This window comes from Orcinus orca, chromosome 2, assembly GCF_937001465.1.
Source record: "Orcinus orca chromosome 2, mOrcOrc1.1, whole genome shotgun sequence".
Lineage (NCBI taxonomy): Eukaryota > Metazoa > Chordata > Mammalia > Artiodactyla > Delphinidae > Orcinus > Orcinus orca.
Genome location: NC_064560.1, coordinates 108,424,129 through 109,000,844, shown reverse-complemented (window position 1 = coordinate 109,000,844; position 576,716 = coordinate 108,424,129). Strand labels below are relative to the sequence as shown.

The 576,716-nt window shown below is 39.6% G+C and overlaps 3 protein-coding genes across 7 annotated transcripts; 1 reads left to right on the top strand and 2 right to left on the bottom strand.

Moving 5' to 3' along the window:
• Positions 1-170,928: 170,928 nt before the first annotated feature.
• Positions 170,929-429,536, bottom strand: ATP8B4 (ATPase phospholipid transporting 8B4 (putative)). Of its 5 annotated transcripts, none has more exons than XM_049706044.1 (28): positions 429,412-429,535; positions 413,197-413,265; positions 387,542-387,600; positions 348,576-348,689; positions 345,629-345,727; positions 343,042-343,103; positions 307,703-307,775; positions 298,841-298,911; positions 293,611-293,693; positions 282,871-283,029; positions 276,294-276,382; positions 273,476-273,672; positions 261,084-261,292; positions 258,306-258,349; positions 253,713-253,878; positions 248,847-249,035; positions 239,352-239,467; positions 235,856-236,020; positions 234,762-234,873; positions 232,910-233,015; positions 224,709-224,856; positions 221,537-221,720; positions 220,636-220,859; positions 194,237-194,320; positions 186,128-186,373; positions 177,705-177,843; positions 174,785-174,915; positions 170,929-173,124 (listed from the first exon to the last, which is right to left on the bottom strand). In XM_049706044.1, exons 2-28 carry the CDS (start codon positions 413,222-413,224, stop codon positions 172,843-172,845), a joined length of 3,579 nt encoding a protein of 1,192 aa, XP_049562001.1. In that variant the 5' UTR covers positions 413,225-413,265; positions 429,412-429,535; the 3' UTR covers positions 170,929-172,842. The 5 variants fall into 5 exon arrangements, with proteins under 5 accessions (XP_049562001.1, XP_033264338.1, XP_049562003.1 ...); XM_033408447.2 differs by lacking the exon at positions 429,412-429,535 and adding an exon at positions 425,009-425,115; XM_049706046.1 differs by lacking the exons at positions 220,636-220,859; positions 221,537-221,720 and having other exon boundaries at positions 429,412-429,536.
• A 59,086-nt stretch (positions 429,537-488,622) lies between these two features.
• SLC27A2 (solute carrier family 27 member 2) lies at positions 488,623-548,864 on the top strand. The gene is made up of 10 exons (XM_004281286.3): positions 488,623-489,292; positions 505,917-506,126; positions 509,729-509,887; positions 512,212-512,336; positions 530,296-530,490; positions 540,428-540,518; positions 541,126-541,324; positions 542,831-542,928; positions 547,299-547,429; positions 548,395-548,864. The coding sequence occupies exons 1-10, from the start codon at positions 488,815-488,817 to the stop codon at positions 548,569-548,571; spliced, it is 1,863 nt and encodes a 620-aa protein (XP_004281334.1). The 5' UTR covers positions 488,623-488,814; the 3' UTR covers positions 548,572-548,864.
• Positions 548,865-555,133: 6,269 nt separating this feature from the next.
• On the bottom strand, positions 555,134-575,588 carry HDC (histidine decarboxylase). The gene is made up of 11 exons (XM_033408411.1): positions 575,422-575,588; positions 571,809-571,922; positions 570,703-570,825; positions 568,304-568,438; positions 567,911-568,054; positions 567,389-567,455; positions 566,362-566,524; positions 566,196-566,286; positions 560,557-560,655; positions 556,348-556,449; positions 555,134-556,212 (listed from the first exon to the last, which is right to left on the bottom strand). The coding sequence occupies exons 1-11, from the start codon at positions 575,584-575,586 to the stop codon at positions 555,469-555,471; spliced, it is 1,947 nt and encodes a 648-aa protein (XP_033264302.1). The 5' UTR covers positions 575,587-575,588; the 3' UTR covers positions 555,134-555,468.
• Between the last annotated feature and the right edge of the window lie 1,128 nt (positions 575,589-576,716).

Sequence of the window (576,716 nt, the reverse complement as noted above, 5' to 3'; positions counted from 1 at the left end):
TTTTCTTTTGCCCTACCCAGGTACGTGGGGAGTTTCTTGCCTTTTGGGAGGTCTGAGGTCTTCTGCCAGTGTTCAGTGGGTGTTCTGTAGGAGTTGTTCCACTTGTAGATGTATTTCTGATGTATCTGTCGGGAGCAAGGTGATCTCCGCGTCTTACTCCTCTGCCATCTTCCCCTGATCCCCGGCATCCTGTAATTTTATTTGCTAGATCTGACAACCCTACCATGCCTAAGTGTTAGTGCGGGGGTTCCTTTAGTTGCTGGGGTTAATGAGTGGTAAACACAGTTAATGACTTTCCCAGACTCTGAATTTTTCAGGTTCAAATCAGATTACTGTCTCTCAATTTCTTTCCCCCTGCTTGCCAAACTCACTGAAGACTTTATTTCGAATATGTAGTGTATAAACAAAATAATAACAGCATATACCAAACAAAAAATAAACAAGGACAAAACCCAGTGATGTAAACTCCTTTACCCTAGAAGACTCCATTCTCATATATCCTGCATTCTTATATATTATATATTGATGGTCCACAGCATCTTTTATCCACTGAATGAACAAACACAGAAAGCAAGAGCTTTATGTTAGTGATTTAGTTAGCTATTTCATTCTCCAGCTCAGTACATTATAATAAACAAATATTAGAAGGATTTAACAAATATTAGTTGGTTCAGAGCATGGTTTGCTAAGTCCGTTTCGTTATTTATCTGAATAGAGCACATTTCCATATACTGCCTCTATCAGGCATCTTTACTTAAAAAAAAAAATACCTGAAGCCTTAATGAATTTCAGATGCTTGATGAAGAAATAGTGGTCTAATCCACAAAATCATCCAAATCCATGAGTATCATGAGGGATTAAAAACAAATGTCAATGACTCAAACTTTTTGTGATTAACTCTATGTCCAAACAGGTAACCAAAAATGACCTCTCATGCAGCTTTTTGAAAACGATTCAGTGATATTCTTGATTCTAATAAGAAGGAAAGGTTTAGTAATGTTTAGAGAATCCTTATCAGAAGCTATTTTGATACCTGAAAGGGACACCAGCTGTTGATGGATTTGCTTCAGATGGCCCAATAGCAGTGTTTCTTAGTAAAATGGCCATGAGTGTTATCAAGTAAAAGCAAGAAAATTCCCCACCCTGAATGCTTTCTTAGACTGAAAATAAAATAATGGATCCAGAATTGCAAAAGCAAATAAACAAACACAAACTCCATTTCAAGCAGTATTCAAAACCACAGACAACGTAGATGATCTTTTCTCATGATAACCCACATTCTGCCCCAGTCTATACTGCTACGTTTGGTTGAGCAGTTTGCCTAGCCAAGGACTTCTGGCAATTTACACAGAAAAACTGTACTAAAAATTTTTTCCCAACTGTAAAATATTTGTTTTATGCAAATTTCTAAAGAGTCCTGAGACCAATAAAAGAGGGGGAGAGGAGAATGAACCAAATGTAGCTGTCCTAAATTCTGACCATTAGATAGATTTCCTGATGACCTCTCACATCTTTTACGGCTGTATATTTAAAAATCTGGGAAAAAAAAGAAAGTGGTTGAACATCTGAATATTATTAAAGCAGAACGACCACACAAACATTAAATGATTTCTAAATGGCATTGTCTCCTTTCATTCATCACTCTTTGACATGTTTTGGACCCCTTTGTTTTTATTATTAGGGGAAAAACAGGAGCAAAAAAAATATTTTTAAAAGGAGGAAAAGTAGATTTTTCTGTATGAGGCCTATAATCACCTTCAACAATTACCCTGGCATCTTTGCTTAGCATTTTAAGGCTTTTACATTTGTAATGCTAAAACCATTAATTTGCTAAATTCCATGCTTTATTCTGTGGAACTAGCTAAAGACAAAAGTCTCTGGGTTTCTAGAAAGAACTTGCTTCTTCCTGTCTGCTTTCTGTAGACTTCCTGTGACCTTTCTATCTACTTGCAGCCCAACAACTGGCTTGACTGATTTTCTACATTGAGTTCAGAAAATAGTTAGCAGTTCCATAAACACAGTCTGAATCATCTCCTGGTTGAGGTTTAAATGATGGAATGAGAAGGTTCACCCAACTGTGAGTTTTATTTAAACATATGATATTCATGGGCCTAAAGAACAATAGAACTGACCACTCACCTTCTACCAGCAGGGGCAACAAAGGAGTTTCTCTCTTTTCAGTAGCTTCGTAGGATATTGTTAGGTACCATGGAGAAAGTGATGAGAGTTTGATTGTTTTTAGTGAGTATAGATCCAAGGGTAATGTGTTATTTAAAATTTTTGTAAACCTGAATCCTCAAGATCCTTGCATTAGTAAACTTTGATCTACAAATTACCATTGACTAAAGATCTTGGAAACCAAAATGCTATTACTTAAGAATGGGACATAGTAAACTCAGAAATCCTAACTGATAATGAAAATTGCTTGAAAAAAATAAATATGTAACATACTATTGCTGACTTAGGAGCACAGAATTTTATGCATTATTTCTCCTGATTTCCCATTTTCCCCTTAAAGGAAAAAAATATAGGTATATTTTCTTAAAAATTGTTTTTGCAGCTATTTCTTTGGTTGAATATTCTTCTGGATAAGCCTAACCCTGTTGATGATAGAAATTTTGAGAAGTAAAAGTTATGCAAAAGTGCAGACTCTGTCTGCCTTCCAAGTGACTGGAGAAAAAAATTACTTTAGATGCTTCTGTAACTTTTGCTCATTAATCAAATATCTGTACAACTGAAACAGGAGGGATCATTAGCAGAGGTAGGAAAATCCATTCTTGGGAGGGATATTACAGTTATTGGCTTTGGACATAGGAGATTGAGTTTCAAGTAATGATTAGGACATCTTTGTGGAAATTTGCAGCAGACAAAAGAAATTCCAAACTGAGTCTTGGGATAGAGGAAATGCTTAAGATATTGCTTTGGTATCATCTATCCATCCAAGGGAAGCAGAGAGAAGAGAGAGAGAGAAGGTAAAGCAGAATTCCTAGAATCAAAGCAGGTAAAGCACTCACATTTTTAGACTGAAGAAATAAAAATCAGAAGAGGCAAGGTTTGAAAAAGATCAGGATAGCTGCATATTGTAGAAGCCAGGAGGAAAATATTTTAAGGAATAAGGTGGGCTTCAAGAGTGCCAAAAGGTGCAAAGAGGGCAAAAAGTACAAACACTGACGAAGAAGTCATTGTTGGTGACTACTGAGTGACTATTAAATGATCTAATGAGGGTAGAAAACAGATTTTTGGATACATTCCATTTAGAGAACAGAACCATCCTTGGGGAAATCCTCAAATGACTCTCTCCAGTTACATAGGAAGCCCTGATATTGGGATATGTCTGTACAAAGACACACTATCCATAAATAATGGATCTAAGGTCCTTACTTTACCACAGATCAGAGACCACTTCACCAATGGAGCCACCTCATAAGTTCATTGAACAACTTCATTTTAAGCAGTCCAGTGTGTGAATAAATACACCATTTACTCCTAATGATACACAAAGATAATCTGTGTTCACAAGCATAAATGTTCTTTGTCTGATTTTGCTAAGGTTCTCTAAAGGCATTTTGTGAAATTGAGGACCCAGTTATATCAGTTCTACATGTCCAGGGCTGTACGTTTTTTTTTTTTCCTCCTATTTTTTTTATTGAAGTATAGTTGATTACAATGTTGTGTTAGTTTCTGCTGTACAGCAAATTAATTCAGTTATATATATATATATATATATAAAGTTATGTATAAGTTATATATATATAACTTTTGTATATATAAAAAGAATGTGTATATATATACATATATATACACATTCTTTTTATATATTCATTTCCATTATAGTTTATCACAGGATATTGAATATAGTTCCCTGTGCTATACAACAGTACCTTGTTGTTTATCCATCCTACATATAATAGTTTGCATCCGCTAATCCCAAACTCCCAGTTCTTTCCTCCCTCACCCCCTCCCTTGGCAACCACAAGTCTGTTCTCTGTGTCTCTGAGTCTGTTTCTGTTTCATAAATAGGTTCATTTGTGTCATATTTTAGATTCCACATATAAGTGATGTCATACGGTATTTGTCTTTCTCTTTCTGATTTACTTAGTGTGATTATCTCTAGGTCCATCTGTGTTGCTGCAGATGGCATTATTTCATTCTTTTTGATGGCTGAGTAGTATTCCATTGTATGTTTTTACCACATCTTCTTTAACCATTCATCTGTCGATGGACATTTAGGTTGTTTCCATGTCTTGGCTATTGTAAATTGTGCTGCTATGAACATGGGGGTGCATGTATCTTTTTGAATTATAGTTTTGTCTTGATATATGCCCAGGAGTGGGATTGTTGGATCACATGGCAACTCTATTTTTAGTTTTTTGAGGGCACCTCCATACTGGTTTCCATAGTGGCTGCAGCAACTTACATTCCTACCAACAGTGTAGGAGGGTTCCCTTTTCTCCACACCATCTCCAGCATTTGTTATTTGTAGACTTTTCAATGATGGCCATTCTGACCGGGGTGAGGTGGTACCTCATTGTAGCTTTGATTTTCATTTCTCTAATAATTAGCGATATTGAGCATCTTTTCATGTCCCTGTTGACCATCTGTATGACTTCTTTGGAGTAATGTCTGTTTACATCTTCTGCCCATTTTTCGATTGGGTTGTTTGTTTTTTTGTTGTTGAGTTGCATGAGCTGTTTGTATATTTTGGAAATTAAGCCCTTGTTGGTCACATCATTTGCAAATATTTTCTCCCAGTCCCTAGATTGTCTTTTTGTTTTGTTTATGGTTTCCTTTGCTGTACAGAAAATTGTAAGTTTGATTAGGTCCCATTTGTTTATTTTTGCTTTTATTTCTATTGCCTTGGTAGATTGGCCTAAGAAAACATTGGTACGATTTATGTCAGAGAACGTTTTGCCTATGTTCTCTTCTAGGAGTTTTATGGTGTCATGTCTTGTATTTAAGTCTTTAAGCCATTTTGAGTTTATTTTTGTATATGGTGTGAAGGTGTGTTCTATTTTCATTGATTTACATGCAGCTGTCCAACTTTCCCAACACCACTTGCTGAAGAGACTTTTTTCCATTGTGTATTCTTGCCTCCTTTGTTGAAGATTAATTGACTGTAGGTGTGTAGGTTTATGTCTGGACTCTCTATTCTGTTCCATTGATCCATCTGTCTGTTTTTGTGCCAGTACCATGCTGTTTTGATTACTGTGGCTTTGTGGTATTGTCTGAAGTCTGAGAGGGTTATGCCTCCTGCTTTGTTCTATTTCCTCAGGATTGCCTTGGCAATTCTGGGTCTTTCATGGTTCCATATAAATTTTAGGATTATTTATTTTAGTTCTGTGAAAAGTGTTATGGTTAATTTGATAGGGGTCACATTAATTCTGCAGGGCCATAAGTTTTTAAACATAGGTAATAGGAACTTAAAATTATAGAAGTGCTACATCTAATCCCTAAAACAGTCATGGCATGAATGTATCCCCATCCTTTATATGACTTTCTGTTCCTAGTTAGAAGCATCCTTGCCACCAGTTCTTGGTAAACACTTATTGAGTATCTACTATGTGATGGCAACCCTGAGAGTTAATTTATCCTGTTTTTATAGATCAGCCACACAACAACCTTAAACATATTGCCCAAGATCACTCAATAGAGAGTGATAAATGAAATAGAAACTTGTACAAGGTATAGAGTTGCAAATAGGAAGGTACAACTATCTTAATTGATATAACAGGGGAGTCCTTTTAAAGTTGGGGACATTTGAGCTAGGTTTTGAAGGACAATGAAAGGCATTATAATCAGTAGAGGAGGGAGAAGGCATTCTTGTACAAAGGCAGAGACTCACCCCACCCTCCAGATGGACCTTTGGCATTTAGTATGAAGGGCTTAGGGTAGCATATAGGGATGGAGTGTCACTTACCTGAAGGCTTTCCTGCTTGGAACCAGGAGGGAAAAAAACAGAACAGAAAATATTAAGGAGAAGCTGAGTAAAAGTAAATAATAATGGAAAATATGGGTAAAACATGATGACAATCAAGGAGTCCGGATATAAGGGAAACTTGGACAATTCCCAGAGCTAAAGAAATAGCTGTGAGGGGTCTTTATAGAGGTTTTGTATGTTACCTAAATAGTAGCTGTTGAGGGAACTGACCTATTCTCGATAGGGATGGAGGCGTGAATAACTAGGAATGTTCAGAGACCTGTCTGAACTGGAGACATCATTACTGGAGGATAAACAAAAATAAGCACATGGTTTGAAGGAGCCAAGCCATGAAGGGCCTTAGGATCTATACCAAGGAGCTTGGGCTATCTTATGTAAAAATTTAGGAGCCATTGAGGCAGGGGTGAGTGAGAGAGTTAAGAAGGGGGTGTGATACGATTGTGATTTAGAAATTTCACTTCTGTGGCTTTGTGGAGGGAGAATAGAAACTGGAAATAGTTGAGACTAGTTTGGAGGCAATTGGAATCATCCAGAGGAGAGATGTTGTTGGCCTAAAATAAGGCAGTGGTTGTGGCAGTGGTGATGGAAAAGAGAGAATGTACTTGAGAGCTATTTAGAAGATCATACACAAAGTGTATACACAAAGTTGATTGGTGTGGAGAACTAGGGAAAATGAGGAATTGAAAAGTCCGCTTGGATTTCTGGTTTGGGTACATGATAATGCCACTAACTGAAGTAGAAACTCTAATAAGAAGAACATGTCTTGCAGAGAAGATGTTGGGCATGTTGAAACTGAGGATCTGTGACATCCTGGTGAATCTGTCTGGTGTGCAGTCTAGTATATTGGTCATGAGTCCAGAGGAAAAGATGAAATTGGATTTAAAAGCTATTTTTTTCAATTCTACATAATTTATTCTACTCATTACTTTTATAAGTAGGATCTAAAAGAAAAATTTACTTCACTCTCTCCAAGGATTATAATATAGTATTTTAATACAGACCCATGTGTTGGTATTGGAAGGACTATTTTGAGTACCTTGGCATGCCTCTCATTCTGTTATGGGTACAGCCTGTACTTGGAGAGAGATACCTCTAATATAATCTAGAAACTCAGCCAAAAACTTAGGAGTGTTTGTCTACAGTGGTTTGCTGACTTCCTGACATATGAACTTCTGGGAGAAATTAAGGGAGAACTCACTACACTCTAGGACAATGAGCAAACTATTGAATGAGTCCTTACATCACAAAAATTTAATTAGAGAAAACTGTATGCATCTTGAAGAGCTAGGAGTCACAGAACAAATTCAGAGACACTCCCAGAGGACTCACGGTACATGAAAGAACATTTGCTCAAATATAAAACAACTTGCCGTTCCCTGTCCCATCCTCTAGTTGCATGACAGGACAATATGTCAAGACTTACCTATTTGTTGAGAAATGTTTTATTTCCCTCTTCTCCTGAGGCAAGAATATTAAGGAATGGAATTCAACAACTACCAAAGATTTGAAATCTGCTTCAAAAATTTGTTTTATCTTGTACCCATTTTTAAACCTTGGCAAGTGGAAAAAATAAAACTAACAATAAGCAACAGACAAAAAGCCCTGGCACAATAATGTACCATAGACCTGACTTGCCTCTTTTAAGTATTTAAGGATAATTCTAACTGACAGCAATGGAAGTTGAATCTGAGGGTTTGGGCAGAGTTTCGGCTGAGTTTAGTTCTCTTAGGCAGATATTATTTTCACTGCCTTGTCTTAAATGAATTACAGTGAAATCTTCTAGATGTTTATTCATTTGAAATTTTTGTCACAGTGGTCCTAACTCAGTGACCTTTGGGTTGTGACTGTTGCTCAAAATGTGCTAAATACTATATGAAAGGTCTTTTATCTTTGCAATGGGATTTGAGGGGAGGGAAAAAGAACTGCATATTCCTGAACTTCCACTAAAAATATACAGTAGTGCAGCTCTCAGTGGTTTGCCCCATGTTGGGGGTCTAATTTAGGGGAAGCAGGAGTATGAGTACACGTCCCATCATTTTCCTTGGTGTACCACTACTTTCAACCTACATAAAAACCATCAAGTCCCCAAGAAGCTTTCACACCACTGTTGACATAGACACTTATCCCAGTTACTAGGGCTCTAGAAATGATTGGCTACAGTCAACAATTATCCATTGTGATTTAGGCCTGAACAAAGTGTTGGGCGGAAGGATCTCAAACTTGACATATCTAAAACTGAACATATTAGCTCTATACTTGTCCAAAAGAAATACGTTCCTCCGTCTGTTTTCCCAGTCTCCATAAATGGTGCCACCATTTACCCAAGCCACTAGTTACCCAAGCCATGGAATGAACTCCTGATCTGGATTATAAAAAGCAATGTGGTCATAATGGTTAAGAGGAAGGATGCTGGAACCAAACTGCCTGGATTTAAATACTGGATTTATCATTTATTAGCTGTGTGACTTTGAACAAAATTCTTAGCCTTTCAGTGCCTTGGTCTCCTCAGTCAAAAAAAAAAAAAAAGGATGATAATAATAGTACTTTACTTCATAGGGATGTTATAGTTATAGGGGGTGAGTTAATATTTATAGCTTGCTTGGACCAGGGCTTAATACATAAGTACTCTGCAAATATTCGTTAAATAAATTCAAATACCTGTTATCCTCAGGAACTTATCAATCACCTGGACTTTTTGTATAACAGGCTTCTAACTGATTCTTCTGTCTTCATTCTTGTTCCTCACAACTTGTCCTTCATACTATGACATGAAACCTTTCAGTGAGTCTCCTTCAACGAGCTATAGGATAAAGTTTCAACTCAGCCTCATCTCTTCCTACTTCTCCTCACATACCTCATGACCTGACCTAATTTCAAGTAAAGTTTTTCCTTTTTCCTGGAAGGTGCTTCAGCCATTTTCTACCTACCCAATTTCTATTGTTTTCAATACCAAGTTCAAGCATTCCTCGACCCACTAGACCAATCCCCTCATCTAACCCAGGCACAGTTAGATATTCCCTTCTCTGTGCTCTCATGGCACTTGGCACACATTCTATCAGTAATTGTGATGCAAATATCCAACTGTGTTTATCTTTCCACCAGGTTACAGCTTCCATGACATCTCCAGTACCAAGTTCAGAGTTTGTCACATATTTGGAGCTAAGACATGGTGGATAAAGCACTCAAAATTACCTATGTCTCTCCAAGAAGTCTACTGTTGTACATTTTGGAGACAGAAAGGCAGAAAAGTATATAAAATACATGATGAAAACAGGCACGAATTTATTTCATATGTTAAGGCTAAAGTCACAACTCTTTACGAAGTTTATTTTTTGTATTTATTTTTATAAATTTTTATTTATTTATTTTGGCTGCCTTGGATCTTCATTGTTGCGTGCAGGCTTTCTTTCTAGTTGTGGAGAGAGGGGGCTACTCTTCATTGCGGTGCGCGGGCTTCTCATTGCAGTGGCTTCTCTTGTTGTGAAGTGTGGGCTTTAGGTGCGCAGGCTTCAGTAGTTGTGGCACGTGGGCTCAGTAGTTGTGGCTTGCGGGCTCTAGAGCGCAGGCTCAGTAGTTGTGGTGCACGGGCTTAGTTGCTCTGTGGCATGTGCGATCTTCCCGGGCCAGGGCTCAAACCCATTTCCCCTGCATTGGCAGGCAGATTCTTAACCACTGTGCCACCAGGGAAGTCCCTATGAAGTTTTAGATGAGCTGTTTAAGTACAGATTTGACTGATGATCAACTAAGAACAAAATGATAATGACAGCAATATTATCACAAAATTGACAAATATTTACTTTTTCAATGATCAAGGTTGTCACTTCCTAACTAGCAAGTAAAGACCTTAATAGCTATTTTTATGAAATATGTGAACTGCAGCTTGCTAAAGCTTATTCAGCTCTTACACTGTACCTAGAATGTACTAAGTACTTCACATGAATCTACATGTAGACTCAAGTAGATATTCCTATAAAATGTAATAATTTGAACAATATTAGTTATAAAGAGTGAATCCAAGCCCAAAGCTCCTCAAAGAAATGCTCACATATATTATGAGGGAGCAGTGAAAATATTAATAGAAACAGAAAAAAAGAGTGCCACATATTTTAAAAACTGCCTCTGTTCTTCCTTGGCTGAAGGCAGTCTTCAGGGAGTCAGAATGGCCTGTCCCTCTGTCCCTCAAAGGAGAGATTTAGGGTAGATAATACATAAATAACCTATCAAACCTGCTGTCTTACCACATAACATTAGTAAGAGAAAAACTACACCTATGACACTAGTGCATATGTATTACATGATGATGTATATTTAGAAACATGTGAGATTCATTAAGTATTGTTTAAGCTAAAATTCTAATGTTTTCAACAACCCCCCTTCCCCTGTTGCAATGCTAGCCTACTGGTATTCAATAATCAATTGCAACTTCATATTTTTTCTAAATTACCTGTTCTTTGGACAAAATCTCCCTGCCTTCTTTGCAAAGGCCCTTAGATTAAACTAGACTTTTCAGGAAAAAAATGTTCTCTTTGGAGTGTGCTCATGAGGATTAGAAAATTTCTGTTTTCTTTTGCAGGTGAAAACATACAATTTCCAATATACCTACTTTGATTTTTTTCTCAGTGTTCTGCTAATTAATCTATGCATTAGCCTCTAAATTCATATACTTTCTAGTCACTGGTTAGAAGCCATTCTGAGTAGTTAAGGAAATCTTTATCCAAAGTATCTCTTTTCCTGCATATGAATATTATTGAAGCATATCTATTCCTCATCCAATCCAGCTGGGATGTTTTTATTTCTTTGGAACTTACTTCAGCTCCAACACTTGCCTATTCCCTGGAATAAATGAACTATTTCAAAGATGCCAACTCACCCTTTCTCCTACCCCAATTCCTCAGAATTAGGATTTCCTTTTGTATTTGTTAATAATTTCCCTAAATTATCCCAGGGTATTACCAGTTGTACCCAAATGGAACATTTCTTACTTGTGTACCAATTACAAACTGAAAATATAGCACAGAGTGCCCAATCTCTACCAAATGAATCTCCTAAGTTTTATCATCAATTTATTTATTCAGATTTTGCTTGAATATCAAAACCCAATGAATGAAAAAGTAATATCTGCATATTTAAGTTAAAAGTCGGATATTTGGTTCAGTCAAACCTAAATAGTTATGTGTTCATATTGTAACTGAGAAGACAAGCACAACTATGATTTTACTCTCAGTTTCCATGTCATTGTTTCTCTGATGATCCAATCAAATCCCTTAATCACACTCATCCTTTGGCTCAAGGTGAAAATACTCTTTGCATGGAGAAATAGTTTTTAATCAATTCAAGATGCAGCTGGAATAAATGCTACTGGCTTGAGTAGCCATTGTTCTTGGCAAATCTCTCCAAGCAATAAACAATGAACACCACACCCTCATGAGAAAGGGAGTGAGGGATAGGGATAGTCATTGTTCTCATTTTATATTGCTAAATATTATTACAGTCTATTTATATGCTGTGGGGACTGACATATACACTTGATACAGAATAATACAGAACAATCAGTGGTTGTGAATTGCTGGAGACAAGTATTCTAAGTTTAACAAGCTCTGAATTCAATCATGAAACTAGTGCTCATTGCAGAATCTATTTAAAAAACAGAACACTTTATCAATAAGCCGATAGGAGGAAAATTTTAGGAGCCAGTCAAGGATTGAGCATATAGATCCATATAGTGTCTATTTGGAAAAAGAACAAAGTATTCACAAGCTTTGAAAACTTTCATGGCTTATCCAAAACCACTCACACATAGCAGTGAGTGCCTCATCAATTGTGTTTTCATTCACTCATTAAATAGGGTTTCAATAAATGATGCTTTTTATAGTTATGTATTTTTGATATTTTAAAAACAGAATTTCTTATTTCTTATCATGTTAAAATTGATACTTGTGGTTCAATGATGGCGGGAAATCCAATTCCACAGCTTCAAACTATAAGGATTTAAACTTTGGAGCCTATGCCTTAAATTCAGAGAATTTTCTTGTAGCATTGAGTATCCTCCTTATTAAACAATTCAGACTTAAATATCTGAGTTGAACCTCTTGCTAACTCTTCCTATGGGTAGTCTGTGTTTTAGTGTTTTAGGCATAGAGGCTGAGAAGATAGTGTGCTATGATTGACAGGATTAGTCAGCTCTATATTACACTCATCCTCTAAAGAAGTGACCATTTGGAAATATAGAACATGCCCTTCACCCACTGGCCTCTACCAAGGCAAGAAAATCTTATGGGAGGCATCATATTTACAGAGACAATTCAGCATAATGGTTAAGAACACGGGCTTTGGATTTAGAGACCCCAGTGTAGGAGTCTTAGCTCCACTGCTTACAAACTGTGTGACTTCTGGAAATTTACTTAATCTCAGTTTGCACACTATTATAGAAGGAGTACCTATCTCATAGAGTTCCTATGAGGATTAAATAGGGCAATACACATAAAGTGCTGGTATGGAACCTGAAACATACTCAATATATATACAGTCAGCCCTTACTATTCATGGAGTTTGTACCTGTGAATCTGCCTACTTGCTAACATTTATTTATAACCACAAAATCAATATGCAGGGCACTTTCACAATCATTCACAGACATGCTCATAGTGGAGAAAAATTTGTCACCCAATGGGCATATTCCCAGCTGTGGTAGAGTAAATCAACACTCTGCCTTCTTACTTCAGCTCTCATACCATAAACGAGTGTCCTTTTTGCAGTCTATTTAGTATGATGTTTTTCATATTTTTGTGCTTTTTGTTGGCAATTTCTCTATTATAATGGCCTTTCTGAGGGATCAGAGAGAGGGTGGGGAGATGATTAGTGCCCTCCCCTCTACAGTCTCAAACTCAAACTGCTATTTATTAAGAGGGAATATTCCCTTTTATTTTCAGGGCCCTTATCCAGGGCCTTTTTTATTTTAGTCTGTTTGTTCTCTGTTGCAACCTTTGGGCACTCTATGGGAAGTCTCTGGGAATCATATGTGAGCCAGAGCTATGAATGGACTCAGTTCCTTAAGTCCATACATGCTATTGAGTCTACACCCCTCGTCTGATAAGACAAATCTGAATTAAGACTGATGGCATTTTACTACAAAACAGAATTGCTTACATTCCAAATTTTTCTAGTTTATCACATATAGTTAAAAGCCCAGAACTTATCACCTCAGCACTTTTATACATTTTCCCTCTTTCTGGAATGCTGTCCTCTATTTCTGGGGAGTTGCACAGCCTTTCAGTTTGAAACTCAGCTTAAGTATCATCATTTTAGAGAGGCCTTCCCTAGCCATCTTATGCAAAGTAAATGCCCTGATATTCTCTACCATGGCAACCTGCAATTTTCTTCACATTTATCACTGTCTGTAATTGTTTTTTATCTGACACTTGTTTATTATGTGGCTTCTAGCCCAGCATCTAAGTTCCATAAGGGCAGAAATTTGTTCTCTTTTGCTCATTGTTTTCTCCTTATTGTCAAGACCTTGAATTAGTACAGACACCCAGTGAATGAATGAATCCTATTGCATTTTGTCAGTTTGAATCTTTATATATTTTATTTTCAAACCTAAACAAAATCGTTCATTATTTGAGATGGATTACCTTCCACTTTTAAACTACCATTCTCAGCATCATCCGGCAAAAGATAGGAGAGAGAGAACAATGCACTTTAAAAAAAATTATTTTACTCATTTATTTTTTTTAAAGGATTGATGGAATTTCCATAGTTATATAGAAAGGGAATGGAGAAAGTCCACAGGACATTGAAGAAATGGTCACTAATTCAGCAAGGTCATCAAGATACATAAATCAGAAAGTATCATTGTGGACTTTTATTACTGGAGTAAGAAATCCCGATTTTCTTCAATAAGCAGTAAGTAGCCTTATGAAGCTTTTGAAAACTATGATATAATAGTAGTTGTTTCTTTTTTTTAAATTTAATTTAATTTATTTTTTATCCATTTTATACATATTAGTGTATACATGTCAATCCCTATCTCCCAATTCATCCCACCACCACCACCGCCCCCTGCCACTTTCCCCCCTTGGTGTCCATATGTTAGAACAATGGACTTTTAACCAACCTGGTACACTATGCTCATGTCCATCATATTAAATGTAGCATCTCAGATCCTAACCCAATGTCCCAAATACATACCACACATAAAACTTCAAATAAACTGTCATTTGTTAGTAGGCCAAGTAGTACTTGAGTTTCTGCACTGGGGAGTCTAAATGCTAGACAAATATAACTTTGAGATTTTTATCTAGAATCTAAGATAATAATCTAATATGTGACACAGTATAAAAAAACACTGTTCCAAGAAGCAGAAAACATGGGTCATAATCTCCATTCTGCTACTAACTTGCTGCATTACTTTGGTCAATGTTTTAAATCCCCGTGGGCCTCACTATCCCCATCTGTAAAAAATAAGGGTTTGGACCAATAGACACTACAGTTCCTTCCAGCTCTCTATGGCTATAAAAGTTGAATTGAATCCATCTCCTCTTCTTTCACAGAAGAGGTGGTGGAGGCCCAAAGAGCTAAGACCTGCCAGGTCAAGTGTCTGATTGGAAGCACTAAAGCAGACTCCTGCCAGGGTCTGCCATGTGCATGCAGCAGGATACTGTGTTGTGAAGATACCCTGAAGTAAGTATCCCATGAGGACATGAAGAGAAAGACCAAGTTTTTAAATCTGCTTAGCTTGTGGTTTCTATTTTACAGGCAGGCCTGCATGGGAAGCCAAATTGTAATGAGGATTGCTTAGTGTGCATGGAATTACAGCAATGGAGCAGGGGAAGGAAAGGAGTCTCTTGATAAGTTGAATGATATTTGAATGAGAACGTGTGTTTGCTAAAAGAATTTGAGACACCCTTCCCAGCATGACTATAATGTTGTTAACCATAATTTTAAGAGTGGGATTGGCAAAACTTGCTCTCTATGGTGGTCACTGTTGAGGTTTGCTTCTGTGACCTTCCTTCTCCCTCACTCCCAGCTTTCTTGAAATATGATTGACAGATAAAAATTGTTTGTACTTAGGTAGTAAAATATGATGTCTTGATATATATATACATTGTGATATGATTGCCACAGTCAAGCAAATTAACATATCTATCACCTCACATTGTTAACCCCCTTTATTTTTGTGGTGAAAACTACTCCCTTAGCAAAGTTCAAGTGTACAATATAATACAATACATAATATTATTATTATCTATAGTCACCATGCTGTACATTAGGTCACCAGAACTTATTCATCTTATAACTGAAAGTTTGTACCCTTTGACCAACACCTCCTTATTTCTTCTACCCTCCCAAGCCCCTAGTAACCACCTACTACTTTCTGTTACTATGAGTTGACTTTTTTTTTTTTTTTTTTTTAGATTCCACATATAAGTGAGATCATGCAGTCTTTGTCTTTCTTTGTCTGGCTTATATATCACTGGGCCTAATGTCCTTCGTGTTAATCCGTGTTGTGGTAAATAGCAGGATTTCCTTTCCTCATTGAATCATCTTGGTTTACTTGTCAAATATTATTTGACCATATATATGTGGGTTTATTTCTAAGCTCTCAAGTCTGTTCCATTGGTCTGTGTCTGTTTTTATGCCAGTACCATACTGTTTTGATTACTATAGCTTTGTAATATAATTTGAAATCAGGAAGTGTTATGCCTCAAGTTTGGTTCTGCTTGATCAAGATTGCTTTATTTATTCAGAGTCTTTTGTGGTTCCATATGAATTTTAGTATTTTTTGACTCTCCTTTTCTCTCTTTCATGGCTGACCATCTGATATTCTTTCTTTAGTATTGTTAGTAAATCTGTTTTAGTTGGGCTCTTAAAAAACCCAGAAACTGCTTCAAGTATTTACAATGGGTTTTAATTCAGGAAATTAGTTACACAAGTGATGTCATAGCTTAAAAGCAAAACAAGGAGTAATGATAAAGCAACCCCAAAATTAGCAGTAGCAGGAAACCCCTTACCAGTAGACTAGAACTGTGTTGTCCAGTATGGTAGCCAGCCACACCTGGTTGATGAGCACTTGAAATGTGGCTAGTCTGATCTAAGATGTGTTCTTAATGTAAAATACATGCCAGATTGTGAAGAATTAATATGAAAAAAAGAATGAAAAATAGCTCATTAATAGTTTTTATATTGAATACACAGAGAAATATGTTGAATATGTTGGGTTAAATAATACATAGTATTTAAATTCATTTCAGCCTTTAATTTTGACTTTTTAAATGTGGCTATTAGAAAATTAAAACTTACATATATGGTTCTTACATTATATATATATGTTTGATGGTGTTGGGCTAGAGAGACAAATGTAGAAGGTGACATTACTAAAGCTTAGGATCCAGAACCTCAATGGGCTGACCCGCTGAGAACTAGAGGCAGGAAGGAAACACAGCTGTTGCTTGAAATGCCAACCGGAGCCATATAGAAGGGGAAGAGTACCCTGGCTTTACCCTGCCACCCCAATCTCCTGTCAGTGCTGCTGAACCCAACAGGAAGTCACCTGGAAAATGGCAGCCCCCAGGGGTCAATCTTCCTGTGATATGGAGTGGAGTGGGGCAAGGGCAGGGAATGCATCTGAGGGCAAATGGATTCGTTTAGATTACAGTCAGGTCCCAGTGTGTCCTTTTTGTTCATTCACTTATTCAACAAATACTGATTGAGTACCACTTACTACAGAGACGGTTTAGAATTATTGTCCTGAATTCCTGATCCTTGTTGTTCAGATTCTTTACTTGATTTGGTTCCACATTCCCTCCCTGCCTAGACTGTGGTCTGGATACTTATAACTTCCCTGTCTTTGATCAAATGAGTTGTCCTATTCTCTGTTATGTTCTTGATGTTTCTTTGACAAAGAGTATTTGAACTCATCATCGTATCTTGTTCTCCTAATTCCTAGTGTCTCGTCCGGGATTTTCACTCAGTTCTTTATTCAGTCTTATTTATAGTGCTTATACAATCCCTGGTACCAAATAACCAGCTACTTCCCACAGAGTATCAGCTACTATAGCCAGTCTTGTAAACAATAAGCCTTGTTTCTCCTTTCTTCTTTCTTGCTCCCTCTCTATAATACACCACCACACATGAAACCAGTGGTGAAAAAGCTGACCTCATGACCCATGGCATGAAAAGATACCTAAAAGGAAATATACAGATCTTGAGTCTAAGGGTGAATCTTTCTGGCCAAAAGCTAATTCTCATAAAGTGTTTACCTTGGAAAGGTTTACTCTTTAGGCCTGGTAATCACCAGTTTCCTAGAGAAATATGTGTTTTTATCATCAATAACCATTTTACCCAGAAATGGCTAAAATGGTTACTGTGTGTTAGGCAATTTTCTAAACAACAGAATACAAGATGAAAAGGTAAAAAACCCCTGGAGGGTAGATATAAGAAAAGATAAGTAATCTAAGGAGTCATGATAACAAGTGGCACAAATAATGAAAGTCCTGGGAGTTTAGGTGAAGAACTCCCTTATGTCACAGAGTGTTTCAGAAAAGAAGGGAACCTGAGCTGGGCTTTTCAAGAAGGCAAGAATTAGATAAACAAAGTGGAAGGATAAAGTTTTCCAGAAAGGGAAAATTGTATACACAATAGGAATATACAGAAGCAGGAATAAATTCACTCTCTATTGAAATGGAGTATATTATGGCCAGGAAGCTCAAGTCTTTCAAGAGTAGTCTTCATCTCAATGAGACCCCGGAGCAGTATCAACTTGAGTGAAGGACCTTATAACATTTTTATTAAGATTAACGATATGGCTGGAAAGTGCAGCTTGTTAGGAGGTAGAATGGGAATCTTTCATCGTTAGTACTCTCGACACTACAACATGACTTGGCTCCCACTTTGGACCATAAGCTTCACAAGGGACAGTGCCTGACCTGTTCACTGTTTAGTCCCAAGGCATGGCCCAGAGATGCTCAGTGATTCCGTGTTGAATGAATGAATGCCAATAAATGGTGTGATAATGCATGAGTCCCTGGGCTGAGGAGACCCAAGGCAAACATTGATTCAATATTGCTGTATTCCAGAATAGGGTTTAGGGAATTAGAAATGAAGTTACGCATTGTACTCCAATTATTAGGAGAAATCCTTTCAGGGACTTTGGGCAGTGTGTCCTCTGGGTCACAGTTTTACGGGACTTAGGAATCCCAGTGGAGAATTTGGTCAACCTGGCATGTTATTAGGAGATGATAAAATTTATAATATAATTGTCATCACCTATGCCTTTGTAATAGTTTTCTTTATGATAATACCTATTTAAGGCTGATTCTATTAGGTACATCGGATTGAATTTAAAGTTATATTAGATTTCATATCAGAGCTAATATTCCAGAGACCAGATCCTGCAGGCCAAGGCTAGTTCATTAAATTCTGAGATATCAAAGCAGATAAATTATTATTACAGAACCTGGGGAACTAGAAGGATCATTGAAAGTTTCAGGGGAACAGCATTACATGAGGGAGGGTTTTGAGGAAGTCCCAGTTTATTGACTTAGACCCTGGGGAGTGTTGCTGTGTGTCAAATGCGGGCTGTTTGTTAATCCAACACTCTACCATATGGAGGCCAAATGGCTGTTTAGAGTGGGCATTGTCTCTAGAATCAGCCAGAGTCGGATTCAAAGCCTAGAGTCTACACGTATTACTCTCTAAGTTTAAACAAGTGATGGGGGTAAACATAGCGCTTACACCATAGCTGCAAGAATTCAATAAAATAATGCAAGTAAAGCCCTTGCCTGTCACAGAGAAAGTGCGCAGTAAATGTTAGTTCTCTCTATAAGAACAGTAGAAGTGCACCTAATACACGGGAGTCTTTAGTTTTCCAAAGAGGACACACACCCCCCCACACAAAACAAACACACAAAGCTGAACGTTCATTCAGACCAACTGTGTACATGCCCTATTTCCTACGCCTTACCCCAAAACGTAATTCATTCAACCCTTTACTCACTTTGATCTTGGATTTATTTGCCCATGAATCATTTTTGTGTATCCTAGTTCCCCAGATGAATGCTTCTTGCTCTGACTCCAGCACAGCTCCCCTGTCCTGGTTTTGCTTCACTGACAAGGTTTTGGCCTGTGTGTCTTGCTCTTCTTAGCATCTGACCTAAGTTTGCCCCCATCCTTCCGATGACTCATGGTGGCCTTCATATTACTGCAGAGCTGAAACATATTTCACAGAGAGGAAACAAAGTAAATAGCCTTAAAGAGGCCTTTTGGTTGAGGATGAGAGAACAGAGTTGGAGAGAGAGTTTCCAGAGTGGAAAGGTACACAGAACACACTTCTCCCACTTTACAATCCTGTCTGGGGATTGTGACGGTAAATACCGGCTCTGGTGGCAGTAGGATTAGTCAAGGAGCCACTTAATCAGAAAAGCTCTTTACCCTTAAAAATACCCTCCATTTCTCCACTTACAGAAATGGAAAGAAAAAGCTAGTTGTGTGATTCCTCAAATCCCTGAAGTTGTAGTTTGGGTGCAGATTTTCAAAGTGGTCTCTGCCAGAGTGTTACTTTGATAAGCTGAGGACCAGGCATTCAGCTTTAGGGAAGCCAGGGATTTGGAGGTAAGCCACGGTGGGCCCAGCGCCAGCTCCCAGACTTGTGATGTCTTATGGCATTTACAACTCACTGCCTTCCATTGAAACCATTGCCTCAGAAGAAGGGTATAAGAAAAGAGTGAGCCATCCTAATCAGGGAATTGCCCTAGGCCATTGGGATACCTGCTCTGTTATGGGAAACCCTGCAGTTTGAGCATTGTTATAGTTCAACATGGCAAAGACTGGAGGAAAGTGATGCTAACCATGATTGAAGATTCCACCTCTGGCATCTCATATGCAAAAAAATACAAGCCTGCAAATCTCTCCACCTTTCCACTAATCCCTTTCAGAGTCATTAAGGCAATTTGGGGGCCATGAGAGCTGGTTGTCTGGCAACACCAGGCTCTGTCCACAGAGAGAAAGTTCTTTTTCACAAACCACAATCTTCTTCCTCAAAGCCTCTGCCCAGTCCTCCTTATTCCTGCCAGGATACTGCCTCCTCCTTGTTATAATATTCCACATTTTCTCCACATCCAATAATACAGTTCAGGGAGTCCCCTCTAACACGAAATGTAGTATGTCAGATGGTTTTAAAGTGCCTTAGAGGAAAATTAACCATGATTAGTGAGGTAGAAAATGAGGTATTACTATTTTATATTAGCGTTGTCTGGGAAGGTCTCTTTGATAAGGTGAAAATTGAGCAGATAATTGAATAAAATATCCAGTGAGACTTGGAAGTATTAAAGAAAGATTATTCTAGGCAGAGGGAACAGCCAGTGCAAAAGCCCTGAGGTGGCAGAGTGCTAGGCATGTGTTCAAGGAAAAGCAAGAAAGTCAGTATAGCTGGAACACAACAAATAAGAAGAGTGACAGAAGAGCTCTTGGGGAGCCAGATCACTTAAGGTTTTAGAGGCTTTTACTCTGGGAAAGACAGGAAACCATGGGAGAGTTTTGAGCAGAAGAAGGACATGAGCTGACTTGAGTTTTTAAAGGATCACTGCCTGCTGTGTTGAGAATAGACTAGGGAAACAGGAAGGAAAAAAACAGCTAGAAAATTATTGCAGTAATCCAGGTTTGTGATGATAATAGCTTAACCAAGATCATAGCAGTGGATGTGGGTGAGAAAATTGGAACACAAAGACATGCTGAGAATTGGTAGTATTATGGATATATTTTTAAGGTGGAGCCAACAAGAGTTCCTAAAAGATTGATGGTAGGGTATGAGGACAACAGAGGAATCACACAAACGTGCAGGGGTTTTGGCCCAAGCAACTGGATTGATGAATTGCTATTGGTAGAGATAAGGCTAACTGCAGGAGAATAAGAGTTGAGGGGAAAATCAAGAGTTCTGTTTTCAACACATTGAATTTAAATTTGTATTAAACATCTGTGTGGAGGTTTTGAGTAGACAGAAAAGACTTCACATAAGAGGTCCAGGCTGAACTATAATTTTGAGCATTAGTGGTATATAAATGGTATTTAAAGCCATGAAACAACTTGAAATTGTAGATATATAAAGGCATCCAAAGATTGAGCCCTGGGGCAGGACAACGTTTAGAGTTCAAGTAGTTGTGGAAGAGTCGCCAAAGGTGACTGAGAAGGAGCAGCCAATGATGTAAGGAGAGAACTAAGAGAGAGTGATGTGCCAAAGCCAAGTAAAGAGACTATTCAAGAAGGAGGAAGGGATCAACTTTATTGAATGCTGCTGTTAGGTCAAGAAAGAGGAGAACTGAGAGATGACTAAAGTGGAAAGTTGAAAAATGGAAGTTGTCCTACAACTGAACATTTAATGTATTTTCTCTTAAAGAAAAAAATTGAAGACCCTAACAGAAATATGTGAGACACATTTATTAATTTCCACTATAAATTTGGTGACCAAATTTCCTTAAGACTAAAATTGATACAGGTGGTATAATACTGGAGCAAAATATTTGAAAATAAGATTGTTCTCTAAAACTCAAGCCGTGTAGATAATGACCAAGAAAGAGCCCTCAGCAGAGAGATTGGCTCACTACATTCTGGATGTCTTTCCACCCCACTGAGAATCAGTGACTCATTCATCCATTTTTTCCTTTATTTTATAAAACACCAATATCCATACCTCTCTATTTCTCTATTTTTTCCCCTCTATCTGCCTGTCTATCTAACCATCCTCTGCCTACCAACCTACCTATCTACAAAAATAATGCTGCTTTAATAGAAGATAGCCTTAACACATAGTTTTTGGCAGCAAGATCAAAAGATTTTATAGCATTTTATTCCTTAATAGTTGTAAAGGCTATAGAGGAATATACCATTTTTTTTTGCTGCAAGAACAAGAACCACTTTGAGAAACAACCTAAACCTATCATTAACAGTTTATGTCTCTTTGTATACAGAGATTTGTATTCTTTATTAGGAAGGTCAAGGGTGAGGCATTTCAGAATGCAGTAATAATTGCAACACTTCTCAGAATGACCACAAATTACAGTGAGGATAATGAGAATGTGTTCAGTGGAGTTTGAAGTGCCTAGAGGATGTTTAGGAGGAAAAAATGTCAGGTAGGAAGGGATATATGGATACATGGGTTTGTAGAACAAGATAGAAGTCTATTCTGGGTAAATAAAGTTAAGAGTTTGAGCCATCATAAGATGGGAAAATTTTGGTTTTGATAGAGTCATAGAGAGAGATTATAGGGGCACAAAGGAGAAAAGCTGAACAATTATTCTGCTAAATTGTTCAGGGGACCTCCCTCTCTTTCATAACTATGCTTAATCAACATGACAACATTGTTTTCTCATAAAATGCCACTTTTCATTCCATAATTGTAAAACTAAACTGTGAGAGAAAATAGTGAAAGCAGTTCATCATCAGCCTTCACGTCTCATCAAAGGAATATGCTGAGAAGTCTCTCGTACTCCTTGATGCCTCCTGCCCCCGTCCAACTATTTTTGGATTACAGTTGTTCCACTATCCTGTAAAAGCCTGGGGTATTTTCCTGGGGACATTTCTGGATAGGGATATCCAGAACAGAGTAATCCTTCTCATAAAAACAACAGAGCATATAACCCTCAGAGATGGAGTGTGTCTAGATAATATTTAATTTGTTGTTTCATTTCTTCTGAATCATAATGTGCTTTATTTCCATTTGTAAGCATTGTAAGAGCAGACATGAAATGGCTCTGAAAAAACACTGCTATTTCTCTTTTAAGAGGTTTTTTACTTTCTTCTTGATTTGAACAATGATGACACTATTTGGACTTTCTGTGGTAAAGCTGTTTCTTTTAAAAGTCAGATTTGATTCTACAGACATTTTAAGTTCAGCACATTACATCTTGCACTAGCATCTAATTCAAGCTCCTAATTATATAACCATCTTTCCCCGCTTTCATTACCTCTTTTGTGATCAGGACTGGTGCCTTTGTGAGTGTATATATGACACCTATAGCCCAGCATCTTGCAAATCAGATGTATTTTCATAATGAAACTGACTGCCCTGGAAAAATATTAAAAATTCATGTCTTAGTTTTGAATTATTAGAAAATTGAAAGTGTATATTTTAATACATTGAGTTGTTTAACATGAATTTAAATGTGTCATTGAACAGAATAGTAGATATACGTCGCCATTCAATTTTTTCTTGGTACTTCAATTCAAAATGTTTTCCTTACTTTTTTTCCAAGAAATGTATTAAAACTTTCCTTATAATTGAAGCAAGGATTGTTTTTTGACCAGGATGAAAATCATAAACAAAATTCACAATATGAGTAACATACATGGAAGTATATTAAGAAAATATGTGTGCTTTTATTTGTGCTGAGATAGAAGATGCTCAACAGTTAGAAACCCAGATCACCCAACTGTGCACCCGAAGTTGCTTTGGCGTGAAGCCATTCAGGCAAAACAAAAGTTGACAAAATGGTGGGAGTTGGGCAGAAAATGATAGAGGGGATAAATGGCACTTTGCAGTTGCCTTTTTAAGGAGCCATTTTAATGTGTGGACTTTTTCACACAATCCCCAAACAAACCATATTAAAATTTCAACTCCTTTTAATATTGAGAAATATTAAATATCCTTACCCCATCCCTTGGCAAAGAAACTAGTAAGGCACAAGGTAAGGGTAAGGTAGGGTAGGGATGAGGAGACACCCAGACATCATGTAGCAGACACAGTACACATAATCAAGAGACATGTATTTACCAGACTTGCTCATTTCCGAAAAGGCCATCCAGTCATTCTTCACTAAAGCAACTGTCCGTTCTCTAAGAATTTACATGACTGAGTGAATGGTTCAAGTGTCAAATTCTGATTTCTCTTTTAAAGCTATAATGGCAATACTAATTTATTTTATTTATTTAGTTTTTGGAGCACTTTCTTCTTTTTTTAATTGAGGTATAGTTGATTTTCAATGTTGTATTAGTGTCAGGTGTACAGCAAAGTGATTCAGTAATACCTACATATATATCTTTTTTTTTCATATACTAATTTATTTTACATCAATACACGCAACTTCTGCTTAATAGTGGCAACTGGCTTTTTTTTTTTTTTTGCGGTACGTGCGCTTCTCACTGTTGTGGTCTCTCCCGTTGCGGAGCACAGGCTCCGGATGCGCAGGCTCAGAGGCCATGGCTCACGGACCCAGCCGCTCCGCGGCATGTGGGATCTTCCCAGACCGGGGCACGAACCCATGTCCTCTGCATCGGCAGGCAGACTCTCAACCACTGCGCCACCAGGGAAGCCCGACAACTGGCTTTTTAAATCTGAAAATGAAGATAGGCATGTATACCTTCTGTGGGCTTCCTGAAATAGATCGTATTTGGGAAAGGGAGGATATTGCGGCAGTAATTTCATCTATTAATATTAGCGTCACTCTCCATAGGGAATCCTTAATTTATACTTAATGATTCTCTCAGTACTCAATAAAACACATATATTAATATTCTTAAATTGAAAGTCTCCTAAGATTGCCTGGGGTTAATGTGTTGCAAATATTTCTTAGTAATTAAAAAAAAGGGAGGAGAAGGTTGTACATTAAATGCCATTTTAATACACTTTGACTTAGTGTATTATTTATTGCCACACTGTGGCAAATGGCTGCCTCCAGTAAATGTGTCGAAATGCCTGTGTAGTCAAAAGAGCCTTGAGAAAGTGACTCCATAAAGTTTTCTTGTTTCAAATGCAAACCTAGGGATCAGAATTAACTTGAACCTACAGAATGTAGCAAATTTTGTTCTTTTCCTCATGAGAATAGTGGATGGAAAGTTTTCTTTTTTTAATTGCTTTAAAGAATGCATGATTGTGTCTTTTGGAAACCTCCAGATGAATCTCTTATTTTCTACTGCAGCAAAATATCAGATACTAGAATACTTGAGAAATAGTGAAATATGATTAACTTGTTATTTTATTTTTCTGATGTTTAAGAAATTTTTTTTTTCTGTGCATGGTTGTTTTAATAGTCACTTTAGGAGAAGTAGGTGCAAGGAAACATTATAAAATATATTAGTCCTTTCTCCTGGCTTAATTGAATATTTATTAATTCAATAAGTATTTATTGATCATCTGTTTGCTAAGCAACATTGGATGAAGGACTGTATGTTTTTGCCCTCAAACAGTTCATTGTTTAGTAGGAAGAGATGGGGATATGAATGTAATTATAGGGTATATTAGTCAAACTAGGCTAACTGTTAAAACAAGCAGTGTTAAATTTCAGTGGTTTAACACAGCCTAGGTTTATTTCTTGGTTATGTTGCCATACACTGGGGGGGCACAAAGAGGATGGCACAGGGTCTCTGCTCTATGCAGTCATTCAGGCTTCTTCCATCTAGTGGCTCTGTCATTTTTTTGGTCCTCAGAGAGCTCCACCAAATTTTCTACATCTGTCTAGAAGGCCAGGGAAGAAAGAACATGCAGTATACAAGGGAGGTTTCATGGACCAGGCCTGGAGAAGCCATCTTGCCACATTCTGTTGGTCAGAATTCAGTCATATGGCTGCACCAAACTTGAGTGTTTTGATCCAGTTCATAGGACTTTAAAGATGTTTAAAGTATATATATATATATATATATATATATTCGTATATGTTTGTTTTTCTGGGATTTCTGTTGTGATGCATTGGTTTATTTATTCATCCCTGTATCCATACACACTGTCTGTATTGTTATTATTATTTTTTAATTAATTAATTTATTTATGGCTGTGTTGGATCTTGGTTGCTGTGCACGGGTTTTCCCCAGTTGCGGCGAGCGGGGGCTACTCCTTGTTGCGGTGCATGGGTTTCTCATTGCAGTGGCCTCCCCCGTTGAGGAGCATGGGCTCTAGGCGTGCAGGCTTCAGTAGTTGTGGCATGTGGACTCAGTAGTTGTGGCTCGCAGTCTCTAGAGCGCAGGCTCAGTAGTTGTGGCGCACGGGCTTAGTTGCTCTGCGGCATGTAGGATCCTCCCGGACCAGGGCTCGAACCTGTGGCCCCTGCATTTGCAGGCAGATTCTTAACCACTGTGCCACCAGGGAAGTCCCACACTGTCTGTATTATAAGTCTGGTAGATGGAGACTCCTTACCTTGTTCTCTTTTTACAAAATAATCCTGGCAATTATTGGCCATTTGCTTTTCCAACAAAATTTTTGAGTCACTTTATAAAAGTTCCATGAAAGAGCTTGTTCCATGAAATGTTTTGATTTAAATTGCATTTGACTATCATTTTCTTAGAATTAAATTTGTATCTGATTCACCCCAGACTTTATTACATTGTAGTTGCTCCATAAACACTTTATTGACTAAATGAAAGATGACAATTCTAAGCTTCAGGACAATGATCCCATTATAAGCATTAACTATGCTCAGAATTGCAAACCAATTTTAAAATTGAGCAAAATAAAATTTAAAATTTAACTGTTGCAGATCCTCTACCATATAATGTAGTCCAAAGATATTATTAGCTTTTCAGGGCACTGAATTTAGTCATTCGGATATTTAACTGTGACAACATAAGTAAAATGCCTAGCACATCAATTAGTCTTGTTTTACATGGCAACAGCAGATGGTATGGTTGAATACGTGGTAATTCCCTTTTGCTAGACCACTGTTCTACTTTATTAGCAAAGATCATTAAATGCTACTTTTTTAAAAGTAGCCCAGGGAAACAAAAAATAAACATTGATGTTTTATTTGTTACTTTAAAAATATTATTTAATACTTATAAAGTTTATTACTACTATTTAAAATCAATTAATTTGAGTGCTAATAGTCCCTAATCAAGCTACAGCTACATTCCTGTATGACTATTTGATTGTTTGCTAAAGTTTAACAGCAACATACATAAAAGTTACTCTTACTAAAACATAAGATTATCTTTTAAATACCTAAAAAATTTAATATAGATCTGTGATGGTGAGCTTTTCCTAAAAGGTAAATGGACTACCAATGTGAGCTAATGAGTAAACTTTAGTATTATGTGAAAAATAGTTTGACACAAAGTATTTTCCGAGGAAAGGAAACACATACCAACTGGTATCCTTACCTGCAAAAGCATATCCTAGTTGAATGACATAATCCCAGGGTTGGAAGTTGCCTTGATAAGATTCATTACTATTTCCTTCCTCTCTCCCCATCCCCCTTCCCCATAATGTCTCTGTTTCTAATCAGGAAGAATAAAGTTCATGGCTGAAAGGCAGTTAGGAAATCCAGATGGGCAGCAGGAAACCACAAGTCTGATTTTCTGTTTATAGGACTAGATAGAGAAGTTGACATAGTCTATTAAATTGATGAGGTCATTAATGGTTCATTCTTTCTCTGAACCTATAGATAGAGGTGAAGGATAAAAAGATTCAGAATAGACCTAATGTGCTACAGTCACATTACAAGTGGTGAGAGAGATGTGAGTAGATCCCAAGCTCATGCCAGGAAATACTAAACACCACATTTCAAGGTGTCTGTGAGAAAAAAAAAAAATCCCAACTCCAACTATAATTTTACTTTACCACTGTCCACTATCAGACTGTTCCAGAGGACTGAAAATGACCAGAGCTTGTGCTCAAAAGCACATGTAGGGCTTCTAGACTCTAAAGCAGGCAATTTGGAGTTGTAGTGAATTGGCAGAGCATAGCTCTGAAGTAACAGTCATTTGTAAAACTATCTTGAGCACTAGAAAGAAACACTAGAAATATTTACCAGGTGGCATTTTGAGTTCTCTCTTGTCTGCCTGAAGCTCAGAAGTAACAGGAATGTGCCACAGCTAGAGAGCAGGCCCATTCTTGGTGTCCTTATAACCCAGAAATCATTTGCACACGCTTCTGCCCCAGCAGGGCTTGGGATGGAGGGGAAGAGCTCGGACCCTGGAGTCAGACAGTTTGGGTTGGATCCCAGCTCTGTTATTTACCAGCCATGTCTTGGGCCCAGGCCCTTGGAATCTCAGTTCTTTGCTCAGTAGTATGGGAATAAAAATATTGATCAGATTGCTGTGAGGATAATATAAATGAAGTAGCTCCTTCTAGAAAAGGCCCCCAGGCCTCACATCTCTCACCATTGACTCTCAAGTGCCTAAAATTCCTTTATTGGTCATGACTGTGAGATAAGGCAGGGGTGATGCACTAAAAATAGAAATGTATGGGGTGTTGGTGGTAGGGGTGTATGACATTTTCAAACTATCACCTTGGTCCTTATTTACTTTTGCAAACTAGTTAACCAGTCACTATGCAGAGAATTCATAGGCTAGGACAGAGTATAGAAAAGTTTGGAATATAAAAAGGCATTTAGAAACAGAGTATGAGGACCTATCAAAGAGTGAGAGCCTGGGGTGGGAGAGTGAGGTGACACTGAAGCGCTTGGGTAAGGAAATGTGAGCCCTCAGGATTAGAAGAGGAGGGTAGTAAAACAAAGTGGGGGTGGAGGTGGGAGAGGAGAGTGACTGTACGCAGAAATGACACTTGAACTTGGAGTCATCCTTGATTCCTCTCTCTCACACACACCTATAGCCAAATCAAATCATTTCCAAAGTTTATCCAGCACCCAATCAGTTCTCACCACCTCCACAGTTACCCTGGTTTAAACCATCTTATTCTCATGTCCCAATTACCACAGTAGCTTCCTATTGTGCTCTGCCTACCCTTCCCTCCTACTGTCTGTTCTCTGAGTGTTCCTTTTAAAACATAATGTCAGATCATATCGCTCCTTGCTCAGAACTCTCTAATGACTTCCTATTTCACTCACAAAAAAATAGTAATAATCCCTAGTCCTCCCCATGGCCTGCTTTCCTGACCCCACATGATCTAGCCCCAGCAGCCCTCTGACCTGTCCTCCTTTGGCCCACTGTGCCCAGCTGCACTGACCTTACTGTGAGTTGAACATTCTTCAGCCTTAGCACATTGGCACATTTTTTCCTTTCTCTGGAACTTCCTACCTCCAGAAATCTACATGACTCACTTCCTCACTTTACTCGGATGTCACTTTCTCATCCCAGAGGCCTTTCTGACCTCCTCTAATATGGCACCTTGCACCCCCATCATCATCTATTCCCCGATGCTGGTCTTGTACCCAGCCACACTACCCAGTGACAGCCTGCCATTGGGTTTGCACAGAGACATACAGCCACCTCATTGGAGCGTGAGCTGCCACACAGCTCATCTGTGGATCTGAAGCCTTTCCTTTGAGCTGTACTAATCTGTTCTCTGAGGGCCAGGAACTGGGTTCTGTGGACTTCAGATGTCCCTGCTCTGAAATCCATCCAGCAGAGTGGGGTCCAGGGGTATGGCCAGTTCTGAGAAATCCTGGACAGCATATAAGTGACCAGGAACACATATCTTTTGCAATTTGTTTACTTTACCCTCACAGAAGGTATTTGCCTGGAGGCCTACCTAACAGAACATCTTAAAAATATTGACCTTAATACACTTCTAAGCAATATTTTCTCAGAAAATATTTAAAATAAATGGAGACTAGCAAAACAGTCTCCTCCCAATAGCCAGGGTCTCAGCTATGGAGAAATTCCAGTGGTATTTGAGTCTCAGTGATGGCTGGTTGCTATCAGGTTGGCCAGAATAGCTATTAGTGTAGCGAACGTTGTGATGTGTCACCCAATTCCCACTGCAGGGCAGACACACATTCTCCCAGTGCTGGGAGTGTGGCCTGCTGATGACTCACAGCTGAGTCCCTCTCTGGGCCTTTCCTATAGCTGAAGGGAGCTGTCTGGCCCAGTTACATTCCCTACCTAGGGATAGCCTACACCTGATGACTGGTGAGCATGGAGGCAAAAGGCCTGGTGTCTGTACCACAGTCTGAGATGACTCTAAAAAGCCTTCCCAGCTTCAGAGCTCCCTTTGGGATTGGCTGTGACCTTTCCTGCAACTACTTTACCAAATCTCGCTTTCCTCACTCCCTCACAGGAGGCGTTCTCAAGTGTGCCACCCCATTTACTCCCTGCGTACAAATCTCCATCTCAGAGTCTGTCTCCCAGGGGACTCACCTTAAGACACTGAAGAAATTCAATCTAATCATTACAGTGGCCTGAAGAACCAGCCTGCGCCACCTGGGGTCAGGTGATTGCCACTGCGGCTGATTCAGGAACTTGGGGAAATGTATTGACTCTTTTTTTTTTTTAACTTTTTATTTTATATTGGAGTATAGTTGATTAACAATGTTGTGTTCGTTTCAGGTGTACAACAAAGTGATTCAGTTATACATATACATGTATCTATCCTTTTTCAAATTCTTTTCCCAATTAGGTGGTTACATAATATTGAGCAGAGTTCCCTGTATTGACTCTTACAGACTGTTAATGAGTAGCAAGTGGCAAAGCCAGAGCTCAACCCACACATTCCACTCCAGCTAAGGTTTCAAAAGAGAGCTGGGTCCACTCGAAAGGCATGCCACCCTCTCAATGTTCCCACACTGCTTCCAGACTGACCTTTCAGTTCCTCACACAGGGTGAGCTCTCTTCTGACTCAGGGCCTTTGATTTTGCTGTCACCTGTATCTTAGAAGTGTTTTCCTGGAATCTTGGCTTAACTGGCCTCTTCTCAGCCTCAAAGTTTCAGCTTAATGCTGCATCCTCAGGGAAACCTTTCTGGAATGCCCATAACCAAAGTCATTTCCCCCACTCCATTTGATACCCATTTATCCCAGATCCTTGCTTATTTCTTTCAGTGGTTTTCATTTACCCTAAATGTTCTTGTTTATGTCTCCTACATAACTTTTTAAAAATTTCTTCTCTCGCCCTACAGACTGCAAGCTCCATGAATGTAGAAACGATCTAGCTCACTGCTGTATCCACAGCGACTGGAATGGCACCAGACATATGGTAGGTTTTCAGTAAATGCACTGGATGAAAACATGAACGTCCTTTTCATTCTTTAGTCTTCTCTCTACACACTACAAGAAGCTATCTGAGCCAACGTACAGACACACAAGCTCTTATACAAGGAATTGGCTGGAGCCAAACGACAAGGTCTGGAGAGAGGTTTGTTTCTACTGTCTGTGTTTATAATGCTGGCTTTGAGGGTTGGTGGGGGTGGAGATGTGTATAATATAGGAACAGACAAATTGCAAAACCAAGTATTGAGGATGGGAGTACGAGTCAGCTGGGAGTTTCTACTTGATGCCATGTGAAGTTGAAATGCAGGTCCTCTTGCAAGTTCATGTGGATGTTGGAAGAATTGCTTTTCTTACATCTGTAGAACTCAGAGCCAGCAGGAGGAAGAAAAGCCCTGCTGTCTGGAGTCTCTGAGGGACAGACTGACTTTCCTGGAACAGTTCATGTAATGAAAATGAAACTTACGTTGTTCACCCTTTCTAGCTGGGACTCAGAGTAGAGCAGTCTTTGGAGCCTCAGAGAAAGTTCTGGCTGACCAGCTGTGAGCCCAGTGAAGGAATGGCTAGAAGCAAGACAGCTGTGTCTGTTCTTGATGTGAGCCTTGGAGGCCCTGCAGGAGTAGGGCTCATGCTCTTATACATGAGCTGGCTCCCCACCAGACCTACCACACTTGTACGGCCCCTGCAAAAGTGGCAAGGTGCTTAAACCTGTATGCATCCTCCCAGCCTGTATCCTGGCCAGCCTCTGCTGGAGAGCCATAGCATCATGAGGAGATACCTGAGTCAGAAGAGAGCCTGGGGCTTATCCCCTGCAGTAGTTTTTAAGCTGGGTCCTCTGCTTTAACCAGAACAGCTTCGCTTTTCATCTCTTTTCTCCATTTCACTTGAGAAAGGCAGTATATTTCTAAAGGAATTAGAAACTACCAAACATATAATTCTGTTGTGTTAGAGTTGAGGAAATCAAAATCCCAAGAGGTGCAGTGAGGAACTGTAGTCCTAAAACAGCTAGTGACAGAATCAAACTATGACTTGTGGGTGTTGTGTCTTCAAACCCAGCTCCATTTCTCAACCTCCTGCATTATTGCCGTGCCAGTCATTTTATATGGCCTTCTTTGTTACTTAATCTTCCAGAGCCAGTTCTACCCTCTTCCCGGGCATGACTCTTCCCTCCTGGAGTTCCAGAAAAAGGCACAACTATGGAAAAAGTAAACACAACTGTCCTCTAGTCCAACACCACACTCCTCTGTCCCCGTAGACTATACCCCATCAGCGTACACCATCTGGTTTCTCAGAGCAGCACTGCTGAAAGCCATTCTGTCTAACTAGGGTTACAGGTGAGTAAAGATGTGATTGCTCTCAAACCAGTTCCACTCGGTCCATAGAGTCTGCTCTTTGATCTTTGTCCCCTCCTACCCCTTTTTTTGAGGGGTGAGGGGGAGATGGTGGTGAAATTACAGGGAAAGGGGGATGTATTAGTTATTGCTGCATAACAAGTTAATGCAAATTTAGCAGCTTAAAACAATATGCAATTATTATCTCACAGTTTGCATGAGTCAGGAGTCAAGGCAGAGCTTAGCTGGCTCCTCTGCTTAGGGTCTCACAAGACTGCACTCAAGGGGCTGCAGTCTCACCTGAGATTCAGGTGTCCTCTTGCAAGTTCATGTGGATGTTGGAAGAATTGATTTTCTTACATCTGTACAACTCAGAGCCAGCAGGAGGAAGAGAAGCCCCACTGTCTGGAGTCTCTGAGCTCAGGGAAAGAAGAAGCCCTCTTTTAAAGGACTACCTGATTAGGGCAGGCCCATCTAGGATAATCGCCTTTTAATACGTCAAACTGTTTAGGAATTTACTTTCATCTGCAAAATCCCTTCTATAACACAACATAATTATGGGAGGGATACCTCATGCCCATCACCATATCCTATTAGTTAGAAGCAAGTTGCATATCCTGTCCACACTCCACAGGAGAAAAGTACATGAAGGCATGGATACCAGGAGGCAGGGATCACTGGAGTCATCTTAGAATACTGCTACCACAAGGGGATTATTAGAAGGATAATAAAAAATGAACAAAGGTTAATTCAGGATGAGGAAATGGAGGCTCAAAATGGTGAGAAACGTACTCATGGTTACCTCATCACAGAACCAGTTTTCTAATCTGGAGTGTCTGAAGCCAGGGCTTACTCATTTACCCTCTACTTCCTAACTCATACATTTGAAAAACAAATGAAGGCTGTTGTGAGGTTCAATGGCAAGAAACCTGGATAGGCAACAAGAGACCTGTTTTCTCTTCCAAATTTATCATCTAACTAGCTCGATATAACCTTAGTCAGCTCCTTAACTCTATGTCTCATTCTTTCCTCCCAGTAACCCACCTGATTTCTGTGAGCATTAGCAAAAAGTGTCAGGCATTGCAGATAGTAGGTAGCTATAAATGCTCATTAAACTAAAATGAAAGGTAGCTGTTTTAAGTGGAAGGAGGTTTACCAGTTGAACCTCTTCTCCTTCTGCCAAGTGTGATCTCGAATGCTATGAGTGTTGGTATGATTGGAGGAAGGAAGAGGATGATGGAAAGGCAAAATAAATGTCCCCAAAATATTGCTGCCCTTCTACCTTTCTCCTGAAAGCCAAGGGAACACACTGGAGCAATTCTGAGCAGACCAGTTTTCGGATCAGATTTCTGTTTTAGGAACCTTGCTCTGATAGTGGAGAGAAAGAGAAGACCAAATAGGGAGCTGCTGCAGAATTCTGGGCTAAAGATCATGTTCACCTGGGTCAAGGAGGTGAGAAAGGAGATGGAGAGGTAGGGAAGAGCTTCTGTAGATATTTAGGATACAGAATCTAGGACTTTGTGGTCATTTATATGTGAGGAGTAAGATAAATAAAGAGCCTAAAAGGAAGTCTAAGAGTTCCTTAAGAGTTAGGAATAAAAGCAGCAAGGTGGTTCCTCTGAGAAGATGACAATGCTCGTTATTGTCACTGTCTCCCTCTCACATGAGCTATAGCTTCTCACTGAGTCAGTACGAAAAGGGGGCTTATCAGAGATGTGGAAGCAGGTAAGGTGAGCACATCTAAGGCTGGGTCCTGGGGGCCATTGTTCCCATTAGCCCTGAATGCTGGAACTAGGAGCAGCATCACCTGGGAGCTTGTTAGAACTTGTTTCACCCAGACACCTCCTAAATTATAAACTAGGTATGGGGCCCAGCAATCTGTGTTTCAACAGGCCCTCCTGGTGATGTCTATGCATATTAAAATTTGAACATCATTCTAAACAAGTTATTTTGTCTGAAAATATGTCCATTCATAAAACGGCTGTGCAGTCAGGCAAAATGGATGTACAGCCAGGGGCCTATGAAATGGGCCAGGATTCAAGCTGAAGAATGGTTGGCTAGCCATTGTCAGTGAGGAAAAGGCTTACCTTCCTTCCCCATCTAAAGATACCAAGTGAGACCTTCCAAAGTCTCGAGAGAAAGATGCCTCTGATACATGTTCTGTTTGCCTTTAGTCTTGCTCAAAAGAAAACATTTTCAAAGGAAAGAAGTGAAGGAAAGGTGGAAAATGCAAGGGCCATGCGTACCACTTAGTTTTTCTCTTGGGAGTGCCAGGCCCTGCTTCCTCGCTGACGTTTTCAGTTACTCACCCCCCGCCTCGCAGCTGGCTCAAAGGCCTGCGCCCAGAACCCCTACTGTTTCAGAATCTAGAGAGCAGGGGTGCGGATGGAAGGGTGGCCATAAGGACCGCTAACTCTTCCTCCCTAGTTGACTCAGTCAACCAGGCAAGGATTCACTGAGACCTGATGAGATATTTACAGTTCTCTCATCACTGCAGCAAGAGGGTAGGCAGACCAGGAGTGAGGCCTGGGGGTGAGGCTAGTTCCGCATGCCCTACAGAAGAGACCTCAGGATGTTTCAGTGCATACTTGTATCTCTGAGCCTCCACTGCATCATCTTCAAAATGAAAGAGTTGAGCTAAACGGTACACCCAGTATTTTAATTTTTACTTGTTCTTTTTGCCCCAGAAGTCTTGGTCCTACAGACGATATCAACTTATTTTTTGTAGCAAGAGAGAGTACTGTTCACCTGAACCTATGGTTCCCTATTTGAGGGAAGGGACTTTAGAATTTTCAGGATTGAATTGACCTTAGAGCAAGATAAATCCAGCCAAACTCATACACTCCTAGAGCGTTCTGTGAACATTTCAATCCTTGTATATCCGAAACTAGCATTTTTTGGGGGTGTTAAATTTCCATTGATAGATAGATTTGAAGTATGGGGAAGAAGCCAGTTTCTCCAGCCTTAGAAATGGTTATGGAGGAAAGTTTTGCAATCTTTAAAGTGTCTATGAGACACAGAGAAAGACCATGATTCTGAAGGAGCAACTCGGTCCCACCATTCTTTAACATCTTACCTTCGTCTTCAAATTAACGCATTGAATAAGATAAGGTTTGGGTTCTTTTACAAAGTTTTTCTTTTTATATAATCATAGCCTAGAGATGACACAGCTGTACTTTCCTCCCACGCAAAATTAGTTCCTTGACTTTTACTCTGATTCCTTTGTCCTTCCTTTTTCCATTGGAAACAAAAGTTGAGCAAGACTCAAAGGAAAACAGAATATGAGTCAGAGGCATCCCTTTCCTCTAGAATATTTGGAAGGTTTCACTTGGCAACTTCAGATAGAGGAGAAAGGTGAGCCTTTCCCTCACTGTGTTCTTAAATGTTCAGTCAATCATACTTTAACTTGAGTCCTGTCCCATTTCAGAGGATTATACATCTGTTTTGTCCGACTGCCCAGAGGTTTTGTGAATGGGTGCATTTTCAAAACCAAACATAATAAAAAAAGTAGAAAATTCACACAGAACTTCTGAAAGAAAGACTAAATTGTTTTCTTGATTTCCAATAACTATGGTACTTTTTTTTTAACATCTTTATTAGAGTATAATTGCTTTACAATGGTGTGTTAGTTTCTGCTTTATAACAAAGTGAATCAGTTATACATATACATATGTTCCCATATCTCTTCCCTCTTGCGTCTCCCTTCCTCCCACCCTCCCTATCCCACCCTTCTAGGTGGTCACAAACCACCTAGCTGATCTCCCTGTGCTATGCGGCTGCTTCCCACTAGCTATTTATTTTACGTTTGGTAGTGTATATATGTCCATGCCACTCTCATTTTGTCACAGCTTACCCTTCTCCCTCCCCATATCCTCAAGTCCGTGCTCTAGTAGATCTGTGTTTTTATTACCATCTTACCCTAGGTACTACATGACCTTTTTCTTTTTTTTTTCTTAGATTCCATATATATGTGTTAGCATACAGTATTTGTTTTTCTCTTTCTGGCTTACTTCAATCTGTATGACATTTTCTAGGTCCATCCACCTCACTACAAATAACTCAATTTTGTTTCTTTTTATGGCTGAGTAATATGCCATTGTATATATGTGCCACATCTTCTTTATCCATTCATCTGTTGATGGACACTTAGGTTGCTTCCATGTCCTGGCTATTGTAAATAGAGCTGCAATGAACATTTTGGTACATGACTCTTCTTGAATTATGGTTTTCTCAGGGTATATGCCCAGTAGTGAGATTGCTGGGTAGTATGGTATTTCTATTTGTAGTTTTTTAAGAAACCTCCATACTGTTCTCCATAGTGGCTGTACCAATTCACATTCCCACCAGCAGTGCAAGAGTATTCCGTTTTCTCCACAACCTCTCCAGCATTTATTGTTTCTAGCTTTTTTGGTGATGGCCATTCTGACCGGTGTGAGATGATATCTCACTGTAGTTTTGATTTGCATTTCTCCAACGATTAATGATGTTGAGCATTCTTTCATGTGTTTGTTGGCAATCTGTATATCTTCTTTGGAGAAATGTCTATTTAGGTCTTCTGCCCATTTTTGGATTGGGTTCTTTATTTTTTTATTATTGAGCTGCATGAGCTGCTTGTATATCGTGGAGATTAATCCTTTGTCAGTTGCTTCATTTGCAAATACTTTCTCCCATTCTGAGGGTTGTCTTTTGGTCTTGTTTATGATTTCCTTTGCTGTGCAAAAGCTTTTAAGTTTCATTAGGTACCATTTGTTTACTTTTGTTTTTATTTCCATTTCTCTAGGAGGTGGGTGAAAAAGGATCTTGCTGTGATTTATGTCATAGAGAGTTCTCCCTTTGTTTTCCTCTAAGAGTTTTATACTGTCTGGCCTTATATTTAGTTCTTTAATCCATTTTGAGTTTATTTTGTGTATGGTGTTAGGGAGTGTTCTAATTTCATTCTTTTACATGTACCTGTCCAGTTTTCCCAGAACCACTTATTGAAGAGGCTGTCTTTTCTCCACTGTATATTCTTGCCTCCTTTATCAAAGATAAGGTGACCATATGTGTGTGGGTTTATCTCTGGGCTTTCTATCCTGTTCCATTGATCTATATTTCTGTTTTTGTGCCAGTACCATACTGTCTTGATTACTGTAGCTTTGTAGTATAGTCTGAAGTCAGGGAGCCTGATTCCTCCAGCTCCATTTTTCGTTCTCAAGATAGTTTTGGCTATTCGGAGTCTTTGTGTTTCCATACAAATTGTGAAATTTTTTGTTCTAGTTCTGTGAAAAATACCAGTGGTAGTTTGATAGGGATTGCATTGAATCTGTAGATTGCTTTGGGTAGTAGAGTCATTTTCACAATGTTGATTCTTCCAATCCAAGAACATGGTCTATCTCTCCATCTATTTGTATCATCTTTAATTTCTTTCATCAGTGTCTTATACTTTTCTGCATACAGGTATTTTGTCCTCTTAGGTAGGATTATTCCTAGATATTTTATTCTTTTTGTTGCAGTGGTAAATGGGAGTGTTTTCTTGATTTCACTTTCAGATTTTTCATCATTAGAGTATAACAATGCCAGAGATTTCTGTGCATTAATTTTGTATCCTGCTACTTTACCAAATTAATTGATTAATGCTCGTAGTTTTCTGGTAGCATCTTTCGGATTCTCTATGTATGGTATCATGTCATCTGCAAACAGTGACTGTACTTCTTCTTTTCTGATTTGGATTCCTTTTATTTCCTTTTCCTCTCTGATTGCTGTGGCTAAAACTTCCAAAACTATGTTGAATAATAGTGGGGAGAGTGGTCAACCTTGTCTTGTTCCTGATCTTAGTGGAAAAGATTTCAGTTTTTCACCATCCAGGACTACGTTGGCTGTGGGTTTGTCATATATGGCCTTTATTATGTTGAGGAAAGTTCCCTCTATGCCTACTTTCTGCATGGTTTTTATCAAAAATGGGTGTTGAATTTTGTCGAAAGCATTCTCTGCATCTATTGACATGATCATATGGTTGTTTTCCTTCAATTTGTTAATATGGTGTATCATGTTGATTGATTTGCATATACTGAAGAATCCTTGCATTCCTGGAATAAACCCCACTTGATCATGGTGTATGATCCTTGTAATGTGCTCTTGGATGCTATTTGCTAGTATTTTGTTGAGGATTTTTGCATCTATGTTCATCAGTGATATTGGCCTGTAGTTTTCTTTCTTTGTGACATCCTTGTCTGGTTTTGCTATCAGGGTGATGGTGGCCTCCTAGAATGAGTTTGGGAGTGTTCCTCCCTCTGCTATATTTTGGAAGAGTTTGAGAAAGATAGGTGTTAGTAACTCTTCTCTAAATATTTGATAGAATTCGCCTGTGAAGCCATCTGGTCCTGGGCTTTTGTTTTTTGGAAGATTTTTAATCACATTTTCAGTTTCAGTGCTTGTGATTGGTCTGTTCATATTTTCTATTTCTTCCTGGTTCAGTCTCGGCTGGTTGTACATTTTTAAGAATTTGTCCATTTCTTCCAGGTTGTCCATTTTATTGCCATAGAGTTGCTTGTAGTAATCTATTATGATCCTTCGTATTTCTGCAGTGTCAGTTGTTACTTCTCCTTTTTCATTTCTAATTCTATTGATTTGAGTCTTCTCCCTTTTTTTCTTGACGAGTCTGGCTTAGGGTTTATCAATTTTGTTTATCGTCTCAAAGAACCAGCTTTTACTTTTATTGATGATTGCTATGGTTTCCTTCGTTCCTTTTTCATTTATTTCTGATCTGATCTTTATGATTTCTTTCCTTCTGCTAACTTTGGGGGGTTTTTTTTTGTTCTTTTTTCTCTTATTGCTTTAGGTGCAAAGTTAGATTGTTTATTCGAGATGTTTCCTGTTTCTTAAGGTAGTATTGTATTCCTATAAACTTCCCTCTTAGAACTGCTTTTTCTGCATCCCATAGGATTTGGGTCATCGTGTCTCCATTGTCATTTGTTTCTTGGTATTTTTTGATTTCCTCTTTGATTTCTTCACTGATCATTTCATTATTAAGTAGTGTATTGTTTAGCCTCCATGTGTTTGTATTTTTTTCAGATCTTTTCCTGTAATTGATATCTAGTCTCATAGCGTTGTGGTCAGAAAAGATACTTGATATGATTTCAATTTTCTTAAATTTACCAAGGCCTGATTTGTGACCCAAGTTATAATCTATCCTTGAGAATGTTCCATGAGCACTTGAGAAAAATGTGTATTCTGTTGTTTTTGGATGGAATGTCCTATAAATATCAATTAAGTCCATCTTGTTTAATGTATCATTTAAAGCTTGTGTTTCCTTATTTATTTTCATTTTGGATGACCTGTCCATTGGTGAAAGTGGGGTGTTAAAGTCCCCTACTATGAATGTGTTACTGTCGATTTCCCCTTTTATGGCTGTTAGCATTTGCCTTATGTATTGAGGTGCTCCTATGTTGGGTGCATAAATATTTACAATTGTTATATCTTCTTCTTGGATCGATCCCTTGATCATTATGTACTGTCCTTCTTTGTCTCTTGTCATAGTCTTTATTTTAAAGTCTATTTTGTCTGATATGAGAATTGCTACTCCAGCTTTCTTTTGGTTTCCATTTGCATGGAATATCTTTTTCCATCCCCTCACTTTCAGTCTGTATGTGTCTCTAGGTCTGAAGTGGGTCTCTTGTAGATAGCATATATATGGGTCTTGTTTTTGTATCCATTCAGCCAGTCTGTGTCTTTTGGTGGGAGCATTTAATCCATTTACATTTAAGGTAATTATCGATATGTATGTTCCTATTCCCATTTTCTTAATTGTTTTGGGTTTGTTATTGTAGGTCTTTTCCTTCTCTTGTGTTTCTTGCCTAGAGAAGATCCTTTAGCATTTGTGGTAAAGCTGGTTTTGTGGTGCTGATCTCTCTCAGGTTTCGCTTGTCTGTAAACATTTTAATTTCTCCAATAAATCTGAATGAGATCCTTGCTGGGTAGAGTAATCTTGGTTGTAGGTTTTTCTCCTTCATCACTTTAAATATATCCTGCCACTCCCTTCTGGCTGCAGAGTTTCTGCTGAAAGATCAGCTGTTAACCATGGGGATTCCCTTGTGTGTTATTTGTTGTTTTTCCCTTGCTGCTTTTTATTTTTTTTATTTTTTATTTTTGCAGTACACAGACCTCTCACTTTTGGGGCCTCTCCCGTTGCGGAACACAGGCTCTGGACGCGCAGGCTCAGCAGCCATGACTCACAGGCCCAGCCGCTCCGTGGCATGTGGGATCTTCCCGGACCGGGGCATGAACCCATAACCCCTGCTTCAGCAGGCGGACTCTCAACCACTGTGCCACCAGGGAAGCCCTCCCTTGCTGCTTTTAATATGTTTTCTTTGTATTTAATTTTTGATAGTTTGATTAATATGTGTCTTGGAGTGTTTCTCCTTGGATTTATCCTGTATGGGACTCTCTGTGCTTCCTGGACTTGATTACCTATTTCCTTTCCCATATTAGGGAAGTTTTCAACTATAATCTCTTCAAATATTTTCTCAGTCCCTTTCTTTTTCTCTTCTTCTTCTGTGACCCCTATAATTCGAATGTTGGTGCATTTAATGTTGTTCCAGAGGTCTCTGAGGCTGTCTTCAGTTCTTTTTACTCTTTATTCTGCTCTGCAGTTGTTATTTCCACTATTTTATCCTCCATGTCACTTATCCGTTCTTCTGCCTCAGTTATTCTGCTATTGATCCCTTCTAGATCATTTTTAATTTCATATATTGTGTTGTTCGTCATTGCTTGTTTCATCTTTAGTTCTTCCAGGTCCTTGTTAAATGTTTCTTGCATTTTCTCTATTCTATTTCCAAGATTTTGGATCATCTTTACTATCGTTATTCTGAATTCTTTTTCAGGTAGACTGCCTATTTCCTCTTCATTTGTTAGGTCAGGTGGGTTTTTACCTTGCTCCTTCATCTGCTGTTTGTTTTTCTGTCTTCTCATTTTGCTTCTCTTACTGTTTTTGGGGTCTCCTTTTTGCAGGCTGCAGGTTTGTAGTTCCCATTGTTTTTGATGTGTGTCCCCAGTGGCTAATGTTGGTTCAGTGGGTTGTGTAGGCTTCCTGATGGAGGGGACTAGGGCCTGTGTTCTTGTGGATGAGGCTGCAACTTGTCTTTCTGGTGGGCAGGTCCACGTCTGGTGGTGTTTTGGGGTGTCTGGGGCCTTATTATGACTTTAGGCAGCCTCTCTGCTAATGGGTGGGGTTGTGTTCCTGTCTTGCTAGTTGTTTGGCCTATGGTGTCCAGCACTGTAGCTTGCTGGTCGTTGGTTGAAGTTGGGTGTTGGTGCTGAGATGGAGATCTTTGGGAGATTTTCACCGTTTGATATTACGTGGAGTTGGGAGGTCTCTGTTGGACCAATGTCCTAAAGTTGGCTCTCCCACCTCAGAGGCGCAGCACTGACTCCTGGCTGGAGCACCAAGAGCCTGTCCTCCAAACGGCTCAGAAGAAAAGGGAGAAAAAGTAGAAAGAAAAAAAGAAAGAAAGAACATAAAATAAAGTAAGATAAAATAAAGTTATTAAAATAAAAAGTAATTATTAAGAAAAAAAATTTTTTTTAAGTAAAAACAAAATGGACGGACAGAACCCTAGGACAAATGGTGAAAGCAAAGCTTTACTGACAAAATCTCACACAGAAGCATACACATTCACACTCACAAAAAGAAGAAAAGGTGAAAAAATAATCTATCTTGCTCCCAAAGTCCACCTCCTCAATTTGGGAGGATTCGTTGTCTATTAATGTATTCCAGAGATGCAGGGTACATCAAGTTGATTGTGGAGCTTTAATCCACTGCTTCTGAGGCTGCTGGGAGGGATTTCCCTTTCTCTTCTTTGTTCGCACAGCTCCTGCGGTTCAGCTTTGGATTTGGTCCCACCTCTGCGTGTAGGTCGCCGGAGGACGGAGGACGTCTGTTCTTCGCTCAGACAGGACAGGGTTAAAGGAGCAGCTGATTCGGGGACTATGGCTCACTCAGGCCGGGGGGAGGGAGGGGTACGGAAGCGGGGAGAGCCTGCGGCGGCAGAGGCCAGCATGACATTGCACCAGCCTGAGGCTCATCGTGTGTTCTCCCGGGGAAGTTGGCCCTGGATCCCGGGGCCCTGGCAGTGGCGGGCTGCACAGGCTTCTGGGCGGGGAGGTGTGGAGAGTGACCTGTGCTCGCACAAAGGCTTCTTGGTGGCGGCAGCAGCAGCCTTAGCGTCTCATGCCCGTCTCTGGGGTCCGTGCTGTTAGCTGCAGCTTGTGCCCGTCTCTGGAGGTCCTTTAAGCAGTGCTCTTAATCTCCTCTCCTTGCGCACCAGGAAACAAAGAGGGAAGAAAAAGTCTCTTGCCTCTTTGGCAGGTCCAGACTTTTTCCCCGGACTCCCTCCCGGCTAGGCCTGGTGCACTAACCCCTTCAGGCTGTGTTCACGCTGCCAACCCCTCTCCTCTCCCTGTGTTCCGACCGAAACCCGAGCCTCAGCTCCCAGCCCCTGCCCACGCTGGTGGGTGAGCAGACAAGCCTCTTGGGCTGGTGAGTGCCGGTCGGCACCAATGCTCTGTGCAGGAATCTCTCCGTATTGCCCCCCGCACCCCTGTGGCTGCGCTGTCCTCTGTGGCTCCGAAGCTACCCACCTCCACCACCCACAGTCTCCGCCCACGAAGGGGCTTCCTAGTGTGTGGAAACCTTTCCTCCTTCACAGCTCCCTCCCACTGGTGCAGGTCCCGTCCCTATTCTTTTGTCTCTGTTTATTCTTTTTTCTTTTACCCTACCCAGGTACGTGGGGAGTTTCTTGCCTTTTGGGAGGTCTGAGGTCTTCTAACAGCATTCAGTGGGTGTTCTGTAGGAGTTGTTCCACGTGTAGATGTATTTCTGATGTATCTGTGGGGAGGAAGGTGATCTCCGCATCTTACTCTTCCGCCAACTTCCTCAACCCTCCTATGGTATCTTTTAACCATAACTTGAGTCAAAGAATTAATTCTTGAACTGAAAAACACTTCTGTGTTTGTTCCCTTACACAAATGCTTACATAATTTTGCTTTACACATAACCTTTCTCTGCAAATTTATAGTAACTGAAAGTAATTTCCAGAAAGTCAAATAATTCCTCACAACATCTCTATGAAGCATATTTAGAGAGAGGTTGGAATAGTTGTTTTTCAAACAAAAAGTAAAGGCAAAGAAGGATGAGGTGATAGATTAAGACTACACAGTCAATCACTGTTTATACTAGTTTATAGCTTAGTTCCTTCATTCAGGAAATATTCCATAATATTCCCATTAGTAATCTAGTTCTTCATATATTAGGATATATTTCTTGTGTTTCACCTTATACTCCTGTCCTTTTAAAAAAAACACAAAAATTTTTATTGTCTCACGGTTCTAGAGGCTTGAAATCCGAGATCAAGGTGTCAGCAGTGTTGATTCCTTCTGAGAGTTGTGAGCAAGTCTGTGTTCCAGGCCTCTCCCCTAGCTTCTGGTGGTTTGCTGGCAATCTTTGGTGTTCCCTGACTTGTAGAAGCATCACTCTGATCTCTGCCTTGATGTTCACAGAGTGTTCTCCCTGTATGTGTGTCTGCCTTCAAAATTTCCCTTTTTTATAAGGATATCAGTCATATTGGATTAGGACCCACCCTAATGACCTCATTTTAAGTTTATTTCCTCTGTAAAGACCCTATCTCCAGGGACGAGGGGAAGATGGCGGAAGAGTAAGATGCGGAGATCACGTTCCTTCCCACAGATACACCAGAAATACATCTACACATGGAACAACTCCTACAAGAAAACCTACTGAATGCTGGCAGAAGACCTCAGACCTCCCAAAAGGCAAGAAAGTCCCCACGTACCTGGGTAGGGCAAAAGAAAAAAGAATAAACAGAGACAAAAGAATAGGGACGGCACCTGCACCAGTGGGAGGGAGCTGTGAAGGAGGAAAGGTTTCCACACACTAGGAAGCCCCTTCGCGGGTGGAGACTGCGGGTGGCAGAGGGGGAAAGCTTTGGAGCTGCGGAGGAGAGTGCAGAAACAGGGGTGCGGAGGGCAAAGCAGAGAGATTCCCGCACAGAGGATCGGTGCTGGCCAGCACTCACCAGCCCGAGAGGCTTGTCTGCTCACCTGCCAGGGTGGGAGGGGCTGGGAGCTGAGGCTTGGGCTTCGGTCGGAGCGCAGGGAGAGGACTGGGGTTGGTGGCGTGAACACAGCCTGTAGGGGGTTAGTGCACCACGGCTAGCCGGGAGGGAGTCTGGGGAAAAGTCTGGAACTGCCGAAGAGGCAAGAGACTTTTTCTTCCCTCTTTATTTCCCGGTGCATGAGGAGAGGGGATTAAGAGCGCTGCTTAAAGGAGCTCCAGAGACGGGCGCGAGCCGCAGCTAAAAGCGCAGACCCCAGAGATGGGCATGAGACGCAAAGGCTGCTGCTACTGCCACCAAGAAGCCTGTGTGCGAGCACAGGTCACTATCCACACCCCCCTTCCGGGGAGCCTGTGCAGCCTGCCACTGCCAGGGTCCTGGGATCCAGGGACAACTTCCCCGGGAGAACGCATGGCGCACCTCAGGCTGTGCAACGTCACGCCGGTCTCTACCGCCGCAGGCTTGCCCCGCACTCTGGACCCCTCCCTCCTCCCGGCCTGAGTGAGCCAGAGTCCCCGAATCAGCTGCTCCTTTCACCCTGTCCTGTCTGAGCGAAGAACAGATGCCCTCCGGTGACCTACACGCAGAGGTAGGGCCAAATCCAAAGCTGAGCCCCGGGAGCTGTGCGAACAGAGAAGAAAAAGGGAAATCTCTCCCAGCAGCCTCAGGAGCAGCAGATTAAAGCTCCACAATCAACTTGATGTAACCTGCATCTGTGGAATACATGAATAGCCAACGAATCATTCCAAATTGAGGAGGTGGACTTTGAGAGCAAGATTTATGATTTTTCCCCCTTTTCCTCTTTTTGTGAGTCTGTATGTGTATGCTTCTGTGTGAGATTTTGTCTGTATAGCTTTGCTTTCACCGTTTGTCCTAGGGTTCTATTTGTCCATTTTTTTGTAGTTGCTTTTCTCTTTAAAAAAGTTTTTTTTCTTAATAATTATTTTTTATTTTAATAAATTTATTTTATTTTATCTTACTTTAATTTATTTATTTATTTTCTTTCTTTCTTTCTTTCTTTCCTTCCTTCCTCCCTCCCTCCCTCACTCACTCCCTCCTTTCTTTCTTCCTTCCTGCCTTCCTTCCTTTCTTTCTTTCTTCCTTCCTTCCTTCCTTTCTTCCTTTCTTTCTTTCTTTCTTTTTTCTTTCTTTCTTTCTACCTTTTCTCCCTTTTATTCTGAGCCGTGTGGATGAAAGCCTCTTTGTGCTGCAGCCAGGAGTCAGTGCTGTGCCTCTGAGGTGGGAGAGCCAACTTCAGAACACTGCTTCACAAGAGACCTCCCAGCTCCACATAATATCAAATGGCGAAAATCTCCCAGAGATCTCTATCTCAACAGCAGCACCCAGCTTTACTCAACGACCAGCAAGCTACAGTGCTGGACACCCTATGCCAAACAACTAGCAAGACAGGAACTCAACACCACCCATTAGCAGAGAGGCTGCCTAAAATCATAATAAAGCCACAGACATCCCAAAACACACCACCAGACGTGGACCTACACACCAGAAAGTCAAGATCCAGCCTCATCCACCAGAACACAGGCACTAGTCCCCTCCATCAGGAAGCCTACACAACCCACTGAACCAACTTTAGCCACTGGAGACAGACACCAAAAACAATGGGAACTACAAACCTGCAGCCTCAAAAAAGGAGACCCCAAACACAGTAAGACAAGAAAAATGAGAAGACAGAAAAACAAACAGCAGATGAAGGAGCAAGGTAAACCCACCAGACCTAACAAATGAAGAGGAAATAGGCAGTCTACCTGAAAAAGAATTCAGAATAATGATAGTAAAGATGATCCAAAATCTTGGAAATAGAATAGACAAAATGCAAGAAACATTTAACAAGGACCTAGAAGAACTAAAGATGAAACAAGCAATGATGAACAACACAATAAATGAAATTAAAAATACTCTAGATGGGATCAATAACTAAGGCAGAAGAATGGATAAGTGACCTGGAAAATAAAATAGTGGAAGTAACTACTGCAGAGCAGAATAATGAAAAAAGAATGAATAGAACTGAGGACAGTCTCAGAGACCTCTGGGAAAACATTAAACGCATCAACATTCGAATTATAGGGGTTCCGGAAGAAGAAGAGAAAAAGAAAGGGACTGAGAAAATATTTCAAGAGATTATAGTTGAAAACTTCCCTAATATGGGAAAGGAAATAGGTAATCAAGTCCAGGAAGCGCAGAGAGTCCCATACAGGATAAATCCAAGAAGAAATATGTCAAGACATATATTAATCAAACTGTCAAAAATTAAATACAAAGAAAACATATTAAAAGCAGCAAGGGAAAAACAACAAGTAACACACAAGGGAATCCCCATAAGGTTAACAGCTGATCTTTCAGCAGAAACTCTGCAAGCCAGAAGGGACTGGCAGGACATATTTAAAGTGATGAAGGAGAATACCTACAACCAAGATTACTCTACACAGCAAGGATCTCATTCAGATTTGATGGAGAAATTAAAAACTTTACAGACAAGCAAAAGCTGAGAGAGATCAGCACCACCAAACCAGCTTTACAACAAATGCTAAAGGATCTTCTCTAGGCAAGAAACACAAGAAAAGGAAAAGACCTACAATAATGAACCCAAAACAATTAAGAAAATGGGAATAGGAACATACATAGTGATAATTACCTTAAATGTAAATGGACTAAATGCTCCCACCAAAAGACACAGACTGGCTGAATGAATACAAATACAAGACCCATATATATGCTATCTACAAGAGACCCACTTCAGACCTAGAGGAACATACAGACTGAAAGTGAGGGGATGGAAAAAGATATTGCATGCAAATGGAAACCAAAAGAAAGCTGGCGTAGCAATTCTTATATCAGACAAAATAGACTTTAAAATAAAGACTATGACAAGAGACAAAGAAGGACAGTACATAATGATCAAGGGATCGATCCAAGAAGAAGATATAACAATTGTAAATATTTATGCACCCAACATAGGAGCACCTCAATACATAAGGCAAATGCTAACAGCCATAAAAGGGGAAATCGACAGTAACACATTCATAGTAGGGGACTTTAACACCCCACTTTCACCAATGGACAGGTCATCCAAAATGAAAATAAATAAGGAAACACAAGCTTTAAATGATACATTAAACAAGATGGACTTAATTGATATTTATAGGACATTCCATCCAAAAACAACAGAATACACATTTTTCTCAAGTGCTCATGGAACATTCTCCAGGATAGATCATATCTTGGGTCACAAATCAAGCCTTGGTAAATTTAAGAAAATTGGAATTGTATCAAGTATCTTTTCCGACCACAACACTATGAGACTAGATATCAATTACAGGAAAAGATCTGAAAAAAATACAGAGACATGGAGGCTAAACAATACACTACTTAATAACGAAGTGATCACTGAAGAAATCAAAGAGGAAATCAAAAAATACCTAGAAACAAATGACAATGGAGACACGATGACCCAAATCCTATGGGATGCAGCAAAAGCAGTTCTAAGAGGGAAGTTTATAGCAATACAATCCTACCTTAAGAAACAGGAAACATCTCGAATAAACAACCTAACCTTGCACCTAAGGCAATTAGAGAAACAAGAACAAAAAAACCCCAAAGTTAGCAGAAGGAAAGAAATCATAAAGATCAGATCAGAAATAAATGAAAAAGAAATGAAGGAAACGATAGCAAAGATCAATAAAACTAAAAGCTGGTTCTTTGCGAAGATAAACAAAATTGATAAACCATTAACCAGACTCATCAAGAAAAAAGGGAGAAGACTCAAATTAATAGAATTAGAAATGTAAAAGGAGAAGTAACAAGTGACACTGCAGAAATACAAAAGATCATGAGAAATTACTACAAGCAACTCTATGGCAATAAAATGGACAACCTGGAAGAAATGGACAAATTCTTAGAAATGCACAACGTGCCAAGACTGAATCAGGAAGAAATAGAAAATATGAACAGACCAATCACAAGCACTGAAATTGAAACTGTGATTAAATATCATCCAACAAACAAAAGTCCAGGACCAGATGGCTTCACAGGCGAATTCTATCAAATATTTAGAGAAGAGCTAACACCTATCCTTCTCAAACTCTTCCAAAATATAGCAGAGGGAGGAACACTCCCAAACTCATTCTACGAGGCCACCATCACCCTGATAGCAAAACCAGACAAGGATGTCACAAAGAAAGAAAACAACAGGTCAATATCACTGATGAACATAGATGCAAAAATCCTCAACAAAATACTAGCAAATAGCATCCAAGAGCACATTACAAGGATCATACACCATGATCAAGTGGGGTTTATTCCAGGAATGAAAGGATTCTTCAATATACACAAATCAATCAGCGTAATACACCATATTAACTAACTGAAGGAGAAAAACCATATGATCATGTCAATAGATGCAGAGAAAGCTTTTGACAAAATTCAACACCCATTTATGATAAAAACCCTGCAGAAAGTAGGCATAGAGGGAACTTTCCTCAGCATTGTAAAGGCCATATATGAGAAACCCACAGCCAACATCGTCCTCAATGGTGAAAAACTGAAACCATTTCCACTAAGATCAGGAACAAGACAAGGTTGCCCACTCTGACCACTCTTATTCAGCATAGTTTTGGAAGTTTTAGCCACAGCAATCAGAGAGGAAAAGGAAATAAAAGGAATCCAAATCGGAAAAGAAGAAGTAAATCGGTCACTGTTTGCAGATGACATGATACTATACATAGAGAATCCTAAAGATGCTACCAGAAAACTACTAGAGCTAATCAATGAATTTGGTAAAGTAGCAGGATACAATATTAATTCACAGAAATCTCTGGCATTCCTATACACTAATGATGAAAAATCTGAAAGTGAAATCAAGAAAACACTCTCATTTACCATTGCAACAAAAAGAATAAAATATCTAGGAATAAACCTACCTAAGGAGACAAAAGACCTGTATGCAGGAAATTATAAGACACTGATGAAAGAAATTAAAGATGATACAAATAGATGGAGAGATATACCATGTTCTTGGATTGGAAGAATCAACATTGTGAAAATGACTCTACTACCCAAAGCAATCTACAGATTCAATGCAATCCCTATCAAACTACCTCTGGCATTTTTCACAGAGCTAGAACAAAAAATTTCACAATTTGTATGGAAACACAAGAGACCCCGAATAGCCAAAGCAATCTTGAGAACAAAAAATGGAGCTGGAGGAATCAGGCTCCCTGACTTCAGACTATACTACAAAGCTAGAGTAATCAAGACAGTATGGTACTGGCACAAAAACAGAAAGATAGATCAATGGAATAGGATAGAAAGCCCAGAGATAAACCCACGCACATATGGTCACCTTATCTTTGATAAAGGAGGCAGGAATGTACAGTGGAGAAAGGACAACCCCTTCAATAAGTGGTGCTGGGAAAACTGGACAGATACATGTAAAAGTATGAGATTAGATCACTCCCTAACACCATACACAAAAATAAGCTCAAAATGGATTAAAGACCTAAATGTAAGGCCAGACACTATCAAACTCTTAGAGGAAAACATAGGCAGAACACTCTATGACATAAATCACAGCAAGATCCTTTTTGACCCACCTCCTAGAGAAATGGAAATAAAACCAAAAATAAACAAATGGGACCTAATGAAACTTCAAAGCATTTGCACATCAAAGGAAACCATAAACAAGACCAAAAGACAACCCTCAGAATGGGAGAAAATATTTGCAAATGAAGCAACTGACAAAGGATTAATCTCCAAAATTTATAAGCAGCTCATTCAGGTCAATAACGAAAAAACAAACAACCCAATCCAAAAATGGGCAGAAGACCTAAATAGACATTTCTCCAAAGAAGATATTCAGACTGCGAACAAACACATGAAAGAATGCTCAACATCATTAACCATTAGAGAAATGCAAATCAAAACTACAATGAGATATCATCTCACACCGGTCAGAATGGCCATCATCAAAAAATCTAGAAACAATAAATGCTGGAGAGGGTGTGGAGAAAAGGGAACACTCTTGCACTGCTGATGGCAATGTGAATTGGTACAGCCACTATGGAGAACAGTATGGAGTTTCCTTAAAAAACTACAAATAGAACTACCATGTGACCCAGCAATCCCACTACTGGGCATATACCCTGAGAAAACCATAATTCAAAAAGAGTCATGTACCAAAATGTTCATTGCAGCTCTATTTACAATAGCCAGGACATGGAAGCAACCTAAGTGTCCATCAACAGATGAATGGATAAAGAAGATGTGACACATATATACAATGGCATATTACTCAGCCATAAAAATAAACGAAATTGAGTTATTTGTAGTGAGGTGGATGGACCTAGAGTCTGTCATACATAGTGAAGTAAGTCAGAAAGAGAAAGACAAATAGCATATGCTAACATGTATATATGGAATTTAAGAAAAAATAATGTCATGAAGAACCTAGGGGTAAGACAGGAATAAAGACACAGACCTACTAGAGAATGGATTTGTGGATATGGGGAGGGGGATGGGTAAGCTGTGACTGAGCGAGAGAGTGGCATGGACGTATATACACTACCAAACGTAAAATAGATAGCTAGTGGGAAGCAGCCACATAGCACAGGGAGATCAGCTAGGTGGTTTGTGACCACCTAGGGGGTGGGATAGGGAGGGTGGGATGGAGGGAGACGCAGAGGGAAGAGATATGGGAACTAATGTATATGTACAACTAATTCACTTTGTTATAAAGCAGAAACTAACACACCATTGTAAAGCAATTATACTCCAATAAAGATGTAAAAAAAAAAAAAAAAAAAGACCTTATCTGCAAATAAGATCACATTCCGAGGTAGCAGGGTTGGGACTTCAATATATGAATTTGAGAGGGGGGATACAATTCAATACAATACTATGTAATAAAATAATAACAAAAGCACATGTTCATTTATTGTTAATAGATTCATTTAAAATTATTTATTGAGGACACATTGCATAGAAAGCACTATGTTCATATGCCTTTTAAAAGGATAATTTTACCCCAATATTTTCCTGATTCTTCCCAGTGTACATTCCAAACCTATCCCATCATATAGTATCAGGAGGGAGCTTCAACTACTCTGACCCAAAAGCAAAGAAGAGAGAAGAGCTAAGGAAAGTAAAAAAAAGTTAACAAAAGTCCAAAAAAAGCACAGCAGAATGATTTTTTTACCATCAGCTATAGTAAAGCAAAATGAGAGGTTTCCTAAACAGGACCCCATTTTCCCCTGCCTCCATTTAAGCAATGACTTTTACATAAGACTTTCTGTGGCATTTCTCTTTTTGTAATTCCTGATTCAGAATAAAATTGGAATTAATGACTGGGTAACTTCACAAGATCAATAACTTATTATACCTGAAATATCTATTGTTAAAACAGTACAGTACTCTCCTATCTAAAGTAAGAGGATAAAAGATTTCTCAAAGTAGAAGGACTCTAGAGATATCTGCTTCAGGGGCCAGGTAGGTTCCATCCTATGTTGTTTTAATATAGGTTTTATTATTGCTTGGGTATGGTAAGGCCAACAGATCACGAGATGACTGCCATTGAAAAGATACTTTGTAATGTTCACAGATTCCAGTAGAAGCGGGTATATGATGCCATGGGGGTCAGGTTAGGACTTCAGCACATGAATTGGAGGAACCAAAGTTGGGCAAGAGGGAGTGAGAGAGGGGAGAACTGTGAGCAAGATCTGTGGGAGGGAACAGGCAAGCCAGGGTAAGCACGTTTAGGATTGACTACTTTGAATAATTTCAGCAGAAATTATTCTTGATCATCACCCATCTAGTCCAACCTTTCCTCATAAATATGAAAGTGATGCCCAGAGAGGTAGACTGACTTGCCCAGCTCACATAGCTTGTTAGTTATGGGTCTGGAAATACAACCCAGATGTTTCGACTCCCAAATTAATGTTCCCTGCTAAGCATACTTGCTACAAACTACTGACAGAACAGAGGTTCTAGGTGTAGACAGTAGTATGATTCCAGCCCAGGCCCCCACAATGTCCCCAGCATCGCCTGTAGTTTTTGGAGAGGACACCTCTTGTTCTGGGATCTATCGTTGCCTAATTATTCCCATGCAGACTGCTGCAAGTTCTTCTACGGGCTGTGACATCCTTATAGGTCTGTTCTTTTCATGACCATCGTACATTCCCTCCTTTGTTGAGAAAGCTCCAAGCCCGATCAGAGCCCTCTGCAACCCATCTAGACCAGTTTCTGTTCTCCCAGGGAACCTGGACAGCATGAAGAGAGTACTGGAGAGTCCACCTTCTGGTCCTAATTAGTTACTGATTCTTTCATCAGATTTTCTTCTGATATTCAGCTCTTCACAGCAGTTTCTCCTCTTGAGCCTCCCTGTCCTGGCTGCAGCATTAGTATTAGTCTCCTCCACAGTCAAAGAGATCCTGAGATAGATATTTTGTGACTTCTTGAGGGAAAATATTTGTTAGTCCTTTAGAATAACACCCAATGTCCTGAGCTGTAGAGAGGGCAGAATTTTGACCATTCAACACTATTTATTCACTTTTTGTCTATCAGGTAAGCATGCAGTAATGGGCATGTACTATATGTAAGAAAATTCTCTAAATATGCTGGAGTTGGAAAAAATGGGTAAGAAAATGTTCTTACTATTAAAACAATCTAAAGGGAGAGATCAAATAAACAGTGGCAGAACTAGGATTATGTGGCAAAGACTGGCTAGCTGGTCATCCAACCTGTTTCCTTTTCATCCTTGATACAGTGTTAGATTAAATTTCTCAGCCTCCCATGCAGTTATCAGAGGCTAAATTACTGAGTTCTAGTCAAAGAATGGTAAATTGAAATGCTGTGCACCCATTTCATGTCTGGCCCATACAAACAATAAACATTGGAGAGGGTGTGGAGAAAATGGAACCCTCATACACTGTTAGTGGGAATGTAAATTGATACAGCCACCATGGAGAACAGTATGGAGGTTCCATAAAAAATTAAAAATGGAACTACCATATGACCCAATAATCCCACTACTAGGCATATACCCAGAGAAAACCATAATTCAAAAAAACACATGCACCCCAATGTTCATAGCAGCACTATTTACAATATCCAGGACATGGAAGCAATCTAAATGTCCATCAACAGAGGAATGGATAAAGAAGATGTGGTATATACATACAACGGAATATTACTCAACCATAAAAAGGAATGAAATTGGGTCATTTGTAGAGACATGGATGGACCTAGAGAGTGTCATACAGAGCGAAGAGTGAAGTAAGTTAGAAAAAACAAATATATAATAACGCATATATGTGGAATCTAGAAAAATGGTATAGATGATCTTATTTGCAAAGCAGAAATAGAGACACAGACATAGAGAACAAATGTATGGATACCAAGTGGGAGAGGGGTGGGGTGGGAGGAATTGGGAGACTGGGATTGACACATATACATTATTGATACTATGTATAAAATAGACAACTGATGGGAACATACTGTAAAGCATAGGGAGCTCTACCTAATGTGGTGACCTAAGGGGAGGGAAGTCCAAAAGGGAGGGGATAAACATATGTGTATGGCTGATTCATTATATCGTGCAGTGGAGGCTAACACAACATGGTAAGGCAACCATACTCCAATAAAAATTAATTAGAAGAAAAAACTCACTTTAAAAACTGAAAAATCCTTCATTGCTCTCTCCTTTTCTTTCAGCTTGATGCAGATGAACATAGCAACCTTGGAAGGCACATCTTAAAGATGGAAGAGCCACCAGATGGCAGGATCCTGGGTCCCTGAATCACCACTTGGAAGAGAGCAGCACATCAATCAAGAATACACATTTGGGGGCTTCCCTGGTGGCGCAGTGGTTGAGAGTCCGCCTGCCAATGCAGGGGACACGGGTTCGTGCCCCGGTCCGGGAAGATCCCACATGCGGCGGAGCGGCTGGGCCCGTGAGCCATGGCCGCTGAGCCTGCGCGTCCAGAGCCTGTGCTCCACAACCGGAGAGGCCACAACAGTGAGAGGCCCAGGTACAGCAAAAAAAAAAAAAAAAAAAGAATACACATTTGGACCTTTCTTGAGTGAGAACTAAGCAAGCTTCCATTGCATTTAAGCCTTTCTAGATTTGGGGATTGTTAGTTACAGCAGATAGCATTATCTAAACTAATGCAGAGTAGAATCCAAATCTCCTGACTCCTAGTTCAGTTCTGTTCCCTCCAAACCACAAATCCACATGATAGTATTATAATACCCAAATTTTAACCCTAATAAATATATAAATCACATTCTGAGCCATCTAAGAGTATTAATACATGAAGAATCAAAATAAATTGGTATTAAGAAGGGGCATCTGCAATGCACGTAGTTCTGTGTGAAACAATGGAGAAGGATGACTCTGACGAACAAACCCAGAGTCCAGTTTATGACAAGGTTAGTGCTTGAGGCACTAATATGCCATTTCTGCATTCCAGGGTTAGGCAGAGTATTCTGAGGGCTATAACAGGCAGTTTCCCCTGGCTGATCTGGATGTGGCATGCTATAAACCCACATCTCCCAAGGCTCGTTGAACTCCCAAATGAAATTGGGAGTTCAAACAAAATTGCCAAGTATGAGTGATTCCCACAGTAGGTCACAAACTATTTAGACATATGGCTGAACCTAACTGCCTTCTCAGTGCAACTGATAGACACTGAAAAGGCCCACAGAAAATGGCAGGCCAGAAGCAAGGGCAAACCTATGAAATAGACATAATTTTTCTTTAATACATTAAAACTTACCTTTTAGAAACTCTCTCCACCCTCCTCACACCTACTTTCTGGAGCCTCAGTATGTGCATTCTCCTAACTAGATGCCCAGTGTCCCCAAATTTAGCACTTTTTCCTGGCCCTCCCTTTTTGGGTATCACTACCCACCTCACCTTTTATTCACATATTTAAAAAACCTACCCAAATTATAAGCTAAAAAAACTAAAGTGGGAGTGGGGGTGTCCATAGGCTACAGGTGTTACACTGCCTAGAAGGGAACCTAATCCATTACATCTGTCTGCAATTAGCTGGACAACACCTTGGGTCCAAAAGGAGAAGATACAATTTAGAGAGTTGTCAAAGGACTAGGGATAGGAGAGTGCAGAGATCTAGGTAACAATGTCATGGCTGCCTGGGGTAGGTTCCATGGAGAAAGGCTGCGATAGCTTCTTCAGGAGAAGAAAACGTTGCAAAAGAGAATTGAGAAAGTGTTAGAGCAAATATTGCCTGTTCTGCTTAAGAACAGTCCTGATTTTATGGCATCTTTTCCCCAAGAAAATATGCATAGACAAAAATAGTCAACGGCACACACCCAAGAGAATTGAACAGATAATATACTTTGCACAATGCAAGTTGCAAAATGCCAAAGTTCTTCTTGTGCTGTAATATTCAGCATCAATAGTTAAGAATGCTCTGGGTAAGTTATTTGCCTGACTGAAGAAACAGTGTCCTGTTTTCTTGTAAATATTTTGAGAGGGTGGAAATAATGGTTCTTGTAATTTTGTCTTATTTTTTATAGGATACTTGATTCTGTTTGAGGCTAGCTTATGAATTTGGGCTTGTTCTGATTTATAAGTGACCTTTGGATGAGTCTGCAATTGTTCCTGGAATTTATACCACAGGGATTCCCTTTCTGTCCTCCTTAGTTAATTACTCAACATATCACACATAAATGCGATGGAAAGGCAAACAAACACTTAAATTACTTTCCAAAGGAAGCTTATGTTGGAAAATATTTGAACTACATCCATCTTGTGGGTTTCTTTTGTCTAATTCAAGCATTTTTTCATAATTTAGCCTTCCTGATAAATTCTTACTCAAAAGCATTTAAGCTTATTGTTCCTTTTTCAGAGTACTGGTGGCAACCCAATACCCATTCAGATGTTGCCTCTGACTTTAAGGTTCAGTAACCCCACCACACTATTTAACTAAATGCTTCATGTGAAAGGTCACCCCTAAGACCCCTGGTCCTAAGAGGGGAAAAGTCCCTGCTCTGCTAACATGTTGGTTTCTAAGATCCAATATGGCAATTCTGCATCCTTTCTTTTCATGGAATATTTCAGAGGTAAGAAATGAGGAGAAGCTGCTTCTTGAAGCTATGGAGGATTGTCCTCTTGGTGACCTGAATGACAAATGTGGGTAACACAGGCAATGGGAAAGTGATCTGCCCTCCAGGATGTCAGCAGATGTCCTCCTGGATACGTCATCTGTATTGCATTAACAACACATGGAAGTTGTTTTCCACAGCTCAGAGCTTTGCCCCAAACTTGGCACCAGGTCAGTTCCATACTGGATAATTATTGGGGAACTTTTTGCCTTCAATACCACTGTCATTATGCCACTTCCTTGCTCAAAAATATCCCATGGTTTGGTAGTGCTATTGTCTGAATATTGTGCTTCCCCCCACAACCCTGCCATTCATATGTTGACTCCTAATCCCCAAGGTGATGGTATTAGGAGATGGGGCCTTTAAGAGGTGATTAGATCTTGAAGGACGAGCCCTCATGGGTGGGGTTAGTACCCTTATAAAAGAGGCCTGAGAAAGCTCCCTTCCCCCTTTACACCGCGTAAGAACACAGCGAGAAGGTACTGGCTCTGAACCAGAAAGTGGACCCTTACCAAAACTGAGCCATGCTGGACCCTCATCTTGGACTTCCCAGCCTTCAGAACTGTAAGAAATGAATTTCTGTTGTTTATAATTCACCCAATCTATGGTATTTTGTTATAGCCTCTTGAACTGAGTAAGACTGGCGGGCAGAGTAATGGTTCCTAAAAGACGTCCGTGTTCTAATCCCCAGAACCTGTAAATGTTACTGTACATGGCAAAAGGGCCTTTGTATATGTGATAAAAGTAAAATACCTTGAGGTGGGGAGATTAATGTGAATTTTCCAGGTGGACCCAATATAATCATGAGTCCTTAAAAGCAGAGAATCTTTTCCAGCTGTGATGAGAGAGCAAGAGCGAGAGCAAAAGCAAATGAAAGGAGGGGGAATGTGCTGACAAAAAAAGGGTCAGAGAGATGAGGCGGAAGAAGGAGAGATTTGAAGCATGAGAGGGACTCTCAACGGCCTGCAAAGCCACCCTCACTGTTATCACCACACCTTTTCTCACACTGTTTCTTCTCTGCTTCTCACATCTGAATCTTCGCAATCTATGGTCTGCGTCCCAATCTGGAAGAAAGCCAATTCCAACCCATAGTGTTTCTTCTACTTCTGCACTCCTGCACCACTTACTGCTATACTACATTGCACACCTAGCACAGAGATTCTCAAACTTACTGGTCTAAGGATGTCTTTACATTCTTAAGAATTATTAAGGGTTCCAAAAATCTTCTGTTTATGTGAATTATACCTATATTTACTGTATTAGGAATTGAAAGAAATTTCTCAAGCAATTATTTATTACTTTATTTTTAAATAACAATAACAAGCTCACTTCATGCTAACATAAATAACATATTTTAGTAAAGATAGCTGTATTTTCCAAAACAAGAAAATTTAATAAGTGTGGCACTGTCTCCCAGTTTTGCAAATCTCTTTGATGTCTGGCTTAATAGAAGACAGCTGTATTCTCAGTCTGTGTTCCATCTATTGCTATATATTGTTTTGGTTAAAGTATTTGAAGAAAAATTCTGGCCTCAAACAGACTGCAGTCGTAAAAGGGAAATTATTTTAAAAGCGTTTCCAGATAATTCTAGATATTCTTCTTTGATATTACACCAAAACTCGATAAGTGGTAGTTTCTTAAAGGTTAACTGCAATGTAGAATCTGAAACTATATCAATGAGTCATTTACTACTCTGTTACGTTAAAATCCATTGATTTCCCTTGCACTTTGAATGGAATTTTTTGTAGCATACATGATTGGCCATTTGGAAAATACTGGTTTATGGAGTTAGGCAAATCTTACAAGTGTTGAAACAATTTCATTATGCAATATGAAAAAATCACATTTGTTAAAATCACCACCAATATCATCCAAAAAGTATTTATGTATTGAGAAGCTATCAAGTTTGTAGTGGTGAATAGAAGATTTTAGAACTTCTAATTTTGAGAGCTTGAATTTTATTGTCAGCAAATACTGTCAGTTGTTTTCCTTGATGTGACATGCTTAGTTCGTTCATTTTTAAAAACTGCTGCCGAATATGCAAGTCTGAAAACCCAAACTGACCCAGTTTGTCAGTCTTTGTTTCATGAAAAAAAGTAGCAATTCCCGCTTACAACCGAAACTTCACTGAGGGAAGGCATTGACATCCAATATCTTTGCCCTCGGACTTCCAGTAGGACACAGATTTTTCTACAAGTGAGCATTAAAGGTTCAAAGTATCTGTCCAATATTCCTTCAGTTAGAGCAATCAAATCCACAGACATGTGCCAACTCTAAGAGAAGGGAATGATCTTCCCAGAGAGACCTTACTTGGTACAACAAGATAGCTGAAGGCAAAATCACACTGACCTTCTAGTTTTTTCCTGTAGTCTCTCCTCCTAAGTGATACAGATTAATTACAGGAGAGCATAGGAAGAAGGGGAAGCTTTCCCATGGGCCAGGTGGCTAAGGCTGAGGTGAGATAGGCCTTAAGAGCAAAAGGAAGATGAGCTCTGGAGGTGAGTTCCAGTAGGACAAACTGAACTGAAGCTATGGGCTTCCTAACTTCATTTCCCATCTCTTCCCATTATGTTCTTTAAGAACACCTGACCCCAATCAGAGATATGTAATCACCGGAAAGGAATCAACATAAAACACAGATTAGGATGGGGAGGTGGGGAAAGGTAGGGGAGACAAATACAAGGAAGATAAAGAGAGAATTAATTAAAGAAAAAGATACATAGTTCAAATCATTATAATTTCAAAGAAATTTGAAACTTAAAAAGGCTCAATTAGAGATAACAAGAAGGTGTAAAACAATGAAGGATAATAAGGAAATTAATAGAGCAAGTTGGAAGAGCGAAGAAAAATAAGACATTAGAGGAAAATCATAATGAAATAATAAAAACATTGAATAGAGTGAGTACAATTTTAAATGACGCATAGAATATAAAACAGCCTGTGGAAGAGTATACAGAGAAAATGAAAAAAAAGATATCTGTAACTTACAGAGGAGACAATAGACAGGTAAAATATACAAAATACCCCATATTCCTAAAGAACACACACACACACAATCAACAAAGATTCAGAAAGCTACGAGAAAGAACCCTCCTGAAATAAAGATGTGAATCTGTAGGTAGGAAAAAACTCATGCCCAGTGCCAAGAAAAATTAATACAAAAGATTGCTGTGACACATTCTGATGAAGTTACTGAACTTTAAGGGTAAAGAAATAATATAGGCATCCAAGCAGAAGAAGTTTAACATTAAAGTGGGAAATTGAGTTTTCCTCAAACTTGTCCACAGCAACTGTTGATACCAGAAAATAATGGAACAGTCTCGAAAAAAATCTCAGGGAAGTATGAATTTTATGCCCAAATAAGTTGCTTTTCAAATATAAAGGGAAGAGGCATTCTCAAGCATGCAAAAACCTACAGACTACAGCACCCATAATTTGTTCATCAAAAAAAGAAAAAACTTCATGAAAATGAAACCAGGCCAATAAGATATGAATTAAAATTTAAAACTTGGGAATAAAGAAACTGTGGTTTAAAAGCCAACTGTGGTACATAGTAAATAGATTTAAATTTAGAATTAAGACTAAACAATTATGAAAATATGGTTACAGAAAAAATATAACTTACAGATCTTTGAATTGTAAAACTAATATAACTGACAAAAATCAGAAATAGAGAAAAGGCACGTTGGGATAAACTGAAGTGTGCTTATTTTCTCATCTCTCAGGACAAGGACTTAATAGATGAAGTTTGGTATACTTCCTTCACAGAAGGACAGTGCATCTGATTGCTTTCTGTGGACACCATCAACAAATTTATTGCTCAGTAATGTCTTTGGAGGCAGTAGAACCACCAGTCACCACATCTACAAAGTTAAGAACAAAAAAGAAATCTTGAAAAATAGAGACATAATTGGGCTTCATCACAGGAGAAGGACCTTTTTGGAGGCAAGTCTATGGGTAATAGGACTTTTTTGTGTGTGTGTGGTACGCGGGCCTCTCACTGTTGTGGCCTCTCCGTTTGTGGAGCACAGACTCCAGACGCGCAGGCTCAGCGGCCATGGCTCACGGGCCCAGCCGCTCCGCGGCATGTGGGATCTTCCCGGACCGGAGCATGAACCTGTGACCCCTGCATCAGCAGGCGGATTCTCAACTGCTGCACCACCAGGGAAGCCCGCTAATAGGATTTTAATTTTTTTTTTCATCTAAGGAAGGATAGATGTAGGTTAAGGAAATGTCCGTATTCTCCTTGTGGTTACTGGCTTATGCAAAAGCTGTCAGCAAAATGCTCAAAAAATTTTTCTTCCTGATTTTGTTTATGGTTTTACAGAAGCTACCCATATTGACTAGGCTAGCTTTACCATTGGTGGTCATTTTTTCCTATTTAGCAGTGTTACAATTATATACATGAGAATGATTCATATGACCACACTTATATGACAGCAAAAACTGAAAAATAGTTCATGAGTACATGTGGTATAACTTAGCTAGAGAAATGTATAAATATAAAATTACAGTGGAAGATGAAATTTCCGTGAGTAAACAATTCTGCATTACATGTACAGGGCCAAGAATGCCATACCCTGCCATATAGATAACTCAGAGGAAGCAGAGATAGAAGATGGACTTGTGCATTTGGTTAGATTTCATTTCAGAAATGTAACAGAGCTGGAAGAACATGGCACTGGTGTCAAACCAGATTCTAAAACCTGGTGCGGCCTCTTTTTTATTGAGTATCTTTGGACAAATTAAGAACTTTAAATCTACTAAAGCAATGGTTTCCTTATTTTATAAAGTAACTATAACAACATCACCTACCACAGGGTCATTGTGAAAAGTAGTGAAATGATACATGTGGTGAATTCAGTACAGTGTGTAGTAGGATAGGTTCTCAGTAAATGGCAGCTGGATGTGGCCAACTTGAAAAAATTTTTTAAAAAGGCAACATGAAATGCTTACGTCTAGAAAGCTGCTCTAGAAATGTTTTCAACCAGTTGGAGAAGAGAATCTTTTGCCTTTCACTTCATATTGCTAGAAATTGTCAGCCAGACAGGAGTCTTGAATTCTAGCCCTAGATCCTCCATTAGTGTTCTGTGTGGCCCTGGAGCCTTATTTTCTCTGGCTGTGTAATAAGTAGATCACTACCTGCCGATATATTGTTAAGCCAAAAGAAATAGAGAAAGTGTAAGAACGCTGAAAAATAGGATGTTCTATACCAAGGTGAGGAGACAGCTGGTGATGGCAACAATTATGCTTTAATAGGTACACTTTTGCTTCATTTCACTTTGCTATTCTTTCTCTTAAACTAAGGAGCTAAGAAACTGTGTTCTCTTTGAGGGGGTTATTTTTGTGTCTCTATGCGCCCCCCCACAGGGATTCCTCTGAATGGAATATCCTTCCCCCTTATTGCACAAAATCCCTGTTTATCCTTGAAGGCTCAGCTTAAATGTCGCTGCTCTTTGGAGCCTTCCCTAACTGTACCCCTTATCTGTGTTCTCACAGTATAGTGTCTCTTTTGCTGTGCTTATTACGTTGTCTTGTGGTTATTTCTTCATAGCTCTGTCTCTCCCACCAATATGTAGCAACTAGGACATGAGTCTCTTATAGTGGAGACATTTTCTATCACCATCACCTAATAGGGTGAGTGGCTTAGAGGAGGAGCTCAATAAATATTTCAAGGGGAGAGACAAAAGCTGGAAGTGGAGAGGAAATGACTAGTTACTGGGTATCTAATAAGTATCAGGCATGTACCAAACCCTTCATATACATTATCTCATTTAATTATTATATCACTAACATCTTTTCATGTATTTATTCATTTTACAAATATTTATTGAGCCCTATACTATGTGCCAGACACTGTTCTAGATGCTGGGAATACAGCTACACTTACATGCTTAATTCCAAGGGAGGAGAGACAGACACCAAACAAATTAGCAAAAAATATATATAAATATGTCAAGTAGTGATACATTCTATGAGGAAAAATAAAACTGGATAAAAAAATAAAGGATATGGGAGTTGGGATATGGGAGTTTTAGATTAAGGACCAAGGAAGCACTTTGTGATAAGATGACTTTTGAGCAAAGACCTGAATGAAATAAGCTGATAGGCTATAGATATCTCAAAAGAGAATGTTCCACAAAGAGGGCTAGGAGTGCAAAGACTCTGCGCGGGAACACATGTCACGTGTTTGAAGGCCAGCATGGAGGCCAGTATGTCGAGAGGAGTGATCAAGAAGCTGAATGATATAAGAGGTCAGAAAGATAATAGAAGAATGTCATCTAAACCCTCATGGGAAGGCCATGGGAAAACTTTGTGATTTTATTCTCAGTGAGAGGAGAAGGGATGGGAGGATTTTGACTAGAGAAGTGATTTATTTAGATGCTGTGGGGAATATAGACTTTGATGAAGTAACGTGGATGGATGAACCACTTCTTTATTGCAATAGCCGAGGATAGAGGAGAGAGATGATGGAAGATGAGACTAGAATGACAGCAGTGGGGACCAGGTACTGAATGTAGTTTAAGGTAGAGCCAATAGATTTGCTGATGGATTGGAAGTGTGGCATGACATAAAGAGGCCTTAGGCCTGAGAAATTGGACAAATGAAAAGGCTACATACTGAGGTTGGGAAGGTTGTAGGAAGAATAAGTTTGGGGAAGAAAATGAATTTGTTTGTACATATTAAATTTGGGATACCTATTATATATTCAAATGGACTTGTTGAGTAGGCAATTTGATTTAAGAGTTTAGAATTAATGGGACAGGTTGTGTCTGGAGATACAGCCTTTTGAAGGTCATCAGCATAAAAATGATGTTTAAAGTCAAAGGAGTGGATGAGATTACCTAGGAAATCAGCGTAAACAGTTGAGGAAAGAGGTCTGAGGACCAAGTCCTACGTACTCCAATGATTATAAGCTGGGAAGGTAAAAAGAATTCAGCAAAAGAGGCTGGGAAAGAATGGTCACGGGGGCAAGAAAGGAACGAAGAGGGAGTGGTAGCCCAGAAGCTAAGCAGAGGAAGTGATTCAAGAAGACAGAAATGATCAAAAGGGTCAAATGCTGCTAATAGGTTCAATTCTGAGGCCTCAGAATTGATTTGGTAGATTTATTATTGCCATTGGTTCTGGTCATTTTAGTAGGTGTCTTTATCCCTCTTTGACATATAATCAAACTGAAGTTCAAAGAGATTAAGCAACTTGCCCAGGTTCAGACAGCTAGAAAGTGGGAGCTGTGACTGAAACACAAATCTGCCACCTCTAAAGCCCACACTCTTTTACCTCCTTTGGTCACAGTTATGCAAGTTGTGCTCTACACAGGCACCTAGTCAAAGGGGAAGTTAGCTTGTGCTCTGCCTGCCAAACCTGATCTGGAGCATGGAGGGGTCTGACTTGGGGAGGGGGTATCTCTTCTCACAAAGGCAGGACAGACTTGGGGCAGTAGGAGGGAGAGTGATAAGAAATTGGACAAATCAAAAGATAAAAATTTTAAAGTAAATCTCAGCATTTAAGTACATTATTTAAAAATGCACTGGATGGCTATGCGCCACTCCAGACCTATTATATCGGAATCTCCAAGAATGATCACCTATGTACTCTAGCACTTATGGGTGGATTGTACATTCCAACATCGCAAGACCTTAAGATCTCAGATCTTACCACACCTACATAGTATCCAGAAGACTGTGGCTCTTTGAATTTGAGCAGTATATGAGCGGTATACACATGCGGTATATACAAGCGGTATATGAGCGGTATACACATGCAATAGCACAGAGCAGCGAAGAGTCTCAAATGGATTTTCTCACCCTATTCTGGATATCCCTATTCCTGTCCCCTCCAATATATTTGAGGTCTTAACACTGGTGGCCCCCATATGTCACCCATACTGTGATCAGCAAAGAAGCCCCTTTCCTTTGGGCCTTCTTTTTCCTTTTTCCTCTTTCCTCTCTCCCAAGGCCCTTCAGGTTATGTATTTTGCTAACCCTCCCTTGACAAGATTAATGTCCTACAAGAGTGGCTCCCATGTATTATGCTAAAAGAGTGCATCCTAGTTTCAGAATGTGCCAAGCCTCAGAATGGTTGTGTGATGGTGGGGGCTGGAGGAGGATACAAAGAGAAACAAACCTGAACCATCATATCCAAAATTTTCAAAAGCTCCAGAAGTGAACATGTTGATAATCTCTGCTAAGACCTAGCTCCCCAAGCCACCCTCGCCTCCCTTAGATAAGGAACTTGAAGCCCATGAGGATTAAGTGACTTAGGCAAGGTTATGTAGCAAGTATAGTGGCAAATCAAGGGTTAGAAGTTAGGAGACCCAATCTCAGTCTGAAACAGGAGAGGGGTGAATAGTCTAGTGGGAAGGTAGTACCACGTTACCATGTAATTACCTAGGACACTGAAAATGACCCTGATACCTGACCCCACCACAGAGATTTTGATATAGCAGCATTGGGATTGGGCCTAAGAGTCACAAAACATTTCTGACGCTCAGCAAGGTTCGGGGAACTAAGACATAAAGACGTCAGCTGTAGTCAATCTCAGGAGCTTAGAAGCCTCCAGTTGGCTCTTTCTAGAAAAAACTCACCGTAAGCTGAAAGTAAAATAAATGCAAAGACAGATTGATAGGTATGAGCAGAGTATAGGTGAGGGAAGAGAATATCAGATTTGACCTAGCCTTTTCCAGCTCAGTCTTATCTTGAAATTTGGCTGAAGACTTTTTGGAGTCTATTGTATATCACTATTTGGGAAACATCAAGTGAAACTGCAAGGCAGAGAAGAGATGACTCCAGAGGATAGTGGAAGGACATGGAACCTTTGGCTTCTTGAGTCTGTCTAGTTCAGGTCATTAGCATGAGTTAAATTTCCTGTGTTTATGGTGAGCTGAGCCCTGGACTCTCTCTAGTTCTTGGGAGACCAGCATCTCAACTAACAGTAAGGGCCTTGGAAGCCTTACGTGAGAAGGGCAAATCAAAAGGCAACGGTACTGGACTCCCTGCTCCTGATATGGAAGCAATGAAGACTGAAAACCCCTCAACAAGGGTCTCTGCTTTGCCTATCACTTTCTATAGATTATGCAGCTGCTTTTTCAGTTATGTTCCAGAAGGCAAGAGGGGATTTAACATGGCCAGTAATATGAATACACCTTGTTCTCCAGATCCCAAGGAACACTCCATTTTCTTTTCATTTAAATAAATTACTAGGTCTCTCAGCTTTTTACATAGTAGCCAACTAAAGGTTATTTGCATAACCTTTTCTGTGGGGGTAACTGAGGCTTGAGATGCACAAACCAGTGGGGCACTGAGCATGGCTTTTGAGTGCAGTCAGGGGCAGCTAGCAAGCAAAGCAAGAAGGAGAAGCCTGTGCTTTAGGATGCCACCCCTGCAATGGCATCATCCCAGCTGAATATGCCACAGCCACTGGCCAAAGCAACATTAGGCAACCTTAGCAGGTGGCATTCTTTCCCAGTGCTGTCTGGAGCTAATTAGGAGCAATAGCACAGCTGTCTCTATTTTCCATGTTACTATAGTGAGCCGGTTTTGACTTTCCCGAATATGATTGATTGGGGCCCACCTTGTCCATTTGGAAGGTGAGAGTCATTCCTGCAGAAAGGAGAATATTTCACGTGCACTGAAAAGAATGTGTATTCTGCAGCTTTTGAATGAAATATTTTATATATATCAATTAAGTCAATTTGACTTAATGTGTCATTTAAGGCCAGTGTTTTCTTATTACTTTTCTGTCTCGATGATCTATTCACTGATGTAAGTGGGTTATTAAAGTCCTCTAATATTGTATTACTGTTCATTTCTCTCTCTGTTAATATTTGCTTTATATGTTTAGGTGCGTCTGTGTTGGGTGCATAAATATATCCTCCTCTTGGATTGACCCATTAATCATTATGTAATGTCATTCTTTGCCTTTTTTTTTAGTTTTCATTTAAAGTCTATTTTGTGTGTAATATGAGTATTGCTATCACAGCTTTCTTTTTGTTTCCATTTGCTTGGAATACCTTTTTCCATCCTTTCACTTTCAGTCTGTGTGTGTATTTAGATCTGAAGTGAGTCTCTGGTAGGCAGCATATAAATGGGTATTGTTTTTGATCTATTCAGGCACCCCATGTCTTTTGATTGGAGCATGTAGTCCATTTACATTTAGAGTGACTATTAATAGGTATGTACTTATTGCCATTTTGTTAACTATTTTCTCATTATTTTTGTAGTTCTTCTCTGTTCCATTCTTTTCTCTTGATCTCTTCCCTATGGTATGATGATTTTCTTTAGTGTTATGTTTGGGTTCCTTTTTTAAAATTTTTTCCCGTATCTGTTGTAGGGTTTTGGGTTGTGGTTACCATGAATTTCATATGTATCAGTGTATTTTAAGCTGACAGTCACTTAAGTTTGATTGCATTCTGAAAGCTCTACATTTTACTCTCTGCCACATTTGTTTTTGATGTTCAATTTGATGTGTTTCTATTTTGTGTATCCCTTAACTACTTATGGTAGTTATAGTTGATTTTACTACTTTTGTCTTCTAATCCTCATACTGACTTTTTAAGTGCCTGATTCACTGCCTTTACTTAATATTTGGTTTTATCAGTGAGATTTTTTTCTTTCATATATTTCCCTATTTTTAATTATGACCTTTTCCTTTCCACTTAAAGAAGACCCTTTAACACTTCTTGTAAGGCTAGTTTAGTGGTGATGAACTCTTTGTTTTTCATTGTCTGGGATACTCTCTCTCCTTCAATTCTGAATGATAACCTGGCTGGGTAGAATATCCTAGGTTGTAGGTTTTTTCCTTTCATCACTTTAAATATATCCTGCCACTCCCTTCTGGTCTGCAAAGTTTCTGGTGAAAAAATCAGCTGATAGTCTAATGGGGATTTTCTTTTATGCAACTAGCTGCTTTTCTCCTCATGTCTTTAAAATTCTCTGTCTTTAACTTTTTCCATTTTAATTATGATATGTCTTGGTGTGGATCTCTTTGGGTTCATCTTGTTTTGGACTCTTTGTGCTTCTTGGACCTGGATATCTGTTTCCTTCCTCGGGTTAAAGAAGTTTTCAGTCACATAAGTTTTCACATAAGTGAAAATTCACATAAGTTTTCTGCCCCTTTATGTCTCTCTTCTCCTCTGGGACCCCTTTAATGTGCATGTTAGTATGCTTGGTGGTGTCCCAGAGGTTGTTTGAATGATCCTCTTTTTTTTTTTTTAATTCTTTTTTGTTTTTGCTGTTCTGGTTGGGTCATTTCCACTATTCTGTCTTCCAGATTCCTGACTCATTTTTCTGTGTCATCTAATCTGCTGTTGATTCCCTCTAGAGTATTTTTCATTTCGGTTACTGTATTCTTCAGCTCTGATTTGTTCTTTCTTATATTTTCTAATTCTTTGTTGACATTCTCACTGTGTTCCTCCTTTCTTCTCCTGAGTTCAGTGAGCATTTTTATGACTATTACTTCAAACTTTTAGCAGTTAAAGTATTTATCTCTGTTTCATTAGGGGTTTTCTTTTCCTGGGATTTTATCTTTTTCTTTCATTTGTCTCCTCTGTCTCCTCAGTTTGTTTGACTTTGTTTCTATGAATTAGGTAAAACAGCTACCTCTCCCATTCTTGAAGGTGTGGCCTTGTGTGGAAGCATCCTCTGTGTAGACTGTGTGTTAAGCAGCTTTGGAAGACTGGGTAGAGCTGCAATGGGCACAGGCCAGGGGGCCGTGTGGTACCCTGCACTGGGGCTACCTTGGGCAGAAAGCTGGACCTTTTGTGGCCCAGAGGCCTGAAGCACATTGGGGTGGCTTTGGCAGGGCTACAGTGCCTGGAATGTGTTTCGCTTGTGCTTTCAAGATGGAGAGGGAATGCAAAATATGGTGCTCTCTAGTTCCTCTGACCCTTGAAAAGAGTTCCAACCCTTCCCCACCCATTTGTCAGATACTTTAGGGTTAGTAAGTGGATTTCCTTCATGTATAATCTAGGTGTCCTTTAACTGCTGTTTTTCCTCTGTGCCTCAGAGCAGGTGAGTATGGCATGGGCCCCCTCAGTGAGGTCCTGCCCTACTGCATGTTGTTGCATCAGGGGTGGAGGTCCCTTCAGTACTGTGTCTCCATCTTTCCTACCTATCTGTGTGGTCCCTCTTTGATTTGTTGTGCAAATGATTTTCAGTCAGCCCTCAGTTCTTCTTCAGGGGGAATTGCTCTGTATGTAGAGGTAGATTCCATGTGTCCATAGAAGGAGATGAGTTCAGGGTCTTCCTTTGCTGTCATTTTTGCACTGGAATTCTGAATAGGTCTTAAAGAAGGCTGTCCTTGCTGATAGTATCTGCAATCCCCCCATTCTTCTCCCTAAACTTTCTATCCTCTTTCAAAATACAATTACCCCTGGAAGATTTAGCCCATTAAGCTTGTTTGGGATTCAGTTGCAATTTAGTATAATTTCATTGGTTTATACTCACCCTATTAGGGCTGAGAATATTGGGTGAGTATATGTGTATGGGGTGCTGGGGAAGGCAATAGGGAGGTCTTTCATGGTTATGATGACAGTCTGGGTAGTCTGGAAAACCAGAGACAGCACTAAAGACCTGGTATTGTGTGCTGAGAAGGTATTAGGAGAGAAAGCTAAGGAAAGGAGAGAGTGTGTGCCTTATATCAGCATTTCCCAAATGTTCATACAACTACCTTAGAATCACTTAGGGGAACCTTTAAAAAAAAATACAAATGCTAGGACTCCATCCAAAGATACTGTGGCTCAGTGAGCCTGGGATGGAGCCAACCAAGTTTAAGAACCACCACCCTTATGCACCCTTTATCTACCTCAGGATTTTTCACAAGATCAGCCATCTGACTGGCTTTTCTTTACAGACACTTTTCACTTGGAAGGATAGCCTGGTCTGCCTCATTAGTCTCCTAAGTTGAGAACAGAATAGAGCAAGAAGAGTAGATTCAAATGAGAAAGACCTTCCAAATGTGAGGTAAATGAGACAAGCCTTCTCACAGGCCTGAACCTCAAAGGAGAACAGGGTTTCTTGAACTGGTTCAGTTTCCAGTGGCTAACACCCTGTCTTTTCTTGACCCCTGTAGTCCTTTAAGCCTTGCAATTCTGTCAACCTCTGAAAATACACAAACAAGTATCCAAGGAAAGACAAATTTTAATTTGATGCCTTCCAGTAAGAGATGCTTGTGAAAGCCAATGAATGATGGGGGTTCCTTGTGCCTTGTTAGTTGCAGGGTGTGGCTGATATCCTGGAGAGTGGGTCAGATCAGCCAAGAAACCCAGCTCAAGTATGGTCCTTGGTCCTCAATCATGTTGAATGCTTATAAGAGATAGGAATGTGAGATAGAGCAATGGGGAAGATCGGTAAGAGGTGGCTCTTGTTTTTCCCCAGGTACTTTGATAATACTTAATATTCTTACTGGGTTGAATCTGCTCAGTGTCTGAAGGGATTCAAATCTGAAACTATTTCCGCATGTAGTTTGTATCAGACTATAATTGGTCCAATATTTGAACCAGTTTGGATTTTCATTTAATGAGATCCTTATTCCAGATCCAAATGTCTCTGGAATCATTTCCAAGCTTGAATTGATTCAAACTGTGACTACTTCTGAATGATGACAGGTTGGGTGGTTGTTTCACGGAGACCTGTGAAGCTATGTGGGAGGGCTGGGACAGGAGCAGCAGTGGGAACTTTATATATCCATTACTTGGTGGCTGATGGGTCCTGTAGCCAGACAATCCAGTGTTTCCAAGCCAGAGAACACAGCTATCACTGGTCCACTGAGTGCAGCCTGCCCCTGCTTGTGACTCACAGTAAAATATTCTAACTTAGGCTGGTTTGTTTCCAAAGTTTCCCTTACTTTTTTCATATGTAGGGGGAAAGCAAGTCCAGGTCTGGGGTTGTGTCTGTATGAAAGAGAATCATGAAAAAGCTGGAATCTATATTCAGAAGGACTCAGTACAAATAGGGGAGTACAGGCTGGTGATAGTGAGTGCTACTCAAAGAACTCAACCAATGACTTTGACTGTATGTAAAATAGGCTGTTTTCTGTAGAAGTAATCAATTCTCAGTGACATTAGGAAAAACTTTAAGAGAGATATGGGATTATTTGGAATCCTGAGACTATGGGAAACTTGGATGTACACCAGATATTTAGGTATAACTTTTGTCTAAAGATTATTTCCATATCAGAAGATGAAGCCCACATTCTCATGACTAGAATGTGAGAGATTTAATGGCTCAATAGAACATTAAAAATGTAGGAAGATTAGTTGCCATCTTTAGTTTCTATAGGCAATATCAAAGTGAGTTGTGTGAATTCCTTAAACCAAAAGAACCAAATGGATATCATTTATTGCTTCATACTTCTATGACCTTGCCAGGATAGCTGACAAAAGGGTTATGGTGCATATTTGGTAGGATTCTACATAAAACTGTAGGATCATGATCAAATAATCTTGTTTCTCATCAAAACCGTGGCCCTAGGGGAAGGTCAAAAGTGAACCAAAAATGCTGTCTCAAAGTACTTAGCTAACACATTTAACTCTCCTTGTTCAACTCATTTCCAACTTAAAAAGAAGTGTACAGATTGAATGATCTGTGTAGCAAAAGCTTCCCCTGGTGAGTCTCATATTTTGTTTAAACTTCTATAGACTCTTCTTGGCACTTGGTACTATTTGAAAATTCTTGGAGTACTCATCAAATTAAATTACAAACTCATAATATTTTCTTTTAGTTAATAAACTATCTGAGCTAAGGAAGAAGCTATCATGATTTGTTTACGTTCTTTAGATGATAGGCCTCAAATCTGGTAGATTTTATTGCTGGTCTCTAAATATGTTGTAGACATCTGCACAAATATTGAAGGCCAATTACTGGCATCTATTCTTCATTCCCTTGAAAAATACTAGTTCAAGTCTCAGATCTCAGGGAGGTCCTTTCCAAAATTTATGTCTGACTTTGTAAGGCATAAAGTCAAAAGACAAGAGACACTAATTCTGAAATCTCTTCATCATGTTCTAATTCATTCTGAGGATCTTAAAGAAGGACTTTGCTGGGAGAGTTTCTACGTTCCATGTTGCAATTGGTAGCATCCAAACTAAACAGGTTTTAATACTTGTGGTAGCACCTGGGGCTTTAAATTCCTCTTTATCACTGGGGTCCTGAGAGAGACTTGACATTTACTTAATTTGTCTGGCAATACTTTCAAATAAGAACTACAGTGGATAAAATGCATTGATTTTTAAAAGTCACTTTTCTGCCCACCACCCATGGCAACAAGTTTGTTTATTTGGAAGAAGACTAGAATTTGAATTCCTACAATAGTATGAACTGTAACAAATCTTAAGTTGTACTTGTGTGATAACTCTGGAGAACACAGAGAGGATGCTTGTCTCATCTGTTCCTTTCTATCCTGCCTTTATCTTGTAAAGAATGAGATTGGTCCAAATTCTCCATGCCTCCCCAGTATCAACATCTGGAAAATATGGCTTATCCTTATCCCCTAAAGTAAGTAACTGGATCTGATTTATATACTGTTTAAAGGAAAAAAAAAAAAAAAAAAAAAGAAGAAAAAGAGAAGGGAATTGTTCATTTATGAGTAGCATGGGGAATCTTCACTAAAAACCAATCTTGCTTTATACTTCATTCAAAACTACAATGAGATATCATCTCACACCGGTCAGAATGGCCATCATCAAAAAATCTACAAACAATAAATGCTGGAGAGGGTGTGGAGAAAAGGGAACCGTCTTACACTGTTGGTGGGAATGTAAATTGATACAGCCACTGTGGAGAACAGTATGGAGGTTCCTTAAAAAGCTACAAATAGAACTACCATATGACCCAGCAATCCCACTACTGGGCATATACCCTGAGAAAACCATAATTCAAAAAGAGTCATGTACCAAAATGTTCATTGCAGCTCTATTTACAATAGCCCAGAGATGGATACTTCATTTATTTAGCATAGTTTGGACTATATACAAATTTAAGATATGAAGATAGTAATTTGTTCCATAGATTTTTTTTGTCCATGTCTCCTGGTCTAATCTCTTTTCCTGGAATAAAAATAAATCCTTAAGGGAACCAAGCTAGGGTCTCATTTTATTTTCTTAAAGTACTTGCAATGAGTTAGTATCTACAAGTAATTTCCAAAATTATCAAGAATAAACACTTAATTGAAGTGACTGTGGTGATGACTTTTAGAATGAAAGCAAGAATAGTTTCCTCAGCAAGGAGGTAACTGTGTTTTTAAATACTAGACATTCAGTAACAAATGTTTGAGTCAAGTCTAATAAATGCATCTCCATGGAGATATTCATCCTTTCTCCCCAGATTTGGAGTGGAGTTCAGAACTCAAAACAATATTGCTATCTAACTATTTCAATATTAAATCCCATAAAGAATGAATGAAGAGATCTAATTAAGTACCTAATAAAGAAATTAGTAGATAATCTATGTGAACTCTTAACGTAACTATGAAGATTAGATAAGTAATAGTCCATTAGACTCTATTGCATAGGTGAATTAAAGGCAACAGGCTATGTTTAGTTGATGCTTTCATAGCTACTGAAAAGCAAAGTAATTAGTCAATTAAAAGAAAAACTCCAAAGCAATAATTTAATTAGATTGAATACATTTTTTGGTTGGACACAGAAGCTAAGAGAAGCTTAGAGAGGAGAAAGAGAAGAAAAAATATATAATCTTAGTTAACACAATAAAATAACAGAACAAAAAGCATTTTCAAGGACCCCAAAGTAGGGAATTTTAATGATTTTAAATGTACGCAAGTGTTAAAGTAATTAAGCAAAGAGCTTATTAGACCAAGGTGGTTTTAATTCCTTGGCAGCCTAAGTAAGCAAACTGAAACCTAAGCAAGAATCAATTACTGTAAATGCCTCAAGACTAAGAAATTGAAACTTAAGGACAACCAATCACACCTGACTAGACTTTGCCAAATAAGGCAATAGATTAAGCAATAGCCAATCAGATAACTTCCTTGCTTTGCTTCTGTGTCTGCTCTATAAAAGCCTTTATCTTACCTCCTGCCTCTAGAGAATTCCTAATCATTTTCGGTTTGGCATTGGTCAATTCAGATCAATGTTTGCTCAAATAAACTCTTCAAAATTTTAATGTACTTTAGTTTATCTTTTAACACAAGAATTATTTTTCCATCTATGGGAACTGATCTTCAGAATTAGAATATATTTCAATGAGGGAATATTACAATCTGATATACAAATATTTGCTTTAAAAACAATATATTTAAAATGTACTCATTCAGTGTGTTGGATCCTAGTGGCCAGAAAGACTTAGTATATCTCCAAATGGCTAGTCACATAATTTTTCATGTGTTAGGCCAAAGGACTTAAGCACTTAAGAGATTTTACATTTTGCTAAGGGGATGTCATTGCAGGGTGCATTGGTGGCAAAGGATCACTAAGAAGTGGGTACAAGGTTTAGCATCATCTCCAAGGCAAAAATACAAGGTTAGTAGTCAGGCAAGAGACCAGATAAATGTAAAGGCTGATGGCCAAGAAGGATCAGAAAGAGTAAAACAAGATGATGATTCAACTTCAAAATTCATTAAGATATTTGCACTGGAAAAACATAATGAATACAAAAATTGATTAATAAGGCAATGGTTTCACAGAATCTGAATTCAAGACAAGATAGCTGCTCAAATAAGGCAAAAACAAAAGAACCAAAACTATGTAATACCAAAACAATATCAAAAACCATGGTTGAAAGCCTTAGAAAAGAAACAGGAAGTAATTACACTTCCTGCAGGAAATGCAGCAAGTGGTACCCTCTATACCAGAGCAAAAAATCTGGATAACCAATATGAATCGCCTCAATCAATACAGAACAACTTCTATCCCCTCTCACTTCCTGGTACAGCAGTCAGCTCCAGGGCTCAATTAACCCAGAGTCTGCAGGTTGTAGCAGATTAATCAGTTCAAAAAATGAATATCTTGGCTGAATTGGTAAGTATAAGGGCACTTCAGTGGGCATGCATGTAATTAATTCATTTATTCATTCACTTATTCACAAACATGTCCTGAGGATGTCAGTAAAAATGATGGAGGAAGGGCCTCCAAAAAACCTTTCTTCCTTGAAAGTGACATAAACATTGCCCTGCCACCCAAAAAACAATCAGAATCAGTTTTTTTAGAACTCTGGAAATTAATCAAAGGCTTACAGCAAGTGGGGAGTATTTATTCAAGAAAAATGGCCAAATCCTGATAAGAAAAGCAAATTTTACCGTGATTTAATGTGCCCTTGTCTACCCCCACCCCTCACAGCTCCAGCTCTGTGGTAGCATTAAAGCCCTACAGCTGACAATCATGGTAAAAACCAACAGTTTGGCAGTAACTGGAGGAGACAGAATGGGATTGGAACTCCTCCAGAGTTATCTTCCGAGAGAAGTTTTGACCTGTTCAGTGGTTCCATGGAAGATACCAGTTCAAGGCTGTCTTTATTTAACCTGACACACAGCTTGCCCAGTGAAAACAGCTTTTTCCAAGGGTGTTTGCCAAAAACAATTACAGGTAGCTATGGCTGCCTGAGGCAGTGGGTAACATTTGGAGCAAACAATAGACTATTTACAAATTACACATCTGATAAGGGTCTAGTATCCACAATACATAAAGAACTCTCATAATACTCAACGATAAAAAGACAACCAAATTTTAAAATGGGCAAATGATTTGAATAATAATTTATCCAAAGAAAACATGAATGGCCAATAAGCACATGAAAGGATGCTCAACATTATTATTCATTATGTAAATGCAAATCAAAACCACAATGAGATCCCCTTCATATCCACTAGGATAGCTATAATCAATAAGACAGACAGTAACAAGTGCTGGAGAGGATCTTAAGAGATTGGAATCCACATACACTCTAGGTAGGAATGTAGAATGGTACGGCAGCTTTGGAAAACAGTTCAGCAGTTTCTCAAAGTTAAACGTAGAGTTACCAGAAATTTTACTCCTATGCATCCAAGGGAATTGAAAACATATATGCATACAAAAACTTTTACATGAGTATTCATAGTGACATTATTCATAATAGCCAAAAAGTGGAAACAATCCTAATGGCTATCAATTGATGCCTGGATAAACACAATATGCTATATCCATACAAAGGAATATTATTCACACATGAAAGCAATGAAGTACTGATTCATGCTACCATATGGAAGAACCGTGAAAGTTTTATAAGTGAAAGAAGTCAGACACAAAAGCCACACGTTGTATGAATTCATTTATTTGAAATGTCTGGAATAGGTAAACCCATAGAGATAGAAAACAGATTAGTGGTTGCCAGGGACTGGAAGGAAGGTAAAATTGGGAGTGACTGCTATTGGGTTGAGATCTCTTTTGGCAGTGATGAAATCTTACGAGATTATATAGTGGTAATGGTTATACAACTTTGAATAATCTAAAAAACACTGAATTGTGTACTTTTTAAAAGGATGAATTTGACATTGGGTGGATTTATCTTTAAGAAAAAAATTTTTACTGAGGATCTAGCAAGTATCAGTTGCTATTTTGGGCACTGAAGTTAGTGAGAAGAGTAAGGCATCCATGCCCTTGTGAAAGTCTAGTGAAGAAGCAAGACATAAATACAGTTGAGCCTTAAACAACATGGGTTTGAACTGCAAAGGTCCACTTACACATGGAGTTTTTTCAATAGTAAATACTACAGTACTACACAATCCATGGTTGGTTGAATCCGGACACACAGAGGAAGCACGGAAATGAGGAACCACATGTAGAGAGGGCCCACTATAGGTTACATGTGGATTTTTGACTGTGCAGATGGTTGGCACCCCTAACCCCCTCATTGTTCAAGGGTCAACTATAATTTACTATAATGAAAACCAGGAAACTGGGAAACCAGAAGAGGAAGCATATAATGTTGCTGAGATATTGGGAAAGCTTCACAAAGGAGGTAACATTTTTGGACACTGAAGCAGCTCACCAGACAGGCAAAAGGGAGAGGGACATTCAAGGCATAGGAAAAAATGCTCAAAGATCTAGAAACATGACAGAGCAGGCCCTGACAGACATTCAGTGCATAACACAGTGAGTTCCTGTTTCTAAATTTACTGTAAGAGAGGTACTTTCAAAAATGAGACCAGGCAATGAACAGTCTAGCAATGTCTCACCGGTTATCTCATATCCCCAAATAGAAATTCACATGACAAAAGCTGTTTATACTAGTCAAGATTAGCTAAGTGTATACAATGAGATTTTTGTCAAAAATCACTTCTGGATGACCACCTAAATGACCAGCAAATAAATGATTCAGAATAAATAAGTGAATTTGTTGGCATAACTTTATATGGACTAAAAATTTGTGAAATTCAGTCCCTCGGATCTCACTAAATATAGAGCCTGGGAGAGTGGCCTCAAGTTATCGAATACTTTAGATGACTTTTTATTAAAACAAGAGGTTGACAATGAAGAATCAAAGAACTATCTCAACTATTTTTCACATAATGAAGTAATTTTATTTATTCATTTATTCTTCCCTTCATCAACATTTGTTTTGTGTTTATTTTGTACCAGGTGGGCTAGTTGTTTTCCAGTTATCTAAAGCTAGATAAAAAAAGAGTAAGGATGACAAGAGTGAAGGTCATACACTTCCTTATATGTAGAAGGAAAGAGACATAGGCATCTTTAAAGGAACAATAGGATTGTGGTAGAAAGGATTAAGTACATATTTCTCTGATCCATTTAGTACAAAAACCATTCTCAAGCTTCAAAGATGAAAGACTAAAAGAAGAGATCTACTTGTAAGGTTTAGATAAAGAATAATCCTAGGAATCATTTATGTTGCTATTAAGTTAGAGCTCAAACTAGACATCAGGACCATGTTTTTTACAGAAATAATTGGACTTTCTCTCTAAACAAAATACAAAATTTCAAAATCAGTACTTCCAGAGAGTATATGCATTTACATTTCTAACTATGAGAGTAATTGATAACAATTATAAAAGTTGGACAGAATACCATTAGACAATAGATTGTAAAGATAAGAGAGCAACTAAGACAGCTAAAACTTGAGGGGCCAAGATCTCAGAGAGTAGGTGCATGTATTAAGAGAGTCTCGTATATTACACTGCTTTTTCCCCAAGGGCATTTCTCAATTCAAATCACAGGGCATGGAAATAAGGAAGTGGTGGCCTAGAGCTGTGATAATCTCACTAAGCCAGAGCTACAAAACATCCGGGACTTGAGGCAAGTTTCTGGAGAAAAGGGAACAGAAGAAAAATGAGTCTGACTTTATGCAGTTTTTGTTTTGGTGCATTTTTAAGTCTTCTAAGCTATATGTGTGTAAGTTAAGAGACCAAAACTTCAAAGCAGAAATCTGTTACCAAGAGGCTAAAATGCTAAACAGATTTTAGTAGTTTTTGGTGCTGAGGATATAAAAGCTGGATTTCAGAACGCTTCCAGTAGAAAAGGCCAATGAAATACCCAAATTTTCAACTGAGATTTTTTTCTTTTATCGAGGTATGGTTGATTTACAGTATTATACAAGGCTCAGGTGTATGTAATAGTGAGTCACAATTTTAAAGGTTATACTCCATTTATAGTTATTATAAAATATTGGCTATATTCCCTGTGTTGTACAATATATCCTTGTAGCTTATTTTATACATAGTAGTGTGTACCTCTAAATCCCCTACCCCTATCTTGCCCCTCCCCCTTTCCCTCTTCCCACTGGTAGCCACTGGTTTTTCTCTATATCTGTTAGTCACTTTCTTTTTTTGTTATATTCACTAGTATGTTTTAGTTTTTAGATTCCTCGTGTAAGTGATATCATATAGCATTTGTGTTTCTCTCTCTGACTTATTTCACTTAACATAATACCGTCCAGGTCCATCCATGTTGTTGCAAATTTCATTTTTTTTCATGGCTGAGTAGTATTCTATTGTACATATATACCACATCTTTATCCATTCATCTGTTGATGGACACTTAGGTAGCTTCCATATGTTGTCGATTGTAAATAATGCTGCTGTGAACATTGGAATGCATGTATCTTTTCAAATTAGTGGGGATTTTAATTTAATTTAATTTATTTATTTATTTTACAGTAGGTCCTTGTTGGTTATCTCTTTTAAATATAGCAGTGTGTACATGTCAATCAGAAGCTCCCAGTCTATCCCTCACCCCCACACTTTCCTCCTGATAACCATAAGTTCGTTCTCTTAAGTGTGTGAGTCTGTTTCTGTTCTTGTAAATAAGTTCATTTGCATCATTTTTTTTGAGTCTGCATATAAGAGATATCAGATCAGATATCAGATATGTATTTGTCTTTCTCTGTCTGACTTAACTTCACTTAGTATAATAATCTCCAGGTCCATCAGTGTTGCTGCAAATGGCATTATTTCATTGAATTGGTGGGCTTTTTGTTTTTGTTTTTTTGTTATAAACTCAGGAGTAGAATTGATGGGTCATAAGGTAGTTCTATTTTAGCTTTTGAGAAACCTCCATACTGTTTTCCACAGTGGTGGAACCAATTTACATTTCTACCAACACTGTACCAGAGTTTCCTTTTCTCCACATGCTCGCCAACATTTGTTATTTGTAGACTTTGTAGACTTTAAGATGATAGCCATTATGACAGGTGTGAGGTGAAATCTCATTGAGGTGTTAACTTGCATTTCTCTGATGATTAACAATGTTGAGCATCTTTTAACATGGCCTGTTGGCCATCTGTAGGTTTTCTTTGGAGAAATGTCGACTTAGGTCTTCTGTGCATTTCTAAATTGGGTTGTTTTTCTGCTGTCAAGTTGTATGAGCTGTTTATATACGTGTAAATATATATATATATATATATATATATATAAAACTTTTGTTTTTATTGGAGTATAGTTGATTTATAATGTGTTAGTTTCAGGTATATAGGAAACTGATTCATATATATATATGTATGTGTGTGTGTGTGTGTGTGTGTGTGTGTATATATATATATATATATATATACACACACATATATATTCTTTTTCAGATTCTTTTCCCTTATTGATTATTACAAAATATTGAGTATAGTTTCCTGTGCCATACAATAGATCCTTGTTGGTTATTTATTTTATATATAGTAGTGTGTATATGTTAATCCCAAACTCCTAATTTATCCCTCCCCTGCTTTCCCCTTTGGTAACCATAAGTTTGTTTTCTATGTCTATAGGTTTATTTCTGTTTTGTAAATATTATAAGTTCATTTGAATTTTTTTCTTTAGATCCACATATAAGTGATACCATATGATATTTATCTTTCTCCATCTGGCTTGCTTCACTTAGTATGATCTCTAGGTCCATCCATGTTGCTGAAATGGCATTCTTTCATTATTTTTTATGGCTGAGTAATATTCAGTTGTGTATATATACCACATTTTCTTTATCTATTCATCTGTCAATGGACCCTTAGGTTGCTTCCATGTCTTGGCTATTGTAAATAGCACTGCAATGAACATTGTGGTGCATGTATCTTTTTGAACCATGTTTTTCTCCAGATATATGCCCAGGAGTGAGATTACAGGATCATACTGTAGATTTATTTTTAGTTTCTTGGCCATCTGTGTGTCTTCTTTGGAGAAATGTCTACTTAGATCTTCTGTCCATTTTTGATTGGGTTGTTTGCTTTTATTGACATTGAGCTGCATGAGCTGTTTGTATATTTTGGAGATTAATCCCTTGTCAGTCACATAGTTTGCAAATATTTCCTCCCATTCTGTAGATTGTTTTTTCATTTGTTTATGGTTTCCTTTGCTGTGCAAAAAGCTTTAGAGTTTAATTAGGTTCCATTTGTTTATTTTTGTTTTTATTTCCATTACTCTGGGAGACGGATCCAAAACAATATTGCTGCGATTTATTTCAAAGGATGTTCTGCCTATGTTTTCCTCTAAGAATTTTATAGTATCCAGTCTTACATTTAGGTCTTTAATCCATTTTGAGTTTATTTCTGTGTATGGTGTTAGAGAATGCTCTAAGTTCATTCTTTTACATGTAGCTGTCCAGTTTTTCCAGCACCACTTATTGAAGAGACTGTCTTTTCTCCATTGTATATTCATGCCTCCTTTGTCATAGATTAATTGGCTATGAGTGTGTGGGTACAATTCTGGGCTTTCTATCCTGTCCATTGATCTATATGTCTGTATTTGTGCCAGTACCATACTGTTTTGATGACTGCAGCTTTGTAGTATGGTCTGAAGTTAGGGAGCCTGATTCCACCAGCTTTGCTTTTCTTTCTCAAGATTGCTTTTGTTATTTGGGGTCTTTTGTGTTGCCATAGAATTAAAAATATTTTTGTTCTAGTACTGTGAAAAATGCCATTGGTGATTTGATAGGGATTGCATTGAATCTGTAGGTTGTCTTGGGTATTATAGTCACTTTAGCAATATTGGTTCTTCCAATCCAAGAAGACAGTGTATCTTTACATCTTTTTGTGTCATTTTCAATTTCTTTCATCAGTGTCTTATAATTTTTGGAGTACAGGTGTTTTGTCTCCTTAGGTCAGTTTATTCCTGATATTTTATTCTTTTTGATGCAATGGTAAGTGAGACTGTTTCCTTAATTTCTCTTTCTGATCTTTCATTGTTAGTGTATAGAAATGCAACAGATTTCATTTAATTTTGTACGGATTTTGTATCCTACAGTTTTATCAAATTCATTGATAAGCTCTAGTACTTTTCTGGTAGCATCTTTAGGATTTTCTATGCATAGTATCATGTCATCTGCAAGAAGTGACAGTTTTACTACTTCCTTTCCAGTTTGGATTCCTTTTATTTCTTTTTCTTCTTTGATTGCTGTGGCTAGGAATTCCAGAACTATGTTGAATAAAAGTGGCAAGATTGGACATCCTTGTCTTGTTCCTGGTCCTAGAGAAAATGCTTACAGCTTTTCACCATTGAGTATGATGTTAGCTGTAGGTTTGTCATATATGGCCTTTATTATGTTGAGGTAGGTTCCCTCTATGCTCACATTCTGGAAGAGGTTTTATCATAAATGGATGTTGAATTTTTTTTTTTTTTAACATCTTTATTGGAGTATAATTGCTTTACAATGGTATGTTAGTTTCAGCTTCACAACAAAATGAATCAGTTATATATATACATATATTCCCATATCTCTTCCCGCTTGCGTCTCCCTCCCTCCCACCCTCCCTATCCCACCCCTCCAGGCAGTCACAAAGCACCGAGCTGATCTCCCTGTGCTATGCGGCTGCTTCGCACTAGCTATCTACCTTACGTTTGGTAGTGTATATATGTCCATGCCTCTTTATCGCTTTGTCACCGTTTACCCTTCCCCCTCCCCATAGTCTCAAGTCCATTCTCTAGTAAGTCTGTGTCTTTATTCCTGTTTCACCCCTAGGTTTTTCATGACTTTTTTTTTTTTTTTAAATTCCATATATATGTGTTAGCATACGGTATTTGTCTCTCTCTTTCTGACTTACTTCACTCTGTATGACAGACTCTAGGTCTATCCACCTCATTACAAATAGCTCAATTTCGTCTCTTTTTATGGCTGAGTAATATTCCATTGTATATATGTGCCACATCTTCTTTATCCATTCATCCGATGATGGACACTTAGGTTGTTTCCATCTCTGGGCTATTGTAAATAGAGCTGCAATGAACATTGTGGTACATGACTCTTTTTGAATTTTGGTTTTCTCAGGGTATATGCCCAGTAGTGGGATTGCTGGGTCGTATGGTAGTTCTATTTGTAGCTTTTTAAGGAACCTCCATACTGTTCTCCACAGTGGCTGTATCAATTTACATTCCCACCAACAGTGTAAGAGGGTTCCCTTTTCTCCACACCCTCTCCAGCATTTATTGTTTCTAGATTTTTTGATGATGGCCATTCTGACTGGTGTGAGATGATATCTCATTGTAGTTTTGATTTGCATTTCTCTAATGATTAGTGATGTTGAGCATTCTTTCATGTGTTTGTTGGCACTCTGTATATCTTCTTTGGAGAAATGTCTATTTAGGTCTTCTGCCCATTTTTGGATTGGGTTGTTTGTTTTTCTGTTATTAAGCTGCATGAGCTGCTTATAAATTTTGGAGATTAATCCTTTGTCAGTTGCTTCATTTGCAAATATTTTCTCCCATTCTGAGGGTTGTCTTTTGGTCTTCTTTATGGTTTCCTTTGCTGCGCAAAAGCTTTTAAGTTTCATTAGGTCCCATTTGTTTACTTTTGTTTTTATTTCCATTTCTCTAGGAGGTGGGTCAAAAAGGACCTTGCTGTGATTTATGTCATAGAGTGTTCTGCCTATGTTTTCCTCTAAGAGTTTGATAGTTTCTGGCCTTACATTTAGGTCTTTAATCCATTTTGAGCTTATTTTTGTGTATGGTGTTAGGGAGTGATCTAATCTCATACTTTTACATGTAGCTGTCCAGTTTTCCCAGCACCACTTATTGAATAGGCTGTCCTTTCTCCACTGTACATTTCTGCCTCCTTTGTCAAAGATAAGGTGACCATATGTGCGTGGGTTTATCTCTGGGTTTTCTATCCTGTTCCATTGATCTATCTTTCTGTGGAAATCAAGAAAACACTCCCATTTACCATTGCAACAAAAAGAATAAAATATCTAGGAATAAACCTACCTAAGGAGACAAAAGATCTGTATGCAGAAAATTATAAGACACTGATGAAAGAAATTAAAGATGATACAAATAGATGGAGAGATATACCATGTTCTTGGATTGGAAGAATCAACATTGTGAAAATGACTCTACTACCCAAAGCAATCTATAGATTCAATGCAATCCCTATCAAACTACCACTGGCATTTTTCACAGAACTAGAACAAAAAATTTTGCAATTTGTATGGAAACACAGAAGACCCCGAATAGCCAAAGCAATCTTGAGAACGAAAGAAGGAACTGGAGGAATCAGGCTCCCTGACTTCAGACTATACTACAAAGCTACAGTTATCAAGACGGTATGGTACTGGCACAAAAATGGATGTTGAATTTTATCGAAAGCTTTTTCTGCATCTATTGAGTTGATCATATGGTTTTTATTCTTCTATTTCTTAATGTGGTATATCACACTGATTGACGATGTGCCGTACTGAAAAATCCTTGCATCCCTGGGGTAAATCCCACTTGATCGTGGTGTTTGACCCTTTTAATGTATTGTTGAGTTCAGTTTGCTAGGATTTGGTTGGGGATTTTTGCATCTATATTCTTCAGTGATATTGGCCTATAATTTTCTTTTTTATAGTATCTTTGCTTGGTTTTTGTATCAGGGGAATGATGGCCTTATAGAATGAGTTTGGAAGTGTTCCTTCCTCTGCAATTTTTTGGGAATAGTTTCAGAAGGATAGGTGTTAACTCTTCTGTAAATGTTTGATAGAATTCACCTGTGAAGCCATCTGGTCCTGGACTTTTGTTTGTTGGGAGGTTTTTAGTCACAGATTCAATTTCAGTACTTGTAATTGGTCCATTCATATTTCCTATTTTTTCCTGGTTCTCTCTTGGGAGATTGTATGTTTCTAAGAATTTGTCCATTTCTTCTAGGTTATCCATTTTATTGGCATATAGTTGCTTGTAGTAGTTTCTTATGGTCCTTTGTATTTCTGTGGTGTCAGTTGTAATTTTTTTTTTTCATTTCTAATTTTATTGATTTGGGCCCTCTCCCTTTTTTCCTTGATGGGTCTGGCTAAAGGTTAATTGATTTTGTTTATCTTTTCAAAGAACCAGCTTTTTGAATTAAGGTTTTCTCAGGGTATATGCCCAGTAGTGGGATTGCTGGGTCATATGGTAGTTCTATTTGTAGTTTTTTAAGGAAACTCCATACTGTTCTCCATAGTGGCTGTACCAACTCACATTCCCACCAGTGGTACAAGAGTGTTCCCTTTTCTCCACACCCTCTCCAGCATTTATTGTTTCTAGATTTTTTGATGATGGCCATTCTGACTGGTGTGAGATGATATCTCATTGTCGTTTTGATTTGCATTTCTCTAATGATTAATGATGTTGAGCATTCTTTCATGTGTTTGTTGGCAGTCTGTATATCTTCTTTGGAGAAATGTCTATTTAGGTCTTCTGCCCATTTATGGATTGGGTTGTTTGTTTTTTTGTTATTGAGCTGCATGGGCTGCTTATAAATTTTGGAGATTAATCCTTTATTCAAAAAGAGTCATGTACCAAAATGTTTATTGCAGCTCTTTTTACAATAGCCAGGACATGGAAACAACCTATGTGTCCATCATTGGATGAATGGATAAAGAAGATGTGGCACATATATACAATGGAATATTACTCAGCCATAAAAAGAAACGAAATTGAGCTATTTGTAATGAGGTGGATAGACCTAGAGTCTGTCATACAGAGTGAAGTAAGTCAGAAAGAGAAAGACAAATACCATATGCTAACACATATATATGGAATTTAAGAAAAAAAAAGTCATGAAGAACCTAGGGGTAAGATAGGAATAAAGACACAGACTTACTAGAGAATGGACTTGAGGATATGGGGAGGGGGAAAGGTAAGCTGTGACAAAGTGAGAGAGTGGCATGGACATATATACACTACCAAACGTAAAATGGATAGCTAGTGCTAAGCAGCCGCATAGCACAGGGAGATCAGCTCGGTGGTTTGTGACCACCTAGAGGGGTGGGGTAGGGAGGGTGGGAGGGAGGGAGACGCAAGAGGGAAGAGATATGGGAACATATGTATATGTATAACTGATTCACTGTGTTATAAAGCAGAAACTAACACACCATTGTAAAGCAATTATACTCCAATAAAGACGTTAAAAAAAAAAAAACCAGCTTTTAGTTTCATTGATCTTTTCTATTTTCTCTTCTCTATTTCATTTATTTCTGCTTTGATCTTTATTATTTCTTTCCTTCTAACTTTGGAATTTGTTTTTTTTTTCTTCTCTAGTTGCTTTAGGTGTAAGGTTATGCTGTTTATTTGATATTTTTCTTGTTTCCTGAGGTAAGCTTATATCACTGTTAACTTCCTTCTTAGAACTGCTTTTGCTGCTCCCCATAGGTTTCAGATCATCATGTATTCATTTTCATTTGTTTCTAGGTATTTTTTAAATTTCCATTTTGAGTTTTTCAGTGATCCATTGGTTGTTTAGTACCATATTATTTAGCCTCCACCTGTTTGTGTGTTTTGCAGTTTTTTTCTTGTAGTTGATTTCTAATCTTATAGTGTTGTGGTTGGAAAAGATGCTTTATATAATTTACATTTTCTTAAATTTACTGAGGTTCACTTTGTGACCCAGCATGTGATCAATTCTGGAGAATGTTCCATGTGCACTTGAAAAGAATGTGAATTCTGCTGCTTTGGATGGAATGCTCTATAAATATCAGTTAAGCCCATCTAGTTTAGGTGTCATTTCATGCCTGTGTTTCCTTATTGATTTTCTGTCTGGATGATGTGTCCACTGATGTAGGGAGGGTATTCAAATCCCCCACTATTATTGTGTTACTATCAATTTCTGCTTTCATGTCTGTTAACATTTGACTTACATACTGAGGTGCTCCTATGTTGGGTGCATATATATTTACAACTGTTATATCTTCTTCTTGGATTGATCCCTTGATCATTATGAAGTATCTTTCTTTGTCTTTTGTAATAGTCTTTATCTTAAAGTCTGTTTTGTGTGATAGGAGTATTGCTACTCCAGCTTTCTTTTGATTTCCATTTGCATGGAATAACTTTTTTCTATCCTCTCACTTTCAGTCTGTATGTGTCTCTAGATCTGAAGTGGGTCTCTTGTAGGCAGCATATATATGGGTCTTGTTTCTGTATTCATTCAGCCAGTCTGTGTCTTTTGGTTGGAGCATTTAATTCATTTATATTTAAGGTAATTATCGATATGTATATTCTTATTGCCATTTTGTTAATTGTTTTAAATTTGTTTTTGTAGGTCTTTTTTCTTCCTTTCCTCTTTTGTTCTCTCATCTTGTGATTTTGTGACTATCTTTACTGTTGTGTTTGGATTCCCTTTTTTTTGTGTGTGTATATCAATTATATATTTTTGGTTTGTAGTTACTGTGAGCTTTTGATATAGCAGTATACACACACACACACACACACACACATTATACAAAATTGTTTAAAGTTGCTGATCTCTTAATTTCAAATGCATGTCAAGTATCCTGCATTTGTACTCTCCTCCTTGAAACTATTATTACTAGTTTAGATATCATATTTGTGTGTGGATGATTTCCTTCCTTTTCTATATGTTTGCCTTTATCAGTGAGCTTTCCCATTTTGTAATTTTCTTATTTCTAGTTGTGGCCTTTTCTTTTCTGCCTTGAGTAGTTCTTTAGCATTTGTTGTAAAGCTGGTTTGATGATGCTGAATTATTTTAGCTTTTGTTTGTCTGTAAAGATTTTGATTTTTTTGTCAAATCTGCACAATATCCTTGTTGGGTAGAGTATTCTTGGTTGTAGATTTTTCCCTTTCATCACTTTAAATATATTGTGCCACTCCCTTCTGGCTTGCAGTGATTATGCTGAAAAATCAGCTGATAGCCTTGTGGAGATTCCTTTTGTTATTTGTTCCTTTTCTCTTGTTGTTTTTAATATTTTCTCTTTATCTTTAATTTTTGTCAGTTTGAATACTATGTGTCTTGGCATGTTCCTCCTTGGGTTAATCCTGTATGGGACTCTCTGCTCTTTCTAGACTTGGGTGACTGTTTCCTTTCCCATGTTAGGGAAGTTTTCAGCTATTATCTCTTAAATATCATCTCAGGTTCTTTCTCTCTCTCTTCTCCTTCTGGGACCCCTAAAATGCAAATGTTCATGCATTTGATGTCCCAAAGGTCTCTTAAACTGTCCTCATTTCTTTTCATTCTTTTTTTTTTTTATTCTGTTCTCTGACAGTGATTTCCACCACTCTGTCTTCCAGGTCACTTATCCATTCTTCTGACTCATTTATTCTGCTATTGATTCCTTCTAGTGTATTTTTTTATTGCACTTATTTTATTCTTCAACTCTGTTTGGTTGTTCTTTATATTTTCTAACTCTTTGTTATAAAGTTCTTGTAACTTCTTGCTCTGTGTGTCCATTTTTTCCCGAGTTCTTGGATCATCTTTACAGTCATTACTCTGAACTCTTTCTCGGGTAGATTGCCTATCTTCACTTCACTTAGTTGTTCTTCTGGGGTTTTATATTGTTCTTTCACCTGGAACATATTCCTCTGCCATCTCATTTTGTTTAGATTTCTATTTGTAGTTTTATGTATGTGGAAATTTAGTTACATTTCTCTACCTTGGAGAAGTGGCCCTCTGTAGGAGATGTCCTATGTATCCCAGTGGTATACTCCCCTCTTGTCACCTAAGGACCAAGGACCAGCTAGTCCCAGGGTAGATTCTGACCTGTGTTTGCAGACTCAGTTCTGCAGGCTGCAGGATCATAGTTTTCTTGCTTCTGGTGTCTGCACCCTGGTAGATGAGGCTGGTCTAGAGGCTTGTGCTGGCTTCTTGGTGGTAAGGGCCTGTGCCTGCCCACTGGTGGGTAGAGCTGGGTCTTGGCTTTCTAGTGGGCAGGGCCATGTCAAGGGTGTGTCTAGATGCAGCTATGGATTCAGGAAGTCTTTAGGCAGCCTGTCTGTTAATGGGTAGGGCTGTGTTTCCACCTGTTGGTTGTTTGGCCTGAGGCATCCCAGAACTGGAGCCTACAGGCTGTTGGCTGGCATCAGGCCTTGGTGCCAAAATGTCAGCCTCCAGGAGAGCTCATGGTGATGGATACTCCCTGATACCTCCACCACCAGTGTCCTTGTCCCCAGAGTGAGCCACTGCCACCCCCGCCTCCCCAGGAGACCCTCCAAGACCAGTAGGTAGGTCTGGCCCAGGCTCTGGTGAAGTCACTGCTTTTGCCCTGGTCTGGGTCCCAGTGTGCATGAGACCTTGTGTTCACCTTTCAGGGATGGAGTCTCTGTTTCCCCCAGTCCTGTTGAGCTCCTGCAATCAAGCTCTGCTGGCCTTCAAAGCCAAATGCTCTAGGAGCTCCTCCCCTCAATGTGAGACCCCCAGACTTGGTAGCCTGATGTGGGGATCAGAACTCTCACTCCTGTGGGAGAACTTCTGCAATATATTTATTCTCTCATTTGTAGGTCACCAGCTGGGGGGTATGGAATTTGATTATATCATGAGTGTGCCCCTCCTACCATCACATGTGCTTTCTTTTTTGTGTCTTTGGATGTAGAATATCTTTTTTGGTAGGTTCCAGTCTTTTTTTACCAATGGTTGTTCAGCAGTTAGATGTGATTTTGGTGTGCTCATGAGAGGAGGTGGGCTCAAGGTCCTTCTACCATCTTGTCTGGAAGTTCTTTCTTTACATTTTAGATATTAACCCCTTATCGGTCATATTATTTGCAAATATTTTCTCCCATTCCATAGGTTTTCTTTTTGCTTTGTCAGTGGTTTCCTTTACTGTGCAAAAGCTTTAAGTTTGATTAGGTCCCCTTTGTTTATTTTTGCTCTTATTTCCTTTGCTTTAGGAGGCAAATCCAAAAATGTATTGCTACAATTTATGTCAGAGTGTTCCACCTATTTTCTCTTCTAGGTGTTTTATGGTTTCAAGTCCTACATTTAAGACTATTTAAGCCTTTAATCTGTTTTGAGTTTATTTTTGTATTAGGAAATGTTCTAAGCTCGTTCTTATACATGTAACTGTCCAGTTTTCCCAGAACAACTTATTGAAAAGACTGTATTTTCTCCATTGTATATTCTTTCCTCGTTTGTTGTAGATTAACGGACTGTAAGTGTGTGGGTTTATTTCTGGTTTCTCTATTCTGTTGCATTGATCTATGTGTCTGGTTTTTGTTTTGGGCCAGTACCATACTGTTTTGATTACTAGAGCTTTGTAATAGAGTCTGAAGTCAGGAAGCATGTTTCCTCCAGCCCTGTTCTTCTTTCTCAAGATTGTTTTGGCTATTGGGGATCTTTTGTGTTTTTGTATAAACTTTAAAATCATTTGTTCTATTTCTGTGGAAAATGCCACTCGTATTTTGATAGGGATTGCACTGACTCTGTAGATTGCCTTGGGTGGTATGGTCATTTTAACAATATTAATTCTTCCAATCTATGAACACAGTGCATGTTTCCATCTCTATGTGTTCAGTTTCTTTCATCAGTGTCTTATAATTTTCCAAGTACAGGTGTTTTATTTTTACTCAACTGAGATTTTCAAAAGAGATATACTCTAAAAATAAGAGCAGACTAAAATAGACCAACCTTGAGCAGATCAAGATGATCTGCCCATATTATCAGACTGCCAGAAGAAAATTAAATCCCTCTTGGAATATGATGAACTATTAAGAAGGCTAATAATACTTCAGACATTAGATCTAACATTCAGATAAACTTTACTAGGCATTTCAGACAACAAAACAAAATGAAACTGTAACTGAAAAAAGAAATAATAGAAACAAACCAACAAATGATGTACATATTAGAATTATCAAATGTAGACATTAAAATAGTTATGATTTTGATTTTTGGCAAAACAAATAAAAAGATGGTGAATTTCATTAAACTAGGGTATGTGAAAAAATTTAAAGGGAAACTTTCAAACAGAAAAAAATACAATAATTAAGAATTTAAAGAATGGATTTAATAACATATTAGACACAGCAGAAAAGAGGCTTAGTGAACTGAAACATAGGTCAGTAGAAAGTGTCCAGAATAAAGTCCAAAGAGGGAAAAAATATAAAGAATACTTTTAAGAGATCATAAGAAATATGTGGGACCCCATGTAAAGATCTAACATACATGTAATTAGAGGAGAGATTGTGGAAGATGCAATAGTGGAAGAGCTACTGCATGAGAATTTTCTAAAACTACCAAGAGATATTAAGTAATAAATTCAAGAAGATCTGCAAACCTCAAACAGGATAAAATCAAAGAAAACCATATCTAGTCACATCACAGTAAAACTGCTGCAAACCAAGGAAAAACAGAAAAATATTTTAAAAAGCAAGGAAAACACACATTACCTTCAAAGAGGCAGCAAGACTGACAGCTGACCTCATAATAGAAGCATCAGAAACCATGAATCTATCGAATCACATCTTTGAAATAATGTAAGAAAATAAATGTGAATTGAGAATTCCATACCTAATGAATATATCCTTCAAAAATTAAGGCAAAATAAATACTTTTTCCAACAAACAAAAACTTAGAATTCATTCCCATTTGACCTTCACTAAAATACTAGAGTTCTTTGGCAGAAGGAAAATGATCCTAGATAGAAGCAAAAAAATGCAAAAAGGAACAATGACAACAGAAAGAATAACAGCAATAGAAATATAAATACATATTAATTAATTAAAATAATAACACTAATGTTTGTGGGTTTAAAAATATATGTTGAATTGAAACACAAAATAGCAAAAGCACAGAGAGTAGAGAGGTCAATGGTGTTAAGGTGTTATAAATCCTTGAGAGCCCTATGCTAAGTGAAACAAATTAGACAGAGAAAGGCAAATACTGTATGATTTCACTTACATGTGGAATCTAAAAAAACTGAACTTATAAAACAGAACAGATTGATGGATGCCAGAGTCAGGGAGTTGGGGGTGGGAGAAATTGGTGAAGGTGGTCAAAAGGTACAAACTTCCAGTTATAAGATAAATAATTCTAGTTATATAATGTACAGCATGATGACTCTAGTTAACAATACTGTATTGTATATTTGAAAGTTATTAAGGGAGTAGATCTTAAAAGTTCTCATAAAATGAGAAAAATTGTAATTATATGAGTAATGGGTGTTAACTGGACATATTGTGGTAATCATTTCACAATATGTACATGCATCAAATCTCATTCTGTTATACATATTAAACAAATACAATGTTATATGTCAATTATATCTCAATAAAATTAGAAAAATATTTTTAAAAAGTCTCATAAGGTCTTTGCATTATCTGGAAAGTGGATAAAATATTAAAGTAAATACTAATAAGTCAAAGATACATGTTGTAATAATTGAGATACAAAACAGTATTACAAACTAACAAGGAAAGAAAATTGAATAATTACAAATACTTTATTATATAGTATTACTAGAGATAAAATAAAACCTCTGTATGCAACAATTCTAGAGATAAAGAAAAAGATCTCTTCATTTTGACAAATTTAGAAGGAACTTTAATACTTCTAACTATTTCAGTATTAAATATTAGAGATAAATAATTACTGTATTATTTTATTTAATAGCAATAAAGAGGGACATTTCATAGTGATAAAATAATCAGTTTAAAGGGAAGATGTAATAACCTAAGTTTACAACCAACTAATAAAATAACCTTAATTTTAAGACATAAACTAACATAATTAAATGGAGAAATATACAGATCCACAGTCGTGCATTCAATAACTACAGAATGCACAATATTTCCAAATACACGTGGAAGATTTACCAAAATTGGCCATATGCTGGAAAATAAAAGTTTCCAATAAGTGGTAAAGAATTGAAATCATAAAGTAATTTTCTTGACCATAGTGGAAACAAACTAGTAATATAAATAGATTATTCCTAAAATAACTGAAAATATTTTTTAAGAAAGACATTTAGCACTAAGTAGACTAGAACATGTTCAAGAGCATTGAGAGAATGTACAAAACCTTGGCTCAGTCACCATTTTTCAGTTGAAACATTTCTGGATTTATCTGTATGCTTTAACTAATGCATTTGTTAAGCTTGATTCTCCCATCCTCTCAAGGGCTGAGTGTTCTCCTGCACTGCAGAGAGAGAAAGCTCTTCTGACTTTCACTGCAAGTCTCCCCATTTCCTTGAATTTTTACCTAGAGGAAGTTTTGTATTTGTAAGTTTTTAGTGTACGTTTGCACATAAGCATAAAGGAAAAAAAAAGTCAATTGGGCATTGGAAACAGGGTTAATCCAGGCTGTATTCAATAATAGTGATGGGAAATTCAGCCCTGACCTTTAGGAGAATCAGGCTGAACAAACAACAAATTGAAAGGACTGGTGTGACAAATAAGATGTTCTATGAGCAAATGAACTGGTTAATGAACAAATTCAAGGTAACTATGACTGGGAAGCTTCTTTTCTTGGCTTATGCCCTGTCTGACTTAGTGAATGACGATACATAATTAGGATGCAGGGCTCTTGAATGAGAAGTAATTGAGCCATAATACCAAGTTTGATTGGATTTTGACTTACTCAACCAAAGTCGGGTGGGTATCCATCGTCTCAGTTCTTCCATAGTGCACTCCACCTTTCCCTTTCTGGTCAATTCATCTTCTGCAGTAGATTAGTCATCAGGCTAAAGAAAAATGTATACTCTGACTCTTAGGAATTAATAGGAGTTAATCATTCACAAATTTCAGAAAGCCGACCATCGCTTCATGTGGATTGGGTTCTCACCTCCACATGGTTGCATTCTCTTCTGCTTCATGGCTTTCTGCCTCTTCTCTTGTTTCTTCCTCTGCATAGAACACCCATCTTCACTTATCAGCCAAGTGAGATCAAATAGTACTTCCTCCTTGAGACTCATGACCCTTTCTGACAAAAATGAATGGCTATTTGTCTGTGCTTTACTGTTGTTTTGTTTTTTGGGGTTTTTTTTGGTTTGTTTTATCATGTCCCTTATAGCACTTTTGTTCAGATGTAATTGTTTATATCTTTAAATATTTGCTTTCCCTTATATACCATGAACTCCACAAAATTAGGGTCCATGTTTTATTTTTTTATTTTATTTTTTTTTTTATTTATTTTTTTTTTAAGGATTATCCTACCTGACGATCATGTTTTATTTTTTAATAATAATTCTGAGCTCTTATTATGTGCCAGGCACATAATATAATCCTCACAACAAACCTTGTTATAGATATTTGTGTCATGTTCACTTTATAGATATGGAAAAAGTCAGAGAGGTGAGGTAACTTGCCCCAAATCCACAGCAATTTAAGTGACAGAGCAGAGAGTGAACCTCAGTCTGTCTGAATCCAGAGCCTAATTCTTATCCACATTCTCCATATCAGCAATTTCACCTCTGAGAAAGTCCTTTGGTGCTTAATAAAGGTTTGACATTGAAGGCAAGATCTTTCCTAACCATATAAGTGCCCAGTAGAACATGTTTGTAATAGTATGCAGGTAGAACTGATGAACCCAGAAACTATGTATCTAATAGAAATCTTTCTGTATATTTTCAAACCAATAAGTAAACAAGAAGATCCACCGAATTCCAAGGATGCATTTTATTAAAGAAGGCAGAGGGGCAAGTTTACTGAAACCTTGAAGGAGTGTTTGCTTACAGAGACTGTCAGGAAGAGTGACAGTGCCAAGCACACAGCATAAGGAAGGGCTATAAAACTTCAGTACTGAACAGCAGACCACGTGCAGGCTACTTTCCTTTGCAAGAAAACACTTTGGTAGGGTTCAGCCTTACGCTGCCACAGGAATTCACCACTTTTCTCTTACCCAAAGCCATTTATTCTGATATCTGAAGTGGGTCCATGAATTCTTTAGAAATCTAAAGAGCCAGAGGTGCCTCAGCGGCCCAGAAACACATCTCTCTTTAGCCTAATCACTGCCTAACTGCTGGGAGGTTCATGTTGTCACTGAGGGGAGCTGCTGTTACTCTGAGTCAATTCTGGATTTGGCCAATAGTCCCATTTTATGAGGTTTTATACCCCCTTTGTGTCATTCATTGTTTTCTATTCTTGGAGGCCTTGCCAATGACAGTATTGCACTGAGATACAGGTACAGTGCCACTTTCCTGTAAAAGGAGGAACGAGAGCAAGTGTCAACAGCTCCTGTCAAGAAAGAGGTCAGAGTAACTAGCAGGGCTGTCTCAGATCAACTACTTAATCCCACTCCTAGGAAGGGTGGGAATAATGAGAACAGCTTTTTATGATGTTTGGATGACTGTGGAGACTCACTTTAAGGCTGCACATGGACTACAAGTATAAAAGTTGCTCTTAGAGCCTGGGAAATCGTATGCAGAGGGAATTTCAAAGACATTACTATCCAGTTCTTTTATTTCCTCCTTGCCTTGTCATTTTTTCCTTCTTTCAGTCAAAAAGTGGTGCATTGGCTACATTTCTCTTAAAATACACAATTCTTCTTCCTGCAGTATGACCCCTTGGCAGGAGAGAGTATTGATACGGACACATGTAGCTGAAGCTTAATTCCCATTCCTTGATCAAGGTTAAAGGTCTGAAGAGTGGGAAGAGTGGGAGCTCTTCCCTTCACTTTTTATTTTGCTCTCTTTTTTCTGTGTACATTTTATCTCTGCTTCAATAATCAAGGTCTCAGATACAGACTTCCCCCCCCATTAATTCATTAGTTTCCTGACCTCAGATAATGTGTTCTACATCTCATCAGGGACAGTGGTGTTCTCCTGCTGTTTAATACTCATCATGTGTAGGCAATATTATGAAGACTCAGGCCTTTAGTAGAACCTGGGATAGTGATGAAATTCAATGACACTGTTTGTTGGGACACATACTAACAATACAGTGGGAGGGTACTGGGGTTAAGTGCTGCTTTACGGCCAGGGGACTGGCTGGATCCCAGCAGCAGGTGCATTTGCTTTCATCTCTCCTTTGGTCCACCCCAATCAGCATGTCATCTCAACTCTAAAGGCCCCCAATGATGACTGCTCCTCAGCCTTCAATGGACAAGAATTGAAGAAAAATTAACTTGAGGATATCTTCTACTCTGTTATGGAGTTACTAGAGTTTGTTAAGTGCCCAGAATCTGTTTGTTGGTCAGTTCTTTGGCTAAGGCCGCCTTTGCCTCTGATTCATCCTTCTGCCTACTCATCCCCTGCCCTACCCACTTCTCCCATCATATTTTGAAATGTTAATCCCTGTCTCTGATCACTGGCAGGCCTCATTCCTATTAAGCCTGATTCTCATTTCCTTATTTTTATAAGCTGGTAGCCATCCAGTTTCCTCCTAGGCTGCAATGTGCAACACAAAAACAAGTCATTTAAAATCTGCTTCTTTGGGTTATGGACCATTCCTGAATACCAACTAGGTAGAACCAGGAGTTGGTAACAGATACCCAACCCAAACGTGGCAGGTCTGGTGGGAGAAACTGAAGGAAAAGATGTCTTTATAAAAGATAAGAATCATCTGATTGGCTATACCAGTGTCTGGTGGATTCCATATCAAATATGTTTCTTCTGCTGGTCTCAAACATTGTTACATTACACTACTTAGCAAAGGGAAATACGAAGTCTTTATATGCTGGGGCGTGGGTGGTGTTAAAGGATAGAGGAAGAGTATGGACTCTTGTGTTTGTAGTCCTCAGTTTGGAAGTGTGGACCACTCCACCATTATTATCTCTGTGACCTGAGCAGGTTCCTCAACCTCTCTAAGCCTCAGTTTCTTTATCAGTGAAATGGGAATCATAATAAAACCTTCTTCATAGGATTGTTATGAAGATTAAATGAAATATGCAAACATGCAAACATGTAAAGTACTTAGTCCAGGGCAAAGTATAATGAGGGCTCAACAGATGTTAAATGTGAGATAAAATTATCTTTTCATTAACAAAGTTCACCTGACTCATTTATACCTGTTTATGTGTCCAAATACAGCAAGCAGTACATAGACTCAGACACTGATCACTCTGGGGCTCTGAGGTTCTTTGTTCCAATTGCAGCCTGTTGAGGATTGTTAAGGAACGGGCCAGAGGTTACAGAGAGGATCTCTGAACCTAAAACAATACAAAGTGTATTTGAGAGGATGACCTGACTCTCTGCCTAACCCCAAGAGAACATTTTCACAGCTTATCTGTTATTTGAATCTCCTTAGATTGGGCCAGGTTCAGTTTTTAGTCTGAGGTTAGTGTAATGGAGGTGTAAGGGCCTCTAGAGAGTGGCTTGGTGGGGCAGGTAATGGCAGCAGAATATGTTCTATGCCACTATTTCCATCACCACCACACACACACACTCACATTCACATTCACACACATTTAAATTCAACACAAACCCAAAGACTCACTCTTAGGGGGCCTGCCATGGAGATGGAGATGTATTTATCAAACCCTCTGGGTTTGAATCCCAAGCTTCATCTCATCCAGGCTCTTCCTTGGCAACTTAGTAAGCCTCTTTATACCTCATTTCTCTGTATAAAATAGGAATTATAATAGTTCCTACAACAGAAAGTAGTTTAAATTATATAATGCATGTAACATGCTGAGCGTGCTGGGTACAGCCTTAAGTCAGTATTAGCCATTGGTTTTATTTTTGTTTTGATTTTAAAAAGGAAAGATATCACAAGCCTAATCTGAACCCCCAAGGCAAAGGTTATTTTGATCAAAGACAAAGCAATCGTATTTCATTCAGGGGTTTGTTTCAAAATATCTGCCGGATATTAGCAAAAGTAAAAAGCCAAATGTTCAAAGAGACTGAAAGAAAATAAACCAAAATATCCACTGACTTTCTATTAGTGATGGGATTGTGGTAGGTTGTTGTTTTCTTTATACTTTTCATAAATTACAAATTTTCTACAATGAGCACATATTACTTTTATAGTCAGGAAAAATCATTGTGCTTTATAAATATTCATATACACAATTATCAGATGGCAGTGTGTGGATTTTAACCTCTCTCCTCAACATCCTCACACTTGTCTTCATCTTTGCTAGACCCTCTGGTTAAATATGGTGCCTAATGACTGGAGAATTCTTAAAAGTGTGAATGAATGTGTGCTGCATGTGTGAAGTTACTGATCTTCAATTTTTTGCTCTCTTTCATTTTTGGAATGTTAAAATACCAAAATGTAAAAATATCCCCCTTTAAGAACAATCAAATATTACTATTTAGTCCTTTTGGCTTCAGATATTTTATCTAAATAAAGTAGAATATTACAAATAAAATTCAAGTTCTCTTTGTTTTCCTCTCCAAGTTCCATCCCCTTATCTATTCTCTATGGGAAGCCATTATTATATATTTGAAGGGTACCATTTCACTCCATAGTTTTATATTTTACTTGAGTGTAGATGTTCCATGAACAGCAGATAGTATTGCTTTATCTGCTTTGTAGTGTTCACAGATTTTTTCATAGCTTGCTTATTTTAACTCAGATTATATTTTCTAGGTCAGTGCTGTCCAATAAAAATATATAAGCCACATATTAATTTAAAATTTTCTAATAGCCACATCTAAAAAAAGCACAGAGGGAGTTCCCTGGTGGTCCAGTGGTTAGGACTCAGCACTTTCACTGCCCTGGGCCTGGGTTCAATCCCTGGTCAGGGAACTAAGGTCCTGCAAGCCGTGTGGTGTGACCAAAATAAATAAATTAATTAAAATTTTAAAAATTAAAAAAAATAAAACAGAAAAGCAGAAAGAAACCAGCAAAATTAAATTTAGTATATATTTTATTAAACTCAATATATCCAAAATATTACTCTTCTAACATACATCTTTAACCATATTTCAAGTGCTTATTAGCTTTACGTGGCTAGTGGCTACCATATTGGAGAGGAAAATTCTAGATCTATTTATATTGATACACATTCACTTAATTGTTGTAGAACATCTCAATTGATTTACCCATTCACTTATTGATGAACAGTTAGGCTTTTTTCCCTATTGCAAATAATATTTACTTGAAATTTTTTTTTCTATGTCTTCTCCTACACATGTACAAGAGTTTCTCTTAGTGAATATCATGATTGGAATAACCTGTTCATAAGAGTGAGCATCTAATTGTAAGACTGTTGCCAAATTGCTCTCCATAGTGGTTGTACCAGTTTACATTCTTAACAACAGAGGCTAAGAGTGCTGAGAGCACTTGATTTGCACATCTTCACTGACGAACTCCCAGGGTGGAATCCCACCTTTAATTCTTATTAAATTGGCAAGCTATTTAATCTCTGTTTCCTTATCTATGAAATGAGACTAATAGAAATACTACCTACCTCATTGTTGTTAGTAGTAGATGAGTTAATACATAAAAAGAAAGCACTTAGAACTATGCCTGGAAAATGGTAATCCCTCAATAAATGTAAGCTACTGTTGTCATTATCTCATTTGTTCTTCATAGTTGCTCTGTGGAGTAAGCAGGATAGGCACTCTTATTACCAAGATAGGAGATTGGATAAAACCCAATCCAGGTCTGGGATTCATTAAATGATATTTAACGACATTAAATAGCTACAAAGAGATTGTTTCATTCAATCTCTCTCTTGTTTTAGAGGAGAAAAAACTTGGGTTTCCTGGGATTTTAATTAGCTTCTCCAAATTGGCTAGAGTATTAGAACTAAGTCTTCTTATTCTTAGATATTACTATTTGTGTAAATCCTTCCCTTTACTAGGAAACATTGGAGGAAACATAATTTAGGCCATGATCAGATACCAAAGTTAATGGGAAATAACTTTGGAAGTATAAGCTTGTTTAATTAGAGCAAAGATTTAGACTACCTTCTCTTAACATCCTGATATTCAGCAAGAATTTCAGTTCTGTCTGCCACCACCATCACCAGCATTGTTAACACCACCACACAACCAATACCACTATATACCCTCTATCCCATTGAGATCAGACCTATGTCAACTGGAGTAGGTGATGCCATATTGGATAGTATTGACTGTGCCTCCATAATGTCTAATGAGAGTAAATTAGAGCCTAGTGTTAGAAGAGATGCCCCAAGCCTAGGCAGGTAGGACAGATACTAGGACTGGGAAAGCTTTCTTTTTCTACCTTAAACTCTTCTAAAATTTTCCCCTTCTTTTCACTCATTGTGTGTATATTTTCCCTTAAGTTTTTGGCCATATTTCCTATGGCTGCTTTAAAGTCCTTGTGTGCAACTTCCATCACCTGGATCCCTTCTGGGTCAGTTATTATTGAATGCTTTTTTTTCTGAAATTAAAATTTTTTTTCACGTCCAGTGATTTTTGATTGGCAACTGGACATTATGAGTTATACAATGTAGGGTATCTGGATTATGTTATGTTCTTCTGAACAGTAATTCTTATTTTAGAAGGCAGTTAGTTTGGCTGGACTCAAACTCACAACTGTGTCTTCCTTGTGGTGGACAGGAAATGATCTCCCCACTCAATTTATTCAGCTCCCAGCTACTGTATATTTCAAGACCCCTTCAGGTCTTCCCTAGCCATGTATAATTTAGTGGTCATCCAAAGTTCTAGGCAGATTTTGTATGTATATGTTTGGGGATTTCCCCTTGTGCAGCTCCCTCCCTTTCAGGATTATTCCTCTAACTTTCTGCTCTGCCTGCCCCAAACTATGTCTGGTACCTCAAACCAGTAAGATGGTGGCTTTCTGCTGCTGCAGCTGTGTAGGCAGGAGCCTGCAAACCTTTAAATCACACTCATGGAAATTCTTCTTTTAAGGATAGGCTTTCCTCTAGTTTTGATTTTGGTCACTCTCCAGTTCTTAATATAATTAAAAAATATATATTGTCCAGATTTCACAATTGCCATCTGAGGGAGAGTTAGATCCACAAAGAGTCTCCAACTATTTCTGAAGCTTCAACAGCCTGTTAAGTGAGGTTTTTTTTTTTTTTTTGCGGTACGCGGGCCTCTCACTGTGTGGCCTCTCCCGTTGCGGAGCACAGCCTTCGGACGCGCAGGCTCAGCGGCCATGGCTCACGGGCCCAGCCGCTCCGCGGCATGTGGGATCCTCCTGGACTGGGGCACGGACTCGTGTCCCATGCATTGGCAGGAGGACTCTCAACCACTGCACCACCAGGGAAGCCCTCGTTAAGTGAGTTTTAATTTAAAATGATTCCACCTTCCCTCATGCTATTTACCCACCGTAGAAATTGAATATGGGTTGAAGGTGCGTGAAAGCATTTATAGTATTTTCTCTTCTTCTGAAAATGTTTGAATTTTTCCTTAAACTTTTTAAATGAAAAGATTCCTTCATGATTGGTACTGCTTACTTTCTATTACTCGAAAAAATGATAAATAAAACAATAAATAAACAATAGTGTTTTATTGTTCTACTTTTAATGATATTAAGACTGATCACTGAATCTGGTTGGAGATTTTCAAGTAGCTCAGGCAGAAGTCAGTACCTCAAGGGGGAGTTAAAAGTAGGACATTTCTCAGTGGGATGAGGCATTGAATATGCACAATTGTGGAGCTAAAGGAAAGAAAATAAATTTTGATTTCACATATTATTTTCTGCATGCTTCTGAGAAGCCTGTGAACTCAGGTCAGGTTAGAAAAGTAATAAAATGACCCAAGCACTAAGAGAAGTTCTGACAAAGACCCCAGAGAGCCCTTATAGAAGAATTGTCAGTAACATTATGATGTACTTAGAATCACTGGAGTTTCATAATAGAAACAGCCTTATGGGGCCACATAGTTCAATGCCAAGGATTTCCTCCCGGATACAGTTTTACTTTCCTGTGCTGCCTATTCTTTCCTCACTGGTAGGATGACATCAATAATCCCAAAGATCCCATACAGCTCTAATAGTCTGGTTTATAATCACCATCCCTTCCCAGCTGAGGCCATATCTTGAGTTCATGGCTGAACTAAACTAAAGCATGGATCTACTCTCTTCCACCCAGTACTCTTTCCACAAGAAGAGAAGCTAAAATGTATTGAGTGTGTGGAACATTGTGCATATCACAAATAATTTAATCCTTACTATAACCTACTATAAGGAAGGTACTATTACTATCTCCATTTTAAAAATTATGAAATTAAGGCACAGAAAGCTAAGCAGTTTAACAAATGTGCCTCCAAAGCATATCTTTTAAAAAATTTTTATTTTATATTGGAGTATCATTGATTAACAATGTTGTGTTAGTTTCAGGTGTATAGAAAGTGATTCAGTTATACATATACATGTATCTATTCTATTTCAAATTCTATTCCCATTTAGGTTATTACAGAATATTGAGCAGAGTTCCCTGTACTATACAGTAGGTGCTTGTTGGTTATCTATTTTAAATATAGCAGTGTGTACGTGTCAATCACAAACTCCCAATCTATCCCTCCCCTCACCTGTCCCTCCTAGTAACCATAAGTTCATTCTCTAAGTTTGTGAGTCTGTTTCTGTTTTGTAAATAATTTTATTTGTATCATTTTTTTCATATTCCACATATAAGCAATATTATATGATATTTGTCTTTTTCTGTCTGACCTCCTTCACTTAGTATAATAATCTCCAGCTCCATCCATGTTGATACAAATGGAATTATTTCATTCTTTTTAATGGCGGAGTAATATTCCATTGCATATATGTACCACATCTTCTTTATCCATTCATCTACAATGGACATTTAGGTTGCTTCCATGTCTTGGCTGTTGTAAACAGTGCTGCCATGAACATTGGGGTGCATCTATCCTTTCAAACCATGTTTTTCTCCAGATATATGCCCAGGAGTGGGACTGCTGGATCATGTGGTAGCTCTATTTTCTGAGGAATCTCCATACTGTTTTCCACAGTGCCTACACCAACTTACATTCCCACCGACAGTGTAGGAGGGTTCCCCTTTCTCCATACTCTCTCCAGCATTTATTGTTTGTAGACTTTTTGATGATGGCCATTCTTACTGGTGTGAGGTGATATCTCATTGTAGTTTTTTCTTTTTTTCTTTAACATCTTTATTGGAGTATAATTGCTTTACAATGGTGTGTTAGTTTCTTCGGTATAACAAAGTGAATCAGCTATACATAAACATATATCTCCAAATCTCCTCCCTCTTGTGTCTCCCTCCCACCCTCCCTATCCCACCCCTCTAGGTGAATGCAAAGCATTGAGCTGATCTCCCTGTGCTATGCAGCTGCTTCCCACTAGTTATCTGTTTTACGTTTGGTGGTGTATATATGTCCATGCCACTCTCTCACTTTGTCCCAGCTTACCCTTCCCCCACCCTGTGTCCTCAAGTCCATTCTCTAGGTCTGCATCTTTAATCCTGTCCTGCTCCTAGGTTCTTCAGAACCACTTTTTTCTTTTTCTTAGATTCCATATATATGTGTTAGCATACAGTATTTGTTTTTCTCTTTCTGACTTCACTCTTTATGACAGTCTCTAGGTCCATCCACCTCACTATAAATAATTCAATTTCGTTTCTTTTTATGGCTGAGTAATATTCCATTGTATATATGTGCCACATCTTCTTTATCCATTCATCTGTTGATGGACCCTTAGGTTGCTTCCATGTCCTTGCTATTGTAAATAGAGCTGCAATGAACATTGTGGTACATGACTGTTTTTGAATTATGGGTTTCTCAGGGTATATGCCCAGTAGTGGGATTGCTAGATTGTATGATAGTTCTATTTTTAGTTTTATAAGGAACCTCCATACTGTTCTCCATAGTGGATGTATCAGTTTACATTCCCACCAACAGTGGAAGAGGGTTCCCTTTTCTCCACACCCTCTCCAGCATTTATTGTTTCTAGATTTTTTGATGATGGCCATTCTGACTGGTGTGAGGTGATACCTCATTGTAGTTTTGATTTGCATTTCTCTAATGATGAGTGATGTTGCACATCCTTCCATGTGTTTGTTGGCAATCTGTATATCTTCTTTGGAGAAATGTCTATTTAGGTCTTCTGCCCATTTTCTGATAGGGTTGTTTTTTGATGTTGCGCTGTGTGAGCTGTTTTGTATATTTTGGAGATTAATCCCTTGTCAGTCACATCGTTTGCAAATATTTTCTCCCATTCTGTGGGTTGTCTTTATGTTTTGTTTATGGTTTCCTTCGCTGTGCAAAAGCTTTTGAGTTTAATTAGGTCCCATTTGTTTATTTTTGTTTTTATTTTCATTACTCTGGGAGATGGACTGAAAAAGATATTGCTGTAATTTATGTCAGAGTGTTCTGCCTATGTTTTCTTCAAAGAGTTTTATAGTATCTGGTCGTACATTTTGGTGTTTAATCCATTTTGAGTTTATTTTTGTGTATGGTGCTAAGAATGTTTTTTTAAAATTTAATTAAATTAATTAATTTATTTATGGCTGCATTGGGCCTTTGTGGCTGCGCGTGGGCTTTCTGTAGTTGCGGTGAGCAGGGACTACTCTTCATTGCAGTGTGTGGGCTTCTCATTGTGGTGGCTTCTCTTGTTGCAGAGCATGGGCTCTAGGCACATGGTCTTCAGTAGTTGCAGCACACGGGCTCAGTAGTTGTGACACATGGGCTCTAGGGCACATGGGCTTCAGTAGTTGTGGCATACATGCTCAGTAGTTGTGGCTCACGGGCTCTAGAGCACAGGCTCAGTAGTTGTGGTGCACAGGCTTAGTTGCTTCACGGCATGTGGGATCTTCCCGGACCAGGTATTGAACCCATGTCCCCTGCATTGGCAGGCAGAAGAGTAATCGCTGCACCACCAGGGAAGTCCAGCTAAGAATGTTGTAATTTCATTTTATTTTTCCAGGTAGCTGTCCAGTTTTCCCAGCACCACTTATTAAAGAAACTGTCCTTTCTTCATTGTAGAGTCTTGCCTCCTTTGTCGTAGATTAATTGACCATAGGTGTGTGTGTTTATTTCTGGGCTTTCTCTCCTGTTCCATTGATCTATATTTCTGTTTTTGTGCCAGTACCATACTGTTTTGATTACTGTAGCTTTGATGTATAGTCTGAAGTCAGGGAGCTTGATTCCTCCAGCTCCCTTTTTGTTTCTCAAGATTGCTTTCGCTGTTTGGGGTCTTTTGTGTCTCCATACAAAATAAGAAATTTTTTTTGTTCTAGTTCTGTGAAAAATGCCATTTGTATTTGATAGGGATTGTATTGAATCTGTAGATTGCCTTGGGTAATATAGTCATTTTGACAATATTTATCCTTCCAATCCAAGATGACAGTATATCTTTCTATCCATTTGTGTCATCTTTGATTTCTTTCATTAGCATCTTATAGCTTTCAGAGTACAGGTCTTTTGCCTCCTTAATAATCCTCCTACTTAGGTAGGTTTATTCCTATGTATTTTATTGTTTTTGATTGTAAATGGGATTGTTTTTTTAATTCCTCTTTCTGATCTTTCATTGTTAGTGTACAGAAATACAACAGATTTCTGTGTATTCATTTTGTATCCTGCAACTTTACTGAATTCATTGATGATCTCTAGTAGTTTTCCGGTAGCATCTTTAGGATTTATATGCATAGTATCATGTCATCTGCAAGCAGTGACAGTCTTACTACTTCTTTTCCAATTTGGATTCCTTTTATTTCTTTTTCTTCTCTGATTGCCTCGACTAGGACTTCCAAAACTATGTTGAATAAACATAGCAAGACTGGGCATCCTTGCGTTGTTCCTGATCTTAGAGGAAATGCTTACAGCTTTTCACCATTGAGTATGATGTTAGATGTAGGTTTGTCATATATGGCCTTTATTATGTTGAGGTAGGTTCCCTCTATGCCCACATTCTGGAGAGTTTTTATTATAAATTGGTGTTCAATTTTGTCAAAAGCTTTTTCTGTATCTATTGAGATGGTTGTATTGTTTTTATTCTTCAATTTGTTAATGTGGTGTATCACACTGATTGATATTGAAAAATCCTTGCATCCTGGGATAAATCTCACTTGATCATGGTGTATGATCCTTTTAATGTATTGTTGGATTTGGTTTGCTGGTATTTTGTTGAGGATTTTTGTGTCTATGTTCATCAGTGATATTGGCCTATAATTTTCTTTTTTTGTGGTATCTTTGTCTAATTTTGGTATCAGGGTAATGGTGGCCTCATATAATGAGTGCGGGAATATTCCTTCCTCTGCAATTTTATGGAAGAGTTTCAGAAGGATAGGTGTTAACTCTTCTCTAAGTGTTTGATAGAATTTGCCTGTGAAAACATCAGGTCCTAGACTTTTGTTGGGGGTTTTAAAATCAGAGTTTCAATTTCAGTACTTGTGACTGGGCAGTTCGTATTATCTATTTCTTTTTGGTTCAGTCTTGGGAAATTATACCTTTTTAAGAATTTGTCCATTTCTTCCAGGTTGTCCATTTTCTTGGCATATAGTTGCTTGTAGTAGATTCTTATGATCCTTTGTGTTGTGTACATTGTAACTTCTTTTTCATTTCTAATCTTATTGATTTGAGCCTTCTCCCTTTTTTCTTGATACATCTGGCTAAAGGCTTATCAGCTTTGTTTATCTTTTCAAAGAACCAGCTTTTAGTTTCATTGATCTTTTCTATTGTTTTCTTCGTTTCTATTTCATTTATTTCTGCTCTGATCTTTATGATTTCTTTCCTCCTACTAACTTTGGGTTTTGTTTGTTCTTTCTCTAGTTGCTTTAGGTGTAAGGTTAGGTTGTTGATTTGAGATTTTTCTTGTTTCCTAAGGTAAGATTGTATTCCTGTTAACTTCCCTCTTAGAACTGCTTTTGACGTGTCCCAAAGGTTTTGGATTGTCATGCTTTTTTTTTTTTATTTGTCTCTAGGTATTTTTTGATTTTCTCTTTGATTTCTTCAGTGATCCCTTGGTTATTTAGTAGCATATTGTTTAGCCACCACTTGTTTGTCTTTTGTACAGTTTTTTTCCTAGTATTTCATTTCTAATCTCATAGCATTTTGGTTGGAAAAGATGCTTGAAACTATTTCAATTTTCTTAAACTTTCCAAGATTCACTTTGTGGCCCAGGATGTGATCTGTTCTGGACAATGTTTCATGTGCATTTGAGAAGAATGTGTATTCTGCTGCTTTTTAATGGAATGCTATATAAATATGAATATATATAAATATCAATATATTAAATATATCAATATATTAAATATTATGTGTAATATATTATATTATTTATCATTATATATTATAAAATATATTATTTACCAACATGTTAACATATAAATATGAATAATGTATTACATATATAAAAATATATATATATATCAATTAATTACCCATCTGGTCTAATGTGTCATTTAAGGCCTGTTTCCTTATTGATTTTCTGTTTGGATGGTCTGTCCTTTGATGAAAGTGGGCTGTTAAAGTCCCCTACTATTATTGTGTTACTGTCAATTTCTCTTTTTATGGCTGTTAGTATTTTACTTATATATTGAGGTGCTCTTATGTTGGCTGCATACATATTTACAATTGTTATATCCTCTTCTTAGATTAATCCCTTGATCATTATGTAGTGTTCTTCTTTGTCTCTTGTAACAGCCTTTATTTTGAAGTCCTTTTATCTGATATGGGTACTGCTACTACAGCTTTCTTTTGATTGCCTTTTGCATAGAATACATTTTTCCATTGCCTCACTTTCTGTATGTGTCCCTAGATCTGAAGTGGGTCTCTGGTAGACAGCAAATGTACAAGTTTTGTTTTGTATCCATTCAGCCAGTCTATGTCTTATGGTTGGAGCATTTAATCCATTTACGTTTAAGGTAACTATTGATATGTACGTTCTTATTGCCATTTTGTTAATTGTTTTGGATTTGTTTTTGCAGGTGTTTTTTCTTCCTATTTTGTTCTCTTCTATTGTGTGTTGATGACTGACTTTAGTGTTGTGTTTGGATTGGATTCCTTTTTCTTTTTGGTGTGTGTATCTATTGTAGATTTTCAGATTTTGGTTACCATGAGGTTTTGATATAGCAGTCTCTATATAAACAAGATTGTTTTAAGTTGCTGATCTTTTAATTTCAAATGCATTTCCAATATCCTGCATTTGTGCTCTCCTCTTCTTACAATTGCTGGTTTTGATATCACATTTGGGTGTGGATGACTTCCTACTTTTACTGTATGTTTGCTTTTACTGGTGGGCTTTCCCATTCATAATTTTCTTATTTCTAGTTATGGCTTTTTTTTTTTTTTTTTTTTTTTTGCCTCCTAGTGAATTTCCTTTAGCATTTGTCACAAAGCTGGTCTGGTGGTGCTGAATTCTCTTAGCTTTTGCTTGTCTGTAAAGCTTTTGACTTATCTGTTGAATCTGAATGAGAGCCTTGCTGGGTAGAGTATTCTTATAGGTTTCATGACTTTAAATTTATCTTGCTATTCCCTTCTGGCCTGCAGAGTTTCTGCTGAGAAATCAGCCGATAACCTTATGGGAGTTCCCTTGTATGTTATTTGTTGGTTTTCCCTTGTTACTTTAATATTTTTTTCTTTGTCTTTCATTTTTCGTCAATTTGATTACTGTGCGTCTTAGCATGTTCCTCCCTGGGTTTATCCAGCCTGGGACTCTCTGTGCTTCCTGGACTTGGGTGACTCTTTCCTTTCCCATTAGGGAAGTTTTCAGCTATTATCTCTTCAAATATTTTCTCAGGTCCTTTCTCTCTCTCTTCCCCTTCTGCAACCCCTATAATGTGGATGTTGGTGTGTTCGGTGTCGTCCCAGAGGTCTCTTAGGCTGTCCTCATTTATTTTCATTCTTTTTTCTTTATACTGTTCATGGCAGTGATTTCCACCATTCTGTCTTCCAGCTCACTTATCTGTTCTTCTGCCTCAGTTATTCTGCTATTGATTCCTTCTCGTGTATTTTTCAATTCAGTTGTTGTATTGTTCATCTCTGTTTGTTTGTTATTTAGTTCTTCTAGGTCTTTGTTAAACATTTCTTGTATCTTCTCAATCCTTGCCTTTATTCTTTTTCTGAGATCTTGGATCTTCTTTACTATCATTACTCTGAATTCTTTTTTGGGTAGATTTCCTATCTCCACTTGACATAGTTATTCTTCTGGGGTTTTATCTTGTTCCTTTGTCAGGGACATACTCCTGTGCTGTCTCATTTTGTCTGACTTTCTGTGATTGCAGTTTCTGTCCCACTGGCTGCAGTGTTTTAGTTCTTCTTGTTTCTGCTGTCTGCCCCCTGGTGGATGAGGCTGTCTAAGAGGCTTTTGCAGGCTTCCTGGTGGGCTGGACTGGTTCCTGCCCATTGTTGGGTGGAGCTGGGTCTTGTCCCTCTGGTGAGCAGGGCTGTGCTTATGAAGACTTTAAACAGCCTGTCTGCTGATGAATGGGGTTGTGTTCCCGCTCTGTTGGTTGTTTAGCCTGAGGCATTCCAGCACTGGAGACTATAGGCTATTGGGTGGGGCCAGGTCTTTGGGAGAAAATGGTAGCCTCCAGGTGGGCTCATGCCAATGAGTACTCCCCAGAACTGTCGCTGCCAGTATCTTTGTCCCCAGAGTGAACCACAGCTGCCCCCCACCTCTGCATGAGACCCTCCAGTACTAGCAGGTAGATCTGGCCCTGTCTCTTATGAGGTCACTACATTTTTCCTAGGGTCTTGGTGCACACAACACCTTGTGTGCACCCTCCAAGAGTTTCTATTTCCACCAGTCCTGTGGAATTCCTGTGATCAAACCCCACTGGCCTTCAAAGCCAGATTCTCTGTAGGCTCCTCCTCCCATTGCCAGACCCCCAGACTGGGGAGCCTTATGTGGGTCTCAGAACTTTCACTCTGTCTTATTGTGGCTTCTTGTCTTTGGATGTAGGGTATCTTTTTTGGTAGGTTGAAGTATTTTTTTTATCAATGGTTGTTCAGCAGTTAGTTGTCATTTTGGTGTTTTTGTAAGAAGAGCTAAGCTCATGTCCTTCTACTTTGATATTTTGTCTCCCCTAGCATCTGTTGACTTTCTTCTTGGTGGGTCCTTTGACAGCACTTGAAAATAGGTCCTTGAGAGCACGAATTTCACACACATATTTTTCCAGAAAATATACAGTCAGCCCTCTGTATCCACTGGTACTGCATCCTTCCAAAGCATATCTTGAATCCTTTTATTTTTCTTACCATCACTGTTACTACAATAGTCCAAAGCCTATGCCAACTCTCACCTAGGTTCTTGTAATCTAACTGCTCTATTTGTTTCCACTCTTGCCCCTCTCAGTTCATCTCCTCTCAGCAGCCAAAGTGATCTCTCAAAAATGTAAAACAAATAATGTCACCTTTCTACTCAGACTCTCCAGTGGTTTCTCACTGCACTCAGAATAATATGTCGACTCCATACTATGGCCTTTGAGGTCCTATGGAACCAGGTATTTATTTGTCTTTCTGATCTCCCCTCTTGCCATGATAACCTAGATGATGCTTCTAAAATCCCTGTCTTCACATTCCCCATGCTGCTCCTGCTGGGTGCCAGCCCTCCACACTGCTCAGCCTGCTCCTCTCCAGCATCTTCATATCTCATTATTCAGCTTTCAGCTGGAATGTAACCTCCTTAGCAACATTCTCCCTGACCATCTGACCTAAAGAACAAAGTGCCTCCTCCCAACACCCCATCTGAGGTGGCAATCCTCTATGCCACCATGCTATTTTGTTACCTACACAATTATCGTTATCTAAAATTACCATATTATTTACTTATTTTTTTGTCTCGTCCACTAGAACATATACTTCATATGTTAGTCTAAGTTCTCTAAGAAGCAAACACCAAGATGGGAATAGATGTGCAAGGGTTTTTAGTAGAAATTCCCAAGAGAGAAAATGTGAAGGGAACAGAAATTTGAGAGAGTCATCAGAACGTGACTCAAGTGTGAACCTGAGTGAAGGAGAGAGGGCAAGAATGTTAGGCTGAAGTGAACTAGACTGTTGTACAGTCTTAGGAATACTCCGTAAGGCCATCACTGAGTTCTCAAGTGTAGTTGACCATCTTAGGAGTACCACGTCTCCCAGGAATGGACTTGCCTTAGTCAGAGTCAGAGTCACAGCCAGTCAGAGGCATGGAGCCATGCGAAGTGTGGTCTGGTACAAATGACACACTCGATTTCAGAGTACAGAATCTGAGGTGCTTTGTCAATTATACTACCATAGTTGGAGACCTATAAGGCACATTTTCATATCTGCCACACTTTACAAGAGCAAGGACTGTGTGCTCTCTGTTCTCAATGCTTTCCATGATATCTGATATACAGAAGATGTTTAAGACATACTTGTGGGATGAATGAATGAATGAATGAATAAACAAAAGAGTGAAGAATCCTGCCCAAGATCACATAGGTGGAAGAGAAGAATTTGGGAACCAGTTTCTCCAATTTCAGATAATTAAGTGCTACCAGTGCTTTTTGACTATGCCTAGTATCTTATACTGTCTCTAAGACTGTAAACCAGAAAAAATAAAATCAGTTATGTATCCTTGATTGGGCCTACCTGGTATATTTACATCTCTTCTGAAACATATTGTCCAAATGTTCTATCTTTAACACAATTTTTTTTCTTGGACCTGACAAAAAACAGAAAAGTTTGCAACAACCATGCAGAAGAAATAGTGTTAACTGCCCTCCCTTCTCACCAAATGTATTAGATATACAAAGTGGAATCCTTTTTTTCTTTAGGAGCAGTTACAAAGTGGAGAGAAAAAACAGAAGGCAATGCTCTTCCAGAAAGATTAAGAGTGCACATCAACCCTGTACTCTCAGTAAATGTCATGTAGAGAAGAGCAATGCATTCATGTTACCACTGTGTGATATGATAATCAATAAAGTCTGGGATATTTCTATAAGGGAGTTGTTGAGTTTTATCACACAGGACAAACATCTAACTTGACCATCTTACAAAAATGCTCAAAAACAGAAGAGACGTCTTAAAACAAGTTTCAATGCAGGCAAAATAATAGAAACCACATAAAATTATTTTTAAATGTTATACTTTGAAGCTGATAGCTTGAGATCAAAGACAGCGGTAAATTGCTTATCTAAAATATCTCCTTCTCAGAAATCTGGATGGCAAAAATAAACAACTTTGCTCCAGGCCTGAATCATTTTCCCTAAAACCAAAACAGAATAGCACTAGTTGTCCATAGAAGAGTCCAAAGCAATGAGCAAGTGAAAAAACACCAGTGGTGCATAAGAGAACTTGATACAAGTATGATGCAAAAGAGCTGATTTTCTAAAATTAAATCAGTGTTTTAAAACCCCAGAGCCTTCATTCTGTGTAGTGACGTGGAGCCCAGAGAAAAAAATACCTCTTTGATTAGCCAGGGATCTTTGAGTTGTTTTGACTCAAGGATAAGAATGGCTGCACTGCTTGGAGACAGGTGAGAAGAAATGAAGTGGAGAGAGATGGTTAGTCATAAAAGAAGTGGAATTTGCAGTGGGTAGATCACCATGGTTTGCATAGGTGGAAATTAGGCAAATGGGAGATGATTTAACATGGTATGAGAAGGAGAAAGGATAGCAGTCTGATGATGGTGGAGGGTCCTAGTGGAGAAAAGGGTGAGAATGCTAATTTTGCCTAATGCTGTTTCTAATCTTGGCTTATACACAAATTCATTGACTTCCATCCGAGACTTACTAAATCGGAATCTCTAGGAATGGGGGCTGCAAACTTTTTTTATTTTAGAATCGATATTGATTCTAAAATAAAATCATTGAAATCATTGAAATGATTCACGTGGTCATCCAAATCTGGCTGACTGGGTAAATTTGAATTTCAGGTCTCCATTTACTAGGAAATTAATGTCAGCAAATTCCATTGCTAGTGTAGATACAGGAAATATGCACTTCTATTTGTCCAACTGAAACCAGTAAGAATATCCTTGAGCTTACTGCTTTCATTCCTTTAAGATGTCATTCTGAAATTTGATTTCACGATGTTGCCTTCATGTCTCCCTTAAGTGGTGGAAAGAAGAGGCTGGATACCACACAAGTGTTTCAAAGGTGTGATAAAACAAAATATTGGGTTGACCAAAACGTTTGTTTGGGGTTTTCTGTAAGATGTTACAGAAAACAAACTTTTTGGCCAACCCAATAGAAAAAAATAAAAATAAAATAATAAAAAAACAAAATAGAGATGATTGTCAAGCTGAATAAATCAAACTGACCCACATTTTTAAAAGTTTCATTGAAATATAACTGCCATACAAATGAGTGCATGTGTGAGTTTTGACATACGTATACACCTATAAAACCATAACCACAATCAAGATAATGAACATACCTATGACCCTCCAAATTTTCCTTAGGTCCCTTTGAAATCCCTTCCTTCCAACTTTCCCTGTTCCCCTTTCTTGTTCACAGGCAACGACAATGATATGCTTTCTATCAATTTAGTTTGCATTTTCTAGGATTTTATGAATTAGAATCACTGAATGGTCTCTCTTTTGTCTGGCATCTTTAATTAAGCATAATTTTAGGCTCATCTAAATTCTTATTTTATCAATAGTTTTTTGTTTGCTAACTAGTATTTCATAGTATAGACATTCCAGTTTGTTTATCTATTTACCAGGTGAAGAGCACCGGGTTGTTTCTAGTTTGGGACTATAGCAAATAAAACTGCTATATACACTCATGATAGGTCTTTACATGGACATGTGCTTTCATTTTTCTAGGGTAAATATCTAGAACAAGAATAACTGGTTTATATAAGTATAGGCATTACTTTATAAGAAACTATCAAACTATATTCCAAAGTGATTATACCATTTTACATTCCTGCCAGCAATGTCTCAGAGTTCCAGTTCCTCCACAAGCCAAATAACACTTGATCATAATATATTATCATTTTTATAGATAGCTGGACTTCATCTGTTAAAATTTTATTTAGGATTATTGCATCTATGCTCAGGAGGGATATTGGTCTATAGTTTTCTCATTGTATTTGTTTTTGGTGTCAGGATAATGTTGGTCTCATAGAATGAATCAGGAAATATTTTTCTACAGAAAAAAAATTTTCTGTAGGAGTTTGTGTATATTTGGTGTTATTTCTCCATTAAATATTTAGTAGATTCATCACTGAAGTCATCTGTGCCTGGTATTTTCTTTGTCAGAGGTTTTTTTTTTTTTTAACTACGAATTAAATTTCTTTCATAAATATAAAGCTATTCAGGTTATTTCTTCTTGAGTAACATTTGATAGTCTGTATCTTTCAAGGAATTTGTCAACAATAGCTTTAAAAGCCAGAAAACAGTGAAGCAATGCATTAGAAATTCTGAGAGAAAATTATTTTCTATTCTTGATCAAACAATTAAGCTTGAGGTAGAATAAAGATATTTCAGTCATGCAAGCTCTCACCCTCCAGAAGCTACTGAAGGATATGCTCCACCATAATAAGAGGTTAAATCAAGAGAGAGGAAGACATGAGAACCAGGAAATGGGGTGTCCAGCACAAGAAATGCTAGAAAACTAGTCCAAGTTAGAGCAAAAGGACTCCAGGTTGGAAACCTCCAAAAATAATAAAATGAAATTAAATGAAATGAGTAAAATAAAATACTGATGCTTTTTACTATGTGAAAAAGAGAATTGAAAGAGCTTTTTAGTATCCATTACTATACTGGGGAAAATTAATAGTAAGTATGTAGATAACTAAGCAAGTAAAAGAATGAGGCAGTAATGGAGAAAAACAAAATTTATATAAAAAGAAATTATGATACTACTCTATCCGCCTAATAATCAACACTATATAGATAAAATAATATAAACATTAAATAATCATTTAACAAAAATTAGTGATATTAAAATTGATAATGTCAATTATTAAAGTGATATACTGGGATAAAGGGATATCAGGTAGGAAAGAGACAGAAAAATTCTCATCTGTCAAAACATGAGGTCAACAGAGAATTTCTATAAAGAGTATAAACATAGTATATATAAAAATGAAGATAAATTCCAGAAGAGAAAGCCAAGAAACATACATATGTATATAGCTTGGGACTACATTTTTCCTTTATAAGCCTTGTAGTGCTATTTAACTTTTTAAACTATGTGCATTATTTTGATAAAGATAAAAATTAATTTTAAATAGACTAAAATTGTCACTAAATTCCACTACTACTGTGGTGACAGGAAACTTCCTAATGAAATTTCTTTATTGTATCACAATACTTAGGACTAATAATCCTCACATTATTTATAGGACAAAGATCACAAGCTTCTTAGCTTGATACTTGTATCAGTTAGATATTGCTGGGTAACAAACCACCCCAAAACTTAGTGGCTTAAAACAATAAACATTTCTCACAAGTCAACATGTCAGCTGGGTGCTTCTTATCTCATTAGGATCCACTCATGTGTCTACAGTTAGTTAAGGATCAAGTAAGCAGCTCTGCTAACAGTGTTTTCTCATTTGTTTGGAGTTTGCTGGCTCTTGGCTAGTCTAGGATGGCTTTGGCTGGGACAACTGGACTTCTCCCATATGATCTCTTATCCTCCAGCATATTAGCCGGACTCATTCTCATAGCAGCTAGCCAGGGTTCCAAGAGAGTGAACAGGGTGCAAGTTCTCTTGACTCCTAGGCTCAAGATTGGCACAAAATTACTTCTGCCTAATTCCATTGGTTGGTGCAATTATAAGTGCAGTCAGATTCAAGGGGTAAAAAATAGATTTCATCTTTTGATGAGAAGAGCTATGAAGTCACACTGCAAAGGGTGTGGGTCACAGAGAATTGTGACCACTTTTGTACTTAGTCTCCCTCAACCCTCAATCACCCATTTGACTTCCTACATGGGTTTCCCAAGACCATATACATTGTCTTAGTTCAGGCTGTATAACAAAAGTACCATAGATTTATTTCTCAACAAACATTTATTTAGTTCTCACAGTTCTGGAGGCTGGTAAGCCCCACATTAAACCTCCAGCAGTTCCAATGTGAGGTGAGGACATGCTTTCTGGATTGTAAACAAGCTTCCTTCTCATTGTATCTTCACATGGCAGAGAAAGATCATCTCTCATGTCTCTTCTTATAAGGGCACTAATCCCATTCATGAGGTCTCCACCCTCATGAACTTCTTACCTTCCAAAGGCCCCAACTCCAAGTACCATCATATTGGGGATTAGGGCCTCAGCATATGAATTTTAAAGGGACACAAACCTTTAGTCTATAGCTTACATAAAGGCTTCTATGCTGTTGCCTTACCCAAAGGGCATTTCCTTACCTTCTGAAAGATATTCAATCTTCCCACCTATTCAGATTCTAGATCAAGTCCCTTTCCCCGCTTTAAGCCGTCCCTGACCTTCCCAAGCCTTTTGTGATCTCCTATATTGTCAGTATCACCCATTTGTCGCTTACCTCTATGGTAAACTTAAATTATTATCTTAGCCCTGAACTGGACCATACTTTCCTTGATGACAAGATTTTGTATCTTGTGATGTTTTAAAAATACCATCTTGTACCTGGAAGACTATTAATTAATTAATAGATGAGTATAGATTAATAGAATAGATTAATAGAATTAATTAATTAATAGATGAGCATATGGACAATCAGGTTGCCTCCTTTGACTTGGAACAGAATAATGACTATATATATCGAATGGGAAGAGACTTGGATAAGCCTTATACTCTGTAAAGCCATGACTCTAGGGTGTGTAAGTTGAGCCATTTCCAGGAATACAAGAAAAATAAAATGATAAAGGAAGATAGAAAGGGAGGGAGGGAGGAGGGAAGGAAAGAAAGAAAGAAGGAATGAAGGAAAGCTACTCCCTCTTTCACCCTCACTACTGTAAAGTCACTCAGTCTCCTTCTGGACTAAAATTAAGAATGCTGCTTCAACCTCTCCTGCTGAGAGTGTCCTACCTATGTCTCTTATGTTGGAAAATGCACTTCTCCTGTCTGGGTGCCCCCTCCCTTTGGGCCACGTGGAAAGGGGGCTGAAGAGAAGCATAGTGAGAGACTCTGCTTCCCCCTTGCATTAGGGCAGGAATGTCAAGAAGCTTTCCTGCCTTTCTCATACTCCCTTCCTGCTGCATGAGTAATTTGGCTCAAGGCACTTTGGCCAATCTTGCAAGAACTAGAGACTAGACATCCAACATTCCTTTTATCAATTATTATGAGGAGCTGAATGCCAATCTTCAGAGAAATTTGGCCTTCCTGCCCTCCGCTGGCTTCCCTTCAGGAGATAGAGAACCTATTACTGTGTCACGCAAGCTCTCCTGCCCATCTGCTTTTGTTGAAACCTCCTCTCTCTCCCATCCATATTTGACCTGCAATATATTTTGTTGCTCATTTTCTGGTAATATTTTAAAGCTTAGATTTTTGTGTGTGTGACTCTTCTGTGAGTTCCATTAATTCTTCCTCTAAAGGTACCATCTTTTCTATTACTTTTACTCATGTGGAATTTGTTGCTGGATTGTGCTGTCACCACTAAAGGTTCTGACAATCTTTCTTTTCCAATTTAAATGCAGGCTGTCAGTTGCTGAGTGGGTTTAAGATCCTTACGACTAGTAACAAGACCATCCAAATCAATCCCACTCTATAAAATTAGGATTCTCCACACCTCTGGTCAGTCTGGAGAGTTGGAACAATTTGGGGCCTTTTTCTTTTCCTATTGCTTCAGAGTTTAAAAGGAGCATCGCCAGTTTAGTTTAACCCTGCATTTTGAGATAGCTGAAAATAGTTGTAAAAAATTTGATGAAGTTTAAAATGTTTTCAAAGTTTAAAATGTTCTACATGTTTCATAAATGCCTCTTCATTCCTGAGTTGAAATATATTATTTTGACAGTTAAGAATCAATTGATATAATTACAAAAAAATAAAAGGAAGGGGAGGGGAGGTGGGCAGCAGATAAATTGTGCTGGCTGTTTCTCTTGCCCATGCTGAATACATGTATGAAACAAAACATAATTAGGAAACCAGAAGAGAGAGTGAAAAGTAACTTTAGCTGTGAAGCTATTGATCCTTATCTCCCCTTTCAGATTCTGGGTAAGAAAACCACATAGGTGGTCAATGTTGACATCTCCAGGCATTCTTTTCTTAAAGAAGATCCTGATGTTTAAAATCATGTACACATATAGCCTTCTCTCTGAATATTGCCCTACACCACCTAGTAAACTCCCTGTAATTCCTCTGCAGATTATTGGCCTCTTCGTATCATTCCCTTTGCATCTCTCTCACTAACCCTTCAGTCTCTCAGTGTACAATCTCTCAGAGTGGTGTGTCCATGTTCCTAGCTAGAAAAATTTTTTAGCTATCTCAACCATAGAAAGATTTTCTTTTTTTAATAAATTTATTTATTTTTGGCTGTGTTGGGTCTTCATTGCTGCGCATGGGCTTTCTCTAGTTGTGGCGAGCAGGGGCTACTTTTCATTGTGGTGCACGGGCTTCCCGTTGTGGTGGCTTCTCTTGTTGCGGAGCACAGGCTCTATGTGCACAGGCTTCAGTAGCTGTGGTGCGCAGGCTCAGTAGTTGTGGCTCACTGGCTCTAGAGTGCAGGCTCAGTAGTTGTGGCGCATGGGCTTAGTTGCTCCAAGGCATGTGGGATCTTCCCGGACCAGGGATCAAACCTGTGTCCCCTGCATTGGCAGGTGGATACTTAACCACTGCACCACCCTATGAAGCTAATAAAGCTTCATCTCAAGATTCTTCACTTGTATGAGCCTTGTCCAAGTTTCTATACCTAATTTGGTGTTCATATCATTTTTCTTAAAAGTGCTCCCCTAAAGCATATCATATTTATATATGATAAATCATATATAACTCATATAAGATTCAGGTCCTACAAAACCCAGATCTGCCACTGGTCTCTACTTACCCCTGGATCTTCTCTTACCCATTAATTCATTTAAAATCAAAATACAGTGAAAGAAGAACCAAACTTACTTTTTCTTTGAGTCTCTCCATCAAAGAGACAATTCATCAAAATATTTTTTAAAGGCACATTCTCTTTCTTCTTCAGTTTTTCCCATACTTATATATGCCATCAGGTTTTCTTATCAACTGATAAAAATCTAGCCCCAAACTAAAAACTTTTGGCTTCTCCCTGTAACTTTATTATCTTCAAAATGGAGGGTTAAGTCAAACTGGGGGACAGCTCTTAGCCTTTCACCATGACTCAGGACACTGCTAGTCTCCAAATGGAAGAATACAGGAAGGGAACATGTAACATGTATGTCTTTGTGGCCCCCAAAGGGCTGAACACTTTCTGCAATGTATCATTTCCTTAGGACTGGGGTTTCAAAGTCTTTAGGAATAAAAATGAGGTTATGATCCTAGTGTCAGTCTTTCTGGCCAGCAGATAAGACCCAACATACATAGTTTTGTGATAACTTTTGCCAATGTTTACTCACAAGATGAGTCTTCACATACCTGAGTAAGTGATAGCAAGGCAAGGAAACAAGAATAATTGGGCAGGGAGTCGTGACCCTGCCCTACTAACTGCCGATATTGAGTTTGATAATCAGAGGGGCCAGAGCCTGAAGATCCTTGAATAAGGTAAGGAGGGAATTGAAAGAAGCAGGTCCTCAGAGCTATGTGAGGCCCCCTTCATCTGAGCAGCCCAAGTCTTCTCTTTAGCTAGAAAAACTTGTGAAATGCAATTCCTATCTAATCTTCCCCATCTTAGACCTTTTATTTGGTCTTATGCTTTTCACCTCCCCCGCCCCAGTTTTGTTTTAGGAACTTTGGATATAACCATGTAAGAATCAGCATTAGGAGCACAGGCCAAGCAGTCCTGGGATTGTTTATTATATCTGGCTTCTGTCACTCATTCTGGCCTTGGGTTAACCTCATTAAGCTTCAGTATTCTTATGGACAGAACAGGGTTAGAATTAATGTGGTTGTTAGAAACTAAATGAGATGTCTGTAAAGACCTTAGCAAATAATAGACATTCAATAAATATTAGCTGTTGTGGTTACTATGATTATTTTTTGGAAGTCTCCTAGACAAAGTGAATCATCAGGTATTTAACAGGTAAGACCCAAGTTATATAATACTAAAGAGGATGGAAAGACATGCCTATTGCCTATTCACCCTATCCTTTTCCTAGACCACTAGGAGCCCGGAGATGGGGGCAGAGGATGAGGGGCCAGAAACAGGAAAAGAAGGAAACAAATAGAAGACAAGTGTGTTGAAAGAATATAAATCCTCAAGGGCCAGAATGGTCTAGGGATAGACTTTGAATTTCTGATGACCATTAGAGGAGCACCCTTAATCTATATATGAGCACCTTCCTCCAACTCCACAGGGGTTTCTTCCTCCAGATGAGTTTGATGAATCTCAAAGTCTGGGAGGGGCAGCAGAGAAAACGTGAGTCTACAGAATAAGTTCTTCCTATTGGCAGAAGAGTCCTGGTTAACTAGTCAAGTTAGATAAAATATGTCCACTTATTGAAACTAGGAGGTTTATGGCACTTTGAAAGTAGAGATTATTTGTCTATTTCATAAGAGAAAATTGTGAAGTGCTTATTAAATTCAGTGTAAGTACCACAAACTCTCATGGCTAGAAGGCAATTTAAAGACCATTCAGTTCAATCCTGTTGTTTGTCAGATGATGTAACTCAAAGTTCAGAAAGGCCAAATGACTTGCTCATGGACACATTGCAAGTTTGACTAGGTAGCCAAAATAAAATTAGCTGGGACAGACAAATAATTGGCTTGGCTTTTAACTTTTTATTAACTCAAACTTGATCAGTCAAATTGGTTTAGAAATGTAGACACAGATTAAGAAATGCCCATAAGTGAATGGAAAGAAAACAAAAAGACTTGGATCATATTTATACTGATTTTCTTCTCTAAAGGATAATGTTTATACAGACATTGATTCATAAACCATAAACTTTAAGAGGAGGTAGTTTTACATTTTCCTCTTCAATTTTTTCTTTAAACATGGGAAAGTAACATGAAATACTGATTATTAGTGTCCTGCTATTCCCAGACCTCCCCTCCTGCTGTGTCCATTAAAGAGCAGCCCATCTCTCCCCATTCCACCTCCAATTAGATTCGAAAGAGGAAGACTTCTTTCCTCCAGAAGAGTAATCAATCTAATAAAAAACAAACAACAACAACAAAAAACAAAACAAAAACAAAAAATTGGAGTTAGGCAGAGGAGGAAGAAGAGAAAAAAGTCCTAGTGGTTTGAGGTAGAGGAAGACAAATTTTATCAGGGTGTTTGAGAAATTTGTTTTAAGCTATATGTCTTGATCTTCTTCAATAGACTTCATTTCTAATTACTGTTTTTCTCTTAAATTGGACTCTGCTTCTTCCAAAGGGCACTTTTGTAAAACAACCTCTCCTAGAAACCTTTCCCCTAAGCCTCCCCTTTTATAAGGTTTACAAGTAATGGTTTACTGAAACCAATTTGTACTTGCTCACAGAGCAAATTCTGTGCATCTCTTCTCAATTCCATTCAGTGGCCTCACATTGGTAGCTTGAAATTGCCATGGTGGAAGTATTTACACCACAGATATTGGCAAACACTACAGATTAGGGCTTGTTTTTCTCCCCACAGAGAGCCAGTTTACCAGCACCCACTGGACCAAAAAAAAAAAAAAAAACAACAACAACAAAAACAAAAAAACCCCACAATGATAAAAGAATCTTCCTCCCAATTCCCATGTTCAGATTTTGTTTTTTAGCCATGATAGCTGTGTTCTCTCTTTGGACTCTCTCCACTCAAAATAAATGCTCCTAAAAATATAGCATTGGGAATTGGAAGAAAAGCAATGGAAAACTAACTTCTCAGTTCTTTCAAGTAATAACTCCAGTGTCATTTGTTTGAGTTAACTTAATGTGTTAAAATGTGTCACTTGCGTAACAGAAAAGTAACTGTAGCAATCCAGACACTCCAGTTTTCTTCATTCAAAGGGAGAAAAAACAGCCTTTGTTTCAAGGTCACACTCCATACACTAGAACACTAGCAGCTGTTTCATGAACACGTGTACATGTCAAGGAGGAGAGGTTGAAGGAATGTTTATAGTTTCATTCAAACCCATCCCTCACCATTACAATAACGTGTGCTCTAACAATAGATGAATATTGTCATTTTAGTGTGTGAAAGATAGCTTATTTTTTCTTCCTTAAGTATTTAAATTTATTATTATAGCACTCTTCTAGGAGCCTTGGCACCTATAAAATATTTTTAAAGGATTCCTATTCCCTTTTGTCATAAATACCTTTAGAAATAATAAAATAACTGTTCCTCTAGCTGGAAAAATATACAAGACAAAAGTCTGCACCCAAATTCAGTTAACTGCAGGTTAAAAACCTGCTTGTACATAAGGTCCCTGTTCTCAAGGTATTTGCAGTCTCCTTGGGGGAACTTTTTTGAGAAATTTTGTTCTGAAATTCCTTAAGAATCATAACACTTTTCATGCATAATCTTATTAGTAGCATCTTTATCCTCCTGGCTTAGGTTTAACTTATAAGAAAAAAAAAAGCCAAAGGTCACTTATCACCAAACCATAAAGTGGGCAATGAAACTGGACAATACTTTTTTTGGTAAAAAGAAACAAAGAGAAGAGTAATAGGGCTGTTTTTCTTTCGACTCATAAACTGGCGCTCTGTAGGTAACTCCAAAAGAGGATTTCTGGAAGAGAACCAGGCAGTGTAACATCATCAGAATAAGTGGGTATCTTCCACTCATTCATATAACAAATATTTATGGGGAAGTCAATAAGGGAGATGGCCCATTTGGATGCATAAATTCTTAATTTCCACTACTTTAATTGAAAGAAATCAGTCTCATTACCATATATCCTATTTATAAAAGTTCTCAAACTTTTTTCATGTAGCATACACTGTGTTAAATGCTTTCCGTGCATTTATCCAAGCTCTGTGAGATATACATCATTGTTACCTTTAATATATAAATGAGAAAACTGAGGCTTAGAGTGGTTAACTCAGCAGCAGCCTGGAATTTGTAACATGAGTCTTTCTAACTCTCAGTCCTGTGCTCTTAGGAGACCTTCCTCCCGTCCATACAAAAAAATCACACACTACCTTCCATCGCTAAATGAAAAGCCACTAGAATGAAGCAGGTGAGAATTGAAACAGGAGTTCAGAAGAAGCCACCTGTGTGGGCTCTGATGCAATAGAATTGTGTGGAGGGGCAAAACTTTGTCTCAACAGGATTAGGAGAGAGGAAAGAGGATTGGCTGCAGGCAGCAGCAAGAGCAAGGGCAAAGGTTTGAAGTAAGAGCAGTAAGTTGCTTTTGCTAGGAGATGATACAAAGGAACAGAGCAGAATAGGTAGAATGACAGCAAGGCAGACAGGTAAGTGACTGTGAGTGGTGGTGGTAGCCCGGGAAGACAGGGTATCTGGGCAAAACAAACAAACAAACAGAAACTAGCCATGTTGCTACCTAAACCTAGAGGCAGAAACCAAGAATAGCATCTAGGGCAGAGGTTCTTACCCCAAAATGCCCAGGGAAATTTGAAAAAAATCCCAGGCCCAGACCATAACCCATATCAGTGAATCTGGATTTCTGGGGATGAAGTCCAGGCCTCATTTTGTTTGGTTCATTTTGCTTTAAGTTCCCCCAAAATGAAAGCCACTGGTCTAGCACCTTCCGTTAAAGTAGATGAAACAGATAGGAATGGAGTTTGAGTACATAAAACACAAGTTGGCAATCTGAGAACCAGGCCACAAAGAGGGACACAGGCAGAAAGGCAGTGAGGACACAAACATGGGCTGGTACCAAGAGATTGGATGGGGTAGAAGAGCCATGACAGAAGTGGACCCTATGTGTAAACAAAAGGTGTTTGGGTTCAAACCAACTCTGTTCACACCAGTCTGATGGAGAATCACATCCAGGTGCAGAGGGAGTAGAGTGACATGAGTAAAAGTAGGGACTCTACCACCTGTTAGCTCTGGGACCCCAGGCAAATTACTCGAACTCTGTGAGCCTCAGTGCTCTCATCTGTAATGGGAATGCTAATCCTTTCTGTCTTTCAGGAATATACGTACCCTAGGCATAGGAGAAAGATTATGAGCTGACAGTCCTCTAGGAGATAGCAGCTCTAAAACAGGTTGAAAACTGAAGTGAAAAGTGCTCATCCCTGAGCACAAGGAGATGGCAATAGAAAAGTAGATTGCTGCCAGGTGGAAGGAGAGCTCACTAATTTTTTTGTAGTAATGATAGGGAAAAAGAAGCACAACATTTTTGGAAGGCAATGTGGAAAAATATATCACGAGCCAGAAAGATGTTTATACCATTTTATCTAATAATTCCACTCTTGGAATTTATCCTAGAGAAATAAATCAACAGAAGAAAAAGAAGCTACACTGTGTAAAGATCTATAATATAAAAGAATGGAAACAACCCAAATTGCCAAATATAGGTCAATGGCTAAGTAAACTGTTAAACATCTACTCAGTGGAATATTAACTTTGGGATTCAGGAAGCTTGTCTTATTCATCTTTTAATTTTTTAAAGTTCATCCTTAATTATACAAAGAATATTTTAAAACATTTAAAAATACAGAAAATGTTAGAGTCCCCTTGACCAATCTTAGTTTCCTGTCTAAATGTGGCCACTGTTAACAGTTTAGTATGGACTCTCCCAGACATTTTTTAGTATATTTACACACACACACACACACACACACACACACACACACACACACACTTACATATGTATATACACATATCTGTAGAGCTATATATTTTGTTTATAGTGTGTGTTAAGAAAATGCCATCTTGCTGTTCTTGTTTTTCTGCAACTTTTTTGTTTAACATCTTTATTGGAGTATAATTGCTTACAATGCTGTGTTAATTTCTGCTATATAGCAAAGTGAATCAGCTATATGTATACATATATCCCCATATCTCCTCCCTCTTGCGTCTCCCTCCCACCCTCCCTATCCCACCCCTCTAGGTGGTCACAAAGCACCGAGCTGATCTCCCTGTGCTATGCGGCTGCTTCCCACTAGCTATCTATTTTACATTTGGTAGTGTATATATGTCCATGCCACTCTCTCACTTCATCTCAGCTTACCCTTCCCCCTCCCCGTGTACTCAGGTCCATTTCTTTGTTGGCTCATTTTCTTAGCAACAAGCCTTGGAAAGTTTCCATGTCAGTACTGATAGAACACATTCTTTTTAGAATGAATATATCTCAGTTTATCTAACCATTCCCAGTATAGATGAGCAGTTATGTGGTCTTCAATTTTCAAGATTACAAATGTTACAATGAGCCCCCTTGCTTCTGTCTCCTGAAGCACATGTTTCTTGAGGGCAGATATGGAAGAGTGCAATCAATGGTTGGGTGTAGAGTGTCTGTGCATTTCCAATGTTAGTAGTTAAATGGCTGTACTGGCTTCCTCTTGGCCAGCAGGAGAGGGCAGCACCCATTGTCCTACACTCTAAAGTGGGTGTTATCAAACTTTCTAATATTGCCAATCTGCAAGGTAAACATTATAATTATCACTTTAATTTGCATTTCCTGACTTCTTGTTAGGGTAAGCCTCTCTTCTGGCCATTTATATATATATTTTTGGCATGTTACCTGTTTGTCACCTTTGCCAATTTTTCTAATTTATTATCATTTTGATATCCCTGTCACATAACAGAGACAGTTTTAAAGTAAGTGCTCAAATATTCAGTGAATTGAATTATACTACTAAAAATAATTAAATCCTCCATAGAAACACATATAGTATTTATGACATAGTATTAAATTGAAGGGAAGAATATAAATTATGTGCAATATGTAACAATATTCATGCATTTCAACATAGGCTGGAAGGGAACACAAAATAATAACAATGAAGCTTTTGAAATAGGAGTTAACAGTTACATAGCACTTAACAGATGTTAAGCACTGATCAAAATGTTTCCCGTGTTGTATTAATACCTTTATTCCTCAGAACAATCCCTATTAGATTTCTTTGAACTCGCTAAAAATCACGGTTTGTATAAGTGGCAAAGCCAGGATTTGATAAAACTGAGCAGTCTGATTCCAGAGCCTGCATTCTTAACTACTACATTATACTAATATAACTTTTAAAAATTCTTTATCATTTTCATGTTATTATTTTTACAATAAAAAATAGCAGTAGAGAGAGTTTGGGGGACTTTTTCAGTCATGGATCTCCATGGGATATCTGCACCTTAGTAGTCATCATGGCCCTCTACTTTGCAAGTTCATAAACTACAGTCTGACAGTACATCAGTGTGGCCAGGTCCCAGGGAACCAAGCCATGTTAACCAAACTCACGAGAGACTGACTATAAGCCAGAACTATGTCAATTTTGTTCATTGATACTGAGAGCTTTCATTGCCAAGAGAAATGCAGTATTCACAGCAGCCCAAACATGCTCTTCCTGCTGGGAAAGTCTAAACTGGAAACCAGATTAAAGATTAAAATTTACTCAGTGAGAGCAGAGTAAAAGCAATGGGAAATGGATGAGCTTGGGAAATAGTGTCATCACAGAGTAGTTACAATGACTCCCAGTCCACAAACACAGGGGTACAAGAAAAAGTGACTTTTTAATAATGTAATTTCATTCTTAATCTTCCTCCCACCAAGCTACTGGGAGACCTAACTTTGTTTTCTTTTTTCCCTCTCCTCCCAGTGATTTCTGGAATCCTATGCAAAGCCACGCTTGTTGGGGTAGGGGTGGGGGTTACCTGGTATGTCATGTGGTCCTTGATCCTCTATCTAAGTTGTCAGTGAGATATTCTCTGTCCCTTCCAGCATGCTGTCTGCTACTTCTGTGCCATTCATGGCATACAGGAAGCTTTCAACTGCCCCCAGACCCCACTCGGGGCCAAGGCTGCCTGTCATTCCATCAGCCTAGGTGCCTGTGCAGCCATTCCTGGGACGTGGGGTATATGTCCTCTCAATCAGGGACACACTGGCCTTCATACTTGCCTCCTCTCTCACTCATTCTCCCAGGCAACACCAGGGGAAATGCCTTTCTTAGGTGGGGTAAATCCTGCCTTCATGATTCTGGCCAATTTCTATACTCATTCAGCATTCCTCTCTGGGACTTAGGCATGTGTACCTATCTAAGACAACTATTAGTATACTTTCTTCTTTTTGTACTGGTGGATATCTCCCTTAGCATAATGACCTCAGAGACAACTGTTGGCTTGGGGTTGGGGTAGAAAAGTAGAAATACTAAAAAAATTAAGTATAGATCTGTGCAGATTTAGATAGGAAAGAACAAAAGAGGGAGAGAGGAAGGAGGGAAGGAAGGGAAAGAGAAGAGAGGAAGGAAGGAAAAAAGAGAGAGAAAACCTCAAGATATGCTGCCACATAACCTCATTTAGAGATGAGAATGTCCAAGGCCTTCTCTGGACAATGTTGGTACTTGGCTGTGTCTTCAGTAGCCACCTGCCCTTTTTCTGATTTTTATAACAACTGTACAAAACCTTTGTCTTTCCACTGTTACTTCTGACAGACACACTGCATTTACTTTCCATCATGTTTTCCTTCTGTTGCTGTCCCTGTAGGTGTCCTATGGACAGCCGGGGCTGTCTGCTCACATAACAGTTGGCAATACACAGTGAAGTGTCCCAGTGTGCTCCCAATGGCTCAACGGAAGGGTAGCTGGAATAGCATTATTGAGGCCTTGTTGCCCTGAGGACAGGGCCTGCTTCGTGGGTATACAACCTGTGCCATCAAACATAGGACTCCACACTTGGTTTAATGCTCTGCTATCATCATCCTTAAATTCTTAATCATTTTTTAACAAAGGGCCCTGCACTTTCATTTTACACTGGGCCCCACAAATTATACAGCTCATTCAGCCACAAGGTCATCATCTCAAAAGGGAATTTGCAAGGTCTGCATTTAGACACCTGTCTCCAAGGGTTCTGAGATAGGACACTATAGAGAGAAACCAGACTTCAACTGCATTAAGGATTCAGTTAATGGCTAGTTTGGGTAAGTTTGGTTAAGAAGTATCGATTCAGGTAAATTTTTTCAGTTTCAAAACTCTTGGGCTTTTTGAGTGCTTTTAGTCATTGTAACAATCCTGTTTGTGAGCTTAATGTGCATATTATCGTCTTCATTTATGGCTCTATCCATACCTTTATTTATGGCTGTAGTCCCACGTATACAAACTAATTAGAATAATCGGATGATTGCAAACTATATGTTGGAATTAATTCAAACAACTGTTTTCAGAATGACTGGTGGTTTACTGGGATGGTGTCTTTCTGTAGCCCAAATGTCTATGGAAGCCTAACTGGATCGATGTCATGAGCCACCCTAAGCTCATTAAGTTTCTGTCCCATGCTGACTCATGGGTCAATAGGCACCCTTTACCATAAGCTTCCCATTAGCTGTGGCATCAATCTGATGACACCTAATCTTTAGGTTCCCTAATGTGGTTTAGAGAGATTGCTGAGAATTAGTTTTATCAGCCAATCCTGCTCTATTCCATCCTGTCAGGGTTAATAAAATACTCAAGGAGTTGTGGATGAGATGATAACTTTATGTCTCCAAAGAGTTATAATTTTTTAAAATATTTGTATCATTTCCTGTCAAGTGAATAATAACTCAGGCATGGAGTTATTATTAATCAAATCAATGTATTATCCCGCCTGCTTGGGAGAGAAGCCACACTTCAGACTAATCCCTGTATTTATGGGAATTGACAGATGATTCTGTCTTCAGACAAGGATCTATGCAACCTTCCAGAAAACTTGGAATGTCTTTCATCACAGAAGGAAGAATGTTGTGATCTATTTCCTGAAATAATTTATGGCTCTTGGAGATGAGCTCTGGGTACCCAGCCTTCGGCTGACATGCAGTGACTTCCCCTATAAGTAGCATCATGTGCTGAATGTCTCTTGACACTTAACACATTACGAATGTCATGTGCATGTATTGGCCACCAAATCAGGAAGGCCCTATCTTCTCATTAGCACTGCCCTTCTTTCCTTACTACTGTTACTTAAATCTGTCAATAAGGAAATCAGAGTTTTTGTTCTGAACATTTACACGGTCTAGAGCAGAAATGTGTTATGTATTATGGTCCAATGAATGGTGTCCACTGACAAACTCTGAATTTAGAGAGTTACAAAGTAGTGGAAAGAGTAGAGGGAGGCTGGAACCATGGTTTCAAGGATTATCCCTGCCATTACCAACTGTCTGTCCCAGGGCAAGTTATAAATACTTAACCTCTCTGAGCTTCATTTTTTAAAATATTCAGATTGAGACTGATGTCCAAGTGTATAAATATACAAATTCAGACGAACTGCTTCATGGGGTTGTTCTGAAGCTTAAAAATAGATTATTTCTGTGAAAATGTTTTGTAAGGGGTGGTCTTAAAAACAAATGGTGATCAAAATTAAGACAACATGGGAAGATTCTGTATAGATTTTATTCATTCCTAAGACAGCAATACTCAATCTTAGCTGCTTTTAAGATTCCCAATGCCCAAGCTGTATTGAGATCAATTAAATCAGAATCTGTAGAATTGGGATTCAGACATCAGTATTTTCTTAAAGCTCTCCAGGTGATTCCTATACAATCAAACTTGAGAATGACTCAAGGAAAAAGAAAACCACTTTCACTCTTTACTTCCTGTAGCTTGACCAAGCAACTTAACAAATGATTTGGTTGTAAGTTCCCTCAGGCACCTGGGATGCTTCTAGGCACGTTGCCATTGCTAAAGAAATATCTGTTGATAACCCCTCCAAATGACTATGAAAAGAATTGAAAACTCCTCACATTAAGTCCATAATATGGCAACTCATTTCTTGTTTAGTGAGTTATTTGGAAGCAAAGGATGGTAGTGTCCGTCAAAAACATTAAAAGAACTTGGCATGAGAAGTCAGGTGGCATGTTGACCACAACCACATAGAAATGAGTAGGGAAAGGAGGCAGGAGAGAAAAATGAAGCTGTGCTGGGGGCCCCGGCCAGCACGTGTGCATGCAGCTTTCCTTGCCAGCATGTGGTGTGCAGCGGGCTGCCTTTGGTGTCTGGCTGATGGTGGAGGATGCCAAAAAAGTGTGAAAGCCTTATAAATGTGTCCGCGGAACATCACTGACAAGCAGCTGGACTCCAGCTCTCCCATCTGTCTCTGGCAGGGTTGACGTCAGCCTTCCAGGTCTGGGAGAGCAGCTGTGTGATAAATCACTCAGTGGCCTGGGAAAGTTAAGAGTTGTGGTAGAGAGGTGGCGGCCCTCCAGGTAGTGGTGGCTGTGGGAGAGGGACAGGTCCCAGTGAGCAGATAGTCCCAGGCAGGGAACTAAGTAAAGTTTTAGGAAGGGTCTCCAGAAAACCTAGAGGGACCGGTATTGTTGCACTCGGCTGGGAACTTTATATATGTGATCACATTTAATGCTCACAGCCATTCTAGGAAATGGGTATCTTCTTGTCTCTGTTTTTACAGATCCAGAACTTAAGGTTCTGAAAGCATAAATCAATCTCTGCAGATCACAGATCTAGGAAGTGACAGAACGGGGGACTTAACAAAGTCAGTTATCTCCCAATTTGTGTCGTCTCTGCCATAAGGACCTGTCCTCCAAAGGTGATCAATTAAGAAAGTCTTCACTCAAGCCAAGCAAATCTTTGTGGTTTCTATCCATTCATATGCCCTTCTCCCATCCTTGAGCCACTACCTATGTTATTTTCATCCCCAAAAGTAAATCAACCTACTATGTGACTGTGTCCTGTCAAAGAAAGCCTTGCTACTTAGAGTGTGGTCCGGGAACCAGTAGCATCGCCTGAGAGCTTCGTAGTAATGTAGATCAAGCCCCACTGAAATTTAACAAGATTGCCAAGGGATTCATTAAATTTTACAAAGCCCTGGTCTACCCAGAAATCTTTATCTGAAAAGGAATTTAGATCAGTGATTCTCAAATTTGTATGCATTAGAATTACCTGGTGGTTGGGGGTAAAATGAAGATTTCTAGCTCTTTTGCCAAAGGGTTCTAATTTGGGAGCTATGGTGTGGGACCTGGGGAATATGTGTGTTTTAGCAAAGCAGCCCAGCTGATTTGGCTAAAGGTGATCTGAAAAGATGGCTATAATCAACATTGGCTCAGGAAGGTCAGCACCTGCCTTCATTTACAGATGATGAGACTGAGGTGAAGGAGAGGGAGATGATGACAGGGTCACGAGGTCATTGGATAGACCTAAGATGAGACTTACGTTCTTGAAGCAGACTAACCACACCAGTTATAGAACTGGTGATGAACTAAGATGAGACTTATGTTCTTGAAGCAGACTAACCACACCAGTTTCAGGACTGTAGGTCTTGGAGAAAATCACTGCCAAGACTCTGCCCCTTTGTTCTTTCTAGCACTTTAGAATTCTTGATGCAATTGCGGTTGATTGACTCCTTGATGAGAAAGGAACGTTCTGGACATGGTGTTGGAGGAAACAGTGGGAGTCACTGGATCTCACTGAAGTCTTTCATAGACCTGGTTTTTAAAGTTTGTTTTATTTTTAATGAGTTAAGGGATTGCTTTGGCAAGCTACAGTTGAGAATCACAGGGACCCGAGTGAAACAGTAATACACCTCCATCTGTATGTGCTTATGTGTACATTATCTCATTTAACTGCTGCAATAACCCTGTGAGGTACCATTTTACAGCCAGCAAACTGCAGAGTCAGGGATGGAGCCCAGCCCTCTAGCTTCAGGGATCTCTCTGCTGTACAATTACCACCTTCTGGGGAAAGTTAAGAAATTCCACCTAAAGACTGTAAGCAGTTGGTGGCCCATAGTTTGTAAACCCAAGAGACACAATTAAAATCATGCTTAGGTCATACTTTTAATTTTATCACCCTGACCATGGAAATCTAATATCACCCCTGGCACTTTACTGCATCCCTTAGGAAGAAAGGCAAGGAAAAAAAAAAAAAACATCTTTGGGGTGCTTTTATTCGGAAACTGTACTTTTCTTTTTGACATGACATAGTGGAAAAAACATAATTTTTTGTTAAATCATGCCTCCTCCATTTATTAGTTGTATGATACTGGGAAAGTTTTTCTAATATCTATAAGCCTAGTTTTTCTTATCTGTAAAATGTGTCATTGTGAGAATCATGCAGATAATGTTAATATATAGTCTGACGCAATGCTTGAGACACATGTGAGGACACAATGAGACGACAGTCATCTATGAACCAGGAAGTAAGCTCTGGCCAGATACCGAATCTGCTGGCACCTTGACCTCCAGAACTGTGAGAAATAAATATTCGTTGTTTAAGATATCCAGTTTCTGGTATTTTTGTTACAGCAACCCAAAAGGACTGAGATACCTCCTTTAATCTGAAGCATTCCCACAGGCTTTCTTTGTCATGTTTTAGGGACACAGTCCCTCTCCTTTTTTTGTTAGTATTGGGTTGGCCCAAAAGTTTGTTTGGGTTTTTCGTAAGATGTTTCAGAAAAACCCGAACGAACTTTTTAGCCAACCCATAGAATAGTCCTCATTTTGAGGTTTTCTTTTTTGATGTTTCCTTATGGTTAGATTCAAGTTGTATATTCTCAGTCAGAATACTGCATAGATGATGGTATATCCTCGGGGTATCACATGGAGCCACAAGATGTCCATCTGTCTCAATAGTCATGTCGATTTTGATTACTCTGTCAAGTTGTTGTTCAGTCTCTCCATTATGCAATTAGTGCTCTTTCTCCATCACAACTAATAGGTAATCTGTGGAGAGATTTAAGACTGTGCAAATATTCTTCTCTTCATCAAAACTTTCCCCTATATTTAGCAGTTATTGATGATTCTTGCCTGATGCAATCTTTACAGTGATGATTGAAAATGATAACTTTCCAGTTCCCATACCCCCACCACATTTACAGGTTGGCTCTCAGCATTCTATGGTAAGCAAGGGCCCTCCATTCTTCCTCATTCATTTATTCATTTATTACCAGTATGGACTCATGGATTTTAATTTGTTTCAAAGGTTTATAATTCATCATCATACTTAAATATTTTGGTGCTCAAATTATCCCATATTTGGCCAGTTGGAACCCTTTTCAGCTAGCATCTTGGTCCTTGTGACATGACCCCATCTTTTTTAATGCTTTCTTACTTGCAAGAATAACAAGATGTTCCAGGCTCACATTTTACCTACATTGCCTCATCCCTGGAGTCAGCCATTTCTCCAAAGAGCCTTGGTTCCTTTATGTAGATAATGGTATTTGAGACCAAGGTCTGGGTTTTAGGTATGATCATTGCTACTGAGGGGTCTTTGATTCTTGGCCATTTCAACAGATAGAGCTAGGAAATAGTTACATGAAAATATACCTGTATATATACATATACAAACATACATACATACAAACATATACTTGTATGTTTGCATGTGCATATTACAAGCATAGACATAATTAAGAAGTCATCAGTTCACACTGATAACTCTAATTCCAGTCTATATCCATGAAGTTCTATCGTGCCTTCTCTCATGCTATATTTGTATGTCCCTTCTGCCACAGTGAGAATTCTGACTCTCATCAACATTAACCCATTTACTCATTTGCTCAATCCTATAGTACATCTAAAATAATTTCAGAATTGCTTCGCTCATATTTCTATAATTGAAAAAAAACTACTAAAAAGAGCTCAGAATTTATTTTCAATTCTCCCCTCACTCCTCATGCTCAACCTTGGCCAAGATTGTGGGTATATGGTGAAAAATTGTGTTCCTAGCCACTCTCCCCATATGACGCCTTAGTCCTTTAGAGCCCCAAGGACTGCAGTAAGGAAATAGAGTGGCAAAAGGTCTGAATGAATCCAGGATGTCTAAAGAACCCGGGGGTTGGTGTGTTCTATTCTGAGAGACCCACAGGTCTGCTCTATGATGAGGACCAGCGTTCATAGCCTGATTTGTTTCAATTCTTGTAAAAAATACAAATGGAATTTTTTTGGGCTCAGAAATTAGGAGGCATCCTCCTCCGGATTGTTTCTCTCTTTGATCTAGTCGATCCTCCACTATTTGTGAAGTGAACCATAAATTTGGTCTTACTTCACTTCTCAAAACCTGCAGGCTACCCACCTGTCACAGAAGCCAGACTGCAGCCTCCCGTCTCCAAGCTCATCTTCCAGAGTTTAATCCATGTCCTTTGGACGGGGCCAGTGTATTAACTGGCAGACAACTGGAGGAAACACAATTTTCCTATAACCATTCTGAATTCCTCCTTTGATGTCAGGTTACAATTCTCTCTTGCATACTGCAGTGCACACAATTTCATCTGAATCAGGTACAGCTCTGATAACCCTGGGAAGCCACAACATGCCAGAGGAGAAAGATTTACACATGCAATTCTTTTCCACAGCAAGAAAATAATCAAGGTAGAAAAGATTGTCATCGAAACAGCTGTGTTTCTTTCCAAGAGCTTTCTGCTGTCTGTTTTAGGTGATACTATTCAGTCTTGACCCCTTTGGTTACAGTCTTCTGTTCCTAATCAGCGCATGTTCAGTAGAGAGTTAATAAAACAAATACAGGTCCCTAATGACAACAGGAATATTATCTTAACAGGGTAGCAGCAAAATACACATTTGATCATTGAAGTGATTTGCACTCCTCTTAGCTTTCAAAAGTAACTGGGAAAGGAAAATAGAGATAGTGAGTGTTGGAGTGTGGCAGTATCTAGTGAGGGCTGGGAAGGGACTTTGTTCTAAGGCTTATCCCTGGTCTCAGAGCATGAGTTTGATGAGTGCACCTATCTCAAAATCCTGCCTTTCTTCTCTGTATCTTTTTCCATCTTTATCACAATTTGCTCCCTCTATCTGGGGCGGGGGGACTTTCTAAGACAGATTCAAACAGAAAGTATGTTTTATCACAGCACTTCTCCTTCCACTTGAATCTCTACAATGCGCAAGAGTGTGAGCCACATTTTCCTAGGTTACCTCATCTTTTATGCGTGCTTATTAGCCATAACACAATTCATAACCCTTGAAATATAAACATAATGATCTTGCTCTTCTTTCCAGTTCTAGCTGGCCATAGCAATCATAGACTGTGGTAGGCAATATTGGGAACACTCCTTTCCAATTGTCTTCACTTTCTGTGTAATTCCCTCACCTTGAGTATGGTCTGGATCTGAGGACTTGCTTCTAACTCATAGAATATGGCAAAAATGATGAGATGTCACTTCAAAGATTACATTATAAAATGCTGTGATTTCTGTCTTCCTCTCATTCCCTCACTTGTACTCTCATTTGCCCTCTCACCTATTTACTCTGATGAAGCCAGCTGACCTGTTGTAAACTACTCTATGAAGAGACCCACAGGCAAAGAATCAAAGGAGGCCTCTGGCCATTAGCCAGTGGAGAACAAAGGGCCTCAGTCCAATAGTTCACAAGGAACTGAATCTCATCAACAACCATGTGAGTGAGCTTGGAAATGGATATTCTCCAATTAAGCCTTCAAGTGAGATTATAATCCCATCCTTGTGAGAGACCCAGAGTGGAGGACCCAACTAGGCCAGGCCCATGGAAACTATAAGATAATGAGTGTTGTTTAAGCTACTAAGTTTGGGGGTAATTTGTTACACAGCAATAGATAACTAATGCAGAAAATCTTACTCAACTGTGTCATGAAGCTGACCTTGTAACACATCAGTTCATCTCACCAGCTCCACCTGCATTCTCTCACCCTTATGAATGAAGCCCATTTCATTCTGTGTACCTTGCTTTATAATGTCATTCAATTTCCGTATTTTCTTGTCCTGTTCCTTAGTCCACTCTGCCACCACTCAAAATCATTTCTGCTGTTGCACCTTAATAGCTCATAGCATTTTCCTTTCTCTTTATCATCAATAAGGCTCAGCACATTCTTCCATAGTAGATGCTCAGTAAATAATTGTGGACTGATTTAGATGTAAACATTCATTTCAAATCATTCACTTAAAAGAGTTATTGAATACCTATTCTATACTAGGTAATAAGAATGAATTGATGAGTAAAAATATACACAAGTCTTGCCCTCATGGAGCTTACCATCTGGAGAGGGAGGCTGATATTTGCACTGGTCATTTACACAACAAACGTGTTAGATATTAAGTTCCCTGAAGGAGAGGTAAAGATGCTGCAAGAAGGTTAGAAATAAAGATTTTACTTAGTAAGGGAAATCAGGGGAGATGCTCAGAAAAAATGATAACTGAGTTAATTTTTCAAAACTGAGTGGGCATTAACTTAGCAAAAGTGAGCAGGGGGTGGGGGACAGAGGGAGGAGAGAAGCATTCTAGACAAAGGGAACAGAATGTGCAAAGTAGTCTTTGAAGTACTTGAGAGTCCATGAGTCTTGAAATTAAAAAACAAGGAAGAGTGTGATGTGAGATGAGCGAAGAGGTAGATGAGGGTTAGACCTGATCCTATCTTTTCTAGGCCATCTTTGAATAATAAACGTTTCAGGAATATCCAGAAAGTTCCTGTACTACAACTACATTCTCTTGGTGTCATTACAGCCCAGCGGGTCTCAAATATGTTTTAGTCCTGTTTTAGGTAGTTGCTTTTTGAAGCTTGCTTTGATGGTACCCTTGAAAGAAATCAGGACCATGAAAAAATGAAAAGACATGGCCCATGACCACAAAGAGTGAGTGTTCTATTTGGGGACTCATCATGGAAAAAACTTATCAGTCTCTGAATCACAATAATACAGTGCACATAAAATAATAAAACAAACCCCTAAATGCCAATAGAGAACTCAAAGTTAAATAACCCTAGAGGATAAAGGGGAGATGAATGATGAGTAAATCCCACTTAGTCTTGGCTCCCCCACAAGCCCACTTTCAAGCCTCTCTTTGGCTAGCCAGTGAGTATCAGTCCTCTCAAAGATGTTTGTGGTACAGTCTGGACCATGAGAGGGGAGGAAGAGATCTCCAAAAATAGAAATGGAGACAAGGCCCTGTGAAACAAGGCCCTGATGGAAGATAGCAAGAGAAGAATCAAAGATACTTCTAGGGAACTCCGCTGTTCTCCTAGGGATACTGGAACAGTTCTGCTCATTTTGTATGGAAATGATAGAGGATGGCAGATACAAGTGACTCATGTGCCTGGCACAAGTTGATGGTCAGTATACACTTACTGAACAGTTTGGAGAAGGGTCATTCATCATATAGGAGATCCTTCGCCCACCGTGGGGATAGAGGTTTCCATAGGAGGAATTATATAGCTTATGAACTCTAGGCGTCCTGGAGCCTTGTTTAGAGATTCTATCTCTCTCTCCTCTCCTCCCTAACTTTAAGATACAGTCAACTTGTATGGATGGCCCCAGAAGACCTCCTGTAAGAAGATAGGTCATATGGGCAGAAGAGGCAATGCATGAGCTTATAAGTGAAAGCCCTGCTCATTAACTCTGTTTGGCCATATGAGTGTTGGGAATCTGACTCTTGAACTCACTCCTAAATACTTGGAATTTCAATGGATCTTGGACCACCATGACAGTCTTCAGTGGTCCTGACGGCAGGATTATAGGCTCAAATGCAACCATCCATGAAACAACAACTTGAACAGCAAATTCCAAATATGCCTTAATCTTGAGGGGAAAAAAATACCCACATGGAATTTTTAGGCATATGCAGATTTTCAGTGATTAAAAATGGCCACCATTTGAAAATTACTTCCTATGTTCCTGGAACACTACTCTATATGAGTTATGTCACTCAATCCACACACAAAGCCCTTTAAGATGGTGCCATTGTCTTAATTTTACAGATGGAGAGACTAAGGCTCAGAAAGTTTAAGAAACCTTCTCCAAGATCCCAGAGTAAAAGCAGCAAAGATAGAATTTTAACGCAGGTAGGTTTGTTTCTGGGATTCAACAGCTCAACCCCAACGTCTTTTCTTCTGGGAAGGCTTGTGTGAGTTCCCTGCCCACTCTGCCCCCATCGGACTTTGAACCCACTTTTATTACAAACTGAAACTACTATATAGTAGTAACTTAGGATTTCATGAAATCCTCTTTGAGGATTGAGACCCACATGGTGGGTCTGCCAGTATTTATAGAATAAATAAATGCACATTAAGGTCATTTCTGTCTAGGAACAAAGCATGCACTAACTTTAGAGAATAGCAATTATGCTCACGAGCTGACTGGAGACTACTTTCTCCTCCCCTTCTGACCCCAGAAGAGGACATTCTTAGCTGAGGCAGGTACCCAGCCTCTTCTGCAGCTGCCACAGGGGCTTGGAGGACCCCTGGAAGCCAGAACCCTCTCCTGTAACCCCCAGCCCCCAGTCAGCCCCATCAGAGCATCCTGGTCTGAGCACCGATCCTGAGGCTGTAGGCACACATGCTCTGGCTTCTGCAAAAACATCTCTCTCCATGGAGCAAGACCCAAGAGTGACTTAGCATGACTCAGTGAGAGCCCAGGGAAAGTGAGGGCTGCTGTGGTTTCTGCTCTTCCTGTGGAAAGATCAGTTGATCCTGGGCCTGGGCTTCTCTTGGGGCCTGGGCTGCTAGCCTGATGTCTCTGCTCTGTTCACTGGGCTCCACAGCCCCTCCTTCTCTTTCCTCAGGGCCAGGCTGACACCTTAGGGGACTCACATCTGAATCATATCAGGAGGTCAACAGGGAGGAAATGAGAGGTGAGGACTGATGTCCTTTCCCCCAGCTGGGTGGATAACAGTCTTAGTAGTCACAATAACCAGCTGCCTTTGGGCATGTCCGGTATGCCAGCCACTGTGTCGAGGGCTGCAATGCACAATAAATGTTCACTCTTCCTGTTATTGAGTGCTTACTCTACCAGTCACTATTCCAGGAACTTTAGAAGTATTAACTCATTTAATCCTCACCACAATCCCATGAAGTAGGTCCTATTATTACCATCACCATTTTGCAGGTAAGAAAACCAAGGCAGGGAGAGAATAATTAACTTGCTCAAGGCCACAGAGCTGGAATATGGTAGAGAGGGGTTTGAACTCAAGCAGCCTGGCTTCAGAGCCCATTCAACTATTTACGTATATAAGCTAATCCTTGCAAAAGCCCTTGCAGTGGTTCTTATTCTTCCCATATGCAGATGAGGAAGCCAAGGTTCTAAGGATGTTAAATGAGCAGGGTGAGATGTAGAAGCAATTAACTGATATAAAAAGAATATGACTATGCTCTGGTTCCAGAGCCTGAGCTCATTCCCCAGCATCATGCAGACCTGAAGCTCAAATTGGGTCTCTAACAGAAAATATTTGCAAATCACTAGAAGGGCAGAATGGTTAGGGACGGTTCTCTAGAGGTGCTAGGGCTACTGATTTTGTCCTTGCACGATAAGCTATCGTCAGAATGGCTGTTGCCATCACCCACCAACAGGCCAAATGTCCCTCCTCAAAACTCTCACAAATATGAGGCGAGCCAGCTTGGCTCCCGGCTCCACCAAGCATGGCTTTCTGAAACTCACTTCAGGACCCAGGAAAGAGCTCAGAGACTGGGGCACAGGCCCCATCTGTGCTCCAGCCCTGACCCTAAGCTCAGACTGAGAAGCTGCAATGACAGATGAAATCCCTGATGTGTGTACTATCTTCCCTCTAATTCCCAGCCCCCTCTGTTGTTTTTTAAGGGGTGAAAATGGATGGCTGCCTTTTCAGGAGCATCAGGTGCCTAGTACAAGTGCACGGTAATTTTCAGGACTGAAATTTCTGATTGCTTGATAGTTTTGAGCAATACCTGGTCCATGGGAGAGGGTCCACGATGCAGACCAGAAGGGGCCACTTGCTTCTTGCCTGTGGGGGAACCATACTCACCTTGATTCCCCTCCAGGCATGTGGTTCAAGTTACCTCAGCCAGAAACAGCAACTGGGGCCCAATCTGCACTGTGTCCCCTTCACAAAGGTTTGCATATGGAAAGCATTTGTGGCTGTGTCAGTCTCGGCTGTGGGGACAGGTGGGGTGCACCTGGAAGCCTGGCTTTCAGCGGCCAGGTTGCAGGTAGAGGCCCTGCCTCCTTCCACAAGGTGTTTCCAATGAAGAGGGCACATTTCCTTCATTAGAAAGAAAACAAACCCAAATGGACAATGTCATGGTGTTTCTCAGGAAAAGAGGAAAACCGTCTTCAGATGTCCTGGGTGAGCTCCTCTGATGCACCTTTGTGTGGGGCTGGCATGGGGAAGAGAGAAGTGCATTTATGTGGAAACCAAGAGGAGACCTCCACAGTCCCACCACCAAACCTGCTTCCCCAAACTAAACGATGCTTGTTTGGCTGCATCATAGACTGTCAGGGCTTGAGGAGGCACAGAGTCCAGCCTCACTGTTTGGCAGAAGAGGACACAAAGCCCAGAGAGGCCAAAGAACTCGACCAGCAGTTAGGGCAGAGCTGCAGCTAGAACCTGCAACTCCTAAACCCAGTCCAGGGTGCTTTCTGGCATATTCCATTCCACACAACCGTCTCAACAATTGAACACACATCTACTCATGTGTAGTTGATGCTTTAAAGCAATGGTTCTCAACCTGGATGCGTGTTGTCAATGCCTGGGAGGCTTTGAAGAAACACCAGTAATACCCAGGAGTCATACCCTGAGATTCCTATTTAGTGGGTGTCTGGCATGAGGCCCCAACATGGGTATTTTTAAAAGCTCTCCAGGTGACATGCATAGGATTGAGAGCTCAGGATTGCACTGGCAAGTATATAAATAACTCCCAAGCTCACATGTGAGGTGCTATAGATGGTCCAAGAAGAATGCAAGTGTGATCCTGACTGCGCTAACCTTTTTTTGCCCAGGAGACTAATCCAGGTAAACACTATTGTTTATTCCACCTAAGCAAAGCTTGTTCCCCTTTTCAGGCCAATCTCAAATCACCCCTCTTCCATAAAGCCTTTTTAACGAGACCCCAAAGGAAGTTTGGCATACCTCTTCTCTGAACTCCTACACTACCCACAGGCTTTAGGCAAACAGTTCAGCACCAAATTACATATGATTTCTATTGTTATGCTGTAGTAATTACGAAATGGAAGCTTCCATTTATTCAGTGTATACTATGTGCCAGCAACTCTGCTTTATGCTTTCCATACATTGCCACCAATATTCCCAGGAGCTCTGCAAAGAGGGCGTCAATATATCTATTGTACAGATTAAGAAACTGAGACTCATAGATGTTAAGTATGTTGCCCCAAACCAGATAGCTAGTAAGGACGTATGAATCTGTATGCCTCCAAAGTTCTCTCAAATGCATCATTTTATATCAAATATAAACACTGTTTCTTTATTATAACATGTACTCCTGATATATTACTCTGCAAGCTGTAAAGTTCTTTGATGTTCATTCTCTTACTTAATGCTGGCTGTAGCTCTGCTATCAGGTCTATTTGACAAGCAAGGGAATTAAGTCTGAAAAATTAGATAAAATGCTCAAAATCCCATGGCCTAGCCCAGAACCCAGTTATTCTGATTCCAAGTGCAGGACTATTTCTACTGCTGTCATATGCCATGGGCCAAGCTCCGTTCCATATTGACCTGAAGTCGCATGAGGGTCTAAACTCTGTTTTGTGCTTCTCCTGTATTCCCTTTGTATACCAGATATACAGCCTGTTGCTTTATTAATTGATTTGCCAAGAAGTAGCAAGAATGTCCTCGTGAGGCATCCTGTCCCTAAGGACCTGAAGAACAGAACGCTAAAAACACTTTTGGGACTGGAAAGAACTGCTGAGGAGGCATGACTGGTTCTTTTTAGGGCCATGACTAAGTCATGTTCTTTAAAAAAAAAAAAAAAAAAGCCTTCCAGTCACTCTTTATGAAGGTATGATTTTCAACTATCTACATCAGCTAACAGAAGCAAAGAGCAATGTGAATTTAGTGACCTGCTTATGATCATGAAATGAACCAGTGGAAGAGAGAAAATTTCCACCTGCCTCCTTCCAAGTCTCTGATTTGAATCCCAGTCACCTACCTATGACATAGCAGTATCTTTTTATTTATTTAATTATATCCAAACTCATTTCCCAAAGGACTCAAAGTGGTTTGCAATATGAATAGATACAACAAGTAAAGATAAAATAGAAACAAGTAAAGGCAACCAAGGCTGAGAAAAACATAAATATAAAAAGTCAAGTCCAAGGAAAGCTACTTTATTAGTCAGATAAGAAACAGTGCCTAAAGCCCAAAACACCGCAGTGAATTTAAAATAGATCTTCCATGCGTGGGGTTCAGTTGATGAGGTGTTTTTAAGGGCTCAGTAATTCCTGTGGGTATTTACTCCATGCCAGATATTGACCCAGAAGAATGATTAACGCAATGAAACTATAGAATTTATCCCCAGGATGTGGTCAATACACTGTATTCATGCATCCGTAGTTAAACGAGAAATGTGTCCTCCAAGTCTAATGTTGCCAGAAAGACCACGTCAATGCTTTGCTTTCTGCAGAACAGAATTTTTATTTCAGCAAGTCTGAATCATGTCCATTCACTTATTTAGGAAATATTGTGACAATAAGTCATCTGCCAGGAACTGGGAAATGCACTGGAAATTCGAAGGCAAATAAGACATGGACACTTTCCCACAGGACTTCTCTGTCAAGAGGAACAAACAGGCTTATAAATATATAATCGGCACAACTATAAGGGGATTCTAGAGGTATCTATAAGGGGTGTAAAAGCAGAGATGGGGACAAACACTTCACTGAGATTAGCAGGTGTTTCTTATCTTCTAACCAACATAATCTGGTTACAAGAGCACTGGGGTTCTGGGTTGAGGGGGCCATCCTTAGTAAAGTGGACCTGGGGGAAATCATAGCATAAATAACTTACCTTTGTGACTTGCTGAACAGTTCCATTTTTCTGATTTGTTTGTGTGAAGAAATAGGCAGGCAAAATGCAGCAGTGCCAGCCAAAAACTGGTGGCCAGCAGGAACAGGATGAAGGAATGTAAAGGAATGCTGTAACAAACATTTTTGTAATATCTGGGTTAGTGAGGCTGATTTCTTGGCATGGCATAGGTATTTTACTCTTGGCAGTCCTCCATATGATAAAGGCACATTCAGAGTCAAAATCAACTTTCTAGCAGACTATGCATCCATTCGAACCACCTATGATCACATTTAAAACAAAAATCTAGCATCTTGAGAGAGACGGAAAACGGCAGGTGTGTGTGCAATGATCAGCACCAAAAACTGAAAGCTAGTAACAAAAGTGACCAAATATTTTAATTCTTTGGATCTCTGGTGCAGATTCAAAAATTGGGAGCAATCTCTTCTGGCTGACCTGGCTGAAGAAAACTTTAATGGCTATTAAAAAAGTGTAGTATGAATGCTGAAGTATTTACAAATCTATAGCTGCAAAAGTGACCTGCATATAGAGTTTACTGTGATTGATTCCAGTATATGTGTCTGGAGAACTCCCAAAGCAGAGCTTTGTGGAAAACTGGCACATGCTTGGTGTTAGCTCAAGGTAGGTGCTGAATTTCTCCTGTAGAAACGAAAGCAGATAAGGTAACTTTTAAAGAAAATAACAGAAAATAACCTTCTCTTTTCTTACTTGTATTAACTCATAGGTTGGAAGTTGAAAAACAAACTTAAAAATCTAAGAATTACTGAATACTGGATATATCAGGGAATCAGATAAAGTGGAGAGCCTTAAAGAGAAGTGTGCACACTTGTGACCAAAAACTAAGCCACCAAGAACTAGAAAGATTGAATCCATGACTTAAGTGTTTATGAGAGATGACACTGGGTTAAGAGTACAGGCCACAGGGGAACTAGACCCCTTGGGTTAGACTCCCAGCTCCTCCATTGTATGTCTCTGGTCAAGTTACTGACAGTTCTCTCACTTGAAAATAAGGACACCTACCTCACTGGGTTGTTGTGAGGATTGAATGAGATAATGCATGTGAGGCTTAGCGCAATGCCCAGCACTTACTAAACGTTAAAATTAAAAAAAAAAATTCACCTGTTGTATTATAAGCATTCTCTCACATAATTCTCACAACCCTGCATGGAATGTCCAATGATCCTCATTTTCCTGGTATGGGGAAGGTAAATGTCTTAGCTAAACATTCCCACAGGTGATGGACTTTCTAACTGATAGCCACGCCCTGCCTTCTTCCTCCCCTCCTTTTCCCAGGAAGCCATGCTCTCCGCAGTGTAGATAGTCTTTCACTTGTTTCCCAAACCTCAATCTGTCCCATGGCTTTCTCCCCAGCTATTCCCCTTTCATAATTCTCCATGATCCTCAAGTCCCTCCTTTTACTATGGAAACGTATTTTGTTTTGTCATTGAATTTTGTTCATCAACATTTATTTTCAAATTATATTCCATTATAAGTTACTATAAGACATTGGGTATAATTCCCTGTGCTATAAAGTAAGTCCTTGTTGCTTATCTATTTTATGTATAGTAGTTTGGGTCTGTTAATCCCATACTCCTAATATGTCCCTCTCCCGCTCCCTCTCACCTTTGGTAACTGTAAGTTTATTTTCTATGTCTGAGAGTGTTTCTGTTTTGTATATACATTTATTTGTGTTATTTTTTAGATTCCACACGTAAGTTATATGATATTTGTCTTTCTCTGTTTGACTTACTTCATTCTATAGGTCCATCCATGTTTCTGCAAATGGCAATATTTCATCCTTTTTTATGGCTGAGTAATATTCCATTGTATATGTATACCACATCTTCTTAAGTCAATCAGCTGTTGATGGGCCCTTGGGTTGTTTCCATGTCTTGGCTCTTGTAAATAGTACTTCTCTGAACATTGGGGTGCAAGTATCTTTCCAAATTAGAGTTTTGTTTTTTTCAGATATATACTCAGGTATGGGGTTCCTGGATCCTATGGTAGCTCTATTTTTAGTTTTTTTAAGGAACCCCCATACCGTTTTCCATAGTGGCTGCACTATTTTACATTCCCATCAACAGTGTACAAGGGTTCCCTTTTCTCCACACCCTCTCCAGTATTTATTTTGTAGATTTTTTGATGATAGCCATTCTGACCAATGTGAGATGATACCTCATTGTGGTTTTGAATTGCATTTCAATAATAATCAGTGATGTTACACATATTTTCATTTGCCTGTTGGCCATCTGTATGTCTTCTTTGGAAAAATGTCTATTTAGGTCTTCTGCCCATTTCTTGATTGGGTTCTTTGTTTTTCAATATTGAGTTGTATGAGCTGTTTGTATATTTCAGATATTAACCCCTGTCGGTAGAATCATTTGAAAATATTTTTCCCAATCTGTAGGTTGTCTTTTTGTTTTGTTGATGGTTGCCTTTGCCGTGCAAAAGCTTGTAAGTTTGATTAGGTCCCATTTATTTAATTTTGCTTTTATTTCTTTTGCCTTGGGAGACTGGTCTAAGAAATTATTGTTATAATTTATGTCAAAGAATGTTTTGCTTATGTTCCTTTCTAGGAGTTTTGTGGTGTCATATCTTACATTTAGATCTTTAAACCATTTTGAGTTTATTTTTATGTATGGTGTGAGGGAATGTTTTCATTTCACTGATGTACATGTAGCTGTCCAGCTTTCCGAACACCACTTGTTGAAGGGACTGTCTTTTCTCCATTGTATACTCTTGCCTCCTTTGTCATAGATGAATTGACCAGAGGTGTGTAGGTTTATTTCTGTGCTCTCCATTCTGTGCCATTTATCCATGTACATCTTTTTGAGCCATGCTATTTTGATTACCATAGCTTTGTAGTATAATGTAAAGTCTGGAAGTGTTATACCTCCAGCTTTGTTCTTTTCTCTCAGGATTGCTTTGGAAATTCTGGATACTTTGTAGTTTTATAGAAATTTTAGGATTATATGTTCTAGTTCTGTGAAAAATCTCATGGGTATTTTGATAGGAGTTGCATTAAATTTGTAATTGCCTTGTGTAGTGTGGCCATTTTAACAATATTAATTTTTCAATCAGACAACTGGGATATCTTTGAATCCTCTTCAATTTCCTTTACCAATGTTTTATAGTTTTCAGCGTAAAGGTCTTTCACCTTCTTGGTTAAGTTCATTCCTAGGTATTTTTTTGACGTAATTTTAAGTGAGATTTTTTTTTTTTTACTTTCTCTTTCTGATATCTCGCTGTTAGTATATAGAAATGCAAGCGATTTCTGTATATTAATCTTGCATCCTGCTACATTGCTGAATTCATTTATTAGTTCTAATAGTTCTGGGGCAGAGACTTTAGGGTTCTCTATATAGAGTATCATGTCATCTGAAAATAAGGACAGTTTTACCTCTTCCTTTCCAATTTAGAGGTCTTTTATTTCTTTTTCTCATCTGATTGCTATAGTGAGGACTTCCAAAACTTTGTTGAATAGACGTGGTAAGAGTGAGCCTCCTTGTTTTGTTTCTGAATTTAGTGGGAAGCCTTTTAGCTTTTCACGATTGAGTATTATGTTGGCTGTGAGTTGTCATAAATGGCCTTTATTATGCTGAGATATGTTCCCTCTATATCCACTTTGATGAGTTTTTATCATGAATGGTTCTTGAATTTTATCAAAGCTTTTTCTGAATCTATTGAGATAATCATGTTTTTGTTACTTTTATTAATGTGGAGTATCACATTGGTTGATTTGCATATGTTGAACCATCCTTGCAACCTTGGAATGAATTCAACTTGATCATGGTGTATGTTCTTTTTTATGTATTTTTGGATTTGGTTTGCTAATATTTTGTTGAGGATTTTTGCACATATATTCATCAAAGATATTAGCTTGTAATTTTCTTTTTTGGTAGTGCCTTGGTCTGCTTTTGGTAATGGTGGCCTTGTAGAATGAATTTGGGAGTGTTTCCTCCACTTTGAATTTTTTAGAATAATTTTAAAAGGATAGGTATAAGTTCTTCTTTATATATATTTGGTAGAATTCCCCAGTGAAGCCCTCCAATCCTGGACTTCTGTTTGCAGGTTTTTTAAAATTACAGATTCTATTTCACTTCTAGTGATTGGTCTGTTCAAATTATCTGTTTCTTCTGCATCACTCTTGGCAGGATGTATGTTTCTAGAAATTTGTCCATTTCTTCTAGATTGTCCAATTTATTTAGCATATAACTGTTCATAGTATTCTCTTGTGTTTTTTTGTATTTCTGTGCTATCAGTTGTCATTTCTCCTCTATTTTAAATTTTGTTTATTTGTATATTCTCTCTTTTCTTCTTGGTGAGCCTTGCTAGAGGTTTAATTTTGTTTGTCTTAAAAAAAAAACCTCTTGGTTTTATTGATCTTCTCTATTGTTTTTTATCTCTATTTACTCTCTGATCTTTATTATTTGCTTTCTTCTGCTGACTTGGTCTTTGTTTGTTCTTCTTTTTCTAATTCTTTTAGGTGGTATGTTAGGTTGTTTATTTCAGACTTGTTTCTTGAGGAAGGCCTGTATCGCTATGAATTCCCACTTAGAACTGCTTTTGCTGCATCCTATAGATTTTGTAAAGTTATATTTTCATTTTCTTTTGTCATCTTGAGATATTTTCTGATTTCTTTGATGACCCATTGGATTTTTAGTATCTTGTTGTTTAGTCTCCATGTGTTTTTTCTTTTCTCGTTTTTCTTTCGGTGGTTGATTTCTAGTTTCATATCTTTGTGATCAGAAGAGATGCTTGAAATAATTTCTGTCCTCTTAAATTTGTTGAGGCTTGTTTTGTGTCCTAGTATGTGGTCTATCCTAGAGGGCATTCAATGTGCACTTGAAAAGAATGTGTATTCTTCTTTTTTTGGATGTAGTGGTCTGTAGATATCAATTAAGTCCAACTTGTCTATTGTGTCATTTAGGGCCTTTGTTGCCCTAATTTTTCCAGATTTTCTGTCTGGATGATCTGTCTATTGATGTCAGTGGAGTGTTAAAGTCTCCTACTATTACTGAATTATTATCAATTTCTCCCTGCCTGTCTCTTAGTATTTGCTCTCTATATGGAGATGCTCATGTATTGGGTGCATATATGTTAACAATTGTAATATCTTCCTCTTATATTGATCCCTTTATCATAATATAATGCCCATTTTTGTCTTTTGCTAGAGCCTTTGTTTTAAAGTCTATTTTGTCTGATGTGAGTATTGCTACCCCTGCTTTCTTATTGCTTCCATTTCCATGATATATGTTTTTCCATATCATCACTCTCAGTCTGTGTATGTCTTTTACCCTGAAGTGAGTCTCTTACCAGCAGCTTATTCCAGGTTTTCTTTAATCCAATCAGACACCCTATGTCTTTTGATCAAAACATTAATTCCATTGCCATTTAAAGTAATTGTTGATAGGTATGTACTTATTGCCATTTTATTCCATGTTGTCCAGTGTTTTTTGTAGTTTTTCTTTGTTCATTTCTTCTTTTTTTTTTTTTCTGTTGTGATTTGATGATTTTCTGTTGTAGCATGCTTGAGTTCCTTTCTTTTGGTTTTTGTGAATCTATTGTATGTTTTTGATTTGGGTTACCATGGGGTTCATGTATGTTGATCCATAGCTTATCTACTTGCTTTAAATTGATAGTCATTCAAGTTCAAACACATTCTAAAAGATCTATTTTTTAAATCCTCTCCTCCACATTTTATGTTTTTGATGTCCTGTTTTATATCTTCATGCTTATACTTCTACTGCTTGCTGTAGTTATAATCACTCTTACAATTTTTTCTATTTGTTTTTCAATCTATGTACTGGCTTATTTATGTAATCTTCAATCCTTACTTTATATCTGTCTTTTCTATTGTGGTTTTCCCTTTCCTATAGATTCTTAGTTCTTTTCTATTTAGAGAAGACCCATCAATATTTCTTTTAGGGTAGGCTTAGTATTGCTGAATTCTTTTACCTTTTGCTTGTCTGAGAAATTCTTTATCTCTCCTTCTATTCTAAATTATTATCATGCTGGGTAGGGTATCCTATGTTGCAGGGTTTTCCCTTTCAGGGCTTTGGATATATCATGCCACTCCCTCCTGATCTGCAAAGTTTCTGCAGAGAAATCAGTTGATAGACTTATGGGTGTTCCTTTATAAATGACTCTTTGTCTCTTGCTGCCTTTATAATCCTTTTTTATTTCTAACTTTTGCCATATTAATTATGATATGTCTTGGCACGGGTCTGTTTGGGTTTATCTTGTTTGACACCTCCTGTGCTTCCTGTACCAGAATATGTGTTTCCTTTTTAAGGTTTGGGAAGTTTTCAGCCATAATTTCTTTTTTGTAATTTAATTTTTATTTTATATTGGGGTATAGTTGATTTACAATGTTGTGTTGGTTTCAGGTGTACAGCAAAGTGGTTCAGTTTTACATATACATATATCCATTCTTTTTCAGATTCTTTTCTGATATAGGTTAATACAGAATTTTGAGTAGAGTTCCCTGTGCTATAGAGTAGGTCCTTGTTGATTATCTTTTTATATATAGTAGTGTATATATGTTAATCCCAAACTCCTAATTTATCCCTCCCCACCACATTTCCCCTTTGGTAACCATAAGTTTGTTTTTGAAGGCTGTGAGTCTGTTCCTGTTTTGTAAATAAGTTCATTTGTGTCATCTTTTTAGATTCCACATATAAGTGATATCATATGACAGTTATCTTTCTCTGTCTGACTTACTTCAGTTAGTATGATAATCTCTAGGTCCATCCATATTGCTGCAAATGGCATTATTTCATTCCTTTTTATGGCTGAGTAATATTGCATTGTATATATGTACCATATCTTCCTTATCCATTCCTCTGTCAATGGATATTTAGGTTGCTTCTATTTTTAGTTTTTTAAGGAACCTCCATACTGTTCTCCATAATAGTTGTACCAATTTACATTCCCACCAACCATCTAGGAGGGTTCCCTTTTCTCCACACCCTCTCCAGCATTTATTGTTTGTAGACTTTTTGATGATGGCCATTCTGACTGGTATGAGGTGATATCTCATTGTAGTTTTGATTTGCATTTCTCTAATAATTACCGATGGTGAGCATCTTTTCGATAACACTGTTGAATGTAGATGAAAAAATCCTCAACAAAATACTAGTAGACCAAATCTAACAATACATTAAAGGATCATACACCATGATCAAGTGGGATTTACCCCAGGGATGCAAGGACTTTTCAATATCTGCAAATCAATCAGTGTGATACACCATATTAACAAACTGAAGAATAAAAACCATACGATCATCTCAGTTGATGAAGAAAAACCTTTTGACAAGATTCAACACCCATTTATGATAAAAACTATCCAGAAAGTCAGCATAGAGGTAACCTACCTCAACATAATAAAGATCATTTATGACAAACCCACAGCTAACATACTCAGTGGTGAAAAGCTGAAAGCATTTCGTCCATGGTCAGGAACAAGACAAGGATGTCCACTCTCACTACTTTTATTCAACATAGTTTTGCAAGTCCTAGCCAAGGCAATCAGAGAAGAAAAAGAAATAAAAGGAATACAAATTGGAAAAGAAGTGGTAAAATTGTCACTGTTTGCAGATGACATGATACTATACATAGAAACTCCTAAAGATGCTATGAGAAAACTACTAGACATCATCAATGAATTCAGTAAGGTTGCACGATACAAATTAATACACAGAAATCCCTTGCATTTATATACACTAACAACAAAAGATCAGAAAGAGAAACTAAGGAAACAGTCCCATTTACCATCACATCAGAAAGAATAAAATACCTAGGAATAAACCTACCTAAGGAGGAAAACAACCTGTACTCTGAAAACTATAAGATGCAGATGAAAGAAATCAAAGATGACACAAAAAGATGGAACGGCATACCATGTTCTTGGATTGGAAGAATCCATATTGCCAAATGACTATAGTACCCAAGATTCAATGCAATCACTATCAAATTACCAATGACATTTTTCACAGAGCTAGAACAAAAAAATTTAAATTTGTATAGAAACACAAAAGTCCCTGAGTAGCCAAAGCAATCCTGAGAAAGAAAAATGGAGCTCGAGGAATCAAGTTCCCTGACTTCAAACTATACTACAAAGCTACAGTAATCAAAATAGTATGGTACTGGTACAAAAACAGAAATATAGATCAATGGAACAGGATAGAAAGCCCAGAAATAAATCCACACTAACTAACCTATGGTCAGTTAATCTACAACAAAGGAGGCAAGAATGTACAATGGAGAAAAAATAGTCTCTTCAATAAGTGGTGCTGGGAAAACTGGACAGCTACACATAAAAGAATGAAATTAGAACATTCTCTAACATAATACACAAAAATAAACTCAAAATAAATTAAAGACCCCAATGTAAGACCAGATACTACAGAACTCTTAGAGGAAAAGAGGCAGAACACTCTTTGACATAAATTGCAGCAATCTTTTAAGATCCACCTCCTAGAGTAATGAAAATAAAAACAAAAATAAACAAATGGGACCTAATGAAACTTAAAAGCTTTTGCAGAGCAAAGGACATCCTAAACAAAACGAAAAGACAACCCACAGAATGGGAGAAAATATTTGCAAATGAAGTGACTGACAAGAGATTAGTCTCCAAAATACAAAAAACAGCTCACACATCTCAATATTGAAAAAGCAAACAACACAATCAAAACATGGGCAGAAGACCTAAATAGACATTTCTCCAAAGAAGACATACAGATGGCCAAAAAGCACATAATTTCTTCAAATACATTTTCAATACCCTTTTCTCTTTTCTCCTTCTGGATCCCCTGTTATACATAGGTTGGCATGTTTTATATTAACCCATGGATCTTGTATTTTGCTTTCACTTTTTCTTTCATTTGACTTTTTTTTTTTTTTTTTTTTTTTTTTTTTGCGGTACGTGGGCCTCTCACTCTTGTAGCCTCTCCTGTTGTGGAGCACAGGCTCTGGACGCGCAGGCTCAGCGGCCATGGCTCACGGGCCCAGCCGCTCCGCAGCATGTGGGATCTTCCCGGACCAGGGCACGAACCCACGTCCCCTGCATCAGCAGGCGGACTCTCAACCACTGCGCCACCAGGAAAGCCCTCATTTGTCTTTTTGTCTGCTGTTCTGATTGGGTGATTTCCATTATCCTATCTTCCAGATCATTGATTCATTCTTCTGTGTCATTTAGTCAGCTATACATTGCTTCTAGATTGCTTTTTATCTCAGAAATTGAATTATCTCTTTTGATTTGCTCATCCTGATAGTTTCTAGTTCCTTGTTGCAGTGATCTGTGTTTCTATTGATAATCTTTCTTAATTTAGTTAGCATTTTTATTACCACCTTTTTGAACTCGGGATCTGTTAGACTGGTGAGCTCTGTTTTATTATTTATTCTTTCAGGGGATTTCTCTTGTTCTCTAATTGGGATTATTTCCCCTGCCTTTTAATTTTACTTAACTTTCTCTGTCTCTATGAATTTAGGAGAAATAGTTATCTATCGTGCTCTTGAAGGAGTGTTTTCATGTGGGAGCATCACTGTGTGTGATCAATGTTTTAAATGTGAGAGCTGGTTTTGATGTGGATACCAACCATGTCTTTCCTCAGAGTGTGTTGGCCACTATCACCTTGATAGTGGGTGTGGTTGGTGTTGGGGGATCTAAAGCCTGTGCAGGGTGTGAGACAGGATTTTCTCTTGCTCCATAGCTGTTGCCGCCCTGTCAGGGGCTGGATCTGCTGCCCAGGTGTTGGAGTAGAAGCCCTGAGGATTGGGCTTGATCAGGTTCCATTCCCCTTGAATGCCTGCCCTGCCCCAGAGGAGATGATCTCTGAGGCCAGTGAGACCCATGCACTCACAGAGTCACAGAGGACTGATGCATTGCCTGTGTAGGCATCTGTTGTTCAACTGCAACACAGTCCAGTCACGTCCCTCCTCCTATGTGTTCATCTCAGATCTAGTGGAAGGCTGTGGTGTGGAGTGGGCAGGGTCAGAGCATTCACAGGTTGTGAGATGGATCATGGCATGCAGGTCAAGGAATCTCCTGCTCTACCACCGAAGCAAGCAAGCCACCACTGCCCCACCTAGCCCACACCCCAGGCTCCCTGGGCTGTCCCTGAGCTGCTAGACCAAGTCTTCTCTCTAGGCCTGGCTGGCTCAGACCTCAAGTCAAGTTGTGGCATCAAGTGATCAAGACCAGGGCGTTTGCTGGGCTGGAGTGGGGACGGGAGCAGGCAACACAGTGCACTGATTCCCAGTGCCACTCCAGCAATCATTGACAATGGCTGCTGCTCTCCCACCCGGACGTCACTCCAGGCCCCCGTGCTGTCTCTGAGTAGCTATACCAAGTCTTTTCCCAGTGCCTGGCTAGCTCAGATCTCACACCAAATTATGGTATAGAGTGAGCAGGGCCAAGGTGTTCGTCCCGCTTGGATTCAGGAGCATGGTGAAGCGGCAGCCAGCAGTGCAAAGCTCTCTCCTCCCTGATTGTTGGCAAGCCAGCACTCACACACTCTTCGCAGGTAGAGTCTAGGCTTCCCCAGCCCTTCTATCTGTCCCAGCAGTTCTCTCAGCCGAGGGAGCTTGTCTCCTCCACATAGACTCCAGGACTGGGAGCCCCAGTCTTTGGCTTGACCTTCTCACTCCTCAGGGTGAGGGTCCACCTTTGTGGAATTATTCTTCTGTTCAGATCCCTCCCAGAGGTGGAGGTTCCAACTTTATGCCTTTTTTCCATCCTACCCATTTATGTGGAGATCTTTCTTACAGGTTTATTTGTATAGAAGTTCCTCTGCCAGTTTCCAGTTTGTTTTTCATGTGAATTGTTCCACATGTTTTGATATATTTTTGATGTGTTTGTGGGGGGAAGGTGATCTCCACATCCTCTTACTCCGCCATCTTGATCCTGTTCATCAACTTGTTTATGCCAAGGACACACAGGACTACTCCACATTAAGTACTGGTATTAGGGAAACCACCTTGACTATGTGGATGACGGCCTGCCAGTCTTTGGATACTTCTCCCGCCATTATCTTTTCCTTAGTTTCTATTTTTCCATATTTTGTCAGCCTCAAAATAGTCCATTCCATATCTGGACAAAGGTCCCAGGGAAGATGAAAACATTTTAGAGATCACAGATGATTCTAATTTCCATTATCAGACTACAGTCCCCTTTAAAGACTACAGGCAGTCAATAGAACCTGCTATGTAACTCAGAGAAGAGAGGAGGCCAGAGGGGAGAACACCTGTTTTCAAATATTTGAGGTACTGTCATGAGGAAGAGAGACTGATTCAGCCTCTTCTCCAAGGGCGGAAGCAGGCACTGGGTGGTTACTGTGGGGAACCAGATCTCAGGTTGAGAGAAGGAGCTATTTCCTCACAAGGGGGCTGCACTGTTAGGGGGTTGGCTGCCTTGAGCTCATGAACATTGCATCACTGGGAACATTTGAGCAGAGGTTGAATGCCACCTGTAGGCTTGTTCTGAAGGGGGTCTCTGCATGAAGTAGAAAGTATACTGTCCCCTGTTAGAATGCAGGAGTGTCACCTGGAATAGTTCTATAGGTGTTTAGCAGATAACTGAAAGAACAGTGAGACAGACTATGAAGAGCAACCTGGATGGGGTATTAGGTGGTGAAAAGAGTACAGGCTGAGTAAAGGAGGATGCTTAAGAAAAACTACCCACCTTACCACCCTGGTTCTTTGTTTTTTGTTTTTGGGGTATGCGGGCCTCTCACTGTTGTGGCCTCTCCCATTGCGGAGCACAGGCTCCAGACGTGCAGGCTCAGCAGCCATGGCTCACGGGCCCAGCTGTTCCGCGGCATGTGGGATCTTCCCGGACCGGGGCACGAACCCGTGTCCCCTGCATCGGCAGGCGGACTCTCAGCCACTGAGCCACCAGGGAAGCCCTTACCACTCTGTTTTAATCATCAGTGATATCCAGAGAAACATAGTTCCTCTTTGGAGCCACCCAAGACTCAGAGAAGTCACTCTCCACATCCTCTTCCCCCTTTTTTCCGGTGGGCCCTCCCATCCAGCAGCAAGTCAACTAAATGCCTCTGGCTGCTCTATGATGCTATTTTGGAGAAAGTCCCCAGGCCTGGAGGATCAGGTAGAAAGTCCATGTAAAGGGTAAGTGGCAGTAAATAAGAATGAGTATGTAATTGAGAATAGCCTTTGGGGGTTTAGATCTAATATCCTTGATTTCAGCCTAATGCGTGGATGGATTAAGGAACACCACTGCAGTGTAGCTAAAAGGAGGCAGAGTTGGGGGTAAGCATGGGGTGATAAAAAGCACAAGAGCCTGGCAGGCAGCTTGGACTGGACGCATGTACCTCACATTAGAACTCCTCAGAATGGGCTGATGATGATGACTACTATACAAAAGAGCAAGTCAAAGAATTATTCACTGGGTATGGGTTTGCTTCACAGAAATTAGATGTATGAGGTATCACATTCTTTTATCTTTCTATATCCAATTAGACTTGCTCTGAACCTCTAGTCTCCCCACCCCATCCCCTTGGCTTCTATAAGAATCTCAGGTCTTACTTGGTCACAGGAACCAGGAGAGGGCCTAGTCCTTAGTCCCTAATGGATGCTATTATTCCCAAGGCTCCCATGTCACCACTGTTGGTGTCTGGATCTCCCAGCTCTCAGCTGGCCACAGGGAACATGGACCATTGCTCCGAAGGCCTTGGTACTTGCTGAGCACACCCCAGGCATCACTACCTGCCACCTCTTGGGGTTTTGGGAGGCAAGTGGGATTAGGATCTCTGCCATCGAATAGAATGCACAACCCCTTCATGTCCCCAGTTTGAGAAATGCAGATCGATCTTTCCAGCATTCAGTTACTGGGGCCTCTCCTTAAACCCTCAAAGTCCCTCCGTCTCTCCAACAATCCAGCTGTATCTAGGCTCCCTGAGCCAAAAATTTCAAAACAAAGTGCTGGTAAATCTCTTCCTGGGAAAGCGAAATACAGCCCTCTGGAGTGCAAACATGTGGTTGCTCTTCTGATGACCTGGACAGTTTTTAGTTATTCATTTGTATTTATTTAGCTTTTCATATAAGCCAGACGCTAGGACAAGTGGTTTTGCAATAAGCATTGTTTCGTCTAATCCTCACAAAAGCCATACAGGTAGGTAAGATTACTATTCCAGTCAGATGTGTAAGACAAGTGAAGCTTGAAGTGATGGTTAAGGAACTTGCCTGAGGAGGTGGAGCTAAACCCAGGCTACGGATCCCAGAGCCCTGACTCACAATCACCACACCATCTACTTGCCTCTATGAAATGAATAAATTAATCCATCAATATGTAACTTTCTCATGCTTTTTTGAGGATGCTACAGCAGAAAATAAGACACAGGTAAATTAATCAGGTTAACATGCTGGAATGATAGCAGTTAAATCCCAGAGACTCCACACAGCAGGGTTTTAAGAACCTGAGATGCTTTCTCAGCACTCGGCAGACTCCGTCTCAGCACTCGGCAGACTCCGTAGCTGCCCTGGAGGTTTTTTATCTTCTCTGTGGGCTGCAGGGCGGAGTGGGGGGCGGGAAGTGCATCTGCCTGGGTTAATTGTAGCAGTGCTCTCGTTGTTCTTGGCATTATGAATGCTCTGTGAAGAAACCCTCTGAAGTGTTCCTTTGAGAGAACGCTCCTTGTTCCTGCCTCTCTAGGCTCTCCCTGTCCCTTGGCTGCAAAAGAGATCATTGTGTTTCTTTTCTTTTTTCTTAAAAATATTTTCTATCCCCTAATAACTACTAAAACTATTATCCTCTTTAAACATCTTTTAAAAGGTAGTCACCATATGCAGTATTTTTTCACCAGCCATTCTTCAACTTCCTAGAGTTTAGTACTTACTTATGTCATATTTCAGTATCTCTGAAATTAGAAATAAATCTTACATGCAGTGGCATCTTTACAACTCTAACTGGCATTCTTTTGTTTGTTTTCAAGTAGTGTATAAATGAATGGTGCATCTTTGAAATGATGGCATATTAAGAGTCAATGAACTATGATATGTATAATGTACAGTGGAAAGATTCCAGATTAGAACCTCCTCAAGGTCAGGTAAGAGAAACTTTCTTATTTATCTAGTGCCCTCATCTCCCACACTCAGTGCTTAGCCCAGTAGTGCTAAGTGTTTTAGCACATTTCATTTGAGATGATGAAATGTCTACTAGACGTAAACTATGTGTCAACCTTTGGCAAAGTCCTGTCAATCACAGAGGTACTTCCGGTGATCTTTTCTACCACTGAAAATCTAAACCACCAAACTCCTGAACTATAATTATTTATAAAATTTTTATTTATAAAAATATTTGATCAATAATGTCAGTAATTCATACAGATAAGAAATCATTCACAGTACCTCAGGATATTTTGTTATTAATGTTGTACAGTTAGAAACTATTCCTATTGTTCAAACACATGGTTTTATAGCTTTAGAAAACAAACTATTAGCTGATAGAGCAAAGCAATACCAAGAAAATATTTTGACCTGCCCTATAGTATCTATGGATTACTTAGCTTAGAAATCTTGTTTTCATCTAGTTCAGACCAAGTAGGTACATTATAAAGAAAAATAGGTATTGTTTTCTCATGTGACTTAGAATGTGATCAGAACAGGGCTGAATGCCAGCCTCCATTAACAGTAAGGCAGCATCAGTCATTAATGGCCCTGTCCATTCTTACTGGTCAGTGTCCTTGCTGAACTGACAGATAATAATTTTAATATCTTTTCCAATCACCTAAGTATGATCCCAAATTAGTTCTTTTTCAATCATCGCTTAATAAAAATGTCATCATCTCAAGAAAGTAACAGGAATTTTATTCAAAACCTTTCCAAGGATATGCTAGAGTCAATGTAATTTCTGTCCAATCACTGTGCATCACTTTGTACTTATATATTTATATAGTGCTGCACACTGAGGAGAGAGTCAGAAAGGGGACCAAAAGTAAAATCATCAACCATCAAAGAAACACCCTACTCTCTGCTCACATTTAAGAAGACAGGGAGCATAGGAACGTTTGTGACAAGGATGAAACGACTACATTTCTCCTCGGTCAGTACTTTATCTTCCAAAGTAAGTTAACCACCATCTTACTATGTAACCTGGTCCAATAACATTTTTTAAAAATAAACCCAGGGCTGCAGTTTATTAAAAACTTAAACTTGCCCTTATAAACCTTACGGGAATCCAAATTTAGATAGCCAGAGATTTCTGGCCAACTCATCATTATTACTTCTTGAACTCTGGACATTTACGTACGCAGCTCCAAGCTGATTTGCATTCGGCACCAGTTACAGGAATGGATCTGCCAGGAACTTTTGAAACGCGAGGACAGATAGGCCTCTTTCTTGGTTAATTCATAGCTCCAGTCCTACAGATCAGCCCAGCCAGGTCCTCCAAATCTTTTGCAATGAGCATTTTGAAACACATGGGTCATTTAGTTCTGGCTTCCAGGCAGTTCGGCAAAACGCTTAGCCTAGAGAATTGCAAAAGTTTATGATTTCTCACCGAGGAATGAAATGTGACGCAGTAGAGCACAGTGCAGACATTTAATACCAGATGTTAATGTAAAAATTGTAAAATTGTGGCCTCACATGATTATCTGATCCCTGACCCGCAAAAGCCCATTACAGTCCAGAAGGCATAATCATTTCTGGCTTCTTCCACTGTTAAACTTTGTGTTTAATTTTTTTAATGTGAAATAGTAATTCTGAGTTACTTAACTGAGATAATTAGATCATATCAGTCTCGAGGCATTTTGTGCACACACTAACAGAGTAATACAATTTCTAACCATAAAAATCAGAAGTAAAGCAATTCTGATTTGTTGCATTTTCTAGTAATTAAAAAAAATAGTGTGAGGCATGTTTATTTCCCTTGTCTGTACTCCACCCCTATCTAACTTCATGAAATGCATAAGGGAAAGGAAGGAAAGGAGGAGATCTTGCTAACTTGCATCGAGAGGGAAAGAGACCACCTGAGACACAAATTTCCCAGCACTTTAACTTTTGTTTTCACTCCTTCCCTGAAACTGTATCCTTAAGAAGTAGAATGACTGTTTTAGAAGGAGGATGGACTATTTAGAAATCCCAGATCTATGAGGAGAGCTTGGTGTGGAATGAGTCGTTGCAGGTAAGAAGCTGCAGATTTGGTGTCACATCTCAGTGAGTTCTAGCTCTTTTACTTCCTGTGTGATATTGGACAAAGTGCTTAACCTCTCTGTGCCTGAGTTTCCTCTTCCTAAAAGTGTGTTCAACATGAACATTCTGCCCACCTCACAGGGTTGTTGTGAGGCTCAAAGAATATATAAACTGAAAAGTTCTAAATAACTATGAAGGAAATAGCTCAAGCTCTGTTGTTTCAACTGGAATCCTGAAGAAGCTGGGACCCAAAGAATGTCCTCTAAGCCCAGGGACAGGTAGAGAGAACTTTAAAGTGGCCTCTTTTTTTTTTTTTTTTTGCGGTACACGGGCCTCTCACTGTTGTGGCCTCTCCCGTTGCGGAGCACAGGCTCCGGACGCGCAGGTTCAGCGGCCATGGCTCACGGGCTCAGCCGCTCCGCGGCATGTGGGATCCTCCCGGACCGGGGCACGAACCCGCGTCCCCTGTATCGGCAGGCGGACTCTCAACCACTGCGCCACCAGGGAAGCCCTAAAGTGGTCTCTTTTTACTGGGCATGAATATCTTACTTTTATTTCCTTATACTTTTGATATTTTAAAGGGCAGACAGGGAAGAAGATACAAGATCTTAATGAATCACTAGTAAGAAATTGGTTCAACTGACCCAGACAAAAGAACTTCTATAGGGTTTAGCACCTGTGTGGTGAGGCTGAGAAAGACCTGGAGACAGCAGGACACAAGAGACTGTTCTAGAGAAATAGAAGCTGGCAGAAAAGCCAAGTCCTGCCCTCAAGAGAGCATCCGATCTGATCTCTTTCCCTCCCTCCCTCCCTCCCTCCCTCCCTCTCTCCCTCTCTCTCCCTCCTCTCTCTCTCTCTCTCTCTCTCTCCCCCCCCCTTTCTCCCTCCCTCTCTCCCTCCCTCCCTCCTTCCAATCAAAAACAATTGCAAATGCATAGCAGGCAATACTGGCAAAAATAGCTCAGAGAATGGGTGAATAAGAAACGATCTTTGAGACCATGTGGACCAATTTCTCCGTTGATGGATGGACACTAAGGTCTGGGGAAGTTGGGTGGCATGCCCCGCCCCACACAAATCAGCAGCATCACTGCCACAAGAAGCCAGAGCTTGTGGCCCCCATTTCCAATGAATTTTTTTAATCTAATTTTTATTTTGTATCATTGATTACCAATGTTGTGTTAATTTCTGGTATACAGCAAAGTGATTTAGTTATACAAATATCCATTCTTTTTCCGATTCTTTTTCCATATAGGTTATTACAGAATATTGAGTAGAGTTCCCTGTGCTATACAGTATGTCCTTATTGATTATCTGTTTTATATATAATAGTGTGTGTATGTTAATCCGAAACTTCGGATTTATCCCTCCCAAGCCCACCTTTCCCCTTTGGTGACCATAAGTTTGTTTTCAAAGTTTGTGAGTCTGTTTCTGTTCTGTAAATAAGTTTATTTGTATCGTTTTTTAGATTCCACATGTAAATGATATATGATATTTGTCTTTCTCTGTCTTATTTCACCTAGTATATAATCTCCAGGTCCATTCATCTTGCTGCAAATGGCATTATTCAATTCTTTTTTATGGCTGAGTCATATTCCATTGTGTGTATGTATGTGTATATATACATATATATATCACATCTTTTTTATCCATTCATCTGTCGACTGACACTTAGGTTGCTTCCATGTCTTGGCTATTATAAATAGTGCTCCAGTGAACACTGGGGTGCATGTACCTTTTCAAATTATGGTTGTTTGTTCTCCAGATATATTCCCAGGAGTGGGATTGCAGGATCATATGGTAGCTCTATTTTTAGTTTTTTAAAGAACCTCCATACTCTTCTCCATAGTGGCTGTACCAATTGCCACTCTTATCTCCCTTCCTTGATTCTGCCTCTATTCCTTTCTTTCCCTCTTTATCCCTCTTGCTTTCTTCACCACTCTTTTTCTTTCTTTTGATCATAGATATATATACCTGAGGGCAGATGAGACAGAAGATCTAAAATGGGAAACACAATTTGTTCTTTTTTCCATTTTTTTATTGAAGAAAAAATATTGATTTACCATATTGTGTTAGTTTCAGGTGCATAGAATATTCATTTATTTTTTTTCAGATTATATTCCATTACAGGTTATTACAAAATATTGGGTGTAATTCCTTGTGCTATACCATAAATCCTCATTGCTTATATATTATATATATATAGTAGTTTGTATCTGTTAATCTCATACTCCTAATTTGTCCCTCTGCCCCTCCCTCTCCCCTTTGGTAACCACAAGTTTGTTTTCTATGTCTGGGAGTCTGTTTCTCTTTTGTATATACATTCATTTGTAATATTTCTTAGATTACACATATAAGTGATGTCATATAGTATTCATCTTTCTCTGTCTGACTTATTTCCCTAAGCATAATATTCACTAGGTCCATCCATGTTTCTGCAAATGGCAATATTTCATTTTTTGTTTGAGTAATATTCCATTGTATACGTATACCACATCTTCTTAAGCCAATTGTCTGTGGATGGGCACTTGGGTTGCTTCCATGTCTTGACTGTTGTAAATAGTGCTGCTATAAACATTCAGGTACATGTACCTTTTTGAATTAGAGTTTTCATATTTTGGGGATATATGCCCAGGATTAGGATTGCTGCAGCCAGAATTTGAAGGGCCAAGGTCTCAGAGAGTAGCTGCATGCATTAAGAGAGTCTCATAATTTACCCTGCTTTTTCTCCCAGGGCATTTACCAATTCAAATCATGGGACACGATAATATGGAAGAAGGTGGCCTAGAGCTGTGGTAATCTCACTGAGCCAGAGAAACAATACATCCAGGACTTGAGGAGTTAAGTTCCCAGAGAAAAGGGAACCAAAGAAAAGTGAGTCTGACTTTCTGCATGCAGTTTTTGTTTTGGTGCATTTTTATGTCTTCTAAGCTATATGTGTGTAAGTTAAGAAACCAAAACTCAAAGCAAAAAGCTGTTAGCAAGAGGCTAAAATGCTAAACAGACATTTTAGTAGTCTTTGGTGCTGACAGTATAAAAGCTGGAGTTCAGAACCCTTCAAGTAGAAAAGGCCAATGAAAGACCCCAAATTTTAAACTGAGATTTTTTTTTTCTTTTATTGAGGTATGGTTGATTTACAATGTTTTATAAAGTTCAGGTTTATGTAATAGTGATTCACAATTTTAAAGGTTATACTCCATTGATAATTATTATAAAATATTGGCTATATTCCCTGTGTTGTACCATATATCCTTGTAACTTATTTTATACATAGTAGTACCTCTAAATCCCCTACCCTATCTTGCCCCACCCCCTTTCCCTCTCCCCACCGGTAGCCACTGGTTTGTTCTCTATATATGAGTCTCTTTTTTGTTATATTCACTAGTTTTAGTTTTTAGATTCCATGTATAAGTGATGTTGTATAACATTGTGTTTCTCTCTCTGGCTTATTTCACTTAGCATAATACAGTCCAAGTCCATCCATGTTGTAGCAAATGCCAAAATTTCATTCTTTTATGGCTGAATAATATTCTATTGTATATACATACCACATATCCTTTATCCATTCATCTGTTGCTGGACACTCAGGTTGCACCCATATCTTGGCAATTGTAAATAATGCTGCTATGAACATTGGAGTGCATTATCTTTTTGAATTTGTGGGGATTTGGGGTTTTTTTTGTTCTTTTTTTTGATATATACTCAGGAGTAGAACTGCTCAGTTCTAGGGTAGTTCTATTTTAGTTTTTTGAGGAACCTCCATACTGTTTTTCACAGCAGTGGAACCAATTTACATTCCAAGTGTACAAGAGTTTCCTTTTTTCCACATACTTGCCAACATTTGTTATTTGCAGACTTTGTAGACTTTTTGATGATTGCCATTCTGACAGGTATGAGGTTATATCTCATTGAGGTATTAATTTGCATTTCTCTGATTAACAATGTTGAGCATCTTTTCGTGTGTCTGTTGGCCATCTGTATGTCTTATTTGAAGAAATGTCTATTAAGGTCTTCTGTGTATTTTTAAATTGGGTTGTTTGGTTTGTTGCTGTTGGTTGTATAAGCCGTATATATGTTAATTCTTGCTTGTTTTTATTGAAGTAGAGTTGATTTACAATGTTGTGTCAGTTTCAGGTGTACAGCAAAGTGATTTACTTATACATATACATATATATCTATTCTTTTCCAGATTCTTTTCCTTTATAGGTTATTACAAAATATTGAGTATAGTTCCCTGTGCTATACAGTAGGTCCTTGTTGGTTATTTATTTTACATATAGTAGTGTGTATATGTTAATCCTAACCTCCTATTTTATCCTTCCCCCGTCTTTCCCCTTTGGTAACCATAAGTTTGTTTTCTATGTCTGTGGATTTATTTCTGCTTTGTAAATAAGTTCATTTGTATCTTTTTTTTTAGATTCCACATATAAGCGATATTTTAAGATATTTGTGTTTCTCTATCTGGCTTACTTCACTTACTAGGATCTCACTAGGTCCATCCATGTTTCTGCAAATGAAATTATTTCATTATTTTTTATGGCTGAGTAATATTCTATTGTGTGTGTGTGTGTGTATGCACACATACCTATATACCACATCTTCTGTACCCGTTCATCTGTCAATGGACACTTAGGTTGCTCCCATGTCCTGGTTATTGTAAATAGTGTTGCAATGAACATTGAGGTGCATGTATCTTTTCAAATTAGGGTTTTTTCCAGATATATGCCCAAGAGTGGGATTGCAGGATCTTATGGTAGCTCTATTTTTAGTTTTTTAAAGAACCTCCATATTCTTCTCCATAGTGGCTGTACCAACTTACATTCCCAGAAACAATGTAGGAGTGTTCCTTTTTCTCCACACCTTCTCCAGCATTTATTTTTTGTAGACTTTTCAGTGATGGCCATTCTGACTGTATTTCTGATTTGCATTTCTCTAATAATTAGTGATGTTCAGCATCTTTTCATGTGCCTCTTGGCCATCTGTATGTCTTCTCTGGAGAAATGTCTATTTAGATCTTCTGCCCATTTTTCGATTGGGTTGTTTGTTTTTTTGCTATTGAGCTGCATGAGCTGTTTGTTTTTTTGCTATTGAGCTGCATGAGCTGTTTATATATTTTGGAGATTAATCCCTTGTCAGTTGCTTCATTTGCCAATATTTTCTCCTATTCTGTGGGTTGTCTTTTCATTTTGTTTTATGGTTTCCTTTGCTGTACAGAAGCTTTTAAGTTTAATTAATTTCCTTTTTTTGTTGTTGTTTTTTTTTTTGCTTGTTTTTATTTTTTTATTTTATTTTTTTTTTGCTTGTTTTTATTTTCATTACTTTAGGCAGTGGATCCAAAAAGATCTTGCTGTCATTTATGTCAGAGAGTGTTCTGCCTATATTTTCCTCTAAAAGTTTTATAGTATGCAGCCTTACGTTTAGATCTTTAATAAATTTTGAGTTTTTGTGTATGGTGTTAGAGAATGTTCTCATTTCATTTACATGCAGCTGTCCAGTTTTCCCAGAACCACTTTTTGAAGAAACTGTCTCTTCTCCAACGTATATGCTTGCCTCCTTTGTCATAGATTAAGTGACCATAAGTGTGTGGATTTCTTTCTGGGATTTCTATCCGGTTCCATTGATTTATTTATCTGTTTTTGTGCCAATATCACCCTGTTTTGGTTACTGTAGCTTTGTAGTATAGTGTGAAGTCTGAAAGGGTTATAACTCCAGTTTTGTTTTTTCCTCAGGGTTGGTTGTGCAATTCTGGGTCTTTTGTGTTTATATATATATATATATATATATATATATATAAAATTTGTACAATTTTAAAGGTTATACTCCACTTACAATTATTACAAAATATTGGCTATATTCCCTATGTTGTACAAAACATGTTTGTAGCCTTTCTTACACCCAATAGTTTGTACGTCCCATTCTGCCACCCCTATATTGCTCCTTCCCACCCTCTCCCTGTTGGTAATCACTAGTTTGTTCTCTGTATTTGTGAGTATGCTTCTTTTTTGTTACAATCACTAGTTTGTTGTATTTTTTAGATTCCACATGTAAGTGATATCATATAGCATTTGTTTTTCTGTGTCTGACTAATTTCACTTAGCATAATGCCTCCAAGTCCATCCATGTTGCTACAAATGGCAACTTTTCATTTTTTTTATGGTTGAGTAATATTCTATTGTACATATACACCATATCTTCTTTATCCATTCATTTGTTGATGGACACATAGTTTGCTTCCATATATTGGCAATTGTAAATAATGCTGCTATGAACATTGGGGTGTGTGTATCTTTCTGAATTAGCGTTTTGGTTTTTGTGGATATAGGCCCAGGAGTTGAATTGCTGGATCATATGGTAGTTCTGCTTTTAGTTTTTTGAGAAACCTCCATACTGCTTTCCACAGTGGTGGAATCAATTTACATTCCTACCAACAGTGTACAAGAGTTCCTTTTTCTCCACATCCTCACCAACATTTGTTACTTGTAGACTTTTTGGTGATAGTCATTCTGACAGGTGTGAGGTGATATCTCATTGTGGTTTTTTTTTTTTTTTTTTTTTTTTTTTTTTGCGGTATGTGGGCCTCTCACTATTGTGGCCTCTCCTGTTGTTGGAGCACAGGCTCTGGACGTGCAGGCTCAGCGGCCATGGCTCACGGGCCCAGCCGCTCCGCGGCATGTGGGATCTTCCCGGACCGGGGCATGAACCCGTGTCCCCTGCATCAGCAGGTGGACTCTCAACCACTGCGCCACCAGGGAAGCCCTCATTGTGGTTTTAATTTGCCTTTCCCTGACAATTAGTGATTTTGAGCATCTTTTCATGTGCCTTTTGGCCATCTGCATTTCCTCTTTGAAAAAGTGTCTATTCAGTTCTTCTGCCCATTGTTTAATCAGTTGTTCTTTGATGTTGAGTTGTACGAGCTGTTTATAAAAGTTGGATATTAACCCCTATTAGTCATATCATTTGCAAATATTTTCTCCCAATCATTAGGTTGTCTTTTCTTTTGTCAATGGTTTCCTTTGCTCTGCAAAAGCTTTTAAGTTTAATTAGGTCCCATTTATTTATTTTTGCTTTTATATCCCTTACTCTAAGAGATGGATTCAAAAAAATATTGCTACAATTTAAGTCAAAGAGTGTTCTGCCTATGTTTTCCACTAGGAGTTTTATAATATCCAGTCTTATATTTAGGTCTTTAATCCATTTTGAGTTTAATTTTGTACATGGTGTTAGAGAACGTTTTAATTTCATTCTTTTACAGGTAGCTGTCCAGTTTCCCCAGCTCCACTTATTGAAAAGGCTGTTTTCTCTCCATTGTATATTCTTGCCTCCTTTGTCATAGAGTAATTGACCCTAAGTGTATGGGTTTATTTCTGGACTCTGTCCTGTCCCATTGATTTATATGTCTGTTTTGTGCCAGTACCATATTGTTTTGATTACTATAGTGTTATATTATAGTTTGAAGTCAGGGACCGTGATTCCTCCAGCCCTGTTCTTCTTTCCCAAGATCGTTTTGGCTAGTCGGGTTCTTTTATGTGTCCATACAAATTTTAAAATTATTTCTTGTAGTTCTGTGAAAAATGCCATTGGTAATTTGATAGGGATTGCATTGAATCTGTAGATTGCCTTGGGTAGTGTAGTCATTTTCACAATACTGATTCTTGCAATCCAAGAGATGGTATATTTTTCCATTTGTTTGTGTCATCTTTACTTTTTCATCAGTGTCTTATCGTTTTTGGAGTACAGGTCTTTTTATTCCTTAGGTAGGTTTATTCCTAGGTTTTGGTTTTTTTTTGATGTGATGATAAATGGGATTGTTTCCTTAATTTCCCTTTCTGCTACTTTGTTGTTAGTGTATAGAAATGCCACAGATTTCTGTATATTAACATTGTATGCTCCTACCTTGCTGAATTCATGTATTAGTCCTAATATTTTTTTGTGTGGAGACTTTGATGTTCTCTATATAGAGTATCATGTCATCTGAAAATAGTACAGTTTTACCTCTTCCCTTCCAATTTGGGTACCTTTTATTTCTTTTTCTTGTCTAATTACTGTGGCTAGGACTTCCAATACTGTGTTGAATAGAAGTGATAAGAGTGGGCATCCTTGTCTTGTCCCTGAATTTAAGGGAAGGCTTTCAGGTTACCACCATTGAAGTATTCTGTTGGTTGTGGTTTTGTTGTAAGTGGCCTTTATTATGTTGAGATATTTTCCCTCTATTCCCAGTTTGATGAGAGTTTTTATCTTGAATGGCTGTTGAATTTTGTCAAATGCTTTTTCTGAGTCTGTTGAGATGATCACATGGTTATCTTTCCTCTTGTTAATGTGGTGTATCACATTGATTTGCACATATTGAACCATCCTTGTGACCCTGGAATGAATCCAAATTGGTGTATGATTTTTTTTTCTATTGTGGATTTTGTTTGCTAATATGTTGTTGAAGATTTTTGCATCTATATTGAACAGAGATATTGACATGTAATTTTCTTTCTTTGTAGTGCCTTGTTTTGATTTAGTATCAGGGTAATGGTGGTCTTGTGAAATGAATTTTGGAGTAATCCTTCAATTATTTGGAATAGTTTGAGAATGATCAGTATAAGTTCTTCTTTTTATGTTTGGTAGAATTCCCTAGTGAAGCCCTCCAGTCATGTACTTTTGTTTGCAGGGAGATATTTTTTTGCTTGTTTGTTTATTACAGATCTACTTCACTTCTAGTGATTGGTGTGTTCAAATTATCTGTTTCTTCTTGAATCACTCTTAGCAGGCTGTATGTTTCTAGAAATTTGTCCATTTCTTCTAGATTATCCAATTTATTTGGCATATAACTGTTCATAGTATTCTCTTGTGATTTTTTTGTATTTTGGTAGTATTGGTTATTGCTCCTCTGTCATTTCTTATTTTGTTTATTTGGATCCTCTCTTTTCTTCTTGGTGAGCCTGGCTAAAAGTTCATCAATTTTGTTTATATTTTCAAAATACTGGCTCTTGCTTTCATTGCTCTTTTGTCATTTTTATTTTATTTTACTCATTTCCTTTCCAATCTTTATTATTTCCTTCATCCTGCTGACTATGGGCTTTGTTTGTACTTTTCCTAATTCTTTTAGGTGGTAGGTTACCTTGTTTATTTGAGACTTTTCTTGTTTTTTGATGGAGGCCTGTATCACTATGAACTTCGCTCTTAGAGCTGATTCTGCTGCCTCCCATAGATTTTGTAAAGTTGTGTTTTCATTTTCTTTTGTCTTGAGGTATTTTCTGATTTCTGCTTTGATTTCATCTTTGACCCACTGGTTTTTTATTAGCATGTTGTTTAGTCTCCATGTGTTTGTTCTTTTCCCATTTTTCTTTCTGTAGTTGATTTCTATGTTTATACTGTTGTGATCAGAACAGTTACTTGAAATAATTTCTATCCCCTTAAATTTGTTGAGCCTCATTTTGTGACCTGGAATGTGGTTTATCCTGGAAAATGTTCCATGTGTGCTTGAAAAGAATATGTGTCCTGGGTTTTTTGGATGTAGTGTCCTACAAATATCAATTAAGTCCAACCAGTCTATTGTATCATTTAGGGCCTCGGTTGCCTTATTGATTTTCTGTCTGGGTCATCTGTATATTGATATCAGTGGGCTGCTACAGTCTCCTACTCTTATTATATTATTGTCAATTTCTCCTTTCATGTCCCTTAGTATTTGCTTTATATATTTAGGTGCTCCACTATTGGGTGCATATATGTTAACAAGTTTAATATTATCTTCTTGTATTGATCCTTTTATCGTATATAATGCTCTTCCTTGTCTTTCTTTATAGCCTTTTTTAAAGTCTATTTTGTCTGATATGAGTATTGTTACCCCCACTTTCTCGTTGTTTCCATTGGCATGAAGTATCTTTTCCATCCTCTAACTTTCAGGCTGTGTGTCTTTCACTCTGACGTGAATCTCTTGTAGGCTACATATTGAACAGTCTTGTTTTTTAATCCAGTCAGCCACTCTATGTCTTTTAATTGGAACAATTTTTGCATTGACATTTAAAGTAATTGTTGATAGATATGTACTTACTGCCATTTTATTCCTTGTTTTCCAGTCTTTTTTTTTTTTTTTTTTGGTTTTTGGTTCATTTCTTCTTTTTGATTTTCCTGTTTGGGTTTGATGATTTTCTTTTATGGTATACTTGAGTTCCTTTCTTTCTGGCTTTTGTGAATCTACTGTAGTTTTTTGATTTGTGGTTACCATGAGGCTCATTATGTTGACCCATAACTATATTTAGTTGCTTTAAACTGATAATCATTTAAATTCAAATACATTCTAAAAGATCTATTTTTTAACTCCTCTCCCACATATTTTGTGTTTTTGATGTCCTAGTTTACATCTTCATGCTTTTACTTTTACTGTTTATTTTAGTTATAATCCCTTTTACAATTTTTGTTTCTCTTTTAATCTATGTACTGGCTTATTTAAGTGATCTTCAGTCCTTATTATATATTTGACTTTCATATTGGGATTTCCCTTTCCTATAAATTCTTGATTCTTTTCTATTTAGAGAAGACCCTTCAATATTTCTTTTAGGGTAGGTTTAGTATTCTGAATTCTTTTAGTTTTTGCTTGTTTGACATATCCTTTATCTCTCTTTCTATTCTAAATAATAATGTTGCTGGATAGAATATCCTAGGTTGCAACTTTTTCCCTTTCAGGACTTTGACTACATTGTGTCACTCCCTTCTAGCCTGCAAAGTTTCTGCAGAGAAATCAACTAATAGCCTTATGGGGTGGGGGGGTCCCTTGTAAATGACTGTCACTTGCTGCCTTTAGAATCTTCTCTTTATCTCTAACTTTTGCCATATTAATTATGATATGTCTTGGCATGGGTCTGTTTGGATTCATCTTGTTTGGGACCCCCTGCGCTTCCTGTACCAGGATATCTGTTCCCTTTTTTAGATTTGGGAAGTTTCAGCCATAATTTCTTCAGATATATTTTTGATACCCATCTCTCTCTTCTCTTTCTGGAACACCTGTTATGCGTAGGTTGGCACATTTTACATTATCCCATAGATAGCATATGTTGCTTTCATTTATTTGTCTTTCTGTCTGCTGTTCTGACTGGGTGATTCCCATTATTCTGTCTTTCAGATCACTTATTTGTTCTTCTGTGTCATTTAGTCAGCTATCCATTGCTTCTAGATTGCTTTTTATCTCAGAAATTGAATTATCCCTTTCTGATGGTTCATCTTTATAGTTTCTAGTTCCTTGTTGCAATGATCTGCATTTCTATCAATAATCTTTCTTAATTCAGTTAGCATTTTTATTACCACCTTTTGAACTGAGGATCTGGTAGACTGGTGAGCTCTGTTTCATTATTTTTTTCTTTCAGGGGATTTCTCTTGCTCTTTTTATTGGGAGTAGTTTCTGCATTTTCATTTTATCTTTCTGTGTCTCTATGAATTTAGGAGGAACTGTTACCTTTTGTGGGCTTGAAGGGTGTTTTTATGTGGGAGCATCCCTGTGTAGACTCTGTATATGTAATACCTTTGGTGAGAGGGTTGGTTTTGATATGGACACGAGGCACATCTTTCCTTAGGGTGCTGGCTGTTTCCCCTTGGGGGTGTGGTTGGTGTTGGGTCTAAAGTCTGCAGGGTGTAAGGTGGGACTTCCTCTCTGTCCATGGCTGTCGCCGTCTTGTCAGGGGTAAGGTCTGGTCCCCTGTAGTTAGAGTAGAAACCCTGATATTCAGGCTCAATCAGGCTCCGTTCCCCGAGTGCATGCCCTGACCCAAAGGAGGTGATTGCTAAAGCAAGTGAAGCCCATGCATTCACAGAGGATCGATGTGCTGCCTGTGTAGGCCTCTGAAGCTCCACCTGGATGCAGCCTAAGGTCACATCCCTTCCCCTGTTGTGTTGGTCCTAGATCTAGTGCAAGGCTGTGGAGTGGCTGGGCCAGAGCATTCACTAGTCTAGGACTGGGGTTGGGGCTCTGTGACTACAGGAATTGAGGTGGCTGAGCTGCTGCCAGAGATCTGGGCTGCCTCTGTGGCAGACATCTCATAGGACCTGTCTACCCCAGATCCAGTGCTAAGCTGCAGTGTGGAGTGGGTAGAGCTGGAGCACTCACTGGGCTGGGAGACTAACTGTGGCATGCTCCTGCAGCTCCATCCAAGCACGCACTGACAATGACCACCACCACCCTAACTGGGTCACACCCCAGACCCCAGTCTGTCTCTGTGTAGCTATCCCAAGTATTTTCCCAGGGCTGGTTGGCCCAGATCTCATGCCAATCTATGGTATGGAGTGAGCAGGAGTGGGTGTTTGCCCCATTCAGATTGGGGAGTGCAGTGAGGTGACAGCTGCCAGTGCAAGTCTCTCTCTGTCATGATTGTTGGTGAGACAGCACACGCACACTCCTTGGAGTAGAGCCTGGCTTCTCCAGCCCTTCCGTCTATCCCAGCAGTTCTCCCAGTAGCCAACAGGGCTTGTCTGCTCTGGGCTGTTCCCGAGGACTGGGACACCCAGATTGTGGCTCGACCTGCTCGCTCCCCCAGGTGAGGGTCCACCAATGCAGAACTTTTCCTTTCAGATTCCTCTCAGGGGTGGGGGTCCCTACCCTATGCCTTTTTTCTGTCCTACCTTGTTACGTGAAGATCTTTCCTGCAGCTATGGTATAGGAGTTCTTCTGCCAGTTTCCAATTCGTTTTCCTTAAGAATTGTCCCATATATAGATTTTTTTTGGATGTGTTTGTATGGGGAGGTGAGCTCCACATCTCCTTCTCCGCCACCTTGATCCCTCCTCTGGGAAACACAATTTGTAATTGCCTGTAAGAGCTCAAAACTTGGACAGAGACTTTAAAAACACATAGTTATCAACTTTAGTCCTGAATACAGAATTTTTTTCTTTCCAAATAATCTGATAATATTTATGTAAATCTAAAATTTTACTATTCCCCAGTGCATCACCGTCACCCCTCAGGCTTTTTTATCTTCAGGCTCAAAATAATCCCTGGCACTTGAATGACCTCGCAATGGGTATGTGAGTTCATTTGGATCTCATGGGGCCAAAGTAAACTGATAAATGTGTTTCTCTCACAGCTATCCACATTATCTGTTTATAAACAGCCTTATTTAATTTGAACTGAATTTGCAAACGTGGACCATTCCTAATCTTTCCCATCCCTTAAACATAGGTCAAATTGGTTCATTTTATTCTTGACTCTGATCCTAAGAATGATGTACATTTTCCCTAGGCATGTAAACGAGAAGAAAAAAAAAAATCAGTTGATCAGTGGAACAAAAACTCTCCCCAATGAGTTTCCAATAAAGAGACTCAACGTCCAACACCACAAGTGCCAAAATATTTAGTAAAAGTTTGCAAATCTTTCAAAAATGTTACAACGCAGTGAAACTAATGACAAATTAGACACTGAAAACTAACATCTAGTTAAGTCTATGCAGGCACGTAGGAGAACAGGGAACATCTAAAAGCATTAACTATGATTAAACCACTGTATTAGGCTCTTTTATATATATCTCATTTAATCCCATTCAGGAAAAGTTATCCCAGACTTGGAAATTAAGTCCAAAAAAAAAAAAAAAAAAGGATTGTGTGAGCCATAATATCATGCTAGCCCATTATCCATCAAGCCCACCCAAGGGCCATCTGACTCTTTTGGGAAATATAACTTTGACTAATAATGCAATAAAGACCAGATTAAGGATTCTGTAAAGTTGAAGTATGATTTATAGAAAATTGATAAGGCATGATCATTTATTTTTGTTTTCTGATAGAGAAATTTACCTCCAAGGTTATAGTTACTATATAAAAATACCTCCAAGGTTATTTCCCTTTAGAATACTAACCAGTTTTAGATCTTACTTTGCAATCTCATTTCATCAATGCCTTTTCCACTGATTACTTAAATTCCAGTTCTTCACATTTGCTCATGTATTCTGATTGAGTTAGATGGCACTTAACTCATCATCTATTCACATGAGAATTATGTTTTCAATGATTTAAGAATTTGTGCTTTGACAATCCTCGAACAACCACATGAGGTAGGTAGTATATCCTCATTTTACAGAGGAAGAAACTGAGTCTCAGAGGAAGCACATTACCTGCCCAAGCTTACAGAGGTAAGGAGTGACAGAACTGGAGTCTGACCACAAATATGCTTGAATTCTTTTACAGATACCATACTGATGACTCACATATGGACTCAAATTTGGACTGGGACATCTCCAAAAACTCAACCTCATGTGTTTGTATTATAAATATGACAGCTGGATATCAAAACCAACTAACTCTGAATGACCTAAACCTGCATATTTAAATAAGTAATTAAAAAGACTGTTTATTAATTTGTTTGGTTTCAAATCTGAACTTTTAAAAACTGGAAATGTTGAAAATATTTGCACATACATTACATGGAATAGTATCATCAAAGTGTGAAATTCCAGTGCTTTGCTGAGTCCATTAATAGCTCTAGATGAGGCAGAGAAAATAACTACTGAAGTTGTTATAAAAGTCATTGAAAAGTATTTAGAATACTTTCCAGAGTCTCTCTTTGACATTTCATGAACATGTCCCTGAGAATTTTTTGAATAAATCTGACCAAATTGTCAGCCTATTCTACTGTAAAGATGTTCAGTCTACTTTGTCTCTAGTAGAAAAATGTGGAATACCAACATGTTTTTCTGCTCTTCAGGCATGAAGGTGATTTGTTGTCCTGGCTGAACACACAGGTAAGGATCAAGACCGGACAGTGACAAGCTGCTGTAAGTCTGGAAGCACCTTAGTGTACAATGTGTACCTTTTAAATCTTAAAAGTGTATCTTGGGAATGGCTGATCTTACATATAAGCGTTAATCTGTCACAAAGATGCTTTTCAGCTGGGATATATACCTTGTGAATGCACCCTTTTATTCACCTGAAGACCCATTCTCTGTATATGCAGATTTACAAGTGTTTCTCCATAAATAAGATTCTAAAGTACAGATCGATTGGTATCTAGGTTGATTAAAAAAACCCTCGTGCTGGTATTGTGAGGGTTTTGTCCACCAACTCATGAATTGTACAGTGACCTCTGACCTGGTTTTCAGTAGAGCACATCTCTATTGGATGGCACTGGCCACTGTCTGACACAGATTTAGGTTAAGCGAGGCCATCTGCCCCACCCCTAACCCCTGATCTTAAACTCTGGAGCCAGCTAATTTCAGCTCCAGCTGTGTGGTTCAAATTCATCTTGACTCACAGTTTCACTGTTTTATCCTGGCTAAAGCTGCTCACTGTGTCTGTGGTTTTCTTACATAAATTTTCAATCCAGCTAGTGCTATTATACAGTGTCTTTTCCAACCCTGATGTCGGGGGTGGATTTTTAGCTCGCATATTTTTTCCAGATGTGATAAGCTCTCCATAGCCCTCTTGGTGAGCAAAAGCATATCCAGATCTTCTCGAGCTTGATCTCCGAGTCTGAGGCTTTCGCCTACGCAGGGGTCTTGCCTTCTTTTGAGCCTTCTGCCACTGGCGGATCTGGAGACAAAGGAGACCCAGAGTGAGATGAAGCATCCAGATGATACAGACTCCACACAGTGGGCCACTTTGTGAAGTGAAAGCCTTTTCTGTAAAAACAACACCAGTGATAACCAAGTACTCAACTTCACTGCAAAATCAAGTTTTTCACCTAAAAGCCAAGCAATTTTCTACCCAAAAGATTACACTGGATACTGGTTAGTTTTTATCTCTACTGAGAGACTATTAAGACTATTAAGAAGTGTTAAGACAAATTTCATTATTGTCCCCATCTAATACATCCACCTTAAGTGAACAGGAACAGACTTCTGTACATTTTCTAACGTGCCCCAGCCAAATACAGTCAGTATAAAAATTTACAGACCCATATGCCCCAAATAAGTCTTTCCTCTCTCTTTTAGAGGTTCTCAGGATCCAGTAGTCATTAGTAACTGGACGAAGAGAAAATTTAGAAAATGAGAGCCACAAAATTTCAAACTCTTGTGGTAGGTCAAAGTACCATGGGATTTTCAGTGTTTTGATTTCTTTGGGGGTTTTTTGTGGTCTTTTGAAGAGCTCAACATTGTTTGGGTGGGTTTCTAGCATTTCTTTCATTTCCCTATAACGCTGAGGAGGAAGAGAGCCAAGGTTTGGTGCTCAGCACCTTGTTCCTTAGGTCAGCTGATCGATTGCTTGGCTTTTGACTTTCATGTCGGGAGAAAGCCATTAAGCAGAAAATCATGATGTGTATAAACATAGGAAGAAATGAGCATCATCTTCCTTCAGCTCATCCATCATTTTCTGAGTTGACATCAGAATGAGCTCACAGAGCCAAAGGGAAAGGACAAACATAACAGGGGAATCCACGAATCATTTCAGAAGGAATCTCTCGGTGCTTTGGCCCCAGAACATGAAGGATTTCATGATAAGGGAATTTCTACCTCAGTTCGTCTCAGCATCATCAGCCTGGTCACTCACCCCCTCAATATTTCCCCCTTCTCAAGACATAGCTACAAATGCATCTCCTCTTTCTCCTTTTCTCATCTATCTGGGTCCTGACCTAATTTGACATTGTGTTGCTTATACTCCTCTTTCCATAAAATACTGAAATATGTTCTGTCAATCCCTTGACTTAGGTATTTCTAGAATGTGTTCTGTTTTTCTTCTAACTTTATATTTTCCAATCCAGCTATCATGTTGCTGTTCCCTTTCTTAATCTGTTCAGAAAGTAACCTCTCCCCCATGTTTAACAATCTGCTATTATATTTCTACAGAAATTTAGAGCCCCTTCACCTCATACTTTGCTTGTCTCTTTTACTGTACCCTTTACTTTCCCCAAGTCAGTAACTTTCCCTCTAGCTTGCCTTTGCCTTGGAGCAAATGTCCAAAATGCTGCCAGCAAGCTTGTTTTTTAAAAGTCAACTTTTAAAAATATCCCATCTAACTTGTAATTTACGACTCCCCACCCACATTTAGTGTAAACAGTTATCTTCATTGGCACTCCCAAGGCTAGTATGTTCAGTTGTGGGCAGTTCCAGCTACTGTGATGTGATGCCGTGCACCTGTAGGTGTTGCTGATGGGAAGTTCATTAGCTCTTCTCTGGACTTCTAATCAGGCAGAGGACATGATTCCAAGAGCAAAGAACCAACCTCTCAAGTACCCAGCAGCACTACAACATACCTGATCACTCAGGGTTGGGAATAAATCCACCTTCAAAAATCTGAATGCCACCACAGGCATAACTGAAGCCACTGTCGTTAAGAGAATAACAAGCCAGATACACTTCTGGGTCAAGGAATGTCGTGCATTTCCTATTATTAAAGAAAAATAAACACTGTGATTATAAATAGAACTGAATTATTGAATTAATTGGTTCTTTGTCTATTCCCATAAGGTCTTTTTTGAAAGGGACTTTTGGACTACCTAGGAGAACCACCGGGTATCTTCCCCAGTATATCATGCTCAGTGGTGATAAGAGTGCAAGAATGGTAAGATCACCCTCGGGAACTGCTTCACGGCCTGATCACTAGGGGACTGCCAGCCAGAGCCAAGCATTCTCTGATCCAGGCTCAGTCCAGCTTCACTCATGAAGCAGAATTCTCCCATCCAGCCTCAAAAATCCCTCAACTACAAAGCAGTCATTATTTTTAAAGGCACATTTACCCTTATGGATTCAAACAAAACTACACAATGTATGTTCTGGATGCAGGTACAATCGCAAATACTGGTCTTCTCAACTGGCTATGTCATAAAAGGTGAGCTGTGTCTACTACAGGGTCAACCTTTTAAATTCAGGCAACAGCCCCCAAAAACCTGCCTCAGAGGGACTTACCAATCTCTCTATCTCATACCTTCACTCGGTTATGAAGTACTCAAGGTTCCAAGGAGATCAGAGATGCTCTTGGGTTTGTGAAAAGAGCATTCTCCACACTGGGAAACCACTGATTCAGCCATTCAATATTCTAGTTCAATAGAGTAGTGAAACTCATTTCCAAGCCTGGAACCAGTTTTCTTATTTTATACTCACACCTCGTATACTGGGATGTTCGTTTAAACAAAGCAATAAGGGTCAGTAAGGCAGGCAGACAAACTATACGGAAGATGTCAACCCTACTTATGAACTGTTGTTCCTGTTGGTTTTCTAGGCATATGATACCTCCAATTATCCAGGTTCCCGCTCCCAATGCTATAGTTAACACAATTTTAATGGGCTTTGGGTGTGATGCTTGGCTCCTTATTGGAATGTCTGCATTTTCTGTCTTAGGAGGATAGACTCTGCCTACCAAAGAGCACTTGATTCCATTTGCCTGGGCAGAAACAAACTTGACTCAGTAAATTAAATGTCTTTTTGAACTCCCTGAAGCTCAGTACCCCCAGGCATGGCTGGAAAAACAAGCATCACTTTAAAACCACACTCCTGCTTGCTTCTGGCTACTAAGGAAAAAAAAATTTTCTTAAACCTCAATGTTGATTTAAGTTTTGAAAAGTCTCATTGGAACCCAGTAATTAATTCCTGGAATGGCATGTGCTTAGACAGTGGTCCCCACACAAACTACTTTCTCCAGTTGAGGCATTCCAGTCTCATTATGCATGTTCGAATGCTGTCTTAGGACTGGAAGTCTTCTGGTTAATGCACTGAACTTTCAGATTTGGCAACCAAAAAGAAAAGAAAAAACTTAAAAGTAGTTTAAATGGCTCTCTTTTTCCTAATGTGTTTATTCTTATTCACAACCATCATGTTTATACATGGTTGGAATCTTTTGATAAATAAAGGATTAACATTACATGTTAAGTAAGAGAGGTACAATTTAAAGATTTCCATGTACACACAGAGGAAGGCAAAACTTGAATACAACACTCTTAAGCATATACATGCATTTAAATGGAATTGCAATTTCAGGTGCCTTTGGAAATGTATAACCCTAGAATCGCTCTTATTTTGCTTTCTACATGAATCAGTCTTCTAAGAATTATTTTTCTAGACTGGATTTCCCAACTAGTGGATGCAAATCTGTCTTGCCTAATCGAGCTCAAGTAGCTTGTCACTATGTATATCTCTTTTCCACAGTTTGCTGGGATGAACTCAGAAACATCACTGTTACCAACTTATTTCACACACACTAGAGATTTCAAAACTTCTTTAAAAGTCTATTAATAGCCCCACTGTGTAAAGCTCAGTGGCCCTTGCCGGGAATCATGTTGAAATGTGGAGTGCAATGATAGTATACTCCAAAGATAGACCAGATATATACTCTTTGTAGAATCATAGAATCTCAGGGGTTTAAGGGATTTTAGGAAGTCTTTTGCTACCCATCTGCTGTTCGAAGTCCCCAACCAGTAATCAAGCCACATTTGCTTTAATCACCATCTTCATCATCATCAAGGCTAACATTTACTAAAAAAGTATTATGTACCAGGCTACATGCTAAGCATTTCATATGCATTATATCATTTAACCCTCACCAATTTGCTATAAAAGTAGGAACTATTAACATCCCCAAGTTTAGAACTGAAGACATTAAGGCATGAAAAGGAAAAGAAACTTGCCTAAGGTCACACAGCTTATAAGTGGCAGAGATGACACTTGAACACTGGCTGTCTAACTACAGAGACTATTCTTGGTGCCACTCATGGACTACGTCCAGCAATTTTTAAAAGGCTCTAAATTATACATTATTTCTTTTCTAAATGCAAATAAGTTCCACAGGTAAACTTAGGCAGAAATGTCAGTGATAATGTGGCATAAAAGGGAAAGCCTGGCATTTCTTTCTCTTCCCTCTATCATACATGAACTTCACAGGTTTTCAGGTATCCCTGATCTATATGTGCTATGCCTGTTATTTGGAAAGGGACAGTCTACTGCATCTGGGCTGTTAGGAACCTGTAAGCAGCTATCTCAGTGATTCTGCACCTAGTAGGGACAGCAAAACCTAATCTTTTGGAGCTCACTTCAAGCCTGTAAGCCCTCAGATGTCTGGCTCAATCAGTTACTAGAGACAGAATTACTGGTCATCCCTAATCCCACCAAAGAAAATAAATTACAAAGACAAGTAAATGACAACTTGACACTAGGCCCCAGCAAATAGCGGGACTCACTTACCAACAAATGGAAACTGCCTTGGGAAGATGCCAAAGAGGCCATTACTGTGCATGGTAAATAAAATGGAGAAATAAGTGGCAATGCTGCCCCAGACGAAGACATGATTAATGATAGTCCAGTAACTGGTATCCAAGGCTATCTGTAAATAAAGTCAAACACAAAGGGGAGATTGTTGAGGATTAAAAGAGCATCATTTTACTGAGTAATGTTTCCTCAGAACTGTTCTGTGAGAAGACAGTGGCACATGTCTAGTTTCCAGCCAACCATAGGCCTTACCACTTTCTGCACAACACAGGGGACTAATGTGACATTCCTGGTAGACAACTGACTTTAGGACTTATATCTGCAAGCCATTATATCTAGCAACGTTGAATCAAAAATCAGGAAATAAAATGTTAAACTTCTTTTAAGTGAGAAATAAGAAAGCAGGATGGTTTCTAATTTCCAAGCTACTTTCCAAATTGCCCTCAAAATTTTTCTATTGGAAAACTATTTTTCATAGTGAGCAAGTGCAACATTTTAAAATCTGTACATAGGGCTTCCCTGGTGGCACAGTGCTTAAGAATCCACCTGCCAATGCAGGGGACACGGGTTCGAGCCCTGGGCTGGGAAGATCCCACATGCCGTGGAGCAACTAAGCCTGTGCACCACAACTACTGAGCCTGTGCTCTAGAGCCCGTGAACCACAACTACTGAGCCCATGAGCCACAACTACTGAAGCCCGTGCACCTAGAGCCCGTGCTCCGCAACAAGAGAAGCCACCACAACGAGAAGCCCGTGCACTGCAAGGAAGAGTAGCCCCCTCTCACCGCAACTAGAGAAAGCCCGTGCGCAGCAATGAAGACCCAATGTAGCCCCCAAAATAAATAAATAAATAAATTTTAAAAAAACTAAAAAAAAAATCTGTACATAGATTTTCATATGACCATTTTGATACAGGTATAATCTGTTTACATCAATATTCTAATTCATTTTGGTTATTTCTCTTAAGTTATTCAAATAATAGCAAAGAAAAATCCTTAATCCACTTAAGGCATAAAATTCAGAACCCGGGGTTCATGGTGATCTGGGAACATGCTCACAAGCCCTTCTCCCTTCCAATAACTTATTACGGCAGTAGAGCTGCAAAACAGTAACCTGTTATGGGGAAACCAAGACAGCCACTGGTGAATATGAACACTTGAGTTCTCAGAGAAAAAAAAGTAGGTTCTAGCATCCTTATTTGCATATCAGAGGCACCAAATGGTCCAAGTGAAGGTTTGCATTTCTAGCACAGTCTGATGCAAGGCCACAGATTTATTGCCTGCCTGAGGGGGCTCTACCTACATAGTAAACAGATTCCTCTCTGCACATGGAGACATATTTCCCCTTCCCACATGACGTTTACTGTCCTTTAAAATGATGCCCCATAAAAAGAATGCTAAGACCAATCACAAGCACAGAAATTGAAACTGTGATTAAAAATCATCCAACAAACAAAAGCCCAGGACCAGATGGCTTCACAGGCGAATTCTATCAAACATTTAGAGAAGAGCTAACACCGATCCTTCTCAAACTCTTCCAAAATATAGCAGAGGGAGGAACACTCCCAAACTCATTCTACGAGGCCACCATCACCCTGATAGCAAAACCAGACAAGGATGTCACAAAGAAAGAAAACTACAGGCCAATATCACTAATGAACATAGACGCAAAAATCCTCAACAAAATACTAGCAAACAGAATCCAACAGCACATTAAAAGGATCATACACCATGATCAAGTGGGGTTTATTCCAGGAATGCAAGGATTCTTCAATATATTCAAATCAATCAACGTGATACACCATATTAACAAATTGAAGGAGAAAAACCATATGATCATCTCAACAGATGCAGAGAAAGCTTTCGACAAAATTCAACACCCATTTATGATAAAAACCCTGCAGAAAGTAGGCATAGAGGGAACTTTCCTCAACATAATAAAGGCCATATATGACAAACCCACAGCCAACATCGTCCTCAAGGGTGAAAAACTGAAACCATTTCCACTAAGATCAGGAACAAGACAAGGTTGCCCACTCTCACCACTCTTATTCAACATAGTTTTGGAAGTTTTAGCCACAGCAATCAGAGAAAAAAGGAAATAAAGGAATCCAAATCGGAAAAGAAGTAAAGCTGTCTCTGTTTGCAGATGACATGATACCATACATAGAGAATCCTAAAGATGCTACCAGAAAACTACTAGAGCTAATCAATGAATTTGGTAAAGTAGCAGGATACAAAATTAATGCACAGAAATCTCTGGCATTACTGTAAACTGATGACGAAAAATCTGAAAGTGAAATCAAGAAAACACTCCCATTTACCACTGCAACAAAAAGAATAAAATATCTAGGAATAAACCTACCTAAGGAGACAAAAGACCTGTATGCAGAAAATTATAAGACACTGATGAAAGAAATTAAAGATGATACAAATAGATGGAGAGATATACCACGTTCCTGGATTGGAAGAATCAACATTGTGAAAATGAGTATACTACCCAAAGCAATCTACAGATTCAATGCAATCCCTATCAGACTACCACTGGCATTTTTCACAGAACTAGAACCAAAAATTTCACAATTTGTATGGAAACACAAAAGACCCCGAATAGCCAAAGCAATCTTGAGAACGAAAAACGGAGCTGGAGGAATCAGGCTCCCTGACTTCAGACTATACTACAAAGCTACAGTAATCAAGACAGTATGGTACTGGCACAAAAACAGAAAGATAGATGAATGGAACAGGATAGAAAGCCCAGAGATAAACCCACGCACATATGGTCACCTTATCTTTGATAAAGGAGGCAGGAATGTACAGTGGAGAAAGGACAACCCCTTCAATAAGTGGTGCTGGGAAAACTGGACAGATACATGTAAAAGTATGAGATTAGATCACTCCCTAACACCATACACAAAAATAAGCTCAAAATGGATTAAAGACCTAAATGTAAGGCCAGACACTATCAAACTCTTAGAGGAAAACATAGGCAGAACACTCTATGACATAAATCACAGCAAGATCCTTCTTGACCCACCTCCTAGAGAAATGGAAATAAAAAGAAAAATAAACAAATGGGACCTAATAAAACTTCAAAGCTTTGGACAGAAAGGAAACCATAAACAAGACCAAAAGACAACCCTCAGAATGGCAGAAAATATTTGCAAATGAAGCAACTGACAAAGGATTAATCTCCAAAATTTATAAGCAGCCCATGCAGCTCAATTACAAAAAAACAAACAACCCAATCCAAAAATGGGCAGAAGACCTAAATAGACATTTCTCCAAAGAAGATATACAGACTGCCAACAAACACATGAAAGAATGCTCAACATCGTTAATCATTAGAGAAATGCAAATCAAAACTACAATGAGATATCATCTCACACCGGTCACAATGGCCATCATCAAAAAATCTAGAAACAATAAATGCTGGAGAGGGTGTGGAGAAAAGGGAACACTCTTGCAGTGCTGGTGGGAATGTGAATTGGTTACAGCCACTATGGAGACCAGTATGGAGGTTCCTTAAAAAACTACAACTAGAACTACCATATGAGCCAGGAATCCCACTAATGGGCATATACCCTGAGAAAACCATAATTCAAAAAGAGTCATGTACCAAAATGTTCATCGCAGCTCTATTTACAATAGCCCAGAGATGGAAACAACCTAAGTGTCCATCATCGGATGAATGGATAAAGAAGATGTGGCACATATATACAATGGAATATTACTCAGCCATGAAAAGAAACAAAATTGAGCTATTTGTAATGAGGTGGATAGACCTAGAGTGTGTCATACAGAGTGAAGTAAGTCAGAAAGAGAAAGACAAATACCGTATGCTAACACGTATATATGGAATTTAAGAAAAAAGAAATGTCATGAAGAACCTAGGGGTAAGACAGGAATAAAGACACAGACCTACTAGAGAATGGACTTGAGGATATGGGGAGGGGGAAGGGTAAGCTGTGACAAAGCGAGAGAGAGGCATGGACATATATACATTAACAAACATAAGGTAGATAGCTAGTGGGAAGCAGCCGCATAGCACAGGGAGATCAGCTCGGTGCTTTGTGACCACCTGGAGGGGTGGGATAGGGAGGGTGGGAGGGAAGAGATGCAAGAGGGAAGAGATGTGGGAACATATGTATAACTGATTCACTTTGTTAAAAAGCAGAAACAAACAAAAAAAAGAATGCTGGCAGCCATGATGAAACTGCAGGGGTGCTAAAGGGACAGCCTTTACTTTCCTCAAGAGGCCTGAGAACAGAGAGCCCTGCTTTCCATGCCTCAGCAAAGAGATGCTGGCTTTCCAGTTCATTTGTTGAGACATCAGACCAAAATCTGCAGCTATACCTTTCACCACCTGTCAGTTCATCACCATTAAGAGACACCAGTAGCCTGACCTGTGTGGGTATGAGTAGGCAAAGAAAAATCACAACCAATTTAAGAGGATGCAATTGAAAAAAAAACAACAGGTGGCTCCTGTTGAGGCAGAACTAATGGGAAAGACAGACAAGCACTATAACAACAACAAAAAATGTAATAAGAACTCTTAAGGAGATGCAATTAGATCATAGAAAAAAACTCTGGAAGAAATAAAAGCATTATTTCTGAATTTAAAAATTCAGTAGAGAAACCAAACAATAATAGTCACTGATGAGAACTGAATTAATATTCTGGGAAAAACAACTGGAAACAATATTTCATAACAGGGCAAAAACTTGAAGAAATGGGAACCAGGTGCAAAAAGATATGAGACATGGGTGGCAAATCCATAGATGCCAGATCCATGGGCCCAATATAAGAAATAATGGCATCGTAGAAAGAGGAAAAGGAAGAAAGAGAGAAGTAGCAATCAAAGAAATGACAGAGAACACTGCTCTGGGATAACAAACAGCAAAGATTTTCAGATTGGGAGGGTACTGTAAATTCTAGGAAAATCATGAAAGAAGTTATGTTCTGGTGACATTTGTGAAGTCGAAGGATAAAGAACATAAGCTTCTAGACACAGAAGATACTATTTACAAAGGAAAGAGAATCAACTTAATATCAAACTGCTACACTGAAATGGATGTAGTGGAAAATCATTTACAAAGTTCCTAAAGAAAAATGCTCTGATTTAAGAATCTTATGCCCATCCAACATATCATTTAGTAAAGATAAAGAAAGATTCGAACTCAAAAGTATAACATCTATGTACCCCTTCTGCAGAAATTACTCAAGCTTAGACAGAGAGGAAAGGATGTTAATGCCGCTCTCAAAATGAGCTTATTCACAAAATTCCTGAAACTTATTCTGTGTGTTAAGGACAGCAGTGTCTGTCTGATTGAAGCCATGATTTCATGATGGATGCCTTAGCTGTGTCAGAGGCTTCTAAGTCACTCCATTATCTCCTCCTCTGCTACAGAATTGAACACAGGGGAACTAGGCATGGAGAGTTCACAACGCACCCATATGCTTTATTTAGTTGTGAAACGGACAAACAGAACTCCTCTTTGAGTGGAGAAATATGGTTCTGATTTTGGATGCTACCTGTCTGACTGAATTTTGGAATTCCAAGACGTCAAGTGTTAGATGGCTTTGGTTTGAACTTAATGATACTCACTTAGAAGGACCAAGGCATGGCAGAGATGCCATTTAAGAGCAGTATATTTACATCTGATTCATTCATTCTATTAAATATTTATTGAGTCATGAAGAGAAAGTCTGGGGTTTAACAAGATCTTTCATTGGATATAAGAGGCTAAGATTTGTAAAAGACATTGTTTATAGGATAGAAAAAGGACTCACCACAGGCAATTCAAACTCTATAAAAATTAAGCCCTTGATTTATACTTTCCCCTTCAAAAAAACACCCCCCCAAAAAAACCACACACAAAAAAAGACAAAAAAACAGAGGTCACATGGCTTAATGTATCCACCCAGAGGTACAGGCTTTAATGGATTGGAAAGCTTTTGTAAATTCTAACTCAATACCTAATGGTATTGTCCACCATTTGCATAAAAGAGGAAATAGAAACAAACTCAAGATGCCTGATGAAGATCAATGGATCATCAGGAATCATTCTTACCAGATGGGAATGTAAATTGGTGCAGCCACTATGAAAAACATTATGGAGGTTCCTCAAAAAATTAAAACTAGAGTTGTCATTATAATCCAGCAATCCCACTCCTGGGCATGTATCTGGACAAAACTGTAATTTGAAAACATACATGTACCCCAGTGTTCATAGCAGCACTGTTTACAATAGCCAGGTCATGGAAGCAAGTGTCCATCAACACCAAGTATCCATTGACAGATGAATGAATAAAGAAGAATGTGTGTGTGTGTGTGTGTGTGTGTGTGTGTGTGTGTGTATACACCCCCACAGTGAAATACTACTCAGTCATTAAAAAGAATGAAATAATGCCATTTCTAGCAACATGGATGGACCTAGAGATGATCATACTAAGTGAAGTAAGTCAGAAAGAGAAAGACAAATACCATATGCTCTCACTATATGTCAAATCTAAAATATGACACAAATAAACTTATTTACAAAACAGACTCACAGACATAGAGATCAGACTTGTGGTTGCCAAGGAGAAGGGGGGTTGGGAGAGGGATGGATTAGGAGTTTGGGATTAGCAGATGCAAACGACAGTAAGTCCCCTACATACGAACCTTCAAGTTGCGAACTTTCAAAGATGCAAACGTGCATTCACAAGTCCAATCACATAAGTTAGTTCATGTGTCTGGCGTACATTGTCACGTGTGTGCATCCTCTACAAGTGGTTGTGCTTTTGTGTACTTTACTGTATAGTACTGTACAGAGTACAGTAGTACAGTATCTTTATTTCAAGCTAGATCTGCAAGAGGACGACTTCATTGAACTCCTTGCTGTGCAACACGAGGAGCTGACTAATGAAGACCTGATGGAATTGGAGGCCCAGAGAAAGGATGAAGAGAGACAAGAGGGAGAAGAAGTAACTGAAGAACCGAAGAGATTCACGATGCAGGAAATGGCAAGGGGTTGTTTATTTGAGGAGGCACTGTTAGTTTTTGAGGCACAGGACCTGAATGTAGAATGGTACGTGAAGGTTGCAGCGGTCATTCAGAATGCAATCCAGTGCTACCATGTCATCTATGACTAGAAAAAAAGAGCTACTACCCAGACATCACTGGATCGTTTTTTCAAGAGGGTAGATAGATTGAATCCAGCAAGCAACCAGAACCTATGCCATCAACGTCAGGCATGAGTGAAATAGCAGCTTGTCCTCCGTCTCCTATTGCTGACGATCCTTCAGCTCTACCATCTCCCACCTTCTCTCCCTCCTCGAGTCAGTAACTCTCCTTGCCTGTCCACTCGATGCCAGCCCCTGTATGCCAGCTGTTGTACTGTACTACTGTACTTTTCAAGGTACCGTATTATAAGATTAAAAATGTTTTCCTTATTTTTGTGTTTGCTTTCTATGTATTATTTGTGTGAAAAGTATTATAAACCTAATACAGTACAGTACTATATAGCCGATTGTGTTAGTTGGGTATCTAGGCTAACTTTGTTGGACTTAGGAACAAATTGGACTTACGAACCGAACGCACTCTCGGAACAGAACTCGTTTGTATGTAGGGGACTTACTGTATTATATACAGAATGAATAAAGAACAAAGTCCTACTATATAGCACAGCAAACTACATTCAATATCCTGTGATAAACCATAATGGAAAAGAATATGATATATATGTGCATAACTGATTCACTTTGTTATAAAGCAGAAACTAACACACCATTGTAAGGCAATTATACTCCAATAAAGATGTTTAAAAAAAAGTATGAAAAAGAATATATTTATGTATAACAGAATCACTTTGCTGTATACCAGAAACACAACATTGTAAATCAACTATGCTTCAATAAAATGAATTTTTAAAAAATCATTCCTACCAGGAAAACTTCTATGAATTTGAGATGCAGATGTGCCATATACATAGCATTGAACCTCTTGATAATTCCACAGAAATGTACTGCCAAGTAAACGTTATATCTCACTTTGAAACCTGGAAGTTACTAAGTCTTACAGAAGTCATGGGAAAGTTTCTGTTATCATTGGAAAAATTTTCTTCCAAGAAGACAGCACAAGGAGGAAGTAGTAGTATAATCATTTCTCTTCACATACAACGCGCAGTCCCAAGAAGTGATTGATTCATTGTGAGGTTTCCACTAACATGGAGGTTATAGACATCCAATGCTAATCTCCTACATCTGGAAATTTATGTTAAAGCTTCCTGTTTTAATCTCAAAATGTGTAGTTAAAAAGAAAACCCCAGTATTCCTTTAAAATTACTGTCAACAAATGAAACAGAATTTTAAAAGGTGTAAAGACATCAAGTTAAGATATTTTCACCAGTAGGTTACCTGCACACTGACCACAATGACCAAAGACGTGGCCATGGTCACTGCAAAAGACTGGTAGTCTGCAATGTGCTGTCCATCTTCTCCAGCCACGTTGTAAAAGGCCCCATATGGGATGAAGAAAAGGACTAACGAGGTGTAGATTCCATGTGCCACGCAGATGAAAAATTTATGCTTGTTAAAAAGTAGATTCAGCTGTCCAGGTTTGTAGAGCTGGGGACAATCCATGCTATTCTGGTCATTAACATCCTGTCAACAGAGAGTTACTTCAGTGGAAGAGGTTTGAGAATTTAGAGATACCCTGAATTTCCTATCTCCAGAAATAGCACATGCATATCTAAGCATGCCCTAATACACACTACTCACTCTTTTGTTTTCATTCCCACAGTAACCCAAAGGATAATAAAATGATCCCTATTTTATATAGGGAACTTGAATCTCCAAGAGAGATTCATGAGAGGCCACACAGCTCTTATGGCAGAACCAGAACTTGATTGCACGCAGATATTTGGCTTCAAATTGAAGTTTCTTTCCTGTACTCTCCTGCAACTGCATGCATGCTCCCAGAATTCTAGTACATCCTGTGCAGCCAGTGGGCCCCAGGGGTTAATTGCCAACGCAGTGAGTGGTAGTGACCAGGGGATGTCAGCAGAGAGCTGCAGAGTCAGAACTGGCCAACCAGAGTTCCCAACTTTGGGGGAAGCGTGAGCAGGAGAAAGGGAACTGGGAAAGGGGGAACTGAATGTGGGACTCCAGGTGGAAGGGAGCTGAGCCTGAAGAGGTGAGTGTTCTACCCAGGGAGGATTCCACGGGCAGTTACCAGGTGTTCAGGACAAAGAATTTAGACGGAATGAGAAGGCGTCATGTCTGGGCCCAACAGAGTCCTGGGAGAAACTAAAGCTGTGCTTCTCAAACTTCATGTACACACTAATAACCTGGGGTACAGATTATAATTCAGTAGGTTTGGGGTGGGGCCTGAGACTGCATTTCCAACAAGCTCCAAAGCAATGCTGATGACCACACTGTGAGCACCACAGCCGAACACCCCAGCCAAAAAGTACGGCAAGGACTGACCACTGGCAACATCACAGGGTCATGGGTAAGGTGAAGCAGGCAAAGAGGGAGCAACATAGGCATGAACTCTGGGAGCAGACCAAGTTCCCCTTCCTGCTTGTGGGATGACCCAGGCCTTGCCAAATGGAGTCCCATGAAGAACATTGATGTAGTCTCTTTGGGAAGTCCAGTTTTGAGATGCTAGTGGGTGCTTCTTTCCCCAGTCCAGTGACTGATAAGGTTATATACACAGGCTTTGAAGCCAGACAATCCGGAGTTCAAACCCCAGCTCTGCTGCTTAGCAGGGGTGTAGTCTTGGACCTGTCACTTAAGCTGTGTGAGCCTCAGTTTCCTCATCTCCAAGGAGTATAAACGACAGCATCTCCCTCACAGGATCACTGTCATGATGAAATGGGTACGTATTCAGCAGAGTTCTTACCACAGTTCTTGTAATTAAAAAACAGATGCTTCTATAAATAATAACAAAAGAATGATGATAGTAATAGTAACAACAGTAATAGTGTTGCAATCTCAGAGTCAAGTGGCCTATTGCTGGGTTGAGTTCTGTCACATTTTGGCCATGTGACTTTAGGAAAGTAACCTGAACTTCCGAGTTTTGGTTTCCTCCTTATAAAATGAGCAGACCCACAGACGGTCACTGAGGCCTTCCAGCATAGCATCCCGTGATCTGGAGATCAGTTTAAGCGCCAGAGTTTGACAAAGCAGGACAGGATAGGGGTATACACTCAACTTGATGGCAATAAGGGGCCTTATTATACACACAGTTGACCCTTGAACAACATGGGTTTGAAGTGAGCAGGTTCACTTCCACACAGAATTTTTCAATAAATATGTACTACGTGATCCACTGTTGGTTGAAACTGCAGATGCAGAACCATGAATGTGGAGGGCCAACTGTATAACTATAGGAGGATTTTTGACTGCATGGGGATGGGGGCCAAGGTGAGGGGGACCCCTAACCCTTCTCTTGTTTCAAGGATCAACTGTATATTTTTTCTCTATATCTCTTAGCCCTTAGGTTGTTTCCATATCTTATTTATTATAAATAATGCTTCAATGAACATAGGAGAGCATATATCTTTTCAAATTAGTGTTTTCGCTTTCTTCGGATAAGTACCCAGAAGTGGAATTGCTGGATCACTTGGTAGTTCTATTTTTAATTTTTTGAGGAACCTCCATACTGTTTTCCATTCTGTTCAGATTTTATACTTAATCATAGTTCGGTCTTGGTAGGATGTATGTTTCTAGGAATTTATCCATTTCTTTAAGTTGTCCAATTTGTTGGTGTATAACTGTTCATATTAGTCTCTTAGGATCCTTGTATTTCTGTGGTCAGTTGTCTTATCTCCTCTTTTATTTCTGATTTTATTTATTTGAGTCCTCTCTCTTCTTTTCTTGGTGAGTCTACCTAGAGGTTTGTCAATTTTGTTTATCTTTTCAAGGAACCAGCTCTTAGTTTCATTGATCTTCTCTATTGTTTTCTTAGTCTCTATTTATTTCTGCTCTAATCTTTGTTATTTCCTTCCTTCTACTAACTTTGGGCTTTGTTTGTTCTTCTTTTTCTAGTTCCTTGAGGTATAAAGGTAGGTTGTTTATCTGAGATGTTTCTTGTTTCTTGAGGTAGGCATTTATTACTATGAACTTCCCTCTTAAAACTGCTTTTACTGTATCCCACAAATTTTGGTATGTTATATTTCCATTTTAATTTGTCTCAAGGTTTTTTTAAATTTCCTTTTTGATTTCTTCTTTGACCCATTGGTGTTCAGTAGCATGTCACTTAATCCCTACATATATGTGAATTTTCCAGTTTTCTTCATGTAATTAATTTCTAGTTTTATACCACTGCGGTTAGAAAGATGCTTGATATGATTTCAATCTCTTAAATTTATTAACACTTTTTTGTGGCTTAACACATGATCTGTCCTTTAAAATGTTCCATGTGCACTTGAGAAGAATTTGCATTTTGTTGCTTTTGGAGGGAATATTCTATATATATACATTGGGTGTATCTGGTATAACATGTCATTTAAGGCCAAAGTTTCTATATTGATTTTCTGCCTGAATGATCTATCCATTGATCTAAGTGAGGTATTAAAGTCCCTTCTATTATTGTACTGCTGTCTATTTCTCACTTTATGTCTGTTAACATTTATTTTATATATTTAGGTGCTCCTATGTTAAGTGCGTAAATATTTACAAATGTTATATTCTATTATTGGATTGATTCCTTTATCATTATATAATGCCCATCTTTGTCTCTTATTAGCCTTTGTTTTAAAGTCTATTTAGTCTTATATAAGTATAGCCACTCCAGCTTTCTTTTGGTTTCCATTTGCATGGAATATCTTTTTCCAGCCCCTCACTTTCAGTTTCTGTGTGTCTGCATCTAAAGTGAGTCTCTTGGAGGCTGCATATAGATGGGTCTTGGGTTTTGTTTTGTTTTTTTTTTAATCCATTCAACCACTCTATTTGTTTTGATTAAAGAATTTAGTTCATTTACATTTAAAGTAATTATTGATAGGTAGGTACTTATTGCCATTTTGTTAATTGTTTTCTGGCTATTTTTGTAATTCCTTTCTGTTCTTCTTCTCTTGCTCTCTTCCTTTGTGGTTTGATGACTTTCTTTAGTGATATGCTTATATTTCTTTATATTTTGTGTATTTACTATAGGTTTTTGCTTTGTGGTAATACAAGGCTTATAAATAATACCATATCTATAATAGTCTATTTAAGTTGATAACTGCTTAAGTTTGATTCCATTCTAAAGCTCAACATTTTTACTCTCCCCCCACATTTTATGTTTTTTATATCACATTTTACATCTTTTTGTCTTGTGTATTACTTAACTAATTATTGTAATCATAGTTATCTCTACTACTTTTGTCTTTTAAAATTCATACTAGCTTTATAAGTGATTAAACCACTACCTTTACTATATACAGTTGACCCTTGAACAACACAGGGTTAAGGGCAACAATGCTCACACAGTCAAAAATCTGAATATAATTTATTGTCGGCCCTCCATATTCATGGTTCCACATCTGTGGATTCACCCAACTGTGGACTGTGTACCCACACAGTTCAAAACTGTGTTGTTCAAACCTTTTGACTGAGATTTATTCCTTCACATGTTTTCTTGTTACTAATTAGCACCTTTCTTTTCAGATTAAAGAAGCCCCTTTAACATTTCTCATAAAGCTGGCTTAGTAGTGATGAATTCCTCTATCTTTTGCTTGTCTGAAAAACTCTTTCTCTCTCCTTCAATTCTGAATGATAATCTTGCCAGGTAGAATATTCTTGGTGAAAGTTCTACCTTTCAACTTTGAATATATCATGTCACTCCCTTTTGGCCTGCAAAGTTTCTGCTGAAAAAAATCTGCTGATAGTCTTATGGGGGTTGCCTTGTATATATATAATAAGTTGTTTTTCTCTTGCTCCTTTTAATATTATTTCTTTGTCTTTAACTTTTGACGGTTTGATTACAAAGTGTTTTTCTGTGGGTCTCTTTGGGTTCATCTTATTTGGAACTCTCTGAGCTTCCTGGGTCTGGATGTCTGTTTCCTTCCCAGGTTGGGGAAGTTTTCAGTCATTATTTCTACAAATACAATTTCTGCTCCTTTCTCTCTCTCTTCCCCTTCTGAGACCCATATAATGTGAATGTTGGTCTGCTTGATGTTGTCCTGTAAGTTCCTTAACCAATCTTCACTTATTTTCATCCGTTTTTCTTTTTGCTGCTCTGATTGGGTGAGTTCCTGTCTTCAAGTTGACTGATCCTTCCTAATGTTTCATCTAGTCTGTTGTTGAATCCCTGTAGTGTATTAATCAGTTCAGCTCTTGTATTCCTCAGCTCTATGACTTCTATTTGGTAGTTTCTTATATTTTTCATCTTTTTGTGGAAGTTATTGTGTTCATGCATTCTTCTCTCTCTTTAAGATCTTCTCTCTAAGATCATTGCTTTTCTCTGTTTCTTCATTTTGTTTGACTCTCTGTGTTTGTTTTCATACAGCTGACAAAACAAACACTTCTCCCTGTCTCCAAGAGTGGCCTCATGTAGGAGATAGACCTTATTGTTCAACCCTGCCCCAGCTCTTTGTTGTCTCTCAAACCTTCATGCTTGTTCAAAGAGCCTATTATATTTTTAACAGCTCTCAGTAGTTGAGAATGTGCCAAGACATGTCAGTGTCAGGGTCAGATTATAGCACCTAGATTCAGGTTGATGGGACTCTAGACCCTCAAGCAGCAGTTTTTAAAAACATGCAAATATATACCTCTGGGACTGCAAGAATGAGCCTCGCTGGCCACGAGAACCAGGCAATCTAGGAGGTTCCCTATGCCGCAGTCACAAAAGTCAGGGCTCCAGATTAATGCACAAGCTCTTTTCTGGGAGATGGCAGAAAGCTGGAGCAAGGCAGAGGGAGCAGACCAAGATGGCATCCACAGCTTACATTCCTTGAGAGCAGCTTCCTCAGCCACTAGGAGTGTGCCAAACCTGAAGCCTGCCCCTCAGGCTGAAGCTCCAGGACAAACAAAGAAAGACTGGGAGTGGGTTTCAGTCTGCTGTCTGTGCAGTGCCCTGGGAGTAGCCTGCCAAGAACCAACTCTTCATTTGCTACTGTTTCATGGGACCCAGGAACGCAAGCCCCCAGCCACAAGAGCCAGGTGATCAAGTGGTGTCCCCTGGGCAGCAGCTACAAGAACCAGGGCACCAGTCACATGTGAAGCTCCTCTCCAGGAGACACTGGAGCTCTAGAATGTGGCATAGGGAGAGCATGAAGATACTGCCTGCCCTCTGAGGTCTCTGGAAAGGATGACAGTCAGCCCCTAGATGCATGTTTAATTAGACGGCTACCCCTCAGGCCTCAGCTATAATGATTAGCTAATAGGCCTCCTTCACAGAAAGACTGAGCTCCTGAGTCTGTTGCCTCTTGCTCGGCCATGGGAGGGGTGGTAGATATTTAAGAACTCTCTCTCCACTGGTTACAATCCTGTGAGACCCACAAGTGTAAGCCCCACTGGCCACCAGAGCCAGATGATGTAGAAGTGTTCCCTGGCAGCAGCCGTAAAAATCAGGACACCAGATAGGAATATGAGCTCCTTTCTGGGTAACGCCGATTACTATAGTCCCATGGGACCAGGAATGCAAGTTCTCCTGGCCTCCAGAGCCAGGCAGTCAAGAGGTGTCCCCTGGACGGCAGCCACAAAAATAGGGACACCAGACACATGTAACAGCTCCCTTTCAGGAGATACTGGTGCTCTGGAGTATGGCAAAGGGAGAGTATAAGGATGGCGCCCACCAGTCTCTGTCCCTGGAGTGTGTTCCAGCGGGCTCCTAGATGTGTGTGTTAAATAAGATGCCTTCCCCCAGGCTGATGATTTAATATAAGCTGGTGAGCCTCCATCACTGGGCATGATCTGCTGCCTCTGAGTTGGGCCCAAGGAGCAAGTGGATCTGAGCACACGGGCCCATTCTGAGCCATTTCTTAGATTGCTTCAGTCTTGTGGGTCTTGGGACACGAGCCTCATTGGTTTTAGGAGGTTCATCTCTCAGGTGCAGGTGCAGGTCTGAAATGTTAAGGTGCCCAATGTGGGGTGCACACCATCCACTCCTAAGGGAGAAGCTTCAGGTTTTGAGTTTTCTCCCTGTTGAGGATTATCATGCTGAGGGCGGGGGTGGGGTTTATGGTGACATTGTGTGCCAGCCTCTCCAACCGGCTTCCATGTGGTTTTCTTCAGCCAGCCTTTAGGGTTTTTTAAGAGAAATTTTTCCTTCTGTAGCTGTAGACCCACTGTGCCCATAGGAAGAGGTGAGTTGAGGATCTTCCTCTAACAACATCTTGAATTCTCCCCTTATTATATATTTTTTCAAATTGCACAATAACCATCTTTTCCCAGAAATTGCTTCATATTTAATATTTTACTCTACATTCTAGGCAGCTACAAAGTACCAAGGAAAGGAACACTTGCAAACATGGGCACCTGGAAATGAATGAGCTTAATCCCTTACATCTAAGGTCTTCAAGAGTTCATGACTTTTTGTAGAATTTCACAAATATGTTGTTCACAAACTGCCCTTTTTACATACAAGAAGTGAGGCTTACAACTGACTACAAAGCCTCAGAATGGGAGAGTAGAGTGAGCTCATAATGCGAAGATTTATATTTTGCAATAGATGGCTCTGGGCCAGAAAATGAGGCCTAGCAAATGGATCTAACAACAGCCTGGAGAAAATCTGGTCTCTTTAAAAATACTTCAAAAAAATTTTTTAAACAATACACTCTGCCATGAAAGCTCCTCTGGCTAGCCTTTCACTTCCCCATAGGCAGCCAGACTTTGTCCCCATCCAGGAAGTACCCTCCAAGGGTCCGAGTGTGCCAAGGATCTACCATTTTATAAATGATTCCCTCCCTTCTCTCCCCTCAAGCACGTGGAGCTAAACCAAAGAAAACGGCTCACTTTCTCTCTCCATAGCTGTGGGGCTCCGTGTCTTCCTCTCCCATTGGCAGGGTGTTCCTCTGGCCTGGAGTTCCTGTTCTGGGCTGTGCTGGACAGTGTCACCAACAGACGCTAGCTCTCTGCACTCCAACCCAGCTCCATGATTTTCTATGTATCACTGCATGGTTCTCTGCACTTTCAGAGGCTAATACAGTATTCCCTGGTGTGTGAACCACAGGTACTAGTTCTGAGGCAAATTGATCAGTTCTACATGAAAAATAAATAAGTAAACGTGCAGTTCTATGAGTTTGGGAAATGCTGGGCTACAATGAAATTAAAGAGACTGTTTCTTGCAGGATGTCTCAGAGCCTTTAGAGAAATAATGTAGGGTGTGAATCTTTAAAAGGATAGTAATCAAGCTCTGATCAGAGGATCTTTTGGTGGAGGTGGGAGATCTGGAAGGGTTTCTGAGCCATGCAATACCTACTAAAACAACTGCATTCCTAGGACTCTTTCTATGATTCATGTCTTCTACTTAGAAGCTAAAAGCAACTAAATGGCATCCACAGAGCAAAATACGTTATAAAGGCAGAGAAAAACACATACCTGGTCAAAAATCCCCATGGCTAAAACAGGCAGTGATGTGTAGACAATGTTAAAAAGGGTAATGAACCACTGGTCATAGACAGTCTGAAAAGAAATGAACACATCAGTGAGAAACATCTTCCACAGGTGTGAGAATATTCACTTTTAGGCTCTTGGACTGACTATCTCAATTTCCTGAGTTGGACGGGAGTCTGGTGTTAGAGTCAGACAGACATGAGTTCTCCCCAGGCTCTGTCTCTTATCAGCTCCACTGCTTTAGTGGGGTACTAGATCTTTCTAAACTTCAATTTCTTCATCTCTAAAATGAAGCCATACTCTCACTTGCAGAGTTGCAGTGGGGTGGATGAAAGGGTATCATACATGCAGAACACATAAAACAATGCTGGACACACACAAGGCCCTGGCCCCTGTGGTGGCTTATTTCATTCTTTAGGTTTTTAATGGCTTATAATAAGTCCAATTACCTGATCTAAGCGATAAGCAAGGATCCACTAACATCTTCAGAGGGAGATACGGAAATGAACCTGTCAGCCCCACCCTCTGTTCAAATGGAGAGCTTTTTCTTGGGAGTGGTTTAAAGCAAGGTGGACCTGGAACTAGCTGCTCGCTACAGTGGGTATAAATAAATAAGACAATAAAAATATTCCCTCACACCTATAGAGAGCACTTCCCTGCATGAGCCTCACTAAAAGTCAATGAGGCATGTGAAACAGTCATTATATCCCCATCGTATTAGTAAGTACCTAGAGATATAGAAACAGAATGTAATAAGTGTTACAGAGCTTATCACAGGCAAAGGCAAAAATTAAAACCTAGGTCTCCAGATCCTAACCAATGTCTGTTCTACCACTCTGTCATTCATTCATTCATTCATTCAATATTTATTAAGAAACCACTATGTGCCAGGTACCAGGTTCTAGGCAATGGTATTTGAACATGATACAATCAGATAAAAATTCCATATGAAATATGCCTTGTAATGGTGTCAGGAAACAGACAGACAATTTATACAATAACGAAGATATATATATATATATATATATATATATATATATATGGTTGGTGAGTGAATGCGTGAGATGGTAATCAGTACTAGGGTGGAAAAGGGGATAGGAAATATAGGAGGGCTGTAATTGTGATAAAGTGACTGGAGAAGGTCTCACTAAGAAGTAATATTTGAGAAAAACTCTGAAGGAAATAAAGAATCGAAATTTGCAGCTTTCTGGGACAGGAAAATTTCATACTGCAAGTAGAGTGCATGAAAAATCCCTGAGGCAAGAAAGCATCTGGTATGTTCAGAGGACAGCAAGACAGTCCATCTGGCTGGAGCAGAGTGACCTACAGGGAGTATAATGATGTCAAAGAAATAAAGACGATCCTATGGAGGTGACCATGGCTTGTTCCCTAAGTAAAATGAGAAGACATTAGAGGATTGTGAGCAAAGAAACATCCTGAACCGATTTGTATTTTAACCTGAGCACTCTGGATGCTGTGCTGAGAATGGACTGAAGAGGGGCAATTGTGGAAGCTGGGAAACCAATTAGGAGGCTACTGCAGTGGTCCAGATGAAAGACGAAGGGGGCTGGATCAGGTGATCAGCAGGGAGAAGTGCTAGATTTTGAATATATTCTGAAGCACATTTTCTTCTTAGGGCAATTCTGAAAGCAATGAGGAATCTTAAATGCAAATGTTCCAGACAGAGAAACTAAAGGTAGGTTCTACATAGTTATACAGGTAAGGCAATCCTTTAAATCATGTCCTGTACATGTACATTATGTTGAAGACAAAATATTTTGGTGTCTTTATTGCTAAATCTGGATTTGGACTACTCCATGTCTTAGCATTATTGTTTATTCTTGAGATGGGTGTATATTTGTTCAAGGAAAGGGAAAGTGGAGGCCAGTGTTCGAAGGCCAAATCTCAATCTGGACTGTTCTGTTGAAGCTCCACAGGTGGTTTTATTCAATACTGAATAAACCAGACACTATGAAAAAATGGTGATTATTGTATTCTGAGCAAGGTTAGCCCCACGGTAAGAAGTAAACAGCATGGACATTCCCACTGTCAGTCATCTCAAGGAGAGTTCATTCTTAGGGCAAAAAAAAAAAAAGAGAACAGAAAAGAGGAGTGGGGTAGATGAGGGAAGGAAGGAAATTATTTTACTCTGTGTATCTCAGAGAGTTGAGGCCTGGAATCGACATAGGAAAGACCTGCTCAATGTCATTCTCTTTGAGGGTAGGCTGAACGACAAGGCAGGAAAGTTGAATTCAACCACCAATAAACAGCTGAGACAGGATTTACGCAAAGCGGCAACATTAGTAACTACCATCAAGAGGCCTATGCCTGTGACTCAGAATAACCATTCTAGTAGCCAGTTTTTAAGTTCTCTGAACGGTAATTCCCTGTTGTTATTCTTTGAGGCCTGCTAAACTCTGTTCTTTGAGTCTGACTCTGCTGTGAGGATTTGAAAGGGGGGCCTATGTCCGGAGATGTGCTAAGTGTTTAACAACTAGCTCTTCAAAAGAAAGAAAAAGCCCTGATTTGTAGCCTTGACCAATTTCCATGGTGTAAATATTTTCCCATGACTGTTCAAGCAGTCATATCACTGAGTTGAGAAGCGAGGTGCCACAGCACGCCATTGTATATAGTATTTCCACCACACAGATCCAACAGATAGAAATAACCTCAAGAGCATCATCAGCAAAATATGGTAAAAGCTAATTTAAAAGGGATGAGTCTTGAGTATTCATGAACTTTGTGTTTCATATAATTTATTTAACTCGTAAGTTTATATAATTTAATTTTTAATAACAGCTGTGTTTAACCATTGGCTCACATAAATCCTAAGAATTTAACAATCAGTTCCTAGGAACCAATATGGGCCAGCTCTAGCATACCACGGCCTATGTTTATGCTTGGAGCAAAGTAGTACAGACAGCAGCAGTGACCCAGAGGATCTTAGACTCAATGTGGCAAGAGAGAACCTACAGAAGGGCAGGTCAATAGCCTGGAGTATCAGGCAACCATGAGATCAGACCAGAAAAGTTTGTCAGCACTCCCGGAAACCCCAGGATATTTTAGCAGAGGTATCTGAAACAAGCCTGGGTTTATGGTATGCATATAAGATAGGGGCATGTGCCATCAGTAACAATTGATTCATACCAAACTCCCCACTGAAGATAACAAGAAAAGCTAAGGAAAAGAAGGATCTTCATCAAAGCTTCAGTGAACTAACTAGTGGGGAATACCTGTCAAGATAAAGGAGAGGATAAGAATTTAAGAACCACTTCAAGGCGCAGGATGATGTTTTCTTTCTCCAGAGAGTGTGTTTATCTCCTTCTATCAGCTGCTGAGGTTCGGATGAAGGCCTGATGTTTTCTGCACCACCCAGCTGTCCTGCCTGTGACCCTATTGCCAGGAGGCTGCCCTTGGGTCCCAGTCCAGAGAGGGAAGTATTTCAACAGGATCTCTACCCTTGACAGGCATTGAACCTTATCCCTCTAGTCTCAGGAAACGATTAAAAGAGAGGATCCTGAGCTTCACAGTTGCCTCCTGTAGATCATCAACATCCTCAGGGCACATGGCTCAGAGCAGTGCAAACCTCCAGGGTCCCAGCCCAGAGCAGAGTGTTAACAGAGTCCCAGACACCAACTCCTATCTTCTGGACTCCGGTTTGCTCAGCCTCTCTCTCTTCCTTCGGATGAGCAAAGGTGTCCAACAAACCTATTCTTAGAGATATATGTTCAGAATGTCTGCCTTCGTGTACGAGGAGACATATGAAAATGCTCATACCAGAACTGGTTATAACAGTCCCAAACCAGAAACATCCATCAGGAGTGGAATGTAGAAAGACACTGTAGTATATTGATATCATAGAATTCTACAGAATAATGAAAAGCAAGGAACTACAGCTATATCCAAAACCACAAATGAATCAAAACATATATACAATGTTGAGCAAAAGAAGCCAGACAAAAACGTATGATTCCATTTCAATAAAGTTTAAAAATGTGCCAATCTATTCTATGTTGTTTAGAGATTTATACTCATAGGATAAAATTATAAAACAAAGTGATTATAAAATATCAGGGCAATGATTAACTCCAGAGAGCTGGAAAATGAGGTGTGACTGAGAAAAGGCAAGGGAGCTTCTGTGGTTTGGCAACGTTCTGGTTCTTGCCCTGGATCGTGGTGACGTGAGTGTTCATTTTACAATTTGTTAAGCTGACATTTATGTATTACGTACTTTTTTGGTAGATTTGTTATATTTTACAGTAAAAAAGGAAACACATGACCTTATTTTTTACTCATAGCCTGGTGAGACTTTGGGCACTGGGAGGATTTTTAAAATCCTGATGACCATGCCACATCCAGGCCAATTAAATCAGTATCTTTGGAGGTGGGATGATCCAAGCATCGGTAATTGAAAAAATTTCCCAGGTGATTCCACTGTGAAGCCAAGATTGAGAATTTCACTTACCGCCATCCAAAAAAAAAAAAAAAAAGCACTAGCTGACACAAATCCTCAAGCAGTAGCTGATGGCGTCTTCTGACTTTCATTTCAATTCATTTTCTGATTGCAGTATGGAAAATATAAGAGGGGGAAAGCAATTAAATTGAAGTCTTATAGCATCAGGCAGAACCTGGTACTGTCAGATCTCTTCTTCTTCCTCCACCTCATCTACCATCAAACTTCTACTCACTGAGAAGAGATGATTTTAGGTACAAGGAAGAAAGAAAGAATCTGGAAAATTACTACAAGCTAAACTATGAGTAACTGATTAAACCTGCAATTATTTGACGGTAGCATTTGTAAGCTGGCATTCAGATTTGAAGCCTCATTTCACAACTGGAGCAAGAGAGGACAGGAAGGAAAATCAGTGAGAATAAAGTTTAAATGAGTTTTTGCAACTTCTTGCGAGAGTTTTTGCTGCCACACAGAATCACAACAACAAAAAGAAAACTAGCTGATATGTACTGAACACCATATGTACCAGGCACTATTTTAACATATATTGACTCATTAAATACATATACTGACTCATTAAGTAATCACAACAATCCTGTGAGGTTGGTGCTATCAACAGCCTCCAGTTTACAGATGGAGAAACTAGTTTGAGACCCATTATGTTAGGAGACTGCCCAACGTCACACTGAACACAAAGATTTTTAAGGTGGGGTATGGAACTTTTAAGGGATCCACAATGGCAAAACTATTTTCAGAATGATGCTAAGAAGCTGATTATTTGCCCTATTCACTCTCATTCTTGCATAAGTATATATGACTTGTGATATCACAACCAACTGAATGCAGAAGCAGATATGAGAACCCAGCTGCTTCCTATTGTGCTGAATAATAAGAACTTAAGTATAAAAATTGACTCTCTTCTCACAGCTTATTTTTTGGAGAGTACAGTAATTTTTTTCATTAAAATATGTCATTTAGGTAAACATATCATGGGTTCATTATTTTTTAATAAATTAATAAAAGTTAAAATTTTTTCTCCATTTTAATTTCTGATATGATAAATATTGATAGATAGAGTCCTGAGATCACAGAGTTTGAGAACTGCTGGCCTAGCAAGTGTCAGGACCAAGTTCCAGCCCTGGTACTCAGCATTCACAGCACTGGCCATGGCATGAAACCACCTCTCAATCAGTGGTATCATTTGGCAAGTTTCTTTAAAAGCTTCTTTGCTCACATCATTTTATACAGTTGAGAGTGTGCAATAAATACAGTTTTGTATGCTGTTGTTTGTCATTTGAAATGGTAACATTAGCATTTACCCAAGTTAAAAACCTTCCAATGGCTTCCATTTTACTTGGAATGAAATCCGGGCTCTGCGCCATGACGTAAAGCTCTTCCTGAGCTATGCTTGTCTGCCTCTTCAACTTTGCTTCACTGTACTCTCGCCCTCACTCACGGAGCTTCAGCTTCACTGATTGTCTTTCTCTAACTTACCAGGCTCATTCCTACATCAAGGGACAACTGCACTTGCCACGCCCTCTGCCTGGAATACTTTAACCCCGGGGTATTCAAATGAAAGTTTCCCTCTAAACACTCAGGTCACAGTTCCAGTGTTACCTTCTCATTGAGAACTTCTACATTACCCAGTTCTTTCTTAATAACAATTCTGAAATCAGCTCACTAATTTACTTCTTTATTATCTGTCTTCATCCCACTAGAATATAATCTCCATGAAACAGAGACTTAACGCACAACACTAACTCCTGTGCCTAGAGCATCATCTAGCCAATGGTAGGTGCTCTAGAAATATTTGATGAATTATTTTACAACTTTTTATAAATGTTAGACATTTAACTTGCTACTAGACCCTCCGCTGAGGATGTGACACAGGCTTCTCAAATTCAGTGTGCCCAGGCCTGGACTCATTCTCACAGTTCCTTAACCAGGCTCCCTTCTTGTGTTCCCTATATCAGTTTCTGACACCACCACCTCCATCCCAGGGCCCAAGTCAGAAATATGATCTCTCTCCCTCTCTCCAACACCCGACATCAAATTAATCCCAGATCCCACTGATTTAACCATGCCAGATCGCTTGTGCTGCAGCCCAAACCACTCTTCACTTCTGTGACTTTCCTCCTATTGTCCCCCCTCCACCCCATGGCCATCCTTTCCCTCCTCACCTGCTTCGCTCTGATTGATCCTTGAAGGGTCAGCCCAGAGACAGATCTTCTAGGAAGACTTTCTGAGCCCTGCCCACTTCCATCCTCCAGGGCTGGGTTCCAGGCCACTCCTTTGTAGTCCCATGACACTCCACACCTCACCGCTTCATAGCTGTTGACTCACAATTATTTATAGGCTGGTTCCCAGGCCCTCCCCAAGGGGGAAACCAAGCAGGACCCAGTGGGGCTCCTGGGCATGGAAGCCTTTCCCTGTCCCCCATTTCTTGTTTGTAGGAAACAGACTCCAGCCTCCATGACCTTCCCTGAGTTCCAAAGGGAAGATTCGAAGAGTTGCTAATCAGGGAAGGGAGGGGATGCCGAGAAAAGGCAGGAGCAGCGAAGAAACAATAGTGCAGCCTTGGGGCAGGGTCCTGGTTCCACCTCCAGGGATACACATAACAATCTCTTTGAGCTCTTTACAGAACTAAAACCCCCAACAAATGGAAGATGTCAGCATTCTTCATTCCAGAGAGGATGACAGTTTGATAACCTTGAGAAGCTCATCAGACCACCTGAGACCAGATTACAGGAGTGCAGGCCCTGAACACACCCTAATCATATCAGCAACCCTACCCTTGAACCATTGCTATAAAACTCCTCACCAAATCCTCCTGGGTTGGGACACACAGTTTTTGAGGGCAGGAGCCTGCTGTGTCCCCCTTTGCCTGGCAAAGCAATAAAGCTCTTCTTTTCCACTTCACCCAAAACTGTCTCCAAGATTCAATTCAGCACTGGTACACAGAGGCCAAGTTTTCGGCATCACTGACAGCAGGTCATACAATTTATTCATCTGTGGGAGCTCAGGAACCTAACTCAATGCCCGGCAGATGGTAAGTATTCAACAGAAGGAAGCTGGTATCTTAAGGGTAAAGGTACTGGAGTCAGAATTCTGATAGAACTGCGTGTCCCTGAGCAAAATACTCAATCTCTCTCAGTCTTAGGTTCCTTGGCTATAAAATGGGGATTTGAGGGGGGCTGTGAGTATTCAGTGAAATGCGTAGATGCCAGTACAGCAGCACCTGACAAACAGATAGTGAATACATTTATTATGCAAGGAAGGGAGGGAGGGAGGGAGGGGCCTGCAGGGATTCAAGCTTCAAGCGATATGTTAACGGTAAATAAAAAGGTATATTTTCCTAGAAATTATACTTTTCTATGAAAATACAATTCTTTATTGCTACAACCATAGATATTTCTATCCATAATAAACTACTATATTAATGAAATCAACAGAAAATTAGAGCACGATTTAAAGAAAACCAAATACCTTGATATAATTATCATTTTCCTCGTGAATACTTAATTGTATCAATCACTGTTCACTCTTACTCTAGTTTTGCCTCAAATGTGTTAAACTGAGTCATTCACTTTTAAAAGACACCTTTCCCAGTTATGTGTATTGATTTAGCGCAGCTTAGGCTTTAGGGTCTTCCATAAAAAATCAAATCACAAGCAGTATTTCTTCTACAACAGGCTTCTTCCTCTCCTTGCAAGAGATCTCCAGCTACTCAAATAGTTATCCTAGTAAATGCTCCACTTCTCCTTTAAGTCCTTAGCTACACTCAGAAAAGTTCACAGACACCCTCTGGTGACTAAGACCAAAAGAGAGGGGCATACTCATGACCCACATGGACCCCATCCCTGTTTCTCCCCTTCCACGCATGCTCAAGCCCTCTACTATTTCCACTACCCCCCCACAAACACTCTCTCCCTCCCTCCCTTCCCCTCACATGTGGGTTCATCAGATGCCCCAAAGATATGGGCGGGGTGAAGGAAGGAGGAGGAATGATTCCTCTGTAGCCTCTCCCGTGGGAAGCATTCTGGCCGGGGACTAGACCAGACCAGTGCTGACATTCTGATTTCGGGTGACTCAAATTGTTTATATAAACAGGAGTCCTGAACAAAAATATTTGTCCTGAGGCCCCCGTCCTCCTAGGGGCAGCCATACCACCTCTACTTCCAAATTTTCTGTTACCCATTTCCAATATTCTTAATAAGAGGGAAAAGCCATGCTCCTGTGCCATGCCACTAGTATGTTTGGAAGCCTAAAAGTGTCTCTTCACAGATCAGAAAAAAGACAGTGGAATGTTCATTTTTCCAACTTCACTGTTTTCCTATTTAAGGAAAGCTCCTCCTGGCTCCCTTCTCTGTGGGAGCAATTTATCAACCTTATCAACCATTTTATACATAGAGTAAAAATACTCCAGCTATAAATTATAACCTAACAGCTTGGGGAACACAAAATCTATGATTTATAGAATACCACATTTAAATAAACCTTAATAAGGATCTTAAACAGTTACAAAGGTCTTTCTCTTCTGAGACTATTGGCTTAGCTCCTTGTTCAAATGACAGGATGAACTACCTCTCTGGAGACATGTATTCCCCCCTTTTGCTCTGTGTTGCAGAGGAAAACTATATAATGATATTTTTCTTTCTGGCCTTAAAAAATTTGTCATTTAAAGAAAACACATTGTGGAATAAATATGAGGTGCTTAGCCTCAGCACATCTGTTACTGATTTGTGTAATTAGCAGAAACCCACCAGCAGGATCCAGGAGGAATGGCCCAGACCTGAGCACCTGCCCCTCCCCCGGTTTTCCACAGAGCACATCTGGAAGGGGAGGAGAGGGGAACCGCCAGCCTGGTTGACGTGGGCTCACAGGTAACCAAATCCATGAAGTCATCCAAGCCTTTAGGTTAGTCACACTCTTTCACGTCACTTTCCAAACTTTTCATTGTGATTTTTCTTATACTGTTTGACAGAACTAATGTTTTTCTGGCCTTGACAAGATAATTGTTTCCATATCACAGCAGAATTCAAAAAAAAAAAGTACACAGCTCTGTATCTCACTGACAATGATAAATTGTCATCAGATAATATCAGAAGTACACAGTGCCAGTAGTTGCAGTTTCAAATGTGAATTTCCTAAATAGGGCTTCAACCAATGGTTTTTTTTTTGTTGTGGGTTTTTTTTTTGGTGGAGGAGGCAGGTGGTTGAGGGGTTCTTATGGCTCTATCTCTGGTGGGGGATAGTTTATTAAAAGTCCTGAGGGCATAAGGTACTTTTAAAATAAGTTACACGTATAAACTGCACACAAATCCACAGTGGATTCCACGAAAATCATGCAGGCTTTGATAACAGACTGAGATAAAGCATGTCCTTAGAAAAGGTCCATGATTCAGTTTAAAGACTTATCTGACCTTTATCCAAACCCCTCTGGTCCAGAAATCTGGTTGGAAATCTCATCAGGGCAGATTATATTTAAATGGTCTTTTAGTGGCAGTTTGGTTGGAGTGTTTGCTGGCAGAAGGTGGCCTCCAGCTTCCAGATGATTCCAGGAGGAAGTTGCCACCTTTCTAAGGATCCAAGCTGTGGGAGATACTCCCTACAGCATAAGCTCTCTCTCAGTAAGAGAGTTCATTTTCTCCCCCATAGTCCTAGTATACTGACTGTTTCTGGACGTTTCTCCTTTAGATTCCAAATAAAGCAAACATTTGCCTGATTAGGGGTTAGGAGAATACAGTATTTTTTTTTTTTTTAAAGATATCGCCATTCTCTCAAGTCTATAACAATTCCAGTGGCCATTTATCAAGCGGAGCAGAAGGGGCACTGGAAAAAAGTCAGAAGGCATGATGAGCTCTAGCGTCAGCCTTGTCTACCACCGATCCTCAGCTCTTGGGGGACTCAGGTTCCTCCTCTATCAAATGAGGGGCTAGACTCAGTATCTCTGACATTCCCTGCCAGAGCAAAGATTTTAGATTTCCACAAGACATACACTTTCTGTTCTGTGTCCCAGCTGCTTCTCCCAGGAAAGCCTACCCAGCAAAGCGAACAAAAGCAGTCTGGTCCCTCCCAGGCAGATTCTTTCTCCATGTGTCCTAAAGCAATCACAACAAAGGTGAGGCGCTGAAGCCAAGCAGAGGAAAGTCCATAAACCGAGCACAGCCCAGCCTGCACCACATCATCATCCATCTGAGATGTCCTAAGTGCCACCGTCTCACGAGCAGTGAATCGCCCCACCCACCGGCCCCGTGGAGCCTAGCACGCCACAGCCGGATGGGCTTGCACACCTGCCTCAGCCCACCTACCAGGATGGGGCAGTGCCTGGAATCTACCGGAGCTATCATCAGAGAATAAGAGACTGGAAAAACTTCACCAGGCCCCAAGACACAGGCCAAAGGGAGTAAAGAAATAGCACGTGTCACTTCGTTAAGTAATTAAATTGGTGTTTTAAAAGTCAACAATGTGTCTGTGAAAGAACAATCTATTTACGTTTGGTCAGGTGTTTTGGGCTGCAGAGTAGATTACTTCAAAGCAATCTGTTGAGAGATGCAGGGAAGAAATACTTAGGTGCTTATGAATCATGCTGAGATTGGACAGGGCTGGTCCCGAGATACGGCCCGTCCATGACAAATTTAATTTTAGAAAAGTCTTGGTGGAAAAATAAGCGAAAGGTGACTACAGAGTTATTCAACATCAGTTTCACATTTATGAAAATAAAATCGTTCCCAGACTGTTAAGTTCCCTGAGGGCAGGAACTGCATCCCTCTGGTTCATTCTTGTGTCACTGGAGGCCTGCAGAGCCCTTGGCCCCAAACTGGTACTCAGTTTATTCTTTTGAAATGAATGAGCGTTCAGAGACTATAGGCTCTGTGCTGGAGGATGTGAGTGAGTCTCACTCCTATGGGGATTAGACAGAGAAGTGACTGCAGATCAGGTCTGCCAAGCAAGGGCCTCTGAACACATGCCTGCTGTTACTGAATCTGCCGGGTCCTGGAGCTTTTATTACTACTGGCTCCATTTCACCGTGGAGCTTTCAATTCCACTGAAGCAATGTAGGAGAAGGATGGCAGCGGTGGGAAGACCTCAGACGGCCAACTTTCATTAACAGACTGGAAGTAAGCAGCTTTCTAATGGGCTCTAGGAGCTAAGAAAGGCTTGTCGCCCAACATGTGGCTTTGGAGGCCCAAGCCAGCTAAATGATTTCAATGGGGGAAAAAGTGTCACTGCAAAAATGTCCCCTATTCAAAAATTCTCATTCTCTGTAGAGTAGCATTTCTCCCAAATATGTTGTTTTCTTTTCACTTGCCTCATATTTACAGCATATTGTCCTCAGAAAAACAGGGCTAAGAAAAAAAGCCAAGAGATTTTTCAGTTAAACCTGTCGTTAATCAGGAGCTTCTAGTGAAAAACAGGGAATGGAAAAGAGACAATGATCCTGACCAATCTCAATTGCATATCCGAGTTGCTGTCACAGTCAGTTCTCAGTATTACTAACACACCAGCCCGCTCACGTGGGGGTGGGGTGGGGGGAGACCAGCGTTTCCATCTCTATAGTGGTATAACATCTGTTCTAGAAGATACTTCTTGCTGTATGCAATAAGTAATGCCATGCAGTTTTTTAAAGGTATTTCTGAATGAGTTGGTTTTAAATGGAATTTTAGAAATTAAAAAGAGATTAAATTCAGCTAACTGCAGGTCAGTTGGAAAGTGTTCAGGTATGACAGGAGGCTTTCCCTCCTTTTACTCTAGTCTCGCACCTTTACACAAACTAGCCCCTGCATCCCTGCAGGTAGCTACACCTGCAGGCCTCCAGACCTCCGCTTAATTTTGAAAATGTTCATATACTCACTTGAGATTAATTGAGCCCCTGAAGTCACACCAGATGCTCACACATGCCTTCTTTTTCCCATGCTCTCATATTAAGTTCAAATACAGTACTTCTATCAGACATATTTGTGCACATCTTTATTTCCCAATGAGAAGATGAGTTCCAGGTGGGTAGGAACTTGGCCTATTCATCATTTTGTTTTCTCTTCCCAAGACAGTAAACAAGCATTCCTACTAGCAATACAATGTTGTGTGACTCACGGCTATAAGCAAGGGATGAACTATTCAATTTAAAATGACAAAAATTGTAATGTTTATAAAATCAGAATAAACTGTAATAAATTCATATTTCAGAATGCCATTAAGAAAAATAACACTTTTGAAGAATGTAAAACAAGAGGGATTTCTCAAAATGTGACTTTTTAATAAGAAAAAAGCAAAGAGTATGTTCTCAGATATATAAAAGTCAATATATATTCACATAAAATTATCTTTATAATAAGGAAAAAACTTTGAGGATAGTGAAAAAGATTTTACAGAAGTTTAAATGAAAACCTCCCCCCCACCCCCCCGATTCCTTTAGCATATAAAACAGGACTAATTTATCCCTGGACTAGATTTAATTAAGAAAATGGAAGTTTTTGAAAGAGAGGAACATAAATAGCCTATTCTTCTGGGAATAATATTCTTATCATCATTTTGTCCTTTGTACATTTTACTGCCTCAAAACATTGAAACTAGGATAAACAGTTTTGAAACTGTCAGAGCCATCTATTCCAGAATTGCCCTAAGTGGGTTCTATGTGGTACTGTAGAGTTCTGTAGGACTTTATGCATGTTGCTTGGGGAAAACAAGGTTCCATGTCACATGAGTTTCAGTAATAATACCAAATATCATTGACCCTGAGACACTATTTCTTCTAAGAGACACCATTATTGATGCCAAGATTAGACCAAATGGAGAATCTATCATTCTCATAACGCTAGGGCAGCAACAGGCTGAATCTTTAGTGTGAGAGTAAAGGAGAAACAAATCTTTATGCAGAAAGGGACTGCAAGAAAACTTGCCTGTGTCAACCTTGGAACTAGCTAAAGGGAGAGACAAAAAAATTTCTCCTGAAAACTTGACTCTCAAATGGTATTCACCAGAGTTTACAGTTCAAATTCAAAAAAATCCTGGAACAGAGAGAAAGATCTCAGGTAGGCAGTATCCCCAGGGAACTGGCAGATGACACACAAATGCTCTCTGGAAAAAAAGAGACTTCAGGAGTGATGTCATCAAGATGGCAGCATAGGTCATTCCCAGCTTCAGTCTCCCTCACAAGAAGACTACCTAACAACTATCCACAGACAAGACACCACTGTGAAAATCCCAGAACTGGGGGCTGAAGCTGAAGTGCCCTGTTGGATCACAGAGACTGAGAAGCATCACATTAGAAGGGAAGGAGGAGCAGCTATACCCTGACTGTGTCACCCCTCCCCCAGGCCGGTACAGCACTGCACCAAAAGGGCCCCTCTGGGCCTATGGTTTCTCCACTGGGAGAAAGAGAACCCAAAGTGGATCAGATAGAGACAGATAAGTGGGGGACAGGGCTTACAGCCATCAGCACTCAGCAGCACTGAAGCAGAGATGCCAGCCAGGGGCTCTGCCCATCTGCAGAGCTGAGCCAGTAGCCCCTTCTGGCCAGGGACTTTGTTTGGTCCAGGCAGCTCTGCCTGATATGGGTAACCAGTCAACAAGCTATATTTGCTGTGGAGACTGTTCTGTGGCCCCACCTAGGCAGAGAAGAAAATTCACAATCTGCCGAGTATAGCCCCCCAGTCCTACCCAACCGGGAAGCCTGGCCACTGAACCCAGGTAGCCAGGGAGCCCTCCATGCTACAGCCCTGCTTATACAGAGCCCCAGGCCAGAAGGCCTACCCAACTCTGAAGTATAGCCTCTGGTCTCATATGACCAGGGAGTCAGAACAGCGACCCTGGGTAGCCTCAAAGCCCAGCGTATGGTACCACCCAGTCGAGAAACCCAGTCTACAGCCCCACCCTGAAGCAGAGTCCAGCATACAGAACTGCCCAACTGCTAAATGCTGCCTGTAGCCCAGCCCAATCAGGGAGCTCAGCCAGTGAGTCCACCCAATCATGGAGCATAGTCTGTGGGTCCCATCTGATGTGGAAGCCCAGACAGGGACCCAGTCCAACTTTGGGACACACCCTTTGGTCCCACCTCATCACAGAGCACAGCATGAGGTCCCATCCAACCTTAAAGCCCTGCCTGTGGACTTGCATAAACAAAGAATGCAGCCATGAGCACCATCTGGTCAGGAAGCACAGCCTGAAATGTCATCTACCGTGAGCGATCACAGAGCCCAGCCAGCAGCAGCCCCCTGACCTCAGAGCATAGGCAGTGACTTCACCCAACTAGAGACCCTGACAGCAAACCCCACTGCCCACAGATGCTGCCAGCTGACCCATCAAGTACCCCAAGCTGCAGGAGATCTATGAACCGTCTGACAAGGAATTCAGAATAATCCTCTTAAAGAATTTCAGTGAACTATAAGAATACACGGGCAACTAAAATTAAGAAAACAATGCATAAACAAAATAAGAAGTTCAACAAAGAAATAGAAATCATCAAAACGAACAAATAGAAATCTTACAGCTGAAGAATACAATGAGAGAAGAAAGCAATAAGAGCATCAACAACAGACTCAACCAAGTAGAAGAAAGAATCAGTAAATCTAGAGCATAAGTCATGTTAAATTATCCAAACTCAAACAAATAGAAAGTAGAATGGTGATTTCCACAGGCTGGAGAGAGAGGGAAATGGGGAGCTGTTTTTCAATGAATATAGAATTCAGTTTTACAGGTGAAAAAATTCTGGAGATCTGTGGTACAACAACGTGAATGTACTTAATACTACTGAACTGTACACTTAAAAATGGTTAAGACAGTAAATTTTATGATTATGTTTTTTACAATTAAAAATATTTTAAAATTATTTTTTAAAAACTGACATAGACCACAATTTAAAAACCTACTTCATATGGTTATTATAGATATTGAGCTAATACAGCCAAAATATTTACACAATGCCTGGCACATAGTAAGTGCTCTCTAAGTGTTAGCTATACTTGCAATTTGCTTTTGTCCCTACCTGTTGGTGTCAACAATATCATGATTCCACCTAGCAGATGACAGCAAAACGTTTATGCCACTACATGGGCACTGTCACTGACGTGCTGCCTTTTCTTCTCCAACAGACCATAACAAATTACTACTTGCCACTCACCTGACAAGCCTATCTACTTTTCTGGAAATAAAACCTTCAATTCTCCACAATGTGGACAGCTAATAAAATTTGTGAGATCACATTTTGCCATGTCCACAAAGAATGCACCTCTTAGACATCCCTTTCCGTACCTGAGATATAAGTTCCAGCAGGCATCACAGTCTGACACATACAAGGGGCTTAGTAAATATTCACTGAATGAATGAAAGCCTTAAATAGTAGGATTCAGGGATCCTGTCCAGTAAGTATAAATCTTTTATTATTTATTATTATTATTATTTTATTATTTACACTGAAAACTAGTTAATCGCACAATCTTCATTTGAATCCATTGTCAGTCCTAAATGGGCCTCTGTGTTCTTCCTGATGCTAGTGAGTTGAGCTGGACCAGTGGTTCTCAAGCTTTAATGTGCATGGGAATCACCTGAAAGGCTTCTGAAGCACAGCTCCCTGGGCCCCACCTGACTCTCTGATTCAGTAGGTCTGAGGTAGAGCTCCCAAATTTGCATTTTTAACAAGTTCCCTGTAGATGCTAATGTTGCAGGTGGGGTACCATACTTTGAAACCATGGGGCTGGCCAATATAGAAGAAAATCTGAAGGTATCCTTTTTGAACCCAGAGCCTGGAGTGAAATCCAATCTGATGACTTTTCATTTTGTCCACTCTGGACTCTACTCAATTTGATCATATCATCATAAAAATTAGGGCAAAATGGGTAGCAGTCCAAGATTTCTACTCAGTAGCCCAACTGGTCTTATGTGGTGACTCCTCCCCTCCTTACAGAGGATTATTGGCTTATTTAAATCAGCAAAGACCTAGGCAAAGCAAAATAAACCAGGGAAAATCCACTCTATGTCTTTCCTAGAATGAAGCTATGTATAAGAAATGTATTACTTGTGGTCCAATTAGCCATCCTATGTTAATATTAACACCACTGAAAAAAGACATCTTTCTACTTTCTGGAATCAATGCCATAATCACACTAAGCTCTTAAGACACTGAGCCCACAGTGCTGGTCAGGCTGCACACATTTACACAGACCAGATGCAAAGCCTGTAGAGATGGCCCTTGGTGCAGGTAGAGTAAGTGGCACCTGCAGGAGTGACTGGACGCATATTGGAAGGACTCTCCTTGCTGGATCTACCTCAAGCAAGCATAGGAAAGGACTCTAGAAACAACCAACAACATTGAAATGACTATACGCCTTCTATATGCCAGGTGCCGTTCAAGACTATAGGCTGTATGGATGACTCAGATGTGCTTCCTTTCCTTGAGAAGCTCAGGGTTAAGCTAGATAAAATCATAAGAGACTGGGTGAATTGGGAAAAGAAATCCTCTCCCCTGAAACACATACCCATTTTTCTCCTGACCTTGTCTTAGTGCATGTAAGCCTCAGGGGCCATGGCTTTGGCAGGGTTGATAAGAAGATTCTAAGCCCTCTGGAACAATTCTTTTAGGGGGAAAAGCTGTTTGCTTAACTGGCCCCTATGCCTCAGAAAAGATGAGTAGAGTCCAGAGTGGACAAAATGAAAAGTCATCAGATTGGATTTCACTCCAGGCTCTGGGTTCAAAAAGGATACCTTCAGATTTTCTTCTATATTGGCCAGCCCCATGGTTTCAAAGTATGGTACCCCACCTGCAACATTAGCATCTACAGGGAACTTGTTAAAAATGCAAATTTGGGAGCTCTACCTCAGACCTACTGAATCAGAGAGTCAGGTGGGGCCCAGGGAGCTGTGCTTCAGAAGCCTTTCAGGTGATTCCCATGTACACTAAAGCTTGAGAACCACTGGTCCAGCTCAACTCACTAGCATCAGGAAGAACACAGAGGCCCATTTAGGACTGACAATGGATTCAAATGAAGATTGTGCGATTAACTAGTTTTCAGTGTAAATAATAAAATAATAATAATAAATAATAAAACAAAGAAGAACTCAGAAAAGACACATGCTCAATTAAATCAAACATTTAAGAAACCTAATTACAGCCAGGTGGTGTGTCTTATAGCTGAGTTTATATCAGATACTCATGTATTTGCAGCAATCATTGTTCTCCCTTGCTGTTCTCTTTTAAACTGAAAATACTGTTGAGAAGATTAAAAATCTAGTTGCTTAACATTTGACTCTGACCAGTTTTATCAGATACCGAAAGCAGAGCAGAAAATCACCTAAATGTAGAGATTAGAAGTCACTGAACATTCATTTCAACTTCATAGTTTTAACAAAGACAACTTTGGCAGTAAATTTGCCTATCCAAGCCTGGTGTGTCCGTCTGCCCATTCAAACCACTAACTACTCCTCTGCGTCCTAAGAGCTCTAAATAAGGGTTAAGGCATCTCTTCTGTGTTTTGTGATCTTTCAAAAGCCCCAAACTTTTATAATGTGAAAACTGGATCTCTCAAAAACACCACTTAGCAAATAGCCTTGCTGCATTCTCATGTGGAGAAAAAGCCAACAGTCTAGGAGGGCACAGGCCACATTCTCATGCTTGTCTTTGTTAGACTAAGGTGGAACCCTGAGCAGGTAAATATCCCCACTCCAGTGCCTTCTCTGAAGCGGCGCTAAGAAAACTTTTATTTCTGAGAAACTAAAATCAAGATTTTGCTTTACTTCAACTGTCTAGATATTACCAAAAATATCAACAGAATTTGCTTTTAGTTTGGGGAATGTTATTCTTAAAAGAGAAAATTAGAAATGGGTATGGATGTGCCTTTAGGAAATCTCAACTTCTCAGAAAAAGGGGAAAATGTACAAAACCAATTTTCATTACAAAAAGGATTTGCTAATCTCCCTTGGAACATTTAAGATAACATAAAATGCTAAGATTTAATTCATACTCAATTTTTCTGGAATAAAATAATTGAAAAAATTAGCTCCATGTATATCATTGAAACCAGTAACTAAAACAAGAGGAAGGAGGAGTTGAGGAAGATGGCGGAAGAGTAAAACGCAGAGATCACCTTCCTCCCAACAGATACATCAGAAATATATCTACACGTGGAACAACTCCTACAGAACACCCACTGAACGCTGGCAGAAGACCTCAGACCTCCCAAAAGGCAAGAAACCCCCCACGTACCTGGTAGGGCAAAAGAAAAGAGAATAAACAGAGACAAAGAATAGGGACGGGCCCTGCACCAGTGGGAGGGAGCTGTGAAGGAGGAAAGGATTCCACATACTAGGAAGCCCCTTCGCGGGTGGAGACTGCGGGTGGCGGAGGGGGGAAGCTTCAGGGCCACGGAGGAGAGCGCAGAAACAGGGGTGCGGAGGGCAAAGCGGAGAGATTACCGCACGGAGGATCAGGGCCGACCGGCACTCACCAGCGCGAGAGGCTTGTCTGCTCACCCGCCGGGGCGGGCGGGGCTGCGATCTGAGGCTCGGGCTTCGGTTGGAGCGCAGGGAGAGGACCGGGGTTGGCGGCTTGAACATAGCCTGAAGGGGTTAGTGCACCACGGCTAGCCGGGAGGGAGTCAGGGGAAAAGTCTGGAGCTGCCGAAGAGGCAAGAGACCTTTTCTTCCCTCTTTGTTTCCTGGTGCGCGAGGAGAGGGGATTAAGAGCGCTGCTTAAAGGAGCTCCAGAGACGGGCGTGAGCCGCAGCTAAAAGCGCGAACCCCAGAGACGGGCATGAGACGCTAAGGCTGCTGCTGCCGCCACCAAGAAGCCTGCGTGCGAGCACAGGTCACTATCCACACCTCCCTGCCGGGGAGCCTGTGCAACCCGCCACTGCCAGGTTCCCGGGATCCAGGGACAACTTCCCCGGGAGAACGCACAGCGCGCCTCAGGCTGCTTGCAACGTCACGCTGGCCTCTGCCACCGCAGGCCCGCCCCGCACGCAGTGCCCCTCCCTCCCCCCCACCTGAGTGAGCCAGAGCCCACGAATCAACGGCTCCTTTAACCCTGTCCTGTCTGAGCGGAAAAACAGACGCCCTCCGGCGACCTACACGCAGAGGCAGGACCAAATCCAAAGCTGAAACCCGGGAGGTGTGCGAACAAAGAAGAGAAAGGGAAATCTCTCCCATCGGCCTCAGAAGCAACGGATTAAATCTCCACAATCAACTTGATGTACCCTGCATCTGTGGAACCTAAATAGACAACGAATCATCCCAAATTGAGGAGGTGGACTTTGGGAGCAAGATAGATTATTTTTTCCCCTTTTCCTCTTTTTGTGAGTGTGTATGTGTATGCTTCAGTGTGAGATTTTGTCTGTATAGCTTTGCTTTCACCATTTGTCCTAGGGTTCTGTCCGTCCGTTTTTTGTTTTTACTTAAAAATTTTTTTTTCATGATTATTTTTTATTTTCATAACTTTATTTTATTTTATCTTATTTTACTTTATCCTCTTCCTTCCTTCCTTCCTTCCTTTCTTCCTTTCTTCCTTTCTTTCTACTTTTTCTCCCTTTTATTCTGAGCTGTGTGGATGAAAGGCTCTTGGTGCTCAGGCCAGGAGTCACTGCTGTGCCTCTGAGGTGGGAGAGCCAACTTCAGGACACTAGTCCACAAGAGACCTCCCAGCTCCACATAATATCAAACGGTGAAAATCTCCCAGAGATCTCCATCTCAACACCAACACCCAGCTTCACTCAACGACCAGCAAGCTACAGTGCTGGACAGCCTATGCCAAACAACTAGCAAGACAGGAACACAACCCCACCCATTAGCAGAGAGGCTGCCTAAAATCATAATAAGGCCACAGACACGCCAAAACACACCACCAGATGTGGACCTGCCCACCAGAAAGACAAGATCCAGCCTCATCCACCAGAACACAGGCACTAGTGCCCTCTACCAGGAAGCCTACACAACCCACTGAACCAACCTTAGCCACTGGGGACAGACACCAAAAAAACGGGAACTACGAACATGCAGCCTGCAAAAAGGAGACCCCAAACACAGTAAGATAAGCAAAATGAGAAGACAGAAAAACACACAGCAGATGAAGGAACAAGGGAAAAACCCACCAGAACTAACAAATGAAGAGGAAATAGGCAGTCTACCTGAAAAAGAATTCAGAATAATGATAGTAAAGATGATCAACAATCTTGGAAATAGAATAGAGAAAATGCAAGAAAATTTAACAAGGACCTAGAAGAACTAAAGATGAAACAAGCAATGATGAACAACACAACAAATGAAATTAAGAATACTCTAGAAGGGATCAATAGCAGAATAACTGAGGCAGAAGAACGGATAAGTGACCTGGAGGATAAAATAGCGGAAATAACTACTGCAGAGCAGAATAAAGAAAAAAGAATGAAAAGAACTGAGGACAGTCTCAGAGACCTCTGGGACAACATTAAATGCACAAACATTCAAATTATAGAGGTCCCAGAAGAAGAAGAGAAAAAGAAAGGAACTGAGAAAATATTTGAACAGGTTATAGTTGAAAACTTCCATAGTGTGGGAAAGGAAATAGCTAATCAAGTCCAGGAAGCACAGAGAGTCCCATACAGGATAAATCCAAGGAGTAATATGCCAAGACACATATTAATCAAACTATCAAAAATTAAATACAAAGAAAATATATTAAAAGCAGCAAGGGAAAAACAACAAATAACACACAAGGGAATCCCCATAAGGTTAACAGCTGATCTTTCAGCAGAAACCCTGCAAGCAAGAAGCCAGTGGCAGGACATATTTAAAGTGATGAAGGAGAAAAACCTACAACCAAGATTACGCTACCCAGCAAGGATCTCATTTAGATTTGATGGAGAAATTAAAACCTTTACCGACAAGCAAAAGTTGAGAGAGTTCAGCACCACCAAAGCAGCTTAACAACAAATGCTAAAGGATCTTCTCTAGGCAAGAAACAGAAGAAAAGGAAAAGACCTGCAATAACGAACCCAAAACAATTAAGAAAATGGGAATAGGAACATACATATCGATAATTACCTTAAATGTAAATGGACTAAATGCTCCCACCAAAAGACACAGACTGGCTGAATGGATATAAAAACAAGACCCATATATATGCTGTCTACAAGAGACCCAGTTCAGACCTAGGGACACATACAGACTGAAAGTGAGGGGATGGAAAAAGATATTCCATGCAAATGGAAACCAAAAGAAAGCTAGAGTAGCAATTCTCGTATCAGACAAAATAGACTTTAAAATAAAGACTATTACAAGAGACAAAGAAGGACAGTACATAATGATCAAGGGATCGATCCAAGAAGAAGATATAACAATTGTAAATATTATGCACCCAACATAGGAGCATCTTAATACATAAGGCAAATACTAACAGCCATAAAAGGAGAAATCGACAGTAACACATCATAGTAGGGGACTTTAACACCCCACTGTCACCGCTGGACAGATCATCCAAAATGAAAATAAATAAGGAAACACAAGCTTTAAATGATACATTAAACAAGATGGACTTAATTGATATTTATAGGACACTCCATCCAAAAACAACAGAATACACATTCTTCTCCAGTGCTCATGGAACATTCTCAAGGATAGATCATATCTTGGGTCACAAATAAAGCCTTGGTAAATTTAAGAAAATTGAAAGCGTATCAAGTATCTTTTCTGACCAGAATGCTATGAGACTAGATATCAATTACAGAAAAAGATCTGTAAAAAATACAAACACATGGAGGCTAAACAATACACTACTTAATAACGAAGTGACCACTGAAGAAATCAAAGAGAAAATCAAAAAATACCTAGAAACAAATGACAATGGAGACACGACGACCCAAAACCTATGGGATGCAGCAAAAGCAGTTTTAAGAGGGGAGTTTATAGCAGTACGATCCTACCTTATAAAACAGGAAACATCTCAAATAAACAACCTAACCTTGCACCTAAAGCAATTAGAGAAAGAAGAACAAAAGAACCCCAAAGTTAGCAGATGGAAAGAAATCATAAAGATGAGATCAGAAATAAATGAAAGAAATGAAGGAAACGATAGCAAAGATCAATAAAACTAAAAGCTGGTTCTTTGAGAAGATAAACAAAATTGATAAGCCATTAGCCAGACTCATCAAGAAAAAAAGGGAGAAGACTCAAATCAATAGAATTCGAAATGAAAAAGGAGAAGTAACAACAGACACTGCAAAAATACAACAGATCATGAGAGATTACTAAAAGCAACTCTATGCCAATAAAATGGACAACCTGGAAGAAATGGACAAATTCTTAGAAAAGAGCAATCTTCAGAGAATGAACCAGGAAAAAATAGAAAATATGAACAGACCAGTCATAAGCACTGAAATTGAAACTGTGATTAAAAATTTTCCAAGAAACAAAAGCCTAGGACCAGATGGCTTCACAGGTGAATTCTATCAAACATTTAGAGAAGAGCTAACACCTATCCTTCTCAAACTCTTCCAAAATATAGCAGAAGGAGGAACACTCCCTAACTCATTCTACGAGGCCACCACCACCCTGATACCAAAACCAGACAAAGATACTACAAAAAAAGAAAATTACAGACCAATATCACTGATGAATATAGATGCAAAAATGCTCAACAAAATACTAGCAAACAGAATGCAACAGCACATTAAAAGGATCATACACCATGGTCAAGTGGGGTTTATTCCAGGAATGCAAGGCTTTTTCAATATACGCAAATCAATCAACGTGATACACCATATTAACAAATTGAAAGAGAAAAACCATATGATCATCTCAATAGATGCAGAGAAAGCTTTCGACAAAATTCAACACCCATTTATGATAAAAACCCTGCAGAAAGTAGGCATAGAGGGAACTTTCCTCAACATAATAAAGGCCATATATTATAAACTCACAGCCAACTTCGTCCTCAATGGTGAAAAACTGAAACCATTTCCACTAAGATCAGGAACAAGACAAGGTTGCCCACTCTCACCACTCTTATTCAACATAGTTTTGGAAGCTTTAGCCACAGCAATCAGAGAAGAAAAGGAAATAAAAGGAATCCAAATTGGAAAAGAAGAAGTAAAGCTGTCACTGTTTGCAGATGACATGATACTATACATAGAGAATCCTAAAGATGCTACCAGAAAACTACTAGAGCTAATCAATGAATTTGGTTAAGTAGCAGGATACAAAATTAATGCACAGAAATCTCTGGCATTCCTATACACTAATGATGAAAAATCTGAAAGTGAAATCAAGAAAACAGTCCCATTTACAACTGCAACAAAAAGATTAAAATATGTAGGAATAAACCCACCTAAGGAGACAAAAGACCTGTATGCAGAAAAGTATAAGACACTGATGAAAGAGATTAAAGATGATACAAATAGATGGAGAGATATACCATGTTCTTGGATTGGAAGAATCAACATTGTGAAAGTGACTCTACTACCCAAAGCAATCTACAGATTCAATGCAATCCCTATCAAACTACCACTGGCATTTTTCACAGAGCTAGAACAAAAAATTTCACAATTTGTATGGAAACACAAAAGACCCCGAATAGCCAAAGCAATTTGAGAACGAAAAATGGAGCTGGAGGAATCAGGCTCCCTGACTTCAGACTATACTACATAGGTACAGTAATCAAGACAGTATGGTACTGGCACAAAAACAGAAATACAGATAAATGGAACAAGATAGAAAGCCCAGAGATAAACCCATGCACATATGGTTACCTTATCTTTGATAAAGGAGGCAAGAATATACAGTGGAGAAAAGACAGCCTCTTCAATAAATGGTGCTGGGAAAACTGGACAGGTACATGTAGAAGTATGAAATTAGAACACTCCCTAACACCATACACAAAAATAAACTCAAAATGTATTAAAGACCTAAAGGAAAGGCCAGACATTATCAAACTCTTAGAGGAAAACATAGGCAGAACACTCGATGACATAAATCACAGCAAGATCCTTTTTGACCCACCTCCTAGAGGAATGGAAATAAAAAGAAAAATAAACAAATGGGACCTAATGAAACTTAAAAGCTTTTGCACAGCAAAGGAAACCATAAACAAGACGAAAAGACAACCCTCAGAATGGGAGAAAATATTTGCAAATGAAGCAACTGACAAAGGATTAATCTCCAAGAGTTACAAGCAGCTCATGCAGCTCAATAACAAAAAAACAAAAAACCCAATCCAAAAATGGGCAGAAGACCTAAATAGACATTTCTCCAAAGAAAATATACAGACTGCCAACAAACACATGAAAGAATGCTCAACGTCATTAATCATTAGAGAAATGCAAATCAAAACTACAATGAGATATCATCTCACACCGGTCACAATGGCCATCACCAAAAAATCTAGAAACAATAATTGCTGGTGAGGGTGTGGAGGAAAGCGAACCCTCTTGCACTGTTGGTGGGAATGTAAATTGATACAGCCACTGTGGAGAACAGTATGGAAGTTCCTTAAAAAACTACAAATAGAACTACCATATGACCCAGCAATGCCACTACTGGGCATATACCCTGAGAAAACCATAATTCAAAAAGAGTCATGTACCACAATGTTCATTGCAGCTCTATTTACAATAGCCAGGACATGGAAGCAACCTAAGTGTCCATCATCGGATGAATGGATAAAGAAGATGTAGCACATATATACAATGGAATATTACTCAGCCATAAAAAGAAACGAAATTGAGATATTTGTAGTGAGGTGGATGGACCTAGAGTCTGTCATACAGAGTGAAGTAAGTCAGAAAGAGAAAAACAAATACCGTATGCTAACATATATATATATGGAATCTAAGAAAATAAAAAAGTTCATGAAGAACCTAGGGGTAAGACGGGAATAACGACACAGACCTACTAGAGAATGGTCTTGAGGATATGGGAAGGGGGAAGGGTAAGCTGTGACAAAGTGAGGGAGTGGCATGGAACTATATACACTACCAAATGTAAAATAGATAGCTAGTGGGAAGCAGCCGCATAGCACAGGGAGATCAGCTAGGTGGTTTGTGACCACCTACAAGGGTGGGATAGGGAGGGTGGGAGGGAGGGAGACGCAAGAGGGAAGAGATACGGGAACATATGTATATGTATAACTGATTCACTTTGTTATAAAGCAGAAACTAACACACCATTGTAAAGCAATTACACTCCAATAAAGATGTTAAAAAAAAAAAAGAGGAAGGAAGAACAATTGAAGAAATCTCTAATGATCGTTATAGTTACCATTTCATTCTCAAGGACAACCTTTTTCTTTTGTTGCTGTTGTTTAAAATATTGATGCCATTTTTTATTCATAAATATATTTAAATGCTATAAGTCTTACATTTCACAGTTGATACCCAGCGTCAAAATTTTCCTGATATCCAAGATATGGGGTTAAGTAACCTTTAAAATGTAGTAACTTTTAAAAGTAGATATAAAAATAGAATCCTAATTTATGAATTTGCTAATTTTTCTTCCTTGCTACCAACATAACCTATGGATCAATTTTTAGCTGATGAATTGCTGTCAAACAGCCTTGAGGTCAGGGTAGCAATTCCTTCCCCTGATTTAAAATATTTACATTCAGTGTGTTGGGTGAGTGATCATCTTTCCAACAGATATGCCTCAACTTTTCTTATTAGTGTTTCTCAGATTCTGAATTAAAACTCTACATCAAGCTTACCTGTCATCATACCCAAAATTTCAATAAAAACTTTAAAATGCACAGGAAGGAGTCATCATTAGTTACTATGTAAATAAGCAAAAAATAAAACTCTAGCTAAATATATATTCTTCTTGGGCTCAAAGCTCAAGTCAACTATCCATTACATAATTTGTCACACTGTCATTTATATTAGATATATAAAAATGATCTCTATTGATTAGTAAAGAGCCATGAACAACAGTCATCTACAATCCAGGGGATCGTATAAAAGAAAGAAACTTTTTTACCAACCTGGGCTGAGAAACCACAGAAGAAACCAAACCAGAAATGCACAAGTGTGAATGCAAAATTCTTATAGAAGAAATAGCGTAAGAATTTGCACATTCGGAAATAGGACCACCTTCCATGAACAAGGAGAAGCCTTTGGAGGTATCTAAACTGTGCAAATGCGTAGTCGCTGGCTAGGACTGCCTGCAGTCCTTCCTGGCCGCTGATGCCGACACCAATGTGAGCACCTACAAAGGAGAAGAGGGACAGTTTCACTCCTCAGACAAAGACACAACTTCTTTGGGGAACCTATCACTCCTCTTTTTTTAATTTGTTTTTTTATTTTTGGCCACACCACTTGGCTTGCGGTATCTTAATTCCCCGATCAGGGATCAAACCCGGGCCCCCAGCAGTGGAAGCACCAAGTCCTAACCGCTGGACCGCCAGGGAATTCCCCTATCACTCTTCTTGTATGTTATTATTTATTCACAGAAACCCATAGCATTTATAATTTTTCCATATATTATCTCATGAAACACTCATGATAGGTATTTATCCTAGTTTTTCAAAAGAGAAAATTGACTCAGAAAGTTCAGTAACTTGAACAAAGTTTTACAATTTGTAAGTGGCAAAGCTGGGACTAAACCTTAGTGTTGGGACTGTGTATCTAATGTTCATTCCTCTACACCATAGCTACTTATTTCTCCAAACAGTGACCAATAACATAAATGATTTAGTTAAAGGTGTTTTCTTTTTTTGTTTTTAATGAATGCTAATAATGGTGGATGAATTGAGCCCTAAAAGTATTAATTTCAGAAACACTGGGAAAATTAAATTGCAATGCAATCTCCATTACATATTGCCAAGTGCTGAACCTGGGAGCTCCAGGTCTGCAGCACGCCCCGTTGAGCAAATGTCCCCTTACTTTTGATCATGCTGACGTCATTGGCTCCATCGCCTATGGCCAAAGTGACAGCATTTCTGTGCTTCTTCACCAGCTCTACTACTTGAGCTTTCTGGAGAGGGGTGACTCGGCAGCAAACCACAGTCTTACACATGCAGGCAAGTTCTAGAAGATCGTTCTTGACATCATTTTCTAGAGCATGGGCCTACGTTATTTTTTTTTTAAATCCACAATAGAACGAGAAATAATAAATGAGAGATGTCATTTGGCAAGCAGATTTCTTGTTTCTCAGCTGATTTCTAAACAGTTTCATTCACTTCAACAAGTCATTGTTGACTCAGGGCCACACAAACAACAAAAGAAAAGAGTATTGAACTCCTACTTAGTGCCAAGGAAGTTTACCATAAAAGTAAAAGACGCAGTGTCCTGTGTTTCTTCCTTGATACATTATCGTGCTGCATTGGAGAGATACAGTTGAATGCCGGAAAGGGTCCGGAATCCACTAAAATAAGGAAAAGCAAAGGCCAGAACCAATCCATCACCTCACCAAGTTTAGAATGAACTACAAAATGATGATTTGTCTGTTCTACATGATGACATTTTTGTTTCCTTTGCACTGTTGTTTTGTATATTTAGTGTTTCTTGTTGTGGTTGTTAATGTGAGAGCAAATGAGAAGCAGATGATCTGGAGATTAGCCCTTGAAGAACATAGCGACTGAAATCAAGAGAGGCCTGTGCAAAGGGTGGCATGCAACCTGTGTCTCAGACAGGGTTCCCCAGCCATTTACACCCTTGCACTTCTTAGACATACCAAAGAAGGACTGAAAAAGAGAACATAATCCTTTGTAATTAAGTACAATTTTTTTCTAGAAAACATCTCTACATTATTTAATAAACACATGAAAAGAAAACAGGAATCCACCTAAACTTAGAGTCATCATTATCTTTGAATGACTCTTTAGTGAGATGTTCACAGCCCATTCACACTCTGGCCCCTATATTCCTTTTGAGTCTGTCTTCTACCACCACCTTCAGGTTTACTCTTTACTCCTGTCAGGCCAAGTTGCTTGTTTCCATAATTTGGCAGGTTCTTTCTTGCCTTTGTGCCTTTGTACTTGCTGTTTCCTCTACCTGAAAACATCACTTCCTCCAGGAAGTCTTCCCTGATTTTCCCATGAGGAACTAAATGTGCTGCTTTGCCTCTATGCTCTCAAAGCACTGTGTCCGGGCTTCCCTGGCGGCGCAGTGGTTGAGAGTCCGCCTGCCGATGCAGGGGACACGGGTTCGTGCCCCAGTCCGGGAAGATCCCACATGCCGTGGAGCGGCTGGGCCCGTGAGCCATGGCCGCTGAGCCTGCGTGTCCGGAGCCTGTGCTCCGCAACGGGAGAGGCCACAACAGTGAGAGGCCCGCATACCGCAAAAAAAGCACTGTGTCCATTCCTCCTTATAGTATTTGTCATACCACTGTGAGATTAGCTCTCACCAGATGACAATCCCTAAAACAAGGACTGTGTTCTCTTCACATCCTTATCCTCAGCCTCTAGCACAGTGACCTGGACATGCTTAATGAATGTTAATGGGATGAATGGAAGGATGGGTAAATGAGTATAAAAACATGACTCTAATGCAGAAAATTCTCGTGTCAAAGCCTACAATTCTTAGGGGAAATTGTGAGTTAGCTTTCTCAAATATAATTACCCTCTCTGAAAGAGAAAGTGTGTAACTGGCTGTCTTGCTCAGAATGGTTCCCATCTCTTTCTTTTCTTTTTTCTTTATTATCAACAAGTGAAAAACCTAGACACAGACTGTGAGAAAGAAAGACCCAATTACATTCTGCAAAGCATCAAGATTTGAGCAAATTGGAATCATGATTTTTTTTAAAAAAAACTGACCATACTAGTAGAAACACAGTCAATTCTCCTTAAATTAAAAATGACATTTCATGGTTTCATAAGCTTCAGGCTTTGAAGCTGAGGGGGTTCTTGAAGAGTGTCTATCTTAGCTCTTTCTTTCAACAGATTTAGAGACAGAGAGAGAATCTTGTGTGCTATCACCTTAGTACTCTAACTGCCCACACACTGGCCTCTTTGAGCCTGAGGGAAAGTCAAAGCACAAGTCATTTGGGACCCTTTCCCTATTGTGGTTGGTCCCAGGGCAATTCAGCTTGAAGACCGCCAGCTCTAAGTCCCAGCTGACAGGCTTAGAATTTTCAGTTGCTGCTCATTTGTGCAAAGGAGAAGTTCGTGTCATCTGGACAAACTTTCAACTAAGCTTGGCCTGCAACTGAGCTCTGTAACTTTCCATGGTGTAGAAGGCAACACATCATTACGTCTGGAATCCAGCTGGATAACGCTCTAAGCACTAAGAACTAACAGACAGCTGATCACAAGGGGGGGAATACAATATACTCATTTCCAACTTCTTTTGTCCTCTAAGAAACTGTCTACAAGAAGATACGTTTATTTTCCAAACTCCCAAAAGTGGAAAATGATCATCAAAGCCGGAGAAAGATGTGAGATTAGCTCTTTGTGCATATAAATGATAATTTCACTGGAGTACAATCAGAGCTTTTGTTTTCTAAATTAGAAACTCAGAAGAGCTTTTGATATTTGTTCAAGATTTGGAACCTGAACTACATTAAAAGTACAATGCAAGTTTATTCTATTACGACAAGAACCAGATTTCCTAATCAAAGCAAATTGTTTGGCATCGCTCTAAAATGCTGCTATTTAGAAAGACCACTAGAGGTATCTTAATGGCAATAATTTGGTGTGGTAATTATATGAAGGTCAGGTTGCGCTCTGCAAATCACAAACATTAGCAAGAGCAATAATTGCAATACATCTATCCAGTTGCATTATTTTAATTAAACAACAGGGAGCTGTGACACTCTCCCTCAGAAAAGCACTTAAACAGTACTGCTAAACGGTCTGTAGTCATTTAGACAAGATTGATATCCTCTGAATTCAGTATTTCTTCAGATCCTCCCCTTCACTGTGGTGGTTCAAGCAATAATGTATGAAATATATATTAGAAGTTTCCCTTTCCTTTGCAAACAGGAAATCAGTGCATATGCCCTATTTCTAGTAGTGTCATTTGTTTGAATACACAAAAAAAGATTTCATTATGACAGCACAAAAGAAATGATTATTGGGGTGGAGAAAAAGGAACAAAAAGCCTTAAGCAAACTCACCAAACTGTGGCCATTTATGATTAAGGCATAATCCCCTGTTACGGTTTCTTCTACAACTGAGTCCAACTCCAGCGGCTGCTTTTTTTCAAAAACTACATGGCCATTGGAAAAACTTCTGTTTTGTCCAAACAAATTTTCCTTTGCTTTCCTTAAAGGAGAGGGGAGGAAGGCAAATCATAACAAAGTATACAGAGCATACCTATTAACTCTAAGGAGAGACTGGCCTAGAGGTAAATTCATTTCATCCCTATTCAGACAGACTGCTGCATGAGATACAGTTTCAGTAAGCTAGCTGGATAATTCTTTGCGATGGGGATACCATAGCAAATTTGCAAATTCCAGGAAGTAGGAGGGTAAACATAAGGAAAACAGATCATCTCGAACGTTTTAGATTACCTAAAGGCTAAATCATCATCTTGAGCTGGGCTTGAACTAGGTGCTCTTGATAAATTTGATACATAAGGTTACCTGAGCTTCACGGACTTAAGAACCACTGATCTGGCACCTGATGTTGTTAAACAATGGAAAGGGAAAGACTAAAGACAATTGATGAAATCTTCTAGGAATTCCAGGGAATTCTGTATATAAAATAAATTAATCAACTTGTAGAACAATGTAACATGATCCAACTTAAAACGGCAGTCTTCTGAGAAGCACATCTTTTAGAAGTTTGACAATAAAAACAAATAAAGGCGTTTACTGAATTGGCATAGTCATTATAACATAATGGAATATTTTAAGTGAAAATTGTACTCATCAGCCGAAACAATAGAATAAATCTTCTGGGAAAGACACTACAGACACCAAAGTGTAGAGGGTAGTTCCAAATGGAAACTCCCTCCAGTGTCCTAGATCTAATCAGCACTAGAATAACCCTGCCCACAACTCAACCATCTCTGCTGCTTAAGAGGAAGATTGTACTGTGACTTAACACCGTTAGGAGTGGCATTTTATTCTTCTCTTCAAAATGGAAAGACAATGCCTTTAAAGGAAGGAAAATTTCCTCTCCGAACCCCTTGGATGACAGGCTCTGAAGTAACATAGGGCAAGCTGACATGACTGCTAGAACTTTCAATCACAACCAGGGAACTACACAGTCGGCGCTCCGAAGTTGAGTGCCAAAGCCAGCCGCCAACACTTTAGGCCACAACTAGCATATACGAAACAAGTGCCCAGGAGAGAATGGGGCGTGAGAGACAGGCCAGAAAATGGATGTTTTGTCTTAAAAGCAAAATGAAATGGTTCCCCAAAGACTCATCTTATGTAGAAAGCATTTATTTAAATGGTTTTTTGCTGTGGCTCCTCTGAAAGAAGAGAATGTTCACATTACAAAAGCAGTCATTTTAGCCCTCAGCTTTCTAATTATTTGAAATTGTAACACTAATTTGTTTACAAGTTTTTTTTAAAAAAACATCTTCTGGCTCAACATCTCCTTCTGCTGTCCAGGACCAAAATCACATCCTGCATTTAAGCAACCCAGAGAACCCAAAGGTTACGTGCCCTTGGCTCCAGAGATGATATTATACGTTTTAGCAATCAGTTTGCAGAATCAAATAAAAAGATTTATAAAGTCAGAGTGCTATGTGTGAAGTTTAGGGAGTTAAGGAAGGGGGCGGGAGGGAGAACAGACATGAAAAATCATTGTTTTAAGTGGGAGATACAGGGCTTTTGCATCAGATAATCATGTCAGGGAATCCTTCTCACACTCGTGAAAATTTACAGTCCATATAATGAAGAAAGCAAGAGAGACAAGTTCCTCCAAAATGAACATTTCTCTGACAGTGTTGCAGAGCTCATAAATTAGGTCCTCAGAAAGCACCAAAGGGCAAACATCTCCTGAAGTTTCCCTTTCAGTAAAGTTCTCACTTGCTGTATAAATGACTCAAACTCTGTTTTCCCCCAGAGAATGAAAGCATTCCAAAGAAGGGTGAAGTTCATGAAAGTATTGGCTGAAATTCTATTTACTTAGGATTTTTTTCCCCTAAACTGTCTTCCTAACATCTCACATGAACCCTTTTCCGGGCAGAAAAGGGACAGTGTTTCCGGCTCTGCTTAAATCCCCACTGCACTCCCTCCAAACAGGCCAGCCCTTTGCCCATGCTCTATAGCTGTCATTTCTTTTTCTTCCTGGAACTTAGCTCTTCAAACACCAGCTGGTCCTCGCCAAACAATTTATTAGGAGGGAAAAAGCGACACATAACTCCCTTCGTGGAATATGAATTATACATTTTGGCAGGCATGATACACAATGCTTTACTACAGAATACAAGTAACAAATGCTAAAACAGAAGAGTGCCTGATTTTTCCAAGCTCTGTAATGAAGGGCAGTCTGTTACAATGTTGGCATGCAGAAAGGTATTATCGGTTGAGGCGACTTTGGCATTCACAGCCCCATGCCACCACAAACACAGCAAAGCACAGTTAGGCCCACGTTAGCTTACATGCAATCTATAAAGAAAAGAGACGGTAGGAGAAAGAGTCATTTTTTCAGTCTTAAGGCGCTCTATATTCAAACCTTAAAACGACCTGTCAGAAAATAGATGGAAACCATGACGTCATGTTTAGACAAATACAATTTTGACTTTGATATGAGCATTGGGCTTGAAACCTGGAGATCTGGCTTCAGGCCCAAGGTCTGCCTCTGATATCTCATATGCCCACAGCTGAGCTATCTGACCTCTAGCCACTTGATTAGTCAGTTACAGACCCAGGCGAGAACCCAGGTCTTCAAATTCCTAGCGCTCTGTCTACTGCACCAAAAGGTTTACACATAGTTAACCACAGGCTGCCTCCAGGTTGGGAAAAAGGCATAGCACTAGAGCACCAGTTAGGGTAAAAGAGTACCCTGCCAACAGTAGAGAAAGGGAGAAAGTACATGAAATTTTGATGTCAAGCCCAAGTTTCATCCCTTATTAACTGTGTGACCTATAAGATACTCAACCCCTGAAGCGGTATCTTTATTAGAATCTAGGGGAATGATACCAGTGAATCACACTGGTTGATACCATTATGAAAGCTCAGGCAGCTGTACCAGGCTGTACTGGAAGGTCTCCAATATTAGTGAGTACTCTAAAATTTTACAATTTATGATAGAAACTAAACTTACTAAAACATTTTGCCGGGGTGACTAGAAATTGAGAATTAGGAACAAGGTGCATTTTGTTTGGCCTGCATAATGTCTAAAAAGAATCCGTATGAATTTATGGACAACGTGTTGTTCACCTTCACCAGCGCCCCAAACATTCCATAATGCCTTGTACAGCCCAGATCACACAACCAATATTTCCTGCCTGGCCCTGGAGCCATTTGCATTTATGAACCCTGCTCATTCAAACAATAACTTTCCATCAAGTAGGTGTGCAAAAAATGCAATATGTATTTTGTTGATTAAAGAGGAAATGTCAGTTCCTAGGTATATCACTAGGATACTACTCAGAAGCAGTAGAGTCACTTCATGGTTTAATTAATTTTCCTAACAATAAAACATGTGCTCAATGCAACAAAAATGAAACATGTAATGGGTTTGCTTGTCAGCCCAAGCAAAATTACATCCTCAGTCTGCTTTTCTTTGGGCAGAAGACATATGTATTGAAGAAATGTAATCAATGCAGTAATATTTGGAGAAAGCATAACAGGGTTTAATTGTAGATTTCTGGGCATGCCCTGAATACTAAAGCAGCTATGGCAGCAAAGTTAACCCAGGACTCAATGTGTCTAAAACATTTTCATGACATTAAATTTGAAACAAGCTGTATGCATGCATGATATGCATGAAACTTACATATCAATGTTTATGAAATAATTGAAACATATTTGACAGGTTTAAATATGAGCATTTAGGTCATTTCCTCCCAATAGTTACTATCACTTAGATCCTCTTCTTCTGATACTTCTTTTTAATGTTTTTGCATGAAAAAGCAAAACTCTAACCCACTGAACTCAAAGGTGTAACACAAGAAAATTGAGTGGTGTAAATTTATCATTTCAATATTTCATCCCCAAAGCCATGGGTTTAGATATAAGTGGCCAAGATTAGGATTATAGAGAGCAGCACCTCCAGTAATAACTTTTCTTGGATGCTCTTTTTTCCCCATAACATAAAGCAACTGTATACTATAAATGTGTTGATTCTTCTCATACAGAATTTTCTATCATTCCTTGCCTCTCTGTTGTAGAGTCTCAGAATGGGGTAATCTCCAAATCTGAATTGAAATAAACATTATTTGCCAGCAAGTTAAACAAGGTGGCCTCAAGAGTCCTGAAAGAATTAGTCTAGATGGAAAATCTTTACTTTTTTCCCTCCTCACTAAAAAAAATGGAGATAATCTTTTGGCTTTTTTCCTAATTGTAAAAGTATTGTATGGACACTATTACAACTTCAGATAACACAAAGAGCCATAAGGAAGAAAGCAAACATGATCCATAATTGTATCACCAAGAGAGAACAACTGTATGTATATGTTCTCAAGAACTTGATGTGGAGGTAGGTAGGTAGATATGGATATAGATGTATAGTGTTTTATACGTATACATACATAGATACATATATACTTTTTTAAAAAAATGGATAATGTTATGCATGAAATTTCATAAACTCCTTTTTCACTTAAATATATCGTGGACATCTTCCAATGTCAAAAAACACATAATCACTTCTAAGACTGGATAGTATCTCACTCCATCTATATATCATAGTACTTAACAAAATCCCTGTGGCTGGGTATTTGAGCAATTTCTAATTTTCTATTATCATAATCGATGCCACAATATGTATGTATGTATACAAACACACACACGTACACACACACATACATTTGTCCATTTATTTTTCTTAAGGACAATTCCTAGAAGTAAGAATCATTGGGTCAAAACTGTGCACATACATAATTTTGAAATATATTGCTAGTTCACCGTCTAGAAAGTTTCTACCAACTTACACTCCCAACAACAGTATATAGGAATTCATATTTCTCCACATTCCTTCCATGTAATGACAGTTATGTCACCTACTTAGTCAACCACATGTGGCTGGATAAAATCTTGAGAAATTAACTTCGGTTCCCCACCCCTTGCAATTACCACGGCCACCACAGGTGACCCTCTCTGTTTACTCAGAAACATACCTTGCCTCGGGGGATCTGACAGGGCCAAATACAGAGAAAACAAAAGAGTCAAGATTGACTCTTGACATAGCAGCATTGTCATCCTGAATTCCAGCAATCTGGAATTCCACTCATTGGGCTTTTTGAGAGGGAAGAGAAAAGTTTCTTCAAGTGTCAAAAAACTAATCCTTAAAGGAATCAGGGCATAAACTGTTGCCCTAAGCAACAGACTAGAAAAAAATGACTCCTTTTCTCCATTTCCCATCCAGCCTAGAGGAGAGGGACTTTGAAGAGGTTAGATGCTCGTGAATCACTAAAAGAAGCCTGGGTGCTGACCCACACCCTGGACTGGGAGTGGATAATGGAATTCTCAGATAAGTTTTTGGGAATCTGAGTATGGACGCGTTGCCACTGACGCATGGTGACATGGAGGGTAGTAGAAGAAAGAGAGGTAACCACGTGAGAGCACGTCTCAGACACAGAGAGGTAAGGAAGAGCCCCTGAACTTCCATGTTTCCTCAGGAGGATGCGGAAGTCAGCCAACAGGGACAGCCAGCAACCCAGAGACCAGAGACCAGACAGGGACACAGAAATGGGAAGTGCCAGAGGCCACAGGATAGACGCTGAGGATCAGGGACAGGTAAGGCAATTGCACATCCTAGACGTGAACTAAATTTACCCAGAGTGCCTAACTTAATTGTTCTGTCATCAGGCAGAAAAGGGGTTCAAGTTCAGTTTTAGAAAATTTAATGAGTTTCTCTTCTTGCACAGCTCAGTGTATTCCAGGCTGTGAAGTCAGACAAGCTAGAAATGACAGAGCCTCCTTCTGCATCTCTTCGCATCAAGTCGAATTCCAAGTCCTATCCATTCCACCTCCGAAACAGCTATCAATTTCATTCCACTTTTTCCTTGCCCGTTCTTACCACCTCGCTGCCTTAGTTCAGCCCTCATCATCCCTAAACTTGAGTATTGTATTCCAACAGCTTCCTCATCCATCTCCCCATCCCATTCATTTTCTGTCAAACATACTCCATCTATCCTGCCACTACAGTGTTATTTCTAAAGTGCAAAATTGGATTTGTCTCTTTTCTGCTTAGAAGTCCTCTCCATCCATCCAGTACCTTCAGGATAAACTATATTCACTTTGGCTTATCACTCAATCTATCACCACTTCATCTCTGAAAAATTATCCCCGCCCATAACTCTGTAGTACACTCCAGCTACAACTTGACAGGTTGCTCCTGGAATATAACATATCTTTCACATCTGTATGCCTTTGTGTGTGCTGTCCCATCAACCTGCAATATTGCTATTCAATGTAATCAACAGAGGAAGAGGATCCATAAAATTTGTAATGGGAGTCAGCATGTTGTTTTCAGTATCTTAAGAAGGTTAATGAAAAGTGTAGAATTTTCTATGATAAGAACGTAGAGACTCCCTAAGTTTTTAAAGTTTTATTTTCCTTTCAGCTACCTTACATCAACCTGGTGTAAAAAACTGCTATATCACACTGGTTAGAAGCTGTGACTGAAGATGATGTGTGTCTTTGCCAAATAAAAATTAGGAAATCTAATTAACTGTGACTGATATAATTTTATTATTATTATTGATATGATTTTAATAATAGACTCCGTAGGGTCTATTGGGGAAATATTTTTAAAAATTAGTCCTTTTTGGTGGAAAGATTGAGAACAATGGCTGAAGAAAGAGGGCGAGAGGAAGGGAGGGAGTGGAAAGAGAGGAGGGAAGGCAAGAAGGATGCTCACTGAATAGCCATAAAGCTTTATGTTCTTACATTAATCCCCCAAATAAAATAATTTACAAGGTAGGTATTTGTGTGTTTTTCCATTTTACAAATGAGGAAACCAAACAAAGAGTGGTTGAATAGCATCTCAAAAGTCACTTAGCCAGCCAGGAGCATGAAGACAAGATTCCAACTTGGCTCCAGTTAACACAGAGCCTGTACTCTTCCTCTTACACCTGCTCTCTCTCCCTGAAATCCATTCTGCTCTAGTTGCTAACCTGGTGTCTGACCTCAAGTGAAGCAGCCATGTGCCTCAACGACTGCACTTTTTTATATTAGCTATTTAAGGAGAGTAAGAATACACCCAAGGTGTGTTTAGAGAGACACGTGACAAGTGAGTGGGTGCACAGGCTCTGGGGCCACGCTGCCTAGATTCAACCCCAGCTGAACCACTGACTGGCTGTGAAACTTTGGGCACATTACTTACCCTATGTGTGTCTCAACTTCCTAATCTGTAAATCAAGGATAATGATAACACCTTCCACTGGGTTGCTTTGAGAATGAAACAAGAGAATACATGTCTACTGCTTACCATAGGGTCCCAGGCACTATCTCAAAGCATATATCAATAGGCTCGTTAGAATCTTGATCTGTTTACATCTATCCTCCTTCAGCAAGAGTTAAATTCCCCCCAAAACAAAAAGTCATTTAAAGAAAAAGATTTTCTTGAGGTAAAAATTTTAATTACTATTAATTATTAAATAAATTGTTAATATTTTCCCAATAGACCCTATGGACTCTCTTGTTAAACTTATAGAAATAATAATAATAAAATTATGTCAGTAATCATGAGATTTCCCAACTCATATGCAGTCTCCAGTCATAGCTTCTAACCAGCATGATACAGCCATTTTCTACAGTGAGTAAGGCAATGTAAAACGGTTGGGAGATTTCATCTATAAGTATCAAGTGGGGTGCTGACAGTTAAGGCTTCCTTTCTTTTCAAAGTTCAGGAACAAAAGTTAAACGATGGAGGCACGTGAAGGAAGCCCATCGTGCCCCACTGCTGTGCTGAGGTGGCTGTGTTAGCCCCTCGAGACTGTAGCAAAAGCGGCAAAGCAGTTGGCCTCTAAGCCATTTGGCCAGACCCAGAGTGGGCTGAGTTTAGAGAAGCTCCTACCAGCGCCAGCAAGCAAAAATTGTTATAAGGCAGCACTTTTTGAAGTTCTGGGGAAATAATTAGGCAGACTTTTAAAATGTTCTTCTTCAAAGGGGATTTTCCTCTTTCTCAACTATCAGATTTTCCTTTCCCCTCCCCCTCCCTCTGTTCCTTTCCTCCTTCCTCTAGCACTTACCTGAGTTCTTCTCTGACCTCCACAGCTGTGTTCCCTGCTATGATGAACACGTCATGCATGTCATCAGTCAGCATGTTGCAGGCATAGCCAATATTGATGGCAGTTTCTGATACATAATAAAGCCGACTTCAGTTAGAACATTACTCAATAACATAAGTACCTTTTCATAAAAGTTTTGAGGCCCTTGCTCTATTTCCTTATAGCCTACAGGCCTCCTTAACTTCAAAGAGAGCATGATCGGTGACGAAATACAAGAAGCCCAGGGAGAAATTCAAAGATTTGTTAAATCCATGGAGAAATAGCAACATCTGTGAATCCTCAGCATTCTCATCTAGTTTTTAAAAAAACTTTTTGATTCCCAAAATGAGTACTCATGAAAATATCCCAAGAGCTTGTGATCAGTAAAATGTATACATGTAAAAAATTTTACCAGAAGTCTCAAATACTGCCTTTAGAGAGCTGAAATACTAAACTTAGCTATTATTCAATCTGATATAATAGACAAATTGAAAAAAAATCTCACAAAAAGTTCAGTTGAACAGCAAAAATGATCTTACAAAAGTTTTTAGTTCTTCCACATGCAACATTGCCATATTTCCATTAAGTGAATAGAAATTTGGAATTTGGCTATCACCTCAAAAAAAACCAGGACTGCTGCTACTAGATAACTAGAGTATTACATGATATTGACTGGACCTTCCTCTAATTTTGTAGAAATGGAGCCTAGGATAGTTAAGTACCCCATTTCATCTGCAATATAATCATCTGATTCTAATTTTACTGAGTCGTTAGATTTCAGCGAATTCTACAGAATCATTAGGTTTGTCCTAAGTCAAGGAAGACAATTGATAAAACCTCACAATGTCCTTTGTAGAAACCACAGAAATGAAAGCTAAACAGTAAACTTGTGGATATTCATAACTAATTGAACAGCTGTACCTACTGATCAACATCAAACTCTAGGAAGTCTAATAACACAACACAGAGCTCGACTCTCTATGGTTTATCTTTTGTAATCAGTGATTTGAGTAAACATATAGAGAACTGACTTATCATATCTGCAAATACTCCAATGTTCTAAAAAAGTTAGATAGAATCTTAAAAACATGTGTGCCACTTAACTGAATATTTCTGGTCCACTGATGGCCCAGCAGAAAATCATTTTTGTTTTAACCACTGCTAGCAATAGATCCAAAATGTATTGATCCCCTTTTCTTTCTTAGGAAACACAGTATTCTGAACATAATGACTCTTTCTCTGATGACTTGGCATATTGTCATGCCTGAAAGTGGGTCAGCTCTCCTTGTACAACTGCATGGGCAGTCCTGGAATCAGCCAGGTTGCACTGGTACAGCTGTGGTAGTTGTTAAAATACCAAAACATTTCCATACCAGCTGATAAACAGCTGCTTCCTTGAGACTCTCCAAAGCCTACCCCCCCTCTAAGATTCCCAAACCTTCCTACCATGAAGAAACTAAAGAAGTAATGCTGAGGTCTCCAATGTCCTGCTTCAGAGCTGTGCCACTCCCTCTCCTAACCAGGAGCAGTGCACATACAAACCAATAGTTCAACATTTTTAATACCATTGTTGCCTACGGGTATAACTATTATTTTTAAGAGGCAATTGAGCTGAAACTCAACTGGCCGCAGGGTATACTATAGAAGGTATTTTGTTAGTTTGATAGTAAATTCTTGCAATATATGAGCTTTCCTTTTTGTATTTCAATGTATTTCCTTTCCTATGTGGAGGACCAGGCAAATGTCTCCTTAATTAAGCTTTCTGGTTAATTAAAATTTTACCACAGAAATTATTGCCCCCTTGTCAAAACATCATCATCTATTTTCAAATTACCTTGTTTGTCTCCTGTTAGGACCCAGATCTTAATATTGGCTAGTGATAAGCTTGTAACCGTTTCAATAACACCCTCTTGTAACTTATCTTCTACAGCAGTTGCACCTAGTAGCTTCATTAAAAAAGAATATCTCACGTTAATGCATGCAAAAAATACCCATAACATCCACAGCTTTCAATCACAGAGTTTAGACGTCAAGGGACATGAATTGAAGATGGAGCGTATGATGCACTGATATAACAAGCATCCTATTATGTACAGAGGTGGGCTGGGAAGGACCCTAGAAGGAGGTTCCCTAATCAAGGCAACTGATGGGCATTCCAATTAGTGCAGAGATCCTGGGAGTTAGAATTTACATGAGGGATCTGATACGCTCAGATAACATATTAGGATAATATGATAATACGGACTTCTAAGGACTTAAGAATCCCCCAGTTATATTAACATGGAAGGGTACAAAGGAGAGCCCTCATCTCAGAGTCAGGATCACAAAAAAACTAGAGCCATTCTCTTAAATTAACAAACCATCAGATGCCATAAACTAAAAAGTGAAGGTTCTTGTGCAACATTTCATCCAAAGATGAGCAAGGTGTGCTCCCTAATATTGCCTCACAATAGCTAAGCATTCTGGCCACTAGGGCCTCAGGGAAGAGTGGTTTCTAGAATATATCACACTCTGGACAGTACAGATATCATCAGAATCTCATGGGTCTAGGACGGTTTACAGCTACAGCCCCACTCTTCATGGCAAGTTTCCCTGCTCTAAAAAGGTGGGTTATAAAGCATGGACGAAAAAAAAAAACACACATAACATCAAACAAAACATGACATACCAGAGGCTGACAAAGAATAGGGAGTCTACTACCTTCTACTCTTGGGGGACTTCCAATTGCACAAGCTACTGTTAATAGAAATAATCCTCTGGCCACATGTGGCAAGCTCAAAGTCAACATATAAAGCATGATTCATTGTTTGAAAGAGTAACATCTGCTGTGTGCAAGATGATTTAGCCAATGGATTATTCCCATGCGAGATCTCTAAACACATATTATCCCTTCTGTAAACACAAACCATCATGCTTCTAAACTCATACCATCAAATCCCTTTCGATTTCTTCATACAGCCCTGCTATCCGTTCATCCCTCTCATCTACGGCAGCGTTTGCATCTTCAAGCATCTTGTGCCACTCTTTGAAGTACTTGTCATCCAGATCTCTGTATGCGATGGCCAAGGTTCGAAGGCCTTCTCCTGCAAATTCCTGCCAGGGCAGACGGAGACTTAGGAACCATCCCAAAACAATAATCGTAGCAATAAAACAACAATGACAATAATAGGTAAGAAGTTTTGCACTCAAATTCATTTTATCTCAAGAGCACTACTTACTCATCCTGACCTCCAACTTTCTAATCCCCTTGGAAAGGGGAGATGATAGTTTTATTTTGTGTTTTTTTTGGTTGAAACATTCAAGGGACCTAGCATTCCCCCTTAAGACTGCTGAAATGCCCTCTGAAGGGTCCTAGTTGAGAGGTGATCAATGGTGCCCATGACTTGAGATAACAATTTGAAGCAACATATTCGTTTCTAACCTATCCCCTGCCTGAAGGAAGCACTGCTGGCAATGTGAGGGACCCAGCCTGTTTCAAGGCCTATGGCCCTTGGCTTTTAGGGGAGAAGAAAGAACCCTCAGAGGAGCCATAGCTCTCAAATCAAAGGTAGGAGGCTCTCTCAAGGGGCTGCAGCATGACATCTCACCAAAATCTTGTCACCTTCCTCCTAATAATACAGCCACATCTAAAATTAACTCTGTCCTACTTGAGTTTATGTTTGAAATTTTCCATAATAAAATACATTTATTCAATAATAGATGAATAAATAGATGTCAGGTGATAGAAATTTAAGGATATAAATTAAAGTTATAATAATAACTCTAGGGGAAAAGTGAGAGAGAAAGGCAGAAAAGTTTAATATAAATGCTCGCTTCTGGGAAGTAGTACTAGAAATGGAGGCTGACTTTTACTTTTCAGCCTAGAACTTCTGTAAATCTTTTTTTGCTATATTAAGGCCTAATTTTAATAATAAAACTGTTTGAAAGTTTAAAGAGACAGTCAAGTCCAGTTAGTTTTTTAAAAAATCATTATTTTTCTAGAAACTATTTTCTATGGAGTTAGTATTTAATAATAGGTCAAATTTATCAGAGGATGATACTCTTCATTTAGTGTCTCAGGAAGCCAACAATCTTAAATTATACCTCTAGTGCTTTATGCTTCTAACATGAAAATAAATAAATAAAAATAGGAGGCTGGTAGTTGCTAAGTGTTTCACACAGCTGCAATAGCTAGAAACATATGTTGAATGCTTGGGGAAATGCTAAAAACCTCCCACTTTGCCTAGGCCTCTGGTGGTCATTTTATGGGCTTCCACACTGAAAGCGTTTTCATAACCATTTCTGCTCCTTTGGGCACTGCCACAGAGCATGTCTTCTCTGTTGTGTTCTGGCTTATGAGACAGACACAGGTTTGCAATCAAGCATATATTAAACCATGACACACCCTAATTAGGTAAATGGAAAGAAAAGTCAGTGCATACTGCGGTGATGTGGTTTAGCCCAGAGAGACCATGAGAAAAATTATCCAAATTTATCTCGTAGTCAGTTGGTAGCACTTTGGATATTGCAATCACATTGTACAAGCCCTCCTCCAAGACCACCACTGGGTCCCCTACTGATCTGAAAATCTAGTTACTGCCTTTTATAAGGATCTTTTGTCCTCTTAATTTGCACAAACACTTCTTTGACTTTAACTTTTTTTTTTTCACATCTTTATTGGAGTATAATTGCTTTACAATGGTGTGTTAGTTTCTGCTGTATAACAAAGTGAATCAGCTATATGTATACATATATCCCCATATCTCCTCCCTCTTGCATCTCCCTTGCAACCCCACTGGGCATTACAGTGCCTTTCTCTTTGTTCTGCACAGCAGTGAATCAACTCTAAGATGACACTACAAAAGGGGACAGATGATTTAAGTTATTTAATTAGTGCACGAAACACAAGTTGAATTCTAAATGAACACTTGAACAAGGTCGTTTCCTATCATTAAACAATTCAAAAATCAATAATTAAATATAAATTTAAAACCGCAGAATTTAGAAGTCAAAATGAATAAAGTGAATGAAGCGAAAGCAAGTCAAATTGATACTACCTGGAAAATAAATCTTTTGCATAGAAATATAAAAAGATCAAATTTGGCTTCCCATACTTTAGCATGAAAATCCAGGGCCTTGGTGTTTGAGCAATGGCAAAATCAAATACTTATGATTCCAATGTTGTTTCCATAAAAAAAAAAAAAATTAAAAGACCATGCTAGCCTTCTGGAAAAGATTAAAAGAAAATCAAGAATGCTCTATTGGAAAGACAAAAACAATAGCTATGTTTGTAACCAATATTACCAGACCATCATTCTTTAAACTTAAAGTCAGCCAGAGTTTTTTTATTTGTTTGTTTGTTTGTTTAAAGATTCAGGGAATGCTTTATATTAAATATACGGCTTGGCAAAGAAAATGAATCCTCAATAGTTGTTTTCTTTCTTTTTTTGGAAGTTTAAAAAAATTTTTAATCTTTTTTTAACATCTTTATTGGAGTATAATTGCTTTACAAAGTTGTGTTAGTTTCTGCTGTATAACAAAGTGAATCAGCTATACGTATGCATATATCCCCACATCCCCTCCCTCTTGCATCTCCCTCCCACCCTCCCCATCCCACTCCTCAATAGTTTTTTAAAGGAGAGAAACCAAGGAGGAAATAAGAGTTTTGAGCAATTGCCCTTACATTTCATATTGGGTTAAACAGAACCTCAAACAGATAGAGAGAGCCTTGAATCTCAGATTTAAATCAAATAATGTTCATATTAATTCATAGACCCTTACTCTTTTGCAAAAAAAAAAAAGGTGTGCCAAAGACCATCCCTGCTCCCTTTACAAAGCTTTTGGAAAGAAACTATGCATAGTCTTAGGATATATGCATTTGGTAACTTCAACCTAGGGAACACTAGTGACTCATCATGATTTATGACCTGAATAAAAGAACCCTTAGAGGAGAAAGTTGGCTACAGAGATTATTTCCCCCTCACCATATAAACACGACCCTGAACTATCCCCTGGAGGTAACCATAAGAGATTCCATTAGTACCAGACACATCAGAACCCAAGGGAAAGCAACCCTCCTGTTCCTCTTCCCTAAACCAGTCCAGTCACCCAGTGAAACAGTCCCCAGCTGTAGGGAAGTTAGAGCAGGTTACCCTTGGGGTCTTGAGTCTTCTGGCCGGAGTTCAGGAGCCCACACTCAGTGGCTACTTCTCAGCTGCTGTGTGTTAATCCACCTGCGGTGAGACCCACCAGACTCTCAGCAGGGTAGGGGGTAAGTCCACGTGCCAGCTTCTAAACATTCACTGGCACAGTTTCCTGTGGAACCGTTCTTCACATGCTTTCTATTTCAGAAGTCAGATCATTTAACTGATATTTTAAAAATAAGACCTAACCATAGGAAGCAGCCAAAGGGCCACCGTGCTAACCTTATGACAGAGGCACTTACACTGAGATGGTCTGACGTCAAGGTCAGGAGGTCTTCGTTGGATGGATGAAGTCTTTCAAACAGAATAGTGTCTGCTCCTTTGGAATAAAGCTTTATCTGTCCTTCTGGGTTTCGAACTGAAAGAAAAGTTGGGAAAGTAGATTATATTCGGTGAAATCCATCAAAACTTGACTGTCCCTGGGCTCTAGCCAGGCAAGTTGGAAATGGGCATGTTTTAGCCACTAGTAAAGTATTCAGTGCCTTTGGTTAAAAGGTCATTACCCAAGTCACTTGGCTTTACTCCTGTTTTATTAACTTAGAAATATTCTATCTACAGGAAAAAGTGTTTTCATTCTGATGTGTACAGCCTTGTTATTTTCCTTGACTACTATTTCTGAAGGGCTGATACATTTAAATTAAGCCTTTTTTATTGAGCAGAACTGAGAGCTTTTTTTTGCCTGTCTCCTAATGTGAAATTCCAGACTGACTGTAGGAATCAGCTATCAGTGTCATGCCAAATGATCTCCATATGGAACTCTAGCCATTCAAAGCCATGGTTTATGCATTAGTTCGCAGTCCTTGCTGACATATTTCTTCACCCCCTTTACTCCTTGGAAAAGCCCTTTCATTCTTGGGTCACAATCCTGGCTACAAGCACACTTCACAGGGGGCTTTCAAAATTAAAGTTTCTGTCTTCCTCCCACAGGAAGTCTGTATTAGTAGGGCTGTGTTTTTAACCTGCCCCCCAGGTTTGGGAATGACAGCCTTGACTAGGCTCCAATCCCTCATCTCCAATCCTTGTGCCCACCCCTGGCTGTTGCACATGTTGCTGTCAGACAAATCTTTCTTTAAGCTAATCTTTCCTTAAGCCTACCTTTGCAGGCTTGGTCTTACAGCTTGGCAGACACCAGACACCTAATTATTTATTGAATGAATGAATGACATAGTAATGTATTTCTCCCCTACTATTCCTGAAGGGCTGATACAATCTAGGACAACTGCCTGTGTCACAACTTCATGGTCTGAACACTGACCCTCACAAGCTTCACTGAGTCAAAGACTATTACATGCTTCCCACTCAATTATACCTTTTCTCTAAAAATAGAATGCCTCAAAACAGATGAACATAAATATTGACTACTATTAGTTTAAGAGGATACAAAGTTTAGAGCTTGATTTAAAAGAATATAAATACCATAGTACAATAAATTACTTTTCCCTCTAATCTTTTCTTTAATTGAAGTATAGTTGACATACAACATTATGTGTTACAGGTGTACAAAACAGTGATTCACAATTTTTAAAGGATATACTCCATTTATAGTTATTATACAATATTGGCTATATTCCCTGTGCTGTACAATATATGCTTGTAGCTTATTTTATACATAATAGTTTGTGTCTCTTAATCCCTACCCTTAAATTTCCCCTCCCCCCTTCCCTCTCCCCACTGGTAACCACTAGTTTATTCTCTATATCTGTGAGTCTGCTTCTTTTTTGTTATATTCACTAGTTTGTTGTATTTTTAAGATTCCACATATGAGTGATATCACATAGTATTTGTTTTTCTCTGTCTGACTTATTTCACTTAGCATAGTACCTTCTAAGTGCATCCATGTGGTTGCAAATGGCAAAATTTAATTCTTTTTTATGGCTGAGCAGTATTCCATTGTATATACCACAAGATATATACCACATCTTCTTTACCCATTCATTTGTTGAGGGACACTTAGGTTGCTTCCTCTAATCTTTTGTTTTTTTAACATCTTTACTGGAGTATAATTGCTTTACAACGGTGTGTTAGTTTCTGCTTTATAACAAAGTGAATCAGCTATACATATACATATATCCCCATATCCCCTCCCTCTCGCGTCTCCCTCCCACGCTCCCTATCCCACCCCTCTAGGTGGTCACAAAGCACCGAGCTGATCTCCCTGTGCTATGCGGCTGCTTCCTACTAGTTATCTATTTTACATTTGGTAGTGTATATATGTCCATGCCACTCTCTCACTTCTTCCCAGCTTACCCTTCCCACTCCCAGTGTCCTCAAGTCCATAGTTCATTCTCTACGTCTGTGTCTTTATTCCTGTCCTGCCCCTAGGTTCTTCAGAACCATTTTTTTATTTTTAGATTCCATATATATGTGTTAGCATATGGTATTTGTTTTTCTCTTTCTGACTTACTTCACTCTATATAACAGACTCTAAGTCCATCTACCTCACTACAAATAACTAAATTTTGGGTTCTTTTATGGCTGAGTAATATTCCATTGTATATATGTGCCACATCTTCTTTATCCATTCATTTGTCGATGGACACTTAGGTTGCTTCCATGTCCTGGCTATTGCAAATAGAGTTGCAATGAATATTGTGGTACATGACTCTTTGAATTATGATTTTCTCACTTCCTCTAATCTTTAATGACCCTTAGTCAACACTTAATCTAATCCAATTTCCTCCTAGCTTGAATAGATGTAATGCACCCTGGAAAATGTTTTTTATTGGGATTTGTCTAGGGCTTGTCTTCTCTTCTAAGACCCGTGGTCAACTTTTATAATTTCCAGAACATTTAATCCTAGAAAAGTCTGTCTCTTTCTTTTCTTATACAACAATCCAATTTAATAATTTCCCCCATATTTTCTCCCTCCCATTACCAGAGCTATAAAGGCAAAGTGTATATATCCCACATTTGCCAGTATGACTTCTCTATGACTGTTTATTTCTTATAGTCCAAGGTAGGATATTGGTTCTCAAACTTTTCGGTCTCAGACCCCTTTACACTCTTAAAACTTCATGAGGACTCCATATAGGTTCTATCTATCAATATTTACCTCATTAGAAATTCAAACTGAAAAATTTTATTGTATCAATAGTCTTAAGACATTAATTATATTACCAAAAGAGTAATTATTATAATAACAATAAACCCATTATATATTTACATAAATAACAATTCTATGAAAAATAACTATATTTTCCAAAACAAAAACACTTAGTTTGGGGAGGGGCATTGTTTCATATGGTTACAGATATCTTTATTTATTTATTTATTTTTTTGGCCATGCCACATGGCATGTGGGATCTTAGTTCCCAGACCAGGGATTGAACCCACACCCCCTGCTTTAGAAGTGTGGAGTCTTAACCACTGGACCACCAGGTAAGTCCCTTACAGATCTCTTTAATGTCTAGCTTAATAGAAGACAGTTGGATTCTCATATCTGCTTTTGCATTCAATCTGTTGTATTATCACATGTCATGTGGCTTTTGTAAACCTCCACAATATATTCATGAGAAAAAAATTTGAAAGACAAATAATATTAGTATTATTATGAAAACATTTTTGTCCTTGTGCAGCCTCTGAAAAACTATCAAGTTTTCCTAGGGTTCCCCAGACCACTCATTGAGAACCACTGGTCTAGGGAAATCACAGACCAATCTTGATTCGTGCAAATCCCTCACCATCTCTTTGTCTCAGTTTCTACTTGTGAAAAGGAGATGTTTAAACAACCTAACTTCTAAGGTCTTTCCAGATCTACAATTTTCTGATTTAATAAAGATTTTCCATATCTGCTGCCTTCTCTTAACCTAGCATTAGCCCCTTTAAATTTTGAGTTTATGTAAACCCAATTTCATGGAATCCTGTTTAATTTTACTCACTAAACATTTCCTTTGGCAGCTCAGCAAGTTTCATATCCCTTTTCATTCAAGGCTTATAGTCACTTCTGCTAGGAAATCTCTAGGCTCATAAAATCTCAGTCATTTCAGAAGTTAGCTTTTAAAAATAAATTAAAAATAACATAGCAGTTTTAAATGTTCAAGATAACATGTGGGCAGAGCCTGGACAAAGATCATACATTTTTAGTTATAGAATCTGCTTCCATTGCCTGTCTTTTAAATACTGGTGTTCTTCAGAGATTTACCCAGGACTGACTTTTCCTCCCATCCATCACACTCTCATTGGGCAGTCACATTCTTTTTATGGCTTCAGTTTTCATCGACAGGATGATTGCTCTCAAATGTGTATCTCCCGCCTAAATCCATTTCCAGTGCTCCCTGCCTGTACATCCAACTACCAACTGGACATCTCCTCTTAGATGTGCCCAAGCACATCAAACTCAAACTGGACACGTTATCTATCACCAATGACTAGTTACTCCTCCTATGTCTCCAGTCCTAATAACCAGCTTCAGGACTTCCCTGGTGGTCCAGTGGTTAAGACTCCACCTTCCAATACAGGGGGTGTGAGTTTGATCCCTGGTCAGGGAGCTAAGATCCCACATGCCTCATGGCCATAAAAAAAACTAAAACATAAAACAGAAGTAACATTGAAACAATTTCAATAAAGACTTTAAAAATAGTCCACATTAAAAAAAAAAGTCTTAAAAAAAAATAATAATCAGCTTCAGCATTCACTTAGTCTCCCAAATCAGCTATCTGGCCATCACTCAAAGCTCCTCCCCCTTCACCCCCCCATACATCCAATCGAAGCCAAGAACTTCTCTCTGACACCTTCTCTCTTGCCTAGATTATCACATTAACCTAAATGGTTTTACTCGTTCCCTCCAAACTCTTCTGCAATACAGCCAGAGTCATCTTCACACTACGGCTTAGAATCCCGCAATAGCTTTCTTCTGCCCTTAGATCAAGTTTGGACTCTTAAACATGTCATAAACAGGGATCATCAGGCCCCTTTTTAGCCTATTTCCTATCCTGCTTCACCATTTTCTCCTGGATGCAACCACAAAATACATTTTTCAATTTCACATTCTCCTTTAGCTTCAAGTTCCTGGAACACGGTAGGTACTTAATAAATATTTGCTTGATTGAGTTGAATTATAATTATGCAAAATTCGTTGAAAGCTGCAGATATGCCTTTGTGATACAAAGGAAAGAAAAAAGTCAGTAATGGTTCCAGGTTTATGCTGTAAGGGTATATATAATAGCAACACTCTGAAGGGTGATGAATAATTCCACTTTGTTATATCTTAGTTGGGTGGCTGTTCATACATCCACATAGAGAAATGCCTGTCACATGTCAGTGTGATTTGTACTTTGATAATCCTTAAAAGGTTTAGAGTTAAGAAACCTTTATCTAAAGATCTTGTAAGGGCTTTACAAGGAGCTATTGTAATCTATTCTTTAATAATTATCTGCCACTTGCCCCTATTAATAACTATCTTTGAATTTTATCTCTGTATTTTTATTTACATAATTAGTAGTATTAATCCTTCCAAAACTACATACTGAGATTTACATGCTTATCAATAGAGTATATTATATACCTTCTGACAAAATTCTTTATAGAAATCTATTTTTATTTAGATACCTCTGGATTAAATCAGGGTTGTTGCCCCAGAATGAAAGTACCACTGGTACTTAAACTACACATTCATGATTCAATGAATGACTGTCAAAAAAAGGAAACCTCGAAGAAGGAGGAGAAGACCTAAGAGGGGGAGGAGGAGAAAGAGCTGCAGCAGCAACAAATGTCTGAGCCTTCAGGTTGGGATGTTGCCCAACCAAGCCCCGTGACAATCATGAGGCTAACACTGTTTTTCACCTTGTTATCAAACAGAGACTTGTCTATCCTCATGAAGTCTGTCTTTCAAATTCCTCCTGATTAAAAAACAAACAGAAATGAAATAAAGCCCGAAGCCTCCATGCATTCTGTGGTGGAACATTACCTTTCTTCATATGGGATCCATTAAGGCAAACATCCGATATTTGTGGTTAGGCTGTGATTTCCCCATAGCCTGTAATGGTGACCAACACTGGGGAAAAGCTCAAAGTTTCCCTGTGTAGCAATCTTAGGTTTCGTCAACACCCTCAGAGCAAAGAGAAACTAGTTCTGGGCCAACCCAACATCAATAACACTTCCCCTGAAGCTGTAAATAGAAGATAGTTCCTGCTGATACAACATTAAGCCAACACCGAGAGCAGCATGTGTGCTCATCAGTAACGCTGATAGTGACTGCCTACAGCCTGTTGTCAAAAAAAACTAAAAATAAACATCCTCAGATGATGTTTGGTTCCTGCTGAGAGCAATCTCCCAGAGCTAGTTTCTAGTAGTTAGAGACCAAAAGCCCTGCTATTACGTATACACACGTTTTTCAGAGTAAAAATTGATTTAATATGATGATCAGGATATTCATAAGTTACATGAGTATGAGTTTTCCAAGAAGAGGAGAGGAGAAAAGGAGAGGTCTAGGCGTACATGCAAACGGTGTGAAAGTGCACAATGCACGCCAGGCATGGTGAGGTCTAGTGAGGCTGGAGCACATAGTTTCAGGAAGTGGAAGAAAAGCACCTTGAGGTCAGATTGCAAACAATCTTGAATGTCATGCTAAGGACATCCTTTAAGTTCTAGGAAGCCAGCAAGATTTTTTAATCTGGTGATGGCAAAATCAGGCCAATGTTTTAAAAAGAATACCCTGGTGTCAGCATAGAGGATTCTTTTAAGGGGAAACAGGTTTAAAGATATTGCAATAATGTAAGCAAGCAGTGATGAGAGGCTTAACTAAAGCAGTGGCACTGGGAATTAAGTGAAAAGGACAGTAGGCTTTTATGATAAAAACGGGTTTTTGAGGCTATTTTTGGAAAGATTACTCTGTTGCCTTGAGGAGGAGAGACTTAGAAACAGGATGACTACTGAGGATCCTATAGACAAGGCAAGGGATGCTGAAGCCTGAATGAAGAGAGTAGCAGAGTATCTCAGGGGAAAATAATGAGTAGTATTTGAGGATCTCCTAGTCCAGGGCAATGGTCCCCAGACTGGTTCTCTGCCCAGCAGCATCTGCATCAGCAATACCTGGGAGCCTGTTAGACATGCAAACTTTTAGGCCTCACCCCAGGCCTACTGAATCAGAAACTCTAGGGCCTAGGCCCAGCAATTTTCATTTTAACAAGCCCTCCTGGTGGTTCTGATGGGAGGTGAAGTTTCAGAATCACTAGCCTAGGGGCACAAAGGAGAAGGAAGTATCAAAAGCAAGTGAGCTACAATAGGGATTAAGAGGCTAGATGTTGGAGAAAGATGTGCAAATATTTAAAACCTGGGTTCAGGTATTTCCTCTGCATCTTACTGGACTTGTAACAAGTTGTGTGACAACCTCGGGCAGGATACTTCAAATCTTTGAGCCTTAATTGCCTCATCTCCTGATTGGGGGTAATACACTATCGCAAGAATTTAATAAAATAATTCATTGTAAAGTGTTCAGTGCACTCACACGGGCATATAGCAAAAGGTAGTTAACAATTTTAATAAGAACTACATAAAGAGCAATAGTTGTGAGAAAGAAAGTTCTATATTAGACATACAAAATTTGAGGTAACTGTAGTACAACCCAGTGGCAGAATCCAGGAGAAGGCTGAAAGAGTGTGTGGGGACCTCAGAGAGAGATTGAAACTGAAGAACAATATGGGAAGGACACAGAATATAGGCAATAGCTACCACCATGTGAGTGGTCAAGATTATCCAAGGAGAGCACAGGAAGTGAGAAGAGAAAAGGACACCAACACTGAAGAGTAGAACAAAGAATAGTCAGCTTGAAAAGGAGCTTGAGAACAAAAACACAGGAGAAGAGGAGAACCAGGAGCCAGCGAGCTCCCAGAGGCCAAAAGAGGAGTGTCAAGAGAAGTAGGTCAACAGTCCCGAATATCACCAAGTTTAAAAAGATAGGGCTTCCCTGGTGGTGCAAGGCTTCCCTGGTGGCGCAGTGGTTGAGAGTCCGCCTGCCAATGCAGGGGACACAGGTTCATGCCCCAGTCCGGGAAGATCCCACACGCTGCGGAGCGGCTGGGCCCATGAGCCATGGCCACTGAGCCTGCGTGTCCGGAGCCTGTGCTCTGCAACAGGAGAGGCCACAGCAGTGAGAGGCCCACGTACCGCAAAAAAAAAAAAAAAAAAAAAAAGAGCGATGATAGTAGAAGATAGATGTTAGATAGATAGATAGAAAAAAAGGAAGAAAGGGGTAGAGAGAGAGAGAAAAAAGAAAGAAAGAAAGAAAAAGGAAGGAAGGAAGAAAGAGAGATGAGAGAGAGAAAGAAAGAAAGAAAAAGGAAGGAAGGAAGAAAGAGACGAGAGAGAGAGCGAGAGAGAGAGAAAGAAAGAAAGAAAGAAAGCAAGCAAAAGGAAGGGAGAGAGGGAGGGAGAGAAAGAACGAGAGAGAGAGGGAGGCAGAGACATAAAGACAGAAAGAAATAAAGAAGAAAGAACGAAAGAAAGAAAGGAAGGAAGGAAGAAAAGAAAGAAAAGAAAAGAAAAGAAAGGGAGAGAGAAAGAAAAGAAAGAGAGAGAGAAAGAAAGAAAGAGAGAGGGAGGGCTATTGCTTTGGGCAGTTATGAGGTTATTGCAAACTTCTGAGAAGGCATTTCTTTTTGAACAGTGGAAGCAGAGGACTGACCCTAATAGGCTGAAAAGAGAAATCAAGGTAAGGATCAAAAACTGACCTTGAAAAATTAAGTTGTGATGGAAAGAAGAAAAACGGGGTGCCAAAATCAGTGGAGGTCAGAACATGAACAATATCTTTAAGGAAACAGGATGATGACAGAGTTGCAGGCTGAAGGAAGGAGCCAGTGACGAAGAATAAGGAGCAAGCAGGGAAGGAAAAGGGATGGGAACAGGTAGAATCTTTAGCATTGAAAAAGAGCAAGAGGAATTTTTCTCTGAATCAGGAAAAAGACTGAGTAAAGTTATAGCTTGGGGATGAAGGAGGAAGATGGGGAAAAGGGTAAGGTGATAGTGTGCATCTCTGAGGGCCTCTTTTTTTAGAGAAATAGCAGATGAATTTAGCTCCAAGAGTAAAGAAGATTCATGGCAAGGTTGAGGACTTGAGGAAAGGGCAAAGATTTAGAACACCTGTTATAAGGATGGAAAAAGCAAAATAAGAATGAGAGGGACATTGATGCAGCACTGAGGGTTAGCGCTGACTTAGGAAAGCATGGATTCATTGTGGTGCTAAATTCAATAATGGGTGATCATCTCCAGCAATGCAAGTGAACAGACTAAACGGATAGTAATGAGACTGATGATGATTTTCACAAAACAACAATATCAACAATCACTGGCATGTGCCAAGTAATTCAGGAACTCATCCTGAGCCAGTGCTGTGTAGGGAATGACCTTCCTTCATAGTCAGACCTCCTAGGTTTAAATCCTAGCTATTCTATCTCAAGCTATGTGACCTTGGGAAAGTTACTCAACCTCTCTGTTTCAGTTCTGTTATCTTTAAAATGGGCATAAAAATAATAGTACCTACTTTGTAGGGCTGTTGTGATGATTAAATCAGTTCATTCATGTATAGCATTTAGACCAGTACTGGACACACAATAAGCATTTGTTACATGTTAGTTATACTCACCACTACTGAGTTGAGGCTAAGTTGAGGATAACAGGAGTTCAAAGGTTAATAAATATCACAACTCTCAGCACATAACCAAGAGTAAAATCACCCCTGAGAAGTTTCCATATAACCATAGTACTATCAAGAGATAAAAAATACTCTCAGCCACCAACCGTACCTATGACAGACATCCTTTTTCTGAAATTGTTGAAATCCAAAAAGGCAAGCAATTGATAAGTAACTAGTGTTCCCAATTCTTCTATTGTTATTGTCTCTGGGGTCCGAGACTTAAAAATGAACCCCAAATTCTTTGCAGCAGTCACTAGAGCCCCTTCATCAGGTGATTGAACTTGGTAAATCAGCTCTCCTAAAAGGAAAAGAAACAGGTGGATTAAATAACAACAAAAAAAGGCAAAGAAACAAAGGTATTAATACTGAGAATAATAACATTCGTAGAACACCAATGCCAATTCCAACTCATTCTATGACACCCAACCCAAGTGTCAGCTCTAGAAATCAGACCTTTTCCACTCACCAACCAGGTGACCAGGTGCCTGTACTGTGGATCCACAGGACACAATGTATACCACCCCTTACCACCATCTTACAGGAAAAGATACCACCATCTTACAGGAAAAGGCTCATTCCTGAGCCTGCCTCCCTACTATGCTGCAAGTTTCTTAGGGCAGAGACCACACCTTTGTATTTTCAGTGACTAGAAATGTGCCATGAAAGCTTCACAAACTAAAACACTTTATATATTAATGCACATAATCCTCATGGCAATGAGGTAGGGATTATTAAAATTATTACAGGCATACCTCGGAGATATTGCAGATTTGGTTCCAGACCACTGCAATAAAGCAAATATCACAATAAAGCGAGTCACACGAATTTTGTTGGTTCCTCAGTGCATATAAAAGTTACGTTAACATTATACAGTAGCCTATTATATGTGCAATAGCATTATATATAAGAATGTACATACTTAATTAAAAAATACTTTATTGTGAGAAAATGTTAAGCATCATCTGAGCCTTCAGTGAGTCATAATCTTTTTGCAATAGTAACATCAAAGATCACTGATCACCATGATCACCATGACAAATATAATAATAATGAAAAAGTTTAAAATATTGTAAGAATTACCAAAATGTGACATAGTGACACAAAGTGAGCAAATGCTGTTGGAAAAATGGTGCCAACAGACTTGCTCGATGCAGGGTTGCCACAAACCTTCAATTTGTGGAGAACACAGTATATGTGAAGGTAATAAAATGAGGTATGCCTGTATTTCCATTTTATACTGGTAAAAACTATGACTGAAAATACTATGTGATTTTTGCAAGATCACACAGCCAGAGTGACAGAGCAGACATTCCAAATTCCTCTTCAGTCTGCTACTAATGACCATTTTATGAGAATGCATACAAGAAATCCCTTGAAATGTAAGGAATCAAACCAGGATGTTAATGATTGGTATCTGGTATTGTGTATGTGTTGGAGTGAGGGTGAGAGGGGAGAAGAGAGGAAAAGAATGAAATGGGGGGAAAAAAACATGAAAATACACTTTAAAACCAGCATGAATAAAGTAAGTCTTTCTATATAAAATTGTACTACCTTTGTATGTAAAAATAAATTAGAAAAAGTAGGCAGAGCTAGATCCATATTTACTGATTTATAGTAATGTCCAAGATAAATTGTTCAGAAAACTAGTTGCATATTAATCTATATGATTCCTTTTTTAAAAAAACAAACCACCTACACATCTACATATATTCATATATATATGAGCAAATTGAAAGTGTGAAAGTATGCACACCAAATGTTAACATTGGTTACCCCTGTAGAGGTGGAATTAAAATCAGGAAGAAATTATTAGCTCTGCCTTCATAAATCTTTGTATTGTACGGTTTCACTTGCTACAATAGGCATAAATTAATTTTCGAAATTCCAAAAAGAGAAAAAGTTAAAGCAATTTCTTGATCTACCCGTGAAATGATATGATAACTCCCATTTCTGGCAACACTGTGGAGTAGGTGCCAGGATCAACCTCCCCTGTTGCAAAGAGCTACATATTCCGTAAAGACAAAATATTTAAATATTTTTGAATGCACCGAGGACTGGCTAGAAAGCAGTCATTGTTCAGGTCAAAGACTGAAAAAAAAAAAAAAAAAGGAATAAATGAAGAGCATTTTCTAAACCAAGAGGACTTGCTCATTGGTTTCCAGTCTCTTAAGCCTTTGGTTAGAAAAGACACAGGCCAGGGAAAGAAGTCTAATGGGAGACCATCTCTTAAAACTGAGCCCCCAGAAAGGATACTCTCTCAGTATAAAGGTAAACTGAAAAATCAGTGCCCCCTTTAAGAGTCATGTACCACAATGTTCATTGCAGCTCTATTTACAACAGCCAGGACATGGAAGCAATCTAAATGTCCATCAACAGAGGAATGGATAAAGAAGATGTGGCACATATATACAATGGAATATTACTCAGCCATAAAGAGAAACGAAATTGAGTTATTTGTAGTGAGGTGGATGGACCTAGAGTCTGTCATACAGAGTGAAGTAAGTGAGAAAGAGAAAAACAAATACCATATGCTAACACACATATATATGGAATCTAAAAAAAAAAATGGCTCTGAAGAACCTAGGAGCAGGACAGGAATAAAGACGCAGACGTAGAGAATGGACTTGAGGACACAGGGAGGGGAAAGGGTAAGCTGGGACAAAGTGAGAGAGTGGCATGGACTTATATATACTACCAAATGTAAAATAGATGGCTAGTGGGAAGCAGCCACATAGCACAGGGAGATCAGCTCAGTGCTCTGTGACCACCTAGAGCTGTGGGATAGGGAGGGTGCGAGGGAGATGCAAGAGGGAGGGGATATGGGGATATATATACGTATATGTATAGCTGATTCACTTTGTTATAAAGCAGAAACTAACACACCGCTGTAAAGCAACTATACTCCAATAAAGATGTTTAAAAAAAAGAAGAAGAATGAATATTGTCAGTAAACTAGAAATCTGAGAAATGTCTGAAAGATAAAAAGTAGATTTGATAAATGAAGAAATAAGAAAGGAGAAAAACACAGCTCAAAGCATTTGAAAAAGAAAATTAATACAGAGGTCAGAGCAACCCCCAAAGAGTCTCCAAATCAGAGTCAACAAATGAGAAAAGCAGAAGTGGTCTTGGAAGCACCATGAATAAAATTATTTGAAGAATTCATTCAGCTCTCCCAGACCATTTGGGCTCCTCCTCCTGCCAGCTTACTCCGAACAGCAGGCTGCAGTGACATTTGCCCCAGGATGAAACCTTGAAAATGTTCTTCTACACAAAGTACACAATCCACCTAAGGAAACTTTTAAAATTTGAATGCTGGGGCTGGAGACCAAAGCTGAAAACAGCCAGAAGTAGCTTTAGAATTCCACAGGGATAAGAGAAATAAATTAATGAGAGAAAGGAACTCCATGACTCTGATATTTTCTTCCAGCCCAGACCTTAAGTATAACTTTGTCTCACATTAGGGTTCTGGCACAGACTCCTAGCACTAGATCTGAAAAAGTAAGATAGCTAAACCGAGGTATCATATGAATTCTAGGAGAGGGGAACCCCATACCCAGAAGATGATCTATGTATTGTGCCTTTCCCCCACAATCTTGGAAGACAGGCCACTGTAATCAGAACCTACGTTCACCAAGAGGCAAACAGGGATTCTCAAACACAAGTAGGAACAGGCAACCACAAACCATGAAACGTTGGAGGACAACATGAAAGTTAGACACACAACTCAAAACACGACATTCCGTAAAATGAAACATAATAGAGGAAACAAAAGATTTCAAATTAAGAATAATTAATATCCTCAAAGAGATCTAAGAAAATATCATGATATTGAAATAAAAACAAATCGCTATTAAAATAAAATAGAGCTTTAAAAATGAAATAAACTCAAAGTCAGAGATAAAAGAAATTTACTTGAAGGCATTGTGCTATCCTCAGATACATTAGTATTATAAATACCAGTTTAAGTTATAAATATAATTATGTGAATCCTCACAGCAATTAAAATCAGAGGAATGAGTTAGTCCAGCATCATCAAGGACAAAACTATGGCTTGAATGCAGTCCCAACAAAGAAAAAAAGAAGAAAAATATATAGAGAGAGAAAGAAAACATATATTCAAATGTACATATGCACAGACATATACACACATACATACATATATCACACATATACATATATACAGTCTGCAGACTATATATATTTCACTTTTGAGTTGAAATTACTTGAGTGGTAATTTTCACCCAACAGGTGATAGTAGAAAGAAATAAAACTTGTAAATGGAATAGACTGGGCCCAAATGGAGCGAGAAGCCAATTCACCGTCCATTGTCTACCTGCCTCATTGCTTCAATATTAAAGCGGCCCAGGTGATTTTGTTCTCTTCTGTGAACCCTGAGCTCTGAACAACCATCCTGGTAGTGTGGAACTTGTTCATAATGGGGACTAAACACAAGTATTCTATCAGTGTAAATCTGTCGCATTACTGGGAAAATTCATTCTAAGCATACGCCTGATGGCTATCCGCATCTATTAGATGGGCATGTTAATAACAAGAGCTAAGTGGCTCAAGAGTGTTTCTCTGATTGTCCTGCCTACCAGGAAGCTCACAGTCAAATACGGTGCTCAATCATAAAAGATATTTCATCCCCTTTAACTGACATATCTAGGCCCTCATCTTTTTGTTGTTCCTATTTCTTTTCTTTTTCTTTTCCTTTAAGTCTCTCCATATCTTTTGGAAAACATTCAGAATATAAATAAATACAAAGAACCGTTAGTGATAGGTAAACCCCTCATGCAATGCTATATTCTGAATTAGAAAATCCTTCCAATACAAAGAACCGTTAGTGATAGGTAAACCCCTCATGCAATGCTATATTCTGAATGAGAAAATCCTTCCAATTCCAAACATTTTTAATAAAAATATCAATACTGATTTAAAAAACAAGGCTCACTACTCAGACACACTTTGCACTTACCTGCACTATTTTCCTCTGACATTACGGTGTGGCAGAGTGCAAGTACCCTAAGGAATTCATGCACTTTGGGATCACCCATTTTAATGGATTCCATCAGATGGTGGTCAAAAAACTGCAATGTTCTGTCAGCTTGGGGGTTGACTGAGAAACCCACAGCCTCTTTTTTCTATAGGAGAACAACAACAACAACGAAACTGTAGACTTCATTCCAACAACAATCTTTTGAAATTCAAAAACACTTCTTCTAAGTATTTTTAGTGCTTGTATGATTTCTCAGCCTCAAAAGCCTGGCACTAAAATGACTTTCTGTTCCCTCATTACCGTTAAATATTATCTTCTCATTTCAGAGCTATGTAAACCTTCATCACCAGAGCAGTAAACCTTCCAAAAGCATATGGGAAAGAAAAATATCCAATGGATGTACAGATTCTCAAATGTTTACTTCAACTCCAAAATACAAAGAAGCCCTGAAAACTGAAAGTTTTCTTCAAAACTTACTTGACGGCAAAACCTGACCTGACTTGAACTCATGTTGGCAGCAATATCTGACCTGGAATGGAATGTGCCTAATTATAGACTTTTAAAAGTCTACTTAGTGTGAATTAGTATTTTCTGTTATAAAAATATTTATGTGTTTGATTACAGGGTACTTTCTCTGATCTCACTAGAGTTACTGCGTAATATAATGACAGAATTAAAATCAGGATCTTGAGATATTTGTACTCACGTGTTCACTGCAGCATTATTCACAATAGCCAAGAGGTAGAAACAACATAAATGTCCATCAACAGATAAATAAAGAATATGTGGTTATATATATACAATGGAATATTATTCAGCCATTTATAAAAAGAAATCCTATCTTTATGCTATGACATGAATGAACCTCGAGGGCATTATGCTAAGTGAAATAAACCACTCACAAAAGAACAAATATTGCATGACTCCATTTATATGAGGTATCTAAAGTAGAATTCACAGAAACTGAGTGTAGAATGGTAGTTTCCAGGGACTAGAAGAATGGGGAAGTGGGGAATTGCAGTTCAATGAGAATTACAGAGTTTCAGACATGCAAGGTGAAAAAATGCTGGGATCTGCAGTACAACATTGTGCTCATTGTTAATAATAGTTTACTGTCCACTTAAAAATTTGTTGACTAAAAAAAAAACAAGATGAAAGAAATAGGGTTCAATAAAGAACAGAACAAAATAGTAGACAATTCAATACTAAATTAGATCTCTGTTAATTCACTGACTTCTGAAAAGCACAAAACGTACTTCTAACTTTTAAAAGTTTATTATTCAAAGCACTAGACCTGTGATCATGTCTTTGCAAGGGCAGTTAATGGGAAAATACTTTTAATATACACTCTGTCTTGAAGACTGCAGAATATTTTAAATATAATACTTATATATCCAAGTATATGAGAAGACATACCAGTATACAAGATACTCCATTAGTTGTGTTTATCCCAGAATCATAGAGACTTATTTAATCACAGATTGTTTTGTTCATGTAATAAAGTTTGAAAACAACCACACATAAGGGGGAAAAAATGATCAACTCACTAATAAGTAGTAAAATACACACTGGATTTAGACTTCCCTAAACCCCACCCAGGGAAGAAACTATGACTTAAAGAGATTACAGCCTGTCAAACTGTCATTCAAATATAAAGTCAACAGATAGTTCTGAACAGGTATTTTTCATGAACCCATCTTGAAACTAGAGGATACTTCAGCCAAATAAGAGATAACTGGAAAAACAGTGGGAAAGGGAGCAGTTAGTGGTAAGCACCAAATCTCTCTAACTGAAGAACTAAATATAAAAGAAATAGCTTAGGATGGCAAAACAAAATGTATATATTATATACATCGACTATGTAGAAAAGACTGATAAAAATTAGGAGAAGATGCTGATTTCCTCATTTTAGTATCTGAAGGTCAGAAGATATCATTTAAAAACTCAAATCAACTAAGAGAAATCTATGTATATTTAAGATGAAGAAGCATCATTAATACAAGTAGTAGGAAAATATGAGGGAAAGAAGGATAAATATAATAATTTTACCATTTTTCATATTAGGAAATTGATAGACACTGCTTATGAAAAAAGAATTGAGTATTGTATAAACTCTTGAAAGTATACAGTAGAGAAACAATAAAATACCTTCCTAAATATTACAAGAGAAGCACACACACAGAGCAGAGTCCATACAGAGAATTATTAAAAATTATAAAGGCACAAAGTATAACCTAAAATATTTAACAGAGCCAATGTAGATGGCCCAAACTCACTTATTAAAAAATTGGCTGCAAAGCAAAATCCAACCCTCTGCTATACATAAGACACACCTAAAACAAAGTTATTTAGGAATATTGAAAATAAGAGGTGGGTAAATGCAAATCAAAAGAAACCAGGAGACATGACCTTGATATTAAATAAGGTTGAATCCAGGCCAAGGAGAATTAAATGAGTCAAAGAAGAGCACATTCATAATAAAAATATAACCACTGTGAACATCAATGCACCTCAAGATAGCATCAATACTCATAAAATGAAGACTTCAGGCTATATAGGAGCTAGAGAGAGAGAGAAATTATCAGAACACTTTAGTTAACCTCTTTAATCCAAACAGATAATATAGATAAAAGATAAATAATGAAACAGAAGACCTAAATAATATAATTAATAAGGTAGAACTAAAATGACACACAGCTAATTTTATACCTTGACAACAGAATATACATAAGCTTTCTTTTTAAGGACCCTGGAACACAGACAATAATTGCTCATATTACGCCACAAAGAAAACCCAAATAAAGTCCAAAAAAGTAGAAATAATACAAATCTATTCTTCTTGTTTCATTTTGTTTTGTTTTGTTTTTATAGTTAATAATACTTTATTTTATATTTAAAAGTTGCTAAGGGAATAGAATTTCAAAACTTCCATCACAAGAAAAAATAACTTGTAATTTCAGTAGTGATGGATTTTTTGTTTTTTTGAATTTTATTTATTTTTTTATACAGCAGGTTCTTATTGGTTATCCATTTTATACACATTAGTGTATATACAAATCTATTCTTTTATTAAAAGTACAATAAAGGTTGGGGGAGAGTCCCAACCACTTCGAAATTTTAAAGTTCTTCCTTAAAAACTCATGGTTCAATGTGGATATTCAAATTGACATAACAAAAATAAAGATACTTTAATGCACTACAGGCCAAAATCCATGTAATTAAAACTAAAGCAGTGTTCAGAGGGAAATTAATAACCACAAATACTTGTATAAAAAAAGGAAAGAGGGACTTCCCTGGTGGTCCAGTGGTTGAGAATCCGCCTTCCAGTGCAGGGGACGTGGCTTCAATCCCTGGTTGGAGAACTAAGATCCCACATGTTGTGGGGCAACTAAGCCCACACTCTGCAACTAGAGAGCCCACGCACTGCAACTACTGAGCCCATGTGCTCTGGTGCCCACGTGCCACAACTAGAGAGAAGCCTGCGTGACACAACAAAAGATCCTGCGTGCTGCAACTAAGACCCAATGCAGCCATAAATAAATATTTTTTAAAACACGAAAGAACAAAATTTTTTTTTATTTTATTGAAGTATATAGTTGATTTACAATGTTGCAGTTAATTTCTGTTGCACAGCAAAGTGACTTTTTACATAGTCTTGTCAAAAATCAAAAACTTTGATAAAACATTGTGTTGGTGAAGGTAGGAGAAAGTAAGCACTCTTATACATTGCTTGTGACAGGGTAAATTGATGTGAATTCTAAAGAGGACAATTTGGCAATATTTATCAAATTATAAATGCACATATATTTTGATTGAGCAGTTCCATTTCTAGAAATGGAACTTGTTAGAGAATATAGGATCCATGTGATATAACGTATACACCGTTATTTATTATTATTATTTTTTTGTGGTACGCGGGCCTCTCACTGTTGTGGCCTCTCCCGTTGCGGAGCACAGGCTCCGGACGCGCAGGCTCAGCGGCCATGGCTCACGGGCCCAGCTGCTCCGTGGCATGTGGGATCCTCCTGGACCGGGGTACAAACCCGTGTCCCCTGCATCGGCAGGCAGACTCTCAACCACTGTGCCACCAGGGAAGCCCTACACTGTTATTTTTGCTGCATTTTCTTTACAAGCAAAATATTGAAAATATTCTGAATGTCCATTCCTGTCTCCTTACATAAATTAAGGAACATTGGTATAACAGACTATTATTCACTGTAAAGAGAAAAAGGGAGCACTTTTTTTTCACTGATATAGAAAGATCTTGATCATTGTTGAGGAAGAAAGTTAAGAACAGTATGTATAGTTCACTACCAACTATGTAAAAAATGGAGAAATATATTTGCTTGTATGTAATAAATACCTCTAAAAGAGAAAAAAAACCAGGGAACTCTGTGGTTGGGAAACCTGGACGAGAAGGAATTTTGAACCATATGAATCTATTTTTTTAATGTTACATATTAGGTATCTCATCTGGTCATAGTGGAAATCAGGCGTCTAGGAACTCATCATTTTTAAAAAGTACATACAATTTGAAATTAAAAGTAAGAATGAATTTTATCACCTCCACACCTTAGTCATGTCTGTTTTCTGACCCAGGACATCATGTACTTCGCCTGAAAAAACAAAAATTGAGAATTAAAAATAAATGAAATTGAAACTAGATTTAGTCATTTAGTTTTAAGAAATACACTTGTGTATTAAAGCACTACTACTAGATGACATTATGAGTTCAAACCTAGACATTTTAAGGAGTGTTTTCAAACTGTAACGGTAGATATGGCAATTAACACAGAAAGATACTCATGTTTGCCCAAGATAGAACTAAAATGCAGTACACATTAAAACAAAATAAGATCCCAATCATGTTTATCTGTAAATTTTATCATTCTGTTGTTACATTATCTATGATGTTTGCAAGAGACAAATTTTGTTTTTCACTTTATACCCACTGTTGGGGAATCCAAAATGATATCCAAGACAGACCAATTCTCATCTTGATGAGTACATCTTTGTCTATCTTGGTTTGGGCCAGAGCCATCTTTAATATCTATAATGGCAAGGTCAAATTAGCAAGTAAACATGAAACCATGTCAGAGCCTTCTGCAGTCAGAAAACATAGCCACCTATGTGCCAAACATTTAAAAATAACTATTCTTAGTATAAAGCCGATATGTGCTTATTACAAATATATTGGAAAATATAGGCGTTTTAAAAACAGGAACGAAAACCTGTAAAAAAAATGAAACAAAACAAACAAACAAACAAACAGATTTTCATTCCTGTTTTATAGAGGACAGGACTGAAGAACAGAATTCAAAGTGACATGATTCAACTAAAACTAAAAAGTCAGCATAGTAGGTTTTTTAATTCAAATCTATTTTCATTATACAATACTGTGACCCAAAAACCACTTGATAAAGAGTTACTGGTTGTTTTTCTGGGGCTCAGGTCTAAATCTAGAATACTGTGAGGCTGCTGTGTGGGAAGAGTCCCTGAGCTAGAGAGTGAACCTAGCCCAGCATCTGGAATTTAAATCCCAAACTCACCACGGTTATGTGCCAGTCATTGCCCTTTATGCTGTAACTCTGATAAATGTTAAAAGCAAAATAAAACTGTCTTTGTGTAAAATGGTCCTCCCAAAGAAAGCCTCTTCACAAGGCTGGTGATGAAAGTGAAGAAAAATGGAAGAAGTCTAAGAAAATAATAGTTCTGAGAAAGAAAATAGAAGCTTTAGATAAATCAGAGTAGAATATCAAATTTTCCCAAGGCCTGGATCTATGATATAAACAAGGCCAACTGTATGGGGGGTAAAAAGTGATTCTGGAACATTCTTTGAGTGCTTTAGTAATAGTAAATGTATTATAAATTAGAATGGCTATATAAATTTAAGGGTCTAAAGGGGTTACTTAAATCTTTCAGTTACTTTCCTGCTTTTTATGAGGGAAATCACAAGCTATCATGGGATTTGTAAATTTGAAGATTTGCAAAGATCTTGGGATATATACTTTGTGAAAAGCAAGGGACTTCTCTAAAAATCACCCTGTGACAAACATATCTACAAATAAATCTTGGTCCACGTGTCTGATAATTTCTTTAGGGTCATTTCCTGGAAGGGATATTATTATAATTATTATATTATCAATAAGTGCCATGGCAAAAGAATCCAAAAGGTCTACAAAATTCCAAATATCGCCAATACTCTAACAGAAATTTTCTCATTTAAACTGCTCTTTGGGTTGTATATTTTGAAAGCCTCTGAAAATAAGATCAAAAGAATAAATTTTAAGAAAAGGTTCTATTTTATTTATCATCTTAATAAGAGTGATATCAGAAATGCACAATGTAACTGAGGGCTTGTGGAAGTCCAGTTTGAAAAATCATCTGGTCCACTACCAGAGAAGGGTGGGGCAGGACAAGGGCAGGGCAGAAGAGAGGTGAGGAAACCATGGCGACCATGGGTTATGGGGGTGGGATAGCAGAGGGAGGTCAACAGGTAGGAAAGTATGAAAATCAACTTCCTGTATTTCTTAGTTTTGTTCGGGGTCAAATCTTACTTTAAAATATTTGGCAATGTGTGAAGTTTCCCATCAGGAGACAAAGGAAAGTTTTCCCTCTCTTTCTCAGATTTCCTTTATTTCCTGAGATTTCTGTATTGAGAAACTGTACACTCAGAGTCCAGTGAAGTGAGATTGGGAGTCCGGAGGAACCCGACAGCACCCTTCCGGGAAGCTTCCGTGCTCTCAACAGAAGGAACTGTCTGCTAACTAGCCAAAGTCGGGGTGACAAGGGTCACATATTACTAGAATGCCTGAAAATCCAAAACAGAGCAGGTATCCTAAAAGAAGCATACAAATAGCAACTGGATATTGATGAAACAGTTGGACCACTCAGAGTAGCCCTATAGTGTGAATTCTCAGGAATGAATTGTAAATTCTTATGAATACAGACACTAACATCATTTCCAGAGCTGCTAGGAAGCAAGTATAAAATATTGCTTTTTACTGAGATAAATCAGGCTATGAAGAACTTGTCCTCCCTGGGATATGGGTCTATCAAGCACCACCGAACAGATCACACAGTTGGTGCACTGAAAGGAACCTTAGAGAGTATCACGTCTAACCCCCATCTATGAATCGTAACAGATTTAAAGTATCATCTGAATTATTCAACATTCATCCAACAAATATTTAGCAAGTGTTTATTATGTGCCAAGCACTATGTTATTAGATGCTGGTGGTGCCCATATTCATCAGAAAAACAGAGATTTTTTAATTAAAAAATAAAAGTGTTGCTTATTTTTTTTAAGGACTGTTAACAATATCAGGAAAAAGGAACTGTTTCCCTTACCGTAGATTCTCCCATTAATGGAACATTTTTTAAAAGTCATGATGTTTTCAGTGAGGGTACCCGTTTTGTCAGAGAAAACATATTCAATCTGGCCTAGTTCCTCATTGAGCGTGGTCGTCCGAGCTTGAGCAGGTGTTGCCTTCCCAGAGTAATACATCTTCCGATCCCAGTTTATAAAATAACTGTGTCCCAGACGAATTACTTCCACACTTTCATCATTAAAATGGAAAAAAAAGAGAAATACTCCATCAATTTCAGAAGATACAAAGCTTTGCCAAAGCAAGAAGTCTGCCAAAGTCTTCAGAGTTTAGAAGAAAATGTGGATGCTCTGTCTCCAGGTTTTAGGGACCTTCAGAGGCATCTCAGCAGAGTCTGTTCATAAAATGTTCTAAGTCATTTGCTTGTAGCACCTTGAAACAATGAGCTGGCTTTGCATAAAGCCTTAGGGAATGTTCCATGCTTCTCTACTTACATTAAACAGGCCTAGTAGAGATTTCTTGTATAGCATTTTAGTTGTTTGATGTCGCTTCACTTTGCCAAAAGAGGTAGAAAGGAGTATCTCCATGAAGCACTAAGCAAACCATAATAGCTATTGAGTAAAAACAGGTTGTGTTGTCATATTACTTTGCCCATTGAAAAGAGCACTGTCTCATGATCTAGTGGTGATTTATGATTTTCCAGCTCTAGAAGTGGAATTTCTGAAGCCAAGGGTATAATCGTTTTCAGTCTTTGTACACAAGGCCAAATCAACTTCCAAAAAAGTTACAACAATGTAAGTTTCTACCATTAGATTACTGAAAATTATCTTTTAGTCTATGCCAAGTCAAATGGCATCTCATTACTGTTGACTGCATTTCTTTTCTTATCAGTGAGTTGAATTTATTTTTTCAAATTTTATTGGCCAGCTATATTTCTTCTCAGAATTATCTAATTGCATTACCTGCCTATTTCATATTTTCTATTCAGGTATTAGTGTATTTCTTATTGATTTGTAAAAACTGTAGAGATATATATATATATAGCATATGTATCTATATACATTATGCCAATAGTTACCCAGTTTATCATTCATCTTTTAATTTTGTTTCCACTATTTTTGACACAAAGAAGTTTTCTCTGTTTAATCAATCAAATTTATCAATAGTTTATAGTTTCTGTTTATAGTTTCTTTTCAGGGAGCTTTGCTTAAGCCTTCCCTATGGCAAGATTATATATATACAGATATCTATACTTTTCTTCTAGTTCTTTGTTGGTATTTTCCCCACGTTTAATTATTTATTGCAATTAGAATTTTCTGAAGGATGTGCATAGTGAAGCTAATTTCAATTTTTACAAAGTTTATTCATCACCATTTGAACATTGAATCCTTTCCCCTACTGTGTTGAGATGCTTCCATGTCACATATAAATTATTTCTTCAGTAGAATCTGTTTTAGGCATTTCAATTTTGTTCCTTAATGTGTTAATTAATGTACCTCTTGTTTTCATTATTGTAGCTTTATAAAATTTGGCATACCTGGAAAGAGGTAAGAACATCTTTATTCTCTTCTTTTTCAAAAATTCTTAGCTGTAATCACTCATTTATTCCTCTTGATAGAATCAATGTATTCATCAAATAAACTTTAGAATCAATCTATCAACTTTCTCATAAAACTTATTTGGAATTTTTATTAAAGTTATATTAACCTCTTAATTATTTGAAAAGAATGGATATTTTATAACATTTAAACACAACTTCAAGAAAAAGGATAAATCTCCCCAGGAATTCAATTTTGAAAAAGTACTTCTATTGGTAAAGAGTTTAGTTTTGTTTTATTTCGCTCTGTTTTTCACATAGGTCCACACCATAGCTTGACAGATTTGTTCCTGGACATTGTATCTTTTTATTGATGGGAAAATTTTTTAGTTGCTTTTGGCTTAAAGGAAAGTGTGTTTTTTTTTTTTTTTTTTTAGATGTTGTGGGTAGGAGTCTATTAATTAATTAATTTATTCTTGCTGTGTTGGGTCTTCGTTTCTGTGCGAGGGCTTTGTCTAGTTCTGGCAAGTGGGGGCCACTCTTCATCGCGGTGCGCGGGCCTCTCACTATCGCGGCCTCTCTTGTTGCGGAGCACAGGCTCCAGACGCGCAGGCTCAGTAGTTGTGGCTCACGGGCCTAGTTGCTCCATGGCATGTGGGATCCTCCCAGACCAGGGCTCGAACCCGTGTCCCCTGCATTAGCAGGCAGATTCTCAACTACTGCGCCACCAGGGAAGCCCCAGTAAGTGTTTTTAATACTAAAAGCTTTTCTTAATATTAAAAAAAAGTGATTATGTTACAAAATACAACATTGCACTGAATTATCTTACTAAGAGTTTTACAGTTATTCTTTTGGATTTTCTAGGTTTATAATCACATTGTCTCTGCTCTTCCTTTCTAAGAGATTTTTTTCAGTTTCATGTCTCATTTTGTTCATAAATATTTTAGTTGCATGTGTTAGCACATTAACAAGAAGATCAAGAACAGTATAAAATAGTAATAATAAAGCAGGGACCCATAGCTTATTTCTGATGTTAATGGGAATTAAGCTTAGGTTTTCTCATCTGTAAATTGAGAAAGTTGACAGCAGCCTGATTATGCTAACTCTGAACATTTGTCTCCTTAAAGACAAAAGATGACACCCAAGTCCTTTCTGGGCACTAAATCCTATGCTTCTAGTTCTGTAAGTACATGACACATCTATATTTCCCTCCCCAGCAATGGTAGGGTGTCAGTTCGTTTTCTAACTATTTAAATGGTAACACTTGTTTTCACGCAAAGTAAAAAATCACACTATGACTCTGTAGAATCATAAGACATAAAAATGAATGTCATATTCTGCATGTATTTATTTATACCTTATCTTATCATGATTCATTCTTCATATCATTCCCACCCCACTTCCTTGTAAGTTCCTTGATGGCTGTTCTAATTCAGCTTTGTTCTTCCTATTCCATTCACTGAGAAAGCATTAGCACTTACCATGGACCAGGCAGAGTGCCTTACCTGTCACAAGCAGTCAGTTAGTGTTGAATGAGAAATCTGACCCTCTATTCCCTAATTTCACCAAGAAGGACAATAAGACATAGAGAGGTTAAGTGACTAACCCAAGGTCACACAAATAATTAACCACAGAACCAAGACTAGAATTCAGGCATTTGGTAATGTCAATGAAGACCTGACCTTAAGAATGCCATAAAAATGGCATTATGCAGGTAACTGATCAATCACTTGAAGCTTTCATTTATCTAAAAGTAAAGTATCTCCCTAAAAATCTAAGCAAAATTAATGGAGAGCAGAATTTGATCCTTTTGTGTTGCAGTTCAAGTCAGTGGAAGTACTCTAAATTAATTTGAATTCTTAGACCTTAAAATAGTCTGTAGAGAGGAAGAGTATCCTTTTTGTTTGGGAAAAGAGCATTTAGGAGAGTCACAATGGAACATTTAGCTCTTTGTTTTATAACAGCAGAGAAAAGGAGACAAACGCGCAGAGTCAGTATAATCAAGCTGCTTAGTGTTTTCTGCCTGGAGGCTCAAAGAACAGGGCTTATGATTCTGCCCATTCTGAGGCAAAATAAGCAACATAGAAACAAGTTTCTTTTGTTTTGGAAAAAACACTAAAAAGCTAATTTCTTGGGAGTACAACAGCTGCACTTCTTAAGATGCTGTATTAAAAAACTGTAGCTGGGTATGTTTTAACACTACAGATAAACTGACAGCATAGAAATAACCTACCAAAATCAATGTCCTATGCTCACATAGAATTGTTAAGCATTCAAAGTAAAGTCTACACTTTTATCCTCAAGTAACATGGCACTAATTTATTCCTTGTACCTATTCAAAGGTGTAATGGAAGCTTTTGTAGAAGGCCTTCATCCCTCCAATCAGAAATACCTATGATTTCTCTTTTTCCAGATCTCTGTCTTAGCAACCTGAAATTCCCTGGAATGCTTTTTTCCTTCAAGCTGAACTCAGAATCACTATTCTTATTTGGTGAGCAAAAATGCTCACATTTATCTTCATCAATACCATGGCTTACCAACAGGTAGAAAATTCGAGCCTCTTTTTTTTTTCTCTTGATGTCTTGGCCGATTAATAAATCATGCACAGCTTAAGACATAGACAATGTGCCAAGTGTTAGAAGACTTGGGTTTGGATCTTGGCTCTGTCCCTAACCAGCTCCACAATCCTGAAAAAATCATCTCATTTATAAAAGAAGTTCAGCAATAACTACTTCAAAAGATTTTGGGGAGACATAAATGAGATAATGCATGTGAAAGCACTTTATGTAAAATATGAAATGCTATCTAGAGGTAAGGTGATGTTATTTGGAGCAGAAAGGAACTCAGAAATCAATTATCTCAATCTGCTCATTTTAGAGCACATATTTCATAGGCAAACTAAGGCACAGAGAAGCCAAGTGCTTTCTCCAAGGTCACACAGCTATTAGTGGCAGTGACAAGACGAGAACTTGGGCTCAGACTATTCCAAATAGGTTTTCATTCTGCCACTGTGGGGGACACATTAGAAGGAAAAGGAACCTGGGAATCTAGCCTTGGTCTTTAAAAAAACAATCTTAAAAATCATTAAATGAAAAATGCCAGTGCACTTCAAAGAAAGAGTGTATACGAAATACACTTCCTTCGTGAGGACACATGAAACTGTACGTGTGCAGATGGTAAGCCACTATGAGCATTTATTATTCATTTCGACATAAAAGGAAAGCTATAAAAGCTGACCATAGCTCCTCTGGCAAAGAGCAGGATTTACTATAGACTTTATAATTGGATACAAGCATAAGAGGTCCTCAGAATCAAAGATGAGCCAGTAGGATACATTTTAAATAGAGCCTGCTCTGACCACAGCTCCAGAAGGCCCAAAGCATTGACCACATCCCACTACTTCCAGTCAATTTCCCACAACTTGACATTTCATTTTCCTAACTGCTCTCTAAAACAAGGGTGGATTTTGTGCATTAACCTTCCCTTGTTTCATCAGAGTTAGGATTTTGGAAAGAGAGAAAAAGAAGCTCGTAAAAATTAGTGGGGATTTAGAGCTGGTGATTTTGTTTATTGTTAAAATACTGGTGATGAGGAATGTCGATGGAGGAAACAAGATGGCGGAGTAGAAGGATGTGCTCTCACTCCCTCTTGCGAAAACACCAGAATCACAACTACCTGCTGGACAATCATTGACAGGAAGACACTGGAACTCACCAAAAAAGATACCCCACATCCAAAGACAAAGGAGAAGCCACAATGAGATGGTAGGAGGGGCGCAATCACAGTAAAATCAAATCCCATAACTGGTGGGTGGGTGACTCACAGACTGGTGAACACTTATACCAAAGAAGTCCACCCACTGGAGTGAAGGTTCTGAGCCCCACGTCAGGCTTCCCAACCTGGGGGTCTGGCAACGGGAGGAGGAATTCCTAAAGAAACAAACTTTGAAGCCTAGTGGGAATTGATTGCAGGACTTCGACAGGACTGGGGTAAACAGAGACCCCACTCTTGGAGGGAACACACAAAGTAGTGTGTGCATCGGGACCCAGGGGAAGGAGCAGTGATCCCAGGGGAGACTGAACCAGACCTACCTGCTAGTGTTGGAGGGTCTCCTGCAGAGGCAGGGGGTGGCTCTGTTTCACCATGGGGACAAGGACACTGGCAGCAGAAGTTCAGGAAGTACTCCTTGGTGTGAGCCCTCCCAGAGTCTGTCATTAGCCCCACCAAAGAGTCCAGGTAGGCTCCAGTGTTGGGTAGCCTCAGGCAAAACAACCAAGAGGGAGGGAACCCAGCCCCACCCATCAACAGTCAAGTGGATTAAAGTTTTACTGAGCTCTGTCCACCAGAGCAACAGTAACCTCTACCCACCACCAGAGCCTATCATCAAGCCTCTTAGATAGCCTCATCCACCAGAGGGCAGACAGCAGAAGCAAGAAAAAATACAATCCTGCAGCCTGTGGAATAAAAACCACATTCACAGAAAGATAGACAAGATGAAAAGGCAGAGGGCTATATACCAGATGAAGGAACAAGATAAAACCCCAGAAAAACAACTAAATGAAGTGGAGATAGGCAACCTTCCAGAAAAAGAATTCAGAATAATGATAGTGAAGATGATCCAGGACCTCAGAAAAAGAATGGAGGCAAAGAGCAAGAAGATGCAAGAAATGTTTAACAAAGACCTAGAAGAATTAAAGAACAAACAAACAGAGATGAACAATACAATAACTGAAATGAAAACTACACTAGAAGGAATCAATAGCAGAATAACTGAGGCAGAAGAAAGGATAAGTGACCTGGAAGACAGAATGGTAGATTTCACTGCTGCGGAACAGACTAAAGAAAAAAGAATGAAAAGAAATGAAGACAGCTTAAGAGACCTCTGGGACAACATTGAACGCAACAACATTTGCATTATAGGGGTCCCAGAAGGAGAAGAGAGAGAGAAAGGACCAGAGAAAATATTTGAAGAGATTATAGTTGAAAACTTCCCTAACGTGGGAAAGGAAATAGCCACACAAGTCCAGGAAGTGCAGAGAGTCCCATACAGGAGAAACCCCAGGAGAAACACGCCGAGACACATATTAATCAATTTGGCAAAAATTAAAGACAATGCAAAATTATTGAAAGCAGCAAGGGAAAAACGATAAATAACATACAAGGGAAATCCCATAAGGTTAACAGCTGATTTCTCAGCAGAAACTCTACAAGCCAGAAGGGAGTGGCACATGATATACTTAAAGTGATGAAAGGGAAGAACCTACACCCAAGATTACTCTACCCGGCAAGGATCTCATTTAGATTCAATGGAGAAATCAAAAGCTTTACAGACAAGCAAAAGCTAAGAGAATTCAGCACCTCCAAACCAGCTCTACAACAAATGCTAAAGGAACTTCTCTAGGTTCACAAGAGAAGAAAAGGACCTACAAAAACAAACCCAAAACAATTAAGAAAATAGGCATAGGAACATACATATTGATAATTACCTTAAACGTGAATGGATTAAATGCTCCAACCAAAAGACACAGGCTTGCTGAATGGATACAGAAACAAGATCCATATATATGCTGTCTACAAGAGACCCATGTCAGACCCAGGGACAAATACACACTTAAAGTGAGGGGATGGAAAAAGATATTCCATGCAAATGGAAATCAAAAGAAAGCTGGAGTAGCTATACTCGTATCAGATAAAATAGACTTAAAAATAAAGAATGTTACAAGAGACAAGGAAGGACACTACATAATGATCAAGGGATCAATCCAAGAAGAAGGTATAACAATTATAACAATTATAAATATATAACCCAACATAGGAGCACCTCAATAGATAAGGCAACGGCTAACAGCTATAAAAGAGGAAATCAACAGTAACACAATCATAGTGGGGGACTTTAAAACCTCACTTGCACCAATGGACAGACCATCCAAAATGAAAATAAATAAGGAAACAGAAACTTTAAATGACAGAATAGACCAGATAGATTTAATTGATATTTATAGGACATTCCATCCAAAAAAAGCAGATTATACTTTCTTCTCAAGTGCGCACAGAACATTCTCCAGGATAGATCACATCTTGGGTCACAAATCAAGCCTCAGTAAATTTAAGAAAATTGAAATCATATCAAGCATCTTTTCTGACCAAAACGCTATGAAATTAGAAATGAATTACAGGGAAAAAAACTTAAAAAACACAAATACATGAGGCTAAACAATAGATTACTCAATAACCAAGAGATCACTGAAGAAATCAAAGAGGAAATCAAAAAGTACCTAGAGACAAATGACAATGAAAACATGACAATCCAAAACCTATGGGATGCAGCAAAAGCAGTTCTAAGAGGGAAGTTTATAGCTATACAAGCCTACCTCAAGAAACAAGAAAAATCTCAAGTAAACAATCTAACCTTACACCTAAAGGAACTAGAGAGAGAAGAACAAACAAAACCCAAAGTTAGCAGAAGGAAAGAAATCATAAAGATCAGAGTGGAAATAAATGAAATAGAAACAAAGAAAACAATAGCAAAGATCAATAAAAATAAAAGCTGGTTCCTTGAAAAGATAAACAAAATTGATAAACCAGTAGCCAGATTCATCGAGAAAAAGAGGGAGAGGACTCAAATCAATAAAATTAGAAATGAAAAAGGAGAAGTTACAACAGACACCGCAGAAATACAAAGCATCCTAAGAGACTACTACAAGCAACGCTATGCCAATAAAATAGACAACCTGAAAGAAATGGACAAATTCTTAGAAAGGTATAACCTTCCAAGACTGAATCAGGAAGAAATAGAAAATATGAACAGACCAATCACAAGTAATGAAATTGAAACTGTGATTAAAAATCTTCCAACAAACTAAAGTCCAGGACCAGATGGCTTCACAGGTGAATTCTATCAAACATTTAGAGAAGAGCTAACACCCGTCCTTCTCAAACTCTTCCAAAAAATTGCAAAGGAAGGAACACTCCCAAACTCATTCTATGAGGTCCCCATCACCCTGATACCAAAACCAGACAATAATACTACAAAAAAAGAAAATTACAGACCAATATCACTGATGAATATAGATGCAAAAATCCTCAACAAAATACTAGCAAACAGAATCCAACAACACATTAAAAGGATCATATACCACGACCAACTGGGATTTATCCCAGGGATGCAAGGATTCTTCAATGTATGCAAATCAGTCAATGTGATACACCATATTAAGAAATAGAAGAATAAAATTCATATGATCATCTGAATAGATGCAGAAAAAGCTTTTCACAAAATTCAACACCCATGCATGATAAAAACTCTCCAGAAAGTGGGCATAGAGGGAACCTACCTCAACATAATAAAGACCATACACAACAAACCCACAGCAAACATCATTCTCAATGGTGAAAAACTGAAAGCATTTACTCTAAGATCAGGAACGAGACAAGGATGTCCACTCTCACCACTATCATTCAACATAGTTTTGGAAGTCCTAGCCACGGCAATCAGAGAAGAAAAAGAAATAAAAGGAATCCAAATCGGAAAAGAAGTAAAACTGTCACTGTTTGCAGATGACATGATACCATACATAGAGAATCCTAAAAATGCCACCAGAAAACTACTAGAGCTAATCAATGAATTTGGTAAAGTAGCAGGATACAAAATTAATGCACAGAAATCTCTTGCATTCCTATACACTAATGATGAAAAATCTGAAATAGAAATTATGGCAACACTCCCATTTACCATTGGAACAAAAAGAATAAAATACCTAGGAATAAACCTACCTAGGGAGACAAAAGACCTGTATGTAGAAAACTATAAGACACTGATGAAAGAAATTAAAGATGATACCAACAGATGGAGAGATATACCATGTTCTTGGATTGGAAGAATCAATATTGTGAAAATGACTCTACTACCCAAAGCAATCTACAGATTCAATGCAATCCCTATCAAATTACCAATGGCATTTTTTATGGAACTAGAACAAATCATCTTAAAATTTGTATGGAGACACAAAGACCCCAAATAGCCAAAGCAGTCTTGAGGGGAAAAAACAGAGCTGGAGGAATCAGACTCCCCGACTTCAGACTATACTACAAAGCTACAGTAATCAAGACAATTACCTAGATCAATGGAACAAGATTGAAAGCCCAGAGATAAACCCACGCACCTATGGTCAAGTAATCTATGACAAAGGAGGCAAGGATATACAATGGAGAAAAGACAGCCTCTTCAATAAGTGATGCTGGGGAAACTGGACAGCTACATGTAAAAGAATGAAATTAGAATACTCTCTAACACCATGCACAAAAATAAACTCAAATGGAGTCGAGACCTAAATGTAAGACCAAACACTCTAAAACTCTTAGAGGAAAACATAGGAAGAAAACTCTTTGACATAAATCATAGCAAGATCTTTTTTGATCCACCTCTTAGAGCAATGGAAATAAAAACAAAAATAAACAAATGGGACCTAATGAAACTTCATAGCTTTTACACAGCAAAGGAAACCATAAACAAGACAAAAAGACAACCCTCAGAATGGGAGAAAATATTTGCATACAAATCAACGGACAAGGATTAATCTCCAAAATATATAAACAGCTCATGCAGCTCAATATTAAAGAAACAACCCAATCCAAAAATGGGCAGAAGACCTAAATAGACATTTCTCCAAAGAAGACATACAGATGGCCAAGAAGCACATGAGAAGCTTCTCAACTTCATTAATTATTAGAGAAATGCAAATCAAAACTACAATGAGGTATCACCTCACACCAGTTAGAATGAGCATCATCAGAAAATCTACGAACAACAAATGCTGGAGAGGGTGTGGAGAAAGAGAACCCTCTTGCACTGTTGGTGGGAATGTAAACTGATACAGCCACTATGGAGAACTATATGGAGGTTTCTTAAAAAATTAAAAGTAGAATTACCATATGATCCAGCAATCCCACTACTGGGCATATACCCAGAGAAAACCATAATTCAAAAAGACACGTGCACCCTGATGTTTACTGTAGCACTATTTATAATAGCCAGGTCATGGAAGCAGCCTAAATGCCCATCAACAGACGAATGGATAAAGAAGATGTGGTACATATATACAATGAAATATTACTCAGCCATAAAAAGGAACAAAATTGAGTCATTTATTGAGACGTGGACGGATCTAGAGACTGTCATACAGAGTGAAGTAAGTCAGAAAGAGAAAAACAAATATCGTATATTAACGCATGTATTTGGAACCTAGAAAAATGTTACAGATGAGCTGGCTTGCAGGGCAGAAGTTCAGACACAGATGTAGAGAAGAGACGTATGGACACCAAGTGCGGAAAACCGCAGTGGGGTGGGGATGGTGGTGTACTGAATTGGGTGATTGGGATTGACATGTATACAGTGTAAAAAAAAAAAAACACGGGGACACCGTGCTGCCAAGGGACTTCGATTCTAATCTGCCGAGGGAGGCTGGACTGTGAGCTGCTCCAGGGAAGGCGTGTCCATATTCGTGCATGTCCCCATGCCTAGCACAGTGCCTGGCACCCAGTGGGCACTCAGCAGAGGGCTGCTGGATGAACACAGTCTAAGTTAAAGCAATGCAGTTCTGTTTGCTATGATTTCTATTTTTGGAGAGGAGCTACCTTTAAGGTTATACTTCTTAATAGTTTTGTTCATCCTGGATTTACCACCTTCTTCTTCTTCTCCCTTAAAAAAGGGGAATAGGGAATTCTCTCGTGGTCCAGTGGGTAGGACTCCTCACTTTCATTGCTGAGGGTGTGGGTTTGATCCCTCATTGGGGAACTAAGATCCCACAAGCCATGCGGTGAGGCCAAAAATTTAAAAAACAAATAAATAAATTTAAAAAAAAAAGAATGTCAAACAACCAGGTCTCATCTTGGCTCCAGTGTCTTTGGGACCATCTGACTCAGTCTTGGTAGGATTAGCATCAGGAATGCCTCAGGTACAGATTCTAGGGCCAACTTTGAAGCCTTATCAAATATATATGTATATAAACACACAAACACACACATATATGTATATACATATAGAGAGAGAGAGAGAAACAGAAAGAGACAGCAAGACAGAGAGACAGAGACAGAGAGAAGTGTGCTTATATATAGATAGGTAGACCATTTTAGCTCTAGTTTGTAGAACCAAATCTAGAAACGACAGATCAAGTTGTAGAGGGAGTTATGAACCATACTTCTTATTCAACAATGAATAAGTGCCACCAACTATATTTCAACTCCTCCATGTACTCACTGATAGTTACTAATAATAACAGTAAAAATTAATATTCATTAAGCTCTTACAATGTGTCAGCCATTTGTCTTAGAGCTTTACAGGTTTGTTTATTCCTCACACAGTCTTTTTAAGTAGAACTATTACTTTCTCCATTTGTAAAATGAGGACACTGAGGTCCTAGAAGGTGAAGTAACTTGCCCAAGGTTATGGAGCTAGTAAGTGGTAGAATAGGGTCTGAATCCAGGTATCTGGAGCCAGACCAGTGCCAGAGAGGCACCATCCCAATAGATCTCCCCAAATATTCTTCCATTTCTTTCCCAACATCAACCCAATTCTAACTCATCAGGTTGCAGGAGATTATATCATAGTCTATGTATTCCAAAGGAAAACATTCCTAAGAAACATTCCTAAGAAACCAAATCAAGAAGAAAATGAAATGCATTTTTTGTAATTTGAAAATGTAAAAAAGTTAAACAGTTGAACAGTTTAGTTGCCTCATTTGTAACAGATGTAGCAGATCATGAGCAGTTAGAGGGAGACATCTATCTCATTGTTGTAGTTTTAAAACAAAAAAAAATGATTACACAGAACAAAGGCTTTTGATGAAATGGCTTCACCAAAGTATAAACTCTCATCTTACCTCACATATAAAGAAATCGGCACAACTGTGTTGAGAATAATAATATATGACCAGAATGTTAAGAATCCTGAGAACACAGAGTTCTTCTCTCCTTCATTCCAAAAGAGGAAAGTTCTGAACTGGTCCCCAACTTGATTCTCCCAGATTGAATTTCCTATTGCAAGAATAATTCCCAAGCATATCAGAAACCCAAAAATCTGAAATGAGAATAGAGGTCTGGTTAAGGTTAACCTGAATCCCAAACTGGTCATATCAAGGCAATCTAGCACTTCTAAGTCCAAGAAATTGTCATTTGAAAAGCAAGTTATGCAAAGCTCGTCTTACTTATCATTAATCATACAAGTAAAATGTAATATATTTATGTTGGGAACTTGGCTAAATATTTTACATACATTTTCTCACTGAATTCTCCCATTGACTCTCTGAGATAGGAACAAACATTATTCACACTTTACAGGCCAAAACCAAAATAAAACAGAAGCCCAGACAGACTATATAACTTCTTTATGGTCACAAAGCTAGTAACTTCACATCCTCTATTTGTGAAGAGTGCATATATTTAAGTGGCTTAAGTAAAGAAGATCATAGGTACTGATTTGCTCTGGTCAATCCCCGTTTACAGCTATTTTCCAGGTGTAATATTAATAGTATTCCCTTCTTTCACCTTCAAAAGCATCCTGTTTGAATGATAAACTATATGGTAACCCAAGGAATAAAAGCAAAAGGGAGAAAATATCAGTAATAAAGGACTGTCTCAGACTAGTCAAGTCTCTTGGCTACAGACCCAGCTGCACAATCCTTACTTAAAGTCAACAGGAAAGATAAGGATTAATTAAAATACGGCATGACATATACTAACAGTTTTCAGGTTGCTTCTGAGATTTAAGAAAAAGTAGGAAGCAACCTGAAAACTGTTAGCCGACTCTTACATTGTGATTAGTACCAGTAGTAGCAAAGCAGACATTTTAGAGGTAAAGTAACTAGGAAGACAGCAAGGCCAGTCCCTTGTAAGTCCAAAATCCCAAACTTGGAAAGGAAGGACACAAAGTCACCAAACATATAACACCTGAGCTGAACACGATGTTCTGGGGACCTTGCTAAGTGTCACCGTGTTAGGAACAGATACCAGTCACTGTTGAGGGAGGAGTGGGGCTAAAAACAGGAACGTATTTCTCTCCTATTTCCTCCAAGAAAGAATATTCAGGCATTCTGGGACTGCCTCCTTTATTCGTTGATGGACAAATTAGGCACATAAGAAGACAAAGTTGGGGAAAACCTGATTTAAAATATATTAGTATATTAATATACTTTAAGTCAGGAAAACCTAATTTAAATTATATTAGAAAAGCAGGTATTGGAGAAAAGTAATACTGTGAATCCCCCAAATCCTACCAATTTGGTACCTGTCTCACAGTATCCTCTTTCCTTTCAACAGCTAACACTACAAACTAATGGAGGTAAATTACTTTAAGAACATTAAATTTGGTGATGCTTGGTATCAAATGCCCTAATTTAGGATGGACATGGCTTCTAATTCCCCAATGGATCATTCAATTTTCTAGTAGAAAAAGCTAGGACAGTGCCTGCTTCACAACCAGTAAGCTTACTCTGTGGTGGATACATATACAATCCCCATGCAAGCCCTACAGGTGGGCTCAAGGCCGTTTAAATGGGGAATTCTAGAGGTGGGCACAGACTCCTTCTGGGAATGTCCCCTTGGCCTCATGGACTCTATGGGTATGAGAGGAGGAAAGCCCAGGTCTGAGGGTGACACTGAAAGTAAAACACAGAGCCTGGCCAATATTCTGTGCCCCAAAAGAGTTCATTCCCTTTTTTCCTTATTCAGGGTCCCACCATTATGTATCAGTTGAGCAAATATTTACTGAGTGCAGATTCTTTAACGTTACTTGTGAGTCTGTGATGGGGCTGGTAGGGAAACATGGTTCAAAGTCACTGTCCTTATATTTCAAAGTCAATGTTCTAAACTCAAGCCTAATATAAGGAGACAAAGCAATATGACACAAAAGTCAGATAACAATCACACCCACAGCGTGAGAGAGCACAAGATTAACCGACGAAAGGGTGGGGTGTGAAGAAGACCTGACTATTTGGAGTTCACAAGTGGTAGAGAAAATCATTTCAAACAATTCAGAGGAGAAAAAAAATTCAGAGGAAAGAGATAGCCATGGGCCCAGGAGGTTTCAAAGTCTTCATGAAGGAGGTAAACAGTGACTTGGGCCTCAGAGGATTTATAAGCAGAACCAGCTACATAATTTTCAGGGCCCAGTGCAAAATAAAAATGCAGGACCCCTTCTCTAAAAATTATGAAGGATCTCTGCACAGCAACAACAGATCAATAAGCCAAGTGTGAGGCCCTTCTGAGTGGGGGCCCTGTGTGACTTCACAGGCCACCCGTCCATGAAGCCAGCCCTGTCCACAAGCTACGTAGAGAGGGCATGAGCAAATGTAACATGACCAAAAGACCAAATTACCTTAAAAATTATGTTTTGTGTTTTAAAAACAAATGATCTTGCAAGGCCATGAAGGCCTCCATAAGCACTAACCTACGTCTCATGAGAAACTACCAAAAACTCTCTCATGAGAAACTCTACCAAAAACTCTATGAAACTCTATGATTATTGAGAAATCATAATCTAGGAAGTAGAAAACAGCAGAACTGGGCCCCAGATGCAAAGTCCCCAAATACAAATTCCACAAGGAGAATGTAGATTTCTGAAAGAATTCTCAGAAGAATGTAAGAAATACATTAAGATAACAATGACTAATGATAGTGTCTAATTTTGTTAAGGTAACTTACCCATAATACTAGAGTATTCATCAATCTATCAATGCTTGTCCTCTTAAACTTTGTCTTACCACTGTTCTGCATTAGTTTAGTATCAGGACCTGCAAAAGGAAAAAAAAAAAAAAAGAAAGAAAGAAAATGATATAACTTTGAAATGATTAGATGATGTATTATTATTAATTCCTACTTATATCAAATGTTTCTGAAAGGAAAATAATATGTTTTTTCAAAATAATTTGACTTTTATTAAGAGCAGGATTATTATTAAGTTGTTTATGATTCTCATCTGGTGGCTTAACAACAATCCTGGAAATTGCCAGGAACTGGTCCTCTTAGAAGGGGATAAATCCAGACATAACTTGCAGCTAAAAGGTTTAAGAAATGCTATTTTTCAAAAATCTGTGTATGGATGTGCTTATAGTTTGAAGCAATTAAAGATTAAGAAGTCAGTCAAACTGAGGAATAATTTATAAATGTCTAAAAGAATGTAGTAATAAACACAATTCAGAACACTAAGGTCTGAATGGAGAGTTAAGATAAGAAATCAAATTCTGGATGTGTTTCCCAAAAAGATGTGAGGTGCCTTTAATGGAGAAACTAAAATAACTCCAAACAATACAACAGCAAGTAATTTAAACCTTTATTGTGTATTGCACACTATTTATATAACATGCATTTTTTGTAAGGGCAAGAATTGTCTTAAATTCTTATTAGATTTATTTCAAGTAATTCTCTTAAATCCCATGTTAGATATTTACTAAGTGCCTTGTTCAAGAAATTCTGAGAATTAATTAACTGCTTTAGAGGTAGATTATTAGATGATTAACAAAGAATATTAGATTATACTGCTAAGGAAATTGCTTGTGGACAAAGAAGATGCTCACTAGAAGTGATTACATTTTAATTATATCAGATTTCCCTAGTCTTCCCTCTCCACTTCATCTTTCCACAATTATCACCAATCCATGCAGCCACTTAAAAGCAGAGGAGAAGGGAAAGGGAAGAAAAGAGAGAAGCGGGGCACACATGGAATTATACGCCATTCTAGAGGTCAGGGAAGCATGGGAACATCCTTAAAAGACTCCTTTACCTGAAAGACAAATTGGAGCAAAGATTGGGGTCTCAAACAATTCACTGTCCTGAGTTGGAAATTGTACCCCAGTGTCCTATTCCCAGCCTCTACTGTGTAAAGGAGACCACCCGCATTTTCTCAGAATCGTTTATTAAAATCATATGGACACTGAGGGCGGGAAGCATTTCTTTTAGTAAAGATCACAAAGAGCAAATAGAGTTTGTGATTGCTAAAAGCTGAAATATTGACAGACCAGTTTCGTGCTAAAAATTTACATTTCTTAGGCATACATACACACACAGACTAGCAAAGCATCCACTGAATGGGTTCTTAAGCACTTATTTAAATATATCCACAGATGTTGATATACACAGCTCTTCTTCCCCTCATAGTCACAGTCCTGAGAGAATTTTCTATACTCAACAGCCTTTTTTTCCTTATCTCCCACTCATTTCTCAAGCTAGTTTCTGGGCCAGTCACTCCACCAGAACAAATGTGGTGTTATCATCAATAGCGTCCATGCCTTCTTGGACCTCTCAGCAGCCTCTGACACTGTTGACTACTCCATCCTTTTGAAACACACTCTTTCCTTAGCTCCCATTTTACATGTTCTGCTTTCCCACCTACCTCTTTGGTAGCTTCTTTTTCGTCTTCCATTATGCTCATTCCTTTCTTCCCAGCCATTAAATAGTGAGACTTCTTTAGAATCAGGCATAGGCCATCTTCTCTTCTTTCTCAATCCACCTTCCCTGAGCAATCTCATCTAAGACCACAGCTCCAATTAACATCTGTAGGCCAAATGTATATCTCCAGCTCAGAATGCTCCTCTGAGCCCTAAACTCATATATTTAAATCCATATATTTGATTGCCTATATGATATCTTCACCTGGTCTTTCTAAGGCCCCTCAAGTGGCCCTTGTCAAGCCCACCTTGTGACCTTTCTCCAGGGTTCCTTATCTCAGTGAATGGCACCACTATCCATCCAGTTGTGAAAAGTGGGAGAAACCTAAGAGTCTAGTCTATGGCATCACTCCCACCCTAAATCCAAAGTACCGTCATCTCTCAACTGGACGGTAGTAAAAGCCTAGCAACTTTGTCTCCCCACATCTACTCTGCCACCACCCGAATCATACACTTTTTCCAGGACCCTATTTACCAACTTTAAAAATACTGTAGGCAGGAGTGAAACTTTCAAATTTAACACTTACACACACGCCATCTGTTTGAAAAACTTGCAATGGCTTCTGAATGCTCTCAGGATAAAGACCAAAATTCTGGATACAGACCACAGGACCTGTATGATCTGGCCCCTATCCCTGTCTCTAGTCACATGTTCATCTCTATCCTCCAAGTTTTCCATGCTCTACACTGGCCTTCTTAAGCTTTTTGTTTGTTTGTTTTTACCTCCCCAGCCTCATTCCTACCATAGAGACTTTGCCTATGGCGTGCCTTTTGTCTAGCTTGTTCTTTCCCTTCATATTCCTCCACTACATACTCCTGTGAGTCCATGTTCTTTTTCTTCAGAGCACTTATCTCAGTTTGAGATTATATACTCATTACTACAATTATTTAAGATTAATGTCTCTCTCTCCTACCAGACTCAAAACCACATGAGTGAAGAGATCGCACTTTTTTTGTTCACATTCTTAATTGCAAATAAGTAAGCAGCATAGTGCCTGCCACATAGTAGGTACTCAATAAATAACTGTTTAATGAATGAATTTATTTATTAAGTACCTGCTATGTTTTAGGCAATGTGCATATGTCCTTTTCACCTATTATCTCACTAAGGCTTAAAACAAGCCAAAAAATTAGGTACTATTATCCTTAGTTCACTGATAATGAAACTCAGGATTAAAGAATTTAAATAACTTGCCTGAGATTTATTTTTTTGTCTTGTCTTGTAAGCGTCAGAGCCAAACTTAGAACCCAGATATATCTAATTCTAAGGCTCTTGCTCTTAACCACTATTTTTAAAGCTATATGAAATAGTCCATTAATTCATTAATTCACTGACTCATTCAAACAATGTGTGTTTAAGACTGTGACTCATTCAGAGTCCAAACAGGAAATAGATGACACATTGATCAAGGATAATTAGAGAAAGGTTTATTTATAAAGGGATTCTTTACAAAAGTGTGAGTGGGTGTATCAGAGGTACAGAAGTAAAAGGTTAATGCAGTAACCAAGGACTTGGTAGCAATCAAGATGTTTCTCTATCTACACCAGAAGGGTAGGATGAGGGAAAGGGTGGTTATTAGACCCCAAGGAGAGAGTTGTGTAAAGCCTGCAGCCTTTAGAGGAAGAGTGACTTTATGTTGAGGGACCCAGCCAGCTTGAAGGTAGGCAGTCTGGGGGAATAAATACCTTGACCTCAATCTTCTTCCTTTGATCTCTTCCCAGGGACCCCCAATGATAGGACCAAAGTTCAAGGAAACCTATTAGTGTAAACCATACAAGTCAGCCTCCCAAGGCAGACAAAGAGTGTGAAATGGTGAGAGTAGATCTGGAGGGGCAAATGGAAGACATCCAGCACAAAAACCTACTATGCACCAAGATGGTGCTGACTTCTATGGACGCCTTAAATGAATAAGACTTCTGACTTGTACCCTCAGAAACAGGACTTTCTCCTCTCTTGAGGTAAAGGAAAACCATACCAGGGAGGCATGGCCTAGCTGTTAATGTATATTAGACCCTCATAAATTATAGATTTGTAAAGTAAACCATGTTTGTGTCAACTATACTCCTTGCACAATCCTTAATGGCAGGTATAACTAGAGTAATAATACAGAAAGAATAGTTAATAATTTGTTTTGGGTAACTTTCCTAAGATCTAGGTGTTCACCTAGAACTAGTTCCCCAAATTAGATGTCTCATGACTTAGGGGTTCTGAGACACTCATTTGTTCAACTCTGACATTGACGAAACCAACGATTCCTCTGCCTGCCGTTATTCTAGTTGAACTTTCTATTAACGTTTGTGCCTAGACTAAAGTCAATGTAGGCATGCTCTGCTTTACAAATATCTGCCTCATGAAGATCCCCTGCCAGTGAACATCAAGGTCACATCACAAAAGAGGGTGATGCCCCACTTCTCCCTGCCGAGATCCAAGAGCAGTACATTTTCCCAACTCTCAGCCTATGGAACAGACAATGTGCTCTGAATTGATGCTGAAAGAAGGGAGACGCAGGGAAGGAAAGAAAATAGCATTTGTCAAGCATCCTCTTCCATGTGCATTGCCTCACTGAGCCTTTACAGTGACTCTCTAATGTACTCATTCTTATCCCCATATTATAGCAGAGAAAACTAAAACTTAGGAAGGTTAAGTAACCGAGGTTTAACATTCTCCAGCTGGTAAACAAATTTAAACCCAGATCTGTCCAATCCAAGTTCTGTGAACTATCTGTTACACTTTTTTGGAGGGAGACCTGTCCAACTTACCACTCCACTTTCTTCTATGTAGGAGCATTTTCCCACAGAGCCAATATTATGAAGGAAAGCTTGACCCCTGAGGGGCTCTCAGCAGCTGTCCTAGCATAACATGCTATAGCTGAACCATACTTCCGAATTAGTCATTCCAAACAAGATCACACAAATGCAAACAAAAGTTTGGGCTACAGCCCACTCCTAGGATGATGCACCCCCCCATTTCTCTAATGATAGGGAGCAAACCAAGAAGGTCCTTCACATCAGAGGACCTCCAAGAAATCTCCCCTTCATTAAATGGAAAGACTAAAGGGGGAAGGTAAAGACAGGTTAACGTATAAGCCTAGCACTCTTTTTCTCAGTACAAGATGCAAATAAGGAAATAGATGATCATAGGTTTATTCCCCTGACTAAAGAGTAAAAGCATCTGGTGAAAACATTATGAAACCAGATTCATCCCCAGATAAAACTGTATATACAGCCTCATTTCTAGGGATTTCTCAAGTCCTTACCATGGCAATGCCCCAAGCAGCAAGAGCCTTGCTAACACCCACAGCTGAGAGTATTTAAGAGGAATTGGGAGGATTTCTCTAGATTTGGAACACTTCTGAGTCTTTAATGAACATTTTGTTGCTGTTGAAGGAAGTCAGTTAAGAAGAACATTCCAGTTTTGATTGCACATATAGTCAATGGGCCCAAAACACATCTTAATTTGGTGTCACAATAAACAGGATTTTTAAAAAATCGAGGACTGGCAATTGAAGCCATGAGTGAAATTTGAGAGGCTTTACGAAATGGTGCTACTGTAAGCTTCCTTAGCAGGAGAGTGCCATCTTGGGCCCTTAGAGACAAAGTAGAGACAGGAAAAGTGGCAGCAGGCAGAGGAAGAGGTACTCCCCTCCCTCCCCCAAGTCCCATCCCCACCTCCAGCATGCACAGTCTTTCCAGGACCTGCTGACGAATAGTAGAAGAAGCTCTGAAACAGACACAGAAATAACTGCAGGATCTCTAAGAAGGCTTTTCCAAAAGGATTGCTTGAACTTGGCAAACTACAAAATTAACAGCAGAGCTGGGGCCTTCTTTCATGATCATTCTCCACTTTAAAGGCAGGCAGATTAATACATATAATGATGGGGATGATTGAGACGGGGTTAGAGAATGAGAAATTAAACAACAGGCATCATAAATAGTGCTACAATGAACATTGTGGTACATGTCTCTTTTTGAATTAATAGCCAGGACATGGAAGTAACCTAAATGTCTATCAACAGATGAATGGATAAAGAAGATGTGGCACATACATACAATGGAATATTACTCAGCCATAAAAAGAAACGAAACTGAGCTATTTGTAGTGAGGTGGATGGACCTAGAGTCTGTCATACAGGGTGAACCAAGTCAGAAAGAGAAAAACAAATGCTGTATGCTAACACATATATATGGAATCTAAAAAAAAATAAAAATGGTACTGATGAACCTACTGGCAGGGCAGGAATAAAGACGTAGACATAGAGAATGGACTTGAGGACACGGGGCAGGGAGGGGGAAGCTGGGGCGAAGTGAGAGTAGCGACATACATACACTACCAAGTGTAAAATAGCTAGTGGGAAGCAGCTGCGTAGCACAGGGAGATCAGCTCGGTGCTTTGCGATGACCTAGAGGGGTGGGATAGAGAGGGTGGGAAGGAGGCTCAAGCGGGAGGGGATGTGGGGACATGTGTATGCATATGGCTGATTCGCTTTGCTATACAACAGAAACTAACACAGTATTGTGAAGCAATTATACTCCAATAAAAATCTATCCAAAAAAAAAACCAAAACAGTAGGTATCTAGCATCTGAGTAATTAAGGCCCATGCACTCTTAAGAATAAGTTCATGATGTCAGTGTTTCCTTGCAGAGTGGGGCCACACAAACTATTTCCAGAGCAGCGGTGTCTTATCCTGGTGCCCGGCACTCTGCAGTTAACCCAGAAGGGCACCTTGCACACAATAAAAGCACCGTGCTCATCCAACCTGGAGAGCCGCAGACTGTGCTCACGCAGATCTCAGGAAGAGCTCTCCCATAACAGACCCTGGAGAGTTTTCTGTACCTGCAAAAATAACCATTCCAAAACACCAGCTGGTATTTCTCAGGACACAGCCCCTCAGGATTATCTTCTCATTGTTGAGGGAGTGTTTGCTGCCCTTCCAAGAGAGGACTCCGGTGAATTTATCTAGTTTGTTGTTAGGCGCCTCACAGACAACAATCCCTGTAAAATACAAAAAACAAACATCTTTATGACTCACCTCAAACTCTCTTTAGAGGTCCACAGTACTGCTTTAGCACCCAACATACAGTACATTTTCCTTCTCTTTTGGACAGCGCAGAGTTATATATACACATATGTACATATATCCTAGGCTGTGCTAGGAAAAATCATCTGGGAGGGGTACAAAGATGGAAATCCATCAGATATTTTGAAACATAATTTTCTGCACTGTCCAAATAAGAACAGAAACCTCAAGAGCCATGGGATGTTTATTCCTCTAAAAAGAAAAAAAAAATCACTAATCTCTACTTTTGGTTTGTAACAAATGATTTTTGAAAAGATAAAGCAGGGATGATCCTAAAAGTTTTTCTTATTTCATGTCTTTTTATTTAATGTAACTTTCACACAGGTTAAGGTGGCATACTTCCAGTTTCACAACCAAAGTTAACTGGGTCTTTCTAGGCTGATAATCAGAATTTCGGGGTTCCTACTATATTCCACCCCCAAGAAACCTGGGTCTTGTTTGCCACATGTGCCTGAGAATGCGTGTGATTCCTTTCAGCTGTTCTATGCTTCTTATCTTGATTAGATTCAGAGATCTGGGGGCTCTCAGAGGCACCATATAACTTGCCCCAAACTGTCCAGAAGATGTTTCTAGTTTTTTTTTAATACCAAGCCCATTCCAAACTAAGGGCATGCCCATTCTAAATCAATGAATCAATTCGTTCCATTATTTCAATAAGGAAATACACTTTTAGGGTGAGGGTTCTCTTGATAGAAAAACAAACCAGAGATAATCTTTCATGGACCCTGTCACAAAATATATCTATTAGATTCAAGTACATTTGCATTGCAAACGGTTGGGGTTAACTTTTTATAACTTATGAGTACAAAGATTTGAAAGACAGAGAGAGAGAGGAAGAAAAAGAGAGAGGGAAGGAATGAAAAAGGAGATTGAGGGTAGATCCAAACAGGGTTCAAGCCAGCCAGGGGTAAGATTAGTGTCTACAAAATTCTCTCTTGAAAACAATAAAAATACATTTATTTAATCAGAAGCCAAAAGGGTAGATTGCAACATAAAAAGTGTCATTTGGAAAATGAAAAAAGGAAGCACATTTTCAGCATTGACTGAAGGGAAGAGAGGCCAGCCAGGCCTACAGAACCTTGTATTGCACTGTTACACCCCTAACAAACACCTCCTGAACCTAGAGCCTTCTTAGATGGGCTCCCTTCCTTAGTAGGATGATATCTTTTCCTTTTAAAACGCATGGACCGAGGTGACAGCAGCCAGTTTTCACATGGCCTGATCACTCCTAACCAACCAGATTACTAATATTCATAGACCTTGCTTGAAAAAACAAAAACAAGAGTCTGGAAGGAATGAGAGACTCGAGGGCTCCGGGCTGCTTTTCCAACTCCATCTACCTTTCTCCAGTATCATAAAAGTGTCGCTGCCTGAACACCCCCAATTGGGACACACACTGGCTTCTTCCCAGACATCCACTGCTAACTGTGAGCGTGCTGGCAGGAGGATTTGGATGAGGCTAAATAACCTGTACAATGTCACTTTTTATACGAAGGGAAGTGGCCAAGTCCTTGTTTGCTCTCATTACAGCATATATCACAGATATTGAAAAGTAAATGAAAACTGATTTCAACTGGCCCAAGTTGTTTAGACAATTACATTGTAGAAGAGAAGACTTTTTCTAAACTCTAAGAATTCAGTATCTTTTTTTCTTGACCAATAATATACATTCCTGAATTCTGTAGAACCTTGAATTGGGTGTCACCAGCAAAACCTACATAAAATTATGGGTCGACAGCAACCCTCAAACCTTATTCCAAATTCTTGACCCAAGACTCAATTTCTCAGGCTTCAAACTTGGCCACTAAAAAAAAGTGCTTTGGGCAAAAACAACATGATACACAGTTCCTGCCAACAGGAATATAAAAAACAGGCTCATTTGATCATTTTTATTGTCGTAAGCAAAGACTGACATGGAGGCAAATACAGCCTTGAACATGTTGGCTCGCTCCTCCCTGGCCCCAAGGCTCATCCATTTCTGGCCTGACACCAAGGGTGTGGTTCTAGACAGAAACAGGCAGTAAGGCCAAGGGGCTCTGCCTCAGTTTTTGGAAGCCAAACTCCAATTCAGCCCTTCTGGAAGAGTGTGGGCCCAGTGATTTAAATACATACTAAATACAGGGCCTAGTCAAAACAAAGTGGCAAGAACAAAGCCAAACTACTTTTTTTTTTTAACTTTAGAAGTGCTCAACTTCCCCCTTTTAGTCCTGTTAGCACAAAACACAAGCTTCCCAATGTCTCTTCTGCCTCTTTCCAAAAGGGGTGAGCAGGTTTCTTCGAAGGGAGCACTGGATTCACTTCTATATCCCCATAACCCATCATACTGGCTCCATAATAGGATCTTAATAAATACTTGCTGGGGAGATGGATGGAAAGATGGTTTTAAGAGAGAGACTGGGAGATGATATAAGTATTAGAGTAGGTCTAAGATGAATGAAAGAAGTGGTATATTTCTATGGTAATATGATAAAGGGGATTGGAAGACCTAATCGCCCAGCCACAATGGGGGACTTAGGTTGTCCTAACTCTGAAGGGATACAAATAGATCTGAAAACAAGGTGGGCAACTTAAAGCACATCAGAAGGAATCAAAACTATATTCCTCTCATAAAGCAAAATAAGGACTAGAGAAAAACTGTAGGACCTTTCTTCCCTTTGCTAATTGTGTCAAAGAGTTAAGAGGCAGTAAACAGATGACAATGGATGAGAAAACAGTTTAGGAAAAATAGCATTGTTTCTCACATAATTATTCACTGAACACATGTTTAGAGAACAAAGTCATCTTTAATGAGCAAGAAAATAACTGGGAAAAAAATCATGTCAATAATGAAGTATAAATATAATGAAACTAGCTAGTCACAGTTGTTTGCTTCTCTGAAGATAACAGACGTGTAAGCAGATAGCAATTCATCCAGTTTGCAATCACACAGAAATACTCTAGGCCATACCGAACAAAATCCACAAGATTTCACTCCGAACCCTGCCGGCATTCTAAATTTAGTCAGCTGGATTGTTGGTTAATTACCATCCTAATAACCTTCTCAAACTAAAGTGTTTATCTTAAAGTGGAAATCTATAGTTTATCATGAAAATGGAATTCAGTACCCAATACTTCAAGATTTTTCCAGAGCAGTTGGCTTTATTTCTTTATGGATATTATTATTAGCAATGCTTCTTGATTATCTGCGCTACAACTCTTCCCTAAGACAATTACCTATTAAATAAGACATCCTGGGACTTCCCTGGTGGCGCAATAGTTAAGAATTCGCATGTCAATGCAGGGGACACGGGTTCGATCCCTGGTCTGAGGAGATCCCACATGCCGCGGAGCAACTAAGCCTGTGTGCCACAACTACTGAGCCTGTGCTCTAGAGCTTGCGTGCCACAACTACTGATCCCACGAGCCACAACTACTGAAGCCCGCATGCCTAGAGCCCATGCTCCACAACAAGAGAAGCCACCGCAATGAGAAGTCCATGCACCACAGCATACCGCAATGAAGAGTAGCCCCTGTTCGCCGCAACTAGAGAAAGCCGGCGCGCAGCAATGGAGACCCAACGCAGCCAAAAATAAATAAATAAATAAACAGGTAAATTTAAAAATAAATAAATAAGACATCATCACTGCTGTTCAAGAGTTTCTCCAGCCAAGAGCTTCTTAGCGTTTAGAAGACTGCCCCCTACTGTTGCCCTGATGATTGTGATAAATATTTATTTTTTCTTAGAAAGAAGAATGTCACCTTCCCATTTTCTAAAACCTCATTATTCTTCAACTATTAAGCCTTAGCCACCCATCATCACCACCATAATGGCCACATCAACACAAGCAGTAAAGAGAAGAGTTATTCCTCCTTGTCTTCACAAGGCATCTATGCCTTACACAGTCACATCGGCTTTGCTGTTAGGCTGTGCTTCTGTCCAGGTGAATAGGAAACATATCTGATAAGTTTAAAAAGTCACAAGATGCTAACCAAGCTTTTCTGTGTGTTTGTTTGTTTTTTTAACCAAAAAGAGATGCTTGTTTTTCTGTGTTTTAATTACACACATGCTCTTCTTTAGAAAGGCTTACAAAAACACACAAAGATTCCTGAAATAAAGAGTCAACCAAGGGGACTTCCCTGGTGGCACAGTGGTTGAGAGTCCTCCTGCCGATGCAGGGGACACAGGTTCGTGCCCTGGTCCGGGAAGATCCCACATACCACGGAGTGGCTAGACCCATGGCCACTGAGCCTGTGCGTCCGGAGCCTGTGCTCCGCAATGGGAGAGGCCACAACAGTAAGAGGCCCGCGTACCGCAAAAAAAAAAAAAAAAAGAGTCAACCTTTCCCTGGTTCGAAACTCAGTATTAACAGTCATACAAAATATGTAAACTTGTCATATTTGCAAAAAAACAGACCTTAGTCCAGCCAGTAACAATATGCAAAAGAGTCTTAAGCACATTTGGACAATTTACATCCGTGGCTTTCCCCAAGGCATAAGCATGACCAGTTTACAAATGTATAATTGAAACTATTTCCAGTTATTATTTGTAAATCTTGTCAATTCCTGTAAGACTTCAACATGAAAAATCAAGATCCACTCTATTTTTATACTTGTTATAATTTTAAGTCAAGTTATGTATCTTTTTTTAATAAAATTCAACAGACTACATATCAATTTTTTTCTGATGTTTAAAATGTATAAAAATATTTATATGAGAACTTTTCAAATAAATGGATTTACCTACCAAAACCCACCTCTGTCTTGCATGTGCTGGTCTCTATGTTTGGCCAGCTCTCCTATGAGCTCTTCTCGGGGATCCTGACATTCAAGAACACTGAGAACATTTGCTACTTTTTAAAAACATGATGATGTCATCTGAGTCCTGGATGGACTTGATCTCTGGAAATTCATTTTGCATTTTCAGGTTTAAAATATTCTTGAAATGTGTATCTTACCCTGATCAGGACCTAAGCAGTCATGCTGATTCCCCTGACTCTCCCATGCTGCCTTTCTGTTTGCAGTTTAGAGCCTCTCATGCCCTTTCATAGACTAGGCTTTGCCAGCAGTCCTAGGTTCATATTCTAACTCCTCCACTTAGTAACCCTGGGACCTTGGGAAAGTTACTCAATTTATCTGGGATTCAAATTCCTTGCCCATAAGTTGGAAGTAATAATAATCTCTTCCTCCCAGGCCTGTAAGGATTTAGTAAGATAATATGTGCAATTACTTAGCATGGTGCCTGGTACATAGTGAGTACTTCTTCATGTGTCAACATCATGTGTAGGGCCTGAGAACTTTAGGACTTTTATCTAATTAAAGGCTTCTTTGGGAATGAGCTCTTGTTCAAGTCTGTCTTCTCCCCTGGGCTATAAGTGCTATGAAAGCAAGGCCTGCATCTGACCTATTAACCACTGTATCCCCAGGCTTACTAAACACTATATCCCCTTGCCATTGTGTTAAATATACATTTAGTGGATAAATGAACAGGTGACTGAGTGAATGGATAAAAGAAAGAAAAGAATGAATGAAAGCTCATGCCATGCCTGGGCTGCTCTGGTGGCGCAGTGGTTAAGAATCCACCTGCCAATGCAGGGGACATGGGTTCAAGCCCTGGTCCGGGAAGATCCCACATGCCACGGAGCAACTAAGCCCGTGCGCCACAACTACTGAGCCTGTGCTCTAGAGCCCTCCAGCCACAACTGCTGAAGCCCGTGCGCCTAGAGCCCATGCTCCGCAACAAGAGAAGCCACCGCAACAAGAAGCCCTTGCACCGCAACCAAGAGTAGGTAGCCCCCGTTCGCCGCAACCAGAGAAAAGCCTGCGTGCAGCAACAAAGACCCAACGCAGCCAAAAATAAATAGATAATTTTTAAAAAAAAAAAAGTAGTCTGAAGTGACAATCTTTAAAAAAATAAATAAAAACTCATGCCATGCCTAAAGAGGCCACCAACAAGACACTGTCCTTGGGTTTAAGAGCAAAAGTGGGGAGGCGGGGAGACTTACAAGAGACATCCTGGAGCCCTACCCATCTCAGTTTTGACTCTTGGTCTTGTCCCCAGTTTGGAGTTCCCAGGGGGGACTTCTCTAGGGTTAGGACTGGGAAGCTCAGGTCTTCAGCTACTTAGAAGATGTGATATGTCCTTATGACACAAGAACAAAAAACTGTAGTTTGGCGTTAAGAAAGTATTTTGACAAATCTCAGAAGAAAAACCACATGGTAACTAGAAGCAAAAATAAGACCATACCCAGATCTTCCCAGAAGTCACAAGCTAAAAGATATTCTTAGCACAGACAGAAAGGGCATGCCTCACACATGTCTCATCTATTAGACCTTGCCATAGACAGGCAGGGCATCTCCAAGTGTACACAGTGCTGATATCATACTTTTAATTTAAGCTAAAAGATGCAATATCTGGTTTTAATTCCCATGATTCAAGGAAATCTTTTTTTAGTCACCAGAAGAAAATTTGAAATCTACTGATACCCCATTATGACAAAGGTTAACAGAGGAGACATAAAAGAGGGGATAGAAGAAGACTGGAGGAGTAAAAGGATCAAAAGAACCTTGATAGCACATGTGAAGATGTGTTATAATTCTACATACTTTGTATTGCATCTTGTCCTTAGGGGTGCTTAATGAATAAACTTAATAAACTAACAGAGAGAGAGTGATGAAAACAGAAAAGATAAAAAATAACAGAAAAAGAGACAATGTGGGTAGAGGAGATAAGTAAACTAAAATAAAGGGTGAAAGAGGAAGATGTAAAGAGAATAGTTAGAAATAATGCAAAAACAGAGGAAAGAAAAATGGTGAAATGGGGTCATTAGAGAAATGTGTGTATATAGTATATGGTGTGTGAATGTGTGTGTCACAGAGGCAGGGAGAGACTGAACTTAAAACTAGGGCTTGGAGAAAAGGAAATGAAGGAAAAGTTGAAGGTTATAAGAAAGCAAAAGCAATTGGGGGAAGGATTTGGGGTTTGTTAACTGTTCCAACTCTTTCAAAAACTTTTCCACATCTTGCATCACTCTCTTCATCTTTAAATTTGGCTGCCAAGAGGGGAAATCTAATTTGTATATTGGATCTAATTTACAGTATTTCCCCCTAATCCCTCCGTTCATTTTCAAATGCTTTCTTGGAAACATCATATATATATATATATATATATATATATATATATTTTTTTTTTTTTTTTTTTTTTTTTTTTTTTTTGCGGTACGCGGGCCTCTCACTGTTGTGGCCTCTCCTGTTGCGGAGCACAGGCTCCAGACACGCAGGCTCAGCGGCCATGGCTCACGGGCCCAGCCACTCCGCGGCATGCGGGATCCTCCCGGACCGGGGCACGAACCCGTGTCCCCTGCATCGGCAGGCGGACTCTCAACTACTGCGCCACCAGGGAAGCCCAAGAAATCATATTTTAATATGGCTAAACCCACGGAACATCAAATTGCCTTGAACTTTAAGGTAGATTGAAATTCAACCCAAGATTTAAGAATGAAAGAGTAACTTTAACAGAAATCTGGTATTTAGCCCAGAAGCGTACTAGCCTCAAAAATTTGGCATTACATGTTCTCTGAAAAGTGACCACAGTTTACGTATAAATGAGAGAAAAGAGAGGTCTGTGTTGCCTTTATTTGGGAAAACGATTATATGTTGGAGATTTGGTGAATTATCTGTGCTATGTGAAGCAAATTCAGGCCACAACTATTAAGTAATAATTATTAATACACTTTTAAAATAAAGTTTATGAAGCATTAACAAAAGACTATTTATATATATATGCAAATCCTCTGACCTCTCAGGACCTGTTATCCCATCTGTGATAAAGGAATTATTTTAGGTATTTTCCTGTTTCAGCCCAAGCAGCACCACGTGTATTGGTTTAAATTTGGGATTTTTGTGTTAAATTGTGTTTGGAGAAAAGATTCTGAAGACAAGACATTGTAAAACCACCAGATGACCCCTCTCCTAGCCACTGCCCTCCAGCAGAAGGGGACCCAAAACCCTTGCTTTGTCTTACAAGTTTCCATCAGGAAGCCTCCTCCTCACCCCATCGTTTCATACTCCACTCTCAATCCCTTACCTTAGGCCACTCCTTTGCTCTATCAAGTCTCTCTGGGGCCTGAGGCTGATCCTTTCCCCCATTCTCTGGCACCTGTGACCATTTATTCATGCATTCAGCAAGTATTTTTTGAGCTTTGTTCTAGGGACTTGGCATATATCAGTGAGCAAAACGAAGATCCCTGTGCAGCTTACATGGCAGCAGGTAGCGATCGACAATAATAATAAACAGAAAATAAGCAGTTTGTAGAGGATGCCAGATGGTGATAAGTGCTATGAGAAGAAAAAGTCAAGCAGGGAAGGGGGGACTAAGACTATAAGGAGTCATGCTGAGAAGGAGGATTCTTGGCCCCATTCCTGCAGTTCCAAGTAAGAAGTCTACCTAGGGCTTCCCTGGTGGCGCAGTGGTTGAGAGTCTGCCTGCCGATGCAGGGCACACGGGTTCGTGCCCCGGTCCGGGAGGATCCCACATGCCGCGGAGCGGCTGGGCCCGTGAGCTATGGCCGCTGAGCCTGCGCTCCGCAACGGGAGAGGCCACAACAGTGAGAGGCCCGCGTACCGCAAAAAAAAAAAAAAAAAGTCTACCTAATTCAGCCTGGCCCTTTATACGCTACCCTGGAACTGACCTCTGGTCAGAGGATGCGTGTGGTAGAGACAGTACTCAACAAATATCCATACTCGTTACTTCCCAGCCTCCCTTGCAGTTAGGTCAGGCCCATGTGACCCACGCCGGCCAATGAAACGTGAGAGGAAGAGCAGTTGAAAGTCAGTTTGTCTCTTTGATCTCATCCTTACTGTGACGTGCTCACCTTAAAGGCCATTAGTCTAGGCATCACGGCTACAAGACGAAGAAGGCCACCCAACCTGCATCAGATGTGACATGAGGAAGAAATAAACTTCAACTGTTTGTGTCACTACGATTTCAGGGCTGTTTGTAACTGAGTCATAGTGTAGGCTATCTGTACCAGTATCTGTGAAAGAAAATGAACTGGTAATTATAACATCATTTTCTTCTTTTTGATGGTAAAGTAAGCAAAAAGCCATGAATTTTTACCTCCTTATAAACTGACAGAGGTGTAAAGGTACAATCCTGCCAGGAAAGAAATGAGTAAATTACATTTAGCTTTTGCCCTTTTAGGACTCCATAAATATTCTATGACATATTTTAAGAAAGTATTTTGATTCATGAGCACAATTTACTTTTCTTGGATTCATGTAACAGTAACATTTCATTGAAAAAATTACTTAGTAGAAAATGTGTAATTTGTTTCAATCTAATCAAAATATTTCTTGGGCCATTCAGTTTCCTGGTTATTCCCTTGACTTAAATCTCACACTGGAGGAACAATTTGTTTTCTATAAACGTTTTCTACAACACCACTCATTTAAGAAAGACTAAAATATTAACAGAATCAGAGGGAGTTTACAAGCAAATGCAAAGCACAGGCAGTATAAACTCTAAGCTGTCCACTGAGAAACTTTAAAATTAAATTTGCCTGTGCTCTAACTCATGGGATCATGCTAAGACCCTTGTCCACATTTTCCTTTAGTGGACTCCACAGAAAACATTTTGAAAGACAGCCCGAAACTCATAAATATTTGTTAATAAATAAAACCAATCTATATGGAAATACTGATATTCAAGGCCAGACCTGTAAGTGTGTAAAGCGAGAAACCACTGAGGGGCGCCCGAGAGACCCAAAGATGCTCCCACAGTCTGTCCGGGTGCCTAGAATCCTACCACTAATGGCTCTCTGCTTTGACTCGAAGGATTCTGTTTCTCTGCAACAGCTTTAACAGAAAAGAAAAACACAGCTGGAGTAGAACAGGCAAGAGAGACCATGCTGAGGAGCAGGGGACTGGGTTGAATGATGTGAAGATGGGGATAGCAAAACCATGGTCTAAAATAAAGGGCAACAGCTGACCAACTGATGAATAAATCAGAATATTCTTCTAGAACACCTGCTATCTTTAAGACATTATACCAGGCACTCTGAAGGACACAGAAATATATGAGGCAGGATTACTGTCTTCATGAAGTCTGCAGTCTAGTGTTTGGCCTTTGTTATGCAGCCAGAGAATGGATGGCTTGTTAAAGCTAGAAATATGAGTGTGGCCTGTATTCATCCTCAGCATGTCTGCATAAGGCTCCAAGGAGATCTAGGTCAGGCAAGTGAAGAGTATTGTGGGACTAGAGAGAACGAGATCTAGAGAAGAGGAAACAAGGATGAAAGGAACGATGAACTGATAAAGCCATTCTCCCCTTGGAGAGTAAAAGAGTAAAACACTTTTACTCTTTAGTGTGAGAAGAGATTATAGGCTTTGATGCCTGGAGAATTTTATGTCTTTCCACCAAATAAAAAGAAACATAAATTGAATTTCATATAATTAGTTTGTTACATTGCTTTGTTACAAAAGCTTTTTGAGATTTTTGTTTGTCAGTTTTAAACACTTACCATCAAACTTTGCAAGTCTGCTAATATCTGCTCCAAGTTCTGAGGTAACTGATAGCGCATGGCGCACTTTAAGGTTCGTTTCCCTGTGAAATTAATTGACACGGCATGAACTTTTAAATGGAACAGCCCAACAGCATCTTACACAAAGCCATCAGGGACACTTCAGCAATTTCAGCACATGCAAAATCCAACACAAGAGATTCAAGAAACTCCCTCTGAATGTCATTCACACCTCCCACACTACCTCGGGAAAATGGACAGGGCTTTGCAGGCTCCTAAGAGCTGGCATTCCACCCACGGCACATCTGTGTAACAACAGAGTAATCTGTTTTGCTATTTGAAAAAACAGAGGATGTAATAAATATGCTTTCATTCAAACCTACTTAGACATCATGCATGAGTTACAAAACACATTAGGAATGGGAACACAGTTGCCAAATAAAGGAGGCCAGTATCACTCCAGAGTCTGCTATCTATGTAGGAGTTTTACTTGTAAGAGATGGTCATGGCTAATTTCACAGTAGCTGAAATTCAAATGGGAAAAGGAATACAGCTTTCTTTTTCTTGGAGAGTCAAGCCAAGAATCCCATAAGTCTAGAATCACACAACTAGACAAGAACTAAGTAGATCACAGTGAGCTGGTCATCTTCTTCCAGGCAAGACCACATATACACTGGACAGATGGCTCTCTGGTATTCGTGAAATGACCAGCAGTGAAGATTCTATGACCATCACTAAAGTCTTGTGTTTAAAGAGTTTGCAATGCCAGTTTTCTCACTGAGTTCAACCTAATTCTCTTCTACCATAACTTAAGATCATCTGTCAGAGTTCTACCTTTATGGGATGTTTAGTAGTGGGCTAATTCAGTCAACAAATATTGATTGAATATATACCATAGTCACTCATGAACCTCAATGCAGCCACTAAAGGTTACTGTCCTCTTGCAGGAAACAAGTGGTAGGTAAAAAAGCAAATATCGCCTTTTAGAAGCACATGCCAAACCATGAAATAATTGAATTTAGAGAACTGAGCAGGTACCTGAGACTGCATTTAATCTAAACTTCCCATGAGTGAGCTTCACAATCATGTTACGACAATATATACCCAACCCAAGGAATGCCCATTGGTGAAACACCTTTCTGCATGAAATATTAAGTTGAATGTATAATTGAAACGTCTTTGTTTAAAAGTAACCTTATTGATCTAAATCTATCAATTCGTAGGAGGCAGAGATGTGTAGGGATTGAAATAGTCAAGAATAACTTCATAATTGAGGCAGATATTGAGCTGGGCTTGATGGAAAAGAGTGAGACAGTGCTGTTGAGGTTAAAGGACCGAAATGAGTTGGGTCATTTAAACGACTTTTCAAATAATTGAAACAGTCAGTCACACCAGCTGGACCAGACAGCCCTCGTTCCATGACCATAAATCCCGTCACTCATCAAAGTTCATCATCATCATGTTAAGTTACTTCCTCAGGATTCTCTGTACCAGTTCACTTCCACCTTCAGATGTGGAAGCTAAAGGGGAAGAATAATCACACATAGACCTTACTGATAAAAAGAAATTTCTTTTCCAAAACTCCTGATTACTACCTTCATACTCTTCCTTAATCTGCCTCAATATCTTGATAAACTTCAAAATGATTTTCAGCATAAGAAACAATACAGAAAGCTCCTTTGTACCCTTTACTCAATTTCCCCTCTGGTACCATCTTGCAAAACTATATCACAATATCATGAGCAGGATACTGACATTGACAGTCAAGATCCAGAACATTCCAATCATCGCAAGGATTCCTTCAGTCTCCCTTTATGGACACACTCACTTCCCTGCCTCCTGAAACCCATCTTTAACTCCCAGCAATCCCTAATCTGCTGTCCACTACTCTAATTTTATAGTGATGTTATATAAATGAAATAATACAGTATGTGACCCTTTGGGATTGGCTTTTGTCCACTCAAAATGATTCTGTGAAGATTCATCCAGGTTGTCGCGTGTATCAATATTTCATTCCTTTTTATTGCTCAGTAATATTGCACGATATGGATATACCACAGTTTGTTCAACCACTCACCTGTTGAAGAACATGTAAGTTGTTTCTAGTGTTTGGATATTACAAATAAAGCTGCCCCAAACATTTGTATATAAGTTTTTGTGTAAACATATGTCATTCCTCCGGGATAAATGTCTGGGAATGACACTGCTGGGTGATATGGTAGTTACATGTTTAGTATTTTAAGAAACTGCCAAACTGTTTTCCAGTTTGATTGTAGCATTTTACATTCCCATCAGCAATGTGTGAGTGACCCTGTTTCCCAACATCCTTGCCAGCATTTAGAGTTCTCACTATTTTTTCTTTTAGTTATTCTGATAGGTGGGAAGTGATATGTCATTGTGGTTCTAATTTTAATATCCCTAAAGGCTAATGTTGTTGAACATCTTTTCGTGTGCTTATTTGCCATCTGTATATCATCTTTAGTGAAATGTCCCTTCATGTCATTTGCCAATTTTCTAACTGGATTGTTTAGTTTTTTTACTGTGGGGTTTTGAGGATTTTTAATATTTTCAAGATACAAGTCCTTTGCCAGGTAGATAGGTTGCAAATATTTTCTCCTAGTCTGTAGCTTATTTTTTCACCCTCTTAACAGGGTCTTTTGCACAGAAAAAAATTTTAATTTGATGAATTCCAGTTTGTCAAATTTTCCTTTTATGTATTACGCTTTTGGGATCAAATATAAGAACTCTTTGACTAGCCCTAAATCTTGAAGATTTTCTACTATGTTTTTCTCTAAAGGTTTTATAGTTTTGTTTTGTTTTGTTTTTTTGTGGTACGCGGGCCTCTCACTGTTGTGGCCTCTCCCGTTGCGGAGCACAGGCTCCAGACGCTCAGGCTCAGCGGCCATGGCTCACAGGCCCAGCCACTCCGCAGCATGTGGGATCTTCCCGGACCGGGGCACGAACCTGTGTCCCCTGCATTGGCAGGCGGACCCTCAACCACTGTGCCACCAGGGAAGCCCCTATAGTTTTATATTTTACATTTGAATTCAGTTTCCTTAATAGCTACAGGGCTATTCAAATTATCCATTTCATATTGGATGGGTTCTGATAGTTTGTTTTCCGATGAAGTGGTCCATTTTATCTACTTTGTTAAATTAATGTATATAGAGTGGTTTGTAGTATTTCCATATCCTTTTGATGACTTCAGGATCTGTCATAATATCCCCTGGTTCATTCATGATATTGTTAACTTGGGTCTTCTCTCTTTTTTTCTTTCCCTGTCTTCTTAAAAGTTTGTTTATTTTATTGATGTTTTCAAAGAACTAGCTCTCTGTTTCATTGACTTTTCTCTATTGTTTTTCTATTTTCAAATTCATTGGTTTCCACTCTTTATCTCCTCCCTTCTGCTTGATTTGAGTTTATTTTGCTATTTTCTAGGTTCATGAGATGGAAGATTAGATCATTGATTGGAGGCTTTTTCTCTTTTCAAGTGTATACATATATGGCTATAAATTTCCCTCTTAGCACTATTTTAGCTTCTGCCCAGACCAAGGGTAAGATCATACAGGCTGAACTCTATTTGGATAGCTCAATACAGCATTTATTTTCAAAGCAGCGGCTAAAACCATGGGCTCTTTGGTCAGCTGCCAGGTTTGAGTCCTGGCTTCACTCTCTAGAAGTTTGGGACAAAGTCTTTCATCTCTCTAAGCCTTCATTTTCTCACCTGTACAACAGGGCTTATATAGTACCTACGTTAGGATTAAATGATGAAATTCATCTAAAGCACACATATAGTATCTTTAAAATGTAAGCATTCAATAAATATTTTGATGTCAGACAGACAAACTGAATCCACTGAAACAGAATTACTATACAGTCCATAACTAAATTCCAAATTAGCATCCATGTCAAAACTGCATCCTACTCCATTTCTCTCTTATCTCTCTACATCTTCATTTGACCCAGTTCCAAAAGTTGCCTTCTAAAGTAACATCAGTCCTCTTTCTTCAAGGGATCTTTTCCCAGCCGCTCCGCGGCATGTGGGATCCTCCCGGACCGGGGCACGAACCCATGTCCCCTGCATTGGCAGGCAGACTCTCAATCACTGCGCCACCAGGGAAGCCCTCTTCAAGGGATCTTGATTGTCACTCCTCTCATTTTCCTTAGACAATCACTTGAAATTAAAAACAACAAACAAACAGAAAACCCTTCCAGGGAATCTCAGTGAAAAGTCCCTGTGTAAAGCTATTTACGTATATATGTTTCGCTCGCTGTTTCTGAAAGAAATAATTTTAAGAGAAAAAACAGAGGTTTCACAAGATCTGCAAAGTAATTAGCAAATGGACTTTGCAATTTAGAGTCTTATTTCTTCCAAGAAAAGAAAATGAAGCATTAGGGCCTTTTTAGATTTTTTTTTGATTGAAATAGAGTTGATTTACAATATTTCAGGTGTACAGAAAAGTTCTTCAGTTATATATATATATATATATATATATATATATATATACACACATATATATATTCTTTTTCAGATTCTTTTCCATTATAGGTTATTACAAGATATTGAATATAGTTCCCTGTGTTATAAAGTAGGTCCTTGTTGTTGTTTATCTATTTTATATATAGTAGTGCGTATCTGTTAATCTCAAATCCCTAATTTATCCCTCCCCCCTTCCCTTTGGTAACCATAAATTTGTTTTCTATGTCTGTGAGTCTATGCTTTGAAATAAGTTCCTTTGTATCATTTTTTTTTAGATTCCACATATAAGCGATATCTTATGGTACTTGTCTTTCTCTGTCTGACTTACTTCACTTAGTATGATAATCTCTAGGTCCATCCATGTTGCTACAAATGGCATTATTTTGTTCTTTTTTATGGCTGAGTAATATTCCATTGTATACATATACCACATCTAAGAATAAGGTTTAAGTTAGATTCTGTTTCTAAAGCTATTACTCTTTTTTTTTTAACATCTTTATTGGAGTATAACTGCTTTACAATGGTGTGTTAGTTTCTGCTTTATAACAAAGTGAATCAGTTATACATATACATATATCCCCATATCTCTTCCCTCTTGCATCTCCCTCCCTCCCACCCTCCCTATCCCACCCCTCTAGGTGGTCACAAAGCACCAAGCTGATCTCCCTGTGCTATGCGGCTTTCTAAAGCTATTACTCTTAAATAAATTGAAAACCAATCTAAATAATTATTTTGACCTTAATAACTTACCCATCAAGCTCAGCAGTTTCAATATAACAGAGGCCATGTGGCTCACTACTTGATAGGAGAAGCAGATCAGCCTATTTTGAAAAACCAGGATAAAGAATACTTGAAAAGGGAAGATTGATTGAAAGCCTTCTACATTGTATCATCCCTCCACTACTAATGAGCCATTAGAACCTTAGAAAAAAAGTGAGGGGTGAAGTTCTGTTCCACCTCTCTACCATATGCCCTGAATCAAAGCCACCCTCCACTTCCTTGTTCCTGGTTTGCACGCCCTTGACCATCAGAACATAAGCAAGGGGAGAGATAGCATATAAATTAATAGCCACTTTATTTTTTTAATAGAAATGTTTAAATTTTTATATATTTCTATATAAAATGTATATATCTCATAGAAATACATAAAATTCTATTTTCTTTCTTTGATAATTACTAATGGGAAATATAAAACTTTTCCCAATAAATAAGATAACTGGAAATACTTATATGCACATACTTTAATTCCGTGGTTATCAGTTAAGAGCTGAGGCAGGGAAAGAAGATGGGGAAAGACAAAAGTAAAGTAGGATGGAGGAAACTGAAAACAATAGAAAAAATAAGAGAGGCAAGGAAATTTTTAAAAGAGAAAAGGATTAAAGGAAAAACAAGATTAAAACATAAGCAAGAGAAAATAAAAAGATGGTGGCATGTGAGAAAAGGGAAAGAGAAGAAAAGCAGGGGCTAAGCAAGAGAGCAGGATAGAATAGAAAACATGGTAAACAGAAAACATTCAGAGGTGGGAAGCTGGTCTTTCACAGAGATAAATTATTCTATTCAGCCATCCATTTGTGTTTTGGAAATGACCCATCACAATTCAGTTTTAGAATTCTGGTAGCTTTCTACATTGGGAAATTATTTATTTGAAATTTCAAAACTGATTTTTAAATGAGGGTTTTTATGAAATTCTGAAGGTTTTACATGTCTAAAAAGAACTGACTAAAATTCTAGCAATTTATTTTGACATATTAGCCTAACAATTTTTTAGCTCTGTCTAAATGTACAACTGGCATTCCAAAACTGTAAATGTTTCTTATCTTTGTTTTTTAAATATTTGAATTGTTCCATTCTCAAACCTTGGAGGTTAAATTTAGAATCAATCCACTGATTTCATTGTCTCAAGCTTTTAAATTTTCAACTCAAAAATAGGCATGGTGTAGGTGCATGTGGGGGGGAGGGGGTATAGTTTTGTCTAAGTTGTAATAAAACAGAACTAAAGAGCAACTCAGTGACAACCCCTAACCGAATAAATGGGTTTGCACTATCAAGGCTCCGCCTCAACTCTGGATGAAAAAGCCAGAGACGCCTGTCAAGGCAGAAGTTATTTATTTTCTGACTTCTCACAATGTGACCTGAGCAAACCTGCTCTGAAGAGAACATGTGAAGAGTGTATGCCACTCTTGAGCCAAAAATTACCCATCTTGAGTTTAAAGTGGAAAAATGTTATGAAAATTTACCTTGATTTTATTTCTCACATTTAAATTTCAATGAATAAAGGCACAAGGCACAATAGCAGTAGAGCTTCATGCTCTTCGGCCTATGGGTCTCCTCCCCAAGTTTAACAGGATCATTTCAAAAATAATCCACAATTCCCTAATTCTATCATCTGTGATTGAAATAGTTGTGAAGTTTAGAGAAAGATATCCATTTGTACCTAGAGTTGCTTTTCTTCAAAACTCTGCCTAGTAAGAATCATTACTTTTTTCTTGTTACAGTTTAATTTTGAGCTCAGCTGCCTCAAGACATATTTTTGATAAACAAAGGGAGGAATTGTTGGCCACAGTTGGCTCAGAACATGTGACTGAGTCACCACTGCCACCTTCTGACCAGATTCTTTCCTAAGCAGTGACTCAACTTCCTAGAGGCATAAACTGAGAACTGTAAACCCCACGGGTTCTGGGCTAACTCTTCCTGTTCTCTCTAACCCCTGGGGACCTGGGACTTCTACCTTCCTGTCTTCTACCTTCCCCGCCTCCTCCTGTCACCTCCATTGTCACCTTTCTCTATGTCCTCTGAACCTTCCTCCTGTTTTCCCACTCCCTGATCTCTGTCCTGCCTCCCCTCATTCTTCCTCTGTTCTCCCTGCCCCACTGCTGAGCCTTGGTCTTTCCTTTTGCTAACTTCTCCCTTCAAGTTTTTTAAATTCATTAGTTGAGGAGGAAGTGTGAAGGGGCAGAACCATAGGGGCATCCAGTGGAATAAGTGACCAGCTCACTCATCATCATGCTGTCCTATTTCCACGTGCACTCAGCAGTCATTCTGGAAAGGAAGGGCAAGAGAGCTGTAGTAACAGCCCTGTTAGTCCTGGGTTGCCCTTTGGTCAGAGGTTCTGGGAAGGGAGTGGAGCAACACAAGGGTGGTCTTCGGGCCCAACAAACCCCATGACTCTGTGAGCCTCAAGTCAGTCCTCTTTAAGCTGATCCCTTTAGTATCTCTCAGGGACCCAATTCCTAGTCGATCCAGAAACTGGTGTTTGAGCTGTAGGTGTTTATAATACCAGTAGCCAAAATTTGGTGGGGACTTACTATGTGTCTGGCACTGTGCCAATAGCCTTACATGCAATATTTTATTTAACTCAAAGAAGTCCTAAGTGTACGTCTTGTTATCTCCACTTTACAGATAAACAAAGTGAGACTCAGAGAGGTTCAGTAACTTGTTTGCGGCCACATAGTAAGTAGGGCACCAGGATGTGAATCTAGGCAATCTAAGGCATTTACTGCCAGGAGTACTAAATTAAATAAAAGCTTCTTACCTCAAGAATTTTATAGTTTAGTAAAGGCAGAATATGACAAGGGTTCTAAGTGTCTTATTAACAAAGTGCTGTGGGAGGAATGCAAATGAGAAAGGGAGTACGTCGGGTTGGTAGTTGAGGAAGGGCCTAATGGAATATTCTGGATGGAATGGAGGGCAGGTCTCCGCAGGCAGAGGCGTTAGCAGGAATGCAGCACGGGGAAGGGAAGGTGTGATTATTGGAACTCACGGGGGGTCCAGGCAGCAGTTAATTCCAACCATACCCATCTTCCTTAGACCCCCATTTGTACTTTCTGCTGTCAATTACTGGTGCCTTTTCCCCACGCCCTTCCAGGAAAGGCTCAGCTATGTCTCCCAAGAATTAAGGAATGTTTTTCAACACAATGTTTCTTCTCCCACCTTCCACAGGTAACAAAAAGCCCAAGCAGGGGCTTCACGGAAACCTGAAAAAAAATATACCAGCCAGAGGAACCTTGAAAACCTTGAACATCTTTGAGTTCTAGGCGCCAATGACACTGGACTCCTAGATTTACTAGGCATGATTAATGTTTGTTGAACTAAAGAACAAATGAAGCAAAACCTCAAGCGATTATAACACCTGAAAGCTGTAGAGTTCTCTAAGGGTTTACAAAACACTCTCACATAATTGCGTCACTTAATTCTCTCAACAGCCCCATTAGGGGATAATATTGTTCCCGTTGTGTGTATAAGAAACCTGGGAAGGTAATTTCTGGTCTCACAAGCACTAGATGAGCTAAATTAACCCATGTAATGCCCATACCCTTTACAAAGTCATGGTGAAAGTTTCATCACATCTAATACAGGATCCCAAGACTCCAAGCAATATAAGGCCATACTCATGGCCACATGGAGGTTAAAGGGCAAAGCTAGAACTCGGAACTCTGATCCCCAAATGTATGCTCTTTCCACTGGTTGGCTACAAAATCACTGGAATACAACTATGAAAAACAGACAGCATCTCACTTCGTTGGTGTTCAAAAACCAAAACTACAATGGTAAAAGAATATTGGGATTCGATTCATGACGTGATGGAAAGATAAATTTGTAGAATTAATTGGAACACCATATTTGGATCTCCCTTCATTTTTTTTAAGCCATTCTCACATGTGGAATTCTTCTTTATTTTCTTTATCATCTACAAAATTATCTTTTCTTTTATTCTTCTACAGTGCAAAAATAAGAATACAAAATGGCTCATGCAGTATGAGTATACTTATGGAAAAATATGTTGATGTGGACAAAAGTCAGAATGAAGTCATAAAACTGAAAATGGGTAAGATTATAGTTAATGTTTTCATTTAAAATTTAAATTGCAGATCCAGCAAATGCATGTTGAATGTCTCACATATTTTTAAAAAAGGAAGATTTATTTTAGCAATTAGAGTAAAACAAGTAACTCTGATTTGAAGCTATAAAACTTAAAATAACTAAAAAAGGCAATTCAACCACAAAATGGCCTCCCCGGAAGGATGTCCAAAAACAGTGCTGAAAAAGACTGGAGAAAATGCCCTGATGATCGGTCAAGAGAAAGCCAAAGCCTGCCCATGGTCAGCACTGGAGGTTAGGTTAAACTAGCCCTTTCATTTCTTAAGGTGAAATTTTCAGTTCTGTAACAGAAGAACGTCTTTGTTTTAAAGCAAAAATTTACTGTTGTAAACACTGAAAACATGAAGGCCTTTTTGTGGAGGGGACGGAGGGTGGACTGTTTTTCAAATAAGCTAAACAATTAAATTCATGTGATGTTCAAATACGCTCATGGCCAGTAAGAGGTTTATTTCTACCACCAGATGAGAAAAGCCAAACAAGACAAGAGCACTGCTGTCAAGTAAAGGAGGAAGGTAGGCCTGGCTCCCAGGGTCCAGGCTCTGGCAGTATCAAGAACTCTGCAGTGTGTTTTTCTCACGCAGTTTACTTAATTCTTCTAATGGAAGTCAATCTCATTGTGATAACTGAATTATGCTCTACGTTTTTTTTTTTCTTGGTCCCGCAGTAAAAATAGGAGCTCTGGAAATTCAGCTCAAAAGTGTTTTAGAGTTTTTTTAAAAAAGGTAAGGGGCAGTTTTCCTTATTGGGAAAACAAAGGTGAGTAACTTCTGAACATGCCAGCTAACTGGTCATCTCAGGCAAGCTCCTTTCCTTCCTTAAAATGTACTGATATGGTGACATAAATCCAGTTCGAAGTTCTAAGTTTGGACAGCTAGAGGTTATGCGTCAGAATTGGGTGCAACATTCTCTGGCCACTTCACCTCCATCATCCAAGCCTAGAGGCCCTGACTCTGGAAGCCCAGTCGCAAGGTAATCAGGACCAACTTTTCCAGTGGAGGCAGGAGCAGCGTATGGTAAAGGGAGGGGTTAAAACCCCTGGCTCTCCTATTGACAAGCTATCTGATGGCACTGTGCCTCCATTTTCTTGTCTGTAAAATGGGAACAATAATAGTACATAACCTGCCGTCATTGGGATAATGTGAGGATTAAATGAGTTAAATCATATAAAGAGCTTGTAATATTGTCTGTCACGTGGCACACAGGCAATAAAGGCGAGCTATTATTATCATGATTTTCATGATCTGGTTTCCCAAGATGTACCTCTGTGCAGTAACTCCGAAGTGAGTCTCTTTTAGAGACCTCTGATTGTTGCTCCCCAAATGTAAGCTCTCTGACAGCCCCTGCCAACTGATGCCAGGGAATAGGAAGTTATATTAGCACTTCTAAGTGATTACAGCAGTTCACCCACAGAAACATTTATTTGTCCTCAAAAACAGTTTCATAGGTGCCGCATAGCCGCACATGGATAAACTTTGAACAAAGTGACCTAATCAAGAGGCACTGTGGTGTTTTGGCGTTTGAAGGAATCCCTTCCTCACTTATCCAAAGATTAAACCAACAAGCTATAATTGTATGAGTCAGACAGAGATCAATGGAGATAAAAATATCATCTTTGTCACTGATCAAGCTATTGGACACCAGGCTTTAGGTCTGTGGGCCCAGTGGGCTTGCTAACACTTCACCCCTGTTAGACTCATCTAGTCATAGTTGAAGCTCTCTGGAAGCTCGAAACTACCAGGACCCTCTCGCTACCCCCACCATGGGGATCTACTCCTGTAAAATTGGAACTTCGAACGAGCGGGGCAGAATGTACTCTCTGTACACAGACAGAGCCCAAAGAGAAAGGGAAGGAAGGAGGTGCCAGGTCATGCACACCATTCCCCGCCCCAACACTTAACAATCGGAGAAGTCACTCCTGGGAGAGGGGAACAAGCAAGGGGGTGCAAGACGCTTAGTGTTATTTTGGGGCTGCCCCTCCAAGTGAAAACAGGAAGGATGAACCTAGGAAAGAGTAGGGAGTAAGCATTTCTACCCCATCATGTAGCCACAATAAAAAGGCTACATCTGCACTGTCCAGTAAGGTAGCCACACGTCACACGTGGCTATTTAAATCTAAATTAATTAAAATTAAATAGAATTTAACATTCAGTTGTTCTAGCCACGTTTCCAGTGCTCAGTATCCACGAGGTGCTACCGGCTGTTCTATATTTGGACGCACAAATATAGAACATTTTCTTCACTGCAGAAATTTCTATTGGACAGTGCTGGGACACGTGAATCACTGACTTCATGGAAACTCATCTAAGTGTGGGATTCATTTTAAATCAATGATAATGATGCATTCATGGAACTGGTTTCCTTCCATGTGACGCCTGCACTTACACTTGACTTCCATGCTTCATTCCACAGAAAGGTTTGCAATAACAAGCAAGCATGTTTTATTTTCTATAACACAGAAAATACAACTAAATTAAAAACAAAGAGCAAGGGAAGTGCAAATTAGAATATTAAGGCTAGAGGGCAAGTTGGAGCACAGATATGCTGTCCATGAGGTCCTTGGAGTTAAGAGATTTGAGAACACAAATTTGACCCTGCCTTTATGGGATTCACCTCAAAGAATCTGATAAACGAACATAGTAGAGTATCAGTGAATAAGTTGAGTTCAGTCCAATATTTATCCCTGTTAGAGTATATCCATAGGGCTTTTAAAACATTATTTTTACAGAATACCTTAAACAGAAATTACCTAGCATTTCCCCTGAAATATAATTCCAAATAAAATAATAGTTAAGTGTTTGGGATACTTTAATTTTTCCTAATTCCACTATATCTAGCACCATGCCTGGCATAAAGTCATTTCCAAAAAAATTGTTTTGAATGCACACATCCTAGAATTCTATATATGCCCATTAAAAAAAAAAGTTAAGATTATCCACTAAGAAGCACCAAAACTTTTTCACTGTAACTATCTTAATGGAAAGTAGAACCAAAATGTTATATGGAGCCCTTTCTTCTTAAGCAAAGAACCCTGAATATATGTGATCTTTTCTTAATTAGGGCCTATTAGTACCTCATGGATCCAGAACACCCTGAATTTGGGAAATTTATAACCACTTTTTTTTCTTCTGTCTTCTTTCTTAGAAAAGATGGACATTAATTCATTCAGCCAACATTTACTGACTGCCTCCTATGATCCCACATGGCACTAAATGTTACGGATCAGGCAAATCAATGTGCTCTTTGCTTGTAAGAATCTTGTAGTCTAGTCTCAGCTCTGACAGAGAATCACAGCAACTACGGGCTGGAAGGGATCTCTGAGATCCTATAGTGCTCTTGCACCTGGATTTGACATGTGAAGAAACAAACGAAAGGCAGAGAAGATAGAGTGCTGTCACTGAAGGAATGGAGCAAAGACTCAGTTCTCATCCAATTCCCCACCCAGTATCCTTACACTGTATTTTACACTAAGCCTCAATCTTTCCCACAGGGTATGTTCTTCTAACACATGCTACCCTCAGTGTACTGCTCCTAGTATTTAATGAGCTGGAAAATAAGCTGAACATGCTACTTTAAATTGTGTCCAAAAAAAGTAAATAAGTTTTGAAAACCTGGCAGACTGCCCTAGGTCTAAGGAACCCAGGTTACATCGGTGGGCTCTGAGACCTCCATTTTGGCTGCACCAACACCTTTTTGCTTATTTTTGGCTCTCAGCTATTTTCTAGAGACTTGAGGTTGTCAGAGAAATAAGCACTTCTCTATTTAAAGTGTGCACTCTTTTTGAATGGCCTATCCACTGACTAGTCACCTTAGCATGGGTTGTTCCAGAGAATCAGTATACACAGATGATACATTAATGAAAGAAGACTGTTTCTGAAAGTGAATGTTTAAGAGTCTTAACTGAGTTGTTCTTGTAAATAGATCTTGGGGCCATTTGTTTTATGCTGTGGGAAAATGTCTCAAATTTAATGAAGAACACAGCTTGATAAATAAAATGGCATTAACACAAAAATTTTCATGAGTAATCTAATATATATTTGACATAAAGACTACAATAGTTATAATTTTTAATCTCTGATCTGGATAGCTTTTATAGCCTTGCATTTAATACGAACTATAGTTAGTCACATATATTTTAGTTTTAACTGACCCTTTGAATTTTATTAAGGAAACTGTAACACAGGCAGCTTGAGAATATAAGTTATAGTGCATTTGGTATACAAAGTAAAACCTCATAAATAGCATTTATTAAGAACATTCAATCAACATTTTCTGATCGTGATTATTCAGGAAAGAACATCCATTCTCTCTTTCTATAGCTAATCTTTTCTTCCATGATACTGCACATTAACAGTATTAATTCCGTTATTGGGGGGATAATATTCAAACTATGTGAGAACAAACTATTTTTAAAGTACTCTGGAGCATTTTAAAAGCTCTTATTTACATCAAACAATTGACAGTCTGATTTTAAATATTTTTTATCTGTTAATTTCCCAAAGGAAATAACAAAGTGATAATCACTCAGCCTTATCTGAGTTATCAGGTTATTGAAAGTAATTAATCAATATGTCTTTCAAATATTTTATAATTGAGACTTTTTAATAATACATCCTGGTATTCCCTCCTTAATTATGCTAAATTAGCGCAGATTTACTAAATTTGCAAATGTGAACATTTTAGTACATATGCTATTTTAACCTGAGATAAATTTCTTAAACAATACTCAATACTTACAGCAACAAATTGGTTATTTTCTAATTTAATGATGTCTCCCACTTTGACATTCATCCATTTTTCATTCTGCAGTCTAAGAACAAAAACAAAATTAATTTTTTTCGGGAACAGAGAAGAATCAAGAGAATGTATTCACAATGGAGCATCATATGACAGAAGAAGCAGATTAGACTTTTTTTCTAGAATACTAAATTCAAAGAACCTTGCATAACAAAGTCTTTTACCTGAGTGATGTGGGAACTAAGGCCCAGAGAAGTCAAGTGATTTGCCCAAAGACACCCAGTGAGTTAGTTATCCCTGGAGCTAGACTCAAAATGCCTAACTCTTGGCTGTGTGCTCTTTCCACCACCCCATGGTACCAGCTTTATACAGCAGCTATTAACTCTTACTTGCATATCCTTGGGCAGAATATTTAAAAAAAAAAAAAAAAACTCAGGGGGAAGGAAAGAAAGAAATTCAGTCATTAACATTCTTTTCAACCTCTGTATTAATAAATATAGAAACATCACTGCTGTTGTCTCAGAAGTCTGTTTAACTGGAGGCAAGAAGTGAAGGAGACAGAAGCAAGGGGGCAATAGCTAAAATGCAAGTAAGAGGAAAAGAATAAAAATTCTGGAAAGGACAAGAACAGCAATGGGTGACAAAAGAAGCCTTAGAACACTGAACAAGAAAGACCACCTACAAATTATCCACAGCACTCTGGCCAAAGGGCAGGCTTGGTGGCATTCTAACGGCTAGGACCAACAGCTCAGAATTGAGAACACAGTCAAGATGTTGCACTGTTTTCTTCGAGGCTCATGGATATAATGGAGTCGCAGGTCTACCCTTCACCAAGTTCAAAGGGGTTTATGACAAAAAGCTATTGTGTCTAGCTGGTCAGGCCCCTCGCGACAGTTAGGCAGACAGGCCATCTGGAAACAGACCACCTGTGGCAGTATCCGTGATGCTAATCATCCCTTCTGAAGTTCTCTGAAATGTAAACCAGTTGGACACCTTCATCACACTTCTTTCTCAGTGACTCCCTTCTAGGAGAGAAGGCTGGGACGAGTAGGCCAGGTTCCCCAACAAGTTAAGGTGGGCAGGTTAATTTCATTGTGCAGTTTTTAAGAAACAACCTAATTTACTTCTTTTATAAGCTGGAAAACAGTTTTAAATATTTATACAACTGTGAAATATGCCTCACACTATCAACCCTGCTGGGTCATTTGGCTTAAACACTCAAAGAATTTCTCTTTAATACGGATCCAAGTACATGTTGTTCTGGAAAGTTTTCAATTGCAGCATTTTCATCTCTAGCCAGAATTCAATCATTTTTCCAATGCCATACTTTTCTGCACTTTATCTAGTTCAATGACAATGAAAGACCCTAGGAAGTCTTTAAATCTCATTTTATTTATTTTTACAGGTATGGATAGATTATGTGCTGGTCTATTTCTCCTGGGGTATCTCCTTTGGAGCATTAGTGACATTTCTCAGGAGACAGTATCTTAGATAAAATGAAAGTGCATCTGCTTCAAGAAGAAGCTGAGATGATACTAAGTCCCATTTGCAAACTTCGATTCCTCCTACCTGTATACTATGAAGCTCTACAAACGACCACGTCCTACCTCTTCCACCAAAATGGAAAAATCAACCCAAGGTAAAAGGAAACTCTACAGGATCTCTTATACATTTTAAAATGCACACTTGAGAGTTAAGTTTGCACGGGTAAGTAACAATAGCCACTATTTGGGGTAATAAATTCTAACTTGTCTAGTGTCATAATATTTTCCCCCATAAAACCAAAGCAATTGGAAATATGTTTTTAAAAGTCTGGTGATATCCATGGGAACTAGTTGAATTAACTGCTACACTTGGAAAAATACTGGAATAAAATCTCTTTAAGAAAAAAATTTGCAAAATCCCAGGGCATGCAAAGAATCCTTGATAAGAAAGAATCTGATACGGTCAATATGGATTCCTACTGGGACAATACAGAGAAGTGATAAAGTAGAGAAAAATCCCTTCCCTCATGCCAGATTCTCAGCCCATTCTCCTCCTACCCACACGCACCCCTATCTGTATTTTACCCTCTACTTTCTAACCTATTAAATATTTCCAAAAATAGAAAAACACTCAGAATAAATCATCTGACCAACCCCCACTAAGATCTGACCATTAGTCTGCTAATGTCATCCAACAGTCCAAGAAAGCAGAAAATATTTGTAATACCATGTGTGAGCCCAGTCTAGGAACTTTAACTCACTCTACTCCTTTTTCTCTCTTTCTCTCTTGCCACCTGTCTGCCCTCTGACCAGAACATATACCTCAGAGCTCCTCTTCCCAAAAGACCCCTTTGTAACTCCAGATATCTTCTAACACCTACTCTTATCCTTGGTCACCTATGCCTTTCCACCTATTCCAATGGAAATTCCTTCCCTAAAAATGAGCACTCCAAACACTTTACTTCCAAAGTCTATGACTAACAGTATTTGAAATCTTAAGAACCTTCTGGTATGTACATGTACAAATTCCACAGGACACAATGTCACCTCTGTGGGCTATGAGCTATAGAGACGTTCACAAGGCAACAATGTTGTTTGTGACAAAATTTTTCAGAACTTGAAGCAAAATATTGTTGCGAAGGTACACAAACATGGGAGAAATTTCCTCAAAGGAAATATTATCCAAAACTAATGACCAATATGACAAAAAACAGCAAGTGGTATTCCCTGGATGTTGACCCTGACCCTAGCGCTATCCACCTATTTCATCAATAACCTACACAACCAACCCACAGACACATTTGTCAGACTTGTACACAGCATCCTACCAAGAAGAGAGCATAACTCTTAGAAAGAAGATTGTGACAGAAAGTTATGATTTGAAGAGGCTACCAGAAACTGAACGAAGAGGAAGAAGTACAAAACAGATTATTCTGGAGAGGAGAAAGTAACACTCTACAGATGTAATTAGGGTTTTGAAGAAAAAGGGCCTGGAGATATCAGTAAACCATATGTTGTGTGTGATGTCTTGGTTAAGCCTCTTATTTGAATATATATCTGTAGAACAATCAATATGTATAATACAATCAGAGGAGTTTTTTTAATGTTATTTCCTATTCTTTCTTACCAGGTAATGATAACTTCATTTAACTAGGACCTCAGAGATACACTTCAGTTAGCACTAAGGATCATAGCTACAAAAGTACCCAAACTTACTAACAAGTATAAACTGATAAAGATCTGCAAAGGAATTTAAATCGAATATATTTTAAATCCCACCATTTTTCTTTTCCTACACACTACCGCCACCACTGACTTTATAACATCAAAGACATATCAGAAGACTGGAGGGACAGATAGGAAAATTTCCTTTAAGGCTCATCTTCAAAATATTTCTAGACTTCTAAGATTTTAGCTTGTATAGTAATTTCATTTTGCCATCATCCTGAAACAACGAAAACACACACTCCCTGGTCCTCCATGTGCGGTGCAGCTGTTCCCAAGACTCATGTTTGAAGCAAGCTTGCGTCATAGCTCTGTGCAGGGAACACAGGGTGGCCTTGTGGGACGTGAAAATGACACTTGGCTCCGTAGACTCGGCACCTTCAAACTTTGCTTTTACCGTTGTCAAGAAGAGCCCTCCCACTCTAGTAGAGGATTTGTAGTATATAAATACTCTGAAAGCAAGTTAATTCATGTAATTGCACTGAATCAAGAAACTCCAAGATTTTTAAATATGCTTCAAGTATCAGTATCACCACATAATTGCTTCAGGTTTTGAAATGGACATAATCTAGCTAATGCTTCTTTGAACCAGATTTTTCAAAAATAGTTGGGGTAATAAGTTAGCTTTTACCTTATAAGCTCACAAGCCAATCACTACATAATAAGCCAAAATTCAAGAAAAGGACTCATAAAATTTAAATTCCAAAGGTACCATAAAACATATGGGGTTAATTGTCACAGAATAGTGACTAGAATTATTCTGAGGAAAGAATTTTTAAAAACACACCCACTAACTATATATCTACTCTCAGAACATCAGAGAATCTGAGATCTGAGAAAAGGTGGTGAGAGATAGCAACTGTATCTAATAATTGTTGATAAATTTGTCTGAACCTGCTTCTTCCTGATAAGGCATAGCATACTAGGAGCTGCTACAATTTGCTGAGGACCTCCTTGAGAAAATGAGAGTGGGATAGCACCTACCATTCTCCATGTCACTGAACCACTGGCTCCAGAGGCTAGAAATCAAGTATTTACCGCGAGCAAGATACCAAGCCCATTGCTGAAGCTTAAGGGGCAGAAGGAAGAGATCTTCATGGGTCTCCTCAAGGCTTCTGTCATCCTTTCCACAATCTAATTTTCCTGATTGCCCATTAGCATCACAGATTCCTGAAAAGAAGATTTCCTCAAAAGCTACAGAAGTTATGTTGGCATACTAGAGAAAGAAGATAATAAAGAAGGTCAGTATAACTGACCTCACCTAATTAACCAAACAATCCACATACACTGAGCTTGCTTTCTTCCTTAATCTCAAGCCCATGTCAGATCTACAACATACAAAAGTATTCAACTGCTCATACAGACTTTGTTTTATTCACCACTGTATCTTCAGGACCTAGAATAATGCCTAGTTTAGAGTAGGCATTCAGCATTTGTTGAATGAATGATAAGTAAATTAATGAATATAGAATCATTATTTCTAAAAACAGTTGTTGAATGACAGCATTTCCCTGAATGTCTAATGAGAATTATAGCAATGAACAATTTATTTAGTGCTTACTGTATTCCAGGGAGTGTGCTGATCGCTTAATGTATAGGGTTGCCAAATAAAAATAAATGACACCCAATTAAATATGAATTTCAGGTAAACAACCAATAATTTTTTAGTTTAAGTGTGTTCCATGCAATATTTGGGATATATTTATACTAAAATATTGTCATTATCTGCATTTCAAATTTAACTGGATGTCCTATATTTTAACTTGCTACATCTGGCAACACTGAATAGTATCTTATCTCATTTAATCCTCACAGCAGCCCTATGAGATAGGTACTGTTTCTACCCCCATTTTAGCAACTTTAATCAGAATAGAAAACTGAAGTTCAAAGAAATTGAGACATTTGCCCTATTTTGCAACATCTGTCAAAAATTCAAATGTCCACATACTTTGACATTCCACTTTAAAAAACTGATCATACAGGTGCTCAAAGATGGATATACAAGGATGTTTATTACAGTATTATTTGTAATAGCAATCTATAAGAAACCATCACTGCCCATCAATAAGAATTAGATAGATATACCAGGGTACACCTATCCAATCATGGCTCATCTACTCAATGGAATACGATGCAGCCACTAACAAGAATAAGATAGGTCTATATGCGCTGATGTGAAATATCCTCCAAGTTACATTATTAGGTTGAAAACAAGCACATGCACAACACTGCACATGTGTCATAAGATTCTAACTGTGTTTTGAAGCAAGGATAAACCTACACATATGTCTGTTGTTACATGCATAGAAAATTTCTTGAAAGACACACAAGAAACTCTTCAGTGGTAGCCATTAGAGAAAGGAGATGAAAAGGAGAACCGGGATGTAAGGGAGACTCCATTTCATTGTATACTTTTCTGGACTGTTTTGACATTACAAATATCGGTACTTTAAAGGGCAATTGGGGAGTAAAAATAGAAGAAAAGAAAACTCCTCCAAGTTCACAGGTGAGTGGCAGAATCAGAACTACAACCTGAATCTGCCTGACTACAAAGCCATGCTTTTAATAAATCTATACTTATTGTTTTTTTTTAACTTTAACTTTTAACTTTATTTTCCATGATAATTATGTATTGCCTATTTAGAAAGAGAATGGCCCCTAAGGAGCTGAAGAGATTCAAGCACAGCAATAGTGCAGACTCCCAGCATTTCAATCCAGCCGATCCAAAGACAGCTGGCCGTCATGGTCCCCTGACAAAAGTGTCCAGTGGACAGCAGCAGTTCCTGGTTCTTTTCAATTCCACTGCTGTCAGAGCCACACTACAGCAAGAGATACAGTTTGGCCCTAATCCTCTAACAACAGACTGGTGAACAGGATCTCATTACACTGAGAATGAGCATAATACTCACATCTTTGGAATCTATTTATTTTGAAGAATGCAGATGTTTTCCTCCTTTTCCTCCCCTCTTATTAGCACCATGCTCATGCTGAGGTAGAAACACACAGGGTGGGTTAGGTCTCACACCCATTTCGTAGGGGGAGAGGGTGAGAAGAAGGAGAAATGATAAAAGTTATAGTCCTACAGCACGGATAATTTCGTTTAACAATTTTCTGAGAAAAAGTAATCAATATCAGAGAGGCCCTGCCTAATTTATACAAATCCTTGTAGAGCCTTTTGTGCATTATTTGGGTGCAGAAATACACACACAATTTGGCCTTACTATTTTGAAAACAGAATGATCAATTCACTTACTAAGTTTTACCTGAACAATAAATAAGCCCACTGACAGTTGTGCAGAAAATCTATACTCTTCAATCATTTCCATAAACTGAAACACTTTTCCTGAATGAGTCTCTCTACATCCTTTCTGTCTTCTCTGTAAATTCTTAGTAGAATTCCATTAATATATGGCTAAGAGATGAAGAAACCCCAAGGAAATCAGAAGAAAATTATTTTAAAGGAAGACTATTACATCTGCTCTCACATACTAATGCTGAGGGAATACCTTAGACTGACCAGGGAGAAAACAGAGTAATTTAGGCCTAGGTCACATTCCTGGCAGCAGAGTCAGAGGGAGATCTGTGTGGAAGAAGTTTATTGGCAAGTTCTCTTGGGAATAACACCTGTGGGGAGTGAAGGAAACAGCTGGGCAGAGGGAGGAGTTAGGCTGTTGATTCAGTCACAGTAAAGGCTCAGCCAACCCCAGGGAAGCTCTGGAGCTGGAACGGGCCGTCAGAGTTGAATCAAGGGGACTAGGCCTTTATACCTGGGCTTTGTTCAGTCATGGGATGCGGTCTGACCCCAGCAATGAGGTGTGACCTTAAGAAAAACAGCTCTCCTCAGCCAAGGGCAATTCCCAGAGAGAGCTGACAGCTCAGGGCTGTATGTAGGCAGCACGCCCAGCAGCTGGAGAAATACATTCTGCAGTCTGGAGGAGGGATGTAGGTGGAACAGCAGAGCACCCCTGACAAATTGGGAGCTCACTTTCCAATTCTGCTATCAACATACTCTTGTAATTAGAATATTCCTTTTCAATTCTAGGCTATTTCACCTTTCTTTAGTTCCAATTTCAATTCCACAAAGTCAATACAACCAGCTGCCATGAGCCCTTAAGCTCCCTACGTCCATTTTAAAATTGGGGGAAAAAAAAAATCTGTGAAACTTTGGGTCATCCTTTTTTCCAATGATTATTAAAGAAGTCGGAAGATAAAATTGTATTACCTTTCCATTAAAAATAGTCTACCGATGACCACTGACTACCCAAATATCCTAAGAGCAATGTCAATGGGAAAAATCATTATTCCTGAATTATTCCTACTATGAAGAACATTTTTTTTAAACATCCTTATTGGAGTATAATTGCTTTACAATGGTGTGTTGGTTTCTGCTTTATAACAAAGTGAATCAGCTATACGTATACATATATCCCCATATCCCGTCCCTCTTGTGTCTCCTCCCTCCCAACCTCCCTATCCCACCCCTCTAGGTGGTCACAAAGCACCAAGCTGATCTACCTGTGCTATGCGGCTGCTTCCAGCTATCTATTTTACATTTGGTAATGTATATATGTCCATGCCACTCTCTCACTTCGTCCCAGCTTACCCTTCCCACTCCCGGTGTCCTCAAGTCCATTCTCTGCATCTGTGTCTTTATTCCTGTCCTACCCAAAGGTTCTTCAGAACCTTTTATTTTTTTTCAGATTCCATAAATATGTGTTAGCATACAGCATTTGTTTTACTCTTTCTGACTTACTTCACTCTGTATGACAGACTCTAGGTCCATCCACTTCACTACAGATAAGTCAATTTTGTTTCTTTTTATGGCTGAGTAATATTCCGTTGTATATATGTGCTACATCTTCTTTATCCATTCATGTCAGTGGAAACTTAGGTTGCTTCCATGTCCTGGCTATTGTAAATAGAGCTGCAATGAACAATGTGGTACATGACTCTTTTTGAATAATGGTTTTCTCAGGGTATGTGCCCAGTAGTGGGATTGCTGGGTCATATGTTATTTCTATTTTTAGTTTTTATTAAGGAAGCTCTATACTGTTCTCCATAGTGGCTGTGACAATTTACATTCCCACCAACAGTGCAAAAGGGTTCCCTTTTCTCCACACCCTCTCCAGCATTTATTGTTTCTAGATTTTTAAATTATGGCCATTCTGACTGCTGTGAGGTGATACCTCATTGCAGTTTTCATTTGCAATTCTCTAATGATTAGTGATGTTGAGCATGCTTTCATGTGTTTGTTAGCAATCTGTATATCTTCTTTGGAGAAATGTCTGTTTAGGTCTTCTGCCCGTTTTTTGATTGGGTTGTTTGTTTTTTTGATATTGAGCTGCATGCACTGCTTGTAAATTTTGGAGATTAATCCTTTTTCAGTTGCTTCATTTGCAAATATTTTCTCCCATTCTGAGGGTTGTCTTTTCGTCTTGTTTATGGTTTCCTTTGTTGTGCAAAAGCTTTATAAGTTTCATTAGGTCCCATTTGTTTATTTTTGTTTTTAATTCCATTTCTCTAGGAGGTAGGTCAAGAAGGATCTTGCTGTGATTTATGTCATAGAGTGTTCTGCCTATGTTTTCCTCTAGGAGTTTTATAGTGTCTGGCCTTACATTTAGGTCTTTAATCCATTTTGAGTTTATTTTTGTGTATGGTGTTAGGGAGTGTTCTAATTTCATTCTTTTACATGAAGCTGTCCAGTTTTCCCAGCACCACTTATTGAAGAGGGTGTCTTTTCTCCATTGTATATTCCTGCCTCCTTTATCAAAGATAAGGTGACCATATGTGCGTGGGTTTATCTCTGGGCTTTCTATCCTGTTCCATTGATCTATATTTCTGTTTTTGTGCCAGTACCATACTGTCTTGATTACTGTAGCTTTGTAGTAGTCCAGGAGTCTCATTGCTCCAGCTCCGTTTTTCTTTCACAAGATTGCTTTGGCTATTCGGGGTCTTTTGTGTTTCCATACAAATTGTGAAAATTTTGGTGCTAGTTCTGTGAAAAATGCCATTGGTAGTTTGATAGGGATTGCATTGAATCTGTAGATTGCTTTGGGTAGTAGAGTCATTTTCACAATATTGATTCTTCCAGTCCAAGAAATGGTATATCTCTCCATCTGTTTGTGTCATCTTTAATTTCTTTCATCAGTGTCTTGTAGTTTTCTGCATACAGGTCTTTTGTCTACTTAGGTAGGTTTATTCCTAGGTATTTTATTCTTTTTGTTGTAATGGTAAATAGGCATGTTTCCTTAATTTCTCTTTCAGATTTTTCATCATTAGTGTATAGGAATGCAAGAGATTTCTGTGCATTAATTCTGTATCCTGCTACTTTACCAAATTCATTGATTAGCTCTAGTAGTTTTCTGGTAGCATCTTTAGGATTCTCTATGTATAGTATCATGTCATCTGCAAACAGTGACAGCTTTACTTCTTCTTTTCCGATTTGGATTCCTTTTATTTCCTTTTCTTCTCTGATTGCTGTGGCTAAAGCTTCCAAAACTACGTCGAATAGTAGTGGTGAGAATGGGGAATCTTGTCTTGTTCCTGATCTTAGTGGAAATGGTTTCAGTTTTTCACCATTAAGAACGGTGTTGGCTGTGGGTTTGTCATATATGGCCTTTATTATGTTGAGGTAAGTTCCCTCTATGCCTACTATCTGGAGGGTTTTTATCATAAACAGGTGTTGAATTTTGTCAAAAGCTTTTTCTGCATCTACTGAGATGACCATATGGTTTTTATCCTTCAGTTTGTTAATATGGTATATTACATTGATTGATTTGCATATATTGAAGAATCATTGCCTCCTGGGATAAACTCCCCTTGATCATGCTGTGTGATCCTTTTAATGTGTTGTTGGATTCTGTGTGCTAGTATTTTGTTGAGGATTTTTGCATCTATGTTCATCAGTGATATTGGCCTGTAATTTTCTTTTTTTGTAGTATCTTTGTCTGGTTTTGGTATCAGGGTGATGGTGGCCTCATAGAATGAGCTTGGGAGTGTTCCTCCCTCTGCTATATCTTGGAAGAGTTTGAGAAGGATAGGTGCTAGCTCTTCTGTAAATATTTGATAGAATTCGCCTGTGAAGCCATCTGGTCCAGGGCTTTTGTTTGTTGGAAGATTTTTAATCACAGTCTCAAGTTCAGTGCTTGTGATTGGTCTGTTTATATTTTCTATTTCTTCCTGGTTCAATCTCTGAAGGTTGCTTTTTTCTAAGAATTTGTCCATTTCTTCCAGGTTGTCCATTTTATTGGCATAGAGTTGCTTGTAGTAATCTCTCATGATACTTTGTATTTCTGCAGTGTCAGTTGTTACTTCTCCTTTTTCATTTCTAATCCTATTGATTTGAGTCTTCTCCCTTTTTTTCTTGATGATTCTGGCTAATGGTTTATCAATTTTGTTTATCTTCTCAAAGAACCAGCTTTGTTTTATTGATCTTTGCTATTGTTTTCTTCATTTCTTTTTCATTTATTTCTGATCTAATCTTTATGATTTCTTTCCTTTTGCGATCTTTAGGCTTTTTTTGTTCTTCTATCTCTAGTTGCTTTAGGTGTAAGGTTAGGTTGTTTATTTGAGATGTTTCTTGAGGTAGGATTGTATTGCTATAAACTCCCCTCTTAGAACTGCTTTTTTTGCATCCCATAGGTTTTGGGTCATCGTGTTTTTATTGTCATTTGTTTCTAGGGTTTTTTTGGGGGGTTTTTTTTTGCAGTACGTGGGCCTCTCACTGTCGTGGCCTCTCCTGTTGCGGAGCACAGGCTCCAGATGGCAGGCTCAGCGCCCATGGCTCACGGGCCTAGCTGCTCCGCAGCATGTGGGATCTTCCCGGACTGGGACACGAACCCATGTCCCCTGCATTGGCAGGTGGACTCTCAACCACTGCGCCACAGGGAAGCCCTGTTCCTAGGTATTTTTTGATTTCCTCTTTGATTTCTTCAGTGATCTCTTGGTTACTAAGTAGTGTATTGTTTAGCCTCCATGTGTTTGTATTTTTTACCGATTTTGTTCCTCTAACTGATATCTGTCTCATAGTGTTTTGGTTGGAAAAGATACTTGATATGATTTTGAAGAATATATTTTGATGAAAAATTTGCAGGCAATTACCTTAGCCTGAGCAGATCAACCATTCTCTTCACCTAAATTGCCACACCTTATTTTGAGAAATCAGAGAATATGCTCTTATCTAGCTCGTATTAAATGACAACCTCTATTTCTGAATAATACTTTCAAAAAGACAGTTCCATTGGAGGAAAATAAAACCCGAGAATTTTGGTTCCAGGATAGAAGGCCTGTATTATGTTTTCCCATTGCCTCTAATGATGTTCTTAATCATTTTTCCTACACAGAGCCAAATTAAGAGAGAAGCAAACATATGTTAAAACAGAAAAAAATAGTTGCTTAATATGCCAAGTAATAATACGTGCCATACAGACACAGACAGAGCTAATGTGTCTCTAGGTGGTGTCTCTTGGAGGTGTGATTTGTTTCGCTCTGGTCAGAACACCTAGCATCTCTGGAAATAGCATTCCTGACTCTGCAGCACAAAACCCAGCTGAGGATATCACTGGAAAATTGGGAGTTAATTTTCTTACTAGGTTTGCAGTCACATTAAATCCTAAACAATTTTTAAGAAAATGTTACTTTAAAGTAGGTTCTTTGAGTTCCTTATCACTTTGAGATCCTCAGAAATAAGATAGCACATAGGTAGAATTCTTCATTAGATCATCATCCACTGGCATGTGAGGTACCATCACCCTTCATTTAGTGAGTTCAAGACTGCTCCATAGGGGACTTCCCTGGCAGCCCAGTGGTTAAGACTCTGTGCTTCCAATGTAGGAGGTGCAGTTTCGATCCCTGGTGAGGGAACTAAGATCCCACATGCTGCATAGTGCAACCAAAAAAAAAAAAAAAAAAAAAAAAAAAAGACTGCTTCATACATACAAAATGAACATTCTGAGCCAGGCATTGAGCTGAGTGTTGAAGCTACAAGTAGAATTAGATACAGACCGTGGTTTCAAAAAACCTAGAGACTAGTGGGATATAAATCTGGCTCTTAAATAACCCTAATTAAATCATTTTTGCTTTCTAATACCTAGAGCATGTGGACATTCTTCCACTCAGCAGTGAGGAGTACCTGTATTTCAAGAGAATGATCTCAGTGTTAGATTGTTTGCCATAAAGCTGTCATCAAAAGCCCAGTGAGAAAACTGACAGACCAGAGAAATTGTCTAGTAAAGGATATATTAACTTTCATTCCTCAAGATATTCCCAGCTTTGTCCCCTTATACTGTGAGCTCATCAGAAAACTATATGCCTGGACTGTATTACTCTGGTCCCTCCAGACTTAGCTTCTAAGAATCATGACTTAACATCATGCCAACAGATTTCAATCAGGATTTACTTGTGGTCATGAGTAAAATATCTCTGCTTTCTGAGGCTTCAGCCATTATGTCATTCACATTTCTCTCAGGACCAAGATAAATCTTATTGCTTGCAATTACTAGAATAATTCCGTTCACTGGGCCATCAATTTTGTACCCTAGACACTTTCATTATGAGGAGAAACAAAGTTCAAAGTAATGTTTGAAATTCATGAATGACAAATTCTAATGGATTGTTTAAACAAAAACTAGGAAATTTTAAAGTAAAGATTCTGTCCTGGGAGATCAGCTCGATGCTTTGTGACGACCTAGAGGTGTGGGATAGGGAGGGTGAGAGGGAGGCTCAAGAGGGAGGGGATATGGGGATATACGTATGCATACAGCTGATTTGCTTTGTTGTACAGCAGAAACTAACACAACGTTGTAAAGCAATTATACTCCAATAAAGATATTTAAAAAAAAAAGATTCTGTCCTTTGAGGATGACATTGTAGGGAGAATCTTGATACTTGCAGAAACAGAATACTATTCAGAATGGACCAGAAGTAGGAATCAATTTTTTTTAATCCTTACATTCTTAAAGAGGAGAATCTTGACCTTAAGTTTATGAAAGACATGATGTAACATAGTAGAAAGAGTCTGTGTCATGAGAAGCAGAAGACCTAGACTTGAGCCTAAGTCTACAACCAACCAACCATGTCACTTGGGCAAGAAGTTGACCAGAACTGGAATTCCCCACTATGATCTACATTAATTGGCTCATACCAGCTCCTCAGAATGCTTATTTATTCATAATACTAAGCTTTTAAAATGGAATAAACCCACCTGACATTTAAACATGTATCTATGATGACACTTGTGAATTTTACAGAAGTTTATGAAGAATTTTGTAAACCATAAAATAACATATACCTTAAAGTATTGTGACTACTTATTATTAAGTATCTCATTATAAGGATGGTACGTTCCAATTTTTAAGTCTTCAAAAGAGCTATCTATATTTAGTATCTCCACTTCAAGATTACCCCTGCTTTCTCCAAGTAGGATTTTGTCTCCATCCCTCCAACTGCAATCCCTCTTCATGGTGTTAAATCCAAGAATCAGTTCTCAGTCTTCACTATACCCAGCACAGTTAACCACCCCCTCCTACTTCAAACACCTTCTTTTCTTTAAATCCAGAGTACCGCATTCCCTTGGTTTTCTTCTTACTTCATTAGTCACTCCTTCTTAAACCCTTAGCCAGCCTCTTCTTTTCTTCACATCTTCAAACCTTGGAGTGCCACAGAGCTCCTCTCTTCACTCTCTAGAGTCTGGACTCTCACCCCAGGTGGCTAGATGACTTTCAAATATATCTTCAGATCAGACTTCTCCCCTAAGCTTCAGCTGCCCATTCTACATCTCTACAGAATGGTTAGTATCTCAATAGAACTCTGGTTTCCCAGTCCAGTCAAAAAAAGTCAACACCACAATAACACGCTCCTTTCCCAGTTTTCCCCATCTTGGAACCTCGGCCAAGAACCACTCCTCCTAATTTCTCTCTTCATACACTTCCAACATGGCAGCACTCCTACTGGCTCTACCTTCAAAATTCATCTCAATCTGTGGGTATTAGATAATGTTAAGGGAGTACTGCTACTTCATTGGGTGTAGTAATGGTATTATGGTTAAATATATTATGTCTTTATCTGTTCAAGAGAAATGCTATAGCGGTGCTTACTGATAGTATAGTATGACATATAGGATTTACTTTTAAAATACCCGAGAAAATAAAAATTGAGAATAGATACAAAAATAGCAGAAAGTTGATGGTGTCTTCAGCTGGGTAATACATAAAAAAGAGTTCATTGTACTGTTCTATTTTCATGTGTTTGACAATCCATAATAAGAAATATTCCTACTTTGTATCTTCTGCACTACTACCACCATCATTTCACCTGGGCAACAGTAGAAAACTCATAATTTGTCATCCCCATTCTGCTCTTGCCCTTCTTTGCTGTCTACTGTCCACACACAAGCCAGAGAAATCTTTTGGTCACACCATGTAATTCTCCTGCTTACAACCAGCTTCACATTACATTTAGTATAAAATTGGAATCTCCCACCATGATCTCTAAGAATTGGCTCTTGCCAACCCCTCAGAACTCCCCTTTATCACAATACCCTAGCCACAGTAGACATTTTACTGTTGAGTTCATTGCCACTTTGGGGCCTTTATACTTATTGTTTTTACCCAAGATCTTGGCATGGCTAGCTCCCTCTCAGCTCAAAGCTTATCTTCTTAAGGGACCTTCTTTGGTCACCTTATTTATTTATTTATTTGTTTGTTTGTTTTCAGATTTGAAGGATCACTTTTATTTTTTTAATTGAATGAAAGATCCTTTAAATTCTATAGTGCTTTACAATTTTCAAAAGTTCCACCCACATGATTTCATATAATCCCATAATAACCCCTTTTTTTAATCCCCTGTCCCTTTATTGCCCCCCTTCCCCTCTCCCCACTGGTAACCACTAGTTTTTTCTTTATATCTGTTAGTCCACTTCTTTTTTGTTTTATTCACTAGTTTGTTGCATTTTTTAGATTCCACATATAAGTGATATCATACAGTATTTTTATTTCTCCTTCTGACCTAATTCACTTACTATAATGCCCTCCAAGCCCAACCATGTTGCTGCAATGGCAAAATTTCATTCTTTTTTTATGTCTGAGTATTCCATCATATATATATCTCCCACATCTTCTTTATCCATTCATCTGTTGATGGACATTTAGGTTGCTTCCATATCTTGGTAATTGTAAATAACACTGCTATGAACATTGGGGTGCCTGTATCTTTTCAAACAAGTGTTTTTGGTTTTTTTGGACATATACCCAGGAGTGGAATTGCTGGGTCACACGGTAGTTCTATTTTTAGTTTTTTGAGCAATCCCCATACTGTTTTCCACAGTGGCTGCGCCAATATATTCCCAACAGTGTAGGGTTCCCTTTTCTCTACATCTTTGCCAACATTTGTTATTTGTGTTCGTTGTGATAATAGCCATTCTGACAGGTGTGAGGTGATATCTTTTTTTTTTTTTTTTTTTGCGGCACGCAGGCCTCTCACTGTTGTGGCCTCTCCCGTTGCGGAGCACAAGCTCCAGACACGCAGGCTCCGGACACGCAGGCTCAGCGGCCATGGCTCACGGGCCTAGCCGCTCCGTGGCATGTGGGATCTTCCCAGACCGGGGCACGAACCTGTGTCCCCTGCATCGGCAGGCGGACTCTCAACCACTGCGCCACCAGGGAAGCCCGTGAAGTGATATCTTATTGTGGTTCTGATTTGCATTTCTCTGATGATTAGCGATATTGAGCATCTTTTCACGTGCCTGTTTGGCCACCCTATTTAAAATCATCTCCCCAGGGCTTCCCTGGTGGCGCAGTGGTTGAGAGTCCGCCTGTCGATGCATGGGACACGGGTTCGTGCCCCGGTCTGGGAAGATCCCACATGCCGCAGAGCAGCTGGGCCCGTGAGCCATGGACTGGCTTAGTCCTGCTTACAGGAACTATACTCAACATGCACACTATGCTAGCAAAGACCCTGAAGTACTATCTCTGTACACCATGTAGGGATGTCATTGTTTCCCACTGGAAAAATTTACTAGAAGACAAAATTTTAAATATATTCTGAAACAGAGCACGAAAAATACTATAGACCAACAAAAGGCAATGAATATAAATAGACAAGTCACTAAAACGAGAAATAATACCATTGATAAATACTTGAAAAAAATAATCACCTTCACTAGAAAACAATGAATCTTTAAAACAACAAGATATCTGTTATGCAAGACAACTTATGCAGTTGGCCTAGATTTTCTAAAAGATAATACTCAAAGTTGTAATGGTGCTGTGGTAAAACCACTTGTTTGTTCAAATGGGTGGATAAATGGGCACAAACTTCCTAGAAAGCAATTTAACAGTATGTATTAAGAATCTTTAAAAGAGGCAAAGTTTAGATTCCCTAGAAATATACCCTAAAGAAACAAAGATCTATATGAAACTTACATTCAAAAATGTTTCTCTGAGAATTATTTATTAAAACAAAATATTAGAAACAAGCTAATTTCCCAATAATAATGGAATGATCAATTATAGCACATCTATTATTTAGCTATTAAAAATGTTTTCAAAAAATTTTTAATGACATAAATGAGTTATATCAAAAGGAAAAAGTAAAATACAAAGCTATATATATGCATATTTGCAAAAAACAAAAAAATACAACACAAGGGATAATACTTTTCTCCAAAAAGTAGAAATTTTGATTTTTCTGTGTTTTCACATTTTTTATTCATTAATTTTAGTTAAAGATTCACCTCTTCCAGGAAGCCTCTTCTGACCCCTAGACTGGGCTAAGTACCCCCTCTTCAGTACTTCCATATCAGCCCATGAAAACCCCCATCACTGTTCACATTATACTGAAACTACCTACTTGGTTATCTCTCTCCCCACAAAATGAGAATTCATGAAACTAGCAATGGCATTTTAATCATCTTCGGTACACTGAAGATATTCAATATTTAGGGAACTAAGACAGACCTAACATTCCTCTTTGGCTCAGAACAGCCATGTGTCTGGTTTTAATAGTGCTGGGACAATAATTCAAGTGGCCCCAACAAGACTGCCTCTATTGTTGAGCCCTATCCAAGCCAATAGGGTTGGGTGTAAGCAGGAACTGTAACATTCTCCCCTACCCCAACCTAGGACATGAACTAGAACTCCCAAAGTAATCCAGTCTACCTGGACCCTGCAGGCCTAGGTAAACGCAGCTTCTGCTGAAGGTCCTAACACATGCACTGCCTCATCTGCTACCCCATAGATCACAGCTCTGGAAGTCCCTGGAACAGCTGAAGGCTTGGGTCGAGGGTTGGAATATCAAATGGTAGTTCCATTTCTCAAATTTTAGAGGCAAGAGGGATGGTAAAGGCCTTCTAATACAATCCCTTCATTTCTCTCTGGTATTCCTCAAGTCCCAAAGTCTCTAGAATTTTCTGATCCCTGGATCCATCTAGATAATAGATAGATCTGTCTAGAGTAGACTCTGGTTTCCTTTGTTAGAAAGATGAAAACTTTCTGCCAGAAAGTTGCCCTTTGAATTACTTTGTGGAAAATACTCTACACTGTGTGCTCCACCCAGCTCCAGGATGAAGTTTTTCTGCTTCAGAGCAATGACAAGATGGCTTCTCTGCTTGTCACAGCCCTTTATGCTTTCTAGCTATCAGGGGGTTTCAGGCCTTATGGTTTTATTTGTAATCTGCTAATATATATCTAAATATGTATATAACCATCTTTTCTCTGTTGAATTTCTTTCCTAATCACAAGAGCCACTGCTGGGAATTGTATTTTTGACTTGGTTAATTGGGAGATTTTAAGCCAGGGATGGTGGCCAATAATTAGGTACCATTTGAGTAGGACTTACATTAGGTCGACATTATCAGTACCAGGTTTGAAACTGAACATGAACAAATCTGCAGGCCAATTCTAAGTATTTATGCTGGGATATTTTGTATTTATTTGCATAAGCTCTGCTATAATTTCTACCATTTTAGACATCTAATGTTCTAAAATGCTCTCTACTTTAAAAGGCCTATATTGAGTATTGTTTTCTTATTCTTTGTATCTCAATTCCAGTCTTCTTTCTTCTTTACTCCTAGAAGAAGAGTGAGAAAAGTGATATAGAGAAAGGACAAAATTTGGAATGAAGAGAAAAAGAACAAAAACTCTGTAGATATTCACCAATACACAATGAAATGGCATCACTGATAGTCTATATATAAGAAAGAATGACAGCATCTCTGTGCCCTGGCACCCACAAGAATTAAGGCCAAAGGTAAAAAAAAAAAACAAAAAAAGTCTATGGAACTACTTTCTATAATGAAGTGTCAGGTGAAAAAGAGAAAGCCCGACACAGAAAATAGGACCGATGCTGAGTGTATTTCTCAAAATGGGAAGTGATGTTGTAGCATATGAGTTACCTGAGGGGGAGCAAACAAAGGAAGCCAGGTCCCTTTTTCTATTTATTCTTTTTCTTCCACTTACTGGAAAATTAGGTTCTATTATTTTTTTAAATATTAACCTATTTCTATCATCCAAGTTTCAGAAGGAAATGTTAAGTGAAAGAAGGCAAATTTCCATTAAAATCATATACCTAATAACTTACATAGCTGTCACCCCAAAACCTATTTCTAATAAAGCAAGTGTTGGCAGAGCTAAATCCTCAAGGGGATTAAATCTGGACGGTCCGGGCCCCGCTGATAGAGGCAGTAAACAGACTATATGGCAGAGGTCAGTAATTTCCAACAGATATCTAATAACCGAGTCTAGAAAGAAGAAAACCTCAGCTTTCCCCTTTTGGCAGAAAGCTTTACTTTTTTACATTTTGAAACTCTTTACAGTTCATATGGTTTCCAGACCTGCTCTCCAGAAGCGAGGGCAGTTTCTTGCCTGGCTCTCTCAGCTCCCCACATGTGATTTTTCAGGCAGCCAGCCAGATGGACATTTGATTTGAAAATTAAGCCTTAAATTTAGCACTGTGAAAGGGGAAAGTATGCCTGAACACAAATGCCTGGCACGGGGCAAGGTAACCAGATAAGGCAAGCTGGGTTAATGGGATTCATTAGCCCGGCGATTCAGAAAGTCCTGCTGGATGGAAACATCTGCTGCAGACACAAGGAAGCCCATCTCCGCACCCCCATCCCAGTGTCTAGGGCTGCCCAGTTTCCCACATTTTTGTTTTTCTGACATGCTACAACCTGGGAGCAGCTGAGAAAGAAACAGTAAGCATTGCTTCAAATACTTCCTTGAGCTCTGCCAATTCAGAAATGAAGCCTAGATGGAGCTAATCCTCTCTCTTTCTTTAAATGTCAGGCACAGTCTCATGCACCTTAAGGTGCAGAGGCATCAGGGACATTCCAAGTAACAGAGAGCATTTGGATTAAAGATGGGTCTGGTATCCAATGACCCTATAGCAGACATCATCCTCCAGTGGTAAAGACAGCAGACAATGATGTTCACAGAACATGCGATATGTGGACACCTCCTCTTGTCTCTTATTAGTTGCAGGGAAGAAGGAGGATAGAGGATACTAAAAAGATATTCTGATCTTGCCTCAAAATGATTTGCTTAATTTAAATGCATTTGGTTCATCCGTCACATAATTACTGAGCATCAACTACATGCAGCATGCTGTTCAGTCAGGTGACGGAAATAGAGACTGTCTCAGTCTCCAGTAACTCACAATGGCATGACAGACAGACAAGCACAGCGGGACAACCCCCATCTCCCACATCTATCCTGGCCCCCTTCCACTGGCTCTTCCTCCACACAGCAGGCGTGAGCTTTTCCAAAGGCAAATCCTTCCATGTATTCTCTCTGTTCTTAGGAAAAACACTCAAACTCTCAATGTGGTCTTCAAGGCCCTGCAGGCTCTGACTCTGACCACTTTTCCAGCCTCACCTCACACTGCTTTTCTCTCAGTCTTTGTGCTTCTGCCATTCAGTCCCTCATAATCGCATCCTCCTTCCCTCCACAGGGCCTTTGCACATGCTGCTTCCTCTGTCTGTAATTCTCCTTCTCATCCCATCACCCCACACACTGTCTGATTAACTCCTAGCTGTCATAAGTTCTCAACTTAAATTTACTATTTCCTCAAAGAACCCATTTCTAAACTTTCTTACCTCTGTCTACTGCCCCCCACACACATACACAAAAAAACCCTTTCTTTAGAATCATAGTCTTTTCCTTAGCAGCACTTGCCTTGGCATGTAATTACACACTACTTAGCGTGACTGCAGTGGTTCCCCTTTATCTGCGGTTTCACTCTCTGCAGTTTCAGTTACTTGCAGCCAACCGCAGTCTGACAACATCAAATGGAAAATTTCAGAAATAATTCTAAGTTTTAAATCGTGTGCCGTTCTGAGTAGCATGATGAAATTTTGCGCTGTCCTGCTCCCTCCCACCTGGGACGTCAACCATCTCTTTGCTCAGTGTATCCCACCCTTTAGTCACTTAAGACCTGACTAGGTTATCAGATCACTGTCAGGGCATCGCAGTGCTTGTGTTCAAGTAGTCTTACTTTACTTAATAATGGTCCCAAAGTGCAAGAGTAGTGATGCTGGCGGTTCAGATATTTTCTTTCTGTGCCTAATTTATAAACTTTATCATAAGTATGCATGTATAGGAAAAAACATAGCACATATAGGGTTTGGTACTATCCATGATTTCAGGTCTCACCTGCGGGGGGTGGTCTTGGATAAAGGGAGACTACTGTATTTTATTAAGTCTACCTTCCCCGCTAGACACTAATCTTCATGGTTGCCGAGACCATGTCTATTGGGGTTCACTGCATTTCTAGTACCTAACACAGTACCTGGCATATAATAATATAGACAAATAAATGAAAGGTAAGAAGACCTTTATGACATTATGTGCTATGATAGAGACAAGCAGAATTTGTGGGAGTGTCTGGTTAGGGCATTAACTCCGGCAACCTTGTGCTCTGAATTGTCTCCTGACACTTTCTGTTACAATTTCTCCCATTTGGAATACAATATCCTCATTGTTGGAAGATCCTACTTTTTTAAGTCCCTCTCTTCTTTCCCTAAATCATTCTGTAACTTTCTTGTATCTAACTCTCCTCTTCCACTATCATTTTTTATTACTATTATTTTTATTACCATTGTAGCTATCCTTACATTTCCAACCTCCCATTCTGTGTTAATTCTTTTTATCCTATAGAGCCTCTGACTTCCCTTCTTAGGCTCCTTCCTCACCATCACTACAAAGGTGAAGAGGATCAGAGTCACAGTACCTAAGGGCTGGAAGGGACCTTGAAATATCTGGCCCAATGGTATTCAAACTTCAATGTGCATAAGAATCCCATAAGGTGCTAATAGAGTCCCAATGGTATTCAAACTTCAATGTGCATAAGAATCCCAATGGTATTCAAACTTCAATGTGCATAAGAATCCCATAAGGTGCTAATAGAGTCCCAATGGTATTCAAACTTCAATGTGCATAAGAATCCCATAAGGTGCTAATAGAGTCCTATCCCAGACTCAGAGATTTTGATTCAGGAGGTCTAGTAAAGGCAGTCCTCAGACCTCACTGTTAGAAGCACTAAATGGTCCAGTAATGCTCATGTTGGCCCCTCAGGGGCCACCACCAAGTAAGAGGGCAGCTGAGGACACCTGCTCTGGGGCCTCTTGTATATGTATATGTACTTGTGTATACTGGTATACTTGTATATGTTCTATATATTGGACTTCTATAAAGATTTCTTTTAAAAGTAATCTGCTGATTGGAAAAAGCTTTTAGATTACGGTATCCAACTCCCTTGTTTTACAGATGAGAAAATTGAGGTCCTTGGTCCTTAGTCACACAGCCAATTTAGTGACAAAGCAGGGACCAGACATCAGCTTCCTGACACTAGACTGGTGGGCTTTCTCCAATACCCTCACTGCTGTGCCATCCGGCAGTCCTATAATGAGCAGCATATATATGACAATGGCAGTCGTAGCGGGACCACATTTTACCGAAGTACATAGTTGGAAATATGGGAAAGAGATGAGGGAGACAATGGATTTATGCTAGCTCATCTATCTGTATTTTTCATCCAGCATGTTCTTAGCCTCCATGTGCAATAAACCTATGTGCAATAAACCTAGGTAGTCATCCTTTACGACCAGTACCCTTCCCTAATTCTCTTCTGCTCTCCCTATGCTCTCATCCCTCCATTCAATTAGCTCTTCAATGGATGATCTTTGCTGGGAGCCAATTCTTCCATGAGTTATTCTGACATAATGATATCTCTGCTACTAGCCTCCCAAAACTTGTGTTAGTGTCCTCCCATGTGTGTTCTCCCAGAGTACCTCATGCTGCACTTTATCATGGCACCTACTGCTGTAAAATAATCGTCTGTTTATTGGTCCACCTCTTCCCCTGGACTCCAGGCTCCTTTAGGGAAGGAACATGGGTCTTAATAATCCCTGTATCCATAGTACCTGGCATAGTGGCTGGTACAGAGAAGAGTTACATAAATGTAGGTTTAATGATAGATGGGTGAGTAGTAAATATGAGTCCCTGCCACCACTCTCAAGTCCCCTGTAAAATGTCTACTTCATGTCTCTGATGAAGCCCTGGCATGTGTAGACTGACACACAGAGCAAATTAGATTATCTGAATGAAATACATCTCCTATTGCCAACACAGCCCGTTCGATTTCGCTGATGTTCGTGGGTTATCCTCCATGAAGCCCTTTTAATCTCAAGTTCATTTCTCAATGCTTCATTTTTCTGCTTTACCCCTGGAACTCCCCCATACTAGGCTTAACACTGGATATTAGTCAAATTTAAAACCAATAGATGCTTATTTTGAATTAATGCTCACTTTTCTGAAGCTTAGAGAAAGTATACTTTATTGTACATATATTCTCCATTAAAAAATAGTATCAATTTTCTTCACATTTTCAAAATCTATTCTTTCTCCATCATTAGAGTCCATTCCTTCTGCAATGTTCAGCATCACAATCCCAGTTACACTCTCCCTTTCTTCCTTGTGGAAGTTACCTCTAGTAACTAGTCCACAATGGCACTGCCAGAGTTTTCTTCCCATGTGTTGCTGACAATATCACTCTTACAGCCTCCAAGTTTCCCAGATGCTTCTGAGTCTTTAGATCTAATTTAGAGATCATTATTCTTACTTTCTATTCACACTGCACTCTTTTTTTTTTCTTTCATTATTACACCTCTATTCCTTGTCAAAATTCAAGAGAGAATTTTTTAAGTTCCTGACATGGAATAAGGAACTAGATCTTAGTTTTTGACAATATTGCTCAAGTTTAAAGGTGGTTTAATGTTCCCCTGAATCACAGCTTCAAGGCACCATTTCCACCCAGGCTCCAAAATCCTACTAAGGTTTTCTACCACCTGGCTTTGGTTTATCAACAGAGCCTGCATACCAACAAGAATTTTTGAAAGCTGCACATTCCTAATGAGATGAGTCATTTTGCTCACTCATCTTACCTGTGAGTAAAAACAATGAAATGTGAGAGTATCCTGCAATTCTAGAGATAAACCTATTACATACAATATAGGTATGATTGCATTCTATTGGGGGCAGAAATTACCTTTTATTTAACTCTGCACCCCCAGCACATAGCATTCTTCCTGACACATGGTAGGCACTTAATAAATGTCTACTGAGTGAAAAAATGAACAAATGAACAAACATAGAACCTCTGATTAAAAGCTAAAAACCAGTGAGCATTAGTTTCCTAAGTCCACTATAACAGATTACCACAAACTAGGTTTTAAAACAGTAAATCTTTATTCTCTTACAGTTCTGCAGGCTGGAAGTCCAAAATCAAGTTGTGTGCTGAGTGGTGTTCTCCCTAGAGGCTCTAGAGAAGGAACTGTTCCACACCCCTCCCCCAGCTCCTGGTAGCCTCAGGCATCTTGACCTGGGGCTCTATAGCTCCAACCTCTGCATTCACATTATCTTTTTGTCTATGTACCTTCTTCCCTGCTCTTCTCTTATACACTTGTGATTGGATTACCAGGATGATCTCATCTCAAGATCCTTAACTTAATGATATAGGCAAAGACCCTTTTTCCAAATAAGATCACATACACAGGCTCCAGTGGACCTATCTTTTAGGGGGCTGGGGGCACCATTCAAGCCATGACAATAGGGTATAGTATAATATCAATTATTTTTTAAATAAATACTGTGTGGAGGAGTAGAGAGTAATAAGAAGAGAGAAAACAAAGATACAAAGATGGGAGAGAAAAGGGAGTAATAAAATGCCTTCACAAGTTCACTGTAGTTCATTCTGATCTGTATAATGGAATCAAGAGAAATTTCTGTATTTTCTTTATACTCTTAAATTTTCTTAATTTTCTACCCACAAAAGACAGATAATATACCAATCTAAAATGCATGGGTTGGTCTTGGATTGGAAGAACTAACATTGTGAAAATGACTATACTACCCAAAGCAATATACAGATTCAATGCAATCCCTATCAAACTACCAATGGCATTTTTCACAGAACTAGAACCAAAAATTTCACAACTTGTATGGAAACAAAAAAGACCCCGAATAGCCAAAGCAATCTTGAGAAAGAAAAACGGAGCTGGAGGAACCACACTCCTGGATTTCAGACTATAGTACAAAGCTACAGTAATCAAGACAGTATGGTACTGGCACAAACAGAAATATAGATCAAGGGAACAGGATAGAAAGCCCAGAGATAAACCCATGCACATATGGTCACCTTATCTTTGATAAAGGAAGCAAGAATATACAATGGAGAAAAGACAGCCTCTTCAATAACTGGTGCTGGGGAAACTGGACAGCTACATGTAAAAGAATGACATTAGAACAGTCCCTAACACCATACACAAAAATAAACTCAAAATGTATTAAAGACCTAAATGTAAGGCCAGACACTATAAAACTCTTAGAGGAAAACATAGGCAGAACACTCTATGACATAAATCACAGCAAGATCCTTTTTGACCCACCTCCTAGAGAAAGGGAAATAAAAACAAAAATAAACAGACAGGACCTAATGAAACTTAAAAGCTTTTGCATAGCAAAGGAAATCATAAACAAGACAAAAAGACAACCCTCAGAATGGGAGAAAATATTTGCAAATGAAGCAACTGACAAATGATTAATCTCAAAAATATACAAGCAGCTCATGCAGCTCAATATCAAAAAAAAATCCAATCCAAAAATGGGCAGAAGACCTAAATAGGCATTTCTCCAAAGAAGATATACAGATTGTCAACAAACACATGAAAGGATGCTCAACATCACTAATCATTAGAGAAATGCAAATCAAAACTACAATGAGTTATCACGTCATACCAGTCAGAATGGCCATCATCAAAAAATCTAGAAACAATAAATGCTGGAGAGCGTGTGGAGAAAAGGGAACCCTCTTGCACTGTTGGTGGGAATGTAAATTGATACAGCCACTATGGAGAACAGTATGGAGTTTCCTTAAAAAACTACAAATAGAACTACCATATGACCCAACAATCCCACTACTGGGCATATACCCTGAGAAAACCATAATTCAAAAAGAGTCATGTACCACAATGTTCATTGCACATCAATTTACAATAGCTAGGACATGGGAGCAACCTAAATGTCCATCAACAGATGAATGGATAAAGAAGATGTGGCACATATACACAATGGAATATTACTCAGCCATAAAAAGAAACTAAATTGACTTATCTGTAGTGAGGTGGATGGACCTAGAGTCTGTCATACAGAGTGAGGTAAGTCAGAAAGAGAAAAACAAATACTGTATGCTAACACATATATATGGAATCTAAAAAAAAAAAAAAATGGTTCTGAAGAACCTAGGGGCAGGACAGGAATAAAGATGCAGACGTAGAGAATGGACTATGGAATTGAGGACACTGGGAGTGGGAAGGGTAAGCTGGGAAGAAGTGAGAGAGTGGCATGGACACATATACACTACCAAATGTAAAACAGATGGCTAGTGGGAAGCAGCCGCATATCACAGGGAGATCAGCTCGGTGCTTTGTGACCACCTAAGAGGGATGGGATAGGGAGGGTGGGAGGGAGACACAAGAGGGAGGAGATATGGGGATATATGTATATGTAAAGCTGATTCACTTTGTTATACAGCAGAAACTAACACACCTTTGTAAAGCAATTATACTCCAATAAAGATGTTAAAAATAAGTTAATTAATTAATTAGATGCATGGGAGAAATGAAGCCATTGAGATTATCTCAGGAGATCTGAAGCAAAATGCCCTTGCAGTAGAAATGTGTATCCAATTCATCAGCAGTAAGTAGTTAATTGACAAATGCTGTCAAAACATTTGTTTGGTTTGGTATAGACAACCACTGGGCTCTGACTGAAACCAAATTTACTCAGTATAATATTATGATCTCTTTCAGCTTTTAAGATCTTAAGAAGGTTTTACATTATTAAAGTTAATGTTCTAAAATCTCCAAGGCCTCTGTGGTTTAGGTTTAGGTTTGTTTTTTCAAAAGAAATTCTAGACCTCTCCCTATGACAACAGAGAAGAGATACATAAACCTATTTTTGAAAAAGAGAATCAAGTTTTAAATGTTACATAGAATGTGGTGTATTTTTAACTTCCATTGTCATCTCAGATAAGTGGGTCCTAGCTCCAGAAAAGCCTGCTATTTTGGTGAGCAGCTGCATGGGTTTGAGTTCACAGCCAAGGCAGAACCAAACTACTCTGATTAATAAAAAGGAGACAAATATGAGGGGCCCCAGATACTGAGAGGAGACTGGAGACAGCTGTACTGAGCACTGAATGGGGAAAGGAAAGATGATAAAGGCCAGCAGCAGAGAAAGAGAACTTTGGGGAAGAAAAATGTCAAAATGGGATTTCATATTGTTTGCTATGGAGTTTGTGAAATAAACTTCCTCATTTATATCCCCACAAAGTCTTCATTCAACTCTACCTTGCTCCCTAATGCTTTCACCTGGGGGGTTCTTCAAGGGAGCTTTAAGAGGAGAAAAAGAGAGCCACTAACATCTGGGTTACATAAACTTTAAAAAGAAATTAGGAGATGCCACTGAAAAAAAAACCCATGTGCAGAGTTTTGAAAGCACTATAATTTCCTGTTATTTCAAGATGCACCTCATTTGGGGAAATAGTCACCATTTAGAAATTCAACACAAAAAATTGTATTCATGCAATGTAATAATTGATTACAATGGAAAATCACTTATAAGAACTACAGCAATGTCACGGCTCACATACAGAAACCAGCGCATTGGCAAATGGACGCTTCCATTTGCAAAGCTGACATGCAGAATCGCCCAAGAAATGATCAGTCCAAGACTTAAGAAACTGAAATTAATTTATCGGGGGTGAAACTATTTTTGAAACACTTTTACTCTGAGTTAGCACTGTGAGCTAAAAATTAATCAATTTTAAACCATTTGCACTGAGTCCAAAACGTACTGAGGCTACTCCCATTAGTTTACTTTTGAATTCATTGTCATTTAAGCCCATAATAGTGTGTTTTATTAACACTGTTTAAAAAAAGAAGAATCAATATTTTTCACCTCAAATTTTCCTTTCAAATATGCAGATTTCTTCATATAGACCCTGAATAGCTGTCCCCTAGACCCAATGGTACCATCATAACATAAATTATTTACATGGGCTGGAGGTAAAAAAAAAAAATTGAGTTGGTGCTCTGCCTTGTGTTTAACCACAGAAGTCTCCACTCCCCCTGCAAGTCCACAGGCCCTGATGAAGATGAAATAACTCGAAGCAGGGTTCATCTGTTCTCCCATGTAATCAATAGAATTCCAGAACCTTGCACGTTCCCACTCCCCCACTTACAAGAAGCACACAGACACACTAAATACGTGTCAGCTGCAGATTCATTAAGTTCAATGACCTTGGGCATTTTTTTGTTGAGGGAGCTCAAGGACAAAAAGAGCATCTTTAATAAGAATAATAAGCCACTGTTAACCAAGACCAACATTTGGGATCAAATCCAATACAGGGGGATAACATCCATGAATTACTCCTCTTCTGAGTAAGTTATTGCCAAGAATTCAACAGCAAATGATAGAGCTTTTGAGCACAGGTCTACATACCTCTAATCTGGGAGGACAAAGAAGATGGGAAGAGTTCCTTCCGAGCTGCCTGAAAGGATCTGCTAGCCACACTTCTGAATCTCTGCCCAAATTTACTCAGGGAATTCTGCAAACCAAAACTGATGCAGATACTTTACAGATGAGTGCAATATAGCTAGTAATTGCAGTATAAAACTTATAGTCAAACTGTTTCAAATTATTGATGTTTGGGGATTTACATGTGTCACTAATACATTTTTTAAAGCAGAACATTTTGGGGTTTTTTTCATATTGTGCTATGATTAAGAAAAGATAAACTTGAAACTTGCTGGTTGGTGGTCTGACATGAAACCCTTGTCTCTGGAAACTCCCACGTGTGACGGAAGTGAAACCTTTCATGCTTTAGTCAATATGCCCAACCTGTTGCTGCTGCTCACTCTTAAACCTTCCGATAAAAGTTGCTATCAGTAGACTGAGTAATAATGCTTCAAGTTCCAATTACTTAATATAGGAAATAACAGGTTCAATGTAATCATTCTCAGTGGATTTTGTAAATATATCACAAAAACCCAGTCTTATGGAAAAGGGTAACTATCAATTTAGAAAGATGAAGAAACTATACTTTAAAATTAAAAACAGACTAAATATCGAGCAATAGGGAAATGGTTATGTGAATTATAAGACATGAACTCAAAGGAATGCAGCCCTTAAAAATGCAGCCCTTAAAAATTAGGTATATAAAGACAATAGAAAAAGATTTGTAAAACGGTAATGATATGATGTGAAGTAAAAATGGAAGGCAGGAATTCCCTGGCGGTCCAGTGGTTAAGACTTGGTGCTTTCACTGCTGAGGGCCCGGGGTTTGACCCCTGGTCACGGAACTATGATCCCACGAGCCGTGTGGTGCAGCCAGAAAACAAAAAGTAAAAAGAGAAGGATAAAAACATATACACACAATTATTATCAACCTTGGCATAGAAAAAAAAGACAGAAAGGAAATGTAAGAAAATAGTAATAATTACTTTTGGTTAATGGAAGCATGAATGTTATTTTCTTTCTTCTACTTTTTCCTGTTTTCCAAATTTCTCTTAATGAACATATGCTACTTTTATAATGGAAAAAAACCCTACATACTAAAGAAAAAGAATGAAATGAAATTTTCTATACTAATATCCAGTGGGAGTTATCACTTAAACCAGAAAAGTTGATTAAACAAAGAGAAAATTTGCACCTACTGAAATAATATATTTGTTTGCATAATTATGCAGCATCTAGGAATACCAGACTTGAAGAGTACAGACAATATTCTGCAGTAAAGAAAGCCCTTGTCTCTCCCTATAAATACTCACAGTTTCCAAATGAGAAATGATTGAAGAAGATTGATGGGAAGAGTTCTGTGAAAGAGCCTGGGAGATTTAAGCCAAGCGTACCAAAGCTCAGGAAAGTATAAAGTGGAATTTGTTACACAAAAAGCTGATGGGCAAGAGCAGTTTGAAATCCAGAGAAGGCGGGAAAACATCCCGCCTGAAAGAGGGACGACTGCACCAGAGCATCTGAGCTCAGATTGTTCTAATGCACAAGTGTAAGTTCAGAAGATGTTAGGGAAGTAAAAACTACTAAGAAAAAGTAACGCTGACTTTATTTGTTCATAGTGACAAAAGCCACTATGCCAACAGCCAGCAAGATCAAACACAGAATCCTGAACTGAGAATCCAGAGGCCAGGCTTATAGCATAGAGCTCATTTTCTTCTCGGCTCAATTCTCTCACCTGTAACTAAAAGCAGTGCCATCCAATAGAAATAGAAGGTCAGCCACAAATGTCGACCACAACGGTAATCTTAAATGTAAAATGGGTAGCTAGTGGGAAGCAGCTGCATAGCCCAGGGAGATCAGCTCAGTGCTTTGTGACCACCTAGAGGGGTGGGATAGGGAAGGTGGGAGGGAGACACAAGTGGGAGGATATATAGGGATGTATGTATATGTATAGCTGATTCACTTTGTTATACAGTAGAAACTAACACACCACTGTAAAGCAATTATACTCCAATAAAGATGTTAAAACATAAATAAATTTTCTGGTAGCCACATTTAAACAAGTTTTTCAAAAGGTGAATTTAATATGTTTGATTTAACCCAATGTATACAAAATACTATAATTTCAAAATGGAATCAATATAAAACAAATTATTAATGACATCTCTTACATACTCTTTTTGGTACTATGCCATCAAAATCTGGTATATACTATATACTTAATAACACATCTGAACTTGGACCAGCCTCATTTCAAGTACTCAAGAGCCTCATGAGACTAACGGCTACCTAGCTGGGTAGCAGAAGACCTCCACACTCCTTCCCTCGTCCCAGATCCATACGACTAGAAATGCTGATGGGACAGAACAAAAATTGGAAGTTGCACAAATACATGAAAGTCAGAAAATGATTCAGAGTTGAGGACAACACATGTAATGGGGAAAGAAATAAAAGATGAAAATGAGAAAAATTAAAATCTGAATTTCTGAAGGAAAGAAAAATATGGCAAAATAATTATTGATTGGCCATGTGTTTGACTAAAAATGTGAGCCTTACTACAAAAAAAATGTAAATCGGCATTACAGAATTATTCTTTTGTGAGGATTTATGTGAAAAACTATGCTTATCATTTTAAAAAATTAATGGAATTCCTTCCCTTGGATGTCTTTTAAAATTTGAGAGATACATGCATAGAGATACAAGTGTAGGTAAAGAGATGGCCTTGACTAGAGGTTCTCGATTGTGTCTGCATAGTAGAATCATCTTGGAAACTTTATAAAACACCAGAGCCCTCCCCTCACTTACTTGCTCTGGGCATGGCTGGGGCACAGATACAATGGGCAGCCCACGTTGAGGAGTGTCGTATGGGATGACCTCTGCGGGAACTTTCAGACTCCCTCTCACTGCCCCTCACCTGCCCAGGTGCTCTCATGGTGGCCAGTGGCCCAGGATGTTAGCATAACCTGAGAAACCCTCAAGAGAAACACTAAGTATCTCCTGGTACGTTTTCCACAGGTTCAGTCAGCAGACGGCACTCGTAGCCTGGGGGAGAGTGTGCACTTCCTATACAGCAGGCACAGTAATTTCTAGAAATTGGAATTGTTCGCTTCTACTTAGTTTTAAAACTTAAGTCACCAAAAGATTTTATCAAAGGCTAATTCAACACCTATTTCTTAAGCACTTTCGCATATTTAACAGATTGTAGATACAGAAGATTGGTCCTGACTGGAAAGGAATATAAGTAACAAAACCTTGAAAAGGAAGGCTATAAAGGGAGAGTTTTGTCTCTCTAATTATTGTGTGGCTTAAGTTTACATTGTTCACTCGCTTGCACAATGCTAAGAACATAGATGAATAATGCTCCAGGCACTAAAAGTGAGGATATATATATTTATTCACATATATATTACATTTAGATAAAATATATATATATATTATGTTTATATTTCTATAATTGTGTACAAAGCCCTTCAAATGCAAAATAAATAGAGAAGAAGTGGTCAGACCACAAAGTCTACATTTACACATCACAACACGAGTAGGTAAAAGGCTAATTTAGGTTCTTACTTGCCATGGAACTCTGGACAAGTCATTCCTTTTCTAGGCCTTAATCTCTCCATCTCTAAAAAGAGGCACTAGCACCTACACCCTGGGGTTTTATGAGAGTTAAATGTGGAAGCACTGGAGCCCACGCATGGTAGTTGCTGAATAAACATGTGTTGAATCTGAATGTAAATGCCATGTTCCTTGCTTCTGAGCGCAGGAGAAGGGAGACCTGAAGGCCAGAATGACAACTAATTGCCCAGAGTAGCACATCGATCACTTACACAGACCAGGTTTCCTGACTGGTGCTTTCATCGTACCCCCTTTCCCTCAGGAATCTCCTCCCCGAAGCTGACCATGCCTCCCCTCCCTCCAGGACAAGCCAGTGAAGGCTCCTGCCCTAGCATGAACCTCAAGTCCAGAAGCCCTCTGCCAAAGAACACAGGGAAGCCACAGTACTTAGCAGTGCCCAGCCCAGTGTGATACCCACATCCAGCAACATCTGGATGCCTCTGATCTCCTCCAGGCTTTTTACTTTATCTGTGCATCATGACCCATTGGTGTCTAGCATAGACCCAAAGCACTTTCCTAACATTTTCCATTAACATTGCCATGGGATTAAGTATGCATTAACTACTGTCTTAGAGCAACTTCCCTAAAAGCAGATCCTGAGATGAGGATTCATATGTAAAGGGTTCTTTAGGAAATCACTTCTGGGAGAAGCTGGTAAGGAAGATGAGAAGCAACACATGGAAGGGGAAGAAGCCATGCGAGGGTATGACTGCAGGCAAAGTCCCATCCTCAGCCTGATCTCAACAGGCGCTTGGGGTGCTAACTGCACCTCAGAGCTTGTCCAACTTGAGGCAGGGGTGCTGCTCTTTCTTACTCCTGCACCAATCGGTCATTGGCTCCAATAGCCCAAGGACAGTGCTCTGAAGAAAGTAGCAAATAATGCAGACAGGAACTGAGGGTGAGCACAGGAAGACAGCAGTGGTCTGTGCAGAGCGCTGAGAGCATCCTCTATGACCACCAGCTCCAAAAGAGGACTCAGAGCTCCCGGGGCTATCTCAAATCTAAGCCCATTTGATTTCTCCAACTTCTCAAATTCCAAGAAGTGAAAAGCCAGTCTCCATAGCCTGAGAATATTCTGCAAAGACCACAACCCCAGCCACTGGAATTGGCTAGTAATGGGACTCAGCAAAATTTTACAGATCAAGCTCCTCTGGTAGATTGCCCTCTCAGCAAGAATACTTGTTACTGCTCAGTTTGAAAATTCCATAGACACTGTGCTAGGCTCAAGGGACACAGACATGATCAAGAGAGATGCCCTAAAGGAGCTCACAGTAGAAGGTAATCTTACAAATGGAAAATCTTGTGTGATTTTTAACCGAATCCCATTTTTAACCGAATGGAGAACACTCCATTCTCAATGATGTGCTTCTACCTTCAACATCACAGGATCAGCAACAATACTTTTCAAAACATCACCCCATATCAAATTACAAAGAGATGTTACCTCATAAGGAATAGACAAGAAGCTAAATGAAGCCACAAGAAAGTAAGACCAATGCTACTTCTAATTATAATGACAATGATAGCTAGCATGTGTGGGACACATACAATCATCAAGTTTCTGAATATCTAAGTTACTGGATACTCCCATGGCCTCCAGGTAGAGGTGTCAATATCTATCACTGCCCAAATATTGTCACAAAATTTAACTGGTAATTTGAGAGGCATTAAAAGATATGTTCAGGCTATTAGTTCAAATTCATTATGTAATTGTACATATTTTTAACATACTTCATGAGAGATGGTACTTCAAAGTAATGAGACTGATTATCAAATGTTCCTTGGGGAATTAGTCAGATCATATTGTCAGATGTAATTCCCAGTCAGAACTGCAAAGCTTGAGAAAATCAGGATAGGCAACAGTTCTTCTCAAAGTCACACACTACGTTAGCTTACAAAGAGTCACCACTTCTCAAGAACTTGCTCAAGACCATAGAATTATTCAGGGTCAGGACTAAACTCAAGTCTCCCTGAGCGCAAAACCCATACTTTTAAACACCATGCTATAGTGGCAACAATTCAAAACCTGCTGACATTGGAAATGAACCACATGGTTCCAGGCATCTTTATGGCTTATCCATGTCACGTCAAGATCACACTTTCAGAGGCTGTGTTTCTACAACTGTGGTTTTAGATTGAGATCATTTTTTTCACTGTGCATTTAATGCCATTTTCTAAAATAATCCAATAAAGGAAAACTACATGTATTCATTACATTATTAATAATCAGTCAATGTTTTAGTTGCAGAAGATTAATTACTTTAATCCTACCAGTTATTGTCTAGACTACCTAGCCCCTCTTGATATCCATTTCTTGGAATTTTCCATCTCATGTGACTAATATGTTTTATGATATTCCCTTTAAAAATTACGTTCTTCACAGTATCCAAATGCTTCAAAATCACCAGCAGATGTGATTGACTGCCAGATTAAAGTACAATGTTACAAATTTACTTTGTCACATGTTAAAAAAAAGGGACAAAGAAAGAGACTAAGAAACATGGAATGAAGGTTTGAAATTTCCCTTTTTGTTAAGTTTTCTGGAGGTGTTTTTGCTGTTGTTTGTGTATAAATACACATTTTAAACCATTTCAGATTCAAGAACCTTTCCTGTGTACATTTCTTTATAGATGGATGAATTTAACAGCAATTCAAGATCTGTGTTATGGTGGATAATTCATTCTAAACTCAACTATCAAGTTAATAAAAAATGCTTATCACTATCACTTGATATGTGTTGAAGTCTCTCTAGCAATATTCCCAGAAATTACCAAAGCAAAGAATTCAAATACATTAAACATCTGCTACAAACATCACATGTGTGCCAGTTCTAAATAGTATTAGATCTAGAAATGAAAAGTAACAATAATATGTCTGTGTTCCACAAAGGAAACTCCAAAGGAATTTGAAGTAAAAGTTGAGTGGGTAGCACAAACATTTGCTGAACTTAAAAAAGAGCCATGAAGATACAAAGAACTTACACTGTAATTTGTAATAAGTTAAAGGGGGAGGGGCTTCCCCAGAGGTGCAGTGGTTAAGAATCTGCCTGACAATGCAGGGGACACAGGTTTGATCCCTGGCCCGGGAAGATCCCACATGCCGCAGCGCAACTAAGCCATGCGCCACAACTACTAAGCCTGCGCTCTACAGCCTGTGAGCCACAACTACTGAAGCCCACACGCCTAGAGCCCCTGTTCCGCAACAAGAGAAGTCATGACAATGAGAAGCCTGTGCACGGTAACTAAGAGTAGCCCCTGCTCGCTGCAACTAGAGAAAGCCCGCACACAGAAACAAAGACCCAACACAGCCAAAAATAAAAGCAAATAAATAAATTTTAAAAAAAAGTTAAAGGGGGAAAGAAACATATATTCAATTAAATGAGAAAGCCACCAATTGTCAAGACCTGTTTTGTGACCAGACATCTTAAAAATAGCATAAAGAATATATTTCTTACTTGCTGTCAATGAGCACTTCAGATTGCCGATTATTCACTTGATTATCACTCTTGTGGCGAAACTGAAAATCAAAGTGTTTGTGAAAAAACACATTAAATCATACTTTTTCAGCACAAATAGTGACACTGAAAATACTTTGAGTTCATCTGCTTGGACAATATCACCATCAGTCTAAAATGAGCATGACTTATGCTTACCTTGGACCCAGCTCCACATGCTCTAAATCTGAATCAAGACCCTTCCCACTAAACTTCATTCTAGGTGTCACCAATGCAACAAGTCTAGCCACATGCTGTTCCAATTCCCACACATTTATAGTTGCTTTGAAGAAGACAATGTGCCCTTTACTCTGCCACACAGTTCCAGAGAAAACCATACATTAATTTTGATGTCTTTAACAAGGAATGGGGCTTCCATTTCTCTCACATATGTGCTCAATACTTTACTGGAACATCATTCATTCTGTTTTATGGATTTCTTTGAAGTCAAGCAATTACTTGTAACAACATGTATTCTTGTTCTCCAGAAATTCTAATTGTTAACAGTGATCTTATGAAATACTGAGCATTTAAAACAAAAATCAGAATACAATACTGAACCACATTTGGTGTGGATTTATGTTTTTATGCCCAAGTGATCCTATTTCTTATTTTGTATTCCAGTAATGAAAATATCTTATATTGCTTAGAAGAATCCACATATTATGAGCCTTCTACTAAACTCACAAATTAGCAGCCATTCAGATAAGGCTTTCTACGTGAGCTGTCAAGACCAGATAGTAATAGGCTAAAGTAGAGATAAGATGTTATTTCAATCAATTAGCTAAATGCACAGATGAACAGGAGATAAGAAATTTTGATTTTATATATTATAATCATCAGGATTATGACTTTTTCCTTTAAAAAAAACTCATAATATTGTATCAATATCACAATATATGGATTGCTTTCATTAGCCCTTCCCTTTTTCAACGTCCCTCCCAAATTCATCCCAATCTTTCTATTAGACTGCTCAGTGCCTACAATTACACTGATTGCCAGGTATAAGTCAATGAATATTACTAGGGAAATAAAGATACTTAGCATTGGTTAACATGAAAAGAGTTTATAGTACTGGTAGAGGAGTATGTTAAGCTAGCCCATCATTGGCATGCAAACTTCTTTCCACCAACACTGCCATAGACGGGAACATCATTTTGACAGAATATATAATTTGACAGGGGTGGATAGTCTCTGCTCCTCCATACCTACACCCTGTCCTCCTACACTCTGCCCTGTGCCAGGGGAAGCTGACCTATTTAATCCTTGCCCTTTGGCCATTGATCGGGCGTGGCCAATAGGTGGTACTGACAGAAACTCATGGGGCCAGAGGAGAGGAAAATGGGGTATGTATTCCTGGCTTCTTTTGAGCTGAGTCAGCAGTGGCCACTTCCTCTACAGGTAGCCCTCAGCTACAGCTCCAGGTCCAGCAATTGCTTCCTCCTTTTGCTCCTTCAGGTCTAGAAGTAGTATTGCCACCTATGTTGTTGCTACCCTATGTGCTTTTTCTCACAACCCTTTAAGTAGTCCCTTCATTATTAATCTTTCTCCAATCTACCCCCGTTCCAAGGTGACATGTCTTTCCTGCCAAGACCCTGACTAACCGGCCCATACTATCACAAAAGTAAAAGCATATTCAAGCATTAACTGCAGAAGACACAAAAAGAGACTTAGTATTTAGTCACGTCTGTATCTAACCTGAAAATAGTCCCCTAAATTGACTAGCTGGCATCACAGAAAAGGACCAAGCAGTTTACCACCTAAAAGCTGAGGGGCCCACTCTCTGGGCCTCAGGATGCTCAGGCTTTGCCAAGCGGTCTTGGGATTGGCACAGATGGAGTCTGGAAGGACTAGAAACAGTAATCCCACGTATGAGTTCAGAGGAGATATAAATCTGTCAGTCACTGGCAAATAGAGAGCTATTGAGGCTAGGGTACACGCAATCACCTAGGAGAGAATAGAGCTTGTCTGGATTTAGAATGTTTGGTTTGCCCAAGGCTTTGTTTTAAATCTTTGAATTTGAATGACCTTTGGATTATGGAGACTTCAAAACTCTCTGCTGTCTTATACCTTAATTATTTACATTAGTTGCCCGACTTTTGAAGTTATTTGATATTGTAATTTCTGGTATAATGAGCAGAGGATGTGAGAATGCCTAATATCTACCAACTCCAAAAACTTAGACAAAGACTAGAGATAGAGGATAAATAATACTTCACTAGGTGGAAGCAGGTTTGTGATCCAATTCTGGTCTTACCACTAATTGGTTGTATGTTCATTAGAAAATCTTTAGTTCCTTACAGGCTTTAGTTTCCTCAAGTATAAAATGAGGGTGTGAGTCTAGTTATTGAAGCCCCCTTGCTATTATCATAAACAGGCTCTGGCTCTATGACATCTATTTTAATCATCAAATAAGTAACCATAGAGTTTCTTATGGTATTTACCAAAAGAGCTTCATTCAAAAATTTCAAATGGATCTCTATTTTCTACTTCTGAGAGGTCACAATTGAAACTGAGACCTTAGGAATGCTCAAAAGCAAATACTTACATAATCATCTGTGGCATCTTTGACAGCTGTCATAGTTACCACCAGGACCAAAGGTACAATGGTGGTAAACCAGGTCAAGGAGGAAATTTCTGGAATCAGCTGAAACAAATATTTCAAGTAGTTTAGGGCTTTTAAATTTCATAAAGATGGCTTTCAATTTTTGTCAATTTTATGACTTGACAGAAATTAATGAAATGATATTCAGATATTTGTACAAATATGGAACAGCTTTTCAATAATTTAAGTGTTTGCACTCAGGTATAAGACACATAGAATAGACGTATCATTGAAACAATTTTCAGACTGCCTGACAAAAATTAAATTTTTACAGCAAGTTGAGAAGCTTCTTGAAATCTTTCACAAATGATGATCTTTCTCTAGGATGATAAATGTCACCTATCTTTTCTCAGCTTCTCATTTCAACTTTTCACAGTTTTACCAATTCCCAAAGAGAGAATCTTTTTTTTTTTTTTGCGGTATGCAGGCCTCTCACTGTTGTGGCCTCTCCCGTTGCAGAGCACAGGCTCCGGATGCGCAGGCTCAGCGGCCATGGCTCACGCCACTCCGCGGCATGTGGGATCTTCCCGGACCGGGGCACGAAGCCGTGTCCCCTGCATCGGCAGGCGGACTCTCAACCACTGCGCCACCAGGGAAGCCCAAGAGAGAATCTTTGAGCACCTACCCTGCACCAGACACTGTGCCAAGTACTTTTAGATATTATGTCATTCGATCCTCAGAGAAGTTTTTTGAGTTAGATTCTGTACCAGAGGTGTTTTGCACAAACCCAGAGTGCTTACATTCCATGTAAATAGCACCCTGAGTGCACAGCATAGAATACACTGTGAATGGCAGCCTGGAGTCAGGAAATGCCACGGCCCTGGGTATCATATTCCCATTTTATTAAAAAAAAGTATCTGAGAAGTCAAACAACTAAGCCAAGAACATACACTGCTAAAACTTGAACCTAGGCCTATTTAACTCCAAAGCTTGGACCTGTACCTGTAAAGCCACCCATCTGAGAGAGACATAGTGACAGTTGACATGACTCCCTTACAAAGGTAGTTTTCAAGTGGGGCTCATTTTGGAGCTACGTCAGGGCCATCAGGCAGGGAAGGATGGGTGGAGATGGTCAGTGTGTGGCAATCAGGCCCCATCGAAAGAGCACTACAATAAATTTATTGTAGTGCTGTTTTATGTAATTTTATGTAATAACTTCCAAATAAAATTTAAAAAAAAAAACAAACCTCAAAAGTCTCTGAAGTACCAACAAAAATATTAGGCTGGGTGGCAGAAAAGCTGGATTCTAGTCTGAGTTCTATCATTAACTCATGGTAAAACCCTTACACCTCACTTAACTTCTCCAAGTCTCATTTATTCACCAATAAAAGAAAGGAGGTTGTACTGAACCATCCCAAAGATCCCTTCCAGATATAAAACTATCTGAACAAGAGTCTTTGGCCATAAATAAGAAACCCATTAGAGAAATGAGCTCAAAATTCTAGAACAGTGTAAAGGGTTCTATGAGGAAACCAAAATTCATGGGGGAAAAAGAAGGTCTCCTCAAAAATTGTAAGGTATATTTTCACTGTTTTTTTTTTTCTTGTTCAGCATCCAGTTCTTCTCAACTCTACCCTTAATTCTTAAAGAACTACCCCACCCCTCTACTTGTAATTTTGTACATGTAATTTTGGTGGACTGATTCCATCCAGCTGGCTCCTAGGCTTTGGCATGTGATCTAGGTCAAGGCAATTCCTGAGCCACAGTGATTGATTTAGGATAGGAAGGTAACAGCATGGTCCAATTACAACTAATCCCAAGACTTGCTGGAGCAACAGAAAAAGTGATTCATTCTCATTCTCTCTCTCCCTCTCCCTCTTTACTCTTCCCCCTCCCTCTTCCTCTCTCCGCTTCTCCCCCTGTGCCTCTGCCTCCCTTTTACGTGGGAGTTGAAGCTAGGAGAATAAAAGTCTAAAGTTTTCAAGAATCACCAAGTAGAGAGGGCCTGTAAAGTAAACATGGAGGAAATAGAAAAAGAGAAGTTACATCCTGTTAAAATAGTTTGCCCATGAATTGTCATACATAAAATACATTAAGTGAATTTAGATGTCTACCACTTACAACCAAAAGATTCTTAACAGTTATTCTATTGAATAAGTATTCAATTAAAGAAAAAATAGTACGCAAGGTATAATCCAGATTGTACATATCTAGTCCATCTTCTTATTTTCTATAATTAACACATAGCCCAGTACATTCTGAATCTACCAGTTTGATCTGATTAAATCACTCTAAAGTAAATACTAGGTAAATAACTGGCTAATATGAGCTGTTTATATGTATGTAAATTCTTTGATTTATGCCTTTTCTTCCTAAAATATCAATAAAAGCTGAAATTTCATTTCGGTTCAAATTTTAGTCAAATGGGAAGAAAAAGAAAGGTTTCTAACTACCAATTAACCACTCAAAACTATCAGAAATAGTCACAGTGAAATAACATATAGCACACATCATTTATTATATATATATATAAAATACATCATTGTTCTTAGATGCAAATGAAATTTGCCAAATTAAGTTCCACAAAGTACTACTCAGCTAGACTCTTTGCTTCAACTCTCTCAATACCCATACTGTGAATGTGATAGGGAGATAAAGAAAGGAAGGAGGCTATGAACAGTAATTATTAGGCTCTGGTTTGGTTCAAATAAAGTACAAGGCAGCATTTTAAAATGACCTCAGTGTTTAAAATGATGAATGTACTAGTTTTTACCCATTCCTAGCCCTCCCACCGTTGTGAAGAGAAACAGCAATAATAACTAAATAATTAAAAATCTGATAAAGCTGATTTTCTCTAAGCATGAACATTTAGCTAAGTAAAATAACTTATTTTTTCAAGTTATATGAATATTTTAAACAAACAGATGATGAAATACAACCTAAACATTACCTGTAAAATCAGAAGGAAAAGGAAATACACATTTGCCACTCTTTGAAACTGTTCAAATAAATTAATGGGCAAGAAGGTGAGAATGTTGTACTTGCATGTGTGGATACGATTATCCTGAAAAAGAAACAGCATCACATTAGTTTGGGGCGAAGCATTGCTCATTATCAAATAGCTCTAAACTTACAAGACTGAGCATGAGTTATGCCAGAGCAAGAAAGATAAGCCAACTATCTAGGAAATTTCAAACTCTGTGTGGGCCAAGGGTTTCATTTTTCCCAAGATGACATGCTCCTGATACTAGGTGCAATTACTGTTCAATTCCATAAAGTCACCCATGACTAAAAAATTTATCAAGTGCAGAAGTCTGCCCCTGACTTTTTTTATTCTTATGTTTCATTCATTTGGCAGCGATTTCTTGAGAACCTACTGTATGCAGACACTGAGCTCATGCTGGGTCTCGTGAGGTAAGAAGGAACTTTAAGGATCACCTGGTTCACCTTCCCAAAGCATGACCCTGTAGATAACTCTGACAAGGGTCCCCTAGGTCTGTCTTTGAAAGTTTTCTGATAGGAAACTGATCACGTTGCCAGGCAGCCTATTTCTATTTCAGAATGGGAATTGCTAGAAAGGTCTTTATTATGAGAGACTCAAATCTGCCTCCCTGTAAATGTTGCCATATGCCAAATTCCATCCCTGGGGCCACCTAAATCAAGTCTAAGCTCTTTCCATGTTGACAACCTTCAAATACTTGAAGATGACTCAGAAGACTCCCCTAAATCTTCTCCACTATGATCTAGACAGTCCCAAAACCCTCAGCCATTCTCCATGACTTTTCATGGACATCTTTTCCAGGTCAGCCTCTTCTGCATCCATCCCAACCTCTCTGCATCTCTCTTAAAACATGGTGTCCAGAACTAAACCTAAACACATACTGCAGATCTGCTTCAACTGATCCGTGTACAAAAGAAATTTTGATGTTCCACATTCTGGATTATTGTACTAATATGCCTTAAAAATTCATTAGCATTTTGTCATTTAATCCCACTGTTTATTCATATTGAGGGTTTTTTTAATTTTAGAATTTTATTTATTTATTTTTATACAGCAGGTTCTTATTAGTTATCCATTTTATACATATTAGTGTATATATGTCAATCCCAATCTCCCAATTCATCACACCACCACACCCCCCTGCCACTTTCCCCCATTGGTGTCCATACGTTTGTTCTCTATATCTGTGTCTCTATTTCTGCCCTTCAAACTGGTACATCTGTACCATTTTTCTAGGCTCCACATATATACTCATATTGAGTTTTGATGAGCTAAAATCTCTAGGTCATTTCTTCATCAATCACTAACAAATCAGGGCTCCCCTTCCTAAACATTCACAGTTGATTTTGTTTTAAATACTGATGATCTTTCATATATTCCTATTATACAAGCCAAATGAAAACAATTAATCTTGAGTGTTGTATCCTAAAGTAGCAAACATTCCTCCCAGCTTTATGTCATCAAAAAATTTCAAACACATGCCTTTTATATAGTCTTCCAAAGCTATATAAAACTAATACATTAAAAAGTTCAGAGCTAAAAACCAAAAAACAATTTTTAAATTAAGGAAATAAAACTATGGCAAGCTACTAGAGACTTCTCCACAGATTAATGTTAATATCTTTTTCAGGTGTTTATATCTACCTAACTATATTCCCATGAGGCTTAACTCTACCTTATTCACAAAGATAGCAGGAGAAATTTGGGGTGACAGATCTTACTGACATTCAGAATCAACATACCCAGAGAATTTCCATCCACTAATATTTCAAAATGGAGGTTAGTCTGTGTGACCTATTTTTTTAAATTATTTTTTACTGAAGTATATTCTATTTACAATTTTGTGTTAGTTTCTGGTATACAGCAAAGTGATTCAGATATATATATATTTTTTATATATATATTCTTATATATATATGTTCTTTTTCATATTCTTTTTCATTATAGTTTATTACAGGATATTAAATATAGCTCCCTGTGCTATAGAGTAGGACCTTTCTGTTTATCCATTCTATACACAATAGTTTGCACCTGCTAACCCCAAACTCCCAATCCATTCATCCGCCACCCCCTGTTCCCCTTGGCAACCACAAGTCTGTGCTCTATGTCTGTGAGTCTGCTCCTGTTTCGTAGATAGGGTCATTTGTGTCATATTTTAGATTCCACATATAAGTAATATCATATGGTATTTGTCTTTCTCTTTCTCACTTACTTCACTTAGTATGATAATCTCTAGGTCCACCCATGTTGCTGCAAATGGTGTTATTTCATTCCTCTTTATGGCTGAGTAGTATTCCATTTTATATATATATATATATATATATATATATATATATATATTACCATATCTTCTTTATCCATTCATCTGTCAATGGAGATTTAGGTTGCTTTCATATCTTGGCTATTGTAAATAGTGCTCAATGAACATTGGGGTACATGTATCTTTTCGAATTAGAGTTTTGTCTGGACATATGCCCAGGAGTGGGACTGCTGGATCATACGGCAACTCTATTTTTAGTTTTTTGAGGAACATCCATACTGTTTTCCATAGTGGCTGCACCAACTTACGTTTCCACAAACAGTGCAGGAGGGTTCCCTTTTCTCCACAACCTCTCCAGCATTTGTTATTTGTAGACTTTTTAATGATGGCCATTCTGACCAGTGTGAGGTGGTACCTCATTGCAGATCTGATTTACATCTCTCTAATAATTAGCTATGTTGAGCATCTTTTCATGTGCCTATTGGCCATCTGTATGTTGTCTTTGGAGAAATGCCTATTTAGGTCTTCTGCCCATTTTTTGACTGGGTTGTTTTTTGTGGCTGAGCTGTTTGTATATTTTGGAAATTAAGGTCTCTTCAGTCGCATCATTTGCAAATATTTTCTCCCAGTCCGTAGATTGTCATTTCTTTTTGTTTCTGGTTTCCTTTGCTGTGCAAAAGCTTATAAGTTTGATTAGGTCCCATTTGTTTATTTTTGCTTTTATTTCTATTGCCCTAGGAGACTGACCTAAGAAAACACTTGTATGATTTATGTCAGAGAATGTTTTGCCTATGTTCTCCTCTAGGAGTTTTATGATGTCACATCTTATATTTAAGTCTTTAAGCCATCTTGAGTTAATTTTTGTGTGTGGTGTGAGGGTGTGTTATAACTTCATTGATTTACATGTAGCTGTCCACCTTTCCCAACACCACATGCTGAACAGACTCTTTTCTCCATTGTATATTCACACCTCCTTTGTCAAAGATTGATTGACTATAGGTGTGCGGGTTTATTTATGGGCTCTCTATTTTATTTCATTGATCCATATGTCTGTTTTCGTGCAAATACCATGTGGTTTTGATGACTGTAGTTTTGTACTATTGTCTGAAGTCTGGGAGGGTTATTCCTCCTGCTTTGTTCTTTTGCCTCAGAATTGCTTTGGCAATTCTGGGTCTTTTATGACCCAGAATTGGGTTCCATATAAATTTTAGGATTATTTGTTCTGTGAAAAATCTCATGGGTAATTTGATAGGGATCACATTAAATCTGTAGATTGCTTTGGGTAGTATGCCCATTTTAACAATATTAATTCTTCCAATCCAAGAGCCTGGGATATCTTTCCATTTCTTGAATCATCTTCAATTTCCTTTATCAATGTTTTATAGTTCTCAGCATATGTCTTTCAGCTCTCTGGTGAGGTTTATTCCTAAGTATTTTTTTTATGTGATTTTAAAAAGGATTTTTTTTTTGCATTCCCTTTCTGATATTTCATTGTTAGTGTAAGGAAATGTAACCAATTTCTGTATGTTAATCTTGTATCCTGCTACCTTGCTGAATTTGTTTATCAGTTCTAGTAGTTTTTTGTGTGGAGTCTTTAGGGTTTTCTATATATAGTATCGTGTCATCTGCTTATAATGACAGTTTTACCTCTTCTCTACCAGTTTGAATACCTTTAATTTCTTTTTCTTGTCTGATTGCTGTAGCTAGGACTTCCAATACTATGTTAAGTGAGAGTGGACATCCTTGTCTTGTTCCAGATTTTAGCAGGAAGGCTTTTAGCTTTTCACCATTGAATATTAATTTGGCTGTGAGTTTGTCATGAATAATTTTTATTATGTTGAGATATGTTCCCTCTATACACACTTTGGTAAGAGTTTTTATTGTGAATGGATGTCAAATTTTATCAAATGCTTTTTCTGCATCTCTTGAGATGATCATATGGTTTTTGTCTTTCCTTTTGTGGATGTGGTGTATCACATTGATTGATTTGTATATGTTGAACCATCCTTGTTACCCTGGGATGAATCCAACTTGATGATGGTGTATGATCTTTTTTATGTGTAGTTGGATTCAGTTTGCTAATATTTTGTTGAGAATTTTTACATCTTTATTCATCAAAGATATTGGTCTGTAATTTTCTTTTTTGGTAGTGTCTTTGTCTAGTTTTGGTATCAGGGTGATGGTGGCTTCATAGAATGACTTTGGGAGTGCTCCCACCTCTTTAATCTTTTGGAAGAGTTTGATAATGATCAACATAATTTCTTCATTGCATGCTTGGTAGAATTCCCCAGTGAAGCCATCTGGTGCTGGACTTTTGCTTGCCATGAGTTTGTTTTTTTTTTTTTAATTACAGATTCCATTTCACTTCTAGTGATGGGTCTGTTCAAATTATCTATTTCTTCTTGATTCAATTCTGGTGGGCTGTATATTTCTAGAAAGTTGTCCATTTCTTCTAGGGTGTCCAGTTTGTTGGCATATAATTGTTCATAGTATTCTCTTAAAGTTTTTTATTTTTTCCTGCAGTATCGGTTTTTATTTCTCCTCTTTCCTTTCTTCTTTTGTTTATTTGGGTCTTCTCTCTTTTCTTCTTGGTGAACTTGGCCAGAAGTTTGTCAATTTTTTACCCCTTTAAAGAACCAGCTCTTTGTTTCATCAATTTTTTTCTACTGTTTTTTTTTAATCTCTATTTTATTTATTTCCTCTCTGATCTTTATTATCTCCTTCTTTCTGCTGACTTTAGGTTTTGTTTGTTCTTTTCCTAATTCTTTTAGGTGGTAAGTTAGGTCATTTATCTCAGACTTTCCTTATTTCTGGAGGAAGGCCTGTATCACTATGAACTTCCCTCTTAGAACTGCTTTTGCTGCAACCCACAGATTTTGTATTGTTGTGCTTTCATTGTCATTTGTCTCAAGGTATTTTTTAAATTCCTCTTTGATTTCATCATTGACTCATTGTTTTTTTTTTAGTAGCATGTTGTTGAATCTCCATGTAATCATTTTTTTCTCATTTCTCTTTCTGTGGTTGATTTCTAGTTTTATGCCGTTGTGGTCAGGAAACATACTTGAGATAATTTCTCTCCTCCTAAATTTGTTGAGGCTTGTTTTGTGTCCTAGCATGTGGTCAGTCCTAGAGAATGTTCCATGTGCACTTGAAAAGAATGTATATTCCATTATTTTTGGAAGTAATATCATGAAAATATCGATTAAGTCTAACTGTTCTATTGTATTATTTAGGATCTCTGTTGCCTTATTGACTTTTTGTCTGGAAGATCTGTCCATTGATGTGAGTGGGGTGTTAAAGCCTCCTACTATTATTGCATTCTCATCAATTTCTCCCTTTACACATGTTAGTATTTGTTTTATGTATTTGAGTGCTCCTATATTATGTGCATATATGTTAACACATGTAAATCCTCTTCTTATATTGATCCTTCTATCATTATATAGTGTCCTTCTTTATCTTTCTTTATGGCCTTTGTTTTAAAGTCTATTTTGTCTGATATAAATATTGCTACCCCTGCTTTCTTGTCATTTCCATTTGCATGAAATACCTTTTTCTGTCCCCTCACTTTCAATCTATGTGTGTTATTTGCCCTAAAATAGGTCTCTTGTAGGCAGCATATTGTAGACTTTTGTTTTTTTTAATCCAATCTGCCACTCTATATCTTTTGATTGGAGCATTTAGTCCATTGACATTTAAGGTAATTGTTGATAGATATGTATTTATTGCCATTTTAAACCTCGTTTTCCAGTTGGTTTTGTATTTATTCTTGTTCCTTTCTTTTTCTTTTTGTTCTTCCTTTTGTGGTTTGATGGTTTTCTTTTGTATTATGCTTGTGTTTCTTCTTTTTGGTTTTTGTGAACCTATTGTATGCTTTTGATTTGTGGTTACCTTATTTTTCAAGTATGTTAACCCATTCCAATATCTACTTGCTTTAGCCTGCTAGTCATATGAGCTCAAACACATTCTAAAAAAAAAATCTACATTTTCTTACTCTCCTCCCCACATTTTATTATTTTGATGCCGTTTTTTACATCTTCATGTATATCCTTTTGCTCTTCATTGTGGTTATCATCACTTTCACAAAATTTTAAAAAAAATTTTAAAAATCTGTGTACTGGCTTAAGTGATTTACTTTCTGATTGTGATTTTCTCTTTCCTATAGATTCTTGCTTCTTTTCTACCTAGAGAAAACCTTTTAATATTTCTTTTAGGATAGGTTTAGTATTGCTATATTCTTTTTATTTTTTGCGTGTCTGAGAAATTCTTTCTCTCTCCTTCTATTCTAAATGATAATCTTGCTGGGTAGAGTATCCTAGGTTGCAGATTTTTCCCTTTCAGGACTTTAAATATATCTTGCTACTCCCTTCTGGCCAGCAACATTTCTGTAGAGAAATCAGCTGCTGGCCTTTTGGGGGTTCCCTTGTAACTAACTCTTTTTCTCTTGCTACCTTTAGAATCTTCCCGTTAATTTTTGCCATTTTAATTATAGTATGTCTTGGTGTGGGTCTGTTTGGTTCATCTTGTTTGGGACCCTCTGTGCTTCCGGTACCTAGATATCTGTTTCCTTCTTTAGGTTTGGGAAGTTTTAAGCCATAATTTCTTCAAATACATTTTTGATCCCCTCTTCTCTTCTTCTCTTCTTACCTATTATGTGTAGATTGGCATGCTTTATATTATCCCATAGGCCGTGTATATTGCTTTCTTTTTTTTTTTTTCATTTTTCTTTCTGCCTGCTGTTCTGATTGGGTGATTTCCATTATTCCATCTTCCAAAGCACTTATTCATTCTTCTTCATTATTCAGTTTGCTACTTATTGCCTTTAGCTCAGCTTTCATCTTAGCAAATGAGTTTTCTAATTTTTCTTGGTTCCTCTTTACAGTTTCTAGTTCCTTTTTACAATAATCTGCATTTCTATCAACAGCCTTTCTTAATTCCTTCAGTATTTTTATTACTTCTTTTTTTAACTTGGAGTCTATTAGACTGGAGAGGTCTGTTTCATTGTTTGTTCTTTCAGGAGAATTCTCTTGATCTTTTAATTAGGAATGGTTCCTCTCCTTCGTCATTTTACTTATATTTCTCTTACTCTATGAGTTTAGGAGAAACAGTTATCTACTGTGGTCTTGGAGAGATGTTTTTATGTGGGAGCATCCCTGTGTAGCCTTGAATGAGTCTAATATTTTTGGTGTGTGGGCTGCTTTTAGTATGGATGCCTTCTGCGTCTTTCCTCAGTGTGTGCTGGCCATTTTCTCTTTGGTAGAGGGTGTGACTGGTGTGGTGATGAGAGCCTGCAATGGATATTGAGGGCCTCCTCTTTGTTCTGTGACTGTCACAGTCCTGTCAAGGGCAGGGCCTGCTCCCCAGTTATTGGAGTAGAAGCCCCCAGATCCATTTCTGAGCTGTGGTGTGAGGTAGGCAGGACTAGAGCACTCTGCTGGGGGACGAGCCACTGAGTATTCCTCCCCTGGAACTGTCCACCAGTGAGTATGCTCTGTGGTGTCACCTGATACATGTGGTGTGGGCTCACAAAGTACACAGTCCTGCCTCAACTGTGGGAATGCAGGCAGTTGGCCTTGGTGTTCCACCAGTGTTGTATTCACAAAGCCACCAGCACAGGTCCGTAGGTGCAGATCCACTAAAGTCAAGTACCAGGACCTCAGTAGTCATGCACCTGGACCTGCCATGGGAGCTATGGAAGCAGCCCAGACACAGCCCCACCTCCATGTACATACGCCTGCCCGCAAAGCCCACTGCTGCTAATGCCGGACCTGCCCCAGACACGGGAGCACCCGTAGTCCACTAGGATATCCTGCACGCACTGAGTTTACAAAGGCCCCAGTGGTTGTGGTGTAAATCTGTGGATCACACAGCCATGGAGAGAGGGCTCAGATTTCAGCCCTGCTTCCTACATCACGCAGCCCCTGGGGGTCAGCTCTGATTTCAGCCCCACCTCCACCTGTGGGCAATCCACTGGCTCTTGCACTTTCCCAGAGCTCATAGAGGTGGAGCCACACCCGCTGTGAGCACACCAAGAGTAAGACTGCTATGGTGGGGGCCCTGTTCCTCCCTTCATGCCCCCATTAACAATGGCACTTCACTTCTATGGTGGGCCTGGGCTCCTTCCATGTATACTCCCTGATTGCGGCCTGTATCACACTCCAGCCACCTCAGGCTGTCTCTGTGCAGCCAACCCCAATCCTTTCCCTGGGTCTGTCCTTTGAAGCCTGAGTTTAAGCACTCAGACCCCACATGCACCAGCAGACATGCGTCTAGGGCTAGGGACAGAAGGGAGGTGGCACAGACCGTATATACTGGTCTTTCTCTGTTCTGCCTGCTGCAAACCCACCGCTGCACTCTCCTCTGGGCCTCTGAAGCTCCCCTTCTGTCCCAGCTGATCTCCCCACCAGTGAAGCAACTTTCCAGGGTAAGGGAACCTTTCCTCTTTCACAGCTCGTTCCCAGAGAAACAGGTCCTATCCTGATTCTTTTTTTTTTTTTCTTTCATCCTACCAAGTTATATGGCAATCTTTCTTGCAATTCTGGCTGTCTGAGATCTTCTGCCCACATTCAGTAGGTATTCTGTGAGAATGGTTCCACATGTAGATATATTTTTGATACATTTGTGGGAGGAGGTGAGCTCCACCTCCTTGTATTCTGCCATCTTGACTGGAGCCTCCTGCCATGTGACTTGTTTTAAATGAACCTACACTGACTCCTAGCAATCACTACTACCTATTTAAAGAAAATACTGTCATCTGTTAAATCGCCATTTTTAACATCTACCAGGAATCAATGCATCCAGCTCTGTGAAACAAGCTGTGGGAGAGTAGGAGAGGTGTCAAGAGAAAGATTTGCAGCTTAGTTGGTCTGATGCATAGGATTGTGCTGAAAACTGTCTGTGAGCTGATGATGACTATTTTGCAGTGAGTTCTCTACCCAAGAGATGGACTGGGTAGGAAGGCTGTGAGAGCTGTTGGTCACAACACATTTTTCTAAAAAAGGGACTTGGAAAAATAATGGGGAAGAGGAAAGCTAAGGAGAAAAAGCAGTTAACCAAAAGGATCACATATTCCTAATTCTATTTTATATTTTCCTTCTAAGTTGAAACTAAAATAGAGGTTAAGCCTGTACCTTGCTAAAAGACAGACAGAACATCTGTGGGACCACGACATTCAAAACTGTAGCAGGAATTATAAAGAAACTCTCCTACAAAATTGAATTCCACATAGGTAAAGAGTAAATTGTATGGGATAAAGTGATAATGCCAAATGGGGACTGTGACATTTCTGTTTAAACTGATGTATAGCAATGATGTGTTTGTTCTACGGGCTCTGTTGTGACTTAGTCACAGATGATATGAACCCTCATAGCTGACTGGGAACAAGGAACGACGGCTCCCCCTCCTGGAGAATCTCTGTACCCTTTTACCTTTCTTTGTTTTTCATTCGAAAGGAATAAAACGTTTCCATTTCCACTGTCCTATCCAAGAATGTGAGCATGAGTAAGACCTTAATATTCAGTCATTTCATTGAGCCAGTCTGTTGGCTTACAGTCAAATTGTATCACAACTCATTCTATAATACAGCACGGAAGATCTTCACCACTATCCTCTTAGCACTACTTTTCCATGAAGGACTAGTAGAAATACCACAATTCAGAAGAAAGGAGGAGGAAGTGGAGGAGGAGGAAAGCAAGGAGAAAGGAGAACATCTAGGGAACCTGTAGAGCATCTTTAGCGCTGACATACAACAGGCTGGAAGTCATGGCTTTAGTCTGTTAGCCAGGTGGACCAGTTAACTGACCCCATGATGAGGTAGGTTTAACCACACGGTCACAAGGAATCTTGGACCAAGACAGGCCTCCCATGTGGTGGGAAAGAGCCTGACCCTAGAGGAGCAGCAGGGACCATCTTCTCCCTGTAAGAAGCCCACTTCCAAGAGGAAGAGGGCAGAGCTGAGCTGAAGAGACCCAGATATTCCCCCAAGATTGATGCATCAAGTGAATAATTCCACGTCTCATGGGGCAGAGTGAGAAAACAGGTGGACAGAGAAATGTCACCCCAGCAGAGACCCCTCCATCCGGAAGGCAACATCAGAATGAGGAAAAAGCATTGCTCCTCTAAAATACATTAATACAAAGACCCTGAGATGAGCAGAAGGTGGCACACCTGCAGATCTAAAAGAGGGACTATGAGGCTGGACTACAGAGGTCAGCACAAACTGAAGTTAGAGAGAGAAGTTTCCTGCAATCTATACTAAGGATTTTTGTCTTTATTTTAATGTCTTAAGTAATCCTGATAAAATTCTAATTTTAAACGATTACCCTAGCTATGGGGGCAGCGGGGGAGGGGGAGAACAAAGATGGAGGCGACAAAGAATAGACATGAGAAGACCAATGAGGAGGTCTTTCAGTTAGTACAGATGAGACATGATGGGTGGCTTAGACCAGGGTGATGGCAGAAGGGGCAGCAATGAATAATAATAATAACAACAACAACAATAATAATAGCTGATATTTATCAAGCTCTTACTGTGTGTACTGTTCTAAGAGCTTTACATTTCATAGCTCATTTTATCCTCATAACATTCTTATGAAATAGGTATCATTATCCCCATTCTATAGAAGGGAAATCCAAGGTACAGTGATATCAAGTAGTTTATGCAAGATTGCACAGCTTATAAGTAGTGGAACCAAGATTTGAATCAAGGTACTCTGCTTCCAGAACCCATTCTCTTCACCACTGTGCTTCTCCAGTTCACTGCAAAGCAGATGTCTCTTCTGCTTTCAGAGCAATCAGCCCTTGCTTTCTCCTCTGCTCTGTATTTCTGGCCTGCTGTCACTTTCTCACCAAAGAAATACTGTCATGTCTACCCCCTCCTCTTGAGTCAACCCCCTCAGTAGGAGCCCCAGTTACCTACTGCCTAATGTATGACCACAACGTCCTTGTACTCCCTTTCAATCCCCCTCAAAGCTCAATATACGCAAATAGTATAGCTAACCACTCCCTTATTTCAGCTTTCCAACGGAAGCAGCAAAACTCCTTTACATTTGCAACACTGACTACTTGGTGGAGGGGAAGAATAAAGTAAAAAATGATATATTCTTCAAGGGGGACATCAAATAAAATATTCATAAAATAAGAAGCATTATTTTTTATAATCAGATTTTGTTGTGTAATCATATTGCTTAAGAAAACAAAGCAAATAGACAGTAACAAACACTGCTAAACTAGGAAACAGAGCATTTGAGGAGTTTGCCTCAATCCTTCCACTGGCAAAATGGAGTTAATAATATTTCTCATTATACATTTACACAATTGTTGTGGAGATAAGGTGATATCATAGACATGAAAGCATCTTTGCTAAGTTGAAAAAATTACACAAATAGAGGATTTTTGTGAGCAATCCTCAAATAACCCAAATGGGTTTAGGAAATCCAATGTCTTAGGCAGGATAAACCGGGTATGCCATAGTAACAAACAATTCCAGAATCTTCATGGTTTAACATAATAAGGGTTTATTTTTTGCTCATACTACTTGTGCAGCATGAGCCAGCAGGGAGACTCTGCTCATCATAGTTACTCACAATGAACCAGCCACCACCTCAAACGCTTCCAGTTGCAGTACCAGAGGGAAAGAGAAAGTTCTGAAGAGTCTCACACGACAAGTTAATGCTTCAACCCAAATGTTCACAGCTCATTGACCAGAAAGCATAACCAGGGCTTCCCTGGTGGCGCAGTGGTTGAGAATCCGCCTGCCGATGCAGGGGACACGGCTTTGTGCCCTGGTCCGGGAAGATCCCACATGCCGCGGAGCGGCTGGGCCCATGAGCCATGGCCGCTGAGCCTGCACGTCTGGAGCCTGTGCTCCGCAACGGGAGAGGCCACAACAGTGCGAGGCCCGCGTACCACAAAAAAAAAAAAAAAAAAAGCGTAACCATGTGTCCAAAAGGCAGAAAGCCAGAAACACTAATGGACACCACTAATGGCTATCACAACCAGAAATGGAAACTAACCCTAATATCTGAAGAGTGCAAGACACATCACTTACAAAAAGTAAATATCAAAAACAAACCTTAGTGCCCCCAATCCAGTCCTGTTTTAATGCCAGGTATAAGAGACATTTGACTATTTCCCTCTTCCCCTCAGCTAACAGGACTCCAAGTTTCTTAGTCCTGTGATCTGGATGGACTTAACTCCCCTCCATAACTCCAGGGTCAGGCCCAGATTAGTTTAAACCAACTACATGGCCCATCCTCTTAATCAGAATTTTGATTTCAGGGATTAGCACGTCACTATGTCATGTGATTAAGGTCTTACTAACACTCAGTCCTGGGAATTTGCTGGAGATGTAGGCTTTCTCTCTCTTACTAGATTCTAATCTGGAAGCAAGTAGCGTTAGCCATCACTCACAGCATCTCGGGACCATGAGTGGAAGAGGCTGCAAAGAATAAATCCTGCACTGAAGATGCAGGGCCAGGAAATGCAGAGAACAAAACTAGACAAAGCCTCTCTTGGGGCTAGCCCTACCTCTGGACTTTTTAGTTATATGATCTGTCCATGTATTGTATTGTCTAAGTCAATTTGAGCTAATTTTTCTTTTACACCCAACCAATCGAATGCCAGGTAAGACCGTTAATAATATATACAAGATCTGGGCTTCCCTGGTGGCGCAGTGGTTGAGAGTCCGCCTGCTGATGCAGGTGACACGGGTTCGTGCCCCAGTCCGGGAAGATCCCACATGCCGCAGAGCAGCTGGGCCCGTGAGCCATGGCCGCTGAGCCTGAGCGTCTGGAGCCTGTGCTCCGCAACGGGGGAGGCCACAATAGTGAGAGGCCCGCATACCGAAAAAAAAAAAGAAAAAGGAAAAAAAAAAAAATACAAGATCAGTTTACATTTTTATATAGTAGTTTACTTTTATCTCTATATTTGCTTTAAACAGTGAGTCATGGAAGGCTGAGCCTAAATGCGTTTGGAGGTTGTCTGGGGACACTGCCTGCGTCTGTGAATCCCACAGGCCAAACCCCAGGAGTTTTCGCAATGAGTACCAAATTTTCAGCACTAGCAAAAGATCTTCCCACATGTGAGGAAACATTTTTATGTCATGACAGGTATAAAAAGTAACTGAGGGACCTTGAGTGGGGAAAAAGCCTGTTTTTCTTACCAGAAGAGGAGACAGATATAGTATTGTTACAGTACAATCTGGATTCCAGAGAGAGAAATAGCCCTGACTCTTAAGGGAGAGATTATCTCTAAACCATAAAATGAAAACCAAAAAGAGACTGTGCCCACAGACTACTTGCATTAAAAAGGAAGTGGCCTAAAGGCATTTGCACCATGTGGGAAATACGTGAAACACCCATGTTTATGCAAAGATCCCCAAAGAATGCATGTATGGGGCAAGCGGGCCTGGAGATTGGCTGTCTGGCACCTCACTGGTACCAAGCAGACGCACAACTCCTCAGTATTAGTCAAATGTTGCCCACTGAAGAGTCTACAGCGTTCCAGCTTGGGAGGAATGGAGAGGTGATAATGCTCCTCTATGAACTATTAAGGGAGGGCCAACCCACAGAAGGGGCTTTACAGAGAGCTGTCGACAAACCTTGGCTACAATCAGTATCATCACCACCACCATCACCACCATCAGCAGCAGTAAAACATTCTCCTGAGCCTGGGCTCCCCATCATGAACAAAAACTTGTGGGAGTGAAAGAGCAGAGGCCACAATTCTCCCAACGTTCATCTATTCATTCTACTAAGGGCCTTCCATGTGTCAGGCACTGTGTCATTGAGCCAGGACTACAGAGCTGAATAAAGTCCCTACCCTCCTACAGCAAGTTTGCACTTTAGTTGTAGAGAGAGAGGCAGACAATAAACTTGTAAACTGATGACACAATTTAAGATAGTGATCAATGCTATGAAGAAAACAGTGAGCAATAGAGCAGCAGCACCTTGCCTGACAAGATTGCCTTAAGAAGCCTGCTTGTTTGGCTTTCCAGGTTAATGCAAACTCAAGATTACGCTATCTGATGAGACCGCTGGGGTACCTGTCCCCCAGGGGATGCCCCAAACAGTTCTTCAGGCTATCAGGAAAAAAAATTAAGAAGAACTTCCATAATATATTTTAACAAAAAATTCAAAAGTTAAGGTTCCCTAATGTTTAATGTGCAGACTGTCTTTATTATATATGTATACACATACATAATCATACAAACATAAATACAATTATATAAATACATACATATGTAAATATTATAATTATATATATATAAAGTAAATATGACTATATTGGGAAAGTTTTCTTTTTACAAGTAGGAAGCATGCTCAAAAATTTGAAGACTATAGTTTTGCTTGTTATCATTGGTGTATTTGTTTATTAGTTCGGCTGCTCTCTTTCTTTCTAATTACTTTTTTATTTTTTTATTTTAATAATTGGTTTTTTATTTTAATAACTTTATTTTATTTATTTTTTCTTTCTTTCTTTTTTATTTCTTTTCGCCCTTTTGTTCTGAGCCGTGTGGCTGACAGGGTCTTGGTGCGCCAGCCAGGCATCAGGCTTGAGCCTCTGAGATGGGAGAGCTGAGTTCAGGACATTGGTCCACTAAAGACCTCCCAGGCTCTCATAATACCAATTGATGAGAGCTCTCCCAGAAATATCTGTCTCAACGCTAAGACCCAGCTCCACTGAAAGACTAGCAAGCTCCAGTGCTGGACAACCCATGCCAAACAACTAGCAAGACAGGAACACAACCCCACCCATTAGCAGAGAGGCTGCCTAAAATCATAATAAGTTCACAGACACCACGAAACACACCACCGGATGCAGTCCTGCCCACCAGAAAGACAATATCCAGCCTCATTCACCAGAACCCAGGCACCAGTCCCCTCCACCAGAAAGGCTACAGAACACACTGAATAAACCTTACCCACTGGGGCAGACACCAGAAACAATGAAAACTGTGAACCTGCAGCCTGCAAAAAGGAGACCCTCAAACACAGTAAGTGAAGCAAAATGAAAAGACAGAGAAATACACAGCAGATGAAGGAGCAAGGTAAAAACCCACCAGACCAAACAAATGAAGAGGAAATAGGCAGTCTACCTGAAAAAGAATTCAGAGTAATGATAGTAAAGATGATCCAAAATCTTGGAAATAAAATGGAGAACATACAAGAAACGTTTAACAAGGACCTAGAACTAAAGAGCAAACAAACAATGATGAACAACACAATAAATGAAATTTAAAATTCTCTAGAATGAATCAATAGCAGAATAACTGAGGCAGAAGAACAGAGAAGTGCCCTGAAAGATAAAATAGTGGAAATAACTACTGCAGAGCAGAATAAAGAAAAAGAATGAAAAGAATTGAAGACAGTCTCAGAGACCTCTGGGACCCCATTAAATAGTCCAACATTCAAATTATAGGGGTCCGAGAAGAAGAAGAGAAAAAGAAAGGGACTGATAAAATATTTGAAGAGATTATAGTTGAAAACTTCCCTAATATGGGAAAGGAAAGAGTCAATCAAGTCCAGGAAGTGCAGAGAGTCCCACACAGGATAAATCCAAGGAGAAACACGCCAAGACACATATTAATCAAACTATCAAAAATTAAATACAAAGAAAAAATATTGAAAGCATCAAGGGAAAAGCAACAAATAACATACAATGGAATGCCCATAAGGTTAACAGCTGATCTTTCAGCAGAAACTCTCCAAGCCAGAAGAGTGTGGCAGGGCATATTTAAAGCAATGAAAGGGAAAAACCTACAACCAAGATCACTCTACCCAGCAAGGATCTCATTCAGATTAGATGGAGAAATTAAAACCTTTACAGACAAGCAAAAGCTAAGAGAATTCAGCACCACCAAACCAGCTTTACAACAAATGCTAAAGGAACTTCTCTAGGCAGGAAACACAAAAGAAGGAAAAGACCTATAATAACAAACTCAAAACAATTAAGAAAATGGTAATAGGAACATACCTATCGATAATTACCTTAAATGTAAATGGATTAAATGCTCCCAACAAAAGACATAGACTGGCTGAATGGGTACAAAAACAAGACCCATATATATGCTGTCTACAAAAGACCCACTTCAGACCTAGGGACACATACAGACTGAAAGTGAGGGGATGGAAAAAGATATTCCATGCAAATGATAATCAAAACAAAGCTGGAGTAGCAATTCTCATATGAGACAAAATAGACTTTAAAACAAAGACTATTACAAGAGACAAAGAAGGACACTACATAATGATCAAGGGAACGATCCAAGAAGAAGATATAACAATTGTAAATAATTATGTACCCAATATAAGTGCACCTCAATACCTAAGGCAAAAGCTAACAGCCATAAAAGGGGAAACTGACAATAACACAATAGTAGGGGACTTTAACACCCTGCTTGCACCAATGGACAGATCATCCAAAATGAAAATAAATGAGGAAACACAAGCTTTAAATGACACATTAAACAAGATGAACTTCATTAATATTTATAGAACATTCCATCCAAAAACAACAGAATACACTTTCTTCTCAAGTGCTCATGGAACATTCTCCAGGATAGATCATATCTTGGGTCACAATTCTAGCCTTGGTAAATTTAAGAAAATTGAAATTGTATCAAGTATCTTTTCTGACCACAGTGCTTTAAGACTAGATATCAATTATAGGAAAAAAATCTGTAAAAAATACAAACACATGGAGGCTAAACAATACACTACTAAATAAGCAAGAAATAACTGAAGAAATCAAAGAAGAAACCAAAAAATACTTAGAAACAAATGACAATGAAAGCACGATGACCCAAAACCTATGGGATGCAGCAAAAGCAGTTCTAAGAGGGAAGTTTATAGCAATACAATCCTACCTCAAGAAACAAGAAACATCTCAAATAAATAACCTAAACTTACACCTAAAGCAATTAGAGAAAGAAGAGCAAAAAACCCCCAAAGTTAGCAGAAGGAAATAAATCATAAAGATCAGATCAGAAATAAATGAAAAAGAAATGAAGGCAATGATAGCAAAGATCAATAAAACTAGAAGCTGGTTCTTTGAGAAGATAAACAAAATTGATAAACCATTAGCCAGACTTATCAAGAAGGGAAAAGACTCAAATCAGTAGAATTAGAAATGAAAAAGGAGAAGTAATAACTAACGCTACAGAAACACAAAGGATCATGAGAGAATACTACAAGCAACTATACGGCAATAAAAGGTACAACCTCGAAGAAATGGACAAATTCTTAGAAAAGAGCAACCTTCAGAGACTGACCCGGAAGAAATAGAAAATATAAACAGACCAATCACAAGCACTGAAATTGAAACTGTGATTAAAAATCTTCCAACAAACCGAAGCCCTGGACCAGATGGCTTCACAGGCGAATTCTATCAAACACTTAGAGAAGAGTTAACACCTATCCTTCTCAAACTCTTCCAAAATAGAGCAGAGGGGAGGAATACTCACAAACTCATTCTACGAAGCCACCATCAACCTGATACCAAAACCAGACAAAGATGTCACAAAGAAAGAAAACTACAGGCCAATATCACTGATGAACACAGATGCAAAAATCCTCAACAAAATGCTAGCAAACAGAATCCAACAGCACATTAAAAGGATCATACACCATGATCAAGTGGGGTTTATCCCAGGAATGTAATGATTCTTCAATATATGCTAATCAATCAATGTGATAAACCATATTAACAAACTGAAGGATAAAAACCATATGATCATCTCAATAGATGCAGAAAAAGCTTTTGACAGAATTCAATACCCTTTTATGATAAAAACTCTCCAGAAAGTAGGCATAGAGGGAACTCACTTCAACATAATAAAGACCATATATGACAAACCCACAGCCAACATCATTCTCAATGGTGAAAAACTGAAACCATTTCCACTAAGGTCAGGAACAAGACAAGGTTGCCCACTCTCACCACTGTTTTCAACACAGTTATGGAAGTTTTAGCCACAGCAATCAGAAAAGAAAAAGAAGTAAAAGGAATCCAAATTATAAAAGAAGAAGTAAAACTGTCACTGTTTGCAGATGACATAATACTATACATAGAGAACCCTAAAGATGCTACCAGAAAACTACTAGAGCTAATCAATGAATTTGGTAAAGTAGCAGGATACAAAATTAATGCACAGAAATCTCTGGCATTCCTATACACTAATGATGAAAAATCTGAAAGAGAAATTGAGGAAACACTCCCATTTACCATTGCAACAAAAAGTATATAATACCTAGGAATAAACCTACCTAAGGAGACAAAAGATCTATATGCAGAAAACTATAAGGCACCAATGAAAGAAATTAAAGATGATACAAACATATGGAGAGAGATACCATGTTCTTGGATTGCAAGAATCAAAATTGTGAAAACGACTATACTACCCAAAGCAATCTGCTATCAAGATTCAATGCAATCCCTATCAAGCTACCAAAGGCATTTTTCACAGAACTAGAACAAAAAACTTCACAATTTGTATGGAAACAAAAAAGACCCCGAATAGCAAATGTAATCTTGAGAAAGAAAAACGGAGCTGGAGGAATCAGGTTCCCGGATTCCAGACTATACTACAAAGCTGCAGTAATCAAAAGAGTATGGTACTGGCACAAACAGAAATATAAATCAAAGGAACAGGATAGAAAGCCCAGAGATAAACCCACACACATATGGTCACCTTATCTTTGATAAAGGAGGCAAGAATATACAATGGAGAAAAGAGAGTCTCTTCAATAACTGGTACTGGGGAAACTGGACAGCTACATGTAAAAGAATGACATTAGAACAGTCCCTAACACCATACACAAAAATAAACTCAAAATGGATTAAAGACCTAAATGTAAGGCCAGACACTATAAAACTCTTAGAGGAAAACATAGGCAGAACACTCTATGACATAAATCACAACAGGATTCTTTTTGACCCACCTCCTAGAGAAATGGAAATAAAAACAAATATAAACAAATGGGACCTAATGAAACTTCAAAGCTTTTGCCCAGCAAAGGAAACCATAAATAAGTCGAAAAGTCAACCCTCAGAATGGGAGAAAATATTTACAAATGAAGCAACTGACAAAGGATTAATTTCCAAAATATACAAGCAGCTTATGCAGCTCAATATCAAAAATACAAACAACCCAATCCAAAAATGGGCAGAAGACCTAAATAGACATTTCTCCAAAAAGATATACAGATAGCCAACAAACACATGAAAGGATGCTCAACATCACTAATCATTAGAGAAATGCAAATCGAAACTACAATGAGGTATCACCTCACACTGGTCGGAATTGCCATCCGCAAAAAGTCTACAAACAATAAATGCTGGAGAGCGTGTGGAGAAAAGGGAACCCTCTTGCACTGTTGGTGGGAATGTAAATTGATACAGCCACTATGGAGAGCATTATGGAGGTTCCTTAAAAAACTACAAATAGAACTACCATATGACCCAGCAATCCCACTACTGGGCATATACCCTGAGAAAACCAAAATTCAAAAAGAGTCATATACCAAAATGTTCATTGCAGCTCTATTTACAATAGCCCGGAGATGGACACAACCTAAGTGCCCATCATCGGATGAATGGATAAAGAAGATGTGGCACATATATAAAATGGAATATTACTCAGCCATAAAAAGAAACAAAATTGAGCTATTTGTAATGAGGTGGATAGACCTAGAGTCTGTCATACAGAGTGAAGTAAGTCAGAAAGAAAAAGATAAATACCGTATACTAACACATATATATGGAATTTAAGGGAAAAAAAATGTCATGAAGAACCTAGGGGTAAGACAGGATTAAAGACACAGACCTACTGGAGAACGGACTTGAGGATATGGGGAGGGGGAAGGGTGAGCTGTGACAGGGCGAGAGAGAGGCATGGACATATAAACACTAACAAACGTAAGGTAGATAGCTAGTGGGAAGCGGCTGCATGGCACAGGGATATTGGCTTGGTGCTTTGTGACCACCTGGAGGGGTGGTATAGGGAGGGTGGGAGCGAGGGAGACGCAAGAGGGAAGAGATATGGGAACATATGTATATGCATAACCGATTCACTTTGTTATAAAGCAGAAACTAACACACCATTGTAAAGCAATTATACCCCAATAAAGATGTTAAAAAAAAAACACCTAAAAATAGAACTACCATATGACCCAGCAATCGCACTACAGCACATACCCTGAGAAAACCATAATTCAAAAAGAGTCATGTACCACAATGTTCATTGCAGCTCTATTTACAATAGCCAGGACATGGAAGCAACCTAAGGGTCCATCAACAGATGAATTGATAAAGAAGATGTGGCACATATATACAATGGAATATTACTCAGCCATTAAAAGAAACTAAATTGAGTTATTTGTAGTGAGGTGGATGGACCTAGAGACTGTCATACAGAGTGAAGTAAGTCAGAAAGAGAAAAACAAATACCCCATGCTAACACATATATATGGAATAAAAAAATAAAAAATTTTCTGAAGAACCTAGGGGCAGGACAGTAATAAAGACGTAGAGAATGGACTCGAGGACACAGGGATGTGGAAGGGTAAGCTGGGTGAAGTGAGAGAGTGGCATGTGGGAACAGATAGCTAGTGGGAAGCAGCCACATAACACAGCGAGATCAGCTCAGTGCTTTGTGACCACCTACAGGGGTGGGATAGGGAGGGTGGGAGGGAGACGCAAGAGGGAGGGGATATGGGGATATATGTATACATATAGCTGATTCACTTTGTTATACAGCAGAAACTAACACACAATTGTAAAGCAATTATACTCCAATAAAGACGCTAAAAAAATTTTTTTTTGAAGATTGTCAGACTAAACATTGTCATGGTCAAAGGAAATGAATAAGACCCATGTGTCACCAAGACTTGGACACAGAATGAAGAACGTGTGACTGTGTGTGTAATGGTGTCTCCGTGTTACACAATGACACCAGCTAACAGGTATTGCCTCCTTACATATGCCAAGCACTGTGCTGAGCACTGTACATACATCATCTCAGGTAATCTAAAAATTCAGGGAGCTGTTACAATTTCAGCACCATTTTACAGATGAAGAAACTGAGGCTCAGAGCAGTTCCAAGGGTTGCCCATAAGAGTTATGCTTCATAAAGTCATGTGTTCTCCCAAATGGTATGTGTTTCCCGGGAAATGAGTCAGAAACAAGGAGTCCTTAGACTCTCTCTTGATCAATGAACTCACTGACCCTCGTAGAACATTCTTCAGCTGGTGAAGAAAAGAATCTCCCTAAACCAAAGCACAGTAAAGGGTGCACACTAATCCAATCAGCTAGAGTAGTCGCTTTCAGCCTTTTCAATCTAGGGAGAATGTCACAGGGCTTGTCTAGGGAGCGTCATTTCCCATCTAGACCTCAGAATCACAGACAGTGGCAGCAAGCTTTCAGAATGGTCTCAGTCTCGCCCCAAAGCAATCTGCCTGACAATGTCATAAACCTTGTTCTGTTTTCCACTCTCAGGTCTTGGTTTAGTGTTCCAGCATCTTAAAGACTGTTCTAGAGCTACTAAGTGGCCTATGAATAGTAATATATCTACAAAAAACTAATATTGGACAATTACCAGGGGAACAAAATTAATTTCCCTCTGAGATTAATTTAATCACACTAATTTTTTTTTCTCCAGGGTGTTTAGATGCATACAATATAAAAGACTTTTAAATCGTTCCAGATAAAATGTTAACTTTTCTATTGTGACTTCTGAAAAAGAACTAAAAATGCTCTTAAAATTATACGGAAGGAGACAGATCTAGTATACGTCTTCTCCAGAGAGATAAGAGGTAAAACAAAAGAAAGGCATAGAAAAGAAAAAAGACATCAAATATATTTCAGTGGGACTTTCACAGGGCATCCCTAATGATTTGTTTGTCTGCTAGTTCTGCTTTTCCAAAGTTCTTCTATGCCTCCCCCTTGAAGGTCTGCTATCTGCTGGGGAGCAGGCCCTCAGCTTTGGCTCATTGCTTCATCTCAGTGTAGGGCTTCAGAGGCCTTGGACGACCAAAGTGGGCATTTCTTTGAGTTGATGTGGGGCTGGCTTGCTGAACTACAAGGGCGCCTTTGGATAACTCAGGGCATACAAACTGCTTTGTTTATTAGGACTAAAAATTAGACCATGTAGTACAATCTGGGAACTAGGCCAAATTTCAGGCAGGACCTCAGCATTTATGACAATAACAAAGGCACAGTGGAAAAGTCCAGTTAATGAGGAAAGGCACCCATAAAGAATTTCCCAAAGAGCCAAGGGGTTATAATAACATACTACATAGAGTCTAATCCTTCCTAAGACTCTACCTCTTATACTAGGGTTCTACACAAATAACACCAGCTCTGGGGAAGTATGCAATTTTCTCCTGAACCCCTGAGGATCAGATGAGAAATGTGTGCAGCTCTGAGTTCTTACCCTCTGCAGGATGCTGGGGAACTGGGACCCCTGGCCAACTCATGGAGGTGTCCTCCTCCAACATTCTAGGCTTTCCTGGCTTCCAGCCCATTCTCATTCAGGGTAGGATGATAAATCTAAATTTAGACAAACCCACACTACCTGGCTTTGTGATTTTGTTGTTGTTGTTGAGTGCCGTTTGTTTGGGAATAAAGGTATTGAAGGGAAAGAACAGAGGACAAGTTGGGAAAGAGGGAAGGAAAATTGTCTACATGGAATGGGGGAAGAGAGAGGCTTTAAAACCATCTTCTATCATTAAAACACAATAACAATAATTTATAAATAAATGGAAGCGTCAGTCTTTTATTTTTTTGTGATATTTAATGAATTTTCATCAAATTTGCAAGTTTTGCTTAGGATGGCTTAGGTTAAAATAAAGACTACCCTAAATTTGCTTCTAGTAATTGGCAATGGGATTCCCTAATGATATACATAAAAGTAGGCAGGTGTCCTCTGTAGGAGCTGACAAATAGATTCATTAAGAAGCTCAAGCAAGTGCTGAGCAGAGCACGAGCTGCCAAGATGTGAACAGAGAAAATGCACAGTGGTTTCAAGTGTGAGTCTCCAGTCAAAACTCACTAGGACATATGGGGAGGGAGAAGGGTAAGCTGGGACGAAGTGAGACAGTGGCATGGACATATATACACTACCAAACGTAAAACAGATGGCTAGTGGGAAGCAGCCGCATAGCACAGGGAGATCAGCAGATCAGCTCAGTGCTTTGTGACCACCTGGAGGGGTGGGATAGGGAGGGTGGGAGGGAGACGCAAGAGGGAGGAGATACGGGGATATATGTATATGTATAGCTGATTCACTTTGTTATACAGCAGTAACTAACACACCATTGTAAAGCAATTATACCCCAATAAAGATGTTATTTTAAAAAACCCAAAAAACTCACAAGGACAGATACACTAAGTTTCTGAACTGATCTGCAACTGAGCTGCTTCTCAGAGGAGCAATTCCAAGAACCAGGCTCCAGGGCAAGTTACAGTGGGCATTTATTTATTTAGTAGTTAACGATCCACCCGTGCATCCTAGCTGGGGAGGCCAGCTAGGAACTGTACAGCAGGGTACAAAGCTGCTTTGAAACAAAGCAGACCAGATCCTTTCCCCTGCTCCCTGAATAAATGAACGGATGAATGAATGAGGGGCTCCCAGCTGCGGCACCCGTACCTTCTCCAACATCTCATCCCACATCCTTCAAATTCCTCTTCCACATTCCTCCTCCTGATTCACTCCACCTGGGGTAAGTGTTCAAAAGCAAAGGTCACCCAGACCCTTATACAAATGTGCTGGTTTGGGGGAGGAAGAAGCCGGAGAGGTTGATGGGTTTGGCAGAACAGAATCAGGAGTCATTTCATAAGAATGGAAGACTGTGCTCCGTGTCCCTCCCATGGAGGGTCACCAGCGGCACCAGAAATAGGACAAGGAATTTGAAGGGAATAAAGGAGGAAAAACCTAAAGGTGTGACTATGGCATGTAGCCTGAAGCCTTTTTGGGAAACCGGTTTTCCCAAAATGGTGACTGTTTATAACAACAAAGGATAGCAAACCCATTTCAGATATTATCTTCCCTCAATAGTCCCTTCCAGTGAGATGATTTGTTTATATACTCAGTAAGGAAAGTGACATCTAGAAAGTCAGAAGACACTTGCATAGGCCATGCCAGTGTCAAGGCCCATGGCACAACACAGGCTTCTAGGAAACCTTCTGGTTCCAGACAAAGCCCCCAGGGTCCTGTGGTTTAGCTCCTTGAAGGTTGATATGAATGAGTCTTATCTACCTCTATGTACCTCACCCCTGTGCCAGGAACAGAGCAATTCCTCAGTAATTTTTGTCCCTAGTAATTTAATTTGTAATAATACTTTAAAATTTTTAATAATAGTTGTGTTTTTTAAATAAATGCATGAATAAATGAACAAATAAGAAGTTCACTGTTGCAATGACCCAGAGAAAGCTTCTACCAAAAAAAAAAGTTCACACCTATTAGTATATGCCTGGCAATGTGCTAGGCACGGGGTAGGGGATGAAGGAGGATACAGATGCATCACTTTGTGTTAAACACTGTTCTCTGGCCACTGTCCTCCATTGTACAACCCTAATACCCAGGGAAGACAACCATTAATTTCTAACATGCCAATGTGAGGAGGATATCCTTCCTATGAGAAAGATCTTGGAAACAAGAAAGCACCAGGCAACTAGGCAGACATGGGGAGTAAGATTTGGGCAAGCAAGCTTGAAAGCAGGAGATGTGACACAGTCCACCCATAACTAGCTTCAGCTGAAAGCACTTCACTTACCATTAGCATATAATAGAGGAAAGGGCTTATCACCACCTGCAGTGCTAATCACTGCGAACTCAAACTGGATTTTGCATTTGTGACAAAGCCCCACAGTTCCCTGAAAATGCCACTGAAATAAGACAAGTTTCTGTTGCAAAATTACAACATAAAATACTTTCAACATATGCCTTCTTACTCATGACAGACACACACAACCATTTTGACAGGAGCTATTGTAAAGAAGGAAGAGGCAGAGAACAGAAGGAAAGGGAGGGAGGAAGGCAGACATGCCATAAAGAAAGGAGTTACATATGGAAGAGGACAAATCAAACCTCAAACTTCAGATGCAGAGATTAACAAGGAAGAGCCCCTTTGCATACCTTGTTTCAGGAAATCTTCAAGAGCTTCTTGAAGACCTTGAAGGTCTTGAAGACCCCCCAAATCTAAGTCAAATTCACCATAAGGAAACAACAATCCAATTAATAAGGACTGGGTAAATGCTAACTGTCCCAGAAGATAAGTGAAAAAGGAAAAAGGGAGGGCTTGGAGTCCTGAATCTGAAAGGTGGCTCTACATTTTACCAACTAAGTGGCCTTGGAAAAAAATTTTAGTCCCGCCAATCTTCAGTTTCCCCATCTGTAAAATGTGAATAATAATATTTACCATGCAGAGTTGGGAAGATCATATGAGGTAATGCATATAAAAGCACTGGCACTGGGCTTGCCTGGTGGCGCAGTGGTTGGGAGTCCGCCTGCCGATGCGGGGGACGCGCGGCTTCGTGCCCCGGTCCGGGTGGGTCCTGCGTGCCGCGGAGCGGCTGGGCCTGTGGGCCGTGGCCGCTGGGCCTGCGCGTCCGGAGCCTGCGCGTCCGGAGCCTGTGCTCCGCGGCGGGAGGGGCCACGGCAGTGAGAGGCCCGCGTACCGCAAAAAAAAAAAAAAGTATAAAAGCACTGGCACTGTGCTTCCTAATTAAATACTTTTCTCCCTCCTCACTTCTTTGCTCTTGCCAGAATCTTCAGGGCACTCCTAACTGAAATAAGAATAGAGGATCTGTCCAGTGCTTCTGAAACTCAAATGTGTATATGAATCATTTGGGTTCAAATGCAGATTCTGACTCAGCAGTTTTGTGATGTGGCCTGAGGTTCTGAATTTCTAAACAAGCTCCAGGGGAGAAGATGATGCTTGTTAGAGGCCCGCTTTTCAAGAAGCAAAGTATTAAATAGCCTCTAAGAGTTTTGATAAATACAAATTTCTATGATATAAGAAAGGTACATGTATTTTTCAAAAGGCTGTGCAAATAATTTAGTGAAATTCGTACATATCCAAAAAAGTCCCATTTGTCCACTATAGATGGGGAACCTTGTGAGATACTTGATTTCACCAGTAGACTAGAGCGGAATCAACATCAGAGCTAAAACACTGAAATGCCTTACACCACTGCTTAGACTATAGAAAGAAAATGTCCTTTTGACTCAGCTGAAGACATTTTTCTAGATTTCTCATTCAATCCTTAGAAAAATACATTGGATGAAAATAAAAATCAGAGATTCTTCATGCATTTTCAGTTAAAGCTCTGGCAAATAAAAAGATCAGATCAAGCATTACTTTGGAAAACAAAAGACCGCGGAAGAAATTCCACAGGTATGTGGAGGCATGGGGGAGCATGGCAGGAAGAGAAGGGGAAGAGGGCAGGAGGAACCCTTTTTTAAAAATGAAAAAATGCAAAATGCAAAAAACCTGACCATTTGCACAGGAAATAACATATATAGGTCCTGTATAGGTTCAGGAATTTATTTATAATTATTTGCTCATAAAGCATAAATTCAGAACTATTCCTAATGTCAAAATACTTTAGTTATTTTTAATAATCACACATATAAAATTCACATTCGAACTAAACAAACAAAAAAAATTCAACTGCCTTGCATACTCAAAACATTCAATTCTAGAATAACCTAGAACTTTCGAAGGAGCACATCATTTTCTTCAGTCAGTTTAGGTTTAGATGGACTTAAAGGGGACTGGTACTGGGCTTTCTGAGTAGCCAATGGTTTCACAAATCCAGACAAGGGTTCAAAGTGCAGTGCAAATTAGTAAGTTTCCAAATCAAGTTAGACCATTTTTATACTATATGAATGCAACATGGTATATTTTTCAAAAGACATTTATTAACAACATGAACAAGTTTTTTAAAAAGAATTTATCTCACAAAGCACCGAGCTGATCTCCCTGTGCCATGCGGCTGCTTCCCACTAGCTATCTATTTTACGTTTGGGAGTGTATATAAATAAGTCCATGCCACTCTCTCACTTCGTCTCAGCTTACCCTTCCCCCTCCCCGTGTCCTTAAGTCCATTCTCTACGTCTGCCTCTTTATTCCTGTCCCACCCCTAGGTTCTTCATAACCATTTTTGGGGTATTTTTTGTTTTTTTTTTTTCGATTCCATATATATGTATTAGGCATAGGGAGGGTGGGAGGGAGACACAAGAGGGACGGGATATGGGGATATATGTATATGTATAGCTGATTCACTTCGTTATAAAGCAGAAACTAACACACCACTGTAAAGCAATTATACTCCAATAAAGGTGTTAAAAAAAGAAAAAGAATTTATCTCTTATTAGAAAATTATCTCCCTTACCCAGATATAGTGAAAACATTAACTGTAAGTCTAACACCATTCAATTTTATATTTAATATTACAATGTCTTGTACTGTTATTTCATTTCTGTATATAAAATAATCTCAAGGGGATAGCAAATCTCTGAGGAGCTAAGACCCTACCTTATACTTTTTTAAGTCTCTATAGGATTTAACAAAGTGATAAACAATTCCTAATTACTCAATATAAGCCAGATAAACCCAATTTTTTTTTTTTTTCTTTGCAGTACATGGGCCTTTCACTGTTGTGGCCTCTCCCGTTGCGGAGCACAGGCTCCGGACGCGCAGGCTCAGCGGCCATGGCTCACGGGCCCAGCCGCGCCGCAGCATGTGGGATCTTCCGAGACCGGGGCACGAATCCGTGTCCCCTGCATCGGCAGGCAGACTCTCAACCACTGCACCACCAGGGAAGCCCTAAACCCAATTTTTTTAATGCAAAATAATACATGAGGGAAATGCAATTCCATTTATCAGAACAAACAGGAGCTAATATAATGGTTAGTAATTCACAACACAAACAAGTCATTTCCAGTACATAACTTTGAGAAGTACATTTGCCAAAGAAAGATAGGCTCTAGCATAAATATAGATTTTTCACATTTTTTTAGCATAACATCTTTGTGCAGTTCATTAACTTTTCCATATCAGAGAGTGAGGGAGAAGAAAAGAAATCAAACATTCCTTTAGCTTATTTTCTCACCTAGAAAAGTCTGAGCAGTGCTTTCTCTGCCAGACATTATGAAGTCCAGCCCATTTGTGCTCCTAAACTCACAAATGTCTTGCTTACAACAATGGCGTTTTTGTGGCATTTGGCCTACAAGAGTGTTTAAAACATTGCAGCACAGGACTTTGTGGTTTGCAAGAATCATAGAAACATGACTTGGAAAGGAATCTTCAAAGTTCAATTATTCATTCCATCCTTCTGCTTCCATATAAAAGTTATCTAAACCAGCAGTATAATAGATTTAATATTTTTTAAAAGGCTCTCTGCTTTTTAAGATAGAGAGCAATAATATAGCATAATTAAACAAAAATTGGGTTGGCAGCCAGGACAAGGACAGTTAATTATAGAAATTGGAAACTAGTTAAGGCAACAAGACATAATTATTAATGGCCCAATGGCAACCTGTTGGGAGGTATGATATGGCACATGACTCTGTCCTCAACTGTGTTGTGCTCAATATTTTAATTAAGAGCTTATATTGGTCATTCTTAACCTGGTTGCTCATTAGAACCACATGGGGAGACTTTTTTTTTAATACCAATGCCTGGACTCCACCCCCCAGAGCCTCTATTTTGATTGGCCCATTGGTTTAGAATTCAGTGAAGATGCAGAAGACATGTTGGTAAGTCCACACATGGCACAGCAGAGTAAGGCCTGTTCTGTGACAAGCAAGATGCAGAGATAAATGTGGCACAGTCCTGATCATTAATAATGAAAGTGAGATTAATAGGAGATTAATAGGAGTCAACAATCACCAGAAAGCCAGAGCAATCTTGGGCTGCATTAATAATCCTTCTACTTCAAGCTGATCAAATAACTTTTGGAATATTGCTTGACTTTGGAGCAACCCACTTTAAGAAATGATAGCAGAGCTGAAGCTCTTTGAAAAGAAAGGGAATTGGAGATGATTGTTCTGGAGACTAGTCTACTCAGTGAGACAAACATCAGAAGGGTTGTCACATGAAATAGGAGACACACTTGCTCTGCTTTGGCCTCAGAAGAAAAACTAATAAAGCAAAAGAAGATCAATTTGGATCAAATGATGGACAAACTGTCTAATGATCAAAACTATGCAAAGACAGAAAAGGCCCTTTTCAGAAGTGGTGTGTTTTCCTCCTCTAGAGGGATACAAACACAGACTGGATATGTCATCACTAAAAATTCTGTGGAGAGAAGTTGATGGAAAAGCTTTAAAGGATAATTCTACGCTGAGATTCTATGATGAACTTCAGCTAACTTCCTTACTGTACCAGTCAGGCTTTCCCCTTTGTATAAAACAACTACTCTTCCATGCACTTTTGGGCTATTGGGAAAGAATGATGTCACCACCTGCAGCATATCTAGATTGTACCTGGACAGCCACATCTATAATGAGGTGACCTTGATTCACAGCAAACTTTACAACCAAAGAGCACATGTAAAACCCAGAACAACTAGGGATGCTAGAGATGTCAAATCAGGGTATCAGCAAGTAGAAATTTAGATCACCGATCTAGATATAAGAATCTGATTGCTGTTCTGTGCTTCAAAGAAAAGTCTCTCACCATTCAAGCCAGAACATTCTTACCCGTTCTTATAACTACAACCCTTCCTACATGCACATAAACATGCAACACACATTTATATATATGGCCCCTAATCAACTCCTAGCATCATTTTTAAATTACCTCCAGATTTAACTTTAATGCCTAAATAGTTTACTTTTGTAAGACACTGCATATAGAAAGTCAGATATAAAATTCAACAGTAACCTGAGCACAGGTTTTATAATAGTAGACATGAATTTGAGACTACATTGTTAACACAAATGATTTGATTAATCTTTCCACTACAGAACATAAAATGTGAGAGTTACTATCTTTTAATAATATGAATCACAGAAACAAACTAACTGGTCCAGTAAAGAAAATTACAAAACAGGGTTAAAAACCTTGATACCGTTGGGATTGTGGTTTTTCCGTTAAGCTCTCAACTGTTACTGAACTTGCCCAATGTTATCCACGTAATTGATTTATGGATTACTTTCATAAACCATTTGCCAACAAAGGAAACGGCAGTTGTAGTTCTTGCTTCACACAGAAGGTTACTTTCCTTCCTGCTCCATCTTTACATTTCTCAGTCTTAGTTTCAATCTGTCCCACCACAGTGAGGCTACAGCAGAGCTCCAAAATTCTAACACCAAAATTAGCTTATCTTAACTCTTTTAATTCCAATTACACATTGTTTGGAAACTTTTAAATTTTATATCATTGCAATGAATAAAGTAAAAGTAAAATAAATCAATAAATAAACCTAATCTACGTGGCTTTACTTGAAACTTACTTCACAGAGCAGATGGAATGGAACTAGTTTATGAAGATGCTTAAATTATCTCAAGCCTGGAACAGGTAAATGACAAACACTTCAGAGTTTTAGAGCTTAACTGTATTTTTTAATTACCTTAATTTGCCATTTTAGAACGTTTAGGAATAGGAATTCAGAGGCTAAAACAAAAGATTAAAACAGATCAACCAAATTAAGGAAACAAAAAAATCAGACAAATGCTTAGCCAAAGAATAACACTATTTAAATAAATCAGATGTTAAAAAGATAAAACATTTATACTTTTAAAGTCCTGAATCCAGAATGAAAATGAATTTGAGAGATGTCCAAAAATTATCTTTTCTCTTCAAGTAATTATTTATAAAGAAAGATAAAAACCTCTGTCATGTAGAACGTAGAATAATTTACACAGATATTAACAGCACACAAAACAGAAGACATTTCAATGTTTGCTAAAAAGCCATTGCTACTATAGTAACGCTGCAATACAAACAAAACATGCAACAACCAACAACCAGAAACCGATAACAAATGCAAGTTACTGGCACTTTCCACAACTAATTCCAGCTTGGTCACAGAGTTTGTCATCATCTGTACTCTTTGGTTGGTGCAGAAATTGCTTTGATTATCAGGCTTCTTGGTGAGGAGCTACAGCATGTTGGCAGTGCAACTATGCTGCTCATGAAAAAAAGAAAGAGAAATCCAAATTTTCCATCGGGCCAAGGATTAAAGCAGGACTAGGATGTGTCCCAGCATGTGGATATCTCAAGAGTCTCCCAAAGAAAATGTTTAGAGTTTTACCTTCCCACAGGCTTTTTGTACTTGGATAGTCAAAATGTCAGAAAATTGATTCAAAAATGCTTCACTTCATTTCAATGAGCCTGAAAGCTTAAATACTATTTCTCTTTTTTACTGCAAATTATTAATTAAGGAAGCTATACCCCACTCCCTTCTTTTTTTGCATGTTTTTTCCCCTGCCCTCTGACTTCCAAACCCCGGACTTAGGTTGGCAGCAGAGGGGCAGAAGGAAGTATAAAAGGGAGGGAAGTATGTGGATGTATTCCTTTTTATATTTTGATGATAACCATTGATGTGTGTGCATCTCTTAGCTGTACTATAGGAATACATTGTTAAGTAATTCAGTGGAAATATACCTCCTTGCTAATACTTTAATAGTTTAGATCAGATAATGAATCCTCTTAAAAGCATTACACTTTGGGTACTCTGTTGCTTTATGTCTCATTTTTAATTGAACGTTAAGGGAATGTAGTATTTTAATCATAACTCTGCCAATATCTTTATCTAGAGGCCTGTTGCCATTTTTGTCTTTTCTGAAGTTTTTGTCGCCAAGAAAGGATTACATTTTTTTCCTTCCAGATTGAGTTGGTGTAGTGTATTTTTGGTTATCAAAATACTCATAGCTTTGGGACTTTGAAATGGTAAATATTCATGATGTGTGAAAAAGCATGATACATAACTGTATGATCTTAATTACATAAAAATGAATGCTTAGTTGTGTTTAAATACACAAACGAGACCTAGAAGGACACATCAAACGGTAAATTGCTTGTGATGATGGATGACTGTGTTTTGCTTCTTGCGTTCTTTGGTTTCCTATTATGCACATGTTAACTTTTAAGAAATAAATGTTATTTTGAAAACCTTAAAAAAAAAAAAATGTAAACTGCTTTCTTCAGGTCCTCCAACTGCTTCCTTCTGACTTAAAGACGTTTTGCCTTAGCTCATGAGCGCCTAGCATCAGATATGGTTTCCTGCCTCCTGTTCCCTGAGGGGCTCCACCCTGCACCCCACCCCATCCCAGCTTTCCTCTCATCCTTTCTCTGCTTTCCTCAGCTCTCCACTGCTTCTTGGGCTCCCTCCCTCCCCCTTTAACTGTGGGGGAGTTTCTACCGCCACACCTTTCAGCCGCCTGCCTTCAGTTCTATTTTTTCTCCTAGCGTTAAGCACCTCCTTCCAATGGATATCCCTAATCTACAACTCTAACCTCACCCAAGTTACATTCCATATTAACCTGGGCATTTCAATTTGGATATCGAATCTATTTAATCCCAAGTGCTAATAACATCCTTTTTCACTCTGTTGACTACTCAACTCCTGAGAGCCTATTACCTCATATTCAAATTCTTTTTTTAAACAGTCAGGTCTCACCTACCTGAACTATCGTTTCCCATGACACACCCTAATTCCCATGAATTAGGTTGGACTTCGGGACTTTGCTCCTGTCTCTGTTCCTAACATTGGTGGTACAAATAAACAAACGAGGCTCGAATCATTTCCCTTTTCCTCTGGTGACACTTCCTCAAATACTTCACTCACCCTTCACTCCCCTAACACTTACAGGCCACATCACACAAGTAAAATTTAGCATTACCTTTTCAGTACTACCTACTGTCAAATTCGTTCTTATGTCCTGGTCTTCTCTTCTGGAGTAGATTATACATTCTCCTTGAAGGTGGAAAGCAAAATTTATACCTGCTTTTTTAATAACCCCGGTATCACTCAACACATTGCCAGCCTAAGCAATAGGGACTTCTAGCATGCAGTTTGGGGCCCACCTAAATATACCCTGCCCATCCCAGTTTCCTCATGTGTTTCTACTCCTTTGAGCTTCACATTCTTTTTGTTCATGGCCTCAAAACCTCTTTGGAAAGTGATTAAGTCAACAAACACACATGTTACTAGGCATAGAGCATATTGAATTTTAAAAATCATTTCTATTAAAAAAAAAGGGACTAGGACTCATCGATTCACCCACGCACACAGGAATACAGGTTTTACTGTTGTGCCAGTCTGGTCTCAGAGAAACACAGACACATCATTACAATGTGGGTCTATAGAGGTCCAGTGACTGTCTAAGCTCACACACCCAGAATGATGGTGGGCCATAATTTTTTACTCTACTCAAACCACTGATTCTGAGTTAAAAGAGAAGAGACTGTGGAAACATAGAAAGCCCCATTTAAGTGGGTGGGAGGGACGTGGAAGGGGCTCATGCTGAAGGGCATCTTGGTGGCATCATTGTAACACTGACTGCTAAGAATCAGCCATATCGCCACATTGAATGAACACTTTTTGGAAAACCCAAATGGTCATTGTTCTACCCATCACAAAAATCATAAGAGCAACAAGAGCTCCATCCAATAACCATAATATCAACAAGCCATCTCAAGATTCAAGGAATAAATTAAGGTGTTCGAATCACAGTTTTTGGATGGAAAGCTTTCTTTAAAAGCATCCAAAACTACTTGGTTAAATTTTCACCAACTTATATAAGCCTGTACACTTCCTGAAATAGGATCAATAATTCAGCTCAGGAAAATGCCCTTTAGAAACTTCCCATCTATATTCATGCATGAAATACATTCAGACAGAAGTTGTTAAGCGTTCACGTTTACTGAACTTTCTGAGTTTGAGGCAGGATAAGTTTCTCTGCACTCAGACAAGTTCATCCCCCTTCTCAAATTCTGTTAGAGTTCAAGAGAATTGAATGGGGGTAGGGTATGCCTGTGCTGATGTGAGACATAAAAATAACAGGAGCCAGTGGGAACCGATGTTTTCCAACATTTCTTTATTTTTTAATAAAGTTGGAAAATAGCTATAATTAATCCAACACTTTTTCTGACATTTTTTGACATTGACACATTTTAATACAACTGTTTTCAGTACTTCTACCATTCACTCTGAACTTCTTTTAATAGGGATCATGAGTGGCTGTCTGGCTCGCTCTCACGTTTTGCTAACATTATTAACATATTTTAATACAACAACTGTTCTCATTACTTCTATTATTCATTCCTATCATTAACCAAGAAAACTTTGAACTCCTTTCTAATGAGAATAATAATTCTAGCATTCAGCTCATTCTTCCTTCACTCTCCAATCTCACTTTGTGTTACATATCTTGGCAGTCTGAAATCCCACTTGTTTTGTGTTTTCCACCTTCCAGTTTTCACAATATCATGTGTCATTTCCCAATTAATTTCACTTAGAATCATTAACCTTGTCTTTTGTGTTCTAAACCCTTTATCTTTTAAAAGCACTTTTGATCATTTTTTAAGCCTGTGCTATGTCCTATAAAGTGCTTTGAAGCTTAAGGGTCTGTTGATAAATTAATGTCCTCTAGGTATTGAAATATCTTCCTTCAACCTTCAAAGAGAAAAGTTTGCCAGTCTTTGTGTTTGTGGAAATCATACCAGTTATCTGAGCTTTGTGTAAATTTTTCTCCCAAGTTCTCATCTACAAACGCTAAGAGTAAGATTTAAGGTCATTCTTAGCCTCACATTTGTAAAATTTTATATCTCCTTTATCTGCCTTTGTCCTCTGAGTATAAAAACTTTACCAGCAGGTATGTAAGAGAAGGAGAGGAGGTTCAGAGGATTTGTTTGGGGTTTTTTTGTTGTTGTTGCAGTTTGTCTTTCAAGATTGGTCAAAAGAACAGCAGGGTATCATGGAAACAAAACAGGCTTTGAATCTGGCCAGTCTAAATTAGAATTCTACCTATTAGCAGTGGGACCTCAGACAAGTTACTAAATGGAACTCCACCTCAACTCTCTGGGTTTTGTGGAAGATTAGGTATATGTGTAAAGTACCTGGTACACAGCTAGACTCACAGCTGTAAGAATGGGAACAATTATCCAGCTGTGTGACCTTGAGTAAATCACTTAAGAGAGATCTCTGTGTATCAATGTATTCATATACAAAAGTGAGATAAGTAAAGTGCTCTCTTCATAGAGTTATGAGATTAGTTTAATATAATACAGTGCTTAGAACCCTGCCTTTCAGATGGTAAGCACTATATATGTGTAAGCTACTATTATTATTATAACTAACTTTGTTATTATCATCACTGTTAACCATATATCTGTCAATATCCACACTGAGAGTGTCAGAAATATTTCCTGAACTCATCAAATGCTTTGCACAGAGTAGGTAATCAATAAGTATCTCATCAAATCATTATCATTGCCATATTGCTTATTCGGCAGGTGCAGGGGGCTGTTCTCTACAACCACAGTTGTTTACACTGTTAATCTTCTTGCTTTAGGTGCATTTGTATCTCTGCTATTGCATTCCCTGCATAATTCATCAGCAACTTCCACACCTTCAGTATCACAGATTTGCTAACTTTTCAGCATGATATCTGCTGCAAAAAGTTTACAACTTTAGTCAACTTCTCAGTATCTTCCGAACATTATTTTCACTGATATCTTACTTTATCCAGTACTTTATAGGGAATCTAAAATTTATCGTGCATACTTGCCCACAGCCATGTTAGGTTAAAGAAAAAATCGATATAAAAAGTTTAGCATAGAGCCTGGTACATAGTAAGCATCTAATACGTATTAGCTAGTCTTACTATTATCAAATATTTATATAAATTATTTCATTTAACCCTTTGGCAGATAATCCTATAAGGAAAATTCCCCATTTCACAGGTAAAATTAATGATATGCAGAAAAATAAATAAATCAAGATCACAAGTTAGCAAACGAGAAAGAGAAAAGATTCAAACTGTGGTCTATCTTATCCCCAAACACTCTTTCCACTACATTTGAGGAAACGTCACCATTTCTCCTTTCATCTTTTTTATAATTTTCAGTTTATTCCCATCTCCTCTTCAGCCTTACGGGGGAAGACTACTTCATCAATTATTATAAGCATTCGCGCTGAGATCTGTTGGGGTTTCTTCAAATCCATTTCCATTTGCAGTAATACCCTTTAAACTAGGCAAGACTGAACAAAAGACCCGTGGGTTCTGCCTTTCTTAAAAGGATAGTCCACATAGGACGTGCTCAAAAATCCTTAAAAATCAGATAGATATAAATTCAAATCCCACCTCTGTAAAGACTAGCTCATAGAGTCATTGTGTGTTACTCTACTTCAGTCTGTTCAGTAACTCTATGAAATAGGTACTTTTAATATCCCCAATTTGTATCTGAATAGGCTGGGGCTGAGAAGGGTTCCACAGCTCACTGTCTGGCCAGACATCCTGTTGGGAGTTCCCAAATCAACACACCACCAGCCAGGTCTAGTGGGGACCCTTGCTCATTCTAGGAGGGCCTGGCTCATACCCTCTGAGCCACGGTAGGGGTCATTAGACCTGAGATATGCATGCCCCTCTCTGCTCTGCACCTTCCCTTTCTCAACTTCTGCTGTCATTCTTGGTTTTGCCAGCCCATAATGGGTTTTGGTTTTTTCCTTAGTATGTTTTAACTCCGAGACAAAGCTGCCTTATTCCGTCCGCTGTAGCTGCAGAATATTGTTCCACTGCCTTGTCATTGTTAGGAAGCCCAACAGAAAACCCAGCCCCAGCTACACACCTGTGTGCTTTTGTTCAATATCATGCAAGCTCAAGAGAAAACCATCTCTGTATCCTTGGCATGTTATTATTAAAAGAAAAATCAAAAGCAAATGTGGCAAATGGTTAACATCTATTTAACCTGGGTGGTAGGCACACAGGTGTCATATTATTCCCTGTACTTTCCTCTAAGTTTGAAATGTTTCATAAACTAAGTAAAAATAACTATAAATATAAAAGACTGTATCATCTTACAAAATGCAGACAAAATATGGCTTTCCTTATCTAGTTACTACTCACAGAATGAAAATACCTCTTACACATTGGAAAATAAGGATAAAGCCAAGTACGTAAATGCATAATTACCCAGTAGTAGATTACTTATTACTGGGTTTTTGCCCCCAAGGTCTTAAAATATAGACATCTACTCCTCTGATTTAGGGTTTGGTGGTCAAGGCTTTCAAGGGTCATCCTCTAGAGTTAAAGAACTAGTGGTAGAATGGATAGAAAGGCATGGGGCCAAGTCTGGTGATGACCAGAAGGGCTAAATGACCAGCGGTCAGGAGGCTGCACAGAGTGGCATTAATCACCATGGAGAAGGTAGTCCCCCGCCCCCCAACCCCTGGCAACAAAGCATATTCATCAACCTCCTGCGAGGGATTCTTCTCTCAAGGACAGATTTACTTGAACCAAGCTCACAAGACTGATGAATAAAATCAGGGTGCCAATATATTACTTTAATGAGAAATCTGTCATAGAGGCAGTGTGCTGACTCCCTGTAGAGACACTTACATTGAACATCAAATTATAATCACAAGTTTACGTGATTATCACAGTATGAGAAAAGAGGGGTTGTTAGCTACCTCTACTGGTATCAAGCTATAATAGCCCAATGTAGCCTTCCACATGTATGGAAAAACACTGCCAACAGAAACTAAACACTAAAAATAAGCCATTGGCCAAAATTCTCTCTCCTCTAGCCAGTTCCTAGATGGAGACTGCCAAAGTTTACCCCATGACACTTACATTTCTATGCTTTTATAGTCATCAAACCCCTCTGTGAATTGAGACTTTCTTTCATTAATGTGCTGGTATACTCAATCACAGCAGGTCTTCTAGGCCACATGTCACCCACAGCATCAATTCTACCAGTTATCTTTCTTAGAACTTATTTAAAAAACTTCACGTAGCAGCTTAGGTTGAGTCAAGGAAAGATGAGGAGATTTTTATGAGGGCCCATGAAATAATTCACAAAGTGCTCACCAGAGTATCCCAAGTTTCTAGACTAGTGCCAGTCACTTAGGAGGCTCTCAATAAATATTTCTTATGTGAATGAAGAAAACTCTCATTAAAAAAAAAAGTAGTTCAGTACAAGCTTAAAGATCACACATTTTAACTAATCATTCTCACTGCTCACTTGATAGATACAATCATTCAGGTCTAGGAACTTTCTCCTACATGCACTTTTCCACATTCAGCCTCAGTTGCTTTGAGAAAATCCCCAAATGTTATTCATCACCCATCAGCCACTATTACCACTTCTATCACCAAGTACTACCATGGAGGCCTGCTTTCACAGTATTCTTACATTATTTGAGTGCCCAATGGGCACCAAGATGAATTAAGCATAAATTCTTGAGAAAGAAGGTACTTCATCTTATTCCCATACCAATATGAATACCAACCACTCCGTGCAGAATAGAAATAAATGTATAAACATTACTAAAATCTGAATTTATGGAAACATATGGCACCTTGCTATTAAAATGGACCAACAAAGTTTTTAGTGAAATCAAAGTTCTAGAAGGCAAGAATCCTACTATCCTTAAGATCAGACCTACCCCAGCATGTGTGTGCTATGAGTGTTTTACTCACTGTGTACTGGTACTTCTCATTATATTCACGGTCATTGGCTTTTACTATCCGTTCCACTTCTAAAGAGAGAGAAATCAGGTATGAAATTAAATTTTCAACCAAAAGAAACATACAACTCTTTAAACTAATATCCAATAGGTTACTTTGATTGTCATCAAGGTTATAAGAATTCTTTCTTTTGAAATTTGAAGGGCATTGGTTTTTTTCCAGCCTAAATGTTGGAACGTGTATTGGAAAATTCCAAAATGGAAAGCTGAAATGTTTTTCATTGTCTTTCTGATGCCAGCCATAAAGCAAAACAGTATGTGTCTCCAATTTCTATATCCCTTCAACTCCACTTTCTGTTAACTTCAAGTAGTTCCTAAAAAAGAAGGAGCTGCTAAAAGTCAAATGCCACACTGGAAAGGAATCTTTTTTTGTTTTTGTTTTTGTTTTTTTGCTTCAGAGTTACAAGATATAACATAGCCAAACAAAACCATACTGAAGTGGCCCGTGAGGTCACTGGCCTTATAGTCACGGAGCCAAAGATGATATTTCTAAACAACCCATGCATATTGAGAGGAACTTTACATTATCAGGGGACTGAGACCTACCCTTAGCTGGAAGTGGCCAAAAAACTAAAATCTCTTCTGAAAGCAAATGTAGAATCCCGGTCCAAGGTAGCAACTTAGGAAGATCCTGAACTCACCTCCTCCTATGGACATACTGAATGTACAGATATATCTGGAACAATTTCCTCAGAACAAAACCTAGAAACTGGCTAAGAGACCCCTTCACATTGGGCAAACAAGAGGGAAACCAATCAAAGCAGGTAGGAAACGCTGAGACACAATCTCACTATAAACCCCACCCTCAGACCAAGTGGGAGGCAACTCAAAACCCAGAGCTTCAACCCGAGGAGCAAAGGGTTCAGACCCCACATCGGGCACCCCCACTTTTCAGACAGGTACCTGAGAGACAGCCTCCAAGGCATCTGCTTTGAAGACCAGGGGAGCAGGGCTGTGGCAAACTGAGGAAGAGCTCTTAAAGTGCCCTCAGGCAGACTCATCCCAGGGCCCAGCACAGAAGCAGCCCTTTGAAAAGCACCAGAAAAAGACTCACTAATTTTAAAGCATTGGTCTAAGGGGCACGGACCTCTGGGATACTCTCCAGGGACGGTTGCTGGTGGGTACCATCTCCCTGATCTCCCTCTGCCTTGCTAATGCGGACGGGCACCATCTTTTTTATTTCCTCCTTTACTCTTTTTCCCCCTTGTCTTTTTTTTCTTATTTTTCTTTTCTTTTCTTATTTTTCTTTTCTTTTCCTTTTTTTTTTTAATTTTTATTTTCCACTGGGTGCCGTCTTCGCACTCCCCCTCTGCCACACTGCAGAGCCCCAGGATCTCCTGGAGGGGAGCATCAACACACACCTGGTGCCCCAGTTTTTACATCTGATCCTGGTTTTCACAGCTGCCACCCAGGGAACACTTCTTGAGTGCCTGACTCTGAAGCCCATGGGCTTATGTTTCTGGATCCCATGGGACTGTAACAATCAAAGATTCTATTCTTGGCAGACTACCACCCCCAGGACACTGCACAGACAGCTGACTGAAACACATTCTCAGTCTTTCTGAGAAAGAGGCCCGTTTGCCCGTCCAAAAGCTTTGGCCTGTGGGGCAGGCTTCTGGTTTGGTACTCTTACAGGGGACTATGGAGAGGCTCTCGGGGAATGGAGGCCAATGGACACAATCTTTGTGCTCTCTCTCTGCCTCGCTCCAGCTCACCAGGATCTTCCAGAAAGGAGCTTATACCCTTCTCTGGTGCCCCAATTTTTCTGGCTACTGCCAGGGGACACTTCTATATCACCTGAAAGCAAGTACAAATAACAAAACCATAGGACAACAAACCCAAAGATTATCATAGTGCAGAAGTTAAAATTTGTAGAGGGCAAGAAGAGACAATGCCCCAGAAACCCCAGCAGAGCATGTTTTTGTAGTAAGGGTAGCACGTTCTTGCTCCATGTTTACTTAATCCAGAGTTGGCAAAAGGGTAACGGTGGAGTAATGAAAGCTATGGAAGGAAGATCAGCCATGTAACCAACAGACAGCCATGTTGGACTCTCCTAGTAAATAACCTGACCATCTCAACCTGGGAGTCCCTTAATCCCACAGTTCCCCACCTGGGTAAGTGACAGATTGTAAAAAGTATAGGCATGTGGTAAGAGTCTGACTTTAGAGAAGGTACATACAACCACAGAGATAAAGGAGACTGGAGAGTGGAAAGTAGGGATGAGGAAAGAAAGAGCAAGAGAAAAGCAAAGAGAAGGAGAGCTGGAAGTAGAAGGAAGATGAGAAAGAAGAAGGAGATGAACAGGGAAAGAAGGGAGATAGGAGAATATCTTACCACCTGCTCCCTGTATACTGATTCCCTTTTCCCAAAATTCCAAGAGGAATCTAAGTGTCTCTACAGTCCCTGTGGCTCAGCTTTCAAGTACGAAGTTCACCTCTGAGGACTGCTCCTGACAAATGACACCCTGTCTTTGGTTATGGTTGGGCTCCTACTATTTGTAGAGTGTTTATTTGTTTGTTATCCACCTACATGACTTCCTTCTTTACCATCTAATAAAGTCAGTTCCCTGTGTATAACTCTGAAATTGAGAACCCACCAGGAAGCAACCTCTCAACCAACCATCCCCTGAAAGAAAGATTTCAAAGTCTGACTATGAAAGCATCATCCTCTCTCATCATTCCCCAACAAAGAGCAAAAATATCAAAGCCCAAAATGGAATTTTGGAGGCTGAGAGACTTAAAAGCTTAGAAAGATAGATGATTTGTTTATTCGTCCCCACCTTAACCCAGGCATAGTGAAACTGCCGACAGGAAAACAGTGGATATTACTTGGGGTTGGTGGGGGGGGCGGGTCTCTTCTGCATGGCGAAGGCTAACCTGGCCCACTGGCCTCCTGCATGTAATTTACAGGTTAACTTTAGCTTAAATCAAAAATCAGACGTGCTAACTTGTATATTGATGGCTTTAGTTTAGAGCATATACATTCAGATGATGATCATTTTTAAATTTCACATTTATATGAAGCACATCCAAGCACAGAATTCCATAGTTCTGTGTCTAATTTTACTTATTCCAAACACCAGAATCTTGACTCCTGTCCAGTGTCTCCATGTAACCATCCTCCCCAAGGACTGAGAATAGCCCTTTCCCAAAGTGGCCAAAGGAGTAATTTCTGTGCTGGGAAAGTTTGGATCCTCTCCTGGGTATCCACATTGCTCTTATCCCACGAGACCTTGTCAGAGCCAGGAAGTCCTCTCCTCTTTTTCCTTCTAAAATCTTCTTATTAAGACTTCATCTTTGTCTCTATACTTCCATTAAGTATTATCTTTCTGAACTGAGCCTTCATGGATAAATTCTGGGAGAAGATATTCCATCCCTTCACTAAGCTCTGCAAAATTCTGGCTTTGGGTTTTAAATCCCTACAGTTTTCTGCCTTTAACCTGAATATGCTAGGCCTGAATTGTCTTTGTAGGAATTTACATTCTTCCATGTGCTACAACAGTGCATGAGGGGATATAAACCCCTGTTGGCAATAAGTTACATCCTGCAAGAAGGGGAAGCAGAGCACAAATCCCCCATAAACAACGCCCACTATGGATTGCTCAGAGGTTCAGTGACTTAATGCCCAACATTCTGTAGGCATCCTTCCAGGTGTGAGAGGAAGGAAAGGAAAGTGCTCATCAAGGGATTTACGAGTTAACACAGTAAGCTCATTCCTGCACAACTGGTATCACTAAATGTGTCTGGTTCCAAAAATGAGTAAGTGATACACATGGATGTATAAAATATAGTAAACCAGAGTATGTTTACAGTGGAATAAAAGAACTTCCAGTTCAAGTTAGCATGTCCTTCTACCTCCCTTACCTCTCAGGTCCCACTGAAATGACAGAAAATATTTTTTTAAGAATAAAAACATAACAGTGCTGGAAAATAAGAATGGGGCTATCAGAGGCTCATAAATTTTAAAGAAAGTCTACAAAATAAAACAGAAATCAGATGGGATCAATTTGACCAAAAAAAAAATTAAAAAAGATAGGAACAATGCTAGCCAAAAGACTTAGAAGAGTTGTTTTCCCAATGGAGCCCCAGAGAAGTTCCAAATTCAGCCAATAAATACAAAGATTGAGAGTGTGTTGTAGATAGGGTGACAGTCCCAGTGATGCCTAATGTCTTGGCAAAATAATTAAAAGTGTCTCAGTTTGGAACATAAATTATCTGATCACCTTAGTTTTGGAGAATTACCAAAATAATTATAATTGAGCCAGTTGGGTCCTCTCACATACCCCTCCCTTACCCACTGAAGAGACTAGGCAACATGCCTAGGGAAGAAACCAAGAGGGGGTGTTCAGGCCTAAGAGAGAAGAAGCTCTGAATCTCCACATCAGCTACAGCAGCCTCGTAAAGCCTGCCTTACTGAGGCAATTGTGGGATTTGCCAGATACCCTGACTAAACCACAATGCTATAGACTGAATGTTTGTGCCCCTCCCAAATTCATATATTGAGACTTAATCCCCAATGTGATGATATTTGAAAGCTTTTGGAAGGTAATTAGGTCATGAGGGTGGAGCCCCAGTGAATGGGATTAGTGTCGTTAAAAAAGAGGCCCGGGGCTTCCCTGGTGGCACAGGGGTTGAGAGTCCGCCTGTCGATGCAGGGGACACGGGCTCGTGCCCCGGTCCGGGAAGGTCCCACATGCCGCGGAGCGGCTGGGCCCGTGAGCCATGGCCGCTGAGCCTGCGCGTCCGGAGCCTGTGCTCCACAACGAGAGAGGCCACAGCAGTGAGAGGCCCGCGTACCGCAAAAAGAAAAACAGAAAGAGGCCCCAGAGAGCTCTCTTGCCCCTTTCATTATTTGAAGACACAGAAAGAAGATAACCGTCTATGAACCAGGAAGCAGCCCTCACCAGTCCCCAAATCTGCTGATGCCTTGATCATGGACTTCCCAGCCTCCAGAACCGTGAGAAATAAATTTTTATTGTTTACATGCCACCTAGTCTTTGTACTCTGTTATAGCAAACAGAATGGACTAAGACACACAGAAAAACCTCTCTGTGTGCTGGCTATATCACTGGTCCTCCTATTTAAAGGAGAGGCCTGACAGGGGAAAAGACCTTTGAAACTGAACTAATCCATCTAGTCCTTCATTTGTAAATACAAACCAGCAAACATAAGTCACCAGACATCTAAGAAAAACCAAGAGCACAAAACAGAAGGATCCGAGGGGAAGAGATAATGCTGAAAACAGGTGGGGAAAGGGGGTTGTTTTTCTTTTTAATTCTAATTAGTACCTCAAAGATATTCAAGAAGACATGGACGGCATCCATGAAACAAGAACAAGCTGCTAGGAACAAAGAAAACAGAGAACAAGAGAAAGCTCCTGGAAATTAAAAATATTTAATGCACGAACTGTATAGTAGGAAAGAGAGAATGAAGAATAAGACTTAAGAAATCTCTTAAAATATATAAGAAAATGACAAAAAAGAAATGTGAAAAAAAAACACTTAGGAGAAAGGAACATAAACAATGGATGGGAGGAAATAATCAAATAAATAGAAGAAAATTTCTCTGCACCAGAGTAAGGCAACTCTTCAAAGCAAAAGGGCCACCAAGTGCCAGTCAGGATGAATGAAAATGGACCTACAGATCTTCATAAAATTTTGATAAAAAACAAAGAGAAAAATATTAAAAACTTCCAGAAGGAAAAAAATGGGTAGCCCCAGAGTCATAAGAATTAGAACATGAAATTTCTCATCAGCAACAAGGATGATAGAAAACACAGGAGTGATGCCTTCCAGTTTTAAGAAAAAAAAGTTTTGAACTTAGAATTCTATACTCAGGCAAATAATCAATCAAGTATGAAAGGGCAATAAAAACATCTTCAGACATGCAAGAGGGTTTACACACAAGATCATCTCCAAAATAATGTAATGCTGTACTCAAGAACGTACAACAGGAAAAATAATGGTTTACGTTTTTAAAGTAAAGTGGAAGAAAATATGGAAGGATGATGATCAGCTAGAGTCCCTAATGCAAATAAAAATGCCTGACATGATAACCCACATACCTGTTCCAGGTGGACCACCAATTCTACAGAAAAAGGGAAGGCCTGTCTATTGCCCTTTACTTCACAGTCTGTAAGGTAAAAATAAACTAACTTCTTTGGGAAAGTAAAATAATGTGTTAGTTGTTGGCTCACACAATAATTTCTCTAACAACTCCTCATAAAGTAGTCATTGTTTGAGAGAAAGAAGATAATATGAGAATTTTAGAGCTGTGTTTTATAACAGGCCTATGGATATCATCTCAAACACAATTCCAAGGGCCCAATGACAGAGTCTCTGTACTCAGTCCCTGCTGAGCTGATAAAGTTCAGAAATGTATTTTAGGATATTTAAAAGAGCAAATGAACTACACGTCCTTCGAGCAATCATCCTAATTATTTCTCTCAACTGCACTTGCGCTAAACACTAAATGACTATAAGCTTGAGATTGAACTTCCTAGAAAATACCTGGAGAGCTGCTATGCTGTGTTGCTAGCTGAGTATAGATGTGTAAGGCAGAAGACCAACGTTTAATAGTGTTAGCATTCTTTTGTGACAGCCGAGGAGCCTACCAAGACACGTGTTTGGATAGGAAGCCATCTTTCACCATTTCAGTGAGCCAAGACAATAGCCATTAGCAGAGGCAAAATTATCTTAGACATTGTTTTTCACCTGCTCCAGAATATAGTAAAAGAGGTCATTAAACCTTCAAAGCTCTGTTTCACACAGGGTGTTGGAAATAGCCTTTACTCCCCAAATCTCGTCAAGGCTAAAATAATTTGATGTCTGCCTCAATCAAATAAAATATCAATGAAGCACTCCTAGAATGCTTATCTTTGAGCCACGTGCTTCCTGTTACATGATCCAAGATAACTAACTGAGGCTACCTCACCTATTTTATGAAATGGTTATTTATAAATCAGTTAAATGTTAGGGAACATTTATCAAAAAGAGTAACCTGAGTTTCAGAATATGACCTGGAGGTACCCCTCCCTCCCTGAAATAATTATCTTATAGGGCTGACAGTTTCTTTGACTTGGTTTCAGACAATGAAACCATATCCATTTATGTATGCATGTATGCTTGTCTTTCCTTTTCGAAGGAGGAGATGCATCTAGAAAAATCCAACAGTGTTATCAGATAACTAAGACATAAGTTTAAAAAGTGGGAGAGGGCTTCCCTGGTGGCGCAGTGGTTGAGAGTCCGCCTGCCGATGCAGGGGGATACGGGTTCGTGCCCCGGTCCGGGAAGATCCCACATGCCACGGAGCGGCTGGGCCCATGAGCCATGGCCGCTGAGCCTGTGCGTCCGGAGCCTGTGCTCCGCAACGGGAGAGGCCACAACAGTGTGAGGCCTGCGGACCGCAAAAAAAAAAAAAAAAATGTGGGAGAAAAAAAGGGCGGGGGGGTAATTCCCTGGTGGGCCAGTGATTAGGACTCCACGCTTCCACTGCAGGGAGCCTAGGTTCAATCCCTTGTCTGGGAACTAAGATCTCTAAAATCCCAGAATCACGTGGCGCAGCCAAAATACAAAACAAAACAAAAAATTTAAAAAGATGTGAGGGACCTAACACTACTCTGCTGGGAATTTTTAATTGCAATCAAGATGCTGTTCTCACGTCACCAAGACTTTTTAGACCCATAAAAATAGGTTTGATGGGGCTTCCCTGGTGGCGCAGCAGTTGAGAGGCCGCCTGCCGATGCGGGGGGACACGGGTTCGTGCCCCGGTCCGGGAAAGTCCCACATGCCGCGGAGCAGCTGGGCCCGTGAAGCGTGGCCGCTGAGCCTGTGCGTCCGGAGCCTGTGCTCCGCGACGGGAGAGGCCACAACAGTGAGAGGCCCACGTACCGCAAAAAAAATAAAAGAGGTTTGATGAAAGAGCCCTCAGAAGAGGCCAGGATCACGAAGCAAGAGGCCCGAGATCTTCCACCAAACGATCTGCGTGAGCACATTTAACTCAGGACCTCTCCTTACCTATGCTTCCTCTGTAAAATAATGCCACCTTCTGTTGCCATCATTAAGTGAGAAAATGTAGGGAAAGCACTTTATAAACAGAAAAATAGTTGAAGAGTCTTTTTTTAATGAAAAAAAAAAGCAAATAAGAGGTGAAGAAAAAGGAAATCATCCAAGCTTGGCTAGTCAGTCTTAACATCACTATTACTATTATTGCTGGAGAGGGTCTGAAGTAATTTTCTAAACAGTTTCAGTAGAAATTGACAAATGCCCATTGATTCTACTCTAGGTCCTCAAAGGCAACACCCACTTCCTAATCTGGGCTCTTCTCCCTCATAACAAAATAAATTTTACATTATCCAGCTTCCACTTCCAGGAGACAAGAGAAGACAGGTCACTTACATCTTTTTTGATGAGTTTGTCTCTGAACAATGCATAACACCTTAGGGTTTAAGACTAGTTAGTGAATGCAGCAACTCTGTTAAGAAGACCAAGAGTAAAGGGAAGATTTAGGAGGCTTCCACCAGGCCCATGAGTGATCACAGCAACTATGAGCCCACAATTAATGAACACACTGTCTTTCTTCAATTAACTCCAGAGCGTTTTGTCCTTTACCAAATGTGGTTTAGGAGACAGCCTCCAGGCAGTTGGCTTTAGCTCCCCAAAATCATGAAATGATGAAGCACCACAGAGAATTTAGGGGTCTCTGTATATAACCCTGATGGCATGGACTGATATTTCCTTATCAAGGTTGGTCCCAGTCCAGAAGCTGAAGAAGGTCTCAAAACATGGAGAATCATTTGGGGTTTGGGGGTTGTTGGTTTTTTGGGTTGGGTCAGAAATCTCACAAAAATTCCCTCAAGCCAAATCAATAACTTAAGCTTTTTCCCTTCCTAATTTGTCACAATCTGGTCTGTGGTTGGGAGCCAAAGCAATTCATTAAAGACATGAGGAAAGAACAATGAGTAGGGAGAACTTTAAAGAAAAGAGTTCCCCAGCCTTCAAGATTTCCTGATTTGATTCCAAGAGCACATTCTGATACAATTGAAAACTATGTGTCCTGAATCAGGGTTTCCTATTGAAACCCAGTGGTGACCTGCAGCTGCTGGGATTCATTGACATTTAATCAGCAAACTAAAGAGAGAATCGAGGCAAAAAAAAAAAAATCTTTCCACAAGTTTTAAAAAAATTCTTGTCCTCAGAAAAGAGCTTGGAAACAGAATTAGGGGAGTCAAACAAATACTAAAGGGCCTTGGGTTTGTTTTCCTCTGGGCTGAGCCAATTTGCTCATCAGGTCCAGATATCTGGAAAATTTGATTTATTGGAAGCTTTGTTCCTCTCATGGCTTACGACAGCTTCACAAAGAAAAATAAAAATATTTTACCAATTCATTCTTCTTCAAGCATACGTGAATTATATGATACACATTACAAGTAAAATGGACAAAAATTTTCTTATGAGCCCTCACCATGTGGTTTTCTGTAAGTATAGATTCACAACTGGAGATTTAAGACTTACTGTAATATAGTGAAGATAATAACAGCTAACATTTATTGAGCACTGGTTAAAAGCTAGATACTGTATGAAGCGTTTCACATGCATTAACCCTCAAAACACTCCTATTAGGTACGCACTATTATTAGCCCCACTTTACAAGTGAGAAAAATAAAGGCCTAGCGCGATTATGCAATAGAGTCAGATTTCAAACGCTGAACTTCTGACCTTGTAAAAGGAGCTTGGAAGAGATTCTAGGTATAAGGAGATGGTGGGTGGTACCATGCAGAGATGATTGGGAAACTGTAAATTAATGCATGCCTGTGTCCAGAGGTCAAGGAGAGGGAGAAGAGGCCTCTCTAGACAAAAGTGATACTCCAGGATGTACTGCAAGTCACAGACTCCTTCCCAATTAACCTTGGTGCCCTGGGACCTCTTACATTTCATTCCCTCCAGCCTTCTCTCTGCTTCACAGTAAAGGCCCCCTCGGAGAAACTGACTGCCCTCTCCTTGGAGACTTTCAGCAGTCGTTGCTGAGAAGACTCTCCCAAACCCCTGTCCAAAACTTACTGCTTTCTTAGCAGCCTTTCTCTTATGGATCCGGTGCTAGACCGCTGGGTTTTTAAATCTACATTCTTTTACAATTTGATTATCTACAGCAAAAATTGCATTGTTATGGACTACGCCAGGATAAGAATGTTTTCTGTACAGATGAAAAACAGCTATATTTTTCTATAGCCTGCCTATGCAAAAAAAAAAAAAAAAAAAAAAAACCTCAGGATCTACCCCAAGGATCCCAAGAGCCTAGAAAAAGCTGAAGGACATTTAATTTCCCTTTGTGAGACACATTCCAGCCATCCAAGGAAAATCAAGCCACCTGTCACAAAGTGAGAGGAAAGAACCCCAGGTGGGGAAGACAGAGACACGTGAGAAGGAAATCTGAAGAGGGTTCTTATCTGCTTCATACCTCATCAGCTTACACAGGAAGCTGTGTTTCTCAAAGCTTGTGTTTGTCATTTTGAGATGCATAGGGCTATAAATATGAGTTTCATTAGTACATACTGGTTTCAGGTCTCAATCCCTGAAACCGTGTGGCAAATAAAATCTGCTAGAGCCAAGACAAAGTGATTTATTGCAGAAATGTTTAATGAACTCCTTTGAGCAAGGCTCTATTCTAGACAGTGAAGGAAAAACAAACAAGACATCAATAGTCTTCAAAGGGTACACGCGCCTACAATACCTGCACAGCAAGGAAGCAGAAGAGAGGCCTAGGGAGACACAGAAAGCAGAGAAAAGGAAATTCAAGTCCAGGTGGGTGGTCAAAATGCATCCCCACCTGTCCTAGGCAGCTCTGAAGGGAAGTTAGGCAGCTGTATACAAACTGTGGAGTGTGGTGGGTTGTTTTTGCCAAGCACCTTATCTAAGCTGAGCCATAGTCATTTACTGAAAAGAGAAGACATTTGGTAGAGGTGGTCTGCCACCTGAGATGGGGTGAAATATGGGCTTTGCAAGAGGATATCTAGAGTTCCTCCTCAGATGTGCCTTCTAGTCGAATATTGGACCAAGTGTGAAAAGACAGAAAGAAAAAAATAGGGGCCTCGATTTATTTACCTAGTCGTGAAGCATTCAGATAATACACGTTTTAAATAGAGATAAAATAGAGCCAGAACTTTGGGCAGAAAAGAAATCTGCCTACTTCTCTGCCCCTCCTCTGCACACACTCTGGTCCAAGCCACCTCACCTCTCCTCCCAGCTGTCATAATAACCCCTCCTCACTTCTACCCCTGCCCCTATCATCTATTTTCAACAGAGCAACCAGAGTGACCCTTTTAGAATTGCATGAGTTTCCGATTGCTGCTCTAGCAAATCACCACAAATGTAGTTGCTTAAAACAACACAAACATATCATCTTATTGTTCTGGAAGTAGGAAGTCCAAAAATGGATCTCACAAGGCTAAAATCAAGGTGTTTCTTCAAGACTGAGTCCCTTCTGGAGGCTCTAGAAGAGAATCTGTTCCTGGCCTTTTCTAGCTTCTAGAGGCTGCCACATTCCTTGGGTCATGGATGCATCACTCTGACTTCTGCCTCCACCATTATATTGCCTTCTCTGATTTTGACTCTGCTGCCTCCCTCTTATAAGAACCCTTGTGATTACAATGGGCCCACCCTTATAATCTTTCCATTGTAAGATCCTTAACTTCATCACATCTGCAAAGTGTCTTTTACCATATAAGGTCACATAGCCACAGGTTCTGAGGTTTAGGACATGGACATCTTTGCAGGAGGGGGCATTAATCTGCCTACCACAAAAATCATCTCTTTTCTCTGCACAAAATGTCCAGTGTTGCTCTATCTCAAGAGAGAAGCCAGCTCTTACAAAGGCTTCAGGGCCCTGCTTGATCTTCACACACCCACCCTGTTACCCCTCTGACCTCAAATCGCTGCCAGAAGCAGACCCTCCATGAAGCTTAAGCTTCAGCTCACCTCACTTGCACCTTCCATCCCAAGGCCCTGGGAATAGCACTAGAAATTTGTTTGCATTGCTTTTACTCTGTTTTGCTTTTTGATTTGCAATATTAAAATATTTTAGCCACAAGAGCTAAGACCATTGTCTCCTCCACTCTATTTCCTCCTGTCACATTTTGCCTCATGTGAGATGATGCTGGAATCCACATGAGGGGCTCTCAAGTGGGAAATACATTGAGTTTGTGTTTAGTGGAGTGTATTTATGTGATTCATTGTCACTTCTGTATAGATTTAACTCACTGGTGGTCACCCCAGAGTAGGAATGGTTCTCCTATCTCCATGGGGAATCACCCAGCATTGCAAGATGAAGGTGCAGGGCCCAAGGTCATACGGCAGCATGACTGTGTCTGATAGCACCTAGCACCAGAAGAATGTGGATCATGGAGGAGACAGAGGTTTGCAATACAGAGCCAGAAGTTAGCCTACACAGGATTCTTCCAATCATCACATATGGAAAATTGTATGGGGAAGATTTAACTTTCATCAACTACTAGTCAAAACAGAATTTATCTCATGTTAGCAGTATTAGGAGAATGAAGTGCTGAGTATCCTCAATACTATATGTAATAAGCATATCATATTTTTTTTTACATGGGGATTGCAAAATATAAAATTTATTAGGATTCCTGTGCTTATAGAGCACAAACCAATTTGTACTAGTACTAAATATAGTAAGTACATCTGTCACAGCTCAGATATGAAGGAAACTTGATGGAAGTTTTCCCAAGGTTGACAATTCTAAATCTTTACATGACATTACGAAGTCATGAAGCTGAAAAACTATTCTAATCTATCATAAGCTAACATAATTTTTAAACTAATTTACATTAGTTCAAGATGGCAGCGTAGAGGGTCGTGCGCTCACTCCCTCTTGTGAGAGCACCGGAATGACAACTAAATGCTGAACTATCATTGACAGGAAGACACTGGAACTCGCCAAAAAAGATGCCCCACATCCAAAGACAAAGGATAAGCTGCAATGAGACAGTAGGAGGGGTGCAATCACAATAAAATCAAATCCCATAACTGCTGGGTGAGTGACTCACAAACTGGAGAACACTTATACCACAGAAGTCCACCCACTGGAGTGAAGGTTCTGAGCCCCACGTCAGGCTTCCCAACCTGGAGGTCTGGCAATGGGAGGAGAAATCCCCAGAGAATCAGACGTTGAAAGCCAGCGGGATTTGTTTGCAGAACTTTGACAGGACTGGGGGAAACAGAGACTCCATTCTTGGAGGGCACACACAAAGTAGTGTGCCCACCAGGACCCAGGGGAAGGAGCAGTGACCCCGTAGGAGACAGAATCAAATGTACCTGCTAGTGTTGGAGGGTCTCCTGCAGAGGCGGAAGGCAGCTGTGGCTCACCACAAGGACAAAGACAGTGGCAGCAGAAGTTCTGGGAAGTACTCATTGGTAGGAGCCCTCCCAGTGTCCACCATTAGCCCCACCAAAGAGCCTGTATGCTCCAGTGCTGGGTCACCTCAGGCCAAACAACCAACCAACAGGGAGGGAACTCAGCCCCACCTATCAGCAGACAAGCAAATTAAAGTTTTACTGAGTTCTGCCCACCAGAGTAACACCCAGCTCTACCCACAACGAGTCCCTCCCATCAGGAAGTTTGCACAAGTCTTTTCGACAGCCTCATCCATGCGAAGCCAGACAGCAGAAGCAAGAAGAACTACAATCCTAAAGCCCACAGAAGGAAAACCACAATAACAGAAAGATAGACAAAATGAAAAGGCAGAGGACTATGTTCCAGATGAAGCAACAAGATAAAACCCCAGAAAAACAACTAAATGAAGTGGAGACAGGCAACCTTCCAGAAAAAGAATTCAGAATAATGATAGTGAAGATGATCCAGGACATCAGAAAAAGAATGGAGGCAATGATTGAGAAGATGCAAGAAATGTTTAACAAAGACCTAGAAGAATTAAAGAACAACAAAAAAAAGAGATGAACAATACGATGACTGAAATGAAAAATACACTAGAAGGAATCAATAGCAGAATAACTGAGGCAGAAGAATGGATAAGTGACCTGGAAGACAGAATGGTGGAAATCACTGCATGGAACAGAAGAAAAAAGGGTGAAAAGAAATGAAGACAGCCTAAGAGACATCTGGGACAACATTAAACACACCAATAATCACATTATAGGGGTCCCAGAAGAAGAAGAGAGAGAGAAAGGACCTGAGAAAATCTTTGAAGAGATTATAGTTGAAAACTTCCCTAACATGGGAAAGGAAATAGCCCCCCAAGTCCAGGAAGCACAGAGAGTCCCAGGCAGAATAAGTCCAAGGAGAAACACACCAGAACATATATTAATCAAACTGACAAAAAAGTAAAGAAAAATAATTAAAAGCAACAAGGGAAAAACAACAAACAACATACAAGGGAACTCCCATAAGGTTAACAGCTGATTTCTCAGCAGAAAATCTGCAAGCCATAAGGGAGTGGCATGATATATTTAAAGTGATGAAAGGGAAGAACCTACAACCAAGAATACCCTACCCAGCAAGGATTTCATTCAGATTTGATGGAGAAATCAAAAGCTTTACAAACAAGCAAAAGCTAAGAAAATTTAACACCACCATACCAGCGCTACAACAATTGCTAAAGGAACTTCTGTAAGTGGGAAACACAAGAGAAGAAAAGGACCTACAAAAACAAACCCAAAACAATTAAGAAAATGGTAATAGGAACATACCTATCGATAATTACCTTAAATGTGAATGGATTAAATGCTCCAACCGAAAGACACAGACTGGCTGAATGGATACAAAAACAAGACCCATATATATGCTGTCTACAACAGACTCACTTCAGGCCTAGGGACACATACAGCCTGAAAGTGAGGGGATGGAAGAAGGTATTCCATGCAAATGGAGATCACGAGAATGAGAGAGTAGTAATATTCATATCAGACAAAATACACTTTAAAATAAAGACTGTTACAAGAGACAAGGAAGGACACTACATAAGGATGAAGGGAACAATCCAAGAAGAAGATATAACAATTGTAAATATACATGCACCCAACATAGGAGCACCTCAATACATAAGGCAACTGCTAATAGCTATAAAAGAGGCAATCTACAGTAACACAATAATACTGGGAGATTTTAACACCTCACTTACACCAATGGACAGATCATCCAGACAGAAAATTAATAAGGAAACACAAGCTTTAAATGACACAACAGACCAGGTAGGTTTAATTGATATTTATAGGACATTCCATCAGAAAACAGCAGATTACACTTTCTTTTCAAGTGCACACAGAACATTGTCCAGGATAGATCACATCTTAGGTCACAAATCAAACCTCAGTAAATTTAAGAAAATTCAAATTGTATCAAGCATCTTTTCTGACCACAACACTATGAGATTAGAAATCAATTACAGAAAAAAAACTAAAATAATAGAAACACATGGAGGCTAAACAATACACTACAAAGTAACCAAGAGATCACTGAAGAAATCAAAGTGGAAACCAAAAAATATCTAGAGACAAATGACAATGAAAACATGATGAGTCAAAACCTATGGGATGCAGCAAAAGCACTTCTAAGAGGGAAGTTTATCGCAACACAATCCTACCTCAAGAAACAAGAAAAATCTCAAATAAACTATCTAACCTTACACATAAAGTAATTAGAGAAAGAAGAACAAACAAAACCCAAAGTTAGTAGAAGGAAAGAAATCATAAAGATCAGAGCAGGAATGAATGAAATAGAAACAAAGAAAACAATAGCAAAGATCAATAAAAATAAAAGCTGGTTCTTTAAGAAGATAAACAAACTTGAAAAACCTTTAGCCAGACTCATCAAGAAAAACAGGGAGAGGACGCAAACCAATACAATTAGAAATGAAAGAGGAGAAGTTACAATGGACACCGCAGAAATAAAAAGCATCATAAGAGACTACTACAAGCAACTATATACCAATAAAATGAACAACCTGAAGAAATGCACAAATTCTTAGAAAGGTATAACCTTCCAAGACTGAACGAGTAATAAATTGAAAATATGAACAGACCAATCACAAGTAATGAAATTGTAACTGTGATTAAAAATCTTCCAACAAACAAAAGTCCAGGACCAGATGGCTTCACAGGTGAATTCTATCAAACATTTAGAGAAGAGCTAACACCCATCCTTCTCAAACTCTTCCAAAAAATTGCAGAGGGAGGAACACTCCCAAACTCATTCTACAAGGCCACCATCACCCTGATACCAAAACCAGACAAAAATACTAGAAAAAAAGAAAATTATAGACCAATATCACTGATAAACATAGATGCAAAAATCCTCAGCAAAATACTATCAAACAGAATCCAGCAACACATTAAGAGGATCATACACCATGATCAAGTGGGATTTATCCCAGGGATGCAAGGATTCTTCAACATACGCAAATCAATCAATGTGATACAACATAGTAAAATACTGAAGAATAAAAACCATATGATCATCTCAATAGATGGAAAACAAGCTTTTGACAAAATTCAACACCCATTTATAATAAAAACTCTCCAGAAACTGGGCATAGAGGGACCCTACCTCAACATAATAAAGACCATATACAACAAACTCACAGAAAACATTCTCAATGGTGAAAAACTGAAAGAATTTCCTCTAAGATCAGGAACAAGACAAGGATGTCCACTCTCACCACTATTATTCAACATAATTTTGAAAGTCCTAGCCACAGGAATCAGACAGGAAAAATAAATAAAAGGAATACAAATTGGAAAAGAAGAAATAAAACTGTCACTGTTTGCACATGACATGATACTATACAGAGAATCCTAAAGATGCTACCAGAAAACTAATAGAGCTAATCAATGAATTTGGTAAAGTTTCAGGATACACAATTAATGCACAGAAATCTCTTGCATTCCTGTACACTAACAACGAAAGATCAGAAAGAGCAGTTAAGTAAACAATCCCATTCACCACAGCAACAAAAAGAATAAAATACCTAGGAATGAACCTACCTAAGTAGGTAAAATACCTGTACTCAGAAAACTATAAGACACTAATGAAAGAAATCAAAGATGACACAAACAGCTGGAGAGATGTACCGTGTTCTTGGATTGGAAGAATCAACATTGTGAAAATGACTATACTACCCAAAGCAATCTACAGATTCAATGCAATCCCCATCAAATTACCAATGGCATTTTTCATAGAACTAGAACAAAAAATCTTAAAATTTGTATGGAGTCACAAAAGATCCCAAATAGTCAAAGAAATCTTGAGAAGAAAAAAAAACAAAAAATGGAGCTGGAGGAATCAGACTCCCTTGCTTCAGACTATACTACAAAGCTACAGTAATCAAGACAATATGGTACTGGCACAAAAACAGAAATATAGATTAATGGAAAAGGATAGAAAGCCCAGCGATAAACCCACCTATTGTCAACTAATCTATGACAAAGCAGGAAAGGATATACAGTGGAGAAAAGACAGTGTCTTCAATAATTGGTGCTGGGAAAACTGGACAGCTACATGTAAAATAATGAAGTTAGAACACTCCCTAACACCATACACAAAAATAAACTCAAAATGGATTAAAGACCTAAATGTAAGGCCAGACACTATAAAACTATTAAAGGAAAGCATAGGAAGAACACTCTTTGACATAAATCACAGCAAGATCTTTTTTGACCCACCTCCTAGAGAAATGGAAATAAAAACAAAAATAAACAAATGGGACCTAATGAAACTTAAAAGCTTTGCACAGCAAAGGAAACCATAAACAAGATGAAAAGACAACCCTTAGAATGGGAGAAAATATTTGCAAACAAAGCAACTGACAAAGGATTAATCTCCAAAATATATAAATACCTCATGCAGCTCAATATCAAAAAAACAAAAAACCCAATTCAAAAATGGGCAGAAGGCCTAAATGTACATTTCTCCAGAGAAGACATACAGATGGCCAAGAGGCATAGAAAAGCTGCTCAACATCACTAATTATTAGAGAAATGCAAATCAAAACTACAATGAGGTATCACCTCACACTGGTTAGAATGGGCATCATCAGAAAATCTACAAACAATACATGCTGGAGAGGGTGTTGAGAAAAGGGAACCCTCTTGCACTGTTGGTAGGAATGTAAATCGATACAGCCACTATGGAGAACAGTATGGAGGTTCCTTAAAAAACTGTAAATACAATTACCATATGACCCAGCAATCCCACTGCCAGGCATATACCCAGAGAAAACCATAATTCAAAAAGACACATGCACCCCAATGCTCATTGCAGCACTATTTACAATATTCAGGTCATGAAGCAACCTAAATGTCCATCAACAGAAGAATGAATAAAGAAGATGTGGCACATATATACAATGGAATATTACTCAGCCATAAAAGGAAATGAAATTGAGTTATTTGTAGTGAAGTGAATGGACCTAGTGTCTGTCGTACAGAATGAAGTAAGTCAGAAAGAGAAAAACAAATACCGTATGCTAATATATATATATGGAATCTAAAAAACAAAAAAAGTTTCTGAAGAACCTACGGGCAGGATAGGAATAAAGACGCAGATGTAGAGAATGGACTTGAGGAAACGCGGAGGGGGAAGGGTAAGCTGGAACGAAGTGAGAGAGCGGCATGGACATATATACACTACCAAATGTAAATAGATAGCTAGTGGGAAGCAGCCGCACAGCACAGGGAGATCAGCTCAGTGCTTTGTGACCACCTAGAGGGGTGGCATAGGGAGGGTGGGAGGGAGATGCAAGAGGGAGGGGATATGGGGGTATATGTATATGTATAGCTGATTGACTTTTTTATAAATCAGAAACTAACACACCATTGGAACTCAATTATACTCCAATAAAGATGTTAAAAAGAAAAATGAAGATGTGGTACATATATACAATGGAATATTACTCAATCATAAAAAGGAACGAAACTGGGTCATTTGTAGAGACATGGATGGACCTGCAGACTGTCATACAGAGTAAAGTAGGTCAGAAAGAGAAAAACAAATATTGTATATTAACAGATGTACGTGGAATCTAGAAAAATGGTACAGACAAACCGGTTTGCAAGGCAGAAATAGAGACACAGATGTAGAGAATAAATGTATGGACACCAAGGGGGAAAAGCAGAGGTGGGTGTGGGGGGCATGAATTGGGAGATTGAGATTGACATATATACACTAATATGTATAAAATAGATAACTAATGAGAACCTGCTGTGTATTACATGCTACTCCACTTCGCTGTACAGTAGAAAATAACACAACATTGTAAAACAACTATACCTCAATTTAAAAAGAAAAACTAAATTAAATAATGTGCTAGAGGAAAAATTGAATTATCTTTCTCGTGTCTCTATAGAAAATTATATAACAAAATAATGGTCATGAAAGAGGCAATCAAAAAATATGGGGCCAAAAATACAGGAAGAAAGGTATTATAAAAGTGTATCAGGCAGTGAATTAATGAAGATATTATGTTATTTTTTGGGGTTTTGTGAAATGTATGGTATGTTTCAGATTTTCAAATTTGTGATATATAGGGATTTATTTTCTCATGCTAAATGAACATGTCCTTTCATACCTAATTTTGTATTAGTTTAAAGCCTCAAAAAACTGGATCCAGCCATGATAACCACCCTCCCCCTTGCTCATTCAACTCCAGTCACAGTGGCCTCTATGTTGTTCCTTGGACATGCCAGGCCCACTCCCACCTCGAAGCGTTTGCACTTGCTGCTCCCTCCACCTACAATGCTTATCCTCCAGATAACTACATAGCTCCCCTCTCACTTCTTTCGAATCTTTGCTCAACTATGTCTTTCTCAATTCAGCCTTCCCTGATTACCCTTTTTAAAACTGCAGCACTTCCAATGTACAAGGTGACTTACTTATTCATTTATATTGCTGACTATCTTTCCCTCCTCCCACAAGAATGTAAGCTCCATACAGATTGAAGGTTATTTTATTTTTTTAAATCTGTTTTGTCCACAGTTGTTTTTTTCTGTTTGGAACAGTGTCTGGCACATAACAAGTGTTCAGTAAGTATTTGTGAAATGGCTGGCTGGCTGACTGGATGAATGGATAAATGAATAAATGAATGAATGAACTACCAATCAAAGTTTAGATTATCAAGAGACAACCAACACTGCCACAGTGAGACAAGATCATTCCAGCCAAAATCACTGAAATGTGATGTCTTAATTGGTTTATTCACCGCATGAAGGTAGATTTACAATTCATAGTAGGATTTTAATTCCTAAATTATTAAAAGTATTTTCTTTATAGAAAATACCATGGTTGGGATTATCTCAAAAACTTTCAGATTTCATTCCATCATCAAAAGAAAATCCAGATTTCAAAATTAAGCCAAGAAATAAAAAATTTTATTTTCCTTTAAATTAGGAAGTTCTGTTCGAATGAATAGTGAAAGCAACATTAGTTGAGAAGTAGGTCCACCAGAGAACTATAACTCAAGTAGCATTTAATAAAACTACTTAAAATAATAATGACAGCCACCATTCATTAAGTGCTTGCTATATGCCAGATACTGGCTCAAATACTAAATTAAAGGTGAGTTCTAAGGTGTGGGTATGTGGAAGGAATATAAAAGCATTTTTTAATAATAAATGATTATAATTCTTGGGCTGAAATTTTTCAATTAAGAAATTTTTTTATAAAACCAAAGTATGACAATTAATATTATACATTTGGGAATCCTAAATAATAAAGAAATGGAGAATTGGAGCTATGTATTTGGAAATATGTTCTAAGCACAATAAATATGTATGACATAGACTGCTATTCTGAGTTTTATTATTTTATTATTCACTGTAATGAGGTAGTTCAAGATAGATTTATATTTGTGTATGTGTCATAGCTAAAGTTTAAACTCATTCTAGCAGATATTACTCAGCCATAAAAAAGAACAAAATATAATGCCATCTGCAGCAACATGGATCGATCCAGCAATTGTCATACTGAGTGAAGTCAGACACAGAAAGACAAATATCATATGATATCCCTTATATGTGGAATCTAAATAAAAAGTGTACAAATGAACTTATTTACAAAACCAAAGTAGAGTCGTGGATGTAGAAAACAAACTTATGGTTATGAGGGGATAAGGGGTTGGGGGGGGGAGGGAAAAACTGGGAGATTGGGATTGACATATACTCACTACTATATATAAATTAGATAACTAATAAGAACCTGCTGTATAACACAGGGAACTCTACTCAATACTCTGTAATGATCTATATGGGAAAAGAATCTAAAAAAAAAAGAAAGAGTAGACATATGTATATATATAACTGATTCACTTTGTTGTACACCTGAAACTAACACAACATTGTAAATCAACTATACTCCAATAAAATTGTTTTTAAGTTAGAAGAAAAAAAAGAATATAATAGTAATGGTTATATAATAATGAATCCAACCTGGCTTATATTTGTCTTTATACCCACACAATTGTAAAACATTATTTTTAATATTTTTTGGAGGAAGGGGCCCATGAAGGCCCCATGAAAGACATATGCGACCTTGGTCTGATTCTTCCCATCCCATACCCCATGAGCATGGTAAGGGCTTCACTGTGGAGTAATGCAAGTTGCTCCACAACCCTCACATTTTGGAATCAAGAACAGCTTTAGCTAGCTTAAAGAAAGCCTCAAATTATCTGCTTTTTTTGCTTCCCATATTACCAAAGTACCTAAAATCTGAATTAGGTATTTTACACAGGAACAATGCTCTTCCTGATTGTTTTGTAGAAAAGCACATATACGCTTTAAAGTAATTGTCTCTGGACCTCCCATTTGAGCTTATACAGAAAGGGTGAATTACAAATAACAAATAGAAAGTAGATTGTAAGCATGTTTTAAATATTTGAGTCAATTAGAATTTTTCACATCTTGCAGAATGTGGGATTTACGTGAATATGGAGATAATAAATAATAAAGCATATATCTAGGAGAAAATTTTTGTTTTCCCACAACACTCATGGTTGGCTTGTTAAATTCTGACATACATCATCAATGTCCCAAGCTTCCTGATAATGTTGTAGAAGTTTATATAAATGTTAAGTGCACCTTTCTTAAATGTTGCAGATATTAAATAACTCATTGAGGTAAAATATCACTTCTGCATGATTTTCCCCCTGACAACCCCAGGTTGATTAGAAGTTCTTTATTCTGTGCTTCTCTGGAAAATATACTGGCAGCAACGTTTAGTAAACTGTTATTAAGTTATCATTGTTACTGTAAACTTATTTGTGTGAGGATACATGTGTTTTATTGAATCATAAAAAGCTACGTGAAGTCAAGAAAAGTGGGCATACCTAGCATATCACAGGCACTCAAAAATATTTGCTGACTAACTGAATAAGTAAATGAATATTTTAGATTGAAAAAGGTCTCCAGTCTATAACCAGATCTATAGGAAGTGATATAACCTAAAGAGGCCTCATTCCCAATCACGATGATATAAATGATGGTGACACCAATGTCAGTCCCTCAAGTCATTTGGCCATTCTAACAAGTCCAAGAGGAAGGAACTGACCTCAGCTTTCTCTGCCAATCAGCACCACAGTGGATACAGACCCAGCTATGTAGCTAAAACATTTAGCCTCATTACACAGCTATTTACAAATGAGCTATTTACAGCTCATTACAAATACCTATGACTGACTGTAAAACGAAATTCTATATGAGGAAGATCAGCAAGTTGCATTCCCCATCAAAACAGTTTCAAGTAACTAATTTATTAATTGTCCATTTAAAAAAACAAGTATTGGGCTTCCCTGGTGGCACTACGGTTAAGAATCTCCCTGCCAATGCAGGGGACATGGGTTCAAGCCCTGGTCCAGGAAAATCCCACATGCCATGGAGCACCTAAGCCCATGCGCCACAGCTACTGAGCCTGCATGCCACAGCTACTGAAGCCCATGTGCCTAGGGCCCATGCTAGCAACAAGAGAAGCCACCACAATGGAAGCCTGCACACCGCAAAAAGAGTAGCCCCCGCTCACTGCAACTAGAGAAAGCCAGTGCACAGCAATGAAGACCCAATGCAGCCAAAAATAAATAAATAAAATTTATAAATATTTATATATAATCTATATAGTATTTGTGTCCAAAATATTCAATCCAAATAGATTTAGGTGCTGGACTGGACTTTTCCAAAATTCAATATAATGAAAAACTATTCTAAATCTAAAAGAAAATAAAGGGATTAAAAGCCAAACACAATGTGTGAACATTGGTTAAATATTGTACCAAAAATAAAAACAAGCTCTGAGACATGAGACATGGAGACAACTGAGAAAACTGAAAAATGGAATGTATGTTACTTATTCATCAATGTTACATTTCTTAGGTGTAGTGATGATGTTGTAGTTAAGTAGGAGAATGTCCTTGTTCTTAGGAGATCGGTACTGAAATATTTGGGGTGGAATAGGGAGGGTGGGAGGGAGATGCAAGAGGAAGGGGATATGGGAATATATGTATACATATAGCTGATTCACTTTGTTATACAGCAGAAACTAACACAACATTGTAAAGCAGTTATACTCCAATAAAGATGTTTAAAAAAATATTTGGGGGTAAGAGTCATGATGTCTACAACTTACTTTCAAATATCCTAATGACAACAAAAAGTGTATGTGTGTGCATGTGTGTGGGTGTGTGCTGGTGGCAGTGAGGGAAAGGAGAGGAGGCAAATGTGGCAAAATGGTAATAATTGTAGAATTTAGGTGAAAGGTATTTGGGTGTTTTAATTTTTTTGTAAAATCAAATATTTTCAAAATTAAAAGTTAGAGGAAAATGTAAAAGAGAATAATGTTATAGAGAAAGGTTTAAAGACAGAAAAGGTATCTATGATTACAATATTATGTTTTAAGAGCAGGTTCAAAGTAATGCACACCATAGTTCTGTTTGGGAATATATGGATGAATATACATTAATGTATTAATAGAGGTCACTGAATTGGAGTGTTTATCTCTGGATTGTCCAATTACAGTCACTTCCATTTTCTTATTTTTATTTATAAAAAATTGCTTATTTTATATACATTCACATATATGTACAAATTATTTTAAAAGAGTGAGAATGAACTTATCAAAACCTTGCAACAATATATTCTGTTGGAAACTTGTCCCTGTCAAAACTGGTTAATCTATTGTTTACACTATTAAGATTATACCAGTGACTGGATATAAATAAATCATTTTATTTGAAAAAGAAAAACATGATGACAATAATTCTAGACTCTTAAATTGGCACTGGGAATATGAAAGTATTGCCCCAGAGGGCATAACTAATGACCTATGGGTGCAAACTACATTGAGACAGATTTCAGCTCATTATGAGACTGAACGTTGCAATGAATGTGTCCAACAAGGGAACAGACTGAACCATGAAATAATTGCCTATCAAAATAGCTTAATCACCTGTCAGAGATGATTAGAAGGAGGGGTAGGGTATTAGATATACTCTAATCCAGCCTTTGGTCTCTAACAAGTCCATAGTCAAAAATAAAGAAAATAGGGACTTCCCTGATGGTCCAGTGGTAAAGAATTTGCCTTCCAATGCAGGTGATGCGGGTTCGATCCCTGGTCGGGGAACTAAGATCCCACATGCTGTGAGGCAACTAAGCCCACTTGCCACAACTACTGAGCTTGCACGCCTCAACTAGAGAGCCCACATGTTGCCAGCTACAGAGCCCCTGCACCCTGGAGCCTGCATGCCATAACTAGAGAAGAGAAAACCCGCACGCCACAACTAGAGAGAAGGCTGCACACCTCAACGAAGAGCCCACGCACTAGAACAAAAGATCCCACATGCCTCAATGAAGATCCCATGTGCCACAACTAAGACCCAATGCAGCCATAAAAAAAATAATTAAAGTTTTAAAAATAATAAAGAAAATAGCAGTAATAAACTGAATACATTTCCATTGAAGGAAAAACTACACAATACTCTGTTGCTGACTAACAAGACATAAGACAAGATTAATACTCTCTGGTCAGGATGCTGTATTTTTAAAAATTGGAATACTATTAACACTGTTCAGCTAGACCAATTACTCAACCAAAAACAAAGTGTGTTACTTGCCATCATGAATCCAAATTATTTCTAAACATATGAACTTAGTCTTAAGTGTTGGTGTATTTATACAATGGAATACTGTTTTAAAAGAAAAAATGAAGAGGAACAAACTACTGATATATACAACCATATGGATATATGTCAAAAAAACCTTATGCTGAGTGAAAGAAGCAAGATACAAGAATACATGCTGTATGATTTCATTTATATCGATTTCAAAAACAGGCAAAACCAATCTGTTAGAAATCAGAAGGTGGTTGTGTAGAACACAGGGAGGATGAATAAAAAGGGGCACAAGGGAACTTTCTCAGGTAATAGAAACGTTCTAACTCTTGCTTTTTGGTGGTACTTACACATTTACATACAGCCTTTAAAGTTCATCAAATGGAACACTTAAGATCTGTGTGGTTTTTGTTTATAAATTACACCTCTGTGAAATTAAAATAAATATTAAAAAATCATATTTGCTTTGTGTCACCTAAAGAACTCAATACTTACCAAGTGATTTCTTTTTACTGCAGAACATTATTGCACCTGATTTTTTTTCACCAGGCCTCAACAGCCGGCCTACATAAGAAAACAAGAAATGTACACAACATTAGTATTTGAGAAATGCTCATTAACCATAAATTGCCATCATTCAGCTTTCTTCTTAGTCAAATCTAGATGACTAGGAAGTCATTAACACAGTAAGGAATAATAGACTCCATTTATGAGACTTAAATCTAACAAGATAAGAATAATTCTGTAACTCACAGACATAGAAAACAAACTTATGGTTACCAAAGGAGAAAGGAGGAATGGATAAATTAGGAGTTTGGGATTAAAATATACACACTACTATATATAAAATATATAACCAACAAGGACCTGCTGTATAGTACAGGAATTATATTCAATATCTTGTAATAACCTCTAATGGAAAAGAATCTAAAAAAGAATATATATATATATATATATATATATCTGAATCACTTTGCTGTACACCTGAAAGTAACACACCATTTTAAATCAATTATATTTCAATTTAAAAAATTTTTAAGGAAACAAATAATTCTATACAAAAATTATCTATTTGTATTATGGCGGCTATATGGAACAATGTAAGGTAAGCACAAGTATAATATTCAATTTGGCATTAAAATGGAGCCAAATTTTCTAACATATCCAAAACCCTGTGAATCAGAATATCTCAGAGGTGACACTCCATTACCTGCCTTTTATTCAAGTACCAAAAGTAATTCCTTCCCAAAACAGCCACCCAAGTCCAGGAAGTGCAGAGTCCCATATAGAATTAATTGAACAAGGAACACGCCAAGACACATAGTAATCAAACTGACAAAAACTAAAGACAAAGAGAAAATATCCAAAGCAACAAAGGAAAAGCAACAAATAACATACAAGGGAATCCCCATGACACTATGAGCTGATTTTTCAGCAGAAACTCTACAAGCCAGAAGGGAGTGGAATGATACATTTAAAGTGATGAAAGGGAAAAACTGACAACCAAGAATACACTACCCAGCATGTCTCTCATTCAGAATTGATGGAGAAATCAAAAGCTTTACAGACAAACAAAAGCTAGAAGAATTCAGCACCACCAAATGCTAAAGGAACTCTTTCAATAGAAGAGGCAACAGCTAGAAACAGGAAAATTACAAAATGGTAAAGCTCACCAGTACAGGTGAACATACAGTAAGGGTAGGAAATCATCTACACACAAATACGGTATCAAAACAGTAATTGTGAGAGAAGGAGAGCAAAAATGCAGGATATTTGAGATGCATTTGAAATTAAGAGACCAGCAACTTAAAACAATCATGTATACATATAGACTGCTATATCAAAACCACATGGTAACCACAAATGAAAAATCTAAAATAGATATACACACAAAAAAGAAAAAGAATCCAAACACAACAATATAATCATCAAATCACAAGAGAGGGGAACAAAAGAGAAAAGGAATAAAAGACCTACAAAAACAAATCCAAAATATTTTTTTAAATGGCAATAAGAACATACATATCAATAATTAACTTAACTGTAAATGGATTAAATGCTCAAACCAAAAGAAATAGACTGGCTGAATGAATACAAAAATAAGACCCATACATATGTTGTCTATAAAAGACCCACTTCAGATCTAGAGACTGAAAGTGAGGGGATGGAAAAAGGTATTCCATGCAAATGGAAATCAAAAGAAAGCTGGAGCAGCAATACTCATATCAGACAAAATAGAGTTTAAAATAAAGACTGTTACAATAGACAAATGACACTACATAATGATCAAGGGCTCAACTGAAGAAGATATAACAATTGTAAATATATATGCACTCAACAGAGGAACACCTCAATACATAAGGCAAATGTTAACAGACATAAAGGAGAAATCGACCACAATACAATAATACAATACAATAACAGAAATCAACCACAATACAATAATACAATAATAGAGCACTCCACTTATATAATGGACAGATCATCGAGACTGGAAATCAATAAGGAAACTCAGGCCTTAAATGACACATTAGAACACATGGACTTAATTGATATTTATAGAGTGCTCCATCCAAAAGCAGAAGAATACACCTTCTTTTCAAGTGTACATGGAACATTCTCCAGAACAGATCACATGCTGGGCCACAAAGGAAGCCTTGGTAAACTTAAGAAAACTGAAATCATATCAAGCATCTTTTCCGACCACTACACTATGAGATTAGAAATCAATTACAAGAAAAAAATGCAAAAACACAAACACATAGAGGCTAAACAATATGCTATGAAACAACTGATGGCTCACTGAAGAAATCAAAGAGGAAATAAAAAGAATACCTAGAGACAAATGAAAATGAAAACACAACAATCCAAAACCTATGGGATGTGGCAAAAGCAGTTCTTAGATGGAAGTTTATAGTGATACAAGCTTACTTCAGGAAACAAGAAAAATCTCAAACAAACAACTTAACCTTACACCTAAAGCAACTAGAGAAAGAAGAACACATAAAACCCAAAGTTAGCAGAAGGAAAGAAATCACAAAGATCAGAGCAAAAATAAATGAAATAGAGACAAAGAAAAAAATAGCAAAGACCAATAAACTAAGAGTTGAAAAGATAAATAAAATTGATAACACTTTAGCCAGAGTCATCGAGAAAAAAAGGGAGAGGGCCCAAATCAATAAAATCAGAAATGAAAAGGAGAAATTACAACTGACACCACAGAAATTCAAAGGATCATAAGAGACTACTACAAGCAACTATACAACAATGAAAAGGACAACCTAGAAGAAATGGGCAAATTCTTAGAATGGTACAATCTCCCAAGACTGAACCAGTAAGAAATAGAAAATATGACTAGACCAATTGTATGTATTGAAATTGAATCTGTGATTAAAAACTCCCAACAAACAAAAGTCATGGAACAGATGGCTTCACAGGTGAATTCTATCAAACATTTAGAGACGAGCTAACACCTAACGTTCTGAAACTATTTCAAAAAATTGCAGAGGAAGGAACACTCCCAAATTCATTCTATGTGGCCACCATCACCCTGATACCAAATCCAGACAAAGCTACCATCAAAAAGAGAAAATTACAGGTCAATATCACTGATGAACATAGACATAAAAATCCTTAACAAATACCAGCAAACCAAACCCAGTAATACATTAAAAGGATCATACACCATGATCAAGAGGGATTTATCCCAAGGATGCAAGGACTTTTTAATATCTGCAAATCAATCAGTGTGATGTACCACATTAACAAATTGAAGAATAAAAACCATATGATCATCTCAATAGATGCAGAAAAAGCTTTTGACAAAATTCAACACCTATTTCTGATAAAAACCCTCCAGAATGTGGGCACAGAGGGAACCTACCTCAATATAATAAAGACCATATACCACAAACCTACAGCTAACATCATACTCAATGGTGAAAAAATGAAAGCATTTCCTCTAAGATCAAGAAAAAGACAAGGATGTCCACTCTCATCACTTTTATTCAACATAGTTTTGAAAGTCCTAGCCACAGCAATCAGAGAAGAAAAATAAATAAAGGGAATACAAATTGGAAAAGTAGTAAAACTGTCACTGTTTGCAGATGACATGAAACTATACATTGAAAATCCTAAAGATGCTACCAGAAAACTACTAGAGCTCATCAATGAATTCAGTAAATTTGCAGGAAAAGAAATTAATACACAGAAATCTGGTGCAATCCTATACACTAATAATGAAAGATCAGAAAGAAAAATTAAGAAAATCCCATTTACCATCGCATTAAAAAGTATAAAATACTTAGGAATAAACCTACCTAACAAGGCAAAAGACCTGTACTCCAAAAACTGTAAGATGCTGATGAAAGAAATCAAAGGAGACATAAACAGCTAGAAAGATATACCATGTTCTTGAATTGGAAGAATCAATACTGTCAAAATGACCATACTACCCAAGGCAGTTTACAAACTCAATTCAATCCTTATCAAATTATCAAAGGCATTTTTCACAGAACTAGAAGCAAAATTTTTTAAATTTGTATGGAAACATGAACGACCTCAAATAGTGAAACCAATCTTGAGAAAGAAAAGCAGTTGGAGGAATCAGGCTCCCTGGCTTAAGACTATAGTACAAAGCTACAGTAATCAGGACAATATGGTACTGGCTCAAAAACAGAGCTATAGATCACTGAAACAGGATAAAAAGCCCAGAAATAAACCGACTCACCTATGGTCAATTAATCTATGACAAAGGAGGTAAGAATACAATGGAGAAAAGACAGTCTTCAATAAGTGGTGCTGGGAAAACTGAACAGCTACATGTAAAAGAATGAAATTAGAGCATTCTCTAACATCATACACAAAACTAAACTCAAAATTGATTAAAGATGTAAATGTAAGGGCCAGATCCTATAAAACTCTTAGAGGAAAACATAGGCAGAACACTCTGACATAAATTGCATCAATATCAATATATATATATATTCTTTTTCAGATTCTTTTCCCTTATAGATTATTACATACTATTGAGTATAGTTCCCTGTACTATACAGTAGGTCCTTGTTGGCTATCTATTTTACACATAGTAGTGTGTATATGTTAATGCCAGCCTCCTAATATAATCCTTCTCCCACCCTCTCTCCTATTTGGCAGCCATAAGTTTGTTTTCTGTGTCTGTGAGTCTCTTTCTGTTTGGAAATAAGATCATTTGTGTCTTTTTTTTCTTTTAGATGCCACAAAGAATTGATGTCATATGATATTTGTATTTCACTGTCTGGCTTACTTTACTTAGTAAGATAATAGGGAAGGGAAACATAAGCAAAAAATGGAATTACATCAAACTAAAAAGCTTTTGCACAGTGGAAGAAACTATCAACAAAACAAAAAGGCTACCTACTGCACTGGAGAAGATATTTGTAAATGATATATCTGATAAGGGGTTAATATCCAAAATATACAAAGAACTCATACAACTCAACATCAAAAAAAAAAAAAAAAAACCCCATTAAAAAGTGGTCAGAAGACCCGAAGAGACATTTTTCCAAAGAAGACATAGAGATGGCAAACAGACACATGAAAAGATGCTCAACATCATGAATCAGCAGGGTAATGCAAATCAAAACTACAGTGAGGGACTTCCCTTGTGGATCAGTGGTTAAGAATCTGCCTGCCAATGCAGGGCACATGCGTTCGAGTCCTGTTCTGAGAAGATACCACATGCCACGGAACAACTAAGCCCATGTGCTATTAACTACTGAGCCTGCGCTCTAGACCCTGCAAGCCACAACTGCTGAGCCCATGTGCTGTAGCTACTGAAGCCCATGCTCTGCAACAAGAGAAGCCACCGCAATGAGGAGCCTGCACACTGCAACGAAGAGTAACCCCCGCTCAGCGCAACTAGAGAAAGCCTGTGCGCAGCAACGAAGACCCAATGTAGCCAAAAATAAATAAATAAAAATAAATTTATTTTTTAAAAAAGACATAAAGCACCCTTATGTTCATCACAGCATTATTTACAATACCCACGATATGGAAGCAACCTAAGTACCCATTGATAGATGAATGGATAACGAAGATGTAATGTATATATGCAATGGAATACTATTCAGCCATAAAAAAGAATGAAATCTTGCCAGTTTTGACAATATAGAAGGACCTAGAGGGTATTACGCTAAGTGAAATAAGACAAATACTGTATGATTTCACTTACTGGGCAACACAAATGAACAAATATAATGAAACAGAAACAGACTCATAGGTACAGAGAACAAACAGATAGTTGTGGGGGAGAGGGGCAAGGGGAGGGAGGATGAGTGAAATAGGGAGATTAAGAGGTATAAACTTCCAGTGACAAAATGAGTCATGAGGATGAAATGTACTGTGTGGGGAATATAGTCAATAGTAATATAATATCTCTGCATGGTGATAGATGGTAACTAGACTTATCATGGTGATCATTTTGTAATGTACAGAAATATGCAATCACTGTGCTGTGCACCAGGAACCAACACAGTGTTGTAGGTCAATTATACTTCAAAAAACAAACAACGGGGTCTTCCCTGGTGGCGCAGTGGTTGGGAGTCCGCCTGCCGATGCAGGGGACACGGGTTCATGCCCCGGTCCGGGAGGATCCCGCATGCCGCGGGGCGGCTGGGCCCGTGAGCCATGGCCGCTGAGCCTGCGCGTCCGGAGCCTGTGCCCCGCAGCAGGAGAGGCTGCAACAGTGAGAGGCCCGCGAACCGCAAAAAAACAACAAACAAAAACAAAAAAAAACAACGAACTCTCAGAAAAAGAGATCAGATTTGTGATTACCAGAGGCAGGGGGTGGGAGGAGGGGGAATTGGATAAAAGTGATTAAAATGTACAAATTTCCAGTTAGAAGATAGTAAGTACTAGGGATGTAACGTACAACATGATTCATATAATTAACACTGATGTGTGTTATATATAAAAGTCATGAAGAGAATAAATCCTGAGTTCTCATCACAAGAAAAACAACTTTTCAAAATTTTTTTATCTAATATGAGATGATGGACGTTCACTAAATTTACTGTAGTAATCATTCCATGATGTGGGTCAAATCATTATGCTATACACCTTAAACTTATACAGTGCTGTATGTTAATTATTTCTCAGTAAAACTGGAAGAAAAAAAGTTATTTAGAAATAAATAAATAGGGGGCAGAAATAATGTCATTATTATCTTTTATTTTTTTCCCTACATGTCTAATTTCCTTCACGTGGTAAACTCTATTAAGGATTTAGAGTGAATAAATAAAGGGCAAACAAATAACTTCAACATTTAGAACCCAAAGGACCATGGAAATGAACTGAAGCACCTTCGCAAACACATGACAGGGTAGGCAGAGGTTCTGAATTCATACTCTTTAGGTTAGAAAGAGAAATGACTTGTTTGTTCCTGCTCAAAGACGTGGTGTGGCAGGATGCATTAAACACCCATGAAAGAAGAAGCTGGTCAGTCATATGGAGACCAGAAAAGAGGAAGAACAGCACTTATGGCTTAGCAGTTACAAGAAAGGAGGATGCAGAGGAATTTCATCAACACCTACTGTTGCATTACAAATTTCTAGTGTCTAAAAGGCCTGAAACCATCAATATTTCTCCCTCTTGTGCTCCCAGATTCATGAGTTCCCTTCCACCACCTCCAGGAAAAGCAGCAGCCCACTGAGGGAATAGCCACCCCTGGGGTACCCCTGACAAGTAGGGCCATCAACACTTTGTAAAACCCACTGCTTTTCCAGGAACCAGTCACTAAAACTGATGAATCCAACAAGATGGGAGTACTACTGCCAGGTGCTGCTAGAAGCAGGGATAGGTCCTCAAATATAACCCATCAATAACTCTTCTGTTCTTCTTCCCATGCCTTCTACCAACTGCCACCAAGGCTGCCTAAAACAATCCCCCCCGCCCCCTCCTCACTGCTCCCCCTACCCCAGTCTTAGGCAGCAGATGCCTCTAGGACATGCCTGCTGACCCTGCATTCCTTCTAACAGGTTTCCCCGCTCCAGCCTTGGCCACCCATAGACCAGGGTCCACACTGAAGCCACAGTGATCTTTATAAAAATTAAATGGCATCATATCACACCCCTGCTTAAAACCCTTCAATAACATCCCACCGGCCTTAGAAAAAAGATCAAATTGCAGCATGACTCCTTGGTCCCTCTGCAACCTGGTCCCTGCTAGTCTTTCTACCCTGATTTCTCATCACTCTCCTTACAGCCCCCATTCTTCCTTGCACGCCCCCCCCATGTCTATACTACAGAAATAACTCAGCTTCTTTCTATTTGAGGGCCTTGACACATGCTCTTCCCTCTGCCTGTCATAATCTAACCCCATCGCCAGCCCCTTCACCTGACTTGTACTCATCTTTTCAATATCAACTCATACATCACTTCCTCTAGGAGTTCTCCCCTGGTCCCCCAAATCAGAGGTAAGAGCACCTCCTATGTGCTCCCATAGAATCTAGAACTTCCAATTTCAGAGCCCTTATCATTCTAGGATGTATTTGCCTATTATATTGGCTGTTTTCCCATTCGTCTACAAACTCCAGTGGGGCAGAGACCTGATCTGTGTTGTCCATAGTTGTATCTTCAGTGTCAAATGCACGCCTGGCATGTGGCAGTGCTCAATAAAAATTTGCTAAATGAAAGAATGATTAATGTTCTCAGTGTCTATGAGGAATGAAGCAAGGGCTTCCAGATGCTAAAAGGCATTTCCCTTTTAGCAACTATCCCTTCCTAGACCCCAACCCCAAGTTCAAGAACATCTTAGATCTTCCCAAACTGGGAACCGTCATGGCTTTCTTAGCTGCTCCCTACCTCTGGCTGGTCCCTATCATCCTGTGCATCCCCCACCTCCAGCCTAGGAAGAACCTCAAAAAATGAGAAGTATTTGGTTAGCAATAGGAAGAGTGTTGCAGGCAAACTGAACAGCACAAGAAAGGAGGAGGAATTTGCAAATCTTGGGGTAGAAGGGCAAGAGGAGGCACTCTGGCTCTAAAAGAAGATGCACAGAAAGGATTTTTTGAGGAAAAGCCTTTCTGTGAGAAATAACATGGACAAAAGCGGGGTTTTTATCCATGAGGGACTATCTTTGTTCCAACAAATAGTCACAACCGATACAAATTGGCAACATGGAGAAGGATGAATGGATTCTGTGACAACAACACCTTGATCTGGTGGCCCCATCTGGCCAGAGGGTTAAGGCTCATCAGCAAGTTCTAAGCCAACTAGTTAGGGCTTGAAAACTCTCTCTGGAGACTAAGTAAACATCTTCTGTTTTCATGGGCTCAGAGTCCCTCGACCTGGTGAAAAGAAGAATGATTCTTTAAGTAGGATGGCAAAAGGGACTCTCCACCCTGACAGGTAGCAATGAGAATGCAGGCAGAAGAAAGAAACTCAATCTCTCAGGAAGTTATTTGGAGTACCGGCCACTGGCCAACGTTTTCTTTCTTTCTCCTTATTGGTTTGCTAGACTGCTTTGAGGGATTAGCACTAACAGACAGCCAGAACAAAGGATGAACTTAAATATATATTTGTGTAATATAAAGGTAACTAAAGAGAAAATATCCATGTAAACCCTTCTGTCTCTTATTTTAGATCTTCCTATAAGCACTTTTCACTTTAAAAGCCCCTAGACAATTAAACATAAAGCAAAACCATATCCTTCCTAAAATTACCTTTAAACCATCCAATTATTTGCTTTTAATTTCTCTAATACCATCTTCCAAAGTATCTTTGAAACCTTTTATCTTTAAAATAATGAATAAATCCATTTTTTAACTTTAGCCATTTTTATTTTTGTAGAAAATATTCTCTATTTCATATTTAATCCAGAGTGATAATATAATTACTGTTGTACGAATTAAACAATATTTCTCTAAGGTTTGTGAAAAGTGTTTCTTATTAATGATCTTATTCAAGTGTTTTTACTCTCTAAGACATGTGGTTACAACAAAAACTAAGGATTCAAGTCCATGTTTCCTACAATCCAATCTTTTCCTTTTAAAAGCAGCAACCCAGGTATTTTTAATGGAGGATGCACATTAATATAGCAGATTCTAGTGTAAATTTTAGGAAGTAAAACTCTATCCTTTTATTGTTGTACACTTATCAATTCACCAAAATACCCCAGCTGACACTCGCTCCACCTCTAAAGGATGTCAGAGTAAAGAAAAAGCCATCTTTTATTGCTTTCAGATCAGTGAGCGTCTACGGAAATACACTGAAAAAAATTCAGGTGACAAAGAAGGTTTTGTTAAAACGAAATCTATCTCTAGAAGTAGGAACTTAGGATTTTGAAATTCAACATTTACAAGTACTGAAGCAAACACTGTTTACATAAAAGCATTCCTCCTTTTATGAAATCACCCCAAAGCAGAATAAATAGAAAAAGGTAAGTTGCTGAATAGGTTTTATCTTACCCTTGCCTTCATCTTATGCAAGGGATTAAAATGGTGGTTTTCTTGTGTGAAAGTCTTAGTGGGTTTTTACAAGAAAGACAGGTCTGGGGAAAGTAAGAAGAGAGGTAAATGTGACCAAAATAATAGCTAAGTGTTTTACGTATATTAATTCATTTAACTGATCACTTTTTTTGGAAAAGATTGAGAGTGACGCTTGCATGAAGAATTTGGTGTTTTTTACATTTCAAGTTCAGGTTTTGAATCTTGGTCACAGAAAGTAATTCTTCTAATGGAAAAAATGGCAAAGTAAAGAGAAAACTCCCATTTGTTTAGAAGATAAGAAGTTGGTTTCAGATACCTTGAGATTGAGGACATAACAAGACATCCAAGTTGGAAATGCTACTTAAGCAGCTACTTAAGCAGCTGTGAGCAGAAGAGTGCATACTGGTCATATTATGATTCCTCAAAGAGGTCCCTACTTATAGTGAAAATGGGTACACCTGGTTGCAGGTGACTCAGCACTTTAAGCCAAGGATTAAAATGGAGATTCTCTTTAATGATCAGACGCCATTCAACAATCAAGTTATTATACTCAATTCCCCCTGCTCCAATTCCACGATCACCAAGCAACCTACTGATAATAACTTGCTTTCCCCCAGAAGTCTGCCTACAGGGGAAGAATACACCAGTCAGGCATGCTGAAGTGAACATTCTGGTCCTCCTGACAGTTATATATTATACATTTTCAATTCATAAATTGTCATTCATCTCACTCTAGATCTTCAGTCTCCTGAGCTAATATTAGTCTTCCCCAGAAAGGTAGCTCTGTTTTTGGTTTGCTGTTGACTTCTGGTCCAAAGTCTACAGGACATATGACCCACTCTAGCCATAACAAACTCACCAACCGGCAACCAAGGGAACAGCCTGCTGACCTGCTCAAGGGGCAGCAGGATGTGATGGCTGCAAGCTTGTCCTTTGGAGTCAAACAACCTGATCTTGGATTCCTGCTTTTTCTACTAACATTACAGAATCCGGGGCAAGTAAGCTCTCTGGGCCTCAGAACATACCTGGACAGGTTGTTGGGGACAGTGACACATAATGAAAATGCTCGTTAGATAGTTATCTTGAAGGCAGCCCTCTGAACTTCCCCTGTCAAAATGTCTATGTAAACATTAGGGTGAATTGAGGACAGTGAGTACAACCCCTGTAAGACATTCTGCAGCAAGATAAAGGAGCTAAGTGTGAATGGGTAATGAGGCTTTAAAGAGAAGATGTGCTTACAGTGGGGCGCCAGGGCCATGGCAATAAACTAAGGGGATAGAACCAGTGGGAAGAGAGATTGAAAACATGAGGGAGAGTGACAGGAAGACAAAGGAATCAGAGGAGATTGGGAAAGAAAGGGAAGAGGTAGGGGCTAGGACAGTGGGGGAAGACACAGGAGGAGTAGTTGAAGCCAGAGAGTAGCGCAGGCAGATTCTTGGCAGCTCTCCTTCCTTGCCCAGAGTGCTGCTCAGGGAGCGCCCCTCGGCCCGGCTTCAACTCAGGGTCAAGGGAGGAGCTGGGGTGTCCCCGCAGGGGCATCCTCTACGTCCTTTGAGCAGTGGGTCCTCACCAGTTCTCAGGGACAAGATGGGCCAAGGGGGAAAGGTCCCACACAGCTTCAAGGAGCCCAACCCCAGTCCTCAGCCCCTGTGAGGACTTCCTGTCCCCCACCCGTCTATTCTCCAGTCTCCGTGCTGTTCTGCTTGCCTCCCTCTCTCCCCAACTCTGCCTTCTCTTCCTCTTCGGAGACACTGTAATGTACAGGAGAGACTTTTAGGATAACAGATCCCGATCCTAGCTCAGTTTCTTTCTATCTAGTGTTACTTTGACCAAGTTACTTACCCTTCCTAAGATTCAATCCCCGAATCTGTAAAATAGAGGTAATAATTCCTTCCTCTCAGGGCTGTTTCCAGGATAAATATAGATGTAAATACAGCTCACTCCATAAGAATGTGCTTCCTCCCCCTCCTTCCTTCCTCCCCATCTGTCCTCTCTCCTCCTACTCCCTCCCCTTTTCTCTGCTTTCACTCTCAGTTTCCTTTCCCTGTTTCCCTGACTTTCCTTCCTATTTCTCACTAAGGCACTTGCCTCTCAACCCAACCCACAAAGAGGACTGACCCACCAAGAGCGGAGGGGAGGGGAGCTGCCTGGAAGGCTTAGATGAACAATGGAGAACCCATCTGCTGAGTAATAGTGGGGTCTGAGGATGGGAAGTGGGATGGCAGGATTAGGGAATCAGCCCCTTCTCTCCTCCTGCTGCCCTCTACCTTCTCTGGTCCTGCCCCTGCCCCTTTCCTCCTTCTGGCCCTAGGCTCCCAGAGGCTGAAAAGCAAAGCCTCAGTGAGTCTTCCCACCTCTGGACATGGTGACCTTGCAGACATATCTGCTGGCAACCCTGCCTACGAGCCCAATAATATTCCCCAGGAGCCCCCTGTTCCAGGTCTCTAAGGGATGGGGGGTGGGAGATGGAACACAGCTCTAAGACTCCAGGGAAGGGACATCTTGACGCAAAAGGGAAATCTCAGCCTTGGGAGGTTAGACCAGTGAGGGATAAGCTAAGGAATAAGCCCAGGCCTCAGTCCTACATGTGTGCAGCTCTGAGTGTGATATGAGGGTAGGAGGTATAGATAATGTTTTATTTATTTTTTAACTAATTTTTATTGGAGTATAGTTGCTTTACAATGTTGTGTTCGATTCTGCTGTACAGCAAAGTGAATCAGGTATAGATAATGTTTTAATCATACTGATGGCTGCCAACAGCTGTAGGGCTTACAGAGTATAGATATTGGGCAAAAATAGAAGTAAAAAAATTTAAGCCAGTCTGTGTACGTGTTTGTCAAAGTGATGGTTAGCACAGCCAAATTTATAAACTGCTTACCAATTATATCTAATTACCATGCCTCAACAATAAATTATTCTATTTCCCATATAATGTATATCAGATTGCTTTTGTTGTAAGTTGTCATGTCGACACTGAAGTCTGTTTATATTCTGTTAGGCACGCAGCTGTTACAACAAAATTCTAAAGTGGTGGGAACACTTCTTCCCTTTCTCCTCTTGTTTATGTCCTGCTTATTTTCCAACTTGATCTCCTAGTTTCCTTCTCTCTTTCCTTTCTCTTCCTTGCCTCGCCTGCCCTCACTGCCCCTCTTGTGCATTTTCAATGTCCTTCTCCTCATCCTGCCTTTTCTCTCCCAAACACACTTCCCCTGGCTTGGTCATCTTCCTTCCCCTTCTCACTTTCCCATTCCTCCCCCAGCCTGGAGTCAGGGGCCAGGTTTGGTCCTGTTATCTCTCTACCTCCAGCAAGTTCGCCTCCCTTCTAAGCCCTGGTTTTCTCATCTGTAAACAGAGACAATCAGGGTAACTCATGGGATCATTTAGCAAACTAAATGAGGTCATGCCTGTAAAAAAAAAAAAAAAATTAGCACAGTGCCTCCTGCTACAAAGTTAATACTGAAGAAAGGAAAGCTATTATTATTTTTATTTTTCTTAAATGTATTTTTAACTCTACATACATAGAAAACCTATCAAATTTGAGAGCATCCTTACTGATATTCAATCATCAAACACTCATCAGATGCCTATTCTATGTCAAACCTGGGCTGGGTAGAGGGAGGAAAGGATCATTAGGCCCTATCTCTGTCCTTCAAAAGCCAAGAGTCTGGGGTAGATGAGACCAGATACATAGAAAGTTCATTAGTGCAGGACTATGACAGAAGGAGGGACTGAGAACTATGGAGACAGAGGGAAGGAAATCACCAAGCCTGCTTTGCAGAGTCAGCTATGAGCTCACAGATGGTAATTTGAAGTCAAGTCCTTTTGAAAAGAAGAGTTTGCTCAGTAAAACAACGTAAGTACAGGCAAAAAGAACAGCAGGTGGAAAGACCAAGTGTTGTGATAGGAAGCAGTGATAGTCATGGCAACCAGATTACAAGGGGCATGGAGGAGTGTAGTGTGATATGGGGCTGGCAAGGTAGATAAGAGATGGATTCTGAAAGAAATCATCATTATCATCATCACTCCCATTCACTTGGTACTTAGCCTCATGCTAAGCACTGACATGTATCATCTCATTTAATCCTCAACAAAATTTTACGGGCAGGGACTATCCCTATTTGATAGATGAGGTGACACAGAGCATTGCCACAATCAAGATCCTATGGTTGATCCTCAGCTAATGCGGAGGCAGAAGGGCTCTCTCTGCAGAATGGTACACTTAGAATCCAGGCCCCCTTGTCCACTGTCGTTGCTGCCTCATGTCTCTCTACACAAGTGTATGCCGTCAGGGTTTTTAGGAAGGTTTTACTCTCACGACAAGGACTGGCACGGAAAGAAGTGGGGGAGCGGTGACAACAGGCAAATGGAGCTGGATTCTGGAGATATTCCTGCAGTTGGAATTGACAGACTTTATAAGGGGTCTGTATGCTGGGGTGCAAAACAAGGAGGAATCTGGGATAACTTCCACATTTTCAGCTCAGGACAATGAGAGGAGAGAGGTGCCATTAACAAAAATGACAAATATAGCAGTGAAGGGAGAAGGTGGGAGAGCGGGAGCAGGAACTGATGTGGGAGAATATTAAGTTCAGTTTGAACACACTAGTCTTGAAATGCCTCTTGCTCATGGAAAATATCCTCAGCATGAAAGAGAAAAGACAGACTTGTAGACTTGGATCATCAACATATGAGGAAACACTGAAGTCACGGGGAATGAATGATCTCATTCAAGAAGAACGAGAATGAAGAGAAGTGAGGGGAGGACAGCGGGTGAGGATGAGTCAATAAGAGGACAAGGACAGAGTCCTAGGGAACACCCAACCTCAAAAGAAGGGCTAGAGAAACATGTATTGAAACAAAACGCTGTGGCTTTCCTCCTACGCCCTCTTCTTCAGAGCATCTAGCACAGAGCCTGGCACGGGGTAGGTAGGTGCTCAACAAACCAGCATTGAGTAAAGAAGAGGAGAGAGGAGAAAAAGGTAGCCTCACATTAAAGAAGGACTATGTTTCCAAAAACACAATGGTCAATAATATTCATTACTGACCAATATAATATTTATATTTAACATTTAATTAGAATTTTATTTGTTAATATTTAGAAAATACGTAATATTGCTAAGAAGTCAAGTAAGACTTTAGGCATACACTAGAAATGTGGAACATTTGGAGGATACTGTTTTCTTTGACATCATTTCTTGGGAAATCCTGAAAACAAATACTAGCACCTGATTCTTGTACACGCTGTGCAAGCATCTAGGATACATACATTAAGAAATTTTATTTCAAGGACAGCAACAATTTCTGATTTGCTTTGAAACGATAGGTTAAGTCTTTTCCTACTAAATGAAAATTTCCAATTTACCATGTAAGAAAAAAAATAAAATCCTCCTGAGCACAAAAAAAAACCCCGGGGCACAAAAAAATCACTTGGCCCCTCATTTTTAAAGATGCATGCATGCATGATGAAACAATATAAAAGCATAAGATAGATAAATATAGGTCCAAAAATCCCTCTGAATTCATTTTGCTGTAAAGGCAAGCAGGGAACAACACAGGCACAAAGGTGGCCGTTCTTGGACACAGGTAATCCCATACACAATACCATATTTCCTCACCTCCTTTCTAATAAGCTTTCAGCCCCTAATTAATGTTTCTTGCCCATCTCCTTTTTTTCGAAACAGCTAATTGTTAACCAGGGACCTGAGACTCTCTCATGTCTGTCAACAAAACAGCTAGAAGAATCCATTTCTCTGTTCAGACAAATCTCAGTCCTAAAAACATACCCCTCAAGCCTCAGAGGGAGAGCTTAGTGACCAACTGTTATGTCCAAGGCATGAATTGATCATAAAATGAACAATATCTTGAATAGGTGCATCAGATACAAACACTCCGGGAAAAAACTCAAACCAACTGCTATCAAAGGAAGTGACAAGTACCCACAAACCAAGAAGAAATGGACATTGATGTGACTCCCATTGGCCATGTAATAGGTGATGCTAACAGAAGAAAAATTTGACCTTCAAAGGAAAAAAAGAAAATGCTCTGTTTCCCAAATTCAACTAATTTTCCCCAAAATTACTTTTTAAATGAGAGGAGAATAATTAATACTCTTTGCTAAACTTCAACACACAGCAAATGAAAACAGTAAAGCAAAACAGCAACCTGGAAAAGGAAACCAAAAGCACCAAACAGCCCAGAACTACCTCTCTTCTCGGTCTCACCAACACTTCAATGCTCCCCAGACTCACCTCAGCCTGGACCTAAGCCTCTCGCCCAAAAGGGAGATTTCCCAGCAGTGCAGCAAGATCAAACAGGTACCCATTCCATGACCATATCAATGAGAACGAGAAAAGCGAGAAAAGCAAGGCTACTCTGAAAGCTCTAGTAATTACATAGAAAAGAAACTGGGTCTCTAGGGGACATTCTTGAAAACCTGAGATCGACTCCCGGAAAAACACTCTTGACCACTTACCACTACCGGAAGCTGCTAGATGGCAGATCAGAATCAGCATCTCATCAGTAAAAGAGGAAGGTGTTGCAGGAAAGCAGCCTCCCTGCCAGTGAAGAACTGAGGGAGTAAAAACGGTCCTTGGAAAAATACCAAAAGCCCAGAAGAGTTTTTCCTGGAATAGTTGCCTACTGCTGCTACCAGGGCAGAACTGGTTAATCTTGGAGAAACAAAAGGAAGCTCTCTAGAGGCTGTCTTCGCCAGGATGGCTTCTTCTGTGGGAATCAAGAGTTCAGAAGGACAGACGCAGACAACGAAAGGGGTCACCAGTTACAGCTTCTGCTTAGCAAACTTTTATCAGCCCTTGACTGAGGCAGATTAGTAAATATCTTTGGAGTTCCTACCTGTTTTTCCCAGAGATGAAGGAAGTAGCAATGTCAATTTTTTTAAAATTATTACAAGGGGAGTTCAACTCTCTTATGGATGCAAGCTAAGCACACTCAAGCAACATGTAATATGCAGAACGATGACTTCTTCTTTCCCAACATCCTTAATTTCAGCTCAGAGGAAGCAAACGATTAACCCTAAGGATGCTGAAGAACAAACACACATGGGAAATAGATTTAAACTTTTTAGTGTCGAATCGCTTTGAGACAGTTCTGGTTTTTAAGATGGGATTAGATGAAAACAAAATATTTTGGTTCATAGCTATTTTTAAAAGAAAGAATTATGCTATTTTTCAATACATCTAAAGCCGTTTATGGATTTTCCAGAAGTTGCATCAGATTTGCTGTTAAATACTGAAACCAAATATGTTTTAATCATGCCTCTCTAACCAGAGCAAGTTGATCCCCTGTGTCAATCCCACTCTCCTGAAACAATGTGGTACTGAGCCCTCAGGTTTCTACAGAGAGAAGGGAGGGACTTTCCCTGCCAGGGCTCCACAGTCACAAAAAAAAGGACAGATTTCTTGACACAAGAGTGATGGCTTTCTTCCTTGCATGATAAAAAGGACCAAGAACAGCCTATATGAGGAAGAAATCATTTCTTTAAAATATTTACAATGAAAAACTGTTTCGAATTTAAAAAGAATTAAGTATAGCCTCTATGCCATTTTTTAACTTTTCATATTGACAACTATTGTAAGTCTGGTAATTACCTTTGCTGAAGAATATTTAAAGAAATCTACACCTTTTCCTACATTGTTAGTGGGAATAGAAGTTGATAAAATATTTTTAAAGGAAAACTAAGTAATGCCTATCAAATATAGAAATGTATATGTTTCTATCTCTTAGGAATTTACCTTACAGATAATCCCAAACATACGCAAACATATCTGTTCATTATAGTACTGTGATAGCAAAAAACTAAAAATGGCTTAAATATAGGGGACTGGCTAATTAAGTCAAGGTACATTCATACAAAGGAGTACTACACAGCCATCAGGAGGGGACAGAACTGGAGTGAAGCATCTGATGGTCTGGGTTCAATTCTGGCTCCATCAGTAACTGGCCAGGTGACTCTGAGCAAGTTCCCAAACCTCTCTGGGCCTCAGTTCCTCATCTGTAGAAAGGTGATAATTATAGTACTTACCATAGAGGATTATTGTGACTAAGACTGTGCTTGGAGCATAGTAGATGCTCAATAATTATTAGCTTTTATCAATGAAAGAGGTAGGCCTCTTCAGACTGACTTGGAAAGATGTCTAAGAGGTATTGTCAAGTGAAAAGAACAAGTTGCAAAAGAGTGTGTATAAGGTAATCCCATTCGGTAAAAATATTTTAAATGTGCTTGCTGTCTGTTTCTTCCAATTAAAATATAAGCTGCTTGAGAGCAGGGACTTTTGTTCACTGTTGTAATGCCAGTGTCCATAATAGGCATTTAATAAATATTTGTTGACTGAATGAATGATAACTGGAAAGCCAAGCAAGAAGAAATAATTAATAACAACTACCTCTGGAGAATGATATAGGGGTGGAGGGGCTGGTGGGCCTCTCCACCCCCATACCATTTTCATTGGTTCTTACCCTTTGGTACTGCTTAAATTTTTCACAGTCAGCTTGTATGCCAACCAATGAAAATGCAGCTCTTAGAAGATAGTGATTTTGTTTGCAGGGAACATCTTGAGATCGACGGCTGACCCCAATAGCAGCACACTGATAGGGAAGGAAGTGATGATTTTCCCCATAATCTGATAAATTAATGAGTCAGAAAGCAACTTACAAAAGAAGGAGAGCAAAGAGCTCTTTTTCTCTTCTTGGCCTTACATTGATCTTTCCAAAGTTAGTCCTATAATCTCCAAGCCAGATCCTCTGCCTTAGTCCATGGAGACCCCTTTCCATTATCTAAACATCAACTGCACATCCCTACCTTGGCATCTTTCCTCAGGCCATCCTCTCCTTTTGGGAGACCTTTCCCAACCTGTCCTTAAAGGACCACATCACATATTCCCTCCTCACCCCCAGCCTTTTCTGACCATCTTCCTGGCATCTCTGATCCCCCTCTCGTGGGCACTGCCAGAGACCAGGTTTAGGTTTGGTACTGTCCACCGGTCCTTACCCTACAATGTCTGCTATCTTCCCTCCCAGCTTATAGGTTGCTTAAGGTAGGACTGTAAGAACTGTGTCTTCAGTTTTGCAAGCCCCCTCACACACACACACACACACACACACACATACACACACACACACGGCCCTACACTGTGAAGGAGAGAGTCAACATTAAGGAGCTACATGTGGTGATTTTTTCCATTTGCCCAAAAGTTTCTGACATTCTTGTCATCCTTCCTGAAATTTCAAGACTAGAGTTGGCTTTCTTTGGATTACTAAGCATATTTTTGTTAAATGCTTCTAAGAGATATTATTTGGTCTTAAATGCTCTAGTTATTCATGTACTACCTAGTCTGAACTGATAAAATATTTCTTTCTAATCAATGACACTGACAGAATGAGGAATCTTAATGGGAGGAGAAAGTATAGAAGGGCTTGCCATGCCTACAGTAAGACCACAAAAGACCCACCTCACGTTTATTCCACGCACAGAAGCTCTCATAATGCACACGTGTGTGTATGTGTGTGTGTGTGTGTGTGTGTGTGAGAGAGAGAGAGAGATTTCTAGCACTGATTCCTTATCATTTTGAAATATTCATTTATTTTAAAATGAAAGTATCTTTCCACTGAATATTCTCTTGCAAATAGATCTTTGAGTGTTTAAATAAAAAATAATTTTACAGTGTCATAGGATTATGTACTTAAAATCACAGAGCGTCAGATTTGTCCCATCAATTTAAGTCCCAAAGCTCTTTATCCATCTCCAAAATATAAGATTACAGCAGTCACCACTATTCCTCTGCCAAGCTCCCTTGTCACCCACATTTCCCCTTGACTCTCTTCCTCATTTCATTCTGATCTGTGCTTAAAGTCATCTACTCCGAGAGGCCTGCCCTGGTCAGCCCACCTAAAACAATACACACACCCCTATCACTCCCTATCCCTTATCTTCCTTTATTTTTCTCCATAGGAAAAATACACAGCCATCATAGTGTGTATTTTCTTGTTTCTAGTCCAGTTTTCCCCTCCAGAAGGTCAGCTTCAGGAGAGCAAGGACTTGGTCTTGTTCACTGATGTACATACCCAGGGCCTAGAACTGTGCTTAGTAGGTCCTTGATGAACGTTGAATAAACAAATGAGTAGTAATAACATATTTGGTAGCTCTTTGCTGCTTACTAAATATGTATGCATCCTCCTCTACAATGTGAGCTCTTGTCTCATTCTCTGTTGTATTTCAACAGTGACCAGCAGAGAGTAATTCATTCACAACTGAATTAAAGTTGAACTTTCAAGTATAATTCTCTTTATGACACTTTCCATTTCTATTAAATTTCCCTTTATATTGTGCCCTCAACTTAATTTCTCTCAGCTCACCTTGTCAGTCCCCAAAGTAGTACCAGTTGACAGGCCTAATTTAAATAGACTTCATCACAGGCATGTGCTTAGAGTGAGATATCAGAACCCTTTGTAGCTACATCTTGAAGCATCAAATTCAGGGGAGGAGGAAGAGGATAGGGGAAAGGATAGAGGCCTACAGCACATCAAAGGTGAAGAAAGCAGCTGCTCATTCTTCAGGGCACGAACAGAGGATCTACACTTGCTCTGGATAACCCAAAAGAAAAGTATATCTCTGCTCAAAGTCACAGGCAAAACTAAGGGTTTAAAAGCTCTGCTTTTTTCCTCTCCTGGGTACATAACCAAAAGAATTGATGACAGGGTTTCAAACAGATACTTGCACACCAATGTTCACAGCAGCATTATTCACAATAGCCAAAAGATAGAAACAACCCAAATGTCCATCAACAGATAAGCAAAATATGGTCTATACATACAATGGAATATTATTCATCCTTAAAAAGGAATGAAATTCTGATACATGCTACAACATGCATGAACCTTGAAAACATATGCTAAGCGAAATAAGCCAGATACAAAAGGACAAATATTGTATAATTCCACTTATAGGATGTACCTAGAGTAGGTAAAAAAAAAAAAAAATAGAGATTACCAGGGACTGGTGGAAGGAGAAAACGGGAAATGTGCTTTACTGGGTATAGAGTTTCAGATTGGGATGATGAAAAACTTCTGGAGATGGAGAGCACTGATAGTTACACAGCATTCTGAATGAACTGAATGCCACTGAACCATATACTTAAAATGGTTAAAATGGTAAATGTTATGTTATTCCCACTAGATAATATTACCTGAACAGGGCTTAATCTTTAATCTTCATTAGGCAGCACGTACATTGTTGGACAACCAAAATTTCCATGTTTTTAAAAGGCCTTCTTTTGCTTTAAAACCTTAATTTTCATAAATGTCCCACATGTCTATAATCTAGAGTTTCCAAGCAGCTTTCTCGACGATCACCTCAGTTTGTCCTCACAACAATCCAGTGAATTATGTTAAAGGAATGTTCAGAGCATTATATCTGAGCACTTGAGAGAAAATTTTTTCCTAACTTATTCACCCTCTTACCTGGTCCTACAACTTCACACACATTTCATCACAAGGAAGGGATGGAAATTTTTATACTTAAGAATCTAAATCCACACAGCTTTTCTGAACAGAATAAATAGCATTATATTTCTTAGAACTTGTGAATATGTCTAGCTTTACTACCAAGACAGCTAAGAAAACTAAAGAATTACTGTTTTTTTTAAATTAATTAATTTATTTATTTTGGCTGCATTAGGTTTTTGTTGCTGCACACGGGTTTTCTTAGTTGCCTCAAGCGGGGGCTACTCTTCATTGCGGTGCACAGGCTTCTCATTGCAGTGGCTTCTCTTGTTGTGGAGTATGGGCTCTAGGAGTATGGGCTTCAGAAGTTGTGGCACATGGGCTCAGTAGTTGTGACACGTGGCCTCAGTAGTTGTGGCACATGAGCTTAGTTCCTCCATGGCATGTGGGATCTTCCTGGACCAGGGCTCGAACCTGTGTTCCCTGCATTGGCAGGCAGATTCTTTTTTTTTTTTTTTAACATCTGTATTGGAGTATAATTGCTTTACAATGGTGTGTTAGTTTCTGCTTTATAACAAAGTGAATCAGTTATACATATACATATGTTCCCATAGCTCTTCCCTCTTGCATCTCCCTCCCACCCTCCCTATCCCACCCCTCTAGGTGGTCACAAAGCACCGAGCTGATCTCCCTGTGCTATGCGGCTGCTTCCCACTAGCTATCTATTTTACATTTGGTAGTGTATATATGTCCATGCCAGTGTCTCACTTTGTCCCAGCTTACCCTTCGCCCTCCCCATATCCTCAAGCCCATTCTCTAGTAGGTCTGCATCTTTATTCCCATCTTGCCCCTAGATTCTTCTGATTTTTTCCTTTTTTTTTTTTAGATTCCATATATATGTGTTAGCATATGGTATTTGTTTTACTCTTTCTGACTTACTTCACTCTGTATGACAGACTGTAGGTCCATCCACCTCACTACAAATAACTCAGTTTTGTTCCTTTTCATGGCTGAGTAATATTCCATTGTATATATGTGCCACATCTTCTTTATCCATTCATCTGTTGATGGACACTTAGGTTGCTTCCATGTCCTGGCTATTGTAAATAGAGCTGCAATGAACATTTTGGTACATGACTCTTTCTGAATTATGGTTTTCTCAGGGTATATGCCCAGTAGTGGGATTGCTGGGTCATATGGTAGTTCTATTTGTAGTTTTTTAAGGAACTTCCATACTGTTCTCCATAGTGGCTGTACCAATTCACATTGCCATCAGCAGTGCAAGAGTGTTCCCTTTTCTCCACACCCTCTCCAGCATTTATTGTTTGTAGATTTTTTGATGATGGCCATTCTGACCGGTGTGAGATGATATCTCATTGTAGTTTTGATTTGCATTTCTCTAATTTAATGATGTTGAGCATTCTTTCATGTGTTTGTTCGCAGTCTGTATATCTTCTTTGGAGAAATGTCTATTTAGGTCTTCTGCCCATTTTTGGATTGGGTTGTTTCTTTTTTTGATATTGAGCTGCATGAGTTGCTTGTATGTTCTGGAGATTAATCCTCTGTCACTTGCTTCATTTGCAAATATTTTCTCCAATTCTGAGAGTTGTCTTTTCGTCTTCTTTATGGTTTCCATTGTTGTGCAAAAGCTTTGAAGTTCCATTAGGTTCCATTTGTTTATTTTTGTTTTTATTTCCGTTTCTCTAGGAGGTGGGTCAAAAAGGATCTTGCTGTGATGTATGTCGTAGAGTGTTCTGCCTATGTTTTCCTCTCAGAGTTTGCTAGTGTCTGGCCTTACATTTAGGTCTTTAATCCATTTTGAGCTTATTTTTGTGTATGGTGTTACAGAGTGTTCTAATTTCATTTTTTTACATGTAGCTGTCCAGTTTTCCCAGCACCACTTATTGAAGAGGCTAGCTTTTCTCCACTGTATATTCTTGCCTTATTTATCAAAGATAGGGTGACCATATGTGCGTGGGTTTATCTCTGGGCTTTCTATCCTGTTCCATTGATCTATATTACTGTTTTTGGGCCAGTACCATACTGTCTTGATTACTGTAGCTTTGTAGTATAGCCTGAAGTCAGGGAGCCTGATTCCTCCAGCTCCGTTTTTTGTTCTCAAGATTGCTTTGGCTATTCGGGATCTTTTGTGTTTCCATACAAATTGTGAAATTTTTTGTTCTAGTTTGTGAAAAATGCCAGTGGTAGTTTGATAAGGATTGCACTGAATTTGTAGATTACTTTGGGTAGTAGAGTCATTTTCACAGTGTTGATCCTTCCAATCCAAGAACATGGTATATCTCTCCATCTATTTGTATCATCCTTAATTTCTCTCATTAGTGTCTTATAATTTTCTGCATACAGGTCTTTTGTCTCCTTAGGTAGGTTTATTCCTAGATATTTTATTCTTTTGGTGGCAATGGTAAATGGGAGTGTTTTCTTAATTTCACTTTCAGATTTTTCATCACTGGTGTACAGGAATGCCAGAGATTTCTGTGCATTAATTTTGTATCCTGCTACTTTACCAAATTCATTGATTAGCTCTAGTAGTTTTCTGGTAGCACCTTTAGGACTCTCTATGTATAGTATCATGTCATCTGCAAACAGTGACCGCCTTACTTCTTCTTTTCCGATTTGGATTCTTTTTATCTTTCTTGTCTGATTGCTGTGGCTAAAACTTCCAAAACTATGTTAAATAATAGTGGTGAGAGTGGGCAACCTTGTCTTCTTCCTGTTCTTAGTGGAAATGGTTTCAGTTTTCACCATTGAGGATGATGTTGGCTGTGGGTTTGTCCTATATGGCCTTTATTATGTTGAGGAAAGTTCCCTCTATGCCTACTTTCTGGAGGGTATTTATCATAAATGGGTGTTGAATTCTGTCAAAAGTTTTCTCTGCATCTATTGAGATGATCATATGGTTTTTCTCCTTCAACTTGTTAATATGGTGTAACACGTTGATTGATTTGCGTATATTGAAGAATCCCTGCATTCCTGGGATAAACCCCACTTGACCATAGTGTATGATCCTTTTAATGTGCTGTTGGATTCTGCTTGCTACTATTTTGTTAAGGATTTCTGCATCTATGTTCATCAGTGATATTGGCCTGTAGTTCTCTTTCTTTGTGACGTCTTGGTTTTGGTATCAGAGTGATGGTGGCTTCGTAGAATGAGTTTGGGAGTCTTCCTCCCTCTGCTACATTTTGGAAGAGTTTGAGAAGGATAGGTGTTAGCTCTTCTCTAAATGTTAGATAGAATTCGCCTGTGAAGCCATCTGGTCCAGTGCTTTTGTTTGTTGGAAGATTTTTAATCACAGTTTCAATTTCAGTGCTTGTGATTGGTCTGTTCATAATTTCTATTTCTTCCTGGTTCAGTCTCGGAAGGTTGTGCATTTCTAAGAATTTGTCCATTTCTTCCAGGTTGTCCATTTTATTGGCATATTGTTGCTTGTAGTAATCTCTCATGATCCTTTGTATTTCTGCAGTGTCAGCTGTTACTTAACCTTTTTCATTTCTAATTCTATTGATTTGAATCTTCTCCTTTTCTTGATAAGTCTGGCCAATGGTTTATCAATTTTGTTTATCTTCTCAGAGAACCAGCTTTTAGTTTTATTGATCTTTGCTATCGTTTGTTTCATTTCTTTTTCATTTATTTCTGACCTGATCTTTTTGATTTCTTTCCTTCTGCTAACTTTGGGGTTCTTTTGTTCTTCTTTCTCTAATTGCTTTAGGTGTAAGGTTAGGTTCTTTATTTGAGATGTTTCTTGTTTCTTATGGTAGGCTTGTATAGCTATAATCTTCCCTCTTAGAACTGCTTTTGCTGCATCCCATAGGTTTTGTGTCATCATGTTTTCATTGTCATTTGTTTCTAGATATTTTTTGATTGCCTCTTTGATTTCTTCAGTGATCTCTTGGCTATTAAGTAGTGTGCTGTTTAGCCTCCATGTGTTTGTATTTCATACAGATTTTTTCCTGTAATTGATATCTAGTCTCATAGCATTGTGGTTGGAAAAGATACTTGATACAATTTGAATTTTCTTAAATTTACCAAGGCTTGATTTGTGACCCAAGATATGATCTATCCTGGAGAATGTTCCATGAGCACTTGAGAAGAAAGTGTATTCTGCTGTTTTTGGATGGAATGTCATATAAGTATCAATTAAGTCCATCTTGTTTAATGTATCATTTAAAGCTTGTGTTTCCTTATTTATTTTCATTTTGGATGACCTATTGGTGCAAGTGGGGTGTTAAAGTCCCCTACTGTGATTGTGCCACTGTTGATTTCCCCTTTTATGGCTGTTAGTATTTGCCTTATGTATTGAGGTGCTCCTATGTTGGGTGCATAAATATTTACAATTGTTATATCTTCTTCTTGGATCGTTCCCTTGATCATTATGTAGTGTCCTTCTTTGTCTCTTCTAACAGTCTTTATTTTAAAATCTATTTTGTCTGATATGAGAATTGCTACTCCAGCTTTCTTTTGATTTCCATTTGCATGGAATATCTTTTTCCCTCCCCTCACTTTCAATCTGTATGTGTCGCTAGGTTTGAAGTGGGTCTCTTGTAGACAGCATATATACAGGTCTTGTTTTTGTATCCATTCAGCCAGTCTATGTCTTTTGGTTGGCGCATTTACTCCATTTACATGTAAGGTAATTATCGATATGTATGTCCCTGTTACCATTTTCTTAATTGTTTTGGGTTTGTTATTATAGATCTTTTCCTTCTCTTGTGTTTCCTGCCTAGAGAAGTCCCTTTGGCATTTGCTGGAAAGCTGGTTTGGTGGTGCTGAATTCTCTTAGCTTTTGCTTGTCTGTAAAGCTTTTCATTTCTCTGTCAAATCTGAATGAGATCCTTTCTGGGTAGAGTAATCTTGGTTGTAGGTTTTTCTCTTTCATCACTTTAAATATGTCCTGCCACTCCTTTCTGGCTTGCAGAGTTTCTGCTGAAAGATCAGCTGTTAACCTTATGGGGATTCCCTTGTGTGTTACTTGCTATTTTTCCCTTGCTGCTTTCAATATGTTTTCTTTGTATTTAATTTTTGATAGTTTGGTTAATATGTCTTGGCATGTTTCTCCTTGGATTTATCCTGTATGGGACTCTCTGTGCTTCCTGGACGTGATTAACTATTTCCTTTCCCATACTAGGGAAGTTTTCTACTATAATCTCTTCAAATCTTTTCTCAGTCCCTTTCTTTTTCTCTTCTTCTTCTGGGACCCCTATAATTCGAATGTTGGTGCATTTAATGTTGTCCCAGAGGTCTCTGAGACTGTCCTCAATTCTTTTCATTCTTTTTTCTTTATTCTGCTCTGCAGTAGTTATTTCCACTATTTTATCTTCCAGTTCACTTTCCGTTCTTCTGCCTCAGTTATTCTATTTATCCCTTCTAGAGAATTTTTAATTTCATTTATTGTGTTGTTCATCTCTGTTTGTTTGCTCTTTAGTTCTTCTAGGTCCTTGTTAAACGTTTCTTGTATTTTCTCCATTCTCTTTCCAAGATTTTGGATCATCTCTACTATCATTATTCTCAATTCTTTTTCAGGTAGGCTGCCTATTTCCTCTTCATTTGTTAGGTCTGGTGGGTTTTTGCCTTGCTCCTTCATCTGTTGTGTGTTTCTCTGTCTTCTCCTTTTGCCTAACTTACTGTGTTTGGGGTCTCCTTTTCACAGGCTGAAGGTTCATAGTTTCTGTTGTTTTTGGTGTCTGTCCCCAGTGACTAAGGTTAGTTCAGTGGGTTGTGTAGGCTTCCTGGTGGAGGGGACTAGTGCCTGTGTTCTGGTGGATGAGGCTGGATCTTGTCTTTCTGGTGGGCAGGTCCACGTCTGGTGGTGTGTCTTGGGGTGTCTGTGGGTTTATTATGATTTTAGGCAGCCTCTGTGCTAATGGGTGGGGTTGTGTTCCTGTCTTGCTAGTTGTCTGGCATAGTGTCCTGCACTGTAGCTTGCTGGTCATTCAGTGGAGCTGGATCTTGGCATTGAGATGGAGATCTCTGGGAGATTTTCACCGTTTGATATTACATGGAGCTGGGAGGTCTCTTGTGGACCAGTGTCCTGAACTTGGCTCTCCCACCTCAGTGGCACAGCCCTTACACCTGGCTGGAGCACTAAGAACCTGTCTTCCATACGGCTCAGAATAAAAGGGAGGAAAATAGGAAAGAAAGAAAGAAAGAAGAAGATAAAAGTAAAATAAAATAAAGTTATTAATTAAAAAATTATTAAGAAAAAAATTTTTAAGTAATAAAAAAAATGGACAGACAAAACCCTAGGACAGATGGTAAAAGCAAAGCTATACAGACAAAATCACACAGAGAAGCATACACATACACACTCACAAAAGGAGAAAAGGGGAAAAAATATATATATATCGTTGCTCCCAAAGTCCAACTCCTCAATTTCAGATGATTCGTTGTCTATTCATGTATTCCACAGATGCAGGGTACATCTAGTTGATTGTGGAGATTTAATCCGCTGCTCCTGAGGCTGCTGGGAGAAATTTCCCTTTCTCTTTGTTCGCACAGCTCCCTGGGTTCAGCTTTGTATTTGGCCCCGCCCCTGCATGTAGGTTGCCTGAGGGCGTCTGTTCTTCGCTCAAACAGGACAGGGTTAAAGAAGCAGCTGATCAGGGGGCTCTGGCTCACTCAGGCCGGGAGGAGGGAGGGGTACGGATGCGGGGCGAGCCTGTGGCGGCAGAGGCCGGCATGACGTTGCACAAGCCTGATGCGCGCCGTGTGCTCTCCCGGGGAAGTTGTCCCTGGTTCACGGGACCCTGGCAGTGGCGGGCTGCACAGGCTCCCGGGTAGGGAGGTGTGGATAGTGACCTGTGCTTGCACACAGGCTTCTTGGTGGCGGCAGCAGCAGCCTTAGCGTCTCATGCCCGTTTCTGGGGTCCGCACTTTTAGCTGCGGCTTGCGCCCGTCTCTGGAACTCCTTTAAGCAACGCTCTTAATCCCCTCTCCTCGCGCACCAGAAAACAGACAAGAAAAAGTCTCTTGCCTCTTCGGCAGGTCCAGACTTTTCCCCGGACTCCCTCCCGGCTAGCCGTGACGCACTAACCCCCTGCAGGCTGTGTTCACGCAGCCAAGCCCAGTCCTCTCCCTGGGATCCGACCGAAGCCGAGCCTCAGCTCCCAGCCCCCGCCCGCCCCGGCGGGTGAGCAGACAAGCCTCTCGGGCTGGTGAGTGCCGGTCGGCCCTGATCCTCTGTGCGGGAATCTCCCCGCTTTGCCCTCCGCACCCCTGTTGCTGCGCTCTCCTGCGCGGCTCCGAAGCTTTCCCCCACCGCCACCCGCAGTCTCTGCCCGCGAAGGGGCTTCAAGCGTGTGGAAACCTTTCCTCCTTCCCAGCTCCCTCCCACTGGTGCAGGTGCCGTCCCTATTCTTTCGTCTCTGTTTTTTCTTTTTTCTTTTGCCCTACCCAGGTACGTGGGGAGTTTCTTGCCTTTTGGGAGGTCTGAGGTCTTCTGCCAGCGTTCAGTAGGTGTTCTATAGGGGTTGTTCTACCTGTAAATGTATTTCTGATGCATTTGTGGGGAGGAAGGTGACCTCCACGTCTTAATGACCTTCCGCCATCTTGATGGCGGTGACCTTCCGCCATCTTGAAGCTCCTCCCCCAGGCGGATTCTTAACCACTGCGCCACCAGGGAAGCCCAGAATTATTGCTTTAAGCAAACAGGTTAACCACCTATATAGCAAGCAGAGCACCATACCCATAGTTTGAAATCTATAGTTGGCAGAAATGTATTTAACAAACATATTTTCATTCAACAAATGCAGGTACTCTGTTAGGCAATTTGTGAAACATAGAAAGATGAACAAAATGCGATTTTTGCTCGAGACTCTTGTCGTGTGTTGGGAGGAGTCAGACATGCAGATGAGAAGATTCTACCAGGAAAGGGAAAGCAACAGGCTCTGCTATTGAGAAAGACACCACCAAACAGGAGAGTCAGTCACTCTGTGTTGATTAAAATCTAATCACAATGAAATGTACTAAGATTTAATCAATTCCCTGGAATTTAGCCTTTACAAGAGTTTTAGGCTTTTTTGTTTTTTGCTTTCTCACTTTTTAATGCCTACATAGGAAGATTCAGCTGACTGAAGTATAAAACCAAGACTTCGTGTCAGCCTGAATGACAGAGAAGTATCTCTGGCCTAAAATTACGATTGGACACATACAATAAAAAAGGAAAGGCAATCAGAACACATTATACCCCGATTCTAAAAGTCTACCTGCAGTGAGCAGACTAGAAGCCACCTTGAACCTACTGAAGAAGCATCTCTTTGAGAGGAACCCTGGAATCCATGCTGTAAACCCACACAGTAAAACGTGGGAAATGCTGAGGTATGAACCATATAATGTTGTACAAATACTTAACTGCCTTAAACTCTAGCTTCCTGTTTATAAAATTAAGAAACTTAAAACCTTCTTAAGCTGTTTGTGAAGATCAAATGAGATATTCACTAAATGGATAATAAATGAATATAAAGTATAAGTGCATGTGCAAATTGCACGTACAGTGATAGAACAACAATAAATAACACATAACCCAGCATCTGTCACACAGTCATTGTCCAGCAGCAGTCAATGTCCTTCCTGCTATCTCTCCAGAATCTTCCCAAATGGCTAGCACATTTCCTATATCAGAAGAGAAGGGAGACCTTCAGGTTCTGAGCTTCTCCACATCTCCAGTTCTTCCCATCCTGTTACAACCCCCTGCTTTCTCCTCTTCTCTATAGCATATCCTTTCAACACGCCATAAAACAGCACAAGAAATAGACAGTTTTAAAGAATGAACTCAATAAGGATAAATAGAAGTTTTACTATTTTCTTCCTGCACCCCAGGAAATTGTTTGAAAACCACTGCTCCATGACAAGGTTCAGCTGGTGAGAGAGGTGCACTAAAAATGTTCCTGCCCCACCCATGTCCTTTTCATTTCAGTGATTGAAACCTACTCACTTCCTGTTCAGAAATGAGTTCACCAAACCTTGAAATCATACATACCTTCATTGTCTTTAATATCAAAAAAACAAAAAAATAGAGAGAGAGTTTTCTAACCTCTTGTAGTTTCATTTACTGCCTGGTACTTTCTGTGGTGCGTTCAGCTGAAGTTCACCAGAGAACGTAACTCAACTTCTCCTCCCCCAAGCTCCCCACCAATACTTCCTGTTGGTTGGTTAACCTTTTGTGTAAGGAAGTAAGTTTCCTTACATTGGTCAACACCAACGACTGACCCATTGCTGATGGTACCATTTCCTATGTGGAAATTTCCATCCTCTATGAAAAGACTCACAGTTGAGTTTTTATTACTCAACTAACTCACAAAAAAGAACAGAAAGGAAACCAGAGAATGCACGAAGAAAGACATTTCTTTATAAGTTAAGCCCTGATAGGGACCCAGATTTATGAATAGAAGAGTTTCCTGCTCAACTATTAAATTTTCAGGAATTAAAAGTAAACTAAAAATAATATAAATCCACTACTATACTAAAATTAAGCTGGTATGATTTTTTAAATAAGATACCCAAATTTCTGGATGCTAAAAGTTACCTTTGGGGATGAACTCCTCCCAGCAATTTGGACGTTCCCTCAAGGGCTCTCCTGAATAACCCTTTCAGTGCAGGCACTCAGACACAAAGCAGAACAGTGGGGTTCAGAAAGTTTGTTGTTATCCAAGCCCACTCACCAAAACCAGGTGATTTTAACTTTCCCTTTCAAATGTATTCTGAACCATGTGTTCCAGAACTAGATGACCCAGCTCTAAACCAGACAGCCTAACCCAAGCAGACCATTGGCATCCCTAGTTGTAAAAGTCATACTAACAGTTCGTTTCCAAATGACAAATGCTCCACAGCCAAAACTGAATCCTGGAATAGACTGCTGGCACCAGTGAGAGAAACGCTCCCAAAAATGATGTATCTCTTGCTATCAGGGAAGCACAGTGTCTTCTTTGCGCATAATAACCAGAAGATATTTGGGGGCTCTGCTTTTTTATAGATTGACATCATAAGTCATTACAATAAGAGGGGGCATTTATGAGAAAGGAGGAGTCAATCTGGATCAGTTTCAGGGTTCCAGTGGTGCTTGCCATCTCAGAACCTTCAAGACACAGGAGCAGCCAGACACTCTTTTGACACTCACTCCAGCCCTACTTTCTCTTTAGCAGGCTATCATCCAGCAAGAACCAAATCCAGGGCCACATGGCTTGAAGGAAGCTCTTCCCTTCATCTCTTTACCCTTTTAGCCTGCCCTGCACATCAGTAGGTGTGAACACTCCCTACCCCATGCATGTCATTTGGAAGGTGCAGGATCAAAGTTCAAGACCAAAGAAGTTTGGGCTCCTAATCAAAACTATCTCTAGGACATTTCACACATTTGTCACCATTTTCTAAGCCCCAATTCTGAACCAACCCCTCTGCAAGGCATTAGGGATGCCAAGATAACCACGACCTGGTCTCTGCCCTAGCAAGAACCTTTCTAGTGGAAGAGAAGTGAGTTGTTGATAAGTCACTGTGATACAACAGAACAGAAGCTCTAAGAGACGTGTCCCCTTTCCAAATATGTTTTGGAACATAGGAGAAGGAGGACTTATTTCTGTGTGTGTGGAAGTGTCAGTGAAAAACCTCAGGATAGCATGTGAAGCTGAATCCTAAGAGATGAGTAGAGAGGATCTGTTTAGTTCTATGAGCTAACAGTCCAAGAGGAAAATGTCACTGATAGTTTTTATCTCTCCTCAGCTACTACCCCATCCCACCTCAGAGAAAAGCAGCCCTCTACTGTCACCGGGGTTTCCATTCCAAATGGCTGGAGTGAGTCACAGTCACACATCCTACAGCATTCATGAAAGTGGAGGACAGAAGTGAGGTAGTAAGGTAAAGGTAAAGGTAATTAAGTAAAGGTAAATTTATCAGTAAATTCATCAGTGAAGGTAATTAAGAGGTCCTGGTGGATCAGAAACCAGACAAGGGTTAGGCAGGAATTGAGTCCTAAAGGCCTCAAGTGCTGTCTTGGGCACCCCACCTCTGAGGAAAGGAATCTGAATGCATTCTGTCCTGCATAAGGTGCTGACACTGTGCTGTATTGTAGAGTGTAAGGAAATGCACCCTATTATGAAGCTGGAATATGGCACAGGGGCCACGGTGCAGGGGGTGAAAGTTCAAGATGGCAGGAGGCAGGCTGTCTGAAGTGGCTGCAGAATTATCCCACCCGCTAGAGATATCCCCTAAGGGAGGTGGGCAGACCCTATTAAAGGCTTTCTTTGGGGACATATGAATTCCAGGTGAACAATGACAAGGTGTGCATCCCTCCATTTCTGAACACGTCCCCACAAATGCTGAGCCACCTTGAGGTAGAATGTGCTCCAGTCTCACTGTAGGCCTGTGACCTCCAGTGGCTGAGTGGATGATGCAGCTACTTCTGGTGCATCTCCATGTTCCTATGTATCCTTAGGTAAGGAAGGTGGTGTTTTTCAGAAATTCCCTTATTGGTAAGCCAATGTTTCATCTTGTACCCAGTATGTCAAGGGAAGCAGGCATGAATATGTTCCCAGAAAAGCAGGAGAATGAGACATGGGGTTATGTCACACCAGAGAACAATGAAGGCAGACACCAAAGTCCTGATTTATTCCTAGCTTGGGCGTAAGCTTCAAGAGAGACCTGAAAGATATAGAGGCACCTAGGAAATCTGGCTTAGTGACTTGTTTCCTCCTGCTCAAAAGTGTGCTCTTGTCCACGATGGCATCAAATCCAGCAAGAATGGAGCAGCAGGAGAGCACTGAAGGAAGAAAGGGGCTTCAGACACCTAAGGCTATATTCCTGCCCCCTCGTGGCTGGTGAAGGGCAAGGCCTGGGTCAAGATGAAGAGATTTCCTCATGCAAAGAGAAGCCAGAGGACCTAGTGAGCCAGGAGGTAGATGGGCCCCAGGATTAGCAGCTGGAGTTTGTTCCCTGTGGACAGATACTACAAGATGAAGAGAAAGAGAAGCTGAGCCCTGCCTAGCTAAGAGACCACATATTTCTCATTCTCGAGGGCAAGGAGACCTTCCCAACTCACATGTGCAGAAAGGCTCCTCAGAAGTCAAAAGGGAGGGGGCGTCACCTCATAGTAAGTGATGTCACTACCCATAGGCCTCTTTGCTAGAATCCACCTTGGCTAAGAGATGTGCAAGCACACATGGGAGGACCCTGAGATAAACCAAATACGAACTCAGAATTTGGCAAAGCAAGATGATTGGCCAAAGGAAACCCAGAAGAAATGCCCCATATAAGTGATTCAAACTACCACGAGGGCACGACTCTTTCTCTGAGCCCACCCATGTGTCAATCCATGTGTACTCTTTTCCACATAATAAACAGTTCAGTTGTTTCACTGCTTTCTGCCTCTGGAGAAATTCATTTTCTGTAAAGCTGACAGACCAGGGCCTTGTCACTGGTCACTGGTCCCTGGTGGTCTAGTGTCTAGGATTCAGCACTCTCATTGCCGCAGCCTGACTTCAATCTCTGGCCGGGGAACTGAAATCCTAGCCACTGCAGGCCAAGGCCACTGAAATCACTAGCATGGATCCAAGGCTCTCACCTCCTCACTGTAACAGAATCAAATGAGTCCTCCATTTACCTAGATGCCATCTTAGAGAGGAGCAGGGAGAATAGAAGGACCTAAGAAATCTGGAGTTTCTCTGAGCTCCTGTAAGATGCTGCACTTGCCCATCATGGCATTTGCCTTGCTGTAATCTCCACCTGTCCACTTGTCCAGGCCTGCAACACCTGAGGGTGGCAACTCAATGTCTCACACATAGCACTGGGCTTAGCACAGAATATAAGAGCCCAGGACCCCTGTAATGAGATTTCCCAGGCATTGATGCAAGTCACTCAACCTCCTTGGGTCCCAATTTCCTCATCTATAAAACAAGAGTCTCAGACTACAATGTCTAAGCAAACATCCTAAATCTAACATTCCATAATAATAGTGATAGGTAAGAATTCCTAATAGCTATGCAGTACTTACTATGTTCTAAATGCTTCACACATAGCAACTCAGTTCCTTCTTACAACAATCCTGTGAAGTAAGCCTTTTTGCAGATAAGGAATTGGAAAAACAGAGATATTAAGGAACTTTGATAAGATTGCAGAGCTAGAAGGAGCCAGAACTGGAATTTGAACCTGGAAGTCTGGTTCTGGAATCTATGTGCCTAACCTAGCTCTGTTTCTGTGTAATGATGCCTCTTTTCATTCCTTATAGGAGCTGGTGTGAATTTATTCATCCCCAAAAGCTGAGACGTGTCTGATTCCCCACTGATGTGCTAGGAATACAAACTCTAGTTTATTACAATCAGTAAAGAAAGACAGCAGCACCCTGAAACTTTATAATTTAATCTTTAACACCAATATCAAAAAGCATTGGTATACTTCAATAGTCTCATCTTCAAACTATTAGTAATATTATTAGGAATAATGCTAGCAATACATATATGTATAATTAACAGCAATTATAATATAATTAGTAGTACTTCCAAAAAGATTATAAAATCATGTTGCTATTACTCTTGCATGTTCTCAGATACTTAATAGCGGAAATAAAAATGTTTTGTTCTGGAAATTTTAACTGATTATATTTATATTAGACAAAATTTTTATATGGTTTGTCAGATTTATTTTGTCCCTTCAGTTATTTTATTTATTTATTTATTTATTTTTGCGGTACGCGGGCCTCTCACTGCTGTGGTCTCTCCTGTTGCAGAGCACAGGCTCCGGACGCACGGGCTCCGTGGCCATGGTTTCACGGGCCCAGCCACTCCATGGTATGTGGGATCCTCCTGGACCGGGGCACGAACCCACGTCCCCTGCATCGGCAGGCGGACTCTCAACCACTGTATATATATATATATATATATACATATATATATATATATATATATATATATACATTTATGTATATATCCAAATAACTTTGCTGTACACCTGAAACTAACACAGTATTGTTTATACTATACTTCAATTTTTAAAAATCACTGAATTAAAATTTATTATTAATCTAATATTAAAAACTAATCCTCAAATCAGTTACTGTAAAACTTTTAAGTATATTTGGAACAAGCTGGGTGTGTGAATCTACTTTTCCAGTGGTAAATTTTATGAAATTTAAATACAGACCAAATACCTCCAGTGAAAATTAAGCACCTGGATTGAGGTGCACTATCCATGTAAAACACACACCTGATTTTCAAGACTCAGTATGAAAAAAGAAGAATGTAAAATATCTCATTGGTAATTGTTTATATTGATTACAAGTTGAAATGGTAATATTTCAGATATACTGTATTTAACTGAATAAAATGTATTATTAAAATTAACTTTAATGATTAAAAAAGTTAATGTGAAAAACCACTGGTTCTATGCCTAATGATAACAGTCACGCTATAATAGTAATTTAGCAATTAGCCTATGGTTTGGCATCCAGGAAGCTGGCATAAAAATAGACAATTTATTGACAATATTTAGACACTGGCTGTACTATTAAGTAATTAATATCCTATTTCCTGAATTGCATGATTTGCATGATGAAAAGTACAGAACCAGGCATTCTAAGTTTGTGCTGGAGATATAAAGATTAATTAGACATAGAGTCTTACATTAAAATGTTGGAGTTTAGTAGAAGAAATAAAGCATAAAATAAATTATTAGGACAAATTATACAGTGATAAGTGCCCGTGTAAAGAGAGAAAGAAAGTTATGATGGGAAAGGAAAAAGAGAGAAGAGACTCATAATCAGAACAGACTGTGGGGACAGAAAGCATTTGTGTTGGGCTTTGAAGGGTTGGTATGATTTATGTATACAACAATAAGGAGTGAAAATCATTTGGGTTGAGAGAACAGCAAGAGCAAAGTCAGAGGAGTCAAAAAACAGTACAGGCAAGCATTATCAAATACTGTGTTTCAGTCTGCCAAATTGAACACATAGAAGGCACTAATGGGAATTAAGGAAGATACGATAGTGTTACAATTATCTTGGCAAGTGGTAATAGCTGCCTAATTTAAGGCAATGTCAATGGAAATGGACAACAAAGTATAGATTCAAGAAGTATTCCAAAGAAAGAATCAACATTTGGCAACAGGAAGGAAAGAAGGAGGGGAAAATTCAAAGATGATGTTCAACATAATAAAGGCCATGTATGACAAACACACAGCAAACATCATTCTCAAAGGTGAAAAACAGAAAGCATGTCCTCTAAGATCGAGAACAAGACAAGGATGTCCACTCTCGCCATTATTCAACATAGTTTTGGAAGTCCTAGCCATGGCAATTGGAGAAGAAAAAGGAATACAAATTGGAAAAGAAGTAAAACTGTCACTGTTTGCATATGACATGATACTATACATAGATGATCCTAAAGATGCCACCAGAAAACTATTAGAGCTAATCAATGAATTTGGCAAAGTTACAGGATACAAAATTAATGCACAGAAATCTCTTGCATTCCTATACACTAACAATGAAAGATCAGAAAGAGAAATTAAGAAAACAGTTCCATTCACCATTGCAACAAAAAGAATAAAACACCTAGGAATAAACCTACCAAAGTAGGTAAAAGACCTGTACTCAGAAAACTATAAGACACTAATGAAAGTAATCAAAGATGACACAAACAGATGGAGAGATATACCATGTTCTTGGATTGGAAGAATCAATATTGTGAAAATCACTATACTACCCAAAGCAGTCTACAGACTCAATGCAATCACTAACAAACTACCAAAGGCATTCTTCACAGAACTAGAAGAAAAAATCTTAAAATTTGTATGGAGACACAAAAGACCAAAAGACCCAGAATAGCCAAAGCAATTTTGAGGCAGAAAAAAAAAACCCACAGCTGGAGGAATCAGACTCCCTGACTTCAGACTATACTACAAAGCTACAGTAATCAAGACAATATGGTACTGGCACAAAAACAGAAATATAGATCAATGGAACAGGATAGAAAGCCCAGAGATAAACCCATGCACATATGGTCAACTAATCTATGACAAAGTAGGCAAGGATATACAATGGAGAAAAGCCAGCCTCTTCAATAACTGGTGCTGGGAAAACTGGACAGCTACATGGAAAAGAATGAAATTAGAACACTCCCTAACACCATACACAAAAATAAACTCAAAATGGATTAAAGACCTAAATGTAAGACCAAACACTATATAACTCTTACAGAAAACCATAGGAAGAACACTCTTTGACATAAATCACAGCAAGATCCTTTTTGACCCACCTCCTAGAGTAATGGAAATAAAAACAAAAATAAACAATTTTATTTTAATGAATAAGTTAAGTTTTTAATGAAACTTAAAAGCTTTTGCACAGCAAAGGAGACCATAAACAAGATGAAAAGACCACCCTCAGAATGGGAGAAAATATTTGCAAACAAAGCAACTGACAAAGGATTAATCTCCAAAATATACAAGCAGCGTATGAAGCTCAGTAACAAAAAACAAACAACCCAATCCAAAAATGGGCTGAACACCTAAATAGACATTTCTACAAAGAAGACATACAGATGGCCAAGAAGCACATGAAAAGCTGCTCAACATCACTAATTATTAGAGAAAGGCAAATCAAAACTACAATGAGGTATCACCTCACACTGGTTAGAATGGGCATCATCAGAAAATCTACAAACAATAAATGCTAGAGAGGGTGTGGAGAAAAGGGAACCCTCTTGCACTGGTGGTGAGAATATAAACTGATACAGCCACTATGGAGAACAGTATGGAGGTTCCTTAAAAAACTAAAAATAGGGCTTCCCTGGTGGCGCAGTGGTTGGGAGTCCGCCTGCCGATGCGGGGGACGCGGGTTCGTGCCCCGGTCCGGGAGGATCCCGCATGCCGCGGAGCGGCTGGGCCCGTGGGCCATGGCCGCTGGGCCTGCGCGTCCGGAGCCTGTGCTCCGCAGCGGGAGAGGCCACAGCAGTGAGAGGCCCGCGTACCGCCAAAAAAAAAAAAAAAAAAACTAAAAATAGAACTACCATACGACCCAGTAATCTACTACTGGACATATACCCTGAGAAAACCATAATTCAAAAAGACACATGCACCCCAATGTTCATTGCAGCACTATCTAGAATAACCAGGTCATGGAAGAAACATAAATGCCCATCAACAGACGAATGGATAAAGAAGATGTGGTACATATATACAATGGAATATTACTCAGCCATAAAAAGGAACAAAACTGGGTCATTTGTAGAGATGTGGATGGATCTAGAGACTGTCATACCAAGTGAAGTAAGTCAGAAAGAGAAAAACAAATATCGTATATTAATGCATATATATGGAATCTAGAAAATGGTACAGATGAACCGGTTTGCAAGGCTGAAATAGAGACACAGATATAGAGAGCAAATTTATGGACACCAAGGGGGAAAAGGGAGGAGGGACAAATTGGCAGATTGGGATTGACATATATACACTAATATGTATAAAATAGATAACTAATGAGGACCTGCTGTGTAGCACAGGGAACTCCACTTCACTGTACAGTAGAAACTAACACAACATTGTAAAACAACTATACCCCAATAAAAATGAAAACAAAGATGTTGCCAAGTTCTGAGCCCTAATGGCTAAGATAATGTTGGTGACATTGACAAAAATCAGGAGAAAGAAGGTGGAACGAGTTCTGTTCCATGTATTTGAGCTGTATGTACCAGTCGCAGCTAACTCATCACCAAGCAGGAGGAGATACTATTTCAAGCACAACAGTCACTCTGTGATTCACCATATGTGAAGGTGAAGTTACTTTCACTCTCACAGAAGTAAAACAAAAGCTGCACATTATTAACCAGATCCTTCAGGATGCCTGAATGTTAAGGTGGGCTGTCAAGAATGACTCAGTCTTAACTCAGAGCCTCAACATCTAACATTAGCCTCAACATCTCAACATCTAACATTAGAGGAAAGTTTTAAAGTCTTTTTGTTCCCACTCTTTAATCCTTAACTGGTTGAAATCTGAAAGCTATTTTTCTCTTTTGAGATGTAGTTGTGACATATTCATTTTCAAACTTTCTCAGTTTCATCTACAGTAAAAACTTTGTGTGACATATACTCAACTTATAAGTTGATCAAGTAGGTACTCTAGATTTCATCATTTGGTTTTATCCTCTGTCAGTATTCTGAATAGTCTTTCCATATTGCTCTCAATCTTTAATCACACCACCATCACTTGATGGTATCACACTTCAGAAAATTTCCATTTTAACCCTGTTTCCGTGAATGATTTTCACTGTGGTTTGTGGGAATTGCTTGAGATATACCCAGAGCATTTGACATGTCACATCTGTCCATCAAGATTGTTCTGGATGAACTTTTCAGTGCACATTCGTGTATGTGCCTAGATTATTTCAAGTTTAAAACAATCTGGGCACAAATTACATATTTTTCCAAAAGTGTGGGAAGCAAACTGATTGAAAACCCAAGTGCAAGATTTCCACATGGGACTTTATCTAGCAACACAGTAAGCAGATGCTTTATGCTGAACAAGGAATAAGAGTCTACTTCCTGGACATATTTTTATAGATCATCATAATTGAAACCTGACATACATAAAACTGTAGGTAAATACTGATGCCATTGGAGCAGAGCACCATAAAGAGAAATTTCCTAGGCTTCTCTTGTATCCAACTAGGAAACTTTCAGTCCAGTTAAGGGAACGCAGATGTAACTTCAAAGGGCCTCAAAAAGAGTGCAAATTCTTGCTGATGAAACTTTATCTCCCCAAGATTAAACTGTGCAGTCCTCAGATATTTAATAATCCTCTCGCATACATTTCAGTGAAAGGTGAAGCTGTTTTATTTACTCCAGCCTTGAGTGTGGAGACTTTCGTCTTCTGAACTATTGATCTAAGCATGACATTTAAATACGCACAAGTAGCAGCAATTCCATTTGAATATCCTGATTATGTCAATTACTGTGATGCTAACCATGCCCATTCCACCCTGGAGCTTAAGTAAACAGGACCACCACTCTCTGCTCTTAGCAGAGGATTTATAGAAGCCATGTGTCTGGCATTCAGGAAGGTGTTGTCTTGCTCTCACCAGTGATTACATATACAATATTGTCATATAATTTTCAGATTTTTCAAAGACTTCAAAGCTCACAACCTTCCGTGAACTTGCTATCTGGACATGTTTATCATGGCAGGGAATAAAGGGAGGAGTGCTATGCAGAGACTTCAAATTATGAGCACTTCACAGATGCATTCTGTATGTCTATAAAATGTCAAAATGTCCAGGAGAAAAGAAGAAAGGCTAGTCAGTCTACCACCCGTACAGGGAGAGAGCATGGCTGGAGCAAATGTGGCTTAAATATTAGTTTAAAAGGGCCATTTGATTTTTCCATGATCAAGATATTTTGTCCTAAAATTGTCCAAAAAACAATTGTCCAAAAAATTGTTTCTTTTGCTAAATGAGGTCATTTAATTGGTAAGTAGAAATGAGTTCACTTCCTCTCCTCTCTCTTTTCTGGAAGTGACCAGATGTCCCATTTGGGGGAATTATCTTCGTGACATGGTACTGAGAACATAGAACAGGACTTGTGTGTTGCGTGACAGTGGAGGCTCTGGAGTCAGGCTTGCCTTGGGTGAAGCCCAGCCCTCCCACTTTGCAGCCAAATACCATTGGGTAATTTACCCTCTGTGTCTCAGTTGCCTCATCAGTAAAATGGGGATGATGATAATGGATCCTACCTCATCAAGCTGTGAAGATTGAATAAAATAGTATGTATCTAGTATGTGGAAAGTATTCAGTGAGTATTATCATTATAATTGAAACATTGCACAGACGAAACATATGCACAGACATACTTCTCACTGCAGGGATTAGGCCTTGAAGGACCAATAAAAATTCTTTTTGGGGGGATTCTGAATTCTATATTCCCATAGCTTTTGTTCATGCTTTACCGGAGCACTTACATGGATGTCCTCCTCTGCATCATGCACTGCAAGAGGCTTCTCATACATATTATAGACACGGAATCAAGCAATGTGTTAATGTCAATCTTCCCATGAATACTTTCCTGTTTATTCTTTCATTATGTTTTGTTCACCCAGTGAGAACCTATTAGTGCCAGCCACTGGGCTATCGAAATGCGGCTGCCCCATATCCCTGGCTCTTACCAATCAATGAGTAAATTTTTCTAGAAAGGCAACATTTAGAGAGATGACTAGATTGCCTATGCCAGAATATTCTGGGATGACTCATTCCAAGGGATGGCAAGTTATGCAACCGTCTTTCTGTGCAGTGTAGGCTGAGGAGAGCCACTGTGTACTTTGAAGGCTGAGCTTCATGGTGCATCATCATGACTCAGAAGTGATCAATAACCAAGTCGCATTTAAACATCTTGGCTAACTACCAGCAGCATTTTGCTCCAGTTATTGGAAACTCCTCAGAGTGAAGGTGGGCCTGGGGTAAGATCTGAATCACTGTCTCTGAGGGTAAAAATGCATATTGCCAGGAAAGGCATAGCAAACGACACAAGAATAGTCTCATTTTTTGTCTGTCTGCACCATGAGCATCTGCTGTCCCTCCTCTGTTAAGAATGGTCACCGGGCTTCTCTCATGAAATATCACACATGCCCCTTATTGCCGTACACAGGGTTAGAGGTGAGAGGGTGCTATCTTAGAGACAAGTGATAGTCAGAGAGGGGAGAAGGAACTGAAAGGAATCTAACATTTATTAAATCCCAAAGCCGGGCCTCCTGCGTGCCACTTTAATGATCTTTCCACTGTACCACACCTGGTGACAAGTTTTAAAGCTATTCTTTTACCAAAGTTCCCACTGATCAACTTAATTATCAACATTGTGGTAAAGGCTGTGAGCACAGCCTGCCAACTGTAATGCTCATCTCAGTATTACTCTAGCCGTGGAGAGAATCTATCACTTTTCCTGCTTCTGCAATCTGTAAACCATGCTGGGACAGTCTCTTTCATACACTGGAGGTAAGAGGGTGGACTGGTGCGGCCTCTCTGGAGGGCAGCCTGGCAGTTCCAAACAACTTATACATGGGTTCCACCTTGGGACTTAATCCTCCCATTTCTGGAAATGTACACTAAGAAATGATCAGAGATGTGGCAGATATGTACATGCGGTTGGCAAATCATGAGGCATCACTTGTCCATATATACATATATAGAGATATATAGATATAGATAACCAAATGAAATATGTGTTCACTCACCAGTTAGCCACACTGTTACACCCTGAAGGGCACCACTGCCCACCTGTTGACAGGTACTGAAATTGAAGACACAATGCCAGGATGAACTATCACATAAGAAGTGTATCTTATAAAGTCAACTGAATTTCACTAACTACAAATATTCCAATGTCAAACCATAAATTAGAAAGAAAAAAATTTAGTAAAAAAATCACTTTCCAGTCACTTTTTATATATGTTTTTCTCCCTTTGCTGCTCTCTTATTCTCCCCTCCCCCATACCAACCACCAACAGCACTACCACCTTCATCACCCAAGAAGTCTGTCTGCATTGTAAATCCTTTCATTTTTTTTTTTTTCAAAATCAAAGTAGGCATGAACAGGACTCAATTGCTGGCATGGAGAAAACTGTGTGAATAAATAAGGTAATTAAATGTATCCATTCTATAGATTAGTCAACACTACTTTGAGTGACTATGATATATCAGAGTGCACATAACAGTGCAAACATTAGGTAGTCCTCACTGTTTAACATCCTTCTACAAAACCTCAAATTTGAACTTGAGAAAATTCAGATTACCCTAGACTACACATATTAGGGGAAGTAACTTCATTTAACCACTATGTTCTAAATAAAGTATTTTTGTTAGAAATCACATTTTATCTTGAGTCTTAGAGTTCACCTACGCAGTGTGATATTTTCTACCTGATGGGCAGATAGAAGTTAAACTTGGACAAGCACAAATATGTAGCTTCTTGCATAGAAATAACACAAACAGTAGAGAGAGATTATCCCATGGGGGTTCTGAGAGGAAGTACCTAGGACCTTAAAGCCAAACTTCCACTGTCTAGGCCCAGCTTCCTCTATCCGCAGATCCTTCAACTCAGCCCCTACCCACAAGATCCCAGGACCAATCTAGTCCTTTTCTGATCCCGCACATCTTCATCTTACTGAAACTAAGGTTCAAGGCTCATATATTTCTGCAGCCTCTACTTCCCTATACTCTTGTAATTTACCTAATTACTTGTAATTTTCTGTTTAATGATATCTATCTTCTCCTTAAGACTCTAAACTCCCTAAGAACAGAGACTGTGTCTGTCTCATTCACAGCTTTATCCCCAGTACCTAGCGCAATGCCTACCATATTGTTGGTGTTTAATAAATTCTGTTCCTGGGATATTGTGACTTATAGTAACAAATATAAACATGGTCTTCATCTCTGTTACTGGCAGAGAGCTCCTAAAACTCTTGGAATTTCCTAAGTGATGAAAGCAATTGAGGTGGCTTGTCTTTTGTTATGTTAATGAGGTGACTTTTGGAGAGCATCTAAGGATGGGGGCTTGTTGCCAATAGAGCTTACCATCTAATTAGAAGGTTGGGACATTCAGTCCAACTCCTTAACCTCCAGGTACCCCAGAAGCTGGGTAACTTTCTCTCCCACACCTAGCCTTTTGTGTAAGTCTCTGCCTGGAACACACCCCTGGAAGTCTGGGGCTCTAAGTCACTCTTACCAGGCAATCCGCCACCTCCAGGGACTGCAGTCCAGTTCCTGAGCATCCTTAGGCCTCTGAATCATGCTGGTTTCCACGCCGCTGCAAGCTCCACTCTCCCCACTTCCAACAGCTGCATCTTTCCCCAGGTGTGGGCCTCATCCCCTCATAGGCTGTATTTATCTACCAGGTCCTGGTTCCTCCTTATCTAGCCTCTTTTAATACTATTAGAGCTCCAGTTCTCAGTGTGGAGACCTAAAGAGAGACTCCAAGCAAACAGAACCTCAAAGTAACTCCAAATTCAAGACCTGAGACAGTGTGCAGAAAACTATTGTGATATGAGTTGTCAATGTAAAGAAAGTTACATTGAATCATCCACCATAATATACTAAACTGTCTGAAACTCCAGTAAAAGTCTCAATAAGAGCATTTAAAACACAGCCTACTTGGGAACATGTTTTATTCACAGATATGTACATAAAATATTTTAAAAATTCACAAGTGAAGCAAAATAATATACAGTTAAAATAGTGCAAATGTAAGAGGGAGTAGCCAAGATGGGAGGGTTATAGCCAAGAGGGCAGAGTAGGAAGACCCTGAACTTACCTCCTCTCATAAGCACACCAAAATGACAACTATTTACGAGTGACTATGGATTTGACTGACCTGAAGACTAGCAAAAAATATTTTAAATAAGTAAATACTTATATTAAGTATTTACTTATTTAAAATATTTATTTATTTTAAATTATTTACTTATTTAAAATATTTATATAAAATATTTTAAATAAGTAAATATTTTAAATAAGTGAGATGGGTAGGAGGGGTGGAGACATGGTATAGTCAAGACTCATACCCTCAGGTGGGCAACCCACAAATGGGAGGACAGAGGGAAGAAGTTCTTCCCAAAGACTGAAGGCTCTGAGACCCATATCGGGTTCCCAAGCTGGGGGAGGAGGGTCCTACATGGGGAAGATGAGCCCCAAGTACTGGCTTTGCAGGCTAGCAAGAACTGTGTATGAGAGTGAAGTAAGTCAGAAAGAGAAAGACAAATACCGTATGCTAACACATATACATGGAATTTAAGGGAAAAAAAATGTCATGAAGAACCTAGGGGTAAGACAGGAATAAAGACACAGACCTACTGGAGAACGGACTTGAGGATATGGGGAGGGGGAAGGGTGAGCTGTGACAAGGCGAGAGAGAGTCATGGACATATACACACTAACAAATGCAAGGTAGATAGCTAGTGGGAAGCAGCCGCATGGCACAGGGACATCGGCCGGGTGCTTTGTGACCGCCTGGAGGGGTGGGATAGGGAGGGTGGGAGGGAGGGAGACGCAAGAGGGAAGAGATATGGGAACATATGTATATGTATAACTGATTCATTTTGTTATAAAGCAGAAACTAACACACCATTGTAAAGCAATTATACCCAAGTAAAGATGTTAAAAAAAAAAAAAAAAAAGAACTGTGTATGAGATAGCCAGAGGGTTGTAGGAAACAGACACTCTGCTTTTAAAAGGTGAATGTAAAATCTCACATACTCTAAGACCCAGTACAGAGGCAGTAGTTTGAAGGGAGATTGGGTCAGTCCCACTTGCTGATCTTGTAGAGCTTCTCAGAGAGGCAAGAGGCAACTAGGACTCCTTCTGTGAACACAGAGGCTGGCAGCAGCCATTTTTGGCAGCTCATTCTACCACAAGGACACTGGGGCTGACAAGCACCATTTTGGACTCCCCAGTCTAGTCTATTAGAATCAGGGGCTTACCCACCCAATAGCAGGTCAGCATCAGTCCCAGGACTCCTCAGACCAAGTAGCCAGCTGCACAGGGACCCAGCCCCACCCATTAGGCTGCCACCAGCCCAAAAAAACCCCAGCCCCTACAGTCAGGCACTCTATGATGTAGCTCTGCCTACCAGTAGCCAACAGTCTCAGGAAAAGGCAAGACCTGTCAGGCAACCATGAAGGGGGCCAGCTAGGTCTAGAAACACACCCCCAGTGGTCAGTCCCACAACAACAGAAGTGTCCATGAAGCCCACATAAGAGACACTCCCCTAGAGCATACAGCTCTGGTGACAAGAGGAGAATGTGCTACTGAGTCCCATAAGATGTCTCCTACATAAGGCTACTTCTCCAAGATCATGAAATATAAACAACCTACCTAATACATACAAAGAAACACAGAGAGTTAGGCAAAATTAGGGGATAAAAGAACAAGATAAAACCTCAGAAAAAACTAACTGAAGTGGAGATAAGCAATCTATATAATAAAGAGTTCAAGGTAATGATTATAGAGATGCTCAGTGAACTCAGGAGAAGAATGGATGAACACAGTGAGAAGTTTAACAAAGAGTTAGAAAATATAAAGAAGAATCAAAAGACTGAAGAATACAATAAGTAAAATAAAAAATACACTAGAAGGAATCAACAGTAAATTAGATGATACAGAAGAACGACTCAGTGAACTGGAAGACAGAGTAGTGGAAATCATATGAGCTGAACAGAAAAAAAAAAAAAGAAAAAAGAACTTTTTAAAATGAGGACAGTTCAGGAGACCTCTAAGATAACATCAAGCATACTAAAAATTGAAAGATAGAAGTCCCAAAAAGAGAAGAGAGAGAGGGGCAGAGAATTTACTAAAAGAAATAATAGCTGAAAATTCCTTAATCTGGAAAAGGAAACAGACATCAACATTCAGGAAGACAGAGTCCCAAACAAGATCAACCCAATGAGAACCGAAACAAGACAAACTGTAATTAAATGCCAAAAATTAAAGCTAGAAAAAGAATCTTAAAACAGCAAGGGAAAACCAACTAGTTGCGTACAAGCGACTCCCACAGTTTAATCAGTGGATATTTTACAGGCCAGGAGGGCATGCCAGGATATATTTAGAATTCCCTGCAGGGCACACCATCAGGGCAGCTGCAGTGGGTGACAGCTTGATGGGGGCAGCTTTCATTATTTACTGGAATGGCACACAACATTTTTTTGTCCACAATACTCTCTACAGATTAAATAAGATACAACATATAAAGCTGAAAGCACAGTGCCTGGAATATAAGACTTCAAAAATACTGTTTTCGGGCCTGAACCGAGATGGCGGAGTAGAAGGATGTGCTCTCACTCCCTCTTGTGAGAACACCAGAATCACAACTAGCTGCTGGACAATCATCGGCAGGAAGAAATCAGGAATTCACCAAAAAAGATACCCCACATCCAAAGACAAAGGAGAAGGCACAACGAGATGGTAGGAGGGGTGCAATCACAGTAAAATCAAATCCCATAACTGCTGGGTGGGTGACTCACAGACTGGAGAACACTTATATCACAGAAGTCCACCCACTGGAGTGAAGGTTCTGAGCCCCACATCAGGCTACCCAACCTGGGGTTCCAGCAACGGGAGGAGGAGTTCTTAGAGAATCAGACTTTGAAGGCTAGTGGGATTTGATTGCAGGACTTTGACAGGACAGGGGGAAACAGAGACTCCACTCTTGGAGGGCACACACAAAGTAGTGTGCGCATCAGGACCCAGGGGAAGGAGCAGTGACCCCAGGGGAGACTGAACCAGACCTACCTGCTAGTGTTGGAGGGTCTCCGGCACAGGTGGGCAGTGGCTGTGGCTCACCATGGGGAAAAGGACACTGCCAGCAGAAGTTCTGGGAAGTACTCCTTGGCATGAGCCCTCCCATAGTCTGCCATTAGCCCCACCAAAGAGCCCAGGTAGACTCGAGTGTTGGGTTGCCTCAGGCCAAACAACCAACAGGGAGGGAATGCAGACCAACCCAACAGCAGTAAAGTGGATTAAAGTATTACTGAGCTCTGCCCACCAGAGCAACAGTCCGCTCTATCCACCACCAGGCCCTCCCATCAGGAAACCTGCACAAGCCACTTAGTTAGCCTCATCCACCAGAGGGCAGACAGCAGAAGCAAGAAGAACTACAATCCTGTAGCCTGTGAAACAAAAACAACATTCACAGAATGATAGACAAGATGAAAAGACAGAGGGCTATGTACCAGATGAAGGAACAAGATAAAACCCAAGAAAAAAAACTAAATGAAGTGCAGATAGGCAACCTTCCAGAAAAAGAATAATTATAATGAAGATGATCCAGGACGTGGGAAAAAGAATAGAGGCAAAGATCGAGAAGATGCAAGAAATGTTTAACAAAGACCTAGAAGAATTAAAGAACAACAAAAAAAACAGATGAACAATACAATGACTGAAATGAAAAATACACTAGAAGGAATCAATAGCAGAATAACTGAGGCAAAAGAATGGATACGTGACCTGGAAGACAGAATGGTGGAAATCACTGCATGGAACAGAAAAAAGAAAAAAGGATGAAAAGAAATGAAGACAGCCTAAGAGAACTCTGGGACAACACCAAACACACCAACAATCACATTATAGGGGTCCCAGAAGGAGAAGAGAGAGAGAAAAGACCCGAGAAAATCTTTGAAGAGAGTATAGTCGAAAACTTCCCTAACATGGGAAAGGAAATAGCCCCCCAAGTCCAGGAAGCAGAGAGAGTCCCAGGCAGGATAAACCCAAGGAGAAACACACCAAGACACATGGTAATCAAATTGACAAAAACTAAACACAAAGAAAAATTATTGAAAGCAAAAGGGAAAAATGACAAATAACATACAAGGGAACTCCCATAAGGTTGACAGCTATTTCTCAACAGAAATTCTACAAGCCAGAAGGGAGTGGCATGATATATTTAAAGTGATGAAAGGGAAGAAGCTACACCCAAGATTACTCTACCCAGCAAGGATCTCATTCAGATTCGATGGAGAAATCAAAAGCTTCACAGACAAGCAAAAGCTAAGAGAATTCAGCACCACAAAACCAGTTCTACAACAAATACTAAAGGAACTTCTGTAAGTGGGAAACAAAGAGAAGAAAAGGACCTACAAAAACAAACCCAAAACAATTAAGAAAATGGTCATATGAACATACATATCGATAATTACCTTAAACGTGAATGGATTAAGACACAGCCTTGCTGAATGGATACAAAAACAAGACCCATAAACATGCTGTCTACAAGAGACCCACTTCAGACCTAGGGACACATACAGACTGAAAGTGATGGGATGGAAAAAGATATTCCATGCAAATGGAAATCAAAACAAAGCTGAAGTAGCAATACTCACATCAGAAAAAAATAGACTTGAAAATAAAGAATGTTACAAGAGCCAAGGAAGGACACTACATAATGACCAAGGGATCAATCCAAGAAGAAGTTATAACAATTATAAATATATATGCACCCAACATAGGAACACCTCAATACATAAGGGAACTGCTAACAGCTATAAAAGACAAAATCGACAGTAACACAATAATACCGGGGGACTTTAACACCTCACTTACACCAATGGACAGATCATCCAGACATAAAATTAATAAGGAAACAAAAGCTTTAAAAGACACAATAGACCAGACAGATTTAATTGATATTTATACGACATTCCATCCAAAAACAACAGAATACACTTTCTTCTCAAGTGCTCATGGAACATTCTCCAGGATAGTTCATATCTTGGGTTACAAATCAAGCCTTGGTAAATTTAAGAAAATTGAAATCGTATCAAGTACCTTTTCCAACCAACCCTATAAGACTAGGTATCAATTACAGGAAAAATCTGTAAAAAATACAAATACATGGAGGCTAAAGAATGCACTACTTAGGGCTTCCCTGGTGGCACAGTGGTTGAGAGTCAACCTGCCGATGCAGGGGACACGGGTTCATGCCCCAGTCTGGGAAGATCTCACATGCCACGGAGTGGCTAGGTCCGTGAGCCATGGCCGCTGAGCCTGCGTGTCCGGACCCTGTGCTCCGCAACGGGAGACGCCACAACAGTGAGAGGCCTGCGTACTGCCAAAAAAAAAAAAAAAAAAAAAGAATATACTACTTAATAACCAAGAGATCACTGAAGAAATCAAAGAGGAAATCAAAAAATACTTAGAAACAAATGACAATGAAAACAGGATGACCCAAAACCTATGGAATGCAGCAAAAACAGTTCCAATAGGGAAGTTTATAGCAATACAATCCTACCTTAAGAAACAAGAAACGTCTCAAATAAACAACCTAACTGTACACCTAAATCAATTAGAGAAAGGAGAACAAAAGAGCCCCAAAGTGAGCAGAAGGAAAAAAATCATAAAGATCAGATCAGAAATAAATGAAAAAGAAATGAAGAAAACAATAGCAAAGATCAATAAAACTAAAAGCTGGTTCTTTGAGAAGTTAAAGAAAATTGATAAAGTATTAGCCAGACTTATCAAGAAAAAAAGGGAGAAGACTCAATTCAATAGAATTAGAAATGAAAAATGGAGAAGTAACAACTGACACAGCAGAAATACAAAGGATCATGAGAGACTACTACAAGCAACAATATGCCAATAAAATGGACAACCTGGAAGAAATGGACAAATTCCTAGAAATGCACAACCTTCCAGGACTGAACCAGGAAGAAATAAAAAATATGAACAGACCAATCACAAGCACTGAAATTGAAACTGTGATTAAAAATCTTCCAATAAACAAAAGCCCTGGACCAGATGGCTTCACAGGCGAATTCTATCAAACATTTAGAGAAGAGCTAACACCTATCCTTCTCAAACTCTTCCAAAATATAGCAGATGGAGGATCACTCCCAAATTCATTCTACGAGGCCACTATCACCCTGACACCAAAACCAGATATAGATGTCACAATGAAAGAAAACTGTAGGCCAATGTCACTGATGGACATAGAAGCAAAAATCCTCAACAAAATACTGGCAAACAGAATCCAACAGCACATGAAAAGGATCATACACCATGATCAAGTGGGGTTTATCCCAGGAATGCAAGGATTCTTCAATATATGCTAATCAATCAGCGTGATACACCATTTTAACAAACTGAATGAGAAAAATGATATGATCATCTCAATAGATGCAGCGAAAGCTTTCGACAAAATTCAACACCCATTTATGATAAAAACCCTCCAGAAAGTAGGCATAGAGGGAAATTTCCTCAACATAATAAAGGCCATATAGGACAAACCCACAGCCAACATCATCCTCAATGGTGAAAAACTGAAAGCATTTCCACTAAGATCAGGAACAAGACAAGGTTGCCCACTCTCACCACTCTTATTCAACATAGTTTTGGAAGTTTTAGCCACAGAAATCAGAGAATAAAAATAAAAAGAATCCAAATCGGAAAAGAAGAAGTAAAGCAGTCACTGTCTGTAGATGACATGATACTATACATAGAGAGTCCTAAAGGTGCTACCAGAAAACTACTAGAGCTAATCAATGAATTTGGTAAAGTAGCAGGATACAAAATTAATGCACAGAAATCTCTTGCATTCCTGTACACCAGTGATGAAAAATCTGAAAGTGAAATTAAGAAAACACTCCCATTTACCATTGCCACCAAAAGAATAAAATATCTAGGAATAAACCTACCTAAGGAGACAAAAGACCTGTATGCAGAAAATTATAAGACACTAATGAGAGAAGTTAAGGATGATACAAATAGATGGAGAGATATACCATGTTCTTGGATTGGAAGAATCAACATTGTGAAAATGACTCTACTACCCAAAGTAATCTACAGATTCAATGCAATCCTTATCAAACTACCAGTGGCATTTTTCACAGAACTAGAACAAAAAATTTCACAATTTGTATAGAAACACAAAAGACCCCGAATAGCAAAAGCAATCTTGAGAACAAAAAACGGAGCTGGAGGAATCAGGCTCCCTGACTTCAGCCTATACTACAAAGCTACAGTAATCAAGACAGTATGGTATTGGCACAAAAACAGAAATATAGATCAATGGAACAGGATAGAAAGCCCAGAGATAAACCCATATGGTCACCTTATCTTTGATAAAGGAGGCAAGAATATACAGTGGAGAAAAGCTAGCCTCTTCAATAAGTGGTGCTGGGAAAACTGGACAGCTACATGTAAAAGAATGAAATTAGAACACTCCCTAACACCATACGCAAAAATACACTGAAAATGGATTGGAGACCTAAATGTAAGGCCAGACACTGTTAAACTCTTAGAGGAAAACACAGGCAGAACACTCTATGACATAAACCACAGCAGGATCCTTTTAGATCCACCTCATAGAGAAATGGAAATAAAAACAAAAATAAAGAAATGGGACCTAATGAAACTTCAAAGTTTTTGCACAGCAAAGGAAACCATAAACAAGACGAAAAGACAACCCTCAGAATGGCAGAAAATATTTGCAAATGAAGCAACTGACAAAGGATTAATCTCCAAAATTTATAAGCAGCTCATGCAGCTCAGTAACAAAAAAACAAACAACCCAATCCAAAAATGGGCAGAAGACCTAAATAGACACTTCTCCAAAGAAGATATACAGATTGCCATCAAACACATGAAAGAATGCTCAACATCATGAATCATTAGAGAAATGCAAATCAAAACGACAATGAGGGCTTCCCTGGTGATGCAGTGGTTGAGAGTCTGCCTGCCGATGCAGGGGACATGGGTTCGTGCCCCGGTCCAGGAAGATCCCACATGCCACGGAGTGGCTGGGCCTGTGAGCCATGGCTGCTGAGACTGCGCATCCAGAGCCTGTGCTCCGCAATGGGAGAGGCCACAACAGTGAGAGGCCTGCATACCGAAAAAAAAAAAAAAAACTACAATGAGATATCATCTCACACCGTTCAGAATAGCCATCATCAAAAATCTAGAAACAATAAATGCTGGAGAGGGTGTGGAGAAAAGGGAACCCTCTTTCACTGTTGGTGGGCATGTAAATTGATACAGCCACTATGGAGAACAGTATGGAGGTTCCTTAAAAAACTAAAAATAGAACTACCATACGACCCAGCAATCCCACTACTGGGCATATACCCTGAGAAAACCATAATTCAAAAAGAGTCATGTACCACAATGTTCATTGCAGCTCTATTTACAATAGCCAGGACATGGAAGCAACCTAAGCGTCCATCAACAGACGAATGGATAAAGAAGATGTGGCACATGAATACAATGGAATATTACTCAGCCATAAAAAGAAACGAAATTGAGTTATTTGTAGTGAGGTGGATGGACCTAGAGTCTGTCATACAGAGTGAAGTAAGTCAGAAAGAGAAAAACAAATACCGTACCCTAACACATATATATGGAATCCAAGAAAAGAAAAAAAAGGTCATGAAGAACCTAGAGGCAAGATGGGAATAAACGTGCAGGCCTACTAGAGAATGGACTTGAGGATATGGGGAGGGGGAAGGGTAAGCTGGGACAAAGTGAGAGAGTGGCATGGACATATGTACACTATCAAATATAAAATAGATAGCTAGTGGGAAGCAGCTGCATAGCACAGGGAGATTAGCTCGGTGCTCTGTGACCACCTAGGGGGTTGGGATAGGGAGGGTAGGAGGGAAGGAGATGCAAGAGGGAAGAGATATGGGCATATATGTATATGTATAACTGATTCACTTTGTTATAAAGCAGAAACTAACACACCATTGTAAAGCAATTATACTCCAATTAAGATGTTAAAAAAAAAAAAACTACTAGCGTTCATTGACTAACTTGGTTAAGTTGCAGGATACAAAATTCATATATAGAAATCTGTTGCATTTCTATACACTAACAACAAACTACCAGAAAGAGAAATTAAGAAAAGAATTTCAGTTACCATCACATCAAAAAGAATAAAATACCTAGGAATAAACATACCTAAGGAGGGAAGAGACCTATGCTCAGAAAACTATAAGACACTTATGAAAGAAATGGACGATAACAAAAATGAAAGCATATACTGTGTTCATGGATTGGAAGAACAAATATTGTTAAAATGATCATACTATGCAAGGCAATCTGCAGATTCATTGCAATCCCTATCAAGTTACCAATGGCATTTTTCACAGAACCTGAATAAATAATTCTAAAATTTGTATGCAACCATAAAAGACCCCAAGTAGACAAAACAATTTTGAGAAAGAAGAACAGAGCTGAAGGAATTATGCTCCCTGACTTCCGACTACACTACAAAGCTACAGTAATCAAAACAGTATGGTACAGGCACAAAACCAGACACATAGATCAATGCAACTGGATAGAAAGCCCAGAAATAAAGCCACATGCTTATGGTCAATTAATCTATGACAAAAGAGGCAAGAACATACAATGGAGAAAAGACAGTTTCTTCAAAAAGTGGTGCTGGGGAACCTGGACAGCTACATGTAAAGGAATGAAATTAGAACATTCTCTTGTTAGAGAATACAGAAGTTTATATACAAAAATAAACTCAAAATGGATTAAAGACCTAAATGTAAGACCTGAAACCATAAAATTCTTAGAGGAAAACATAGGCAGAACACTCTGACATAAACCATAGCAATATTTTTTGGATCTGGTCTCCTAAAGCAAAGGAAACAAAAGAAAAATAAACATATGGGACCTCATTAAATTTAAAAGCATTTGCACAACAAAGGAAAACATGACAAAACTGAAGACAACCTACTGAATGGGAGAAGATATTTGCGAATGATATGAGTGATAAGGAGTTAATATCCAAAATACATAAACAGCTCATACAACTCAATATTAAAAAAAAAAAATGGGCAGAAGACCCGAATAGACATTTCTCCAAAGAAGACATACAGATGGCTAACAGGCACCTGAAAAGATGCTCAACATCATTAATCATCAGAGAAATGCAAATTAAAACCACAATAAGATATCACCTTACACCTCTCAGGATGACTATTATCAACAAGAAGACAATTAACAAGTGTTGGTAAGGATGTGGAGAAAAGGAACCCTCATACACTGTTGGTAGGAATGTAAATTGGTGCCACCACTGTGGAAAATAGTATGGATATTCCTCAAAACACTAAAAATAGAGCTATCTTATAACCCAGCAATTCCACTCCTGGGTATATATCTGAAAAAAATGAAAACACTAATTCAAAAAGATAAATGCACCCCTATGTTCATAGTAGGACTAGTCACAGTAGCCAAGATATGGAAGCAACCTACATGTCCATCAACAGATGAATGGATAAAGAAGATGTGAGATTTTATATATCTATACACACACCCACACATACATACAGTGGAATACTACTCAACCTCAAAAAAGAATGAAATTTTGCCATTTGCAACAACATGGATGGACTTAGAGGGTATTATGCTTAGTGAAATAAGTCAGAGAAAAACAAATATTGTATGATATCACATATAAGTGGAATCTAAAAACTACAACAAACTAATGAATCTTACAAAAAGTAACAGACTCACAAATATAGAGAAAAAATTGGTGGTTACCAGTGGGGAGAGGGTTGGGGGGAGGGGCAAGATAGGGGTAGGGAATTAAGAGGAAAAAACTACTATGCATAAAAGGAATAATATCCAAGTATATATTGTACAACACAGGGAACATAGCCAATATTTTATAATAACTTTAAATGGAGTATAACCTATAAAAATTTTGAATTTCTATGTTGTACACCTGAAACTAATATTGTAAATCAACTATATCTCAATAAAAAAAAAAAGAAGTCTATGTCCAGCCAAATGGCCCACCATGTGAAAGAGAGATCAAAGACCTTTCAGACATGCAAGTTCTAAGATAAATTAACTCCCATGCTCCCTTTCTGGGAAAAGTAAAATAAAATAAAAATAAAGTTCTTAAGGTAATTCTAATGTGCAGACAGCTTTGGGAAGTATTAACTGAGAATGTTTTACAAAAGGACTGATCTATTGCAGACAGACTGTCCTCAAAAGAGCAAAAAGCCACAGCTTCTTCTATAACTCCACCATGGAAGGAACTATGGGTCAGAAATCTCCACCCCAGTATCTGTGAGCCCCTGGACACTTTTGGCTCATACCTGCTCCCTGGGTCCTCCTCCTCTCATTTTCTTATCCCTTTTTCCAAAAGCTGCCTCCCTCTGCCTCAGCCCTTGGAGTTCTGCCCTTCTCTGAAAATCAACTGTAGCAAGAGCAGCCCTCTCCTCTTCCTCTTCCTGCTTTGCTGTCCCTGTAGATAATAAGCACACAGGCTGCTTCCATTTTAAGGGATGTTAACTGATGACTGCTACAAAAGAGGGGGGTGGGGAAAGGCAACAAACGTTGTGGGAGAGATAAAGGTTCCAGACTCTCCCAGGTCTTCCCTTCACAATCCTGGTCCATGGTTCTGGATTCCCATCAGAGAGATGAGCCAGGCGGGAATTCCAATAGTAAAGAGCTGATGGTGTCAAGATGGCGATGTACGAGGATGCTGGGCTCACCCCCTCCCAGGAGACACACTGATTCCGTAGCTATACCTGAAACAACTATCTCTCAAAAACAAACAAACAAACAAACAAAAAATAAAATAAAAACTAAAAACCGCCTAACAACTCCTACACATCAGGCAAAGTAGGGAAGGCCCCCACGGAAGTGGGTCTGAGGGCCTAGGACGCAATTCTGCCATAAATCCCACCAGTGGTGCAGCAGCCCACAATCAGGAGGGAACTCAGACCCCGGGCTTGTGTGAGGAGTGAGGGTTTGAGACCCCTATCAGGCACCCCAGCTTTTAAGATTTGCGCCTGAGAGCCGAGCCCCAAAATATCTAGCTTTGAAAACCAAGGGAGGTCACGGAATCCCACAAGGCTGCAGGGGAAATGACGAGAAGCAGCTCTTAAAGGCCCCGTGGGCTCGGACCCCCCTGGAGGCCCCAGTCTCGAGGCTTCCAGACCTCATGCGAATGAGGCTCACTTGCTTATACTAAAGCATCGGCCTGAGGGGCAGGCATCTAATTGAGCACAGCTGAGAGCCTGCTGGCTTGTGGGCATCATCCTGAGTCTCTACCTCTGCCTCACTCTAGCCAGTGAGCTCCATCCTTTTGTTGTTGTTGTTCTCTTTCTTTTCCCAACAGGCACCATCTGTACGCTCTCTCTGCCTCATTGCAGCAGGCGGGCGCGGTCTTCACGCTCCCCGCTCCGCGCTCCAGAGCACCAGTATCTCTTGCAGGGGAGCTTTTATGGCTGCCACCAGGGGATTCCGCTTGATCACCTGGCTCTGGAGGGTAGGGGGCTTTCGATCCTGTGTCTCACGGGACTGGAACCATGGGAGAGACTGTTCTTGGCAGCCTACCACCCCCAGGGCACTGCACAGACAGCAGACTGAAACACACCCCAGTCCTCCTGTGAAGGAGGCCTATTTGCTTGTCCAGGAGCTTTGGCCTAGGGGCAGGCTTCTGGTCTGGCACACAACTAGAGGCCAGTGGACACCATCTTTCCCTCTCCCTCTGCCTGCCCCCAATTCCCTGGTTTCTCCTAGAAAGGAGCTCATATTTTTGTCTGGCACCCCAGTTTTTGTGGCTGCTACCAGGGGACACCAGAGGGTGGCCAACTGGCTTACACCTATGGGTGCCACAGGTCTGTAACCAAGAAAAGAAGAGTTCTTAAACAGCTACCACCCCCAGGGCACAAGAGGAAACAGACCCAGAGTTCAGTCCTTCCGTGAAAGTGGCCTATTACCTTATCATTATAAACGCAGCCTGAGAGGCCAGCTTCTAATTAAACATACACCTGAGGGCGGACGGCCATCCTTTCCAGAGACTTTGGGGACAGGCACTGTCTTCGTGCTCTCCCCCAGCCATGCTCCAGAGAATCAGTATCTCTGGGACAGGAGCTTTTATATACATCTGGTGCCCTAGTTTGTACATCTGGTGCTCAGGTTTTTGCAACAAGGGGCCCAGGAGATGCCCCTTGATTACTGGTAGACATAAATATATAGTAAAGGTAATGGATTAATCATATATAAAGCTAGTAGGAAAGCCTACAATGTTGGTGGTAGAAACACAAAGGAGGGGAAAAGTGAAAGACCTTATCAAATAATTCTAGTGAACATGATACATTTTTGTATTTGCATTTAAGTCATGTTTTTCTTCATTTTGGCATGAAAGAATGCTGATATAGATGGCATGATTTGCAATTATTGATACTTTTTACACCTTTCCTCCTATCCACAATTCATATCTACTATTTCTTTCAGCACCTTTTTCAAAGCTCACTTACTCCTGAAAGCCCCTCTGACTGGTCCCAGGGTCTTCTCCTCTATACGTATGGGAACAGTTGGTTCCACATCATATTACACCATATTCATGTAATATTGTGCTTGGCCTTGCAGGGTCACTTCTGGGGATTGTATCGCCACTTCCTCGAATTAGGTTCCCTCATGCATCAGCCCAGTCGGGGCTATCATGAATCCATGTATGAACCTCAGTAGCCAGCTAGCAAGTAGAACGCAGTGAAAGAACAGGATGAAGAGTAGGGGGTCCTGCAGCTTGGCACCTGGCACGGAGTCTCCAGGCCTGCTCGTAAGCTTGCAAATAAGTGGCTTTTGGCAGTGAGACTAACTCTACATTTGTCTGACTGCTGGGATGAGCCTGCAAATGGAAGATACTTAGTTCCTCTAGCCTAACAGAGTCACAAAAGACCATAACTGATACTAAATAGTACTTTTTGCAAGATTTGGCTGAATTACTCAGGGGTACGGTATTACCTCTATAATTCCTGAAAATATTTGCCAGTGCGTAATCTGAGTTAGAATGAATCTTGCAATTTAGTTTACTTTTCAATTTTGTCTATTTTTTTTTACTTGTTTTTAAAATCAGGATCAAACAAAAATTGAACTAAGAATAAAGGGGTTAAGACACTTTTAGTAAAGAAATTTTAATTAACTTTAGGTATCAAATACATTCTACTGAATCTTAACTTTTTTTAATATTTGCCCTCCATAGCATCTTGTCTGATTTGAGATAACCTATAGATTGATTCAGGGGCATAGTCTCTCTCTCTCTCTCTCTCTCTCTCTCTCTCTCTCAATCTTTTTTTTTGGGGGGTGGGGATAATATTAGATTACTGAAAGATGAACAGGATTGAGAATGAGATTTTTTTTTTAAGTTAAATTGGTATGATCTAAAGAGCATATCCATTTAAAAGGTTTCTGCACTAGGCAGGAGACAGTACCAGGCATGCTCCACAGTTCCTTCCTAGTAGGTGTGTCCCTTTCTGGGGACTTAGGAAGCTTATTCCTGGAGTGTTACTGCCATCTAGTGGAAATTTTATTAAATGCTTTCTCAAGGCGAATTTTCCTCCCTACTTTCCCTCCCCAGCCATTCTTTTCTTTTTGCCTTCTCTGCCTGATAGGTGCCCTCAGGTGCACTCAGCATACAAAATGTTTGGTCAGTCATTTGGAACATCCTTGAAATCTGGGGCCTTGTGCCAACAGGACAATATTTCTATTCAGCCAAAAGTGATTTGGCAGAACCACATAAAGGGAAATTTTAAATATTTTGTGTAAGTAAATAAAAAATAATTCTAAAATGTGAAAAATTATAAGTATATATGGTACATATATACACTACCAAACGTAAAATAGATAGCTAGTGGGAAGCAGCCGCATAGCACAGGGAGATCAGCTCTGTGCTCTGTGACCACCTAGAGGGGTGGGATAGAGAGGGTGGGAGGGAGGGAGATGCAAGAGGGAAGAGATATGGGAACATATGTATATGTATAACTGATTCACTTTGTTATAAAGCAGAAACTAACACACCATTGTAAAGCAATTATACTCCAATAAAGATGTTAAAAAAAAAGTATATATGGTAACCATAAGTTTGTTCTCTAAGTCTGTGAGTCTATTTCCGTTTTGTAAGTAAGTTCATTTGTATCATTTCTTTTTAGTTTCCACATATATGATTTCCTGGTGGGAAGGGGTAGTTAGGGAGTTTGGGATTGACATGTACACACTGCTATATTTAAAATGGATAACCAACAAGGACCTCCTGGATAGCACAGGAAACTCTGCTCAATATTATGTAACAACCTAAATGGGAAAAGAACTTGAAAAAGAATAGATACATGTATATATATAACTGAATCACTTTGCTGTACACCTGAAACTAACACAACATTGTTAATTAACTATACTCAAATATAAAATAAAAAGTTTTTTTAAAAAGCATGCTAATAGATATGATAATATAGGCTTGATGCAATGTCATCAGAATGTGTTCAAGAACACTAAGTTCCAGGACTTTAGATAGAAGTCCCAAGAGGTGATCAGATCCAGGCTATTGCCAAGCTATAGAAGAAAGTGAAAAGAGAGAACAAGAGTCAAGAAGTGTTATTAAAAATTGTGAGGAGATTGATAAGTGCACTAGAGCATCAATAAGAATGTTATCATCCAAGAAAGACTGCATGAGAGGGAAGAGAAAGAAGAAGGAAGACTGCTGGTTTAAATTGTCTAAAGAAATGGAAAGGAAACGTAGTATGTAGTTGGAGGAGAGTATTGGTTAACATTTAGTTTTATCAACATGTCAGTAAAACAGAACTATATATTGAAAAGCATACTTTGTAGAAATCTAAAATAATTTTGAAAGGTCTGCAAGAGCTGAAAACATTCATTTGAATATGACATGAAGTATTACAGAGACTGCTATTCTGCAAGAGTGACGATCTCAGCCACATACAATTTTATAGTAGGTGTTGCAAATAAGACTAACTGAAAAATTCTGGAATATAATTTAACTTACACCATCTTTAAAGCAACATAATTAAAACTCAAGGAAAAATCTGTCCATTGATTTCTGTCTTAGGAAACTTATATTCACATAACGATTTGTTTCAGTATAAATTCTTTGAACAGAATTTCAGGCCGCACTCAATATCCAGTGCAGGCTCTGGTCACCACAACACCAGTCAAACCCCCTTTCACAGGTATGGCTTTAGTAGCTGTGGGCTCTGTGGGCACATACACATGGGGGTAGGGCCAGACCAGAGTTCAAGCTGCCTACATAGCTCTCACAGTGAGTTCAGGTGCAAAATGACTGCAATCATGGGACCTAACTTCAGTGGACCTGTGCCACTGGCCGGGTAAGAACAATGCCTGAGAGTCAACCAGGGCTGTTTGCTAGTGTACCCACAGTTAAGGTAGGACTGAGAGCAGTTCCAGCAACAGTATATTTTGTGAACCCACACAATGGGCGAAAGGGGACACAATGGAGCACAATCATGGGTGAACAGCTCCAGTGGAGAAATGCTCAGTGGCTGCTCTCCCAGTGTCAGTGCTCCAATCCGGCCTAGCTCACACTGCAGATCAGAAACACAGCTAAGAAACAGATCTGGGGACCTCTACTCCAACAACTAGGGAGCAGACCCTGCACCTGACAGGGCAGTGACAACCACAGAGAAAAGGGGAGGCCCCACTCAATATCTAGGGCAGACTCTTATCAACACAACACAAATCAAACCCCCTATCAAGGGGATAATGGCACAAGCCTCTGGACCAACCTCATCCAGCAGGGGGCAGACACCAGAAGCAAGAGGAACTACGATCCTGCAGTAAGCAAAAGGGAAATCACAAACACAGTAAGTTTGACAAAATCAGATGACAAAGTAATATGTTGCAGATGAAGGAGCAAGATAAAAACCTAGAAGAACAACTAAATGAAGAGGAGATAGGCAATCTATCTGAAAAAGAATTCAGAGTAATGATAGTAAAGATGATCTAAGATCTTAGAAACAGAATGGAGGCACAGATCGAGAAGATACAAGAAAAGTTTAGTAAAGACTTAGAAGAACTAAAGAACAAACGGAGATGAACAAGACAATAAATGAAACGAAAAATACACTAGAAGGAATCAATAGCAGAATAACTGAGTCAGAAGAACAGATAAGTGACCTGGAAGACAGAATGGTGGAATTCACTGCATGGAACAGAATAAAGAACAAAAAATGAAAAGAAATGAAGACAGCCTAAGAGACCTCTGGGACAACATTAAACACAACAACATTCACATTATAGGGGTCCCAGAAGGAGAAGAGAGAGAGAAGGGACCTGAGAAAATATTTGAACAGATTAGAATCGAAAACTTCCCTAACATGGGAAAGGAAATAGCCACCCAAGTCCAGGAAGCAGAGAGAGTCCCAGGCAGGATAAACCCAAGGAGAAACATACCAAGACACATGGTAATCAAACTGACAAAAACTAAACACAAAGAAAAATTACTGAAAACAACAGGGAAAAATGACAAATAACATACAAGGGAACTCCCATAAGGTTAACAGCTGATTTCTCAACAGAAACTCTACAAGCCAGAAGGGAGTGGCATGATATATTTAAAGTGATGAAAGGGAAGAAGCTACACCCAAGATTACTCTACCCAGCAATGATCTCATTCAGATTCGATGGAGAAATCAAAAGCTTTACAGACAAGCAAAAGCAAAGAGAATTCAGCACCACCAAACCAGCTCTACAAAAAATGCTAAAGGAACTTCTGTTAGTGGGAAACACAAGAGAAGAAAAGGACCTACAAAAACAAACCCATAACAATTAAGAAAATGGTCATAGGAACATAAATATCAATAATTACCTTAAGGGTGAATGGATTAAATGCTCCAACCAAAAGACACAGGCTCACTGAATGGATACAAAAACAAGACCCATTTATATGCTGTTTACAAGAGACCCACTACAGACCTAGGGACACATACAGACTGAAAGTGATGGGATGGAAAAAGATATTCCACGCAAATGAAAATCAAAAGAAAGCTGGAGGGCTTCCCTGGTGGCACAGTGGTTGAGGGTCTGCCTGCCGATGCAGGGGACACGGGTTCGTGCCCCGGTCCGGGAAGATCCCACATGCCGCAGAGCGGCTGGGCCCTTAAGCCATGGCTGCTGAGCCTGCGTGTCCGGAGCCTGTGCTCCACAATGGGAGAGGCCACAACAGTGAGAGGCCCGCGTACAGCAAAAAAAAAGCTGGAGTAGCAATACTCATATCAGGTAAAATAGACTTTAAAATAAAGAATGTTACAAGAGACAAGGAAGGACACTACATAATGATCAAAGGATCAATCCAACAAGAAGATATAACAATTATAAATATATATGCACCAAACATGGAGCACCTCAATATGTAAGGCACCTGCTAACAGCTATAAAACAGGAAATAGACAGTAACACAATAGTGGGGGACTTTAACACCTCACTTACACCAATGCACAGATCATCCAAACAGAAAATTAATAAGGAAACACAAGCTTTAAATGACACAATAGGCCAGAGAGATTTAATCGATATTTATAGGACATTCCATCCCCAAACAGCATATTACACTTTCTTCTCAAGTGCACATGGAACATTCTCCAGGATAGATCACATCTTGGGTCACAAATCAAGCCTCAGTAAATTTAAGAAAATTGAAATCATATCAAGCATCTTTTCTGACCACAAAGCTATGAGATTAGAAATCAATTACAGGAAAAAATCATAAAAAAACACAAACAAATGGAGACTAAACAATACACTACTAAGTAACGAAGAGATCAGTGAAGAAATCGAAAAGGAAATAAAATACCTAGAGACAAATGACAACAAAAACACGACAATCCAAAACCTATGGGATGCATCAAAACCAGTTCTAAGAGGGAAGTTTATAGCAATACAAGCCTACCTCAAGAAACAAGAAAAAATCTCAAATAAACAATCTAACCTTACACCTACAGGAATGAGAGAAAGAAGAACAAACAAAACCCAAAGTTAGCAGAAGGAAAGAAATCATAAAGATCAGAGCAGAAATAAATGAAATAGAAACAAAGAAAACAATAGCAAAGATCAATAAAACTAAAAGCTGGTTCTATGAGAAGATAAACAAAATTGATAAACTATTAGCCAGACTCGTCAAGAAAAAGAGGGAGATGACTCAAATCAATAAAATTAGAAATGAAAAAGGAGAAATTACAACAGACACCACAGAAATACAAAGCACCCTAAGAGACTACAACAAGCAACTCGATGCCAATAAAATGGACGACCTGGAAGAAATGAGAAAATTCTTAGAAAGTTATAACCTTCCAAGACTGAACCAGGAAGAAACAGAAAATATGAACAGACCAATCACAAGTAATGAAATTGAAACTGTGATTAAAAATCTTCCAACAAACAAAAGTCCATGACCAGATGGCTTCACAGGTGAATTCTATCAAACATTTAGAGACGAGCTAACCCCATCCTTCTCAAATTCTTCCAAAACATTGCAGAGGAAGGAACACTCTGAAACTTATTCTATGAGGCCACCATCACCCAGATACCAAAACCAGACAAAGATACTACAAAAAAAGAAAATTACAGACCAGTATCACTCATGAATACAGATGCAAAAATCCTCAACAAAATACTAGCAAGCAGAATCCAACAACATATTAAAAGGATCATACACCATGATCAAGTGGGATTTATCCCAGGGATGCAAGGATTCTTCAATATACTCCAATCAATGTGATACACCATATAAACAAACTGAAGGATAAAAACCATATGATCATCTCAATAGATGCAGAAAAAGCTTCTGACAAAATTCAACACCCACTCATGATAAAAACGCTCCAGCAAGTGGGCATAGAGGGAACCTACTTCAACATAATAAAGGCCATATATGACAAACCCACAGCAAACATCATTCTCAGTGGTGAAAAACTGAAAGCATTTCCTCTATGAGCAGGAAAAAGAAAAGGATGTCCACTCTCGCCACTATTATTCAACATAGTTTTGGAAGTCCAAGCCATGACAATCGGAGAAGAAAAAGAAACAAAAGGAATACAAATTGGAAAAGAAGTAAAAGGGTAACTGTTTGCAAATGACATGATACTATACATAAAGAATCCTAAAGATGCCACCAGAAAACTACTAGAGCTAATCAACGAATTTGGTAAAGTTGCAGGATACAAAATTAATACACAGTAATCTCTTGCATTCCTATACACTAATGATGAAAAATCTGAAAGGGAAATTATGGAAACTCTCCCATTTACCACTGCAACAAAAAGAATAAAATACCTAGGAATAAACCTACCTAGGGAGACAAAGGACCTGTATGCAGAAAACTATAAGACACTGATGAAAGAAATTAAAGATGATACAAACAGATGGAGAGATATACATGTTCTTGGATTGGAAGAATCAATATTGTGAAAATAACTATACTACCCAAGGCAATCTACAGATTCAATGCAATCCCTATCAAATTACCAATGACATTTTTTACAGAACTAGAGCAAAAAATCTTAAAATTTGTATGGAGACACAGAAGACCCCGAATAGCTAAAGCAGTCTTGAGGGGGAAAAAACGGAGCTGGTGGAGTCAGACTCCCTGACTTCAGACTATACTACAAAGCTACAGTAATCAAGAAAATATGGTACTGGCACAAAAACAGAAATATAGATCAGTGGAACAGGATAGAAAGCTCAGAGAGAAACCAACACACCTATGGTCAACTAATCTATGACAAAAGAGGCAAGGATATACAATGGAGAAAAGATGGCCTCTTCAATAAGTGGTGCTGGGAAAACTGGACAGCTACACGTAAAAGAATGAAATTAGAACACTCCCTAACACCATGCACAAAAATAAACTCAAAATGGATTAGAGACCTAAATGTAAGACCGGAGACTATAAAACTCTTAGAAGAAAACCTAGGAAGAATATTCTTTGACATAAATCACTGCAAGATCTTTATTGATCCACCTCCTAGAGTAATGGAAATAAAAACAAAAATAAACAAATGGGACCTAATGAAACTTAAAAGCTTTTGCAAAGCAAAGGGAACTACAAACAAGACAAAAAGACAACCCTCAGAATGGGAGAAAATATTTGCAAATGAAACAACAAAGGATTAATCTCCAAAATATATAAACAGCTCATGCAGCTCAACAGTAAAAAACCAACCACCCAATCCAAAAGTGGGCTGAAGACCTAAATAGACATTTCTCTAAAGAAGACATACAGATGTCCAAGAAGCACCTGAAAAGCTGCTCAACATCGCTAATTATTAGAGAAATGCAAATCAAAACTACAATGAGGTATCACCTCACACCAGTTAGAATGGGCTTCATCAGAAAATCTACAAACAACAAATGCTGGAGAGGGTGTGGTGAAAAGGGAACCCCCCTTGCACTGCAGGTGGGAATGTAAATTGATACAGCCACTATGGGGAACAGTATGGAGGTTCCTTACAAAAATAAAAATAGAATTACTATATGACCCAGCAATCCCACTACTGGGCATATACGCAGAGAAAACCGTAATTCAGAAAGACACATGCAGCCCAATGTTCATTGCAGGCACTATTTACGATAGCCATGTCATGGAAGCAACCTAAATGCCCATCGACAGACGAATGGATAAAGAAGATGTAGTACATATATACAATGGAATATTACTCAGCCATAAAAAGGAAGGAAATTGGGTCATTTGCAGAGACGTGGATGGATCTAGAGACTGTCATACAGAGTGAAGTAAGTCAGAAAGAGAAAAACAAATATCATATATTAACACATATATGTGGAACCTAGAAAAATGGTACAGATGAACTGGTTTCAGAGCAGAAATAGAGACACAGATGTAGAGAACAAACGTATGGACACCAAGGGGGGAAAGTGGCAGTGAGGGGGGCGGTGGCGTGATGAATTGGGCGATTGGGATTAACATGTATACACTGATGTGTATAAAATTGATGACTAATAAGAACCTGCTATATAAAAAAATAAACACAATTCAAAAAAAGAAAGAGTGAATAAAAACTGTGCATCCAAAAACTGTTCGAAAATGTCAAATGGCCCAATATATGAATATTTGGAGCCATAGAGGGGAAAGAGAGAGAATAATTGGCAGAAGAAATATTTAAGAGATAGTGACGAAAATTTTTCCAAAATTATGAAAGACATCAAACTATACATCAGATTTTCATAGACCCCTGAACAAGACAAATTAAACACCACACACACACACACACACACACACACACACACACACACACACACACACACACACACACCCCTAGTCTAACTGCTGAAAACCAAAGATAAAGTGAAAATCTTGTATATAGCCAGAAAAAAATAAATGATATACAAAAAAACAAAGATAAGAAATAAAGCAGTCATGGTCCTTCCTACTTGATACCCATTGTACGGATTGTAGATCTTGACAGCTATCTCTGAGGAGCAAGAAGTGTAGGCACAGATCACTGGACAGTAAGAAAAAGGGAGGATGGAAGCATGCTTTGCAACTAGGAAGGCATATTCATGCAGGAGTTCACTTGCATAGTCTTTGGAGGAAGACAAACCTTAATTCCATCCTGAATATGTCATTGACCAGTTGTTTTCAGTTTTCCTATCTATCAACCAGAGATAACGATGTATACTCTGGAGGGCCATTGGGAAGACTACATTAAAAGATACACAAGCACTCAACACAGGGTCTGGCATAAAGTTAGTGTTCATAATTGGAAGCTTAATTATTAACATAAGTTTTGTGCCTACGCCTTAACAGAAAATTCTAAGCAAGTGCAGAGGCTTCAATAAACTGCCTTGGACTCATCTCAACTGTCTACTTCTGTCTCCTCCCTGCAATATTTCCAGCACATTTCTGTGATCAGGTCTAACAGCTTTCTGTTCAAAAATCTTTCAAAGAAAATCCATACTCTTCTACTTGCCATTCATGGTAATTTCTACTCTTTCAGTCATTCCTACTAATTGATGTAACTTAAATTCATTATGGACTACTCTCTTGAATAGAAGGTACATTCTTTCATCTTTGAAGACTCTGAACAAAATTTACGTATGTCACCAAGTCACTGCTAACAGCAATTGCCTCCAGAAGAACCTGAGGGACTGGGGTTCAGAAGGGAGGAGCATTTACTTTGCATGGTTTTCCACTCTGACTTTTATTGTTCTTGGTTTTTAACCATGCTCCTGTGCTATTTTAAAATAAAAATAATTTTTAAAAATTATCAGGAAAAAAAAAGAAACACAGCAGTTAGAAACTATGCAAACCAGAAGACGGCAGAGTGACATCTTGAAAGTACCAAAAGAATAAAACTATTCATACCAGAATTCTTTACCCAGTGAAAATACCATTCAAAAATGAAGGTTAAATAAAGACTTTTTCAGAAAAACAAAAGCTGAAAGAATCTATTGCCAGGAGATCTACAGTTCAAGAAATGTTAGGAGAAGTTCTTTAGACAGAAAGACTATGATATCAGACTTGGATCTACGCAAATAATCTTGCCACATAAGTATGGCAATAGAAACTAGTTATCCATGACTGCTGTGTATAGTAGCCAGAGAAAACTCAGTGGAGACATTATAATCTGAAATAAACAGAAGAGAAAGATAAGACAAGCCAATTAATGTGTTTTAACATGCCCATAGTCCCTTTAGCAGAAAACTGCCAAGTCTCCACAACTGAGTACATTGTACAGTCACCATGTTTTGAACTGGGAGACTCCACCCCCTCCCTCTCCCCACCTCCATACATCTCCACGAATACACATAGCAGATTGGACCAAGACTGTGCCCCTTATTCAGTTGCAGTCATCTATAGGCTGGACAGCAGCCTATGGATATTTGCTTTAAGAATTCTACACAATCATGTACACGGGTGATTTGTTTGGGCTACCAGATTTGTTATCTCAAGAATATGAGCTAGATAATAACCTATAATGGAAAAGAATCTAAAAAAGAATATATATATACACACATATAACTGAATCACTTTGCTATACACCTGAAACACTGTAAATCAACTATACTTCAATAAAAAATATGACTATGAAAAAAAAAAGAATATGAGCTAGAAAATTGGGAATGTAATTGAGCAAGGAGAAAGCCAAAGCTGAAAGATTTGCAGGGAGAAGGAAATAATCACATGCCATAAGGTAATGGAAGACACCATCTTAAGCAGCATCCATGCAGTGGGCAGGGGGAAATGATTAAAAAACCGAGGGTTTGTGGCAGGAACACCATTCAACCCACAACACTTTATAGACCAGTGCCTATAGGAATCGGAAAACTTAAGTTATAGTCCCTGCTCCAGAACTGACTTGCTGTGTCTGACCTTCAGCCCATTGGTTAACCTCTCTGGATCTCAATTCACTGACCTGAAAATGAGAATAATAATATCTGCCCTATCTGCGTCACTGTGAAGTAGTGTTCATCTAGTGCACCTTAAATAAATGCTAAATGAATAAATTAATAAGTGAATGACTAAATAAATGAATTCATATGGAGGTATTCAGTACACCATAACAAATCAGATGTGGAACTCAGGAGAAGGTGAGGGCTGAATATTTAGATTTGGGATTCTCAGCATCAATAGGAATAGATGAGGCTACCTAGAGAGAAGGAGACAGAGAGAAGAAAGGTGAAGACACACCCTAAGAAATTTTTACATTTAAGAAGTAGGCAAGGGCTTCCCTGGTGGCGCAGTGGTTGAGAGTCCACCTGCCGATGCAGGGGACACAGGTTCGTGCCCCGGAGTGGCCGGGCCCGTGAGCCATGGCCACTGAGCCTGCGCGACCGGAGCCTGTGTTCCACAACAGGAGAGGCCACAACAGGGAGAGGCCCGCGTACCACAAAAAAAAAAAAAAGAAGATGAAGTAGGCAAGAAGATGATATTACAAGACAAGAGAAGGGCAAAGGGGTAAAGAAGTAACCCACACATTCAGGAATGGAAAAGAGTGCATTGTGATGGGGACAGGGAACTGGAGGTTGTCGTGGGATACTGAAAGAGGACAGAGAGGGTTGAAACCAAATTTTATGAAGCACGCATGTTAGCACTAGAAGCAATAATGATTCACTAGGATTTTCCCTCAGTTAGAATTCAACACCGAATCAAAGGCATTCTGATTAGAACTCATGAGAACAAATGTCTTTTTCTCAAATTGTATTTTGTCTTGATTGTGTAGTTAGTAAGCATCACTGGGATGCAAAAAAAAAAAGGGGAGCCCTACTCCCTCATCTCTAAAACCAACAACCAATTGTTTTCAGTCTCTCCTTTCCTTCATTCTCCAAAAGAAAGGCTAACCTCAGTATATTCCATCTTCACCATACTCTTACATTTTCCCTACACAGCCTGTACATCTGTACCTGAATGCTACTACATTAGGCATTCAACAGGATAGCAGGCACCCACATTTCAAGAAATACAATTTGATTCATGGCAGACAACACAGTCAGAGATGAATCTTCCTATAAACCACTGAATGGACTGGTCACACACACTTCCTATCTGTACTAGGTAACGTTACATAAGCAACAGGCTTCATAACCTACACATCTTTTGTTGACAATAGTCCCCGTGCATTAGGTGTCTCAAGGCCTACAAAATTAATACAAGGTGCTATGAGAGTTCAGGTAACTTACTTAAGCGTCCTCAGCCAATACATGACAGACGAAGACTTGAACCCAGGTCCTCTGACTTCAAGGCTCATGCTCCATTACTTCATTCCAGGAAGCTGAATCCTAATTGGGAAGGCAAAACTAACAGTCATGAAATAATCAACAGCCAAGCTGTGTGGTAGGTTTATAAGTCCAGTACAAGGGATAGATCCACACAGGCTGGAGTATTTAGAAGAAAAGGTTATAGGAGCACTCTTTTCATGTGAAGTCTACATGATGGTCCAATATGTAAAAGACATATACATAGAGCTCCTCTGATTGGAGCTGGGTTGGGTCCCAGAGCCCCCTTCCCATGCTCTGCAATGAATTTTCCTCAGTGGCTCCTCAGAAGTCCTCGGGCTCTGCTGAGCAGCTGGGAAACCATTGGGTTAAATCAATCATTCCCAAAATATAGTCCCTGGACCAACAGCTACAGCATTTTCTGGTAACTTCTTAGAAATGTGAATTCTCTGGCCCCACCCAAGACTTACAGAATCAGAAATTATCCAGGTGGGGCTTAGCAAGCTGTGTTTTAGCATGTTCTCCAGGTAATTTTGATGCCCATAAAGTAGGAGGAGAGACCACCTGCTTTTATAGAGCATTTGAGGTTGGGATTGGGGACATAGAAGGGAGTTAGGAACTGCCACCGAGAGGCTTTCCCTAAGACACCAGCAGACATGAACGAATTGGGGTGAACCATCAGGGAAGTCCTGACCCAGGCTAGCAGGTGTCAATGTGCGCTCCAGTTATCACATCTGTCTCCTGAACTCCTGCAGTGCCTCAGAATGGGTCAGAAGAGAGTGGGCACTTGTGGTAACCTAGTGCTCTGGGTAGAAAGTTTAAGGAAACAAGGAGTCTAGGAGGCTGAAGTGACTGGTCAGGAAGGCACTAGAATCTTGATGAAGGTAACAGGTAGGCTCAGTGGCTGTGGGGGCATGGGAGCAGAAGGGACTAGGCAGCTTCACTAAGGGTGTGAGGTAAGGAAGCTCCACATTTGAGACCTCAGTGATAAAACAATCTTGAGTTACATCAAAGTCCAAGAGGTTTGGTTCAATTCATGCTTCACTACTGAATTTATATTTCTAAACATTCAAACTTACATAGAAATAATATCTATGGATAATAAACCAATAAAAGTTGTATTTTTCTGCATTCAAAAATATTTTAATTTCTATCTTTTTTATATGTTGGTATAATGTTGTCTTCATCCTTCCTCGAAAAGGACTATACTTTCCTTTTTGTGTGTATTTTTCCTTTTTTTGTGTGTATATTTTTGTGGTGAAATATACATAACATAAAATTAACCATTTTAACCATTTTTAAGTGTACGGTTCAGTTATACTTTCTTTTTTTATAATTTTTATTGGAATATAGTTGATTTACAATGTTGTGTTAGTTTCAGGTGTACAGCAAAGTGAATCAGTTATACATATACATACATCCACTCTTTTTTTAGATTCTTTTCCCATATAGGTCGTTACAGAGTATTGAGAAGCATTCCCTGTATTATACAGTAGGTCCTTATTGGTTATCTATTTTATATAGGTACATGTGTATATGTCAGTCCCAGTCTCCCAATTTATCCTCCTCCCCTCCTCCCCAGTAACCATAAGTTTGTTTTCTACGTCTGTGACTCTATTTCTGTTTTATAAATAAGTTCATTTGTACCATTTTTTTAGATTCCACATAAAAGAGATATTATACTTTCCTTTTTAATGCTAAAATGTCATTCTTTTATGAAATAGTAATAAAAACAGACTGTAGTTGGCTAGGGGCAGCTGATTTTACTGGAAAATTTTTTAAGTTGGTACTTTACTTTGAAATGCTACTGGACTGAGAAAACCAGGAATCTGTGAACCACTGCCTTAAAGAGTTGGGACTTAGAGGGGTGGAGAGTTCAGGGATGGAAATAGGCAAGAACAAAGTCATACAAAGAGGAATATGCAGGGCATTTTTAGGAGGGTGTAGGCCAGACTCTTCAAAACAAAGTGTTCTTGAAAAGGAGTAGTTGCAATTAAGTTTTCATCCATTTTGAAATACTTAGTGCCTCATGATGTTCGGTTCATAGTAGAAACTCAATAAATATTTGTTAACTGAGTGCAGTGAAAGTTCAAGTCAGCATCAGAAGAGCCAGAAATTAAAGTTTGAACTTCATTTTATAAACCAGAGCTTCCCAGCAGTTGTTTCTAGAATGGGTAACCAATGTGCTAAGCTACCAAACTTCTCCCTCCTCAAGAGAGCCAGGCAGGACCCAGGGCATCTGATCAGCTCCAGCCCAGATGTGTTCTAGTATGCTGTACAAATATGACAATTGTCTATAGACGCTATGAGTGGAAGAGGATGGGAAGCAATGAGGGAGTCACTGAAGATAACTGAGCATTGGCGAGATGCTGATAGCAAAATTTCCATGAAGACCATTAGGCTGGTGGTAGAGCACAAAGTGGAACCCAGGCTGGAAGCTAGAATCATTGGGGAAAAAAGTTAGCTAATTGTTTCCCCAAATTCATTTCTTCTCCCCACTTCCTTTTTAATAAGACCCTGATTTTTCCATAGTATGGTATAGGTGGGATCGACTGTACTCCCAGTTCCATGGGTGAGCCCTGATTGGCTTAAACCAATCAGCATTTCTCTCCCCCCAGCCCACAAAGACAGGCACATAACCCAGTAAGAGCTTTCTTTCTTCTTTTTCTTTCCTTCCTTTTTTTTTTTTTTTTTCCTCTTATGGAAAAGAATCTTACATTTCTGTCTGAAGTCGACACTGGAAGCAGGTACCCCTAAGGGCTTGGCAGCCATCTTTGGACTATGATGAGAGAATCAGCCTGAGAACAGAGGAGGCGGAGCAGAGAAATGGAGAAAGGGAAACTGGCTTACCTGAAGCCTATTCTACCCCTGGACTCTGAGTCTCAAACTCCTGTGCCTGCTTAAGCCAGTTTGGGCGTTGTTCTCTTTCAGTTGCAGCCGAAAAACTGTGGATGCACAAGGCTAAAGTGATCCTCAGAGTAAGAGAGGAGAAAGTGGGCATTTGTGGCAATCAAGGACTCTGGGGAAAGCGTAGCTGCTTAAGAACAACACAAGAGAGGTCTAGGAGGCTACACTGAAGTGATTAGTCATGAAGGGACCAGGTGGCTTTGGGATGGAAAAGGAGGCCTGGCTCTAGCTTCAACATGAAAAAAGAGGTGCACTACAGAATGGCTTCTGTCCTGACCTCTACTTTTACACTACAGCCTTCTAACCTCAGGGATAACCAAGGTCCCCGGCTCTTCTCCAGGGCAATGACGCAACCAGTCATTAGATAGTAGCTGGATTAGCCATGAAAGAGTCAGGAAAAGGGAAAGGGTTGCTAGAGCAGGTCCCATGGATAAAAAGAGGGGGATACAAAAATGGGGGAAGGGGAGATCGTGAAAGGGGGAAAAAATAAAATTGCTAAAGGAAAAAGAAAACATGGATAGAAACCCACAGAACAGGAGAACAGCATAACATGTTGCTACAGTAAAGAGTGGGCCTGGGAACAAAAAGATACCAATTCCAAAATCCCATGCATCACTTACTAGCTGTCTTAATTCACCTCTCTCAGTGTCCCTTTCCTGTCTATAAATGAGCACGACAGTGCCATCTTCAGATGATTGTGAGGCTCCAAAAATATCATACAGGGAAGCCCCTAGCAGAGTTTCTGGCAGGGGTAAGCATTCATTACTTGTGGTTGTCTCAAAAGAATAAAACGGATGAATGCAGGAAGACAGAGGAGGAAGAGAGTAAAACGCTGCTTTACTTAAATCCTGACCCTCCTCCGTAGCAGCCTGTATTCACTCTGTATAGAAGCAGCACTAAGGGAAATTAAAAGAAAGGATCACCCTAAATGAAATGGCTTCTGAACCAACTTGAGGACACAGGGGCAGTAGGGAAGGCTGGGACGTAGTGAGAGAGTGGCATGGACATATATACACTACCAAATGTAAAACAGATCGCTAGTGGGAAGCAGCCGCATAGCACAGGGAGATCAGCTCGGTGCTTTGTGACCACCTAGAGGGGTGGGATAGGGAGGGTGGGAGGGAGACGCAAGAGGCAGGGGATATGGGGATATAGGTATACATATAGCTGATTCACTTTGTTGCACAGCAGAAACTAACACACCATTGTAAAGCAATTATACTCCAATAAAGACGTATTTTTTAAAAAAAGAAAAAGAAATGGCTTCTGAGAAATGCCAATAACTTTTACTTAATTTCCTCTGGTGCTAGTTTCTCACGGAGCCACTTAGTAAATTGAATTGAACTGGACTGACAATACTTGAGAATTTTCAATATACAAGGAGGGGGGAAGGGGAGATCACTTAAAGAACAACGTACTATAACTAATCAAAACCTCACCGGAACTTGGTTTCATGTGGCAGTGTGGCGCTACCTCAAGCTTAATTTGGGCTAGCTGGGCCGAAGGGACGTCTCGGATTGGAGCGTCCCATCCTCACTCACTGCCCAGGGGCTGGGATGAGCGGGAGGCGGCAATCGCAGGCGCTTTTGTTCACCCCTGAATTCTTTGTCACAAGAGCCCTCCTGGCAATTAGCCTGGGGGTTGGGCGGGGTCCGGCGGGGTGCAGGGTGTCGGAAAGCAAATGTGAGAAACAGAGAGTAGGCGGAATGCCCCCAGGACCGGGAAGGAGAGATGGAATTCTGATTTGGCAGTGGTACCTGGTGCCCGCTAATAGGGCTGTCTCCCACTTAGAAGGTTCTCTATTGATATTAACAATCTGTAGTCTCTATAAGGCACTCTCTTCGGGCAGCAATGAATAACACTAGCCCTGCGCCTGCATTATCTCCTCCAATCTTCTCAGCGTCTTCTAAGGTGTCTTACGGTCACCATTTTGATAAGATCACACCACGGGGGAGTCCAGCCTTGCCCCCAGACCTCCAGACTCGGGCGGAGAGGCGGCCCCGAGGCCCCAGTGAGCCGCAGATCCGCCTTCCCCGCCTTGGGAGGACCGCAGGGGCGGGCCTGGCGCGCAGGTGGCTGCACCCCGACGAGGGGGCGGGCTTAGCCGGCCGGTCGTGCCCCGAAACCCAGGCAGCCCAGACACCGCTCCACCTGCCCGAGAGCGCGCAACGGTGCCGGCAGCCCAGGCGCTCCGCCGTCGCCCCCGCCTCGCAGAGCGCCCCTGTGCCGCCCGCCAGTCGTCCGCCCAGAGCCCGCCCCGACGCCGTGCTGCACGCCCGAAGCGCGCCCTCTGCCCTCGAGGGACCTGGGGCCCCGGCCGCCGTCATGCTGCCCGTCATCTACGCGGTCCTGGCGGGGGTGCTGCTACTGCCGCTACTGGTGAACCTCTGCTCCCCCTACTTCTTCCAGGACGTGAGCTACTTCCTGCGGTTGGCCAGGATGGCCCGGCAGGTGCGCAGCTATGGGCAGCGCCGGCCGGTGCGCACCATCCTCCACGCCTTTCTGGAGAGAGCACACCAGAGCCCGCACAAGCCGTTCCTGATCTTCCGCGACCAGACGCTCAGCTACGTGCAGGTGGACCGACGCAGCAACCAAGTGGCGAGGGCGCTGCGCGACCGCCTCGGCCTCCGGCAGGGAGAGTGCGTGGCGATATTCCTGGGCAACGAACCGGCCTACGTATGGCTGGGGCTGGGGCTGGCCAAGCTGGGCTGTGCCATGGCATGCCTCAACTGTAACATCCGCGGCAAGTCCCTGCTGCACTGCTTCCAGTGCTGCGGGGCGAAGGTGCTCCTGGCCTCGCCAGGTGAGCCTGGGGACCGCCACGCCCTGGCACCGGGCTCCTCCGCGCCTTGACGAGCCCGCTGCAGCGTGGCGGCGTAGGGGTTAGGAGAGGGTGGGTTTCGGCTCGGAACTGCAGGTGTAGAGGGAAGGGATGGCAGCCCTTCCTGAAAACGCCAATTAATGATCATTAGAACCTTCTGTCGTGGAAGCTGACTGTGCCAGACCCTTTGTTAAGCACTTACACATACAGTGTTGCTGTGAATGCTCACACGGGTAGGGTTGACTTTATAGTTGAGACCGCTCAGGCCAGAGAGGTGGAGCCTTATGCCCCAGATAACAGAATTGAGAGGAGGAGGTTAACCAGATCTATCTACCTCCAGAATCCAAGCTCTTAACCAGGGCTGACAACATCTGCGTTGAAATGAAGAGGGTCATGAGTGTGAATTCCGGAGGATCCAGAGAGACTGTTCTCACCTCTGCTGCTTGATTGGCTGTGTGATCATGGGAAAGTCACTTTCCCTTCCTGTATCTTGGTTTCCTCCTCTCTAATGGTCTTCAAGGCTGCTTCCAACTCTCAAATGCTGTTAGCCTCCCTGGATTCTCACGGCAGAGAGAAGGTGACCCCACCTACTCCCCAGGGAGAAGACTTTCATTACCTGCTGCGGGCTCTGGTGAGCCCCCATTACATCTATAGCAACAGTGACCTTTGGTTCTGTAGTTACCTCCTGCCACATTTCAACCAGACCCAAAATGGTAACTTCATGCCCCAGTGGTCCCCAGTTCAGGAAGAAACCAAGAACCTGTTACCCACAGGACTGCTGGGTTTCCCTTCCCAGAAATCTTGTCCCTGCACTTGAATAAGGACCAGGGGGTTGCTTCTCACTCTATCAGTAAGAGGAGGCCTAACCAGGTGCAGGCGAAAAGCCATGGAGGAATAGGGAGCCAGGAAGCCTCACCTTTCTGGAATGTCTTTCTGTGCCAAGCCCTATTCCACATGCTTTTATAACCCTGAGAACTAACATATCATTACCCCCTGCCGTACAACTGAGGAAACTTAAAATTCCGACCTAAGTCTGTCCAGTTTCAAAGCCCATGACTTTCCCTACGTTACGCTACCTTCCTCTACATGAATGGAAAGTGTTAGAGCTGGAAGAGACTAAGCATCCATCTGCTCTCCCCCTTCATTTCATAGCTGAGGAAACTGAAGCAAGCTAAGGAGTTCACCTAGTATCACACAAAGATGAGACGTCTGTTCACTTGTGGGAAACCAGGAAGCTTACACACCTGTTTCATAGGGCATAAAATAAACAATCCAAAAAAAAAAAAATGAAGGCTTTGTATAAAAGTTTAAAAGCAGGGGGATAATTTTAAAGGCAGCCACATTATTTGAAGGGGATGGCTTTTCCTAGAAAATTCCCAACAATTTCTAGTTGCCTGGGAAAAGAGACAACTTCAATATTTAGTAACTGGAAGACTCTTAAGCCTATTACTTTACCAGTTGATTCAGAGGAAAGTCATTAGCACAGTGATCTGTGTACCACTTCAGGAGGAATTTAAATACTTTTTACCTGCATATTATCCCAGGCCCTCTGTGAGGGAGGTCAAAGACTGGGAGTTTTATTGACAAAGAAGCTTGGATTTAAATGACTATAATAGAGTTTGGTTCTGTAATCAAATAAAAATACAGCCAGATATCTCCTTTCCCGCCCAGGCAGCAGTCTTCTGTCATTGAGTATTATGCTTTGGTCAGTGTACATGGAAAGTATAATGAAATTCTGACATTCAGATCAAATTTGAACAGACTTTCCAGTGGACCTACGGCACTCTCTACAGTAAACTGACCTTTGAGAGAGGCCACACATTTGAAAAACATTCTGTTTTTCCAAATCACTGAGAGACCATTACACAGCATGCAGAATTACACTCTGATCTGCAACTCTGATCTGCAAAGGGGGTAACAGAGTCCAAAGTTGCATGCTTGTTAATAAATGTGCCCATGCGTAAATGTGTTGAATGGACTGATTCTTAGAATTCTTTCAAGTTGGAAAGGATCTTAGAGATATTCTAATTTTATAATCCTCCAACTCTTAACGAGTGTGTTATACTGCAATAAAAAGTTTAGAAGAGTCACTTTAATGAGCGTAAGAATCACCTGGGAAGCTTATTTAAAAAAAAAAAAAAGGATTCCTGAGCCTCATACCCCAAAAACACTGATTCGCAGGACTGTAGTGGGGCCCAGGAAAGTGTATTTTTATAGCAAGCCCCATGCCACCCCTAGATGATTTTGAAGCAAATCATCTAAGGACTAGGCTTTGAGAAACAATCAGTCTAGTTTCCACTTGTTTAATAGTTGAATGAACAAAGGCCCAGAGGGGTGGTATCAATTCCCTAGGGTCAGAGAGAGCTGAGGACAGAACCCAATTTTCTTCTCACTTCTAGGACACTTTTTATATTCTATTACACCATCTGAACATGGTACAGAAAGATGAAAAGATTTAGAAATGTTGGAGGGGTGACAGTTCAACAGGGTTTGATTCTTTACTTCGAATTTCAGCCTCAGGGCTCATGGGCTAGTAAGAGCTCTTGAGTTTCAGCTATCTGTCAAATTCTGGAGTGTAGATAAAGGACCGGCACAGTGGTATTTATGATGAAGATTGATCCACTTGTCATGAATTTGGGGGACTCTTCACAAAGTTTAACAGGGCTCAACCTTATCAGGCATTTCAGTACCCAATTTTTCATCAGAACTTACTATACTTAGAGAAAACCAAAGACTCACAAACACTTCCCTGAATCAAACAGAACCACCCATCTCCCAGAGAATATAATTTTCTCTCTGTGGTACATTTCAGGATCCTTCTCCATAGAAGGGTACGGTGTATGTAATCACATGGAAAAATTGCCTTCAGCTATTGAAACCCACATAATGTTGTAGTTGATAGAAACCAATTTGTTGGGCCAGTAGTTTTTCAAGCAACTTCCCAAACATAGAATATGGGTAAAACAGCAAGCCATATTTAATTTCATACAACATAGGATGTTTTGTAAAAAAAAAATTTTTTTAAACACCCAAAAGGGCCCCCAAAATAGTAAGTTTGCTTTGTTTCCATTTATGCTAGCATTAAGATTGTCGCTAAGCTATCTCTTCTACTGGAAGAATAACTCATTCATCAGCTCACTGGCCAGGTCTGCATTGCACAGCTCAACATAATCGTGCACAGCTCCCCCAGTGCTGGCACTACTCTTGTACAAGGCTTTAGTAACAAAGATACTATGCCTTTCAAGACTGAGATCCAGAGAGGTTATAAAATATTCCAGATTATCTTTGACCTGGTTTTTCAGGGTTGTGAAAAATAAAATTGGACCTCCTTTAAACAATGTGATAAGATAAAATGCTTCCAATAGCTTTCAAAAGTGTTGCATCATTGAAAGTTCCAAAACAGGAGAACATTCTAAAACTAGTGTCAGGACCAAGGAGAACTCTCATCAAACAAACTTTTGAGGTTAGATGGAGAAAAGCAGATGGCACAACAATTTTGATATCACGTCAAGAAATATTTAGAGAGTCCCCGCAAGGTACAAGCTAGTTGCCATGGTGGGATGGGGAGAGAAGCTGAATTAGTTCAAGGATCTTACAGTCCAGTAGAAGAACTAAGCCACATATACACAAATGATTGTGATGCCCAGGAGAATGTGATAAGTATGCTGGGAGAGCTACCGAGTGCTGTGGAGGAAAAACAGCAGAGGGTAAAGGCTTCTTGGGGACACTGACACAGAGCTGGGCAAGTGCACTTGTAGAGGGGGAAGTCTAGGCAAGAGGAGCCCAGAGGCAGTTTTCATCAGGTCCCCAACACCAGTGAGATGCTTCATGAAAGAGTTTTACTATGTAAGGACAACAGCAGGCTGGACTTAAATAATAGTCATTTTTAAGCTGTTTACTGAAGAGACTCCACTGTAGAGAAAATAGGGACTCAGAGAACCCAAGGAATGGCCAACAGCAGTGGCCTCACTTCCATGCAATCAGATAATTTTCTAGTGCAAACTTATTCAAGGATCAGGGCATAGAGATATCCTGTCTCCATTCCTCTTTCTGGGCTGCCCAAGGAGTAACTTAGATGTGTTGCTTCAATGCACTTTGTCTCAACGGCTTACAGTTTTCTCATATATTTTTGAATAATGCCCTAATAAGTAAATGTTTGTGGCATTAATGAGTTCCATCATTTTGGCTGGCTGTAACAGGCTTTCTTCTCCAAAGTCTAAGAACTATTGGGATGGGCATGACGGCATGAAAAATGATGTTAAAAAAATAAAATATATCCTAATCTGAGAAAATCCATTTAGACCCAATCTCCCCCAGGCCCAGCCTCTCCTTACCACAGACTTGTTTTACCTCCCAGTTTACTTCTGGCAGAGGGCTACAAGAGAGAGGTGCTCTCTCTGGGACTCACTGCCAGAGAGGGAGCTGGTGATGAGCACAGGATGGGCTGGGGAGAGTCTGTGTCTAGGATGGTAGAGGACAGAAACCCAGATATCCAATGAGGAGTATATTCAAGAGCTAGGATCCCAGCCAAGTAACCCAAGCTCTGAAGAGAGAGCTAGCTTAAAGATGTTCTCTAAAATTTTTCTTCTTGCCCTGCTAAAGGTGGCAAGGGGGATGGTTGTACATCTCCATTCAAAAACAAAGGAGCACATTGCTGGCATATTTGGGAATGGTTATCAGTTTATTTTCTTGTTTAGAAACAAGAAGGGAGTGAAGAGGTAAAAACAAAATTAACTCTAAATCAGCTGCTTATGTTATTAAATCCGAAGAAGGATAGCGTTTGAATTACTCTGCATAAGGACTGTAATCGGCCAGTGTTTGAAAAGGACCCTCCCACAGCCTCTGAGAAAGAGGGAAGTACACAACTAGTAGACAGGTGACTTGGTTGCTTATGGATATCAAATGATTATAATTATGTAAGGCCTGGAATGACCTGGTAACCTCATGACGAGCCGTTACCCTTGATTCCAGGGCTATTTAGAACGCAAGACACTTTAACTGAGAGAAATAAAAAATAATATTAAGAAATTATATAATTATATAAATATGAGATGAGTATGTATCTCCCTGTTAAAAATCTGCTTACTCCTAGTGGGACTTAACCTTGATTAAACATCTTTCTGACCTCAGGGTGCTTTGTGTTGTGGGGAAGAGGAGGGTGTGCATGCCTCTATTTCAAGGGTGTCCTAGCACATCTTGTTGAGGTAAAGACTAGACACTAGGTTATTAATTACTATCATTCCAAACTGCCAGGGATAGAAATGCAAAATCACAGTTACAAATGGTATTTTTAAAACTATTTTCAGTCTCTAAGGGCTGTGTTAGAACCAGTTTGTTTCAGTTGCCTTTCTGAGCGAAGAAAAGATAAGTCTTCAATTCTGATTTGTTCATCCACCAACCATTTCACATCATCCTGATCAAAACCCATTTCCTTTCATTGCCTTCTTTTCAGATCTTACTTTATTAGTAAACATTCCTGGGGTGTTTTATTTAACTAACTTGGTCAGTTACCCATTCAGTGAGGCAATCTAATAGCAGAACAAGCTACTAGACTGAATGCTTTTCCTATCAAAAAGCAGCAGGTTTAGCCAGTAGCATCTTGCCACTTTGATGATGAAGACTGATTCAGCTCACCACCTGCCCTCTCCCCCTGCTTTCTAGGAATGGGTCTGTGTACTCAGAAATTTCTCTTCTTCCCCTTCTTAAAAAAAAAAAAGGTTATGGGTGAGGGAGGAAAATTCCTATGCTACCCTGATTTCTTTTCTTTTCTTTTTAACAAAATGAATTTTAAGGGGGAGCAGTGATTTCATAATCAGTCGATTTTCCATCATCCAAAGGTGTACTGCTTTCTCTGAGGTTCTATTGCCATCCATAATTTCAGCCTAGACTAATAAAGAAGTGACAGATCCACTCTGCACCCTTTAGGCAACTTTCCTTGAATCCTACTTTTCATAAAGCTTAAGGTTATGCTCTTCATCAAAAAATGAATGAGGGATTGTCCATATTACTATGTAAAGGCAGATCCACATGCTTTAACCAGCACTGAGCATGTCAAGTAGACAGTGTCTTACGAAAAATCAAGGCACTTTACCAAAACTTGAACTTGAATGTCTAGTACAAGGAGGTGGGACCCCAGAAGCCTGGTATAATTCTTTTCATTTTGTATATAACCTTCCATACATAGACTCACTGAGCTTCTGTCCTCGTTTGTAAAAACAGGGTTACCATCACCTATAACACAGGGTCATTGTGAAAATTATGCGAGGTGATGTATGTAAAGCTACTATACAAATCTTTCTCCACAAATGAAATTTGTAAATCTTTTATCACTAAGAATGCAAGTTGTGGTGGATGCTGTGATATGCTGCCCAAATCCCCACTCCAGGACTGAGGTACTCATTCCTCAGCTGCTGAAAGCATTGGTAGCTGACAGCTGTCAGCTAAGAGCCTTTCCAGGGCTTGCCCTTGGTTGAAGAAAGCTGCTTTGCCCAAGGTCAAGCACTACCACCCCTAATCTGCATCCAGTGACTGGTTAGTGGGTAGGCACGGAGGTAGGATCCACTTCACTTCATTTGGGACAACCTGAAGGGCCATTCTGGGCCCAGAGTCCCTGTAGGATCAATTGAGGGAGGCCACTGTGTGACTGCATCACCGTGCAAGTTCTCCCTCTATCCAATCTACTTCCCGTGCAACCCCACAGGTGTCATTCCCGAGAGCACTCCTACACACAAATCTCAGAGTCCCAGGGAGCTCAACCTGCGACAAGTAGATTTATTTGATCTTACATGTCCCTGTTGATTGCCACTTTTATCTTAAGTAAGCAGACTTTACAGTAAGAATTACAAAAAAAATACACGTGTGAAGCAGAAAACATGGGGCCCAATCATGTTTAGAAAAGACACTAAATATCAAATACAGAGTTAATGAGTTGCATTCACATCCAGAATTTCCCTTCAAATTTCAGTTTATATGTGTGTGTATAGATATGTTTATATAAATATTAGCATCTTTAGTTTAAGGGAAGAAAGGCTGCTACCATAGGACATATGAGGTATGCCCTGACATGGCTGGCGAGCCACTGGAACCTCAAGTCAATGTCCAATTGCGAATTCTGCACCGACAGCCCAGAAGCCATGTAGGGAAATTGTGTTGGGCAGGGGCAATGGCCTTTCCTTCACATAAGCTGACCTCTAAGAAAGGTCAGGGCTCACAAACCAAAAGCCTGCAGAAGGCCAGGTAGGAACATGAGGGAAGTAGAGGATACAATTTGCCAAATTGCTTGAACTGTGATCAAGCATGATACCTGCTTAATTACATCTCCTTTTACTTTTACTATTACTATTATTAATTTTTGATATATCACTAATGCCTGAGTAAATTTTCTTTTAAAAAATTACAGAAAAAATTAAAGTCCCTTTTGACCTATAATTTTTCTCTCATCAAGAGTGTTACCAAATCTAGTCTATTCTACCTCCCAAACATCTTTAAAATGCATCTACTTCTCTCTACCCTCTGCTGCTACCTTAATGCAAACAAGCTTGCTCTACCAAATGGTCTCCCTACCTCTGGTCTTGCCCCCTCCAACCCATTTACCTGACCTAAGCCAGGAACCTGGTCCCAACCTACATCCCAGTTTCTTCTCCCAACCTTCTTTCCCTCCCATTCTATACTCCAGTCAGCTTTATCCTCTTTTAGCTACTTTGGCACCATGCTGTTTGCATCTGGGTCTTTGCATAAGCTGTCCCCTCAGCTACAAACAGGCTCAGTTGCTCTCAGTGGATCTTCATCTTGCCAACTCCTGCTCACGCTTCACATCTCAGTTTAGATAACACTTCCTATGGGTTGTCTTTGTGCCCCTCCCCTATGCTTCCAAAACACCACCTCCCTCCCCTCCTGTGACACCTATGACACCTTATTTTAACGGATTATTTCTTTGTCTGTTTCTTCCCCCACTAGATCTGGGCTCTATGAAAACAGGGACAGTATCTGGTTTACTCACTGCTGTATCCAGTGCTTAGAACCATGCACATAGGGAACAGTCTTTAAATAGATGTTGAATAAATGTTGGGAAAGAGAGAGGGAAGGAGTGAGAAATAATCCAGGTAACTTATGAACGATTTAACTCAGTAGCCTCAGTCTCAGGTGAAGGGAGAGAGGGAGAAAGATTTCTTAAATCTTTAAGTAGCAACAGAAGTTTTGTTTTATTTTTAATTTGCTTTTGTAGTCCCTTACTTGTATGCAAGGCATACCCCTATCACAAAAATGATTTAATTTTGCATTTTATTTTATGAGAGGTTTATCAACTCACAGTATTGCAATATCTAAATCCTTTAAAATCAACAGCTTTAGCTTATTCCTCTGTCTCTTCCACATTGACTAATACAATACTTTGTGCAGATTCTTTCAACTGTAAACATTTATTGGGAACTTATCTAGTGGTGGAAGGGTTGCCAAGATGATTATATTATAATCCCTTAACCTCAAAATTTTCACTGTCAAATAGAGGAGAAAAAGAACTGAAGCGTGTCACACTACGTACTAAACACATGTGATAGAAGTATATGCAAGCTCCTGTGGGAGGGCTATAGAGCTAAGTACAAAGAGGCTGAGTCTTGAAGGATGAGCAGGAGTTTTCACAGTGACCGGGAACTGGAGGGCATTCTGGGCAGATGAAATCACCTGGACAAAGACAGTAAGATGTGAGAATTATGGGTACACTCACTTCCCATAGATCAGTGTGGTTAGAGGAAAGGGGACAAGAGGTAGATAGAAGGAGATGACATCAGAAAAGTCGGGGAGGGGGCCATAGACTGTGAAGGACCTCAGGACCTCACACACTGCATAGAGAGTGGCTTCTGTCACAAAGGAAGCCATTGAAGGATTTTAAACAGGGCAGGAACAGGAAGTTGGGGAGTGCAGTCACTGATACTGGAAGCAGGGAGAGGTTAGAGGCAAGGAGATCGGTCAGGAGGCAACTGCAATGATCTAGCTAGGAAATAATGAGGGTCTGAACCAAGGCATTGGCAAGGGACATTAGCACTCCAGTTACTGTTTTTACAACAGTAATATTTTTGATGATCTTCTCAAAATACTGAAGAACTACAGAGGAGTCAAAATACAAGAGGAGAGAAGAGTTAGGAGAGAAGAGCAACAAAAGGGAGAAGCTGATCTGATGGAGGTTGAAAATAAATTGACGTAGGGACTTCCCTGGTGGCGCAGTGGTTAAGAATCCACCTGCCACTCTCTCCACCATATAAGGACACAGCAAGAAGATGGTTATCTGTACACCAGGAAGAGAGCTCTCACCAGAACCTGACCCTTGTGGTACCCTGATCTTGGACTACCAGATTCCAGAACTTTTGAACTCTAAAAGAAGGTAGGTGGACAATCCTGCAGCTTGTGGAACAAAAACCACATTCACAGAAAGACAGACAAGATGAAAATGCAGAGGGCTATGTACCAGATGAAGGAACAAGATAAAACCCCAGAAAAACAACTAAATAAAGTGGAGACAGGCAACCTTCCAGAAAAAGAATTCAGAATAATGATAGTGAAGATGATCCAGGACCTCGGGAAAAAATGGAGGCAAAGATTGAGAAGATGCAAGAAATGTTTAACATAGACCTAGAAGAATTAAAGAACAGACAAACAGAGATGAACAATACAATAACTGAAATGAAAACTACACTACAAGGAATCAATAGCAGAATAACTGAGGCAGAAGAACGGATAAGTGACCTAGAAGACAGAATGGTGGAATTCACTGCTGCGGAACAGAATAAAGAAAAAAGAATGAAAAGAAATGAGAGAGCCTAAGAGACCTCTGGGACAACATTAAATGCAACAACATTCACATTATAGGGGTCCCAGAAGGAGAAAGGACCAGAGAAAATATTTGCAGAGATTATAGTCAAAAACTTCCCTAACATGGGAAAGGAAATAGCCACCCAAGTGCAGGAAGCGCAGCAAGCCCCGTACAGGACAAACCCAAGGAGAAACACACTGAGACACATAGCAATCAAACTGGCAAAAATTAAAGACAAAGAAAAATTATTGAAAGCAGCAAGGAAAAAACGGCAAATAACACACAAGGGAACTCCCATAAGGTTAACAGCTGATGTCTCAACAGAAACTCCACAAGCCACAAGGGAGTGGCATGATATACTTAAAGTGATGAAAGGGAAGAACCTACAACCAAGATTACTCTACCCAGCAAGGATCTCATTCAGATTCGATGGAGAAATCAAAAGCTTTACAGACAAGCAAGAGCAAAGAGAATTCAGCACCACCAATCCAGCTCTACAGAAAATGCTAAAGGAACTTCTGTAAGTGAGAAACACAAGAGAAGAAAAGGACCTACAAAAACAAACCCAAAACAATTAAGAAAATGGGCATAGGAACATACTTATCAATAATTACCTTAAATATGAATGTATTAAATGCTCCAACCAAAAGACACAGGCTTGCTGAATGGATACAAAAACAAGACCAATCTATATGCTGTCTACAAGAGACTCACTTCAGATCTAGGGACACATACAGACTGAAAGTGAGGGGATGGAAAAAGACATTCCATGCAAAAGGAAATCAAAAGAAACCTGGAGCAGCAATACTCATATCAGAAAAAATAGACTTGAAAATAAAGAATGTTACAAGAGGCAAGGAAGGACACTATATTATGATCAAGGGATCAATCCAAGAAGTAGATATAATAATTATAAACATATATGCACCCAACATGGGAGCACCTCAATACATAAGGCAACTGCTAACAGCTGTAAAAAAGGAAATGGATAGTAACAGAATAATAGTGGAGGACTTTAAACCTCACTTACACCAATGGACAGATCATCCAAAATGAAAATAAATAAGGAAACAGAAGCTTTAAATGACACAATAGGTCAGATAGATTTAATTGATATTTATAGGACATTCCATCAAAAAACAGCAGATTACACTTCCTTCTCAAGTGCGCATGGAACATTCTCCAAGATAGATCACATCTTGGGTCACAAATTAAGCCTCAGTAATTTAAGAAAATTGAAATCATATCAAGCACCGTTTCTGGCCACAATGCTATGAGATTAGAAATGAATTACAGGGGAAAAAATGTAAAAAACACAAATACATGGAGGCTAAACACTACGTTACTAAAATAACCAAGAGATCACGGAAGAAGTAAAAGAGGAAATCAAGAACTACCTAGCGAAAAATGACAATGAAAACACAACAATCCAAAACCTATGGGATGCAGCAAAAGCAGTTCGAAGAGGGAAGTTTATAGCTATACAAGCCTACCTCAAGAAACAAGAAAAAATCTCAAATAAACAATATAACCTTACACCTAAAGGAGCTAGAGAAAGAAGAACAAACAAAACCCAAAGTTAGCAGAAGGAAAGAAATCATAAATATCAGAGCAGAAATAAATGAAATAGAAACAAAGAAAACAATAGCAAAGATCAATAAAACTAAAAGCTGGTTCTATGAGAAGATAAACAAAATTGATAAACCATTAGCCAGACTCATCAAGAAAAAGAGGGAGAGGACTCAAATCAATAAAATTAGAAATGAAAAAGGAGAAGTTACAACAGACACCACAGAAATACAAAGCATCCTAAGAGACTACTACAAGCAACTCTATGCCAATAAAATGGACGACCTGGAAGAAATGGACAAATTCTTACAAAGGTATAACCTTCCAAGACTGAACCAGGAAGAAATAGAAAATATGAACAAACAAATCACAAGTAATGAAATTGAAACTGTGATTAGGAATCTTCCAACAAACAAAAGTCCAGGACCAGATGGGTTCACAGGCAAATTCTATCAAACATTTAGAGAAGAGCTAACCCCATCCTTCTCAAACTCTTCCAAAAAATTGCAGAGGAAGGAACACTCCAAAACTCATTCTATGAGGCCACCATCACCCTGATACCAAAACCAGACAAAGATACTAAAAAAAAAAAGAAAATTACAGACCAGTATCACTGATGAATATAGATGCAAAAATCCTCAACAAAATACTAGCAAACAGAATCCAACAACACATTAAAAGGATCATACACCATGATCAAGTGGGTTTTATCCCAGAAATGCACGGACTCTTCAGTATACACAAATCAGTCAATGTGATAAACCATATTAACAAATTGAAGAATAAAAACCATATGATCATCTCAATACATGCAGAAAAAGCTTTTGACCAAATTCAACACCCCTTTATGATAAAAACTCTCCAGCAAGTGGGCATAGAGGGAACCTACCTCAACATAATAAAGGCCATCTACGACAAATCCACAGCAAACGTCATTCTCAATGGTGAAAAACTGAAAGCATTTCCTCTCAGATCAGGAACAAGACAAGGATGTCCACTCTCACCACTATTATTCAACATAGTTTTGGAAGTCATAGCCACGGCAATCAGAGAAGAAAAAGAAATAAAAGGAATACAAATTGGAAAAGAAGAAGTAAAACTGTCATTGTTAGCAGATGACATGATACTATACATAGAGAATCCTAAAGATGCCACCAGAAAACTACTAGAGCTAATCAATGAATTTGGTAAAATTGCAGGATACAAAATTAATGCACAGAAATCTCTTGCATTCCTATACACTAATGATGAAAATTCTGAAAGAGAAATTAAGAAAACACTCCCATTTACCATTGCAACAAGAAGAATAAAATATCTAGGAATAAACCTACATAGGGAAATAAAAGACCTGTATGCAGAAAACTATAAGACACTGATGAAAGAAATTAAATATGATACCAACAGATGGAGAGATATACTATGCTCTTGGATTGGAAGAATCAATATTGTGAAAATGACTATACTACCCAAAGCAATCTACAGATTCAATGCAATCCCTATCAAATTATCAATGGCACTTTTTATGGAACTAGAACAGAAGAAATCTTAAAATTTGTATGGAGACACAAAACACCCCAAATAGCCAAAGCAGTCTTGAGGTAAAATAAACAGAGCTGGAGGAATCAGACTCCCTGACTTCAGACTATACTACAAAGCTACAGTAATCAAGACAATATGGTACTGGCACAAATACAGAAACATAGATCAATGGAACAAGATAGAAAGCCCAGAGGTAAACCCAAGCACCTATGGTCAACTAATCTATGACAAAGGAGGCAAGGATATAAAATGGAATAAAGACAGTCTCTTCAATAAGTGGTGCTGGGAAACTGGACAGCTACACGTAAAAGAATGAAATGAGAACACTCCTTAACACCATACACAAAAATAAACTCAAAATGGATTAAAGACCTAAATGTAAGACCGGAGACTATAAAACTCTTAGAGGAAAACATAGGAAGAACACTCTTTGACATAATCACAGCAAAATCTTTTTTGATCCATCTCCTAGAGTAATGGAAATAAAAAACAAAAATAAACAAATGGGACCTAATAAAACTTAAAAGCTTTTGCATAGCAAAGGAAACCATAAACAAGACGAAAAGACAACCCTCAGAATGGGAGAAAATATTTGCAAACGAATCAACGGACAAAGGATTAATCTCCAAAATATATAAACAGCTCATGCAGCTCAATATTACAAAAACAACCCAATCCAAAAATGGGCAGAGATGTAAATAGACATTTCTCCAAAGAAGACATACAGATGGCCAAGAAGCACCTGAAAAGCTGCTTAACATCACTAATTATTAGAGAAATGCAAATCAAAACTACAATGAGGTATCACCTCACACCAGTTAGAATGGGCTTCATCAGAAAATCTACAAACAACAAATGCTGGAGAGGGTGTGGAGAAAAGGGAACCCTCTTGCACTGTTGGTGGGAATGTAAACTGATACAACCACTATGGAGAACAGTATGGAGGTTCCTTAAAAAACAAATAGAATTACCATATGATCCATCAATCCCACTACTGGGCATACACCCAGAGAAAACCACAATTCAAAAAGACCCATGCACCCCAATGTTCATTGCAGCACTATTTACAATAGCCAGGTCATGGAAGCAACCTAAATGCCCATTGACAGACGAATGGATAAAGAAGATGTGGTACATATATACAATGGAACATTACTCAGCCATAGAAAGGAATGAAATTGGGTCATTTGTTGAGACGTGGATGGATCTAGAGACTGTCATACAGAGTGAAGTAAGTCAGAAAGAGAAAAACAAATATCGTATATTAATGCATATATGTGGAACCTAGAAAAATGGTACAGATGAACTGGTTTGCAGGGCAGAAATTGAGACACAGATGTAGAGAACAAACGTAGGGACACCAAGCAAAGAAAGCCACAGGGGGATGGGGGGGTGGTGGTGTGATGAACTGGGCGATTGGGATTGACATGTATACACTGATGTGTATAAAATGGATGACTAATAAGAACCTGCTGTATAAAAAAAATAATAAAATTCAAAAAAAAAAAAGAATCTGCCTGCCAATGAAGGGGACACAGGTTCGAGCACTGGTCCGGGAAGATCCCACATGCCGTGGAGCAACTAAGCCCATGAGCCACAACTACTGAGCCTGTGCTCTAGAGCCCGCGAACCACAAGTACTGAGTCCACGTGCCACAACTACTGAAGCCCGTGTGCCTAGTGCCCGAGCTCCACCACAAGAGAAGCCACCGCAATGAGAAGCCCATGCACCGCAATGAAGAGTAACCCCTGCTCTCCGCAACAAGAGAAAGCCCGTGCGCAGCAACAAAGACCCAATGCAGCCAAAGATAATAAACAAATACATAAATTTGTTTATTTTTTTAAAAAAAAGAACTGAGGCGAAGTACATTAAGGAATGATGGCCAATAGAAACTGCAGGAGAATACTGTTCAAGAAGGGAAAGATGATTATTGTGTGTTACTTTGCTCTGCAGTCATATTTACAAATAATTACATTGTCATAATCTTGTCAATCCTGATGATTGGTTCTAGAGCTTCTAGAGCCAACACACAGACAAAGCTAGGAAGACAAAATTATAGTCTCAGAATAGATGTAAATACCGTTAACCCAGACGATAAAGTGAAGATAATAACTGTTGGGGGTGGACAAGGGGGATGGGGATCAAAAATGATAAGTCAAGAGGGAGCAGGAAAAGCACATAATTTGGTGATGGAGAAGTGATTGCTAGAAGAAACAACTAAAAAAACTTGAAAGTCATTGCCTCTAGGCAGCAGGTTTATTTGTGAGATAAGGGCCTGTTGATTTTCATTATAAACTCTTTTGTACTATTTGATTTATATTTGTCAGGTGTATGATTGTTTTGGTTAAAAAGTTTTAAAATTTTTAAATGCATCTATCGAGATGGTATCTCACGTCTTGATGGAGACATCATACATAAACATGTGAAAAACAAAGCATATAAGATGAATCAGGTTTAGCCTCCCTAAGGTAATTCCCTGGGATATTGAGTCTCCTTCCTATTAAGGATAGGCCTATTCACTTCAGTTATCACCATTCAAGACAAATAAGCTTAAAGACCATCTCATCTTATGGTTTAGCGACACAAAAATCCAAGTAGCAAACCTGAAATGTGGTTTGCATATTACATGAATGCCTTTTAAATTTTTTGACCTACGGCTTCCCTGGTGGCGCAGTGGTTGAGAGTCCGCCTGCCGATGCAGGGGATGCAGGTTCGTGCCCCAGTCCAGGAAGATCCCACATGCCGCGGAGCGGCTGGGCCCGTAAGCCATGGCCGCTGAGCCTGCGCGTCCGGAGCTTGTGCTCCGCAACGGGAGAGGCCACAACAGTGAGAGGCCCGTGTACAGCAAAAAAAAAAAAAAAAAATGTTTTGACCTTGACCCACTGTAAAAACTATACTTTTGTGTGACTCAGCACACACACACTCACATAGCTGAAACGAAACTTAAAAAAAAACCTCTTCCTGTGTGTGATATGCTCTGAAAATTTCTATTTCATTCTATTTTATTTTTTAGAATAATGGTCACTTTAAATGATTTTAACAATCCACTGCTGTATTATGACCCATAGTTTGAAAAACATGCTAATCGATCCATTTTTTCTTAGGCCAGAGAATGTGCTTGTGAGATTTGGAGCTTATGTCTCAGATCAGCTGAACCTTCCTAGTAGAACTACTTGTTGCTGATATGTAAAAAAAATGTGTTATATAAAATTAGCTTCTATCATCTTTGTTAGTAGCATGGCTCCCCTGCTTTCATTTCTCTTTTTCCTTAAAATTTTCTTTTTTTTATCACTGGTCCTGTGGGGCACATATTAGGAATAACTATATATATATATATATATATATATATATATATATATATATAACAGATATGCATAAAAGTCATACACTTACATAATCTTGGTTTTTACCCATATGTCCATTTGTTTGCAGTTGTCATGTAAAATACAGACTTCAGCCAACCATCTGCTGCTTATGAAACCATTAAAACCTAACCTCCCCTCAAATATTGGGATCTTGGGATATTTTCAAATTTGGTAAATTCCATGTTAAAAATGCATAACTCTAAGTATCACTATATCTACACGTTTTAGCAAAGTTTAGGGAAAACAAAATCACTGCAAAATTTATTGCACTAATAGACTTGAATGAACTAATTTAGTTTGTTTGGATTTTTTGTCTCATTAAATTAAGAACTACACGAAGCTGTTGAAGAGGTGCTGCCAAGCCTGAAAAAAGATGGTGTGGCCATCTATTACGTGAGCAGAAGTTCTAACACCGATGGGGTCGACTCTTTCTTAGACAAAGTGGATGAAGTGTCAACTGAATCCATCCCAGAGTCCTGGAGGTCGGAAGTGACCTTTTCCACTCCTGCCTTATACATTTATACTTCTGGAACCACAGGTAAAAATAAAGAGAGGATTCTCCAAGTAATGGACCTATCCTGAAAGTGTTAAATGTTAGGTTAGATTTTCAAATGCTCTCTTTCTTCGGCAAAACTAATCAGATAACTAATACTTCAGGGGATTTAGCTCTTTGCCTGTGGGAACTGATCTTGTTTCATAGCATATGAAACCATTTGGGTTTCTCTAAGCTATGCACACCTCCCCCTACTTGCTGTATAGAACAGATAAAGAGGTTAACCAAGAACTACAAAAATAGTTTTGATGATGGATAAGATTTGGCACTGAATAGGTTGTTGGAATTTTTTTAATGATTGCTGCATTTTGATTATATTATATCCAGAGTCCATATATAATGTATAACCAATTATAAATGGACCACCAAAGAAGACTGCAGAACAATAATGGGGTTATATTTATACAAATATTTTGACCACTATCTTTCCAAGCAAGACTGACTTGGAGCTGTTGGTGCTGTGGGTGTAGGATGGCTCTTAGCTGAGGGCCTAAAATAATGTATTCCATCAAATCTAGGATTCCTTACACCTTCAGTGTAAGCTGCACCACTATTTTGTAAGCCACTAAGAGAAAACACTGCCAATTATCAGTGTTGCTGGAACCCTGCTACATGGAACAGGCAATATTAGAGGTAGGATGTTCTAGGTGCTCTTTTAGGAGCTTTACGGCATTTGTTCATACAATTCTCCCATCACTCCCACCCACAATTGCAGGTGGGTACTACTCTTATTCCTATTTTACAGATTCAGAAACCGATGCTTAGAGGGGTTAAGAACTTTCCAAGATCAGAAGTAGAAGTGTCAGGATTCACCTTGGAAGGCTGACTCCACAGCTCATGCAACTGACCACTCTACCAGAACACCTCCTAGTTCATCCATTTAACAGCTATTTGGTGTCTGCCTATTCTAGGCCAGGGGAAATGTTACCAAAACGTAATCAAATGAAGCCTGAGTGATATATTTAAGAGGAGGGCAGGAAGCTATCCCCAGCATGCTAATTATTAATATTGGGAAGTTGACTATGTGAATCATTTATCTCTTTTGGTTAAAATTTTAACTTAAGCAGGTAATACAAACATGCATTCTCCTTGTAAAATTCTGTTAAGACCGTACAGAAAACCTGAACGGACTTTTTGGCCAACCAATAGATAACGGTTCCTTTGAGCCTCATGAGGAGGGGTGGCTGGGGATGACCTATTAAAGCTGATTCCCAGAGCATAATGTCTGTCACTGTTTTGTCAAAAGTTATATATCGCCATGCCAACAGAATGGTAGGATGACACAGTTAACCAAATGCTTCCACTACATCCAGACACTACGATAATATATGGAAATTTTACCTTCATTTTTAATAGAATGGTAAAACTAAACTGAAAACTTTGGTTTGGGAAATAATTGAGATAAAACAAGCCCTTTTAGTTAGTGACTGGGTGTTCTAGTCTTAATACTATTGTAGGTAAGTATATAGTATTAAGACACTTCTTCACAATTGCAGGTTTTGACATCAAATATAAAACCCATTTTAGGGGAAAACGAGAATAAGCCGTCTTTAATCCTATAATTCAGAATTTAGATTTAATTGGAATATAATTGGGTTGATGTTTATGTTACTTTTCTTCTTCTCTCTGAATATTATATTTGTTAACTTACTCTTCCAAACATTAATTAAAAGAATTCATTTAAGCAATCAGAGAACAAAATGTTTTCCTTGTTCCTCAAAGGCAGTCAGTAGCACAAAATTATATAATAGTTACCAGATATTCTTATTTCTTCATTAAAAATTTTAATTAGGAAAGTTTCTGAAAGTACTTCAAACCAGCAAAGGATGTGCATTTCTTTTTGTTCTTTTTTTTAAATATAATTCAGAGCTTTTACTATCTGGACAATTTTTTTCCAAGGTGAAGACAATTGATTTATTGATGCTTTCTTCTGTTTCAACAAAGACCATGAATTGTGAATTGTGTTTATGATGATGGTAGTTTGCCAGCCATACTGCTTTGCCTTATAACAAATTACTTTTATTCAGGCAATATCCCGCTAAGGTACCATCAAATATTGAAGCATCTGAATCTACAGAGAATTGCCTTCCTCTTCCCAAAGCCAGTTTACCCACTCAGGTCTTAAACTCTAGCCCCAGCCCCTTGGTAATGACTTCATGCCCTTCCCAACTGAACTGACTCCCATGGGAAAAAATATAAGCATACTCTTTTAATTGAGTCTTACAAAAAACTTACATAAATTATAGTTAAGAAAATGCAAATGTATTTAGTGTAATAAAACTACACTGAGATACCATTTTTCACCTTTTAGATTGGCAAAAATCCCAACATTTGAAAGGATACCTTGGAAGGGCTATGAGGAAACAGGTGCACTCAGGTATTACTGATGGGAGAGTAAATGCCTTATAAATTGCCTTATAACAGGCAATGTGGCAGTGTCTATCAAAATTACAAAGACATATCTTTTGACCTAACAGTCTCACACCAGCAAATTTATCCTACAGATGGAGCGTCATTCATAGTGCACAGTGCCATGTGGACCAGGTTATTCACTGCAGCGTCATTTGAAATCGCAAAATAATATGAATAAATTATAACACACACACAAAGGACTTGATGCAGCTGAGAGTGAGAGTAAATGAATGAAAAAATAGGAGAAAGTTCTACATACAAATATGGACAGAACTCCAAAATACATTAAGTGGAGCAGGGACAAGTGCAGAAAAGTGTGCTTTTTTTAAAATGGGGGAAAGGGCAAGAACATATGAGTAAATGAGCTTATATTTGTATAAAGAAACTCTAGAACAGTACATAAGAAATTCATAAAAGTGGTTATGAAGGAAGGAGATAGGATGGATAGGCTATTTACTCTTTCTGAATCTCAGCTTTCTCATCTGCAAATTAGAGAATATAATTCTACTTATTAATTATGAGAATTAAATGAAATTTTGAAAATACAGTTGACACTTGAACAATGTGCAGGTTAGGGGTACTGACCCTCCACACAGTTGAAGATATGCATATACCTTATAGAAGGCCCTGCATATAGGTTCCTAGGTATCTGCAATTTTTCGTTCATGGATATATTTACTATTGAAAAAATCCTCATATAAGTGGCCCCGAGCCATTCAAACCCCTGTTGTTCAAGGATCAACTATACCTTGCAAGGTGGTAGACCAGAGCAGAAATTCAATAGACATTCTTTCCTTTTTTCTCAACTTACTACTGTAATAACCATCTAACTCAGAGATCAGCAAACTACGGCCTGTGGGCCACAAACAGCCCCGCCACCTGTTTTGTAAATAAACTTTTCTGGCAACAGAGCCAAGTTTGTTCCTTTTTGTGTGTGGCTGCTTTCAGCTATAATAGCAGAGTTGAGTAGCTGCAATAGAGACTATGACCCTGCAAAGCCTAAAACATTTACCATCTGGTTCTTTACAGAAAAAAATTGCCAACTTCTGGTGTAACTGAATGCAATCCTCTAATCACCAGCTGATGAATCTTCCTAAGCCACGTCTCTCTCCCAGACCACATGTCTGTGAATGACCACTCTTGGTTCACTCATGGCTTCTCTTGTGTTTACAAAGGTCTCCCGAAAGCTGCAATGATCAATCACCTTCGCACTTGGTATGGAGCCAACCTTGCTGCTACCAGCGGGATAACGGAGAATGATGTAGTCTATACCACCCTACCCTTGTACCACAGTGCTGCGCTTTTGGTTGGCTTACATGGATGTATCCTGACTGGTAAGCTTTTTCTCTCAACAAGGTGTTGGAGCCCAGTACACGTTCAATGTGCTCATAAGGAAAAGTAATACAAAATTTGCTACTTTCCTGTGTGCCCAGAACGGTGTTTAATTCCATGTTGATAACTAGCTTGTTTGGCTCACAATAGCAAGCATCCAAAAGAATTTATAGGGAATTCCCTGGTGGTCCACTGGTTAGGACTCCATGCTTTCAATGCCAAGGGCCCGGGTTCAATCCCTGGTCGGAGAACTAAGATCTCACATGGCAAAATAAATAAATAAAAAGAATTTATATTTTCTCATGCCTGCTTGTCTAGTAATATAATGCTATAATTGTTCAGTATATCAAAGAGGAAACTTCTTTAAAATATTTTAGGTCTTTATCCAGGTTAAGGTACTTGATCCTTTGATTCCATAAATAATTCTCCTATGTCATTTCTGTCTTCAGAAATCTGCATGTTGATCTCCATTAGCATCTGATTTAAACTTCTCATTCAGTTGTCCCATTCTACTTTATTCTTCCCTACTTCTGCAGGTCCTCAGCTCTGGTCAGAATACATAGCTTTCCATCTCTTCTCTCTACTTCTGAAACTTTACCATTTAAATTAGAATTGCCATCCTTTCTCCTGTCAGTAGGATTTCTGCCCTTTGTGTATATAAAGTCTCAGTCCAATATCCACCTCTTCTAGGAAACCACGTCTAAGTTTCTAACTAAGCTAAAAACCTTAATTTTTTCTGCCATGTGACATTTTATTTTAAATAATTATTTATTATATATAGTAGCATATATGCATATGCATATACAAATACACATATGATTCTCCAAGCCTCTGCTCCTTTCCCTCATCAACTTACTGATCAGCTATAAAACACTTAGCCCAGCATCAGTACTAGTCTCCAAATCAGCAAGAAATGCCTGGGTCTGATCATATTGTTGGGCCCTTCAAGAACAGGGTGACTCTGAAGCTCTTGTAGGGACAAATCAATCACTCACACATTTGCTTAAGCACAATTGATATATGCTAAAAAAGAAAATATAGTATTTTTTAAAATTTCTCCTAAAATATTGGACTTTTGTATATTTAGGAGTAGAAATAAACTAATAACGTGAAAAATATTTGTGACATTTTTAAATTTCACTTTACTATATTTCATACCTATCGTTAGATTGGATATGATAGATATATTGTTTTTACCCATCGTATTAGTTTCCTATTGCTACTGTAATAAATTACCACAAACCTAGTGGTTTAAAACAACACAGGTTTATTCTCTTACTGTTTTGAAAGTCAGAAGTCCTAAAATCAAGATGTCAACAAGGCTGCATTTCTTCTGGAAGCTCTAGGGAAGAATCCATTTTCTTGCCTTTCCCAGTGTCTGGAGGCTGCCTGCATTCTTTGGCTTGTAGCCCCTTCTTTCGTCTTCAAGCATTTCACTCCTATCTTTTGTTTCTGTCATCCTTTCTCCTTCTGCCCTTGATCTTCTTGACTTCCCTTTATAAGCACCCTTGTCATTACATTGGGCTCTCCCAGACAATCCAAAATAATCTTCCCATTTCAAGATCCTTAATTTAATCACATCCACATAGTCGCTTTTGTCATGTAAGGTAGCAGAGTCACAGGTTCTAGGGATTAGGATGTGGATGTCTTTGGGAACCATTATTCTGTCTACATCACCCATCAAAGAAGAATATCGCCTGCTTGCTGAAGACTCTGGCTCTCCATCGCTTATAAAACTGTCAAGGCTCCTCCACCTGGCACTTACAAACTCTCCAGGATTGCACCCCTAGCTGCTTCCCCAGGTTCATCTCCCTTGACCCACCCAGCCTTCATCACTCTAGTCACAGGCCAGCAGAGTCTTGGCCATCCCCCAACCTTCTGGACTGTCCTGTCTTTATGTTCATGCTTTTTCCTCCGCCAGGAATTCTCTCATCTTTCTCGATATTCACTTCTCAAGACCTAATTCAAATCCTATGCCTTTCTCAGCACTTGCCCCCAAGCAGAATTAGTCTACACACACACACACACACACACACACACACACACACACACACGCACCCTTAGGGCCTCACTAAGGGTGTGTTTATTGCACACTGACTCTTAGAAAAACTTGTGTCTTCTCCCCCATTAGATTGGAAGCTCCTATAGGACAAAACTGTGTCTTATTTATTTTTTTGCATTGAATATAATTGGTAACTAATACTTGTTTGTGAATATAATTCATATATAAATTTTTTAAAATTTATAAATTTCAAAAGTGACAAATATAATTAGGGACTTTTTTGGTAGCATTTCTTTATTAATACTTACTATGCCTTCTCTGTAGGTGCTACTGTTGTTTTGCGGTCCAAATTTTCAGCCAGTCAGTTTTGGGATGACTGCAGAAAATATAACGTCACTGTCATTCAGTATATCGGTGAACTGCTTCGGTATTTATGCAACTCTCCCCAGGTAACACTCCCCATGTTTCATTATCTTTTCGAAATGCATAAGATGGGAATTCAAGTCACTTTGGGTCATGCTAGGTTTCAGCTGCTTCTCATATATCGGTTTTCAGTTTACACAACAGTTACTTTTCATGATAAAAAGCCTGGCACCACACCTACCACAGGGGATTTACCAGATGGCAGCTGCTGTAATAACATTATTATTCCCTACCTTTGTACCTGTTTTCACATCTGACCCTCTGCCTAGCATATCCTCTGCTTCTTTCTCTACCTGTTTAAACCCTACTCACGGTCAAAGCCCAGTTCAAATGATACCTCATATGTTAAACTTATTTGGGTCACCCCAACAAAAGTCATTGCTCCCTTCCCCTACCTCATTTGTTTACTCCTCCTTTGTGGCCCTTGTCAGATTGCAGGTGTTTGTCTTCACGCCTCCCATCCTCCCTAGGCTGTAAAATCTTCGATGGCAGGGACCACATCTTATCTCCCTGCCCTCTCATACCACAGGCATGCAGGAAACTTTTACTTAATGTTGCTTAATGAATAAACCCCCATATGGCTTTGAAACCATCTGACAAAATCTGTTACCAAGCTTAGAACAGATGTCCCAAAGGTAAGTAACTCCAAGGGCTTTGGATCTGCCCTATTTGCAGATATCCAGATATCTTGAAGGGGTTGTTTGAAAGAGTTCCTTCTGCCCAGTCCCTCAGCTCTCATCAGAGAAGGCAGCCTGCCTGGGGACCAGATGAAGGTTTCTCAACAGTGGCACTGCTAATATTTGTGGCCAATTTACTTTTTGCTGTATGGACTTATCCCATGCACTATAGGATGTATAGTAGCATCTTTGGCCTTTACCCAGGACATGCCAGTGGTACCCTCCCCATCCCCCCAGGTCATGATAATCAAAATGTCTTCAGACATTGCCAGATGTCCCCTGGCAGGCAAAATCAACCCCAGATGAGAACCACTAGACTATATAATGCAGTAAACTCACAAGATTCTACTTTCTTTAATCCTTTCACTCATCATAAGAAAACAAACTCAACGGATCACTAAGTTGATCAATTGCTATTTATAAGAAACTGTTATGTTCAATTTATATAAAACCTACCTCAGAGATATTGCAGATTCAGTTCCAGACCACCACAGTAAAGCAAATATCACAATAAATCAAGTCACGTGAATTTTTTGGTTTCCCAGTGCACATAAAGTTATGTTTATACTATACCGTAGTTTGTTAAGTGTGCAATAGCATTATATCTTTAAAATGCAGTGTACATACCTTAATTTTAAAATACTTTATTACTAAAAATGTTAACGATCATCTGACAATGCCAGTTTGCCAAAAACCTTCAATTTGTAAAAAAAAAATAATGCAGTATCTGCAAAGTACAATAAAGCGAGGTATGCCTGTAACAGAAGCAGTGTAACATAAAGAATTATAAGATGCTCTTGCCTTAGTTATTTCTCTCCTCACTTCATTCAGTCTCTGCCCACATGTCACCTCATAAAAGAGACCCCTCCTACAAATTCTCAAACATACCACCCTACCCCTTACCATGCATCTCGTGGGTTACTGCTTTTCGTGGCACTGTCACTTCTGACACAGTGCATGTTCATATGACTGTTATCTTTCTCCTCCAGTTAAATGAAAGCTCCATGCACCAGGAGCTTTGTTGATTGCCAGATCCCCAGCACCGAGATCTGTATCTGGCACATCCTATGTGTCAACAGATTTTGCTGAATGAACCTCTAAATTCTTGCCCCTGAAAGATGTATAACTGACTTGAGGGAAGTAATGTGTTCCCCCAAGATGTTTGTGCTTAGCACATATTATTCTGATTCAGGGGGTACATTCAACAGATTTATGAGGGTCATAATTAGCTGTAAGCTGGGTGAGGACCTTTCCCATAGCACGGGGTGAATCTTGAGGACATTATGTTAAGTGAAATAGCCAATCACAAAAAGAAAAACAGTGTATGATTCCACTTATATGAGGTACTTAAAGTATTCAAAATCATAGAGACAGAAAGTAGAATAGTGGCTGCTTAGGGCTGCAGGGAAGGGGGGAATAGGGAGGTTAATGGGTATGGAGTTTCCATTTTACAAGATGAAAGGAGTTATGGATATGGATGATTGTGATGGTTGCATAACATTATGAATGTATTTAATACCACTGAACTGTACAGATAAAATAGTTGAGAGTAAATTTTACGTTGTATGTATTTTACCACAATTAAAAAAATCACAATAGGAGACCCAGGTTCTATGAATTTAAAGGGAGCTTAAAGAAAGATTGTATTAAAAGAACTTCTCAGAAGTGGATACAGACAATCTTGCAGTCTGCGGAATGGAAACCACAATCACAGAAAGTTAAACAAAATGAAAAGGCAGAGGATTATGTCCCAGATGAATGAACAAGATAAAACCCCAGAAAAACAACTAAGTGAAGTGGAGATAGGCAAACTTCCAGAAAAAGAATTCAGAATAATGATAGTGAAGATGATCCAGGATCTCAGAAGAATGGAGGCAAGGATCAAGAAGATGCAAGAAACATTTAACAAAGACCTAGATGAACTAAAGAACAACCAAACAGAGATGAACAATACAATAACTGAAATGAAAAATACACTAGAAGGAATCAATAGCAAGAATAACTGAGGCAGAAGAACAGATAAGTGACCTGGAAGACAGAATGGTGGAAATCACTGCTGTGGAACAGAATAAAGAAAAAAAAGAAAAGAAATGAAGACAGCCTAAGAGACCTCTGGGACATTAAATGCACCAACATTTGCATTATAGGGGTTCCAGAAGGAGAAGAGATAGAGAAAGGACCTGAGAAAATATTTGAAGAGATAACTGCTGAAAACTTCCCTAACATGGGATACAAAACAGTCGCCCAAGTCCAGGAGGTACAGAGAGTCCCAGGCAGGATAAACCCAAGGAGGAACATGCCGAGAGACATAGTAATCAAACTGACAAAAATTAAAGACAAAGAAAAAATATTAAAAGCAACAAGGAAAAAATGACAACATACAAGGGAACTCCCATAAGGTTAACAGCTGATTTCTCAGCAGAAACACTGCAGACCAGAAGGGAGTGGCATGATATATTTAAAGTGATGAAAGGGAAGAATCTACAACCAAGAATAGTCTACCCAGCCAGGCTCTCATTCACACTTGATGGAGAAATCAAAAGCTTTACAAACAAACCAAAGCTGAAGAATTCAGCACCACCAGACGAGCTTTGCAACAAATGCTAAAGGAACTCCTCTAGGTGAGAAAGAGACCAGCAACTTAAAACAACCTTGTACATATATAGACTGCTATATCAAAACCTCATGGGAACAGCAAACCCAAAAACTACAATAGATATAAACACAACACTAAAGATGGTCATCAAACCATAAGAGAAGAGAACTAAAGAGGAAGGGAAGAAAAAAGACCTACAAAAACAAACCCAAAACAATTAAGAAAATGGCAATAGGAACATACATATCAATAATTACCTTACATGTAAATGGATTAAATGCTCCAACCAAAAGACACAGACTGGCTGAATGGATACAAAAACAAGACCTGTATATTTGCTGTCTACAAAAGACCCACTTCAGACCTAGAGACATATACAGACTGAAAGTGAAGGGATGAAAGAAGGTATTCCATGCAAATGGAAATCACAAGAAAGAGGGAGTAGCAATACTCATATCAGACAAAATATACTTTAAAAAAAGATTGTTATAAGAGACAAAGAAGGTCACTAGATAATGATCAAGAGATCAATCCAAGAAGAAGTTATAACAAGTCTAAATATATGTGGACCCAACATAGGAGCGCCTCAATATATAAGGCAAATACTAACAGCCATAAAGGGAGAAATTAACACAGTAGTTGTGGGGAACTTTAACACCCCACTTTCATCAATGGACAGATCACCCAGACAGAAAATCAATAACAAAACACAGGCCTTAAATGACACATTGGACCAGATGGACTTAATTGAAATTTATAGAGTTCTATCCCAAAGCAGCAGAATACACATTCTTCTCAAGTGCACAAGGATCGTTCTCCAGGACTGACCACGTGCTGGGCCACCAAGTGAGCCTTGGTAAATTTAAGAAAATTTAAATCATATCAAGCATCTTTTCCAGCCACAATGCTATAGATTAGAAATAAACTACAAAGAAAAAAAAACTGTAAAAAACACAAACACTTAATTGTGTTTGGAGGCTAAACAATATGCTACTAAACAATCAATGGATCACTGAAGAAATCAAAGAAGAAATCAAAAAATACCTAGAGACAAATGAAAATGAAAGCACAACAATTCAAAACCTATGGGATGCAGCAAAAGCGGTTCTAAGAGGGAAGTTTATAGCAATACAATCTTACCTCAGGAAACAAGAAACATCTCAAATAAACAACCTAACTTTACACTTAAAGAAACTAGAGAAAGAAGAACAAACAAAACTTAAAGTTAGTAGAAGGAAAGAAATCAAAGATCAGAGCAGAAATAACAGAAATAGAGATAAAGAAAGAAAACGATAGCAAAGATCAATGAAACTAAAAGCTGGTTCTTTGAAAAGATAAACAAAATTGATAAACCTTTAGCCAGACTCATCAAGAAAAAAAGGGAGAGGATTCAAATCAATAAAATTGGAAATGAAAAAGGAGAAGTTACAACTGACACCACAGAAATAGAAAGGATCATAAGAGACTACTACAAGCAACTGTATGCCAATAAAATGGACAATCTGGAAGAAATGGACAAATTCTTAGAAAGGTACAATCTCCCAAGACTGAACCAGGAAGAAATAGAAAATATGAAACAGACCAATCACAAGTACTGAAATTGAAATTGATTTTAAAACTCCCAACAAATAAAAGTCCAGGACCTGATGCCTTCACAGGCAAGTTCTATCAAACATTTAGAGAAGAGCTAACACTTATGCATCTGAAACTGTTCCAAAAAATTGCAGAGGAAGGAAAACTCCCAAACTCATTCTGAGGCCACCATCACCCTGATATGAAAACCAGACAAAGATACCACAAAAAAAGAAAATTACAGGCCAAAGTCACTGATGAACATAAGCACAAAAATCCTTAGCAAAATACTAGCAATCCAAATCCAACAATACATTAAAAGGATCATACACCATGATCAAGTGGAATTTATCCCAGGGATACAAGGAAATCAATCAGTGTGATACATCACATCAACAAATTGAAGAATAAAAACCATATGATCATCTCAATAGATGCAGAAAAATCTTTTGACAAAATTGAGCACCCTTTTATGATAAAGACTCTCCAGAAAGTGGACATACAGGAAACCTACCTCAACATAATAAAAGCCATATACAACAAACCTACAGCTAACATCATACTCAACGGTGAAAAGCTGAAAGCATTGCCTCTAAGATCAGGTACAAAACAAGGATGTCCACTCTCACCACTTTTATTCAACATAATGTTGGAAGTCCTAGCTCCAGCAATCAGAGAAGAAAAAGAAATAAAAGGAATCCAAATTGGAAAAGAAGTTAAACTGTCACTCTTTGCAGATGACATGATTCTATACATAGAAAATCCCAAAGATGCTACCAGAAAACTACTAGAGTTCATCAATGAATTTGGTAAAGTTGCTGGTTACAAAATTAATGCACAGAAATCTGTTGCATTTCTATACACTAACAACAAAAGATGAGAAAGAGAAATTCAAGAAACAATCCTATTTACCATCACATCAAAAAGAATAAAATACCTAGGAATAAACCTACCTAAGGAGACAAAAGACCTGTACTCTGAAAACTATAGTAAGACACTGATGAAAGAAATCGAAGACGACACAAACAGATGGAAGGATATACCATGTTCTTGGTTTGGAAGAATCAATATTGTCAAAATGACTTTACTATCGAAGGCAATCTACAGATTCTATGTAATCTCTATCAAATTACCAATGGCATCTCTCACAGAACTGGAACAAAAAATCTTAAAATTTGGGTTTGGAAGGGGAAATAAGATAGACCAGAACCCTGAAATAGCTGAATAGACTCAGCTCACCTCCCTTATGTTGTCTGTCTTCCCTCCAAAATTAGGTAACCTCTGTGGTTCTTTCCCAGCCTAAAATGTCTGTCTCCGCACCACCTCCATTCAGATAGAAAACAGAATGGAGGGGGGACTTCCCTGGTGGTCCAGTGGTTAAGACTTCATCTTCCAATGCAGGGGATGTGGGTTTGATCCCTGGTTGGGGAACTAAGATCCCACATGCCACGTGGCCAAAAAACCAAAACATAAAACAGAAGCAATGTTTTAACAAATTCAATAAAGACTTTAAAAATGGTCCACATCAAAAAAATCTTTAAAAAAAAGAAAACAGAATGGAGGGGTGTGTAGCAGCACAGAGTAGAGAGTGGCCAGTTTGTCCAGGACAGGGGTAGACCAGGGGAAAGAGGGACAGAGGGTAGAATCAGGGTAGGTTTGCCAGAGAGGTGAGTTTTGAAGGGTGCAGAAAAGTTTTCCAGCCATGCCGGGAAAGAAGGGCTAATGATTAGCTGGAACAGCATGGCAGAGCAGTGGAATAAAGCACCTGCCATATTGGGAACTGCAAGCAGCATGGCAGGAGGCGAGACTGATTGGCTGGGCCAGGTAACAAGAGTTTTACTGTTCTGAGACTCAAGTGTGAATGTGATGATGCACCACAAAACGGCCTGAGAGTGATGTGGGAGGTGGTTTTTAAAGACAATCCCTTTGGGTACAGTGGGAAGATACACTAGACACAGAAAGCCCTCTTCTGTAAAACGAAGAGGTTGAATTTCACCCTTTTACTCCTGTCAATGGGTGCTTTCTTTTCTCCTCAGGGAGTCAAGCAGAAGTATAGCATATTAGTTGTTAAGGACATGGACTGAGGAATTTTTCTAAGGTGGTGAACAGCTTCTGCCCTTTCACCCCTTGGAAGTCTTCCCCAAAACGAGGAGGACGAGAAAAAGCCACACAAGCTCTATCATCCTAGAAACTAAGAGACATTGCAACCAGGAACTACATAGTACAGAGATCTGAAAGATGAAGGTCATTGCCATAGCAGGGCTGAGAGGGGTGAAACTTGAGAGGCAATTACCAACAAGAAGGAAGCTGATTGACTCCCTAAAGCCTGAGAAATTGGAGGTACCAAATACAACTGAAGTTTGGATGAGGTACCAGGCTTGAAAACAGGAGAATTTTTGAAAGTCTGTGTATGAAACAGCTATACCTACTGCTCCCATATCCCACTTCTGTAGGAGACAGGAGGCTTATTCTCTGGAGAAGAGCTAGAGAAGCTTTGAACTCAAGGATCCCAAGAGCAGAGGAGGGCAGCGGTGAGGCACTGAGAGCAGAGATTGAGTAACTGTTTACTTACTGACCAGGGATACCCCAGCTCCCTTCCCCTGCCCAGCTTCCAGAACTCCAGTAGTCAGTTTATGCTTGCAGGCAAGAGAGCAGAGGAGGGTTATGCTTCAGAAGAACTAAACATTCTCAGAAAAGAAACTGGACATTGGCTCACTGCCCCATTACCAGACAGTGCAGCCAACCTGGCAACAGCCCCTACCTACCACACAAAATGGCTCAAACATCTTTTTGTTGCTTTACTTCTAAATATGAACAGATACCAAAGGAAAGCCTCCAACAGGAAAGATCATTTTCTAAAAAGAAGAAAAAGCAGCATCAACTCAAAGAGCAGGAGAAGACTTCCAGAAATCAATAATAATATTCTTAGAAATATTAGAGATTTTATACCCATTAAACAAAAATAGTATGCTATCAAAAAACAAAACAGAGTAAGACCTCCTGAAAGATAAAAATACGATTTAAAAATTACTTAATCCATAGAAAGTTTGGAAGATAAAGTTGAGAAATCTTACAGAAAATTGGAGGAAAGACAAAGTGATGGACATGAGAAGAGACAAAATAAAAAAATTAGAGGATCAATCCAAAATATCCAATATCTGATTAATAGGAAATAGGGAAAAGGATAGTGAAAATGGAGAGGAAATTATTAAAGAAATAATACAATAAAACTTCCCAAAACTGAAAGACAGATTGAAAGGGCTAATTGAGTACCTAATAAAATGAGTGGAATTTTTTTTTAATTCTTAAAATATACTATGATGATATTTAAGACTATCAAAAAAAGAGAGAGAGGGACTTCCCTGGTGGCACAGTGGTTAAGAATCCACCTGCCAGTGCAGGGGACACGGGTTCAATCCCAGGTCCCGGAAGATCCCACATGCCGCGGAGCAACCAAGCCCGTGCACCACAACTACTGAGCCTGCGCTCTAGAGCCCACGAGCCACAACTACTGAGTCCACGGGCCACAACTACTGAAGCCCATGTGCCTAGAGCCCGTGCTCCACAACAGGAGAAGCCACCACACTGAGAAGCCCACGCACCGCAATAAAGAGTAGCCCCCACTTGCCACAACTAGAAGAAGCCTGCATGCAGCAATGAAGACCCCACGCAGCCAAAAATAAAATTATTTAATTGATTAAAATGATTGCCTATTTAGAAAAAAGAGAAACAGAGAAGATTCTATAAGAATAACAGTTGACTTGCCAACAGAAACACTCAAGCTGGTAGCTACAGGGAGCAGTGCCTTCAAAATTCTAAGTAAACACTATTACCTATACAGAATTTCATATCCAACCAAATTATCAATCAAGTATAAAATAAGAATATTTTCAGACATTCAAAGTCTAAAAAAAATCTTACCTCCTGTATATCCTCCTTTAGGAAGTTCCTATAGAAAGTATTCCACCCAAATAGGAGAGTAAAAAAAGAAAAAGGAAGATACAAGATCCAGGAAATAGAGGCAAAGGGTATCCCCAGGCCTGGAAAACAACTCATCCAGATTGGAGCAAAAGGATAAAAGGAAGAAAAATGGAATAAAGGAAATTATATCATCTGATAGAAGGAGGAACATTGTATTTAGATGCTTTTGGAGGGTAAGGAAAGAACTACAAACAGAAACTAAGAAAATGAAGCAAAGGGACAGGGAGGAAATTAATCCCAGGAAAAACAAACATTTGTTCAAGAATTTGTTCATAGTATATTATACTTAGTTCATCAGTGGTGGATTAGGGGCAAAGTAATGTGAGCACTGAATATTGATTTAACCAAAAATTGTGATATCGAAAAATTGGGAGAGAGCTTAATCCCCATCCAGCACAATAGGAAATCATTAAGTAATGTCTAAAGTGATTAATCAAAAGATAGTGGTAAAAGCATTTAATTTAGAAATATGCAGGTGAGAAGAAACAGCTACAGGGGTTAAACATGTCTGCCTCTGGGTGGTAGGCTGAAGGCAAAGGATGAGGACAGATAAGTGGAATAACATTTCTTCATGTAAGTCTTTCAGTACTATTTGGTTCTTAAACTCTGTGTGTGTGTCGCTTTTTTTTTGACTAAGGAAAGGAGTGCTCTCCAAAGTCACGTAGATTTGGATTTGAATTTGGGGACAACTGTGTTTCTACCTGTGTGATCTTGGGCAAATTATTTTAAACTTCTCAAAGCTCCGTTTCCTCAATTGTAATATGAGGCAAATACTTGATTACCTCTCACATTTCAGTAGGGCTCCTTAGAACCTTAAGATAATGCGGGGCAATTGCCTGGTGCATAGCAAAGCCCTCAGTAAAATTCTTCTGCTTCCTCTGATTACCTGGTGCCCCGCACCCTCTCTGGACACCCTGATCTCTCACCCTTCATCAGTTATTCAATCCATGGTGGATTAAAATCCCCCAGGTGTGTCTGCATGTTGCACCTCACCTCTAATGTAGAATAGAATGTTCGATCTTTGTTAAAGAAAAATGAGGTGACCCTTGACCTTTGGGAAGTGGCTTTGGTGGTGAGGAAATACTGTTTCTTCTTTTGGAGAAACACCAGTACTCTCAGGCCCTGGTGAGCAAAAGCTTAGATGAGAACCAGACATCTCTGAAGCCTCCAGGGCCTCTTGGTTTGTGTCCACAAACATTTCTAGCCTACAGCCTTAATCCCTTCTGCTGGTGTAATAAGATCCCTCAGTTTATGATGAAAACTAAGCTGATGGCACTGTGACTGTGAGCCCAGCTACCTGGCACCCGCAGGTGACAGCTGCACCTCTGAGGCTGGCCCGCTTCCCACATCTCCAGAGCACTGCTGCCTGCTGCACCGTAAACCCTGCCCTGGTGCTGATGTCCCGGCCATTAACTGTTTGAACAAGGAAGTTGAGGGTTTCCTGGTGGAGGTTATTTCTTCTTTTACTGCAGGAATTGCACTATATGCAAAGCACAGGTCCAGGCACGGTGGATGATAGAGAGAGAGATTAGGCCTCAAAGGAGCTTACAGTCTAATGGGAGAGATAAATGTTCACCACCCATTAGACAAGGAAATGAACTAAGAGGGTGATTGTGGGCTGCATATAGAAGAAGTAAGGTCTCCGGTCTACACACTGGAATGCTACTTTGGAGCTTCTCACGCAGGCCTGGGACCAAGTCAACCCCAGGTCAGGTGATTATTTTCAAGCAAAAGTAAGTATTCCACAAATATTTGTGATGGTTTATTCTCAGAGTGGCAGTGAGGGACAGCAGTGTGGCGGGCAAGGGTAGCCTCTGGAAAGCTGACAATCCTTGCTGAGGAGAGTAGTACCTTATGGACAGGATGACCCTATAAACCACTATCCAGGGGGCTTCCCTGGTGGCACAGTGGTTGAGAGTCTGCCTGCCGATGCAGGGGACATGGGTTCATGCCCCAGTCCAGGAAGATCCCACATGCCGCGGAGCGGCTGGGCCCGTGAGCCATGGCCGCTGAGCCTGCGCGTCCGGAGCTTGTGCTCCGCAACGGGAGAGGCCACAACAGTGAGAGGCCCACCTACCACACACACAAAAAAAACCAACAGAAAAACACTATCCAAACAGGGACATTTGAGAATTAAAGGAGTGTCATTAATAAGCACATCAGGACAACAGGTGTAAACTAGGATCGGCCCTGGCAAACCAGATATATAGTCTCCTGACTTAAAAGTACTTGATAATTAGAAAAGGGAATCGATTCAGTGACTTAGGGACCGATAGAGCTGATGAAGAGAATAGGTTCCCACTCAGCCAGAACAAATAAGTTCATGCAGGTTCAGAAGGCTTCTCAGGTAAGTCTCCTCAACACCCTGGTTAAGAAACATTGGGACAACACACCTAGTCTCTCTCTCTCTACACATTTCCTCCTCAAAAAGACGGCACAAGGGGCCCAGTTTTAACTAGTGAAAGGTATCATCCACCTCTCTGGTTAGGACTCCTGAAAGAACCTCACCACCTGAGGTTTGACCAAGGAGCTACTTAAAAATTAAATGCATACATGCTGCTCCACGGGCTCCTTGGCTTCTCTCACTTGGAAACCAATTCAAGGTTTGTTTGGTTTGGTTTCTAACTGCCATATCAAAGGTCCACCCCTTGTCAGAGAACTGCCAGCCTCTCTCTGCAAACGTTTTTTTTCAAAAAGGATCTCGTATTCCAAAATCACTTCACAGTGATGTCACAGAGTAGGAAATAAGGTACAAAATACTCCTTAGAACATTTGCTCTTTTAAGCAAGTTGCTGTTCAGTCAAAGAAATTCACATTTGATAGGAGAGGAGAATCCTAGTTACCTGGTACTTCTACCCCACTCCGTCCTATTTTCTGTTAGAGTAGACGTCATCAAGTTACAGATTTTGCAAGTTAAAATTATACTTATTTACCTGTCCCTCCCTCCAGGCTGTGATCTCCTGACATCACATCAAATGCCTTATTAATATAAAATATCATTAAAATTACCCAAGGTTTGGACATATTTGTAGGGCCTCATAAATGGAAAGCAGACCAGCCCTCATCCCCCTCTCTTGCTCATACAAGCTCTGCTTTCAGTTCTTATACCCAAAACAGCCTTTCCTTTGTGATTTTTATTTATAGCAAAGCATATTCCTCCCAGGCCACCTCAGGCAACTGGGAGCCAGCTTCCTCTCTCTCTTCCCCTTCCCATCCCATCAAAACAGTTTCATTGTGCTGGTTCAGCTCTACCTGCTCTTGTGACCACTGGGTCTATCTGTTAGACGAACGCATGATCAAGAGTCTTCTCCCCAGTCCCGCCAGGCCCTCACATGAATTCTCTTGAATGACTGTAGAAAATGATTCTCTCTTTTTGCCTGGACTGTGTTCCCATTTTCTTCGTCACAGTCAAGTGAAGATTATCACTTCAGATTGTGTCAGTCTCTGACAGACCTCTCCCATGGGGCCTTTCCTTTCTGGCAATTCACTGAGATCCACCAGCCTCATCAAGAAAACAATCAACACATGACTTAAGCTTTAGATTGGATGTGGGTTAAATGCTGGCATCACTTAGTTCTGTCAAGTGACAAATCAAAATGGGAAAATCGGCGGAGATCACCTTCCTCCCCACAGATACACCAGAAATACATCTACGCGTGGAACAACTCCTACGGAGCACCTACTGAACGCTGGCAGAAGACCTCAGACCTCCCAAAAGGCAAGGAACCCCCCACGTACCTGGTTAGGGCAAAAGAAAAAACTAAACAGAGACAAAAGGATAGGGACGGGTCCTGCACCAGCGGGAGAGAGCTGTGAAGGAGGAAAAGTGTCCACACACTAGGAAGCCCCTTCGCGGGTGGAGACTTCGGGAGGCGGAGTGGGGGAGCTTGGGAGCCGCGGAGGAGAGCACAGCAACAGGGGTGCGGAGGGCAAAGCGGACAGATTCCAGCGCAGAGGATCGGGCCGACCGGAACTCACCAGCCGAGAGGCTTTTCTGCTCGCCCGCCGGGGCGGGCGGGACTGGGAGCTGAGGCTCCGGCTTTTGTCGGAGCGCCGGGAGAGGACTGAGGTTGGCGGCGTGAACACAGCCTGCAGGGCGTTAGTGCACCGCGGCTAGCCGGGAGAGAGGCCGGGGAAAAGTCTGGACCTGCCGAAGAGGCAAGAGACTTTTACGTCCCTCTTTGTTTCCTGGTGCACGAGGAGAGGGGATTAAGAACGCTGCTTGAGAGAGCTCCAGGGACGGGCGCGAGCCGCGGCTAAAAGTGCGGAGCCCAGAGACAGACATGAGACGCTAAGGCCGCTGCTGCCGCCACCAGGAGGCCTGTGTGCGAACACAGGTCACTAGCCACACGCCCTTCCGGGGAGCCTGTGCAGCCCGCCACTGCCAGGGTCCCGGGATCCAGGGACAACTCGCCCGGGAGATCGCACGGCGCGCCTCAGGCTGCAACGTCACGCCGGCCTCTGCCGCTGCAGGCCCGCCCCACACTCCGTGACCCTCCCTACCCCCCGGCCTGAGTGAGCCAGAGCCTCCGAATCAGCGGCTCCTTTAACCCCGTCCTGTCTGAGCAAAGAACAGACGCCCTCCGGCGACCTACACGCACAGGCGGGGCCAAATCCAAAGCTGAGCCCCTGGGAGCTGTGAGAACAAAGAAGAGAAAGGGAAATCTCTCCCAGCAGCCTCAGAAGCAGCGGATTAAAGCTCCACAATCAACTTGATATACCCTGCATCTGTGGAATACCTGAATAGTCAACGAATCATCCCAAATTAAGGAGCCCTGTGGATGAAAGGCTCTTGGTGCTGCAGCCAGGAGTCAGTGCTGTGCCTCTGAGGTGGGAGAGCCAACTTCAGGACACTGGTCCACAAGAGGCCTCCCAGCTGCACATAATATCAAACAGCAAAAATCTCCGAGAGATCTCCATCTCAACGCCAGCACCCAGCTTCACTCAACGACCAGCAAGCTACAGTGCTGGACATCCTATGCCAAACAACTAGCAAGACAGGAACACAACCCCACCCATTAGCAGAGAGGCTGCCCAAAATCATAATAAGTCTACAGACACCCCAAAACACACCACCAGACGTGGACCTGCCCACCAGAAAGACAAGATCCAGCCTCATCCACCAGAACACAGGCACTAGTACCCTCCACCAGGAAGCCGACACAACCCACTGAACCAACCTTAGCCACTGGGGACAGACACAAAAAACAACAGGAACTACGAACCTTCAGCCTGCAAAAAAGGAGACCACAAACACAGTAAGATAAGCAAAATGAAAAGACAGAGAAACACACAGCAGATGAAGGAGCAAGATAAAAACCCACCAGACCTAACAAATGAAGAGGAAATAGGCAGCCTACCTGAAAAAGAATTCAGAATAATGATAGTAAGGTTGATCCGAAATCTTGGAGATAGAATGGACAAAATGCAAGAATCAGTTAACAAGGACCTAGAAGAACTAAAGATGAAACAGGCAACGATGAACAACACAATAAATGAAATTAAAAGTACTCTAGATGGGATCAATAGCAGAATAACTGAGGCAGAAGAACGGATAAGTGACCTGGAAGATAAAATAGTGGAAATAACTACTGCAGAGCAGAATAAAGAAAAAAGAATGAAAAGAACTGAGGACAGTCTCAGAGACCTCTGGGACAACATTAAACGCACCAACATTCGAATTATAGGGGTTCCAGAAGAAGAAGAGAAAAAGAAAGGGACTGAGAAAATATTTGAAGAGATTATAGTTGAAAACTTCCCTAATATGGGAAAGGAAATAATCAAGTCCAGGAAGCACAGAGAGTCCCATACAGGATAAATCCAAGGAGAAATACGCCAAGACACATATTAATCAAACTGTCAAAAATTAAATACAAAGAAAACATATTAAAAGCAGCAAGGGAAAAACAACAAATAACACACAAGGGAATCCCCATAAGGTTAACAGCTGATCTTTCAGCAGAAACTCTGCAAGCCAGAAGGGAGTGGCAGGACATATTGAAAGTGTTGAAGGAGAAAAACCTGCAACCAAGATTACTCTACCCAGCAAGGATCTCATTCAGATTTGATGGAGAAATTAAAACCTTTACAGACAAGCAAAAGCTGAGAGAGTTCAGCACCACCAAACCAGCTCTACAACAACTGCTAAAGGAACTTCTCTAGGCAAGAAACACAAAAGAAGGAAAAGACCTACAATAACAAACCCCAAACAATTAAGAAAATGGGAATGGGAACACACATATCGATAATTACCTTAAATGTAAATGGACTAAATGCTCCCACCAAAAGACACAGATTGGCTGAATGGATACAAAAACAAGACCCATATATTTGCTGTCTACAAGAGACCCACTTCAGACCTAGAGACACATACAGACTGAAAATAACTAGATCACGGCTTTTAAAACCCATGGTCTCCAGTTGTGATGCGCCTGGGAAGATACCACTTGACTGATCATCCTGACCTGACCTAAGTGGACAGCTGCTAGAACAAAGGATCGGACACCAAGAAGTTTGCAACAACTAACCACACCTCTCCCTCACCTTGCCTTTAAAAGTGCTTTGCTGAAACCCTTCCAGGAGTTCAGGGCTTTTTGGTTATGAGCCACCCTTTCTCCCTGCATGGCCCTGCAATAAATCTTTCTCTGCTCCAAAAAAAAAAAAAAAAAAAAAAAAAAAAATTTCAATCTGACAGGTTTTTTAAGATGGAATGGACAGTGGGACCCAAAAGATTAAAAACCTCTACTCTAAGAAAACTTTATGTTTACCAGCGGCATTGGAAGACTAGAAGAGAACTGGGGGTTTGGGGCTTTAAGCCACAGTTATAAAAGGCTTTTAGAAGCAGCAATCTAGCAATAACAATTCTGTGAACTTTCTGGAACCAGTACCTGAGACCCAGGTGGAAGAGCCCTGCCCTGGACCCCACATGTCACAAACATACCTAAAATGAACTTATTAAATAACACACAGGCACCTCTGATACTTGGAATCCAGTGCATATTGCTGGCACAATTGTGACTCATAAACATCCATTCCTGGAAATAACACCATTTAGTCCCCAAGGAAGTAATTCTCCACATCTTTTGCCCTACGTCCACAATACAAAAGCCAACTGAATACAAATACCATGGAATACAGTTTATGGTGCGGTTGACATAGGAGAAAGAACTTGCTTTGGAATGTGGGGAGGATTTGAGTAGCAGAGACAGATAAGAGAAAAGACAAAATAATTAACTTGTCAAATTCTTCCTCTCATTGTGAATGCAATAGCTTTTGGCCTAATGAAGTATCTTCCCTAGTGCCAAGTATCCATTTTCTTGCTTCTCTCAGGACACCAGAGATACTCACAAATTAAAGTAAAATTTCAAACAGTTGAACATAGTAGCTGAGGAACATTTTACAATACTGAACACTTTTATATTATTTTTCAAATTGTGTGTATGTAGGTGTAGACATAGCATACATGAAGTGTGATACAAACTCTACATTAGCAAAATGGACGTGTTATACTAGAATTGCAGATAGTTTGATTTTCATAAAAATATGTAATAAGGTTTCATTAAATTTTCAAAAATTAAATTTAAAAACTTTAAAAAAAAAAGTAATTTATCATGTTTTTGCAGCAATCACGTTGATCTCGCTTATCATTTAAGGCTTAATGATGATTAAGTGTACTTAGAAAATTCAGGAAGGCTTTGAGAAATGGACCTTACCTTTTTGTTATGTGTTCAAAAAGACCCTATGGTAAACAATTTAAACACTAGCAATTGTTTTCTCCTCTGGTCAGGTTCCCAAAGCATTTGTTTTCTAACAAATATGGTAAAAATATAAACATTTCCATTATGAGATACTTAGGGATAGATGTAAATTGGGCATATTTCAGATTTCTAATAAGTTTAGGGATCCTGTTTCAGACAGGGAAATTGAGGCCAAAGAATATTATTTCCCTCATTTTAGAAATGAGCAATCCAAGGCTAAGAGTAGTAAGTAGCTTAGGCCATATCTGTTGGAGCAGGGAATTTAATCTGGCCCTTTGGAGCTACAGGCCAGGGAGATTTTAACTAAGAGGTTGAACAGGGATGGAACTGGGATGGAATGGTTTCTCCCGGTCAAAACAACAAATTATCTCACAAAGGAGGCTTCCAACCTGGATACCTCAATTTAATGATTAGTGAACAAGAGGCTTTTCCCTGAAAAATATCTTTTAAGATTATTATTATTCATCTTATGTTTAATAAACATTTAAGAAATTCTTACTATCCTTAAGATAAAATAGAACAAGATAAAATGCCTGCTTTCAAGAAGATGGTAAATTAGGAGTCCTGTGATATGCACAGTGCAATTAGGAAACCAGGTAGAAAGCAAAAAGGACCTTGAGAGAGTTCCAGAGAAGTAGAGTGCCCCATTCTGGGGAATTCTACCATTATTTCCTTCTGGGTTGAGTGAAGTTTTTCTGGAGGAAGCAGCATGGATCTGCACACATAGATGTGAAGAGGTTCAAGTCTGCCTGATCTGAGGGGCAGAGAACTGGAGCAAGGCACATATAAAAGAAATGATGAGTAGGTCTGTTTGTCTGCAGAGGACTAAAAGAAATTAAGCCTGAAGAGAGGCACTGAAGCCAAATTTAGTATGGCTTTGAAAGCGAAGATAAGAAAATGGAAAGTCATTGAGGAATTTTACCTGGGAAGAAGTGTCAACTAAAAGTATTAATATATACAGTGGATAAAGAACAAGGTCCTACTGTATAGCACAGGGAACTATATTCAATATCCTCTGATAAACGATAATGGAAAAGAGTATGATAAAAATGTATATATATGTATAACTGAAACACTTTGTTGTACAGCAGAAATTACCACACTGTAAATCAACTATACTTTAATAAAATAAATTTTTTTAAAAATTCAAAAAAAAAAAAAAAAAAAAACAAAATGGGAAAATCCAAGCCTTTCAACTATTAAATCAGAGTTCCCACTGTCGGCCCATACTGTGAGTGTTGGTAGGCGGGGGGAGGTGTAATATGTGTGGATGACAGAAAAGGCATGCACTAAGGTCAGCTCATAACCAACATAAATATGTAGAAACGTAAAGGCCACTATTAATATGTAAGTACAGGCTCCAAAGATGTTTCAGCTTGGTCTCTTCTTCGTCCCGCTACAGAAACCAAACGATCGTGACCATAAAGTGAGAATGGCATTGGGAAATGGCTTGCGAGGAGATGTGTGGAGAGAATTCATCAAGAGATTTGGGGACATTCACATTTATGAGTTCTATGCTTCCACTGAAGGCAATATCGGATTTATGAATTACACGAGAAAAGTCGGTGCTGTTGGAAGAGTAAACTACCTACTGAGAGTAAGTACATTGAAAAATGAGGGCAGCCAGCTTTCAGCACATGGAGATTTCTTAAAAGCTACGTCATGATGATGTTATCATCAGAATCCCATGCAGTCTCAGAGCCATGGCCCATTCATATCACCAAGAGGGGTTTTGCTCAGGCTCTGTGACAATGACCTAAAAATGACAGGGTCCTCGAATTTTAAAATATTAATTTCTATTAATAACAACCCATTATGCCTTTGCCATCTGCAACTTGTGTGAAGTCTTCTAATGCCATTTATACTTGTATTTGTTAAAACACCTGAAGGTTACCAGTTCTGTATGTTTACTATACACCGTGAAATGTGGTACTTCCCTTTCATCACACTGTACGTTACCACCACCAGGGGAATTTTTTATACATATAGGTGCAGGGCCCCCACCCCCTGAGCTTTGGATTCAATTGTTCTGAGGGGGGGCCCAGGCATCAGTGTTTTCTTAAAGCTGTTCAGCCAGGGTTAAGAACCACTCCTTCAAGATAACCAGGGTGCATCCGAGTTGTAGGATCTTGTAAACATTTGTTTTCACCTAGTAACTACACCAGAAAGATATTTCTTATGTGTAAGCCAGCTCTCACAGCATTCTCTTTTCCCTCTCATTTTATTGCCTCACCTCCAGACAATCTCTTTGCCTTTTATTGTGCTCGAGCAGTCAGTCTTCCAGATGACCACCTATTCTGCAAAATTCCAGAAATATTCAGCAAATGCTGAACCTTCACTTGCTTGAGCAGTCATTACTGTGGTTATGCCTTGGGCAGCTCATCCTGCCTGGGCATGAAACAGCCACACCAGAGCTCCCAGGCAACCTGTGCCCCCGGGGACTGACCAAAGTACAGAGGACAATAGTCCATGTGCATAAGAGATCTGGCCCAAGAGATCAAATTCCACTACCATCACAGACTAGCCCAAGGTCATGCCCTTTGTGTTCCTTAGGCCTCAACTTCAGAATCTATAAAAGAGACAGAAAGAGAAAATTTAGAGCCTAGTGCCTGGCCCAAACTCAGTGTAATAAGGGAAGAGAGTTCTTGAAAGGATTACATTAAATAGGATATAACCCAATGCCTGTCATATAATAGCCTTGAAGAGTTATTAGTTGTAAAGTTTATTACTGTTCCATTCCTTGTATTCTGGCCTGATCTCCAGGCATTCCCAAGTCCAAGGAACCTCTCTAACAACAGCTAAACCTACACTACACATGTCCCTCCACTGTGCTCCACACCTGCGCCATCCAATACAGTAGCCACTAGCTACATGTAGCTATTTAAATTATGTAAACTTTTAATCAGTTCTTCATTCACCCTGGCCACATTTCAAGTGCTCAGTAGCCACATGTGTTTAGTGATGACCACGTTGAGTAGTACAGTTATAGGACATTTCCATCATCACAGAAAATTCTACTGGGCAGCACTACTACAGACTGAGAATCAATTTCCTACTCCCCACTGGAATCGCTGCTGAGAGGGTTAATCTTCTCTAGTTAGCATCAGGCCAACCTGAACCACCCCAAACCTTGGATACCCAGGCTAAATGCAGTTCACAACAAGAGAGGGCAGAAAGCTGAGCTGAGGCCTGGTGCAAGCTATCTATGTTGTCACTACTAACCCTCAGAAAACGTGAGTTGCAGGGAAACTTTCATTTCAAACTAAACCTGAGGACCCGAGAAATTGATGCTGTATATTACTAGTTCTTTGCTTCTCATCCATTGATTGCCATGTTTTATTGTCAGTTTTTCTACTTTAAACAAAACCATATATTTTAACTAGAAAAAAAGGAAGACGATGACCCTGCATTTGATGAGTAAAAAAGCATTACTTACCAACCCAAATTTTTTTACATTCTTGCAAATAAACAAGTTCTACATTTGTTGACTATGAATGCTATTTGGTTTCTAATGGTTAACTGCTACTACCAAAGCATATGATTGGTTAATTTATCATACAGATTTGAAAACAAATTTGAAATGGACATAGTAATCATGGTTAATAATTAAATCTAAACACTGTCACATTTGTATTTTGCTGCCAATATAGAAAATAGTATACTTATTGCTCTTACTGAATTAAATTTAAATTCTTATGCCCTTGAATTATAGTAACATGAAATGTGGTGGAATTTTAATAATTTTATAGCCATGGGCATGAAACAAAGTATACCATTATATCATTGAATCTTAAACGTATGGGAGAACATGTCCCTGGAATGCGAAACATCTAACAGTAGTGGATTAAGGTTAAACAAGACTTTTTTATAACATTTTTATTGGAGTATAATTGCTTTACAATTGTGTGTTAGTTTCTGCTTTATAACAAAGTGAATCAGTTATACATAAATACATATCCTCATATCTCTTCCCTCCTGCGTCTCCCTCTATCCCACCCTCCCGATCCCACCCTTCAAGCTGGTCACAAAGCACTGAGCTGATCTCCCTGTGCTATGTGACTGCTTCCCACTAGCTATCTATTTTACATTTGGTAGTACATATATGTCCATATATATACTACCACTCTCTCACTTTGTCCCAGCTTACCCTTCCCCCTCCAGTGTCCTCAAGTCCATTCTCTAGTAGGTCTGCGTCTTTATTCACGTCATGCCACTAGGTTCTTCATGACCATTTTTTTTTTCTTTTTTAGATTCCATATATGTTAGCATACGGTATTTGTTTTTCTCTTTCTGACTTACTTCACTCTGCATGACAGACTCTAGGTACATCCATCTCACTAGAAATAACTCAATTTTGTTTCTTTTTATGGCTGAGTAATATTCCATTGTATATATGTGCCACATCTTCTTTATCCATTCATCTGTTGATGGACACTTAGGTTGCTTCCATGTGCTGGCTATTGTAAATAGAGCTGCAATGAACATTGTGATACATGACTGTTTTTGAATTATGGTTTTCTCAGGGTATATGCCCAGTAGTGGGATTGCTGGGTCGTATGGTAGTTCTATTTTTAGTTTTTTAAGGAACCTCCATTGGCTGTATCAATTTACCACCAACAGTGCAAGAGGGTTCCCTTTTCTCCACACCCTCTCCAGCATTTATTGTTGGTAGATTTTTTAATGATGGCCATTCTGACTGGTGTGAGGTGATACCTCATTGAACTTTTGATTTGCATTTCTCTGATGATTAGTGATGTTGAGCATCCTTTCGTGTGTTTGTTCGCTATCTGTATATCTTCTTTAGAGAAATGTTTATTTAGGTCTTCTGCCCATTTTTGGATTGGGTTGTTTGTTTTTCTGATATTGAGCTGCATGAGCTGCTTGTAAATTATTGAGATTAATCTTTTGTCAGTTGCTTCATTTGCAAATATTTTCTCCCATTCTGAGGGTTGTCTTTTCACCTTGTTTATGTTTCCTTTACAGTGCAAAAGCTTTTAAGTTTCATTAGGTCCCATTTGTTTATTTTTGGTTTTATTTCCATTTCTCTAGGAGGTGGGTCAAAAAGGATCTTGCTGTGATTGTTGTCAGAGTGTTCTGCCTATCTTTTCCTCTAAGAGTTTTATAGTGTCTGGCCTTACATTTAGGTCTTTAATCCATTTTGAGTTTATTTTTGTGTATGGTGTTAGGGAGTGTTCTAATTTCATTCTTTTACATGTAGCTATCCAGTTTTCCCAGCACCACTTATTGAAGAGGCTGTCATTTCTCCATTGTATACTCTTGCCTCCTTTGTCAAAAATAAGGTGATCATATGTTTGTGGGTTTATCTCTGGGCCTTCAATCCTGTTCCATTGATCTATATTTCTGTTTTTGTGCCAGTACCATATTGTCTTGATTACTTTAGCTTTGTAGTATAATCTGAAGTCCAGGAGCCTGATTTGTCCAGCTCCGTTTTTCTTTCTCAAGATTGCTTTGGCTATTCAGGGTCTTTTGTGTTTCCATACAAACTGTGAAAGTTTTTGCTCTAGTTCTGTGAAAAATACCATTTGTAATTTGATAGGGATTGCATTGAATCTGTAGACTGCTTTGGGTAGTATAGTCATTTCCACAGTGTTGAATCTTCCAATCCAAGAAAATATATCTCTCCATCTGTTTGTATCATCTTTAATTTCTTTCATCAGTGTCTTATAATTTTCTGCATACAGGTCTTTTGTCTCCTTAGGTAGGTTTATTCCCAGCTATTTTATTCTTTTTGTTGCAATGGTAAATAGGAGTGTTTTCTTAATTTCTCTTTCAGATTTTTCATCATTAGTGTATAGGAATGCCAGAGATTTCTGTGCATTAATTTTGTATCCTGCAAATTTACCAAATTCATTGATTAGCTCTGGTAGTTTTCTGGTCGCATCTTTAGGATTTTCTATGTATAGTATCACGTCATCTGCAAACAGTGACAGTTTTACTTCTTCTTTTCTGATTTGGATTCCTTTTATTTCTTTTTCTTCTCTGATTGCTGTGGCTAAAACTTCCAAAACTATGTTGAATAATAGTTGTGAGAGTGGGCAACCTTGTCTTGTTCCTAATCTTAGCAGAAATGGTCTTAGTTTTTCACCATTGAGAATGATGTTGGCTGTGGGTTTGTCATATATGGCCTTTATTATGTTGAGGAAAGTTCCCTCTATGCCTACTTTCTGGAGAGTTTTTATCATAAATGGGGGTTGAATTTTGTCAAAAGCTTTTTCTGCATCTATTGAGATGATCATATGGTTTTTATCCTTCAATTTGTTAATATGGAGTATCAGACTGATTGATTAGCATATATTGAAGAATCCTTGCATTCCTGGGATAAACCCCACTTGATCATAGTGTATGACCCTTTTAATGTGCTGTTGAATTCTCTTTCCTAGTATTTTGTTCAGGATTTTTGCATCTATGTTCATCAGTGATATTGGCCTGTAATTTTCTTTCTTTGTGACATCTTTGTCTGGTTTTGGTATCAGGGTGATGGTGGCCTCATAGAATGAGCTTGGGATTGTTCCTCCATCTGCTATATCTTGGATGAGTTTGAGAAGGATAGGTGTTAGCTCTTCTCTAAATGTTTGATAGAATTCTCCTGTGAAGCCATCTGGTCCTGAGCTTTTGTTTGTTGGAAGATTTTTAATCACAGTTTCAATTTCAGTGCTTGTGATTGGTCTGCTTATATATTCTATTTCTTCCTGGTTCAGTCTCGGAAGGTTGTGCTTTTCTAAGAATTTTTCCATTTCTTCCAGGTCGTCCATTTTATTGGCATAGAGTTGCTTGTAGTAATCTCTCATGATCCTTTGTATTTCTGCAGTGTCAGTTGTTACTTCTTCTTTTTTCTTTTCTAATTCTATTGATTTGAGTCTTCTCCCTTTTTTTCTTGATGAGTCTGGCTAATGGTTTATTAATTTTGTTTACCTTCTCAAAGAACCAGCTTGTAGTTTTATTTGCTATCATTGCCTTCATTTCTTTTTCATTTATTTCTGACCTGATCTTTATGATTTATTTCCTTCTGCTAACTTTTGGGGGTTTTTGCTCTTCTTTCTCTAATTGCTTTAGGTGTAAGGTTAGGTTGTTTATTTGAGATGTTTCTTGTTTCTTGAGGTAGGATTGTATTGCTATAAACTTCCTTCTTAGAACTGCTTTTGCTGCATCCCACAGGTTTTGCGTCATCGTGTTTTCATTGTCATTTGTTTTTAGGTATTTTTTGTTTTCCTCTTTAATTTCGTCAGTGATCTCTTGGTTATTAAGTGGTGTACTGTTTAGCCTCCATGTATTTTTATTTTTTACAGAATTTTTCCTATAATTGATATCTAGTCTCATAGCATTGTGGTTGGAAAAGATACTTGATACAATTTCGATTTTTTTAAATTTACCAAGGCTTGATTTGTGACCCAAGATGTGATCGATCCTGGAGAATGTTCCATGAGCACTTGAGAAGAAAGTGTATTCTGTTGTTTTTGGATGGAGTGTCCTACAAATATCAATTAAGCCCATCTTGTTTAATGTATCATTTAAAGCTTGTGTTTCCTTATTTATTTTTATTTTGAATGATCTGTCCATTGGTGCAAGTGGGGTGTTAAAGTCCCCTACGGATGGTGTTACCATCGATTTCCCCTTTTATGGCTGTTAGTATTTGCCTTATGTATTGAGGTGCTCCTATGTTGGGTGCATAAATATTTACAATTGTTATATCTTCTTCTTGGATTGATCCCTTGATCATTATGTAGTGTCCTTCTTTGTCTCTTCTAATAGTCTTTGTTTAAAAGTCTATTTTGTCTGATATGAGAATTGCTACTCCAGTTTTCTTTTGATTTCCATTTGCATGGAATATCTTTTTCCATCCCCTCACTTTCAGCCTGTTTGTGTCCCTAGGTCTGAAGTGGGTCTCTTGTAGACAGCATATATACAGGTCTTGTTTTTGTATCCATTCAGCCAGTCTATGTCTTTTGGTTAGAACATTTAATCCATTTACATGTAAGGTAATTATCGATATGTATGTCCCTATTACCATTTTAATTGTTTTGGGTTTGTTATTATAGGTCTTTTCCTTCTCTTGTGTTTCCTGCCTAGGGAAGTTCCTTTAGCATTTGTTGTAGAGCTGGTTTGGTGGTGCTGAATTCTCTTAGCTTTTGCTTGTATGTAAAGATTTTAATTTCTCTGTTGAATCTGAATGAGACCCTTGCTAGGGAGCGTAATCTTGGTTGTAGGCTTTTCCCTTTCATCACTTTAAATATGTTCTGCCACTCCCTTCTGGCTTGCAGGGTTTCTGCTGAAAGATCGGCTGTTAACCTTATGGGGATTCCCTTGTATGTTATTTGTTGTTTTTCCTTTGCTGCTTTTAATATTTTTTCTTTGTATTTAATTTTTGACAGTTTGATTAATATGTGTCTTGGCATGTTTCTCATTGGATTTATCCTGTATGGGACTCTCTGTGCTTCCTGGACTTGGGTGGCTATTTCCTTTCTCATATTAGGGAAGTTTTCAACTATAATCCCTTCAAATATTTCTCAGTCCCTTTCTTTTTCTCTTCTTCTGGGACCCCTATAATTCAAATGTTGGTGTGTTTAATGTTGTCCCAGAGGTCTCTGATACTGTTTTCAATTCTTTTCATTCTTTTTTCTTTATTCTGCCCTGCAGTAATTATTTCCACTATTTTATCTTCCAGGTCACTTGTCCGTTCTTCTGCCTCAGTTATTCTGCTATTGATTCCTTCTAGAGAATTTTTAATTTCATTTATTGTGTTGTTCATCATTGTTTGTTTGCTCTTTACTTCTTCTAGGTCCTTTTTAAACGTTTCCTGTATTTTCTCCATTCTATTTCCAAGATTTTGGATCATCTTTACTATCACGACTCTGAATTCTTTTTCAGGTAGACTGCCTATGTCTTCCTCATTTGTTAGGTCTGGTGGGATTTTACCTTGCTCCTTCATCTGCTGTGTATTTCTCTGTCTTGTCATTTTGCTTAACTTACTGTGTTTGTCTCCTTTTCACAGGCTGCAGGTTTGTCGTTCCCATTGTTTCTGGTGTCTGCCTCAGTGGGTTAGGTTTGTTTAGTGTGTTGTGTAGCCTTCCCGGTGGAGGGGACTGGTCCCTGTGTTCTGGTAAATGAGGCTGGATCTTGTCTTTCTGGTGGGCAGGACCGCAACCGGTGGTGTGTTTTGGGGTGTCTGTGACCTTATTATGATTTTAGGCAGCCTCTCTGCTAATGGGTGGGGTTGTGTTCCTGTCTTGCTAGTTGTTTCTCATGGGTTGTCCAGCACTGGAGCTTGCTGGTCATTCAGTGGAGCTGGGTCTTAGCGTTGAGACAGATATCTCTGGGAGACCTCTCATCAATTGATATTATGAGGGGCTGGGAGGTCTCTAGCGAACCAATGTCCTGAACTCGGCTCTCCCACCTCAGAGGCACAGGCCTGACACCTGGCCAGAGCACCAAGACCCTATCAGCCACATGGCTCTGAAGAACAGGGAGAAAAAAAGAAAGAAAATAATAAAATAAAAGAAAGTTATTAAAATTAAAAATAATTACTAAAAACAAAAAATTAAAAAGTAATAAAAAAGGAAAGAAAGAAGAGAGCAACCAAACCAAAAAAGAAATCCACCAATGATAACAAGCTCTAAAAACTAACTGTAGTTAAAGAAAGAACAACAAGAAAAAAAATGGACAGACAGAACCCTAGGACAAATGGTAAAAGCAAAGCTATACAGACAAAATTACAGAAAGAAGCATACCCATACACACTCACAAAAAGAGAAAAAGGAATAAAATATATATATCATTGCTCCCAAAGTCCACTGCCTCAATTTAAGATGATTATTTGTCTATTCAGGTGTTCCACAGATGCAGGGTACATCAAGTTGATTGTGGAGATTTAATCCGCGGCTCCTGAGGCTGCTGGGAGGGATTTCCCTTTCTCTTCTTTGTTCGCACAGCTCCTGGGGTTCAGCTTTGGATTTGGCCCCACCTCTGCATGTAGGTCGCCTGAGAGCGTCTGTTCTTTGCTCAGACAGGATGGGGTTAAAGGAGCAGCTGATTCAGGGGCTCTGGCTCACTCAGGCCAGGGGGAGGGAGGGGTACGGATGCGGGGCGAGCCTGCAGCGGCAGAGGCCAGCATGACGTTGCACCAGCCTGAGGCGCGCCGTGTGTTGTCCCCGGGAGGTTGTCCCTGGATCACGGGACCCTGGCAGTGGCGGACTGCACAGGCTTCCGGGAGCGGAGGTGTGGATAGTGACCTGTGCTTGCACACAGGCTTCTTGGTGGCGGCAGCAGAGGCCTTAGCGTCTCATGCCCGTCTCTGGGGTCCGCGCTGATAGCCGCGGCTCGTGCCCGTCTCTGGAGCTCATTTAGGCGGTGCTCTGAATCCCCTCTCCTCGCGCACCCCGAAACAATGGTCTCTTGCCTCTTAGGCAGGTCCAGACTTTTTCCCAAACTCCCTCCTGGCTAGCCGTGGCGCACTAACCCCTTCAGGCTGTGTTCACGCCGCCAGTCCTCTCCCTGCACTCCGACCGAAGCCCGAGCCTTAGCTCCCAGCCCCCACCCGCCCCGGCGTGTGAGCAGACAAGCCTCTCGGGCTGCTGAGTGCCGGTCGGCACTATCCTCTGTGCGGGAATCTCTCCGCTTTGCCCTCCGCACCCTGTGACTGTGCTCTCCTCTGCGGCTCCAAAGCTTCCCTCCTGAGCAATCCACAGTCTCGGCCCGCAAAGGGGCTTCTAGTGTGTAGAAACCTTTCCTCCTTCACAGCTCCCTACCACTGGTGCAGGTTCCGTCCGTATCCTTTTGTCTCTGGTTATTCTTTTTTCTTTTGCCCTACCTGTGTACGTGGGGAGTTTCTTACCTTTTGGGAAGTCTGAGGTCTTCTACCAGCATTCAGTAGGTGTTCTGTAGGAGCAGTTCCACGTGTAGATGTATTTCTGATGTATTTGTGGGGAGGAAGGCAATCTCCACATTTCACTCCTCCGCCATCTTGAAGGTCTCCCCTAAACAAGATTTTAAAAGCCCACATGTGATGTGTCCACCAAAACACATGCATGAGAATGTTCATAACAGCTTTATATTTAATAGTCTAAAACTAGAAACATCCAAATGTCCATTAACAGGAGAAGAGATAAATAAATTGTGGTATATTCATACAAGGAAAGTTGCATGGCAATAAAAAGTACACCACTGACACAAACACCAACAGGGAGGGATGGATATCACAGACATTATGCTGAGTGAAAGCAGCAGATACTAAGGCATATATTTATTTCACTTATTTGATGCTTAAGACTACTTGATGGCAATAAAAGTCAGAATAGTGACTTGACAGAAAGGGGCAGGAGGAAACTTCTAACGGTAATGAAAACATTTAGTATCTTGATCTGGGCAGTAGTTACATAAGGGTATGCATATGCAAAAATTCATCAAGCTGTACACTTAAATATGTGCACTTTGTATGCTTTATGTATGCTATGCCACAATAAAAAAGAATAAGTTGTGAAAGAATATGTGCTCAGAATGATCCATTTTAATTTTGCTAGAAAGTCATAACTTATGAGCTGATTAAATATGATGTGGAGAAAGATGAACCCGTTCGAGATGGAAATGGATATTGCATCAAAGTTCCCAAAGGTACAGTGGATTTTTATTAACCTGTGCCTTTTCTTACCTTAACCAAGTGACTCTTAAGAACTAACATATCACAGCTAAAATGAACACATGGTAAAATTCATCAGAGTGGGGGAAAAAAAGAGGTTTATTTTCGTACTCTTGGAAATAGATAAATTCCAAAAGATAGTAATTTACCACTACATGTAATATAACTATAATTTGAAAGCTAGCTTAATAATTTCTTGATTATGAGGTAAGCATTTTGCAGAAGCGGATATGTAATTATGGTTGCAAAACTACGGTTAGCTTTAGCGGACCTTTCCTTTAAGCTTAAACTACTATGCGTTTGTCTAATTGTGTGTGTAAATCATTATTCAGTGAAAGATTAGTATTAAAAGAATTACAAATGTGTGGCCATAGAGAATAATGTACTCTGTGTGTGTGTGCATGGTGTATATATGTGTGTATATGATATACATGGAAATACATGTACACATGCATGTAAAATGACTTCCTGCAGTCAGCTTGTTGCCACTGGGTTGTATGGCATCAGTTTTAAAAGAAGGTTAATACTAAAAGTTGCCTACTGCTAGTACATAAAATAACAATTTACTTTCTTCTGTCTTAGGTGAAGTCGGACTCCTGGTTTGCAGAATCACACAACTCACACCATTTAGTGGCTATGCTGGAGGAAAGTCTCAGACAGAGAAGAAAAAACTGAGAGATGTCTTTAAGAAAGGAGACCTCTATTTCAACAGTGGAGATCTCTTAATGATGGACCACGAAAATTTTATCTACTTCCACGACAGAGTTGGAGATACATTCCGGTTGGTTTCTCTGAATTATTGAGCCAAAAACAAACACATGCACAGTTTGGCTTACTCCTAAATTAGAGTCGCATTCCACTTTGGTTATGGTACTCCATTTCCTTCTGTCTCTTTGGCGTGTCAATTCAACCTCCTGTATTCCCAGAAAACAAGGAGCAAAATACATGGGGTATCACTCTGCAATGCATAGTTATCTTGGTTGAGCAACACCAGATGAAACTAGGAGAGAAAACCTGTGTCTGATTTTGGGCACCTAAATAACTTAGTCCATCCAATTCCTCCCATTTATCCTCAATTATTACCAGTAACTCAGGTCAGCCAGGGATTTTCATACTGTTTCCAATCATGAGGCTTTTTCTCAGATATAATCAAATGCAAATTAATGTGAAGCTGATCTCGTTGAAGAGGAGGTGAGGGTTCTGAGCCCCATCTGCTCCTGTCCCTCCCACTCTCCATTCCCAACCAGATGGTTTCCCACAGAGCCCACAAGTCAGTACAGTGGAGTTTGAAAGTCATCGTAATAGACCATGAAATTAATTCTCAGCAACAGCATGGTCCTCCAGCTTCATGACACTTCTGTTTAACCAGCTTCCTTCCCGTATAAACTCCCTCAGGCCAGACCCTGTGTCTGCTTGTTCACCCACCAGCACCTAGTACAGTGATTACTTTTTGCATGAATGAATGAGGAAGAGATGGAAGTTGTCTGTCTGTAGTAGAAAGAGCATGGATATGAATGAGAAGAACTCAGCTCCCAGGCTTCCTCTTTACCCCTGAGCAGCTGTGTTATCAGGCAGGTAATCTTTCTGTACCTCAGTTCCTTCACCCATGAAATGAGGGTCCCAATGATCCTTACGGTTCCTTCCATCTCTAATATCCCATGACTCTGGATCTATATCATTATGTTATGCCACCTTCATGTTACTAAAAAAGATACTTCTGGGAGATCTAAAGAATTTTTAAATGTAAGACAAAATTTAACTCTTTATTCAAAGAAAAAGTAGCACCTGATTGGGCACTAACATTATTCTCCCTACAAATAGAGTATGATATTTTCTTTCTTATTAAAAGCTTTTTCATTGCCATAAGACCCTGAAAAACAAGTATGAAATTCTAGTTAATAGACATTTACTAACTGAATTAAATAGCAGCCAAAGTTAGTGAGTGAGGGAAGTGAGAGACTTAAACACAGCAAAAAGTCATTGAGATTTATTTTTGATTTCTAGTGCCTTTCTTAGGCCAAACCCATATTTTAACATTAGAACATCATTCTGTGTATCACATTTCATGTGGCAAGGTTAAAATTCCACATTTTATTCTTTAGGTCTATGCCTTTGTCTTTCATGCCTCAAGCAGGGTGCCTCTCCCATGACTAAGTTGGAGAGTTTGGGGGCCAAGGTGAGGAAGACAAACGCAGCCACCCCACAGAGGTCTGGAGGAAACACCTGTCACAGACAACCTGCACCGCAGACCACCAGTGACCTCTGCTAACCTTGCCTTTTCTTCCAGGTGGAAAGGGGAAAATGTGGCCACCACTGAAGTTGCTGACATAGTAGGACTGGTTGATTTTGTCCAAGAAGTGAATGTTTATGGCGTGTCTGTGCCAGGTATGCACAAGATATTATAAATCAATGCCAAAACTCCTACACTAACAGAATATAATTTTAACCCCCGTGCAAAGTTTGTCATCACTTCCTCCTGCCAGCTGGAGAATCAAACAACTCTTTCCCAGCCTCCTGGGAGTAAGGGGCTTATGTCTGGTTTATGTGCCATTATAAATCAGACAGGTCAGTACATCTGAACCTGGCCTTCCTCTGTGGTTCACTCCCCAGCTGTTCTTGGGCTCTCAAGCAAGCCAAATCTCTCCACGATGCAGGGTCCATGCAGCATTTGGCATGCCTCAAGAAAAGAGGTATCATGCTTGAGAGCTTGGAAGTGGTATCTTGGCCTCTGAACTGGGAGGCACAAGTAAGAGCAAGTGCCGTTGCTAGAGGAAAAAAGCCAGGAAGGAGCTGATTTTTTCCAGACTCTTCTTTTAAACCAAGTCCCTGACCCCAGCTTGCTCCACTGAGTTTCAGAATCATCACACAAAGTGCTGTCACCAAGCCTCTGTCTGCAGATCTGCCTCTGCCAGCAGAGTGGGGAGGGTGAGGTCTGATTTGGGGTCCTGGCTCCAACACCTGCTGGCTGTTGGACTTCACGCAAATCACTAAATTAGAGATAATACCAATCCTGCAGTTAAGATTGTCGAGAAAACTAATTCATTTTAATTACATAAATACTAAATGTATATTTATCAGACACGTACATGAGGGTTGTCATGAAAAGAAATCATTTTAATTATAGATGTCAGAGAGGATTAAAACTTCCAAATCACTATCCAAATATAAGGTACTAGGGGAATCGGTATTCCCTAGAACTCAGTATTTGGGATTCTCATCTATACTCAAAATGGAAATCCCAAAGTCCCTTTTACCTGAGCTATGATGGTTTCACATGACATTGTGCTGGCCTTTTATTTTTTAAAGAATATTTGAGGCTTTCTCTTGCCTGCTCCTCTCCAACCCGGTGACAATGACTTGACAGGAAGTGTAGCCACATCTCAGGTCAGAGTCTGAGGGGTGCAGAATACTTCTCATGTTGGATTTCAGGCTGAATTAACACAAGGGCCCATATTGTGGTTGTCAGCCATGGCACCATGCTGGCCTCTCACAGACCCTACCTGGAATATGTTGCATGCCCTTCTAAATGCTGGAGTTTTTAAAGTAACAATACAAAAGAATGAGTATGAGAAGGTAAGAGAATATGGGAAATGGAATGGAAAGGCCTAATCCACTGCTCTTCAAAGTGGTGTCACCTACAAATTGGCACTCGCCATCTGCCTCTACAAGGATCAAATTACGAGCCGCTGCAGCTGCAGACCTTCAACACGCCCTGAAAGGAGTTCAAGGTGGACATCAGGAATGAGGCACTCTGTGCTCTGGGAAAAACTGGCAGAACAGGTCTTCAGATAGATATTTTCAGGAGAAGATTTTATGAGCCCAATTCTTGCATCTCCTCATATCTAGAAAAGCACTAAAATCCTTCATGGTGACATCTGCTCCTCGTGACTAGCAGTGTCCTTCGTGAGACTAGCAGATACCTTCTGCAAAAAATATGTGCCTGGTTGCATGTACTCCCCCTTCACTAAAATCCCATGTGTACTGACCTTCTGCCCTACCTCTTTGGAGCAGTTTCTCAGAGCTATCTGAAATGCTGTCTCCCAGGCTATAGTCCTCATTTTGCCCCCAAATAAAATTTAATTCACAACTCTCACGTTGTGCATTTTTTTCATTTGACAGTAGGATCCCTGGGCCAGCAACAGCATCATCGCCCAGGAGCTTGTTAAAAATTTAATATTTCTCATGTTAAAAATGCCCACCCCAGAACTACTGAACCAGAATCTCTGGGGTAGGGCCCAGGGAGCTGTGTTTTAACAAGCCCTCCAGTGATTCTTAAAACAAATGAAGTCTGGTTTTGGAGTGATGAAATTGTTCTAGATACTGGTGATAGTTGCACGACATTGTGAACGTACTAAATGCCACTGAACTGTATACTTTAAAATGGTTAAAATAATGAATTGTATGTTTTACCACAATTTTTAAAAAACACTGAAGTCTGAGAAGCCTGGAGGCCTAGTGGTTCTGAAAATTTAGCCAGTCATCAGAATCATCTGGGAAACTTTTTAAAGCCCAGATCTGGGGTTTGGGACTAAATCTTTGTGTCTTTTTTAAATTCCCAAATGGGTCTACCACCCAGTAAAGTTTAGGAGCCATTGATATAGAACAAAGAAGAGGAGGCTAATGGGTTTCACATGATTGGGAGACAAGTCAGGTAGAACAAGGAGCAGCTGTGTTTATGTTGCACTGGAGAGCAGAATAAAACGGATGGATTGAAATGACCAGGGAGCAAATTTTAGCCTGAGAACTCTCCTGTAGCCAGAGGGACCAACAACAGAGTGGTCTGTCTCCTGAGGTAGACAATGTCCCACCAACTGGGATAAGTAAAGAGGCTGGCTGTCCACCTGGGATCCTGTGAGAATTCTTACAGCAGTGAAAGATTAGAGATGAACCCTACAGTCTCTCCTATTTTCAGATTCTGTGATTCTCAGTGCCACTCTTGCAGCCTAGAAATGTGGCAGATCTATCTAGAGAAAGACATCAGTCCACCAGGGTGATTCTCACTACCGAAGGGCTGAACAAGGCCTTCACAGAGCTCAGCTTTGGACCAGGAAGAAACTTCTAAGTTTGGGCCTAGACTAGAGATGACACCAGAACTGCCAGACTACTCTCTAGAGCTTTATATTATCAATAGAACTTTCTGCAGTGTTCTGAAAATGTTCTATATCTGCACTGTCCAGCATGGTAGCTTATAGCTACCATATGGCTGTTGAGCACTTGAAATGTGGCTAGTGCAACTGAGGGACTGAATTTTTCATTTTATTTAATTATAATTAATTTTAATAGCTACATGTGACCAGTGGCCACCATATTGGATAGTGCAACTCTAGAGAACCTCTGGCCCGAACTGCTGCAGACAGGAACCTTCCCCCTGGAGCTGAACTAGCCCCAGCCAACCTCTGGGAGTCAGGACAGAGACCTGAGATCCAACAGCCCCATTTGCCTCTCGGTTGGGCATTGCCTCTGTCAGAGCAAGAAGCAAGGAGCCAGTTGACTCTGAAGATTTCTGTTGCATCAGCCTCTGCCTTAATTCTAAAAGGAGCTCATTGGAGACATTCAAGATTCCTGAGACCGGTACCTTTGAGACAGCTACCAGGAACCCCTAGAGAAAGAGGGTATGGTGCCCTGCCTCCCTCCTTCAGATATGAGGCAAAGTAAATGAGGATGCATTTCCTTTCTTATAATTTTTCCTCTTGTTTTCTGACTTCTTTAGAGTCATGGGAAAACACACAACCACCATGGGAGAGATTTTGAAAGCTGGGGCCCAGGTGACGAAGGGCGGCTCCTTCCCCCTCTCTGATTACAGTTAAGTAGTTCAGGGAAGTGGACCTGGACTCCCACTGGGTCTGCCTGATCACGTAGAAGAGGTATTAATATGTAATTACCACTGTCCTCACAAGAAAGCAATGGTAATTGTTCTAAACACCGGGAAGAAAGAGCTGTTAGGATCTGTTTCCCCTGTGGAGAGCACAACCTCTCTGGACTAGAAGGCATCCAGGTGGGGAGGTGGGGGTGCAGTGGGCACATACCTTGATCTGCCTTCACCCTCCTGTCCTGCAGCCTCTCTGAAATGCAGAGGCAAAGCTATTAGGAACTGTGATTATATGTCTCAGAGGTGAACATTTGTGCCTGGAAGCACAACAGACCTGACCTGTGACCCAAAGAACCACCTGAGCCCAATTATCCTTGACAGGGGAGCAAGGGTTTTTCACCAGAGTCCAAAAAATTTTTTAGCCACTAATTCAACCTTTTTCCCATTCTGGTGTTTACATCTAGGCTGCCAAGAAGGATGATGTCAATAAGCACAGGATCTTTAGCCAGCCTGCCTCAATTCCATTTCTGGCCCTGCCTAGTATTTGCTGCATGAACTTGAACAAGTCTTTTTTTTTTTTGAACAAGTCTTTTAATGTCATTAAGCCTCACTTTCTTCACCTGTAAAATGGAGATAACCTTTGTACCTCTTCATAAGGTTGTCATGAGGGTTAAATAAGACAGTACATAAAGCACACTTAGTAAAGGACCTGGCATGTAATAAAGATTCAATCAATGTATAGCTTGTTGTTTTGTTGTTATCTTTAATTCACTTTAGAATTTAACTTCTACATATATTTGAAATAAAAATTCCAGCTATCCAAAAGAAACCCATGCCATAAATCTGTCTCAGTTCTCTGTACTTTGACCTAGCAAAGGTCATTTATTTTATCATAAATAAAATAAATAGCTACAACCCACCTAATTTTTTCTCACTTTAACTCTAGGTCACGAGGGTCGAACTGGCATGGCTTCCATCAAGATGAAGGAAGACCATGAATTTGATGGAAGGAAACTCTTTAAGCATGTGGCCGATTACCTGCCCAATTATGCAAGGCCCCGGTTTCTAAGAATACAGGTGAGACCCCTTGTTATAAAGTTCAGTTATCCTCTCTCTTGGAGACACCTGAGTCTAAGGGAACAATTCCTCTTCTACAATGGCGAGCACAACGGCCAAATTTTCACTACCCTTTCAGGAAGCTAAATGAGGAAGCAGAAATACCAGAAAATATAGCTAGCTGAAACCAAATCCTAATCCCTTTTTCCCTAAAACCACAGGCAGTTCATTCAGCAACAGTGTTAGCAAATAACTCACAAAGTCTGTTTGATGAGGTATAACAAACACATAATATAGAAATGCTCTGACCCTCTTACTGATTGTTTCCAGTTTTAAAGAATGGAAAAATCCCCTGAAGTCCTGCACCTTTCTGTGATGTGAACTTTAATTGGGCATCATTAGCCAGTAGGAACTACCAAAGGCTAAACTGTCACGGATAGAGATTTTTTTTTTTCTTTCTCAAACATTAACCCCTTAGTTTAACACTCTCACTTTTGGACCTTGAGCTCTGTGATTCTGTAGCTGAAGATGTGAGAAAAGAAGTGTTAGATTACCAGATATTGCTAAGGTTAAACGGTTATTTCTGTTGATGTTCATAAAACACTGACATGCTTTACAGTGATGGTTGAGAGACATGAAAGTTGAAATATCCTCAGATCATCACCTATTTATTGAAGAAGAAACAAGTCTTCAGTGTCACAAACAGGCTGAAAAAAAAAGTTGTCTGTGTGTACATGATTCCTTTCCCCACCCCACCATTAATCAGAATATTCCAGGAATACTGGAAGCTCACCAAGTGACAGACTCTTCTGCTCCGTATTCCACTGTCTGCAGACTCTCTCTCCCCACTTGTGATCGTCAAGCTTTAAGGGAAGGAAAAATACCTCCACAGAGGGCCCCCTAGTGGAGGTTCTGAAGACAGGATATCTTGGTATCACACAGAACCTGCTTTCACAGCTCTCAAATGATTGTTTGATGTTTTTCAGGACACCATTGAGATCACTGGAACTTTTAAACACCGAAAGGTGACCCTCATGGAAGAGGGCTTTAACCCTGCAGTTATCAAAGATGCCTTGTATTTCTTGGATGACAAAGTAGAAATGTATGTGCCGATGACTGAGCACATTTACAACGCCATTAATGATAAAACTCTGAAACTCTGAATATTACCAGAAGGGTAACTCAGTGTATTTCTAGAAAGAAACTGAATGGACCTAGTACAGCCACTTGATATAATCCCACTTTAATTTGATTGAAGATTGTGCAGTGCAATTTTTTTATGCATACCAGTAAGGAGAGACTTTTTAAAATTACACCCGAACCTTTGCAAGTGAAAAGATTTATATGTAATTGTTTTTCAATTTGCACCTACTGTTTGTATTTGCAAACTAAGCTTGTTAGAGGGAGGATGTTATTTTTTAAAATATGTAATAAAATAGATGAACACCAACATATGCAATGGCACTTCTTCCTGACTTGATTCTAAATGCGAACGTTGAGCCTGACAGTATCATTGGCAATTTTTCACAGGTGTCCCCTTTATAATGCTAATGGCATTCTGAGTAAGAAGTGGTAAGGAGTTGGGAGGTGAGGGGGTAGGTTCCCAGTGAACAACCCAATGGAAATCCAGCTCTAGTGTAAGGCCAACTCTACCCCCAGAAGCATCCTGGCCACTGTCTACAGCATTAGCCAACAAGTGATAAAGCCACCTATAGTCTTTGAAGGAGCTTAAGTCTAGAGCATCAGAGCTTTATACATAAAAGGTATCCAGCAAACTTTTTAGCTATATCAAGGGTTGCAAACTCAAGTGGCTTCAGGATTTGTATTGGTAATGCGGATGAGAAGAGCAGGTCCCAAATGAACGTGGAAAACTTGGGGACAGCCACGACGCAGCTTCAGTCAGCTGATTATTGTCATGGGGCTATAGAGCCCAGGTACTTCCAAGATCTGATTATTCACAAAACAGAAATCCAGATATTTATGTGAATCTCCCAATTTTTAACATGTAAAGTCTCACATATTTTATAATTTCCACTCACCCCAGAGAAAATGCAACTGTGCACCAGAGAAGTCCCAGAGGTCCAGCTCGCACCCCCAGGCTCACGTGCTCCTCAGTCTAGAGCTGGTTTCACTCCACAGCCAGTCTCCGGCCAGAGAGCCTATTCAAGGATGGAGGGCTTTGGGCGTGGCACAGGAGGATCTGGGAACAGCAAGGAGCTCTCTCAGACAGGCTCTTTGTCCTTACACTCAGCTGCCACCCTTTCTGAGTAGAACCCCATAAGCTCTGCATGTGTCAGTCACAGAGTTCCAGGAGCAGGTCCTTGGTGGCGGCCCTCAAGATGACGTATTCCTTACTAGAGCTTGTCCTAGGTCACAGGAGCATCATGCTCACTAAGTTCACATCTAGGAAGTGTGACTCGAGTTCACCCCAGCCTCCCTAAAACAGGTAGAGTTTCCTTCCCTAGAGAACATCTTCAGACGACCAGGAGCTAGAAAGGAGCCCTAATTCTCCCTCAATTTAGTCCCTAAATTGAAAAGCCCCAGGCAAATGTATTCAGGGATTCTCAATGATACATGATGAGGGGTGGCCAGCCCCACCCCCAACACAGTATTAGAAATATTTTTTAAACTCTCTCCACTTTTTTAGAGGGGACTCCTAAGAAGACTCATGACCAGAATCCCGCTCATTATGCCCAACAGTAAACATTCCCTGAGCACTTAATATGCATGAGGGACTTGAGGATGGCCTAAGGAAAACTCTGGATATCACTGCATCTCTGTGAATTTAGGCAACAATTTAGAACAACTGTTGCTTGTGGGTCAGCATTTGGGAACTTTTGCAAAATTCTAGGTATCTCTGCTTTTGCTTTATTGATCTCCCTGTGAAAATTTTAACCCAAGTGATGGGAAATAGCCCAGCCTTTGCTTTTGAAAGTATAACATTGTGCAATTGTGTTACTTGGAATCTTGTTAAAGTGAATCAGGTTGTAAGCAGAGATTGTTAAAGCTGTGATGTCATTCTGTGTCACAGGGAACATCTTTTTTGGGTGACAGGTCAGCACTTACACCAATATCCAGAACAGTAGTGTTCTGGAACCAAAGCCTGCTGGGGCCTGACCACCTTTGATCCACATCTTTGACTTCCCGGTTAGAAACTCAGAAACTCTCCCTCCCAGCCGGATGGCTTCCTCAGTCTCTCGCTTCCCCAAACCTCCGTGACTGAGGCCAGGAACCACAGCTCTATTGGGACAGATAGAGACACCAGCACGATATCCTCAATACCTGGGTTTGCATATGTGTAAACAAAATCAAGCCATCCTGTGACATAATCAACTTTAAAGACAGATTTTTCTCTTTTAAAAGGGTCAAAAATTGTGTCCGTAGAAATGTCTGTACAAGTCATCTTCCTCATTTGAAAGTACAAGTGAGTTTTTTTAATATGCTGATACCCATGTAAATCATTCAACAGATCTCTGATTTCAGGTGTATTGTTTGGAGACATATAATGAGTCTCCAAACCAAAACTCATATAATGAGTCTCCAAACCAAAATAATTTGGGGGTAAAACTAGTAAATGTCATCATCTGAAATGGAAGCTAACAAGAATCAGTATAAAAACAGTGACCCTCCCTAAGAGATGATCTGTTACATGTGTTGCTCGTTCCTACATCAGCTCTACGAGCATTTAGTGGGTCCCCGCTAAGGACCAAGAGATGAGCTCAGCGCAGTATGATGGTGTTTTCCAAGCCTCTATCTGGGAAGTCATGTCAGGGTTTCAAAGAAAGCTGACTGGAAAGACCCCTAGAAGGAAGGCCAGAGTTTTTTCCATGTGTTTGAACTTTTCAAAAATAATTATTTTGTCACTGCAGTTGGTAGGACTGCACGAAGACTGTAAAGAGACAGCTAACAGGAAAGGTGTCCCTCAGCATCACTGCGGCACTGTTCCAGGGGAGGCGGGCCAACTGGCCAACCCAGGTCTTCTAGTTGATGTGGGTGCCGTCTCCCCAGAGCGCACAGAGCGCCATGTTGTAATATGGATATATAGCTGATGGTGCATTCCATTATGATTGGCAATTTCCCTCTGCACAGACGTCATTCTTCTATGAAGCTGTAAGCTCCATGAGAGTAGAGAGTCCATCTACTTTGCTCATCATTATATTCCCAGTGCCTGGCACCAGGTAGGCAATAATTATCCATTGCTTTTTCATCAAGCAATCCTGATAAACAACTGGTTCCCTATGCAAGCTTTGCTATATGTGCGTGGGCACTGGGGGAGGCATGTTGGAGGCAGAGAGGATGAGCTAAATAGATGGTCTGAGTCTCCTAGTTCAGGCACAGCTGTGAGTCTCAAACTTGAGCACTGATGAACTGGGAGACTGGGATTGACCTATATCCACTAATATGTATAAAATGGATAAGGAATAAGAACATGCTGTATACAATAAATAAAATACAATTCAAAAAATACCTTAACTCTTAAAGGTATTTTTCAATAGTTGAATTTATAATGAAGAGAGTGACACTTTCATCATAATAGTCATTAATCTAGAGAAAGAATTTTGTAAGAGAGGACTTAGGAGATTGATATAGTCTAAAATAAACTATTTAAAGCTTTAAAAAAAAAGAAAATTGAGCACTGAGAGTCACCTTCACCAAGAAGTTTTATTAAGACAGAATGATGGGCCCATTCCCCAGAGTTGAAATTAGAATTGGAATTTGCAGTTCTAACAAATTCCCAGGTGATGCTGGTGCTGTTGATTAGGGGCTGCATTTTGGTAAACCACTGACAGACAGGAAAACATCCCGAGTTACACATCATGTGTGCTTAGTTAGTACTTCACTTCCTCGGACATGGATTATCTTTTATTAACTGAAGCTCAGATCTTAGATCTGGTGGGACTCAAAGTGCAGGCATCAGGAAAGGCCTAGTAGAAAGCAGCACTTTGTCATCTTCAGCCTGCAATTGTTCTTGAAAACTCACATTAACAGTGTCTATTTACTAGATACACAAATACATATTATTTGCTACAGCAGAACTAAAAGCAATCCTAGAGAGTGTCTAGTCAAACCTCTTTGTCTGATAAAAGAAAAAAAAAGCCTGGGGAGGTGACGTACATGCCTAAAGTCACACAGCATCGCTAAGCTCCCACCTAGCACTGACAGAAGACCGGAGGGTGGTCCCAGACCAGCAGCATCAGCATCAGCTGGGAGCTTGTCAGACATGCAAATGACCAGACCCCACCCCAGACCTACTGAGTCAGAACCACCGGGGATAGGCCCAGCAAGCTATGTTTTAACAAGCCCTGCTGGTGACTCTGAAGCAGGCTCAATTTGAGAACCACTGGCTTGGAGCAGGGCTTCTCAAGTTTTAAGGTGCATAAGAAGCACCTGGGGATGCCACTGCTTCTACTGCCCACATCCCTCCGAACAGCAAGCAGCTCTAGAACAGTACTTCTCAAACATTGCTGCACATTAGAATCACTTGAGGAGCTGTCAAAAATCCCAAAGCCCAGGCCCATCTCATAACAATTAGATCAAGATTTCTGGGAGTGAGAGCCAGGCATCATCAGTACTTTTTTAAAAGGCTCCCAGGTGATTCCAGTATGCAGCAAAGTTCTGCGACCGCCAATTGAGAGCAAGGGTAATATGAAACTATAAGGTCTTGACAAAGATTCTCTCCCCGACCAAACTCTACCCAGGCTCCTCTGAGCCCTCCTCCCTACTAGGCCTCAACCTTGGCCTATAAAGACTTGAACAAAACAGTATCATAATTTCTAACAGCTCAAGGCCACACCCCTGGGATGATCCTACATCCCCTTAAAATGCCTGCCTGAGAAAACACAAGGCTGCCAAAAGATTTACCATTTATTCCAGCCAACACCTGAAGATAGGGCCCCTGTCCCCCAGCCTCTGTGGGAGGGTAGGAGGCTAACTTCCATAAGCATCAGTTAGCAAACCCAGATGGGCTTCCCATGGACCAATCCCCCTTCCTGCTTTTTGTAATTTTTCACTTCCCTGACTCTACTAAGTCCCTGCGTGCCTCCTTCCTGTTCCCCCATTCTCCCTCTAAAATGCCCAGTGACCGCTGTACAAATCAAGTTGAGCCCAGTTCACGCCAGACTCTTTTTTCTATTGCAGTAGTTATTACTGATTAAAAATCTGTCCTTACTACTTTAACTAGTGGCCAGCTTTGTTCACCTTTAACACTGTTAATATAACCTATTTCAGAACCACTCCCTGTAAAAACACCATCTGAAATGGAAAGAAAATGATTTTTTTTGGCCTATGAACTCACCATGGGTAAGCTGCTTGTGAGCACAGCTTTTACTTGACTATAGTGTGCAGGAAAAAAAGAAATGTACAAGTTCCAAACTGAGAGAGGGAACATTTAACAGCAGTGAAGGACTAGAGGGGTCTGCTGAATGGTGAACTTCTGATCAAGGCCAACCGTGAACGGTATGGTCTGCTGGGAATAGCATGGGCTTTACTGAGGACAAGGAGACCTGGGTTTGCCCACGTATAAGCTGTGTGACCTGTGGCCTCCGTTTTCTCATTTATAAAGTGTAAGCCACAGTGCCTAACTCAAGCTGTCTGCCTTCATACCAAGGGCTCCTCCAAACTCTTTTTCTCACAAAGTCAAATCTTCAGCATACTAAAAAGCAAAATCCCTAAGTACATTCATTTAGGTTCCAGAACATGCCCTGGTTAGCTAATCCTTATTTCAGTGGTCAGCAAAGGAAACCATAAACAAAATGAAAAGGCAACCTATACACTGCAAGAAAATATTTGCAAATGACACTACCAACAAGGGCTTAATTTCCAAAATATAAAAGCAGCTCATACAACTCAGTAACAAAAAAAACAAACAACCCAATCTAAACAGACATTTCTCCAAAGAAGACATACAGATGGACAAAAGGCACATGAAAAGATGCTCAACATCACTAATCATTAGAGAAATGCAAATCAAAACTTCATTGAGGTATCACCTCACACCAGTCAAAATGGCCATCATTAAAAAGTCCACAAACAATAAGTGCTAGAAAGGATGTGGAGAAAAAGGAGCCCTCCTACACTGTTGATGGGAACGTAAATTGGTGCAGCCACTATGGAAAGCAGTATGAAGATTCCTCAAAACACTAAAAATAGGGTTGCCATATGACCCAGGAATCCCACTCCTGGGCATATATCTGATTAAACTATAATTCAAAAAGATACATACAACTCAACGTTCATAGCAGCACTATTTGCAATAGCCAAGACATAGAAACAATCTGAATGTCCATCGACAGATGAATGGATAAAAATGTGGTACATATATACAATGGAATATTACTCGGCCATAAAAAAGAATGAAATAATGCCATGTGCAGCAACATGGATAGACCTAGAGATTATCATACTAAGTGAAGTAAGTCAGAAAGAGACAAATACCATATGATATCACTTATATGTGGAATCTAAAATATGACACAAATGAACTTATCTATGAAACAGAAACAGATTCACAGACATAGAGAACAGACTTGTGGTTGCCAAGGCATGGTGGGGGGAGGATGGTTTGGGAATCTGGGATTAGAAGATGCAATCTATTATATATAGTATGGATAAACAACAAGGTCCTACTGTATAGCACAGGGAACTATATTTTACCCTGTAGTAAACCATAATGGAAAAGAAAAACAAATATTTCAGTGGTCAATTAAGTGACACAGGATATGCTTTTTTCAGGGACAAGCACAATTTATTTCCACATTATATTTCATGAAACTTGAAAGTTTCAGTGTCACAAGCTAAACCACAGAAGCTGCCTGTCAGTACACCACCCTAGACCCTTTCTCTCTGACCAGCGTGCTGGAATCTTCTGGATCATGCTGGCTTAAACTCTCTATTTGTATCCTATCATAGGTCATGAACTTCTATGAGAATCTGATAAGAAATCATTGGCTTTCTCCCAAGAAAAATGCACATAAACATAAGCACATAAATTCAGCACACAATTTTGAGGGCTTCAGAGACTCCCTGAAACACATTCATGGACCCTGGCTGAACCCCCTGGTCTAAACTGTTGCCTGCAGAGGGCAGCAGGGCAGCTGGAGCCCACATTGAGAACTGCATTCAGGAAAGTTGGGGACACTGTAGAACTTGATTAGTTTTCTGAAGGCACTTTTCTTTAGCATCATCATCTCTTCTGGAAACCTAGAAAAGATTCTGACCCGGCAGGAGCCGCCATTCTTCACAGAGCCATCTGTGGGCAGTGGCTTCTGATCGCCTACAGGCACGCTGTTGCAACTGAGGGAACGCACTGCCTTCTTATTCTGCACAGACAAATAATTGAACAGGAAGGAGGACAGCTTGTGCTTGGTGAGGTCTGGGGCCTCTTCTGAAAAGCAGTCATCAAGTGGGTCCAGCAGGGTTTCAAGGTGGCGGCTGCCTTCCCCTCTCACGGGACTGGCTCCCACATGTGGAGGCTGCTTAATGATCTTCCTGGCCTGGTCTGGGTCATCTCCTGCCCTGCTGACAGATGGAAAGGACAGCTCCTTGGCCAAGGCTCTGGGGCCCCTGGTTTGGGGGATGAGGTTCCCCCCCTGAGGGCTAGGCTGGGAAGTACAATGCTGACTCAGGATGAGAGTGGCAGCATCATGAATGAGATTCCAGTCTCTCAGGATGTCATCCCTGGTGGTGAACTGGGATGTCACAGTGAAACGGATGATCAACTTGTCCTGGATAGTGGCTGGGATGAGAAAGAGACGGCCAGCTTTAGCTATTTCCTTTAACACACTTTCTGTGAGGCAATTAGGACCCTGTTTGAAGGATAAAGAGAAGTAAAGTCTGTATCACATTCCCTGTAAGCATCTCCAGAAGCCCAGTATTTACATTTCCAAGAGGCTGAAAATTACCAAATAACATCCTTCACATGAGATGGAAGATGGCATTACCTTTAGACGAAAAACCACCAGGCCAAGGTGCCTCTTGGCAGGAATTTCAAAGAAAGGTTCGTTTCTGACCAGAGATTCAAAATACTTAGCCATTTCAGTACCCTGGAATTGTGAACATCGAGAGAACTGAGATTAATAACAGGCAAGAGACGACCGTGCGTAAACTTCCACACTGTTAAACGGGTTTAAACCAGTCACATCTTTGAACCAAAGAGACCTAAGTGGCTTCTGCCTGATTTTCTTCTCCATTTGATTTTGCTCATATTCCAAACTATAAAACCTCCAATGGCTCCCTATTTCTTGTCACATTAGCTCCACTTTGAGAACTCATGTCTCAGGGGCCTCTTTCAATCCACTCCCAGAACCAGAAGGCTTGTGGGATCCTAGTTCCCCCACCAGGGATTGAACCCGGGCCCTCGGCAGTGAAAGCGCAGAGTCCTAACCACTGGACCACCAGGGAAGTCCCAGAAGACATGTGCTTTGCCATCAAGGATATGCCCTCATATCCCGGCTTCACATATCTTGGCTTACAGACAAGCCAAGAGGGCTAGCAGGGGCCACAACCCAGCCCAGGTTCTGCATTCCCAGCCAGGTGCCTCTTACGGGCTATAAATGCTCAGAGGAAGAGACTTTTGTTTCTCCTGTACATAAAGGCACCATGTGAGCTGTCAGCAGCCCTGCCCCCATATCCTAAGTTGACATCTTCCCCTTGCCTCTCAGACCTTTTCACCTCAAATGCCCCTCATCCCCTTTTTTCTGACATTCCACAAAGAACATATTTTTACATATCATACCCATGTACACCATGGAGAAGGCTTTAAACCTGTTTAATGGGTACAGAGTTTCTGCTGGGGATGATGGGAAAAGTTCTGGAAATAGACAGCAGTGACAGTTGCACACATTGTGAGTGTACTTAATGCCACTGAATTGTATGCTTAAAAATGGTTCAAGTTGTAAATGTTACGTTATCTATATTTTACCACAATAAAAATGTTTTAAAGCTTTGTACCATATTAATCTTTCACTGAAGTTATAATTTTTTAATTTCCTATTTTTTTTACTTAGTATTACTAACTAAACAAGGACAGGACTTGCCCTTTCTTTCATTTTTAAAAATTTCTCCAGGCATCCAGAAGGATCTCAAGAAAATATTTTCTAAGTAATGGCTATCACCTGGTTCTCATACTGGGTACTCTATTTCAAGAGAAGTCACAGGATTCAGCTAACAAGTTGCTACAAACCCGATCCAGAACCACTTTCTCTCTCCACTGCATGGTCTGTTTAAAATGGTCTCCAATCCCTACCCTAAGCATTTTTCATTGTCAAGTCATAAGGCCCTCTCTGGGAAAGCAGCCTGCTAAATGTTTTCTCACCGTTTTATACTTTTGCAGTTTACTTTCTAATTTTGTCATGATTCTCCCGTGTGCCTCCTTCCCTCCAGGCCCATTTCCATCCTGTCCTGCCAATTGTGAGATCTTTCTGTGTAAATGTTTCTCAAGTCTACATGAGTAAGACATCTCAGGTACAGATCCAGAATCAGGCTAGCCAAAGACCATGAAACTGATACTTCTGAGCAAGGAAAGAGAGCCAGAAGTCATCTTTGTTCAACCTCTTCATTTTCTAGAAAGAGACAAAGGAAAGTGGCGTCCCCAAGGTAGCAGCGGCAGAATGCAGGTCTCTGGTCGCCAAGCACACCCCCTACCATGCTCTGTTGTCTCCTGTAACACACGCTCTTGGCAACAAGAGAGAAGAGGGGCCAGAGGAGAGAGAAAAGAGCACAGGCAGCATCCCGCCACCAGAAACCACCTACCTTTATGGGAGATGAAAGCAGAGCTACAACCAGTGCCCTGTACCATCCTAGGGCAGAGGCGGGCAAACTGCAGCCCCCAGGCCAAATAGAGCCCCACCTCCTTCACACCCGTTTTTTGTAAATAAAGTCCTTTGGAACACAGCCACGCCTATTTGTTAATGTACTGTGTATGGTGGCTTTTGTGCTACAATGACAGACTTGAATACTCACAACAGAGACCGTATGGCCTGCAAGGCCAAAAATATGTACTATCTGTCTTAAAAAAAATAATTTACAAACCCCTTTTATTGTAGGTGATAGGAGATGATGGTGACGACAATGCTGAATTATTATCATTAGAAGAAGGAAAAATTGGAGAAGGAGGAGGAGAAAAGGAGAAGAAGAAGAAGAGGAAAGGGGAAGGGGGAGGAAGAGGAAGTGGGAATAGGAAATATTTGAGTACTTAGTGGAATATTAGGTCTTGCACTAAGTAAGGGCTTTATGTGTATTATTTATCATCACCATAAACCTTTGAGAGAGGTATTATCATTTTCTCATTTTATAAATTAGGAAGGCAAACACGGAAAGTTTAAATAATTTGTCCAAGGTCACCAAACAGTAAAGGGTAGAACTAAAATATCAAACCCATATCCCATTCTCTAAAGCACTAATCTATAACAGGGAGATACAAAACTTGGTTTTATATGACTTTCAAGAGCTCACATAATAGAAAATAGCCCAGAACTGTAAAGAAAGGAGGCCCTCCTCTCTTAAGCAGGGCAATTACCATCTCTGAGCCTCACCCATAAAATGGGGTTCATCAGGGTGACTGCCCCAAGCATTGTTGTAAGAACCTAATGAAACCCTATACGTTATTTCTTTAAGACACTGTGCAAGTAAAAATAATTATGATCGCAGTCAAGCTGGAGAAAGAAAATTAACTCACATCAAACAACTTCATTTTAGTTCCACCCTTTACTCTTGTGGGACATTGGTAGCTTTTAGAGCTCAGTTTTGTAGGTGTGCTTGAGTAGGTGGTCCTAGGAATGCCGAGCAAGCAGAGATGAGGGCAGATGGAATAGTCAGGGAAGCTCCTGGGAGAAGCGGAACTTAATCCACTAGCAACATTTGGAGAAGAGAGGGCAATGCAAGAGGGCAATGCACAGGTGAAGGTGCAGAGGCACACTGAGGATGGAGCTGGAACGGGTCAGTGAGAAGCCTGAGCTTAGAGGCTGATAACTGGGTCCTCGAAAGCCGGGCCCAGGAGTCTGGGCCTAGTGTAGGCGAAGGGGAGCCGATGGGAATTCAGGGCTTTGAGTTGGGAGAGGCAGCATGAGGGTAATTAGCCAGCACCTGCACGTTGAATATCCAGTCCTGAGTTGGAACCAGATGATAACCTGTAACCTCCAGCACCTCATCCCCCAGCTACCTACTTCCCATCTTGAGTCTGAGGATAGAGAGAGAGCAAAAATGCCTAATGTCCCTGGGTGACAGCCACTCATTGATAAACATCCGGTTAACCAACACCTTGATGTTGATAACAAATGTAAAGTTACCAACAGTAAGCCAATCATACATACTGATTCAACCACTGCACTTGGCCTTGTGTTTGCTTAATGAGGACGGAATTCCCTAGAGGAAATGTGGCCAGGGAAAGACACGCAGAGGAACAAAGGACAACATCTTTGGAGTAACCCTCTTGTATTTATCAATAACTTTGTCTTTCTCATAGGCACTCATAAAAATGAGAGAAAATTGCTGTTGACCAAAATTCTTAGTTAAGTTCCACCCCTTCCATGAAGCCTATGACAGAGGGACTGTGCCTGTCTCATTCACCTCTGGGTCTCTTTCCTAGCACAATAATTGTGTTGTTGAATTGAGTTGAAATAAATTGTACCAAATATGCCTTCAGTAAATACCTCTTGACATCATGCAGGGATGTTTGTTCCAGACTTGCAGGCCTACATGTCCAAGCCAGGCGAGCCCTGTTTCTGGCATAACCATAATAGTGACTAAACTTTTCAGACAGCCATGACAATCAGAGTAATTTTTAAAAAGATAGGCTCCTACCCTGGCCACAAGCTGCCCTTTGATTTACTTTCTATTTCCTTCTCTGCAAACTAGGCTCTCGGGCCATCCCTCCCCAGTGCTCGATGATAGCAGAAGGGATGGTGAGACAGTCAGGTGGGGGACAGACACCAGACAGCCCTCAGTGTCATGTTCTGCTCAGTGATCCTCTAGCTAGCAAACAGACGGCTGCCCTGAATCATCAAGTCCCAGGAGCTCACAAACAGGCCCAGGCACCTGAGCCATACATCACACATCCCCCCGGGAAAGGTCTGCAGAGCAGAAACCAGCCTTCCTCCCCACTAGGCCACAAAGCGAGCCTGGGCTCCTCCCAAGGCCTGCCCACTACATACATGTCTGATGTGCGCTTGAAGATTCTTCACCCCGAAGGACCGGATCACAAACCAGAGTTTAATAGAGCGAAACCGCCTGCTCAGGGGGATCTGCCAGTGCTAGAACAAAGGAGCACAGTGCCATGGTTAGAGACAGGGACCCCTGCTCCTCCCACACACACTCCTGAGCTTTATCATCTGTTGTCTGCACAACCCTCCAGGGATGCACAGTGTCACCATGATGCCCGAGGCTGTTGCTAAGGAGAAGCCAAGGCAAGATACACAAAGGCTACCTCGTCATGTGACCAAACCCTTGTCCAAGAGCAGCACAGGTAGAAACCAAGTCCATGACCCTGGACCAAGGAGAAGACACTTTGCTTTAAATGCTGCTTTAAAAATTTCATCCCATAGAGTGTTCTGCCTATGTTTTCCTCTAAGAGTTTGATAGTGTCTGGCCTTACATTTAGGTCTTTAATCCATTTTGAGTTTATTTTTGTGTATGACATAAATCACAGCAAGATCCTTTTTGACCCACCTCCTAGAGAAATGGAAATAAAAACAAAAATAAACAAATGGGACCTAATGAAACTTAAAAGCTTTTGCACAGCAAAGGAAACCATAAACAAGACCAAAAGACAGCCCTCAGAATGGGAGAAAATATTTGCAAATGAAGCAACTGACAAAGGATTAATCTCCAAAATTTACAAGCAGCTCATGCAGCTCAATAACAGAAAAACAAACAACCCAATCCAAAAATGGGCAGAAGACCTAAATAGACATTTCTCCAAAGAAGATATACAGATTGCCGACAAACACATGAAAGAATGCTCAACATCATTAATCATTAGAGAAATGCAAATCAAAACTACAATGAGATATTATCTCACACCGGTCAGAATGGCCATCATCAAAAAATCTAGAAACAATAAATGCTGGAGAGGGTGTGGAGAAAAGGGAACACTCTTGCACTGTTGGTGGGAATGTAAATTGATACAGCCACTATGGAGAACAGTATGGAGGTTCCTTAAAAAACTAAAAATAGAACTACCATACGACCCAGCAATCCCATTACTGGGCATATACCCTGAGAAAACCATAATTCAAAAAGAGTCATTGCAGCTCTATTTACAACAGCCAGGAGATGGAAGCAACCTAAGTGTCCATCATCAGATGAATGGATAAAGAAGATGTGGCACATATGTACAATGGAATATTACTCAGCCATAAAAAGAAATGAAACTGAGCTATTTGTAATGAGGTGGATAGACCTAGAGTCTGTCATACAGAGTGAAGTAAGTCAGAAAGAGAAAGACAAATACCGTATGCTAACACATATATATGGAATTTAAGAAAAAAAATGTCATGAAGAACCTTGGGGTAAGACAGGAATAAAGACACAGACCTACTAGAGAATGGACTTGAGGACACGGGGAGTGGGAAGGGTAAGCCGTGACAAAGCGAGAGAGAGACATGGACATATATACACTACCAAACGTAAGGTATATAGCTAGTGGGAACCAGCCGCATAGCACAGGGAGATCAGCTCGGTGCTTTGTGACCGCCTGAAGGGGTGGGATAGGGAGGGTGGGAGGGAGGGAGACGCAAGAGGGAAGAGATATGGGAACATATGTATATGTATAACTGATGCACTTTGTTATAAAGCAGAAACCAACACACCATTGTAAAGCAATTATACTCCAATAAAGATGTAAAAAAAAAAAAATTTCATTCCAGGCTGAAATTCAAGATAGCGGCAATACATTTTTTTCTCTAAAAGAACCCAATCTACCTTGAAAAGCAGAAAATAGAGTTTGATTTCTCTTCCCCACAAAAATGTAAAGTACAAGGTTCAGGAGCTCAGATGCTGGAGCCTCACAGACCTGGGTTTCTCCTCCATCTCTACCTCTTACTTGGGCATTGCCGCCTCACTGGCTCCTCGTGAGACAAAGAATGAACAGCACCTCCAGGGATGTGATGTGAGGAGAACCAGGGTGAAGAGCTTCACAGGAAGTTGTCAATAAGTCCTGGCTATTTAGATGATAAAAATGTGAGCCACAAATCACAATGGTGTTTCTGCCTAGAACCAAGATGATTATTATTTAATTTCTCTGTCCTGACCTTATTTTTCCTGTGATGTTCTATGCCCTCAGGAGGACACCAGCCCTCAGACTGCAAATAAACATCTATATCTCGGCCTTTGTTAGACTAAAACTGACTCTCTGTTCCTGATGACCAAATTCAACAGAGCTTAAAGTTCAAGGTTTCGGGCACCAAAGGTCTGAAAATTTTCAAACCAATTCCAAATCGATTTCTCTGATCTGTAAACAGAGCAAAGGGTTTAGCACACATTTGCAATTATTCTGATGAGTAGTGTGATTTCTAATGACCTCTTCCTCAAATGTCAGAAAGCATCACCACAATTTCCGTTGACAAAAAATAAATATTTTTCCCATCGAATATTTATCTGTTCCTCCACAGGATTGCCTAATCCTCAAAACTGTGCACACCTTCATCCTTTGTCCCAGTTTCCTGACCCAGGCACAGTTTGGACATGACCCCTTGTCCAACATCAACATTGTTGATGGACAATGTTTCTCTATATCAAGCACTAAGCCTTGGATTTCCAAGCAAAAAACTCCAGGGCTGAGGACCAGCATGGGGACTTTCTTTTCCCTGTAACAGGGAGAGCGTCAACTCCACCCTTTGTTAGATGGACACTCCAGATGGAGACTAATGAATGGATAATAGTGGCCTCTGAAAACATTGTTTTCCAGATGGTTATGGCCAACTGACTACAATAATTCACAAGCCAATTAAATGAGAGGCAGGAATGATTTTAATTTTGATTTCTTTACAGTCTGACCATATCCCCAGCTGTTCCTCTTGTCAGTATTCCAAAACCAATCCATGCTGACCCAGCAGGGTGGTTCTAGCAGATATTTTTCTGTTGGAATAGGAAATTTGGAAATGGCTCTTCATTAACTCAAGCCATTCCCAAGTCTCCTCTGCATCCTTTCAAGGTTTTGCCGGTCTCACAGCCAAGAACAAGACAATTCCCCCTCCACTACTTGGGGGGAGGTGAGGGAGCTTCCTGATGTCAGAAGAATCTAACCCTGATTTTAGGTGGCTCCAGGGCCCAAGGGATGAAGTCCCTAAGTCTTCTCTCCCAGGATGCTGCTCTATTTCTGGCTCATCTCAAAATGACTGGGCTTTTTTTTTTTTTTTTTTGTGGTACACGGGCCTCTCACTGTTGTGGCCTCTCCCGTTGTGGAGCACAGGCTCTGGACGCGCAGGCTCAGCAGCCATGGCTCATGGGCCCAGCCGCTCCGCGGCATGTGGGATCTTCCCGGACTGGGGCATGAACCCGTGTCCCCTGCATCGGCAGGTGGACTCTCAACCACTGCGCCACCAGGGAAGCCCTGGCTGGGCTTTTATTTAAAGCTTCAGCCACTGGGTGAAAAAGAGCTTGGAGCAAGGGGCAAAGTAGCAGTGAAGACCCCCAGGATCATAACAGACAGCAGCTTCAGTTTTCTAGGAGTTTCTTTGAGACTTAAAAATTAAATCCATAGGATTAGAGGTGAGGGAAGGAAAAGATAAAGTAGCACATTCTGGACCAGTGCTAAGAAAAGTATGATTTAATATTTTTATAAGTGATCTGGAAGAGGGAGAGCACTGTAAAATCTCCAAACTGATGGGAATGAACCACAAAAAGATCCTGAGATACTGTTGCGGACAAAAAACAAAAACACAAAAAAGTAACAGAAAATCCAAAATGGGCCAAGGGAAAAAAATGCTCTTAAGTTACGATGATCCAAGTTCACTTATAGAAAAATGGGCATTGGGCTACCCTGGTGGTGCAGTGGTTAAGAATCTACCTGCCAATGCAGGGGACACGGGTTCAAGCCCTGCTCCGGGAAGATCCCACATGCCACAGAGCAACTAAGCCCATGCACCACAACTACTGAGCCTGTGCTCTAGAGCTGGCGAGCCACAACTACTGACGTCCACGTGCCTAGAGCCCGTGCTCCGTAACAAGAGAAGCCACCGCAACGAGAAGCCCACACACTGCAACAGAGTAGCCCCCGCTCGATGCAACTAGAGAAAGCGCGTGCACAGCAACAAAGACCCAATGCTGCCAAAAATAAATTAATTAATTTAATTAATTTTAAAAAAAGAAAAGAAAAATGGACATTGTTTCACACTCAGGGGAGAAACCTAGAATTACCCCTAAAGATATCTGGCCCTTGGGCTGCTGTGAAAATTTCTTTAATTCAAAAAGTGCTGAAAACCCATCAGACAGGGCAGTGGAGATGAAAGAACCATTATTCTTCTATTTTTATCAACCTTTGGAGGGTCCTCCCCAACCACTACAAGCTTACTGCCTGAAATTCCAATAAAAAAGCTTTAAAAACAAAAATCTAAAGAAAGTGTGAACTGGTCCGAGGGAGAATGACCAATATAATCAAGAGATGATGCAGTGATTATTTTAGGACTAAAAAAGGGCAAGAAACTTTAGCCCAAGGAGAGAAGACAGAACCATCTCTTCACAAAGAATGACTCCCAGATGGCAGACATTGCTCTCTGTGCTTCACTGTATTAATTCATTTATTCCTCACAGCAAGCCTAACTAAGAAGCTAGTACTGTTACTATCACCCTCATTTTAGAGATGAGAAAACCTAAATAGCTTAAGCCATTTGCCCAAGACCACACAAGTTAATAAATGGAGGAGCCAGAATTCAAACACAGTTCATCTGTGTTTTTAACCTCTTCGCTGTGTAACAAATCTCTGCAGCTTAAAAGTAGAGCTTTTAGAAATATCACACCTACCATTTATTAAGCATGTACCACATTCCCAGTAAGAAGTGATCTACATGTATGTTCCCATTGCAGCCTCACAATACCCTGTGAAATCAGTGCCACCATGCCCATTTTGCAGATGAGAAAGTCAAGGCTGAGAGAGGTCCACTATGACTCCCAAAAGCCCACTGCTGGTATGGAATTCCAAATCAAGCTCGTCTCACTCTGCCTAGCCTTGACCATGTTATACGTAACTTATTAGTTTACATCCCTGTCTCCCCTACAATTAAAGGAAGGGCTCATCTTCAAACGGAGGAGTAAACCTGAAGAAGTTGTTTCCCCAAGAGATAGTACAGATTGAGAATGTGGGTAGGGTCTAGAGGTTGAGGTGCAGCTAGTGGGCAAGGCAGGAATGCTTGGAGGCATCTAGAACTTTGGGAAGGATAACTATTGCCCCATCCCCACCGTGGAGCCTCCCACAGTGCCTCGATGGGGACAAAAGGATGAAAACAGTTTAAGGAAGGAGCCTCTTTTCCTATCCGTGGAAATTCTCCACCCTGCCCTGCTGTTAGGGAGTGAGCAGAGAAGATTATCCAGGACAGAGGCAGAAGGGAATTGGGAGAATTTTTAAATGCCACAAATACTCAGGAAACTCGCATCCTACCTCAAAGGTTGGTTTCATTCTCTAGGGTTTTTAAAGTTTTCTGGGTTTCATTCTATATGCTTAGGCACAGCTTGAAACCAAAGGTACACAGTGGCAATATTATGGGATGGGCTCATCGGGTGAGGGAAGGAGACCCTCATCAGACTCAGGCCGTTTCCGTCTCAGAGGCTGCCGTGCTGCCTGTTCCTGGCCACTCACCATGAAGTCGGTGGCCGCACCCGAGTCGGCGTGCCTGAGGTAGACGGGGTTCACGCTGAAGGTCTGCTGCAGCTTGTATTTGTCCTTGACCCTGTGGGTTGCCAAATGGGCATTAGTAGCTGAGGATGGCTTCCCCACAGGCTGGGAGCTTGGCTGCCACACTCACCAGAACCCAGTACAGTCAAAGTGCACCATCATCCACTTGGAAGGATTAAAGGTGAAGGAATCGGCGTACTCGATGCCCTTCAGAAACCCCCGGAACTCAGGGCACAGGAAGGCAGTGCCTGCATAGGCAGCATCGATATGGAGCCACAGTCCCTCGTTGGCACCTGAGGAGGCAAACATCACTTACTGGGGGTGGCACTGGGGGTAGGAGTGGGTTGCCACCAGCCAGCTAAAAGGCATCTCTTCTCTGGCCCATCCAGCTGGGGGGCTGCAAGGGAAGGGCTGGGAAAGGATGACCATGGCTGAATGAGACACGGAGGCATGTGGACATGGGGGGAGGGTATCAGTGCAAGGAGTGGGGCTGAGTGAGGCACGGCCACCCCTGCAGGGAGAGCCTACAGAGCCTCACCCTGGCCTTTTCTCTCACCGACCAGAGGGTCGACACCCTCTTGGCCTCCACCCAGAGCTTTCTGGAACAGAAACCAACTTACCACTGGCCCAGAGAGCAATGTTAATACATCTAATACAAGTGTTAGAGAGGGGGTGTCTCTCTTTCCTAGTGGGTTTCTCGCTTGAGGATTTTGAACAATCACATTTGGGTTTCTTTTCTGCCTTTATCTCCCCCTCACCCCGTGGCTTCTCCTACCCTACCTTTTCATTTTCATTTTCTCAGCCTAGACTAGAAAATATTCCACTATGACTCACTCACCATGTGTTTCAGATATGTCCTGCTTTAAGCAGATTTCAACATACAAGTGAGAGAGTGAGAGACCTGAGATCCTCCCACTGTTGCCTCTGAGGACAGGATGCAAGGGGGTCAGCTCTAACCCTTGGTCCCACCACTGGGAAAAGCAGTGTCCTGGCTACCTGGAAGAAGATACTCATGACCTCTGGTGGCTCTTCCTACGCTCTGTGCATTGACCACGGAGGGACCAGAGAATTGCACTGAGCTGCTTCCAGGTTCTTGCTCTAGGGAACATTTTAAAACTCATTACTTGTCTTCCTAGCCAGACAGGGCAGACACTTACAGATGGGGCCCAGCTCTGACAGACGGTCAAATGCACAGACCCCAGTGGTCCCCAGTGTGGCACAGACCTGGAGGAAAACAGAGGAATTTAACATGTGACACATTTGGCCTGAAAAAAAAGATTTCTTCACAGATATTATCAACCCCACCCATTCCACTAGAACAGGGTATGTTTCACACTGTATTTTACCATGACCCACAGTAAGAAATACATTTTGTATAGCAACCTAGGACATACACACATGTGTATTTGAAATAAAAGTTTTACCAAACAATGCATATTCTCAACACAGGAACGTACTCTCATATTTTCCGTCCTATTCCTTTTTTCTTCTTCTTCTTTTAATGTTGGTTCTGACCCACAAAATTTATTTCCTAGCACACTAACTCATAATTTGTAAGACACTGTATTTGAGGACCTTTCTGCTCTTGTTTGCAGCACGTTACTTACCTGAATTCTGACAAAACTCCTTCCTCACCTCCCAGCTCTATCATTCTAAGCTCAGAACATGGTCTGACTTACAAAGACAGGCACCAAGCCCTGCGCTCTGTCTTCCTCGATGGCTTTCTGAAGAACTTCCCCTCGGAGTGAGAAGTTGTCATCCACAGGCAGAAATTTCATCTTGACCAGAGAAATCAAACCAGCCTTTTCCACCGAGGAGTGGGCCTAGAATGACAATGGAAAGCTGTTAGCAGAGTCATCCTGGAATGAGCACTCCCAGAAACTGCTGAAACCAGACGAAGGGAAGCAAACACAGCATTTGACGTTTGTCTTCCTCCAGGGTTCCTTGGACAACCTCTGAGGCCTGGGCTGCCCTGAACCCAGCGGGCTCATGTCTACAGGGAAATCACTCAAGGACTAAGACTCCAGAAGCCAAGCCCTACCTGAAGGTTTGGCTTATGTTGGGCAACTCACCTGGTCGGAGGCATAGGCAACAAGCCGGGCGTTCAGGGAAGACTCATCCGCCCCGGGCTCAGACGCTTTTATTTCTAGGATTTTGTTCTTCCTTGCTGCCAGCAAGGCGATCAAGGTGGACTCACTGACTGTGCTCTGCAATGGAAGAAGGTTCCCAGTGGCAGCCTCTCCATGTAATCCCTTGGCAACTGCCCCAGGTTTTGTAGGGGTGTGTGTGTGTGTGTGTGTGTGTGTGTGTGTTTAATAGCTATTCCTGAGGAAGTACACAGCTCCTGCCTAAGGAGTTGCCCTTCCCCCCAGCTCACATGCCTATTGTACATTCTACATTCACAACTTCCTATGCATTCCTGGGACACCTCCCTCTCCTATAATTTTCAGGGAAGTAATGAAAGCAAATTTTCAACATCTTTATTAGGCCACAAAGACCAAAAAGAGAACGTTCAGAGAATGCTAGATACAAGTCTGCTTGTAGATATGTTCGCTCCCCATGTTAAAAAAAAAAAAAAAAAGAACTTTCAATGTATTAGGTGTGGAAATGGAGTTTGTTTCCACAGAGATATCCCAGAGAGAGAGGGTCCTGGCCTACTTGAGAGATAACTTTGGCCTCAGTTTTGCTGCCGATGGCTCTTGTGACCTTGAGCTAATATTGCTCCTCCAGAAGGCTCGTTTCCATTTATAAAATAGAGAGCATCCCTTTAGCTGCCTACCAGAGTGGGAGTATTGATTAACCAAAAAAGGGTTGGGTAGGATTTTGCTCTGGCCATGATTGTGGGAATCCTGGGGGCCACCTCAGCAACTTCACAGAAATCTTGATGGTTTCTCATCATTCATTTGCTCAGTCTTTGGTGTCTTTGCTTCTTGAAATCCTTAGGTGACCTACAGCTGATTGCTCCCTGCTGAAAAGCCTAGAGACCATGTCACAGGAAATGCTATAGACCAGATCCCACAAGATATTCAGTGGCTGAAAATTACTCCACAATAAGGAAGCCAGCAGAATAGTAATAATAATATAATAAGACCACCTTCCATCTGTACAGCTATTCACAGTTCACAAAACACTTTCTGCTATCGCATTTGCTCCTTATCAAACCTGCGACACTTGTGATTCCTGTCTACCTATGAGAATAGTGATGCTCAGAGAGGTTACAGAACTAAACCAAGTTCATGTGGCTGATGGATACAGGAGAAAGCATGGTTTGGATTTAGACAGGGTCAGGTTTGAATCCTCATTCTTCCACTTACCAGCTGTGTGACCTGGAGCAAGTTTTTAACCTCTCTGAGCTTCAGTGCTCTTATTTCAAAAATTGGTGATGACACTATTTACCTACAGGGTTCTTGAGATAATTAAATGAAAAGCAAGATCATGCCCAGCAGGCATTTAGCATGTTTTTCCAGATATAATATTTGAAGCTATAACTATCTGCTAACAACCCAGAAGGTCCACAACATGCCGTAATTTGTCTTTCTTGTGAGGGTCAGATTTTAATCTTGGTAAAAGACTGGAGTGACAGAGGGAGTCACTTAGCTAGCAAATGGGCCCAGCAAACTTTCCAGTTCTCATCTCAGGGCAGCATGGCTATTTTTATTTAATAGAAGAAATCTTTGAATCCTCACATCCACCTTTTGAAGGAATTATTATTATTTCTCTATCTTATATATCATAAAATCAAGAAAATTACACATTACAGAATAATTCAAGAATCTGGGGGTTCTCAAAGGTCTCAGAACCAAACCCTCATGAATGGCAAGGGTTTATAGATGCAAAAGTACCTAACAGTGTGCACGGTCTACAGGAAGCACCCCTCAAGCTCCACTATGCTGCACTACTCTTGATAACAAAAGAAATATTTGAACAACTGTCATTTGACAGATACTCAAAAGACAGGATTATAAGATACATCAATCTATATTGTTAATTTCTCTCACTGCCAAAAATCTCCTGGACCTAAGAGGGAGGGAAAGAAGTCTCTACTTGCCTTCTCTTTTCCACTTACCATAAGGTGTAAAATGGGACAAGAGAGGGGAGATGTCAGATTATAAACTAAGAAACTTGAATCAAGTAATACTAGAAATGTGATAATGTGTTGACTTTTTAATTTTTTTCAAAGAAAAACTAAAAGAAGAGTGGAGACAGTCATGGCCATGGTATAAAGGCAATGGAAGTCAAGATGGTAGTGGCAACAAAGGTGGGAGTGGGGACTGTGGTGGAGCTGGTGGCGTCGGTGATGGTGTCAGTCATGAGAGTTATGATGGTAATGGTGATGGTGCTGGCAGGGACAGTGGTGGTGTGAGTGACATGGGGGAAACTCCATGGAAAACATGAGAATCACCCGGGCAAGTTTGGCTTATCTTTCCCTACTTAGTCCCTATGCTAGGAGGAGCTTTGCCAATGGACGTACCTGCAAGACGCCTCCCCCCTGGCTGCCAGGGTGGTGGTGCAGGAAGTGCTCTGGAAGTCCCAGCATTTTTGCCAGCCAGTCCATGACATTCATCTCCAGTTCCGTGCACACAGGGCTGGAAGCCTGAAAGAGGGAAAGCAATGTCATCTGGAGTGCCCCAGGGCACCAAGATGTCCCCACCAGCCCCAGAAACACATCCGTCTCTGCCTTGACCCTCCCCAGGCCTGTCTTGATCCTGAAGAAGGCGTCACTTTTAGATCCTGTGGCGCCTTCATCCTCTGCCAAAAGGGGAAAGAATCCTCTGCCAGAAAGGGGAAAGAATGTGGGGCTTTGGTTCATGCCATCCTCAATGAGGTGGATTCTCCTGTGACTCCAAGGCCTGATGGAAAAACAGTCCTAGAAATGACTGCTTCCATTTGGCCCCCAAAGTCCCTAAAATACCCAGCTGAAAAGCATTCTAAAGGCCAGGGGGAAGTTTTAAGACTAAGAAAGAAAGCACTTCCTCCCGGAAAAGATAGCAAGTCTCCCAGCTTCCAACCCACTCCACCCACCCACCCCTACACACACACACATACACACACACACATACGCACACACATACACACACACATCCTATAACAGTTCAGGCTTAAAATAGAGAGCTGTTCTAGGAGGCTTGTGGCACAATTTAAAGCTGATTGGTGCTGAAGGGGTTATTAAGGGAAGCCTTAGGGCATATCCCTAACCCCTCAAAGACAAGAGCAAGGGGAAGGTTGTACCCACAGGCACCAAAGTGTTTAGAGAGTGTAACAAATTGTGGCAATAACCAGATCTTGGTCCAAATCTCATCTCTGTCTCATGAACTATGTGGTCTTGGAGAGATAAATTACTTAAGCCTTCATTTCTTAATTCGCTCCTACAAAATGGGGCCACTACTCATAATTTCACAGGGTTGAAGAATAAGATGAGATCATTTTTATAAAGCTTAAGCTCAAGTAATGTAGCCATTGTTAATATTTAACTTGAAACCCTGTTCAGAGATCCAGACAAAATATGTCTGCCCCAGGATTTCACTTCCTGCCATGTCCCCTTTTCCACTGGTTATAGCTGCAGCCATGGTTACTCACCCAGGTAAATCCCAAGCAGTTGATGGCATCAGCCAGCATGTCTCCCAGCAGTGATGGCCAAGAGGTGAGAGCTGGGTAGTAGGCGTGCATATGGGGGCTTTGCCAGTGTACCACCTGGAAGCAGAGCATGTACATGGGTGGCACCAGGGGCAGCTACCGGAGGCTTTCCTCTTCAAGAGACCCTCCCTGGCAAGGGGCAGCACCCACTCTAGAGACTGGCTGACACTTTTAAGACAACCAACAAGTGGCACAAATCCCTAAAAGTAAGGCATAGTCACAGTGTTCTTGCCACCCACGTTTCTCACATTCTGAGCTAGTTCATCAGTGGAGCTTTGCACACACGCAGAGACCAGAAGGGAATATGCAAGATGAAAATTGCTATGGGAATTAGAGTTGTGGATTCTGGGTAGTGTTTGCATTAGTCTCCAAAGCTTACCCGCCGCACTGCTCCTACCCAGTAATAAGAGGAAGGGGAGACTGTGAGCTCTGGAAGAGCAGGTTGCTTGTCTCATCCAGTCTCTTGCAAAAAGTATCCAGAGTTCTTTGGGCATGCACTCTTGCAGAGGGACAGTGTGCCTGGGTTCAAAGCTGCCCTTAGCCTCCCAGTGGAGATGGGGAGAGGAGACTAGAAGACAGAAGTACCAGCCCAAGGGCATGGGAAACTGCCTCCAGGTTAACCCTTGAGCCCACAGTTAGATTAACCGGATGAAAGGAGGGGCCCGTGGACAGGAAGGGCCTCCTACGACTGCTCTCAGAAACATTTTCGGTGGCTCATTGGCCTCACTGATTATCTAATCTGGCTTCATCTCACTGTTCTACAATCATACCCTGTTCGTATCTGCGTTCATGTCTTTGAGCAAAGCTGTGTCCCCTGACAGGAAGGCACTTTTCATACAGATGGGACCTTCCAAAATCTGCTAACTCTTAGAAAGCCACTAAATATTCATTTCCTCCATGAACCCTTCCCCAGGTCCCCATCTGCCTTTGATCCCTTCCCCCGAGCCCATGGAATGTTCTCATTCGAGATGTTTCACGCTACTGAGAACTCATGAGACAACATTTTAGTGTATTATTGAGTTATTTCATGTACACAAATCCCTTTAACCCTTTAAGAGCAAGGACGGTGTCCTGGACAGTGTGTATGGTAGAAGGAGCATAAGATTTAAGCCCAAGGACACAGGTTCCAGTCCTACCCCTGCCGTAACCAGCTGTGTGACCCTGTAGACTTATTGTGAAGCTAATGAACTTAAGCATCAAGGTCCCATGTTTGCATGGGTCTCTTTCAAGATCCATTCTTAATTTTTTTTCTTAAGGGGGCGGGTCCCAAATTTTTCATCCAATTCCCCACCTCATAAAACCAGGATCCTCCCCTGTACCTCTTTCAACCTCAGTTTCTCATCATAAAATAAATCCTGTCTCCTGGGGTTGTTGTGTGGATCAGCCTGGGAGGAAATTTGTGAAATGTAAAGCACTAATGTTAACGGTAAGCTAATCACATGGTGATGGACATATCACATATCCTGACTTGACTCTTAGATAATCAGACCTCGTCCTCCAACCTTCACCAGGCAGACGGCGTCATAGGTAATGACAATATCTTCCACTTTCTATGCTTTATCTTGTTTAATTCTCACAGCACTCCTATTAGGTAGGTTCTAACGTTATCCCTGTTTTACAGATAACAGTTAGGGTTGGTGGAGAGAGACAGCATCCCCATGATCACATATACCTCATAGGGACAGATGTCAGAAACCCAGGGCTGCCTGACTCTGCAGCCCAGCACCTAAGCAGGGTGGCACCCTGCCTTCTCCCCTTGCTCTACTCTCCCTCCCTCATTAAGAGTAGGTGGGGTTTCTCTAACCAGGGTTGGAATTAAAGCAAAAAGACAGTTTTTCTTCTTCTTGTGTCTAGGAGGTGGCATGGAGGGGAAAATTAATCCAGTTTTAAAGGAGACGCTGACCCTAATGAGAAAGCAAAGGGCCAACGGCTTTCAGGCCAACCCTCAGGGCTGGTACAGCCTGAGAGATGAGACGAAAGATTGGGTCTTCATTACTGATGTGATTAGTGACAGTATTTTGGAAACCCCAGAGAAGGACTTCCACCTCCTGGTCCTATCAAGAGGCAATTGTCTGTTCTAATAAGATACATAAGATAAGATAAGCCAGAGGAATGCTTATCAAAACAGACAGACCTCCTGGTCCAGAAATGAGCCTCTTTAACTGCACCCCCAGCAACTGCTGGAATTTCTTTCAGTCAAATGAATCAGCTCATTTCCATCTCTTCTGACAGCTGCTTTCAGTCTCACTACCAAATTACGGTTGGCCCCTCCACAGATTACATTTTACAGAATGAAATCCATGAGATAATCTTATTGCGGAGGTAGCCTCCCTGGTAGAGTTTTACTGATACCGAAATTTTCAAAATATGCTTATAAAATAGGCTGAATGGTCAGAGAGATGAATATTTGGCTTTGTACAAACTTGCCATCACTTTCTGTCTGTGTTTGAAAGAAAACAGAAATATCCCCCCCACCCCCGCCTCCAGGTGTATTTCTGTCACATCTAAGTCCAAAGCTCTTTGGGGATGATGGGAGCAAATATCAAGTCATCCTGGGGAAGAGCTGCTGGACACACGTGGTTCATGACACCAGTGCCCCAAGCAGGGAGACCTGTGACTCTGGGAAGACAACTAACTTCTCTGAGCCTCAGTTTCTTCATAAAACATGGATCGTAAGGTCATTTGGGGATAAAACAAGCCAGTCCACCATGTGGCTAGTACAGTGCCTGGCACGTGGCGTGGAGCACAATAAAAGGCAGCCCTTCCGTGAGAGGAGGATGGTGCACTTTCAGCAGGAGCGCCTGGCCCAGCTCCTGGTGGTCGGGGACATTGTCACAGCACACGGCAGCTTCAGCACAAGCCCCAGGCTTCAGCCAGCCTCTGTCTGTTCCCTGGCCCCACTAGCACTGTCACCAGGCTATGCCCCTTGTCACTGAGAGTATAGATGATTCAGGGAAAGCTCCTTCCTACTCCTGAAAAGCAGTTCAATCAGGAGACCTCCCTTGGTTAGGAAGGACGGGGTTCCCACTTCATGGAGGAGAAAGGAGGGGGCTGACCAGGACTCGCTCAGCTTCCCGGCCCACCCAACCTGACAACTGGGGTACCCTCGGAGAGGTGTGCTTTGGCTTCCCTCCTTCCCTTTGGCACGTCTCAGGATTCTGTAGGAGAGTTCCCTGGCTCTGCCAACGGCGGCTTCAGGGACCATCTCCCACCTCCTCTCTCCATCTTGCTTCCCACATTCGTCCTTCCTCCTCGGGCCCAATCTTCACTACTCACCTCACCCCATCCGACTTCCACCCTTCTGTCAGACAGGCCCTGGGATGCAGTCCTTACTCCGTCTTGCTCTCTACCCAACTCTACAGGTCAGCCCTGGCACCAGAAACCTAACTTCAGTCAAAGTCCTGGCCCTCCATATGCCCAGAAGACAGTCTGGGATGTCGGTGGCCAAGGGGCTGAGGGCTTATCTTAGGGTTACCCAAGGCTTTCCAGGCCCATCGACCCCCCCCCCCACCTACACCCCGACATCCAGAATCACCCTGTGGTGACTGCGTCTCACCCCGGGCATGATGATTCGCTCAATGTCCCCAAAGATGCTGTCCCAGCTGTCGGGCTCCTCAGGCGCACTCTCGGGCAGCTGGGCCCGCAGGTAGCCAGGCCTCACATCCGGAGTCACCCGCCGCTCCTGCACGCTGCTCAGGTACTGGCAGATGTAATCCACCATCTCCTTTCCTACAAGGGAGGCAGAGAAGCCAGGCTCATGTCCCCTGACTGGGCCTGGCCAATGTGTGCCCGTCGCCCTAGCATCGGGATCAGGAGACTGGGTGAAGAAGGAGAAGGATTCATGGGCTGAATGGTGGAGGGTCTGACCCCCAGCAGAGAGCTTGTCTTCAAGTAAAAAATTTAAAAGTGTGCAAAGGAGTGAATGAGTGATGGAGGGAGTGTGTGACTCTATATAAATGAATAAGAGGGAAAATCTCCAAGGCATCAAGCTCTAACAACAAAGTAAAGGATTTCTTTTTCCTCCCCTTCCCTTTGCCATATGAATCTTGATCAGCTCTCCCACCTTTCTTTTCTTCTCAAAAAACAGAGGGTCTATGCATTCATCACCTTACAGATTCAGTAGAAGCGCTGCGGCTCTTTCTATCCAGAAATTGCACACACACACACACACCCCCTATACTCCTTGTTGGCACAGATGGCAAGCTCCCACACTAGGTTCTGATAAAAGGTAAAAAATGTATTTGTTCACCATTCCCATTGGACCAGTAATTCCCCACATTTTTGGACCCATGAACTTCTTTGAGAATCTGATTAAAACAGTAGACTTGTATACACACAATTTTGTGTGTAATTTCTGAGGTTCATGGACTCCCCAAAGCACAACCACAGGCCCAGACTAAGAACCCTGCACTAGCCTGAAATCTTGGGAAATGCAGGGCCATGTCTTAACCAATTTATCTCCCTCGCTCTGCCTCCACCAATACCTCAGTACCTAGAACAGTTTTCAGATGCTCAACAAATTTTATCAAATGAATGAATAAAAGAATAAGGAAGAAAAACAGCCAAGTCGAATACTTGAAGCCACTGCAAATTGTCTATTCTTTCTTCCCTTTCATTTCTCCAGGAAAGGGTCTCTGTCTTCAGAGCCTCTGTCTCTTCATCTCTGTCTCTTTTTCTCTCTCTCTCATTGCTTCTCTTCCTCTCTGTGTCTGTGTCTGTGTGTTCATCTCCCCCTCTGTGTCTCTCTCAATATCTATCATTCCTCCTTAGTACTCACTAGCCTCCTTTTCCCCCTGCAAAAGAGCGAGAGAGACAAGGAAAGGGAAGCCAATGTCTTCCCAACTGCATCAG

Coding starts and splice junctions, on each gene's coding strand:
- ATP8B4 (XM_049706044.1), bottom strand. CDS start 413,224: ATGTTCTGCAGTAAAAAGAAATCACTTG. Junction 194,321..220,635: donor TCTGTGGTTTCTCAGCCCAG/GTTGGTAAAAAA, acceptor ATTTCTTTTCAG/ACTGTCTATGACCAGTGGTT. Junction 177,844..186,127: donor TCATTGTGGTCAGTGTGCAG/GTAACCTACTGG, acceptor CTTTATTTACAG/ATAGCCTTGGATACCAGTTA.
- SLC27A2 (XM_004281286.3), top strand. CDS start 488,815: ATGCTGCCCGTCATCTACGCGGTCCTGGCGGGGGTGCTGCTACTGCCG. Junction 541,325..542,830: donor AGAGTTGGAGATACATTCCG/GTTGGTTTCTCT, acceptor CTTTTCTTCCAG/GTGGAAAGGGGAAAATGTGG. Junction 547,430..548,394: donor CCCGGTTTCTAAGAATACAG/GTGAGACCCCTT, acceptor GATGTTTTTCAG/GACACCATTGAGATCACTGG.
- HDC (XM_033408411.1), bottom strand. CDS start 575,586: ATGGTGGATTACATCTGCCAGTACCTGAGCAGCGTGCAGGAGCGGCGG. Junction 556,450..560,556: donor TTCAAGCGCACATCAGACAT/GTATGTAGTGGG, acceptor TCACAATTCCAG/GGTACTGAAATGGCTAAGTA. Junction 556,213..556,347: donor TGGTGGTTTTTCGTCTAAAG/GTAATGCCATCT, acceptor TCCTTCAAACAG/GGTCCTAATTGCCTCACAGA.